The sequence below is a fragment of the Lissotriton helveticus genome, chromosome 5_1, assembly GCF_964261635.1.
Source record: "Lissotriton helveticus chromosome 5_1, aLisHel1.1, whole genome shotgun sequence".
Classification (NCBI taxonomy): Eukaryota; Metazoa; Chordata; class Amphibia; order Caudata; family Salamandridae; genus Lissotriton; species Lissotriton helveticus.
This window is the reverse complement of record NC_136065.1, coordinates 2,083,493,160-2,084,069,875: the sequence shown is the minus strand read 5'-3', so window position 1 is coordinate 2,084,069,875 and position 576,716 is coordinate 2,083,493,160. Positions and strand designations below refer to the sequence as shown.

Genomic DNA, 576,716 nt, shown 5'->3' with positions numbered 1-576,716 from the left:
TTATATATTTGAAGCTCTTTATCATCATTAATTCCCTTCTCCTGCATCTGGTGCTTTACCTTTTTATCCTCATTTGCTTTCTCTCTTGCTTTCTTTTCCCACAGGCTTAAGGCCTCAAATTGTGCAGCTTTAGATGGTGTCTTTATTTCACATAACACTTCCCTTAATTTGTCAATAATTTGCAATATAAAGGTAACATCTTTTGGAAACCTCAAAGCACCCTCTTTTTCAGTAATCTTGCACCATTGGTGAACCCACGTACATGAATTTTGTCCCAAATTGGTAGCACATTTTTCACTTTACCTCCTAACAGCTTCTTTAAACCTTCAAACAATTTCATTTTTGCATTAGTTCAATGTAATTTCTTTTCTCCAAAGCTGTCAATCTCAATTTCAGTCAGTTTTACTCCTACCACTGACCCTCCACAAAATTCTTACTGCAATATTTCTGAGTTTTTCTTAATAATTCTGTTAGTAAGAACATAAAAACATTCGCTACTCTGCCTGTCCCACTAAATAAAGGATAGATTTATTTCACTGCGAGTAACACATTCCGCGCACTCTTCACAAAGTAAGAACTTCCGTTTACTCTTCAAACACTACAGCTCAGAAGAAACTGCTACTCCTTCAGTGTGACCCTTTCTAGGTAATATCACACCAAAGTTTCACCAGCGAACTCTTTGCTATCAATCACTCACACTTTTACACAGAAAATAGTCCCTAATTTAACACTGCCAGCCCTACCTAGCTTCTCAGTGTTATTCCAACAGACGAGTATCCTCAGAGCAGTGTGGCTTCCATTTACCACCCGCTATTCCTTCCCGGGATTCCCACAGGTGTGCATACCTGCGTTTCCAGACAACATAGAACAAGATACTAACCTACTTAACCTGAAGAGTTAAAACATGTAATCAATAATCAAAAAATTCTGTCCTATGAAATTACCAATATAATCAATAACACCATTAATTCAAATGAGCAAAATTTCACCAACAGTAAAAATAAAAACCCATAATATTTTCAACACTTCAAAAATACATTCTAACACATTAACAACTTTTCACAACCCTATTGATACTCACACCACTGTAGTAATCACCTTCTTACATCACCTTCCAGTTCTGTTTTGCCAGTCTCCAGGTTCTGAGCATTGGAGTCAGGAATCAGGACTTGGACATTTATCTAACTTGGGCAATTATTTTACTTCCCTCTTAAGGTCAGTGATCTATTAGTTGAATAGTTGATAGTGAAATCAATAATCATTAATCACCAAACTAATCAATAATAACCATCGTCTGCTACCAAAAACTGATGCAGCCGTAATTTCATCTGGTAATTTCTTAATGCAAAACCCTCATGCTACCTCTGTGAAAAGGTGTTGGGCCCTTGACACCATGTATTACCTTCAGGAGACTTCAAATAAACATGAGCAGTCAAAAATGCTATTATTATTTAAGCCAATGAAGAGAGTTGTTGAGTATTTTAAAGGGTTTTATTTTCTAATCAAAAGTTACGTTTTTCTCTGATCCTTTATTCATTAGTAAAATATCAATCAGGTTACAGAATTTGGAAAACAGGAAAAATAGCATTAATACTGAACATATTACAGTGTGCATATAAGCATCAGATGTAGAAAATAAAATGTGGCGCAAAATGTCAGTCAAAACTCTTAAAGAGTTTCTAAGAAAAATAGTCTTGCAAGGCTAATCAATAATTAAATAGTTTGCAAAAATCTCCCATTAAGAGAAATAAATGCATAAGACAGATACATCTTTTCAAACCTAGTTAATTAGTCAAAGCATACACTTAGAATTTTAGCATTTAAATCTAAAAAGCCTGTCTATCTGTTGCTGCTCTCTGCATCTCTGCCACTCTGATGGGAGCTGCTCCTTGAAATCACCCCCTCCTTCACCAGACCTTAAAGGAACGTGGCCTGCAATGCCAAATATGACGTGCCAGGACTTTCTGAAAAAAAAACATGAGCAAGGGAACCCCTCTCCTCGGACACAATCTCTGCCCTCAGCAATCTCCCGCGACGTTTCTCATACCTAACCCATATAAATGAAGCAGAGCCTAAGCCAAAGCCAAAATTAGCTAATAAGCCAACCACGCCTCCAAAGAGGTCATTATTTATACTTGAATTCTTGGCAGACTGCACAAAATGTTGCATTTTCAGGAAAACTTGTGCCTGATTGGTCAGCCACGATGACATGATGTCTCCCCATCCTGATTCATTCTAAAATCCTGACTATACCAGTTTTAACAAAGGAAGCACAAATAAGTAAATACATTTTATAAGTTTGCAACATTTGCTAAGACAAATGTTTCTATCTTTTCTTTCCTTCCTGTCACAGCACAGACTAGAAGGATACTTTAGCTAACTGGTACATTGGCACATTCACAAGAAAGTACAGTTCACAGTGGCCTTGACTTCTTCTTGTCATGAGGAAAGCTGGCACAGTCTGAGCATGCTCTCTTCTCTTTAATGCATATATGTTTCGAGAACAGAGGCCCTAATCCATAAGAAAAGACAGATCGCAAACTCTAGTGAATTTAAAGCAGCCCACTAGATTAATCTGGACATATAATAGACAGCACAGGGCATTACGCAAAATTGTTAACAAACATTGGAGCCTTGTGCACAATGATCCAGTTATTGGTGAGCTTGTGACACCCAAACCAGCTATAGCTTTCAGAAAGGCACGCTGCATGAGCGACGCTCTTGTAAAATCTAGCCCTGAGGTGGTTGCTTCCAGCACCTGGTTACAGGCCAGCAAGGGCTTCAGACAGTGTGCTAGCTGCAAAGTGTGCAAGCATGGGGTCAGTAAGACTGAGTTTGTCACACCTTTTTCTGACATTCAACAATTGGCAAGCAACTAACTTGCAAGACTGAATACGCGGTCTATGTGCTGGAGTGTCCGTGTGGCCTGCAATATGTTGGGAGTACCAAGTTGCAGGTCCACAAACGGATACTCCAGCACATCAGGGCCATCAATACCAACGATTCCGCGTACCCAGTCACACGCCATTTTAAAGAATACCATGACAACAAAAGCGAGCTATTACAATACTTGTGATCGATGCCGTTGCCCCCTTGAGAAGGGGTGGTAACAGGGAGGCTATTCTGCGAGCCTTAGAAACTAGGCATATCGTGGAATTAGATAGTAAGACCCCCTCTGGCCTCAATGCGACCGAAGATTTCCACACATGTCTTTAGTCTGCTGTACTGAGATTCATTTCATTATTGTGATTTTTAATGAGTTATATTTTCTGGTAGATGGCTTCCCAGTGGCTTGAATATTATTCAGTCCTGGTTTATTACATGATTTGTGGTCTCCCCCCACAACATAGTTTTTCTTACTTGGGTTCCGTTGTTGTAGTCATATGTATATATTTGTATCACTCATGTTTTTAATTTCACTATTTATTCACTTTCACTGTTTGGCATAATTTTGCACATGATCAATAAGGCACACACACCTTACAATGGGGACTGTTTTGACTTATTGGCCCACTTGGGCAGTCTTTGTTTACACATGGCGTTATTTTGCACAACTATATCAGAAGGATTTCCATTTTTTTCGCTGATTAGCATTTACTGTATTTATTTCAGTCGGTATTCATAGATATTCTGACTAAATGAATGTAGATCATTACAGTAACAGGAAAGACATTTTGCGTATTTGCTTGCACAATCATATTTGCACTTTCGCTATTACTGCCGCTGTACGAAATACTGCTGCTATATACACATTTAAAATAAAAAATTAATGTATTCTTTTATATCTTGATTTTAGTTATGTAATTTTAGCTATTTTCAATCAGATATGCTGTATTTCAATTATGACATGCTCCAGCGTTTAAGTTGTCTTTGTAATGACCAGCCTTTCTTCATTGCCCATTGTGTAGTGTGTCTCAATATCCAAACATGTGCGCTAGTTTGTATGCACTTCCACTTTAAAAGATGTTTCCTTCCTTCACGGCGTCATGTGATCAAGGCCTTTGGGCAGGCCAAAACGTCATGCTGGCTGGGTGCGCTTTTACGAAATAAACACCTAATTGCTTACCTGCATTCCTGGGTCGACTCTCGTTTCTTGTCTTCGAAACGCTCCTTGCACTGGGGGCTCGGTGATTTGGACTGAGTCTACGGCATATATATATACATATATATGTGTATATATATATATATATATATATATATATATGCTTTCATGCACCCAAAGTTCGTATAACACGCTCTCAGGACAAAAACGAGATAGTCACCGCATCAAACTAGTGCTGTTTATTCCACAACGCGTTTCGCCGAAAAACGGCTTGATCACGTGATCAAGCCGTTTTTCAGCGAAACGCGTTGTGGAATAAACAGCACTAGTTTGATGCAGTGACTATCTCGTTTTTGTCCTAAGAGCGTGTTATACGAACTTTGGGTGCATGAAAGCATATTATTGTCGGAACTACACCGCCGACGTACACGCCACCTTTCATGGGTCGCGGAGGTCCAGAAGGAGTTTTTGGTTTCGTGGATATATATATATATATATATATATATATATATATACATATATATATATATATATATATATATATATATATATATACATTACCTACTGGCGGTCGCCAGTAGGTAGTTATAGTTAGGACCTAGTTTCCATAGGAAATCCTCAACATTCTATTTGGATTAACTTTGGCCCTGGTGGATGAATCTTTGCGAATTTCTCAAAGAAGATGGCTCGGTCCGCTGCGCTCCTTCCCTGAAAGTTTGGGGGGGATTGGTGAAGTGGGGGCTGAGATAAAAGGGGGGTCCCAAAACGTGTTTTCTCCATGTTATTTTCCATAGGACGTTTAGACACGGCTACAGGTCGAACGGCTGAATGGATTTATAAGAAATTTGGCAAAACTGTAGAGTCCGGCTCGCAGATTACGCTTTTTTTGGAATGGTGTAAATCCGTTCAGTAGTTGCTGAGAAAATTAAAGTTAAAGTCAATTATATATCTATACGCGCGCACGCGAGCAGAATTTTTTTTGTTGCTGCGTGACGTCTGTTAACGTTCGATTCGAAGGAAATCAGGAAGTGTTGACCGCCATTTTGTCACTGCGAGTAAATATATTGTTCATTTCAAAGCGTTGGAACATGGAAAGGGGAGAAGGTAGAGATTGTTTTGCTGCGTAGGTTTTCTCAGGGTGTGCAGTAAGGTCCTTAAAGGCGAAAATATATATATATATTTTTTTAAACGTTGCGGGGTGCGCGCACTCGGGCGCGCACACCTATTTACAAGAGTGTGAAAATGGAGATAAATCAGAAGTTTGAGTGCTTTGATATAAGGTGGCTCTGAAAAGAGCCCTTGTGTTAATTGAGTTTTTTCTGCATTTATAAGTAAGTAGCGATGCAGAGCCGGATGTTGCAGAGGAAGATTCTGTTTCTGCCTTCCTTCTTACTTAGTTATGGTTTTTTCACTCCCACTCCAGGCTTTTAGTCTGTGGATGGAAATCCATGAACCTAGACTCACCTATGAAAATCATACTATTGATGCTTGACTGAGGCCAAGGAGATCAGAGTGCATGTGTGTGTAAGGTGATGTACCTCTGGGGAGATGATGTTACGTTTAAACGTAGCCCCTGAGTGCTTAGTTCGGTTCTGTTCTCTGTCACTGTTGTTGATTTAGAGCCCCAAATACAAAGGCTTGTTGTTGCTTGTGAATCCCCAAGTGTATATTTGCTCATACTGATCCATAACGCCCCGGCGTATCCATGTCGTAGGCCGCAAGAGTGGGCGAAACTCAGCTGGCCGAGCAAGACTTGGGGAGGGGGCAGGAGCCAAGAGGAAACAAGGAGGGGTTTTCATCATTTGGGACAAAAAGTATTTCTAAACCAATGAAAAGTTTTATTAACAAGTCACATGACCTGTTATGCTTACGTTACGCGCTCCGCGCCGCGCCCCGGATTGCTTCCGGGAAGCTGCGCTTCGCGCCTCGCGCACCGGAGCACTTCCGGGTGCGCTAACGCGGCGTGTCATATGACGCATTATGCAACAACGTGATACGTCGTTGGGGCTCCACCGGAACTGATTGAATTGGTAGTCTACAGTGTTTCTGGAAGTTTCAGACTGAAGTTGGCGTCAGCATGAGAGCACCCCGTGGCTACGTCGTGGCCATTCTGCGAGCAATCATGGCAGAAGCTCCCCACCGGAACTCTGCGGGAGTCGGGGGCCCCGGTGACTCTTGTAGAATCTTCAAGGCTGATGGGACGCTTTTGGGAATGGGGCCCATGCCGTAGCAGTCAAGCGTCCGAGTTCCAGGGTTGTCCAGAGCCATCCTTGCAGGCCAGGCCCAAGTCTGTGGAGCCGACCACCATTTCCTGAGCTCCGTGGCAGCCGCCTGTCGCTGTACCGCAAGAGTGGGTGCAATTCAGCCGGATGGCGGGTGAGACGCTGTAATAGCAAGAGCAGGCGTAATTCAGCTGGCCGAGCGAGGCAATGTGCCGCAGGAGCGGGCGCAACTCATCTTGTTGAGTGAAGCGCTGGGGTGCAGCTGAGAAACCTCCACCTGGGGAGGTGGGGGAGGCTCGTTCGCGCCGCCTCTCCCTTCCAGTGCAGCCCACGCCGTCTCCTGGCGCAGGTATATGTGATGGTTGGACCAGGGCACCGCAGGACGTGTCTTCAGGTCAAACGGATTGTGGGACAAGGTCCAGAATGGAAGAGTCACCAAAAGGCTAAAAGTTCCGCCGGACCCCGGGAGCCGGCCGCCTATGTCGAGTGAAGTGCTGGGGTGTAGCTGAGAAACCTCCACCTGGGGAGGTGGGGGAGGCTCGTTCGCGCCGCCTCTCCCTTCCAGTGCACCCCACGCCGTCTCCTGGCGCAGGTATATGTGATGGTTGGACCAGGGCACCGCAGGACGTGTCTTTAGGGGTATAGCTGAGAAACCTCCACCTGGGGAGGTGGGGGAGGCTCGTTCGGGCCGCCTCTCCCTTCCAGTGCACCCCACGCCGTCTCCTGGCGCAGGTATATGTGATGGTTGGACCAGGGCACCGCAGGACGTGTCTTTAGGTCAAACCCTCAACTATGGCACCCAACATCCAGGACTTATGCCATTTGTGGAAGGCAGTGACATCGAAGCATCTCAGGGACCAAGCATATCCAGAGTCCTTCCTACAGCCTCTGCGTTCCTTCTTACCTAGTTATGGTTTTTTCACTCCCACTCCAGGCTTTTAGTCTGTGGATGGCAAACTATGAACCTACACTCACCTATGAAAATCTTACTATTGATGCTTGACTGAGGACAAGGAGATCAGTGAAGCGCTGGGGTGTAGCTGAGAAACCTCCACCTGGGGAGGTGGGGGAGGCTCGTTCGCGCCGCCTCTCCCTTCCAGTGCACCCTACGCCGTCTCCTGGCGCAGGTATATGTGATGGTTGGACCAGGGCACCGCAGGACGTGTCTTTAGGGGTGTAGCTGAGAAACCTCCACCTGGGGAGGTGGGGGAGGCTCGTTCGCGCCGCCTCTCCCTTCCAGTGCACCCCACGCCATCTCCTGGTGGAGGTATATGTGATGGTTGGACCAGGGCACCACGGGACGTGTCTTTAGGTCAAACCCTCAAGTATGGCACCGAACATCCAGGACTTATGCCATTTGTGGAAGGCAGTGACATCGAAGAATCTCAGGGACCAAGCATATCCAGAGTCCTCCCCGGGGTATTTGCACAACGGTCCTCCACCCCTAGGCCGCCAGCTATGCTACCTTGACAGGAACAGTGTCATGCATTTGGATCGATGTTGCAGCAGGCTGCCATGTAAATAGTTATTTAATGAAACGTTTTACCCTGTTACTTTGTTGGTGTGTTGTATATATTTATAATATTTGCATAGGGTTTGTCGTTATTTTGGGCGGGGTGGGCGACGGAGCAAATTCACTGAACAAACCATAGGTTATAGACCATATATAGTTAGGAATTAGCATTTACAAAACCTTGAAAATTCACTGAAAAAACCATAGGTTATAGACCATATATAGTTAAATATCTCAAGTCCATCTCTGCACTCGATGGAGATACAGGTCGTCGATCAGAAAATGTGCTGGCCACCTCTAATGGTAATAGCGTGGCCAGGGCTTTTGTCGATGCCTCTGCAAATTGCACAGGGTGCACTTGTTTGACATGCCGCACCATGGTATGTATGGAAAAGGAATATTTTTTTGTTGGATTTCCTCTTGAGAGAAACGAGTCACATATCGTGCAGGTTACTTTTGGTGCATTTACTTTCTTTTGATCTTCAGGATAAGTGAAAAATTGCCAGAGGAAAGATTCTTTTTTTCTTCTTAAAGGTAGTCGATCATTTTGTTCAGATTCGGAAGATGAATGAGATACGGTAGCCATTTCACCAAAGTCTTCCGAAAAATGTAGGACGTTGTTCTCTCTTGAGAGTAGAAAAGATAGTGAGAGAAGTGGGTGGAGTGCTGCGTGTAAATTCCAGAATAGAAACTAGTAAGAACCAATTGGAAGTGTTGTTTTCATGTTGCAGCAGGCTGCCATGTAAATAGTTATTTAATAAAACGTTTTACCCTGTTACTTTGCTGGTGTGTTGTATTTATTTATAATATTTGCATAGGGTTTGTCGTTATTTTGGGCGGGGTGGGTGCAGCCATCATGGCGTCGAGCTCGGTTTCTCTCACTAGTTTCATATTTCTCATGAGGGGTTGTTCCTAATGTTTCTATTTTAGCGAGGTCAAAAAGAGATCCTATCAGTGGCCTACTGATTTTGCTCGATTCCTTTTGTTTTTTCTAACGATTTTTAAGTTAAAGTTTGCTAGCACGATACAGCGGCTAGTCCGCATTTTATATATATGTCTTTTTTATTAGGGGTGTCCTCCGGTGGAGTCGGACGATCTACCTCTAATAAACGGTAAGTGTTCCTCTGAAGGAATGCGTCTTGAAAGTGGCTGACTGTAATGTATGATATTTCACTCAGTGACTTTCAGGCCCATGCTGTTTCAAAACTGTGCATGTGCTTGACGCAGCATTGTGAATATAGTGCATTGGTGAGCCTTGCTGGAGCTGCATCACAGTTGCGATGCAACTCTAGCAATGTATTACTTTTTCAGCACAGATGTGTTACGCATGTATGGTGTTTTTGTACCATGGTGCGCCACATTTCAAATGTGGCACACCATGGGTAACGGAGCACTAGCATACTGTGGTGCACATTAACTGGTGCATATCTGGGTATGAAGTAGTTAACATAAATCTGCCCCATAGGTTACAAATCCGCGTTTAGTAGACTGTTTGGCCTTTGTAGTTTTATGTTTTTTCTGTTATTCTATGTAGGTATGTAATATTGCAATATTTTTGTCACGAAAAAGAAGCCATGAGTATTGGGTTTGTGAAAGATTGCAAGATTTTTAAAATTAAAAAGCAACAACCATGGCATTGTTTAATATAGTATTGTAAATACTTATCTTTAACAATGATGAGAGAGTAAAAAAAGGTTAACCTGATGTTTTAAAGTTATTCACAGGCTTCTTTAGAGGAAGTATTCTATATGATTGTAGCGTGGGTGTTTCACTTTTTTATAGGTAATAGAATGCATTCTGCAAGCATGTAGTACTCCTCCTGCTACAGCATAAATATTCTTCAGTGCTTATTTTCATTTCGTAAGTGGTATTGAGACCGACACAGAACTTCAATGGATCGGAGGGGCTGTTCCTGTGCATCTGGAGGACTGCCAAGCCGTTGCAGCAGTGGGAGTGAGGCCTCTTACAGGGGCGTAGCGCAGCTCCTTTTGATGTTCACAATTGCAGATAACAGGGTAGAGATGTCCGTGGAATTTATGGATGGTTAGTCACACTAGAGTGTGCGCGGCGCCCCTAGCACCTTATTATGGCACACGTTGCACAGTTTGAGAATCAGAGACTTAGGAGAAAAACCTTCATAATAGGAAGGCTTCTAAGTGATAAAAATCGCCGGTGCTCGGCGTTAAAAATATCACTGCTATCGGTGGAATTTTCCACGGTGTTAGTGCTTCAACAGAAATGGGAACACATATCTGATAGAAAATCCTGTAACAATCTCAGTATTTCACATTATCGCGTGAAAAGAAAGTCTTTCGAAAGATGTTGAACGTTGTTCTCTTTTGAGAGTAGAAAAGATAGTGAGAGAAGTGGGTGGAGTGCTCCGTGTAAATTGCAGAATAGAAACTACTAAGAACCAATTGGAAGTGTTGTTTTCAAGTCACATGACTTCACATGCGCGTCTCAGGACGTGTACGCGGTGATAGTATCTGGTCACGTACGCCATTTGGAAGTAGCGGTCTAATTCAGCGAAGTTTCAAAACGTGAAAAGGAGTAAATCCAAACACATCCGGATTTAATATATCTTCTGAGCTCGATTCAAGCATACAATTGTTAAAGTATAAAACCTTTTATATATTTTTTTAAAATACCAAGGTGTGTACATTCGGTCACACACGAAAATGTACAAAGACATTCGGCTCCATTTAATGAAAATTTTCATAATATTAAAAAAGAAGCCTAGGTTTAGTCTCTTTGACGTATTATAAGTTATGTTATGTTATGTTAAGGAGTGTTTATATAGCGCCTATCACCGCCGGTCTCTAAGCGCTTAACAGAAGAACATAACACACTGATGCCCATAAACCCTCAGCTATTCTACCGCCTAGACTGTAATAAAGGCCTGTCTAAAAAGATGAGTTTTCAATTTCTTTCTGAAAGGTAGAAGCTGTGATTCCTCCTTCAAGGTGGGCGGGAGGGCATTCCACAATTGTGGAAGAAGCACAGACAAGGCCCTCCCTCCTTTGGTTTTTAATTTGAACCGAGGTTGGGACAGATTGGAAATTTTTCCAGAGCGCAAGGGTCTCCCAGGAGTATACCTCTTCAAACGTTCTTTAATGTACTCTGGGGCTTTCCCAAAAAGTGCCTTATTGGGCCACACAGAGACATTTAAACTGGACTCGGAATTTCACTGGAAGCCAGTGCAGCTTCTGAAGCAGGGGGGTTGCGTGCGAGTTTCTGGGCAAAGAATGAACCAGTCTGGCTGCATCATTCTGTATTACCTGCAGCTTCCTTAGCAGCTTCTGTGGCAGGCCAAGATACAAGGCATTGCCATAGTCAATTCTTGAAATGACTGTGGCAGATACGATTGACTGCAAGGTGGGGGCAGATAGAATAGGGACTAATTTTCGTAATTGCCTCAACACACCAATGCAGGAACCGACGACAGCAGAGACTTGAGGGGCCATTGAGAGATCTGTGTCGATTCTTAGTCCTAGGCTTTTTACCACAGGGCCAGGAGACGGGGTGGTTCCTAATTCTGGAGGCCAATACAGATCGCTCCAGGGGTCCTCTTTGTTACTGATTACCAGCACCTCCGTTTTGTCAGCATTCACCTTCAACAGATTGTTGGTCATCCAGTTGACCGTGAAGCTGAGCAGATTCCTCACGGATTCCTGGGCCTCTTTGGTATCATCCAGCCGAACTAATAGCTGGGTATCATCTGCGTAATTATAGACTTCGCAGTTCATACACATCAGCTCTTCCACCAGTGGTTGTAAATAAATGTTGAAAAGCAGGGGGGATAAAGCCGATCCCTGGGGCACCCCCCAAGTCACCTCACTGATCTCAGACAGTTGGTCTCCAAGCTGCACTCTCTGGGTTCGACCTGACAGGAAGGATTCTAGCCACTTTAGCACCTGGCCTGAGATCCCCAATTTCGCGATACGGTCCAGTAAGATGGTGTGGCTGACCGTATCGAAAGCCGCTGATAAGTCTAGGAGAATCAGGGCACATGGTTGTTTATTATCAGCCCTGACTCTCAGCTCATCAGCGACTGAGGCCATAACTAATTCTGTGCTATGTTGAGGCCGGAATCCAGCCTGCCTGGCATGGAGAAGATGGTGTTCTTCCAGATGGCCGGCTAGGGTACTGAGAACGTGCTTTTCCAAAATCTTACTAGGAAAGGTAACTGCGAGATGGGCCTATAATTTTTTAAGGCTTTCGTATCCGTACCGGCTTTCTTTAAAAGTGGGGAGGCCCTGGCTTCTTTCATCTGGGCAGGCAGATAGCCTGTCTTCAGTGAATTATTCAATAGACTCAGCACCTGAGGCTGGATGCCTGGAAGGGCCATTTTAAAAATTTTGGGGGGACAAGGATCTATGTTTGAGCCTGACTTGATCTGTCCAACTAATTCTACTAAGCCTTTATCATCAATAGGAGGGAAACTATTCAAAGCCTTAGAGGGCGCCAGGGCATTTAGGCTGGGCGGCATGGTTATGGCTGGCCGTGTGTTGATATCAGCAATGATATCCTGTACCTTCCGCAAAAAGAAGGTTTGAAAGGAATCACAGTCTGGTTGATCAGCCACAGAAATGTTCCCTTGCCGTTGTGTGAGTTCCCTTAATATTGTAAAGGTCTCACGCTGTATATTTATTGCTTCCCTGATTCTTCCCTCATAGAAGACCGCTTTTCTTTTCAGGATGTCAGTCTTATATTTTAAAAGTTCTTTGATGGGTCTATGAAGAAATTCAATAAGTTCAATAAGTTCAGATTGCAAAGTTTTCACGAAATATATAGGCGGGTGCGCGCAGTCGGTCGCGCACGAAAGCCTGGAAATGCGCTATCCATTTTATTGAGAACTGTTGCCGAGAGTGCGCACACTGGGTCGTGCACGAAAGTTTAGAAAGGCTATTTTTATTTACAGACAAATTTTAATGCGTTGAAAAAAAGGCAAGGTACAGACTTTCTAATTCTGTATCGCTTTACAAGGAGTCTCTATGCAACTTGAACAGTGAAGAAAACGGCTTGTTTCCGAAAAAAATATTGCCAGAACTTTATTGACAAAAGTATAGGTTGTATACACGAGATATTTCTGAATTAGCATTTTAAAAACCAATGAAATTCACTGAAAAAACCATAGGTTTTACACACGTTATAGTTAGGAAGTAGCATTTACAAAACCTATGAAATTCACTGAAAAAAACCATAGGTTTGACACCAGTTATAGTTAGCTGGAAATTTTACTGATATAAAACCAATGAAATTCCACGTTATAGTTAGTTGGACTCACTATAACTTGCGCGTGTAATGCACTGCTGATGACGTCACATATTACATCACTCATGACATCACTGATGACACCATCCTTGTGACACAGTGACAGACCTCCTTTCACTGTAATCTAACCCTTGAAAAGCATATTCAAAAATAGAAACTAAAATTTTCAAAAAAATGGAGATACCCATACCAGTTACAACAACCAGTTCAATAATTCCACCATCTATATACACATGCACTAATTCACCAACAGTGCTATATAGTCACTCATACATATATTCACTAATCATATGTAGTTACACACCGACAGTCATCCAAAAGTTATTCACACACATACTCACACATGCAAATAAACTATTGAACATCCATTTATTTGCATAAACAACTATACACACACTACCACTTTACTTCTAAGGAAACTTACACATACTTACTTAAAAAATCACTTATAGAAACACATACTAATTTAAACAGGAACTCTTACAATCCCTCACTCTCACTCTCACATATAGTCACTTATATACATCAATATTCACATATACTACATTAAAACATATGTAGTTACTGATAAAGACACTAATAAGACAGTCATTCACTCACTAACACAGACATATGCACACTAATCCACCCATACAGTCCTGCCCATATGCTGTCTTCAAAACACATACAAACAGAGACTCAGTCATTCTTGCATCTATGTAGTAAGTAATACCCCCACCAAACCATGCAAACACTCATACTGATACTAAGAAAAACATCTAATAACCTATATACATACACATGTACCTACTCATCAACCCATGCAGCCACGTATAAACAAAGTGAAACACTAATACATATATTTAAATATTTAAGCATTACTCAGTAATATATGTATTCACTAAGATATTCAATAATATATACATATATAACACATATTTATTTTTCAGAAAGACACACATTCACTGGATGGTGTCATCAGTGATGTCATGAGTGATGTAATATGTGACGTCATCAGCAGTGCATTACACGCGCAAGTTATAGTGAGTCCAACTAACTATAACGTGGAATTTCATTGGTTTTATATCAGTAAAATTTCCAGCTAACTATAACTGGTGTCAAACCTATGGTTTTTTCAGTGAATTTCATAGGTTTTGTAAATGCTACTTCCTAACTATAACGTGTGTAAAACCTATGGTTTTTTCAGTGAATATATATATATATATATATATATATATATATATATATATATCCAGGTTCCACTCTCCTCGCTACCACTGTCGCAGCGCTCGCCAGAAAATGAGAGAGACGGACTCTTGCTTCGTGCAGCAGCCGCTGGTATTATTTATTTGTCAAATCTTCTGTGCATTGCTGTGGTAAAAAAACCTAACGCGTTTCGGCGTTCCCTGACGCCTTGTTCGCTGGTGTTTTGTGAGTTAGAACCCTCCTCTTTTGAAAAAACATATAAACCTTCGTGATTGGTCATGGTCCCATAGTAGAAATAATTAACATACTACATGATTTTGTTAATTCAGCAGTAATCAAACTGAAAACAGATCAATAGTGTTACGATGAAGTTCGGTCTTTTTCTAAGTGTCACATATAAACAATGTTAATATATGTTTTAATTTCTAAGCAGACAGAACACACCATTATAATGGTTAAACAGTAAAATTGCAAATGAGAAGCCCGGAGGGCGGAGGACTGTCGTGTGCCCTTCAAATGCAGCAAGCATTTTGTGGAACAATTTTACAACACGGCAGCTTGGCCGTGGAAGGAGCACCATCTTCTGCAGGTTTGACAGATTATCTGCAGAATGAGGCTTGTGCACCCAAACTGTTTGGATGTGTGTCAGCACAGAACTCCTTGGTTAATTTTCAGCGCGCAGGAACACAACACAGCCTACTGAAGGATTTTAATATTGCTTAAAGTCACAGACTTCTCGACCTTACTAAAAGGAAAAAAACTTAATGTGCACCATAAAGACTTCAAGTCCCAGATAACATTGTTGGCAGTAGCACTTAGCATACGCCCACAGGGGGCTTGTCTAAATAAATAACTTCGCAAACAGTATGGTGCAGTTTCGAGAATTCTGTCAGCAGCCCATGAGGAAGGGGAAATGTCCCTGAAACGCGTCGGGCAATTGAATGAAGTGTAAAGTGGGAGAGCGTGCAAATGAGAAGCCCGGAGGGCGGAGGCCTGTCGTGTGCCCTTCAAATGCAGCAAGCATTTTGTGGAACAATATATATATATATATATATATATATACATATATATCCAGGTTCCACTCTCCTCGCTACCACTGTCGCAGCGCTCGCCAGAAAATGAGAGAGACGGACTCTTGCTTCGTGCAGCAGCCGCTGGTATTATTTATTTGTCAAATCTTCTGTGCATTGCTGTGGTAAAAAAACCTAACGCGTTTCGGCGTTCCCTGACGCCTTGTTCGCTGGTGTTTTGTGTGTTAGAACCCTCCTCTTTTGAAAAAACATATAAACCTTCGTGATTGGTCATGGTCCCACAGTAGAAATAAACAACATACTACATGATTTTGTTAATTCAGCAGTAATCAAACTGAAAACAGATCAATAGTGTTACGATGAAGTTCGGTCTTTTTCTAAGTGTCACATATAAACAATGTTAATATATGTTTTAATTTCTAAGCAGACAGAACACACAATTATAATGGTTAAGCAGTAAAATTGCCGTAGAAATACTTTATCCTTTTCCCTTATTCTACCCAGTGTACAGAGTTCTCTGTACTTAAACTGTTTTACAGCGCCTTCATTTTTATGCTGAATTGGTATACTACTCATGGGTCCATGGTATCCACCTACATTAGTGTTAAGTGCAAAAAATTCAAAATTAAAAACATTACTAGTTGAAGAATAATGTTAACATTTCCCAGCCGGGAATATTGAAGCATAAGTTGCATGAACACTTCGACAATGTAATTTTTAACATCAGAGGGGGAGTTGAGGGAAAAAAGGGCATACGATCCTTTATCCTAAGATATAGAATTTATAACTGTACAAATACAATATACATCACAGTTGATCGACCAAATAGATGAATTATTCATTTCAGTTGTGTCAATATCTCATGTACGTTTTTGCCCATGTTTTACTTTGAAGTATACCTTTGACTACCTTATACATTACTACTTCTGTTGGTGACTCTTATAGCCTGATGAGCATAAGTGACCTTTTGATGTGTGTATTCTCTTTATCTATGTGTTGTTCCTGGTTCCACTATGTGGTTTAATCCATTTTATTGGCTTCACATTATCCTGTACATGTGAATTGATCATCTAAACAATACATTTTGTGATTTAAAGCCTTTTCCCATACCTAACACAGATTTTATACAAAATTCCAAATATTACAAATCGAATATTATGTATCAAATTATTGGTCACAATAGCTCTACCTGTATATATGATCATCTGTGGTTATAAGATATTCACAGTGTATTAGAGTTATCCTAGGAAGTGGTGTAGATCTTCGCAAATGTTAAGGCCTCGTGGGCTCTTGGTTTCGAGTTCCACAATGTAACTGGTTTCTAACTGACTAAGTTGTTTTTCCCTGTCTCCTCCCCTTTTACTACTAGGAACATGATCTATTACAAAATAGCTGAGAACATTAAGATTACCTCCATGTTCAGCTTTTACGTGTCTAGCAACTGGGTATGTCGGGTCAGAGTTTACTGTGGCTCTTAGGTGTTGTAAGATTTTTGCCTGCACCGGAAGCTTGGTGCTCCCTACATACCTTAATCCACACTCACACGTTAAAATATACAACGCATACTCAGTTTTACAAGTGTAATGCCCTTTGATTTTAATGGGTCGATCTGAGAATGCGTTGGTGTATGTTGTGGTATTAGAGCCAAATCTGCAAGCTCGGCAGGAAGAGCATTTAAAGAAGCCTTTTCGGGAAGAAAGCCAGTTATCTTTATTAAAAATCTCCGGACTGGTTTTCACCAAGTCTGATTTCATAGAATGGGCCTTACGAAAGGTAAAATTGGGCTTATTAACGTACGTCTTTTAGAATACCATCAGTCATCACAATAGGCCATTCATTGTTGACAATCTTTCTAATGATCTTAGATTGTCTGCTATAGGTTGATATGAATCTACAAGTTTTATTGGAACTGTCATTCTCTTCATTTATGTTGGTAGTAGGGACAGTTCCTTCCCTATTTCTGTCTACCCTAGATTGTAACAGGGTTTCTCTTTTAATCAGAGCAACTTTTCGCAGGGTAGCTGTTAGTTTTATCTCATTGTAGCCCCTTTCTAATAATCTCTGTTTAGTTGAACTAAGTTCTTCCTCACATGCAAGTTCTGTACTGCATGCTCTTTTAACCCTGAGAAATTCACCATAGGGTAGGCTGGCTATGGTGTGGCTGGGGTGACAACTACTGGCATGGAGCAGGGTATTCCCTGCTGTAGGTTTCTGGAACAAACTTGTTTCTATTTGTCATGCCCTAATATTACCTGGATGTCAAGGAAGCTAATAGTAGTTGCATTTATTTGGTCTGTGAATTCCAAATTACATGAGTTGTTGTTAATAATTTCCGTGAATTCAATTGCCTTCGCTTCTGTACCTTTCCAGATAATAAATATGTTGTCTATGAATCTCCATAGACGTACAACATGTTGGTCATATAGGGCTTTGTGTTCCCCCTGAGGACATGCTCCTCCCACCAGCCCACCTGTAAACATGCGTAACTGGGGGAGAAGCATGCCCCCATCGCCACTCCTTGTTTTTGCCTGTAGATTGTGCCATCATATAAGAATCTATTATTATGAAGGCACCAGTGTATCATACTTAATAGCATTTTGTTGTGGCCATAATATTCAATATTGCGATGATTCAAAAAGTATTCTACTGCTGTCAGGCCATCATTATGTTTGCTACAAGTATAAAGGGATTTAATGTCTAGAGTTATTAGCAAATACTCCTCTTCCCATTTGACTTTGTTTAATTTAGCTAGAAAATCTCTAGAGTCTTGTATGAAAGAGGGTAATGTCCTTACAAATTCCTGTAAAAGAAAGTCCACGTACTTAGACATGTTCCCAAAGGTACTGTTCTGTGCGGAAATAATAGGTCTTCCTTGTAGCGGATTGATTCCCTTGTGAACTTTTGGGATGAGATAAAACGTGGGCAGCTTTGGATGGTTGTTCAATAAGAATTTAGATTCATCTTTAGTGATTAAATCTTCGCGTGTCCATTTGTTGAGATCTTTTCTAAACAGCTCATTGGCTTTATGAACTGCTGCTCCATTGGAAACTTCATAACATTCCGCTTCATTAAGGTGCCTACTTGCTTCCTCTCTATACATTTTCTTATCCCACAGGACAATATTGCCCCCTTTGTCTGCCCGATTGATCACTACTGAGTCATTGTTCTTTAGTTTGGCCAATGAGTTGAAAATATTGTATGTCCTTGGTTTTGATTTTAGGTTTACTAGTGCACGTTCTTTTATAGAGCGATTTTAATTCATCCACCACCCTATCGTGAAAGACATCAACTGCATCTCTCGGCATGATCGGGACAAATGTTGACGGGGCTTTGAATGGAGTTTTTTCTCCTCTATTTCTTGAGATATTTTCTTCTTGCAGTAATTCTTGCGTGTTTAGAGTCATTTCATCTGTCTCTTCAGTTCTTAAATTGCGCAGTGTTCGTAACAAGGGGATTTCTTTTACTGCAAGGCCCACAGTGTCATGAGATGATTGTGGTGTCTTCCGTTGTTCTTTTGTATCGGGTTTTTTGATGGCAAAGTACTTGGTTAATTTCAACTTTCTGATGAATTTGTAAACATCTATTCTGGTTTTAACAAAGTCAAAGTTACTTTCGGGACAATAGCTGAGGCCCAGGGCTAATAGTTGTTTTTCCGCCTCATTGAGCTCAATGTTAGTTAGATTAACGATAGTTCGGTCTGTGTTGATATTAATTTTCACTTGTTCCAGTTGCGTCTCTTTTGTTGCCAGTTTCCGCGCCCTCTTGTTGCTTTGCCTGCGTATATATATATATATATGTCACCTGAAGATCCTTTCGTTAAGAAGAGACCGGAGAGACACCATGGGGTACTGTAGGAAGGGGCTTTATTTCTTGAGCATAGGCATGACGCGTTTCGGCATTTGCCTTTATCAAATGCCAGCTCTCACCCCAACTCTAACAACAGTCCATTTAAATACCTCCAGTCGCTCCGCCTTTCATGGTCATCCTGATTGGTCAGGCCAAAGTAACGTACAGACCTGTAGTTCCTGTAGAAAATGACAGATCCCAGCATGCACTGCCACTGCATGCAAGGTAAGTGTTTCTCCCAACAACGGTGTAGTCCGTAATAATCAGGTTTGTTTAAGAGCGCTGTTTAGGACTGCAGCAGTCAAGGCAATTAAAACAAAATTCCCCTCCCGAGTCCCCACAACGCCTCAAACCACACAAATCCGCTCCTGGAAGTGGCCTGGAAAACTCAAATACAGTGATTGAGATCCCTTTGCAAAGTCACAAACTTCAATCTGCAACGGCCAGGTAACGAGGGCAGGTGTGGTGGGTCAGAGCATTTCACTACCATGAAGAAAGAAAAAAAAAAAGTTGCAGAGGCTGTCCAGATCGCTTTTTCCCTTTGCTGAGACGGGTCTCTCCAATGCGCGCCCAGGACTTGCGCGCAGCATATGTCACCCGAAGATCCTTTCGTTAAGAAGAGACCGGAGAGACACCATGGGGTACTGTATGAAGGGGCTTTATTTCTTGACCATAGGCATGACGCGTTTCGGCATTTGCCTTTATCAAATGCCAGCTCTCACCCCAAAGCTAGCAACAGTCCATTTAAATACCTCCAGTCGCTCCGCCTTTCATGGTCATCCTGATTGGTCAGGCCAAAGTCACGTACAGACCTGTAGTTCCTGTAGAAAACCACAGATCCCAGCATGCACTGCCACTGCATGCAAGGTAAGTGTTTCTCCCAACAACGGTGCAGTCCGTAATAATCAGGTTTGTTTAAGAGCGCTGTTTAGGACTGCAGCAGTCAAGGCAATTAAAACAAAATTCCCCTCCCGAGTCCCCACAACGCCTCAAACCACACAAATCCGCTCCTGGAAGTGGCCTGGAAAACTCGAATACAGTGATTGAAATCCCTTTGCGAAGTCACAAACTGCAATATATATATTTTTCTTTCTAAATATGCAACAAGTCAAAGTCTCTGAAGACAGGGACAGGGGTGTACATTATAAGGAAAAATGCTGGGAATAGAGAACACATTCTATGGTTATTCTTCACAACCAAAAAGGCCACTTTTCTCTACACTGCAAAAACACATGTTAATTCAGCACAAGCATTTCAGACTGACTAGGCCTCACTTTCATATTTTTCATGTGCCATGTTTTTAACTCGCACCAAAAGGTGCGTGTCAAATTTAAATGCAGTCTGTCTGAAGCACACAAATAAAGCAGTGCCTGACTGCAGATGAAATCTGCTCCATCAATACCACTCACCCTATACTTGCACAACTCTTACCTTGTACAGGGTAACATCTCTCACTCTGCACTCACACAATTGTCATTTTCCACTGAACACAAATCAATCACCATGCATTAAGGCACTTTCACCCTGCACTCAGACACTTATCAACCTTCATTCATTCTCCACTCACTCTGCACAGAGAGCACTCATACCATTCTCCCTGCACTCATACACTGCTCCCACACCTCTTAACCTATTATTAGCCCCCTAGGCGAAACCTAATGCTTTTACCAATGCTTGTTGCTTTTTCTAAAACGCCATAATTGATTGTTTGTGTGCAGGAAGGTGCCCCTTCCTGCACATAAACAATCATTAAATAATGATGATTTGCTACTTCTATGTGTGCTGCATTCTGCAGCCCACATAGAAGTAACAAATCACAATTATTAATTGGTTATGTGCGGGAAGGTGTCCCTTCCTGCACGTAAACAATCAATAATGGTGATTTGTTACTCACATGCAGGAAGGCACACCTTCCTGCACATAAACAAACATTGCATGCAACTATGGTGCATGGGTACCTGTGTTGGCGCTAGGCAGCTGAGAATTGTAGATACTCTCCTATTAAATTTATTTTAGCAGTGCTGGGAAGTGCAGATACTCTCCTATTAAATATATTCTGGCTGTGCTGAGAAGTGCAGGTACTCACCCATTAAATGTATTCTAGCAGTGCTGAGAAGTGGCAGTACTCTCCCATTAACTGTATTTTAGCAGTGCTGAGAAGTGCAGGTACTCTCTCTAGCTGTGTTGACAAGTGCCGTACTCTCTCTTTAAATGTATTGTAACAGTGCTGAGAATTACCAACATTCACCCATTAAATGTGTTGTAGCAGTGCCAAGAAGTGCAGGTACTCAGCACCGGACAGTACCTGCCCATGTAAAGCGCAGCTGGGTAAACCATAAGGCAAGCCATTTTAATGTCAGGCTTAAATACACAAAGGCATTACAAATGTCTGCTGCAGTGAAGTAATTACACATAATGGCACAAATGATGGCTTTCTGTATTGGATGCAGTAAGAGTTGATTGTGAGAAGAAGAGTGATGATCATTCATACTTTTGAGATGTAAAGAGCCCCTAATACACTTCAATGGTAGCACTCCATGGGAGGCAGCATGAGTCATCAAACCTTTAATATTTATAAAAGTAGAATGTGCGTAGCCGAGGACCTATTTTCATTAATTCATAGGGTCTAACATCTTCTTTAACTGTTAGATGGCACCCACACGAGATCACTGGTCTCACTGTGATATTATTAGTTCATGTATGCAAAGAATAACAAACAAGACACATTACACACCTGGCTCAAAGACATGAACCTTGGTAGCTTTGAACCCCAACTTTCACTGAATGCCAAGTCACTTGGATTCACTCTGGACACCAACCTCACCCTCAAAAGAAACAATGGCAAAAACACAAAGACAGCCTGGGGCCAGCTGTTTCTTCTAAAAAAAAGTCAAACCATTTCTTCCAAAACCTTGTACTGTCGCATCTGGATGGTGGTAGTGCCCTACACCATGTCTGCCCACTCCACACTGCCAGCCCTTAGGAGTATCCTACACATTATAGTATGTCTCATCAAGGGTCTGAAGAAATAAGATCACATCACCCTCCTCCTGACGGAACTCCATTCCCTCCCCTTGCTAGTCTGTTTCAGAACCAAGGGCATTGTTTACAGATCTATCACGACCAGCACCCCCGCTTATCTTATGGACACACTCACCATCTCTGGTGGTTCTCTGCAAACCCGCAGCCAGGACACCGTAAGACTGCAGACTAAGAATCATAAAAAGAAAAAACAAGATAGGGGGGTTTTTCCATCTTTGCCCTGACTATTTGGTACCACATCCATGTATCCATCAGGCCTACCCCAATGATGCTCCAATTCAGGAAAGAGTTTGATTTAGTAAAGAGTTGAAGACTCGCCTTTTTAAAGAACAGTACATCACAATGCATTAACCATCCACAGCCCAGCACCTCTCCTAACACTTGTTCAGGATATGCTTGTCTTTGACCATGTACAGTGCTCTGCTGCCTTTTGCTAAGGTTTGCGCTTTAGAAATACTGCATATATATTTTTGCACCTGTGTGGAATTTAAAATAAATAGCATTGGTCACATGGAGCCATGCTGCTGTTTTTCTTGCCCTGTGAATGCGTGTTTGCTATGAACATCACGATTTAGGGCTTGTTTAAAAAGTTATAGCGACGTTATAGTTAGCTGACAATGTCAGTCATAGAGTTACATTTTCAACCAAAAAAACACTGCAATTTACCAGCTATAGTTCAGTGAGCACACTAAAGCTTATGCCCTCGTCATGCATTGCTTATGACCTCACAAATTACTTCACTCCTCACATGTTGAATGACATTATAGATGACATCATCCAATAAATGTGTTAGTTTGTGATAAGCTTATCTCATTGAAACCTATTTAGTATGCAACATGTAGAGCAAACTCTCTATACCTTTTGTATTGCTAATGAGTTTTGCATTATGCTTGGCCTCCTGATGTGGCTTGGGTGTCTGGATGGAGTGAACTTTCTGTGAAGAACTGTGTACAGGGCGAAGGCTGTGCAAAGTATGGGCTTGGCCACCTAATGCTGCTTCATTGTCTGGAGGGAGGTGACTCTCTATTAAGAGTCGTCCACAGGGCAAATACGTAGTTCCCAGTTCAGACACTATTTTGGACCTTGTAATAAGCTTACTTTACAGGGCAGAGCTACCACTCAGGCCACACAGACCATAAATGATCAGGATTCAGATGGCAGATCTACTTTTCGGGGAGCGGTATCCCCAGGGTCAGACTGGGAAACAAAATAGGCCCAGGTACCAAAATAAAAGTGGCCCCATTACTGAATTAGATAGCTAAAAAAGTGGCCCATATTTCCAAAAGGAGGCAGTTTTGAACTTTTAAAGAAATGCTGTATAAATGCTGGAGAAGTGTGGGTGGCTCAATGGTTAGAGCAATGAATATGGCCTGGGATCACTAGATCACCAGGACTCCAGTGCGCACTAACTAAATGAAAATTTTCAAAGTTTTCCAATTGTCACAATTTTAATTCATATGCTTTGTTTTTTGATTCATTCCATACTTAAACAAGTGAAGTATGATTAAATGTAATATATACATAAACAATATACAATTGATGTATTATATCATACATTTTTCACAGATCAATTAGTACACAACACAGTTATATACACAACCCAATGCATTTCGGGGTTTGAACCCCTTCGTCAGGGGCCTATAAAAGAAGAAAGAAAAAGGAAACCTAATTAATTACGATGCTTTAAGGAGGGTGTTGATGTATTATCCAAAGCAGTATTTGGTTCTCTTACCTAAGTAACTGGTTGCAGAGTAATTGCGTGTGCTACATAGTTTAGGGAGGATCTAAAAAAATGATAGTCATGTAAGTATATAAACTAAAGCTATAAAAAGCACAGGATATCACATAGTGCTTGAATCTACCTTATATCCGGTAGTTGAAAGACTACCTATAAGTAATTGAAAATTAAAAAAGCCATGAGTTTACCAGAAACAGTCTGATTAATCCTTTTCAGCAAACCACGAGGGTTTGTTCGCCATAAAATGAGTACAAGACTCAATGCTCACCTGAAGATCTGTATAAACAAAATGAGAGCCGCGTTTAGTACTCGGTTGGCTAAACCGATTACCTTCAGGTTAAAATGCTTTCGTGACACTAGCGCTTACCGGAGATACAAAGAAGGTGGCGTTGTACCGGCGTCTTCCCTCACTGCTAACACCGGAGTCACTAGTCCTTTACTTATGTTAATGTGATTGACCCAATGTTAAAAATGAAAAACGGACTCAAACATAAACTGGTGGCGGCCATATTTGAAGGGGGTTATTCACGACTGATTTCCTCTGACGGCTCTCATTTTGTTTATTCCATCTAGCACGGGAGTAAGCTGTGTTATAGCGAGACCCTGAGAAACTCAAAAAAGGCTCGCAGGTAAAATTACGCTTCGTTTTCTGATTTGGAAATCGATTATACATAACTTGGCGGTATTGTGTATGAGTGGCCCCTCAACGGTCTTTATTTACTTATTTTACTAGATCCCCTAAAACATCACAGATAAGAAATACAGATCTTCAGGTGAGCATTGAGTCTTGTACTCATTTTATGGCGAACAAACCCTCGTGGTTTGCTGAAAAGGATTAATCAGACTGTTTCTGGTAAACTCATGGCTTTTTTAATTTTCAATTACTTATAGGTAGTCTTTCAACTACCGGATATAAGGTAACTATATTCAAGCACTATGTGATATCCTGTGCTTTTTATAGCTTTAGTTTATATACTTACATGACTATCATTTTTTTAGATCCTCCCTAAACTATGTAGCACACGCAATTACTCTGCAACCAGTTACTTAGGTAAGAGAACCAAATACTGCTTTGGATAATACATCAACACCCTCCTTAAAGCATCGTAATTAATTAGGTTTCCTTTTTCTTTCTTCTTTTATAGGCCCCTGACGAAGGGGTTCAAACCCCGAAATGCATTGGGTTGTGTATATAACTGTGTTGTGTACAAATTGATCTGTGAAAAATGTATGATATAATACATCAATTGTATATTGTTTATGTATATATTACATTTAATCATACTTCACTTGTTTAAGTATGGAATGAATCAAAAAACAAAGCATATGAATTAAAATTGTGACAATTGGAAAACTTTGAAAATTTTCATTTAGTTTTAGCAGGCACCAATCTTGTGCAGCACACGTACCGAATAAGTGGTCTAGTTTGACGACAGAGTGCAATACCACCAACCATTCATTCAATGGTTAGAGCGGCATACCTTGATGCAGAACTCTGGCCCGGGATCAGGGTTCGATTCCCGCCTCGGCGGGTCTCGGGCTCAAAATTTCCTCGGACCTGATATTCTCGCCTCAGTGCCTATTCTAATCATGGGTCCCACGCTGCAACTCTGGGCAATAGCTTGCTTAATCTCCACAACGGCCCCAACAGCGTTGGGATTCCTGGTTTCACCATGGGGGTGCCCAGGAATGGACACTTCACAGGGAAAAACCAGGAAGGGTTCCTACAGCGGTATGAGTACAGCGCCGAGAAACCTCTGGGTAGTTGTGTGCTATATAAGTACACAGTTTAAGTGGTTTGCAAGATATGGAAGCTGCATAGATTTGAGTTTGCTGCAGGCCGTGTTTGTTTTAATGCCACGGAAATCAACACTAAAAACCAACCCAGCAGACCATAAAATAGGCACACAAACAGCCAGAAAAACAGCCCACACACTGACATGTCTGACCAGTCCTCCAGACACTGCCTGATTACCCTGGCTGTCCCTCAGCTTACAGGCTCATGTAGAAGAACCTCTCATCACTTTACACACAGATCGAAGGCCCATGCTTTGGACAGAAATAATATCCCTTACATACCCCAGTCTAGCAGGGTTAGGCACCAGACCCCAAAGCTTTCCTTCAGGTTGGAGGCACTAGGAGGCATGAGGTCACTAGGGCAAGTAATTACAGGGTCCACTGCTCAGGGGCTCAGCCACAGCTGAAACTGGGAGTCTCAGAAGCGTCCTTGACTCTCTAGGTAGATGTGGGTGTGCTGTTCAAGGCTTGTTTCAATAAAAGCATGTGGGATGTGGGAGATATCCACTGTCGGGGTGTATCTGGGCACCACACAGTGCTACGACGTTCTAGCTCTCTGTGGAGTTGAGGCTAATGTTATAACTGCTCTACATTTCTCTACTATATCAAGACCTCTATGTTTCTTTAACTGTAGCTCCCCCAGGGTAGATTCAGATAGTGACAATTGATGGCAGTGGTTCACAACAGCCAGCACCTCTGTATTTGTTTGCCACAAAGTTATAAAATGAACAGGATTTTCTTCAGCGTGCTCAATGTTTAACACTGTGCCATCCACAATGCTAATCTATATAAAGGAAACCCTCCATATATACAAAACAATATATTGGTTAACAGAGCACAGCACAAAAAAATTATACAACTGACTCTAATCGGTCAGAATTTAGTTTGGTAACAATAGCACAGCTTCAATGATATGAATAACAGGGAGTTATTCTGATCGCAGATCTTCACCACTGTTGACACGTAGAAACAACAAAAGAACAGCCAACACGTGTTTCGTCTTGAGATGACTTTTTCAAGGCTCAAAAAACTACGTTGTGTAACAATTGCGATTTGGTAAAGCTTCTTAAGCTAAAGAAGCTTTACCAAATCACAATTGTAAGCTTCTTGTTATTCATATCATTGGAGTTGTGCTATTGTTACCAAATTAAATTCTGAACTGTTAGTCAGTTGTATAATTTTGTTGTGCTGTGCTCTGTTAACCAATATATAGATTCAGATAGTCTTGGCTCTTGATTGACAGAAAAGTACCAAAGACTCTCTTATGCAAACAGAGATGAATTTGTACAATTTGCGGGATTTGTTCATGAACATGCACCTAGGACAAAGTGATCAAGCACATGCAATATACCAATATTTATGCAATAATTCAGTTCTTAATTTGGAAAATAAATATATGCGAGTGAGTGAAAAAGGCTTTATTTCGATACGTAAATATCTTAGAAGCAATACATTACAAAATGCAATTTCAAGAATTAAAAAAATGACATAGAGTTATAATTTCATAAAACAGTCAGATAAAAATACAATAAATAATTAAAATAAGATTAAATTGAGATGGAAAGCCTTTTTGCTCGAATCATCCAAGCCCATTTTAGGAATTTGGAGACAGCGCAGACAATAAAAGGGGAAGTATCAGTTAATAAAATGCGGAGAGCCACCAAATGTTGTCTAGTGCCAAGGAGCCTGCATAGAGGTACCAGCCAGCGCTTCCTTGGGGCACGGTAGTCGGGACATTCAAAAAGGAAGTGTGCCACTGTCTCAACCCTTGTAAGACACACCGCACAGAAAGCTGAGGGCTGAGCCGTTGGGGATCTCCACCTAGACACCAAGTCAGCCAGAGGTAAGGTGCCCACTCTGAGTTTAAAATAGAGGGCCCTATCCAGGGGAATGGAGATTAAGTCCAGGTAGGGCTCAAGTGCTACAACGTCTTTAATTCGTAGAAATGCAGCGGTTGAATTGCAGTGGCGGGGATAGCAAATGAGTTTGTTGGTTACCCAGTCCCAATATACCTTTTTCAGGGTGGCTTTTGGAGGGGCAGAGCGGGTAACCCAGCAGTCTTCCAAGCCCAACTCCACCAGGAGGCTCTTGATGTCTCTTAACCATTTTATGCGATGCCATCCTTCCATTGCAATTACTTCAGACAGGCCAGCTGCGTAGGAGGCTAGCTCCGGTACCCTCCATAAACGGGCCCACAAGAGCAGAGGCCGCAATCGCGCCTGGTCCGTGATCGATTTGCAGCCCGTGTCGAGAAGCACTGGGACAGTAGGTGTGCTTGTTGGAAGTAGCAAAAGATCTTTCAAAAATTTGTTTTCAGCTTTACCCAGTGCCTCTAGGTTTGTGGAGCCCCACAACTCCGCCCCATACAAAGCCGCTGGAACCCCTCTGGCTTTGTAAATGTCTATTGCTGGGGAGATACAATGTTTAGAGGAAGAACGATGTTCCCTGAGTATGGCACCCGCCACCCTTTTATGGTTAAGTAACATCTTGTTAATGTGTGGGGTCCAACTCATAGAGTTACTAAGGCGAATCCCCAAGTAATCAAACTCGAGGACCCTTTCCAGTGCGACAGAATTTAGAAACGGGGGTGGCCCAGGGTTTTTTGGAGGGTTCATGGATAGAAATTTAGTCTTGTCCACATTAATTATGAGGCCCCTGAGGGAGCAAAACTCCTGGAAACGAGTGAGGAGCTTTTGGAGACCCTGCGGTGTTTTGGCGATGAGCAAGGTGTCGTCGGCAAAGAGCAAGGTTGGTATCCGGGTGCCCGCCAGGGACGGGGCGTCTGCGGGTTCCTTGAGCAGATATTCAACCACACCATTCACATATAATGAGAATAGTGTGGGGGCCAGCACACAGCCCTGGCGGACACCCCTTTGCACTGGGATTCTGTTGGTTTTCTCCCCGTCCTTGCCCCACCGCACCTGTGCATAGTTATCTGAATGGAGTTTGACAAGAAGCGACAGGATGTAGGCGGGTAGTCCCAGCCCCTGCAGGACCCTCCAAAGCTCCTCCCTTGGTACCAGGTCAAAGGCAGTCTTCAGGTCAATAAAGGCCAAATAAAGACTGCCCTTGCCCAGCACCACCACCTTCCAGTACAGGAGGGTCAACCTAAAAGCTTGGTCTATCGTCCCCGTACCTGTACGAAAGCCCGCCTGGAAGTCTGACAATATCTTGTGTTCCTCAGCCCATTGGAGGATCCTCCCCAGAATTGCCTTCCCTGCCACCTTTTGAGAAGAGTCGATCAGACTGATTGGCCTGTAGTTGGCGGGGCTGTCCCGACATCCCTTTTTGTAAATCGGGACAACCTCCGCCCCCTTCCAGGAATCAGGTACTGATGCACCCCTCATAATTGCGTTTAGTAAAGTGGCAACCAGTTTGCCCCATACCTTGGGATTGGCACGGAGCAAATCACCGGGTATCCCATCAGGCCCCGCAGCTTTTAGTGGGACCACGGACTTGATTACTGCTTCTACCTCCCTCTCGGTGAAGTCATCCGTATCTCTGACCATTAGATCGTTCACCTGGGAAAAGGAATCGCTAAGAGCCCCTACAAGGTGGGAGTAAAGAGCCTCAAAATGAGTATACCAGAGGTGGGCGGGGATGTTGCAAGTAACAAGCGACCCATCTGGCCTATTCTTGTTCTTAATCAGACTCCAAAAGCTCATTGCGTCCTTTCCCTTACTTGCGGTCAAAAGATCTTCCCAAAACTTTACCTCCCATTCATTTTTAGCCGCCTTTATGGTCAGGGAATATTCTTTCCTGGCTGATCTAACAGCAATTGGGGACTTAGATTTAACTGCCTCTATCAGGGCCGTTTTCTTGTGCCTGCATTTAGTTGTATACCAGCTCTGTTTTGTCCAGGGGTCTTTCCTGTTGGACGTACTCCGGGCACCACTGGGTAAAACAAAGAGTTTGCCCAGTGCACCAATTAGGGCACAAAAGACCTGCGTGGCCTCCTTTGGTGCACTAGGCAATAGGCTCAGTTTGCTCTGAGCCTCGACCAGCAGGACCCCTATAGTAGAAAGTTTCTCGTTGGACAGGGCGATCTTGGGCCATTTTAGCCGTCTCTCACAGTTAGATACCGTAAATCTCGGGGTATTAGGTGCCAGCAATGATCGTTTGGACCTATCCATATCCCTAAACCACCCTGGGGTCAGTTCGAGAGACAAGAGATTATGGTCGCTATCAATACTCTCAATAATTCTCATGTCGCGCAGGGTACTCCATAGACATACATCGAGAAGAATATAATCTATTCTCGATGTATGATTGGGCCTATTGTATGTATGTGCGCCCTGCACATCCGATTTGGACCTCCCGTTTACCGCCCTTAGGTCAAATTCCAAATTTAGTGCGTTGATCTGTAAAGCCACTTGCGTCCATTTCTTAATGGGGGGGCAGGGCCAAGGCCGGGATCCCCCTTTTCGCATCCTCCTCCTCCAAGCCCAACACATCGTCAAGACCAAGGGGCTCGAACGTGCAATTAAAGTCACCTGTCACCATAGTGCTCGAGTTCCTTGGCCGTTTTCTTAACAGGTCTTCCAGGAGTGCTATGGTGGCCGATTGCACTCCCCCCCTTGTGCCTCTGGCGTAGACGTTGTAAATGTCTAGCTGGATGCGACCCCGGGAATCCTTCAGCATGATGTTGAGTATGTCAGGGGAGTTTGTAAAATGCTCCTCCACCCTGCAGTCCAAGGAGACTGCAACCCAGATGAGGAGACCCCCTGAAGGGCGCCCCCTCCCTGCCAGGGGCTTGACCGCGGGGATAAAGTGTGATGAATAGCCCACCTTGTGACGGGGCTCCAAGGCCCATGTCTCTTGGAATATGCAGATGGAGTAACCCTCCACGAGGGCACTCCATTCTGGCAACTCCAACTTCCTATCAATACCCGCGATGTTCCAGCTGAAAATCCTGAGAACTGGATCCGTCACAGCTGGAGCAGCGCCGGGAATTGGTTCGTTCTCACCCGCCACAGGTTCCTGTATCACTAGGGTAATAACCCCTTCTTGCTCGGCTCGAGCCTGGCTTCTCTCATGCGGGGTGTAGGGATTTTGCTGCACAAAAGGGGAGTGACAGGAGCAGCAAGCAGTCTGCTCAGATCGAGGTCTCCCGCAGCAATGTCATCTCCAACCAACTTCACAGGATTTGGTTCGGTTCAATATCCCAAAGGGCTCCGCCCAGTTGATTGCCAGGCTGCCTGAGGATAGAACAGAGATTTGGTAGGGAAGTCGAAGTAGTTAATGTTGTTGTTCTGCCCTGACCCAAAATCTCGACCAGTCAAAAGTGGGGTTATTCTTGGGTAGAAGAATGTTAGATCCACTATGCTGATTCCCTGCCCACCAAGATTAGGATTTGAGTCGCAGATGGATTGTGCTACTCTACTGTCTCTAAAGTTAACCACCACACATTCACCCTCCACTTTCTTGTGCCCATAACCCACCCAGTTCACCCTTCTTGCTCCTATGATATGGCCATCAAGGCCCCTAGCTAGGGGTTTGTTGGATTCGAGCCAGTGCATAGTTTTGTTTGTTAGTGCCTGGGGGGATTCGTTGGTGCCAGCCTTTAGTGTGGGTACGTTAATCAGGACGGCAACATATGGGTGGCAATCTGGTGGCAAATTGACTGGAGGAGGTTTGGGGGCAGTTTTAGACCGAACAGCTTTATGAGCAACCTTGGAAGTTGGAATTTGCGGTCGCATTGGAGAATTGCTAGCGTGTGAGGTAGTAACAGTGTGGGCATACGGGATATTTTTACTTTTGCCCATCCCTGTAGGAGTTCCCTTAGTTGATACTTGATCATTCCTCCCCGGCAGCTCTGCCCGACCCGATGCTTTTAGGTGCTTCAGAGTACTTGGAGCAGCTCGCGCTGCTTGACCAGTGCTGCCCACAGGAGAAGAAGCCCTCCGTGGCTCTGCAAGTACAATGTCGACCTGCTGCGATGTTGTTACATTGGTCGTGGGTGCTATGTCAGGAAGGGCGAGCTGAGACACCTGGGTGGAACTATTGGGGGAGCTCCCTCCCTGCCCCTCCTCCCTTGTCTTAAAGTGTAGTTTAATCAGTGCTTTCAGCGAGAAAAAGCTGTCCAGGGTCGATTGTTCGAGCCTGTCTAGCCTTTCTCCCATCCCTGCTACTTTATCAACAATCGGGACCAAAAGAGATTTCAGCAGCCCCTCCATCTGGACAAAAGTAACCGGGGCACAGAGAGACAAAGACTGTGGGGCAGAAGAGGGAGTGGCACTGGCATTTACAGCAATGGAGCCTACCCCCTTAAATACAAAAGGGGCATTAGTTTGATGCTTGGAGAATGAACCCTTCAGACCCCGTTTCCGCAGATTCCTGTACCATTTCATGGAGCTCTTTTTAAACGGGCTGACAGTCCTTTTCCTTTTTGTTTTCCCTGTGGTCAGAATCTTAGGGTCCGGCATTGGTTTGTCCGAGGACCCAGGGTCTCTTGCTGAAACTGAAGGAACAACAGCGCTTGTTATTATTGGGAGCGGTGCCTCGGAACCGGCAACCTCAGGGTGGAGAGTAGACGATGCAGCCAAATTTTCCAATCTATCTATGCTGGCCCTTAATGAAACAAGTCGAGGTTCCTCGTGTATATGAGGAGGGGTTAGCAGTTGGACAGAGGAGCTCATGGGGGATTCAGCTCGAGCTATGGAGCCCAGGGATGATCTCTTCGACGGGTTTAGGTCCATCGAAAGCCGCCGCTCTGTCATGACTATCTCCTTCTCAATGACGGCAGCAACCCGGGTTATGAATTTGTCCATAGTGCCTATTGCACTGATTGAGCACCCTCCACTTCCTCCCCTTAAATTCTTCCCTGAGCAGGTTGTCATTATTCCAGGAGGCAGGGGAAGAGCATATACTCACGCTAAAGTTAGTGAATTCACCAGTGCTATCCGGATAGCAAATCACAGGGGGGTGGCCCAGCCCAGCCCTAGACAGCCCTTGACTGCCACAGACTGCTGGCAGGTGGATCCGCTGGTGGACGCTGCTACGACCCCCACAAGGTAGCTTTGGCGCTGTGTGGTAGTATATTTAAAGCACATAGGACTCACCAAACACTACTTGGAGTAGAACGAAAATCCTTTGAAGCGGAGAGCGGGTCCACAAATCCTATAAATCTGAACTCTGGAGTCTGCAGTCCATGGGTCCGTAGGCTCCGTAAGGTCCGCTGGAATCAGAACGCGAACAACACCCTTTTTTGAGCGGGGAAGGCGGAAAGCAAGTTCACGAGTTCCAAAAACCTGCTGGTTCCAAGAATCTGCCGGTCTGCAGGTATCCGCGTTATGGTAAGGGCACGAAATCCGGCGCTTCTACTGCCCTTTCTGGCTGACCGAGATAAAGTTGTTTTTGCTGCTCAGACCAAGAAGAGCTGCATAGCCGCTTTTCTCTGACACCCAGCCGCCGAAGAGCGCTCAGTTTGCACGGTGAAGCCAGGAGCAAGCAGAACGCCAGCTACCTGCCGCCATCATCCTCGAGGAGGGGAGGAGCCGGGAACAGCTGACAAGTGGGTGCATATATAAATATATGCAGCCGCCCAATGTTTTCCTCAGGAGCTGAATCCATCTCTTGCCGTTCTTCTCCACCTTCCTACTTCTTTTTGTTGATTTAGCTTGCTATTTAAAGTTCTGTTTTCTTCCCACTTTCTCCCATTTAGTGTATCTTTCTCCCTTTTCTGCCTTTCTCTTTCTTGCTCTGGTACCAGTCAGTGCCATTCTCTAAACAAGAGTGTCAGTGTCTACCAACTGCAACCACCTGCTCAATTTAGGGGTAGATGTATCAAGCTATTTTTTAGTCGCAAACACTGCAAATCGCTAAAAAACAGAATTCGCATCGCAAATTAAGTAGTCGCTATTTTTGCGATTACTTATTTTGCGAAAGTACATATTCTGTGAATATTCTTGCGATTTCTTATTTTGCATGGTTCACATTTTGCAAATTTCGCAATCTAGAAATCGCAAAATAAGAAATCGAGAAAGAGATGTATGAAAAAATCGCAAATTGCGAAAACATGAAAATCGCAAATTAAGAAATTGCAATTACCACCAACTACATGCAGGTGGTAACCAGTTTGAAAGTATAAAAAGAAGCCCACAATGCAATGTTAACTTTCAAAATGGCGGGACTTTACCTGATAGCTAGGAGGCTGCGTATCCAAGCCCTTGCACAGAGGAGACAGAGACAGGAGAGAATCTTCAGACTGCGCATCACGCTGTTCCAGCAGACAGAAGAGGACATCTTTGAAAAATACAGGCTTGACCCACACACTATTTTGGACCTCATTGCTGAATTGAAACCTTTCTTGGAGCATCAAACAGGCAGGACACAATCAATTCATACTCATGTGCAGGTATTGTGCTCACTGCACCTTTTGGCTTCTGGTTCATTTCAAAGGGTCCCTGCAGAGGTTGGTGGGGTGTCTCAGAGTGCTCTGTCATGCTTTTTTCATGTCTTTTCTGGATGCAATGATGAACAGGCTACAACATCACATCTACTTATCCAACAAGCTATACAAGAGACTAAACTGAATTTTTATCAAATTGCACGTTTTCCACATGTGATTGGTTGTATAGATGGCACCCATATTGCCATCACTGCAGCCACAGAATATGTGTACAGAAATAGGAAGAGTTCTCATTCGCTGAACATTCAAATGGTGTGCAATGCAAAGTACATTATCACTGATATTGTGGCTAAGTACCCAGGGAGCACTCATGATTCCTTTATCTTCCGGCAAAGTGGAATACATAGACGTCTGAGTGCTAGACAGTTTGGAGAGGGATATCTACTAGGTAAATGTACCACAATTTTACTCTCATTCACACAACAATTATTCTTTGATGTCACACACTCATTCTTTCTTTCTCATCATGCAGGGGACAGTGCCTATGCTGTGCGTGATTTCATTCTGACGCCATATTTGAATCCATCAAATGTCCATGAAAGAAGATATAATAGGGCACACCGGTCAACCTGTGGTGTCATTGAACGGACATTTGGAATTTTAAAAAGCCGTTTTCGTTGCATACACAAAAGTGGTGGTGCATTACAATACAATCCTCGAACGTGCTGTAAAATTGTAAGTAGCTGTGCTATGCTACATAACATGGCTATGAGAAAAGGGACTGAAATTGAAGTGAGTGACTCAGACACATCTGATGATGATGACATACCTCCACCTAGAAGAGCTACTGCAGGAGTAGGAGCTGACTGAGTAGGAGCTGCTGCTGGTCGTCAGAGACGTACTGAGATAACACGCAATTACTTTTAGGTACAATAATGAATTCCAAAACATGTATTTGCTTTTGAAGTGAATGTTTTTAATTTCAAAACATTGAGGCTATTAATGTAAGGCAACATGACCTGTTAATGCACAGGCAACATTTTTTTCTTATTACTATCCAAACAAAATGGTAAATGTGTAAGAACAAAATTAGAATCAGCAAAATGTAATTTGCGCTGGCGGCTTTGAGCAGAGCGCTGCACAGATTTCATGCTCCCCATGGTTGCAGAGTGTCCGCCATTCCTACCACTCCTGCGCTGTGTTAGCTGTGATGTAGGAGTGGGGTTGCTACCACTCCTTCTGGAGGTTTCCTCGCTGTCTGCTGTTTCAAATAGTGCACTGGCGCCAGAGTTTGCTGTCTGGAGTAGTTCCACAACAGATGTGACCTTGTCTAGGCCTTTGGCTATTTTCTTTGTGCAGTCACTAACCTCTCTCTGCATTGTAATGCTGCGTCTTGTAAAATTGCATGTCACAGTGCACAATCTGTTTATGGCGTTTGTGTAGCCATGCATTCTGACATGGGCTCTGTGAGCTGCCCTGTTGCGTGACTCTTCAGTGCGTTCAAGAGCCAAACACAGTCTGTCCATTGATGATGCCATTGCTCTCATCCCATCTCCCATGCTTTCTTGATTATTATTCAACTTGCACAGCTGCCTATTGATGGAACGGAGTGCTTTGTGTTGTTGGCGCTGCACATGTAGCATGTCTTGCTCCAACCCTGCAAAGACAGTAGGCTTATCCACATGTCCACTACTGCTGCTCCTAGATCTCTCCAAAGTGTATACAGGTGACCGTCTTTGTGCATGTGCTTGCTCTTCAAGAACTCGAGGGACAACTGTGTCCTGAACACTCTCTCCCTCACCACCTTCTTCAATTCCATCATCTTCTAAAGGAGGCAGAGGGGCCACATTTCTGTGCTTCTTTCTGACAATGGCTGCCGGTTTCTGCCCGCTGCCAATTCAAGTTAGGCTGCACCATTTATAAGTCTCTCTCTGGTTCAGGTCCTTCTTTTATCTCCTCTCTCCTTCACTCTTATACTCCGTCCCGTACCTTACGCTCATCCCAAATGGCCCTGCTATCCATCCCTAGGTTCAAGAGGAAAAAACATGGGGGCCTGAGGTTCTCTCTTTTGGCCCCATCCTTCTGGAACTCTCTTCCTCTTTCTCTTAGACTAGCACCCTCATACTCTGGCTTTAGATCTCTTCTTAAAACTTTCCTCTTTACTATCTCGTATCCTTAGATTCTGCTTCCTTTCTATTTATTTTCACCACGCCCCAGCACAGCGCCAAGAAACCTAATGGTGTTAGCCGCGCTTAACAAATTCTTTTCAAATCAAATCAAATCAAATGGGAATTGACACAGTGTCATCACTGCTACTGTCTTCTGCAGCACAAACATCTTGCAGAGGTGATTGATTACCGTCACTTTCATCCCTGGAATGACTTGCCTGTGCTGTGGATGTAGATTGAGACATATGAGTTTGTTTTATGTAGTGCTTTATGAAATTAATTTAAATAAAACATATTTGGTAGTGCATTTCAGTCTTCCTTTCAAAAGCACAATGTTAATCTGTATTTCATTAATGTGAACATTAACATGTAAAAGGGTAACTACAACTCCCATGATGCATTGCTCACTGTATGTGAATCTGTGTACCTGGTCTTAAACATTCATACCACTGTGTACTTGTACTAATTTAAAGCACATGCTTATCCCAACAGTTCAGTAACATACACACATGCATCTTACCTTGTGCTGTTTGTGAAGGGTCCGAGCTGTCAATCTCAGCCACACCACTCACACTCTCAGGCAAGAGAGGGGCCTCCACCAGCTCCTCATGTGGAGTAGGCTGCTCAGCAGTAGATGTCCCACCTCCTGTCTTGCTGCCACCCTTTCCTTGGACCTCTGGCGCATGTGGTGCCATCTTTTGCGCAACTCCTCGATGGTACGGGTGGTCACACCAACTGAATTTATCTTCTGCTGAATGTCCTGACAAATTTTCCTTTTACGTGCTTCTGGCACTTTCAGTGCTTTTTCTCAAAAAGCAACTCATGGCTGCAAGCCATCTCTTCTATCAACATTTCCTGTTCTTTTTCTGAGAACTTGTGCTTTCTCTTCCTGGACTCCTCGCTCTCCATGACCAGACAAGTCAACGCCGTCTCCTCATCATGCTTCAACATCCTGCGCATGCTACGGAAGATCTTCTGGTGGATCCCCACCGAGACCAGGAAGACCGTCACCCAGGCCCTCGTCACCAGCCGACTGGACTACGGCAACGCCCTCTACGCCGGTACCACCGCCAAGCTCCAGAAGAGACTCCAGCGGATCCAGAACGCCTCAGCCAGACTCATCCTCGACATCCCTCGCAACAGCCACATCTCCAGGACATCTGAGAGACCTGCACTGGCTCTCCGTCAACAAAAGAATCACCTTCCGTCTCCTCACCCACGCACACAAAGCCCTACACGACCAAGGCCCGAGCTACCTCAACAACCGAATCAACTTCTACGCTCCGAAACGCCACCTCCGATCAGCCAGCCACGCCCTCGCCGCCGTCCCCCGCATCCGAAGAGCGACAACAGGAGGAAGGTCCTTCTCCTACCTCGCCGCCAAGACCTGGAACTCCCGACCGACCGACCTGCGCCTGACCCAAGACCACCTTTCCTTCAGGAAGAAGCTGAAGACCTGGCTATTCGAGCAGTAACGCCCCCCCCCCCCCCAAGCGCCTTGAGACCCTACGGGTAAGTAGTGCGCTCTATAAATGCCTTTGATTGATTGATTGATTGATCTCTCCTGCCATTCCCTCCTGTGGGTTTTGAGACTCCATGACAAGGCAAACAGGTCTGCTCAGCTCCCAGTCTTCCAACTGCCACTGGGTGTGGCTCAGGCAAGCAGGTGCAGGTAATCGGGAAGCAACTCAAGACCTGGCTTTTCGATCAGTAACGGACCCCTCCCCCCAGCGCCTTGAGACCCTTCCGGGTGAGTAGCGCGCTTTACAAATTGTTCTGATTAATTGATTGATTAATCACTCCCACTTCCTGACTGTGATGTCATCACCCTGTTCCTGCATTTGCAGATTCCAGTTTTTTGCGATTTCTTAATTTGCGAATTTCACAATTTAGGAAATCGCAGATTATTCTGCGAATAAATTGCGATTTTTAAGAAATCGCAAAATATTCGCAAAAACCTTCATACATCGCGTTTTGCGAATCTGCATTGCGAATCGCAAAATATCGCAAATACTGATTCGCTAACCACACTCTTGATACATCTAGCCTTTAATCACTGTACAAGACATATTTTTATTGAAAAGGATGTTACCGGCACGTAATGAATCAACATCACGCATCCTTCTATTAGAAGAGACACTTTTCAAGAAGGGGGTTGTTACGTGCCTCATCTATACACCACTTCAAAAGGAGATGAGAAACAAATCCTCTTTTATAAGTAATCCTCACTCACTCTAATGGTGGTATACTTCATTATCGGGTTCACCCTGGCCCCTAAAAGTCAGGGTGGGCTGGACCATGTTCCAGGGAGCTCTTTTTATCTTGTTATCCAGGGATGGTAACAATTAATTACAAATTCCTCATCCACTCCAAGGTATCACTTTATTAGTGGAGTGGTTTGGAAAGATTAAAAATAACTATAAAGGGGATTGAGGATATTATGGTCCTAGGACCCATTAATTCTCCAACATGTTTCAGCCATATGCTACTGGCATATTAGTTCCTGGGCTTTCGTCAAGGGGGTTTATTTTCCTAGTGCTCTCCCCGGTGACGTATAGCCTGTGTGTAGGCAGTTTCATGTGGCATGTATTCTAAGTCAAGGCATGCCCAAGGCAGTATAATACTTACCAATCCAACCAGTACCTATAGAATAAGGAAATATATAGCATCAAACATTTGTGCCACTGTGTATTGTCAAGTGTTTCGTGCATGGCCCATTGTGGTTTTCCCTGTGTTAGCCTGACTGTCCAATACATATGCCTCATTAAATTTGCACACGTTACTATATAACCATGTTTGCTTTTGTACTAAATTATATTTTCACACAGAAACCTGCCATGGGTTTCTCATGCCTGTTCTTTCCTGGGATTTAGTCTGAACACTTTAGCCAAGGTCAAACAACAATGCCCCTTGTTATTTTGTTTTGGTCAAGCACTGGCACATAGGGATGTACAGCAATGTAACCGGCAGAGAGAGAAAGAGATTTCTGAGAGATTACTGCTGTATCTAAGATGTAGAACGTCCATCTGTGTATTCTAAGGTACAGGAACCGCTGCTAAATCCAGAGATCTTTGCTGTATAATCAGTTTTGTTCTGTCGAAGGGGAGGGGCGGGTGGTATTAGGCTAGTCTGTCTTGTAATTTGACAGGGCTTTTCATAATATATAGTTTATTGACAATGCTGATGGTATTTGTGCGAGGGAGTGTTGAGTTCTGGGGTGTCAATTCACTTATGTCTCTGAATATGAGCAGGAAGGCAAGTGAGACACTACTATAGCTAATCAGACTCGGACACATGGTACTGAGGTGGTATGGTGACTTAGTCCTTACATACTGATGTTTTATGGTCTCAAGCATAGTTCTTTTCCTGAGCAGAATCCCAGCAAAAGCATAATGCACACTCCTCCCACATATGCATTTCTCTTCACATACATCAAGCTGTGATCAATGTGCGCCACATTCTGGTGCCGCACTCACTTCAACACAGCATATCATCTTGTGCATGCAATGCTTCACATCAGCGTTGAAAAACTTTGTTCTGGTGCATCCACATTCTCATACATATACTCTTCAGTTGTGTGACCATAATTGAACAAAATATACTAAAGATTTAGTTGTAGTGCTCAATAGTACATACAAATAAACATGTGTGGACCCCAAAGGGTTGTGGGATGCATCTAAAGATAATGACCTGCTATTAATTCTATCACTTACCCTCTTATTGGGTAAATATAACTCCTCACTGGTGGAAGGTAGATGGTCCCATAGTCAAACATTAGGTACCCCATGACAAGTGTAATGGAGAAGGGGGGGCGGGTCCATAGTGTCAGCTTTTTCAGGAAAGTCTGACATGCAAAAGCTATGTTTTTATCAAGTTTTTGAAGTAAGCCCAGTGAGGACAAATCAATAAGGCCTGATGCTTAGTCAAGCCAAGGCTTTGGAAATTAAAAACATAGGTTTTATTTACATTGTCAAGGGTCCTACCATCTGTACCACCTATTCAGCTTCTGCTCTCCCCGCTTGTGGTCCCGATACGCCAAGGACTGGGGTATTTTAGCTCCCATGGCCAGCTGGACCTCGTCTGTAACTGTTTTCTTTTGGAGGTGCTTAAGAAACTCCAGGTAGTCTAGAATTCCGCTGCCCGTCTTGTATGTCAGATCATCCATCTCTCCTGTCTTGTGGGATTTGCACTGGCTCCTCATTGAGAGTCGTATTAAATTTAAAACCTTGTGTTTATTTTTAAAATCAATCAGGGGTCTGCCCCTCTTTATCTTAGGGAGATTGTTCATCCCTATGTCCCTCTTCGGCCCCTACGCTCAGCCACTCAAGGCAACCTGGTAACACCTAGCTGCAGACTATCCAGAATGGGTGGTCGTTCCTTTGCATTCCTCGGCCCAAGATTATGGAATTCTCTTCCTTGGTCTATGAAGCAGGAATCGGCTATCTTAGGTTCCGGCGAGATCTTAAGACCTGGCTCTTTTCTCAATGATTAGCTATCTGGTTATTCAGCTGTAGTAGTTTAACTACTTGCGCCGGGAAACCCTGTCCAGGGTAGCTATGCGCAATACAAATTTAATTAATAACAATAATAATAATAATAGCGCAAACTCGACCCGAAGGTATTGGAGCGCGCTACATGAGCACCGTATTTACATTACACATTCAGGCAAGGGGAGATTTTGTGATTTGTCCAGAATCACAGGATGTGGACGCGACCCCGAAGCTCGAACCCTGGTTTCCAGCTCCAAAGTCGGCAGTCTAGCTGACGGACCGCATCCTCTCGCCAATCGGGTAGTGGGTATTAATTGTCTCCCGGGCCCGGCACTGGCCCGTGAGGGGGAAATTGCTTCAGGTGTAAGTGCGTTTGTAAATGGACAAAGACATCCATGTGTGTTCTTGTGCCAGAGTGGCTAATTGAAGCTTCCGGTGCTAAGCACACTTGCGAGCGGGCACTCACACAGTGTTGTGCTGCCTGCCGCCCGAAATTTATAGGAAATGTAGTCCCTCGGTTGCCCGGTTTCCATCTGGTGTATGCAAAGACAAAATCTTTTCAAACATTTGGGGTGTATGTTACCTTTTTCAATACAAAGCAGCCATTCACTTCAGGATTAAATTAACAATAAACCTATTGTGATGATTTGATCAGTTTTGATGATGGATATCTGCTAATTATTGGGACAAGGAACTGTAAAGAAAATATTATTATATAAATGCAAATTTTGATAGTAAAACCAGCAAAAAAACAGCAAAATCAGAAAAGTTAATGAAAAATGTCATATTTTAGTCTACATAGGCCAGACGGCTCAGTGTTAATTCATGATGGTATTGTGCTATCCATTTTTTATTGGTTTATATTATTCTGTGCTTCTTGACATGCTGTGTTGCAATGGGGGCTTGTGAGGTTCCGTGACGATTTTTACTCGTGTTTGTAACATTGTCGTAAATACATAATTTTGGTATCGGTGAACCGCAAATGATCCATTTAGTATATCCTGGTGTTTTCGCTATGCTACGAGTAAGAGCACTCCTGTTACCAACACATTTGTGATCTACCCATGGCATCCATCTTAGAACACGGAAGCCATTTTGTATTCCTTGCCCTCACATAGTCAATGGACACGCAATGACCTCTTTTCATTAAAGGACACGTAGGCTTTGGCCGGCGATTCACCTTGCAAGTGACACGTGCACCTTAGGCCAGCAACGCTGTGGCAGCATGACTCGGCAAGAACTGCCTCCCCAGCCTGAGGCCAGTCCTGCTATACTGGTTTTTGTGTTCGTTGGCCTGATCATGATTAGGCGGCCGAAACTGGTAACCGTGCCCATTTACGACCCACAAACATTTCTTATCCTGTCTTTCTATCTTCCACACCTGGCTCTGCTCCTTTCCTTCTGGGCCTTTATTAGGGGGAGGTAACGAAATTTACGATGAGGCGGTCCGGGTCTTGAATGAAGAATTGACATGGGATTATGATGGACTAGTGGGAACCCCTCATTTGTAATGTTTTGACATCAGATACTGTTGACGATTCCTGTGCAACGCCAAATATTTATTGTATAAGACACGAATGTTTAGAACTGTGGTAACATGTAAAGAATTTGCCTGAAGCCCAATATTTAGTATATAAGGAACAACCCTTTTTGTACAAATCGAACAGGCTCCTAGATACTGCCCATGTGTAGTTTCTGTGACTTCTGTGTCCCTGCAGTAATAAACCTTTGGTCTTTGACGCCACCATCGAGAAGCCCGTGTTTCTGTTTATTTGTGTACCAAGACAGGTTGAACTCCGGGGTCTTCGGGTGTTGTCCCTGACACCTCTGGACGGAACCAAAAAGTCCAGAACTCCATTTGGCGCCCAACTCGGGGCGACGTCATTCGGTACCGGTCCAAAAGCCTGAAGAATTCGAGGAGCTTCGTGTGAAGATTTCAGAGGGAGGCGCCCCACTTCATCGATCCCGGCATATCGCAAAAGTGGCCCCGACGTCCTCTTCCACGAGGGTTCCCGTTCAGACGGCTGCAGTGGTCCGTTGCCTTGACCGTCGCCCTGTCTTGGACCCGAGGTGCAGTCCTCAGTACGGCGAAACGTGACGGGTTTCTCCTTGGTGACGTCTTCAGTGCCTCAGTTAAGTATTTAGTGGTTGCTAGTTGGTTATTTTGTGAGGGTTGCTCCTATTTGGATAATCCTTTTAGTTCTCAGTTCAGTTCAGTTCTGTAAGATTATCACTGGTTATTCTGGTTACGATAATCATTCTGTTCAGTTCAGGTATCGATACAATTGTCAGTTCTGGTAGGCCTAAGTTCTCGGTTCAAGTGCGCATCTTTTTGTGTCTTGTTTGTCTTGTGTTCCGGATTATAAAATGGTAAGTCGGAAAAATTGTATGTTGTCTTGTTTTAGTTGCAACAGTGATTCCCGGTTGGAGGACTCGTGTTTGGTTCCTCCGATTGGAACTCCCCTTTATGATCTATATTGCAAATTTGGTGTGGGCCCTATCTCTTATAATGAGGTATGGATCCGCTACACAGAGAAAGACGGTGTCCTTAGTTGGCCACTACATGGTAGTTTCGAACCTGAAGTTCTCGATAATCTAGAAAGAAGGTTGTTTAAGAAGAAAGCCCGGCCGGCAATGTTTGATTCTTTCCGTTATTGGCGAAAAGAATCTAAACAGAGAGAAATTAAAAAACTGAAGAAAGAACAGAAAGAGCAAGAGTTGACTTTAGAACAGTCTGCTAGGCAGCTGCAACTCAACGAGTCTGAGAAAGCGATGGAGGTGGCCGATAGAGAGCGTAATTTAGCGATAGACAAGTGCTATCCTGCTTTACCATCGAGTACGGCTAAGATAGTAGAGGACCCTGAAAAGGATCCCCTGTTGTCTTACTTGTTACGATCACCCCCACCGTATGCACAAGGTGCTACGGCTCCACCTATACCGAATGTTCAATTACCGGTTGCTGGACAACCTGGTGTCCCTGTTCTCGCTCCCCTGAATCAAGTTCCTATACCTCCTGTGGTCAATATTAATGTTCCTTCGACAACCCCTCTTCTAGGGTTGCCGACTTCTTTACCTATGCCTGTGTCGCTCACACCTGCGACTTCACAAGCTAATTTTCAAGCTACTCCTACTGTTCCTGATCTATCTGTCCCAACTGCTACTCTATTCACTGCCTCTGCTAATATTATGACTCCGCTTTCTGTTCGTCGAAGAATCACTGATTCTGTCTCTAATATTCTATCTCCCTTCTATAAAACTCTGATTAAGACTCCTACCTCTGACTCTGTGCAGAGACGTAGTCAGCTTCCCAGTACTGAAGAAAGAGGAATACTAGATTCCACTGCTCTTAGATGGGTTTCGAAAGTTGGAAGATATAATGTACAAAATGTATTAGATACATTTATGCAATGGAACGAACCGACACAACGATATGTGTTCGATGAAATGTGTTTCCTTCTACGTGAGGAATTGGAAGAGGATGACCCTGAATCAAATCTAGGAGAATTAATTAATGTTCAGAAAGAGTTTGCTACAGGTATGATAGTTGGACAAAATATAAAAGAAGCGATGGAACTGGTTCTAAGTTATAGATCCGACTCATCCCTTCTTTCACCGAGAGAGTTAGAGAAACGTAGTACGAAACGAAATCGTCAATATCCGATGAGAGAGGTTCCACCAATTTGGCGTGAAGCTGTGCAAGCTAACGCAAACCTTGGTATTGCAGCCGCTCCGGCCCAATTCCAGAGAGTATGGATACATATTCCATGGAAGCGAGCTGAAGTATTAGCAGTAAAACAGGCCTTGCCAGATCCGCGTAAAAATCCTGCAGGGTACTACAAAGAGTTGGCTCAAACAGTTGACGCTTGTGTATTGAATCTTGCTGACATAGATCTGCTATTTGGTAACGTAGTACCGCAACCAATTTGGGCTAAAATTCGTAAAGAGAATCATCCAGTTGCCCTAGGTGGTGACTGGGCAGCTATAATTGCAGCGGATGGTCAACAAATAGGTGGTTCCAAACCTGAACCTTTAATTGCTAATTTGCCTGGTAGAATAATCGATTTAATGAAAACCCTGATGCCAGCATTGCGCGTTAACTGGGACAAATTGTCCGCGTGCAAACAAAAGAAAGACGAAAGCGTCTCCGACTTTTTCACAAGATTCGAAGAGACTTTCGTGGATCATAGTGGTCAGGATATGAGCACAGAAGGAGGCCAGAGATTATTTGTCGATAAATTTGTGCACAATCTGTTGCCAGAACTTAGTAGTAAATTAAAGAATTCTGAAAGTGCGTGGGCTGTCTCTACGACTGCGCAAATACTTGCGACTGCTCAGTACTATGAAAATAGGGATAAAGAAGAGAAGGAAAAATCAGATAAAAAGACGAAAGATTTAAAAACTAAAGTACTTTTACAACAAGCTTATCCGCCTCGCATGAATCAAACTAATATGCAGCAGGGGTCATATCAAAGAACGGATTATAACTTTCAAAGGCCACAATACCAATGGAATCAATGTGCTTATTGCAAAAAGGAAGGTCATTACAAAAGTGATTGTCCAGTTCGGGCGCAAAATAATGATGCGGCAGCTCAGAGAGGTCGTGGTAGTTCTATGCAAAACTCTAGAGGTCGAGGACGAGGTGCTATGCCTCCACAGACAAGTGATCGCCCCTCTAATTATTTCGACCAGCGAAATGGACAATCTGCCCAACAGAATAGGTCTCCACAGTATCATGTTGAAGACTATTATGAAGCTAGTGAGGAAGGTCAGCAAAGTGAATACTAGGACAGCCATGGACAAAGAGAGGGAGTAGTATCAGTACCAGTAGATCAGAGTGGGCCTTATGTCGCAGTAGCAACATCAGGTATAGTCGAACCGTTTCTGTTGGATACTGGTGCAGCAAAAAGTTCTATCATACATGCAAAACTCCCTGGCGCACCTTTGTCTGGCTCAACAAACGTTTCAGTAGGTTTTTCGGGCGCCCCTGTTCACAACCCTGTTTCTGGTCCTTTGTCTATTTCTGTTGGACCCCGTCGATTGAAAGCACCCCTGATTTTGACGACAGGTTGTAACGAAAATCTGCTTGGTTTAGACTTGTTAAAACGCCTGTACGCGACATTGTACTGTTCTCCAGCGGGAGTACAGCTTACGTTGGGTAAAAGAATCATCTCCCCGATGTACTTGTCGATGGATGCGCTCCCACCAGAGCTGCGTTCACTCCCTGATACTCTTTGGGCGACTGGTCCTAATGATGTAGGTCTATTGGAAATTCCACCCTATGCAGTAACTTTGAAAGCAAATGTCAAACTTCCACGAATTCCACAATACAGAATCTCTAGTGAAGGTGAGCGTGCGCTCCTACTGATAGTACAAGACCTGATCAAGAAAGATGTTGTAGAAGAGACTAGAGGTAATGTCTGTAATAGTCCGGTACTGCCTATTTTGAAACGAACTGACCCTACAAAGCCTCCAGTATATAGGTTCGTAATTGATCTTAGAGAGGTTAATAAAATTGTGATCCCACAGTTTCCAGTGGTACCAGACATTACTGCATTGTTAACGTTGATTCCCGCTACAGCAGCATGGTTTTCAGTTGTCGACTTGAAAAATGCCTTTTTCAGCATTCCGATAGCCGAGGAAAGCAGAGATATTTTCGGTTTTTCTCTAGGAGGACGAAGTTTTAGATTTAAACGCGCTCCACAAGGTTATTGTGAAAGCCCATCCATTTACAGTCAAGCATTAAAAAGCCAGTTGGATTCCTTCGTACTTCCTAGTGGTTCTGCTTTAGTACAGTATGTCGATGATCTTCTAGTGGCTGCCGATGACAAGGAAACTTGCAAAACAGCTACGATTTCTTTATTGCATCACTTGTCAGATTTGAATCATAAGGTGTCACCTTCAAAAATGCAATACTGCTGCCAAGAAGTGACCTACCTAGGTCATCTCTTGTCAAAGGAGGGAAGGAAGTTGACCCCAGAGAGAATAAAAGCAATTACACAGATGAATGTTCCTAGCACGCAGAGAGAAGTGCGTGCCTTTTTGGGTATTACCTCCTATTGTAGGCAATGGATCCCAAATTTTTCTCTTTTAGCAAAACCATTAGTAGCCTTGACTAAGAAAGGTGTTCCGAGTCCGGTACCATGGTCTGTTGAATGTCAGCAGAGTTTTTCTGAGTTACGAAATGCACTGTGTTCAGCACCTGTATTGGGTACACCCGACTACAGTAAGTCATTTACGCTCTATGTCCACGAGAGAGAAGGTTGTGCATTGAGTGTTTTGACGCAGAAATTTGGTGATAAACAACGCCCTTGTGCGTATTTTTCATCAACATTAGATCCAGTAGCTAGAGCATTGCCTAGTTGCTTGAGAGCTACAGCCGCAGCTGCAGCTTCCATTCGACAATCTGCTGGTTTAGTAATGAACAACATGCTAGTAGCTATGGTTCCTCATGCTGTGGATACACTCATGAACCGAACCAAGACGCAACACCTTACCAGTGCTAGATTATCAGGCTATGAACTGACACTATTAGCTAGTCATATTCAGATCAAAAGATGCAATGTATTGAATCCAGCAACATTGTTGCCGACTAGCCAAGAGTCGAGTGATTCCGAACCACACGACTGTTGTTTCAGAACTGAGGAAGAAACAAAAGGACGAATCGATCTAAAAAATACTCCGTTGTCAGATCCAGATGGCACGTTGTATGTTGATGGGTCTTGCTTCAAATTGGAGAATGGTGATGTGACTGCTGCTTATGCAGTAACGACTTTGAGTACGATTGTGGAGACTGCAAGAGTGAGTCAGAATTCTGCCCAGGCTGCAGAATTGATCGCGCTAACAAGAGCGTGCGTTTTAGCTAAGGGAAAGAGAGTGAATGTGTTCACAGATAGTCAGTACGCGTTCGGCGTGGCCCATAGTTTTGGCCGTTTGTGGAAAGAAAGAGGTTTCATTACGTCCCATGGGACTAAGATTTAACATGGTCAGCTAGTTAATGACTTGTTGGAATCTCTAACCTTACCGACTGAAGTTGCGATTGTGAAATGCAGTGCTCATAAAGCAATCACGGATGATGTTGGTCGTGGGAACGCTTTTGCTGATGAGATCGCAAAACAGACAGCTAGAAATATGATGAGTAGAATGTATGTTGCAACGTCTGCAAGATGGATTTCTGAGTCTGGAATGTGTGAAGACACAGTGGAAAGCGTGAAGGAAATTCAGAAAGAGGCGACTGAGGAGGAAAAACGTGCATGGAGAGAGAGCACGGGTAAATTGGACTCGAGTGGGTGTTGGATTGATTTGTCGGAACAACAGCGTTGGATGTTGCCTGATGCGTATGTGCTTGCAGTAGTGACGATGGCGCATGGATCAGCGCACATCAGTTCAAAAGGGATTTGTAAGATGTTGGCTCCGGTCTGGAAGAATGACGGAATTAGTAAGTGTGCAGAGAGAGTGGTGAGAAATTGTATGGTATGCTTGATGCATAATCCTGGCAAGGGAATCCCCACACCTGCAGGTCATTTCGCTCCTCCTTCCTGCCCTTTTGAAGTGATCCAGCTAGACTTCATCCACATGGATCGTTGTAATAACCTGAAATACGTCCTAGTGGTAGTTTGTGCTTTTTCCAGATGGATCGAAGCATACCCACTGAAGGACAATACTGCCTTATCCACTGCCAAAATCCTTCTTAAAGAATACTTCCCCCGATACGGAATGCCACGGATTGTATGGTCAGATAACGGAAGTGAGTTCGTAGGGAAAGTTATGCAGAGTGTGTGTGCCGGCCTAGGGATTAGGCAAAAATTTCATAGTGCGAATCATCCCCAGTCCGCGGGTTTAGTCGAGGGTTACAATGGCACCCTTAAACTGAAACTTGCTAAGATACAAGCATCCACGGGTTTGTCCTGGCCAGACGCATTGCCTTTGGCTTTGCTATCAACAAGAGCAACTGTACATTCTAGAATAGGGCTTAGTCCCTACGAAATAGTTTTTGGTCGTCCTGCAAATGTTTGGGGGGTACCTAGACCGAAAGAATTTAAGCAGCTGGAATACCCAATGTTAATTGATTACCTTTTCGACTTGACTGCTAAATTGAGTCTTATTCACCAACAGGTTTTCGACGCATTGCCAAAGCCACCGGAGAGTCCAGGCCATCAGCTGAAACCGGGTGATCAGGTGGTCATCCGAAATTTTGCAAGAACGAAAAATCTTCAGCCCAGATTTATTGGCCCTTTCCAGGTCCTGCTAGCAACGAGAACTGCTATTCGTGTGGCCGGAAGAAGGAATTGGATCCATACGACTCATGCTAAACGTGTGCCTCTGCCACTTCCTTACGACAACTGGGTAAAGAAAGGAATCGGTGCCTCTGAAACGGAACAAGTCCCCAGGTTCATACCTTTCAGCGATGCAGAACTAATCACGGATTCACCAAATTCTGACTCTCCTCCTGAAACTGCTCTTTTGAACCCTGAACATTTGCCTTCTGCACCAAAAGAACATTTGCCATCTGCGAACGTGAACATTGCAACGCCAGCTGAAAATACATTGTTTCCAGATCAGACAGCTCCTGCAAAACTGAGATACAACTTACGTTCTCGCAATATGGACAAATAAAGCAGGAAACTGCCTATTTTCAGATTTGAATTTGCTATACATTGCCTCCAGCCAGGAAGTTTGCTAATACTTTGTATCGTTTCTTTTTGTTTTAAAATTGCCTTGCCGTCTGGGTAGCCGTAGGGTCGTGGCTGTGTGCCTAGTTGAATCTGCAGGGGTCTGACACAAGGTCGATCTTTCTGTTAGTTCTGGGAACTCCCAGGGCTGATAGAGGCATTTTCATCTACGTACACATCATCAGTGGTCGCGAACGGTCGTAGAAGATGGAGCTTCCTGAGCTACAACGAGAAAATGTAATTTATGTTCGCAGAAATAGACTGTACAGAATACTACACAGCAAATGCTTTCTAATGCAATGTGCAGTTACATTTTTAATTGTTTTGATGACGCTGGTGGGTGGAATCGTCTTTGGCGTACATTTGATTTTTGTGCCAATAGCTACAGTACCTCCCCTTGATCCTACTACTTCTACGGTTTCTTCTATGCATTCTTTTCACTCATTTCCTGAACACGAACAAGCTCGACGCTCAGAATTTATTAATAATACATTTGTACAGCTCTTGCATCAACACCAACTGATAGTTAATACTACAAACTGCTGGGTGTGTGGCTTGATACCTCACACTATGGATAAAGGCATTCCCTATCTAGTCTTGCCTTTTAGCTATAATGGATCATTTCAGGCCTTTCAGACCATTTTTTCATACGCCCTTGAGACCTATCCTTCGCGTCCACCACGGTCCACTAAATACAACTCAGCCAACAAAGCTTTAGTCCAGGGAATTATTGATATGATTAAAGACGTCAATAATACTCCATCTTATCCTAAAGATGAATTGCTGGTGTATCTGAGTTGGAACTCTACAGAGTATCGCCTTAGTTTGGGAGAAAGCAAGCGTAAAAGCTCCACTTCAGTTTGGGTCGTGCCTCACCGAGGTCAGGTCTGTTTGCAAGGAAATGGGAGAAATCCGAGAGCTCAGCTAGGGAGCAGTGAGTGCGTTGAGACTTACGTATTTCCGTCTGACTCCTCCCCTGCCTTTCTGACTGCTAGGGGTACCTACTTCATTTGTCAGGACAGAGCATATACATGGCTGCCTGCTGACTTTTCAGGTTCATGTTATATTGCTCGATTGTTACCTCCGACATACACTGCTTCTTCAGATTATCACAAAACCAGAGTAGCAAGAGGTGTTTTCAGCAAGGAAGATACCGCTGGTCAAGAAGCTGGAGACTTCTTCAAAGGTTTCCTTCCGTTTTGGGGGCCTATGGCCAATAGTAGAAATCTTCGCCAACTAACACGGGTAGTTGAATCTACTATTACAGAAACTGCAGGTGCTCTTAGCAACTTAACAGCTGAGCTTCAGGCGGATCGTCTCATGACGTTGCAGAATCGTATGGTTCTAGACGTAATACTTGCAGATCGAGGTGGGGTATGCAGAATGATCCAATCGAGCTGCTGTGTCTTTATTCCTAATAATGCTCCAACAGTCTATGAAGCAATCTCTAAGCTACACAAGATTTCCGACTCTATACACGTAGATAAGGGAAACTGGTCCTTCATGGAGTGGTTTTGGACTCTGGTATCAGCGTGGGGATGGAAGGTTCTGATGGTTATTGGTGTCATCCTAGTATTTCTGTTCTCGTGCTGTCTTATTATCCAGTGTGGTCCCGCTCTGTGTAGTCTCTGCGCTGCAACCTGTTTCAGGAAACCACCTGCATTAGGAGAAAAGGCACGAGGCAGGATGATGACGCAACGACATGTCGCTGACCTAATGAGCATAGAAATGGACTCTGACTCTGATATAGACTGAGTAATTGCCTAAGTAAGGGCAAAAGGAGGGTCTGAGGTTCCGTGACGATTTTTACTCGTGTTTGTAACATTGTCGTAAATACATAATTTTGGTATCGGTGAACCGCAAATGATCCATTTAGTATATCCTGGTGTTTTCGCTATGCTACGAGTAAGAGCACTCCTGTTACCAACACATTTGTGATCTACCCATGGCATCCATCTTAGAACACGGAAGCCATTTTGTATTCCTTGCCCTCACATAGTCAATGGACACGCAATGACCTCTTTTCATTAAAGGACACGTAGGCTTTGGCCGGCGATTCACCTTGCAAGTGACACGTGCACCTTAGGCCAGCAACGCTGTGGCAGCATGACTCGGCAAGAACTGCCTCCCCAGCCTGAGGCCAGTCCTGCTATACTGGTTTTTGTGTTCGTTGGCCTGATCATGATTAGGCGGCCGAAACTGGTAACCGTGCCCATTTACGACCCACAAACATTTCTTATCCTGTCTTTCTATCTTCCACACCTGGCTCTGCTCCTTTCCTTCTGGGCCTTTATTAGGGGGGAGGTAACGAAATTTACGATGAGGCGGTCCGGGTCTTGAATGAAGAATTGACATGGGATTATGATGGACTAGTGGGAACCCCTCATTTGTAATGTTTTGACATCAGATACTGTTGACGATTCCTGTGCAACGCCAAATATTTATTGTATAAGACACGAATGTTTAGAACTGTGGTAACATGTAAAGAATTTGCCTGAAGCCCAATATTTAGTATATAAGGAACAACCCTCTTTGTACAAATCGAACAGGCTCCTAGATACTGCCCATGTGTAGTTTCTGTGACTTCTGTGTCCCTGCAGTAATAAACCTTTGGTCTTTGACGCCACCATCGAGAAGCCCGTGTTTCTGTTTATTTGTGTACCAAGACAGGTTGAACTCCGGGGTCTTCGGGTGTTGTCCCTGACACCTCTGGACGGAACCAAAAAGTCCAGAACTCCACTTGATCTTAAAAGAGAATAATGCTATTAACTGAAACAGATGCTACTAATCTTTTGTTTTGGGGAGGAATTCATTTCTTTAAAAAGTATAGCTATACATCTGACAGCGGCCTGATGTTTGAAAAGAGGGCAAAGTCTGCCATTTTTTAGACTTTTGCTAATGTCTATTACTAGTGATCTTTTGGGATCTACCGGAGGCTTAATTGGGTCCATGGTTTTTTGTCACTGAGTCCTTCTTTAATAGTTTGTAATTTATAGACCCAGCTCTGTTCTTTTTCCAGGAGCCAGTTACTTACTCCTGCATGTGGGGTGAGTTTCTCAATGACTGACCACCATATATCTTTGTCATTGTGGTTCTTCTCCAGAAAATGTGTTGTTAGTTTGGTGGACGCTCTTCTACATTGTATCATGCTTCTATATTCTGTTATCCTGATGTTGGTTTTTCTTGTGGTCATACCGACATAACGGAGGCCTCATGGGCATGTTAGGATATATACTGCATTATTGTTGTTGCAGTTTGTGTGTGTTCCCTGCTTCTAAGGTGTTCAGAGGCCAATGTCCAGTGTTTTTGACTGTTTGGTGAGCGGGTATACGGAGCAGTTTCCGCTGGGAAAATTACCTGGCACGGGAGGGAAGTTCCAAAGTGTAGTTTGTCCTTCTGGTGCTCTTTGCCTTGTGTTACTATGGACCAGTCTGTCTCTGATACTTCTATTTCTTTTAAAAGAAAAGAGTGGTTTGCTGAAGGACAACTGGTTTGATGTGAGAATATGGCAGTGTTTGTTTACAATCTTCTTGTTAGTATTGGACGAGGAGTTGGAGGTGCTGACGTAGATCAAAGCTTTGTTGTCCTGTTTGGCATTGGTCCAAAGTAAGGCATCTCTGGGGATGTTGCGTGTCTGTTTCCATAAACTTTTGAGGATCTTCCCAGGATATTATTTGCCCTTGAGTTTTTTAGAAAGGATCACAGCTTCCTTCTTGAAGTCTCGTACATCCGAACAATTACTTCTGATATATAGAAACTGCCCCACTGGCAGATTTTCTCTGAGAGTCTGGGGGTGAGCGCTCTTGAAATGCACAAGGCTATTCTGGTCTGTGGACTTGGCTGGTACTTAAGGCCAACCTGTGATGTAGAAGGAATTTCAACAGTTTAGATGCATGTTTGGTGAAGTTTCTTTTGCACCCAACTGCCATTCTACTTAATGACTCTAGGAAAGAGCCAGGTTTTGCATGGTTACCTCCTAACTGTTTGCTGGATAACTGATGCTAACTTGACTAAGTGTGCCCTGGTTCTCTGCCAATCAGGTTAACTGGGAGTGAAGAGCGTCACTATGTTAGACTTTATAATCTGTTGATGAAAGAACACATGTTAAGTAATTGCTCAAACGCAAGTCGCATCAGTATCTGGTGGACCCAAGTCTAATTTCTCCCCAAGAATTGGGAAAGAAGGCAGGCCATTGGGTCAAGACTAGGGTGATCAAAATGTCCACTGGGGGTGATGAAAAGAAGGGGGTTACAAAACCTCCCCAGGGGAAAGGGGGTTTATCCCCCCCAAAGATTAAAACCAAGAGTCTTCTATAGGCCCCCAACAACCTGTTCAGGAGGGTGGGCCCCAAAAGTCTTCCAGGCCCAATGGTGGGTATAAGGTTAAATATTTTGATCCTCTAAAGGCCTAGTGTCGCACCTGTAGGAAGATTGTCACCAAACTGGAGATTCTGTCTGTCCTAACAAGAATATCCCTAGTCTCACTCCAGTTAGCACTGGTGTGGCAAATGTCTAGATGGGATCAACAGTGTGCCCAGAGAAACTCAGGGTTCACACTGAAGCTGTTCTAGTTTCTGAAGGGAAGGGAGAATTGGCCACTTTAGCTGTCTGGTCCCCTAACTTAAAAAAGTACTTTCAGTACCCTTTAGTGAATGGGACTAGATAAGAAGCCCAGAGGGATACAAGTGCCAGTGTCACTATGGTGAAATTTACACTGGTTTCCCCATGACAATACCTGACTGCAAAAAACAATCCAGTCACCAAAACTAACAGTATCACTACAGACCAATTCATGTCTATGGTGATATTAGACTGGGGGTGGGGGAGGTCCTGGCCTGAAACAGGTCGTAGTCTCTCTAAAACTAACAGCTGCCTTTCTGCTTCAACCTGACCTGAAACCCTCAGCATGGGCTGAGGTAGAGCTGAAAACCCATGTTGCAAATCCCTGAGATAGTGTGTGTGAAGACAACAGCAAAAACTAAAGCACAGGGGGAAAAAGAAGTGTGGAAGCCTGGAAGAATGGCCTAACCTTCCATGAGGAAAGGTAAAAAGACTGCAGGACCTGCTTCTGAACAGCAAAAGACTCAGGACCCCTCTGCTTAGGGGGAGGAACTGAGCACATGGGACTTTAACCTTACCAGGTTGAGATCCTGGGCTCAGGGGGACCCTCTAGGGAACAGTTGCGCCTTGGACAGTAGGACTATGCAACTCTTGAAGGCCTGCAACAGCAAGCTGCTGCACAGGAGAAGGGAGTTGTGAGTGGCTCCCACAGGACCTATAGGGAGAAGGGTTTCCTATGTACTAAGGCCAGAAACCCCCAAACCTGGTGCCACTAGGAGAGTGGTAGTGTCTCAGCTGCACAGAGAGTTTCTACTCATATTGGCTAATGACATATACCTAGCTGGGCATCTGGGCCAGACTAAGACGTGGAAAAGGCTTGTCAGATATTTCTACTGGCCCCAGATGTTCAAAAAATGTGAGAAATTTGTTAGCTCCTGTGTCACCTGTCAGGCCATTGGAAAAACAGGTAGGCACACAAAAGCCCCATTAATTCTGCTACCAGAGTTCGGGCTTCCCTGTGAAAGGGTTCTTGTTGACATAATGAGTCCACTAGAACCACCCACAGCATCAGGAAACCAATGCATACTGGTAGTAGTGGATCATGCTACCAGGGATCTGAGGCAATTCCCCTTAGGTCTACTACAGCACCCTGCAGTAGCCAAAGCCCTCATTGGCATCTTTACACGGGTTTCCTAAGGAGATGGTGTCAGACAGAGGTACACATTTCATGTCTGCATACCTGGAACAGATGTAGGATGAGTGTGGAGTGAACTACAAATTTACTACACCTTACCACCCACAAACCAATGGCCTTGTTGAAAGATTCAACAAGACATTGAAAGGCACGATCATGGGGCTTCCTGAAAAACTCAAAAGGAGATTGGATGTCCTCTTGCCATGCCTGCTTTTCGCTTACAGATAGGCTCCTCAGAAGTCGGGATTTCCCTCTTTGAACTACTGTTTAGCCATCCTGTGAGGGGACCACGTGCGCTTGTAACAGAAGGCTGGGAGGGGCCTCTCCATAAACCTAAACAAGATGTGGTGGACTATGTACTTGGCCTACGTTCCAGAATGGCAGAGTACATGAAAAAGGCATCCAAAAACTTTGAGGCCAGCCAACAGCTCTAGAAGCTGTGATATGACCATAAAGCTGTACTGGTGAAGTTCCAACTAGTGCAAAAGGTGTGAGTTTTGTAGCCTGTGGCACCAAGGGCCCTCCAGGACAGACGGAGTGGCCCTTAACCTATCTGTGAAAAGATAATTTAGGTCACCTAATTAGTAGACTTGGGCACTAGACAGCACCCCAAGAGGATGATCCATGTAAACCGCCTGAAACATTTCTTTGACAGGACTGATGTATCCATGCTGTTGGTCACTGGTGAGGATCAGGAGACAGAGTGAACCTCTCCCTGACCTTCTCACTTACAGTCCAAAAGATGGGTAAGTTGATGGAGTTATCTACTCAGAAACCCTCACTGCCCAAGAGCAGGCTGACTGTAAGCATGTCCTGCAGCAGTATGCCAAGCTCTTCTCCTTAGCTCTGGACCGAAACACTGGTGTACACATGATGTGGACACTTAAGACAGCTTGCCTGTCAAAACAAAGGCCTATCAGCAGTTTTACCAAAGTAAGGAGAGCATCAAAGCTTAAGTAAGCCAAATGCTACATTTAGGGGTTATTGAGCCCTTTGATAGTCCCTGGGATAGCCCAGTGGTCCCAGTCCCCAAACCTCACCCCAGAGTGCTAAAAGAGAGATGGGATTTTGTGTGGGCTATAGAGGACTCAATGCTGTCACTAAGACAGATGCTCACCTGATACCCAGGGCTGATGAGCGGATAGACAGATTAGGGGCAGTCAAATTTCTCAACACCTTTGACATGACTGCAGAGTACTGGCAGATTGGCATGGCCCCAGGAGCCAAAGAGAAAATAGCATTCTCCACACCTAAAGGGCATCATCAGTTTACTGTTTGCCCTTTGTTTTATAGAATGCCCCTGCCACCTTCTAAAGGTTGGTGACTTAAGTACTTGCTGGGTCAGAGACCTTTGGTGCAGCATATCTTGATACTTTTGGTGTCTTTAGCTCCTCCTGGTTGGATCGCCTGGTCCACCCTGGAAAGGTTTTACAAACCCAGCAATCTGCAGGCCTATTAAGGCATCCAAATCACAGATAGGGCAAGGAACTGTTGTATACTTGGGCCACCTTGTAGGTGGAGGCCAAGTGCAACCCTTACAACCCAAGATCCAGATCATTCTGGACTGTGAAGCTCCAACAACCTAAACCCTAGTCAGGGCATTCCTTGGCTTACATGATTATTACAGGTGATTTGTGAAGTGGTATGGATCCATTGTGACCCCCCCCCCTTTACAGAACTTAGCTCCAAGAACATACCAAAGTAAGTGACTGGACAGTTAGTTGTCAAAAGGCCTTTGACACCTTGAATGAGCCAATATGCTCAGCACCTATACTGAAAGCTCCATACTACTCCAAGCAGTTAATTGTGCAGACTGATGCCTCTGAGCTAGGGATAGGAGTGGCTGGCTCTATCCCAGACCAATGATGAAGGCCAATATCAACCTGCTGCTTTTATAAGCAGGAGGCTACTCCCCAGGGATCAGCATTGGAGTGCCATTGAGAGGGAGACATATGCTGTGGTTTGGTCCCTGAAGAAGCTGACGCCCTACTTGTTTGGGACTCACTTTCTAATCCAAAGTGACCACAGACATCTCAGATAGCTAATGCAAATGAAAAGTGAAAATACCAAACTGTTGGGGTTGTCCATCTCCCTACAGGGAATAGACTTTACAGTGGAACACAGACCTGGGACTGCCACTGCCGATGGACTTTCCAGGTTCTTCCACTTAGACAACGAAGACTCTCTTGGGAAAGGTTAGTCTCATCCTCTTTCATTTGGGGGGGGCAGGGTGTAGGAAACTGCCCCTTTTTGCACAGTTACCCCCTAACATTTTTCCAGATAACTGATGCTAACTTGACTGAGTGTTCCCTGGGTCCCTGCCAATCGGGTCCCTAGGGCATGTGTTCTTTCCCAAAACTGTACCTTTTTCTCCACAATTGGCATGCCCCTTGGCCACATGTAGGTCCCTTGTAAAAGGTACCCATTGTCCCAATGGGCCTTGTGACCAGAGAACGCCTCTAAAGACTGCAGCATGTATTATGCCACCCTCAAAGACCCCTCACCATAACACACAAATACTGCCATTGCAGGCTGCGTGTTTTTGGTGCTAACCAAAGTGAGGAGTCAACATGGCACAAATCCCTGTGTGCCATCCCCACCAACACTGCCTGTTACATGGGTAAGACACCGCTCTAGCAGGCCTCACAGGCCTAAGACAGGGTGCACCATACCACAGGTGAGGGCATAGCTGCATGAGCAATATGCCCCTACAGTGCCTGTGCCATTCACAGACATTGTAAGTGCAGTGAAGACTTTTTGAATACATGGGCTGGGAGTTTGTCAACACAAACTCCACAGCTTCATGATGGCTTTACTGAAGACTGGGAAGATTGGTATCAAACCTTTCAGCATAATAATCCCACAATGATGCCAGTGATGGATTTATTATATAATGCACTCAGAGGGCATCTTAGAGATGCCCCCTAAAAAATGACTGACCTCTAGTGTATTGGCTGACTGGTCCCTGCCAGCCAGCCAGCACCAGACAGGTTTCTGACCTCATGGGGTGAGAGCCTTTGTGCTCTCAGAGGTCAGAAACAAAGCCTGATCTGGGTGGAGGTTCTTCACACCTGGCAGGAACAGCAATACTGGGTGGTGAACCTCAAAGGTTCTCACCTTGTGATGTACTGATTTGGGCCGCTCCAACTAGTGAAGATGCCCGGCTTCCTGTCCAAACACCACTTTTGGCTCCAGGACAGGCGGGACAATTAGTAAGCAGAGTAGAAGTGTCCACCTTAGCATGGCACACCCCTAAGGTTGCCAGGAGCTGAGCCAAGCCCCTCTCTTAGAAATTATCCACCTTGAATTGGAAAAGAAGGGCCAATAGGAACAAGGATGTATTACCCCTAGGGGACAGTAGCCATTGGCTGCTGCCTCCGACCTCAGTAACACCCTTAAATGTAGTATTTAAGGGCTCCTCTGAACCTTGTTCCTCAGATTCTACGGACAAAAGATGAAGGTGGTAGAATACCGCTGTCGGACCAGGAAGTGAACTGCTGCAGAAAAAACCCGACAAGAACCCCGCCGCCTATAGCCGGTTCGAAAAGTAGACCTGATGTCCTTCCAGAACCCTGCTTCGTCTCCAAGAAACCCTGGAGACTTTCCAGCCTTCAAAACCATGTCCAAATACCTCCCTTTGGGCTAGAGGCTCTAGTCACTGCGTCTTCAGACACAAGAACCCCAATAGGTGAGGACCAACACATGTGTCTACACAACTCCCTACTGTAAAAAGTACCCCAAGACCGCAGCGTAGAGGACAGACACTTGTGTCGAAGCGACTCTGCCCTACCAGAAGGAAGCACCACAGCTATATGGCCTCCACGACCTAGAGGAATCTTCTCCGCCCAATAACTCAAGCTGTTCACAGCTCTATTCCCTAGAGCCGGTATCTTCCTCCAAGTGGCCCTGTTGGCCTCCTCCTGCCCCAACTGCTTGTCCGTGGCCTCGCCGAGATGGCTCTACCTCGGCGAAACTCCTCCATCCCCTGCGCATCTTCAACCCCATGACTGTGACTGCTGGACTGGTGGTGCCTCCCTTTGATCTACAGTGACTCGCTAATGACAACTGCGACGTTCCAGACATTGGCATCATACTGAGCCCATTCACCCCCATTGTTCTCCACTGACCACGGGAGAGGAATACCATTGCCGGAATCGCCTTCCGTAGCGTAGATGCAGAACTCTGCACCCGGCCGCCTCAGTGCCGTTGGGGTGCATTGCCAAGTTCAAATTGACCATTGTTCAGTGTCAGACTAACCCTCAAATACTGGCAACTTAAGTTATGTACTTACACGCTAATGCATGACACTGTTCTCTTTCTTTTGGATTGCATTGCACTCTATCGATTACCCAATCCAATCCAAAAATTCTTTATTTCGGTCTTCTAGACCATAAAAGATACATTGCAAATACATTTAGACAATTGTGTTAAAAGAAGAATACGATTTTAAAAACACATTACATAAAAAATGATTGCCAGGATGTTCGAGATCTCCTCCTGACCTATCGATTACCTACAACTGTCTATTTTGTACCAAATATGAATGTTACTATTTGAATCAACTATACTGAAGTACCTCCAAGACAATAAAATATTCCTACTGCCTTTTTGAAAGTATTACCTACCTGTAACTGAGTTCAGCTTAGTTCCCAGAAATAAATGTAAATGAAGTAATATTTTTCTACAAACATTGGCCTGGAGTCAGTCCTTGAGTGTGTGTTCATGCCTTGGATGAGTATGTGCACCAAGTGCATTCACACTACCCTTTGATAAGCCTAACTGTTCAGCCCAACTACTACTAAATTGAGAGTAGGTAATTATCTACTTTAACCTCTGCCATGCATTTGGGGACTCACTGGACCCTGTGCACACTATGCATCTTTTTGGTATAGTATATCCAGAGCCGGCTTCCTACAATGGCTATCAAAAAAGATATGCCTATGTTTGTTTTAAAATCTCAGTGATTGTCATCTGGGTGCTACACATGACACCAGTGGAGTTTCACAGACATTTGTGCACTTTTGACAAAGTTAAGTGATATCCCAAAGGATCCACTCTGGAGAGAGCACAGAGTTGTAATAACAGTAATAAGAATCAAGCACTGGCACAGAAAATAGATCCAATTTATACCTGGAAGTGGCTGGATGCTATCATTCAGTAATTCATCCATCGTCCAGGCACTCACTATCCATGCACTCGGTCACTCAGCCTGGCACTCATACATCTGTTCAACCACCCTTAGAATTATTCTGGAATTCACTTAATCCCACATCTATAATATCACTCACAGATACTCACCAATCAATGAAGAGGCACTATGAGATATAACTGATATCTATTGACTTTGTTGCAAGTGAGGAGTGTGAGAGTGCTGTCAGTAGGATGTGGCTGCTGATCTGTGAGTAGGGTAAGAATGCTGTCAGTAGTATGTGGCTGCTAATCTGTGAGGAGTGTACAAGTGCTATCAGTAGTATGTGGCTGCTAATCTGTGAGGACTGTACGAGTGCTTTCAGTAGTATGTGGCTGCTAATCTGTGAGAAGTGTATGAGTGCTGTCAGTAGTATGTGGCTGCTAATCTGTGAGGAGTGTAAGAATGGTGTCAGTAGTATGTGGCTGCTAATCTGTGAGGAGTGTACAAGTGCTATCAGTAGTATGTGGCTGCTAATCTGCGAGGACTGTACGAGTGCTCTCAGTAGTATGTGGCTGCTAATCTGTGAGAAGTGTATGAGTGCTGTCAGTAGTATGTGGCTGCTAATCTGTGAGGAGTGTGCGAGTGCTGTCAGTAGTATGTGGCTGCTAATCTGTGAAGAGTGTAAGAATGCTATCAGTAGTATGTGGCTGCTAATCTGTGAGGAGTGTATGGGTGCTGTCAGTAGTATGTGACTGCTGATCTGTGAGGAGAGCAAGAATGCTGCCAGTAGTATGTGGCTGCTAATCCCTGAGAAGTGTATGAGTCAGTAGTATGTGGCTGCTAATCTGTGAGGAGGGTAAGAATGCTGTCAGTAGTATGTGGCTGCTGATCTATGAGGAGGGTAAGAATGGTGTCAGTAGTATGTGGCTGCTAATCCGTGAGGAGTGTATGAGTCAGTAGTATGTGGCTGCTAATCTGTGAGGAGTGTACGAGTGCTGTCAGTAGTATGTGGCTGCTAATCTGTGAGGAGTGTACGAGTGCTGTCAGTAGTATGTGGCTGCTGATCTATGAGGAGGGTAAGAATGCTGTCAGTAGCATGTGGCTGCTAATCTGTGAGGAGTGTACGAGTGTTGTCAGTAGTATGTGGCTGCTAATCTGTGAGGAGTGTATGTGCTGTCAGTAGTATGTGGCTGCTAATCTGTGAAGAGTGTAAAACTGTCAGTAGTATGTGTTTGCTAATCTGGGCGGAGTGTATGAGTACAGTCAGTAGTATGTGGCTGCTAATCTGTGAAGAGTGTAAAACTGTCAGTAGTATGTGGCTGCTAATCTGGGCGGAGTGTATGAGTACAGTCAGTAGTATGTGGCTGCTAATCCGTGAGGAGTGTATGTGCTGTCAGTAGTTTGTGGCTGCTAATCTGTGAAGAGGGTAAGAATGCTGTCAGCAGTATGTGGCTGCTAATCCGTGAGGAGTGTATGAGTACTGTCAGTAGTATGTAGCTGCTAATCTGTGAAGAGTGTAAGAATGCTGTCAGTAGTATGTGGTTGGTAATCTGTGAGGAGTGTACGAGTGCTGTCAGTAGTATATGGCTGCTAGTCTGTGAGGAGCATGCAAGTGCTGTCAGCATGTGACTGCTAGGCTGTGATGAGTATAAAAGTGCTTGCTGTCAGTCGTGTGTTGCTGCTAGTCTTTTTCTGAAATCGGTGATGATGGATGCATTTACCATACTTTTCTCTTAATCCATAATTTGCTGTTTAATTTGCAGATTTCCATAAAACATTTTGTTACAAGCTTTAATAGGTCAAAAACTACTTAAAACGTATCACAACTAGTGGCACACAATGGCAGACCCCACTGTAAAGTCAACTGTTCACATTTCAGTTGACGATTGTTGTATTTAGGTGTTAAAATAATGGTATGAATAATAAGAAATATTCGGTGAGGCAGTTTAAATGTATTAAAATGGTATAATAGAGAAATAATGCATACATAGATGTTATGTTATGTTATGTTATGTTAATTAACATTTCTTAAGCGCACAGCTGCCCCAGATGTTGCCTGAATAATCTGCAGAATTTGACATTTCTTGTTGCAGAATTTACTCAACACTGTGACAGAATTTGGTCCTCATTGCCACATAATTCAAGCCAGTCATGAAAACCCTATAGTATGATGGACCCAACAGTGGGCTCCATGCCCCTATAGATAGGTGTACATTTTACCAATGAGACACCAAAGGATAGACAGGACTGGTGAGACATAAGGGCATAAGAAGGGTTCAGGAGTTTAAATAGTTGTTGAACCTCGGTATCTGTAAAGACAGAAATCACATCTGGGCTTTTGAGGGGTTTTCAACAGGTTCTTTTTGTATAAAACCAGTTGCCTGTTGCCATCTGTGGGTGTCATGAGTGGTTTCCTGGCACTTGGGGGATACGGGTCTGTTATAGGAACTACACTTTCATGTGTGCTAACATGTGGATGCCAAGCTGATGTGTCCTGGTGAATGCTTTTAAACTTAGTGGTTACCCTGTCATGTGCCACCAATAAATCCCAGCTGTGTGTGCTACCAAATGTCACCTGTGTCATACAGCAACATCCAACAGCGATGCCACCTGTGCCATTACAGTCACTAATCCCACTAACACATGGCATCAATAGTTTAAACATGTAGCATGTAGCAATGTGCAATTACAATTACATTCCAAGGTGGATTTTATTTTAATCTCATTATTGGAATTTGGAAATGAGTCTTTTAATAGTGTTAATGGGTAAATTACATGTGACTAACTCCTCACTCAGAACAAAGAAGGCAGGAAGATGGCACCAGAGATACACTCGAGTGTAGCTGCAGACGATGTGGGCCCATATTACATATAGCGTGCGCTGCCCTTGCTTGTGTCACGGTACGCATTTAAACAAGTACGCCAGATGCAAACAGGGACAGTGCACCCTATTACAATCAATGTGCTGCCCCAAGGAAACCACAATCTCTCACTGCCCTGGGACAGTGCAATCAGTGAAAGATGGAGCGAATGGTTTAACCACCTAACCACGGCAGCAAATCCGCCACAGTGCTGCGGTTTAAAGAAGTGGGCGGGGCCGCGTCGGCCAACGGACATGCGCAGCACTATGAAGGTAGTGCTCACGACGGCTGTTGGCCAACGCACGCATGGAAGGGGTTAAAGCTGCTCCGTGTTTTTTTTAAGGCTACAACTGCCTGCACCTTAACCGCATGCGTGCGGGCGGAATTCCGCTCGTACGCTGAGATTTTTTAAAGCGCATGTTACGTGACGAGCTGGGCTCGTCATCAGCGTGCGAGGAGGCTATGCCATGACGAGCCCAGCTCGTCATCAGCGTGGAAGGGGTTAAAGAGGGAGAGAGAACCCCTTTCAGGCAAGTGCAGTGAGTGATTACACCCGTCCGCATGGGGTGTCTGAGAGGTCCATGGGACATCCTAACCCTCTCCAAAGGGCTTCCTGTAGGGGGCGCACTGAAGTGCATCACCTTTTCAGTGGCGTGCCTTCAGAGTGCCTCCTAAGGGCACATTTGTCTCTGTGCCTCCATCTGTAATACTGCGCAGGCGAGAGGCAAAGTGATGTCCTCTTCAGCAAGGGGTCACGCCTTCATCCAAATGAGGTAGAGCCCTCTGAAGATAGCACTGGCGCTACACGTGAGCCATCGCTTTCAGTATCGCAGATGGGGATGCACAAGCGTCTGCGACCCTTTCTGTAATACCATTGTGCCCTGGGAGGCAAAAATAGTGTGCGCACATTCTAGTTGTGCCCATGGGGCACTATGTGTAATACGGTCCCTGCATCCACAGTGCACGCAGGTCAACCTCAGCAGCTGTGAGAAAGGTGAAGGGAGGCACAGGGAAGGAGACAGGGAGAGTGGAGGGGTGAAAAAAGGAAGTGTACCGCCCCTAAGAAGAGAAGGGGAGAAAAGAGGAGGGTCAGGAGAGAGAAAGGGAATGGTAGTAAGAGGGGAGAACAGCAGAAAAGGTTGAGAGAAAGGTGTGAGGAGACGGGTAGAGATAAAAGACGAGTAGAAAGAGAAAGGGTGAGAAAAACGGGAGGAAAATTGATGGAATAGAATTGTGAAAGGGTAGCTAAAGAGAACAGCAAGAATCACCATAGGATAAATAAAGTAGGAAAAGGGAGGAGAGTGTAGAGGGAAGGACGAGTGGAAGACAGCAGAAAAGGTGAATAAAAGGAAACGAGGGGAGAAGGGAGGAAGTCAGTTGTCGAGAAGCAGCATAAAGGGGCATTGAGGAAGCAGCTAAGAGTGGAGAAAATAGTAGAAATGGAGGTCGAATGCAGCATACAGAAGAGAGCAAAGAACATTTGAGAAAGAAAGGAGAAGGAAAACGGGCAAAAGGAAGACATGAGAGGTCAGAAATAAAGGGACAAATGGAGGGAACTATGGCAGCATTGCAAAGAGGGCAAAGATTCAAGAAGGTGGAGAGAACAGGGGAGGGAGTGAAAGAGACAAGAGGGGAGTGAAGCTAACATTTGTGAAAATGGAGTACAAGGGAAAGGAGGTGCAGAGAGAGGAGGAGTGAGGTGTGGGCTCTCGGTGAAGCCTTCTGGGTGAGGCAGAAATGGGGGGCTCTTGTGGAAGCTGGGTTGGATGGAGGGTTCTGAGCTCCTGCTGGGTGCACACTGTCCAGTGAATGTCCATCATGGCTGACTGCTGCAGAAAGCCTCTGCTTCTTACTCACATTCCCTGCCTGGGGAGCTTCCTGGACAATGACTGAGCGGGATTCATGCTGGGGCAGTTCAAACTCTGATGAATTTCAAACTAGAAACATCTCTGCATTCCAAGTTCATATCAGTCTCAGAGCACTGCACCAAAAGAGACAAGCCCTAGTAAATATTTTACTGCAAGATTTTCAAAACCTTGTCTATTACGGTAACGACTGTAAACACTGAGAAAGATTACTGAGAAGTTGCATTTGCAGTAAAGAGTTTTCAAATGGATGAGTCTTTTTAAGAATCATTTCGGATTTATTCTGTGCTTCTTTTTGGATATTTGCCCCGATGTGAGATCACTGGGTTTCTCAAGAATTTTCCATGTTTTGTCCTGCTATAAAGGCTCTGGGGCATATTATCAAGGGCTTTATCGCTGCTTTTTAGGCTTTAAAAGCCAAAGAAGCGGAAATAAAAATATCGCCCTATCAACAACAGGGTGCTAACATGCAAAATCGCATGTTAGCACCCTTTTCAACTACGCTTCTCTTTGCATCTCTAATGAGATGCAAAAAGGGGGCGTTCCTGAGCAAACAATAGGGGAAATATTGCTCTCCTATTATCAAGCTTCACGCTAACCCTGTTAGAGACAAAAAAAGCAGCGCTAACCACGGTTAACGCTGTTTTTTTACGTCTGCTAATTTTCAGATTTAGCCATGTAATCCAAAGGGAGGTGGATTACATGGCTAAGAACACCCTGCCCTATTAGCAAGGTATCGCTGGTTGCAGTGCAATTACCGCTGGGTTTCCACGAATAATCACACTGTTTTCCAGCTAACGCTTGGATTCCTATCGCATTGGAGATATGCGTTGCTGATAGCACGCTATCTCCGCGATAGGAACCAGCGTTAGGAGGCGATAATTATCCGAGCGGTAAGTGCGCTTAGCGATAATTATCACCTGCCTTGCTGATATGCGCCTCTGACTTTTTTCCTGATCTAATAATAGCGATAGTTAAGCTATTCTGCCAATCCTCAAGACTACTTTTGTGTTCCTTTCTCATCTGGTCGAAACACCAACAATTCTAGGGGGGCCTCATTACAATATTTTGCTGTAAGGCAGCGCTGCAAGCCTTCCTGCTGTGCTGCCCTACGGCAAAAGAAAATGGCAGGATTACACCGTATCTATCAGATACGGCACATACCTGCCCTCGATCTCTGCGCTAACACTCAATTGGCTTCCATGCACCAAGCAGGAACCTTGCACCATGGTGCAAGGGTGTTTGCGTTTTGGGAATTATTGGCTTCTGTGCATTTTAGTGTAACTGTTCATTGGAATGGACTCTTAATCCTTCTGTTTAGTGTTTGGACTGCATGCTTCAAACAGTAAACACCAGACAGCTTCAGTTTACTGGCATCTGAGCTCATGCAAAAGGCAGGGCAGAGCTCGGCTCAGCCGGTCTGCAGAAGCCCCTCAGTCGGTGTTTGTGAAATTAAAAAAGAGCCAGAAGTCAAGACAGCAAAGCATACTGGGAGGAGCCAAATAAAAAGAAAAAGTAGATTGAAGGAAGTATCTGTAAGTCCCATAAACTCCTAAGAAAATGTTCGAGATTTTGCAAACTGGTGTCCACTTGCAAAGATGGGAAGGTGACCTTGCTTTTTTAGGTCAAGCCTACACAGTGCTTGGGCTGTCTCTTCGAGACATGTTGTTTATACTTTGTGGGCTTACTGCCCGGCCATTGCTTTTCATTTGTTTTTTTCAGAGTGCTTTAAAAATCCTTACTTCCAAGTGATAATCTTTCCTACTTGTTCCTCCTTTTCGGTGTTTGTTCCCTCCTATGGAGCAGGCGCCCAGTACTTGTAGTTTACACTTATCCTATTTTAACATTCTGTTTCAGGGGCTACTTTTTCCTTATTGCTCCTGAGCGCTTTTTGAACCGGAGGCTATATTGTTGTCTCCTCCCAGCTTGTTGTCGCCCTCTTCTCCCCAGTGTGCCTGCAAAGTTACTTATTTTTAACTATATTCCTGAATCACTTCATCTCCCTGTGCTGTCCCCCACCACCTCCTGCCCACCGCTGCTTGCATTTTATTACATTATAAATCTCTTGGAGCCCCCACCACCCCCGCCTGTCACTGCTTACCTCGCTAAACCCCTCCGCCCCTCAACCCTACTTTAACCATTTTCATAAGTAAGTGCTCATGTTGCCTTGTAAATCTTTTATTTTAATCCTTGTTATTATTCTTTTTGGGCCACTACACCTGAGATTTCAGTTGCCTTGATGAAGAGTGCCAGGGAAGCAGCATCTTTGGTGCATTTTTTCACCCTTCATGTCACAGACAGTGCTGCTGCCCAGAAAAGGAAGCCTCTTCCCAACTCATTTGGAGTTGTTTGAGCCCATTTGAAAAGGGATTTAAGGAACGTTTGGGACCCTGACTTTTGCCAAACCCCTCTCCAGCACCAGCACTCCTGTCTGTCTACCCTCCTGCTTGTGAGATGGAGGAAAGACTGCAGCGGACATGAACAGTAAGTGGGTAACCACCATATCACAAACCCTCCTTAAGAGTAAGCAAATGTAAATGTTGAGGTACATGTTGTGTTCACTGGGGAGTCTATGGAGAAGGGGTTGGGAGGGGTGTGCTTCCACTTTCCAGACACTGCACCCAGGATGTCCAGGACAATGCTGGCGCTCTCGACTTGATTTGCCTGAGGTAATGACTTCCTTTGTAAACTTTTGTCTCTGGAGAGGGGAGTTGGGCTACCAAGACAGTTTTACCAGTGTCCAAAATTGCTGTGGATTCAACTCAGAGAGCACGGGCATGTTTATTTACCACGGTCTCCAAAGTCACATCTAGGTGCTGCTGTTTCTTCCATTCTGCAGGGCTGTGGTGGTGCTGTATAACGTGTCTTCACTGTTCACTCTCCCACTTTCGCAAGAAAGTAACTTATACCAGTCTCTCTAAAATAACCATCTACCTCCATCCTTACATATGTCCCCAAACGCCCCGGAAATCACCCCCTGCCGTTATCAGATGTTCATTGTTCCAAAGTCTAGTGGTCCGGGTTTACACCTTTGTCCTCACATGTACTGACTAATTTGTGTCCCTCTCACCCCTAAAGGGGACCTTGACTCCTCCTGTGCGCTGCAGGGGATGTCTTTCGCCAGTGACCCAGCCACACCCACTACCTAATGTGCCACAAGGCTTTCTCCCACTGAAGCGTGTGCTCTTCTTTTGACACTCTGTTAGAAATGGGGGTCTCTACTTGGCAAACATAGGTACCTTTGTCCAAATAGGGATCCTTGCTTCTAGTCAAGGTAAGGGGGATACATACTTCAGATAGCCCCTGCTCACCCCCTCGGTAGCTTGGCATGAGCAGACAGGCATCAGAATCCTCCTCGACAACGGCGAGACAGCATCCCTCATTCTCCTGGACCTCTCCGCCGCTTTCGATACCGTCTGCCACCACACTCTCCGCATACGCCTCTAGGACGCAGGGGTCCGAGACAAGGCCCTGGACTGGACCACCTCCTTCCTCACCAACAGAACCCAGAGAGTCCTCCTCCCTCCGTTCCAACCCGGAACCACCAAAACCATCTGCGGCGTCCCTCAGGGATCTTCCCTCAGCCCGACACTGTTCAACGTCTACATGGCCCCCCTCGCCCGCATCGCCAGACTACACGACCTCAACATAATCTCCTACGCCGATGACACCCAGCTGATCCTCTCCCTCACCAAGGACCCCCTCATCGCCAAATCCAACCTGCACCAGGGTATGAAGGCCGTCGCCGACTGGATGGAGGCAAGCCGGCTCAAGCTGAACTCGGACAAGACGGGGATCCTCATCCTTGGGCCCAACCCATCGGTGTGGGACGATTCCTGGTGGCCTCCTTCCCTGAGAACCCCCCCCGACACCGACCAACCACGCACGCAACCTAGGGATCATCCTCGACTCCACGCTCAGCATGACCAACCAAGTCAACGCAGTCTCCTCCTCATGCTTCCGCACCCTCCGTATGCTCCGTAAAATCTACAGATGGATCCCAACGAACACTCGGAAAACAGTCACCCACGACCTCATCAGCAGCCGACTCGACTACGGAAACGCCCTCTATGCCGGAGCCCCGGCCAAACTCATCAGCAGACTCCAAAGAATCCAGAACGCCTCCGCAAGCCTGGTCCTAGACGTCCCTCACAGAGACCACATCACCCCCCACCTGAGAGATCTGCATTGGCTCCCCGTCGACAAAAGAATAACCTGCAAACTCATGATCCACGCACACAAAGCACTCCACAAGACCGGCCCAGCCTACCTCAACAGCAGACTCTACTTCTACGCACCCAACAGGAAACTCCGCTCCGCCGACCTATCTCTGGCCGCCGTCCCGCGCATCCACAGAACCACCTCCGGGGGCAGATCCTTCTCCCACCGCGCCGCCAAGACCTGGAACGCCCTCCCCCTCCACCTACGACAGACTACAGACCTCCCGGCATTCAGAAGACTGCTCAAGACCTGGCTCTTCGACCACTGACTGCAGCTCCCCCCCCCCAGCGCCTTGAGACCCTAGCGGGTAGGTAGCGCACTTTACAAATTACTTGATTGATTGATTGATTGATTGATTGATTGATCCTATGGGGCAAGATAGCCTTTCAATTGTGAAAAACAAAATTGGCAGTATTTCACTATCAGGACATGTCACACACACCAGTACCTTTCACATACACTGCACCCCGCCCAGGGCGGTGTCTTGGGCCTACAATAAGGGTGCCTTACATGTAAGAAAAGGGAAGGTTAGGGCCAGGCAAGTGGGTGCCCTTGCTAGGTCGACATGGCAGTTAATAAACTGCACACAGACACTGAAGTGGCAGGTCTGAGATACCTTTTCAGGGCTATTCATGTGAGTGGCTCAATCAGTGCTACAGGCCCAATAGCAGTATTTGATTTACAGGCCCTGGCACACTCAGTACACTTTACTAGGGGCTTACCAGTAAATCAAATATGCCAATCATGGACAATCAATCATGTTTACAATTTACACAGATCACATATGCACTTTAGCACTAATTAGCAGTGGTAAAGTGCCCAGAGTCCTAAAACTAACAACAATAGGTCAGGAACAAAATAGGAGGAAGAAGAAAAAGGTTTGGGGATAGCCCTGCAAAAAGGGCCAAGTCCAGCACACCCCACCCACACTCTCATATGTTCCAAGTGTTCACTCCTCACCCAAAAAAGCACCGGAGATCCTCTACTCGCAGTCACAATAATGCATACATTGCCCGACACCCTCTCCTCTCTAAGGTGATCAGGGTGGTGTTTCAGCCCCTCCCACCATATTCAGATAAAGCGTTTGAGATCTCATGTCAGTCAATGTTTTAGGATGCATAGAGTAACTGTAGGCACCAAGATACTCCAGGAGGGTAACCGAAGATGGCAAGATACCCAGGGACTGTAATCGGAGATGGCACCTTAGCAAGGGAATGTAACCTTATATGCCAGTCGTCAAAGATGCTTGTCTGCAAAGGGAATGTAACTCTGATACATGCCTACAAAAGGAATGAATCCCTAGATGGCTGTCTACCAAAGCATTGTCACTGTAGACGCCGGTATCCTCAGAAAGTACCATCCCAGATGTTTCAATAAGAGGGAAACCTGGCTGAACCCCGCCTCAGCACCCGACATCGCCATAGCTATCCCGGAAGGCTACAAGATCACCCTCAGGGACCGTACCAACGGAGTAGGAGGAGGAATTGCCATTGTCCACAGGAACACCCCCGAGTCTCGACCAACACCGACGACACCCTCAGCACCGCCGAACAGATGTACTTCCAGATCCACACCGATCCCAACACCACCCTCAGAGAAACCCTTGTCTACAAACCACCGGACCCTGACCACGGTTCAGCGACTCCATCGCCGACTTCGTCAGCACACACGCCCTTGCCTCCACAGACTACATCCTCCTGGGAGACATGAACTTCCACCTCGAGAACAACAACGACACCTACTCCACCACCCTTATCGACACCCTCGCCATCCTCGGTCTTAGACAGCTTGTGACAACACCCACCCACTCCGCCGGCCACATGCTTGACCCCATCCTCACCGCAAGCCCCCACCCAAACCACACCACCTAATCCCACTGGACCGACCACCACTGTATCCACTTCACCTTCACGCACCTCCGCACACAACAGATGCCTTGACGCTGCTGGAGCAAAGTCACCGAAGACCAGCTAACCACCACCCTCGCCCAGATCCCACCCGCCGACTCCACCGACCAAGACAACGCCGCCCGCAACGTCATACAGTGGATCGACGACTGCGCCAACACCCTCGCCCCGCTCAAGACACCCTCCAACTGACACACCAGCAAGAAAGCCACCTAGTTCACTGAAGACCTCCAGGCCTCCAAACGAACATGCCGAAAACTGGAGAAGAACTGGCTCCGCGAACGAACAGCGGACAGCTACGCAGCCCACAAGAACGTCTCCCGCAGACACCATCACCTCATCAGATCCACCAAGAGGGCCTCATTCAAAGACCGCCTAGATAACAACGCACACAGCAGCAAAGAGCTCTTCAGCATCGTGAAGGAACTCTCCCACCAACGACATCCCACCTTCAAAAGACTCGCTGGCCACCTTCTTCCATCGCAAGATCGCCGGCATCCACGACAGCTTCAAGGCTACGACTGCCCGACAACCACCACACCCACGACCACCACCTGCACCAACCGCCTGCTCTCCTGAACCAGCATCAATGACGAGGACACCAGCGAGATCATGAACACCATCCACTCTGGATCACCGTTAGACCCCTGCCCTCACTACATCTTCAACAAAGCCAGCACAGCCATCGCACCCCATCTCCGGAAAGTAATCAACATCTCCTTCGGGACAGCAACTTTCCCGGAAAGCTGGAAGCACGCCGAGATCAATGCCGTACTCAAGAAACCCAAGGCTGACCCCAAGGACCTCAAAAACTTTTGACCCATCTCCCTGCTCCCGTTCCCAGCGAAGGTCACCGAGAAAATCGTCAACAAACAACTGACCCAATACCTCGAGGAGTTCAGCATCCTGGACCCATCCCAGTCTGGCTTCCGCAGCAACCACAGCACCGAAACCGCCCTCATTGCCGCCGCCGATGACATTAGGGCCCTGCTAGACAACGGAGAAACATCGGCCCTCATCCTCTTGGACCTGTCAGCCACCTTCAACACGGTCTGCCACCTCACACTATGAACGCGCCTACACGACGCCGGGATCCAAGAGAAGGCCCTGGACTGGACCACATCCTTCCTCTCCGGCAGAACTCAGAGCTTCAGCCTCCCCCTTCTGCTCCAATGCCACCGAGATCATCTGCGGCGTACCTCGGGGCTCATCCTTCAGCCCTACGCTGTTCAACATCTACATGGCACCCCTCGCCCACCTCGCCTGACAGCACGACCTCAACATCATCTCCTACGCCGACAACACCCAGCTGATCCTCTCCCTCACAAAAGACCCTCACACCGCCAAAACCAACCTCCACTTCATCAGGATGTAGTAATAGTCCACTCCTGTAAAGGGCGCTTCATCAGGACGTGGTTATAGCCCACTCCTGTAAAGCGCGCTTCATCAGGTTGTAGTAACACACCACTTCTGTTAAGGGTGTTTCATCAGGATGTGGTAACAGCCCACGTCTGTTAAGGGCGCTTCATCAGGATGTGGTAACAGTCCACTTGTGTAAAGGGCGCTTCATCAGGATGTGGTACAAGCCCACGTCTGTAAAGGGCGATTCCTCAGGATGTGGTAACAGCCCACTCCTGTAAAGTGTGCTTCATCAGGATGTAGTAACAGTCCACTTCTGTAAAGGGCGCTTCATCAGGATGTAGTAACAGTCCACTCCTGTAAAGGGCGCTTCATCAGGATGTGGTAATAGCTCACTTCTGTAAAGGGCGCTTCATCAGGACGTGGTAACAGCCCACGTCTGTTAAAGGCGCTTCATCAGGATGTAGTAACAGCCCACTCCTGTAAAGGGCGCTTCATCAGGATGTGGTAATAGTCCACTTCTGTAAAGGGCGCTTCCTCAGGACGTGGTACCAGCCCACGTCTGTAAAGGGCGATTCCTCAGGATGTGGTAACAGCCCACTCCTGTAAAGTGTGCTTCATCAGGATGTAGTAACAGTAACAGTCCACTTCTGTAAAGGGCACTTCATCAGGATGTAGTGACAGCTCACTTCTGTAAAGGGCACTTCATCAGGATGTAGTAACAGCCCACTTCTGTTAAGGGCGCTTGATCAGGATGTAGTAACAGCCCACTTCTGTAAAAGGCGCTTCATCAGGATGTAGTAACAGCTCACTTCTGTAAAGGGCGCTTCATCAGGATGTAGTAACAGCCCACTTCTGTTAAGGGTGTTTGATCAGGATGTAGTAACAGCCCACTTCTGTAAAGGGCGATTCATCAGGATGTAGTAACAGCCCACATCTGTAAAGGGCGCTTCATCAGGATGTGGTAACAGCCCATGTCTGTTAAGGGCGCTTCATCAGGATGTGGTAACAGCCCATGTCTGTTAAGGGCACTTCATCAGGATGTAGTAACAGTCCACTTGTGTAAAGGGCGCTTCATCAGGATGTGCTAACAGCCCTCTTCTGTTAAGGGCACTTGATCAGGATGTGGTAACAGCCCATTTCCGTAAAGGGCGCTTCATCAGGATGTGGTAATAGCTCACTTCTGTAAAGGGCTCTTCATCAGGACGTGGTAACAGCCCACGCCTGTTAAGGGCGCTTCATCAGGACGTGGTAACAGCCCACTTCTGTAAAGGGCGATTCATCAGGATGTAGTAACAGCCCACATCTGTAAAGGAAGCTTCATCAGGATGTAGTAACAGCCCACTTCTGTTAAGGGCGCTTCATCAAGATGTGGTAACAGCCCAGGTCTGTTAAGGGCGCTTCCTCAGGATGTGGTAACAGTCCACTCCTGTAAAGTGCGCTTCATCAGGATGTGGTAACAGCCCACTCCTGTAAATTGCACTTCCTCAGGATGTGGTAACAGCCCACTCCTGTAAAGTGCGCTTCATCAGGATGTAGTAGCAGTCCACTTCTGTAAAGGGCGCTTCATCAGGACGTGGTAACAGCCCACTCCTGTAAAGGGCGCTTCATCAGGATGTGGTAACAGCCCACGTCTGTTAAGGGCGCTTCATCAGGATGTGGTAACAGCCCGTGTGTGTTAAGGGCGTTTCATCAGGATGTAGTAACAGTCCACTTGTGTAAAGGGCGCTTCATAAGGACGTGGTACCAGCCCACTTCTGTATAGGGTGCTTCATCAGGATGTGGTAACAGCCCACTCCTGTAAAGTGCGCTTCATCAGGATGTGGTAACAGCCCTTGTCTGTTAAGGGCGCTTCATCAGGATGTGGTAACAGCCCAGGTCTGTTAAGGGCGCTTCATCAGGATGTAGTAACAGTCCACTTCGGTATAGGGCGCTTCCTCAGGATGTGGTAACAGCCCACTCCTGTAAAGTGCGCTTCACCGGATGTAGTAATAGTCCACTCCTGTAAAGCGCGCTTCATCAGGATGTAGTAACAGCCCACTTCTGTAAAGGGCACTTCATCAGGATGTATTAACAGCCCTCTTCTGTAAAGGGCGCTTCATCAGGATGAAGTAACAGCCCACTTCTGTAAAGGGCACTTCATCAGGATGTATTAACAGCCCTCTTCTGTAAAGGGCGCTTCATCAGGATGAAGTAACAGCCCACTACTGTAAAGGGCACTTCATCAGGATGTATTAACAGCCCTCTTCTGTAAAGGGCGCTTCATCAGGATGTAGTAACAGCCCACTCCTGTAAAGGGAGCGCTTCATCAGGATGCAGTAACAGCCCACTTCTGTAAAGGGCGCTTCATCAGGATGTATGTAGTTTTCCACTTCTGTTCCTCAAAGTCCAGCTGCCTCTATAATTACTTGTTGACTATACTACCTTTGTCTTTGAGACTGTATATCACTTTGCTGCCTTTTGGCTAGGCTCACCCTATGCAAATGTCACTTTTATGGCTTTCCCCATATTCGGGATTTTAAGGATGAACTACATGCAATGGGTTAAAAGACAGGCAGTCCTGCCCCAGTCTACCCAGGCCAGTACTATGTTCTTTCAAGGTCAAACAGGAGGGCCTCGAGTTTAAAGATGGCCGCTCTCATAAGGGCATTTATGTCGGATGTGTAGATAGAAACTGCCTTGGTTTACAGATGGCTGCTCACATGTGTGGTCAAAAACTTAATGTGACTTAGGATAACATTATCTAGGAAGTCCTGGGAATTAAAGGGTTGTCAGATCCATAAAATACCAGATAATTCCTTGGTGCAGGGGTTCATAGCGAAACATGTAAAAGTTCATTTTTAGATGGAAGTATTTACTCTTTTAACAAGTTGTGACAATCGAAGTTACATAGTCACATCTTCACCAGAACTATTGTAGGGACAAAATCCATCATAAGTGTAAATCGTATTGTAAAGTAGTGAGTGCAATAAGTCATGCTTAGTTAAATGTTTGATTATCGACACTGATGTGTACAACATGTTGTATTGCAGAAAAACAGACGTGTGTTATGCTTCACACATACAATTTTGCCAGTTGTGGACATGTACAAGCATAGTGGGCCCACTGGTCATTCATGCATACTGCACTTCGTAGTGCGCTCCAATTTAGCAACGCTTTGTGTGGCTGCACTGGTTGCCAAGATCCACGCCTCAGAGCACCATGGGCCCTATTCTTGCTGCAGTCCCTTACCAGTGCCTGCACCCTAAAGAGTGGTCCATGTGCTCAACACACTCAAACTTGCACCCATTACTGGTAGCTGTTTTTTTTTTATCAAAGCCTACCAGACAGCACTGCTGGCATTTTTTTCTAAAGATACCTTGACGACATTCAGAAACTTTCATCGGAGAGCATTCTGCCCACTATACTCTGCAACAGTCTACACCACTGCACTCTACACAAGGCCACTCTGTACCACTACACTCTACTCTGCATCACTGTACTCAATGCCACTGCCCACTACGCCCCACCACTCTACTCTATGCCACTGCACTCTACTCTGCATCACTGCTCTTAATGCCCCTGCCCTCTACGCCCCGTCCCTCTACTCTATAACACTGTACTCTACAGCAGTCTACACTACTGCAGTCTACGCTATTGCACTTTATGCCACTGTACTCTGCAATACTGCTCTCCATGCCAATGCACTCTGTTCCACTGCACTCTACTCTGCATCAATCCACTCAATGCTACTGCACTACGGAACTATACTTTACACCTCCATACAGTACTCTGCACCACTCTACGCCACTCTGCACTACACCACTGCACTCTATGCCACTGTACTCTACGCCAGTATACTCTACACCGCACCACTGCACTCTACTGTGCAACACTCTAAGCTACACCACTGCATTGTGGGCAGCTGAAGGCTATACCGCTGCGCTCTATGTCACTGCACTATATGCCACCCCACTCTGCAGCACTCTATGCCAATGCACTCTGCACGCGACCAGTCTACTCTACTCCCCTCCATTGTACGCCACTCTACGTGACTTCAATCTATGCCACTCCAATAGACGACACTCGATGCCACTCCACTGTACAATACTCTACTCCACTCTTGGCCTTTTCACTCCAAGCAACTCTCTTCTACACCACTAAGTTTTATCCATGTTAAGAAGCAGACAAAGCAGCCAATCTGGTGTACAACAAGGGTAAAACACATTGGTGAAGCCCATAGCTCTTGCATATGCAAGACCTATTGGTTTTGCCAATGCTTGTTTCTGGTTGGCACAGCCACAATCTATTGGTTACCTCTCAATGTACCTTTATTTGTATCCTCACATTAATTCTATATTAGAGATAATGCACTTACCTACAAGCAGCCCCTTTTCCTATTCAGATCACAGCTCCTTGGTGAGGACTTCCCATTCTGAAGGCCCTTCTCTGAGGTGCACAAGGGTTCCAGCCCCAGGGCTTGGGTGTGAATGGTTGTGCACCCCACTGTCCACGGGGCTTGTGGGTACGCAGGAGAAATAGACATTTACAAGGATATTGAGCTGTCTAATGTGGACATTCCGGGCATCCACATCCGTGGAATGAAATCCCATCAACATTTGGTGGAGAGCATTTGAACTTGTAAGCTTCTAAACATGCACTGTGGAGGGAGGACATAACCAAAGTTACTGCACAACGACTACTGTATGCAGTAGGGTGAGGTGTAGGGCCTGTCCCCTAGATAGGTGCTGCACCCTTACCTCACTGTGAGGCGTCTGACCCCCACTGCACACAGCCTAGCGACCCCAAAATTAACATGTGCATGTAAACAATGCACCCTTAGTAACACATGTAGGATGACCGTCCATTGCCATCTCATGGCTCTGGAAAGATTTACAAACCACTCGTCCTTCGGCTTATGATGTCATCAGTGCCTGTCAAAGCTATATGGGCCTTATTACATGGTTAGCCCTTATGTAAGCAAACCAGAACATTCTGATTGTAGTCAATGCTTATTTGTGCCTACACATTACAGAGAGCACCCCTCCCTGAAGAAAGAATGTGCTCCTCAAAAAGGCAGCTGGTGTTTCTCACAAATTGTACATGTTTCCTTTCATAAACAGTAAAGTCCAATATCTAACTGTTTTCAGCCATTATATCACATATAATACCATGTAACCTTATATAACCCCTTCCCCCCTAGCTGCATACACTTAACACTTAGACACATGTGACCCCACCTCACTAATCAAAGGCAGGACAGAAGGATGGACTTGCTTATCCCTGCTGATCTCTTTGATTCCTCAACCTTGTCGTGTAGTTCCTACCAGTTCAGAGGACCCGCGCATTCTTTGGACAACTTGAACTAAGTGCTTGGTGTCAAGACTGATTCTTGACACCCGCGCAGGATATGTTGGCCAATAGCCCAGCTAGCTCACAGTGCCACCGTAAGCCCCCCTAACCTACCAGGGAGCGAATGGTTTCTGGCAACCACTGAACATGACAACCCTGATTCCTCAGGAATCATGTAAAAGTACAGAACCTTTCGCTCAGTCACTCGTACTAACTTAATCTCGGAGAAATATAGAGAGAATACTCAGTGGGACAGTTTCAATAATATTTATTGACCCAACATTATTCTTGAATAAAATACGTGTGCTGCAATGATTAGTAGACAGACGCAGAAGAAATGTGATTACAAGCACAAACAACGTAAATAGTAGATATAGTTTTACCATGGTGCTAAATAGTTGTATTACCTACTGGCGGTCGCCAGTAGGTAGTTATAGTTAGGACGTATTTTCCATAGGAAATCCACAACATTCTATTTGGAATAACTTTGGCGCTGGTGGACGAATGTTTGTGAATTTCTCCAAGAAAATGGCCTGCTTGGTTCCGCTCCGTCCCTGAAAGTTTGATGTTGATTCGTCAAGTGGGGGCTGAGAATAAAAGGGGGTCCCAAAACGTGTTTTCCCCATGCAATTTTCCATAGGGACCTTTAGCCAGGGCTACAGCCCGAACGGCTGAACGGGATTACACCAAATTCGGCACAGTTCGTTTCGCAGATTGTGCTTTTTGTTAAATGGTGTAAATCCGTTTAGTAGTTTCTGAGACAATTGCAAGTAAAATCATAGCGATATCTAGAGTCGGAGTTCAGTACGCGTACTGAAATCTGTTCAATTACGAGCGCGAGCTGCATGCTGATTGGCTGTGAACTGTCTGTCAACACTCGAAACCAGGAAGTGTTGGCGGCCATCTTGTGCCTCGCTAGAACCAAATCACAAGAAAACAGTAAAACAAAGTTGAGAAATAAGGGAACGGGGTAGGGTAGAGACATTCTGACCCTCTAGGCTTGCTCAGGGGGTCGTACATGGATGTTTAGGCTCTATTTATTTTAAAGAAATATCGCGGCGTACGCGCATGTAAATACCTGCAATTACGAGCAGGAGCTGCATGCTGATTGGCTGTCAATACTCCAAACCAGGAAGTGTTGGCAGCCATGTTGTTTGTCGGAAGAGCAGAGTCACAAGAAAACAGTAAAACAAAGTTGAGAAATAAGGAAAGGGGGCAGGGTAGAAACATTCTGAGCCTATAGTCTTGGTCAGGGGGTGGTACATGGATCTTTAGGCTCAATTTTTATTTTTTTTAAAAATAAAAAATGGCTGGGTACTCGTGCAGTACTTGTACGCGGTGGAAAAGGTGAAAAAAAGAGTAGAAGTCCGTTTTATTCATTAGGTACCGTGGGGCAAATTACGGGGGCAATTTTTCTGCATAATGGGGGCTTGTAAGGTGCTCCGAGCACTGGGGGGTTACGGTCCTACTCCCCGCAAACTTGGGGAGCGGCACCCCTCGGGTCTTTTTAAAAAAAATATATGTTTTGAGCTCTCCCTCCCTTTCTCACTGTACACGTCGCAGGGAACGCCACCTTTCTGGGGCAGTGATTTGTAAAATGACCTTCCAGCTCCAGGTCCCTGCATTGTCGGGAGTTTTTTATTAATGTTGGGAGGGTAGGCTTGATAATACGTCCTTTTTAATTCCCATAGAAGCCTATGTTCTGGTGTTAACATGGGCTTCTATGGGAAATAACAAGGCCGTATTATGAAGCTCATTATCGCCGTTTTATCGGCAGTTTCCCCGAAATTCGGGGCATATTATCAAGGACCTGTGTTAAAATTATCGACGTTTTATCGTATTCGTAGCTTATGCTGCGAATGATTAGCAGTAGAAACTATGGTGCGATCACTCTCTCACTGTCAAATGAGAGCACACTGCAAGCTATGAGAATAGTTAGAAGTGGTCTCTTATTGGAGATCCGATTCAGCTGTGTGTCTTATTGTGCGATGTTAGGCAATGCTTACATGATTACGGTAACTGAGCGTGTGGTTTGATTAAAAAAATGTTGTGTTAACTCCTCTGCATGGGAAGCTGGATGTTTCCATCTGGCTGTCGATTTCGACCTTGAAAGCAGAGTCAACCAAATGAGTCGTATAAGAGCGCTATTGTCTCAAAAAGAGGTTGCTCTTACATCTGCTAGAGAAACATTTGTCCTTCATGTAGCTAACACCCACACAGAAGTGTATGCTTTGTTAAATATAGACGTGCGTGGAATTTTAGGGAGTTAATTTAAACTATCTTTAATGCGTCCTCGAGTAGGGGGTTAGCTTACTTTTTAAAAATTATAAGAATTGGTCTTGTGACTTCTGTAGAAAGTATATTTGGTGCCTTGTCGGTGTTTTTTCATTGCATTTTTTGCAGCATCTTTGGTGAATTGTGCTTAATGGTCACATTAGTTGCCAGTGTGCTTGTATTAATTTGTTTACTTAAAAATGGATGCACATCTTGCAGCAGACGACAATATTTCTCAGTTGTTGCTGGTCTGCAACCGAATGCTTAGTTACTATGGCGCGCTGCCTCTTGCAACGTTGAGTGCAGCTTATGAATTATCGTTTTGATTCTCCTTTTTCACATGCGTTCAGTCTGTCTTCCATTGCCTGAGCTGTGATTTTGACTGGGACCTGGATTTGTGTCTCTACAGTATGGTGTCTCCCAACACGGACAGGAAGGGGGACCTTCCTGCACATAAACAATCTTCCCCTATTAAATGTAGCACCAGTGCAGGGGAAACGCAGGGCTGCACCATATTCTTGTAAATATGGTGCAGCCTTGCGTTTCTGAAGTAGTAGAGTGTGTTGTTAAGCCAAGGAGGCTGGTCTGGAGAAGCATAAACTTAAGGAGTGCTGGTCTGGAGAAGGACAAACTCAGGATTCAGAACACAACACAGTGATTAGCATTGACTTTAACAATAAAAATGTATTTCCACCCAAAGAAACCTTTTTAGAAGCATCAGGATACTGAAAGACTGAAAAAAAGCATGTCACTAACTTGTACCTTGCAGTTTGCAAGCAGTTGTTTGATGACAGTTTTTCGGTCACTGTGCTAGATTACGATTGTCACTTATGAACTGGAGTGTAACAAAAGAATCTGTGTGACAAAAGCAGTAACCTACTGACCGATGCATATCAAATACTGTTTTTTAAAATGTATGGTACACTTCTTTGCAGTAGGCATATTAACCCTCTGTGTTACATTAGTTCAGTCACAGCTGTCACTGGACAAAACTCTCATGTCTCTCCAGCAGGGAAATCAATCACTGTTGTTATCTTGACATTTTTATTGCTCTTTGAAAACTGCTAATTAAACAAGATACTTTGCAGTGCTTTTAAAACTGCTGCCTGTGGACCCCCTGGGAATGTGTGAGAGACTCATGGGGGTCCGCGGACCACAGTTTGGGAAACGCTGCTCTAAGGCGAAGAACCAATGAGTCACTGATTGCTAGTCTGGTAGGTTGTTTGTGTAGTATGGTGGGTTTTGGAACTCCGTAGTACACTGAGGTCCTAAGTCTTTATGCACAGTACTGTGTATGAGCAGAATTCCTGGAACAGTAGTTACAACAAATAGGCTCGATACAGGGCTTGCACTTTGAATATGAATATAAAATAGAAGAATAGTTGATGATCACAGTTAAGGAATGCAGTAATTAGATGTGTGTATGTGTGGATGATGTGTACATTGAGTGGAAGATGAAAAACTTGAAAAATTAGAGAGGTTGTAGAGATGCAAACTTTCCATTTCTCTGTAAAGGAAGTGGGTGTTTAGTTTTCCAGTGCATATATATATTCACTGAAAAAACCTTTCCACATCACGAGCTACCATACAACTCCCCATGTGGAAAAGCAATCTGATTTTGATTTTGAAAGAGAGAACAGATTTCCTTGCTATAGCAAGGATGGACACCCCGGGACACTGGAAAAGCCGGCCCTCCCACAATGCATGAAACTCCCGGGAGTGGTGGTCCCCGGGGCTTTGGAGACCTTACAGCCCCCCTCCCCAGCCATTTGTAGCCCCGGTGGGTAACGGGGCCCTCGAGTGCTCCAGGAGGGGAGCCACGTAGTACCCATCCCACAATACATAAACCCCGACAGGTGATGGTCCCCGCGGCTTTCAGGACCTTCGACCTCTCCCCCCCAACATTTTTTTTCTTTTTAGCCCCGGGGGCTGACGATCCCCGAGGTTGGGGGGCCCCTCTGGGCCCCACATAAAATGTAATAATTTTGCCCCCAGTATTTAACCCTCCGGACACGAATTATTAAAAAAAGCTCCTTTTTCTTTTATTTATTTTACGGCACAGTCCACGCACCCTACATGCATCCCGGGTTTAAAAAAAGAAATGTGGGCCCTGGGGGTCCTTCTGGGACCCCCTAAGCAGGTCTAGAGGGTAAAATTATTTCTACCCTGCCCCTTTCTCCGCTTTGAACACATATTTCACTGACTTCCTCAGCCTCGCTTCTACCGAGGCACAAAAATGGCTGCCAACAGTTCCTGGTTTCGAATGTTTACAACCGCTTAACAGCCAATTAGCATTGAGCGCGTGATCGGGACGGTGTATTATGCTACAATGCCAATCCTCGCACAATCCGCCGATCCACCGTGCCCATAGATATCTAAATGACTTTAACCGTAATTTTCTCAGGAACTACTGAACAGATTGACACCATATAAGCAAAAGGCACAATTTGGAACTAAGGACTACCTCTCTGGCAAATTTGGTGTAATTCCGTTCAGCTGTTCGGGCTGTAGCCGTGGCTAAAGATCCTATGGGAAATTGCATGGGGAAAACACGTTTTGGGACCCCCTTTTTTCTTGGCCCCTGCTTGACCAATCACCCCCAAACATTCAGGGAAGGAGCGGAACTGAGCTAGCCAAAAGTTTGGAAACTTTCAAGAAGATTCATCAATCTGCGCCAAAGTTATTGGCAATAGAATGTTGCGGTTTTCCTATGGAAAATAGGTCCCAACTATAACTACCTACTGGCGACTGCCATATATATATATATTACCTATTGGCAGTCGCCAGTAGGTAGTTATAGTTAGGACCTATTATCCATAGGAAAACCGCAACATTCTATTGCCAATAACTTTGGCGCAGATTGATGAATCTTCTTGAAAGTTTCCAAACTTTTGGCTAGCTCAGTTCCGCTCCTTCCCTGAATGTTTGGGGGTGATTGGTCAAGCAGGGGCCAAGAAAAAAGGGGGGTCCCAAAACGTGTTTTCCCCATGTTAATTTCCATAGGACGGTCTGACAAGTCTACAGCCCGAATGGAATTACGCCAAACTTGGCAAAATTGTAGGGACTGGTACGCAGATGTGCCTTTGCTATATTTGCTGAAAATTGCTCCAGTGGTTTTTTTGAAAATTAACTTCAAAAACACATATATATCTAAAAGCGCGCTCCGAGCGCTCACAGGTGCGCGTACCGGGTACCGCACCCGGCGCGCTACGGGAGTGCGCGAGCGGAAAGCTGATTGGCTGTCGGGTGTCTGTCAAAATTCTAAACAGTCCGGAGAGTCCGCCATCTTGTGTCTCGGTAGAATCAAGACACAAGAGGTGAAAAAGAAAGGGGGATATAATTAAAAGGGGGCAGAGTAGACACACCCTGACCCCCTAGGTTTTCTGAGGGGGGCCTAGAAGGACCCTGAAGGGCAAAACAACTTTTTATTTTTTTTTATTTTCGCGGGGTAAGCGCTGGGTGCGTTCCCAGGTGCGCGCTCCGGTACGCGCACCCTGAGCACACCACAGGGAAAAGCAGTGTAAAAAATTATAGTAAAAAAATTATTTAGAGTGCTTAGAGGTAGGGTAGCTCTGAAAAGAGCTGTTGTGTTATGTGGGTGTTTTTTGTACCTACAAATAGGTCCCAATGCAGAGTCTTATATTCAAGAGGAAAACTCTATTCCCCTCATCTGTAAAATGCACACCATCTCTCCTATAGATGTCTTGCATGTTGTAACGCAAGTTGTTGTGGTAAATGGAACCCATACCATAGTCTCTGAGGAAAGCAGAAACAGATTTATTCACATGTTTCCTTGCTTTCTCAATCTGTGGACAAAATTGGTTGGACCAGTTCCATTTTTGCCTTTGGCATATATTAGAAAATACCAAGGCGGTTTTTGGAAAAAGTTACATCAATGGCCCAAAGATGTCCTTTAAAAGCATTTCCAGACCTACCCCAGTCAAAGTGCCCAAGTCATTGCCACCACAGTGCACAATTATGAGGTCAGGGTGTGGTAGATGCATAAAGGATTTTACCAATGGTATCAATTGGTGACTTCTCAATCCTCTCTGTCCAATCCATACAATGTCCACATTTGATGAATCAAGGTTGTAAATACCTCTGTTAGCTGCGTATTTTTGACTCCAGTGGACAAAGCTATGACCCACAAACCAGACTTTTGGCATCTTGAAGGTAGATGTGCTTGTATTCAGATGAGCTGTGGAAATGAAATGGCAGTTTGAAAGTAGGAGTTATGTAAAAAATTGGTTGAGATTCAGTGCACTTGAAAAACAAAAAATGATTGGTTCTTTCCTAACATTCTCCACTGAAAACTAGGGTGCATACTTTTGTTTTTTGAAAGAAGTCATTTCAATGGTTGAGGAAAAGTCATTTCAAGAAACATTGCACATGATTAGCTGGTACATTGAGTGGTCAAACACCCTTGCTGCTTTTTTTTTTGCAACATAGTATGATGAACTTCTGAACTGTGTGCTGGGTGAGGAGGGGGTTACTATGGTAACAGGGGAATGAGCACTGGGGGGATGGTGTTCAAAAGTACAACCAATTAAAATGTGCAGTTTCCTACTCCACTTCATTAACTCCTTCTCTTAGTCCTTCTGTCCTCTTACTTCTACACTCCCCTTCCCTCATTCTCTCTCTGTTAGCCTCATTCTCTCTGTCCCCTTAGTCTCTCACTCCTTTTCTATCACGCTCACTCCCTATAACTCAGCCATACTCCTACACTCACCTTCTTTCAGACCTTAACCTTTACTTTCCTTCCTGTCTCTTTCCTTCTTTTGCTCCTTCACTCTTTTCTCTTCCCTTACTCTCCTTACTCCACTTACTCCACTTCACTAACTCCTTCTCTTACTCCCTCTGTCCTATTAGTTCTACACTCCCCTTCCCTCTTTCTCTCTCTGTTAGCCTCATTCTCTCTGACCCCTTAGTCTGTAACTCCTCTTCTATCACGCTCACTCCCTATAACACAGCCACACTCCCTCACTTATGTTTCTTTCCTCTCTCACTCAGGGCCTCATTTATGAGAAATGACGCATGGCTGTGTGAAAGCAGCGATGCGTCACTTCTCAGTGCACTCTCCTTGTGACATTCCTGATGCGTCTTATTTAATGTATGACGCATCATGTCGCAAGGAGTTACAGATACGTCAGTATTTCTGACGTATCTGTAAGCGCAAAAGTGACGTATTGCTGGAGTGTGTCACAAAAGTGACGCAACTCCAGCAATGCATCCTTTCACGTGAAAGGGCCTGCGTCAGTTTTACGCCTGCTGTGAGGCAGGCGCAAAATTTTGACGCAACGGCGTCCTAAAAGTGACGCAGTGAAATCTCATAGATTAAACCTTATTTATTGAAAGTACATTGCACAGTAATCATGACTTCATTACTTCATTCTTTGCATTTATTTTGATATGATGCGTGTACCCATAATCGTGTATTTGAAGTACACATTGAAATGATTAACTAAAGTTTGCTTGACGAGGCCTTTATTTCTTAACATGAAATTTATTTTCCCTTGCTTTGCTTTTTCTTTTTTGGGTGCATTTTCGTGATTTCATAGCTAGAGAAGGGAGTATTGTCACTAACAGAAGAGTGATATTCTGACTTCAGAAATCTAACAGGCTCAAGAATCTAGCAGCAAAATGATACATAGCTCTTACAGGCTGTATGTTAGGCTGTCCAGAGACCTAACAGACTCAGGAATCTAGCAGCAAAGAGATACATAGATCTTACAGGCTGCATTGGAGGCTGTCCAGAGATCTAACATGCTCAGGAGTCTAGCAGCAAAGAGATACATACACTTTACAGGCTGCACTGAAGGCTGTCCAGAGATTTAACAGGCTCCGGAATCTAGCAGCAAAGAGACACATAGATCTCATGGGTTGTATTGAAGGCTTTCCAGAGACATACCAAGCACTGGAATGTAGCAGCAAAGAGACACATAGACCTTACAAACGGTATTAAAGGCTGCCCAGAGGTGTAACAGGCTCATGAAACTAGCTGCATAGAGATACATAGACCTTACATGCTGTATTGGAGGTTCGCCTGAGTTTACAGGCTGAGGCCTAGGGCTGTGCTTCAGGGTATACGTTTTTCTACAGGCTCAAGCTCCAGATGTCAGTTATTCTTCGGGTCACAGAGATCCAACAAGCATAGGCATATGACAAGAATGCTATCCCTCAGGATTTACATCCTTAAATCAGGAATACTCAAAGTATGGCCTAGAGGCCCGAATGCCGCACTCCTGACTTTTAGATGCGGCGCCCTGGGCTGATGTTTACATCACTTGGCATGGACATTCAGACAGCTGATAAACAGGTAAATGGATTGAAAGAAAAAGAAGCATAGAAAGTTTTCTGCAACACCTTAATTTTTAAAGTCATTGTGCAACAAAAACATAAAGACTCTTCAAAATTAAAAAAAAGTATATTTGATTAACTTGTAGAAGCATTTCACCTTAGTACCTCTGATTATGTCTCTACATTAAGAGGCATTTATTGTATGTTATAGTTCTCAAAACGACCCTAGAAACAGTTACTCAACACCAGAGATGTTGTACAACACACATCATGTGATAATGAAGACAAAGAAGGCAAAGTGAAATAAATCAATTGCCTGGGATCACACGATTTGGTCAAGTGGGAAAGCTGGGATTGATCCCACGTTTTCTGTTTTCACATTTTACAATCCAGCCACTAGATGGGTATCTCTTCTCTTCCCTCCTTCTCTTTTTACATTAAAAGTTAATGCATTGTATTTAACTGTTGATGCATGAAGTTAGAGCATGGATGGCACAGAGAAGATTCAGCTTGTTTTGGGCTAGAGCATGGGTCCTCACAAACTTTCTCTCGGGGGCTAAATTTACAGTGTGGTTTGTGTCCGAGGGCCGCACCGGTGGGGGCGGGGTCAGTAGGGGAGAGGGCGGGGCTGGAGCAACAAAACAACTGTGACCATGAGGTTGAACACAGGTCCCTGTAGCGGACCCCTTCGTCCACTGAGCCACCAGACCCGGCATACACACATCTCGCTCGCTCTCGCTCTCGCTCTCGCTCTCTTTCTCTATCTATCTCTCTCTCTCTCTCTGTCTCCCTCCCTGTCTCCCTGTCTCCCTCTCTCTCCTTCCCTCTCCTTCCCTCTTCCTCACTCTGTCTCCCTCTGTCTGTCTCCCTTTGTCTGTCACACTCCCTCTGTCTCCCTCCCTCTGTCTCCCTCCCACTGTCTTCCTCTCTCTGTCTCCCTTTCTCTCTGTCTCCCTCTCTCTCTGTCTGCCTCCCTCTGTCTTCCTCCCTCTGTCTCTCTCCCTCTGTGTCCCTCCCTCTGTGTCTCTCCCTCTGTCTCCCTCCCTCTGTCTCCCTCCCACTGTCTGCCTCTATCTGTCTCCCTCTAGCTGTCTCCCACCCTCTGTCACCCTCCTCCCTCTGTCTGTCTCCCTCTCTCTGTCTGTCTCCTTCTGTCTCCCTCGGTCTCCGTCCCTCTGTCCCCCTCCCTCTGTCTCCGTCCCTGTGTCTCCCTCCCTCTGTCTCCCTCTGTATGTCACCCTCAGTCTCCCTCTGTCTGTCTCGCTCCCTCTGTCACCCTCCCTCTGTCACCCTCCCTCTGTCTCCCTCCCTCTGTCTCCCTCCCTCTGTCTCCCTCCCTCTGTCACCCTCCCTCTGTCACCCTCCCTCTGTCACCCTCCCTCTGTCTCCCTCCCTCTGTCTCCCTCCCTCTGTCTCCCTCCCTCTGTCTCCCTCCCTCTGTCTCCCTCCCTCTGTCTCCCTCCCTGTCTCCCTCCCCCTGTCTCCCTCCCTCCCCCTGTCTCCCTCCCTCTGTCTGTCTCCCTCCCTCTGACTGTCTCCCTCCCTCTGTCTGTCTCCCTCCCTCTGTCTCCCTCTCCCTCTCCCTCTCCCTCCCTCCTTCTCCTTCCCTCTCCCTCCCTTTACCTCTGTCTCCCTCCCTCTCCCTCCCTCTGTCTCCATCTGTCACCCTCTCCCTCCCTCTATCTCCCTCCTCCCTCTGTCTGTCTCCCTCCCTCTATCTATCTCCCTCCCTCTGTCTATCTCTCGCTGTCTCCGTCCCTCTGTCTCCCTCCCTCTCCCTTTATCTGTCTACCTTTCTCTGTCTCCCTCTGTCTCCCTCCCTTTCCCTCCCTCCCTGTGCCACCCTCTACCTCCCTCTGTCACCCTCTGTCATCTCATGCTGCCTGTGTGTGCTCAGGCTGAGTCAGCTTCCCGGGCACACACACACACAGCCGCACCGAGCACTTCACAGGTCTTTAAAAGACCATTTGCATGTTAATGAGGCTTTGATGTATTTCACCTCTTCTTAGGCCCTTACAGCTCCACTCTGACTATCCCTGGAATCGCCCGGCCCCCACAGAGCAGCAGAGTCTCTGAGTCGCTGCTGCAACAGGCAGTGTTTGCATACTCTTTAAAAATAATTTTTAAACATGGGCACGATGTCTGCAAGGTCCGCGGGCCACCAAGGAAGGCTTGCCGGGCCGCTGGCGGCCCGCAGAGTGTACTATGAGTACCCGTGGGCTAGAGGATCCGAGAACCTCCAGCTGAGCCTGAAGCTCGAGCCTTCAGTGGTTTACCCACTTGTATCACATTAAGGGAACACAAGTATAGAAAGGATATGATTTGACTATCATGGAACAGTTAAGTGCCAAAGGAATACCATCATCACAGTGCAGGACTTCTTGGTTCAAGATTCATAAGTTTCTCACCACACCATATTTTAGCAAGTGGACTGTGAGACTGGGTGTTTTCTCCCCATGGGTAAAAAAAAATAATTGTTACAGCCCCATTTTCTCATCACATACTTCCTACAAGTGTTTAGTTTGATTTAATATTTCCTATCTCTTAAAAAAATGAGCAGACAAATATGTTCAGAAAGGGATTAGCCAAGAGCACACAATTTGTCACAAGAAGAGGCCGAGTTTAATAAAATAAATGCCTTCTTATCCATAATTTCCAATCTTGCTTTGGTTCCATAGTTCCATCTTGCTCTTTACACAACAATCGGTGCATGTGTGGTTCCAATTGAGAGACTCAGGGACTTCTGTCACCAAAGATGTGCCACTGTGCTGTTGAAGCTACTCAGACATTATATACAGATTTCATAATCATCATAATTATTGTAAAGGAGTAAAGCCAGGACTAAATGTCAAGTCGCATAGTGACATGGCTAACACTTTCCCACTGTCTCATGCCTAGTGGTGGAGATTGGGTGTTTGTGTCTGGCCAACTCAGTGAATTGCACACCTTGTTGAGGGTCTTTGTTATGGATTTCTTATAAGAATTGCTATCTTCACAGAACCTGTTTCTAAGCATTACCAATGTTCACAACTGAGAGACTGAAGGCATAAGGAGATTGTGAGGCCTTAATTCTATTTCATCACAGTTCATTAATTAGGCTACGTCCTTTGTGCATTCTACTCTTCAGAGGTAGCAATGGCAATCAAATAAGACTAACCTCAGGGTGTGATAGAGGGATAGAGGCTCAGAAACAGCATAGCACAGTATTGTCAAATCTATCACTCTTCTAGGAACTAGGGTCTTAATTTAGAGGACAGTACAGAACGAAATGCTGAAAAAAGATCCCTGACTTACTGTGCACACCATGTACATGCTTTGCTTCCCCCGTGCTCATCTTCCAACCCCTGGGCCCCACCCTGCTGGTATCAATGCAGCCATCGGTCACAACACAGATCATTATGAGGCAGGTCCATTTGCGACCTATTGGGAATTGCAAACAGTGTCTGAGACAGTGCTCTACATAGCTGTTTGTGATTTCCTAATTGCGAACAGCAGAAATTCACAATTAGGAATTCACAAACTGACTTTTTTGTACATCTGAGCCACGAGGTGGCAGAGCTACTTTTCAGATTACATAGACCTCCCAGGTGTATGCTTCTGAATGCAGAGCTATCCCTCAGCTTACAGGCTCATGCAAAAGAACCGCTCATCACTTTACAGACAACTCAAAGGCCCATGCAGAAATGCTATCCCTTAAGTACCCCAATATAACAGGCTCTGGCAACAGACACAAAAGCTTTCCTTCAGGTTGTAGGCGCTACGAGGCCAGGGATCCCTGGGAGAGGGTTTTAAAGGGACCCCTGTACTCTCTACATGACAGACAGCTCAGGTGCTCAGCCGCAGCAGATAGTCTATGAAGCCTCATTTTCTCTCTAGGAAGATGTGGGTGATAGACCTGCCAACCTGTAAATAAATGTAACTGTGTGAGGAGGGGGTGTTGCTCTGGAGGGTGAGGTGCTTTTTATGCCGAGGGCTTCCTAAGAGTCACTCTGCCCCCAACCTAGCCCACCACCCACTGCCCCTCCCAAAGAAACAAAGGGTCGCTGAGGGAGTCGCCTTTGTCCTGGAGTATTTTCACACCTCTTAATGGACATTAGTTCCTTACAGCAACAAAAGATGAGCTGGAAATCCACTGAATGCAGTGGTTTCCAGCTCACCTTCCCTACCACCGTGTGATTTCTGCTCGGGCCCGGACTGGCCATCCCCCGGTGCGCCGCAAGGGTGGGGGCCGGTTTTGAGCCCCTGGGGGCCGATTTTGTTACAGGGCCGTTTTTGCAGCATAGCTCGGCGGCACCTTCAACCCCCCGAGTGGGGAGGGGGGGGGGGGTGGGAGGGAGCGAGCACTTTGCCAGGGCCGGTTTTGGTTCCCAGACCGGCCCTGTTTCTGCTCCTAAGCAGGTGAATGTGTGAAGGGAGCCGAATCCTTGTGGCACACGGTGGTACCGTGTGAGCTGGCAGGTCGGGGGTAAGCTGCTCAAGTTTTACTGTAATAAAGGAATGTGGGTTCGGGGACATAGCCACCTGTGGAATGGCTCTCGGCATCAAACAGTGCCACGACTTTCTAGTTCTCTTTGGTGGGATTTGTTATTAGTGCTTTGCATTTCTCTACTAGATTGCGGTCTGTTCCTTTTCTAAATTATAGCACTTTTTGTCCATATTGCATGTGAGTTCCCTTCCTAAAGAAGCCCAGACTTCTCGACCGAGCTACCTTTGCATGAGGTGTCAAGGAGTCTTGGCCCACGAGTTACCACAGTCCCAAAGGGTCTTTGTGCACTGCTGGGAACACAGACAAATGGGTATAATTTACGGATTTGTTCATGAACTTACACTGTAGGATCAAAGTGACCACACATCTTGTATACTAATAATTATGCTACATTCCACTGCTTAATTTGGGGGAAAACATAAGTGCAGCCACCCAAAGGTTTTCTCGGGAGCTGCTGCCGGACCAACCAAATACTAGGGTTTGCGAATCTCAGAGCTGCCTAGTCTTGATTCCATCTCTTGTTGCTCTCTTTCCCCACCTTCCTACACTTCTTGGCACTCTTGCAAGGTTTTTTTAAACCTGCTTCCTCCCTTTCCTCTATCTTTCTCTTCTTCTTTCTCCTTTTAGTCACTCCTGCTCTTATTCTAGCGGTGATGGTGAATAGTAAGACCCGCAACTACCAGCAACATTTAATCACTGTACTAGAAATATTTTTTTATTACAAAGTATGTTGCAGGCACTCACGACCCCCTTACTGATATACAAGAATTTTCCGTAGTTGACCAGCATGTTTGAGGGGGAAACAGCCTTTACAATTAGGTTTTTATCATGTTGTACCTTTACCACACACATTTTTAGAACGATTATGCTTTTACAACATAGCCGTTACCACTTATTTAAGGTAAGTTCTGGGGCATGGGGGTCTCCCCCACAAATATATTGTCTATATATAAAAATATATACATAAACAATGCACGGTAAAGGCATATGTTGTAAAAGCATATGCAATCTAAACAAATGTGCCGTAAAAAATGCGTGGTAAAGGCATGCAGAGTATTTCCCTGTGTTGTTCCATCATACAACTGTTTGATGTAGGTTCTTTTGCATACAACTGCCATCCTAGTTTATGACAAAAAAATAAAAGATGTCTGTGCTTGTTTTAAAATCTCAGGGATTATCATCCTGGGGCAACAAATCACACTTGTGGAGTTGGACAAATGTGTGGGGACTTTTGGAACTGTTGAGTAATATCCTAGAAGATCCACTCTGGAGAGACACAAACATGCAGCAACAAGCCAGGACTTCATATGTTGTACCCTTAGCATGTGCTGGAGCACCCTTACATGGCTTAAGTCTTTTCTCTTCTGTATGCCCTGTCCCTATTCAGTCCCACACTTTCCAATGCAGACTGTCCTAGGGCTCTGCCCTGAGACCCAATTGTGTAAATGTCTATCAAGCCCCCCTTCTCGATATCATCAGATATTTTGGCTTGAGGTCGTGTCTTATGCTGACCACACACAACCAATCATCTCCTTATGCAGGGACATCCGCATCATGCAATACAACTTCAATACTTATATGCGAGAGGTCCCTGCTTGGATGCCTTAAATTGGACAGCAGCAAGACCGAGGTGGTACTATTCGGAAAAAAAACTGCTCTAGTGTGAAGACTGGTTGCTTAGAGAGCTTGGCCCCACTCCCATTCAGGTCACATCAGCTCTAAATCTAGGACTGTTTGGGGAAAACCAACTCTACATACAATCAAGTCACAAGAGTTTCAGACACTGGCTTGTATTCTCAAACTTCTCTGTTAAACCTTTTCTTGGCTGGCCATTGACAACTGTAAGACTGTTTACCCAATCCCTGGTCACTAGCAGGTTGGATTACGGCAATGCCCTCTATGTAGGCGTACCAGACTATCTGGGTGAGAGGCTACAGGTAGTGCAAAATGCAGCAGCCAGACTGGTACCAGATCTCCCAGCATGCCCCTTGTTTACCCATCTTTGGTGCCTACATTGGCTCCCGGGGCACTAATGGGCTCCCTTGAAGCTCTTCCACCATACTTTAAAAACTCTCAACAATATCCGTCCCAGCAATCTACACAACAGAGAATCTTTTCTCAGCCACTCTAGGCCACTCTGCTCCTCTCTCTTCCTAGCCCAAACATCTTGCAACTTCCACTGGAGAACAAGTGAACCTCTTCCTACCTGGCAGCTAAACATTGGAACCTACGCCCTCTCACATTGCACTGTGCCAGCTCTTTCCTGGAGATGGATGAAAAATAAACTAAAAACTTGGCTTTTCTACAAATGTCCTGATTCTTTATTGTATGTGCGTTTTAAAAATCAGAATAACATAACATAACAAAGATGATCGCTGATTTGTAATGACAACAAAGAGAAACAAGCACTGTCAAATCCAGTAAATCTCACTTATAACTGAAAGTGCATAGATGCTCCCATCCAAGCAGTAACTCGTTCAGGCACTCAGTCTGGCATTCATACATGTATTCATTGGAGCATTGAACCATACTTGCAATCCTTCACTCTCCCACCTAAAATATCACTCACAGATACGTATTAATCAAAGAAGACGTCTTTTCAGGTATCACAAGAACTATTGTCTTTGCTGCTAGTGAGGGGGCTGGAAGGGGAGTGCAGGAATGCATCAGGCAATGTATGGCTAGTCTATAAGGTGTGTGTGTGAGTGCTGTCAGTAGTGTGTAACTCCTATTCGGTGAGGTGTATGAGTGCTGTCAGTAGTGTGTAACTCCTATTCTGTGAGGTGTATGAGTGCTGTCAGTAGTGTGTAACTCCTATTCTGGTATGTGTATGAGTGCTGTCAGTAGTGTGTAACTCCTATTCGGTGAGGTGTATGAGTGCTGTCAGTAGTGTTTGACTCCTATTCTGTGAGGAGTGTGTGTGAGTGCTGTCAGTAGCGTGTAGCTGCTAGTCTGTGAGGGGTATGAGTGCTGTAAGTAGTGTTTGACTCCTATTCTGTGAGGTGTATGAGTGCTCTCAGTAGTGTGTAACTCCTATTCTGTGAGGTGTATGAGTGCTGTCAGTAGTGTGTAACTCCTATTCTGGTATGTGTATGAGTGCTGTCAGTAGTGTGTAACTCCTATTCTGTGAGGAGCATGAGTGCTGTCAGTAGTGTTTGACTCCTATTCTGTGAGGAGTGTGTGTGAGTGCTGTCAGTAGTGTGTAGCTGCTAGTCTGTGAGGTGTATGAGTGCTGTCAGTAGTGTTTGACTCCTATTCTGCGAGGAGTGTGTGTGAGTGCTGTCAGTAGTGTTTGACTCCTATTCTGTGAGGAGTATGTGTGAGTGCTGTCAGTAGTGTTTGACTCCTATTCTGTGAGGTGTATGAGTGCTGTCAGTAGTGTGTAACTCCTATTCTGTTAGGTGTATGAGTGCTGTCAGTAGTGTGTAACTCCTATTCTGTGAGGAGCATGAGTGCTGTCAGTAGTGTTTGACTCCTATTCTGTGAGGAGTGTGTGTGAGGGCTGTCAGTAGTGTGTAGCTGCTAGTCTGTGAGGTGTATGAGTGCTGTCAGTAGTGTTTGACTCCTATTCTGTGAGGAGTGTGTGTGAGTGCTGTCAGTAGTGTGTGGCTTCTAATCTGTGAGGAGCATGAGTGCTGTCAGTAGTGTTTGACTCCCATTCTGTGAGGAGTGAGTGCTGTCAGTAGTGTGTAGCTGCTAGTCTGTGAGGGGTATGAGTGCTGTAAGTAGTGTTTGACTCCTATTCTGTGAGGAGTATGTGTGAGTGCTGTCAGTAGTGTTTAACTCCTATTCTGTGAGGTGTATGAGTGCTGTCAGTAGTGTGTAACTCCTATTCTCTGAGGTGTATGAGTGCTGTCGATAGTGTTTGACTCCTATTTTGTGAGGAGTGTGTGTGAGTGCTGTCAGTAGTGTTTAACTGCTAATCTGTGAGGTGCATGAGTGCTGTCAGTAGTGTTTGACTCCTATTCTGTGAGGAGTGTGTGTGAGTGCTGTCAGTAGTGTGTAGCTGCGGGGGGCGTGGCTTGCGCCCGGCGATGGCGGCCGCAGTTCCGTGACTCTCCGAGAGGACGGGAGAGGAGACAGCCCAGCGTGGCGGTATCTGGAGCCGCTTTTGCGCAGCTTTGAGTGGGGGATGCCGTGAACAGCTCGTGAGTTGAGACGAGCTGCCGACAAGCTTTCAGCAGGTCTGCTTCCTTTGTTTTTCCGCATCTGTGTCTCCGACGCGGCGCCTCTGGAGATGCGCCCGCCATTTTGTGTATTTGCTGACTGACTCGCGGAGTTTAGCGCGATGTCGAGCTGAAGCGCCTGCTGTTACAGAGCTTCCTCTACCATGCTCTATGCTTTGAGGAATGTTTTTCCTGCTCCTCAAATATAGTTTTTCTCATGCCTGGAGCTGCTTATCACTCATATTAAGTTGGATTTAACCGTGCTGCCTTGTCAGTCACACTGCTTTTGGAGTTTTCCCTTCTCTGCGCAGCCATTATCTACTCAGGCCAATGCGTCCTTCATGCTATTGATACTACTATCAGTTTTGTTGACTACATGTGCTCAGGAATCCTCCTAACGGCGTTATATGCCTTTTGTTGGTACTTACTTATTTTTTCCACCTGCTCTGAAGGCTCACCTTTATCTTTGTTCACTTTTTGCTTCATGGGCAATGCCTTACAACGAGGTTTCCTCACATAAATCCAAATAGATCATTAGGGGAGCAACTGGCACTGGATATTTCTTGCGCCTGGCCGTTATTTTGCGGTGAGGCCATTAATTCCTCTTCTTCCTCCATATGGGAAGGCATCTTAAACACGTGCCACACTCCCAGCCTATTCCTCGTAAATTTTCATTACCTACTAGCACACGATATCAGTGCCTGGCCATGGAGGATTCCAACACTTCTCCCTCTAAATGTGCCACACCGTCGGTGGGCACTCCAAGTTCTCTCAGCTCTAAAGCTTCTACAAAACGTCTTAAGAAGGATCCTCCTTCCCCTCCGACGCCAGTCTCTTCAGTCACCATGGAGCTTTTACTTAAGGAAATTAGAGCCTTGCGCCCTTTTGTAGAGGAGACCACTGCCAAGCTTCAGGAAACCACCTCTACTCTACAGGAACTGTCTAATAAATGGTTAAGTGTGGAGACTCGGGTCACCTCACTAGAGCAACATGTTGACTCCTTAAGTTCCTCTACTTCTAAGGTTGATTCCCTATGCTCCCAGGGGTCCACTCTACATAAACAGGTCGAGAATTTGGAAAATAGGAACCGACGCAACAACCTTCGCATTTATGGTCTGGCAGAGGGATCAGAGGGGTCGGACTCTATCTCCTTTTTTAAGTCTTTTTTACCTAAACTCCTCAAGTTCCCGGAATCTACCTTCTTAAATATTCAAAGAGCTCATAGGCTAGGTTCCATGTCCAACCATTCCTCTACTACTTCAATGTCTAAACCTAGAGGGGTGATATTATACTTTCTAGAATATACTGACCTTTTAAAAGTTTTAGCTGCAGCACGAGCTTTGAAGAAGATAACCTGGTCAGGGAATACTCTGGTTTTTGTTCAGGACTATGCTAAACCAACGGCAGATCGCCGAAGGGAGTTCCTTGCCATGAGACCTCATTTGCGTGACATTGGTGCCAGTTATGGTCTTTTTCACCCGTGTCTCTTTAAAGTTACTATCAATAACAAGACTACTACATACGAAGATCCACTGAAGCTTAAGAGTTTCCTCTACTCCTTCAATGCCAATACCATGGACACTGCTTCTCCGTCTACATCTGCCTCCAGATAATGTATTTTTGTTTTCACTGCATTTTATTGCCTGCTTATATTTACCTTGTTTACAATGTGATTTTCACTCTTCATTTTAAATTCCCCAGTTACCGCCTTTATTTTTGTGGCTGTGCCTTGTTTTCTTCTTGTTTTCTTCTCCTTTTTGCTCCTTGGCAAACATTATGTTCAGTATGCCACTTTTTCTATTGTCTCTTTGATTAGGTTATGTTATTTCCTTGTTTTGTCTGTGTATTATGTAATTAACCTTTTTCCCTCCTTCAACAGGTTGCTTGTCCTATTCTCCTTATGTTTATCAATGGCCCTGTTGGTGCTGTTTCCCTCCTCGCTCTTCTTTCGTGAGTCTGGATGGCGTCCTTTCCTCGTATGGCCTCCCACCCTCCCTCCCTCCGTTTGATCTACAATTTCTGTAAGTTTTTATTATCCTCTTTGTTTTCCATCTTCACGATTTGTCATGCTCCCTTCCGTGGACCTTACTCTCCTCTTTTTTCTTTCCCTCTTCTTTTCCTGCCCTTTCCTTCCTTTTATTCTATTTCTTTTCTGCTTCTTCACTTTATGGCTTTGTACTTTTCTACGTTGTTCAGGATTTGTTTTTATAGAGATTATGTTGCATTGTATGCTTTTTTGTATTATCATAATACCTTTGTCTTGTTCCATTCAAAGTTGTCTCGTGGAATGTTAAAGGATTAAACAATCCTATTAAGAGACAGCGAGTATTATCTCATTTGGCTAGGTTGAAAACAGATATTGCTATGTTACAAGAGACCCATCTCTCTGCTACCGAAGCTTGTAAGTTAACTAGGTTGTGGGTTGGTAAAGTTATTTTTTCACCAGCTTCGGGAAAGAAAAATGGGGTGGCTATTTTAATCCACAAAAAGTTCACAGTTTCTGTTCTTCATCAGGAATCTGATTCTGATGGTCGTTCGGTGCTTCTCAAATTATTAATTGATAATATACCTTTAGTTATTTTTAATGTTTATGCTCCGGTATCAGTTGACAACACTTTTTGGCCTTTTGTTTCTGATAAATTGGTTTCACTTAATGATGATTACATCATTTTTGGTGGCGATTGTAATCAACTTCATGACCCCATCCTTGACAGACGGTCCCCTGTGAAATTTGTCCTTTCTAAAATGCACTCTCAATTTACCTCCACCATCCGTCGTAGGCCTGTAGTTGATATATGGAGACTTTGCCACCCTGAACTTCAGGAATCTAGTTATTACTCCCCTCCACATAAAACCCAGTCCCGCACTGATTACCTTTTTCTTAGTAAACCCTTAGCTCAATGTGCCCTTGCCTCAGAGATAGGCTCTATCCTCATTTCTGACCACGCCCTGATTATTGTTGACCTTGACCTAATCCCTTTTTCCCCCTCATCTGGCAGATGGCGTTTTAATAATTCCCTCCTTGCAGACCCTAAGTTCTCTGGCCAATTCAGTTCTTTTATTGAAGACTTTTTTGTTACGAATTCCACTCCTGATTCTTCTCCGACCATGATATGGGACTCTGAGTTGTCCACCTATAAGTCGATTGCTTCTCCTTTATCCTCTCATATTGACTTTGCATCGCTCGAATCGGATATAACTCTTCAGGAAATCTCCCATGCAGTTTCAGTTTTAAGACGTGGCAAAGCCCCCAGACCCGATGTTTTTTCTATCGAATTTTATGATCATTTTTCCAAACTTCTCTTACCGCACATGCTCGTCTTATTTAACTCCTTCATTGCTAATGGTTCTTCTCAAGGTTCCTTCCAAGACGCTATTATTTGTCTCCTCCCCAAAGAAGGTAAGGACCCCTCTTACTGTAAGAACTATCGCTCCATTTCCCTTGTTAATACGGATTATAAATTACTTGCGTTACGTATTGATCCCATTTTGCCTGAACTCATTGGCCCTGAACAGTCAGGTTTTGTTAAGGGTCGTTTGTCCTCTGATAACTCTAGAGTTTTCTTTAATGTCCTCAGTACGGCTTTTTCTCTAGACCACCCGCTTGCAGCCATCACATTAGACGCCGAAAAGGCGTTCGATAGGATCAGTTGGGATTTTATGTTTCATGCCCTTGCTTGGATTGGCTTCTCCCCTAAATTAATTTCCCTTATTTCCTTGTTATATTCTGGACCTAGGGCCTCTATCTTTGCCAATGGGAACATTTCCGATTATTTTTCCCTTTCCGGAGGTGTCCGTCAAGGATGTCCCCTATCCCCCCTACTGTTTATTGTGTCCCTTGAACCATTTCTTACTGAGATACGACAGGATGCCCAAATCACGGGTTTCAACCCTGATCCTAACCAAGTTAAATTATCTGTCTATGCAGACGATATTCTTTTCTATTGCTCAAATCCCGAGTCCACTTTATATGCCTTTCTCCTTTAAGTTGATGCCTTTTCGCAAGTCTTGTGTTACCGCCTTAATCGGGACAAATGCGAAGTCTTGCCTCTGAACGTCTTATGTCAACGCCATTACTTCGATCACACTGGCTTTTCCTGGCAACCCACTAAGGTAAAATATCTAGGATTATGGTTTTCCCCTTCTATCTCCGACACCTTGAAAGCTAATTTTGAGTATATTACAAAGAAATTAAGTGACTCGATCACCAGATGGCATCCTCTCTTTCTTTCATGGTGGGGCCATTTGGACTCTATCAAGATGATGTTAGCTCCTATTGTCCTCTATTCACTTTCCATGATTCTTGTCCGTATTCCTTGTTATTATTTTAAACGATTGGACTCGCTCTTAATTAAATTTCTTTGGAGAAACAAGCCCCGCGGATCGCTTTGTCCTCTCTTAAGAAAGATAAAATGTTTGGAGGTCTTAAATTCCCAGACTTTAAGTCTTATCATCACTCTTTTATTCTCAAGTAAGCCTCTCGGTGGCTTTCCACAGAAGATCCTACTTATCCTCCTGTTTGGTTATCTCTCGAAAAATCTCTCATCTCACCATTCAATTTTTCGGAAGCACTTGCTTTCTCGGCTAACGTTTCTTTCTTGAAGCTTTCTGTCATTGCTTATACTCGTCAACTTTTACTTCCATTCTTACCCTCTTCTTGTCGTCTCTTGCTTCCTTGCCCCACCAACCTATTTGGCATAATAGGCTCCTTCGCATTAGTTATCGGTCTTTTTACTGGAAATCCTGGAAAGCTAGGGGTCTATCTTGGATTTCCCAACTCCTGCTTAATAATGCTCCTTTATCTTTTGTTGATCTTTAAGCTCAGTTTCTTCTCCCCAATTCCTTTAAGAAACACTATGACCTCTTATTACCAGCTCTCCTCCTCTATCTTCAATCTCTTCCCCCTTCATCTGAGTTGCCCCTCTCCTCCTCCGCTATTGTTCCGCTTTTGGGAATCTCTCCTTCCGCTTTTTGCATATACAAATGTCTTATAACTCCTTCTGAACGACTCAAGTCGAAGATTGAATTGGCCTGGGAGCAGGATTTGTCCGTATCTCTGCCTGACTCTTTATGGGATAGGTTGTGGCTTAAAATACATAAAACGTCCAGAGCTGCTAATACTACCCAAACTCTCTATTTTGTCTATCAACGTTTATTACTGACCCCGTAAAAGCTGGCATCATTTTCCCGTGACCTCTTACCTAAGTGTTGGTCCTGTCCTTGTCAGATTGCAGATCTACTCCACATGCTGTTCCATTGTCCACATATTGCTTCCTTTTGGCGATCAATATGGTCACGCATGCACGCTATATTTGGTTTCATTCTCCCTTTCTCCCCTTCCATTGTCCTTTTGGGTTCCCTATCACCTGATTTACCTCACTCCCCTTCTCACTTTAAGTTGTTTGATTTATTTTTGGCTATAGCCTTTCACCTGATTACTACTAATTGGAAGGATTCCACAAAACTTAATTACTCAGCATAGTGGAATGCTATTTGCTTTCATCATAGACTTGATACTAAATATGTTACCCCGGTTTCTCTAGCTGTTAAAAGGGACTTATTATGGTTTCCTCTTACTACATACCTCTCCAAACTCTCTTCCTCTTCACCTGTTGCTGTTGTCACTCACCAAAATCCGTCTGATGATGTTCAAAAACCTCCATGATACTTCTCAGTTATTTTTGCTGCTATCTATCTACGTTTATAATTATTGATATTTGCTGTTTATTTCATAACTGTTTACTGCATTTACTATTCCCATGCAATGTTCTTTTCTCTACATAAATGCCTTATTTAGCCTCCTTTTTCTTGTTCCTCCCCCCCCATCCCCTCTCTTTCTTCATGCTATAGGAATAAGTGTTTATTGATTCCGTTGTATTATATACTTTCAAATCATACTTTTGTCTTCTTCTTATGCCCTTTTTAAAGAATATCAGCCTGATTCATGAAGCGAAATAGCGCCCGCAATGGCTGCGAAAATGCAATTGCGGGTGCAAAATACGGAATTGGCATTCAAGAACAAAATAGCGAATTCGCAAACACAGAATAGCGATTATAATAGCGATTACGCTATAATAGTCGCAGATTCCCGGTAGTCGAGCATTAGCGATACGGAAATAGCGACCAACCACGGAATCTGCGAAATGAATAGCGAAACGCAATATATTCTCTATCGGCATTCATGAAAAATATACAATAGCGAAAAACCCCAAAATCGCACTTTTGCGCGGCGCAAATTAAGGACAACTCAAAGCAGGTGGTAACCATAAAAGCCATGATTAAGTAAAATTTGAAAAACAGTTGGCCAATCACCAACAGGTCCAGGCCTGACCAATCACACATAAGGACATTCAGCAGCAGCATTAGGCGTTCCACAATGCCAGGAATGTACATGGTGGTGAGGCGGCGAAGGCTACAGCGAGCAGCACGGAGGAGACGCATGAGGCAGGAAAGGATTTACCGGCAGCGGGTCACCTTGCTGGGCCAAACCAGAGAACAGATATATGCTAAATACAGGCTGAATGGGGAAATGATCATCTGGCTGATACATGAACTTGACCCCCTCATGCAGCACCCAACAAGGCGAAACAATTCGGTGCCTACACATGTGCAGGTATTGTGCAGCCTGCACCTCCTGGCCTCCGGCAGTTTCCAGGGCATAGTAGCGGCTGCTGGGGGGATATCCCAGCCCACCATGTCACGCTGCCTCCACACTTTCGTTGACGCCATGCTCACCCAGCTCCACCGCCACATCACATTTCCCACGAGCCAACAGGAATTGGACCTGACAAAACTTCAATTTTACAATGTAGCCCATTTTCCCCATGTCCTCGGCTGCATAGACTGTACCCACGTCGCCATCTGCCCACCAGCTGCCACGGAGTATATGTACCGCAACAGGAAGTCCTACCACTCCCTCAACATACAGGTGGTCTGCAATGCCAAGACCATCATCACTGACATTGTCGCCCAGTACCCAGGGAGTACCCATGACTCCTTTATCTTCAGGCACAGCGGACTCCACACACGACTGCTCAGGGGAGAGTTTGGGGAAGGACACCTACTTGGTAAGTACACTTTGTCGACAATGTCACATTGCAATGAAGTCACTGCGCTGCACAGGCAATCAACATCTGCTCCTCTCATTCAGGTGACAGTGGCTACGCCCTACAGGAATACCTCCTGACCCCTTACCTCAACCCTGCCACACCTCAGCAACGTCGCTACAATGTTGCGCACATCCGGACAAGGAACTGTATAGAAAGGACATTTGGCCTGCTCAAGAGCAGGTTCCGTATACTGCACAAGACAGGTGGGGCCATGTATTACAGTCCTGCTGCCTGCTGCCGCATTGTGGCTGTCTGTGCAATGCTTCATAACATTGCAACCAAGCGCCGGATACCTGTTGAGATCTCAGGCAGTGAATCAGAAGGGGACGACCGGCCACCAGCACATGCGCACCATGCACGCGGGGAGAACCCAGCTGAAGGCCACAGACGTCGCAACCACATCACAGAGAACAATTTCTAGCCCACCCTCTTCCCCCACCCCACATATCACAATTGCATGCAAAATGTAATGATTACACAAGGCTAATGTGTGCTGCAAAATAAATATATTTGTTTCATTCACAAGAAAAAGGTAATCAGTACAACTATTTACAACTAACAGTATTCCTTCATACTGCAGTGTGAACGTACATGGCAGGCTTATAGTCAGCCTGTGCCAGTGTTTTTCTGACAGAGTCAATTGCGCCTCCTGCGCGTTATGCCCAAGCGCCTCTGAGGCTCATCCTCTTCCGGGGCACCTGTACCAGGCGTTGCCCTGGTGCTGCGCCTAAGTGGCGGGACTAGTGTGGCAGATTGGCTGCTGACGCTGGAAGCCCCCTCACTGCCATCGTCACCCCCTACAGTGGCAGGTAGAGCAGGAGGGTGTAGTGCCGTTACCGCGGTGGTTAGGTGCTCCAGGACCCTGGTGATGTCCTCACAGCACTGAACTAGTTGGTGCTGCTGTGTGAGTGACCGGCGCGACAACTGTGAGGTGGCATTTGCAGCCACATAATTAGACCTACTGTAGGAGGTCAGCCGGCTCATGAGCTGGTGGTGGCGCCGGCTTGCTGCACTGCGCTGCTTGATCATCGCAGCAGTGTTTGCCTCCATGGCTGCAGTCATGCGGCCCATGGCCGCCGTCATGCGGTCCATGCGGTCTACCACTCCGGCCACATTGCGCCCAATTTTGTGCAGCTGGAGCTGAATGGCACCTTGCTGCTGTGACTGGCGCTGATGGATCCTGAGCATGCGTCTCTCTACGCTCAAACAGGCATGGCGCTGTCCATTGCCCCTCCTGCTGATTGGAGCTGTGGTGTGACGGCGAGAACTCCCACGCCTGCTCTGCTGGCCTGTCACAGTGGCTGGCCGCTGTGTTGCCGCTGTCGCAGGCCCAGATGTCGTAGCACCAGCTGCAGGTGGTGTCACAGCAGGCATTGCTGGTGCGGCAGGGACTGGAGGCACATTAGTGGGGTGCCTGGCTCTGGCTGCGGGTGGAACGGCAGATGCAGAGGCCACAACAGTGGGGGGCCTGGCTTTGGCTGCGGGTGGGACGGCAGATGCAGAGGCCACAACGGTGGGGGGCCTGGCTTTGGCTGCGGGTGGGACGGCAGATGCAGAGGCCACAACGGTGGGGGGCCTGGCTTTGGCTGCGGGTGGGACGGCAGATGCAGAGGCCACAACGGTGGGGGGCCTGGCTTTGGCAGCGGCTGGAACGGCAGATGCAGGGGCCACAACGGTGGGGGGCCTGGCTGCTGGTGTTGTTGCAGCGGCAGGGGCTGGTGCCTGGGTTTCCGGTTGAGAATCCTCCTCCTGGGCCTCCTCATCTATCTGCAGCCTCTCGCTGTCACTGCTTTCTGCGCCACCTGTGAGGGTAAGTGGATACTCATTAGTTGCATGTGACTGTCAGACGTGCTGATGTTACATGCATGCTGGGTGACATTCCCTGGATGGCTGTGGATTTGCGTACTTTGGAACCTGTCTGGCTGCATTGTGGTACTACTACATTGTGGACATACTACATCTCCCACAATGCTTCAGGGCATTTCCTGATGCGCAACAAAGGCATGACTACGGGCCATTATGTGAGCCTATTTGGTCAGGGACGGTCATAGGGGACAGGGTCGCAGTCGCATGCCACTTACCTTGGGTGTCTTGGGTGGGGCGGGAGGAGTCCAGAGGTGTGACGCCAACGCACGCCTCCCTCTCAAGGGTGTTCTCCACCTGGTCCTCCAAGGGTGTGTTGGGAGGGACTGTAGGTCCGCCACCTCCAGTGCCCGATGCCTCTCCAAGGCGCTCCGCCACCCTCTCCTTGGCACGACCTCGGAGGTCATACCATCGCTTCTTGAGCTCCTCCAATGACCTATCGGCCACACCCACGGAGTTCACACTGGAGGCTATTCCCAGCCAGATCCTCCGTTTGTCTTGCTCTGGGACCTTCCTGGAGTTGATCCCAAAGAGTCTGTCGTGGTTGGCCACCACCCCTTCTATTAGATTCTCGAGCTCCTGCTCTGAGAACTTCAGCTTCCTCTTACGCCCTGCGCTGTTGCTGGGGCCAGGAACAGGTTCCTCATACATGGCAGCAGTTTGGTAGTCAATTCGCTATCACAAGATTAGCTGCTGCTTTCCGACTTGCTCCCTCGAGGTTTGCCTCACTGTGGTGTTTGGGGGTGGGAACTGCCTGCTTCCTGGTTGTGATGTCATCACTGTGCTCGTAAAGCGACTTCCCGTTTTCCCGATCGCGCGAGATTGCGACTCGCATTCCCGATCGCACGAGATTGCGACTCGCATTCCCGATCGCACGAGATTGCGACTCGCATTCCCGATCGCACGAGATTGCGACTCGCATTCCCGACGCAGGTAGCCGGAAATAGCGATTATTCTGCGATTATAGTTAGTCGCTAACGGATTTAGCGCCCGCATGCGAGTCGCTTTTTTTTCCCGTATTGTACATGAATTCTGATTTGCGAGTTCTCAATAGCGATTCGCATTTTCTCGCTATTTGAGACTCGCAAATGCTGCATGAATCAGGCTGTAAGTGTATTTTGTCTATGTTTTGGTTTCAATAAACTTGAACTTAAAAAAAAGCAGTGTGTAGCTTCTAGTCAGTGAGGGGTAAGTAGTGTTTGACTCCTATTCTGTGAGGAGTATGTGTGAGTGCTGTCAGTAGTGTGTAACTCCTATTCTGTGAGGTGTATGAGTGCTGTCAGTAGTGTGTAACTCCTATTCTGTGAGGCCCCTGTGTGAGTGCTCTCAGCAGTGTGTGGCTACAAGTCTGTGAAGGGTGTGCGAGTGCTGTCAGTAGTGTGTGGCTGCTAGTCAGTGAGGAGTGTGCGAATGTTGTCAGTAGTGTGTGGCTGCTAGTCTGTAAGGAGTGTGTGTATGTTGTCAGTAGTGTGTATCTGCTAATCTGTGAGGAGTGTGCAAATTCTCTTAGTAGTCTGTGACTGCTAGTCAATGAGGAGTGTGTGAGTGCTGTCAGTAGTCTGTGGGTGCTAGTATGTAAGAGGTGAGTGAGTGCTGTCAGTAGTGTGTGGCTGCTAGTCTGTGAGGAGTGTGCAAGTGCTCTTAGTAGTCTGTGACTGCTAGTCTATGAGGAGTGTGTGAGTGGTGTCAGTAGTCTGTGCGTGCTAGTATGTAAGAGGGGAGTGAGTGCTGTCAGTAGTGTGTGGCTGTTAGACCTGTCAGCCTTAGGGTTGTCTTCCCCTACCTTTTTGCCCTTTTGCCTCCCATTTTTACCTTACCTTTTGTTGGACTTATGGCTCTGGGTGCCTCACCACTGCTAAACAGTGCTGAGGTGCAGGTGCTCTCCCCTAAAACCTTGTGAGGCTGGCATATCTGCCACAAGCCACTGCTACCGCAGTAAGGTTTAATCCTCCAATAGGCTAACATTGGGAACCTCCCCTTATGGAATAACTTCTGACAGGGACCTAATAAGTCTATCATGTTTGGTCTTTTTGGACTCGGGGCGGGGAACACTTTCCAATGATATATAGGGTTTGGGCATTACTACGCTAGGGATCCCACTTTTATAAAGGGGATCTTTTCCTGCCTACACTTAGCTGCAGACTCCCCCCTCCCCTCTGCGTACTGATAGCCTGCCTGGGTTGGGAGGTGGGAGTGGTGATTCACACCTTCTTCCCTGGGATGAGCTGTGATGGGCTGCCCACTGTAGCCTTAACGGCCTGTCTCTCGTCACTGTGACAGCTAGGTCAGGGAAGGCAGGGAACATACCAGAACACCCTGGACTCTTCCAGAAGCCCCTGCCCCCAGACCCTTCCAGAGACTTCCACCACTTTCTAGCCCTTAGACTAAAAAGATATATAAGGGAGGGTCCTGGCCTCACATTCTTGTTACACTGCTGGACCTGGAAGAATCCCTGCTGGAGTGAGGACTGCTGCGCAAGAGGATTGCTACTGTGAAGGAGGCTGACTGCTCCAAGGAACTGCTGCCCCACAACCTGCTGAGCTGCCCTACTGTCTGCTGATCCTGCCCTGCATGGGAGACTGCAACATCACCACCAGAGTGTCTCCACAACATCCCAAAGGAACTACTTTTCTTTGAACCACATTTTAAAGAATCTTCAACCTTTTAAAGATTGCCTTTTTGGGACTGCACCCTTTTTAAGCTAAAGGAAACTACCTGTCCTTGGACCACAGCGTTTTAAAGACTGCCCTTTGGAACAGCAACAACACTCTCAAGATTTGCCCTGCAACGCTGTGCCTGCCCTCAGCACTGCTTGCCCCGTGATCCTCCCGAGGGCTCTGTGATTGCCTCTGCTTCTGGCGCAAGCCGACTGAAACTGGCCCTGAGGTCACCGCCACTGGGACCGGAGCGCGCTGTGTAGCGCTGAGAAGCGGCAGGAGGCTCCGTCGTTTCCAGGACTTGGAGGCACTGTTAAGCACGGTGCTAAAGGAGCGCTGTGTGGCTGTGACCCCCACCCGTGGTGAGCCTGCTGAGCCCAAGGCCCCAGGGGGAGGGGAGCCTCGCACCCGCGCCCACAACCACCACCCCAGGTAACGCCTCAGTGCAACCAGGCTGCTGTGAGGGGGCGGGATCCGGGTTGGCAGGGTACCTGGAGTGTGAGCTTTGTGCTTGGCTGGGAACATCATTTCTATGAGAGGCATACTTATTACGCTACAAGGGAACTTTGGCCTAAGAACCTTCCCACAGTGAATTTTGACCATAAGAACCTACCTCAAGTGAACTTTTGCCATTCAAGGACACTGTGAGAAAGACATTACCAGCAGGAGCCCTTGGGGCACATGAGCTTTTGGTGATTTGATCAGGCCTGGGAACTGGATTCATTCTTATTAATTATTGATCTTGCTTGGAAACTGGAATCCTTTTTATTATTGATCAGGCCTGGGAACTGGATTCATTTTTATTGATTATTGATCTTGCTTGGAAATTGGAATCCTTTTTATTATTGATCTTGCCTGGAGCTGGATTTACCTGCTTTTGTTTCTTAGTTTTTAGATAAAGAAATTCTTATTCTTATACCAAACTGGTGTGGTGTTCCTCTTGTGAGTGTTTTTACTGTGTCATCGCCGTTGTGTGTTGCACAAATACTTTACACATTGCCTCTGAAGTAACGCCTTTGCTGCTCTGCGCCAAGCTACCAGGTCGGAAGCGGTGGTCCCTACTTGGATTAGGGTGCATACCCCTGCCAACTAGAGACCCCGGTTCTAACATTGGTGATCGAGCGGTGGGATAGGACTTGTGCTTGTGTAACACCACGCAGCGACGCAGTGTACACAGCAACCCTACACCTGACTCTACTGAATTTTTGTCTACCCTCTCCAATTGGCATTTTTGAATTTTTTTTTTAATTCTCCCTGACTGGCTGCTCTTTTTAAAAGTCCTTTTGCCTAAGTCCCATTTGGTTTTCTCTACAAACGTCTGAGGCCCCACCTAGCAACATGGAATTCGAGCTGGCCAATCTGGAAGTTTACACAGTGGCGCAACTCAAAGAGTTCTGCGAAGAGAAAGGGGTGCCCTTCAAGCGAAGCGCCAAGAAGGTAGTGCTTCAGAAAGCTTTGAGAGCATGGGTAACAGCCCACTCAGAAGGAGATGGGGACGAGCAAGGACCAGAGCATGACGCCACAGGAAACCTTGACCTACTGCACTTGGCGGGAAATGGTAATTTGTTACCAGGTACAAGGGTACCTTCCAGGGCAGGCAGTAGTGTGTCAGTGAAGAGCCTGTCCGTAGAGGACCTGGAGGACAGGAGGGAGGAGAGACAGCTCAGGTTGGAGCTTGCCAAGCTGGAGAAAGAGCGGGAAAGAGAAAGGTGGGCCATGGAGCAGGATCGCGAGAACAAGCGACTGGCTGTGCGGGAAAAAGAACTTGCCCATGAGCTCAGCCTGAAGGAACTGGAAATCCGGGCCCTAGAAGTAGGGGCCAACAGCAACAAGAATGGTGGCCGCGTACCTATGGAAGCTTCACGTGAGTCCAGGGTCTTTATGCCTAAAGATGTGATGGCCAGTTTTAAGGTGGGGGATAATATTGATAAGTGGTTAGCCGCCTATGAGGTGTCTTTAAGAGCCCATGGGGTCCCAGAGAGTTATTGGGGGGGTGGTTTGTATAAGTACCTACCTCCAGATGTTAGGGACACCCTCCTTTACCTAGAGAAGGAAGACCAGACTAACTATTCTGTCATGAAAGCCGCATTGCTTAAGAGGTTCGGTCTTACCCCTGAGAGGTATAGGCAGAGGTTTAGGAATAGCCACAAACTTCCCACACAGAACTGGGTAGACTTCCTGGACTACGCTAGTAAAGCTTTAGATGGTTGGGTGCGGGGCAGCAATGTGCATGACTATGAAGGGTTGTATGACTTGTTTTTAAGAGAGCACCTTCTAGAGAAATGTTTTCCAGAGCTGCGCTAACACCTGGTTGACCGCAAGTTGACCAATCCTAGGAAGCTTGCTGAGGAGGCGGACACATGGGTCAGTACCAGGGTGTCCAACAAGGGTTCTGGGTGGGACTCCTAAAGGGGTGGTCAGGGTTCCCACCAGAGGAAAGAGGGGGAAGACAAAAAGAAAGAGTTCTCCAAAGGCCCCCAAAATAGTTCACAAGGGAAAGGGTCTGGGTCCCAGCCCCAATCTGGCCACCAGAAGCCCACTTATCCTGACAAAGGTCAGCAGCCCAGAATTGTCCGGTGCTATGAGTGTGGTGAACTTGGACACTACAAGGGGGATCCCAAGTGTCGCAAGAGAGCACCACAGCCCACTGGAGGTAAAAACCCGGGGTGGCTAGTGTAGCGCTTGGGGAGGAGCTGTCTCTAGATGATGGGAGTGAGGGGGCAGAGCTTGTCCTAGTGTCTCTGGGAAACAGTGAGATGGTTCCTAAGGTCCATGTGCCCTCAAATACTACCAAGTATAGGCAGTCGGTTACCCTCAATGGTCGGGGGGTGGAGGCCCTGAGGGACACAGGTGCCAGCATGACTATGGTAAGGAGTCAGCTGGTGTCCCCAGAGCAAATAATTCCTGATGCAGTCCATCCAGTTGTGATGGCTGACAACAGGGGGGGTCACTATCCCATAGCACAGGTTCCATTTGAGTGGGGAGGGGTTTCAGGCCTATTAAGAGTTTCTGTGAGCCCTGCCATGCCAGTGGACTGTCTGTTAGGGAATGACCTAGAGCATACTGCCTGGAAGGAGGTAGAGCTCAAAGCGCATGTGGAGATGCTGGGGTTACCGGAGTGGATTTGTGCTACCACACGGTCTATGGCTGCCCGGAAAGGGAGTCAACCAGGGCTGGAGCCTGGAAAAATGGACCAGCCAGCTGCTAAGAAGGGAGGAGCCCAAGGGCGTGGGAAGCCCGCTCCGGGGCAGTCACCCCGTGAGATGGATGGGGCACCTGAGGAGGTTGCACCGGAGTCCACGGAGGGGGACGTTGCTCCCTTGGGGGACCTACCTACCCCTGCAGGGTGGCAGGTGGAAGGAGGGCCCACCAGGGAGGAGTTTTGCCGGGCACAGAAGGAGTGTCCTACCCTTGAGGGCATGAGGCGACAGGCCGAAGCCCAAGCAGCAGGCAATGCCTCCGCGAAGTATCATATTTACTGGGAGGATGGGCTCCTTTACAGTGAGCCCAAGGCTCCTGTGCATGGGTCATCAAGGGCCTTAGTGGTCCCCCAGTGCTACAGGGCCTTTCTTTTGGAACTGGCTCATGAGATCCCATTGGCAGGACACTTGGGCCAAGACAAGACCTTTGCTAGGCTTGTCCCACATTTTTATTGGCCGCAGATGAGGATCTCCTCAGATACATTCTGCAGGACCTGTCTGACCTGCCAAGCTAGTGGGAAAACAGGGACTAAGCTGAAGGCTCCCCTGGAACCGCTGCCTGTCGTTAGCACCCCCTTTGAGAGGGTGGGCATCGACATTGTTGGGACCATGGATCCACCGACTTCTTCTGGTCACAGGTTTATCCTGGTTCTGGTGGACCACGCCACCCGGTACCCAGAGGCTATTCCTCTGAGAACCATCACTGCACCTGCAGTGGCACGGGCCCTGATGGGGGTTTTTACCAGAGTGGGTTTTCCCAAAGAGGTGGTGTCCGACAGGGGTACCAACTTTATGTCTGCCTACATGCAAGCCATGTGGAAGGAGTGTGGGGTTACTTATAAGTTCTCCACCCCTTACCACCCACAAACCAATGGTCTCGTGGAGAGATTTAACAAGACCCTAAAAGGCATGATCAGGAGTCTGCCTGAGGGCCTGAGGAAAAAGTGGGACATCCTCTTGCCCTGTTTGCTGTTTTCCTACAGGGAGGTACCGCAGAAGGGGGTGGGTTTCAGCCCCTTCAAGCTTTTGTACGGTCACCCTGTTAGGGGGCCTCTCAGTTTAGTGAAGGATGGGTGGGAGAAGACTCCAAGGAGGCTTCCCCAGGATGTAGTGAGCTACATGCTGGCCTTCCGTAGCCAAATGGCTAAGTTGTGGAAACAAGCTTCTGACAACTTAGATGCCAGCCAGGCGGTAATGAAGGAATGGTACGACCAGAATTCTCACCCTGTGGAGCTAAAACCTGGACAGAAGGTGTGGGTCATGGAGCCTGGAGAGCTTAGTGCCCTCCACGATCGCTGGCCAGGCCCTTATGAGATATTGGAGAAGAAGGGCAAGGCCACTTACCTAGTGGACCTTAAAACCCCCAGGCAGCCCCACAGGGTGCTACACGCCAACCGCCTCAAACCCCACCATGAGAGGTCTGAGCTTACCTTACTGATGGTAACTGATGGGGCCGAGGAAGAGGAAAGTGAACCTCTCCCGGACCTCTTTGCTTCCAAAGAGAAGGATGGATCGGTGGAGGGAATGGTCCTCTCCCCATCCTTGAGTCCTGAGCAACAGAGGGACTGCCGCCAGGTCCTGGGGAAGTTCTCCTCAGTGTTCTCCCTTATCCCTGGGATTACCCACCTGTGTACCCATGATGTGGACACAGGAGACAGCCCCCCTGTCAAGTCCAAGTCTTACAGGTTGTCAGATAAGGTGAAGGCCAGCATCCAGAGTGAGGTCATATGCAGACGACACCCAGCTCATCCTCTCCCTATCCAACGAGCCCAACACCGCCAGACACAACTTTCGTGAATGCATGGAAGCCGTCGCCAAATGGATGAAAAACAGCTGCCTACAACTAAACACCAACAAACCAGAAGACTCATCATGGTCCCAAACCCCGATGCCTGGAGCGACACCTGGTGGCCCACCGCCCTCGGAAGCCCGCCAACCCCCACAGACCACGCACGCAACCTGGGAATCATCCTGGACTCCGAGCTCAAAATGGACCGCCAGATCAACTCTGTCTCATCTTCCTGCTTCCACACCCTCCGCCTCCTTCGTAAGACCTTCAAATGGATCCCCCTCGAACACCAAAAGACAGTCACTCACGCCCTGGTCACCAGCAGACTCGACTACGGCAACGCACTCTACGCCGGAATAAACAAAAACCTCATCCGCAAGCTACAGAACATCCAGAACGCCGCCGCAAGACTGGTCCTCAACCTGCCAAAACATTGCCACATCTCCCAGCACCTGCGCACACTCCACTGGCTCCCCGTCGAGGCGAGAATCACCTTTAAGATGCTCACCCACGCACACAAGGCCCTCCACGGCACCGGACCAGCATACCTGAACAGCCGACTCAAATTCCACGCACCCCAAAGGACTCTACGATCAGCCCAGCTTTCCTACGCCGTGGTCCCCCGCACCAGAAAGACCAGATCGGGAGGCCGCTCCTTCTCCTTCCTCGCAGCCAAAGCATGGAACGCCCTTCCGCTCCACCTCAGACAGACAACATCGCTACCCATCTTCGCAAGAAACCTCAAAACCTGGCTCTTCGACAGACCCCCTCCTTGATGGAATGGAAACTGCACCCCCCCTCCCGCCCCCCCCACCCCTAGCGCCTTGAGACCCTTACGGGTGAGTAGTCACGCTTTAACAAACTCCTGATTGATTGATTGATTGAGGTCACTAAGATGCTGGAGTTGGGGGTGATAGAGCCCTCCAACAGCCCTTGGTCCAGTCCGGTGGTTCTGGTACCAAAAGCTGCCCCACCGGGCACCACACCAGAACTTAGGTTCTTTGTGGATTACAGGGGACTGAACTCTGTGACCAAGACTGACGCTCATCCTATCCCGAGGGCGGATGAGCTCATTGACAGGCTGGGGGCTGCTCGATACCTGAGTACCTTTGACCTCACGTCAGGGTACTGGCAGATCGCCCTAACAGATGGAGCTAAAGAGAGGTCCGCCTTTTCCACCCCAGAGGGCCACTACCAGTTTAGAGTGATGCCTTTTGGACTGAAAAATGCTCCTGCCACCTTCCAGCGGCTGGTGAACCGGGTCCTCTCCGGTTTAGAGGCCTTCTCTGCTGCCTATCTGGACGACATAGCTGTCTTCAGTAGCAGCTGGGAGGACCATTTGGGTCACCGCCAGGAAGTGCTTCAGGCTCTGCAGCAGGCAGGCCTGACTCTCAAAGCTAGCAAATGCCAGATAGGGCAGGGGTCGGTAGTCTATCTAGGACACTTGGTAGGCGGGGGCAAGGTGCAGCCCCTACAGGCCAAGATAGAAACCATCCTGGCCTGGGAGCCTCCCAAAACACAGACTGAGGTCAGAGCATTCCTGGGCCTCACAGGTTACTACCACAGATTTGTCAAGGGCTATGGCACCATTGTGGCCCCCTTGACAGAGCTAACCTCTAAGAAATACCCTAGAAAAGTCATTTGGACAGAGGGTTGCCAAAAAGCCTTTGACTCCCTAAAGCAGGCCATGTGCACAGCTCCTGTGCTCAGGGCCCCTGACTTCTCCAAAGAGTTCATTGTCCAAACGGACGCCTCAGAGCCTGGCATTGGGGCAGTACTTTCGCAACTCAATGAGGAGGGGCGGGACCAACCAGTTGCTTTCATCTCCAGGAGGCTGCTCCCCCGAGAACAGCGGTGGAGTGCGATAGAGAGAGAAGCCTTCGCGGTGGTCTGGGCTGTGAAGAAGCTGAGGCCATATCTGTTTGGCTCCCACTTCCTGATCCAGACTGACCACCGGCCCCTCAGGTGGCTCATGCAAATGAGGGGCGAGAATCCCAAATTGTTGAGGTGGTCCATTTCTCTACAGGGGATGGACTTCGGGGTGGAACACAGACCCGGAGTAGACCACGCCAATGCTGACGGTCTCTCTCGGTTTTTCCGCCTTAGTGATGAGAACTCCCTGGAGGTTGAGTAGTTCTCCCCACTTTCAGCTGGGGGGGACACGTGTTAGACCTGTCAGCCTTAGGGTTGTCTTCCCCTACCTTTTTGCCCTTTTGCCTCCCATTTTTACCTTACCTTTTGTTGGACTTATGACTCTGGGTGCCTCACCACTGCTAAACAGTGCTGAGGTGCAGGTGCTCTCCCCTAAAACCTTGTGAGGCTGGCATATCTGCCACAAGCCACTGCTACCGCAGTAAGGTTTAATCCTCCAATAGGCTAACATTGGGAACCTCCCCTTATGGAATAACTTCTGACAGGGACCTAATAAGTCTATCATGTTTGGTCTTGTTGGACTCGGGGCGGGGAACCCTTTCCAATGATATATAGGGTTTGGGCATTACTACGCTAGGGATCCCACTTTTATAAAGGGGACCTTTTCCTGCCTACACTTAGATTAGGCTGCAGACTCCCCCGTCCCCTCTGCGTACTGATAGCCTGCCTGGGTTGGGAGGTGGGAGTGGTGATTCACACCTTCTTCCCTGGGATGAGCTGTGACGGGCTGCCCACTGTAGCCTTAATGGCCTGTCTCTCGTCACTGTGACAGCTAGGTCAGGGAAGGCAGGGAACATACCAGAACACCCTGGACTCTTCCAGAAGCCCCTGCCCCCAGACCCTTCCAGGGACTTCCACCACTTTCTAGCCCTTAGACTAAAAAGATATATAAGGGAGGGTCCTGGCCTCACATTCTTGTTACACTGCTGGACCTGGAAGAATCCCTGCTGGAGTGAGGACTGCTGCGCAAGAGGATTGCTACTGTGAAGGAGGCTGACTGCTCCAAGGAACTGCTGCCCCACAACCAGCTGAGCTGCCCTACTGTCTGCTGATCCTGCCCTGCATGGGAGACTGCAACATCACCACCAGAGTGTCTCCACAACATCCCAAAGGAACTACTTTTATTTGAACCACATTTTAAAGAATCTTCAACCTTTTAAAGATTGCCTTTTTGGGACTGCACCCTTTTTAAGCTAAAGGAAACTACCTGTCCTTGGACCACAGCGTTTTAAAGACTGCCCTTTGGAACAGCAACAACACTCTCAAGATTTGCCCTGCAACGCTGTGCCTGCCCTCAGCACTGCTTGCCCCGTGATCCTCCCGAGGGCTCTGTGATTGCCTCTGCTTCTGGCGCAAGCCGACTGAAACTGGCCCTGAGGTCACCGCCACTGGGACCGGAGCGTGCTGTGTAGCGCTGAGAAGCGAAGCGCTGTGTGGCAGGAGGCTCCGTCGTTTCCAGGACTTGGAGGCACTGTTAAGCACGGTGCTAAAGGAGCGCTGTGTGGCTGTAACCCCCACCCGTGCAGCGCCTGCTGAGCCCAAGGCCCCAGGGGGAGAGGAAACCTCGCACCCGCGCCCACAACCACCACCCCAGGTAACGCATCAGTGCAACCAGGCTGCTGTGAGGGGGCGGGGTGCGGGTTGTTAGGGTACCTGGAGTGTGAGCTTTGTGCTTTGCTGGGAACATCATTTCTATGAGAGGCATACTTATTACGCTACAAGGGAACTTTGGCCTAAGAACCTTCCCACAGTGAATTTTGACCATAAGAACCTACCTCAAGTGAACTTTTGCCATTCAAGGACACTGTGAGAAAGACATTACCAGCAGGAGCCCTTGGGACACATGAGCTTTTGGTGATTTGATCAGGCCTGGGAACTGGATTCATTCTTATTGATTATTGATCTTGCTTGGAAACTGGAATCCTTTTTATTTTTGATCAGGCCTGGGAACTGGATTCATTTTTATTGATTATTGATCTTGCTTGGAAATTGGAATCCTTTTTATTATTGATCTTGCCTGGAGCTGGATTTACCTGCTTTTGGTTCTTAGTTTTTAGATAAAGAAATTCTTATTCTTATACCAAACTGGTGTGGTGTTCCTCTTGTGAGTGTTTTTACTGTGTCATCGCCGTTGTGTGTTGCACAAATACTTTACACATTGCCTCTAAAGTAACGCCTTTGCTGCTCTGCGCCAAGCTAACAGGTCGGAAGCGGGGGTCCCTACTTGGATTAGGGTGCATACCCCTGCCAACTAGAGACCCCGGTTCTAACAGTGGCTGTTAGTCTTTGAGGAGTGTGAGAGCGGTGCAGTCTGTGAGGAGTATGAGAGTGCTGTCAGTAGTTTGTTGCTGCTAGTCTGTGAGGAGGAGAGTGTGCAAGTACTGTCAGTATCAGTAGTGTGTGGCTGCTAGTCTGTGAGGAGTGTGAGGGTGTTGCAGTCTGTGAGGAGTGATCGAGGGCTGTCAGTAGTTTGTTGCTGATAGTCTGTGAGGATAAGGAGTGTGCGAGTGCTGTTAGTAGTGTGTGTCTGCTAGTCTGTGAGGAGTGTCAGGAATGTCAGTAGTCTGTGGATGCTAGTATGTAAGAGGTGAGTGAGTGCTGTCAGTAGTGTGTGGCTGTTAGTCTTTGAGGAGTGTGAGAGCGGTGCAGTCTGTGAGGAGTATGAGAGTGCTGAGGAGTGTGAGAGCGGTGCACTCTGTGAGGAGTATGAGAGTGCTGTCAGTAGTTTGTTGCTGCTAGTCTGTGAGGATGAGAGTGTGCAAGTACTGTCAGTATCAGTAGTGTCTGACTGCTAGTCTGTGAAGGGTGTGTGAGTGTTGTCAGTAGTGTGTGGCTGCTAGTCTGTGATGAGTGTGCAAGTGTGCCAGTGTTGCCAGTAGTGTGTGGCTGCTAGTCTCTGAAGGGTGTGTGAGTGGTGCCAGTAGTGTGTGGCTGCTAGTGTGTGAGGAGTGTGCAAGTGTGCCAGTGTTGCCAGTAGTGTGTGGCTGCTAGTCTGTGAAGGGTGTGTAATGCTGTCAGTAGTGTGTGGCTGCTAGTCTGTGAGGAGTGTGCAAGTGTGCCAGTGTTGCCAGTAGTGTGTGGCTGCTAGTCTGTGAAGGGTGTGTAATGCTGTCAGTAGTGTGTGGCTGCTAGTCTGTGAGGAGTGTGCAAGTGTGCCAGTGTTGCCAGTAGTGTGTGGCTGCTAGTCTGTGAAGGGTGTGTGAGTGGTGGCAGTAGTGTGTGGCTGCTAGTCCGTGAAGGGTGTGTGAGTGCTGTCAGTAGTGTGTGGCTGCTAGTCCGTGAAGGGTGTGTGAGTGCTGTCAGTAGTGTGTGGCTGCTAGTCTGTGAGGAGTGTGCGAGTGTGCCAGTGTTGCCAGTAGTGTGTGGCTGCTACTCTGTGAAGGGTGTGTGAGCGTTGCCAGTAGTGTGCGGCTGCTAGTCTGTGAAGGGTGTGTGAGCGTTGCCAGTAGTGTGCGGCTGCTAGTCTGTGAAGGGTGTGTGAGCGTTGCCAGTAGTTTGTGGCTGCTAGTCTGTGAGGAGTGTGCAAGTGTGCCAGTGTTGCCAGTAGTGTGTGGCTGCTAGTCTGTGAAGGGTGTGTGAGCGTTACCAGTAGTGTGTGGCTGCTAGCCTGTGAAGGGTGTGTGAGTGTTAGTAACTTTTTGTTTAGGTTAATTAAAACCATTACAAAAAATACATTAAAACAATCTCCACAAGTAGAATTAAAAGAGAAAATGTAAAAGCAGGACATTTTAGTTAAAAAGTAACATTACTAAAATCAATAAACATGAGTGGCAAATTGCTCATAGCAGCTGGTCACAGCCCGATATTTCCTCTTTAGCCGACTGCCTGGCATGGTAGTTTCCGTTCTGCTAGTATCAGAAATTTCACCAGCTTCCCATTTAGCGGTGGAAGACCAGGATCAAAACAAGCAAGGACTGCTTGTCTGCGTGAGCGGATACTTAGTTCGTTAAAGGCTGTTTTTAACAGAGCTGCTCTCTTCTCGTTCAGCCTCGAGCAAGTGCATAGTAAATGGTCTAAGTCTTCGACTCCTATTCCGCACAGCCGGCATCTAGTCCCATAGTTCGTTCTCAGCCACGGTGGTAGATATGGAATGGCAGGTAGGATCCCCAACCTATGTTTTAAAAAGGCTTCTTTTGTTTTCCAGCCATATCCCAGACCAAAATATGCTTGGAGCCCCGGTGTTTTGTATGTCCACAGAGTCATCCAGGCATGACGCCTGTGAGAAAAGGTGGCTTTGTCCTCCACAATAGAATGTCTTTTTAAGCTCTTGTTCACTGCGTGCTTAAATTGTGCATACGATAGAGGAATCTCCCATAGCTCTTTCAGACCTGTAATACTCAGGGACTCCTCTAAGTATTTTTTCGCCGGTGTTCCAGAGAAGTTGGTCAGGTATTGCCAGAGCTGTTGATTCAAGGAGTTTTCAGGTGAATTCTTTATTTTGTGCCAACACTTTATATATGACCCTCTACGTGCAAGCATTTGGCTCGTCAGACCAAATTCTAAACGAATCTGAGCTTGTGAGGTATAGGATGGCAAATGGAAGAGAAGTCTGTAGGCCTTTGATATAGTTATATCTAGAAGTTTTGCATCAGTACCTCTTAGGGCCTCACTGCCATACGTGATTGTGAGTGTTGCCAGTAGTGTGCGGCTGCTTGTCTGTGAAGGGTGTGTGAGCGTTGCCAGTAGTGTGTGGCTGCTAGCCTGTGAAGGGTGTGTGAGTGTTGCCAGTAGTGTGTGGCTGCTAGCCTGTGAAGGGTGTGTGAGTTTTGCCAATAGTGTGTGGCTGCTAGCCTGTGAAGGGTGTGTGAGTGTTGCCAGTAGTGTGCGGCTGCTAGTCTGTGAAGGGTGTGTGTGTGCTGTCAGTAGTGTGTGGCTGCTAGCCTGTGAAGGGTGTGTGAGTGTTGCCAGTAGTGTGCGGCTGCTAGTCTGTGAAGGGTGTGTGAGTGTTGCCAGTAGTGTGTGGCTGCTAGTCTGTGAAGGGTGTGTGAGTGTTGCCAGTAGTGTGCGGCTGCTAGCCTGTGAAGGGTGTGTGAGTGTTGCCAGTAGTGTGCGGCTGCTAGTCTGTGAAGGGTGTGTGATTGTTGCCAGTAGTGTGTGGCTGCTAGTCTGTGAAGGGTGTGTGAGTGTTGCCAGTAGTGTGTGGCTGCTAGTCTGTGAAGGGTGTGTGTGTGCTGTCAGTAGTGTGTGGCTGCTAGCCTGTGAAGGGTGTGTGAGTGTTGCCAGTAGTGTTTGGCTGCTAGTCTGTGAAGGGTGTGTGAGTGTTGCCAGTAGTGTGTGGCTGCTAGTCTGTGAGGGGTGTGTGAGTGTTGCCAGTAGTGTGTGGCTGCTAGTCTGTGAAGGGTGTGTGAGTGTTGCCAGGTCTGTGTGGCTGCTCGTCAGTGAAGGGGGGGAGGGACTTGCTGCATTGAGAATCCAGAGTTCATCCATGTCATTGAAGTCCACGGGGGAAGGACTTCTGTACGCTCGGACGTCAATCGAGAGAACATCATTTCAGTTAAACAATTTAATTATGTTCCTTCTCCTTAATATATACTGTCTACGTCAGGATAACTACAGAGGAATAAAAATAGTCATAATAGTTCCTTGATTCTTGTGAGGCATAAGGTGAGTGTACTCACAGGACCTTTGCGCCAAGTCCTTATGTTTTTTAGGGTATCCACTTGTGAGTTTCCACCAGAATCCTGGCTGTGCCTGTTGTCGCCTCGGCTCAGTCTACGGCTCAGAGGCAGCCTGTCCTCTGCACATCTGTGGCCGGGTGGACACTGTGCACAAACAGCTGCTCAGCCCATTCCCACAGGGATCAGAGTCTGTATTGCTAGAGAGACAGACTTACCGGCGCCCAAGGGAACTTCGGATGTTTCCTTAAAGTATCATTTTTTAAGAGGGGGCAATGAAAGGGAGAGAAAGAGAAGTAGGAGGGGGAGGAAGAGAACTAGTAGAGAACGAGGAACAAGAAAAAGAGAGAGATGGATGCGTCTGTATGTCCATCACATATTGCACAAAACACTGATTTCTACTTAATGTTTGTTTTGTTGCCTGTATTTTGTTTATTCGCACTCCCAGTCACCATTGATTAATTCCCACTGATTGCACTTCTTGTGCCGTAGTTTTCTCAGTCAAAGCTACTGGGGTGCCCTCTGAAGCAGGTAGAGTGGAGAGGCTCTTGTTAATTATGGGGTTCAGGGGTTCATGTTGTTGTCAACCTAAGTACTGCAGGTGAATGGTAATAAGGACCTTTGCTCGCGTTGTGACTGATGACACCCACATGTTATACCTTTCTTACTTTCTATGGGGCTTATTTATCAAAGAATTGCGTCACTCTTGCGCCACACAAGTGGGTGCAAGGGTGACCCAAGCTAGATCTAATAAGCCCCACAAGGCCACTTTGCTTGGCCTTGCCTGGCTTGATAAATCTAAAATAACACAAGGCATCGCAAATTGCTGCCCTGCGTTACGCTGCCCAGGGAGGCGTTCCATGGGTTAGAGTGCGGGTGTTGCCACACATCCATCCACAATGGATTATTATGCATTACCAGATTTCCCTTTATTGGTAGACGTGGGAATGCCAAACAACAAACACAAATGGATGGGTGGAGGGTCCAAGGGGATATTTAACGACCTCAGCACAGTCACAGCCCCCTATACAAGACATGTATTACAACAAAAAAGTGACTATGGGTCTAAAGAGAAGAAATATATGTCTATGTGTGCCTTGATGACTCTATATATGCCTCAAACATTGAGGTATATAACCGTATATTTACACAGTGTGAAAGAATACCCATCAGTTACTTTTCCTGTACCGCCCTTTCATCATCTGGACCACTTCGCACAGTGGGAAGTCCATGTTATAACCACCTCAGAAGGTATTTATGTGAAGTGGTTAATCACAATGGTATTAGGACTCAAGTGGCCAGTGGCTGGTATGTGAATATAAATGTAACTGAAAGCAGTGCATAAAGTGATAAAGAAAGTGTTCTTGTTAAAATTGGAGAGTGAACGCAATAGTCACTTTATTCTGGAGCCGTCCACTTCCAAGAGAATAAAAACAGATAAGTGCAAATAGGTCAGTAGATTGAACAAATAACTACTGACTTGATCTATTGGTCGACATGTTTCTGCGGAAATTAAAGATCCAAAAAGGTATCTACCGCTTCTTCAGGACCTATTGAGTATTTGCTACTGCTTGAAACAATATCTAAATAAAAATGTAGTGAACACAGAAAATGATCATTATATCACCTGGTCACTCCTGGTAATCCTCCTGGTTAGATAGAAGATATCCAGATTTCGAAGGCACCAAGGCACAGACAACATAGACAACAAAACAAAGCAAAACAAGACAGGATAACAAAACCAACATTAGTATAAGTTATCATAAGCTATCACATTCTGTAAAGTGATTACTTCTGTTAGCCGTGTGTTAGACTAAACCTAGTTATCAAGGCATTTCGGCCTCGCACTCACCTCTGGTGCGAGGGGAACGTGCTTCTCCTCACCTGGCATGCAGCTCAGGATAATGGGGCACCGCTCTGTAGTAGAGAGAATACTTAGTCATGATTGTTTTCGCGACCACTGAACAGATAGAAACTCTGTCACCTTCTGAGGTGGTTATAACATGGACTTCCCACTGTGCGAAGTGGTCCAGATGATGAAAGGGCGGTAAAGGAAAAGTAACTGATGGATATTCCTTCACACTCTGTAAATATCCGGTTATATACCTCAATGTTTGAGGCATATATAGAGTAATCAAGGCACACATAAACATATATTTCTTCTCTTTAGACCCATAGTCACTTTTTTGTTGTAATACAGATCTGGGAATGCGTCAAAATATTGTGCATCCCTAGGGACGGTGTACCTAGGAGAAATGTCTTTATTTCTCCTAGTTTTTCCCACTTTCTATGTGTGCTGCATTCTGCAACACACATAGAAACGGAAAATCCCTCGTGGGATTGTTATTGTGCAAAAAGGTCTCCCTTCCTTCACAAAAACAATCATGCTTACAATACGAACACCATGGTAAAAGGGTGCCTGCACTGGCGCTACGCAGCACATTGTGTGTAAGCGCAGGGAAAAGACAGGAATGCAGCGTATAATGTTAAATATGGCACACTATAAATACATAATAAATTCCACATTTTTAAAAGGGGACTTATCACCCCTAAAGGTATTCATGCGCTGGGGGCCTGTCGAGGAGATTAAGGGCCCGATGTAGGTAATCCCAGATTACCGATTCTTAAATACCGAATCATACCTATTCGGTATTTAAGAACTGGCAATCGGGATGTAGCTAATTTTACCGAATTAATTACAGAATCGGTATGATTCGGTAATTAATTAATCAGTATTTACCGATTCTGTAATTGCCATTGATTCCTATGGGCCTTGAGGCCCATAGGAATCAATGTCAATTACCAAATCGGTCAATACCGATTCGGTAAGATTACCGAATTTGCAAGGGGGACAGGGTGTCACTTTGACACCCTGTTGCACCCCAGATTCTGGCTTGTGTGCCATGTGGCACACATACATGCCCTTAGGGTGTATATGTACAGATGTGCATGTAAACAGAAATTCATTATTTACCACCAAGTATTATTTGGTGGTAAATAATGAAGTCCTAAGGGCCTGTGGCACTGTTTTCAGTGCCACCTACATCTGGATTTACAGAATCGGTAAATTTACCGATTCGGTATTTTACCAAATCGGTAAATATACCGAATCTGTAACTTTACCGATTCTGTAAAGTTAGGCCCCCTACATCTGAAACTCCAAATACCGGTCGATAACGGCCGAAATCGGCCGTTACCGACCGGTATTTGGCGACCTACACTGGCCCTAAGTGGGTTGTTGCCCAAAGTCACATGATGCTGAGCTGAGCTGCTGCCGGCTATCGAACCGTGAGCCCCGTGCTCTGAAGTCCGACGCTCTGGCAGCAGCAGCACACCTCTCCCATCATTCCTGCTTTTCCCTGTCATACAGTGCAGCATGGTGGCTTGAACTGTGCACAGTCTCCAGTGGTGTATTGGGAGACACAGCACTGCTAATCTTGAATTCGGAAGCCCACTGGAGGGCGTGAAAATCAATAGAAAGTAGGCAGGTGAGCAGAGACCAACTATTGGGAATACAGATTAGACCATCGAAGCCTACTATAGGTAATAAATGAGCCCATTAAGAGGCGACTACATATCCCAGCATGCCTGATTTGTGAACTGACCTTTAACCCACTATGGTAACGAAAAAAATGACATGAAGAGTTCAAAGGTCTAATCTTCAATTTCTGCGCCACCACGTATGTGCCTGTGAACAAGGAGCTTACTGCTCTGAAACGCGTAAGGCTTTAACACTCTGGAGGGGTGAGAAGCTGGTGCCCGTACGAGATTCCAATACAGAGTGCACCTTTGAACTGAGGTCCTTTGAAATACATATATATATATATATATATATATATATATATATATATATATATATACATATATATATATATATATATATATATATATATATATATATATATATATATGGCGTGATCAAGGGCTAACCCCCGAAACGCGTCGTTTTTCCCGTGCTAAAATAAATACTTTTGCAGCACCTGAAGCGTCCGAGTGGTTCCTGAGTTGTGGGGTGAATATTTGGAAAAGTGCCGGCTTTGTGAACTCGGACCGCCCAAGACAGCCGTATCTCTTGTCCGGCATTTGTGGATATATATATATAAATATATGCCATATTTCTAAAGCGCAAAGCTAGCCATAAGGCAATGGAGCACTGCAATTAGTAAGATTCCACCATAAAATCAATGTTTCATAGGAGAGGTAGCTGGTTTGTGCACAGTTCATTCACTGTTATGTAGACTTTTAATGAGGTGCGTCTTCAGCTCTTTTTTCTAAATTGGAGCAGCGTTGAGGTGCTCCTAATGGATATGGGGATGTTGATCAAGATCCTAGGGGGCATATTTACAATAACTGGCGCATCCCTGCAAATCAGCAGGGATGCGCCAGTTATTGTGCGCCACAGCTCCGCCATCATGGATGTGCCGCATTTACAATGCGGCGCACCATGGTGCAAAAAGGGCACAGATGCGTGACGCATCTGTGCCGTAAAAGTGATGCATTGCTGGAGTTGCGTCGCAAACGCGAAGCAGCTACAGCAATGCTCTGGGGGCCCTATCTAGTTAATGCTGCGTCAAGCCTTACGCCTGCGTCAGGCATGCACAGGGTTTTGACGCAGCATGGGCCTAAAAGTGACTGAGTGAAATCTTGTAGATTTCACTCAGCCACTTTTAGGAGGCGTTCCTGCGCCAGAACGCCCCCCCCTGCACAGGAACGCCTACATGTGGCGCAGGGCATTACAACGTGACACATCTCCCAGATGCGTCACGTTGTAAGTACCCCTGCACTATGGAGCAGGATTTGCGCTGCCGCTGTGTCACTAAAGTGACGCAACTGCGGCGCAAATGAGGCGCAAGGGGCTTGTAAATCTGCCCTCCGGTGCACACGTTGAAAACGTCTGCTGCCTTGCTTTTTTCCTTTTTACAGTTCCTAGCCTGCAGTCTGATGGTGCCTTGGCTGGAGGTTTTCAGACAACCACCAGAGATGGTGAGTGTGTCTACAAGATAAGCGGGAGTGCTTGTTGTGAAGGCTTTGCAGCTGATGCATCAGATTTTGAAGATGATGGAGGCTTCCAAGGATGGGAGAGATGTGATCATCTTTTTTCAAGCCGTGGATGAGAGGTGCTGCTGCGCGCAGGATCTCCTTAAACTGTGGACTGGGAGGTCTGGGGAAGACTGTTTCCATCAAACTGAAGTGACAACACAAGGACTTGAATAGCATTTCTGAAGTCACATTCTAGAAAAACAATGTAGTTTTTTTTTAGAAAAGAGAGCTTTTTGGCACTTGTTTCTTGAGGGTGAGGTTGGTGTTGAAGGTGAATCCAAGTGACTTGGCATTAGTTACAAGTTTGGTTTGACGCTCTCAAGGTGCATGTCACTAAGTCAGGTTTGTACTTAACTTTGTTTATTGTTCTTAGCAAATACCAGGAATTCTGTCTTGGTTGTGTTGAGCTTCAGGTGGGTACTGGAATTCCGGATCTGGATGATGTGCAGGCAGTGTTTGAGGCATTGGATGTCTGAAGCAGAGCAGACTTTCATATAGAGTCAGTAGTGTGTGGCTTCTAGTCTGTGAGTTGTGGGGGAGGGCTGTTAATAGTGTGTGTGTGTGTGTGTGGCTGCCAGTCTGTGGGGAGTGTGTGATTTATTTTGTGAGGAGTGTGCAAGTGCTGTCAGTAGTGTGTTACTGGTAGTGTGTGAGATGTGTGTGAGTGCTGTCAATATTATGTGGCTTCAAGCCTGTGAAGAGTGTGGCTACTGGTTTGTGACTGCATGCAAGTGTGAGCAGTACTGTGTGGGTGTTTGTCTGTGATGGATAAAATAATGTTGTCAATAGTTTGTAGCTGCTTATCTGTGAGGTGTGACAGTGCTGTCAGCAGCGTGTGGCTGCTAGTCTGCTATGTTTGTGGCAATGCTGCCAGTAGTGTGTGGCTGCTGGTCTGTGGAGAGTGTGAGTTATTTTGTGGGGAGTGTGCAAGTGCTGACAGTAGTGTGTTACTGGTAGTGTGTGAGGTGTGTGTGAGTGCTGTCAATACTATGTGGCTTCTAGTCTGAGAAGGGTGTATGAGTGTTACCAATCTATGAAGAGTGTGGGTACTGGTTTGTGACTGCATGCAAGTGCTACCAGTAGTGTGTGGGTGTTTGTCTGTGAAGGATAAAATAATGTTGTCAGTAGTTTGTAGCTGCTAATCTCTGAGGTGTGTGACACTGCTGTCAGTAGCATGTGGCTGTTTGTCTGCTATGTATGTGGTAATGCTGTCAGTAGTGTGTGGCTGTTAGTCTGTGTAGGGTGCGCGAGTATTGCTTGCAGTGTGTAACTGTAAGGAGTGTGCAGTTGCTGTCAGTAGTATGTGACTGCTAATCTGTGAAAGGTGTAGGAGTGCTGTCAGTAGTGTGTGGCTGCTAGTCTGTGATGGGTGTGCGAGTGCTGTCGGTAGTGTGTGGCTGCTAATCAGAGAGAAGTGTACGAGTGCTGTCAGTAGTATGTGGCTGCTAGTCTGTGATGGGTGTTGGAGTGCTGTCAATAGTGTGTGGCTGTGACGATTGCAAGTACTGCCAGTAGTGTGTCAACTAGTGTGTTAGTAGTATGTGACTGCTAATCTGTGAAAGGTGTCATTAGTGTGTAGCTGCTAGTCTGTGAAGGGTGTACAAGTGTTGTCAGGAGTGTTTCGCTGCTAGTCTGTGAAAAGTGTATGAGTGCTGTCATTAGTGTATAGCTGCTAGTCTGTGAAGGGTGTATGAGTGTTTCCAGGAGTGTGTTGCTACTAGTCTGTGAAAAGTGTGCAAGTTTCGTAAGTAGAGTGGGGCTGTGAGGTGTGTGAGAGTACTGTTAGTAGTGCTTGGCTATTAGTATGTGAGTAGAGTTTGAGTGCTGTCATTAGAGTTCGGCTGCTAGTCTGTTAAGTGTGTAAGAGTGGTGCCAGTAGTATGTGTCTGCTAATATGTGGAAGGTGTATGAGTGCTGTGATTAATGTGTGGATGCTAGTGTGTGGAGGGTCTATGAGTGTTGCCAGTAGAGTGTGGCTGCTGGTCTGTGAAGGATGAACACATTTTGTCAGTAGCATATGGCTAATGTCTACTAGTTTGTAAAGGTTGCGAAAGTGCTGCTAGTAGTGTGTGGTTGCTAGTCTCTGAAGAGAGTGAGAGTGCTGTCAAGTAGTTTGTGTCTGCTAATCTTTGAAAGGTGAATGAGTTCTTTCAGTAGTGTGTGGCTGCTACTAAGTAATGGGTGTGCGAGCGCTGTCAGTAGTGTGTGGCTGTGACGAGTGTGCAAATACTGTCAGGAGTGTGCCTACTAGTGTGTCAGGAGTGTATGAGTGCTGTCAGTATCATGTAGCTGCTAGTCTTTAAAAACTGTCCTATTATTGTCAATAGTATGTGCCTGTGAGACGTTTGTGAGTGCTGTTAGTAGTACAAGGCTATTCGTCTATAAAGGTGTGCGAGTGCTGGCATTAGTGCCTGGCTATTCATCTATAAAGGGTGTGCGAGTGCTGGCATTAGTGCGTGTCTATTCGTCTCTAAAGGGTGTGCGAGTGCTGGCATTAGTGCGTGGCTATTCGTCTCTAAAGGGTGTGCGAGTGCTGGCATTAGTGCGTGGCTATTCGTCTATAAAGGGTGTGCGAGTGCTGGCATTAGTCTGTGGCTATTCGTCTATAAAGGTGTGCGAGTGCTGGCATTAGTGCGCAGCTATTCATTTACAAAGGGTGTGCGAGTGCTGGCATTAGTGCGTGGCTATTTGTCTATAAAAGGCGTGCGAGTGCTGGCATTAGTGCATGGCTATTCATCTATAAAGGATGTACGAGTGCTGGCATTAGTGCGTGGCTATTCGTCTATAAAGGGTGTGTGAGTGCTGGCATTAGTGCGTGGTTGCAAATCTGTGAAGGGCGTGCGAGTGCTTTCAGAAGTGCATTGCTGCTAGTCTGTGCGGAGACTGCAAGTGCTGCAAGTAGGGTGTGGATTCCCTCAAATAACAAGTTCGAATCCTTAAGAAACAAGGCCCCCACCATTGTGCAGACACTATTTCACATTCAATGCAGAACAGACTAGGATATTCAGAGCAGGGCTGCTAAAAAGCTTCAGAATGACAATCACGACAGCAGAGCCAGGAGAGAGGATCTTCATGCCACTGGTGTGATCCACCGCCTCTGCCTTGGACCGTGGGTTCAGACGTTGCCAACTTATTGGTAGGTTGTATATTTATAGTGTGACTTATGTGGGAAGCATTGGGCATTGAGTGCCAGGGCAGAGGCTTCTCCGGTCATCTTGTTGTATCTTTGACCAGCACTTACGCGTAACACAGACATATTGTTTTGTATTGTAATTGCATTTATATAGAGCTTACTTCCGCTGACGAGGCATCGTAGCGCTGTTTCAGCGAGTAGCACGCTACTCCGGAACCCAAGAAGGATTAGTGTTGAATTAGTATAGTGAAATATTAAAGTAATTTGAGTGGTGGATATGTTAGTCAGTTATTTGGATTCAGAAGGATAGCGGAGGGATAGGAGAGGGGAAAAGGTTTGCATTTACATAGCGCTTGTTAACCCTCGTGGGGTGTTGAAGCACTGTCTTGGTGAGTAGCACGCTACTCCGGAACCCATAAAGGATTAGTGGTGAATTAGTATAGAGAAATATGAAAGTAATTTGAGTGGTGGATATTAGTCAGTTATTTGGATTGAGAAGTATAGCGGAGGGACAGAAGAGGGAAAAAAAAGTTTGCATTTATATGGTGCTTGTTACTCCAAATGGGGTGTTGAAGCACTTTCTTGGTGAGTAGCACGCTACTCCGGAACCCATAAGGATTAGTGGTGAATTAGTATAGTGAAATATGAAAGTAATTTGAGTGGTGGATATTAGTCAGTTATTTGGATTGAGAAGGATAGCGGAGGGATAGAGGAGGGGGAAAGGTTTGCATTTATATAGCGATTGTTACCCCTGTTGGGGTGTTGAAGTGCTTTTTTGGAGAGTGGAAAGGAGCTGGGCATCAGGGGGCTGTACATGGGGTGGGGGATGTTTGGCGTGTAAGGTCGTATTTACAGCCGTCTGGGCACACATGGGTACCACACGCAAGGACCATTGGGCTGCATGCGCTATATAAAGATGGCGGGCAGCACTCCACAGATGCCACGTGGTGCGAGTGCCGAGGCACACCATGGAGGTTACATGTAAACAGTGTACTACACACATACCAAGAGAGGGAACTATTTCCTGTTAGATGCTGATAGCGAGACAGAACAGCCCTTGAGTTTGGGTACCATCCCTGGCTGTCCTCATTGTTTGATTTGCTTAGTTGTGGGCGTGCTCTCCATGGTCAGACTCCCAATACATGCCTACAGCAGAAGGTGGCGCTATGCATGGAGCCAGCTACAGCTTCCACCTTTGGCCTGAGCTCCTGGCCATGCACCAGGCCCAGCACCGAGGGGCAGATTTACAAGCCCCTTGCGCCATTTTTGTGTCACTTTTCCCATGTTAAAAGTGACGCAAAAGTGGCGCAAGGGGCTTGTAAATCTGCTCCCTAGTATATTCAGATGTGGGAATTTAAAACCTGCTGTGTGTTATCCCAGGCAAGAGTCAAGCTATCCAGGCTGATGAAGGCTGATAGCCAGAAACCGGTCCTTGGATGCTTGATTCTGGTCTGGGAAAGACATGGCTTGGTAGTTCGGACTGGACTGTTCCCATGAGGCACAGGGTCAGAGCTGATTTGCATATAGCCAGTGTCTAACCCGGGGTGGTGTGGAGTGCAAAAAAACGATGGATTTAGGCCCAGATCCTTGTACTGGGGTGAATGTATGACATTGTTCTACATTCTGTCCATCAACTGTGTTTTTTGCAATTTTCACCCCGAGTGTGCTGGGGATGCTCAGACGTGAGTCCCAGGCTCTCCACACCACTGGAGTCAAGCTATCCAGGCTGATGAAGGCTGATAGCCAGAAACCGGTCCTTGGATGCTGGATTCTGATCTGGGAAAGACATGGCTTGGTAGTTCGGACTGGACTGTTCCCATGAGGCACAGGGTCAGAGCTGATTTGCATATAGCCAGTGTCTAACCCGGGGTGGTGTGGAGTGCAAAAAAACAATGGATTTAGGCCCAGATCCTTGTACTGGGGTGAATGTATGACATTGTTCTACATTCTGTCCATCAACTGTGTTTTTTACAGCAGAAGGCGGCGCTATGCTGGGAGCCAGCAACAGCTTCCACCTTTGACCCTGAGCTCCTGGCCATGCACCAGGCCCAGCAGCTAGTATATTCAGATGGGGGCATGCTACTGAGCAGTGAAAGCTGCACTGCTGTTTGTGATCCAGGTGACACTTTACAGAATGAATTTAAAACCTGCTGTGTGTTATCCCAGGCAATGTACTGTAAATGATTGTAAATGTTCCTAGCATCTCTTCTAATGACGCGTTCCACCGCCTTCAGGCAGTGTTGGCACAGTGTCTATAATGTAATAATGATTTCTGTGCACACCTTCCATAGGTGCCAATTACTGTGCAGTGTCTCTTCCATGTGCTCTACTTACAGACACCGGTTTGAGCCGGTTGGTAGACTCCTGGCTACATACAGCTGCGACCTGTGCTCTTCTCAAGGCGTGGGGTTAGCGCCAATGAGGGCGTGATTTAGTATGCCTGGCACTCACCCAGGTATAAGTTGCACACCACGACAGAGCCACAGTGTATGATGTACCCTCCCTTCGGTAATTACGCACTAATTATCTTTTATTACCACTATTACAAGGAAAACCTCCCTTGAAGGACCCATTGTTGCTTCATGGTTTAGCCAAGGCAAGGCTGATGACTGCGACACTTCACATCCACGTTTCAATAAATGGAAGACAGACTGCAATGGGAGTTGACTCAAAGAGAGAAAAGACTGAAATGTGGATTCAGAGCTGTTTTGTTTATTACTGCAAAATGTGTTATATTTCTCAGCTTTGAGGAACATTTTACGCTAACTATCTAAACATACTGAATACTCAGAAATCTTTTTTTCCAGGAGAGTTGGGTAGGTCAAAACAGGCTTTGACGTGAAGGAGCAGAGCTTTCATTGATGTCACATAAATCATACACATAGAAGCCGTCAGCAGCTGAGCTATCCCTCAGGATACACAGGGGCTCATTTCATTTTGTGCCATTGGTGCGTCACTTTTTGTGACGCACCTGTGGCGTAAAAAATGCGCCATATTTACGAAGTGACGCATCTAGGTAGATGCGTCACTTCGTAAACCCCTGCGCTACATTACACTTGCGCCAGGTATAATGTATGCAGGGTGGGTGTACCCCCGCAAGAAAGGGTCGTAGGAGCGGCCGTAGATTTTGCTGCGCCACTTCTAGAACGCCAATGCGTCAAAACCTTACGCCTGCCTCATGGCAGGTGTAAGGGTGAGGCAGGCTCTTTCACATGGGGCTTGCCCCATGTGAAAGGAACATTGCTGGTGTTGCGTCAGGCTTCCGACACAACTCCAGCAATGTGCCACTTTTTGCGCTGACAGATACGTCAGTTATGCTGACGTATCTGTCCTTCCTTGCAACATGATGCATCATATTGGAAATAAGACGCATCATTGGTGTTGCAAGGAGGGCGCATTGAGAAGTGGCTCCCCTTCTCGTAAATGTGGCCCACAGATCTTAGTGCAGACTCCGACACCACACAGGCCACATACTGTACAGGCTCACACAGGAACCCTGGATGTTATAGAGATCTCTTGGGTCCAAGACGCAGAGTTGATGCCCAGGACAGAGTGCTACAGGGAAAGCCGTCAGAGCTAACCCACATTTACACAGATACCACAAGCTCAGGCGTGCAGAAGGATCTCACAGATTGAGGACTCTGCACAATCCCTCAGGTATCTGTGCCAGAATTTGGGCTATGTGCAGACCATTGGGATCCAGACTGAAGCCTGTTCCTGCCCCTCCCAGCCAGCCAAGAGCTGTACAGGAAACCATGCTCTGGCAGACTGGGCAGCAGAAGAAGGGAAAAGAAGAAGCAAGTGACTGTCTCAGATAGATGACCACTTCTCAAGGTGGTGGCACAGAGCGTGGGGCTGTGAGCCCTCTTTTACAGCCAAATGGCTGGTGGATCACAGGGCCCTATGAGGTAGGGCACATTCTGTCAAGAGCAGGTCTTAGTGATAGGTGTATAAACTTCCTGGTGCCTAGGAATGGCCTGCTATGTCCAAAAACAAACACAGCTGCCAAAATGAACTTGGGAGTCTAGAATGGGTCTAGAAAATTATTTTCCAGGGGGAAGGAAAACACTGGAGACCAGAAAAACCTTCCCGCTGTCCAAGCGAAGCTGCCCGGCAAAGAGCAAGGAAAAATAAAGCAGGAAATGGAGAAGGCAGAGATTCTACAAATCCAGTGAGCAAGCATTCATGCAAGCACAATTGTGAAGAAACAGTATTGGACTGCCTATAAATAGTGTAAAAGGAAAAATAAATATTTCCAAATTGGCTCAGCTATCTTGAATTGGGAAGTAAAATTAAGGTTAAACGTAAAAGTAAACCGTAATATATATTTATTTTGAAAAGTAAAGAGATAAGGTAACATTTGTAAATACATAATGGCGGAAATGGCGAAGTGCATTCAGGGACTCGCTGCATGCAACATTTCAGAGATGTCAGTATGCAGGAAGAAAGTCACCCCATGAATAGCGCTTCTTGATGGATATGCACAGGGTAGGGAGATGCCATTGCATCCTGATTTGCGGGAAAGTGGAGGCATGGGAGGAAGCAACAGAGGGCTGGAACCACCGGTGATTGTGTGCCTGGGTGCAACAGGAAAAAAGCCTTACCTTCTGCCTTATATTTGGAGCTTCTGGTTAATGAGGACATTTAAAATATAATTGCTTGACCAGAAGGGGAGCATGAACCTGTTCCACTGGTTTCCATGTGCGATCACAAGAATTATAGCCCTTCCAGTCAAAAAGATATTAAAGCTTCCCTTTAAGGTATCAAGAGTCACCTATCTCCTGAACTTCATGCTGAGGTTGACTGGCCATTAAATAATTTGGGAGTTGGTCTTTTTTTAATCTGAATACCTTTACCATGAAGATAGTATTTTAAATGGAAAACATGAACAGAAAGGGGAAGCTTGAGTCTCACAGTGACAGGATTAATGATTTTGGAAATTTGACCAGGGCCAAAATATTTAGGAGAAAACTTAGACCTACAGATTGAGCGGGGTAAATTGATGGAGGATAACCAAACCCTGTTTCCAGTCTTATAAGTAGTAGCTGGTTGCCTAGGCTGGAAGACCTATAATCTTTGTTTTGACTTATTGGTCTATACATTTTGAATTAATGTCTCTTAGACCTTTTTCTACCTTTTCAATGAATCTTGAACTTCAGGCATCGAATTGTCTGTTTCAGAGGAATCTGAGTAGGTTCAAAGATTAATTCCGGTTAATTCAAACGATGAAGAAAAGCCAAAAGAAGTATGGATTGAGTTATTGTAACTGAACTCTGCTGCAGATAGGACTGTTTTCCAGTTGTTTGGGTAGCAGAAATGTAGCATCTTATGAATTCTTGAAGAATTCCATTTAGCCTTTCAGTATGGCCATTAGCTTGAAGGTAAAATCTAGACATTAGAGCACTTTGGATGACAAGTTTATTACAATAGGGATTTCCAAAATGTAAAGATGTTTTGAGGTTTACAATCGGAGATTATTTTCAGGGGTAATCAGTGGAGTTGGGATATGTCAGAGTAGGAAGCCTCACTCATTTATAAGACAGTTGGTAATTTGGAAAGAGCAGAAAAGTGAGCCGTTTTAGTGTATGAATCCCCTGTAACCATTTTTGTGGTGCAACTTATAGATGAAAGGAAGTCTAATATAAAGTTAGTAGAAATGATTCTTTGTGAATGTTTTGAAGGAATAAAGAGTTTGTTTTGAGCAAAAAATATTTGCAATCTGTACTTCAAATATAGGAAAAGGTTTGTATAGGCCATGAAGATGAATCCTACATTCCACCTGTTGGAAAACTTGAAGGTTTCATTGATCCGTGCAGACTGTTACCCAAAATAGGGCTCCAAATTAAAAAATGCCTCCACTCTACAAAGACTGATATTTTTTAAGCAACATTTTATTTGAGTTTCAGAGAAAAACAATAATTTGCATCGTACGGTCACAAGAAATATTTCCCAGTTGGCCACACACTTTATAATACATCACAACCATTATGAATTGGCATTAATAGTCCCACCACCACCTCTCCCTCTCCCCAGACCTACTAAAGTTTTTGAGGGCAGTCTCTTGTCCCGTATATGTTTTGCACACCAGTTCATTGCTGACCACCACTCATGCAAAATCGGGTGTGCCACATCATTTCAGTGTTTCGCAGCAGCTAATTTAGCAAGCATGGTCCCAATCTCAACTAAAGTCGCCCCGGGGTCCACCTGTAAGGAATTGGGTTATTAGTTGAGAGAGGTGGAAGGCTGATTCAAATGATAAACACAGTCCATGTCAGGGTGAACCACAAAAGTCACTCAATTAACCTGTGCTTAACCTTCTGGTAGCTCGGTAGAGAAGCAGTCAAGCTTAATTTAGAGGCAAAGTGTAAAGTATTTATGTAGCACTCAAGCGGTAGTATAATGAAAACACAACACAAGAAAAATCCCAAATAAATTTAGACAAAGAATACTTTTAAATAAATATTATTACACAAAAATGACAAAAATGCAATCAGCTGAACTAGAAATATGAGTTTTTAATGTTTTAGGAGAAAATGGCACGAAAAGCACAAAGTGCCAATTGCAGGTATCTGCTCACAATAGACCAGTGAAAAGTCACATGTTGAGGCTGACCACGACGGAGCACAAGACAGATATAGGGACTAGGTTAGTCCCACTGAAGAGTTAACTTCTCAAGTCTGGTGCAAAAGGTACTGTTTGCGTTGGGTGCAAAGAGGCGGCTGTCTGCACGAAGAGCATGTTGAGCATCGCAGACAGTTGATACTGCGAAGAGCTGGCCGTCGCTGGAGCTTCTTGTTGTTGATTGCCACAGACGGTCACTGTTGGCACAAAGTGCAAGTCTCATGTTACCAGTCATCACAGATGGTCACTGTCGGCACAAAAAGCTGATACCGCTGGAGCTTCACATTGGCAGTCGAAACGGGCAATCGATTCTTAGCGTAAAGAGGTCACCACAGCTGCACAAAGTCCAACATTGCGGTGACTTCAGCCATCTCTTCAGGATGTAGCAGGGCTCAGGCACGTCCAGTTGGTGCTAGTGAGCTGTGCAGTTGCAGGGAGGCCTCTGAAATCTTGTTGTAACCTTGCAGTTCACACAGCAGGTCAGCCAACTAACCCTTGGAGTCACGGGGTAGCCTGGGTTCAAGGCAACCGGATCCAATCCATCTTCAGTCAGCAAGGAAGTCCCTCTTCCACAGACATCCGAGCAACCCTTCTTCTGAATCTTCCACAGGTCCAGGAGTGTTGTGATGAGAGGTTCCGAAAGTCCCACTTTTATATCCAGTGCCAGTCTTTGTGTGGTGGAATTCCCTGATCTACACCCAAAACTGGTTCCGGTCAGTTGTTTCCTCCTCCTGGGTCCTGGCTCCAAATTGTCTAGGGTGACAAAGGCAAAGGGTCTATTGGTTATTCAAGAAACACTCAATAGAGTATGAAAGATGTCCCACCAGTATACTGCAATGACTGGGCAGTCTCATACTATATGGAAGAAGTCCTCCTTTCGCTCTGAGCAGCAGAGACACTCAGGCATAGGGTGCCTCCGGACTTGCCACAACCTCCTGGGTGTAAGATAAGCAGCGTGTGGGTATTTAAGGTGTATGAGTGGCATCCAACACCTCCCAAATCCTCCAGAATCCCCAACAAGACTACTCAGTGTAAGGAGTCTATCGGTCAGGTGAGAACTCTCAATAGAGTATGATAAAGGTCCCACCAGTATACTGCACTGACAGGGCAGTCCCATACCATATGGAAGAAGTCCCCTTTTCTCTCTGAGCAGTGGCGACACTCTGTAACAGGGTGGCTCTGGATTCGCTACGTCCTCCTGGGTGTAAGATGAGCAACGTGTGTGTATTTGAGATGTATGAGTGATAGTCAACACCCTCCAAGTCCTCCAGAATCCCCAACAGGAGTATTCTGGGTGGGGTCTGTCAGTCAGGCAAGAACTGTCAATTGAGTATGAAAGATCTCCTGCCAGTATACCGCAATGACTAGGTAGTCCCACACCATATGGCTGAAGTCTCCATTTACCTATGCACAGCAAAGACACTCAAACACTGGGTGCCTTCACGCTCGCCACAGCATCCTGAGTGTAAGATAAGAGCTGTATGAGTTGGAGCTGTGAAAAGATTATTCTATGTGTGCATCCCGCAAATCGTTAGCATCCACAGGGCCTACCCATACCACCCATTTGGCCTTAAAATTAGCAAAGAGGTCCGATGAGTTAATAAGCAACTATTTATATGTTAATATGGAAAAAGTCAATACTGATATGAGAAACGATACAATCATTTATGTGAACGAAATCGCGTCCTTATTAATGAACTTGCCTGTTGAAAACTTCACATCAACCCCAATTCGCAAATACATAGTCAGGCAAGCACTGAGACCTAGGCCCGCGGTTATTGACTGACAGGTCACAGGTGGGGTGGCATGTACCTAGCAGACAAACGGATGGACAGGAAACGTTAGATCAATCCTACAGATAGGCGAAGCCACACTGCAGTGGTCAAGGGAGATTGTCCCCAATAAAGCACAAATGGCCGGAGGGGGTATGCACGCTCCTAAAACACCATAAAGTCAGATGCCACACATAAATTAGGAACATATAGCAAATAAGAACTCGGCACATGCAGTGATCACACGCTCCCCATCCCAGACATCTGGACACATTACCCACTGGCCACATTTTGTCCACACACGGTCGAGGCCCGCAAGGATTATCCATCGAACAATTAATTTATGACTCGAAAGGCAGCACATTACATTCCTTACCATACAAGGATCACCGAAACCGTTTGTGGCATACAATGAACTGTATATAAGGATGTCTCAATTGTAAATTGAAACAGTCCACAGACCCTATGCCTTTAACTGATCTCTCGATCGCAATGTTTAATTAAACAAACTGTTCCTATTTCATCAAATGCCTCGTCTCTTTTTTCAAATGTATTTCATGTACCAGCAACATATAGATCTTAGATGTCCCACTCTTCCCCAGAGGCCCCATTTTGATTCCAGTGGGTTAGGGCCATTGAACAGGGAGTCCTTACGGTGTGCAAGTGTGTTCCATAGTTCCAGATACCTGTACAACTGAAACTTGTGGAGTGGAAATTCCATCTGGAGATCTTGGAAGGGCTTCATCTGTCACCCTGCCACACATCAAGCACTCTCAATATACTGATTAGGCCCAATTTACCATATCTCCCAAGGAGTATGCTTTACTTTAACCTGCGTGGTACCAAGTAAAGGGTCTGGCTCATAAGCAGCAAGGCTGAGCACACTATAACAACTACCAAAGAACAAATGCCAGTGCTGCTACTATTCAATGAACTTAATCCAAAAAGATATAGGAACTGCTCATCACTATATCTTCAAGCTCATGAATTGCTTTTTATTTATTCACTTTATCTCATTTTTTTGAAAAAAACTTTGTCAATTTTTATTAAATACAAAATACTACAAAACAACCCACAAATTGACGCCAGTAACGTCTTACCTCTACGTGGTATGTACACCCAGTATTTTAACTGGTGACACAATATGGTGACTGGTGAATTTCTAAAAGATGAAAATAAATAAAAAGGAGAGGAGAAAAAAACGTCATGTTTATGTCTTGCATGGTAAAAGTAAGTCGAGGGAGCAAAAAAAAAAGACTTACACAGTCTGGCGTGTTGTTCTGGTAGAACCTTAGCATTTTGGCAATTATAGTCATTCTCTGATTAGTTCTTTTTCTTTTCTAGTGAATGTTTGGTCCTGATGAGAACTCCCTCCACTAGAGGGGTTCGAAACGCGTAGATCTTAGGATAAACCAAACCCCAAAAAACTGTTCTTGTGTTCAAATAGGACAAGCTTTATTCAACAGTAGGATTATTGCAAACTTCACAAAGTTCATTTAAATGTTTGAAATGTATATAAATGTATATTGTTGCTTCTTGTGAAAAAGTGATTCTGTTTTTACAATTTGCTGTTTGGTTTATTGTATATGTAGGATGATTATGTATGAGTATGAATGCAGTATGTTTGGAGATTAATGGTGGATGTGATTGTGTTATATTTGGTGGTATTTGGTACAGTCAATTTGTGGGTTGTTTTGTAGTATTTTGTATTTATATAAAAATTGACAAAGTTTTTTCAAAAAAATGAGATAAAGTGAATAAATTAAAAGTAATTCATGAGCTTAAAGATATAGTGATGAGCAGTTCCTACATCTTTTTGGATTAAGTTCATTGAATAGTAGCAGCATTGGCATTTGTTCTTTGGTAGTTGTTACTTTAACCTGCATCACTGCCATAGGGTCGTCTCCATTGTGAGTTTCTGGTCCCTCCATGCCAGCATTACCACCCTGGTGACCTTGGGAAGCATTACGGGTACCCGTTTTACATACTTATAATCTTGTTATGGCCCATTAGGGCAACTTCCATTTGAAGAGCCGGGTCTGATCACTCCCCCCATACAACCAGTCGCTCATCACCAATATATGAGTGGTTCAGTATTATAAGATAATGCCCATGCCCATTCCGCCATCATAGGTCGACTTTGTGCATTTGCCAAATACTACATGAGAGTGCTGTCTGGCCCATACAAATGAGCAAATGTTGATAAGCAGATAGAAGAACCCGGTCTGTAGGGTGAATTATGGAACGTTTTGACACATATATAAGGGTCACAGCATGACTATCATCATAAACAGGGCTATCCTGCCTAGTTTGTACAATTGAAGTCCAGCCCATCAAACAAAATCTTTTTTCAGATGGAATGTTAGGTGACCAGCGGTATGACTTCAGGTAAGCTTGGCTTCCAGGGCAACATGAATCCCCAAATACTTGCAACTAAGGGTATGATTACGATCTTTGTGGATGGGATACTCCATCACAAATGTCACGGATATCCTGTCTGCCAAATTGCAAGTTCGATAAGACATAATGGAATTGTAATCTGGGGGTTGGGATATCCGTCACTTTTGTGACGGAATAACTCTGTCCACCAAGATCGTAATCAGGCCCAAAGTCTGCAGACTGTCAGTTGTGACCGTCACACTATATCGCCCATATCCACTTTCAATGGCACCAGAAGGGACTTAGGCCAAATCACCTGCGCCAGAGAACATGAGAACAGAGAACATTATTTGTATCATGTGGGACCCCATGAGGGACTGTCGGGAGAGCAATGGAAGTATGTCATCAGTGCAAAGGGCAATCATGTCCTCTGTCGCAGTTCCCCATTCAAACACCCAAACCTGGGCATCGCATCTGACCCATACTGCAAGTGGCTCTATGGCTAGTGCAAAGAGAAGGGGTGATGGTCGACATCCCTGGTTGGTGCTCCTGCCCATTGAGAACCGGGAGGATAGAGCACCATTTACTGGTACCTGTGCCTGTGGCTGAGCATAAAGTATGTGCAAATAAGTCATAAACCTAGGGCCAACACCAGTCTTTCACAGCACCCCTTTGAAGAAGCCCCAATCTGTTGATTCAAAGGCCTTCTTCAGACCTTGGCATACAGTTTAATCTTAGTATTAATAAGGGAGATCATGTAGAAGGAAGTACAACGGTCCAGGGGTGCGTCCCGGTTTAAGTACAGTAACCGTTGCCAGGTCCAGACAGGACCTCTGTGTCGCCTTAAGGTCGTAGTCTAACCCCACACAGCACCCTCATGCGGTGCTACACAGTGGCAGCCACGGCCCACCCTCACAATCCTAATAATGTAATTTCACATGGATATTGGGTGCATCCTGGGCTACAACAATATCAGTAATATGTACATACACAGAATTATGACACTTTTAGCAGCTCAGCGGGATGAGGCCACACGGTTAAACCCACTGTTGAGTGGTAAAGTGCTTTTGGCAAGAGAATAAGGTATAAACCAACATCACCGACCAGTGTCATGAAGCACAGGTGGTCCACAAATTGTCACACATACACTCAAACTTACTTTACATCACTTTGCTATGCAATAGGTATCAGCACAGTCCATATCAGAACTTTCACACACATACTCACCTGACACCCTAATGCAGAGTCACTGACACCAAACAGGTCAATAGATAACACTCTGCAGATCCCGTGGCTCCAAGTCTCCCGGTGCCCTCCAATTCACCCCCACTGTCCCAGACACCCTGTGTCAGAACTACAGCTCTTCGGGATCCGTGCGGATTGCGATGGTCGGTGTATACCGTGACAGGATGTTGAGCCCCCCACAGGTAGTGCCTCCACTCCTGGAAGGCTCGCTTGATCGCCAGAAGCTCCTTCTCTGCCACGGTATAATTGATCTCTGCCGGGTTCAGTTTTTTGGACAGGAAGGCCACCGGATGTAACTGGCCGGTTTCCTGTTCCCTTTGTGACAGAACCGCGCCGATGGCTTGATCTGACGCATCTGCCTCAACAACAAAAGGAACATCCACCTGAGGGTGACGCAATATAGGTGCAGAACAAAACGCTTCCTTGAGCCGTACAAACGCTGTGGTTGTATCTGGAGTCCCCACAAAGGGTACTCCTTTTCTCAGTAGCCTAGTGATGGGAGTTGCCAACTGAGAAAAGTGCGAGATAAAACGCCTGTAGAAGTTGGCGAAGCCAAGGAATCGCTGTACCTCTCTCATGTTTTTGGGGAGCGGCAACTCCTGCACCGCTGCCACTTTCCTATCAGCCATGCTGAACCCCTGGGGACTCAGGATCACTCCCAGGAACTCCACCTGTCGCACACTGAACTCGCACTTGCTGAGCTTGCAATACAGGTGGTTTTCCTGCAAGCGTCGTAAGATCAGGCGTACGTGTTCAGAATGCTGAGCAGGAGAAGCGGAATAGATGAGTATATCATCTATATACACGACCGCCATGCGGTCCAGGTAGTCTTTCAGAACGTCATTAAGAAAATACTGGAACGCCGCAGGGGCATTACACAGCCCGAACGGCATGACTAAATATTCGTATAGGCCGTATCGCGTCTTGAACGCCGTCTTCCACTCATCTCCCTGCCATATGCGGACCAGGTGGTATGCCCCTCGTAGATCCAGGCGAGTATAGATGGTAGCCTCTCTCATCTGGTCTAACAACACGGGGATGAGCGGAAGCGGATATCGATTTCTTACTGTGTTCTTGTTCAAGACGCGATAGTCTATGCAGGCTCTCAATTCCCCATTGGCTTTAGCCGTGAAGAACAGCGGAGAGGCCGCAGGGGAGCGGGATGGACGTATGAATCCCAGGGTGCTGTAGTGCTCTATATAGTCGTGCAGATGTTTGTTCTCCGGTTCGGAGAGCGCATAGACTCTACAGGAGGGCGTGACTGCACCGTCCACCAGGTCGATCCGGCAGTCATACTCGCGATGGGGAGGTAGCGACTCCGCTTTGACCTCACTGAACACGTCCTGATATGCCGCGTATTCCACCGGTAACGCGACTTCCTTCTCTGCCGCCGTGGCCACCTGATGAATTAGGCAAGAGTCAACGCAATGGAACTATGTTCTCTCATACACTGCTGTTGGCACTCCTCTGACTGGAAACGTACTTGTTTATGTCGCCAATCTATGGAAGGGCTGTGTAACCACAGCCACGGCATGCCTAATATGATTTCATACTGTGGAGCCTCGTTTATATTAAGTACTATGTACTCCACTTGATCATGTGGGTTCCCCGGGCAAGTTAATTCCAACGCCTCCGTGTGTTCGATTATGGGGCCTGACTTCAAAGGAGTGCCATCCACTGCCAGCACCGGTTCGGGTTTCTTGCTGCGCACCCGCGTCAACCCTAGCCGCTGTACCAACCCTTGGTCGATAAAATTCCCCGTGACTCCTGAATCTATCATGGACCGAACGGGACATGTCCAAAACGATATGGGATTCAGAATGTTTATGCTCGTCTATGGCCAAAGAGGGAATCCGCCACTCAGGTCCCGGTGCCACCTCTTTTTTTTCGCTGGAGGACTGAAGTTTCACCTCAGTGTCGCCTACCGTAGACACAGCCACCTTTTTCCCTGGGAAATACGTGTTCCTCCTCTTAGGGTTTTTTTTTTTGTTTGTTTTTTTGGGATTATAAACTTTTATTCATTGTTTCAAGTCAGTACACCGCTATTCAGCCAACAACCCGGAGGCAGGCAGCATAAGTAATATCATCTCGTCCTCATCAGGTGATCGCGTACTGTATATCGTTGTACGTATCGCGTAACATGAAATTTGTAGTAAACATATACAACCAAACAACGCTTTGTGCTTTGTCATGAGTAAATCGTCAATAAAAAAGAGTAATTTGTCACCAACTGCAGTGCAATTCCCAGCAATTCACGTCCAAGAGGGGGGGGGAAGTGTGGCGCGTGGGGGGGGGGAAGCATCTCAGGGGGCATTCCACACATGTCGATCCATTCAGCCGTCCACTCACATGCACACGGCCAATGCCCATCCCCAGTCAGTCCCACCACCATTCACTCAACTCCCTTTCAGTCCAACTCCGCAACGTCCCAACCCTCATGTTCCCGTCAATCAACTATCTCCAGGCACTCCTAGCGCCGCGCACCCCTCTCAGTCATCCATCTCCTCCCCAGCTAGCCAGGTCGTCAGGGGCTGCCAGATATCCACAGGTCTAGATCTCAATGGTAGGAGCTCCCAGTACGTGGTCAGTTGATCTCTACAGTATAGCGCTGAATGAATCCACCCTGCCGCCTTTGGAGCAGTTTTACGCTTCCAATGTAGTGCAATCTGCCTCTTCGCCAGGAGGAGTAACATTGCGGCTAATTTCCTTGAGGCACTGGGTATGTCGGCCACAAATCCCAACAGGGCCACTAGTGGGTCGGGTAGCAGCGTTTCCCCAGTGATTTGTCCCAGTTTCGAAAAAACTTCTGCCCAATAGTGCTGCACAGGCGTGCAGTTCCATGTGAGGTGAAAGAAGTCAGCATGCTCAGCGCCGCACCTCCAACACCGAGATTCAGCCAGTAACCCTATTTTGAAGAGTTGCGCAGGCGTGCGGTACGTTCTGTGCAGGAAATTAAAGTGTATTAATCTTAGCCTATAGTTAGGTGACAAGTTTTCCAATTGATTGCAGCAGAACGTCCATTGTTTGTCAGTTATGTTTATTCCCGCCTCTGCCTCCCATTGCGATTTTGAATTAGGTCGTATCCATGGTGCCGTGTCTTGCGTTATTTTATAGATCCGGGTGATTAGCTTGCTCGGAGAGCTGTTAGTTAGTATGTCTTCCAGCGCCGCAAGTGACTGTGGCACTGCTGGAAACATTGGGTATCTGGCCTTACACGCCGCTCGTAGTTGGTAGTACAGCAGCAATTCAGAAGCCGTAGGTACTTCCGATTCGCAAATATCCCCCAGTTCCACAAATGTGTTGTCTGGGTAAAGGTCACTCGCAACCAGCAGACCACACTTTCGCGCCCTTTCAGATATCGCCGCATCTTGCAACGGGCCCAGCAGGGGATTTCCGCTCAGCGGCATGGATGGGGCGTACAACTCAGTAATGTCTGCCCGCTTCGCGATGTTTTGCCAGGCCCATCTCACTGTTTCCACCGTATTAACATCGTCTGGTGACCGCTTGTACTTGTGGTATAGCGTCGTGGTCAAGAGGGTGGGTGCCGACACATCTTTCTCGATTGCCACGTGGGGTTGATATGGGATCGGGTGTTGCCAGAAGTGCAGAAACTGGGCCTGGGCGCAGTAAGCATACAGCTCAAGATCAGGGGCCGCCAGACCACCCTGACGAAAAGGGAGCGTCAGTACCTTTCACTGCACTCTAGGCTGTTTGCCCGCCCACACTAGTTCCAGAAGCGCGGAGCGTATACGTTTGAAGAAGGTTAGAGTAAGTGGCAGGGGTATGTTCGCAAACAAATAAAGGAATTTAGGTAGTACAACCATTTTAGTTATGGCTATACGCCCTGTCAGTGACAGCGGCAGGGTGATCCACTTTTTCACCTTGGTCTCAAGCCATTCCACTGCGGTGCCATAGTTTAAAAGCCACAGGTCTTGTATCGACCGGCTTATGTGTATTCCCAAGTATTTCACCTCCTCCGTCACCCAAGTGATGGGGAATTCGGTAAGACACCGTGCCGTGCCGTCTGTCAATGGCAATATCGTGGGCTTTGACCAATTGATGTTTATGCCCGTCAGACCACTATATCGCACCAGTTCCCTCATGAGGGGGTTGAAATTTTCCTCTGGGTTGCGCATAAAAATAGTAATGTCGTCCGCGTATAGAGACACCAACAGTCCCGTGGAGGTGAATCCTATGCTTCGCTGGGTATGATGTTGTCGTAGTCTCGCCGCTAGTGGTTCTGTGGCGATGGCAAATAGCAGCGGCGATAAGGGGCAACCCTGCCTGGTCCCTCTAGTGATCTTTATGGGCTGCGATACCTGCCCGTTCACCTTCACTCTCGCCATTGGGCAACTGTAAAGGACGCAAATTTTCTGAATAAACAGCTTGCTGAACCCCATTCTTGTGAATAGCGTTTCCAGAAACTTCCATTCGAGAGAGTCGAATGCCTTAGTTGCATCCAACAAGGCAGCTGCGGCCTGTACCTTCGGGTCTAAGTAATGAAGCAGTCCAAAAAATGTGCGCAGGTTGTGCGACGTGGATATGCCCGTCACAAATCCCGATTGGTCTGAAAGCGCTATTTGGGGAATCATTGGTTTCATTCGTTCCGCCAAAATTTTAGCATAGATCTTGGCGTCTAGGTTTATCAGGGACAGTGGTCTATACGAATCCGGACATGTAGGGTCCTTGTCCGGCTTTAGGAGCGTAATGAGCATGGCTTCACGTAGTGACGGGGGAAGGCTCCCAGCTTCAATCGCTTCCATGTACATCTTGTGCAACCTGGGGACAAGGACATCCGCGTATTCTTTATAGAAGGATGCCGTGAGGCCATCAGGGCCAGGCGCCTTACCCGAGGGCATGCCAGCTATGGTCATACGTACGTCGTCTTGTGTTATTGGTAAGTTCAAATATTCTCTTACCCCGTTGTTGAACCACGCTAGTGCTACTGTGTCTAGGTAGTCCGCTATCACCTCGTCTCCTGGTTGCACTTTGGAGGTGTACAGGTCCTCATAATACACCTCCATGGTGTGCAAGATATGCCTCGGCAACCGGGCTAATTCGCCAGTCTCCGTGGTCAGTTCCAAAATATATTCCACACCCCTAGGTTTCCTCAGCATGGCTGCTAGCGTCCTCCCCGGGCGGTCTCCCTCCCCATATCTTCGAGCCTGAGTGTACTTATGCAGGAATTTCACTTCCCTCTCAGCTTCCTCTTGGTACTGGGTGAGTTTCGTCTTGAAGGCCGCTCGGGCCTCAGTAGTAGGCGATCTAGTAAGCTCGACCTCTAGAGCAGCCAATTCTTTCTCGAGCGCATTCAGTGTGTTTCTAATGGATCGCAATACCCCCGTTTTGAGCGCCATACAGTGCCCCCTAGTCACCACCTTGCAGGCCTCTCAGAGTGTACCTGGCGAGTCTACAGTCCCTTCATTGAGCGCAAAGAACTCCTCTAGTTTATCCCTCAGCTCTTCTTTAAACACCTGATCCAATAAGGCCTGCGATGGAAACCTCCAGCTAAACGGCTGCGTGTATTGTGCGGGGGTGGCTAGCATCACTCCTACTGGAGCGTGGTCGGATAGTGATCTCGGCAAGTGTACCGCAGCCAAGACCGAAGCATGCAGGTCTCTGGACAGCAGCCAATAGTCCAGTCTCGACCATGCGGCCCTGTGGGCCGTAATGCAAGTGCCCGCCCGCGTTTGTGGGAGTAACATCCTCCAGGAGTCAACTAAGGATGCCTCCACGACTATGCCCCCCAGTGCCTCAGCTGCCCTCGGGTGGTGTTCCCGGGCAGTGCCCTGTCGATCCATAGCGTCGGACAGCACTACATTGAAATCGCCTGCCCACAGTATTGCTACGTCGCCAAATGTTTGCATTTTCACCCATAGCGTCTCATAAAATTCAGGATTATCGTCGTTCGGGCCATAAACATTCACCAGTAGTATCTGCACGCCAATCAACACCCCCAGGATTAATGTGTATCGTCCATTCTCATCTCTCAGCACTCGGTGTGTCACCCACTGCAGGCCTCTTCGGATCAGAACCGCCACCCCCCTCACATAATTCGAGTAGGGGGCATGCACCACCTCCCCCCATCTAGGGAGAAGCGTGGCTCAGTGGTTAGAGGCGGCAGACCTGGAAGCTGAAATTGGCCGTGGACCAGGGTTCGATTCCCCGCCTCGGCGGGTCTCGGGCTCAAAAATTCCACGGACTCGACAATTCTCGCTCCGGTGCCTACTCGACTCACGGGGTCACACTCTGCGACTCTGGGCAATAGCTTGCTTAATCTCCACTACGGCCCCTCGCGGCGGGATGCCTGGCTTTCACCTTGTGGATACCCTGCCGGGGTATCTCACAGGGGAATACCAGGACGGGTTCCCTAAGCAAGCGCCTTGATACCTTCGGGTGATACGTGCGCTATATAAGTCGCAATACATTTACATTTACATCTAGGGTGCTTAAGTTGTGGGGCATCCGCAGTATGCAAATGCGTCTCTTGAATCATACAGATATCCACGTTTTTCCTTGACAAATAGGCATGCACTAATCTCGCTTTTCTCCTGTCATTCATCCCTCTCACATTCCATGTTAAACAAGTTATCGATGCCCCCGCAACATGCGCAGCATTGTTTTTTATTTCTCCAGTCCTTAAGCTAGTGGTAGCTGCCATAGCCATATCAAAGAATGAAGGTGCAGTCGGAGCAGAAGAGCGCCTATTGCAGTCCGCCGAAGGCACAGAGGCCTCCACCCCCACAGGCAATTGTAAGAGCAACCACAATCCTTCCCTTCTCAAGCACATCTCGTCAGTGTCAGTGACCATCATTTGAGCAGTCTTTGGTGACAAATGCAACAGAGCGTATTTACAGGTTAACAATGCAAACCAAACAGAACCAATCCCAACCCGTCCCCCCACCCGCTCCAACCCCCCAATTAGGTCGTGCAGTCATCCCCCCCGTACCATCCCAACAGGACCAAGTAACAACATTAGTAGATGGTCTAACCATGTTTTGGGAGACATCCCATGGGGTACGCAGGAATGTGCCATCAAACCCTGCACTTTTGGCAGGGCGATCGAGCGCAAGTCAGACACTGTGCACTACAGGGCCCTCGAACCTCCAGCCAAACGGAGCGGTAATGTCCCAGTGTCGGGGATCGCAGACAATTAGTACTACACCCCTCATTCAAGCAGACGGCACTTATTACTGCGTTGGGGTGTGTCGGTACAGGTTTGTGTGCCTTATCCCCTTTTCCTGCCACAAAAGGCCCCAGCAGCACTAGACACATTAATACAGAGCATTATTCAACATCACTTAGCTGTTCAGTGTCCCCCCGCTTGTCCGCCTCCGATTGACCCCTCTGTTCCTTGGCAAGCTGCTTGGCAAATTGCAATGCCGCTTTCGCGTCCGTGAAGAAGGTGGGTTTACCTGGGCCTTGTACTCTCAGTTTTGCCGGGTAAATTAAGGAGTATTTCGTGCCAGTTTGCTGAAACACCTTTTTTGCGGGCAAAAATTCCCGCCTTGCTGTCTGTACTTGCATCGTGAAGTCAGGGTCATTGCCAGCCGGTTACCTTTGTATTGCAAATCCACCGTATTCCTTGCCAGTCGCAGTATTGAGTCTCTATCTCTATAGTTCAGTATTCGGGCTAGTATGGGTCTTGGCGGGGCACCCGGTTTGGGAACTGGTCCCAGCGTACGATGTGCTCTCTCCACCAGGAACATTGTGGACAGTCCCTCTCCAAAGAGATCTTTCATCATCTGTTCAATGTAGCGTTCCATATTTACAATGTCCGTCGATTCTGCCACCCCCGTGATGCGAACGTTATTTCTTCTGGATCTCGCTTCCAAATCCTCATTCTTCATTTGAATCAGGGACAGCACTTTGTCCATTCCTCGCAGCTTCTTATCTAGGTCCGACTGGCATTCTTCGGTTTCCGTTACGCGTGTCTCCAGCACCCCTACCACTCCCTCTTGTTTGTCCATTCTCCTCGTCATGCTGTCCATCCTCGCAGCCAACGCGTCCATTTTGCCATCTATGCCTTGCAGACTCGATTTGAGATCCTGAAACATGGCTTTGATGTCGTCTGCTGGCAGCACAGGTCGGGCTTCCCCTATTGATTCCCGCTCCGGCGCATCTTGGCACGGCGGTTTGTTGGTTGTCTTGTCGAACGTGATTCTGGGCTGGCGAGTGTCCGGTTTGCCCATGGCGGCAGCCTGTCCAGTTGTGACCTCCGACAGCTGCCCAGGTGCACCTCACTGCCGCCTGCAGTCCGAGTAGTAGCGGGCGGGGTGCTGGCCTCTATTGCGGCACGTTACAGTCAAGGCGCAAGGAGCTTGGTATGGCTTCACAAGTGGCCGCCCCAGGCAGTATGAGTGTCTCGCAGTGGCACTGTGAAATCTCCCTCCGCACTTCAATGGGCGACTCCGGGGCGCCTCAACCGGTAAGTCTATACAGTTCAGCAACGGTGCGTTGCACGGCCAGGCAATTCGCCACCCCAGACCAGCAGGAGCGTTCACTTGCACTATTCGACCCTACTGGCCGTCGCTGCAGTAGTTTTCAGGTACCAGCACAAAATGGCGGTTCGCGCCCAATTTCCCTTGGCCAGCGTCCGGCGGTATTTCCCGCTTGCAAGGGGGCTTACATGGGGCTAAGAGCGTCTCACGTCTCAGAGCCGCGTCTCCATTCCCAGCATCGGCCGTACCCTGGCCGCGCACCCAATGCCCCACTCACTGTTCACCGGCGTTCACGCGGCCTCTCCACTACCTCCGTCACGGTCGCGAGTCCGCAGCGTCTCTCTCCTCCGGTTCTTGCAGCAATCTCCTCGGCCGCCGCGGTCTGGACGACCGGAGCAGAAGCGACCACAGCCGCTGCCTCCAAACCTCGTTGCTAGGCGTCCGCCAGGCAGATGGTGCGGTCAGATCCGCCAGTCGATGAACCAGGCGGCACAGTCAGGCCGCGCGTAGCCGGGAAGGCAGCCACTTCCGGTCGGCCAGCAGCAGCGCGGGCTCCCGGCTGTCCACGCCACAGCAGGCCCTAAAGCGTCGTCAGGGCAGGGAGTCAGGTCTCTCCAAAAGTGTGGGCGCACTCCAACAAAGCTGCCACGGATCAAGGCGGGGACACTCCGCTGGCTCAAAGGGCACGAGACCCGAGTCCCAGCGTCTTTAGAAGCGGATATTTGTCGGATTAATTCGCTCGATCGGCGGAGCTGCGCTTTCAGGCAGCCATTCCGCTCGGCAGTCAAGCCACGCCCCCCCTCCTCTTAGGTTTTACTGGGCATTCGCGGACGTAGTGCCCTTTTTTGCCACAGTAGAGACATAATCCCTGAGCCCGACGACCCTCCCTTTCTGCTCTTGTTAAGGGAGATCTAACTGCCCCTATGTCCATCAGCTTGGATCCTGCCTCCTTAGACCCCCGCTGAGACCGGGTATTCAGTTCTGCTACCGGAGCGGGTCTATCCCCCGTTCGTCCCCTCCCATGTCTAGCAGACATGCGATAGTCTAGTCGTAGTGTGAGGTTGATGAGATCGATGCAGGACGTGGGCTGAGGATCAATTTGTGCTAACACGTCTTTCATCTCGTCACACAACCCCTGGTAATATAGAGACATCCTCTTCTCCTCCGGCCAGGCGGTCTCCGCCACCAGCCGGTTAAACGCCATCATATAAGCCACCAGGTCCCTCTTCCCCTGCTTTAGTTCTAATAGCTCTTTGTCTGCACTAAAGGTGGTTGCCCGCCGGTCGAACACCCTCTCAAACTCCTTTCTGAAGTCATCCCAGTTAGACAAGAGAGGGTCATCGTTCCGCACCAAAGGAACCACCCAATCGGCCGCATCCCCGGTGAGATATGAGATCGCAAAAGCAACCCGAGAGACATTAGTAGGGAAGGACGCTGGCCTGCACGAAAAGTGCAGAGCTATCTGCGTGAGGAAAGCTTGTATCGTGTGCGGGTCCCCAGAATACCTTTCCGGCGTAGCCAAGGGGACTGGGGGGGCACTGTTACATGTATATGAGGGTTTGAATGAGAGGCATCAAAAGGATTGCGCCCCTCCCTATCCACCCTTTCCCTCAACGCCGCAGTTTCAGCTTTAGAATCGGCCAATTCTTGCTGCACCAGCACCAAGGCTTGTAACACGTCATCCAAAGATGCCATGATTGAGGATCACCCGGAACAAGAAGAGCGATTATTTTGTGGGTATCGGATTCTGTCAGAACCGCAGCTCTTCGGGATCCATGCGATGCTCAAAAAGTCCACCTCCGGACCTCCCCAAGCTTGGTTCTCTAGACACCCTAAGCTTAGAGGTGGTCCGGCGAGGGAAAATGTGAAAGGCCGGGACGGTGCGGCCTTTGGGGGGGGTGCAACCTGAAAGACAAAGGAATAGCCTGTTATAATGACTATTAGACGCACGCCTGATTATGTATCTACGTATAGCAGCATGCTCATACCTGGCTAAGAGAATACTCGGGGATAACCGTTCTGCCACCTGACACTCTCCTCTGGGGTACCGCCTCTGTCAGATTCCTTAAACACAGAAGAACAGCGTTACTTCCCTTTCTCTCCGTTATGGGAGTTTCTATATTAACCTCCCTTCCCAGTACCTACCAGAAACACGCCCTGTACGACTCTGTGAAACCAGGTAACAGTAATTGAGTCTTAGCTGTCACCAACTGTGAAGATCTCCCTTCTTCTGTTAACCGTACAGAAGTTAATTGCCAGTAAGTTATGTTCTTGCACCAACATCACGAAACCAAAAAGTAAGAAACAAAAGGAACACAAGGAGGTGCCTCGAATAACCGAGTCTGCACGCCTTAGCCCAACACGCCAAGAGTCAACAGAACACTGGGCTCCAACGTGATGGACGTGCCGTCTTCTCCAAAGTCTGAAGCACTTCACCTACTAGACGGCTGTGTCTTCGCTTACGATCAGCGAAGCATCACAGCGTTTCTTCAGAGCTCTTGCCAACCCAACATGGTACCAAACATAGACACTACCAGAGGTGACTGTGTCTTCGCATATTACGAGCCGCGAAGCACCACAGCTCCTCGAAATGCCGGCGGTGTCTGTGTCTTCGCTTTTCCTTCTCCCGCGAAGCACCACAGTGCCTCCGAGGCGCATCAGCCGATACTCCTCGCTTTCTCCTGCCACTACGAGTTCCCACCTTGACAGGGTCCAGTTCCCGATAACCGTGTCTTCGCTTATCCTCAACGAAGCACCACAGGTACTCGATCCTAGCGGGCAGCCGCATCGCTAACAAACAGGAAACAACACCAATCCGATGCAACCCGCCCGCCGGTCACACAGCGTCTTTAAAGGTACCGCCTTCCGTCCCCTAGGACTTCTGGGTCATGTAGTTCTTTCTTAGGCAGGCGCGAAGTCCGGGACCCCAGACCCTGACACCCTGGATGGAAATTCACCAGCCCCTCCCATCGGACACGAGGCCGCCTATGGCTGAGCGAAAAAAGGAAATCCTTTTTGGGTAGAAAATGTTATTGAGTAGACTCAAAGTTCACACATCACACATACCTATATAGTTTTTCTCCTTTTCCACACACACTACAATTAGACCATATATAATAGGGAAGGCACCATAAACACTTAATTAAAAAAAAAATATCACTTATATATATTATTTGTTTGTATACAAAATATCACATTTAAAAAAGTGCATAAATCCATACAATTAATAGCACAAACATTTCATAAAAACAAAATAGATTAAAAAAGTTAATCACTATAAGCATGAAAACATCAAGAGAGTGAAAACCAAAAGCTAGACAGAAAAAATTGGTCTTACACCTCCGTCATGACATAATATTACAAGCATGGAAATATGCCATATATAATCAGCCTTCTTTCACCAGTGCTCAATGACCGGATTGTGTACCAAAATGTAGCGTTGACGCGTTTCGATGGGATTTTGCCCATGAGACTTATGAGTCCATCTTTATCAAGACCTGAATAATATACACTCTGTATAATTGAACGTTTTCATGCAGTCACCTGCTTACATCAACGAGATCGCCCTGCTAGCACCCTTTATCATCTGTGCGTTGAGGGGAACACTATATTCCGAGACCCTTGTATAAAAACTTGCAATTTAATATGGCGGAAACCACGGTGAGTAAAGTCCAATCTTATTTGGGGGATAGCTTTGTCCTATTTAGAAAGTCTATCTTTAGCTGAGAGAAAGTGCTTGTCATTCAATGGCAGCCTTGGATCTTGATAAAACCTTCTAAGGTGCTTTGTGATTACTTGGGATGAAATGTTTGTTCACAAACAACCCTTTTATAATTAGGGTCCAATGTCCGCGGTCTACCGGCACTCGAACCGACCGTCCTCACTCTCAGGGTGAAATCCGTCTATGGCTGAGGCCACACCTAGTCTGGGTCTCCAGAAAACAGGTAGGGATAGACAGTAAGCATAAACAAGAGGTAGACATAAACAAAGGGGGTCTGTCTTGGCGCCACTCAGGAAATTTCCCAGAATGTTGCGAAGCAGAAATAGGTCAAGAGCAACAAATTGTTACAAACAGGGGTCCATCAGGACCATCTGGTGCCAGTCCAGCTCTGCAAAGTACGGGGGGTCACGCAATCTCCTGAGCTGCTTCTGAAACTTCTCGGAAGTGTCCCTCCAGCCTAGTCAATTCCTCTCATTCCTACCTGGCATCACAAAGTCTTCATAAGGGTCAGATGTGGAGACAGCAGTTAGTCCATCATGATTGGGCTAGTGAGGGAACAAGCAGTGAATCGGGAACAACACACAGGGGGGCCTCTCAGCTTGAGGAGGCACCCTGTCTGGAACAAGGTGATCAAGTGGTGCCCCGGCAATCTGGGCGCAGGGTCTGGCTGGTTACACGAAATAGAGCTGCAATTCCGTACCTCCCTGGAAATAAGGCACTATGTCTGGCACACCTTGATGTGAGTTGCACCAGACGATTCAGTTCACACACACAGGAGCAAGTTCAGCAATGCCTCTGCAATGGCTGGGTACTTCACCTTCGAGGGTCACAACCTGTGAGTTGGACACCGCACGCAACAAGCATGCAGTCAGAGTGGCGCCCAAGAGAAATGCAAGTTCAAGTTCAAGTTCGGGCATTTATATAGCGCACTACTCACCCAGAGGGTCTCAAGGCGCTAGAGGGAGGGGTTCACTATTTGTCGAATAGCCAGGTTTTCAGTTCTTTTCTGAAGGAGATGTGGTTCTGAGTAAGGCGGAGGTGGGTGGGGAGTGAGTTCCAGGTTTTGGCAGCCAGGAAGGAGAATGATCTGCCACCCATGGTGGTTTTTCGGATGCGCGGGACTGCGGCGAGGGCTTGATTGGATGATCTTAGTTGGCGGGTGGGAATGTAGAAGGACAGTCGGGTGTTGAGGCATTCGGGTCCCAGATTATAAAGGGCCCTGTGTGCGTGGGTAAGAAGGCGGAAATTAATTCTCTTGTTGACGGGAAGCCAGTGGAGATTTTTTAGGTGTCCGGTGATGTGCTCTTGGCGCGGGATGTCTAATATGAGTCTCGCTGACGCGTTTTGGATACGCTGGAGCTTTTTCTGCAATTTTGTTGTAATTCCGGCGTAAAGTGTGTTGCCATAGTCTAGTCGACTCGTGACCAGTGCATGGGTGACAGTCTTTCTTGTCTCGAGGGGGATCCAGCGGAAGATCTTTTTGAGAATGCGGAGGACGTTGAAGCAGGAGGACGATACGGCGTTGACTTGTCTGGACATTGAGAGAGAGGAGTCTAGAATGAAGCCAAGGTTACGTGCATGGTCTGTGGGTGTGGGTGCTGAACCCAAAGCGGAAGGCCACCATGAGTCGTCCCAAGCTGAGGGGGAGGATCCTAGGATGAGCTCCTCCGTTTTGTCTGAGTTGAGTTTTAGGCGGCTCTGTTTCATCCATTCGGCTACTTCTTTCATACCTTCGTGAAGATTTGTTTTGGCGTGGTTGGGGTCTTTGGTGAGTGAAAGGATTAGCTGGGTGTCGTCGGCGTAGGAGATGATGTTGAGGTTGTGTTGACGAGCGATGGAGGCGAGAGGACTCATGTAGACGTTGAAGAGGGTGGGACTGAGTGAGGAACCTTGAGGAACGCCGCAGATGACTTCGGTGGGCTCTGAGTAGAATGGGGGGAGTCGGACTCTCTGGGTTCTCCCAGCTAGGAAAGAGATGATCCAGTCCAAGGCTTTTCCTTGTATGCCGATGTTGTTGAGGCGTTGTATGAGGGTGCTGTGACAGACAGTGTCGAAGGCGGCGGAGAGGTCGAGTAGAATGAGGGCCACTGTTTCTCCGTTGTCTAGGAGTGCTCGGATGTCGTCGGTCGCCGCAATGAGGGCTGTTTCGGTGCTGTGTTTGGCTCGAAAGCCGTTCTGTGAGGGATCCAGGGAGTAGTTGGATTCAAGGAAGGCGGCGAGTTGGCTGTTGACGGCTTTCTCGATGACTTTGGCCGGGAAAGGGAGGAGGGATATGGGTCGGTAGTTTTTCAGTTCTGAGGGGTCTGCTGTGGGTTTTTTCAGAAGGGCGCTGAGTTCGGCGTGTTTCCAGATTTCTGGAAAGGTGGCAGAGTTGAAAGAGCAGTTGATGACATCGCGGAGTTGGGGAGCGATGATGGAGTCAGCTTTGTTGAAGATGTAGTGGGGACAGGGGTCAGAAGGCGAGCCAGAGTGTATTGAGTTCATGAGGCGAATGGTGTCTTCAATGGTGATTGGGTTCCAGGAGCTGAGGTTGTTAGTTGGAGGGGTGGGATCTGAAGGGGGTGGGGCGGGATGGTCACTGGGAGTATTCTTGAGGCTGTTGTGGATGTCGGCAATTTTGTTGTAGAAGAAGGAGGATAGCGCATCGCAGAGGTCTTGGGAGTTAGTGATATCGTTAAATGCTGCGGAAGGGCTGGTGAATTCTTTGACGATATTGAAGAGTTCCTTGCTGTTATGAGAATTGTTGTCGAGACGGTCCTTGAATGCTGATTTCTTGGCGGATCGAATCAGTTGGTGGTGTTTGCGGGTGGCTGTCTTGAGGGAGGCCATGTTGTCTGGGGTTGGTTCTTTTCTCCAATTCTTCTCCAGGGTGCGGCATGTCTTTTTGGATTTTTTTAGGTCATCATTGAACCAGGGAGCCTTTTTGCTGGATGATTTCAACTGGTGTTTTTTCAGGGGTGCTAGTTCGTCCGCACTGTGGGTAATCCATTGCCTGAGGTTGGTGGCCGCTTGGTCTGGGTCCATTGCTAGGGTGGGAGGGTTTTGGTTGAGTGATGTGAGGAGTTGGTCGGTGGTGATTTTATTCCATTTTCTCCGGGGAATGGGTTGTGGACGGTTGTGGGATAGGGTGGTTTTGTAGCTGAAGTGAACACAGCTGTGATCCGTCCAGTGGAGAGCTGTAGTGCGATCGAAGGAGATGTGCTTGCTGGAGGTGAAGATAGGGTCGAGCGTGTGTCCGGCTGTGTGAGTGGGGGTGTCAACAAGTTGTTTGAGTCCGAGATTGGACAGGTTGTCCAGAAGGGTGGTGGTGTTGTTGTCGAGTATGTTTTCAAGGTGGTAGTTGAGGTCTCCTAGAAGAATGTAGTTGTCGGAGGCGAGGGCGTGCGGGCTGACGAAGTCTGTGATGTCGTCGCTGAATTGAGATCGGTTGCCTGGAGGCCTGTAAATGAGGGTGCCTCTAAGGGTGGTCCTGGGGTCGGTGTGGATCTGAAAGTGGAGATGTTCGGCGGTTGCAAGATAGTCGTCAGAGCTGGTTGTGATTTTGATGGTGTTTCTATGGACGATGGCGATGCCTCCTCCAGTTTTTTTATTGGTGCGGTCTTTTCGAATGATCTTGTAAGTGTCCGGTATGGCTATGGCGATGTCGGGGGCAGAAGATGCGTTCATCCATGTTTCAGTAAGGAAGGCGACGTCAGGTGACGCAGTGTCGATTAGGTCCCAGAGTTCTGTTGCATGTCTGTGGACTGAGCGGGTGTTCAGTAGGATGCATTTCAGGCTGTTGAGTTCAGAGCTGTGTGTGGAGGAAGTGGGTTTGGTGAGGGTCCAATGCAGCACAGTCGACGTAGTGGGCCACTTTGGTTCTGCAACTGGTTAATCCGCTCACCTCCAACAAAACGCTTATGCATGCCAGGGACCCTGCAGTCCAGGAACTACTTTGCCGTAGAAGCAGGCGACTTCTTGGGCTCCGCACTAGGCACTACGGTCCACAGGAACGACTGTGTAGTTTCAAGCTCACACTACGCTGTCCAGCTTTCAGCAGGAAATGTGAGCACTTAGAGGGCACCGCACTCTAGATGTCACCAGTAGCTGGTGTGGGTTCCTCGTAGGAGATCTTTGATATTCCTGAGACCTCAGAGAGAACAGTAGACCAGCCAACTAGTCCTTGGGAGTCCATTTCAGGGTGCCAAATGTCAGCAAGTAGTCAGCCTAGGCCAGCCACTATTCAGGAAGGCACCTGGTCCTTTCCACAGGCAGTTTTCCTGCATGTGCACAACCAAGTACCCACTAGCAGATCTCTCTTCTCATTGGGGTGGCATTGGGTAGTTATACCTCATTGGGCATTTGAAGCTGGGGGAAGGTTCAAAGGGTATTCCTTTGAGCAACAGATGTTTCCCCTAAATTTCCCTCCTGTCTGCCATGAGTCCCCAGAATACAGATCTCAATCTTTACGGAGGCCGTGATCTGGCTCCAGAGGCCAGGTGTCACAATCTCTGTCCCCCATATATTCCGCCAGACCCACAAATGGCAAAGGTAGACTATCTCAATTGCATGTCCAGTGGTTTATGGCTGTTGCTGGGTAATGCACAGATGTGCTCCCCCGGCATCCGGTGTTGACTGGCCCCAAACACCATGGCACACAAAGAGGTTGGTGCATAGAAATGTTCACTTTCCATACATGGAACAGGTTTGGCCAAACAAATCCATTGACAGGAAACATCACGATGCTGCGCCAGTGCAATTCAGTATTGCAGCTTGAAATAGAGGCGACCCCTTCCCCATGCTAACTTACGGGAAGGGCAAGCCTCCCCGGTAAGGGAACACTTGTGGGTCTTCCTTACTACCTGGGCAGTGAACACCCGTGGGTGCCTGTCCAGCCCTTCACCTTCCATCTGAGTAGAGGGGAACGGTCCCCACTGGGTAGACTGTGTATGTTACAGGCCAGGTGGAGTACGCGTGCAAGGGCACTCCCGCAGACCTGCTGTGGCAGGTTGGACACATGTTTAAAAGCATGGTCCGTGTGAGTGCGCACACCGGCCTGCAATAGCAGGTCGGACACATAGGTAAACGACACCAGTGGTGCAAGTGCGCACCCAGGCCACAAAGGCAGGCCTGACCTACGTTTACAACCATCATATCCGCACCCCTTCCTAACATGTGTCGGCACTTTCACACTACAGTACAGTGGGAAAGGACCAGAACTTCGACGCTCCACGCAAGAACCAGCTGATGGGGCAGGAAACATGTAGATCACCAGATAACAATTTAGGATTCTTCATCTAGCTCAGTTCAGGTTCATCGTAGTTGTTAACATTGACAGGTATTGCTGCTAAGAAAAAAAATAGATACCTATCAGCGTGATCCATAGTCAGTTTTAACCACTTAACTTCTCAATCTACCAACCCCTCACTACCATTTTCTATCATGGGCGATATTCTCAGCTGTCGTAAATACTAGGCAGTAGAATAAAGGATCCCAGATAAACAGCCCCCTTCCAAGGGGCCTGCTGAGAATTGCACCGCCAAACCCAGCAAGGAGCAATGCCTGATGATAAAGCATTATATAAACAACAATACCTCTGACACCATAAATTACACTCTTTCTTGTTACCACAATAGTCCCTTTTATTGACTTTGGGTTTTAGACGTATAATTTTTCAATTATTTAGTTGTTTTATACATTGAGAATATCCTTCATTTCAAAATATATAATCACCTCTCCTAGATTCAATTCTGTACACAACATACATATACACAATTTATACAACATATATACACTTCGGTAATTTCTCAATGCAATTTGGAGTATTTATACTTGAGATAAATTCATCACAATTGAACATTACATACTGAATCTTCAATAAGTCACAAAATCAATGCAAATTATTTTCATATTTGTCCTACTTAATTTAACAAAAAAGCTACACCGGGACCATATCCTTTTTTGCCCTCAGCGTCACCTAACTGCGGAGCCCTATATAGGGTTGGAGAAAGTTCAAGCTCATTATTCAGTGGAAAACATAGTCCATTCCACTATACATTTGCCAAACGAAAAAATCTGTTCCTTTTTTGTAGCTTTTATACTCCAAACCACTATTACTGCCTTCAAGCTCATTATTCAGTGGAAAACATAGTCCATTCCACTATACATTTGCCAAAGGAAAAAATCTGTTCCTTTTTTGTAGCTTTTATACTCCAAACCACTATTACTGCCTTCAAGCTCATTATTCAGTGGAAAACATAGTCCACTCCACTATACATTTGCCAAATGAAAAAATCTGTTCCTTTTTTGTAGCTTTTATACTCTAAACCACTATTAATGCCAACGCGTTTCGACCTTCTCTTGTAAGGACCAAATTATTTTTTCTGAGGTCTTCTTCGGGGCTGAACACTATTGTAGTAGGACATCTCTACACCATTAATTCTTCCTCAAACGTTTTTTAACGATGTGCTTCTTGTCTCTTTGAGCAGCTCTCAGTCTTCCATTATTCTTGACTGTTGTATTTAAGGCCACCTTCTCCTTTGTTTTTCATGAGTCCTCGTCTCTCGATGGCTTCTTTGTCTTCGGCGTCTAGTTACGCATCTCTGTTTGCTTCGTGATGATAAAGCATGCCACCTAGGTGGATGAGGGCTTAATCATCCTTTAATGGACATGCCTGGTGATCCTTTAATGGTGTTTCCATTATTGTAATTCTCCACAGAACAGCACACATATTTGAGTATTATATCGATTCTGTTTATAACCCGCTTACATCCCGTGAGGGCTCGACTCGAAAGGAGATTTATTCCTTTTCCATCCCACTCTAGAACTCGTTAGATCTGCAGCTGTGTGCTGAATGCCTCGCAGACTACCTCGATCGAGTACCTGGAATTGTGACCCCTCCCCGTGTTTTTAACATTACGATTGGTGCCTTGCCGCTTGATGCAGGAAGCTGTGTTTTGCGTGATATAAATGAAGGATACATCGGGGAGGAATATTTACCTAATAACGGATTCGAATTGAATTAGTGCATTTCCCGTGCCATTTCTGTTGGGCAAAGTGACTTTGAACCTTGATTAAATAGACACCCAACTGGGACCCTGGAACCAGCGACAGAGATTGGCCACGGGTGTACTATATATGTGCTGTGTCTTCCCCACTCCCTCGGCGTGAGAGCCCTGATGAAGGTGCGCCCGTAGATCTGGGCCCTGCACCGAAACCCGCGTTGGCGTAACGTCTGTTGGGGTCCTGCCACATCGATCTAGACTCTCTGGCATCTTGCCAAGAAGACTCTGCAGGATCCTATTTATGTGTCACTCTGGGGATTACGTTGAGGAATTTGTATATAGTGTCTGATGTTGAAATGGATGTCTGTGTGTGACTGGATGAGAAGATGGAAGTTGTATGATGAGAGGTTGATGTGGGGTCGTTACATTATATGCATTTATTGATCTATGTTTTATGAACCGATGAATCTATGTATTTTGTTGTTAATTAACTCGGACTCAATGTGTGCAAAGAAAATATGAAAATGAAAATAACGATTTTGTATTTTTTAACAATTCAGTTGTTATTTACCCTGTGGCCTGTTCGTCGCCTATTGGTGAGCTGTATGTGGTGCCTTTAAAATAGTGGACTCCTTGTGGGCCAATCCTTAATTCATTTGGGTGGACTTTTTCTTGTGTAGTAGTGTAATTATCCCCTGACGTCCGCCCTTAATTGTTCCCAGGGGTTCCCTCTTATATTGGTTCATTATTCAGTGGAAAACATAGTCCACTCCACTATACATTTGCCAAATGAAAAAATCTGTTCCTTTTTTGTAGCTTTTATACTCCAAACCACTATTAATGCCAACGCGTTTCGACCTTCTCTTGTAAGGACCAAATTATTTTTTCTGAGGTTTTCTTCGGGGCTGAACACTATTGTAGTAGGACATCTCTACACCATTAAGTCTTCCACAAACGTTTTTTAACAATGTGCTTCTTGTCTCGTTTGAGCAGCTCTCAGTCTTCCATTATTCTTGACTGTTGTATTTAAGGCCACCTTCTCCTTCGTTTTTCATGAGTCCTCGTCTCTCGATGGCTTCTTTGTCTTCGGCGTCTAGTTACGCATCTCTGTTTGCTTCGTGATGATAAAGCATACCACCTAGGTGGATGAGGGCTTAATCATCCTGTAATGGACATGCCTGGTGATCCTTTAATGTGGTTTCCATTATTGTAATTCTCCACAGAACAGCACACATATTTGAGTATTATATCGGTTCAGAGCAGAAAGTGTGCTGTATAAATTCTCTATGCACCATTTTCCCTTTTTGTGAAATTGTCCATGTCAAACCCTTCCCAGTAGTATTAATTACAATAAACCCCACCTTAGATCTGTAGCTGGCATAAATATGGGGTTTAAAAGTGAAATGGATCTCACAAGTGCCCAGAAAAGCCTTTCGCCTCCGAGAGCTTCTGTCAAATTTTAATTCCACCAAGTAAGCCAGAGGAGGATCTAGGGAGCCTTGCTGCAAGAAAGCAAGAGATTGACATAAGCAAGCATTTTCTCAAGCTTTGGACTTTGAGAGTCAAGTTGTTTACTGCTTGTAATTACTCCTGGACCTGATCCATCTTTAGATTTTATTAGAGTTGCAATCTGTCAAGAGCAGGTCTTCTTGGCGACAGGTGTATGATCTTCTAGATGCGTGGGACTAGCCTACAACCACCAGAAACAGAATGAAACTGGGAGTCTAAAATTGTCCCAGAAAATTATTTCAAGCAAAAAAGATAAAAACTGGAGACCATAAAAACTTACAGCTGCCCACCTCATGCTGCAAAGTGAAGAGCAAGTTAAAACAGAGCATGGGCTGGAGAAGGTGGCGATTCCATGGATCCATTAGTGAGCAATCAAGCAAACACAATCGCAACAGAGCGGAATTCTATGGCAGGACCGGAGGCTCAGATTATGCTTTCTCAATTTCTTTACTACTCAACAGCAGCCAATGAGAAAAAAGTAAACATTACAATAAACTACGTTTCCCATGAGGCTTTGAGCCACGCCTCCTTCATTAACCAAGGAAAGTAGAGCTTAGCATACAAAATAACGAGGCACCATCTTTACTACATCTTTCTCTGCTGCTCGGCAGTCAAGATAAGTTCCTCATTATTTTGTCCATGCTTTGTCTGTTATATTGTGAGTTACGATGTGTAGAGCAGCAAGGTCCCCCTCAATAACCACCAGTACACAGGTAGTGGTTTGCAGGATGTGTATTTATTTATATATATCGCACAAGGAAGAGCGCCGGGCGTCTGGCTCTGATCGCGCTCCGACTGGCTCTCTCAGGCGCAAACCGCCGTTCGCGCATGCGCACTCGTGTGCGCTCTGCCCCCAGTGCGTGTTACGTCACACGCACATCAGCGCGACTAGAGCGCTGACACCACATATCTCCTCCTTTTACCCAAAGGGAAAGTTCAAGTCCAAAGTCTAATGTTCTATCACTCAAAGTCTCTGAGGTGTGCAGGTCTGACTATCACTCTCCCCGCACGCGTGCGCCTTACCGGAGTGGAGGCTTCGTGGACACCCTTGGCCGCTGGGCTACCCTCCTTTACTCTCTCCTGACCTTGTTCATTCTTCCGGGGTGTCGCTTCTTTGTTAGCTGATGACTCGCTCACACTCGGCTCGCTCGGTTCTCCACTTTCCCTACACTCACCTTCTTCCTCATGGCTTCCGTCGCTGGATGCACTTCCTCCTGCTTCACCTTCTAGTCTCTGGACAGGAGGGCTGTTACTTTTCTCCTCCGGCCACTGCACGATTTTATTCATCTTCGCCATGCGATCCTGGGACCACACTTTGCCATCGCTAAGAAGTGCTGCTCTGCTGTACACCTCTTCCACTTGTAGGGGTGGGCTGTACTTGCTTTCTCCTTTCTTTCTCAGTACCGCTTGCTTGACTCTCACCCACTCTCCCTTCTCCAGAACCGATTCCTTCACCTTTCTCCTCTGGTTGTAGTATTCTGTGTATACTTTCTGGGCCTTCTCCAAATTATGTTGGACTACGGCAGGTGACCATTTACTGGTGATGGTCTTTTCCCTCCATACCATATTGTCTTTCGTGAACGGGTGCCTGCCCCTTAGGATCTGGAAGGGACTATACCCCGTTGCGGTAGGGGTGATTCTGTATGCCCACATCATTTTCTGAATTTCTGCTTCCCAGTCTTTGCCCTGCATGATGGCCGCTTGGGTAGACCCCATGAGGACTCGGTTAAACCTCTCCAGTTGCCGCTGCTTGCCGGATGGTACACTGAGGTGTGCTTGGATTTTATGCCGTTTCTCTCGGTGTATCGGTGCCACTTATCGGATGTGAACTGCGGACCATTGTCTGTCAATATTGTCCTTGGAATTCCTTCCCTTAGGAACACCGAGGTGAGAAACCTGATCACCACCTCAGAGTCCATCTCCTCTTGCACGTGCACTTCCGGCCATTTGGAGTACTTGTCAACAATGACACATATGTATTTGGCCGTCCCATGGCCATCCAATACTGGCCCTAGTATGTCAACCGCCAGGTCCTCCCAGGGATTGCGGGGTTGTTCAAATTTCCCCAGCGCAGGTCTCAATGGCTTGAGTACTTTGTCTGACTCCTGGCATTGACTGCAGTCTCTAACATGTCTCTCAATCTGGATATCCATTCCTGGCCACCAGTACATCTGTTTCACCGTGACTTGGTCTTCACTATGCCCAGGTGTCCCTCATGTAGCAGGTTCAGCAGGGTCGGGATCAGCTTTTCCGGCGGCACCACTTTGTCACTGCAATATAGGAAAATTCCCGAATCACTCATGGATAATTCTTCTCTTATTTCATACAGTCTCCTGGGTACCTCCTTCAATCTTGTTTTTTCTGGCCATCCTTTTACAAGGTTCCTCTTAACTTCTACCAGGTTCACGTCTTCCTCGTACGCTTGCTCCCACTCCTGTAAGCTGATAGCCTTCTCCATGTCTTCCATCACCGCTACCATCTCCTCGTTCTCTGCTACCGGCGTGGGCGCATCCTCCATGGCTGAGGCCCTGCTGAGGTAGTCCGCTACCTTGTTGCGTGTCCCCGGGATGTACTCCACATCATACGTGTATTCTAGGAGCTTCAGAGTCATTTTTGCAATCCGCGGGGTGGCAGTGTCGTGTCCGCATGAGGTAAGCACTTTAACCAACGGCTTGTGGTCGGTCTGTACGCGGAACCTTGTTCCCCACAGGAACTGTCGGAACTTCCCCATGGCCCAAGTGACAGCTAGCATCTCTTTTTCGATCACGCTGAACTTTTGTTCGGTGTGTGACAATGCTCTGGACGCAAAGCTGAGTGTTTCCACGGTGTTGTCATCTCTCTCCTGTGCCAGGACTGCACCTAAACCTTTCTCGCTGGCGTCCACGGTGAGCATGGTCTTTCCTGCGGGATCATGCCCATGCAGAGGCACAGCTTGGCTGATGTTCCCTTTAAGCTCCTCAAACTCCTTCTGAGCCTCATCGTCCCACTGGAACGTTATTTTGTCTCTTACCAGTTGTCTCAACGTGTGCGTTTTTGTTGCAAAGTGTTGGACGAATTTCCTATAATACTCAGCCATTCCAAGGAATGACCGTACTTCGTCTTTGTTGGCTGGGGCTCTGGCTTCACAGATTGCTCTCACATTTTCCTTCTTGGGAGTGATCCCGTGTTCGCTTATCTCGTGACCCAGATAGGTGACGGATGTCATCCCAAATCTGCACTTTTCCCATTCTGCAGTTAGCCCTTTCTCCTGCAGCACGCCAAGTACTTTGTTCAGTTTGTCGTCGTGGTCTTTGCGATCCTTCCCCATTATTAGGATGTCATCCTGAAAGTACTGGATGCCGTCGACGTCTTTGAACAGGCGGTGCATGAGTTTTTGGAACACCGCTGCGGCGGACGCTAGCCCAAAAGGCATCCTGCGAAACTGGTAACATCCATATGGTGTGATGAAGGACGTGAGTTTTCTGCTTGACGGGTGCAGGTCAATCTGATGGTATGCAGACGTTAGGTCCACCGTTGAGAACCATTTCACACATCTTGTCTTGGCCAGCATTTCCTCGATTCTTGGGAGCGGGAACTTCTCTACCACCAAGCATTTGTTCAACTCGTGCAGGTCCACACATAGGCGCAGTTTGCCATTGGTTTTCCTGGCGACCACCAAGGGGGCCAACCACTCCGAGCTGTCTATGGGCTCTATGATCCCTTGTTCTTCAAGTCTGCGCAGTTCTAGTTGCACCGCTTTCCTCACCGCTATGGGCACATTCCGGACTTTGTGGGACACCGGCTGTGAGTTTTCCTTGAGGATGATCTTGTGCATGAATTTCTCGAGTTTCCCTACCTTTCCTCCAAAGACCTTTGGAAATTCTCTCCTCACTCTTTCCAGGTCTGGCCAGCTTTCATTGTCAGTGAGCAGTATTTGTTCCTTGCCGCCTGATTCTAGTTTGATTCCTAGGTCTCCCTGGTCTCTCCATCCTAGCACCGATGGACCTTTCTCTGCCACGTACAGCTTACATGTCGCTGTCCTCCCTCTGAACTCGAACCTCAGGCTCCGGTATCCTACCATCGGAATCAGGTTGTTCCTGTATGACACTGGACGTATGTCCGGTGGCTCCAGTTTGGGGCCTAGGCTGGGTTTGAATTCCTCTTCCCATACCGACCTTTGCACTATGGTGTATGGGGATCCCGAGTCAATCGTGATTCTAATTTTGACTCCCCCTATTAGCATGTCCGCTCGCGGTTTATCCGAGCGTTTGGTGTCAATACCTAGCACTACGTCTTCGATGCACAGCACTCTGTCGTCTTCGTCCGATTCCTCGTCAGCTCCATCTTCGTGCTGCGGTTGCCCAATGTACTTCACAACCGATCTCTTCTCCTTCCTTCGACACACCTTCTCGTAGTGGCCTACCAGACCACAGAATGTGCACTTCGCGCGAAACGCCGGGCAGCGTTTGTCTTGGGCTGCATGGCTCGCACTCCCACACCGATAGCACGTGGACTTGGTGTGCGGGAACTGTTTTCCTGCTTGTCCAGGTCTTCCCGCCCATTTTGTGGTACCTCTGCTGTCTCCGGGCGCCATCTTGTGTCTTCCCGATGGTTCCGCGTCATCCACTTTGTTGACCATGATTCTTTGCGCACTCTCCCTTTTTGCGGCATCAGCACAACGCTTAGAAAGTTCGGCCTTCTTCACCATCGCAATTACTTCCTTTAGCGTTGCCTCACCGTGAGCCCACAGCTTGTTCTGTACGTTCCTGTTGGTGGTGTGCATTACTATCTGGTCTTTAATAAAATCTTCTTCATACGCCCCATACTTGCACGTGACCGCTAACCTTCTCAGGGCTGCCACGTAGTCGTCAACTGACTCTCCTTCTCCTTGCTTCCTCTGTTGGAAATTGTACCGATCAATTGAGACACACACTGCTGGGCGGTAGTGGGCATCTAGGTCTTGCAGAGCTTGTTTGAAAACGTCCGCATCGGCTGCTTGTAGGGGTGTCGTCGCTATGTTCGTGAACACCCTTATACCTTCCCGGCCCAGGTTGTGTAGTAGTATGCGTTTCCTTCTTGCGGGGGTGAACTCGTCACTGGATTCGTCTTCTAGGGCTTCTAGGTAGTTCTTGAAGTATTCCCTCCAGTCCTCCCACTTCATCTGGGGTTCCCCTGGCCTGGGTAGGAATGGGATGGGTGCCGTGAGTGAGGACGCCTGGTTACTCATTCTGGCTTGTCTGTCTGGCTCACCGTCCTGATTCCTGGGGCTGCCTGGCGCGCTGTCGTTCTCCCTCTGATTCCTGGGGCTGCCCGGTGTGCTGGCACTCACTGCTTGCGACGTGTTGGGGCTCGATTCTCCTCTCCCCCTTTCCACTTGGTCGCCCTTTTCCACCAGGGCCTTTGTGGGGATGCTTACTTACCCCTGCCGTGCTTCTGTGCCGGTCTCTGTGTTGCTGGGCTCTTGGCCACGTGGTGTGTTTGTCTAGGTCACTGTGCCTCTGCCACGCTCTTCCCTTTGTGTCCTGCGGCGGTTTGTGCCTCACCTTCTCTTCTGTCGGTGGGCAATATCGGTTGGTGTGTCTCGGGTCCTTGTTTTCCTCCACTCTACTGTTAGTCTTCTTTTTTTTTTTGTGGAAACAGATCCCACTCCTCGTCGCCACTGTAGAGCTGCAAGGTCCCCCTCAATAACCACCAGTACACAGGTAGTGGTTTGCAGGATGTGTATTTATTTATATATATCGCACAAGGAAGAGCGCCGGGTGTCTGGCTCTGATCGCGCTCCAACTCGCTCGCTCAGGCGCAAACCGCCGTTCGCGCATGCGCACTCGCGTGCGCTCTGCCCCCAGTGCGTGTTACGTCACACGCATATCAGCGCGACTAGAGCGCTGACACCACATGATGTCTTAAATGACTGGTTTTGTGATTTATATGCTTTGTATAGAAACAAGAATATTGCAGAGCATCGATATTCCTGTCGCGTTCTCACGCCGCACTGCATTCGGCGTGCGCGATTGCGCTTTTTACAGTTTTTGCCTCTGCGCATTGTTGCAATGTCCTTATGTTCGATTTTATTTGCCCTTTGGTTATTTGCCCATTTGAAGCATAACTCGCTGCGCGAGTATTGTGCCCATGTTTGTACGCGCACTACCTGGGGATTGGCCTCCCCTCAGGGAGCAAGGCACATTGCCGGAGCCCCACCGGAAAGCCTGCTTGCGTCTCGGAGCCTGCACACATCTGTGCATGTGTGCAGCTCCCTCACACAAACTGGAAAGACTCCTCACCCCGGGCTGGTTCTTTGGGGAATACTAAGCTGGCAGTCATTGGAGCCGGTACCAGGCCTCTTTATTTTTTGGCAATTCTTTCCTTTCATTGTTTGGGAGCCAATTAACCCCTGATTAACCAGTGATACTGGAAGTACATTTTTGGAGACACTTGTCTGAACAGGCAGGCAGGGTTTAATCACCCTCCGTTAGTCCTATTTCCAAGGGCTCTTTTTGGCACCTGTGTGGACCCACTGCAACAGCTTTTGCTCCCGACCGACACCCGATCTCTACTGAGAGTTTGGGTTGTAAAGTTGAGCTTCTCCCTGGAGAATTTTGACTGCATATATATACTTTTATATATATTTACAGAATGTCGGACTGCGAAGTCTATGAGGAGGAGGTAGCTGCGTATGGTCCTCCCGAGGACGAAGAATTTTATTATGATGACTCTAGGGAAGCTCTCCTAGATAAGAGATTAGATTCTAAATTGGATAAGGTCCTCTGCTCCCCCTACTGCCTATTTTCCAACGCCTGGAACAACTAGTTGGTAGTAATCCTGCCCTTTCTGGTACTCCTATCTCCTCCCCCTTTCCTCCACCCGAACCAACTGGGCTCCCCTGGCCACACATTCAAGTTTACTCCAAACTGCGCAGTTCTAAAGAACAAGACTACGGGGACAATCCTACCCCTTCCTCTTCAACCCCTTCACCTTCTGTCCCTATTCCCATTACAGACACTGACACAAATACTGATTCCTCTCAAGAATCACATCCTCGCAAATGTGCCACGAAGCGCAAACACTCTTCCTCGCCCATCCAACCTCCTCCTTTCTCTTTTGACCCTTCAGATATAGTTCACCCCCGTTCCTCAGATTGGGCTCCCGCCTCGGCAGTGGCAGAATATATGCAAATACACCTGCATAAAGATGAAGAAGTCTGAGCCTGCCTCAGATCCGAATGTCCCCATCCTGACCTGGCTCACAAAGTGGCCCTCACAACAGATATTGATTCCTCTAAGCCAACCTTTCTGAAGAAATATAAGAAAGATCCCTAAAAGGGCATAGATAGCGCCCTTAGGGCATGTCAGGATAAGTTGCTAGATGTTTCAGGACCCCTGGCAAAGATTCTAGAATTGGCTCTTCAAGCACAAGAGACTGGGGCTGCTATTCACCCAGAGGTCCTGGTGGGCTGGACCCAGAGGGCGATTTGCCTCCTTGGCAACGCCAATTGCGCTCTTTCATCGGAAAGGCGCAAGTCAGTCCTTTTGCGAATTGACTCACAACTTGTTGAATTGGCTGCGGCCAAACCAGGCCCTCTTGCTGAGGGTCAGCTTTTTGGAGAACATTTTGTCGAGAACGTAGCAAAATTCGTCAATACTTTTATATCTTTAGACAAATTGCAATCCTCGCTTCACCCCACGACGTAGAGGGCATACCAAGGAACCGGAACAAACTGACTCCTACCCCTCTAGATTCCATGGCTTCCGTGTCTGGTATATCAGGGGCGTCAACAGGGGTTACAAGAACTTCGATCCCCAGTCATCAGGTATGTCCGTCACTCTTTCCAATGATCTCCCTCGGGGGCAGACTGTTACATTTTGTTATGAATTGGACACAGTTAACCACAGATGCGTGGATTCTCCACACAGTTCCAGGTAATCAGACTCCCCTTGTCAAGTGGCTACTCCCTTTCCTCTCCTTTTTTCCCTACAAGAGCAAGCTTTTATTGATTCAGAGCTTCAGGAACGTTTGGCCAAGCAGGCTATTGTAGTAGGACCAGTGCCGGCTCCCCCATTGGGGCGTGGGGGCCTCACCTCACTGTTTTCTCGTACTGCGAGAAGGCAGAAACAGATATGGTAATAACTACAATTTTATGTTTCTGCTTCTCGCACTGCGAGAAAGCAGAAGTGCCTGTTTGGGGGTGGGCAGTCCGGCCCTGGGGCCAACCAAACAGTCAATACCCACAACAGTCGGCAAGCCACTCGCCCCCTTGTTCTCGAGCAGGACCGCCCACTCTACCTTTTTCTCTATGTAGGCTGCTGAATGAGAAAATGGCCTGGCTGAGGCACTCTCCTCTGCGCCTCACCGATCACAACGCTGCCCTTGCAGCGTTGTGATTGGCGGAGGGGAGGGAGGGAGGCTGCCTTTCCTGATGACGATGAGAGCTGCAGGATTTGGAACTCAGGACGGTAGGAGTCGGGACCCATCCAGAAGCTGAGGTGGCGCAGGACAGTAAGTTTTATTTTATATTTTTTTAATTAAACCCCTCCTGCCTCTCTCCCATCCCCTGCAACGACCCCATTTCCAAACCCCCCACCCGTCCATCATGCCGGCCGCGACTGGGAGGAATGTCCTGCTGCTCTCAATTGGTAACTTTTTTGAAAACATCACACAATCCTGGAGGGACTAAGGATATTTAATTTCGTCATCTTAACCCTTTCTAAATTTTGCATGAAGGAATGAGAGTGGTCTCACGGATGAGGATTTGCCAGCACTCTACCGTTGCTCTACTGGTCAATCTTTCCCAGTTATACGAAATTATCATTTGAATATTTACGCATTGTTTAAAGAATTATCAAGTGGTACAGGTCTCACATTAACCCTTGTGTGAATTGTAAAGGGGAAGGGGCATGACTGGTGCTGAAACACCACGTTTTCATTAATAACTTTAATTCTCCACTACACACTGGCATCCTTCCTTCTCAGGCCTTATTAAAATAAACATCGATGGAATCCTCACAAGCAGGAACGACAACATAGACAACATAAGTTCAAAGATTGTGAAAGACCATTCCTAGAGAAATGCTGTTCCATTAGTGCTGTTTAATGGGAGGACAATTAAAAGCGAATTAGGCTCATTACAAATGCAAAATAACATATGATACACACGGTAAACGACATGTATGGTGTCATACATGCTAATGCATCTGGGTTGCAACCAGTCATACGTCACAAGTCTGCAATTTTAGAGCTGATTCTATTAGGGTACTTGGAAGTGAAACAAGGTAGATAAAATAACTAACTCAGCTTCCAGGAGCATCTGCTGCTCTTATCCTAAAACCAATTTAATTTAAATTATATACCACTTCCGCGCCACATTGGCAAATGAAAATAAAGACAATGCGCAGCCTCAGCACAGTTGTGAGGCACGCGGACTGATAATTATATAGAACCAGGAAAGGTATCATTCAAAACTGCAGCAAATCACCATGGCATCACCATGGGGAACAACATTGCTGCTTCGCCTCTGCACGAGAACTTTACATTTGACTTCAGCAGGCTTGAATGCACTGCAAAACCCCACTTATTAGTGAAATAGAAAGAAATACTTACATATTGTAATGTGAAATACCTCTTTCTAACCCTAGATGGCTGTTGAAGCGTGTTGTTGCTCCTGGGCACAGGACTGTGTTATTATTTTTACATACTATTGTTAGTATTCGTGTATCGCTTTCTATTCCCGACGAAGCGTTTAAGCGCTTCGTGGACGCCTGGCAGACAACTCTGTGTGATATTTACTCCTTAAATGTGACAGAATGGCTATGATGCATTGTGCCATGCTTGCTAACCCCACTGATTTAAGCTCTATGCGAATTACTAATGCTTTTTTGTGGCATCTTTCTAGATTTAGTCGAGTTAGGCTACTGCGTAGTTACAGGGAAGCTGTGGGTTCAACCTTTTAGAAGTTTAACCCAGTCTCCAGGGTATGTCACAAATTTATACTGATTAAGTAGCTACCTAGGTCATTATCATATGAAATATCTTAATTGCTGTCATAACTGCAATTTTGCCACTGCATTAGTCACCTTCTTGCTTTATTGAATTTGCTTGAAAATGCACCATTTGCACACTCTGTTCTCAAAATGTTCCTAGTGGAGAACCCCTCCAAACCCCTTGTATGACAGTTGAGCTCACTCACTACCCTTACTTGCAAAAGGGCACTCATCCAGAACATTTATGCCGCACCACTTTCACATATCACCAGCCGCCACTGCTTAGGACACTTAATTCCCGGAGGGTTTTGCAGCAACATTTTCTTGGTGCAAAAGAAGGGAGGAGGTCAGAGATTAGTTTTAAATCTCAGGGAGTTCAATCCCTTTGTGGTATACAGACATTTCAAGATGGAAGGTATCCATCTGTTGAGAGATCCTCTTTTAAAGAAGGACTGGATGGTTCGTTTAGATCTAAAGGATGCCTATCTCACCGTTCCCATTTGCCCCTCCCATCAGAAATGTCTCCAATTCTCCTGGAAAGGGCAATGGTACCGCTATCTCTCCCTTCCTTTTTGCCTTGGGTGTTTACCAAGCTACTAAAGCCGTTGGTCACTCATCTGCGGGAGATGGGCGTTCGCATGATCGTCTATCTCGACAACATGTTACTTCTGGCGCTGGACCGGAACCTTTTGCTCACACATTTAAGGTGGTCAACCTCCCTGTCGCAGGAGTTAGGGTTTGTGATAAACCTCAAAAAATCTATGACCACCCCAAGTCAACATGGACTTCCTGGGGTTTCAAATAGATGCAGTCAATGCCCAGTTACTCCTTCCTATGTCCAAGATCAAATCGATAAAGAGGGAGTTTCATTCCACACTGTCGAAACAGATGGTCTCGATGAGATCCTTAGCGAAGATTTTAGGCCTACTGGCCTCATCGATTAAGGCCATCTTCCCAGGACCCCTTCACTACAGGGCTTTACAACGACTCAAAATGTATTATCTGCAAAAGAGGAATTCATACGACCACCTGATTCCCCTGTCTCCGGAGGCTCAAGAGGAGCTTCGTTGGTGGTTAGAACACATGGAAGCATGGAATGGCAAGGCCTCCCCAGACTTCATCATAAAGTCAGATGCCAGACGATGGGGCTGGGTTGCAATATGTGGAGACTTTGCCACCGGTGGACCATCGTCCGCCGGTGGCAAAGTCTAGTTAAAGTTGCACATAAATTGTCTGGAGCTGTTAGTGGGCTCTTTTCCCATAAAATCGATCTCCCCTCCGAAGAGCAATTGTTGTATCTTTCACAGGATGGACAATGTTTCAGTGGTGCGATACATAAATCACCTAGGAGGGACGAAAACCTGGCTGTTGGCCAACATTGCGAGGGAATTTTGGCATTTCTGCCTGGATCAAAAGATCAGTGTGATAGCGGAGTATTTGCCCGGCAAACTCAATTAGATAGCATATTGGAACTCCAGGTTCCTGAGGGACTTCAGCGACTGGAGACTCCATACTTCGCTTTTTGTAGAAATCACGAATATGCGAAGATCTCTTTGCCTCTCGCCTCTACGCTCATCTCCCACACTTTTTCAGCTGGAGACTGGATCCGATGGCAATGGGGACGGATGCATCCCTTTAACATTGAGGGTCTCAGAGGAACTATGCTTTTCCTCCCTTCGCTCTGATTCCGAGAGTGGTGGCCCAGGTCCGTCGACAGGAGACTTCAGTAGTGTTGGTTACACCTTTGTGGAAGACTCAGTCATGGTTTCCGACACCGTTGGAGTTATCAGTGGATTTACCATTTCAACTATCTGTGTTTCAGATGCTTCTCCAGGACCCAGTGGGATCCCCTCATCCTCTGGTCCTTCAGAACCAGTTATCCCTCTTGTTTTGGACGCTCTCAGGAGACACGAACGAATTGAGGGCCTTTCATCACTGGCTGCTGAGTTTATACACCAAGCTTGGGCTCTATCCACCTGTAAATTATATTCGGCCTCATGGATGCGATAGGTGGGTTGGTGCCTTCAACAACAGGTGGATCCCGTGGGAACTGATGTGAAGGAAGTATTACATTTTTTATCTGAATGTGCTGAATCAAGTCTTTCTTATAGGTCTGTTAATAATTTCAGGTCAGCTCTCTCGGCTGGACACAATCACATTGATGGTAAACCGGTAGGGATACATCCCCTAGTGTGTAAGTTGCTGAAGGGCATCAGAGTTGCTCATCCACCTCATCCCAGATACACTACATTATAGGATGTTTCTAAACTTTTGGTTTTATTAGAATCTTGGCCAGATAACAAAGAATTGTCGTTAAAACAATTATCTGCTAAACTTACTATGTTATTGTGTTTAATCTCCTGTAAGTGAGTTTCTGATGTGCACGCTTTAGATTTGGCAGGAAAGATGTTCTCTCCACAGGGTGGGTCTTTCATCATCTCTAGGAGGACTAAGACTATGTCACGTTGAGTTGAGTATCCTGCGTTTCCTCACAATGACAAATTTTGTGTTTTAAAATGTTTGAAAGTATATGAGGAACGCACATTGGCTCATAGAGCAAATCCCTTGGGTCAGCTGTTGTTGGCAATCCAAAAACCTTTTTTTCCAGTTTCAGAGGCCACCTTGGCGCGTTGGGTCAGGTGGGTTATGTCTGAAGCAGGGATTGACATTTCTGTTTATGGTGCGCTTTCCACCAGAGACACAATGGACTCTAAAGCATATGTTTTGGGGTCTCGTTTAGAAGACATTTTGAAAGCCGCAGATTGGTCTTCGGATTCAATGTTTAAAGTGTTTTATTATAAACCTATTACACATGTTTCTTCTGTTGTTGTCGGTCAGCTTTGAACCAGGATAATCTGAGCCTCCGGTCCTGCCATAGAATACAACATTTTCCAGCTATCGCAACAAGAATTTTAGATTCTATTAAGGACACGGAGGCGAGAATTATCCCACCCTTTGGGACAGGTAAGGTGTCAACTGTCATGTTGTAAGAGGATTAACGATGCAATGTTATTTTCCCACCCTGTGATATCAAACCCTTATGGGTTCCCTATTTTCAAACTTGTTTCTGTTTCAGGAATGGATTCCAAGCAGAATTAATGCTGCGATGATCCATGGTATGGATTTCCTCGTTGTTGGAGGATGGCTGTCGCCTCAAGGAATGTTGGGAATTGGTCTCCGTTGAGAGTTGGATCTGCTGTTGTTGCTCTCCGTTGAGAGCCAGGACTATTGTTTGTTTTCAGACACTTAAAGAAAGAGGAAGTCAAGATGGTGCCTCGTTATTTTGTATGCTAAGCTCTACTGTTATTGGTTAATGAAGGAGGCGTGGTTCAAAGCCTCATGGGAAACGTAGTTTATTGTAATGTTTACTTTTTTCTCATTGGCTGCTGTTGAGTAGTAAAGAAATTAAGAAAGCATAATCATCGCCTCCGTGTCCTTAATAGAATCTAAAATTCTTGTCGCGAAAGCTGGACATTTTTTTATTCATATGGAATCCCTTGAAATAGTGTAAAACAGGAAATGACAATAATTCAGATTGGGTCAGCCATCTTGAATTGGGGACTGAAATTCAGATGAATCATCAAAATAAGCCGTAATGTATGTAACTGTTCAAGAGGAAACAGGTACTGTAAAGGTAACATTTGTAAATGGTGCACTAAAACGCGGAGGTACATTTAGGGACTCCCTGTAGCGTTTCGAGGATGCCAGCAGGAAGGCAGCCACCCCATAATGCCTTGCATGTATCCATCAAGACAGTTGAAGGGCAAGAAAATGGCTACAGCGGCAGGTCGCATTCAATGCGGGAAAGGTGAAGTCCTTCGTCTATTTCTGTACTCTGGCCACCAGTGTGTGTTCGTTTGGAATCTTCAGACCAAGGTTAGGAGAACAGTAAACGTGCTATATCATCTCCGGAAGAGAAACCAGTGCTTCTTCCTTAATGACCCGAGGAGGAGGGAAACTGGTAAATCAAAACACAAAAAGGTGAAAGATGTGCAGACAGTGTAAACTAACTGTACCAGAGCTCAGAACCCACCCACTGCTTTGCCAGGTGAAGTGAGGCTGGTGCTTCAATTTTTCCCTGCTCCAACTACCCGGGAAGGTAATCATTCTCTTTTTACTCATCCTAGTGTGCCCTTCATGTGATAGACTGACTGTCGCCCTGCACTCCTTTGCCTCGACAGGCGCCAAAGATTCTTGTATAATAATTACCAAGGCCAGCCAGCAATACATCTGTCCTATGGAATTTAGTCTAAGTGACACTGCCTTCCTGGTACGTGTCGTAACCCATGGGGAATGCACACTCGGGGATTCCTGACAGTCAGACTGCACAGCTGTCCCCCGGGTTATGCAGATTCTGCAGGTTCAGACCTAAGGCTGCAGGCTGTTCAGGTTAGAGGTCCAGCACCCATTCGCACAGCCATACATCAAAATACACAGGAGGTACAGCATCTTATCCTGGCCCAGAACCCATCAGCACAGTCACTGATTAGATTACACATAAAGTAACAAATCTTATCCGGGCCTGGGCACCCAACAGCCATCTGTTCGATTACAGAGAAGGTACACAGCATCTTATCCTGGCCTGGGCAGCCATCTGTTAGATTACAGAGAAAGTAGAGCATCTTATCGTGGCCTGGGTACCCGTCAGCAGAGCCATTCATTAGATTTCAGAAAGGGTACCGCATCTTATCCTGGCCTGGGGAGCCATATGTTCGTTTACAGAAAAGGTACAGCATCTTATCCTGGCGTGGGTGCCCATCAGCACAGCCATTCATTAGATTTCAGAGAAGGTACAGCATCTTATCCTAGCCTGGGCAGCCATCTGTTAGATTACACAGAAGGTACAGCATTTTATCCGGGCCTGGGCACCCATCAGCACAGCCATTCATTAGATTTCAGAGAAGGTAAAGCATCTTATCCTGGCCTGAGCACCCATCAGCACAGCCATTCATTAGATTTCAGAGAAGGTACAGCATCTTATCCTGGCCTGGGCACCCATCAGCACAGCCATTCATTAGATTTCAGAGAAGGTACAGCATCTTATCCTGGCCTGAGCAGCCATCTTTTATATTACACAGAAGGTACAGCATCTTATCCTGGCCTGGGCACCCATCAGCACAGCCATTCATTAGATTTCAGAGACGGTACAGCATCTTACCCTAGCCTGGTCACCCATCTGCACAGCCATTCATTAGATTTTAGAAAAGGTACAGCATCTTATCCTGGCCTGGGCATTTAGCCCCTCAGGTTAGACAGATCTTACATGCCGAGTCTCATGGCAACAAAACTTTATTTTTGGCTGCAAGGATTTTACCAACCAAGGTCACTGACAATAGAGTGATATTTCTACTTACAGAAATATAACGGTCCAGGGCTGTGTATTCTAATCCGTGGCTGTGCCGATGGGCAGCAGAATGTCATTCACAGTATGAGGGGTGTGGCTCCCGGCACCTGGCCGTTCTACGTCGTTCTAGTTCTTTTTGGAGGAACTGTTTTATATTTTTTTACAAGATTAAGGCCTGTTCACTTTCTAAATTCCAGATCTGCCATGGGTAGAGTCAGGTAGTCTTGGCTCATGCCAAGTTATGGGAAGAGAGATGAATTTATACAGTTTGCAGATTAGTCCACGAACATGCACCGTAACACATGTAATATACTAATAGGTATGCTATAATGCAGTTATTAGTCTGAATAAACTTGAGTGCAGTCGCCCAAAATATTTTTCCCAGTCGCCCACCGCCAGCACTACAAAATACACTGGTTTCTGAATCCCAAACCTGCCTAGTTTTGAGTCCATCTCCTACCTCTTTCTTCCTCCACCTACCTACACTCCCTGTCATTTTATCTCACTCTTTCAAGTTCTTTTTCCTCCCCACTTTCTTTCACTTTTTTTGGGTATCTTTCTCTTTTTGTTCCTACTGCCTTTCTCATGCTCTGGGTTAAACCTGATGATGAAAGTAAGTACCATTCCCCAAGCATGAGTGACAGTGTCCACCACCTGCAACTCACTGCCCAGTTTAATCCCTACTAAAAAATATTTTGATTGCAAAGTATGTTACAGGCGTTGAAGACACCACACACTTCAGCTCCATGTTTGATGGAGTATCTTTGGCACGCAGCTGCCATACGAGTTAATGACAACCAAATAAAAGATGCCTGTGCTTGTTTAAAAATCCCAGGGATTACCCTCTGGGGCTACACATCACAACTGTGAAGTTTTACAACCTTATGTGCAATTTTGGCAAAGTTAAGTGATATCCCATAATACCCACTGTGGAGAGAGCACAAACTTGTACGAACGTTGCGCTCCAGGCCTTCGCGTGTTGTAATCATAGCAAAGTCTGCTACTGAGCTGTAACAACAGCAACATATAACCAGCATGGGCAACGCGAATAGGTCCAGCTTATAATTGGAAGTGTTTGGATGCTCCAATCCATGAGGCCATCACTCATCCTTCCAGGCACTTTTTATCCATGCACTCTGTCACTCATGCACCTGTTCATCCATCCACCCATTGAATCATCCCTACATTTCCTTACTCCTACATCTGTAATGTCACCCATAGATATTCACCAATCAGGAAAGAGGCCCTTTCAGTTATCACACGACCTGTTGTCATTGCTGCTAGTGAGGGTGAGCGGTGCAAGTGCAGTCAGCAGTGCATGGCCGCTAGTCTGTGAGAGGTGAGCAAGTGCAGTCAGCAGTGCATGGCGGCTAGTCTGTGAGAGGTGAGCAAGTGCAGTCAGCAGTGCATGGCGGTTAGTCTGTGAGAGGTGAGCAAGTGCAGTCAGCAGTGCAGGTTGGCTAGTCTGTGAGAGGTGAGCAAGTGCAGTCAGTAGTGCATGGTGGTTAGTATGTGAGAGGTGAGCGAGTACTGTCAGGAGTATGAGGCTACTAGTGTGAGAGGTGAGTGAGTGCTATCAGTAATGTGTGGCTGCTAGTCAGTGAGAGTGGTGGGAGTGCAGTCAGTAGTGCATGGCTGCTAGGCTGTGAGAGGTGAGTGAGTGCTATCAGTAATGTGTGGTTGCTAGTAAATGAGAGTGGTGGGAGTGCAGTCAGTAGTGCATGGTGGCTAGTCTGTGAGAGGTGAGCAAGTGCAGTCAGTAGTGCATGGTGGTTAGTATGTGAGAGGTGAGCGAGTACTGTCAGGAGTATGAGGCTACTAGTGTGAGAGGTGAGTGAGTGCTATCAGTAATGTGTGGCTGCTAGTCAGTGAGAGTGGTGGGAGTGCAGTCAGTAGTGCATGGCTGCTAGGCTGTGAGAGGTGAGTGAGTGCTATCAGTAATGTGTGGTTGCTAGTAAATGAGAGTGGTGGGAGCGCAGTCAGTAGTGCATGGTGGCTAGTCTGTGAGAGGTGAGCAAGTGCAGTCAGTAGTGCATGGTGGTTAGTATGTTAGAGGTGAGCGAGTACTGTCAGGAGTATGAGGCTACTAGTGTGAGAGGTGAGTGAGTGCTATCAGTAATGTGTGGCTGCTAGTCAGTGAGAGTGGTGGGAGTGCAGTCAGTAGTGCATGGCTGCTAGGCTGTGAGAGGTGAGTGAGTGCTATCAGTAATGTGTGGTTGCTAGTAAAAGAGAGTGGTGGGAGTGCAGTCAGTAGTGCAGGTTGGCTAGTCTGTGAGAGGTGAGCAAGTGCAGTCAGTAGTGCATGGTGGTTAGTATGTGAGAGGTGAGCGAGTACTGTCAGGAGTATGAGGCTACTAGTGTGAGAGGTGAGTGAGTGCTATCAGTAATGTGTGGCTGCTAGTCAGTGGGAGTGCAGTCAGTAGTGCATGGCTGCTAGGCTGTGAGAGGTGAGTGAGTGCTATCAGTAATGTGTGGTTGCTAGTAAATGAGAGTGGTGGGAGTGCAGTCAGTAGTGCAGGTTGGCTAGTCTGTGAGAGGTGAGCAAGTGCAGTCAGTAGTGCATGGTGGTTAGTATCTGAGAAGTGAGCGAGTACTGTCAGGAGTATGAGGCTACTAGTGTGAGAGGTGAGTGAGTGCTATCAGTAATGTGTGGCTGCTAGTCAGTGAGAGTGGTGGGAGTGCAGTCAGTAGTGCATGGCTGCTAGGCTATGAGAGGTGAGTGAGTGCTATCAGTAATGTGTGGTTGCTAGTAAATGAGACTGGTGGGTGTGCAGTCAGTAGTGCATGGTGGCTAGTCTGTGAGAGGTGAGCAAGTGCAGTCAGTAGTGCATGGTGGTTAGTATGTGAGAGGTGAGCGAGTACTGTCAGGAGTATGAGGCTACTAGTGTGAGAGGTGAGTGAGTGCTATCAGTAATGTGTGGCTGCTAGTCAGTGAGAGTGGTGGGAGTGCAGTCAGTAGTGCATGGCTGCTAGGCTGTGAGAGGTGAGTGAGTGCTATCAGTAATGTGTGGTTGCTAGTAAATGAGAGTGGTGGGAGTGCAGTCAGTAGTGCAGGTTGGCTAGTCTGTGAGAGGTGAGCAAGTGCAGTCAGTAGTGCATAGTGGTTAGTATGTGAGAGGTGAGCGAGTACTGTCAGGAGTATGAGGCTACTAGTGTGAGAGGTGAGTGAGTGCTATCAGTAATATGTGGCTGCTAGTCAGTGAGAGTGGTGGGAGTGCAGTCAGTAGTGCATGGCTGCTAGGCTGTGAGAGGTGAGTGAGTGCTATCAGTAATGTGTGGTTGCTAGTAAATGAGAGTGGTGGGAGTGCAGTCAGTAGTGCATGGTGGCTAGTCTGTGAGAGGTGAGCAAGTGCAGTCAGTAGTGCATGGTGGTTAGTATGTGAGAGGTGAGCGAGTACTGTCAGGAGTATGAGGCTACTAGTGTGAGAGGTGAGTGAGTGCTATCAGTAATGTGTGGCTGCTAGTCAGTGAGAGTGGTGGGAGTGCAGTCAGTAGTGCATGGCTGCTAGGCTGTGAGAGGTGAGTGAGTGCTATCAGTAATGTGTGGTTGCTAGTAAATGAGAGTGGTGGGAGTGCAGTCAGTAGTGCATGGTGGCTAGTCTGTGAGAGGTGAGCAAGTGCAGTCAGTAGTGCATGGTGGTTAGTATGTGAGAGGTGAGCGAGTACTGTCAGGAGTATGAGGCTACTAGTGTGAGAGGTGAGTGAGTGCTATCAGTAATGTGTGGCTGCTAGTCAGTGAGAGTGGTGGGAGTGCAGTCAGTAGTGCATGGCTGCTAGGCTGTGAGAGGTGAGTGAGTGCTATCAGTAATGTGTGGTTGCTAGTAAAAGAGAGTGGTGGGAGTGCAGTCAGTAGTGCATGGTGGCTAGTCTGTGAGAGGTGAGCAAGTGCAGTCAGTAGTGCATGGTGGTTAGTATGTGAGAGGTGAGCGAGTACTGTCAGGAGTATGAGGCTACTAGTGTGAGAGGTGAGTGAGTGCTATCAGTAATGTGTGGCTGCTAGTCAGTGAGAGTGGTGGGAGTGCAGTCAGTAGTGCATGGCTGCTAGGCTGTGAGAGGTGAGTGAGTGCTATCAGTAATGTGTGGTTGCTAGTAAATGAGACTGGTGGGTGTGCAGTCAGTAGTGCATGGTGGCTAGTCTGTGAGAGGTGAGCAAGTGCAGTCAGTAGTGCATGGTGGTTAGTATGTGAGAGGTGAGCGAGTACTGTCAGGAGTATGAGGCTACTAGTGTGAGAGGTGAGTGAGTGCTATCAGTAATGTGTAGCTGCTAGTCAGTGAGAGTGGTGGGAGTGCAGTCAGTAGTGCATGGCTGCTAGGCTGTGAGAGGTGAGTGAGTGCTATCAGTAATGTGTGGTTGCTAGTAAATGAGAGTGGTGGGAGTGCAGTCAGTAGTGCAGGTTGGCTAGTCTGTGAGAGGTGAGCAAGTGCAGTCAGTAGTGCATGGTGGTTAGTATGTGAGAGGTGAGCGAGTACTGTCAGGAGTATGAGGCTACTAGTGTGAGAGGTGAGTGAGTGCTATCAGTAATGTGTGGCTGCTAGTCAGTGAGAGTGGTGGGAGTGCAGTCAGTAGTGCATGGCTGCTAGGCTGTGAGAGGTGAGTGAGTGCTATCAGTAATGTGTCGTTGCTAGTAAATGAGAGTGGTGGGAGTGCAGTCAGTAGTGCATGGTGGCTAGTCTGTGAGAGGTGAGCAAGTGCAGTCAGTAGTGCATGGTGGCTAGTATGTGAGAGGTGAGCGAGTACTGTCAGGAGTATGAGGCTACTAGTGTGAGAGGTGAGTGAGTGCTATCAGTAATGTGTGGCTGCTAGTCAGTGAGAGTGGTGGGAGTGCAGTCAGTAGTGCATGGCTGCTAGGCTGTGAGAGGTGAGTGAGTGCTATCAGTAATGTGTGGTTGCTAGTAAATGAGAGTGGTGGGAGTGCAGTCAGTAGTGCATGGTGGCTAGTCTGTGAGAGGTGAGCAAGTGCAGTCAGTAGTACATGGTGGCTAGTATGTGAGAGGTGAGCGAGTACTGTCAGGAGTATGAGGCTACTAGTGTGAGAGGTGAGTGAGTGCTATCAGTAATGTGTGGCTGCTAGTCAGTGAGAGTGGTGGGAGTGCAGTTAGTAGTGCATGGCTGCTAGGCTGTGAGAGGTGAGTGAGTGCTATCAGTAATGTGTGGTTGCTAGTAAATAAGAGTGGTGGGAGTGCAGTCAGTAGTGCATAGCTGCTAGGCTGTGAGAGGTGAGTGAGTGCTCTCAGTAGTTTGTGGCTGCTAGTCTCTTTAGAGTGTGATTGCTGTCAGTGTGGCTAGCTTGTGGAGTTTGCGCAAGTGCATTCAGTAGTGTGTGGATGCTAGTCTGTGAGAAGTGAGCGAGTGCAGTCGGTAGTGTGTGGATGCTAGTCTGAGAGGTTAGCGAGTGCTGTCAGAAATGCTTGGCTGCTAGTCTGTCTAGACTCTAGAGTATGATTGCTGTCAGTGTGGCTAGTTAGTGAAGTTTGTGCAATTACAGTCAGTAGTGTGTGGATGCAAGTGTGAGAGGTGAGTGAGTGCTATCAGTAATGTGTGTCTGCTAGTCAGTGAGAGGTGAGTGAGTGCTATCAGTAATGTGTGTCTGCTAGTCAGTGAGAGGTGAGAGAGTGCTATCAGTAATATGTGTCTGCTAGTCAGTGAGAGTGGTGGGAGTGCAGTCAGTAGTGCATGGCTGCTCGGCTGTGAGAGGTGAGTTTGTGCTATCAGTAATGTGTGTCTGCTAGTCAGTGAGAGTGGTGGGAGTGCAGTCAGTAGTGCATGGCTGCTAGGCTGTGAGAGGTGAGTGAGTGCTATCAGTAATGTGTGTCTGCTAGTCAGCGAGAGTGGTGGGAGTGCAGTCAGCAGTGCATGGCTGCTCGGCTGTGAGAGGTGAGTTTGTGCTATCAGTAATGTGTGTCTGCTAGTCAGTGAGAGTGGTGGGAGTGCAGTCAGTAGTGCATGGCTGCTAGGCTGTGAGAAGTGAGTGCTATCAGTAATGTGTGTCTGCTAGTCAGTGAGAGTGGTGGGAGTGCAGTCAGTAGTGTATGGCTGCTAGGCTGTGAGAGGTGAGTGAGTGCTATCAGTAATGTGTGTCTGCTAGTCAGTGAGAGTGGTGGGAGTGCAGTCAGTAGTGCATGGCTGCTAGGCTGTGAGAGGTGAGTGAGTACTCTCAGTAGGCTGTGGCTGCTAGACTCTGTAGAGTGTGATTGCTGTCAGTGTGGCTAGTTACTGAAGTTGTAATGAGTGCAATCAGTAGTCTGTGGATGCTAGTGTGAGAGGTGAGTGAGTGCTATCAGTAATGTGTGGCTGCTAGTCTGTATAAGTGTGTATTTCAGTCCTGAAATAATGTCGCTCTCAATAGTCAGAGTTTTTCCAAGGGACTAGATTCCCTGTCATTCCAAATAGGAGGAAATGTGACATACTCTGATCAATCAAGAGAACATTCTTTCATTGAGCAATTAAAAACAATCACCGTAATTCAGTGTTCCTTTTAAAGCAGTCACTTTGACATCCTCTAGCACCCCCAGTACAGGCTTGTGTGACATGTGGCACACATACATGCCCTAAGGCATGTCTGTGTGTCACATTGCACAGGTGTGCATGCACAGATGTGCATGCACACCTGAATTCGGTATTTTACCACCCAATAGGATTGAGTGGTAAAATACCGACTCTTAAGGGCCTGTGGCACTCTTGGGAGTGTCATCTACATATGGATTTACCGAATCGGTAAATATACCGATTCGGTATTTTACCGATTCTGTAAATTTACCGATTCGGTAAATTTACAGAATCGGTAAAATATAGGCTGCCTACATCAGAAAACCCAAATACCGGTCGGTAACGGCCGAATTCGGCCGTTACCGACCGGTATTAGGGCTCCTACATCTGGCCCAAAGTTTTGTTGGAAAGGAGTTCTGTAATTTAGGTCCCAGAATGGCAAAAGAGTGTCCTCCTTGCTTTGTCAAACTTATTCTAGGAAGAATTGTAAGATTGTAATTGCTGGAGTAAAACGCCCGACTAGGGGACTAAGTATACACCAGCGACTCTAAATTCATCAGTCATGAGTGAGTCATGGCTTTGTGCATATAGCATAATGCCTTCAAGTAAATACGTTTAGCTATCAGGAGCCAATGTAGTTCCGAAGATTAAGGGAGTTGGATACAGATTTGGAATGTGACATTGTTGGAAAGTGGGTTATTGGTAGGGGTAAATGTATGTCTGCCACTGGCAATAAGGCCACTAACACATGATAGGACTCAGCATAGGTCTTAGAAAATTATTCCCATGCTCAACCCTTGGTAACCTGGCTGCGAGCAGGCATGCTTAACTTTAAAGACAGGAATGTAAAGTATTTAAAAAACACCAATTCAGTGAATAATTAAGACACTATGCATAATACAAATCCAACACCAACTCATAATAATAGGAAATATTTTTATCTTTAAAATGACACCAAAACAACAAACATCCAATGTAGGGAACCAGAGATATGAATTTTTAAAGATGTATCACTTTATTGCACTTCGACACCAGCGCCTTGAATAATAGCAGCCTTGCTAAGCTGCTTGGTGCCTGGCAGCGTGAGTGCACTGTGCAGAATAGGGGTGAGTCTGAAGCTTGGCCGGAGACAGCGCTTGGCTTCTCAGGGGTTCTGGGCTGCCGGCCTCGGGTCCTCCTCCTCTGCTCCTCTTTCCTGTAGAAGAGAAAAGAATGCGATGAATCTGAAAGTGAGTTATTGCTGACATTCAAAAACCTGCCGAGCCAGAACCTGGAATATTGTGCAGGGGTGAGGGAAACCGAGGCAGTGAGCGAATATTGAAAAGTACACTCCTGCCTGAGAGCAGCACTCCCAACAGGGGCCTTCGGGATAAGTGCTTTGTTCTTTAAATGTATTTGCAAGCATTTACGAGCATTTCACTTTTTTGATTTTTTCTGTATTGCAAGGCGTTAATTTCTTCAGAGCTCTGCTTCGTTCTGTGCTAGTTTGTTTAGGAAGGTAGAGAACAAATGTGGGAGCTTGTTAGGTTGTTTAGATTATTTGCTTTGTCAATGGTTGTTAGTTGCATATGATAAATACGCACCATATTTGGGTTTGTTGTATATAACATTGAAAATGCTTTAGGTCTATCATGATGATACTCTAAAAAAACTACAACGAGTCTCTTTGAAGTTGTATCAAGGGCATGAAATGTGGTACTGCTAGAACAGCAGATGTTTCAGCACCCAGGCTAATGTGCTGCATAGGTAAATACATATAAGATCCCAATGGAGAGACCAATTGCATTGCAAATGCTTGTTTTATTTGAGCCTTCAGGTAGAGAGGCCCTCTCTGCACACCCGTTCATGTTATTTCTGAGCAAAATAAACATGCAAAATATTACATCTCGCTCGAACCTATCACTATGCTTCATCAAGGAACTAGTGAAACTGACTTGAGCATCTTCCTCCCTTACAGTTTCCAGATCTGTGAATTTATTAATGAAACCCAAGCATTTTATATGAATAATTAAATCAATCAATGGAGCAATGATCTAAAATAGTGGAGATGGTGCAGTAATGCTAGACATAAATAGAAAGGTGTGACAACTAAAGGTGATATGCACAACATTCTAATCAACTTTGTTGGTGACAATCCTAGCAGCCTCATCATAGTTAATGGGACAATAGGTCCTGCAATTACCAAAGCATTTGCACGATCCTGACTCCACAAGAAAGGAATTATTGAAATTGGGGGAAGAATTTACACAAAGAGCTCTCATTTCTGAATCAAAGACCTGTCATTGACATAGACACCTGTAACATCTTGGTGACATTACAGGTATTTTAACACACCTAATAACCAATAGAAATAAAGAATAAAGAACACATTTATGCCTACAGTGTGTTACAGTACATTAATCCATGTTCAGACAACTCCAACTTTCTATCACCTAGCTTGCACCAGCAGAGTTTGAGGGGTATCCTGTAATAATGGCCAACCAAATCAAGCCAGGGTAATAGGTCCCTGTAAGATTAGATGAAACATAACGTAAAAACCCTTCATACTGTGTTTTTTTTAGCTACTATTGCTTAGCATTCTGAAACTTGAGAGCTCACGGGGAAAGAGCGATACTACAACTCCCAGAACGCAGAACACTGGTTTCTTTAACCTGGATTAGCGCCAGTGGCGTAACGAAAATTAAAGGGGTCCCTCTGAAAGGTACACAGAGGGGCCCCCATTCAGGATTTAATCCGGAGCTTTCCAGTGTGAGTACAGTGCTGAGGGGGCCCCCTGCAGCTCGGGGGCCCCCCACACTGCGGGGGATGCGGGGGCCTGTGTTACGCCCCTGATTAGCGCGGGGTGTGTAATATGTCATGAGGTAACTTGGCAGCACTGTCCAAACCAGTGTTCAGATATTGTTGTTTTTAAACACTTAATAATTTGTTAAACTACTCAAATGTTTTTTCCTTTGCATGTCCTCCCAAACTCTTGTTATGTGGGAGTAGTGTGTTATCGTGTTTGTAGCATAAGTGCTCCTTCAATGTATCTGCTTGTTGGAAGTCACCTTACAATGGTTTCTTGCCATGATACACACTTGCACGTGGTAGGGCTTTACAGTAGTGATTAAAAATTGCATCAGATTTCTTATCACCTGTGAGATAAGGGCGGGTCTTGTGCCAGCAGCTTTTGTTCTGGCGCTGCAAGGTTTCTTAACTGTGTCTGCTCAGTATCAATGCTAAAATTAAGAATACAAAGGGCAGGTGTCCAAAATTGGTGCAGGGAGGCTTGATAGACACTGTAGCTATGATTAGTGCAGCAGTCACAATTCCACCAGCCATGATAGCTGTAATGTGCACCGGCACTGCAATCATGTTTTTAATACTAAACGAGTGGGCAAGAGAACCAGATTTACTTGCTTGTATTAGGGCCTTTGATTCCCTCATACGCCCCTGGCCTGGATCCATACCAGATTATCAGGATAGCAGCATAGGATATATTTTTACACAGTGCCAAAAGTAATTATTTATGTATGGGATGGTTATCTAAAAATGTGGCGTTTGATCTTCTCCTCACTCTCCTTCCTTGTGCCTCACGCTGCTCTTCTCCTCCTCACTCTCCATCCTTGTACCTCACGCTGCTCTTCTTCTCCTCAGTTTCTGTCCTGGTGCCTCCCACTGCTCTTCTCTTCCTCACACTCCATCCTTGTACCTCACACTGCGCTTCTTCTCCTCAGTCTCCGTCCTTGTGCCTCCCACTACTCTACTTTTTCTCCACTCTCCATCCTTGTGCATGCTGCTCTTCTCTCCTCACTCTATCCTTAAGCCTCATCTTGCTCTTCTCCTTCTCACTCTCCTTCCTTGTGCTCTTCTCTTCCTCACTCGCCTTCCTTGTGCCTCATGCTGCTCTTCTCCTCACTCTCCTTCCTTGTGCCTCATGCTGCTCTTCTCCTCACTCTCCTTCCTTGTACCACCTGCTGCTCTTCTCCTCGTCGCAGTTCATCCTTGTGCCTCTCACTGCTCTTCTCCTCACTCTCTATCCTTGTGCCTCACGCTGCTCTTCTCCTCCTCACTCTCCATCCTTCTGCCTCATGCTGCTCATTTCCTCCTCACACTCTGTCTTTGAGCTTCACGCTGCTCTTCTCCTCGTCGCAGTTCATCCTTGTGCCTCTCACTGCTCTTCTCCTCACTCTCTATCCTTGTGCCTCACGCTGCTCTTCTCCTCCTCACTCTCTATCCTTGTGCCTCATGCTGCTCTTCTCCTCCTCACTCTTTCAATGTGCCTCACGCGGCTCCTCTTCTCCTCACTCTCCGTCCTTCTGCCTCATGTTGCTCCTCTTTTCCTCACTCTCTGTCCTTGTGCCTCACGCTGCTCTTCTTCTCCTCACTCTCTATCCTTCTGATTTACACTCCTCTTTTTCTCCTCACTCTCCTTCCTTGTTCCTCATGCTGCTCTTCTCCTCCTCACTCCCCATCCTTGTGCCTCAGGCTGCTCTTCTTCTCCTCAGTCTCTGTCCTTGTGCCTCACGCTGCTCTTCTTCTCCTCACTCTCTGTCCTTGTGCCTCACACTGCTCTTATCCTCCTCACTCTCCTTCCTTGTGCCTCACGCTGCTCTTCTCCTCACTCTCCTTCCTTGTGCCTCATGCTGCTCTTCTCCTCACTCTCCTTCCTTGTACCACCTGCTGCTCTTTTCCTCACTTTCCATCCTTGTGAATCACGCTGCTCTCTTCCTACTCACTCTCCATCCTTCTGCCTCATGTTGCTCCTCTTCTCCTCACTCTCTGTCCTTGTGCCTCACGCTGCTCTTCTCCTCCTCACTCTCCATCCTTCTGCCTCATGCTGCTCATTTCCTCCTCACACTCTGTCTTTGAGCTTCACGCTGCTCTTCTCCTCGTCGCAGTTTATCCTTGTGCCTCTCACTGCTCTTCTCCTCACTCTCTATCCTTGTGCCTCACGCTGCTCTTCTCCTCCTCACTCTCTATCCTTGTGCCTCACGCTGCTCTTCTCCTCCTCACTCTTTCAATGTGCCTCACGCGGCTCCTCTTCTCCTCACTCTCCGTCCTTCTGCCTCATGTTGCTCCTCTTTTCCTCACTCTCTGTCCTTGTGCCTCACGCTGCTCTTCTTCTCCTCACTCTCTATCCTTCTGATTTACACTCCTCTTTTTCTCCTCACTCTCCTTCCTTGTTCCTCATGCTGCTCTTCTCCTCCTCACTCCCCATCCTTGTGCCTCAGGCTGCTCTTCTTCTCCTCAGTCTCTGTCCTTGTGCCTCACGCTGCTCTTCTTCTCCTCACTCTCTGTCCTTGTGCCTCACACTGCTCTTATCCTCCTCACTCTCCTTCCTTGTGCCTCACGCTGCTCTTCTCCTCCTCACTCTCCATCCTTGTGCCTCATGCTGCTCCGCTTCTCCTCAGTCTCTGTCCTTGTGCCTCACACTGCTCTTCTCCTCCTCACTCTCCATCCTTGTGCCTCACGCTGCTCTTCTCCTCCTCACTCTCCATCCTTGTGCCTCACGCTGCTCTTCTCCTCCTCACTCTCCATCCTTGTGCCTCATGCTGCTCTTCTTCCCCTCAATATCTGTCCTTGTGCCTCATGCTGCTTTTCGTCTTCTCGGTCTCCATCCTCGTGCCTCCCGCTGCTCTTCTCCTCCTCGCTCTCCTTCCTTGTGCCTCATGCTTCTCTTCTCATCATTCCTTCCTTCTTCTTCACGCTGGTCTTCTCCTTACTCCTTCCTTCTTCACGCTGCTCTCCTCCTCACTCCTTCCTTCTTCCTCACGTTGCTCGTCTCCTCACTTTCCTTACTTATGCTTCATGCTGCTCCACGACTAACAATTCCAATCCAACCCACATAATTCCACTACACACCGCATACATAAACTCCATTACACATGGGTAAAAGACATTGCCATTTACAACACCACAAGCTCTAACTCAAACAAATGAAAGACCTATTGCATTTCCAATGCTTGTTTTACAGCAGTTACCCGCACTGAAGCGTGGCTTCTTTTCGCTTAGTGGGCCAGAGAAATGCACTTGCAATGCAGCTCATGTGGGATGTAGTCAGTGGTTCAGGGGATTCCCATGTTATATGGGATTAAAGGCCCCAGTTGAGACAACTAGTCATTTACCTCTGGTGTTCATAGTACCCTAAACATTGGACACAAACTGACACAAAGTACATCCCTTTTGCACTTGAATTTTAGGGATGTGAATCAGAGCACTGCAATATTCCACAAAGCACACAACAATTGTAAATCATTGCCAAGTCGATGCATTTAATTTACGAAAGGAAGAAGTACTTTAATTGACATTCAATTATGTATTAAATATAAAATTACAAATGTACATGATGAAGCCCAGATCCTTATAGTCCCCAAAGAGCTAGATATTTGTGTCAGGTGTCTCAGTATTAAACAATGTAAAACCCTTTCCAATTCTATTTGTCAGAAATTTCTGAAGTTACAGGTTTTATTTGTATTGTATATGACCCCTTGCTTGTACTATAATGTGTCTTTTTGGGGAGTTTCCTACTATTTTAGGAAGAATGTTTACAACTCTAGCTTAAACTTTGTTTTTTAAGTTTATTTAAAATTAAGGCTTTTTTTCTGCTCTGAGGTTTGAACTGCCATGCCACTAAGCAAATTAGGGAAACCCCTCTGGTGATATTAGTGGGGCTATATGTGTGTCAATTCTTTCAGTATCACAGAAGGGGTCGCACAAGAGTCTGCGGCCCTTTCTGTAATGCCAAAGTGCCCCAGGGGAGCGCAAAGTGGGCGCACATGCCCGTTGTGGCCCCGGGGCACTTTCCATAACATGGCCCCTGGTGAGCGGAAAGGCACCAATGCTTGGATGTAGTTGGCTGGGACAAAAAGAAGGTGGCTTGGGAGATGTCATAGAATTGAGATTAGCTGTGCGAAGTTGTAGAATGATGTACAGTAAGACAGGGGATACAGAAAAGGGGGTGGTGATGGAACAGAGTGTCTGAATTAAGCAGACCACTCTTACCCAGTCCAAAGATCAGGGCTTGATCCATCACCGTTATTTATCTCACTGCCCCATCCCAGCTCAGAACCTGGCTATATGCAAATTAGTCTGTCCCTGGCCCAGTGCATCATGGGAACAGGGCAGACCAAACTACCAAGCCAATTCTTCACCAGAAAGGAGACAAGCTACCGGGGACCGGTTTCTGGCATTTCAGCCTCTTCGGCCCGGCTTGCTTGAATCCTGATGGAGCAGTGAGAAAGGGACTCATGTCTGAGTATACCCTGCCACACCTATAGTGGCCAAAAACGATACAGAAAAGGGGGTGGTGATGAACAGAGTGTCTGAATTAAGCAGACCACTCTTACCCAGTCCAAAGATCAGGGCTTGGTCCATCACCGTTATTTATCTCACTGCCCCATCCCAGCTCAGAACCTGGCTATATGCAAATTAGTCTGTCCCTGGCCCAGTGCATCATGGGAACAGGGCAGACCAAACTACCAAGCCAATTCTTCACCAGAAAGGAGACAAGCTACCGGGGACCGGTTTCTGGCATTTCAGCCTCTTCGGCCCGGCTTGCTTGAATCCTGATGGAGCAGTGAGAAAGGGACTCATGTCTGAGTATACCCTGCCACACCTATAGTGGCCAAAAACGATACAGAAAAGGGGGTGGTGATGAACAGAGTGTCTGAATTAAGCAGACCACTCTTACCCAGTCCAAAGATCAGGGCTTGATCCATCACCGTTATTTATCTCACTGCCCCATCCCAGCTCAGAACCTGGCTATATGCAAATTAGTCTGTCCCTGGCCCAGTGCATCATGGGAACAGGGCAGACCAAACTACCAAGCCAATTCTTCACCAGAAAGGAGACAAGCTACCGGGGACCGGTTTCTGGCATTTCAGCCTCTTCGGCCCGGCTTGCTTGAATCCTGATGGAGCAGTGAGAAAGGGACTCATGTCTGAGTATACCCTGCCACACCTATAGTGGCCAAAAACGATACAGAAAAGGGGGTGGTGATGAACAGAGTGTCTGAATTAAGCAGACCACTCTTACCCAGTCCAAAGATCAGGGCTTGATCCATCACCGTTATTTATCTCACTGCCCCATCCCAGCTCAGAACCTGGCTATATGCAAATTAGTCTGTCCCTGGCCCAGTGCATCATGGGAACAGGGCAGACCAAACTACCAAGCCAATTCTTCACCAGAAAGGAGACAAGCTACCGGGGACCGGTTTCTGGCATTTCAGCCTCTTCGGCCCGGCTTGCTTGAATCCTGATGGAGCAGTGAGAAAGGGACTCATGTCTGAGTATACCCTGCCACACCTATAGTGGCCAAAAACGATACAGAAAAGGGGGTGGTGATGAACAGAGTGTCTGAATTAAGCAGACCACTCTTACCCAGTCCAAAGATCAGGGCTTGATCCATCACCGTTATTTATCTCACTGCCCCATCCCAGCTCAGAACCTGGCTATATGCAAATTAGTCTGTCCCTGGCCCAGTGCATCATGGGAACAGGGCAGACCAAACTACCAAGCCAATTCTTCACCAGAAAGGAGACAAGCTACCGGGGACCGGTTTCTGGCATTTCAGCCTCTTCGGCCCGGCTTGCTTGAATCCTGATGGAGCAGTGAGAAAGGGACTCATGTCTGAGTATACCCTGCCACACCTATAGTGGCCAAAAACGATACAGAAAAGGGGGTGGTGATGAACAGAGTGTCTGAATTAAGCAGACCACTCTTACCCAGTCCAAAGATCAGGGCTTGATCCATCACCGTTATTTATCTCACTGCCCCATCCCAGCTCAGAACCTGGCTATATGCAAATTAGTCTGTCCCTGGCCCAGTGCATCATGGGAACAGGGCAGACCAAACTACCAAGCCAATTCTTCACCAGAAAGGAGACAAGCTACCGGGGACCGGTTTCTGGCATTTCAGCCTCTTCGGCCCGGCTTGCTTGAATCCTGATGGAGCAGTGAGAAAGGGACTCATGTCTGAGTATACCCTGCCACACCTATAGTGGCCAAAAACGATACAGAAAAGGGGGTGGTGATGAACAGAGTGTCTGAATTAAGCAGACCACTCTTACCCAGTCCAAAGATCAGGGCTTGATCCATCACCGTGCTTTATCTCACTGCCCCATCCCAGCTCAGAACCTGGCTATATGCAAATTAGTCTGTCCCTGGCCCAGTGCATCATGGGAACAGGGCAGACCAAACTACCAAGCCAATTCTTCAACAGAAAGGAGACAAGCTACCGGGGACCGGTTTCTGGCATTTCAGCCTCTTCGGCCCGGCTTGCTTGAATCCTGATGGAGCAGTGAGAAAGGGACTCATGTCTGAGTATACCCTGCCACACCTATAGTGGCCAAAATCTGGTCTGCCCTGTTCCCATGATGCACTGGGCCAGGGACAGACTAATTTGCATACAGCCAGGTTCTGAAACTGGGATGGTGCAATGAGCTAAAAAACGGTGTTGGATCTAGCCCTGATCTCTTGACTGGGTGAGAGTACTCTGCTTAATTCAGAGACTCTGTCCATCACCACCCCTTGTTGTAAATTATTTTGTCCACCCTAAGCGTGGAAGGGTATACTCAGATGTGAGTCCCTTGCTCATTGCACCATCAGGATTCAAGCAAGCCGGGCCGAAGACGCCTGAAATGGCAGAAACCGGTCCCCGGAAGCTTGTTTCCTTCCCAGTGTAAGAATTGGCTTTTGTAGTCTGGTCTGCCCTGTTCCCATGATGCACTGGGCCAGGGACAGACTAATTTGCATACAGCCAGGTTCTGAAACTGGGATGGTGCAATGAGCTAAAAAACGGTGTTGTATCTAGCCCTGATCTCTTGACTGGGTGAGAGTACTCTGCTTAATTCAGAGACTCTGTCCATCACCACCCCTTGTTGTAAATTATTTTGTCCACCCTAAGCGTGGAAGGGTATACTCAGATGTGAGTCCCTTGCTCATTGCACCATCAGGATTCAAGCAAGCCGGGCCGAAGACGCCTGAAATGGCAGAAACCGGTCCCCGGAAGCTTGTTTCCTTCCCAGTGTAAGAATTGGCTTTTGTAGTCTGGTCTGCCCTGTTCCCATGATGCACTGGGCCAGGGACAGACTAATTTGCATACAGCCAGGTTCTGAAACTGGGATGGTGCAATGAGCTAAAAAACGGTGATGGATCTAGCCCTGATCTCTTGACTGGGTGAGAGTACTCTGCTTAATTCAGAGACTCTGTCCATCACCACCCCTTGTTGTAAATTATTTTGTCCACCCTAAGCGTGGAAGGGTATACTCAGATGTGAGTCCCTTGCTCATTGCACCATCAGGATTCAAGCAAGCCGGGCCGAAGACGCCTGAAATGGCAGAAACCGGTCCCCGGAAGCTTGTTTCCTTCCCAGTGTAAGAATTGGCTTTTGTAGTCTGGTCTGCCCTGTTCCCATGATGCACTGGGCCAGGGACAGACTAATTTGCATACAGCCAGGTTCTGAAACTGGGATGGTGCAATGAGCTAAAAAACGGTGTTGGATCTAGCCCTGATCTCTTGACTGGGTGAGAGTACTCTGCTTAATTCAGAGACTCTGTCCATCACCACCCCTTGTTGTAAATCAGTAAGACAGGGGGTCTGCAAGATATCTGGGGGCCAGGTTGTTCAGAAATTTGCACAGTGGTCTGTTTTGGCCTTTTAGCCACCCTACTTGGGGCAGGTAGGTGGATTTGGGGATTGTGCATTGAGGGTGATTATGTAGATTTGGGTTTGCAAAATACAATAATTCACACACAACTGAATACTAAATACAAAATGACAAATGCACAAGTTGAAAATCGGCCCCTCTAGTGCTTTTTAGGTCGAGCCTAGCGTTGCAGTGCATGCGCTGCTCGCTTTGCGAGGCATGCAGTATTCAGTATAGCGTGAAAGCTTTGTGTAAGCTCTGCCCACTCACCGCCCATCTTTTTCATTGGCTTTTGTCTTAAATGCTGCCTTCAAATTGGTTTTAGGCTTGTTAGTCCCTCCTTATGATGGCTATGTCGTTATTTGTGTCCTTACATGGCTACTGGCCCTTTTACTTTCAACACTATTATCTTTCCGTTCCTCCCCCCTCCCCTCCCACAGTCCGTGACTTCTCAGACCCCGCCCCCTTAGCCTCGCACTCCCATTCTTGCCTTTTTGCCCACCCGCACTGCCTTTTCCAGTGCAATAGGTCTCTCGTAAATGCGAGTCCTATTGCATTGCTAATGCTTGTTTAACTTTGCATGGGAAATTCATATAAAAGAGTATTTTGTGGATAGACATAGAAAACCCCCGACAGACGTGGATCTTTGCCAGCTGCTAGTAGGATGTGTACGAAGGGAAACTGGGGAGGGCAACACCCTCCCATTCACATTAATTGTTGAGAAAATGTCCAGAATATTCCCAATCCTCCTGCTCCACTTTTAAGACAAGTAAATGCCTTGTTTGTTTAGATTGACCCCAGCTTTACTTGCATGGCAGAACAGGACTCTGCTTGTTGTTCCGGGATCAGTGGGGTGTATGACATTGTGATCAGTCTACCTCAGTGAATGGCCTCAGTGTTTGCCTTTCGCATCATACACGCTGTTCATAAAGAGCATCTCAGATGCCACAGTTCCCCCTTGACGTCCCCCCAGACCCCTTACCTTGGTTGCTATCCTTTTCCAGCAAGTAGACAGAGCCCCCTTCGGAGCAGCTGCTCTCAGATGCCCCTGAGACATCCCACACCGGTGTTTTGGGTAAAAACGTGTGTAGTACTTATGGAACTTCGCACATATCCCCCTGGAAGTGAAAGTTTCTTTGCAGCAATAAATATGTTGTGTTTGATTGTGTTGTGTTCTCCAAAGGATTTGGTTTAATATACTTTAATTTGGTATTGTCTTCTTAAACCTTGTGCACGCGTGTAGTGTTAGGCAGCGGTACTTATTCTTATGGATGCTGTTCTGCTTTTGGGGTGTCCCTGTTGAACTGCTGTGGGTTGTCTCTGCATGGGAGTGTAGCCTGGTCTGGTGGTTACACCTAGACTGTAGCCTAGGTGTGCAACATCCAGGAGATGAGGATGGTTGCGTAGGGACGGACACACCGATATGAGCATTGCCTGTCGGTGTGGGATTGGGACGCATTGTGAAGTCGGCTCGCATTTGCTTTGTGGTATCTTGCTTGCATGGGCTTTCATCTGCTCCTGTTCATCCCTTAGTATCCATGGGCCATATGTAGGTAATTCGTGTTTTGCGATTCTCAAATTGCGATTTTTAGAGAATCGCAATTAGAGAATCGCAAAACGCAATGTAGGTAGGATTAGCAAAAATGTTTGCGAATCTCACGTATTCCTGATTTGCGAATCGCAAATTGAGATTCGCAAATAAGGAATACCTTCTCATTCATTCCTATGGGCTAGAAGGCCCATAGGAATCAATGGGAAGACATTCTCAATTTGCAATTCTCAATTAGAGAATCGCAAATTGAGAATGCAATTTCAAGGGAGCAAGGGTGTCAATAGGACACCCTTTTGCACCCCTGAAATAAACATGTGTGCATATGTCGCGCACATATATGCGCTAAGGGCATGTATGTGCGCCACATGGCACTTTGAAAAATGCAAAACAATTCATTTTTCAAAGAAATCGCAAATTATCACCAACCTCAAGTTGGTGGTAATTTGCGATTCCTTAATCCAAAATTCGCACAACTTGGGTGCTTCCTACATTGCATTTAAGGAATCGCAATTTGCGATTCCTTACACATGGCACTTTGAAAAATGCAAAACAATTCATTTTTCAAAGAAATCGCAAATTACCACCAACCTCAAGTTGGTGGTAATTTGCGATTCCTTAATCCAAAATTCGCACAACTTGGGTGCTTCCTACATTGCATTTAAGGAATCGCAATTTGCGATTCCTTAAATGCAAATGCAAAATAAGGAATCACAAATTTTGCGATTCCTTATTTTGCGTGTGGGTTTTTGTGTGCTACATAGCACACTGCCCAAATTGCGATCGCAAATGCTGAAATTATGTGAATTTCAGCATTTGCGTTCAAAATTAGGCTTCCTCCATATGGCCCCATGTGTCTTCATTTTGTAGCACATGTCCCCCTGCCCAGTCATCTGTCGCTGCCTCAGTTCTCCGTTTCCTTTTCGTGGCATCTCTGCCTCCTTGTCTCTATCCCAATCCCTGTGACCCCAGCTCTGTTGGTCTTCCTGGCCCAGTGTACGCTTCTGTTCTGTCACTTGGTGTCTCCACATGCAAGAGTCTGTCTCTGGGTGCTTGTGTCCTAGTCTCCTAGTCTTCCTCAGTGTCTCCGACGCCATCTCCTGTCGGTGTCTCCCCGCAGAGCTGCTTGGTAAGCTGTACGTTCTGAATCTCCCATAAACCCACCATTTCAGTTCTTAGAATGCCTATTGTTAGAAGATTTCATGTTGGGTTTATGAATGCACCCATGTAAATCTGTCTATAAACAATATTTGTGTTGTTGGTCGTTACCTCCTAGGCTCCTTCATTCTGGGTTTCCTTGCTTATTAGGTGGAATGTGTGCGCTTCACTGTAATGCATTTACAGGTTCTTTAAAGGTTCTGTGTACGGCATGCAGAATCTTGCAAACGAATTTCATGCTAATTTTGTGCTGCACTTGAGTGCCCAAGCATGGGGAGGAATACTGTGATTATAGCAGACCCTGGAATTGTGGAGCAACACTGGGGTAGTTACCGTCCACTTTCCCATTAAAGATTCAGGGGGCATATTATCAAGGGGGTTTATCTCCGCTTTTTTGGCTTTAAAAGCCAAGAAAGCGGAGATAAAATGATCTCCCTATTACCTAGCTATCGCTAACACCAGTTAGCGACAGGTAGTAGGAGATAGCGACCATCTTGGGCCCCACTTTGCATGTCAGTGATATTTATCACTAATGACATGCAAAGTGGGCGTGCCAAGATGTTAGCGACTGGAAACAGTCGCTAACATCGCTATCTCCTATTACCAACTTTTGGAGATATTCGCGCTAAGCGCGAATATCTCCAAAAGCTAACACCTGCCCTGAGCAGTTCTTAACCATGTTATCCAATGGGAGGTGGATAACATGGCTAAGAGCATTAGCTCGGTAATGCATGAATATCGCTGACTTTTCAGCGATATTCATGCATTGCAGCCGTTTTTTAGCGCATTTGCGATAAACCTTGGTAATACCAAGGTTTATCTGCGATAAAAATCGCCACAGCTCAGCGGTAAAATTTTGTCTCTAACCAAGCAAAAGCGATAATTATCGCTATTGCTTGGTAATATGCCCCCAGATACTTTGTGGGTTAAACTAAAATCTAGTGTATCTGTAGGGTCACTTGTACCCGTGTCTTCGTGGATGGTTTTCTGAAGGAAGACGGTTAGGATCTAAAATAATTGTGAACGTTTGAGGCTTCTGTCAGTTGTTTAAGATTAGAAAGAGTTCCTTTTGACTCTCAGCCCAGCTTAGTACATCGATAGGGGAGAGGATGTGGCTTAACAGCTAGGGCGGTCAGCCTGCGAGCTGGGGAACCAGGTTTGAACATGGCAGGAGTCTCAAGCATCCTGTGATTCTGGGCAAATCACCTAATCTCCCCGTGCCTAAAATAAATGTGACCGTCTGTAATGCAACTGGTGCTCATGTGAAGCTTCAGGATACCTTCGGGTTTAGTTCGCGCTATATAAAACAGCAAAAATATATATTAGGGGTGAAATTTGGTGAAGCAATTATTTCAGGCTGATATGGTGCACCTTCCATTTTGCTTATTACTCAGCTTACTAGTCAAACATTTTCTTTTTTAGAACACCTTTTTAGAATCCTGCAAGCTACATCTGCAAAGATTTGATTCTGTTAGCACACAGCACAGTTAAAAAAAATGTGGCCTATTCCAACACTTATGTAATCAAAAGAAAAAAGAGCTCTACTGTAGAGGGGCTTTGGCTCCACCACATGTTGATTTCGTTAACCTCAAAATTTGATGTAATGTAATGTGTATACTTGTAAAGCGCACTGTTGCCAGCCGGCGTCCTGGCGCTGTATACCGCTGGGGAACCCGTCCTAGCTTTCCCTGTGGGATGGTCCCTGCTGGGAATCCCCAAGGTGGAGCCGGGAATCCCCAAGGTGGAGCCAGGCATCCCCGGTGTTGATGGGGCCGTTGTGGAGATTAGGCAAGCTAATGCCCAGAGTTGCCAAGTGCGACCCCTGGTTAGAGTAGGCACCGAGGCGAGAATTATCGAGTCCGCTGACCCTGGTCCACGACCCTGCCGCGTCGGGAATCAAACCCTGGTCCCGGGATGACTTCTGCTTCTGGATCTGCTGCCTCTAACCAGTGAGCCACACCACTCCACTGGGTTGGGTAGAAGATGTGTGCTTCAGCTGGAAAAAATAGTGCTTCTTTTACAATGTATGCCATATTGGAAAGCTTATGGTCAAAACAGTAGTCGTACATTGCTTATGGTTCCAAGCAGTTATTATGTTATGCAGATTTGTAGAGCACACTATCACCTGGAGGGCATGGGCATCCTGGTACTGAGCAGGTATGAGTTTAGGCAAAGCTAGGGCCTAGTGGGACTACTCAAAAAGCCAGACCTTCGGCTTCTTTCAAGACGGGAGGAGGAGGCTCTCATGTGTAGCAACATGTCATTCCATGTTTTAGGAGCGATGTAGGAGAAGGCTTGACCACCAGATGTGTTGTTCTGTATGCATGGGATTTGTGAAAGTAGGATTCCGGGCAGGCAGAGGTGTGTGGAAGACAGGACGATAGGAAAACTGATCTTATAAGTTTATTATTAATAGTTACAACAAAGGCAGTAGGGGTACTTAATTAAATGGACTTAATTAAATGGAATCTCCAAGATTACCAGAGTAGAGAAGGATTTTGAAGTTCGTTATCTTCTCGGACAGTCTCTGTTAGGCCTCTTTAAGCGGGTCTATATTGTTTTGCTAAATGTAATTTTGTGTGTAATTTTAATTTTATGACTGTGTGCATATTTTTGGGAATGCTTTTTTTCAGTACAATGGGTCTGAGTTGGTTAGGGTTACAAGTTAAAGTCTATCGGCCTGATTGCTTTATTGGGAAACAGTATGTCAGAACCCTTGTTCTCTTTTGCATATTACCAAAAGCTATGGAAAACACCATAGTGCTGACTTATAATGAGAAATATGGTGAAGAAACTAGGCCTTTAAGGATGGATTGTTATTACACTGTGTTAAAACTCCGTGTGTGCGAAATTTGCGTAATTTTAATTTTGTAATGACATGAAATTCCACAAAAATTAAGCAGAGTTACTTGCAATGCAAAACCACTTTTGGCGCTATGAATTTTACTGTGAAATATGTCCTTTGTTTGTTTTGGACAAGACACACTTTGTGCTAAAAAAAAAAAGCATAAGAAACATGAGTCCTGCGAACAACAGTTGATGGTATTCGTTGTCATTATTCGACATGCTGCAGTGCTAAAGGTTTACCACAGACGTGAGCTAATTACACCATGTAGTATAACAGCATAATTTTGGGAATTTAACAAAACATGACATTCGGAAAGATATGCAAGATTACGCCGGCGTGACAGAAATTTCGCCAGGGTCTATTTTAAACCTGTAGACAGGAACTTTGTTAGTTGTAATCTGACATAATAATGTAGTAGACAAGGGTTTTAGTGTTTGTTACCTACCTCTGACACACCCTAAATGTAGCGGAATTGCATTTGAAAATCCTTTTAGGTGTGTTAGGATGGGGTGTATATTGTTTTAATTGTCATTGTTTACACATCTGTAATTTTATGCGTAGCATTTAGCGGTGTGTATATCAAATGACTTTTTAGGTCGAGCATTCGAGACATCTTGTATATACTTTAGTATAGAATATGTGTATGTACTTTGTGGGCTCTGGAGATCAGCCCTAAGACTTGTATGCTTCTTCTTAGGGACTTTTTTTTCTGTTCAAGTGTCTCTATTTAACTGTCTTGATAGAAAACGACTTGCAGAGGTCAGTAAAATACCAGAATCACTTCTCTAGATTCCAGTCCATTGAAATTGTCTTTCACAAGCACCCATAGACAATAATATTTTTTTCAAATCTTGTATTTTCCGTGATATGACCACCGAAGGCCCTGATTTTATATAAAAAACAGAGCTCTGGATTATACCATTTCCCGCCGAAAGGCAATATTTCTCCCCATGTATTCCCATACCTGGCGTGTCACGCAGTTTGGAGCTTACTTTCCCTCTATGTTGAAGAACAGTAGATGTTTCAGCACTCAGGATAATGTGCTGCATAGCTAAATACATATAAGGTCCCATAGGCGAGGCAGATTGCATTGCAAATGCTTGTTGAACTCGAGATCTGTGTAAGAATGTCACTCAGTGTTAAACAATGTAAATCTTCTTCATATGGTGTCTGTCATGTACTTCACTCAGTAAACATCCGACCTTTTTTACTTGTCAGAGACCTCACAATGTAAAACGTCTTCCAGATTTCTTCTTGATGTAAAACCCTCCCCCTAGTGCATTTGTCAGAGTTCACAATGTAACACCTTCTTATTGTATTTGCCAGAGGGTTACTACAGGTGGAGCCCCTTCCTATGAAATTTGATATATCAGTGTCTGCTGTGACAATCTCTCTTGTCTTTGAAATTCCCATAAAGAAGGTCAAAAGAGGGCTGTAGCCAAGTCCTCTCTCTATTTCATTTTTGAATTCTTTTTTTGTGATTATATGAGCTCTGGCACTCAGCTAAAACCTTTTTTAGTCAGAACTAAAAGGTGGCAAATATCAGCGACATTCATGAGACTGTAAAATGGCACCTACTGCTAGCCACATCTAGCTCAACTTCAGCTGCCTCCCAGCGCTCATTCATTTTGTTGCAAAAATAGTCCTGAAGTTTATTCCTAGTGAAGCCTCTTTTGTTGGAGAAACAGCATCATCTGACACCCCTTTTACTATATCGATCCCCTAAAACAAACCTTTCTAAACTCTTCCCTCTGACTCCTCCCTTCCAAAACTCCTTTTACTCATCCAAAAGCCTCCTACTACTACTAACACCTAAAAAAAAGAAAAATTCTTCACTCTTTTATCCCTTCACTATCCTTTTAAATCAAAATTAACAGACTAACATCTTCACTTCTCAAATTCCATATTCAACTATACTAATTCACCACTAATCCTTTTTTGGGTTCCAGAGTAGTGTACTACTCGCCAATAAAGCGTCTCAACACCCTATCAGGGTTACAAGCGCTATATAAATGCAAACCTTTTCTCTTTTCTACCCCTCCCCAAACCTTTTCAATTTAAATAACTGACTAACATATCCACCACTAAAATTACTCTCATGTTTCACCATACTAATTCAAAACTAATCCTGATGGGTTCCAGAGCAGAGCGCTACTTGCGCTTCAAAACCCCATCAGGGGTAGCAAGCGCTATATAAATACAAACCTCTTTCCCTCTTCTGTCCCGCCAACTAACCTTCTCTACCCAAAAAACTGAATAACATATCCACTACTCAAATTACTTCATATTTTACTGTACTAATTTTCAACACTAATCCTTTATGGGTTCCGGAGTGGCGTGCTACTCGCCAGAAAAGCGCTTCAACACCCATCAGGGGTGCAAGTGCTATATGAATGCAAACCTTTCTTCCCTTTTATATCTCTGCTATCCTTCTCACTCCAAATAACTGACTAATATCCACCACTGAAATTGCTTCATATTTCACCATATTAATCGACCACTAATCCTTTATGGGCTTCCTGAATAGTGTGCGTCAACAAGCACTATATAAAAAAAAAGCTTTTTCCTCCTCTAACTTTCTGCTATCATTCCAAATCCAAATAACTGACTAACCCATCCACCACTTAAAATGTACTTGCATGTTTCACTATACTAATTCAACACTAATCCTCTATGGGTCCCGGAGTAGCGTGCTACTCGCCGAAAAATCGCTTTGACGCCTCGTCAGGGGTAGTAAGCGCTATATAAATGCAATTACAATACAATACAATACAATACATAGGCAGTGACAACTGCTGTGCAAGATCTAATCAGCATCTGAGACAGCACAGTGAGGTGAAACGCTTTGAAAGCAAACAGAGCACTTGTCACATATGGAAGTGTTTGTGATACACCAAACACAATAGTTGGAACTGTGATATCACAAGCATGCAAGAGAAGAGACAATAACAAAAAAAGAAAAGTAGATGAAAGGACACTTATTGCAATAATGCAGCACAACCGGCTCGGTTCCAGAAATAAATCATATAAATGCTGAGAGCAATTTAAGGGCTGCATGCGTAGTAAATCTTCATTAATTAAGGTGAGTTGTCACAGGACAAAGGATTCATGCAGATCAAAGAGGATTTATAGGCACATGACTCAGTAATAATAAGACGTTAGACATGTGCGGTCCCTCCCCCGTTTAACAAGGCCTACGTCACGGATGGGCACCTTTATCTTCCAAAGGAAAGACAGATGGCTCCAAGGGAAGTTACGTCATTGGAATGTGCAGTACCACATTGGCGGAGACAGACTTGCTGCCGCTAGAGTGACGGTGATAGGCCAGAGGTATGAACAGCAGCATTCCAGAACCCTGAACGTGCTTCTCTGTCATCCACTACTTCACACTCTCCCCAAGGACACACCTTGGCCTCTACATGAAGCAAACTCATCAAGAATTTTCTCTCCTCACCCTCTTAATTGGTTTGAATCCAAGGCAACCGCGTATTTCCTTCTTTTGAGTAACTTTTTGGTATTCAAAATTCCAGATGGCCCTATTCGACCTCAACAGATTTTTGTGCAATCTGAAGATAGCCCACCATTGCTTCTTCAATTCCTTTAAAGCTGAGCTACCCCATTTTTCACCTTTATTGCTCACTACACCTATTTTTATGGTCAGACAATATTTAAAATGTGAGCTCTTTTATGTTTACAGGAGCCAATACACACAAAGGGACATTTCCCCCCTACGAGTCCAATTTATGAGGACTGTTTCCACTCCTTAGTGGTCCCTATCATGTGGATTGCTCTTCTCTACAACTGCAGCCAGAATGTATCCTTTAATATACACCTTTAATCTGATCTCCTTTGCCCAAACCCTTAATCATGCCACTCCTTTTTAGGTCTCGCCCTGGAATGAGCATCCAAAGGATGCTTCCAGGGACGGAGACGTATAGTCAGCTGTCTCGAGGGAAGGACGGACGAGAAGGTGTACGAGCTTTGCTTGTCTTGGATTTCACTGCCTGCACGCGCACCGCCATTCACGCATGCGCACACACACAGCCACACCGCCACTCACGCATGCGCACATACACATCCATACACGGGCACACACACCCCCGTCGCCGCCGCACCTACACACAGAGACCCCCCATCTATGGCCCAGGAAGCAGCGAAGCGCCAGCGTGGCTCTCCCCGGAGCAGCGGGAGAGCCGCTCATTTAATATGCGGCGCAGCCCATAATGCCTTGCAGGCACAGGCATACACACAGACAGACGCGCGCAGACAGACGCACGCACACACACACACGCACACACACACACAGTCACAAAGACACACACCGCGCCCCCCACTATGGCCCACTTACCGCATCAGCGGCCTCAGCTGCCACCGGTCCTCTGGCCATCCACTCCGTGGGCGCGGGCTTCTCGTAAAGACGGAAGTCCCGCCCCACGACAGCCGTGAGCGTGCACATCCCAAAACCGGAAGTTCGGGAGTGTGCACGCTCACGGCTTCTTGTTTCTTTTACTAGTGAGTCGGAGATACTACACCACGATAAACAGTATGAACCGTTTTACTCTTCATTCGTTGCCCTGTCCACGCATTACATCACTACAGTATGCGGCCACAGTAAGTCCTGTTCTCTTAGCTTTGGGTTTATGTTCTTCAGTGGTGGGCTGGGGCACATCATGATTACCGTTTTGCTCTGCCATTTTAGATGTTTGCTTGTTGTAATTGCGTGCGCACGTCTCAGTGCCGCCGAGCGCGAGGAGTATGTTTTTCGAGCTGAAGGGAGCAGGCAATTTTGTGGGCACTCCAGGCGTAGCAGGCATATAATATTGGCCAGAGGGAGCTTTAATATAATCATGGCGCCATCAGCCGCGGGCTCTTTCCGACCCGGTCTGCCACGTGCTTCTTAGCTGTTATTGAGGAGAAAATTCAATATTTTTCTGCGGCCGACGGAAGGGAGTCGGTGACACAGGAGCCGCCAGGACAGACAGTCTGTTAGTGGGCGGCCCCGCCCGGAACTCTCTGGCCAGGCCAAAGCCCTTCGTGCCAGGATCGTCTCTCTGTCCCCGAGGCAACCCGCTCAGGCAAAACAGCAGTGCAGTAGGGGTCAATCCAACCCTCAATGCACTATTAGCAACAGGACGCTCAGCCTGTGTCTCGGCCTGCGCCCGTGACTGTTCCCACCTTCAGCAGGGCCGACGCGTTCTCCGGGCCGTTCCTCCATCGCAGTCTGATCTGCACTGGTGATGCATTAGTGCAGTTTGGGCCTGTTCTCCTTCCCACCTCTCAGTGTCAAAGGTGCCGTCCTCAGCTGCCGCCGTCTGTCCCCTCACCACTGCGAGGTCCTAGCCTGCCAGTCTGATCCTCCCCCTTTCAAGCAAGATCTCAGAAAGGGGCTCTCCGGCTCACGAACTCTAGAAGTTGGTCCTCTCCTATTCCGTGCTCCCACCTCATCTCAGCCAGCTCTTCGGATCAGTGGCAGGTCTATCTTTCCCCCGAGTCTTCATCGCCTGCGGTTGCAGCCATCTAAATATGCGGCTGCACGCCTCCCTTGGAGTTGTAATATAACCTGTGGCCTCTGTTTTGAAAAAGTGTGGGCATCGTCCAAGTCCCTCACACAGTGGGGCTGCTGGCGAGTTAATCAGGGCCCCCAGGACTGTCTCATTTCTGCAGCATGGCACTGGGTGGGGATCGGCAAGAGTCAGTAACAGGACAGTGCCCAGGCCTGGGCAACCATCACTGGAGGAAGGCCGTGGGGGCAAACTCTAATTCCCACGGCCCCCGCCTGCCTGCAATTTGTGGAGCACCATAAAGTTCAAGGGCAGATTTGGTAAACAGTGTTATGAGAGCCCGACAACCAATCTGCTACCTCAAACTCTGAAGTTGTCCAGGGGGTCGTCTTCATGCACAGTGGGAGGACAGTGCCAAGGCCTGCGCGACTATCACTGGAGGAGGGCCGGGGGTCAAACTCTAATTGCTACGGCCTCCCGCGGTGGCTGGCCTCCCGCAGTGGCTGGCGGCCCGAGCATGCCTGCAGTTTATGGAGCGCCAAAAAGTGCAAGGACAGATTTAGTTAACAATGTTATGAGAGCCCGACAACCAATCTGCTACCTCTGAAGTTGTCCAGGGGATCGTCATAATGCACTTGACGTATGCCTCACCTAGATGATGGTAAGACAATTTTTTAATAAGCAGTTGATATTGTGACGTGGATACTGTGATGATATTAATATGTTCCCCTCGTCTTCATTGCTTGATTTTGCTGATGAGAAAATGTCACTCATAGATGTTGAAATGTCACTCATAATTACACTGAAATTATGAAAATGTCACACATAGCAATCTCAAACTTTGGCAGCTATGGCTACTGTACACCTACCTGTTCACAAGCCACCATATTGCAGTGCTGATGTGTTTTAAAATGAAGTTAAAGTGCAATCTGGATTTGTAATGGAAGCATCTGATAACTTGCTGTGGGGGAATTAGTGGGAATTACTACGGTCAATGTTTCTAATTTTACTGCATAGGCTGCATACAGTACATGTATGTTCCCCCATCATTTTGCTTGAACTTGTCAATGGACAACCTCTAACATTTCTTATGTGGGTGGACATGTGGCCTCCAGAGCTGCACTCTGATCTCAATGCTGCTCCATTTTGCTGCTGCATAAGTCATAGGTGGGCTGCATCATTATATGTCAATATGCAACATATTTTATATGTCCCTTTTTATAAAAACAAAACGTAACTACTGCAAAAAAAATTAGCCAATGCCATTTACAATACTAAAAGCTCAAACTTTGCCTAATGCGAGACCTATTGCATTGCAAATGCTTGTTTTTTCTTTCCCAGCCCACAGGCAATGTCAGTCCTGATGAGAGACCCTTTATCCCTTCAAGGGTTGCAACACAGTCGACAAATGTACAAGGCAGACAGTTTTTCACTGTCTGTGATCAATGATTTATTCCCTCTGTCTTTAATTGTATTGAATGTGTCAGGGGCGGCTCTAGGCTCATGGCCGCCCTGGGCAGGGAGCGTAGGTAGGAGGCCCCGGAAGAGGGGGTTCGGGCGGGGCGGAGCGCGGAGGCCATTGAAGGGGGGAGGGTCAGGGTGTTTGGAAGTGGAACAGGGGCCGCCACACAAATATGTATTCATCCTCAGAGGATCATTATATTAAAGATATATATTGGCGTGGTGGCCCCTGGGGGTTGGTGGCCTTGTGCAGGTGCACAACTTGCACATGCCTAAGGCCGCCCCTGAAGTTCTTTGATATAAAGCAACCAATACACTGCTTATGTTCACATTTTACTTCACTGTTCTTCTTGATTTCGGTTTTGGTTTGTCTTTACACCTGGGTCCACCCATTTTTTTTCTTTTTTCTCAATTCTTCTCATGGAGTGTTGATCTGAATAATCTTTGTTAAATAAAACTCAGTTCGGCTGAGCTGCAGTTACTCACAAATGCTGGCTTCACTGTATTCCTTTGTTATTTAAGAAAAAGGATGATGTTACGAACATTTACTCTACACAGAAAGATCTGTGATACTTAAGAAACATTTCCAAACTTGAGTTCCATTTGAGTGCAGAGTGATGAAGAACAATATCAGATGTAAGGCTGGTGTGACGTCAACATACTCCTTCCTGTTGCTAAGCATAAAGCAGCAGCATCACCTGTGTGAGGTGGACAAAGAGAAGCAGCTGAAACATGGCCTAGCACGGCCTGGAGCAGCAAAGAGGACAGCAGTATTAGCAACTGGATGTCATGGACTAAACAGCATTCATATGGGCTCTTACTTTTTAGTAGTTTTGAACCATAGCATTTTATTTCACTGTTGGAATATTAAGTTAAGTCACATAAAGGCGGAGTTCAAGCCTAAATGCCTGATGCAGAGTTATATAAATTTACAATATGAATTATAATGAGGCGTAAAAAAACCACAGCACCCAATGTAGTCCTATTCATGTGAGTAATCCTGACAAAAAACTACAGAGGCTTGATTTATAAACTGTGGATTTAAGTTAAATCTTGGGTGTGCCAAAGGCGGGGGGGGGGGGCAGATTTGCTAAACTTTGATGCAATGCAGAACAAAAAGGAAAGAGCAGAAATGTGCTGTATCTACTAAAATAGGGTACAGGTCTGCTCTTGCATAGCACTAGTTGCCTAGCCCCAACGCAAGCACCCTTATGCCATGATGTTGGGTACCTGCATTGTGGTCTGAATAGTTTTGTGCAGGAAGGTGTGGCTTTGTAAATAACAAACGTTTTTTCGTTGGGCTTCCCCAAAGAAGTGACACAATCCTGGTGCAGAGTATTAGTAATTTTAGGCGTTGATGGACAAGTGCAGATTCTTTTTACAACTGACTATACATGAATTTTCACTTATAAATCCATTTACGCACATGTAAAATAATTTTATCATAATAAATGTTTTGCATTTTATCGACATTAAGATTTGAACATGCAAATATTATGACTGGATTATTATTCATGTTTAAATTGACTGTAGCCAATGTAGGCCTGCATTTTACATGGCTAACGCTTGGGTGTCATCTTGTTTCATGCCATATGTGCATTTTACGTCTAGGAGAAGCTGAATTATGAATTAACTAATGCGATGTGTCTTTGCTTACGTTCTCTTGTGAAATGTTTTCCTTTTTGAAAACTGTCGACTGTTCGAATAAGTTGCACCAGTACACTTGCAGAGTACAGTCTGGTGCAATGTATCTTGTATTGTTGCATATATAATTGGAAATTTGAGGAATGTTTAGAGAAGATGAATTGTAAAGGATCCTGAGAAACAAATGAGCTGTAGATTTTATCTTCTTCCTTTAACATGACTGGAGCATTTTATGGGAACTTTGTGTATGTGGTGAAATGTTAGATTTGTGTGATTTTAAACCAGTGCCATGCAGATGAGAGTTCAGAACGTGTTTCCAGGCAGCTTAGAGCAGAGCAGGGTACTCTCTCTATAAGAGAACTGATATTACTTAAATGTTCCCATGAGGCTATATTATAATATTTACACTGCTTAATTTGAGCCGGTGGTTTCCGGTGCGCGGCACTAAGAGGCAGATTTACAAGAAACTGACGCATCTGTATAGATGCATCAGTTTCCCTGTGCCTCCATGCGAAATCCTTGTGCCATCATGGATGCGCAGTATTTACAATACGGCATACCATGGCGCAAGGATTGACAGATGGTCAAAAATTCTGACACATCTGTTGGTGCAAAAGTCATGCATTGCTGGAGTCATGTCACAAGCACGAATCAACTCCAGCAATGCACGGGATTGCCTATTCCCAATACACTACTCCACTCCTTACGCCTGCTCCAATAGATTTCACTGCGCCACTTTTACGTACGAGGCTTTCCTGCCTGGGAACGCCCACCCTGCATACATTATACCTGACACAGATGCTTAATCCTCGACCACGACCCATCTCACTCTGGACGGGGCCCCATTAGAATGTGGCCGTACATTTGTGTACCTAGGCCTCACACTTACAGAACACCTGGGGTGACAAGCTCGCATTACACAGCGATGATTAAAAACCGAGCAAGTAGTGGGAGGTATTCTCAAAATGTCATGCAGTTTGCAGTTTCGCCCTATTTTACCAGCGATCTAAATTTACAATCTTAAAGCCTTGGGGACTGCCACCTACAGTGCCTAGCTGTGGGGACATTAGGCTACGACCTCATTGGAAATGGTGGAAAATCACTTTATGCAATAGCTGGTCGGTTTGCCAGTAAGCACTCCCTTGCTCCCACTTAGATTGGACCTTGGGGCCAGAAATATTTCAGATAAATTGGCACTGCTCCCCATACTCTATTGGAGAATGATCTGGGTTACCCCGAAGCTACCTTCTAACCGTCAAGAATTAGAGGAAATATTGGCCCAAGTGGGCTCTAGCAGAATTCCATGGCTGAAGAATGTAAAGGGTACATTAATAGCCACGGGCATTAGGGTTTATGGAATACCCCTGCCCGGGCTGGGGCTAGTTCCAAATCACATATTAAAACGGCATACTGGTGATATGGTGATATAAAGATAATCGTATGTATAGCCAGTCAAGCCATGGAACCCTAAAAAAATGACTATCTTACATTTAAGGATTCCTTCAAGCTAGATGACTTCCAGGACTAAATAGAACCTCCTCCAGCCAGGCGTCTCTACTTGCAGTTCCGGTATGCAACTTTACCTGTCCCGGCTTTTACTGCAAAATGGGAGCGTGTACTATGGGCAAAGGAGCTGCATTGCCTGTCCTGTGGGGATCAAAAGGAAACCATTGATCACATTATCTTTTTCTGCCCAATTTATATATCGCAAAGGAGGTGTTGGATTATTCCGCTCTGTCAGAAACTGGGAGTTAGGGAACATAAGGAGGCACTGAGGATTCTGAGATACGTCACATGCAGGTTTTCAATCTTTGCTCTCTCTTGTTTTCTGATGAGTGTGTGGAGAATAAGGTAAAAGCTAGGCATCCCTTACAAGAAACTTGTATAAGTGGCAAAACAGTAACATGGCAGCTGTACAATCGTTGGAGAATAGGAAGGGTAATACTTGTTCTATATTAAGATTAAGGTTAGAGTTTTATATTCTTTTAACCTTTTAGCAGGTGAATAACCTATTTTATTGCTTAGAAAGCCACATATGCTTAGCTTTAGGAGAGCTGGATTTGCAATTATGTTAACAATTAATTTAAGAGTAGGGAGGTATTAAGCACCCCCAACCAAATTACATTAATTCTTTACGCTGTTTACTGATAACATTATTGTACTTAATTTTGTACATTTATTCTGTAATTGTCAAATGTTTTATGTATGTTTTATTCCCTGTGCTTTTATACCTTACAAGCAGTAAGTAAGTAAGGTATAATGTGACGCAAGTTGATGCATCTCCCTAGATGCGTCACGTTGTAAATAGGCCGCAACGTGGCGCATTGTTTATGCCGCTGCTGCGTCACAAAAAGTGACGCAACGGTGGCTCAAAAGTGACACAAGGGGCTTGTAAATCTGCCCCTAAATTGTCAATACCGGCACTTATGACAGTCTGCCACATGGTGGCGCCATGTAATTTAGAGATGAGGACAACAACAGTTGTTTATTCATTCAATATACATTATAAATGACTAATACCTGCTGCCCTACCATTGTTATAGCTTTGGGAGCCTGGAATAGTCTGAATTGTTACACTGGTAGGAGTGTCATGGTTCGTAAATGTGGTGTCATTTTTAGCATGGCAGAGGCAATGGGTGTCGCAAGCTACAGTTGCCTCCTGACGAGGGCCGTATCACTTATGTTTTTTACAAATTGAGCACTGACTATTTCGTCCTCTTTCTTATAGGACTTTGATTGACTTGAACTTCATATTTAGAAATGCATTCATGTATTGATTATCGATTGGCACTAATTTGATGATTTTTGATTCTTCAAACCTTTGAAACCTCCCCTCAGTTGCGGATTTCGATTAATCAGATAGCGCTTTATGGACCCCAACATATGTGATATTACACCAGTATGGAGTAATGTTATCAAGGTAGTAAACACGCCCCCTTAGGCATGAACTGGGTGTTGTAGGGTGGAACGCCATGAAAAATTGTTGAGAACGCCCCACAAGCCAGTGATTTTATAGGTATTCAGTGATATTTGAGAGGCACAATCCTATCCTGGATAGGATTAGAAATGTACTCCTCTTAAGGAGAGATGTACATCATTATTATGGTAGATATTGGGAGGCAATGCCTCCAAATTAGTTTAAGATGTAGGGGATATGATTTCTCCATAGGGAAAACAATTGAAAAATGTATAAAAAAGGTATCAAGTGCAAATGCACTTCTAGAAATACTTAGATATGTGTAATTATGGAACATGTAAAAATACTCATGTGTAACTGCTTAGGCTTCGAGTATTGCTGGAATTCTTTTGAAATTTTGAAAAATCATACATTTATTCATAAACTGGATGTAAACTAGTGTACATTTGCAATATCGGGGGATCAGAGATACAATTCCTTTTTACAATCGTCATTTATTGCTTACTTCGTTACAGAAGCAGGACCTCAGGCATGTTACTCAAGTTGTGGTTTGAACAAAGAAATGAATTTCCTTGACACAAGTCTTAAGTACATGATGACAACACAGAGGGGCATATTTACTCGGATATGGAGGAGCATGGAGCTGCTGCAAAATTTGCAGCTCTGTCAGTTCGAAAAAGCAGGAAGGGGCCGTATTACAACAATACAGCTCACCCAAGTTTTCCTAGCGCTGGCGCTAAAAACAGTCGCCTAGCTCCAACACAAACGCCTTTGCTTCATAATGAAAGGGTGCCTGCGTTGCAGGGTACGATTGTTTATGTGCAGGAAGATGTCCCTTCCTGCACTTAAACAATCAGTGGTGATTTGTTACTTCTATGTGTGCTGTGTTTTACACCACACAAAGCATCAAAACGTCATTATTTAATGATTGTTTATGTGCAGGAACAGGCACCTTCCTGCACATAAATAATCTTTAATGGCGTTTTGCTCTTTCCATGTGTGCTGCAGAGTGCCGCACACATAGAAATAGCAAAAACGAGGAGAATAAAAGTATTTCTCCTCGCTACGCCATTCTAACACTTGCTATTGCATGGCTTTAGTTTTTTTCGCTGCCTCAGATTTACATATCCTTGTAAATATGAGGCAGCGTCAAACACCAATGCGTGTTGCCGTGGAACGCTCACAGCAACACCCATTGCACGCCCCTATCACGCAGAACACTGCATGAAAGGGTACCATATTTAAGCCTGGGCGGAATGTGCAGAGTAGTGCTCCTCATAGTTACACAGAGTTAACCCCTTCAGCGCTCATGACGAGTTCAGCTCGCATGAGCTACGGCGCTCCGGTGCTCATGACGAGCTGAGCTCGTCATGACCGCGCCCGTTCCGTGGAACGCTCGCATGCTGGGCTGAGTCCCCTGCAGTGCTGAGCGTTCCATAGGAACGGCTGTGGCCATGACGAGCTCAGCACGTCATGAGCACCGGAGCGCCGTAGCTCATGACGAGCTGACCTCGTCATGAGCATGGGGGCGCTGTGCGCGCTCCCCCACCCCCCAGCACAGCGGAGGAAACAGCCCCGCATGGAAGGGGTTAAAATAAAATCTGTGGAACTACGCCACGCTCCCTACCCACTCCCAAAGCAATAAAAAATCATTAAAAAGGCACTTACCTGCCGCGTCTTCCGCTGCTGCCTCCTCCTCGCAATTACTGCTCTCTCCTTCCTCCTCCTCACATTGAATAACCCCTACGTTGTACGTCTTGCTCATGGGCATTCGCAAGACGTACACATAGGGGTTATTCAGTGCGAGGAGGAGGCAGGATAGAGCAGCCATTGCGAGGAGGAGGCAGCCGAGGAAGACGTGGCAGGTAAGTGCCTTTTTAATTATTTTTAATAACTTTGGGAGGGTGGAGGGGCTGGTGAACTACGCTCTGCCACGGAGTCGTAGGTTTGCCTGAACTCCGAGTTCGCAGCGGAATGTGGAGTAGGCAAAACTACACAAACTCAGCGGACGGAGCATTGTTACCCGCCCGGGGTTAACCATATTTACAAAGCGGCGTTAAGCCACAAAAACTGGCTTAATGACACTTTGTAAATATGAAACAGGGCATAGCGCCACAGGAACGTCTGGTAAAGTGACGTTCCAGTGGCACAATAGCTTTGTAAATATGCCTCAGAGTTCCTCCCTTATTTGTCCTTCTTTCTCGTCCCAGTTCCTACCTCATGAGTGGACTAACCATGGAGACAGGCACCCTATTACCTCTAAATTAAAAACAAGTAAAGATTCTCCTCGTAGCTCCTCCCCCTGAACTCTAGGGAGGTTATGGCAACCCCAGCCGTCACGCTCCGCGGTGCTCGTGTGCTGATGACGGCTGGGGTTTGTCCCGGCCCCGCCCTGTTCGTTTGTTTCCCGCACAGCGGCGGAAACGGGCCAGCATCGAAGGGGTTAAAGAATAGAGAAGAAACATTTCATTCAATATAACATTAGATAGAACTGTATTTGTGACGTTAATGACGTTTTTAAAGGTAATTACTAGCAGTCTTTATTGCAAAGGAAAAACTATTCATTTTGTAAAAGTTTCCCTGGATAGAAGCACAGGGGAACGTGTTGCCGTTTAGTTTTGCAAGCCAAACGTCTGATATTAGGAAATGAAGTCGGTTAATAACAGATTAAGTGAGGAACATGTTTTTAAAAAACAATGACGACTATTTCAGGAACTAATATAGCTTGTATATTAGTGTACGTCGCTCCGTTGTGCACTTTGAAACACCACTAAGCCAACTTTTGGCAACAATAACCATCATTTGCATATCAAACGAAATCATAAGCAGCAGTGGCGCCTCCAAAGATCCTGTGACCGATAGGAGCTGATAGAATGATAACAACTATTATTACTACAATGAACTACTTAATTGACAGTAACCAAAGGGACATTGTGTTGACTTTTAAAGTACATGATAATCCATTCGACTATGACTGGAGTTTAAGAATAATTTACTCACCGGGCATTTCACAGGGAAGTGGGGATTTTGTGGACTACAGCAGGGGAGGCCATTGGACGGCCATTTTAGAATGAGGGCCGGGGCTTTCTGACCGGTGCACAAGGAGTAGCAGATTGTGAATTTAAAAACCTATAAAATTAGGCAAGAATACCGAGGAACCTTTTGCAGGTTTGCGGTACCCCTTTGTGGATTCTGTAGGGAGAGCTAGTGGCAAATGGTGCATTTTACTGGAAGGTTCATGCGCTATCTTCAGGGGAATCTTTGGGAACTGTGGTGGTAAATTATAGTGCAGATTTACAAGAAACTAACGCAGTGTGGTGCGGCAAGTAATTTTGCTACACCGTGCTGTGTTAGTTGTGAAGTACAGGGATGCAATATATTTACAACAATATGTAGCATCTGCGCTTCCCCCTGCGCTGTCTCACAAAATGCTGCCATGCGGCAGCGCAGGCACCCTTGCACCATGGTGCAATAATGCCTGCATTGTGGGGAGATTGTTTTTGTGCAGGAAGGTGCCCAATTGAGGCGATTTCTTCTTCCATTGTGTGCTGTAGAATGCAGCACGCATTGAAAGAGGAAAAAACTGGGAGAAAAAACTTTTCTCCTCGTTCCACCTCGCTACGCCACCTCTAGGATGGCATATCATTCTGTCACATTTCCAGATTCACGATTGCTCGTAAATCTGGAAATGCATCAGTGGACATTCATGTTGCGTGGGAGCACCCACAGCAACACCCATGTCACGCCCCTGACACGCAAAGTGTTGCGTGAAAAGGGGAGATATTTACAAGCCTAGGTAAAGACACGCAGGGTGGCTTTAACTGTGCTTATAAATATCGCTCAAAAGGTTGTGCCACCTGTACATCATGCAACGTGACGCACCAACGGCACATGGGGCTTTTAAATCTACCCCTCAGTGTTTTCCTCCAAAAATCTTTGGGATTTTACTGATCAGTTATACTTATAAACATTATTATTACAGGCCAGGAGACGCCAAGGTTGCCCTATTTTCTCAAATATTACCAGCCACCTGTTCATGTGTTGAGGTAAGGCTGTAAACCACTATAGAAGGATGGAAATATATTATGTATTTTACTTTAAATGTCTCTTAGGAACCCCCCCCACTCCCCATATTGTTGTTTGACGGCCCAAGCTACAAAGACATTATTAATTTTGAATAGTTTTCATTATCGTGAAAAAATGTTTATTCCATCAATTGTGTATTCGAATAGCATGGGGGGGGTGGGGGTTGTGTGTGTGTGTTGATTAGATTAGCTGGTCCTTAGGAAAAGGCATAGAACCTTTAGACTTTAACATGAAGATGCAAATTAATTCTCACATTATTTCTCCCACCTGTCACAGGGTGGATTTTTATGCAAAGTAAATGATTTGGATGGTATAAATGACCTGTTTAGAGCCCTCTCTTTGAGAGAAAGCAGGACTTTGAAGACACTTCCTGGACATCAGACCAGCATGGCTCCAAGCAGAGCACCTCATCACGGCGACAGGCTTTAGACTGGCAAAACAGATGAAATCAGGTAGGCATGTGTGTTGACAATTTAATACTGAACCCTCACGATGGCACGTGTGCCTTCGCATTCATCTCAATATTATTAAGGTCTGCAATTACTTTTTTTTGCATTTATTCCGTACTAAAATTGGCTTGAAATCAAGTCTTTAAAAATAACTGGATTTTATGAGTGTGTGCTATGGTGAGACGTTGCCAGAACTGACAACAATAAATCAAAATGTCTGACAGTGGCTGGCAGGTTGTTAAATGCCCAGTGCAGATCATCTCCAGGTAAGCTGATGGAGATGAGTGGGTTATAACTTGTCCGTTCCTCCTTCTCTGGCTGGTAATCAGTCTCATACCTTTGCTTGCCTAAGATAGCACTTGACTCATGCATTGCAAATCTGAGTACCCAGGGGGGCCGCTCACAAGTATGTGTCAATTTTTACTAATACAGAGATGTTTGTTATAATTAGGGCTCCCGGTTTTATGGTATTTATTTTATATTTTATCTACATGTCCATCTGTATTTATCCATATTTATTTTTTGCTAATTTTGTCTGTATTTATCCATTTCTATTTTGTGTTTTCTGTATAAATGAAGCTGCCATGGGTATTTTTACACATTTATTTGACTGATAAATGTACATTCGCATTTGAATGTCCAAAAGGCTTCAGCAGTATACAGTGCTATAGTGTTATCTGAAAACACTTGCATTGCTGACTAGCATAAATAACTGTATATCTGCACTTAATTAAGCTTAATTAGGAAATGTATTGTAATCTGTACACCTACTGACCTGGCACTCATGATTGACAGTAGAAAAACATCCAAAGTAGACATATTTTGGGTATTTTTCCATACTTAAAAATAAATACAGACAGGAAAAAAATAGTTTTCTGTCTGTATTTATCTGTAAAAATCAGTAAAAACTGGAAGCCCTAGTTATAATGTTGGTCATCCTTCCTCAGCTCAAATTGAACCTCTCTACTGTGTTTGGGGGTTTGTTTGGCCCTTACCTACCAAAAGCATTTCCTCACAGTTCTAAGGAGTTTTGAATCACAATTTGAATCTGTTGAAATGGCGGCTGGGCTGTTTAAGCAAGGATAAATATCAGGGTCAAGTGACTGACTACTTGACTTCCCCAAGGTTTCCCGCTCTCAGTGGTGAACTCATCCTGGCAGCCGCAGCGAGTCCAGATTATCCTGTTGAAATATTTTACTCATGGTAAGAGCACCAGTTGAGGATGTATTACAGATGGCCGAGACCAACCGAGGGACTTTCATAGTCACAGAGACCTTCTATAGAGACAGTGAATTCATGAATAAATAATATAATATGATATGATATGATATAATATAATATAATATAACATAATATAATATAATATAATAGAAATAGACAAAGTGACAGGTTAGAAGTGTTCTATCATCATACCACGATCCAAGACAAACATAGAATATTGTCTATGTGTCTTCTCTCCGTAATCGCACCACCTATTTAAATATGTGGTACATGGTGCGGCATATTTGCTATTGTATATACTATTATGTATGGAAACCGACTACACTAGATATTTTAAACAAATACAAAGGGAATATGTTGGCACGTCAGCAGTTGATGTGGGTATGAAATTGATGGAAAACTTAGATATGGTCTCTTCAATTGTTCTCCACAACAGTCAGGGGAAAGTGGTGTTATTGGTAATACGCCAAGATCCTGCCTCAGTACTGCTACTCTAGCAGCAACAGGAATGTCCTAAAATATTTTGAAAATATATACCTCTATAGATCAAGACCCTTTACGTCAAAGGAGAAGATGCTTGGCATAAAAAAGAAACAGAAGGCTAAACGGACACCACAGAGTGGATCCTCACAGAAGCTGAGTCCAGTGCCCTGGGTTATAATTTGAGAGTCCTTTCTAAAATAAACAAGCATTTAATAATAATAATAATAATAATAAAACCATTTCTAAAGCGCCTGGTTACACTCAACACAGTGTGTCCCCGCCCTAAATTGCTGTCAACCCCCTGAGTAGTTGTTACCACTCACCAGGCCAAGAGACTTGTCAAAGTCTAACAGAAAATTAAATATGTAAGAAAAGATAAGTTTTAAGTTTAAGGCGAAATCGTGCTTCAGATGGCTCCATGCGTAGTTCAATGGGAAGCTCGTTCCAGTGTTTACCCGCCAAGTACCTGAAAGAGCAGCCTCCCATTCTGGCCTTTCGGATGCGAGGTACCGTGAACAGCATAGTACCCAGTGATCTCAGATTGCGTCGGGGACAGTGAATAGTTAGTAGCTTTTGTAAATACACTGGGCCTTTCCCTTGGGCAATGCGATGCGCAAAGCACAGCACTTTAAACTTAATGCGTTCCTTTATAGGAAGCCAGTGAAGTGTTGATAGGGCTTGTTTCCCTGAAGCTCTGCGAGGCAAGTTTAGCACCAGACGTGCGGCAGCATTCTGAACCCGCTGCAGCTGATAAAGCCCTTTCTTACCTAGGCCTATAAGCAGGGAGCTGCCATAGTCAAGATGGGGCGTGACTAGGGCATGGATTAGAGTTTTCCTAGCACTAATAGGCAGAAGATCTAATATTTTACGTAGTGTTTTTAGGATGCCATAGCATTTTCCTGTCACTTTTCCAACCTGTTGTTTAAAGGATAAATTCCCATCCAGTAGAACCCCCAAGTTCTTCACCGTCTCCGATGCAGAAGGTGTCGGCCCTAGTTCAGTCGGCCACCATACGGGCGACCAGATGGTTGAAGTTTTTCCAATTATCAACAGCTCTGTCTTATCTCCATTTAGACGTAAACAATTATCATTCATCCAGTTCGCTAATGTCTTGAAACAGGTGGAGAAATTAATTGCAGCTTCATCACTCTGTTCCTGGGTAAGTGTAATCATTAATTGAGTATCATCGGCATATGTGACGATGTCTACTCCAAATGATTCCACAATATGAGCTAGGGGCTCCATATAAAGATTGAATAATGTCGGGCTCAAACTAGAGCCCTGTGGAACCCCATACCTCAACCTCCGGGGGGAGGATTTGAATGGAGGACAGTGCACTTGGAAGCTTCTATTCTCGAGGAAAGATCTAATCCATTCGAGGGCCGCTCCTTCTACTCCCATTTCAACGAGGCAGGACAGCAGCAAGGTGTGCGATACGGTGTCAAAAGCCGCACTTAGGTCTAATAATATCAATGCTGCTGTCTGCCCCTCGTCTACTTTCTGTCTCAAAAGTTCAGTGGAGAAAAGAACAGCTGATTCTGTGGAGTGGCCAGCTCTGAACCTCGACTGAGTGGGGTGTAGGAGATGGCCCTCCTCAAGATATTCCATAAGCTGTGCATTGACTATTTTCTCCACCACTTTCATACAAAATGGGAGTAGAGAAATTGGTCGTAGGTTCTGTAACTGAGAGATGTGCAAGTTGGACTTCTTTTTCAAAGGGATTACCTGAGCCCTTTTACATACTTCTAGCACATGGCACTACTGAAAGGATAGGGTTGCCATGTGACTGATGTAATCTATTACGTCCTCTAGGACTCCCTTAAGACAGTTAGGCGGGGCAGCATCATATGGGAAACCTGACTGAATACTGTTAGCTATGCTCAACATAGTCAGTCTGTCTGGTAATTTAAAACACTTCAGATGAGAGTTTATGGCCATGCTCTTGTCCTTTATGACCGGGTTTGGCCTCACATCCAACCCACCCGTAAAAGAGGAGTAGATTTTTTCCACTTTGTCAACAAAGTGGTCAGCTATTGACTCACATAGTTCATTGGAGCAGATGTCTTGTGCCATTACTCTAATGGGGACAGTAAGTTCTTTATATATGGCAAACAATTCTTTGGTTGGGTTGTCTGCCATTTCTATTCTTTCTTTAAGGAAGACTCCCTTTGCCGCTCTAACTAGCTTGTGGTATTTATTCAATTCAATTTTATAGTGCAATTTACTCTCTGAGTTGTAATTTTTTCGCCAATGGCGTTCTAATTTTTTGCATTTGGCTTTATTCTCCATAAGCACTTTATTGAACCACGGGGCCGTTTTGGTTCTCCTAACCGGAGGCTTATTTGTCCAAGGTGCCACTGTATCTAAAGCATTCGACAGCCAATCTTCATAACCTTTCCATGCCTCCCGCAGAGTGTCACAATGCAATGCAATAGGTCTCGCATTTGCAAGAGTTTAAGCTATGGGCATTGTAAATGGCAATGCATTTTATTTATGTTTTAAAAACCAACAGCTCAAACTCTTGCAAATCCGAGACCTATTGCATTGCAAATGCTTGTTTTAGGGATGTGCCCTCAAGCACCATACATGTAGCTTGTTTCCAGTATTTAACCTCCAACAAAATAATTTTGAGATAACATATTTGCCATTTTGTTGGGGTGGAAGTTGCTGAAAATATTCTCCATTGGGGAAGGGAATGGCATTAAAGTTTGAAGCAAAACAACAGTTGATGGACAGAATGCAGAACAATGTCATACATTCACCCCAGTACAGAGATCTGGGCCTAAATCCATCTTTTTTTGCACTCCACACCACCCCAGTTCAGACATGGCCATATGCAAATCAGCCTTGACCCTGTGCCTCATGGGAACAGTCCAGCCCGAACTGCCAAGCCATGTCTTTCCTGGACCGGATCAAGCATCCTAGGACCGGTTTCTGGCTATCAGCCGTCTTCAGCCAGCATACCCATCCCACTCGGGGTGACAAATGCAAAACAACAGTGGATGGACAGAATGCAGAACAATGTCATATATTCACCCCAGTACAGAGATCTGGGCCTAAATCGACCTTTGTACTGGGGTGAATGTATGACATTGTTCTGCATTCTGTCCATCAACTGTTGTTTTTGCATTTGTCACCCCGAGTGGGATGGGTATGCTCAGACGTGAGTCCCATGCTCTCCACACCACTTGAGTCAAGCAATCCTGGCTGAAGACGGCTGATAGCCAGAAACCGGTCCTAGGATGCTTGATTCTGGTCCAGGAAAGACATGGCTTGGTAGTTCGGGCTGGACTGTTCCCATGAGGCACAGGGTCTGATGAGGTGGTGGTGTCAGCGGGTGGCGTTCTTGTGGGCTGTGTAGTTTAAATAGAAACGTGTTAGGTATACATGTTTCACTAGTGACATTTCAGTAAAGATTATTTTACAATATATTGCTGTTTATATGTGCTTTTGGATTTTGATATTTTTTAAATATTGTGAACCTGCAAAAAACTGGTTAATAATTTTTTTAGTTCTCAATTGAGTTTATGAAAACATTTTCTTTGTTGTATTATTTGATTTGGATTTTGAGGCTGTGAATTTCGAATATGGTTTCTGGTTGATTCCTGTTATAAGTAAAAGAGGTGATCTATATAGTTGCCGTTGTTTGACTCACCTTAGTAAGGTTCCTTTAGTTCTTTGCTTGTCTTTTTGCTTGTATAAAACTGCTTCTTTAGCTGTTTTTGTGAGTTTCACTTTTCTCCCTTCTGGGTGATGTTTAGAAGGTCTAAAAGAAATAGGGGATTTTTAATGATTGATGTTTGCTTAGCTTTTGGCTTTGGATGTCTGACCCTTCAAAAGACAGAACGGCTAGTTCCAACACGTACTGTATCAGATTCCGCTTTCTGTGTACAAGGTTATAATGTTAACCTTGCCCATTGGGGCTTAAACAGATTCAGCGAGTAAACAGATAAATTGATAAAGGCTTAACAACTTTGGGAGAGATGGCTTTGGTGCAAAATAAGCTTGCTTTGATTCACACACAACAAAAGAAAGCCAAAAGAGTGAAGGAACTCTCACCAAAAGGGAACTGTGCAACTGATTGGGTTGCAAAGACTGCTGTGTAAATCTGTAAAGTTGCTGCTCCAACACGATCCCAAACTTGGATTGATGCAGATATCATAGTAGAAACACAGGAAGTACTTAAAGGTATTTTATAAAAGTTGTGCAAGAGTGCATTTGCAACTGCCCATGCCACCATCAATGATCTAGTGTCAGTGCTAAAGCAAAATATTGTTGAATGTATATGTCTAATACAACAGAAAATATGTACAGCAATGTACTATTGGGCATCAAATGAAGTCCTCTTCTGCTACGAGGCCAGCTTCTACACTTTTGTCAATATTGGTTGGTGTCATCTACCTGGATCATAATGACCCATTGCCAATTTTCAACATTACAAGTATATCTTGGATGTGGTAGATTAGTGCACTTGGTTCCAGTGAGTATGGCTCCATATTACTCACTAACACTAACAGCAATGGTATCGGTGCATACCTTTAATTCAGACAATGGTCTAGTATTGTCCATTACAGCAGTTGCTGATGCTGTGTACGCTCTAGGAATATGGCTGCTATTCTCACATTCCTTCCATTCAGAGTTGAGCACAATTGTTGAGCAATCCAATGGTACTCTTAAACAGGCCTTGACTGTGCAGGTATCACACACAGGATTGTCACGGTACCACAACCTATACAAGACTTGGTGAGCGCACAATAATTCACTTAGAAGTGTCCTACATGGCCGCACACTGTACAAATATTTATTGGGCATACTTATGTGTGTTCCTGATTTCCTGTTCTCTTGAGGGACAGAGATGCAAAATAATGAATCTGATTCACATCTTTATCTGCTACAGTTGTTCCAAGATTTGGGGGGGATAACTTGTAAACAAGATGATTTCTTCCTCACAATCTGCTGTTGAAGATAAAGGTGCTGAAGGGTGGTCCTTAAATTGGGAGAACGTGTCCAAGAAAGGATTCCTGAAAAGGTGTTTTTTTTAGCCCTTCCTTTAGAGCACCTGTTTCGATTCTTGATGTAGAAGGCACTAACACCATAATCCTGCCACCGTACCTGGTGCTGAAAAAAACAGGAAGGTATCAATTGATTACATGAAGAAGTAACATTACTATCTTGTTGAAGGGCCCCCCATATATGCCAAAATAGCTCCATCTGAAAAATAAATTTGTCAAGTTCAGAAAAGTCTCCTCAAACAGAGGGACTGCTGAGTCTCGAGCCTTACACCTGATAAACCAAAACGAACAGAGACTTTAACAACTCAACCTGCTTCGAGAACAACCACACCTGCCATACCACAGCAGTCTACACCAGTAGAAGATTTGATCCTTTTGCACAAAGTTGCAATATCAGACGCTGATCCAGATCCTGAATGAGTTGTCCTTCTTCCATCTCTTCCAGGAACACCAGTGTCAAGATTTGGATTTTCACAACCAGTTCATCTTTTCTTTAGTGTATTTCAATGATGTTGGTGGTGCATGGGTGGGAAACATCCTTTACGACGCAACTTTTTCCACGCAGTGCCTTTACAACGCAGGTTTTTCAACGCAAGTCATTACAACGAATTGCGCTGGGGGGCGCTCTAGGATAGGTAATAGTTTAATTTACTATCCAACACCTTCCCTACTATCCACGGGGACTGGAGTTGGAATAGTAAATTAAACTATTCACTATCCAGCACCCCCCTACGCAAGTCGTTGTAACGACTTGCGTTAAAAAACCTGCCGTTGTAAAGGCATGCGCAGTAAAAGCATGCATTGTAACAACGTACATCCGCATGGGTACTATCTTCCAGAGTAATCCTCACCGTCTCCTGTGATGCAACAGTTATAGCCACATTCATTGCTTAACCATTCCCTGATGGCACCTCTTGGGTTCCCTTCCTGATTCTAGGAAAACAGAAGTGGTACAGATATCACTTGTTATACACAATTCATTTGGTGACACTGTTATGCCATATTCCTTTGCAAGTCCATGGTACATGAAAGCAGGCAAACAGGTGCTAGATAATTTGAATATCTAAGTTGGATTATACAAAGAAGATCCTTATCTCAACTTGGATAATTACAAAGGCGTTTTTAGTGTCATCACTAGGGCTATCCCTGCTCTCAACTGGATAACATGACTTGTATAATTTCCCTCTTTGGGAACCCTTGTGATGCTTCTTAGGTTGCCATCTCGAGGAAATCCTTGGAAAGATTTATCTATTTTGATATGGACAGAAGAACTGACTCATCTGCATATTTTTATGTGCAAGATCCTGAAGAATTGCAAATTATTTAGGTTACATTTCGTAAAGCCCTATACTGACATTATGACATTTCTGTGATGAAAAGTATCTGGGACACTGATTCCTGGTACATTAAGGGATATACTAATTTTTTCCCGCTTGTTTATATCCCCAAATTATGTTTTCTAAATAAGACAGTTCAGCAAACTGCATGATGGGGTTGTGCTTTCCTTCAAGATTTGAACATTCAGTTAGCTCTACATGCTAATTACACACACTTTCCAGATTGGAAATTGGGAGGGTAAAGTAAGTAAGTAATTTACTGTTTAGTTAGTTAAAATGTAACAATTTTACATAGACCAAATATCCTTAACTCAAAAGTTTCGAATTGTTTCAGCCTTAGCAGTATAAAAATTAGCACGCAGTGTTTAAAAACAGCAAATGCAAATTAATTCAGTTTTCAAATTAATGTATAATACCTGTCTGGCTTGCATGAGACATTGTTGGAAATTGGAATTGGGAAGGAGATTCATCCAGTGATAACTTCAATCCTTTGATTATATATATTTCATGTGTCATATGGTTCCAACATATGCACTCAGATTTGGTTTGCAAACATGTGGTCCTTTTGTTAATTTACCTGACCATAATCACATGTGATATGAGATAACTAACAATAGTTATTTAAATCTGACCTTAACATAGTTAAAAAACATGATATTAATTTGATAGAATTTCTTTCAGATCCAGTTCTCGTATGGAAAAAGAGAAGTTTTCTTCTTGTTTAAATTTATGGTTTTATTCAAGAAAGTGCTGCTTATTCTGAAGAAGAAGCTTGTATCCACTTTAGGGATATAGATAAATAAGTGATATAAGAATCCTTTTCAGTTAGATAATTGTTTCAGAAATAAGGGGGGTCCCAAAAACAAATTTTCCCATGCATTTTCCAAAGACTTCTTTAAACAGCGCTAAAGTAAAAGCTTTTGAATGAAATTACACCAAATTTGGCAGGAGACTACGTCATGCAGACTACGTGTGCAGATTGTGCTTTTTGTGATTTGCTGTAAACCCATTCAGTAGTTTTTGAAAAATAAACATACATAAATATTATATTTGGACTGTTTGGTACGAGGAACTGATTGGCTCAGGGAGCTTATTTCCCTTGGCCAATCTCGCACCCGCAGAAGTCAGACTTCAGCAGGGGTGAGCACAAGACATAAGTACTGATCTTTAGCAACACATGGAACAACTCCTGTAAGCAACTAGACCTAGGACCCGCTCCGGCTCCCTTCAGCGACGCCAGAAACCTCATCATTGACAACAAACTCACCATGAAATCACAGATCAACGCTATCTCCTCCACTTGCTTCCTCACTCTATACATGCTATGCAAGATATTCAAGTTGCTACTCCTACATATGAGATGTACCATGACACAAGGCATCATCACCAGCCAACTGGACTATGGCAGTACCCTGTACAAAGGAATTTCTGCACACCTTCTCCAGAGACTTCAGATCATCAAGAACGCCAGAGCCAGACTCATCTTTGGCCTTCCTCAAATGACCCAAATCAAACCCCACCTCAGGAAACTCTACTTGCTCTCTATACAGAAGAGACTGCAATTAAGGCTGCTGACCAAGGCCCACATAACTCTACACAACCAAGGACTCACCTACATTAACCACTGCCTGAACCTCCACCATCCTTTGAGGAGACTTCACTCCGCCTCCCTTTCACTTGCCCATACTCCCCACATCTACAGAAGCAGAACTGGAGGACGATCCTTCTCCTACATCGCAGCAAAGACCTGGAACAGCCTCACCACACACATCTGGATCATCACCTCACTTACGGAATTCCGAATGGCCCTCAAGACCTGGCTGTTCAAATAAGCCAGGTCTTGAGGCCTGCAGGTGGCTGGATAACTTATCAGGTAATTAGCTGTGCTTTTTATAAATCCTGATTGATTGATTAATTGAAATGTTTGGAGGAGTAGATGAAACATTGCTCTTCCCAGCTGCCACAGACAATGTTTCCGTTGGCACCCCTCTCACCAGTTCCAGCATGTCCAAATCCAACCCCCTCAACAGCCCCTGAAGGTGTGATGGCCAGCAGTGCATCTGCAGGGAATGAGTCAGGATCCAAAACACCAGGAGGTGCAGAATCCCCCAAGGATAATAATATGTGTTTTGAAGCAAGGGCAATCGTGCATGGCATCTGTGCAAGTGAGCTTTTAAGTGACCCACCAGCAGCTCTACATCTGTATTTATTTATTTGTAAGGTTTTATGTAGCGCTGGCTAGACCCAGAGGTATCAGAGCACTTTACATGAGCAGAAGCAGTACAATAAAAACAATAGTCCAGAGCAAAAAACAACAATCAAGAGCAAGCACATCTCTCCATTAAGACAGGGGAGGCCGAATTCTGAATGATTCACAGGTTATATACATTTAAATAATAAAATGGAGGAAACGACTCAGAGCACACAAAAGAGTTTAAACCGGGAGAACAAATTGAAAAGGTATGGGGGACACCTGGTAGGAGGGGGTGGAAAGCAAATGGACAAAAACTGGGGAGAGTGCCAGCAAACAGCTAACACCACAGAAATGAGAGCTGCTAGGATAGAAGAGTGACCAGGGAGAGCGAAGGCCGGGGTACACAAAAAGAAAAGTAACAAGCAGTTGCAATGCAACGGGCTTCACATTTTTTATGTTATAACTATTGGAGTGAAGGTGATGTATGTGATGGCAATTGTGTGTTTTACAATGCATCTAAAAGGAAGCACATTTAAACTGAACGTGTTTATTTGAAGAAAAAAAACATGTTCACCCCAATAGAGCCTCTTGGCACAATATAACGGCTGTTTGTTGTTATCCAATTCAATGGTACCCATTTTACTGAAAGGTGAGAGGACAAACCATGATTCAAACCTGTGTCCTCAGGGTAAAACACTGATGATGGATGTGGGTGCATTCAGTCGATAAAGCGGGCAGGCACAGCAAAAGTGCAATCCCGAGAAGAAGAAAAAAGGTACATGGTCGAAAAAACTCCCACTTCCAAGAAGTGCAGATAGTTAGACCAGAGCATTTGCGGAGTACAAGGAGGGTGAGAGAGCTGACACATTTTACCAGTTCAGGAGTGCTATGCGTGTGGAAATGCAATTAGTACAGTCTTTTAGCTGAATTTGTTTATCTACCCCACGCACAAGAGCCGTAAAGTCGATTTCATTTCACTATTAGTAAAAACCAGCAGCAGGCTACTCTAAATAGGAATAAATACAATCTTTTACTTACAGCCATTCCAAGCGTTCCTGTCGCCAGACTTAGTAGTTGACAAAGCTACAGGAAGTGAAAGATTGAGCTGAACCTCCCATTACACCCACTCCGTTACTTAGCAGCCTGGAAACCATATATCCAATTCTCTGCCCCAACACTGCAACTCGATAAATCTCACGAGTTGGCAACACAGAAAAGCATGCATTAAGGAGACTATGCAGTATGCTTCTGGCTTCACAAATGGCCCAGACTGTGTCCATATTGCTGTGCGGCTGATTTTAAATCACCAGGGCACGAAGCTTGTTCTGTGTTCGGAAATTCTGTTTTATCGTACAACTGGAAAATAAGCCTTGCATGTTAACTTCAGTTATGACACCTCGGTCCCCGCCACAGTCTGGCATCCAGTGAGGCTTTGCCTGCATTAAGCAGAAGATGCCAGGCCGTTGCTTACTGTCAGTATTTTAGAAAATGGAGACACAGTACATCTTAGGGCGTGGTTTAGAAACTCTGATTGGCGTCTAGTTTAAGGCAGGACGGGACTCGAGTTGCTAGTTTAAAGCCTGTTTGCAAAGCGGTGGGACAGAAAAAGCCGGTCATTGAGGGGCGATAGAAAGAGGACTGGTTACTGATGCCGCTCCCTTCAGGAGGCGGGGTCTGGGATGTTTTGAGATGAAAATGATTGGTCTAAGAGTCAAAGTGCTATGTGGGTCTGGTCAGAGGTTGAGGGGCTGGCTAAGAACTTTGGGGCGGAGCTTGGGTATTGGACTCCTGGGGGGCCATGGGGGCTGCCAGCTGGTCAGAAGAGGCAGGCCCTGCATGCTGGGTAGAGGGTGGAGTCCGTCTGCTGGGGCGGATCTATGTCCCAAATTGTCTGGAGGGATGGGTGGGGCGTTTGGTCTTAGACGGTGAATCTGAGCAGTTAGGGCGGGCGGCACCCTCCATGGGTGATTTCTCCCGCAGCTGAGGCGGCAGTAGCAGCAGAGCCACAACTGGTCCACAGTCCTCATACTCTGGGCAGGCATTGTCCCTGTACCCCAACGGAGTGGGCATTACTTGAAGGGGGGAACAAACTTCAACAACGCGAAGGTACATGGAGTTGTAAGCCAATTTAGCTCATTATGAAATCTGAACCCCCTTTCTTCACATCTGTGAGCTGCTCCTGTACTTCTATCCTGTGGATTGGGTGGAGGCGAGGAGGATATGTCCGCGAGGCCGCCTCGATACCAGAGGATTCCCTGCATACCAGACTGATCCCCATTAAAACAAGTGCGCGCCTCGTGCTAAAAGTGGGGCGTGCCGCCGACAGCACTCAAAGCGTTTCCCTTGTGGGAGCGGCCCAGGGACACCATGTGTGTGTAAGTTAATTACAAACATATGGTGTCAAGCTCTCTCCCGCAAGGGATTCGCCAAACGTGCACGCGTTGCCATTGAAGGCAATGGAGCGCATGCACGTTTTCCGAAGCGTTTGCTAAAGGTCTTTTTCCTATGCAGCGCATGCACGCTGCGTAGTCGAGACCTAAAAAGGGAGAGCGAAAGGTAAAAACAGGTTAGCAGAAGGATAACTAATACAGGGGAAAAACGGATAGCCAGGTCAGAAGAGAACATTATAGACCTCAATAATTGTTGAGTAGGTGTCAAATCAAATCAAAATAGTCTTTATTCGATATTTTTCAATCATGAAAGACATTTACAAGTTCATCCCCCACCCAATAGATAGTAAGATCCACAATTGATCATTTCAACTTCATCTAAAAAAAGAGCTTACTAGCTCATTCATATTTACAAAAATTAAACAGATTATATTAAAAAGATAAAACAGTATTAAAAAGGTAATTCATTCAATGCTAGGTATATTGGTTTCTCAATACAATTTACAAAATTGTATAGCAGCATATAACAACTGGCCCTGGGGCTATTGCAAACTCATTTTACGGGCCCGAATTATCCACATCCAGTGTAAGAATTTAGACATGGCTATAACAACTGATTGAGAAGTATCAGTTCTTAAAATCCTAATGGCCTCGCTAGCAGTTTTGAGGCCTAACTGAACACAAATCGGTTTAAGCCACGATCTTCTAGGTACATTATATTCTGGGCAGGCAAACAATACATGCCCAATGTTTTCCCTTTGATCAGGGCAAAAAGGGCACACCGAACTTTGGTTCCCACGCCAATTTACAGTTAGAATATTTAGTGGTAGTGTCCCCACCCTCATTTGATGATACTTCTTCCGGTCCCCTGGGATGGTAATCCAATCCCAGTAGGGTTCTAGGGCCGGTACATGCTTGAGCTCTAAGAAATCGGTGGTAAAAGATGGTTCAATCCGACATCCAAAAGTCTTAGCCTCAACCATGTTCCAATACAAATCACGAAGTGTTTTCTTGGGTGGGAAGACATTCCTCACAGGGTCATCCCATAATGGAGATAGACCTATAGCCGTATAAATTGCTTTCACCTCCCTCATCCATTGAATTTTATGCGATTTATCCGAGTCTCTAACCTCGAGGAAGCCCTGGGCATACTGGAGGAGTTCCGGGGTTACCCATAGTCTCCTCCAGTAGGCGACTGATCTATATTTTGCCATATCCTCGAAGCTATGAGATCCCAGATCATAATGGAGAGATATCAAGGGGGTGGATACTGGTAAACCAGTGATGTTGCGAAAAAATTTGTTTTGGGCAACCATCAACTTGGTGAGGTTGCTGAGCCCCCAGAGGTCTGCCCCATAAAGGACCGCTGCTCCCACCTTTGCATTGTGAATCTTTAAAACCGGAGTGATAGGCCTGGTGTGTGATGAGTAAAATTCCTTGGTGAGTGCTCCTGTCAATTGTGCATGCCTCGTAACCAGCTGATTGGTATGCTGTTTCCAATCTAACTTGAATGACAGGGTAATGCCCAAGTAATTAAAGACTTGGGTCTGTTCTAGTTGAACCCCGTCCATAACCACCTTCCCTCTAACATATTTCCGTTTGTGCAGAACCATGAATTTTGTTTTGGCTGTGTTAATAACAAGACCATGGTCTGCACAAAACACCTCAAAGACTCCAATAGCCTTCTGGAGCCCCTGTTGTGTCTTTGATATTAACAGAGTATCATCCGCAAACATCAACAGGGGGATCGGTTTTCCGGCCAACTTAGGTGCGTCTGTCGGTTGTTGCTCGAAGTACCTGATCACCCTGTTGATGTATAGGGAAAAGAGGGTTGGGGCTAGTACACAACCTTGGCGTACTCCCCTTGCAATGGGAAATTTGTCAGTTACGCTACCCTGCTGATTCCATCGGACTTAGGCAAAATTGTTCTCGTGCAATCTAATTAAGAAAGACAAAATTTCATTTGGGATGCCCTGTTCTTGTAAAGCTTTCCACAACTTAGCACGAGGGACCAAGTCGAATGCTGACTTAAGATCAACAAAGGCTGCAAAGAGCATGCCCCCCCCAAGTACCACTACCCTCCTGTATAATAAAACAAATCTAAAAACTTGATCTATAGTGCTAGTATGGCAGCGAAACCCTGCCTGTAAGGGTGACAAAATATCTTGTTCGTCTATCCAGCCATGGATGCGCAGCAGTACAAGCCTCGCCACTACCTTTTGAATACATGCAATAAGGCTAATAGGCCTATAATTTCCTGGATCCGAGCATTCCCCTTTTTTAAAGATTGGGATAATCTCGGCTCCCTTCCAGGTCTCAGGGATAGGTGAGCCCTTTGCAATGCCATTGGCTAGCAGCTGGATATAGGAAGCCCATAGGTCCTTGTCGTGCATAAATAGATCTGCAGGAACCGAGTCCAAACCTGGGGCCCTTGCTTTTGGGATGTTGTTCAGGGTTTTTAGAACATCAGCTTTAGTGAAAGATAGATAGCTAGCACTCCGATTAATATGCAAAGATGCTTCGCATCCATCTTCATCACTAACCTCAGAGGCGAACTGGGACGCATATTGGGAAACCCAAGCGTCTGGTGACACATGGTTCATGGGTTCTCCTCTTTTGACCCCCCTTCCCCACTTAACAATGTCCCAGAAGGAGGACATAGATCTTTCTTTACTGGCTCTTAGGAGATCCTTCCAGTAGCCATCATCCCATTCGCCTTTTGCCCTAATTTGTGTTTTTTTATACATGACTCGGGCATCCTTTATCTTCATTATATCTTTAGTCTTTACTGCATCTGACAGGGCCCTGTAAGCAACCCTGCAGGATTTGTCATACCATTGGTCCTCCTTCCTTGCTGGCCTACACTGTCTTTTAGTGACCTTTTTAACAAAGAAGGATCTCAATTTATTAAAACACACATCGTGGATCCTACTAACGTTAGATACCGGAGCCTCCACAATGGAGTTGCTCCTTAGATCTGTAATAGCCTGGGTAGTTAAGTCCCTCATAGCTGCAACACTCTCTTCATTTGTTACACAGTTTGACCATCTAATACGTCTATGGTCATTTGAAAGGGAAATTTGCACATTATCCCTTAGTACTTTGCTATTTGATAGATCAGACAGCCTGAATAACAAGACTAATGGGTCATGATCACTTTCGGCCCTTAGCTCTATCCACATATCGACAACACTAGACCAGTTCTCCTTATTAGTGAGAATGTAGTCAATGCGACTATGTGATATACCATTATTAAAAGTAGGGGCACCCTGTTTGTCAGAACCCGTTCTTCCATTAGTGGCCCGCAACCCATGCTCCACACATAAAACCTTTAATTGCAATGCGGCCTCTGACCACTTTTTTATAGGTGATAAGGACAGCTGAGGGATTTCCCAGATATAGTCTTCTTCCAACGTAAGATCTATATCATAATTATCTAAGGGTTCAAAACAACAATTAAAATCACCGGCAACGATAATGTTGCCGTTCAAACAATATTGCTTAAAAAGGATATCTAGTTGGTCAATTGCCTCAGTGGGTTTACCGCCTGGAAGGCCCCTTGAATAAATGTTAAAGATATAAAGATCTTTACAATGATGTCGCTGGAGTTTGACTAGCAAAATATCAGGGCTATTTGTAACCAACTGGAAACCAGAGTACCCACTGTTCTGTTTTACCCATGTCACCAGTCCCCTCTTTGACCTTCCCCGTAAGCTCGGAATAGCCGAGGTATAAAAATGTAAGTAGCCTTGCTTTGGTTCTGGGGTTACCTGCCAGGTTTCCTGGAGAAGGATTATATCCTTAGTATCCAGGAAAGCTAGCCAGTCCAGGGATGTGATTTTACTTTTTAGGCCTGCAACATTCCATGACACCAGGGTAAAATGAGCAAAAGCATTAACATTAGATTCTTCCATACTAGTGATTTGACTAATCCTACAATCTTGGGATGGAATACTTTCATTCATACAATTCTCAATTACCACCAAAATAGAAAGTGTTTTTACGTTTGCACTAATATTAGTATTGGATACAGGTGGATTGTAGAGATCATTAGTTCCATGTGAAACCTCCAAAGTATTTTGTTTGTTTGTTACATTTGTCTAAGGTGTGGAAATATCATTTGTCGAGGTATTCAACTGAACTGAGGCATCTCCCACTTGGTATTCGCCAGGTGGGATGGAGCATTCAATATTACCTCCCCTCTTGAGTCAATCGCAATCGTTTAACCCCGATAGGGCCTCATATCTATTTCCCAGAGGCATTCCCCATTCGTTAGCAGGAGCCTTTGTTACTCGTCTATTTCTCACAGTGTCCCATACTGGCCCCGGGGTCTTAGGGAATGTTACATTTTGTTGTTCACCATAGAAGAATTTTAAAGTGAGGGGAACAACAGTCCCACTTCTTCTTTGTGGCGGAAGAATATTGATCAACACATTGGGTAGAACAGCCGGATGGGAGAAAGTCACCGCTACACAGTCTCCTATGAACCTTTTTGGTCGGTTCCCAATCCAGGTGACCCTTTTCACTGCCTTAATTTCACCCGCTAGTTGCTGTTTCCCTCCTGGCGCCATCTGCATATTCCCTGTTAGCCAATGCAGCGCCTTGCTGGACAATGATGCTGGAGTTTCCAATTGACCGGTCGCCAAAGGTGGAACATTAGCCAACACCAGTACCACTGGAGAGGCTTCTTCTATAAATTGAAGAGGGTCTATTTCTTGGCATAATGCAGGCGGGATATTTGGTATTGGTAAACCACCATCTGTTACTACAGGGTGATTGTTAGTGCTTGGTGGAACCTGAGCCGGGCGGATAGGTGGCATCAAGCCGCCCCCCTCCATTGTTGTGCTCCCAGCGTTTTCTTCAATTAGCTGAGCTGCTTTTGTCACTAGTATTGCTAATTTGTCAACCTCGCCCGCAACCTTAGTCTGGATACCACCCATTTTTTTTATCTCAGCATTTAGTTTATCAATCTTGGCAACCAGGGGCTTAATGATAGATTTGATTTTGGAATCTATCATATCGGCTATCTTGCAGAACAGTTCATCATCCATAGTGCATTTGGCGCTTTCAGCCCCATACTCCATACTTCTAGCCTTAATTTTCCCAGGAGGAGATGCCCTTTTCATCCTTAAACCTGATCGTAGGCCTGCTCGTTTCGGCTGGGTTTTTCTACAAGTTCTAGCAGGTCGAATTTCCTCTTCAGAAAAGGAAGAGGGGTCGTCATCTGTGATTTGAGCATGGATCTCACCGTCTGCTTTTGAGCACCTCCTCGTGCGGGCGCGTCGTCAGCAGTGCGCACCGCCGCAAAGCCTGCCGGGAGTTGTGGTCCCGGAGCGGCGGCGCGAAGAATGACCCAGCTGCCTCTCGGCCGGTGGCGGCGTGGGCTCCAGATTCTCGCTTCGGTCCCCAGTGACTCTCGGCGGTGGCGGCGTCCCAGTGCTGGTCTCAGGCAAATAATTTTGATATCATTTGGTGTCATTTTAGGTCTCTTTCAATGCTGAGGTAGGAGGGGTTGCAGCGCAGGTCCCTCAGGAGGGAATTGCAGATGCTCGGAGCATTACCAGAGTAGGAGCGAGTTTGGGTGGATTTCTTTTTAAGGAATGGGGGAACGAGGAGGAGAGCTGTAAAGCTTCTCATCAGTCTGGAGCAGCACGTTTGAGTTTGTTTGTCATGTATGATGGAGAGTGTGAGTGGAGAGCTTTGTGCGTGATGCAGGCAGTCTTATAAAAGCATTGTCTTTCGATGGGCAGTCAATTTAGGTATTTGAGGGCAGGAGTGATGTGGTCATATAGTTTACAGTCAGTAATGAGCCTGGCCACCAAGTTGAGCACAGCTCTAAGGGGGGTCAAGTGGACTTTAGGGGTTCCAGTGAGGATAGCATTGACATAGTCAGGTTTGGAGAGGACTAGTGATTGTACGACCCATATGAAGTTGACTTGAGGGATGAAGGATTTGATTTTCTTGAGGTGTCTGAGAGTGAAAGTGCTCCGTTGGCTGAGTTATTTATATGGTCCTTCAGTGCCAATTTTTTGTCAAGACTGAAACCTAGGGATTTTGCAAAGATAGATAAGGTGAGCAGACAGTTAAGGGTGTTGAGGTCCGAGATCCAGCCATGGATGTGGAGAATGTTGCTTTTGGAGAGAAAAGAATAGTTTCCATTTTGTTAGGGTTCAGTTTAAGATGGTTGGATTAAACCAGGATTGAACCTTGCTGAGAGTGTTGTTTAAACAAAGTACATCAGTAGGGGTTTTGATTTTATAGTAGAGTTGGGTGTCATCAGCATAGAGGTGATAGTTGATCCTAGTTTGTTTCAAAATGAGAGTAAAGGGTTCCAAAAAGAGGTTAAAGCGAGAGGGGGAGAGAATTGATCCCTGGAGGTCACCCAGGGAGACAGGGGTAGGATTGGAGAGGCAGGAGTTGATTTTGATTTGGTGTGTTCGGTGCTGGAGGTAGGAAGTTAACCATTTAAGGACCAATCCATTTAAGCAAGAACAAGCTTTAAGAGATTCCAGTAAGGAAGAATGATTGACTGTATCGAATACTGCAAAGAGGTCAAGGAGGATAAGAAGGTAAGCCTCTCCATTGTCTAGGGTGGGATGAATGTCAATCAACAATGTTCAGCATGGCGGTTTCTGTACTACAGCCTTTCCTGAAACCAGATTGTAGGGAGGCAAGTTAGTTGAATTTGCCTCTGCAGTTGTCGAGTTGAAGAATGCACATTTCTCCAAGGTTTTAGCTAGAAGTGGGAGATTGTTAGGATCATTAGGCTCAGCATTAAGGTTTTTATGAATGAGAGTGATTTACCCGAGTTGGAGGGAGTCGGGAATGCATCAAATGGCAAAAGAGGTGTTAATGACTTTTGTCCAACATGAGTTAATGATGTGGTTACGGTTATGAACTACGTTAAATGGGAGTGGGTCTTTGGTGTGCAAGGTTGGCTTTCATTTTGCAATGATATTAAAGACTTCAAGCCCAGTCATAAGATAGAAATTAGACCAGGAGGCGTTATTTTTCTTTCTTTTTTTCCCAAATCCTTTATTGAGGGTAAGGAAATATCAATCACAGCATACTGCCTACATTCCCAGGTGATTTACTAACCACAATCGCAACCCTACAACAAGAACCAGGGATAACAAACACTATAAACCAAACAAAGGTTCTTGAGCTATATTAGCCAAGGAAAGCTAGGCTTTTCGGTGATGGGAGTCTGTCTTTTCTTTTTTCTATCTCTTAGACTGAACCAAGATGGCCACTGCTATTGGGCCTATAGGGCCTTTCAAAACAATCATCGTTTTTAAATTATACCTAGCATGTATCGCTATTTGGGACTTATTATTTTATTTTGTATTTATTTTTTGATTCTGGTCCCACGATCAATGCTTAATGATTTGGCAAGATCGGAACTATAACCAACTGTTCGGGCCCCGGCGGTGTCGCCCCTAAGGACTCTGGTCAATGTAGTAAAGTGTTCACGATGCATCATCTTTCGATCTTCTGCTATCTTCGCTGTCTTCGCCATCCCTGGACACGTGTTTTGGGGTGTCACCCCTCATTAGCAGGGATAGGCCGTGTACTGGGGTTGCTGATGGCTGCCAATATCTGCCAGGTATAGTACCACTCAGGCGCGTAGGTACGGGATCCCAGGCTCGTCAGCCCACTGCTCACGGGAGCTTTAAAGTTACAAATGGGGGTGGGGTCGCACACTACTCACACACCGGCGGTGTCGCCCCTAAGGACTCTGGTCAATGTAGTAAAGTGTTCGCGATGCATCATCTTTCGATCTTCTGCTATCTTCGCTGTCTTCGCCATCCCTGGACACGTGCTTCGGGGTATCACCCCTCGTCAGCAGGGATAGGCTGTGTACTGGGGTTGCCGATGGCTGCCAATATCTGCCAGGTATAGTACCACTCAGGCGTGTAGGTGCGGGATCCCAGGCTCGTCAGCCCACTGCTCACGGGAGCTTTAAAGTTACAAATGGGGGTGGGGTCGCACACTACTCACACACCGGCGGTGTCGCCCCTAAGGACTCTGGTCAATGTAGTAAAGTGTTCGCGATGCATCATCTTTCGATCTTCTGCTATCTTCGCTGTCTTCGCCATCCCTGGACACGTGTTTCGGGGTATCACCCCTCGTCAGCAGGGATAGGCTGTGTACTGGGGTTGCCGATGGCTGCCAATATCTGCCAGGTATAGTACCACTCAGGCGCGTAAGTGCGGGATCCCAGGCTCGTGAGCCCACTGCTCACGGGAGCTTTAAAGTTACAAATGGGGGTGGGGTCGCACATTACTCACACACCGGCGGTGTCGCCCCTAAGGACTCTGGTCAATGTAGTAAAGTGTTCGCGATGCATCATCTTTCGATCTTCTGCTATCTTCGCTGTCTTCGCCATCCCTGGACACGTGTTTCGGGGTATCACCCCTCGTCAGCAGGGATAGGCCGTGTACTGGGGTTGCCGATGGCTGCCAATATCTGCCAGGTATAGTACCACTCAGGCGCGTAGGTGCGGGATCCCAGGTTCGGCAGCCCACTGCTCACGGGAGCTTTAAAGTTACAAATGGGGGTGGGGTCGCACACTACTCACACACCGGCGGTGTCGCCCCTAAGGACTCTGGTCAATGTAGTAAAGTGTTTGCGATGCATCATCTTTCGATCTTCTGCTATCTTCGCTATCTTCGCCATCCCTGGACACGTGTTTCGGGGTATCACCCCTCGGCAGCAGGGATAGGAGGTGTACTGGGGTTGCCGATGGCTGCCAATATCTGCCAGGTATAGTACCACTCAGGCGCGTAGGTGCGGGATCCCAGGCTCGTCAGCCCACTGCTCACGGGAGCTTTAAAGTTACAAATGGGGGTGGGGTCGCACACTACTCACACACCGGCGGTGTCGCCCCTAAGGACTCTGGTCAATGTAGTAAAGTGTTCGCGATGCAGCATCTTTCGATCTTCTGCTATCTTCGCTGTCATCGCCATCCCTGGACACGTGTTTCGGGGTATCACCCCTCGTCAGCAGGGATAGGCTGTGTACTGGGGTTGCCGATGGCTGCCAATATCTGCCAGGTATAGTACCACTCAGGCGCGTAAGTGCGGGATCCCAGGCTCGTCAGCCCACTGCTCACGGGAGCTTTAAAGTTACAAATGGGGGTGGGGTCGCACATTACTCACACACCGGCGGTGTCGCCCCTAAGGACTCTGGTCAATGTAGTAAAGTGTTCGCGATGCATCATCTTTCGATCTTCTGCTATCTTCGCTGTCTTCGCCATCCCTAGACACGTGTTTCGGGGTATCACCCCTCGTCAGCAGGGATAGGCCGTGTACTGGGGTTGCCGATGGCTGCCAATATCTGCCAGGTATAGTACCACTCAGGCGCGTAGGTGCGGGATCCCAGGCTCGGCAGCCCACTGCTCACGGGAGCTTTAAAGTTACAAATGGGGGTGGGGTCGCACACTACTCACACACCGGCGGTGTCGCCCCTAAGGACTCTGGTCAATGTAGTAAAGTGTTTGCGATGCATCATCTTTCGATCTTCTGCTATCTTCGCTATCTTCGCCATCCCTGGACACGTGTTTTGGGGTATCACCCCTCGGTAGCAGGGATAGGAGGTGTACTGGGGTTGCCGATGGCTGCCAATATCTGCCAGGTATAGTACCACTCAGGCGCGTAGGTGCGGGATCCCAGGCTCGTCAGCCCACTGCTCACGGGAGCTTTAAAGTTACAAATGGGGGTGGGGTCGCACACTACTCACACACCGGCGGTGTCGCCCCTAAGGACTCTGGTCAATGTAGTAAAGTGTTTGCGATGCATCATCTTTCGATCTTCTGCTATCTTCGCTGTCATCGCCATCCCTGGACACGTGTTTCGGGGTATCACCCCTCGTCAGCAGGGATAGGCTGTGTACTGGGGTTGCCGATGGCTGCCAATATCTGCCAGGTATAGTACCACTCAGGCGCGTAGGTGCGGGATCCCAGGCTCGTCAGCCCACTGCTCACGGGAGCTTTAAAGTTACAAATGGGGGTGGGGTCGCACATTACTCACACACCGGCGGTGTCGCCCCTAAGGACTCTGGTCAATGTAGTAAAGTGTTCGCGATGCATCATCTTTCGATCTTCTGCTATCTTCGCTGTCTTCGCCATCTCTGGACACGTGTTTCGGGGTATCACCCCTCGTCAGCAGGGATAGGCCGTGTACTGGAGTTGCCGATGGCTGCCAATATCTGCCAGGTATAGTACCACTCAGGCGCGTAGGTGCGGGATCCCAGGTTCGTCAGCCCACTGCTCACGGGAGCTTTAAAGTTACAAATGGGGGTGGGGTCGCACACTACTCACACACCGGCGGTGTCGCCCCTAAGGACTCTGGTCAATGTAGTAAAGTGTTCGCGATGCATCATCTTTCGATCTTCTGCTATCTTTGCTGACTTTGCCATCCCTGGACACGTGTTTCGGGGTATCACCCCTCATCAGCAGGGATAGGCCGTGTACAGGGGTTGCCGATGGCTGCCAATATCTGCCAGGTATAGTACCACTCAGGCGCGTAGGTGCGGGATCCCAGGCTTGTCAGCCCACTGCTCACGGGAGCTTTAAAGTTACAAATGGGGGTGGGGTCGCACACTACTCACACACCGGCGGTGTCGCCCCTAAGGACTCTGGTCAATGTAGTAAAGTGTTCGCGATGCATCATCTTTCGATCTTCTGCTATCTTCGCTGTCTTCGCCATCCCTGGACACGTGTTTCGGGGTATCACCCCTCGTCAGCAGGGATAGGCCGTGTACTGGGGTTGCCGATGGCTGCCAATATCTGTAGGTATAGTACCACTCAGGCGCGTAGGTGCGGGATCCCAGGCTCGTCAGCCCACTGCTCACGGGAGCTTTAAAGTTACAAATGGGGGTGGGGTCGCACACTACTCACACACCGGCTGTGTCGCCCCTAAGGACTCTGGTCAATGAAGTAAAGTGTTTGCGATGCATCATCTTTCGATCTTCTGCTATCTTTGCTGTCTTCGCCATCCCTGGACACGTGTTTCGGGGTATCACCCCTCGTCAGCAGGGATAGGCCGTGTACTGGGGTTGCCGATGGCTGCCAATATCTGCCAGGTATAGTACCACTCAGGCGCGTAGGTGCGGGATCCCAGGCTCGTCATCCCACTGCTCACGGGAGCTTTAAAGTTACAAATGGTGGTGGGGTCACACACTACTCACACACCGGCGGTGTCGCCCCTAAGGACTCTGGTCAATGTAGTAAAGTGTTCACGATGCATCATCTTTCGATCTTCTGCTATCTTTGCTGTCTTCGCCATCCCTGGACACGGGTTTTGGGGTATCACCCCTCATTAGCAGGGATATGCCGTGTACTGGGGTTGCCGATGGCTGCCAATATCTGCCAGGTATAGTACCACTCAGGCGCGTAGGTGCGGGATCCCAGGCTCGTCAGCCCACTGCTCACGGGAGCTTTAAAGTTAAAAATGGGGGTGGGGTCGCACACTACTCACACACCGGCGGTGTCGCCCCTAAGGACTCTGGTCAATGTAGTAAAGTGTTCGCGATGCATCATCTTTCGATCTTCTGCTATCTTCGCTGTCTTTGCCATCCCTGGACACGTGTTTCGGGGTATCACCCCTCGTCAGCAGGGATAGGGCGTGTACTGGGGTTGCCGATGGCTGCCAATATCTGCCAGGTATAGTACCACTCAGGCGCGTAGGTGCGGGATCCCAGGCTCGTCAGCCCACTGCTCACGGGAGCTTTAAAGTTACAAATGGGGGTGGGGTCGCACACTACTCACACACCGGCGGTGTCGCCCCTAAGGACTCTGGTCAATGTAGTAAAGTGTTCGCGATGCATCATCTTTCGATCTTCTGCTATCTTCGCTGTCTTCGCCATCCCTGGACACGTGTTTCGGGGTATCACCCCACGTCAGCAGGGATAGGCCGTGTACTGGGGTTGCCGATGGCTGCCAATATCTGCCAGGTATAGTACCACTCAGGCGCGTAGGTGCGGGATCCCGGGCTCGTCAGCCCACTGCTCACGGGAACTTTAAAGTTACAAATGGGGGTGGGGTCGCACACTACTCACACACCGGCGGTGTCGCCCCTAAGGACTCTGGTCAATGTAGTAAAGTGTCCGCGATGCATCATCTTTCGATCTTCTGCTATCTTCGCTGTCTTCGCCATCCCTGGACACATGTTTCGGGGTATCACCCCTCGTCAGCAGGGATAGGCCGTGTACTGGGGTTGCCGATGGCTGCCAATATCTGCCAGGTATAGTACCACTCAGGCGCGTAGGTGCGGGATCCCAGGCTCGTCAGCCCACTGCTCACGGGAGCTTTAAAGTTACAAATGGGGGTGGGGTCGCACACTACTCACACACCGGCGGTGTCGCCCCTAAGGACTCTGGTCAATGTAGTAAAGTGTTCGCGATGCATCATCTTTCGATCTTCTGCTATCTTCACTGTCTTCGCCATCCCTGGACACGTGTTTCGGGGTATCACCCCTCATCAGCAGGGATAGGCCGTGTACTGGGGTTGCCGATGTCTGCCAATATCTGCCAGGTATAGTACCACTCAGGCGCGTAGGTGCGGGATCCCAGGCTCGTCAGCCCACTGCTCACGGGAGCTTTAAAGTTACAAATGGGGGTGGGATCGCACACTACTCACACACCGGCGGTGTCGCCCCTAAGGACTCTGGTCAATGTAGTAAAGTGTTCGCGATGCATCATCTTTCGATCTTCTGCTATCTTCGCTGTCTTCGCCATCCCTGGACACGTGTTTCGGGGTATCACCCCTCGTCAGCAGGGATAGGCTGTGTACTGGGGTTGCCGATGGCTGCCAATATCTGCCAAGTATAGTACCACTCAGGCGCGTAGGTGCGGGATCCCAGGCTCGTCAGCCCACTGCTCACGGGAGCTTTAAAGTTACAAATGGGGGTGGGGTCGCACACTACTCACACACCGGCGGTGTCGCCCCTAAGGACTCTGGTCAATGTAGTAAAGTGTTCACGATGCATCATCTTTCGATCTTCTGCTATCTTCGCTGTCTTCGCCATCCCTGGACACGTGTTTCGGGGTATCACCCCTCGTCAGCAGGGATAGGCTGTGTACTGGGGTTGCCGATGGCTGCCAATATCTGCCAGGTATAGTACCACTCAGGCGCGTAGGTGCGGGATCCCAGGCTCGTCAGCCCACTGCTCACGGGAGCTTTAAAGTTACAAATGGGGGTGGGGTCGCACACTACTCACACACCGGCGGTGTCGCCCCTAAGGACTCTGGTCAATGTAGTAAAGTGTTCGCGATGCATCATCTTTCGATCTTCTGCTATCTTCGCTGTCTTCGCCATCCCTGGACACGTGTTTCGGGGTATCACCCCTCATCAGCAGGGATAGGCCGTGTACTGGGGTTGCCGATGTCTGCCAATATCTGCCAGGTATAGTACCACTCAGGCGCGTAGGTGCGGGATCCCAGGCTCGTCAGCCCACTGCTCACGGGAGCTTTAAAGTTACAAATGGGGGTGGGGTCGCACACTACTCACACACCGGCGGTGTCGCCCCTAAGGACTCTGGTCAATGTAGTAAAGTGTTCGCGATGCATCATCTTTCGATCTTCTGCTATCTTCGCTGTCTTCGCCATCCCTGGACACGTGTTTCGGGGTATCACCCCTCGTCAGCAGGGATAGGCTGTGTACTGGGGTTGCCGATGGCTGCCAATATCTGCCAAGTATAGTACCACTCAGGCGCGTAGGTGCGGGATCCCAGGCTCGTCAGCCCACTGCTCACGGGAGCTTTAAAGTTACAAATGGGAGTGGGGTCGCACACTACTCACACACCGGCGGTGTCGCCCCTAAGGACTCTGGTCAATGTAGTAAAGTATTCACGATGCATCATCTTTCGATCTTCTGCTATCTTCGCTGTCTTCGCCATCCCTGGACACGTGTTTCGGGGTATCACCCCTCGTCAGCAGGGATAGGCTGTGTACTGGGGTTGCCGATGGCTGCCAATATCTGCCAGGTATAGTACCACTCAGGCGCGTAGGTGCGGGATCCCAGGCTCGTCAGCCCACTGCTCACGGGAGCTTTAAAGTTACAAATGGGGGTGGGGTCGCACACTACTCACACACCGGCGGTGTCGCCCCTAAGGACTCTGGTCAATGTAGTAAAGTGTTCGCGATGCATCATCTTTCGATCTTCTGCTATCTTCGCTGTCTTCGCCATCCCTGGACACGTGTTTCGGGGTATCACCCCTCGTCAGCAGGGATAGGCCGTGTACTGGGGTTGCCGATGGCTGCCAATATCTGCCAGGTATAGTACCACTCAGGCGCGTAGGTGCGGGATCCCAGGCTCGTCAGCCCACTGCTCACGGGAGCTTTAAAGTTACAAATGGGGGTGGGGTCGCACACTACTCACACACCGGCGGTGTCGCCCCTAAGGACTCTGGTCAATGTAGTAAAGTGTTCGCGATGCATCATCTTTCGATCTTCTGCTATCTTCGCTGTCTTCGCCATCCCTGGACACATGTTTCGGGGTATCACCCCCTCGTCAGCAGGGATAGGCCGTGTACTGGGGTTGCCGATGGCTGCCAATATCTGCCAGGTATAGTACCACTCAGGCACGGATTTGATTCTTTTATTGATTGAGGAACTAGCTAGAGTCATCCAAGAATTATCCATGGAAATTGAAGAGATTAAACAAAATCTGGAATCAAGGATGGATAAAGACGATTGGGAGAAATCTTTAAATGACATTAACTCAAAACTGGATAAATATTCTAAGGAGTTACAGGAAGGTAATTTTCGAAAATTCAAACGTGACACTTTGGATTATAAATTAAATGAAGTATATACATGGGCTGAAGTGTACGCCCAAAGGAAAACATACCCTGTGAAAAAGAAAGCACCTACAACATCAGAGGAAAGCTTGGTTTCTGATATTGATTTGAACACTAATAGGCCTCCTGCCCAATCCCAAATAATGGATGAAACAACATCAAAAAGTTCAGCACCAGCAGATGCTTCGAAATCCACTGGTTCTACTCAGCCTTTTTTAGCCCAGGTAGGGGACATGAGCCAACCTCCAGGGAAACAACAACAACAAAAAACGCGGATTAAAACAAGGAGAGGAGGCAGAAGGAGCACGAACAAGAAGCATGAGACAAACCTAGTCCTGAATATTTCAAACACACAATTAACCAAGGATGAATTAAGAGTGCTGAACAAAGGCTTGGGGTTCGTTCCAAAATACGATACCAATAAACTTGAAAATGAAATAGCTTTTTACCGATTCATGCGGGTCCTTAGATTGAAACATTTTTTCGCGAATGTATTACCACCTCCAACAAATAAAGAAGAATCAGAATTTTTGGAATTCAGACCCAAATCGAAATTTCAGGCACCAGTGTCTCATAAAATTTTGGATGCTTTTGAAAACGTTGTCACCAATGACTTGGAGAGTTTGAACATAAGGAAATCCAAAAGGAAGAATCTATCGGTATACGATAGAAAAATTGTGGAAGGACTACAAGAAAATGAGGATATTCTAATTCAAAAGGCAGATAAAGGGGGAGCCATTCTTGTTATGGACAGGATCATGTATAACCAAAAAGTAAATGAACATGTGGCAGATACATCCACATACTTTTTATTAGATAAAGATCCAACTGAAGATTTACAAATAGCCCTCCAAGATATTCTGTCGCACGCTAATGAACTAGGTCACATCTCAACAGCAACAAAACAATTCCTAACAGTCCAGTACCCAAGGAGACCACGTCTCTATATGCTCCCCAAGGTGCATAAAAATTTACGAGATCCACCAATGCGCCCTATTGTGACCGGGTGTGGCACCATCTTTGAACCACTCGGGCAATACATTGATAAATTTCTCCAACCATTCGTTCAACAATGGCCGTCGTACATAAAAGACACTAATGATTTCCTTTTGAAATTGAAGGAAATTAAGATAACTGACCAAATGCTTTTGTGCACAATCGACGTGAAGTTGTTGTACACTTCGATCCCACATAAATCTGGTTTGGAAGCCGTGGAATGGGCCCTGTTGCAACAAACATCAGTGAAAGCAGACAAAGTTTTTATTTTGGAGTTATTACGTTTTTGTTTATATCATAGTTACTTCCAGTGGTCAACAAAGTTTTTCCTTCAACAAAATGGGACATCCATGGGATTTGCCAGAGCACCGGCATATGCTAACACCTTTATGGCAAAATTTGAGGCAGATTTTATATACAACAATAGATCATGGCAAGAACAAGCAATGATATATCACAGGTTCATAGACGATATTTATGTAATATGGTCTGGATCAAGAGAAAGTCTTGAATTTGAGATTGAAAGGTTGAACCACTGTGCAGATCATATTGAATTTACCCACACCATAAGTGAGAGAGAACTTTCATTTTTGGACGTTCTAATCAGATTTCAAGACTCGAGAATAGAAACGACAGTATTCAGGGAAGAGACTGATGCGAACAATTCACTATTATTCCAGAGTTTCCACCCTCAAAACCTTAAAAACAATCTACCAGTGTCACAGTACATGAGATTTAAAAGGATCTGTTCAAACGAAGAAGATTTGCACACCAACCTATACTTACAACATCAAAGGTATAAGGAAAGAGGATACCCAGACAACGTCTTGCAGAAAGCGAGAGATAAGACTCAAACTTACAGCAGAGACAATTTATTGATACAGAAACCTAAGAAAATAATTGACAGACATGTTCTGGTCTCAAAGTTTTCCACTTCATCTCAGAAACTAAAGAATATTGTCAACAAACATTGGGCACTATTACAAAATGAGGCAGACTTCAACGGAATTTTTAAGAACAAACCCATTTTCGCCTATACGCGGTCCAAAAACTTGAAAGAGTTACTGATGACACCCATAAGACAATCAGAAGTGAGGTACAAAGGCATGAAAAAATGTTATAATTGTGTTCATTGTTCTAATGTAATTGAAGGAAATATGTTGAACCATCCACAAACAGGGAAATAATTTGCTCTACACTATGATGGTGATTGTAACACTAAGAACCTAATTTACTACATAAAGTGTCCATGTGGAAAAATCTATACAGGTAAAACAGAAAGAAAACTCAAAACTAGAATTTCAGAGCACAAAAGTACAATAAGGAACATAAATTTCAAAAGTAATTTAGCAAAACATTGGATTGAGAACAAACACAACATATCCCAGATCAGGTTTTCCATACTGGAAACAGTTAAATCCTACAAGGGGATAGATCTATCTAGATCCCTCCTCCAGGAGAAATTTACTGGATCAGAATTCTAGAAACTCAAGAACCGAGGGGACTTAATGAATTGATTTATTGTGTTTTCTGTGAAGTTTCACTCTAAATGCTGCCATTGGTTGATGCTTGCAAGTAGTAACCTTGTATTTGTATTTGTAACTGTAAACATGGTGTACACAATCTAATCCGAGTACACTTTGAAAAGGTCCTTCTTTTTCCTTCCTTCTTTTCTTTTTTCAACATTATTTGATTTTGGTTTGAGCACTTTTAAGAGTCCGGTTTGGCCGAACAACGTTCCAATATGTCGCCCGCAATTTTGTTGGAGCACTGAGTAGTCTTTTGTTAGCTTTATTTTTCATGGAGTTAAGTCACATCGAACACTGTTCCAGTATGGCGCCCGTAGTCACGTCGGAGGAGTCCTTTGTCACTTTCATGTAGTAGCAATCGGTCAGCGTTTATGAAGAGGGGTTATCGTAGAGTAACCACCGAGGCAGGTTGCCGAATGAGAAGCTTGGATGAAACACTTGGGAAAAGACGACTGCACTTTGGTGCTGAGCTACGGAGGTGAGATTGCGAGGAGAACCAGTTCGATCGGTTTTTGTGGCTATGCTTTTCAAGAGGTTGACGCAGTGAATAGGGAGTAATACTTTGCGGTTTTTATGTTGTTTTCAGGACTTTTTTGAACATCAAAAGTCAGCGACAGCAGGTTTATTCTAGAGAGGAGGCTTAAAGATTAGCACGTTTTATCTAAGGTAAAACTGCTGACTGTCTTGGAATTTTAGGCGAAGAAAGTGGTTACGTTTGTCGCAATCAAGTAACACCCGGTTTTTTGATTCAGGTTGATGAGAAACCCATAACTCCGAGACTAGTGAGTCATTAAATATGATTTTGAACATGTAGAGGTGGGGACTAAGGTTTCTTTCAGAATGCTTTCTTTCTTTATACTTCGTAAGACACTTCATAGTGACTCGTGATTCCATGCACCTTGTGAATTTCTGATGTTCTGCATATATGCACATTTACATAGTTGTTTACAATAAATATCGCATTCAGTTCACAGGCCCCCGACGAAGAGCTCGCTGAGCTCGAAATGCATTGGGATAAAGAAGAATCGTCGTGGAGAATGTTTTGAATATATTGTTATGCTTATGTTTATATCATTTATCATGAAAAAATTCATTAAGACTTTATTGTGATTGAATACAATATTGTGTGAAAGTGTTCATTGTTAAAAATATACTTTTGAAGCTCCAAATGAGCAAAAGCTTAAAGAAGATGTTATGTTTAATTTTGTATAAATGATTCATCATGTTGATAAATTGTGAAACATAGAGCGTTGTTCTCGAGGTAGAACCGCAAGAGCAACAGTGCACAGTGGTTAAGTGACACTAACACTTAAGATAAGGTCAGGGAGATAATAAGTACCTCGCTCATTGTTTGGGGCAAAGTGCTGGATTCTTGCCGGAGGCGTTATTTTTCAATTGTAAGTTGGAAAGGAAATCACCAGAAATAGTAGGAATGGGTGGGTGAGTGATATAATTAAGTGGGAGGGACAGTGCAGAAAAGGGAGGAACATCTAAAGAAATTTGGGGGCTAGGCAGGGCCAGAATTTGAGGGAAGGATTGATCAATTTTAGCAATTTTTTTCAAGAGGAAGTTGGCAATTTCCTCACATCTTTCGATTGAGGCCGTCAGCTCTGGAGGGGCACATGGCGTTTGTTATCTGACAATGTTAAAGAGTTCTCTGAGCCTATTTTTGGCACCATCAAGTTAGGCACGAAAAAAATATGCCTTTTTATTGTAGTACATGTAGATCTAGCAGATCTAAGGAGGGCAAGATGAGAGGGCAAGGGGTGTTGTCTCCATGGTCTTTCTGCTAGCCTAAGTTGTCTTCTTTCATTATGAAGTTCAGAACCTTTGCTGTTTTAGTTTGAGTGGTGCAACGTGATCCAGGACCTCAGAAATGGCCTTATTGAAATGTTCAGTGAGCTCATTAGCATTTTGGGAGAGAGGGAGGGGCTGTAGTTGAGCCTGAAGTTTAGACTCGAGTTCACTGGTGGGACTTGTTTAAGGTTTCTGGACCACATCTTTGGTTTGATATTAACTGCTGGGGGAGTAAGGCACTGGTAGAGATATTGAAGAGAATGAGATGGTGGTCAGACCAGTCAATGGGGAGACCAGTTCAGTGGTAGAGAGGATTGTGTCAAGTGTGCCCCATTTGATATGGGTTGGAATGTTGCATAGTTGCTTAAGGCCATTCATCTCGAGAAGGTTAATGAGGTGACTAACAGTATGATCAACTGCATTATTCCAATGGATGTTGAAATCTCCTAAAAATAGATTTTTTGAGGCAGAAAGGGAGAAGGAGTAAGAAGGTTGGATAATTTGTCAGCAAAGAGGAGAGGCTCACCCGGAGGGTGGTAGATGTTATGTAGTCTAATCGGAGATGAGCCTTTGACAGTGAGTTCTACGCCAAGTTATTCAATTGTCAAGTGATCAGTGTTCTTCAGAAGGGAAAGTTGAAACTCAATTTTATGGATTATGGCTAGACCACCCACTTTTCTGTCAGGTCTGTCCTGTCTAATGATGGAGTAGCAGGGGGAGAGCAAGTCAAGGATGGCCGTCGAGTGGTCATTGAGCCAGGTTTCGGTGAGGAAGCAATGTCAATACCCTCACTGAGGATGGTTTCTGAAATGTCATGTAATACTGCCAATCTGCAGTTAACAAGCATACAAGAAAGGGGATTCAGGTTATCTTTAGCAGGTTTAAGGGAGTGGATGGTGGAGAGTTGTGCTGGAGATCTAAGTGAGATGAGAGTAGAAGGGACTCTTAATGCCTACGATTACTAGATTGTACTGGTTGCATTCCCAGGCATATATCCATTGCACACTCAAAGTGCACAGCTGACAGCAGAATACAGGCCGCATGCAGTGTGACCAGTCAGAATGAAAGGACAAAATCCAGTTGTCATTCAGTCTTGTAGTAAGGGTGAGTCAAAAGACTTCACCATTCTCTCACAACATAGTAACACATGTAGTAGTGCCATACCCATTTGGCCGCATGAAGGAACATCCATTGCAGAGTACATCAATTAAAACCAGTGTCCCAACAACCAAGAATATGACAAGAGGTAAGCCTCCAAAAATGCTGAGTGTAAGAAGGATGGAAAAGCTTTGAAGATCATCTGGAAAGTACTAACCAACCTGGAGCCAATTGTTTTTAAAAAGTGTGCTATCCCTACGGCATTTGAGATGTTAAATATGCGGTACACTTGCTCCCTGAGTTGGTGTGGGAAATTGGTGCATAGTAATTACTGTATCTCAGAAGAAGACCTTGCAACTTGAAGATCAAATATCTCTTGTGCAGATGTTAAGGCTACTTCCTTCTGAAACAATATGGCTTTCGGTCTGCTCAAAGTGTCAAAGTTTATATTCAACATTTTGATTGAAGGCCAAATTGTTGCATTCCTAACTGTACTGGCAGGTGGAAAAACAACATGTGTAAAACTGGTCACGACTGCAGAAACCGTCACCAGATATGGTTTTCCTGGCTCCATCCCGCAGCAATCTTGATCATTAAACATCAGCTAACTCGTATTGGAATGCAATCTGAACGAATTACAGCAGCTGGGAAACCTTTCAGATAACATGACAAGTTTGCCTTATGCAGTTTGCATGCACCATGGAGTGTAAACGTTCTGCAAAAAAGAATTGCCTTAAGTGTTATCGCTATCTGTACTGCTAAGACAAACCTCAGTTTCATCATTTCTACATTGATAAGTAAAAGGTAGGATCCATGCCTCATGTACATACACATCTACTAACGCTTCATATATGCCTACTTGATGGTGCCACAAGCAGTATTTAAAGTGTAAGGTTGAAATTGTCTGATAAATAAACCTGTGTATTATCCAATATACTGATGGTACCTCGGCAACAGTAAAAGGACATTGTTCTAACTTTTCTATGTGTAACATAGTGTATGTTATGTCTTTTCAAGCGATGGTGGTCTGTTCTTTTGTTAAGTTGGATGGTAAAAACAAACTAGTGCCATTTATATGCTTCTTTGGAACATGATGGGTGCTTACAGTCTGTAGAGTTCAATTTACTAGCATGGTAGTTCTAAGCTGAGATTTCCTATGTTGCAAAAAGGACATGTCACTGTATTATGTCAATAACAGATGACACAATTTTACCCAGAGAATATATCCTAATGGATAATGTTGTCATACCATTATTAACCACTGCTAGAGCCTTTTCTAAAGTCGCTCTGTCAATTTTATGTATTCACGCATACAGATTCTTGCTTTGAAACTTTCCACACTTCGTTGTGTATTGCATACAGAAATCTCTTTTGACGTGGCTTTCTAGGACCTAACAAGAAATCCTGTAAGGTAGTAAGAGGGAGCAGGTAACTACCCAGGAGCCCTCGAGGTGTACTATGTACAAACAGCCACATGATGTGGTTTGATGAGATCAGTAGACACAAATCTATTGTGTTTGCCACTGGAAAGGGGTGGTAAAAGTACAGTTCTGGTAGCTTCAATAGCCAAGAAAGGTGGCCTATAAGATGGCCCAAACTCCTTCATGTTGATTCTTTTCTCCCATACTAGATTTCTGATCTTTGGAATCCAACCAGAAGTTGCCGGTGCTTCCTTCACTTCACCAGTGGCGGAACGTTTCTGCTGGACGTTGCTCTGAGCTTCCCTGAAGTCATTCAGGTCCTGTAAAACATTCACTGATATCAAATGGTGTTTTTGCCACCACTGTACTGGGACTGTCAAGGTCTGGAACCCAAATTCTACCTCAAACAGGACTTCATAGGGAGTCCAACCACCCGGGGATCTTCTAGGCAGATTGTTTAAGGCTCCCTCTACCCAACTGCGACCTGAACCTAATACGCTAGCTGTTAAAGACTGCTTTAAGTCACGGTTTTACCTCTCCATGTCGTGTTTCCCTTGGGATGGTATGGTGAGGAATAATGCACAGTCACACCCAACGTTCCCAGCCCTAGATGCAAAACCTGGACACTGGTTCAAATGTAATCTGGCTACTGCAAATGTTCCAATAAAGACTTGCAAGTCCTTTATAACAGTTTCAGCATCAGCCGATCACTGTGGCCACACCCATAGGAATCTAGAGCAGCAATCCACTGCTAACATGTTGAATTTGCAAGACCCATCTGAGTATAAAGCTCAGCAATGGCCAGGATAGACATAAGCCAGAGTCTTGAGGTCTGTGGTAGATGAGCTGTGGCGGAAACTTTTATCTGCCAGCAAATGTCACATTTAAGGACATAGTCTTCGGTCTGTTTGTAAAGACCTGGCCACCAATAGAACTGCTGCAATAGTGAAATTGTGACCACAGGGACTCTCCAAACCCCCCCTCCCATGGGGTAAGTCGTCTTGTTTTGAAGGGTAAGACTTATGACTTGGAGGTCTCTCTAGTATCCAGTAGATTAACTGTCAACTGGCATTTGTTCCTTCAATAACCAATCCTACATCATAACAAAAGATGGGGGCCAATAATTGATTAATCTTTTTGACCAAATCCTATTGATCACAAGCTCAAAATAATATGTGCTCTATTGTTGTATGTATTGTTACAGGTCAATGGACCCAGCCAGTGGAGAGTGATTAGTGATCACACCCACGGAGTGGTACTACCAACAACGTTTGGTAAGATTGGAGCCCCCCCCCTATTCTCGTCCTGATGAAAGCCACGTACCCACTGGGACATTTAGCAGAAACATGTTGACCTTATTTTAACAACTTCACAGCAGCGACGGGATGATTGGATCCTTACTCACCGCACTTTCGATTTTAACCCCACACAGTCTCCCTTTTGAATAAAGGTATTTTTGGTGCACTGTGATGGCCTTTTAAATTCACTTTTCTTTGATTTGGGCCCCCACTCACTTTAGAAGTGCATCCCTGTCTTCAGGTGCATGCCCGCACTTCACCAAACGCGGGTTCTGGAGGGCGAGGACTGGCAGGTGATGAAGCATGACACCTGGTGGTGTGTGATGCCAGTCCATCACTTTTTGTGAGATGCCCCACTATCACTAGGCATATCACTTTAATTTCATTTGGTCTTTCTCTGGGAGCGGTCTCTATTGTGGTTAATAATGCATCTAGACACTGCCTGGGGCACACAAGGTGCTCCATGCATAGCCCGGTTCAAACCAGTTGCTGGGGCACGCCAGCCCCAGCTCTGGCGCGAAACTGGACAAAGGGAAAGGGGTGTAACAACCCCCTTCTCAGGTCCACCCATAGGAGGGACCTTGGCAGGTAATCCAGCCCCCATCCTTAGTATAAGTATAGGAGCCGTGTCCCCAGGACTTTAGATTATCCTGGAATGAAACTTTGATACAGAACTCTTGGACCTTCGACATTCTATTCTGACTAGAAGACGGAAGACATCTCCCTTGTGGTCAAGGAGTGACCACCCTGTTCAAACAGGCACCAACAGCAACTTTGCCAGTCTGCAGTTTCAAGGCTCCCGCCGGAACCCGAAGACTCTGCGACTCAAAAACTGGACTTCTAGACTTCTCTGATCCCGACCCGCATTCACAGCAAAGCTGAGACCCGTGGTGGACACGAGAGACATGGGACCAGACATCTTGGACATCCTACATTTTGCTACCTGCACTCCTTTTCTGAAGCCTCAGTAAGTTGTGCATTGGGGTACGAGAAGCCCCAGCCTCGAGCATTATTTGACCCAAAGCCCAGGCCCCCACACTCCGCGAGTGTCCCGTGGGCCCCGCCTTTACATTTGTGCTTGATGTGTCTTCCCAGTTCTTTGCCTGTTGGCTAGTGAGCCCCCTGAAGATGCCATTTTGAATCTAACTTGCGATTCTGGTTGCTCCAGGCTTGCCCCAGTTTCCCTGCAAAGGAGAAGTGCCACAGACCTTGCTGGTCTGCAACAGAGCCAATCTCAACATCCTGTGTGGGTTGCGGTTGCCAAGGCTTGTTGGGTCCAATCCGGATACTGACACTGCAGTCATCTAGATCCATCGTGGCACAGCTCGAATCCAGCTCCTGGTCATCGTCGATGTCTCCTGGACCTCGTGGCTGAAGAGACAAACTCACCTTCTTCTTCTTAAAGCACCCAACATCGCCTAGTTCCTTCCTGGTCACTGGCTAGTGACCCAGACTCTGACGCCTCTGATATCAGGTTCTTCACATCTCTGATCCACCCTTGATCCGCCCGGACACTTTTCCTCTGGTCGCCTGCAGCACTTCTTTGCAGCTGTCCATAGAAAACGATGACGAAACCCGACATCAAAAGACACCTATGCATCCGGCTTCCGTGGGTGAGGTAACACGAGTACTCACGTAGTCTCGAGGGTATTGGCCCTCCTAGTGCCTAAGTATAAAAGGGTTCCGTCCTAGTCCGTCAGGAAGTGTCCTTAAACTGTAACTTTGTAACTTTTACGAACTCCATAGAACGTTGGGCTCCTACTTCTTAACCTTTGGTTGCTTAGTGTAGCCCCAGCGATTCTACAGGCCCTAGGCCTGCTTTCTAACTCTCGCATGGCACTTATACCACTTTCCTAATATATGGTTAGTGAGGCCCCTACGGCCTCACTAACCATATATTAATGTCAGCTTGTACTAAACTTAAAATCTGTGTGTGTTCAGATGCCCAACGAGTGCTTGAAAAGTCTGGACGAATCAAGTCGTGAAATGATTTTTTTCCGTTGTGCATAATGTGTTATGTGGGTTCTGCAGCAATTTAGAAAATCCAATATTGGTTGGAGTCTTTTCAATGTAAGAAATGTGTCGCAAATGTGTTGCCTTCACTTCACAGCTCGTATACCAAGAAAAGGACACTGAGATAGGCAATCTTTGATTTTTGAAGTTACATTTGTAGCCCATGTGAGCAGATCCTAGAATTATGCAATCTACTCTTATCAAGTGTCTTGTTAAGTGATCATCCGTTAGTTATATGTCATCGACATAGGACAATGCTTGGTCATCACATTGTTGTAACAGTTCTGTTACAAAAGCTGAAACAGCCCAAGACTATTCTTATACCCTTGGGGCAGGCACCATAATTGCTTTTGAGAGCCTAAAGTGCTAATTGCGGTCAAATACCTGCTTTCAGGCGCTATGTTTTGGCAGAGGTACCCCTTAGAAATGTCTAATGTGGTTTTATATATCTTGTGCACCATGGGCCATATGTAGGTGGCCAAATACCGGTCGGTAAAGCCGAAATTCTGTAAATTTCGGCTTTACCGACCGGTATTTAGCCCTGTGCTATGTACGTATTACCGAATGCCATCGGTAATAACAAATCGGTAAATCATTACCGATTCCTTATTTACCGATCAGTGAACACCGAAACAAACAATACCGAATCGGTAAATAACGAATCAGTAAAAATCCCAAAATGCGATGTAGCTAAAATCGGTAATACCGAATTTGACCAAATTCGGTATTAACGATTCGGTATTTACCACTGATCCTGAGCAGGTTGTAATCAGGTGCAGTGCTTAAAAACAGCCCCAAAATGCAACAGTGTGAACACAATGGCAGGCCTCTACCTCATAGCAAGGCGGCTACGTTTGAGAGCAGCAGGAGTGAGGATTTGGAGATGGGAAGAGCGGGTGTACAGACTGCGCGTCACATTGTTCCAATTGACTGAACCAGAAATCCATGAGAGGTACAGGCTGCACCCACACACCATCCTTGACCTCATACGGGACCTGAAACCATATATTGAGCATCAGACACCAAGGGCGCACCGCAAATCCACTCACTCCATAAATGTGCAGGTGATATGTGATGCAAAATTCATCATAACTGACATTGTGGCAAAATTCCCAGGGAGTACCCACGACTCGTACATATTCAGGAACAGTGATATCCATACACGTCTGGCTGCTGGTTTAGGATACCAACTAGGTAAATCAATTTGACACACCCTGATGTATTCCTTGGCTCAACCTATTGGTGACACACATTAATGGCACTTTCATTTGCATTTAGGTGACATCGCATATGCCCTCCGGTCCTACCTTCTCACACCATACCTCAACCCAACCAAACCAAGGGAGAGGAGATACAATGTGGCACATAAGAGCACACGCAACGTGGTGGAGCGCACCTTTGGACTGTTTAAAAGCAGATTCCGTTGCCTCCACAAAAGTGGAGGTGCACGTCAGTACTGCCCCATCAAATGCTGCAAAATAATTGCAACATGTGCAATGCTCCATAATCTAGCCACGAAAAAAATGAACAGTAGTGGAACTAACTGACTCTGAGGACGAGGGCGAGGACAATCCCCAGCCAGAGCCCTGCGCAGCTGGTGTTGCAGTAGAACAGGATGGGAGACACGGACGGGCAGAGATAACGTCCAACTATTTCTGAGTGAGTAACGAGACAGAGCCAGTAACAGTTTTTGTGCAATGGTATTTAATCAGCACACCACCAGGATTGAAAGCAGTGTCCATAAAGACATGGGTTACATCACCCATCTAATGATTGCCAAATAGCAGTAGGACCTCTTTTCTGCGCCCACGCGCTGCATGTCCACGCTCCCTGGCCACACTGTCTCTAGTGTCAGAATGTTCCTGGGCAGCGCTGTGGGGTTCGCTGCGCCTCCTGCCCTCGGTGGGAGAGGGCGTAATGCTACCACGGCTGGTAGCCTCCTCACTGTCCCCCCCCCTTCCACTGTGGCCGCCTTCACATTCTGCAGCAGTTCCAATGCAGAGGTCAATGAGACCATGCCCCTGGCCACGTCCCTGCTACAATGCGCCATCTCCTCCTGCATGGCGATAGACCTTCGACACATTAGGGAGGTAGCACTGGCCAGCCGGTTCACTGCCTTGGTATAGGCCTGGAGTCTCTGCCTCTCCCTGCCCCTACAAAGACGGTCCTGCTCCAACTGGCTGCAGAGTTTGTCCACAGAGGTTGCAATTTCCCTCATTCCCTCAGACATGTTGTCGTCTATTGAACTAATGTCCTTTTCAATCCTGTACATGTGTTTGTTCATGTGGGCCACCTCTCTGTTCAATGTTCGCATCTCCCTCCATTGCAGGCGCTGGACCTTGAGCATGTTGCCTTCCAGTCCAGCAAAGACACTTTCTTCCAGTTCGAAGCCTAGAGGACTGGCTGGCCTTGCCCTGCGGCGTCTTGATGAAGTGTGGGCACCCTCAGATGGAGTACCAGCCCTCACTATGTTGCCCTCCGCATGGACTGGAGACTGTTGGCCCCCGTGCCCTCCTCCTCCATCTGCTGGAGGGTGGCACGGCATGCCTCCTGCCTGACTGTGGTGGTGGTGGTGATTGTTGCAGTGGTGATTGAGTATGAGGAGATGGCGGCGTTCCCTGGCGCTGTGGTGATGTCTGTGAAGGAGTAGTTGGTTGTGGTGGTTGTTGTGCGGAGCTTGTGTTGTAGTGTGTTTATCTAGGGACCTGTATCTATACTCCAATTTCTGACCCTTGTCCGGTTATATATCACTAATATCCATACGCACAGAAACCAGTTTCATAAATTAGTCATAGCGCATGCTGTCACATTAAGCTAGCACTTTTCCTCCAGCCCCCTAGAAAGCACACCGAGTTCTCTAAACAAACCAAGCCTCCAGCAAACCTGGGAAATCCCCGCTGCTATTGTTTTGATTTCGTTCGAGAACTCCTGTAAAGAATGTAAGAACGACCAGTTCTTAATGACATACTTATTGACGTCTTATGTCCATCCTTACGTCAAACCCGGCACCTCTCAGGTATAAATATACCGACACTGCCCTAAGTAAACACACGGTGGTGATGAGCTTGGAGCAGCGACTACTTGCCGGAGAGCCCAGCTGATGCGAGAGCCCACGGACGCTGCCCCTCCCTTTTTGACGCGCTGAGGAAAAACGCTGCCTTTCCTCTTGCCAAGGAATCCAGCCTCCAGCGTTTCCAGCTTGCCCTCGCGGGTAACTGGGATACCGAGTCCTGAGAAAGAGATACCAGCCCTCCTGCCTTCTAAATCCCAGGTACTGAACTGACTAACCCCTTACAGAGAATTCTTGAGTCAGACTCTTGGCAAAACAAACTTAACTTAAACTGCTACTTACTTACTCCCTCCCATGTATTAGGCTTAGGTCAGGTACACCGGGGTAGGCGTAGTTAGAAGCACCAGTTGAGTACGATTAGTCAATGTATATATGTATGTATATCTTTTATCCATTTTAAAGTAACATATGGCTAAGAAACCATATCAATGCTTTTACAGTATTATTTTATAATCCTGCTTTTACTGTATGCATTTTACTTAACCATCAGTATTACAATTGTAGCGATTCATTTCTCTTGTATGAGAAAAGAGACTGATCAATAAATAACACCTTTTATTGAAAACGCCCGTCTCTTCTTTTCTCTACAATCTGGTGAAACTAAGTATGCACGTATTGACTGAGTAAAATAGCTGTCTTTTGTTTTCACACGACTCTAGAGAAATACTCTTGATCTGGGAGAGCAAAGTTGTCATGTTCTATGGTTGTCAGAAACTAAATCCCTTCTTGTCTATCCAGAGAGGTTAAACTCCTCCTCGCCTATTCGAGAAAGTTTCTAGTGAACTCTGAGCTAGCTGGCACACAAAACTTAAGTCTAATATCGTCAGTAGAAGACCTAGTTAACCTCTGTCCTACGTCTATACTATTGAAGATATTATTCCAATGCGCAGAGCCTATTGGGATAATAGGAACTACACTACATGGCGCCCAACGTTTGGTAAGGCGATAAATCTAACGCAGACCCTTTCTCCCATAAATACTCCAAAGACGTCTGGAGTGGGTCAAAGGTTAAAAATCCGCCAAACTTAGTAGGAGGAGACTCCTATGTATGGTTTTTGGTTTATTCAACGTTGAAGGATACAGTGTTCCAAAATATTGTGCACCTAATCTTTGTTCCCTTGAAAACCTGATCTGCAACAAAAACCTTCTTGTCAGTAAAATGTCAGACAATGAAGAAAAAAGGGAGGCGGCTAGAATAGCAGCTCAACTCCTAAAGGATGACACAAGTCTACTACAACAAGACCCGGACGCAATACTCATCCCGGTCAACATAAGAAAAACTATAACACTTAAACTTATAGAAAATGGACTAACACCAAGAGGTGGTACAGTCATATTCGTAATTGAGGCACACGAATATCGGCAGACAGAGGTATTCTATTCATGGATAAACTTTCCAGCAGCAAACGCTGTCACAAAAGAATTCCACTATTATAAAATAGAGGAACCTCCGGATGCGTACACTCCTTTCGAGGAGGTGGAAAACCATTAAAATACCAAGAGCACCTGCTCTGGTTTAAAGGCGCCCTAAAACATAATAATCACATCACCAGGCTCGGTCCACTAGGTAGACCAGGAGCAACGTGGCCGGTTCTAGCCAGCTACACACCACATCCCGACATTGAAAAAATGTCCATACCAGAACTTTTAGCACAGTTAAAACAACTGATTAAAATACATAGACAATTAGTCCAATATGTAATGCGGACTTCAACAGTCCAACCAGCTATTAAAATTCCACAGCTGACCCCTCATCAGGGGAACACAAATAAAGTCACACCACAGAACATACAGTCATGTCTAGGTAAAGTACCCGCAAAACGGGAACAAATTCCATTCTGGTTAGCACAAAAAAATCACTCAAATAGAGGCGGTATTTCCGGATACTACCGCTACTGAGAAACACAGAATTCTGACTATCTGTCTTCCAATGGGGATCGCACCACATGTGGAGGACTGTGACACTTGGGGCACAGTCTTTGCTTCCATTTACACAAAAACACATGGTGTTCCGTCCATGGCGGTAATACCAGATGTGCTAAAACAGATTCAAAATGAATACGGTCCAGAGCCTGCTTTAACTCTGGGTATGAAATTACTGAAAGACTTCAAGCAGGTCTCAGCTTTATTGTTATCCAACATAAAAGGAGAAGCAGCATCTGTGGCGATCCGCCAGAAGTTGAAAGAAACAGATATAGCAGAACAACCAATGGATGGAAAGTTTTCTATCCGGACGCTCTCAAGAAGTTTGGCTGGGCTCCCACAAATCCACCTATAGGGAGCTCAACAAGGGAGTGCCACAGGGCCCATGTTTAAGCCCGACACTTTTTAATGTGTATGTGGCCCCCTTGGCCAACTTAGCAAGATCATTTGGGTTTACTCCGGTGTCGTACGCTGACGACACCCAACTTCTTTTTCCTTTTAAAAGTCTGACCCCTGCAATAAAAAGATAATTTGCAGATGGAATGAGAGCTATATCAGAATGGATGTCATCAAACTGTCTTCAATGCAACGTTGAGAAAACAGAGGTCATGCTGTTTGGACAAGCGGCAACACACTGGTCACCTGAATGGTGGCCCTCAGAATTAGGTCCTGTTCCCAGCCCTAAGAGTACGGTAAAAAACCTGGGAGTGTTATTAGATCAGACACTCACGTTTAAAGATCATGTAAACCAGGTGGCTGGTACCTGCTTTCGGGCAATTGGGATGCTAAAAAGAGTGTTTCCCTATTTACCAGACAGCCACAGGAAAACACTTGTGCAGGCGCTAGTCATCAGCAGAGTGGATTACTGTAACGGTCTCCTTTTAGGAGCCAACAAAGGACAACTTGATAAGTTACAAGTAGTCCAAAATACGGCGGCAAGGACAGTCCTGAACGTTCCCCCTAGGACTCCTTCCCGCCCCCTGCTGACTAGACTCCACTGGTTACCGGTGAGGAAACGAGTGCAGTTTAAGACACTATGTACCATCCACAAAAGTGTGATAGGTGAAGGCCCAAGATATTTGGCCGCAATTTTTCGGCCACACGTTCCTGGGCGCTCTCTGCGTTCTAGCAGTCAACAGTTACTGCAGATACCTAGAATAAAGAAGTCCAGACAAGGAGGCCGAGCGCTGGCTCATGTGGGACCAGTGCTCTGGAACTCTTTACCTCTTGAGCTGAGATCACTCACTAGTCACCTGACTTTCCGGAAGACCCTAAAAACATACTTATTTACCAGTAACTAATTTCTTCCCTGTATGATGTACTATCCCTTGAATAAGACCATCTGGAGCACTATTCTTACTGGCAAAGCGCGGAGATACCCCTTTGGGGGTTTATTCAGGCGCTATATAAGAATATAAAATAAATAAAATAAAACCATTTGAACTTGCCAGAATCATAGAAAAATCCTATGAAGAACTAGGAAGAGATAGTTTGGGTGGGAAACCAGTGAAACCCCAACTAACTGAAAATCCTGAAAAGGTATTTATTAAAAATAATCTAACAGCTCCAAAAAAGAACTGGGATGGAAATAAACAATCCACTCCCAAAGAAAAAAGATTCCAGTCCAGAGGAAGGTCTCCTCGGCGGAGAGAGAGATCTCCGGACCAAGGACACAAGTCTCCCCAGACGGAGCCCTCTGAGAAAAAATACAACCTTAGAAATAGGGATAATTTGAAGAAACCTGATAGATATCAAGATATTGATACACGTCCCTCTCGATCTTTTCAGACTTCCTCGCAGAAATCGGAAAGAAGAGGACGGTCAGAATAAAGGGAAGAGCACTTCAAGTCCAAAGACAAGGAACCTGCTCATCAAAGTAAAAAGTTACAATTTCCAAAGAAGAAGGTAGCCAGTATTAAAGTAATCAAACATGCCGAGGATCCCGAGGACACAGCTGAAAAACGGAGAGTGGGCTCAGACAATGCTAGACAGCGCAGCAGAAGTGAGCATAGCTCGCAAGATCCTGATGAATCATCTGGAGACAGTGGACACGAATGAATACATTCAAGTGGAAACTGCAGACACCAGAGTTAGCAAACCTCATAAAATATACGAAATAACATTACGTATAGAGGGAGATAAGACTAGGAAAATAAGGGGTCTATTTTGGGATAACCTCTCCAAAGGCTATGACATCCTTTTAGCTGAAAAAGACTGGCCACCAGAGTTTGTCAGGGAGTGCCCTAATGGCGAAGAAATGATTATGCCTGCCTTCTCAAATCACATTCCAATTCGTAAAAAATATACACTTGCAAGAAAGTGGGCAGTAGCCCAAGCTCCTGCATTATATAAAAACCATGTGGGATGGGATGAGGACTCTTTTCCTCACAAAATCCAGTTAAAATCACAACCAACTGCACAGAGGCAGTACCCAATTAAGCAAGAAGCTAAAAAACAGGTCAGGGAGATCTTAGATCAACTTGAATACCAGGGGGTGATTGAAACTTGCACCTCACAAATGAACAATCCTTTGTTTCCTGTCTCCAAGCCAGATGATTCATATCGTCTAGTTTTGGACTACAGACACCTTAACTCATGTTGTAAAACATTTGCAGTACAAAACTCACACAGTGCAGCACTAATGAATAGCATAGTGCGCAAAAAATACAAAACAACATTAGACATCTCTAATGGATTCTTTTGTCAAAATATAGCACCTGAAAGCAGATATTTGACCGCTTTCTCAATAAATGGCTTGCAGAAAAATTTCTGTCGTTTGCCACAGGGGTTCAAGAACAGCCCAGGATTATTCTCAGCGAGAGTAACAGAGTTACTACAAATGTATGATGATGAGGCATTATCTTATGTCGATGACATCTATCTAACAGATGATGACTTGGATACTCACTTGAAAAGAGTGAACACCATAATACTTGGGTTCGCAGCAGAGGGTTACAAATTCAACTTCTAGAAGTCAAGAATTGCCCATCTGACTGTCCTGTTTTAGGATATGAATTATCAAGTGAAGGCAAAAGCCTGGCTGACAATTTCTTAGAGAAATGCGCTGTAATCCAAGCACCAAGAACGCTGAAAAACTTACAATCAATTCTAGGTTTCCTGAATTTCGGAAGAACTTACATTCTAAATTATGCAGAGAGAGTTAAACCTCTCTATGACCTAATAAAACCAGATTTTAAAGGAATCAATTGGACTCAAAAACACACAGAAATTTTGAGATCATTGCAAACAGACATGTTAGCTAAAACAAAATTGCAAACACGCGATAACACACGCAACCTTGTAATCCGAGTCATCCCAGGAAGATGCGGATTCACATACCTGACCTCTAATGAGGGAGAAATGGTACCAATAGCATACAAATCACATTTGTACACAGAAGCTGAAAAAAACATTCAGCATTAAGGAAAACATTGTTCATGCGGTTCAAACAGCTGTTGCAAGAGAAAGAGACCAAGCTGACGGCAGACGGATTACAGTCAGAACAGCCGAATCAGCCTTTGAGGCATTAACAAGCCCATGTAATTTACCTACTGTGGCATTAAATCCAAAATGGATACAATGGGAAAATTCTCTTGCTACAGACAGAGTGAAATACTATTTTGACCCGGAAATGAAAAAATTAAAAAATCTAGAATATTAAAGAGAATATCCTCTGCCTAGCGACATTCTGCCCATACAACTTTCCGCCTGCGTAATATACACAAACAGTTATGCAGAACCCTCAGTTTGGGGAAAACAAGCCTACAACGCTACATGCGAGGTTGTCAAATGCCGGTGGCGCGGACGTAAATTAATGCCACTAGTAACGATGTCACAATCTGTAAAAGACAATTCAGGTCATCAAACTGAATTAATAGCTTTAAAAATGGCCCTCGATATTGCCGATCGCGAATTCCCGACACTAATAGTGTGCGATTCGCATTCCTGCGTCAAATCATACAACGAAAACTTGCAGAAATGGGTTGAAAACGGTTACAAAGATAACACAGGTGCCACAATAAAGCAAAAATCGCTTTGGGAACAAGCCTGGGACGACTCCTGATGGCCCCCAGCCCTGGGCAGTGCACCCAAACCAACAGACCACGCACGCAACCTGGGCTTCATTCTGGACTCCTCCCTCTCCATGACCAGACAAGTCAACGCCATCACCTCGTCGTGCTTCAACATCCTGCGCATGCTACGGAAGATCTTCCGGTGGATCCCCACCGAGACCAGGAAGACGGTCACCCAGGCCCTCGTCACCAGCCATCTGGACTACGGCAACTCCCTCTACGCCGGAACCACCGCCAAACTCCAGAAGAGACTCCAGCGAATTCAGAACGCATCAGCACGACTCATCCTGGACATCCCCCGTCGCAGCCACATCTCCGGAGATCTGCACTGGCTCCCGGTCAACAAGAGAATCACCTTCCGTCTCCTCACCCACGCACACAAAGCCCTACACAACCAAGGCCCAGGATACCTCAACAGCCGCCTCAACTTCTACTCTCCCACATGCCAGCTTCGATCGACCGGCCACGCCCTCGCCGCCGTCCCCCGCATCCGAAGAGCCACCACAGGAGGAAGGTCCTTCTCCTACCTGGCCGCCAAGACCTGGAACTCCCTCCCGACCCACCTCCGCCTGACCCAGGACCATCTTACCTTCAGGAAGCAGCTCAAGACCTGGCTGTTCGAGCAGTAGCGGGCCCCCCCTCCCCTAGCGCCTTGAGACCCTCCGGGTGAGTAGTGCGCTATATAAATGCTTTGATTGATTGATTGATTGAGTAGTTCGTTTACAAAAAGAACTACAAAAGACTCACGTGATACATACACTGAGTCATCAGCGTGATGGCATTCACGTTTCAGGGAATTCATTGGCTGAGACAGCCACAGCGGAAGCAACTAAATCGGCTTCCGTAGCTACAAAAAAGCGTTCAGGAAAATACATAGACGGGGAAACAATGCTGGCGGTGAAAACGTCATCAAAAGGCGACTGTTCAGCGTTACCTGTCAACTATCCACTCAATTATACATACATAAACGATGCAAACTCCGTTCCTTTTGCTCGAATCCCTGGAGTGGGGGATAGAGTAATTCCAAACAGGAACAGGAGAGGCTTCTTAATACAAGAAGCACATATGGGATTAGGTTTAAGGCATCAGATGATCAAAGAATCTTTGACAGAATTAAAATCAGAATACTGGTGGCCGGGGATGAGCGTGGATAATCACAAATTTGCAAAAAATTTTGAAAACTGCAACAGAGATCGCAGTGGCGAACCAGCCGAGGTAGTGCCAGAACACATAATAGAAAGCATTAAGCGATCTATTCGCATGATTAAACAAGAAACATGCGTCCCAATGTATATTATTTAAGACTATCATCACTTAAAATATAGACCCCAGCTCTCGGCTGACGTCTGAACTGTTATAAAAAGATTTGCGAGTCTATAATGGCATATACGCAATTTGCATGCTACATTCTGACCATTGTCCTGCTTTTAGCTCTCAAGCTTATAAGGAGGCTGTGGACTGGGCCTGTATACCAGGGGTTGGGGCGGTATCGGGTGGTGGTGTAGGAACAGGCAGGACACTAACTCTTGGGGTCAACGAGGGTTTTATTGGTATTCCACGTTGGGTTTTTAACATGAGAGTTCTCCGTGTTCTGAACGTAAGTCTCTCCCTCGCGAACTGACTGGGTTCCGTTGTGACGTTCGGGTGTTCTTCCTTCTAGGCTGGGGGTCTCTGCCCCTCCGAGGTCTGGTCACGGTTGGGGTTGTTAGCCGTCGTCTTGGCTCCGGTGACCCAGGGAAAGGGGAGACCAACAGAAAGGCGCCGTTAGTTCAAACGTCTAGGAAGGCATCCGGGTCTTCGCCCATTACGTACTTCTGCAGGGATACCCCCGACAGATGGGGTCCGAGAGGCCGTCGATCTGCCGATACTGCTGTTCCTGGGGATGCCACCACTTTCTGTAAATTGTCCATTTGTTGTGTCATTGTGTTGCGAAACAGGGCTCGGTCTGCATCTGCTGTACTGATTTGTTGGCCGATAGCCCATTCCAGTTTCTGTTGCCCATCTACTAAGGTCTGGATCACTTGTTCCATGATCGGGTCTTGCTTCGAGGGAGTAGATCCCACTTCTGACACCACTGTGGACTGGGCCTGTATACCAGGGGTTGGGGCGGTATCGGGTGGTGGTGTAGGAACAGGCAGGACACTAACTCTTGGGGTCAACGAGGGTTTTATTGGTATTCCACGTTGGGTTTTTAACATGAGAGTTCTCCGTGTTCTGAACATAAGTCTCTCCCTCGCGAACTGACTGGGTTCCGTTGTGACGTTCGGGTGTTCTTCCTTCTAGGCTGGGGGTCTCTGCCCCTCCGAGGTCTGGTCACGGTTGGGGTTGTTAGCCGTCGTCTTGGCTCCGGTGACCCAGGGAAAGGGGAGACCAACAGAAAGGCGCCGTTAGTTCAAACGTCCTCGGGGAGTACATGCACCGGGGCCCAGGTGTAGTGAGTTGGGAGAGTATGCACCAGTGATCACACAACTCTAGCACACGTCAGTGCTGGGGTGAGGGGTGGAAACAGACTGTGAGGGTAAACGCGGGGTAAAAGGAAACAAGAGGAGGGGGGGGACGCAGGATCTCAAACAGGGGATCTGTACACTATGTTACACGCTTGTTCCCCACCCAAGCTACCATACGCTGCCGTACCTGGGCAAGCCACGCTCCTCCCCCGGGAGAGTGGCACGGCGGCTCACAGGGTCGTTGGCCTCCTGGCTTTCCCTCGGCCGCTCCTCCGCTTGCTCCCAGCTGTTCTTCGGGTTCTCTGCTTCTTCCTTCGGTTCTGCCGTCTCCGGTCTCTGGTTCTCCGTCTTCACTCCTCGCCGGCACTTCGGGGGTGATGTCACACGCCATCCACATCGCTTCCTGTCTTTTGGCCAATCCGGTCTTGCTGACGTATACACTGGGCGGATCCTCCTCCTCCGTGTAGATCCACTTAAAGGATCCGCGTTCTTCTTCTTCGTGATTCTCGGACTCCGTACCCCATGGCTCTGTCTGTAAGGAAGGAGGTCGTACCGGGTCAGAACCAGGTGCCCACCAGTCTCCTGCAGCACGCAGCCTTACCCCGTTACAGAGGCCATGACCAGCATGGGCATTGCATTGCGGTACTCTTGTCCCTTTCATCCTGAGGGAAACGGAATTGTAGAAAGAAAAAACCATGACATAAAGCAATCTATAACGGCAAAGGTATTAGGTTCGGGAGCTGGGTGGGTCAAACATTTAATAAGTGTCCAACGTAGTCTTAATAATCTGCCAAGAAATTCCCTGAGAGGTCTCAGTCCGTACGAACTATTGTTTGGGACTAGAATGTTAATCCAGGACCTCGATAGTCACACTTCAGTGGTTAAAGAAAAATGCTTTGATATCAAAGATCGTTTGGCTATTTTGCAGGACTTAAATGAAACAAGAAAAGACCTGAGCAACATAAAGTTTAAACAACAGCCAACAACCACTGAAGAAAAACCACCTGTCCCAGCAAGGCCTGTCTGGATTCCAAAAATCGGGGATCTGGTCAGAGAGAAGATCGCGGTAAAGAAGGAATTTGGGCCTTCTTACAGAAAAGCAGTACCTGTCTTGTCTATCAACAGAACAAGATCAGTTGTATTACCGCCCCTCGCTGGTAAAAAGGAGAACCGAGTTGTATCCATCGACCTGGTTAAACCACAATCATGTGGCCGATAATAAGTAGTAGGCCAAGTGCACTCCCAAGAAATAGCAGAACACCAAAATTTGCTACAAACACAGAGGTTCAAACTGAGAGACTAATCACATTTGATAAACCTACAGTGAATCAACAAGGACTATGCAACAAAGCCATGGAACTTAAACCTCTTGAAACCCAAATCACAATAATGCATCAAGAAACACCAGTCTACAATGATGTAACCACAGACTATGCTAATGAAACAAAGCAAATTCCAAAAACAAAAAGGAATCCAGAAGCAATTGAAACAATTGACAGAACTGCATCAGGCTATTTCATCAACTTCGATGACTTTTCTGAGGATCCGAGCGCACCTGAGGAACTGCCGACACCATCAAAGACTTTTAAAGACAAAGCAAAAGAACTCTTTCATCAACTACAAGAAACCTATCTGATTTCTCCATGGATTGAATTTTGGGTGGCACAAGGTGTATTTGTCCTCATACTTTGGCTCATCCTGGTACTATACTTGGGTCATTTCATTGAGGGAAAATATGTTACAATGGACACAGCAAGTCAGAATATCAACTTGGTCCTAAAACCACACAAGTCTTCACACATCGAGAAAAGAGAACTTTCTTCAGTAAACTTCACAGCCAATCCTATACCCGGTGGGGTAGCATGGGACAAAACTGATTACGAAATCTATGGCCCTGTCGAGCTCCTGAAGTATCCTCATCAATTCAAGATTTTATTAAGTGACTTTGTAAAATCAAGCACATTCGCTGATGATTGGGACTTTGAAAGTATTAATGATATGATGTCAGATCTAGTGATGTCAGCTAAATTTACAGAACATGATTATTTACAGGGTTCATCTAATTATGACCAGATGTACTGTTACAACCACTATGGTAACCATTATCTGCATAAATCTGCTCAACCTAGAAATGTTTTTAATTATAACCAATGGGAACATTGTGCAACTCAACCAAAAGGCAGTTCGAAAACATTTTATGAAAAATTTTCATATTTTTCAGGGTTTAACACAAGTGATGCAGAAACCATTTATTTCAAACTGTTAAATAAGACAGGAATGAAAACCATGCTTACAAATACAAAATTAATCTATTCAGAATCATTTTTTGACAAAATGAATACATTCGGTTTTGATTTCTGGAACAATAACATTGAAACGAAAACAATCTGGGGTACAAAAGATTGGCAAGTGCAAGGTACAGATTCCTTATTTAGAGCCTGCATGATCCCGGAACAAATTATATTCTTGAATGACACAATTCAACAGACAACCTGTTTTGGCCTAGCCAAAATTAAAGACTTAAACAAACCGTCTATTCCAAAACCAACACCTGACAGTAATAACACTACAGATGATGAGATAGACGTATCCCATATTTTAAACCAAAACAGAACATATCCTGATATGAAAAAATGGTTGATCTGGCCCACAGACACAAATAACTGTCAAGATAGATTCCTGAACAAAATACAGGGATTCACATTAACCAGGCCAGACCCTAGATACTCCCAGAGACAACATCCAGGGATTGTAACTACATACAGTGTGGGAAAACTCTGCCTCGAATGGCTACGAACATCCACACTGGCAGAAATTAAGCAACACTTGACTTTACTTAAAGAAGGTGCTGACTTGCGTGATTTCATTATGGGACCACGCAACCAGCGTCAAAAACGTTTCATAGCGGCCTCTATATATGCAGCTTACAACGAAGCTTGGAAAGTAACTCAAATTGAAACAGCAGAGAAAATACGGGAAATTGACCGTGTTAATTTGGAAAAATCACTTTCTGTTGTGGACAATGGGTTAATGACTCTGTCTTCCAGAATATATTCACTGGACAGTATTGTATCATCTGCAATCGATATAATAGAGCAAGACTTACTGATGTTACAACACGGTCAGTCCCAATTGCGTTCTATTGTACAGCTTGGCTGGACGTTACAAAATCTGCGTTCAGGCTACGTGCCTTGGCGTTTCATCAACACAACGTCATTATTCGGTATCTTTAACCTTACTGATACACAAATCAGCTTGGCACAAAAGGGTGCAGAATATACAATTCTGAGCATTGAAAAACTTGAGAGATTACCATTGACAATGTCAGAACGACCTGTCATTAAATGGATAATACATGGAATCATAACTATTCCGATAACGACTTTCCAATTTCGATACTGCCAGAAATATATACAGGCAGGCCAGTATGAAAGGTTGGGTAAAGGATACATTAAGTCAACATGGAACTTACCTTATACACACACATGTTATAGTAATACAGGACAGAGTGTATTTCTTAGTGGTAATAATTGTGAAAAATCACTAAGTGGTATACTTCTATGTCAGGGTATAAGTTTACATGGGGCCTGTGAAGGGACTTCAAATAACCTTTCATGTCACCAGCTCGGCACACCTGCAACAAAAATAGAACCATTCTTTAGAAGACTTTCTAACGGGAGTTACATTCTAATTGTAGATCACAGATGTTGTGGCTTACTGCCAGGAAAACCTTATCTAGTAAGCGTGAGCTCCATGGTCACTTGCTGTGAGCGAGTATTGTTTCCGAATGACACTCCAGACAGGGAGGGAAAAATTTGGCCCAGTTTGAAAATCTCTTCTATTCGAATTGATACTTTAAGCAGAATGAAGACTGTGCTCCTACAGACGCCAGTTCACCTGACGTCATCAAAAGAAACGTATGATCTCCAAGTTGCAAGGACAACGGGAGAGATACATGCATTGTTATCAACAAATTGCCCCCTACACTTCGCAGAAATACTAAGCGAAATCTTAAATATTTCTGATACAAATGGTAACGCGAGTGTATTTAAGACCGTTTTTTCGGGACTGTTAACTCCATTCAAAGCAGTCCTGGGAATATTTCCCGATTTCGTCCATTCTGTCTTTGGCGGACTTCCACTTCTGTTGGAACTCGTAGCAGGCATCTTATTTTTGCTACTCCTGCTTCGTTATGGCAAGCCATGTCACAGACAAGACTCCAGCAACAATGGAAGAAACGATCCTAGCTATACGCTATCGGGACCGCATAACTAAAGTCCTTGGATTAGCCCGGCTAAGAGATCTGAATATGACCTGGTTTCTTTCGTTCAGACCCATATGGCAGAATTGTGTCTTACCTGTATTGAGATGCATGCTATGCGGCGAGGAATGCGTGTTGGACACATGTCTTACACTACAATCAGAAGTACCATTGGATGCAGATACTTTGTTGGGTCCAGTAAAGGCTCATGCATTGTGCTGTCCCCAGCGGCTACCTATCCTGATGACGGCATTCGTGGAGACTTCACCACTACGATTGAAGGGTAGTGAAGTACAGGATGAAAGCAGCATCAACCAGGTACGGCCGTCTGTAAGCAATGCTGATCAAAACATCACTGAAAGCGAACATGCGCACGACTGCATGGTAGCGACATTTTCCAACTTGGTCGAACTTTCACCTGAGGCAGTAAACAGTTTTTTTGAAAATCTGTCTGAAATGATGTTTTCACCAGAACAGAGAGAGTGACTATAAGCAAACGTGCACACAGCGTTCCCTGAACTCTGAATTTGGCCTTCGGTTTTAAAAACTAAGCTACTGACAATTTTTTCCTTCTTCCCCTGAAAACGAAAACTTTTTTTCCAAATCCAAAATATTTACTTTTTGGCACTTATCTTCTGCTTAAAGTAGAACTATTCTTAGAGAACAGAGCTTCTATTTTTAGGAACTCTAGAGACAATACATTACCTCAGCCTCTAGCGTATTTACAAGTAATTGTGTTTATATGTGATGGAGTGGTCTCACACTTTTTTCTTCTGTATTAAGAGCCATTTCATGTGTTATTTTCGCAAATCATTCATGCTGAGATAAATTGTGCATCCCTTTTTGAATGATTACACTGCTTGAATGCATACAGTACCTATACTCATTTTCGTGTATTTCGAATATGCCTATTTTCAAATGCAAAAAATTTATTTTGGGGTGGTTCGGTATACACATGCACTATTAGTTATGTTTACTATTGATTAGGTTAGTAAATATGGACATGAATTCGTGGAGTGGGTGTAGTGTGTTTATCTAGGGACCTGTATCGATACTCCAATTTCTGACCCTTGTCCGGTTATAAATCACTAATATCCATACAACGGCACAGAAACCAGTTTCATAAATTAGTCATAGCGCATGCTGTCACATTAAGCTAGCACTATTCCTCCAGCCCCCTAGAAAGCACACCGAGTTCTCTAAACAAACCAAGCCTCCAGCAAACCTGGGAAATCCCCGCTGCTATTGTTTTGATTTCGTTCGAGAACTCCTGTAACGAATGTAAGAACGACCAGTTCTTAATGACAACCTTATTGACGTCTTATGTCCATCCTTACGTCAAACCCGGCACCTCTCAGGTATAAATATACAGACACTGCCCTAAGTAAACACACGGTGGTGATGAGCTTGGAGCAGCGACTACTTGCCGGAGAGCCCGGCTGATGCGAGAGCCCACGGACGCTGCCCCTCCCTTTTTGACGCGCTGAGGAAAAACGCTGCCTTTCCTCTTGCCAAGGAATCCAGCCTCCAGCGTTTCCAGCTTGCCCTCGCGGGTAACTGGGATACCGAGTCCTGAAAAAGAGATACCAGCCCTCCTGCCTTCTAAATCCCAGGTACTGAACTGACTAACCCCTTACAGAGAATTCTTGAGTCAGACTCTTGGCAAAACAAACTTAACTTAAACTGCTACTTACTTACTCCCTCCCATGTATTAGGCTTAGGTCAGGTACACCGGGGTAGGCATAGTTAGAAGCACCAGTTGAGTACGATTAGTCAATGTATATATGTATGTATATCTTTTATCCATTTTAAAGTAACATATGGCTAAGAAACCATATCAATGCTTTTACAGTATTATTTTATAATCCTGCTTTTACTGTATGCATTTTACTTAACCATCAGTATTACAATTGTAGCGATTCATTTCTCTTGTATGAGAAAAGAGACTGATCAATAAATAACACCTTTTATTGAAAACGCCCGTCTCTTTTCTCTACAATCTGGTGAAACTAAGTATGCACGTATTGACTGAGTAAAATAGCTGTTTTCACACGACTCTAGAGATATACTCTTGATCAGGGAGAGAGCAAAGTTGTCATGTTCTATGGTTGTCAGAAACTAAATCCCTTCTTGTCTATCCAGGGAGGTTAAACTCCTCCTCGCCTATTCGAGAAAGTTTCTAGTGAACTCTGAGCTAGCTGGCACACAAAACTTAAGTCTAATATCGTCAGTAGAAGACCTAGTTAACCTCTGTCCTACGTCTATACTATTGAAGATATTATTCCAATGCGCAGAGCCTATTGGGATAATAGGAACTACACTACAGTGTGCCCTGCAGGCAAACTCTCTTCTTCATGTTGCCTCCCCTCTGGCCTGGCTGTTTTTGTTCTGCTCCCCTCTGCAGCACTGCGAGATGTCTCGCCTGTAATGACAGAATGTAGATGTACTCACTTCTCTGGCTGAATTTGCATTGCATTAAACATCATGCCTAAAGATCACGGTGACTGTCCTGAGCTTGCCAATTACTTTCATATGCTATTGTTTTTGCTAGGCTGACTGTCCTATACATCAGTTCCCTAGGACTACATCTCCCACAATGCGTAGCAGGTAATGAGTAAGACATGAAGTGGAGTGGGAGCCCCTATGCCACTATGGGGATTGGGGTTGGGGAGGGGGTAGCACAGCATGCTGGGCATGCATCTTACCTTGTTTCCTTGCAGCTCTGGCAGAGCTGTCTGCGTCTCCCACGCCACTCACACTCTCCGGCTGGAGGGTGGACTCTACCATCAGTTCCAGTGGTGTTGGTGCAGGTGCTTTGTTCTTCCCTCCGCCCGTATTGACAGCCTGCCTCTGCCTCTCAGCCATCCTTGCCTTCGTCGTCTTCCTGAGGTCGTACCACCTCTTCTTGATGTCCTCAATGGAACTCTGGGTGACACCAATTGCATTAATCTTGCTCTCTATCCCACTCCAGATCTGTCTCTTCTGAGACTCGGGCACATGGAGAGACTGCTTCCGAAAAAGCTTGTCATGGTCCTGACTCACATCCTGAATTAGCACCTCCAGCTCCTTCTCGCTGAACTTCATCTTCCTTTTCCTTTCAGTTGCCTCCTCTCTCTCCTGGCTTGCCATTTCAAAAGTTTTTTTTTGTTGTTTTGTAGCTGTGAGGCTATGTAGTTCCTGGATCCTCAGCTCACCTGCCTGCCTCACAGTCAGCTCCAGGTTCAGTGCAGCTGCCTGGGTGTGGCCATTTCCTGTTTGGGAGGTAATTGGATGACACAGGATTGGCTGATTCATCAAATTACGAATTTTTGAATTACCGAATCGGTAATGGATTCGGTAATTCCGATTCGGCATTGCTGTTTCGTTTTTTGTTTTTACCGATTCCTTCCGAATCGGTATTTTTTACCGAATTTTAGCGAATCAGTAAATTTTACCGAATTTTTACGTACATCGCATTTTCCGATTCCTTATTACCGAATCTGTAATATTCGGTATTAAGGAATCGGTATTCATAGTTTACCTACATATGGCCCTATATTGTTCATTAGTGCTGCACTAGGGCATTTTGTAAAGCAAATGTGCATGTAGTAGTGTTCAAGTGTCTGTAGTCTAAGACTAGATAATATCAATTGTGTTATTTCATTACTGGAAACAAGGAATTATTAATCATTGGTGAGCTGCAACTTTCAATTACACCTTGATATTCAAGTTTTGTGAGTATCTCTTTGTCTTTTTGGCCTTTTGTTTAATGGGGTATTGTCTTGGTGGTTGTGGGCTACACCTCACAGGTCTGATGTGGTAAGTGGATCGTTCATCCCAAACTACGTGGTTGCAGTACAAGGCCAGAGCTTGTACTAAGGCTCACTCCTTGCCATATGTGTTCTACTGATTCAGAAACAAAGTTGGACAAAGCTTTTAAAATTACTGTTTTTTCTAGTGGGCAATTGTAAACAAACTCAGGAGGTGAATCTTTTTCAGCCATAAGGATATCATAGCTGAATGACAAGTTCTCCCTAAACAGAAAATTGATAGTACGTTGTATAGCCTGCTCCATCTGGAGTTGCAATTCATATAATTGACTTGGGACACTGGTCTGGTGTTTTCACCTGGATGTCAGCATGAGCAGATATGCCCCTACAATGTCCAGTCTATTCTGTGATTTGTAAGCGACCAGGGAAGCCAAAAAGACTGCATGGGTTGGATTCTTGTCACCAGGAGTTTCCTAGCTTCATGATGGCTTCTCTGATTTCTAATGTGTTTGGTACCAAACATCTTCTCTTAATTAATCCTCACTGATGCCAGTGATGGATATATTAATAGATTCACACAGGAGACCTGTTAAGTAACACCCAGTAGTCATTGTTAGATTCTCAGGAGATTTATTGTAGTTGCAAACAATAAAGCAGTATACTTGTCATGAGGGCCCAGAGGATCAGCACCAACTGAATCTGGTGTTCTAACCACTTCCCAGTGCATTCCAAGTACTACATAACACATAATGCAAGCTCCTATGTAACAGTAACACCCCACATTCTATACAGTACTGTGAAATATGAGTTACATACTAAATACTACTTAACACCACTACATAACACTACAAGACCCTTTTTGAGGGTCCCCAGAAAACCTCCCGAATACTGGTGTAGTCTCTTCTTTTCGTCAGTCTGCTACCACCAGATATGTTTCTGATCTCATGGGGTGAGAGCCAGCGCTCTCAGAGTATGGCGACAAATCCTGCTCTGGGCAGAGATGCTTCACACCTCCTTCAACACAGGATGACCTTCCTGATGGGGAAGCTTTAAAGGCAATGCAGGCTGTTAGACCTGGCATCTGTTGATGTGTTTCCCCTGTCTTTCTGCTTTCTGACCTCCTGGTTTTGATTTTGTTTTTGCTGGTCTAGTGTCTCTGCGCACGTTCTCACTGCTGAACAGTGTAAAAGTGCAAGTGCTCCTATTGTAAAATGTTGGTCTATTCATTGATTAGTGGTTGCCTAGTTGGCTTATTTGACTTACTGTTAGGTCCCTAGTACAGTGCACAGTGTGTGCCCAGGACCTGTAAATCGAATGCGGCTAGCGGGCCTGCAGCACTGGTTGTGCCACCCACAGAAGCAGCCCTTCAATGGGTTCTCAGACCTGCGACTACAGTATCTGCACGCAGTTGTGACTGCTACGTCGACCTGGCAAGTTCACCCACTTGCCGTGCCCCAAACCTTACCTTTTCTTACATGCAAGGCACCCCTCAGGTAGGCCCAACGTACCCCCATGGGCAGGGTATAGTGTACGTGAAAGGTAGTATTTGTACTGGTGTTTGTAACATGTCCTGATAGTGAAATACAGTGTATTTAGTTTTTTAATATTGAAAGGCTATCTGTCCCATAGGATAGAATGAGAGATATTTTGTAACATCTTACGAGTATAACTTCCCATTGGGACAAGATAGAGAAATGGAGTTTGGAATGTCTGGGCTCAGAATTCAATAACACATCTTTTTAGTAAAGATTGTTTTCAAATTATGTGTTTGAAAATGTCAGTTTTAGAAAGTAGAAAATACATGATGAGGATGCACTCCTTCCCTTAATACGAACGTAACTTGCAAACTTGACTAGAAAATGCGTGCAAACAGTAATTGCGGCTCGCTAATACTATAAAGTATTAAAAAAAGCAGAGCTCCACTGCTTAGTATAGTGCATGAACTAAAAAGATGGACGTCTGGAGTACCGACGGAGAGAGCGGGGCTCCGTTATACCTGCGCTAATGCCGGGTGAGGTGGGGCGACATTCTCCTGAAATTTGGGAGAACTTAAGGTGATATTTATTTTTCACTCCCCTTTTTTAGTTCATGCACTATACTAAGCAGTAGCATTGAAGGTCCTGATGAAGCAGTAGGTGACCTATGGGCCCAAGGTAAAACTGCAGAAACATGTCGACCATGACCATTACAACTGTCAAGGTAGTTATTTGTTGACACTACCTTTTTCACTGTTTTTAAATAGCGGGAACGGAAGGTTTCCATTAAATATTTTTTCCTTCCTTTACCCCTTTTTTAGCTACACCACTTTTTTCTGATGTATTTTGTTTATTACACTATTTAGCACTGCTTATTAGTTACCTCCTGATACCTACCATATAATTAACTACATTGGGTTATTGAATTCCAACAGGGCAACGTTGTGCCAAATCGTGCATTGGGTCACTCCCTGTGTGCTACCAGTTACATTCCCAAATGATGTAGGGCGGTACAGGATGGAACTCTGATGGGAACACTACTAACAAATTTAGGGTGCCCATTGAACGATTTCGCTATTAGCTCACACACATTCATTCATTCCTCTTCTGAGGTTTCGACTAAATGCTACTTATCAGTTGGTTTTCAATAAGTCTTGAGGGATGTAGCATTGTAGTCGTTAAACTCTCCCTCCGACCCCCTTGCGTTAGTATTGTTGATTCTTTATGTAAGTCACTGGATGGTTGAGTGAAGGGCAGTAATGTGACAGATTTTCAGACGCTCCACAATTTGTGTGGGAGCACTTGTCTAGTCTATGTTATGTAGAGCTGCCCTCGAACTTGACTGATAGTAAGCTGACTGACCCCAGGAAGCTTGCTATGTAGGTGGACCGCTGGGTGAGTACCAGGGTCCACAAGAAGGTGTATGGGGGAGATTCCGCCAAAGTTGTGCAGGGTCCCCTGCAGAAGATTGGGGGGGGGGGAGGGTAAATCACAGGAGTTCTCTAAAGGGCCTCCAACCAGTACCCAGGGTAACGGTTCCCATCCCCCAGGAGATAAGAAACCAGGAGTCTCTTCAGGAAAGCCTGCAGAAACCAGTTCCCGCAAGCACTGTTCCCAATAACGTGCGTGCATGGGCGCGCGCACCTCTGTGGCATGAGGCATGCAGTGCTGTGTGTGGAGCGCACACGCACACACAGCACATCAATCAAAAACCGGGTGTTTCTTTAAACCAGGTGTTTCTTTATTGTAGAGCCCTGCTGCGGTGCCTAATGTGTGCTTTTGTTTAAAGTATTAATGTTAATTGCAGCGCCGTCACGAGCTGCAATTATCATGAATACTTTAAACAAAAGCACACAATATGCCCCTCACCATGCAGCTGCGCTCCATTATGAAAAGAAATTCAGCAAGTCTACAAACAGGGCATGAAAAGCACACGTTGTGTTTGTAAACTTGCTGAGCTTGCAGGGCTGCTGGGTGATTGTGTGACTTTGTTAAAGTTTTCAGGGTAATTACAGCTCCAAGCGGGTGCTGTGATTAACCTGAAATCTTTAACAAAGCCCCACAATTCCCCCGCAGCCCAGCTCTGTTAAGAAAAGAAATGCAGCAACTCTACAAACACGACGTGAAAAGTACACGTTGTGTTTGTAGAGTTGCTGCATTGCTCTTCTTAACAGAACTTAGCTGCGGGGTGATTGTGTGACTTTGTTAAAGTTTTCAGGTTAATTACAGCTCCAGATGGGTGCTGTGATTGACCTGAAATCTTTAACAAAGCCCCACAATCACCCCCCAGCCCAGCTCCGTTAAGAAAAGAAATGCAGCAACTCTACAAACACGGCGTGAAAAGCACACGTCGTGTTTGTAGACTTGCTGAATTTCTCTACTTAATAGTGCGTAGCTGTGTGGTGATTTACACCTTTCTGTGCTTGGCATAGTGGGCCACCCTACTTTTATTTTACTGTTTCTGTCATTGCTTCCAGATATATGATACAACAAGTAACATCATACTCAGGGCTTTAAGTGGGATGAAAAAACATGATGGTCTCGCAAAGGTGCGTGGCCAGTGTAATTAAAGCATTGGCTTAAGCCACATAAGCTAAAAATCTGTACTTTGCATAGTGTACCGCCCGACTTGTATTTTGCTGTTTCTGTCATTGCATCCAGATATATGATACAACAAGTAACATCATACCTACAAGTCAGGACTATTGGCTTTGTCAATGGTTGTTAGTTGGATAAGATAAATAAGCAGCAACTATGGCTTGTGTGTAATATTGACAAGGCTTCAACTTAAAGCCCTGGTGGCACCACAACAATGTTGCTGCTCCGGAGTTTCAAATAGAGAAGGGAAAATCCAGAGAGAAAATGACTCTCTTTAAAGGATTTCCCATCCCCTACAAGTAGGGTGACTAGGGTGTGCGGCCCAAAAAACGGGACATTTCGAAAAAATAGAGGAAGGACCACATATTTATATCAATAAAGTGGCAAATAATAACAGTCCTCATCCTCATAGAAACACAGAACAGGCACCAAGCAAATAAATAAACTGTAATTTTTAAAACTAGCATCATGCCTGTTAATTAAACTGCTTACTTATAACAGTTGCTTACTAGCCCTGCTTTGGAACACCAAAAAACATGCCTCTCACTGTTTTTAGTTCACCCTCTCAAAAAACCGGGACATGAGACACTTTTCCCGAAATCTGCCGGGACAACTGCTGAAAACCCGGGACGGTCTAGATAAATCCGGGACTCCTGGTCACCCTATCTACAAGGCTCAGTGAGCAGTGTGAGCAGGCGCACATTGATGTGCCTGCAGTCACTGCAGTCTGGTAAAAAACGGACTGCCTGTGCCAGGGCATAAAAACTGTTTCGAGGCCCCCTTTAAAAAACTGCCAGTGCTCAGCACCGGTGAGACCCTGCCCTCTTAAAACCCTGATCATACCTACAAGTCGGACTGTTGACTTTGTAATTGGTTGCTAGTTGCATCAGATAAATACGCAGTAACAATGGCTGGTATAAATTAAATCCATCTGAATTTGAAAGCAGCTAAACTCTCCAGCCATCTTTCTAGTTGTGATTAGACTGCCAATGACAGAGACTTGCTTGAGTGTCTGCTGTGGTCACATTGGTAGTACAGTTTTAACAACCCCTTTTGACAAATTGTGACATTTTAACAAGAAGCAGTTTGACTGTTAATGAGATTAGCATTTTTGTACTTGCTTATATTAGGGCATAAGGGGGTGATCTTCTGTACAAAACTCAGCTCTGAAATTCATCAGGTTAAGCAGACTGTCTTGTGATAGGAGCTTGCCATACATCTAGAAGTGCAGCTTCCGTACTGTGGTTGGGACAGAAAAGTGACTGATAGGAATTCAACAGTTGGCTTGCTTCTAAATATTTTTAAAATTTTAGGGTACTTATTCTTTCCAGGTTTAATGGGGTCAGAGGAAGGAAGAAAGGGGAAATGTTTGTGGTGGTTTTTCTCTATTTTTGTATTGTAGGTGCTCATTATGGCCAGTCTGAAGAATAGACTAGATGAACCTTAAACCCAGTGAGACACTGATGATGGTAACAGTAGTCTTGAGCAGTGGTGGAGCAGAGTCTTGTTTAGGGTCTTAATTATTGTTCTATTATTGTCTTGAGAAACTTACATCTACATCTAAATGAGTGTGTTTTTTTATGCATGATGATCTGTGACCTGAGCATTCCACGGGACTAGGTGATGTACCAGTGCAGTGATGGTGCAGGTCTTCACAGATTTCTTGTCCGCGTTGTTATGTTGGTCTAAGTTTGTATTTTTTCAAGGATTTGAAAGTTGGATAGCTGTTCAGTGATCATTTTTCTCACCTATAAAAGCCTCTAAGCGCACTGCCCACTGCTAGTCATCCCGTTTCACTTCATCTGAAAGGTGTCTTGTTAATTGCAGCTTAAGACGGGCACTACGATTAACCCGAAAACTTTAACAAAGGCACACAATCACCCTGCAGCTGCGCTTTATTAAGAAAAGAAATGCAGCAACTCTACAAACATGGTGTGTAAAGCAGAGGTCCGTGTTTGTAGACTTGCTGTATTTCTCTTTTTAATAGAGGTGGGGTGCGGGGTGATTGTGTGACTTTTTACATTTTCTGTGCTTCCATAGTGTGCCCCCCAACTTGTATTTTCCTGTTTCTGTCATTGCATCCAGATATATGATACACCAAGTAACATCATACCTATAACAAGTCGGACTATTGGCTTTGTCGGTGGTTGTTAGTTGCAACTATGGCTTTCACATAGTATTCAAAAAGCTTCCACTTAAAGCCCTGGTGGCACCACGACAATGTTGCTGCCCCTGAGTTTCAAAAAGAGACGGGAAGCAAGTGTTAGTGAAGAGAATACTCCCGACCGATGGATCAGTCATTTTCACACTTGCAGCTGCCATCTGCTCAGACCTGCATCTTGGCAAGATTAAAAATCTTGGCAAGGCCTAACCAACCTTCCACCCTTCTTAGTTTGTTCAGGTGAGCACGGTTACACAGAGCAAGCCTTTAGAAATGACAAGATGGCGAAAAAGGCTCCTTATAGAACACCCCAACGTCGATATGCAGAGACGCTACTTCTGAAGCATTGCCATACCACACTTGCTGTTGTCTCTGACATATCTTTTGTCCTTTTTTCTTCCACTTCCCAGCTGCTCTCGCTGTCTCCTCTTCTTTTTCTTCTTCCTCATATCAGTCCCGCTCCACGTTTACCCACTTTCCCCTTCTCCCCATCCCATTCTTGTCTCCATTTCCCTCTCACTACTGTTCTTTGCTTTCTCTCTTACCAGTTTTCCATTCTCCGTTCTTCCTCCCAGTTCTCCAAAGCCTCTGGCTGCCTTTCTTTCCGTCCCTCTCTTACCAATTTCTCCATTACCCCTTCCCCATTTCTCATCTTTGCGACCTGACTTTTTTTCTACTTTGTTCCTCTCTCCCCCTTTCTCTGCCACTAAATCCTCTTTCCCACTAGTCTCCTCTCCTTTTCCTTCAGGCTATGTTACAATATTGAAAGCACATCCAACTATCCCTGAATATTACATGGAAGCACATTTAGAATTTGGACCAGTGTGTCTCTGCAGTGTCGGTGACCTGGCCAAAAAGGACATGAAAAAGCTGAAATAGGATGATAAATCCAAAGCTGTTCAAATCAGGGGCCCCGGAAATAAGTTTGGCCCTGACAATCAAAATCCTTAAGATGTCCCTGTGCATTTGTTAAAGTTTTCATGTTAATCGCAGCACCCATCATGAGCTGCAATTAACACGAAAACCTTAACAAATGCATACAATCATCCCACAGCCCAACCCTATTAAAAAAAGAAATGCAGCAACATAGCTGCCAAGGTTTCAAATTGCATTGTGGGATGTTTTCATAATTTCACTAATTATTAGTGCCATTTGAACAGGGCCGGCTTTAGTGCTGGCAGTGCCTGATGTGACAATGTTTGTTGGCACCCCAATGACCACCTCAGCCTCGGATACTCTCATTACCAACCTTTAACAGGGTCCCTCAAATCTCCAAAACCCCTCTCTCTTTCATATTTATGTTGTTTAATAGCGCCACTCACACCCGTGTAAGGTGTTAAGCACTTTACATCGCATACACATTACACAGAGACACTGAATCATCGTGTGTAAATCAATGTATAGCAAATGTTAAGTCAGACAGAGGAATAAAATGTCTCTTCTTAACAGAGCTGGGCTGCTAGGGTTTTAAGGAAACATTTGTAGAGATATTTGGCGCTGCACACATGCGCGGTGTGGTTGCAGGCGCACACAGCCACAGCTGAAGCGCACAGAGACCCTACACTGCCGCACACAGAGGAAAAAAATTTGAGGGAACATTGCCCGCAAGTGCTATGCCTTTGAGCAGGTGGGTCAATTGAAGGGGGATCCAAAGTGCCCCAAAAAAGCAAAGCCACCCACCGGTGGGCAGTCCAAGTTGTTGGCTAGAATAGCACTTGGGGAAGAGGGGTACCCAGAGGAGGGTGGGGATCCCACAGAAATGGCCCTTGTCTCAATAGGGGACAGTGAGATGGTCCGAGGAAAACAAGTGCCTGCAAACACTAAGAAGGAAAGCGCATGGGTAACCATCAATGGGAGAAGGGCAGAGGCTCTCAGAGATACTGGAGCCAGTTTGACCTCAGGCCGGTGTCACCTGGTCTCTGAGGAGCAAGTAGTCACCAGGGCATTCCACCAAGTAGTTGTTGTGGACAACTCAGAGCGCCAGTGTGTCGGAAAGGTAGGATTCTTCTGCATGGTTGCCCCTACTTTTTGATTGATGTATTGCTGTTTCTGACTTGTCTGACTGGGATCCTGCTAATCAGGACCCCAGTATCTGTGCTTTCTCCCCTAAATTGGTATGGTAAGGACTTATCAGTCCCTAGTATATGGTATTAAGGTACCCAGGGGAGAGGTACACCAGGGGTCCCCCTTGGGCTGAAGCATGCATTATGCCAACCATGGTAGACCACTTAATGTTCAACTACAGGCCTGCCATTGCAGCCTGCGTAAGCTGGTGCTATCTAGTGTTACTACACTTAAAACCTATAAGTCACCATTAAGGCAGGCCTTACAATCCTGAAGGCAGGGTACTTGGTTCTAAGAGGGCGGGTGCCCCTGCATGAGCAGGACAACGATACAGCCCATGGAGCCCATTATCCTGGGTTGTGAGACAGACATATGACATATATAGGGGCACTGCGTCATTACATGATAGCCATCTCAAAACTGGCTGCAATGAACCCTATCATGTTTGATATTAACATCTTGGAATCAAACCCCCACACCTTAAACTATGTGAGGGTATGACTGCATGCCCCGTAAAGCTCCTTTGAGAGGCCCTTGGTGCTCCCAGTACAAGTCTTCCAGACCCGGACAGCCAGCCAGAGCTGCTGCTGGCCCGAGACACGCTTCTGCCCTCCTGCTGCTGAGCCAAGCTCAGGCAGGGGAAGTCAGAACAATAGGTATCCAGTCACACGGAGGTGTGAACACCTCCCAGACAGGATTTGGTGTATTGGGGCAGGGTGGGAGTGCTTGCCAGTGCCACATATTCTGCGTGCAGGGCAGTCTTGGTGCTCCCCATGCTTATCCCACTTCAAACTAGTTCAAGGATCCATTGGCAAAGGACAAAGGACAGGGGACTATGGGAAACAACCTTTACAACACAACTTTTACAACGCACTACCATTACAACAAAACTTTTACAACGCAAGATTCCTTACATTGCATGCCATTACAACGCAACCATTACATCGCATGACACTGCAACGCATACCATTACAACACATGTCATTACAACGCAGTCATTACAACGCATACCATTACAACGCATATCATCACACTATCCAAAACTTACCCTACTGTTGCACCCCCTGGAGTTAGAATAGTAATTTTTACCCCTACACTATCCAACAATTACCGTACTGTTGCACCCCCTGGAGTTAGAATAGTAATTTTTACCCCTATACTATCCAATACTTACCATACATGCAATGTAATGGTATGTGTATAATGGTATGCGTTGTAAAGGTAGCATGCGTTGTAATGCAATGCGTTGTAAATGTAGTTTTTAGACAATTCGTTGTAATGGCATGCGTTGTAATGGAATGCGTTGTGAAGGATGTTGCGTTGTAAAAAATGTGTTGTAAAGGCATGCGTTGTAAAAGTATGCGTTGTAACGTCATACAAACGGGGACTATCCTCCCCCTTGTCCACCCCCTCCTTAGGGAGGGACCCCTGTATCATCCCAACCCCTTCCTAAGAGTACGTAAGGGATTTCTGAGGGTGGGTCCCTAGATTCGTCGTGGGATAAGATACATTTCCGACACCACTTCTTCCTAAACCATCTGGGCACTCTGGACTTCGCTCTGGGCAGTAAGGCTGCAACCGGGAATACTCCTGCTGCTCCTGATCTCGTTGCCCTGCTCTTCAGCTGCAACATCCATGCCTGTGCACCATACAGGAACCTTCTACGGCCTGTGGGCATTCAAGACGCGGGGACACACTGTTTTCTAGTGTAACCAGGCGCTATATAAAAGGCTTTTATTATTATTATTATTATTATTAAGACACCTGAAGGAATCTCCCTTGATTACCATTATCCTGATAGCTGATACCTGTACCACCATTACCAATACCACATCACAGTTACCACTAAAATCTGCATTGTTCCTACCAAACTTACAATAACCATAACCAGCTGCACCACCACCATTACCACTAATACCATTAACACCAGTATTGTAACAACCATGATTACCAGCATCATCAATACTCCAGGGCACTGACCCAACATGGCGCCCACTAAGTAAGCTCCTGCTCCAGCGCAGTCATGGCAGTAATCAACTGGCATCCCCCGGCCCACCATGCATAACCCATACAATTGGAAATTGGGGAGAGGCGGCTGGTGTGGTGGGCATTCAGAAAACTGACATCCTCTCCTGTAATTGGTCTGATCCTCTGCCGGGCCGCTGTCCCAAATGACGGCCGGGTTCTCCGAGCTATGACTATCTCTCCGGGACTCCAGCTGAGGACATGCCCGGCTCCTCCTAAGGTGCCAGAGTTATGGCTGACCCAGACAGTGCTTCACTCCTCCTCAGCTGCCATTAAGAGATTGGCAACAGCAGCAACACATTAGGGGTGGGTGAAAAATTCTGCCCCTTCAGTGGACTTCGAGTAGTTTCACCCACTCAGCAGTCCGCTTGCAGTTAAGTTGGTTGGCACAAACTAGAATTTGCGTCCCCAAGTGCAATTTTAGAGTGCTAGAATGTCTCCTGGTGAGATTTTTCAATGCGGGCAGTTGTGACAGGTAACTACCATTTGTGTTGAGAAAGCTGCCACTCCAGCAGAAAATCTACTTGAGCGGCAGAAAGAAGCAGTGCTCTCTGGCGTGCTACTTGGTGCTGTTCGCATCGATATTACAGTGTGGAACAAGCTTCCGGCTCTAAAAATCATCAACACTTGCTGACCTCCACAGAATCTCAAAGGTTTTAGGTAAATCAGTGCGCGTTCTGCCCACCCCTACAACACACACTCCACCGACAGGCCTGCAACTACGCCCGCTGGCGGATACACACAGGAGTCCAGGAGGTCAGACACATCTTCCACTGTGAGCACAGTGCCAAGCTTACCGGTGCCCTAAACCAGCCACACACCGAGGCAACAATGTCACAACTGTGCATCCGGTTCTCCACTGCATCAGAAGACCGCTCCTGAAGCATGGTGAGAGAAAAAGGGTGGAATTTAGTAGCACATGGAAGGTTGTCAGAAAGTACAGCATAGCAAATGATGAGGGGGCAGCTGAGAATGAACAAGGAACCACTCTTAAAGAACTGCTCCAAGACATTTAGGCCTCCGAGCGGCCCCAGAGACAAAAATCGCTGCAGTGGCGTTTGGCATCACATTGATCTGGGCAGACATGGTTATTAACGGGGAGCGTGTACCCACAATGGAGGCTAACCTAAAAGAACAGTTGGGTTCAATCAAAACCCTGACCTCAGATGTTTGCCACCTTAAAGAAGTTACCAGACAGCTTCATGCCAGGGCGGAAGACTCAGAGAGCAGACCTCATAGCAACAATGTCTGCTTCATGGAGATACCTGAAAAGGCAGAATGACCCAACATTGGGTAATTCAATGAGGACTTCCTATCCACGAGGGTGAACACCAAAGATCTCTCCCTCCTCAATTTGCAGTGGAATGGGCCCACAGAATACCCAAGGTCCCGCCGAAACTGAGCACATGCCTACAACCAATAATTTCCCCCTTTCTAAACTTTAAAGACTGGCATGCTGTATTGTAAATAGCCTGCCTACAAAGCCCCATTATTTTTGAAAACCATACAGTCATGGTGTTCCCTGACTTCATGCAAGAGGTAGAAGCACGTTGGCGGTCTTTCGATAGAATTGAGGAATTGAGGAAATGCAATCTGTAATACTCAATACCCAGCAAAACTGAGCAAAGTGCATAAGGGCAAAATCTAGTTTGGCACTACACCTAAAGAGGCTCGGCAATAGTTTGACGGGTGACGCCCAGCTGGATCAAGGCAGCAGAGCTACTACCCCTCCCAGCGCCACAGGTTCATTCCTGGAGTGAGGTCACTACACATCCTTGGCACATTCTGGCTTTTCCACAACCTCTAGTTGTGTGGACACACTAGTCGAGAAATCCTTTTTCCTGATGGTTCAGAGATCTTGGACCGATCCGGGTAAATGCTATGCAGCAAAACTAGGAGACTAGAATGGGAAACAACTGGGAAAAGCCTCTTGGTATTTTTCTTCAGGCCTTCAGGCTGCAGAAGGTTGGGGACTGGCTGGAGCAGATTCCACAGGTGATCACAATATCATGGATGGAGAATTAAAGTTCACACAGGGCCAGGGATACCTGGGTAGAGATACGCTGTTATACAAGTCACTGATGGCCAGGGTGCGGGCGAATGAGGCGCTCTCTCTAATGGATTCGGCATAGGGCAAGGGACGAGGCAGGGACACCCGCTTTTTGCCCTTGCCCTAGAACCTCAGCTGTTCTGAGGGCGTTATGAGTTTTGGAACCCTAGCTGTTCTGGGGAAGAGCACACACCCAGATCCGAAAGCTGAGATGGTTTGCTAAATGGCAGGACATCATATCCCTCCACGCGGACAATATGCTGTTGTACTTAACTGACCCCCTACGGTCCATCCCTAGAACCTATGAGATTCTTGATACATAGGTAATTACTCAGGGCTACACATTAACTCGCAGAATTTGGTCATGTTCCTGCTGACGCTCCGGACTCTAGAGGAGAGGGAGTGACTGGTGCTGTGGTTCCCAGAGGGCTTTCGGTATTTGGGGGTCTATATTATGGGCGATCCTGGGGAGTTCCTAAAATGCAGTCTAAGTCATGTTGTAAACGGTTACAGGAGAGACACACTGGACACTGGATCATACTTCAGTTGTCTCTGATGGGAATGGCAACCTTATAAGATGATTGTGCCCCCAAGTTGCTTTATCAACTTCAGAACATACTGATCTAAGTCACAGAGGAGTTTTTTAAATCACTGGATGCAGTTCCATGAACCCTGGGCTGGTGGTGTCCTGTTGGTAGAAGACTGATGGGGGGCTACCGTGGTGGTTGGGAGATAGAAAAGTAACAGTAATTTTCTTATGTAAAACACATATATGTTGTTTATGTTTATGTATGTGTGTGTAGGATATCTATTATAACCATTTTTGTACATTCTGCCTTGCATTCCACCCACATACTCACACCATGCAATGTATACACTCACACACCACAAGCACTTACCTTTTGGTCTGTCAAAATCAGGTACTGGATGGTCACAGTCAAGGTGCAGCAGGACAGACAGGACCTGGATGAAGGAGAAGAGGACAAAACCGCATTCGGAACCCTGAAAAAAAGGTGAGTTTTCACCTTGCTACCGACTCGAAGTAGGAGGGATTTTCACCTGAATTCCCTCCGAAACAATCCAGAGCCAAATACTGATATCAGGAATCCTTGCTGGAGTCCCGCCTCTGCCTCCTGCAGGCCATACCACCGTAGGACAGGGAATGAAGTCCTTGCAGAGTTGACGGGACCGCACCAGTCTTCTCGCCCATTGTCAACCAGCATCTAAATCGGGTAGGCGGACCGACAGGGCGGTGGATGGGAAGACCGATGAAAAAGTTTCCTCCATCGCAGTTCCACCAAGATCTAAATCAGTCCCTCAGTAAAATGTGGCTATGACTGTGGCCTGAGCCACTGAATAATCTTAAAAATATGTTATAGTAGAATTACATTTTTTTTTAAGTTCAAGTAATTTTATTGAAAAGCAAACAAGGTGACCATACAAAATAAATAAAATGAGTTTTACAACATAACAATCCACATGTGTTGCTTAGAAAGTAAAAGAATTGGACTAATAATACAAAAAAGAGATCTAATAAATGTACATAGAATAGGTATATATGCAAACAAGGAAAATAAAAGAAGTAATTGTGGAATAATCAGGGAATTAGGGTGGTTTGGGAACCTCCTGTTGAGATGGTGTAGGTAAAAAACATCTTTTGGCGCTGACATCAATAAATTTTGTAATAGGTGACCACAGGACAGCATGTTTTGTAGCCATTTGAGGAGGATATACAAAGGCAGTGTCTAATCTATGATTGTGGCAAACATTGTACCACCAGGCTCTATATGAATTTTTTGAAAAGTCTTTCCAATTGACAGTAATTTGTTGAAAAGCGATTGCTAATAATAAGTCAATAATCTTGACATTAGGTGAAGCTCCATCCCAGATAGAAGAGAGGCTGCCTAAGAAGATATGAGTGAAGGAAAAAGGAAACTTAGTACTCTAAATCAATTTAATTTGTAACCAAATTTGCTTCCAGAAAGTGTGTACTTGAGGGCCAGTGAAAAACATATGGAAGAGGTTGGCATTGGTGGAGGAGCAAGTCCCTCGAACCCTCCTGAGGCGGAAGCCGGGAGTCTCTCTGTTTGTCTATTTTAAAAATTATTATCTGTCACTTACTGCTGATTTTAATAGCACTTACTTGTTTGTTTACATCAGGACTCTGTCCTTTAGCACGCCGCACAGCCGATTTCACGCTGGTCGCGGACACTTCCTAAACAAACTTTTCCCGCCGGGGAGACGCGAGGCCACGCCCACTCGGAGGCCACGCCCCCTTCATCCTGCTTAAAAGCGCCGATCCCTGCGCCTGCAGCTAGAAGTACGAACCCTCCTGAGGCGGAAGCCGGGAGTCTCTCTGTTTGTCTATTTTAAAAATTATTATCTGTCACTTACTGCTGATTTTAATAGCACTTACTTGTTTGTTTACATCAGGACTCTGTCCTTTAGCACGCCGCACAGCCGATTTCACGCTGGTCGCGGACACTTCCTAAACAAACTTTTCCCGCCGGGGAGACGCGAGGCCACGCCCACTCGGAGGCCACGCCCCCTTCATCCTGCTTAAAAGCGCCGATCCCTGCGCCTGCAGCTAGAAGTACGAACCCTCCTGAGGCGGAAGCCGGGCGTCTCTCTGTTTGTCTATTTTAAAAATTATTATCTGTCACTTACTGCTGATTTTAATAGCACTTACTTGTTTGTTTACATCAGGACTCTGTCCTTTAGCACGCCGCACAGCCGATTTCACGCTGGTCGCGGACACTTCCTAAACAAACTTTTCCCGCCGGGAGACGCGAGGCCACGCCCACTCGGAGGCCACGCCCCCAGGCCATCAGCACTCCCTATTTAGAATGTGCTTGTACCGTACGCGCAGCGGACGGGCGCAGCGGGCGCGCCTAAGGCAAGTTCGTCTGCGCCCGTCATCGCCACGACATCGCCTTTCGCCAGTCCCCCTGGTCAAACTTTACCTCGGGTACCCTTTCGATACAATAGAGATCTCCTCCTTGCCTTAAACCCTGGACAGAGATGTGTTGACATGACAGGCATTCTTGGCCACACGAGCCTCCAATGCAACTCCTGCCACTTCAACGCTGCAAGCCCAAGTAGCATTCAAGAAAAACGTTACGCTCCTACCACCTCCCCCCTCACGGTTCTTCAACTTAATGTCAGGTCGCTCACCAAACACCATCTTGAGGTTAACTCCCTCATATTGGATGAGAACCCTGACATTCTCTTCCTCTGCGAAACCTGGCTGCGGGATGGAGCGTCCGCCATTCCCAACCTCACGCTCCCAGATGACTACCACATGTCAACTATAAACCGCGATACGAGAGGCGGTGGCATCGCGGTAATTTATAAAAAGCAATTCACTTGCTCATTTACTAAAGAAGTTCTTCCTGATTGTGAATGTGCCCGATTCAAAATTGCAACTAGCCCACACTTCACATTGTCTGGCCTCTATATCTATCGTCCACCTGGCCCTGCTTCCAGGTTTATCGAAGCCCTTCTTGAGATGGTAACCGCTCTTGTGACCAGATCTGCTAATTTTACCATCTTGGGCGACCTCAACCTTCATTTTGACTTACTTGATGACCCCACTATTAGAAATCTCCTTGCTGATCTCTCTGCCCTACAACTCGATTCCCTTATTCAGGCTCCAACCCATCTAGCCGGGCATACTCTGGACCCGGTCCTTACAAACATTCAAGAGGCCACTACAGAGATGCCCATACCAATGGGATGGACGGACCACTACCTCATTAAACTAACTATCCTGGTCTTTGAACGAGCGCACAAAATCGAATCTACCCGCCGCCTTAAAAGACCATGGCACAAATTATCCACTGCTGACTTCCACGACACCCTAGGGAAATTCCATCGGGGAGCTAACCAAGACATTGATACGACCTATAACGCTTTTAATGACTGGATTAAGGGTGGACTTGACACTCTCATTCCAGCGAAATGGACCAAAGGACGTACCACACCCTCCAACCCCTGGTACAATGACACCCTCAAAACCATGCGCAAGGAATGTAAAAGAGCAGAGCGTCTGTGGAGAAAAGACTTTGACTGTAAGGACAAAACCAGCTATATATTGAAACTAAAATCGTATCACAAAGCTATCCGCATGGCTCGTGCAGCTTTTTATGCTGACAGAATCAATGCGAGTCCCAACCCTGCAAAAACTATCTTCAAACTAGTCCAAGAACTTCAGAGTACCAGGTCACCCTCCCCTAATATTGCATCCACTGAACAATGTGAGGAACTCGCTACATACTTCATAGAGAAAGTTCAAAATATCTACAAAACTTTCTCTCAACCCCCCTCTACCCTATCAAACCTACCGACTCCACCTCCGACTTCACCCCTTTTACACAAATCCCTGATATCTCTTCTGAAGATCTAATCAAACTTTGCAGAAAGGTGAAATCAGGCTCCCCTGCGGACCCTATGAGCCCTATCCATTTTATGGATTCGCTTGATTTCTTCCTGCCTCCCATGTCTGACATTCTCAACCTCTCCTTCTCCTCCGCTATTGTTCCGGCAGCCTGGAAACAGGCATGGGTGTCACCCATAATCAAAAAACCCACCCTGGATCCATCTAAGCCGGAAAACCTCCGACCCATATCCCTGCTCCCTTGGATGTCTAAAATTGCAGAGTCCCACGTTAACGGCGTCCTCTCCAAACATGTAGACCTGAATGGCACCCTGGACCCATCCCAAAATGGGTTCAGACCAGGCCACAGTACGGAGTCTGCCCTACTGGCCACCTCCGAATATCTCCGGACGATCTTAGATTCCGGTCAGAGTGCTGCGCTGATTCTTCTTGACCTCAGCGCAGCCTTTGACACGGTATCCCACGACATCCTTCTTAAACGTCTGGAGATGACCAGAGTATCTGGCCTAGCTCTGTCCTGGTTCCGCTCCTTCCTTGAAGACAGATCCTTCCGGGTGTCAGCCCCCCCATTTCTTTCCTGACCCCGCCCAGTCGCACAGGGAGTCCCTCAGGGCTCAGCGTTGAGCCCTTCCCTCTTCAACCTTTATGTACAGCCTCTTGCTGCGGTGGCCAAAGAATGGGGGCTGACGCTAGTGTCGTATGCCGACGACACCCAGTTGGTCATCACCCTCGCGGAAAGCCCCTCCATCGCGGCCTCCAGGTTTAGAAATGGCCTGGCAGCAGTGGCGCAATGGATGACGGATAACTATCTGCAATTGAATGCGGGAAAAACAGAGGTGCTGCTCCTTGGCAAAAACATCAGCCTTTGGAATGAGCACTGGTGGCCGTCTTCCCTCGGCTCCATTCCCCCCCCTAAGTCCCTTGTAAAAAATCTAGGAGTCTGGATGGACGCCTCACTCAGCTACCAAACTCACACCAAGAAGGTGGCTGCCACTTGTATAGGCCTATTAAGAAGTCTCAGCTCTATACTTGGCTTTTTTGACCCGAAGGTCCGCCAGCTGATCGTCCAGGCGACTATCCTTTCTCGCTTGGACTACGCGAATGTCCTCCTCTTAGGCGCAAACAAAGGAGAAATTGCTAGACTCCAACGCGTGCAAAATGCGGCGGCAAAAGCTTTGGTCAGCCTTCCCCGCAGATGCTCAGCCAGAGCCACCATCCGCAAGCTTCACTGGCTGCCCGTTGATTCCAGAATTCAATTCAAAGCCCTCATCATGATCTTCAAAATTTTCAAACTGGGAAGTCCTACTCTCCTTCAAAATCTCCTCATTCCCTACGTCCCTGGTCGTGACCTGCGCTCCTCTAACCAATATCTCTTGAGCGTTCCCCGCATAAAGCTTTGCCGCATTGGAGGTCGCTCCTTTAGGGTCTTAGGACCTAAGCTTTGGAATGCTCTGCCCCCCAACATCCGTTCCCTAGAAAGCCTTGCTACCTTCCGGAAAGCTATCAAAACCCTATTGTTCCCCTCTGGTTAGTTCTTCTCTCCCCCTTCCCCCCCTCTTGGTAGGTTTCTGTGACTCTTCTCAGCGCCGGGACGCCTCTTTGCCGGGGCAGCTGTTGCGCTTTACCAAACCTTAGTATAGTATATCAGGAGTAGTGGAGAAACTTTTACACAGAATGACTGGTGTGAATAAAAGTCTATTGTAGACAAAACAATAATGTTTGTGTGGTATTATCTGCTCTAGAGGCTTTACGTAATTTGGACCAAATGTCTTTCCAAAGTGAGAGTGGACAGCATAACGCAAAATCTTTTTCCCATGCTTCCTCAAATCTTCGTTTTCTGTCTGTCATTAGTAGTGCATTATAGGTGCTTGTAAATAGTCGAGGCATTGGGTGTGGTTTGTAACAGGGTGTGAAGTTGTAAAGAGGACTGTGATTTGGTAGAAACAGCAGGTATGATAGGGAGATGTGAATAAGTCCCAAAGATAGTTTTTTAAGTAGAATGTATTTATGGATGAAGGAATTTGGAAGATTAAATGTGTGCTTGAGTGTGGTAAAAGGCAGAAACTCTGAGTTTGAGAACAACTGGTGGATCCAAATCAACCCTCTTTCTCTCCAAGTTTTCCAATAAAATGGATCTGTTATGGATTATTAAATGTTTATTGTGGGGTGTGTGTGGCCAAGTGTGATCCAGAATGGCCGCTTAGCATCTGAGCTCCGTTCCCAGTTAGCCCAAACATCAATCCTTCACTACCATCCTGTAGACAGGGGAGAGACGGCGGTGCGGATGCACAGCCTTCCTGAATAAGTGGCCAGTTCGAATCTTTGTATTGCAATGGGGGGTGGGGGGGTGGGTGTGTGGGGGGGAAGAGCGTGACATATCCTTGATTTGATTGGTGGGGTGGGGGCTCGGTAACTGCCTAATTGTTGTTTCTCCGGACTAACTACTACGAACGTTTGAGTGCTAGCCAGGGCTCCTGGACTCTATCCCCCTACTTTTTTGTTCTTTCTCTTGAATGTTTAGGGCGACAGGCACTCTGCAGTTTTCAATGGGCAGTTCTAAGCCTAGTGGGCAGGGCAGCGGGGTGGCGGGAGTTGGGGAGGACAGTTTGTTTCACCTGTTGGGTGGTTTGTTAATGACATCAACACATTGAATTTGATTGTTACGCAGCAGACAGAGGTTTTGCAGCATACAGAGGATTGTCGATATTTCTGTGTGGATGAACGGGGGGTAGGGAAATCAAGTTTTTGAGTTGGAACGTAAATGGTTTGGGGGACAAGATTAAGCGAAGTGTTGTCCTTCAGTATCTCAAGCGGCAATTGCCAGACGTGGCCCTACTCCAGGAGACGCATCTAGTGGGGAACTCATGCAAAGCCCTGCAAAGAATGGGGTACAAGCTAGTGGCACATTCAGGTTTCACTTCAGGCTCCAGAGGAGTGGGCATATTGATTCGCAGGGCGTTCCCATTGGAAATTGCTTCCGTATGGGAGGATGACAGGGGTAGATACGTTGGGGTCACAGGCACGTGGGAAGGCCATACCATTACCCTCCTGTCGGTCTATGTTCCACCGGGGCTGCAGGGCACCACATTTGCAGACTTGGGGAGGCTTTTGCTTAATTTCCCGGAGGGACTCCTGATATTGGGGGGTGACTTTAATGCAGTTGTCTCTGGAGTTCTTGACAGACATCCCCCGCTGGACATGGGGTAGCTATGCAGTGATCGCCTGATTTTATGGGTGCATTGGGACTGGTCGATGGCTGGAGACTACTTCACCCTGATCAACAGCAATACACATTTCACCCGGGGGCACACAATAGTCTTTTCAGACTTGATTACTGTTTAGTCCCTGCTTCACAAGCATCTTACATCACTGAGGTCACACACCTGGCTAGGGGCCAAATGACTATTACTCGGGGTACGGCCGGCAAGGTAGCCCCCATTAATCCTTGGTACTTGCGTAATCCCAAAATTCGCAAGGACCTCATTAAAGTGTTGGATGACTACTTCCTCAATAATGAGGGGTCGCTCTGGGAGGCTTTTAAAACAGTTATTAGGGGTCAGGCCCTCTCACTTATAGCGGGCTCAAAGAAAGAAAGGAGCAGGGAGCTAGTAGATCTGGAGACTGAGATTAGTTTGCTTGAAGGGGAATTGGCACTAGGAGTGACGCAGGCCAAATTACACCTCCTGAGCCTTAAGCAGCACGACTATAAATCATTGGCAATTGATAGGGCCAAGAATCTAGGCAGGGAACAGCAGGGTAGGCTTTATGACCTGGGTGATAAGGCGGGGAAACTCATTGCGTGGTTAGATAAAAAGGACTGGGCCAGTCGCCTTGTCCCTGAACTCCTCACGGAGAAGGGAACTTCGCTTACAGACCCACAAGATATAGTTGACAGGTTTGTGGCCCATTTCCAGACAGTTTATACCGCGGTCTCTGCTCGGTCAGAGGATGACTCTCATCTGTTACTCCGAGATATTCAGCTCCTGTGTCTGTCCTTGGAGGATCGGGATTTCATGGATAGTGCCCTAACATCTGACGAGATTGTACAAGCAATTAGTTCCCTGAATTCTGGGAAGGCGCAGGGCCCAAACGGGCTCCCAATTGAACTCTACAAGCTCGGACCGGATAAACTAGCTCCCTACTTGAAAGACATGTAGGTTGAGTCGCGGGACAGGGGCATCTTGCCTAGGGACCAAAGGGTGGCATCGGTGGTGGTGGTCCATAAGGAGGGTAAGGGTAAAACTAATTGTGCTTCATACAGGCCTATATCCTTACTTAATGCCAAACCGAAGATTTTGGCCAAGCTTTTGTCGAACAGACTGGTAAAAGTGGTGAGTGGCTTGATTCACTCTGATCAGTCGGGCTTCCTGCCCAACAGAAATATGGTCCTAAATTTGCGCAGGCTACATGGGGTAATAGCTAGAGCCCACACTCTGAATGAGCCAGCCGTAATTGCTTCGCTTAATGCAACCATGGCCTTCGATACTATCGAATGGCCCTATTTGTGGGCGGTTCTGTCTAAGTTTGGGTTCGGCCCTGAATTTATTAGCTGGGTGCGTCTGTTGTATGCTAAACCAATGGCCCAAACAGTTGTAAATAACAGGGTTTCTGCGCCATTTCTGCTCGGTCGAGGCACACGGCAGGGATGCCCCCTGTCCCCCCTCCTTTTTGCGCTGGCCCTGGTGCCGCTAGCGGCCTGGCTGCGTTGGGAACCATCTATTCGGGGTTTGCAAAGGACCTCTGAATGTGAGGATCGAATATCCGTATACGCAGATTATATTCTCCTTTATCTTACTTTGCCCCGGAAGTCCCTTATTGTTGTTTTTGATGTCTTGGCCTCTTTTGGCAGAAATTCGGGACTACCCATTAATTGGAGGAAGTCCCTATTGTTTGTGTTGAAGGGTGACCCTCCGGTCCCTCCACGGAACAGTCCCATACAAATCAATACAGATGGGTTCAAATATTTGGGAATTTTCATTTCCCTAGACCCTGCGGCTAGGTATGCCCGAAACCTTCTTCCTCCTTTGCAGAGGCTTAGGAGCGATATTGCTTACTGGAAGTGACTCCCTCTCTCTCTGTTGGGTCAGGCGGCCCTCTTCAAAATGATGGCTCTGCCTCGCTTCCTTTATGCCCTTCAGAACACCTTGGATGTCGTGCCGGCTAGCTACTTTCGCGAGGTCGAGGGGCTGCAGCGTAGCCTACTATGGGAGGGCAGACCCCATATTGCGTTCACTAGGCTGACCCTTCCCTGGTACGACGGAAGCATTGCCATCCCAGATATCAAAAGGTACTATTGGGCTTCCCAGCTGGCAGAGATTAACCATTGCACGTATGGTCCAGTGGCTGATCCGGCCTATGACATGGATAAATGGCTTCTCCCAGGCGAGTGGGAGGCGAGGGGGGGGTTACAGCAGGGCACTGTCATCGAGACAGATGAAACTGGATTTGACGGGGCCAACCAAACATGCTGTTCGGATCTGGCATGATGACACCAGTTCCTTAGGTTGGAGAGATAAACTGACCTTAGCCACTCCACTCTTTGACTCGGAGAAACTGGGTAAGCTTTGGAGGACAAAAGTGTTCGATAAATGGGACCTAATAGGGATCTCCACCATTAGGAATATCTGGGGTAAGGGGAGGATCAAATTGTTTGTAGAAATGCAGGCGGAATATAAATTGACAAACTCTGAATATTTCCGTTATGCACAAGTCCGGCATTCAGGCTGCTCTGCCCAGGGACGTGGAGCCCCCGGAGGTCTCACCGCTTGAAGATAGAATCCTTGATGGCCACCTTCCCGAAAAAACGATTTCCTTAATATATAAGAAGCTAATTAATCATAGAGCCAATCCCCTTGAAGTGCTGAGGGCTAGGTGAGTCCAAGATGGGATAGAATTAGACGATGAGGACTGGCAGACGGCAGTGTCCTCCCCAAAAGAGGTTGCTATTCCGGCTCGGCTGAGGCTGGTTCAATTAAAGGTATTGCATAGGGTCTATGTCACGGGACCCCGGCTGGTGCATATGCGTCTGTCGGATTCTGGTCTGTGTAGACGTCAGTGTGGTCTGACAGGTTCCTTTCTCCATATCATTTGGGAATGTACACATATCACCGAATACTGGCGCAAAATTCATGACACCATGCATAGGGTGTTGAGGGTCTCTTTGATGCCGGAGGTGAGGAGGTGCCTCCTGAATATATGGGAGCCAACCGACCTAAACTCTGCACAGACACATTGGGCTACACTGGGCTTCATGATAGTGAAAAGAAACATTGCCCAGCTAAGGGGAGCCTTACAACCTCCCACCTTGGAAGTATGGGAAAACAGTTTAGACTGGTGTATGTTTAGGGGAAAAAACTTTATCTAGCGAGGGGACGCCCTCGAAAATGGTAATTGGTATGGGGATCCTGGAACCGTCACAGAGGAGAGATTTGTGTGCCACCCAGAACTGTTGAATTCGATGTGCCCTCTTCGCCAAGATGTGTTTATGTATTCTTCCTTTACCCCCTGATGTGCTATCGGTATTATGGCATTACCTCTGTACTGTGATTTTTGCTGATGCTTTGTTTTATAAAAAGAATTAAAAAAAAAATGTTTATTGTGCCAAATTGTTGAGTGTAGAAAGAGGTCTTTGGAGTTAGGAACGTAGTCGGAAGGTTAGTCCAGCAGTCTGGCCGTATATTTTAGTATAGTGGTGGAAATGGATTGCGGCTTACGTGAGAAAGAAAGATATTCACGAAATGAATAAGGAAATAAAAATAACCATTCAATTGAGGTCCAAAGGGGACAATCTTCTTCAGAATCAAGCAACAATAGAAAAGTCTGATGAAATAAAAAAGCTTTGTGATACGCCTGAAATTCTGGGAAATCAACTCCACCCTCTGTTTTAGGGCGAATCAGTTTTATTAAAGACATTCAAGGTTTGTTATTGTTCCATAAGAAGGAGGATAATGTAGAATTTATTTTTGTGATTAATTTGGAGGGAATGGAAATTGGGAAAATTCGAAATAGTATATAAAAATATGGGTGATAACATCATTTTTATGGTATCTAGGTGACCCCACCAAGACAAATAGAGGGGATGCCATTTAGAAGTGAGTTCTGAAATCTTTTGATTACAATTACTCATAAAGAGAGCTACCGTTTCAGAGATGGAAGGTTTAAATTGCAGACCTAAGTATCTGATATGGCTTGGGCTCCATTTAAATTGAGAAGCCTGAAATTGTGAGCTGAAAGTATGTTTTGTTAATGGGAGTAATTCACATTTGTAGTTATTTAATTTGTACCCGGAGAAGAGTGAGTAGGATTCCACCTCTGCTAAAAAAGCTGGAGTTGAGACCTCTGGCTTAGGAAGAAAGAGCAGAATATCATCGGTGTAGGCTGCAAGTTTAATGTGAACATTCGGTGTTTGGAAGCCATAAATGTTTGGATTTTGACGCAACTTAGACAGGAATGGCTCTAGGGCTAAGTTGAAAAGAAAAGGGGTGTACTCCTCCGCCTAAGTTAACAAATGAAGAAATCAAACCTTTAGCGCAAACGGCAGCTCTCAAATTAGAATAGAGGAGAGATACTAGGTTTACAAATTTAGTGCCAAATCCAAACCATTCAAGGGTATAAAATAAATATTTCCATTCAACTCTGTCAAAAGCCTTCTCGGCGTCTAGAGCAATTGCTGCTAGGGGGTGATCAAGGTGAGATGATTTGGAGAGGATATTAAAGAAGAGCCTTGTATTATCTGTGATGACACGTCCTTTGACGAAACCAGATTGCTCCTTTCCTAGTAAGATTGGTAAGTGAGAGTCAAGACGTATGGCCAAAGTTTAAAAAAAAATGTTATAGTCAATATTGACCAACGAGATAGGTCTGTAATTTTTAACAATGTTTGGAGTCTTTACCTTTTTTCGGGATAAGACAAATGTGGGCCTCAGAAAATGAACCAGAAGAACCAGAAGAATGTTGGGAAGCACAAAAGAAATTTATAAGTGAATGCAATTTGGGTATCAAAAATTTGGAGAAATTAGTATAGAATACAACGGTAAAGCCATCTGGGCTAGGAGCGGTGTCTTTTTTAAGTTTCTGAAGGGCTACAAGATGTTCATGCTGAGAAAGGTCTAATTCTAAGGGGGATAGAGCCAGAGGAGTGTGTTGAGATTTTTGGATGTTTGAGAAGAAGTGCGATAATTGATGATCTGTAGGTTGAGTTTCTAATGAATACAAAGATTTATAAAAGAGAGAGAATTCATTTAAAATTTTAACATCTTTAAATTTCAGGACTGAATGCTCATCAAAGATGCGCTCAATATTTAACTTATTTTGGCGAATCTCTAAGTAATTGGCCAAGATTTACCCTGCTTTATTTCTACCTCTATAGAATTTGGCCCTTGATTTTAATAAATAGAGGGAAGCATCTTCTGTAGACTTTTTGTTGAATTGTAGCTTAGCGTTAATAATATTTTTTAAGGAAGCCTCTGAATGTGATGTATAATATGAATGTTTTAACGCCCTAATGTCCTGAAGAAGGTCTTTGGTGATCTTACGTGTATTTCTTTGTTTTTTTGCTACATAGCCTAAAATGAAATCTCTAGCTGATGCTTTGAAAGCGTCCCAAGTGGTAGTGGGAGATAAAGAGCCTGTGGTATTTCTTACAAAATAATCAGTGGAAAAGGAGGTGAAAGCAATAGTAAAGTTGGGATCTAAGAGGAGTGAATTATTAAAACGCCATCTTCTGGGAGCGTTGTTCCTGGGCAGGATGTCAAAGCCAATTGAAACTGGTGCATGGTCCGAAAGTAGGATAGGGCCAATGTCTGCAGATGTGAGGGATTGTGAAATGTTATGAGAATCAAAAACATAATCAATTCTTGACTGGGTATGATGGGTTGGGGAATAAAAGGAATAATCTCTAACAGTCGGGTTGCAAAGGCGCCAGGCGTAAAGAAATTTGTGTTGATGTATGGTGTGAGTGAAAGATTTATGTGACTTGTTTGGATATGAAGGACACTTTAGAATTTCTGTATAAAAAGGGGTCTATCACCTGGTTGCAGTTGCCTGCCATAATAAAAATTATCTTCAATGCAATGAGAAATATGTTTAGCGAAGGTGGGCCAAAAGGAGGAGTTACCTCCTGTAGGTGCATAAACATTGAGAAGAGAAATTACAATACCTTTAGTGACAATTTTACAATGATCCACCTCCCTTCATCATCCGATTCTTGTGATAAAAACGTAGATGGTAAAGATTTATGACATAATATTGCCACTCCATTCCGTTTACCATCCCCAGGAGAAAAGTAAGTCTCACACACCCAACCTCTTTTCCTTTTCATAGATTCAGTATCTGTGAGGTGGGTTTCTTGTAAGAACACAATGTCAGCGTTCGGTTTAGCCAAAAGTGATAAGACTCTTTGGGCCAGATGTAGGTAAATACTATTTACCTATTCTTAAATACCGAATCATACTAATTAGGTATTTAAGAATAGGTAAATAGTATGTAGGTAATTTTTCAGTAAATCTTACTGAATCTGTAAAATTTGGTATTTACAGAATCGGTATTTACCGATTCGGTAATTGCCATTATACCGATTCGGTAAAAGGGGGAAAACATTGAAGGGTGGCAGGGTGCCACTTTGACACTCTGTTACACCCCTCAATTGTGTATGGGTTCACATGTTGCAGACATACATGCCCTAAGCAATTTGCATAAAATTGCTTTTTGTTTTTTTTCCGTTATTTACCACCAACACCACCAACTTGTAGTTGGTGGTAAATAACGAATCCTAACATGGGATAAGCACTCATTTAAGTGCTCCCTACATTAGGAATTCGGTAATTTACCGAATCGGTATTTAAGAAATCGGTAATATACCGATTCCTTAAATTACCGATTTGGTAAATTACCGAATCCTTATTTTCAGCCCCTACATCAGAAAAGCCTATTACAGTCGGTAACGGACGAAATTCGTTAATTTCGGTTGTTACCGACCGGTAATAGCCTTCCTACATCTGGCCCTTTGTCTCTTAATAGGAGAGTGCAAACCCCTGATATTCCATGAGACTAATTTAAGTGATATCAAGTACTAAGGTGAGATGATAAGAACAACATAAAGCAACAAACCAAGGCAGTAAATTAAATGGAGAACTAACAATAGGATAGTGCAAGCAAATAATATAGAAGTCCAATTTGATGCAAAAACAATGAATAACCATAAAAGAAATAGAGGAAAGAAAAAATGGTTGAGAGAAAATGTCAGAGAAAGAGATAAAGAAAATCATGATGAAGACATCAGACATTGATTTCCTACAAAAGTAATGGTTAGCGTTTAAAAATACAGAATGGAGAAAGAAGAGAAGAAGGAATCCAGCATACAAAGAGAGGAGACTAGACAACAACAAGGAACTAAATAGGAAAAGGAGTAGAGGATTGGATTGCAATATATAGAGCAGAAGACAAAAGGGATAATAAACTTGAGAACTGAAAACATGAAGGTAGAAGAAAGTATTGAGGTCACCAAGCTGAAAATAAAGGGAAAGCTGGAAGACAAAACAAAGAACAAAAGACAAGACAAGAAACATACTTACAATGAGGGAATACAAATCGAGGGTGGGTGGAACTACATAGGACATGCGGAACTTCAGATAAGGTCCGGGATATCCAAGGAGGGGACACGCCATACGATGGGCTACACTTTTTAGACAAGGGATAAAACAGAGTAATAGGAATGGTTAGCAAAGCAATAAGTAATAAAAGGAGGAGTAGGACAGCAAACCTGAGAATTGTTAAGACTGAACTACAGTAGTCATAATATCAAAAATACTTTAAATAACCTTGCAATAAACGGTGAGAAACCCGCGAACAAATGGATGTAAAATCAATTATACACAACTATAAAAATCAGGTAACATGTAAGGATGAAAAACAGAATTCATGTGATCCATCTTCTTTGAATTGATGAAACTCTGCAATCGGACAGGTTCTTCATAGGAAGAGGTTCTGTTATTAAACGTAACTTTGAATATACAAGGATGAAAGAGACCGTATCTTGCTCCCATGGCACGAAGATCAGATCTCATATTGAGGAAAGCTTTGCGCCTTGCTGCTGTGGCTCTTGAATAGTCCTGCGCAAAAAATAATGTAGACCCAGACCACGAAAATCGCTGAATTGCCTTGGCAGCCGTCAGGACTTTTAGTAGATCTGTATATTCTAAGAAGTATAGGATAACACCCCTGGGTCTTTGCGAAGAAGATGAATTGGTGGAGATCTGACCAAGTCTATGAGCGCGCTGGATTTCAGAAATGTATCCTCGGGCAGGTATAAGATTTTGGGGAGAAAAGATTTGAAGAAGGTAATCGGGTCTGATCCTTCAACTCCTTCATTCAGACCATAAATACATAGGTTGTTTCTTCTATTGCGATTTTCCAAGTCCTCGGCCTGCTTTTGGAGTGTTGATGCTTGCAACTGCATGAAGGAAACTGTTTTGGAAGTTTCGTCTACTGGTAAAACCTTGCTTTCCACCTCTGAAATTCTAGAATCAAGTTATGACCAACTACCTGAGAGTAGTTGCAATTTGGAATTAGTTTCCTCCATAAAGGGTCTCAAAGCCCTTATTTCTTGCAGCAATAGATCCATGGATACTGGAGACCCTGGTTTGGGTGGAGATGGAGGGTCCTGCTTTAGGTGTTTCACATTGGACTTTCCTGGTGTAGACTCCGATTGATCCATCGTGACAGTAATGCTCTGTGGCTCAAAAGATTCAAAATCTTCCAATTCTGAGAGCCCAGAAAATAGTTTCGGGTTTTTAATGAAATCACATTTAGGTTTAGTTGCAAAAGAAGAAGAACCTTTCGTCCTGCCCATTAATTATTTATTAAATCGTTGAATAGAAATCACGCGACAATTAAACATGGTGTGGCAGAAGACCAAACATATGAGGTGCTTGGTGAGAAGGAGATTTCAATTATATCACATTCCAAAGAAGACTTGACAACATCACGCACAGAAAATGCTGCAGCCACCACTGTGGATAATTTATACAAGTACTGGGGCAGAAGTTGTCTTCAGTTTAACATAGAAATGTTCCTGTTATACTGCTCAGAAAACAAGTAGGTTATCTAAATTTAGCACATGTTTGCAGCGGTGCATGTATGTTGACAGGCTGGCTAATGTCACCTTCATATTCTCTGAAATAAAGCCTGCAAGTTTTCTTAAAATGGAATCATAAATAATGCTGGGGCAGAAGAGAGGAGACAATACAGAAATGCATACTTGTGTTTATAATATTGCAGAGAGCCTTCACAGGAATGCATTAATGGACTTCCAATGAGGCGCTAGAGAAACTATTACTGTGGCAAAGAATTCTGAAGTGAAAATACAGAAGTGCCGCCATCGTGCATTCCGCGCATTCCACAGGCAAAATGGCGGCCGCGATATCGCGTACCTGCCTTCAATCAATCAGTCAATCAATCAGTCACTTGTAAAGCGCACTACTTACTCGTGAGGGTCTCAAGGTGCTGAGGGGAGGGGGGGGCTGCTACTGCTCGAAGAGCCAGGTCTTTGAGGAGTCTTCTGAAGGTGAGCAGGTCTTGGGTCTGTCGCAGGTGGGTAGGGAGGGTGTTCCAGGTCTTGGCGGCGAGGAAGGAGAAGGATCTGCCACTGGAGGTTGTTCGTTGGATGCAGGGGACAGCTGCGAGGGCGAGGCTCGTGGAGCGGAGCTGGCGGGTTGGGGAGTAGAAGCTGAGTCTGCTGTTCAGGTAGTCTGGTCCGGTGTTGTGGAGTGCTTTGTGTGCGTGGGTGAGGAGCTTGAAGGTGATCCTCTTGTTGACGGTGAGCCAGTACAGGTGTCTCAGGTGGGGAGTGATGTGGCTGCGTCGAGGGATGTTGAGGATCAGTCGGGCGGAGGCGTTTTGGATGCGTTGTAGTCGTCGTAGGTGTTTGGCAGGGATTCCTGCATAAAGTGCGTTGCCGTAGTCCAGTCTGCTGCTGACGAGGGCTTGGGTCACCGTTCTTCTTGTTTCAGTTGGGATCCATTTGTAGATCCTGCGAAGCATGCGGAGGGTGTTGTAGCAGGCAGAGGAGATGGTGTTGACCTGCTTCGACATGGAGAGGGAGGAGTCAAGGATGAATCCTAGGTTGCGTGCGTGGTCCGTGGGTGTCGGTGCTATTCCCAGTGTGGTCGGCCACCAGGAGTTGTCCCAGGCAGAGGGAGTGAGGCCGAGGATGAGGACCTCTGTCTTGTCCGAGTTAATTTTCAGATGCCTGCTCCTCATCCACTCGGTGACGGCCTTCATTCCCTCGTGGAGGTTGGTCTTGGCCATGTGCGGGTCCTTGGTGAGGGAGAGGATGAGCTGAGTGTCATCGGCGTAGGAGATGATGTTGAGGTCGTGCTGGTGGGCCACTTGTGCAAGGGGGACCATGTAGATGTTGAACAGGGTCGGGCTGAGGGATGAGCCCTGGGGTACGCCGCAGATGATGTCGGTGGCTTCAGATCGGAAGGGTGGGAGGCGGACTCTCTGAGTTCTGCAGGAGAGGAAGGACGTGGTCCAGTCCAGGGCCGTTTCTCAGATTCTGGCTTCTTGGAGGCGTGTGTGGTGGCAGACCGTGTTGAAGGCGGCTGACAGGTTCAGGAGGTGAGGGCTGATGTCTCGCCGTTGTCAAGTTGGAGCCTAATGTCGTCTGTGACCGCGATGAGGGCTGTCTCGGTGCTGTGGTTTTGTCTGAATCCAGACTGGGACGGGTCTAGGATGTTGTTGTCCTCGAGGTGGCGGGTCAGTTGCATGTTGGCGATTTTCTCAATGACCTTCGCCGGGAAGGGGAGCAGGGAGATGGGCTGGATGTTCTTGAGGTCCTTGGGGTCCGCCCTGGGTTTCTTGAGGAGGGCGTTGATTTTGGCGTGCTTCCAGCTTTCTGGGAATGTCGCTGTTTTGAAGGAGATGTTGATGACCTTCATTAGTTGGGGTGCGATGGTTGCGTCCGCTTTGTTGAATACGTGGTGTGGGCAGGGGTCTGATGGTGATCCTGAGTGGATGGAGTTCAGGGCCGTGAGCGACTCGTCGTCGTTGACGTTGGACCAGAAGGTCAAGTGGTTGGTGCTGGTGGTGTTCGAGGGGGTGTTGGAGTCTGGCGTTGTCGGGGCAGTCGTGGTGTTGAAGCTGTCGTGGATTTCAGCTATCTTGCGGTGGAAGAAGGTGGCCAGTGAGTCGCACAGATCTTGTGAGGGCGGGATGTCGTTGGTGTTGGCGCTGGGGTTGGAGAGTTCATTCACTATGTTGAATAGCTCTTTGCTGTCATGTGCATTGTTGTCCAGGGGGGCTTTGAAGGAGGATCTCTTGGCTGTTCTTATAAGGTGGTGATGTCTGCGGATGTCATCCTTGTGGGCTGCGTGGCTGTCCGGTGTGCGTTCGTGGAGCCATTCCTTCTGAGGTTCCGTGAATTCTGAACCTGGGTCATAAAGGTCGTGGTTCTGTTACGATTTTGGTAATAGCGAACCGTAAACAGTGAGCTCAGCAAGTATGAGTGTTTTCGTCATGTTACACCGATGGATTCACTGTGTATATGAAGATTTCATTCTGAACCCTTGGGTTCCATTTTGTGCATGGCAGCCATTTGTGGTTGCCCTCACATAGGCCGATGACTTTAGCTGACTTTTAGATGACCTGAGTGAACTGACCCTGTTGCCTGAAGCTGACCTTGTTAGGCCAGTTCCTGCCCTTTAGCTGATCAAGATTGAGGATCAAAGCACAGGACATTGTAGAGTTTGGTATGCACACACACACACCCCTTATCTGTTTTCTGTTCCTTCTTTTATGGTCTGTTTATGATATGGGTTGTGGTCCTTTTATTATGGGTTTGTCCGGCTTGTGTAAGAAGGAATGTTAGGTATTTTGCATGCTTGCAAAAGCTAGGACTGCCCCTTACTTGTATGCTGAAGTTTGTAACCCTGAGAGCATATAAAAGGCCTCTGTTCTCTGTATTCCTCAGACTACCTCATTCAGTTGCTACGGCTTCTGTGTGACGTGGCCTCACTTAATTAAGTTTAATAAAGATGTCTTTTCATATTTCAGCTTCTGTGCCACGTTCTTTGTTATATTAGTAAGTATTCCCTGAGAAGGAGGATTACAGTTCTTCAAATGGCGCCCAATGTGGGGCTTCATCAGAGAAGTGACTTTCTGTGGGAGTGATCTTGTCAGAGGACTGAAATCTACTGAGGAGGACAGAACAGGATTCTACTAAGGAGGTACTCTGTGCACAGGGATTGTGGAGATTCTTTGATTCTGCAGCCCAGTATATTTCTGATCTTCCTGATTTTGATCCTCCACATGATGTCACTCCTGACTGAGAACCTTTTTGGCGCGAGTATTCTAAAAAAGACCGTTAGGTCATGTAGAACTTGACAGTTAGAATTTGGATAACCTTTTGATTAGTAAAAGTAAGAGTTAAGTATAAGTGGGTTGCTCCCAGTCCTTTGTTCTTTGGTTCTTTGAGTCCTTAGTTTTTGGTTCTTTGGTCCTTAGTTTGATTGATTCTTGGTCCTTAGTTTGGTTCTTCGTTTGTTTGGTCCTTAGTTTTTATTTGAAGATTGCAATTTTCAAAAACCGAGGGTCTTGTATATTTACGAGTGTATCAATAGAGATAGCCCCTTGAAGTTTGAAGCTAGATTAGTGAGCTATAAGATGCCTGATCTTAGCAAATTTGGAGCTTTGTGTTGGCCAACTTTGTATACGTTTGGATTAGCCGGCTTCCCCTAAAGGGAAAATCTAAATAGGTTTAGATTTATAAACATATTTCTTCCTTGGTGATTTTGTATCCCCAGGGAATTAAAATATGACATAATACAAAACAAGGATCCTTTGTTCTGGGCAGTTTTATGAATGAAGATATGCAGAACAATTTTGTTTGGTGTTCTGCTAACCAAAGCTAGTGAATTGAGTGTATTTTCGCTTCTTGGACATACATCAGTCTGTTGGGATGTTTTTGCAGTCTTTTTAAAACGCAATTGAGAAGCGTTTCTTGTAAATATGACTTACAACTAATATTTACAAATGGTTTGGTTTAAGTACAGTCTGTGGGCTGTCCTTTATTTTTGTTCTGAGTATTGGTTTGTGGGTTAAATGTGTGTTTAAATGTCTATGTGGGTTTCCCATTAGTGCAATTTCTGTAAGTGAATAGCGTTGGCGCTATTCATGAAATGCATGGCTAAAAGCGCGCCGTATTGTGTGTCCTGAGTGTTTCACCCCTTTCTGTTTATGTCTGAAATGAGCTCAATGTCTGTTCGTGGTTTTTCTTGATGTTTTCAGTCTATTAAGCAACATTTTGTAAGCATATTCTTGGGTCTGTTGCTAAATAAAATTGTCCTTTTTAGAAAGAAAAAAAATGGCGCAAACATTTTGTCATGTTTCAAGTTAGGCGTCTGTGCTTGGGCTTATAAATGAATGCGTCTAAAAATGATAGGCAAGGGATGCAGCTTGCTCTTATATGTGGAATTATCAAAAATAATTGGGTTTATTAAAAAAAATTAGTAATTATGAAAAATCATTATTAAAAATAAGTGCTACAAAATTCGTTTTTTACTATTCATGAAGCTTAATGCTCATACTATGACGTCCTAGCATTAAAATGTAATTTAAGTTGTGCTATACCGCATGATGAGAATATAGAATTTCACTTAGCGCAGGCGTAAAAAACTCATTTTTCTAAAGATTTACATGGGATATGTCTGATTAAAAATCTCTGTAATTTGTAAAGAACATTCTGAGGCTGATTAATATGTATCACAAGTATAGGATATTTATTTTTAAGTGCCCCAAACATCAAAGTCGAATTTGGGTATTTTTGCCATTTAAAATAGCTTTAAATTGCTTAGGCTTCAGTAAATGCATACATTTAGGTATAAAACACAAATGTGCAGGTTGTTCCCATTTGGGGATGCGTTTAATGGCTCAGTGAGCCAATGTGCCTGGTGCAGAGGTTTGAGTTTAATATCAGGGTTGAAGGTTTTTAACTTTGGCTGGACCTAACAGAGACCTTCATCTATTTAAGGTTAATGAAATGAGTACCATTGCAAACCAGCATTTGTTCTAAAAACTGGTATGTGTGGTTATGTTCTGCGAATTATTCACAGTAAATGTTTTAATAATATAAGTATAGAAATAAATTATAGCCCCTAACAGGAGTAATATATATACCATGTGTTTTAAATAGAGTGAATTATTGCAGGTTAGGAGGAATCCGGAATAGGCTGCTCAAGTTGCGCTAAGATGCTATCTTTAGTTTTCCTGTAAACAATGGAAGGAGGCTGTCATGTTGACATTTGTGACCTTTTAAATTAGGATTTGTCTCTGTGAAATGCAGAATGACCTTGCTAAACAGGCCTCTAAAAGGAAGGGTTTCTGGTTTCTCCACAAAATTAAAGAACTTAATTCCAAAGGGAAAAATATGAAAAAGGTTTCTTTGAAAGCCCCAACACATGCTAAATGCTCTGCAGAAATGATACATTTGTATTTCTGCTCTAAAAAAATGATGTCCGCTAGTTGCTTTTATTTTTGACAGAAAATGAGGCATTGCATTAAGTTTTAGACAGGAAATAAGAGGAAGCTTTTTATTCAAATGTTGAAGGCTACATGCCCAAGTGAGAACGAATTGTGGGGCAAGGCTAACATGAAGTGTCAGTGAAAGAATTGTACTTTTGGAAAGTTAAAAGGGCTTCATGTTGCAAGGTGACTGACTAGATGGTAACAGTTAAGTAATGGAAATTTATTTTTTTGTCTGTTAATGTGTATTATGTTTTGTCTTCTGATTAAAAGTTATAATTGATATTTGTTTGCTATGAAAAATGTCTCTCTTTTGTGTGTTGTGTTTTTTTTTTCCTGCTTCTGCCCGCAGATCATTCATGGATTGTTCTGGGTGATTTTAAGGCTGACAAGACACGTGAGATGTGTTTTTGAGTAACTCCTTTGGAAAGAAATGTCCATGCGTTTTTCATGTTTGTGTATTTGGCTCTATCATGAATTGTTCTTGCTGGTTCTGTGTGTCTGAAAGTTGTATTTGACAGCAGATATCCACTAATTGGTGATCTACTGTCAAAAAGGAGGGTAAGGATTTTAAACCTGACACGGTATTATGCGTCACCGCTCATTTATATATGCTATTGTTTTGTCTATGCTTTTTTTGTGCTCGATATACAGCGAGTATATCTGATGGCTTGACATGTCCGTTTTGTGCGTTTTTTGTGCATGTTTTATGTTTCATGTTGCTGCTTATGATACTATTACAAGTTTACCTGTGTTGTGAAGGGATATACATGACGATGTCTATCCTGCAAACAGTTGGGTAGATTTGCTTTGACACTAAATTTCACAGAAAGACAGACAACACTTCATCAGTGTATGTCAAATTTGGCTTTAATGGTATTTGAAGGAAAATAAAAAAGATACACAGGAAACAAGGTTTCACCTACAGTCACATTACTGCCCCCTTTCCTGTAAGGAACAGGCAGCCCTAAAATTATGTATCCTGAATTGGACGCAAGGATAAATTATAGATCTGTGACTTTTGTGCATGGTGACCTAATTTTTATATTAGTCAGCATTGTTCTGCTTCCTAAGTAGTGTATGGCTTTGTACCATAAAGGAAACAAGGCTTCATTTTTACCTAGTCCCATTTCCCTTTTCCAAATTCCTTTCACCAGTTGGTGTATTGCTCAGGTTCACGCTTCCAGACTGCAGTAATGTACCAGAGACCCCATATTATGTATAATTCCCTTTTGTATGACTAGTCTGGTTTTCAAAAAATTTCTTTAGGCCTACTCTGATGTTTTCCAGTCTGACTGTTAGGGTAGTGATGGACTGATTAACTGACTCAATACTATAGTAAGATAAGTTTTCCACCTCAATAGGAGACACCTTACGTTTTTTTGAATATGACAAATTCAATGCCTATTCTAATTTGGTTTTTAGTTCCTTTTTTTCTGCTGCTTTAATTTTTGATGGACCAGATGTATTTTAAATAATGGAAATACCAGGACTCTCTAGTTCTTGTCTTTTTGTTTCCACATCTTGATCATTAGCTTTTGTATTGCATAGTCCACCTGATGCACAATTATTAAAGGGAGGTATCTACATGTCCCTGATAATATGTATTATGTGATCTCTCTTTTGAGGTCTTCTAGATAAGGAATTTAGGAACACCTATATGTAATCATTGAGAAAAAAAATGTGTTTACCCCATTAGACTATGCCACTATGTGTGAAGACATCCATTTGGATAGAATTCTCATGTCGCTATCTACCCTTAGATGATGGAGGATATGCTCTCACACGGAAACCCAATTGAAAAGCCTAGAGGCACTGTTTTGCCTACTGCCTTTATATTTGTATTGCTTTTTGAAAATGACAGTGCATTCTAGACCAAAATTGTCCCATGGCGTGTGGCCACTCCTGTTTAAAGCATCGCACTTGCTTCATCAGAAGGCGTTCAACATCAGAAAAAAAGGAGGAGCTGGTTTTGCCACAGAACCAGAATTTCAGTGCAAAAGAGCGCCTGTCATGTACTGGTAACCTCTGACAGTGTGCAGTCCCTTGAGCCCCTTGGCCTGAGTTTTGGCCACGCACCGCCCTTTTTTCCTTTGCTCCAACGGAAGTGCAGTGCACCGGAGGATCCAAGATTGGCAATAGGCACTACATTTTGGTGCCCATGAAAGAGCAGCCTGAGCGTCCTCAGACACTGAATGATGAGTGTTGGAGCCTGAGAATGGTCCCAGGTCTGCACGAGATGATCTGTGCCCATGACCAATGAAGAGCACAATATCTGTAGTGTCTGCCGCAGAGGAGAGATACAGGTGCACTGCATTGAGACATTGAGACTTTTAAGTGAGCATTGAGTGTTTGCCAAGAGGGCACTCCAACAGATACTGAGAAGCATTTTTTTCATGGGAGGACTGAGTCAAAAGGCCCATGCAACAACGGGAGTAGACTTGATGGACAATAGAAGCCTGCCAGAGAGGCTTTTTGAACGGACTCTGGGCATAGTTGGTTTCACAAGAGGTTTCCGTGTGATTGTATAGACTAAGTGTTAGGAGACTGATTCTTATTGTTCTGCTGGCATTATTTTAAAGTAGTATTCTGTTTAGTAAAAGCAGAATAAAGTCCATTTTCTGTGGAAGAATATCCCCTTTTCACCTCAGAGCATTGATGAGGATCACCACTGTTTCACCTGAACATATAATAAATTACTGAAATGCATAGGAGCCCTAAAAATGTTACTAGATGATTTTAGGATTTACTTTTTGCTTAGGGTTGTGAAAAATTATGATTTCGTTTGTAATAGTAGTCACTACTTTCTCCTGTTGTCTATATGTTCTTAACAACGTGTTTTCTAATGTTTTTAAACATGACATTGTCTTTTATGGGTGGGATTGGTTTTTTTGCTACCCAATTCACATCTGTACCCACCTCCCAACCTATGTCTCTTCCTACTACTACTTCTTTGCATTCTTTCCATACTTTACCTGAACATGAACTGGTTAGGAGGTCAGAGTTTATTAATAATTCCTTTGTACAGCTTCTGCATCAACACCAGTTAGCAGTGAACATCACTAATTGTTGGGTGTGTGGTCTTATGCCACATACTACAGATAGAGGTATTCCCTATGTTGGTCCTTCCATATGCGGCCTTTGTGCTACTACGTGTGTAAGGAGACCTGTCCCGAGAGAGTTGCTAAGTAATAGGATTATGCTCCAGCAACATCTTGATGATCTGATGAATATAGACCTGGATTCAGATTGATGTGAGTTTAGGTTATTGCCTATGTAAGGGCAAAAGGAGGGCCTGAGGTTCCGTGAATTCTGAACCTGGGTCATAAAGGTCGTGGTTCTGTTACGATTTTGGTAACAGCGAACCGTAAACAGTGAGCTCAGCAAGTATGAGTGTTTTCGTCATCTTACACCAATGGATTCACTGTGTATTTGAAGATTCCATTCTGAACCCTTGGGTTCCATTTTGTGCATGGCAGCCATTTTGTGGTTGCCCTCACATAGGCCGATGACTTTAGCTGACTTTTAGATGACCTGAGTGAACTGACCCTGTTGCCTGAAGCTGACCTTGTTAGGCCAGTTCCTGCCTTTTAGCTGATCAAGCTTGAGGATCAAAGCACAGGACATTGTAGAGTTTGGTATGCACACACACACCCCTTATCTGTTTTCTGTTCCTTCTTTGATGGTCTGTTTATGATATGGGTTGTGGTCCTTTTATTATGGGTTTGTCCGGCTTGTGTAAGAAGGAATGTTAGGTATTTTGCATGCTTTCAAAAGCTAGGACTGCCCCTTACTTGTATGCTGAAGTTTGTAACCCTGAGAGCATATAAAAGGCCTCTATTCTCTGTATTCCTCAGACTACCTCATTCAGTTGCTACGGCTTCTGTGTGACGTGGCCTCACTTAATTAAGTTTAATAAAGATGTCTTTTCATATTTCAGCTTCTGTGCCAAGTTCTTTGTTATATTAGTAAGTATTCCCTGAGAATGAAGATTACAGTTCTTCACTTCTCCAGTTTCCGGCATGTGCGTTTGGAGGTCTGGAGCTCCCCGGTGAACCATGTGGCTTTCTTGCTGGTGTGGTTGTTGGAGGGTTTCTTGAGCGGGGCGAGGGTGTTGGCGCAGTCGTCGATCCACTGTCTGAAGTTGCTGGCGGCGGCGTCTGGGTCAGTGGGGTTGGTGGGGGGTTCTTGGCGAGGGTGGAGGTCAGCTGGTCTTCTGTGACTTTGCTCCAGCAGCGACAGGGCAGCTGTGGGGTGCGGTGGTGCGTGGTTGGTTTATGGAAGGTGAAATGGATGCAGCAGTGGTCGGTCCAGTGGAGTTCGGTGGTGTGGTTGAAGGCGACGTGGGTGCTTGAGACGAAGACTGGGTCAAGCGTGTGGCTGGCGGCGTGGGTGAGTGCGGTGACGAGTTGTCTGAGGCTGAGGTTGGTGAGGTTGTTGATGAGGGTGGCGGAGTTGGCATCGTTGTTGTTCTCGAGGTGGAAGTTCAGGTCCCCGAGGAGGATGTAGTCCGTGGAAGCGAGTGCTTAGGTGCTGGTGAGGTCGGCAGTGGAGCGACGAACTGAGCTCGGGCCCGAGGGGTCTGTAGACGAGTGTTCCTCTGAGGGTGGTTTTGTGGTCGATGTGGATCCGGAAGTGCAGGTGTTCGGCGGTGCTGAGGGTGTCGTCTGCGAGGGTGTAGCACTGGAGGGTGGACTTGTGAACGATGGCTAGATCTCCTCCAGCTCCGTTGACGGGATCCCTGTGGGTGATCTTGTATCCTTCTGGGATGGCTATGGCGGGCGCCGAGGAGTCGTTCCATCAGGTTTCGGTCAGGAAGGCAACGTCTGGGGCGGAGGTGTCGAGCAGGTCCCAGAGCTCGACGGCGTGTTTGCAGAGGATGCAGTGGAGGTGGTTGGGTCCGGTTCTTGATGGTTTGGTGGTTCTGTTGCAGATGAAGTTGCAGGTGCGGCAAGAGAAAGGTCCGTGGGTGCGCTTCGGGGCGGCCTGGAAGCAGCGGTTGTCACGGCCGGTGTTGAGTGCAAGGAGAGTGCTGGCGTCGTATCGTAGTCTGGCGTCGCGGTGTACGCGGGGTCCAGGGGTTCTGGCGCTGGGCGCGGTCCGGGCGCGGAGGGGCGCAGACTGACTTGCCGTTTAAGGTGGGTGCAGCGTCCGCCATTTAAGGCGGTTAGGGAGGGAGGAGCAGCTGGGAGGCGGGAGCGGGGTGGCAAGGGGGTGTGGCCGCAGGGGAGCAGCGGCAGGGAACGGGCTCCTAGAACAGGAGGAGCAGTGGCAGTGAGGGATGTGCTGGCACACAGGTGGAGCTGTGCGGCAGCAGGGGAGCAACCTGTCCTGCAAGCAAGGTCAGGGGTCTTTCAGGAAAAGCTGCCTAGTTGAGGAGCGCTGACAATTAAAAGTATGCGCGTTCAGTGCTTGGAGCGTTTACATACCGGGTCCGCTGCTTAGCTGCGTGATATACTGTCCTTGTGTGCGTCTCCCTGTCCTCAATCCCGGAGCCTCACGGGGTTGCCGCCATGCCGTCCAGGCGCCAAGTCATGCCCTCCGAATTTGATTTTTAAGATCGATAATGCATGAAGGTGTGGCTACAGCTTCTGAAATTTCTAACGGCTAAGGCGCTCGACCTCGGACCTGGGGATCTGGGTTCGAGTCTCGGTAACGACGCCAAAAACCTCCTGTGATTCTGGGCAAATCACTTAATCTCCCCGTGCCTAAAATGAAAGTGTGTCCTCATGTAACGTAACTGGTGCTATGTAAAGCGCTATGATACCTGATTCGGTTCGGGTCTAGTTTGCGCTATATAAAACTCTGCAAAAAAAACAAAAAAAACCTAAGCAATTGTAGACCTAGCTAATAACCGCTAATTGCAGCAAAACTCCCAAAAGGAGGTCAGAGTGAGCCTTTAGTAATATTTGACCCCTCCCCGAATTGTTTTATGCGATAGAGAGAAATATAGAACTGGTTCCTGGTTCTTACTGCAGTGTTTGATGTACTTAATCCAAGTCATGAACAAACAAGCATTGGCAAAGCCTATAGCTCTGGCCTTGTGCACAGCTCAAGTACCTCAAGTCATTACAAGATGTCCTCTAGAGTCAAAGGCAACAAGTTGAGGCTTTTAACAAGGTTACAGACTTTATTAGATGTTCCTCTCGAGCCAGAGGCAACTGAATAACAAGTCTATCACAAAGATGCAGCGCCTCTAGTGGTTATTAGATGTCCCTCTAAAATCAGATACACCTGCTTCAAATCTCCTTCATAAAGTTGTGGGTGTGTGGCTTCCAAATATAGATTTGCATGTACACTGGTGCTACCGCAATCAATTGTGCTTGTTTTAGAGTAAATTTGCCAAAGCTAGTTTGTGATGAGGAGTTAATATTACAACTTTCAATTACTGGCTTTCTTATTTTGGAACCCTTGTGATGTCAACCTAGTATACCTAGGTACTAGCAACCACTCGTAAATTCAATTGCCTTCAACATTAATCTTAGTAAGTTGTTTTTTTAATTGGCACAATACATGTGTCAATAAATTGCAGTTGCTTAAACTAAAGTCAGCCTATTACTGAATTGTGCTGACCCATTGACCTATGCTGAGTTAGGAAGAAGCAAACTGTCAATGTCAGTTGAACAAACCAATAGATATTCGATTTGATAGACTATATTTGTATTATATATATATATATATATATATATATATATATATATATATATATATATATATATATATATATATATATATATGTATGTGTTATTATTATGATTTTTGTGGAGGCGGGCAAGACATTCACAAACCACCAGTACCTCAGATTGGTACCAGAGCCCCCTCTTAGCAAACTGATTTTTGATTGACACTATACGTGTGTGGCATTAACTGCAGTTGCTTGTATTAAAGGCTGTGACCCTATGCTGTGTGTTGTAGTATGAAGAATCAATTGGCAATGTTAACTTACTTGAGCAAAGCAATTTTATGAAAGGGCCTTTTATTCGTATAGCTATAGTAAAATCCAGAAAAATATATAGGTGCATATTCCACTGTGGATTTTTCATGAGGCTGGAACGACATTAACAAAAGAAGTCTTTACCACAAGCCCCACCTGGTCAGATGCAAAATGCCCAAAATTCCTTCACAAAGCTGCAGTACATCAATAGCTACGAAGTATCCCATTCTAGGGGGCGTGGCTTGGACGGCAATGTGGACGGTCGTCTGAGTCCACTCGCTCCGTACCCCTGAGGTAAACTTAGGCCATTACTACCCGCCAAACAAGTTTGTGCAAACCCAGAAAACCAGTTTCAGGCAGGGGAAAAGCAAGACTACAAGAGAACCGAAGAACTGCAAGACTGGACTGATGCAGCACGAAGATATCGCTCGCCGAAACCCCCGAGACTCTGCGATGGTGTAGACCCCAAAATGGCGCCCAGCGTGTAAAACGGGAGGAGAAGCCACGGCTACCAAACAGAGCAATCGCGGAAAAGGAGAGAAGGGAGCCGCACCAGAACACCCCCAACGAGCTCCCCAAGTACAGCGACCAGTACGAGCGGAGGGTAACAGGAGGTGAGCGGGGCACAGTGCTTGCGAAGCGGAGGAGTGGCTGGACAAATAGAAATAAGGTGCAACGGCAAACAAAAGCAGAGGTCTGCTGAGGGAGCCGGCAAGCGGCTGAGCGGCTATTGGTAGCGGTTTCCACAACTTACCAAGCACCCGTTCGACTACAGAAAAACGGCAACTGAGTTGAAACCGAAACCATCGCCGCTCATGGAGGCCGCCATTACCGGAAGTGTAGCGGCGAGTAAACAACAGAGGCCGGAAATGGTGAACGCCTAGTAGGACGCGCATGGACTGCAACCACCGCATGAGCTGCGAGAACCGAAAACACCGCAATCACCGCAACAGCGAACAGAGGCACCACCTGAGAGCGGCGGCTGACAGACGCGGGGGGCACAGAGGCACGTGACGAGGGTGAGGCGGGCGCAAAGGGAGTGCGGAGTAGAGGCGGGAATGCAAAAGAACCGCAAGAGAGAGCAAACGCCGCGACTGTAAACCTCCCATCCAGCAAGTGCGCAGGAAAAGCAAAGAGGGGCGCTCGAGCACACAAGCGCACAGGCAGGGGAAGCAGTAGCAAGTAGCCAACAGGCACCACTCGACACCCACCAACTAAGAGGGGGAAAGTGGTGGCAAGGTGAAAGTGCGCAACCACACACCGCATGCGCGCAAGAAGCGATGCGCCAACCAGCCCACTCCTGAGCCCTCAAGACCTTGCGAGTAAGAACAGCTAAGGCCAAACACGTGAGGCCAGCCACCCGCCAGCAGACGGGGCCTAAAGGACAACAAGATACCAGAGGGGTCAAAGGAGAACACCCAAAGCAACACCAGCCGCGCACCCACTCAAGCTTCGCAAGGCAGACGTCCCAAAGCCGCGGCCGCGAACGAGACAAAGCACACGCTGGCAGGACTCAAAGCCAAGACCAGAACAAGGCACATTAGAGAGCCAAGCAGATACAGATCACAAGGATCCTACGCCTCAACATCAAAAGCAAATCTAGCAAGCACACCAGCAGCGACCCAAAGGGGTGGGCGACTAGACAACATTCTGTCGCGAAGAGGCATCGGAACTATGGCGAACAATGAGGGGAAAATGGTTGGGGACCAAAAGAAGCCCAAAATAGACAATCAAGGATCCCCAATGAAAACCAAAGGCGAAACAGCCACCCTAGAGACCATCCTAAAGAGAATTAACAAAGGGAATGAGGTGGCGAAGGAAACAAAGCTAAAGGTGGAGAACATGCAACTTGAGCTAGCTGCGATAAGAGCTGACCTCCACAAAACCAACATAAGAATGGAAGCTGCAGAAGGACGAATTAGCTCGGTGGAAGATGCAACCAAGGACAATACCAAGGCCATATCGGAATGCCAGAGAGCCACGAAGGCGATACGGAGGCAGCTAACCGAGCAAGAAGACAGGGCCAGAAGAGGCAATGTACGGATCCTGGGCGTGCCGGAGGGGGCAGAGGACAAAGCAGGCTCGTGTGCAGCCTTGCCTGAGGAGATGATCCCCGAACTCACGGGCATCAATTTTGGAAGGCAGTTCGAGGTACAAAAGGCCTACAGGGTGCCGGCAGGGAAACCAACGATGGGCAAAGGACCAAGACCAATCATATGTAACCCTCTGAGAGCGTGCCAAACTGACGCCATTTTTGCTTTCGCTAGGAAAAATCAGAACCTAACATGGGCAGGCTCCAAGATCATGCTGACCCAAGACTACTCAAAGCCGACAGTCGAGATCAGGAAGGGGTTTCTAGCCCTCAGAGAAATCATGCGAAAAAGAGGCGCCAGCTTCAGCTTCGTTGGTCCGGCCCGGTTCAAAGTCATGGACAAATGGAGAACAATGGTGTTTGAAAACCCAGGAGACCTAAGACGGTATCTGCAGGGTCCACCAACCGAGGAGATGGAAGAAACAAAAAGCCCCGGTGCAGCGAAAAGAAGCGCCTCTCCCAAAGTGACCGGACAATCGGAATAAGGCACACCACATGAAACAGGACAACATGTCTACCTCAGATAACCAAGAGACATATGAACTTGAACTCCGACCACCAGGAGGAAGGACTAGCATTTTATGCCGGGTAAAATCTACCTTGACCCAGACAAAAGAGCAAGTTGGCGAAATGCAGGAATGGGATGCAAACGACGCTTGCCACGCTTACGAGCCCGCTCAGACCTACCTCTGGACTGCGAAGGACGGCGAACGGGGTGTATGATACCGAAATGGAACTTTGGGCCGAAAGAGAGCTACTGAAACCAACTGTGCACCTCTCAAGACCCCGCCAAACAAAGAACACAAACTTTACCTCAGGGATGATGCGGTGCAAAGGAACTTTGTCGTCGCACACCCACTCAGCAAGTAAGGGGGGGAGGGGCTAGGGAGGGGAGGGGAGGGCAGGGGAGGCAGGGGAGGGTGGGGGGAGCGGGGAGCGCATACATGGGGTTACTTTTCTTCACTTTTCTCTATACTACTCTTTCTCTACAACCTCCACATCTTCATCTAGGAGCAACAAGCGCAGGCGTAAGCACAGGCACCTACAAGCAACACAAATACCAGGAAAAGGGGGCCACAGCAATCCATACAGAGTAAGGCCACACAGATCGCAAAACGTAAAACCACACAAATGGCGCATAACATACAGACAAACCTCTCATCGGACATTAAGATAGTGTCACTTAACGTCAAAGGTCTCAACAGTCCGGTGAAAAGGAGGAAAGGGCTCGAACACCTCAGGAAGCTTAAGGGCGACATATTTGTACTACAAGAGACAAGACTAGAAGCCGAGGACATAGAGCGCCTCAGAGCCAGCTTGATAGGCGATGTTATAGGGTCACCGGCACAGAACAAGAAAAATGGGGTGGTGACAATAACCAGCAAGAACTCCAAGCTAACAGTGGTAGACTCACAGGCAGACATCCAGGGAAGAACTCTCGTGACTAGCCTAAGAAGAGCAGGGGAGACAATACATGAGGCCAACATATATGGCCCAAACACTGACGATAAACCCTTCTGGGACGGAGTGGGAGCGCAACTACACACCCTACCACTAGATGACCTTCTTGTAGTCGCTGGAGACATGAATCAGGTGCTAGACCCAGCGATTGACAAACACCCCCACAGACCAGCCACACACAGAGGCAACATCCTGAGGAACCTGTGCTCCAAACTTAGCGTGAAGGACCCGTGGCGTAAGTAACCCAGATGCTAGAGAATATACCTTTTACTCCAACCCACACAACTCCTACAGCCGAATAGACTACATCCTCATGTCGGAAACACACACCCACCTCATAGACCACACGGAAATTGGCCCTAGGACAATTTCAGATCACTCGCATATAAGCCTAACATTATCAGGGAAGCACAACGAAAAACCAAATCGAAGATGGCGCTTTGATGACAATCTGATCACCAAAAACTCTGCGAAAGCAGAGATAGAAGCGGCTATAAAAGAGTACATAACAATAAATGACACCCCAGAGACAGAAAGAGAAATGCTATGGGACGCTTTGAAAGCCACCATCAGGGGGACCGTTATGACAATCAAGGGCAGGCTGAACAAGGAAAGAAATAAAAGAATTGCAGACCTAGAAAAAGAAATTAAAAATCTAGAGAACGGCCACATAGCCAACCTGGAAGATAAAAACACCCTTACATGCCTAACTAAATGGAAGTACGAACTCAACAGAATACTGAGCGAGAGAGCAGGGACCTGGATCAATAAATACAAATCTATTAACCTGTGTACTGCAAACAAAGCAGGGAAAAACATAGCATCCTACCTTAAGGGAAGACAGAAACAGCACACGATTGGGGCCATTAAAGACAGCCACAACAAGTCACAGACTGCAAACAAGGACATTCTGGAAGTCTTCAGAGACTTCTACGAGGGACTATACACGAGAGACGCAACACTAAAAGATGATGGGGGCAAAGAACTACTAGGTAGCATATCTACACCAACGCTATCAGAAAAGGAACGAGACATCCTCGAGCTAACTGTAACGGAGGACGAAATAGGGAAAGCCACGGCAAGCCTGAAAGACAACAAGGCACCAGGGCCAGACGGCTTCACAGCCGGATTTTACAAGCAGTACCTACACATTCTCAAACCAACCATGCAAGAAGTATTCACGAAGTGTGTCCAGAATGGACGCATGACACGGTCAATGGCGGAAGCCAACATAATAGTTATACCAAAGGAAGGTAAGGACACCAACCAGGCAAAGAACTTTAGACCAATCTCACTCATAAACGTAGACTGTAAAATCTACGCAAAAATACTAGCAACCAGACTCAATGCATACCTACCGAAGCTTATACACAGCTCCCAAGTAGGCTACCTTAAAAACCGTATGTCCCACGACAACACAAGGCTACTATGCCACATAATTAACCATTCCTCCAAAAGTAGCAACGCAGCGTTCATGATAGCCTTAGACGCGGAGAAAGCTTTTGATAGGGTGTCATGGCCATACCTAGACCAATGCATGGGGAAATTCGGGCTAGGACCCAACTATAGGAAGATGGTAATGGCTCTCTACAATGACCCTAAATCACGGGTGGTTGTAAATGGAGGCACATCAGAACTACTTCACTTAGGTCGGGGGACCAGACAAGGGTGCCCGCTCTCACCAGCTCTATTCCTGCTAGCGATAGAACCACTATTAACCATGATCAGAACCAACAAAGACATAGCAGGAATACTGGTAGAGGAAGAAACTTTTAAGCTAGCGGCATACGCGGATGACGTACTAATAGTCACAGAAGACCCAGAGAGATCCATCAAAGCGATGATGGACACGATAGAACAATTCACCCAGGTCTCGGGGTACAAACTGAACAGAGAACAAATCCGAATGCAAACCACTGAACGTACACACAACAAAAACTGTGTTAGGCACGTCCGGCCTAACATGGCAACAGAAGCCCATAAAATATTTAGGCCTCCTCTTCGAGAGGGACCTAAAGGCCACACTGGAACATAACGAGGAAGCCACTCTCCAGAAAATTAAGGAAAGAGTAGAAGGGTGGTCTCCCAAATTCACAACGTGGTGAGGGAGAGTGGAAACGATTAAAATGATGCTGACACCAATGGTTAATTACATGTTGTGCAGGGGGGTTTATTGATCTGGATACGAATATCCCTGAATGTTGTTGTTTCACCTTTGTACTTTGCTTCTAATGATTTGCTTGGAGTAAAGATGACCACGAAGGACATGGGGGATGTTTACTTGATAAATATTTATAACAGACCAAACCCCCAAAATAAGGAATCAATGGTTGTAGAACAACTAAGTTCGTATTTGTGCAACCTAGAGGCAAACTCCAAAATAATTATAGGTGGGGATTTTAACTGCCAATTCGAGCCTGTGCTGGGGCTTGAAAATTTACTGGAAAACGAAGACAGGGTTTATGACATTCCTTCCCTAGATAGCTTAAAATCAGCTAAAAGCTCAGTGGCAGCTATGCAGATCTTCGAACTGACTGTATCTAACGATTTAAGGGCATGTAATGGTCGGCTAGATCCAGATAAACCAGCAAACTATACGTATAGTAAGGGGACCTCTAAATCATTGATTGATTTTATGCTGATCACAACCAATTTGTGGCATCTGTTGTTAGCCTTTAAGGTCGTGAATAGACCAGAAAGTGACCATTTTCCTCTACAACTGGGGTTACTTTCTTATCCACTCTTAATATCTGATGGTGAAACAGAATCTATCAGGGAGGTGGGAGAGGTTGAGGTATCTAACAACAGAAGAGCTATAAAGTGGCCACATATATTAGCAAAAAAAGATACACTTGTGGGTATTTACAATACCTTTTCAGATATTATCCCCTTATATGACAACTTGAGCTTGGGTTCTCACGAAGTCCTTAAAATGCACTATCATTTAGTAGAGTCATTAACTCCCCTCCTGAGTAAAACATGTTGAAATGAGAAAGGCAACACAAGAAGGCAATTGGAACTAGAGACACCATGGTACAATAAGCAGTGTTGTCTAGCCAAAAGTAATTTAATTAATGCCGTGAAATCTAAAGACCAGGTAAGGGTAAGAGAGTGTAGACACGATTATAAAAGACTCCTTTCTAGTGCTAAAAAGGAATGGGATGATTCGATCTGGGAAGATCTTCTAAATGCTGCTAGGAAGCACGATCAAAGTACCTTTTGGAGCTTGATAACAAAAAACAATAAAACGGGTAGCTCCAACAGGGATTTCTTTCTGGATGAAAAAACTTGGTATGATCGCTTTGTTAAACTATACGATCTGGCAGGGGTGTCCCCAGACCAAAATAATCTAGGATCTCTTCCCCCGTGTAACAGCTCTCATAAATTTAGTATTGAAGAGACATTGTATGCAATAAAGGCAATTAAGGCGGGCAAAGCCCCAGGCCCAGACAAATTACCTGGGGACTTATTCACTCATAACATTGAAGTATGGTGCCCCTATATACATTTTTTGTGTAACTCTATTCTGCTGGGAACTCCGATCCCTGAAACATGGAAGGGGGCGGAAATAGTTACCATTTACAAAAAAGGGGACCGCTATAATCCAGGTAACTACAGACCGATTAGTTTAATTGATATTTTACAAAAAATGTTTGCCAGGCACATTTTAAACCGACTTTTAGATTGGATCAGCGCCAGGAAACCCATGGTGTCAGCGCGCTCTACAAATTTCATTTAATAATAATAATAATAATAATAATAGAGGAATCCAAAATCCTTTCAAAATATCAAGCAGGGTTCAGAATTAAGACAAGTACTGTGGACCAGGTGTACAGGTTCATGTGTATTTGTTGGAAATACGTTCAAATTAAGAAATGTAGCCTATATGTAGCATTTATGGATTTACGCTCAGCATTTGATCTTGTCCCCCGTTCCCTATTATGGGACACCTTAAGGAAAATGGGCGTCCCGGTTGAATTGCTGTCTAACCTCATAAAGCTCCACACTGATAATTTCGCAAAAGTAAGGTGGGGAAGAAATGGTGAACTTACTCACTTCACTTTAATTAGTCTTTATTCGATATATTTCAATCATCAAAGACATTTTACAAAAAGAATTTGTTGTTTTTATCCCACCCCTCCCCCCCACCCCACAAATATACAGGATCCACAATGAATTAATACAATAAATAAGCAAAAGTAATAAACATCTTCCTATCTCATCCTATTTACATTATTACACAATCTTAAAATATCCTATTTACATCTTTACATAATCTTAAAATATCCAGCTAAGTTCATTAGTGCCAACCGAAAAAAATAAAAAAGTAACAACTACTTATATGGTTTGCATAGTTTATCACAAAGAAAAATATACTGGTCAGAAATTCAAATAAACGCAAACAGTACGACAGGAAATAACAATCCTAAACTTATTCCAAACAGATTTTGCGTGCCCGAATTATCCACATCCAGTGGAGGAATTTTGCCATAGCTATAACAACAGGCTGAGAGGTGTCTGTTCTTAAGATCCTGACAGCCTCGTTTGACGTTTTTAAACCTAACTGGATGCAAATTGGTTTAAGCCATGAGCGTCTGGGTATTCTATATTCAGGGCAGGCAAATAACACATGTCCGATGTTTTCATTATGGTCCGGACAGAAGGGGCACCTTGGAGTTTGTACCTTATTCCATTTCACTACTAGGGCATTTAGTGGAAGTGTCCCCACCCTCAGCTGATGGTACCTCTTCCGGTCCCCTGGGACCGTGATCCAATCCCAGTAGGATTCGAGGGCCGGTGAGTGCTTGAGCTCCAAATAATCATATGTAAAGGTACGGTCAATATGATTCCTAAAGCACTTAATCTCCACCATGCTCCAATAGAGTTCACGAAGTATCTTTTTCGGTGGAAATACACTATTTAGGGGATCATCCCACAATTGGGATAGACCCAGTGCCCTATATAGAAGTTTAGCCTCTTTCATCCAGACTATCTTACTAGCAGTATCCAGGGTTCTCACCTCCAGGAAGCCTTGGGCATACTGGGAGAGTTCAGGGGTTACCCATAGCCTTCTCCAGTAGGCCACAATTCTATACCTGGCTATGTCCCTAAAACTATAAAATCCCAAATCATACTTTAGAGGTATCAATGGGGTTGACATTGGTAACCCAGTAATGTTGCGGAGAAATTTGTTCTGTGCTACCGTCAACTTAGTAAGATTACTGGACCCCCAGAGTTCAGCTCCGTAAAGAACAGCTGCTCCGACCTTAGCGTTGTAGATTTTTAGGACAGGTCTAATTGGTTTGGTATAGGATGAAAAAAGCTCCTTTGTGAGAACTCCGGCAAGTTGTGCATGTTTTGTATCTAGTTCATTTATATGCTGTTTCCAATCTAGATTGTAGGACAAATTGATACCAAGGTACTTAAAGACCTGGGTCTGCTCGAGCTGGACCCCATCCATAATAACTCTACCTCTAATGTGTTTCCGCTTGTGCATAACCATAAATTTAGTTTTGCTGGTATTAATTACAAGACCATGATCAATGCAAAATGCTTCAAAAACCCTAATGGCCTTTTGAAGTCCCTGCTGGGTCTTTGATATCAGTAAGGTATCGTCCGCAAACATCAACAGGGGGATCAGCCTTCCTGCCAACCTTGGGGCATCCGTGGGCTGATGTTCGAAATAACTGATCACCCTGTTGATGTATAACGAGAAGAGTGTTGGTGCGAGCACGCATCCTTGGCGTACACCCCTCCCAATGGGGAACTTCTCAGTGGTACTACCCTGCTGATTCCACCGTACTTGTGCAAAGCTGTTTTCATGCATCCTGATCAGTAGAGACAGGATTTCTTTTGGAATACCCTGGTCATGTAGGATGTTCCACAACTTATAGCGGGGAACTAAATCAAAAGCTGATTTTAAATCAACAAAAGCCGCAAAAAGCATCCCGCCCCCTAATAAAACTGTGCGCCAATACAATAAAACAAATCTAAAAACTTGGTCGATAGTGCTGGTATGGCTGCGGAAACCAGCCTGCAGGGGAGATAATATATCGTGATCATCTATCCACCCATGTATTCGCTGTAATAATAACCTTGCCACAACTTTTTGTATACATGCAATCAGGCTAATAGGCCTGTAATTGCCTGGATCCGAGCATGCCCCCTTTTTAAAGATGGGGATAATCTCGGCTCCTTTCCAGGTCTCAGGAATAGGCGAGCCCTTTGCAATAGCGTTGGCTAACAGCTGAATATAGGTGGCCCATAGGTCCTTGTCGTGCATAAACAAATCTGCAGGGATAAAATCTAGGCCCGGGGCTCTGGCTTTAGGTATACAGCTCAGAGTTTTTAGGATGTCATCTTTGGAGAAGAGTAAGGGACTCGTAAGAGTATCTGCTAAGGCTAGACACTCCTCTTGACCTTCATCCTCAGCAGCAAAATGAGTAGAAAAATGGGATACCCAGGCTTCTGGTAACACATGGTTTGTGGGTTCTCCTCTATTAGCCCCCCTTCCCCATTTAACAATGTTCCAGAAGGGTGTCATGGATCTTTCCCTACTGGCTTCAAGGAGATCCCTCCAGTAGCCTTCCTCCCAGTCCCTTTTTGCACTGAATTGCACTTTTTTGTACATAACTCGGGCCTCCCTTATTTTAGTTTTGTCTCTAGTTTTTACCGCATCTGACAGGAACCTATAGGCAGTCCTGCAGGTCTTGTCATACCACTGATCCTCCTTCCTTATCGGTCTACGTGGCTTCTTCTTAGCTTTCTTTACAAAGAACAATTTTAACTTGTTAAAAAATTTATCATGGATCCTGCTAATTTCAGCTATCGGGGTATTTTTATCATATATATCCTGGACTTCTTGGATGGCCAGGGTTGTTAAATCCCTTATAGCTATCATGCTTTCCTCATTGGCTGCACAGATTGCCCATCTGATGTGTCTTTGATCATTGGAAAGGTTTATCTGAACATTTTCCCTCTCTTCCTCATTTGTCATCAGATCGAACAATTTAAAAGTTAAAATCAATGGGTCGTGGTCACTTTCCACCCTTGTCTCAATCCTCATATCAAGAACATTTCCCCAATTCTCTTTGTTAGTCAATATATAATCAATACGACTATGTGTAATTCCATTAGAGAAAGTAGGGGCACCCTGCTTATCTGATAATGTTCTTCCGTTAGTGGCCCTCAACCCAGACTCAACACATAGTACTTTTAACTGTAATGCAGCCTCAGACCATCTTTTGATGGGTAACAAGGAAAGCTGTGGGATTTCCCAAATGAAGTCCTCTTCAATAGTGAGGTCAATGTCCTGATTATCAAGTGGTTCAAAACAACAATTAAAATCACCACCAATAATAATATCGGCATTCAGACAGTGTTGTTTTAATAGAATATCCAACAGTTCAACCGCCTTAGTGGGTTTACCACCCGGTAGGCCCCTTGAGTAGATGTTAAAGATAAAGATGTCCCTACTGGGCGGTCGCTGTAATTTGACCAATAATATATCAGAACTATTGGTATCTATTTGTAACACTGAGTAGTCATTATTCTGCTTAATCCATGTTACCAAGCCACCTTTTGCCCTTCCCCTTGAGCTCGGGGTAGCTGGAATGAAATAATGTAAATATCCCTGAATTGGATCAGGTTCTAGCTGCCAAGTCTCCTGAAGAAGGATTATATCCTTTGAATCCAGGAAAGTTAGTAGATCCTGTGATAGAATCTTATTTTTTAACCCTGCAACATTCCAGGACATTAAGGTACGTTGTATATTGATATTGTCACTGGTAGATTTTGTACTATCGATTTGACCTTCACACTGTTGCTGGGTAGGATCATATTCACATGTATTATCATCTATAACAGCCAATTCAGGAGACAAATTCTCATTTGACTCAAGGATATCATTATTAACAGTATGTTGGGAACATTCAATACACTGGTGAGCATTAATCATATTACCAGACTCGTCCTGTATGTTGCTTACATTAATCAAAGCATCAGTTAATCCAGTATTTGGCCGGGTGACCGTTTCCCTGCCAGCATGAATGCCAACAGGAATTAGAAGGTTTTCAAATCTATTGCCCAGTCAATCACAATCATTTAGCCCTGATAAGGCTTCATATCTATTACCTAAAACCATACCCCAATCATTAAAGGGAACCCCTTGGCCTCTGTTGTTTCTCACAGTGTTCCACATAGGTCCAGGAGTCCTTGGAAAAGTCACATTCTCTTGCTCTCCATAAAAATTTTTTAACGTAAGAGGAACAACAGATCCTGCTCTTCTTTGGGGGGGATTGATATGGTTTAGGAGATTTGGCAAAACACCTGGATGGGAAAAAGTCACTATAACACAATCTCCCTTGAATCCTTTCGGTCGATTTCCAATCCATGCCACCCTCTTAGTGGATTTAATCTCGGATGCAAGTTGATTTTTTCCTCCTGGTGCCATTTGCGTATTATTTGTTAGCCAATAGAGGGCCTTACTAGACAAGGATGCTGGTGTTTCGGATTGTGCATCTGTTGGCGGGGGAACATTGGCCAGGACCAGGACCACTGGGGAGGCTTCTTCAATAAATTGAAGGGGATCTGTTTCCTGACAGTTTATTTGCACATTACCTTTTGGTCCTGGTACCCCAGCGGTGTGCAAGGGTCGATTAGTAGAATGAGTTTCATTCCTGGCTGAACTTTCAGGGAGCGTAGGACTGCTCTCTTTTTCTATAGAGCTCCTTGCCTTAGGTTCGATTGATTTCGCCATTTGTGTCACTAAGGTATTAACCGTCTCAACCCCTTCCACAGCTTTGACTTGAAGACCACTCATCTTTTTTACCTCCGCGTTCAATTTGTCAATCTTGGCGATTAAAGGCTTAATGATGGTTGTGATTTTAGAATCAATAATGTCTGCTATTTTCTGAAGCAAATCGTCCTCATTATAGCTTTTATCGTGATTGCTTTTATCAGGAACATTAGTGTCACCATCATCTAAGATTTTTGCCTTATTTTTCCCTGTCGGAGTAGCATTTTTCCTCCTATTACCTGAGCGTAACCCCATCCGCTTTTGATGTGTTTTCCTGTTTTTTTTGAAGGTCGAGTTTCCTGCTCAGGGGATGGCAAATCATCAACATTATGCGCCAGAGTCTCGTGTTCAAGGTCAATGTTTATTCCTTGGTCTGGTGGCACTATATTTGCGACATCATCCAGGATAAGGCTATTCTGATCATCCAAGTTTGGAGTAGGATGGACTGTAATGTCTATTAGGTTAGTGGAGTCATCAAATACTAAAGACCCTGAATGTTGAGGACTCTGGATAGGGCTTAGTAGCTGTAGCTCAGGCGACTGACTTAGTCCTAATGATTCTCTTCTATCTTTATTTATTTTGGTTATAACTTGAAGCATATAGTTTTCTATGGGCTTAGAGTTAACTATGGGCTTAGAGTTAACAGGGGGCTGTTTTTTAGTATTTTTTTTAGACATCTTAAGTTTGTGTTGTTGGTTTGCCCTGATATTATATTGGCTTTGCCAGTAGACACCAGATACTTTGATAAAGCGCGTGTATCAGTGAGTTTAATTTGAAGCTCACAGAGAGCCTTTCGAGATGACGCTGCACAGTAAAGTTAATAGAAAAGGGAAATCTCTTACTTGCTTGGATTGCAGATGTTAGGGGGGTTGCCCAGTCCAGTCCCGGACTGTCTACGACTGTCCCGCCCTTGTCCCGGGCTTCTCCCGGGCGCTTCCCGCGCGCGACTCGCGAGGCGAGTGGGGGCGTCTCCCTTTGAGCGCGATTGCTGTCGCTCTGGCCGCGTCACGGGCGCGGCGCTCCTGGTGCTGCCCCTGGTACTGCTGGGGAATGAAGTGCGCTATGCTGCCGTTGCCCTCACGGCTTCGTTCTGCTCTGTGATGGGTCGGGGGCTCCTCTGCAACTCCCGGTAAGCCTCTACACTGTGGCGCTGTAACCACGAGGCTCCCGGCGGCGTCTCCCTTTGAGCGCGATTGCTGTCGCTCTGGCCGCGTCACGGGCGCGGCGCTCCTGGTGCTGCCCCTGGTACTGCTGGGGAATGAAGTGCGCTATGCTGCCGTTGCCCTCACGGCTTCGTTCTGCTCTGTGATGGGTCGGGGGCTCCTCTGCAACTCCCGGTAAGCCTCTACACTGTGGCGCTGTAACCACGAGGCTCCCGGCGGCGTCTCCCTTTGAGCGCGATTGCTGTCGCTCTGGCCGCGTCACGGGCGCGGCGCTCCTGGTGCTGCCCCTGGTACTGCTGGGGAATGAAGTGCGCTATGCTGCCGTTGCCCTCACGGCTTCGTTCTGCTCTGTGATGGGTCGGGGGCTCCTCTGCAACTCCCGGTAAGCCTCTACACTGTGGCGCTGTAACCACTCTTACTCAAGCTATTCCAGTAAAAAGGGGGGTATGACAAGGGTGCGTGCTGGCCCCGACCCTTTTCTCTTTATTTGTAAACGATATCCCCCCTATCTGGCACAATGTAACCACGATTCCCCGAAATTATGCAATGAGGCAATCACAGCATTGTTATTTGCGGATGACACCATTTTAATATCACAAACAGTCAAAGGATTACAAAATTTAATAAATCAATTCAACAGTTATTGTGTGCTAAAGGGGTTAGAAATTAACTCATCTAAAACTAAGTACATGGCCATTATTCCCCCTAAAACTTTTAAGAAGAATTTGGCCTTAAATAATACTAAACTGGAGTATGTGGAATTTTTCGACTATCTTGGTATCAGGCTTGACAGTAAAATATCCTGGACAAAACAACTAGAAAAAAGTAGGCTGACACTTAAACACAACTCTCTCCCTATTCTAAAAATTCATGGAGGGAGTACTTCAAAAGCCATAACACCTGCGATTGAAGTGTTTAAAGCAAAAGCACAATCTGCAGCCCTATATGGGGCTGAGATTTGGGGGCCTTACTCAAATAAGATATTTGATATTGATGAGAACGCGTTCTTTAGGCGCCTATTAAGACTACCACTAAGAACGCCTTTGGTACCTGTTTATCTAGATATCAACATAAAACGTACAGATCTTTTATGTTGGTTGAGGCCATTACTCTATTGGGTAAGACTATGGTCTACCCCGGAACTCGCTGACTATAGAGCTGGTTTATTGGAAATTAGGGAATTGGACACATTTAATTCAATCAAGTGGCTAAGACATATATCCATTTGGCTCACAAAAATTGGTCTTTCACACTTCTGGAAAAACCCAACCACCTTGCAAACTAACTGTAAAGAACAGGTAAAAATCGCTTATTGGTACTACATGACTAGTAATGTATATGAACGTGTCACTGGCTCATTAACACACAAGTTTGTGCAATTCAAGGACACCCCCATATTCGAACAATTTATGGATGAAGTTGAACCACCCTTGGCCAAAACTGTATATCTTCAATATAGATATGGGGTTTTACAGATAAACGCAAACATCTGCCGGTGGGGAAACTCCAAGGGGAATGACTCATATTGCAAGTTGTGTGAATTGAAACAAAAAGAAGATGAGGCCCATATCCTTTTCTTTCGTCCACTTTATAAAATGCAACGCATGAAATGGATTAAACCTCTCTGTAAAAATTTGGGCATAAGATCGTTTAAAGAGGCTGAAAGGTTATTTAGATCCTCAACTTCCCAGTTGATAACCTTTGGAGTCAGTAGGTACCTCCATAGTGTCTGCTTGATTAGGAAGAAATACGGACTAAAAATATAGTATATTAACTCTTTTAACTACTGGCATTTTATCTATTTATATCATGTATATAGCTTCTTTTAATACTCGGTCTTGTAATTAATTCTAAACTGGAAGAATATCATATTTGTATGTTAAATTATAAATTATGAAAAAGCAATGTATCCCCTCACAAACTGCAAATATTTCGTGATGTTGTCTGGGACTTGACTTATGCACATATTGTATTTTCTCTGTTATTTTTTTAAAGATGCTACTTGCTTTTAAAAATCATGTATATGAATGTATTTTTAAATGTGTTGGCTTTATGACAAAATGTCGAATAAAAGCTTTACAACGCAACGCACGTGTTGTGCATGCTGCCACTAATAAACACAGAAGACTTCCACAAAAGACTGGACAAAATGCTGAACAACTTTCTGTGGAGGGAGAAAAAGCCCAGAATAAGCCTACACAAGCTCAGATTGCCAAAAGACCTGGGAGGCCTTAACTTAACCAATTTCAAAAGATTCCAGGTAGCGTGCCTAGCCAGACATGGGGCTCCACTGGCTCGACCTGAGACCGGATTACACCCCCGCATGGCTTTCACTAGAGCGGGGATTACTAAAAGGCATGAACCCAGTCGCCCTTCTCACCGCAACCAGACACCCGGCGATCAAGGACAACCCCGTCCTAAAGAATACAAAAACAGCGCTCCTAAGCGTGGACAAACTTATGGCAACAAGCATAAGGAAAAGTCAATTCGAGTCCATCTGGCACAACCCCACAATAAAGTACAGGGATAAGACTCTGAACATGCACTCATGGTAAGGGCATGGAATCTCCACTGCCAACGACCTTCAGAAACAAGGCACACACCTAACTTTTGACACCCTCAGGGAAGACCACAACCTACAGAGCATAGAACTATACAACTTCCTGAAGATCAAGGTAGCAATAAGGAAGGCAAACCTTAACGGTCTAACACCACCACTCATACAACATGCCGCCAAACTCAACACACTAGGTCACCAAGTGGCACATCTTTACAAAGCCCTATGCCCCAAAACCACCAAACTCAATGACAAAGTCACAAACTTTTGGGGTACAACAGCGGGTAGGGTGCTAAGTGAGGGTGAGAAAGCAGAGCTATGGAGATCCACATCTAGGAAAAAGGTAACTGCAACGCTAAACCAGACCAAATTCTGGCTAGTACATAAGGCCTACTGGACACCAGCCCGCCTAGCAGGCATGGGGATACGAGAGAGCGACTCCTGCTGGAACTGCAGCAAGGGGAAGGGAGACCTAGAACACCTACTCTTTAGCTGCTCTAAGGTTAGGGAATTCTGGGACAAAATTGAAACGCTAATTAACGAGATCACAGGGGTAACCACACACATAGACTTCCACAGCCTGGTACTGGGTTTCACTTCCTCAGCAATCACAACTACAGAAGACCGCAACCTAATTGACCTACTGCTGACTGCGGCAGTCAAAATGGTCCTAAGTAACTGGAAAGACACAGCGAAAGCCACGCCAAAAGCATGGCTTAACTGGATCACCTACCTACGAGGGGCTGACAACATTACAGCGACACACTCAGGCAGTCGAATATGTGGGGCTCCCTAGATAACTACCTATCATCGCATAAACCACCATAGGCGGAAAAGCTAGACAATCAGCGAGGCGGCTCACCTAGCCAGTCTTTGTGCGCACAACAAGAATGCAACTGCATCGCTCCCTTCTATTCTCTCCTTGACCTTTCTCTATCTCCCTTCCTCCGGGGCGTGGGACCAAGGATATCAACCAAGCAACGCAAAGGGGCGGCAGACGACATCGAGAAACTGAACTTGGAAGACTGGCAATCGGACTAACGCCAATAAGACTATAAGCTGGCAGCGAACCTTCCCCCCCCCCACCCCCGGGCGCTTTTCTTTTCTTTCCTTTCCTTTCCTTTCTCTTCCTTCACCCATGTATATTCTATGCTCCATGTAAACATATATTTTTCTACAATAAAAAATTACAGAAATAAAAAAAGAAGTATCCCATTCTATTCAGATCCAACTGGTCTCTACAAGCCTGCAGTACCTCGAGGCGTTGCTAGAGGGCCCTCTCGGATCTGATGTCAAAGCCTGAAAATTCTTTCATGAAGCTGCATTACATACGTGTTCCTCCAAGGCCGTGGCCAAGGGGGTCATTTGAGGGCTGTACCAGCCCTTAATAATCTTTGCCCCGCCCCTCCCAACAACCACCGCAGCTGGCACACTATAGAGGCGCGGGAGTTTAGAAGGTGAATGTGCAATAAAAATCCCTTTAAGTGTTATTTTTGTCTTGTTACATTTGCTGCGTATTACATGACATTTTAAATGGCAGGATGTGTCTTCTGACAGAGTTCTCATTATTCTTTAGGATTTTGTAAAGTTAACTATGTGACAATATCTCTGTGGTACAGTGGGCCACTTGAATTAGGCAGCAGGGGAGGCCTAAATTATGTGGCAGTGTTGATTAATTCATGTGGCAAGAAAACACAAATTATGCACCTTAATGTGCCACATTTCTTAACCCCTTCGGTGCTGATGACGGCTCCCGGCTGTCATGAGTTACGGTGGGCGTGTGCTGATGACGGCCGGTAGCCATCATGACCACGCCAGCGATCGGAATGTCCCGCACAGGCGTGGAATTCCGGCCGCAGCCAGTATCACTTCATTAGATTGTTATCTTTATAGGATCGCACTGTCTGGGCAAAGTTTTCACTTCATTAATATCAGTTCCACATCCAAATACAGCTATAAGTAACTGAAAGGTGGGCCTTCAACCTTTGTGAAGGACCCTCCACTGCACGGCAGCATGTGTTGCACCATTTTAGTACATTTTGATCTGTTTCAGCTGGAAACAAAAACATTTTTTTTTCTCCAAAAATCTGAATAATATGCAGCAGATGATAGATTGTGAGGCAAATGCAGAAAATTGATAATTTTGCTAAAAATATAGCAGCCGCAGAATTGCATAGTTCCCTGGCCTCAGAATATCATAATTCCAATGGCATTGTGTACAGGGAATGTGAAAATAAATACTCTAGGATATCAATTTGTTTCTAATTCACAAAAATGTAAAATACCTGTAAATGAACTGTACACATATTTCAACATACACCAGCAGTTATGAAAGCACAAATGAAGTACATGTTGTTTTATAATTCTGAAGTGTAATAGAAACTAAGGGACCCACTAGGATGTCAGGCGGATTGCCTCCGCCAGGGTGGCGGTAGCCACCGCCACCCTGGCGGAGGCAATCCACCCGACATCCATGCCTGCATTCCCCCCGCCAGATTAAGATGGCGGTCGGGACAGCGGCGGACGGAAAGACTGTCCGCCGCTTTACCGCCGCGGTCGCCTGGCGACCGCGGGAGTAATAGAATAATATGGTGGCGGTGTCCTATGGACACCGCCAGCCATATTACAATGTCCACATTAAGGGGCCTTTCCGAAGCGGCAATGCCGCCACGGAAAGGCAGGCGGTGTTTCCTGCGGGGGCCCCCTGCGGGGCCCCCAGGTGATGCCAGCTTAGGGGGAGGACAGGGGGGGCTACCTATGGTACCCCCCCCCACATTTGTATATGCAAAGCGGCAGGCACCACTCGTGCCTTCCGCTTTGCATATGCAAATGCGTTCTCTTATGTTTTGCATTGTGATGGGCGGTGCAGAGAGCACCGCCCGCCACAATGCAAAACATGTAGGATGTGCCCGCCACTGTGGCGGGCACATCCTAATTCCCCCTACGGGACCCCCGCCCTTATGGCGGGCGGTCCCGTTCTCCGTTAGGGTGGCGGGCGGATAAAGTCCGCCCGCCATCCTAATGAGCCCCAAAGATTTTAGTAGGACCAAAACAAATCTTGGTGATGCATGTGAAAAATATTTTATTGTATTGTATTGCCCAGTTGTATAGTGCTTACTACTCCTATGTGTGGCACCGAAGTTCTTACCTCTATGGCCAGTAAGCTACACCATATGGCGGGTGAGGGGGGGGGAATTTGTTAGAATGGTATTGCCTTTGTTTTGTGAACCAATGTGGGAAGTATTTCCATGTTGTGCGTCATGGCCACTGATGTGTGGTTTTCGGATGCAGCATGTAGCAGTGTGGTGGATGATGAGGTGTGAGAGACACAGACACCAATGGGAAGATTTACAAGCCCCTTGAGCCACATTTACACCACCACTGCGTCACTTCTGGGACGCAGCGGCGGCATAAACCATGCACCATGTTGCACCTTATTTACAACGTGACACATCTAGGTAGATGTGCCACGTTGTAAAGCCCTGCGCCACATGACACCTGCGTCAGGTTTCATGTGGGCGTTCTGGAGCGGGGGGGGGGCGTTCCGTCTCAGGAACGCTTTGTAAAAGTGATGCAGTGAAATCTACAAGATTTCACTGAGTCACTTTTACGCCCATGTTGAGTCAAAACCCTGCACCTGCTTGAAGCAGGCGTAAGGAGTGACGCAGCATGTTAGGCATAGGGCGCCCCTGAGCCTTGCTGGATCTGCATCTCGCTTGCGACACGACTCCAGCAACGCACTGCCCTTACGCCAGTGGATGCAACACGAATCTCCCCATCCGTGCACCACGGTGCACCACGTTGTAAATGCGGCGCATCGGTGGTGGTGCACGGGTGGTTTTGCGTGTCGCAAGATTTTTGGCGCATACCTGCTGATTTGCAGAGATGCGCCAGACCTTGTACATCTGCCCCACAGTTTGTTTTTTAAGGTCACTGGTAGCTTTGAACAGCTCCATGGGCCCTAATATGGTATTTCTTATGATTAATGTCTGCTTCGCTGGTTACTGCACTGGGTTGTCTAATCAGAAATATAGAGGCAGACTGACTTATATTACATGCAACTTAGCATGGTAACTTTCTGTACTGCATTGCATGAAAGGCTGAAAGCAGAAATGTGCCATATTTACAAAGATAAACACATTTCAGCTGTCTCCTTGCGCTGGCACACTGTGTGTAGCCTAGTGCCAACGCAGGTACCCTTGCACCATGGTGCAAGGGTGCCTGCGTTACAGGCTTGATTGTTTATGTGCAGGAATGGACAACTTCCTGCACAAAAATAATCCTTAGAAGCAAATTCCTCTTTCTATGTATGCTGCATAATGCTCATGCTGTGGGATGCAGCGTGTAGCAGTGTGGTGGATGATGAGGTCTGAGAGACACACACACAGTTTATGGTTTGTAAGTACACTGGCAGCTTTGAACAGCTACCGCGGGCCCCATTTCTTATCATTATGGTCTGCTTCGCTGGTTACTGCACTGGGTTGATCAGTTAGAAAGTTTGAGGCAGACTGACTTACATTTCACGCAACTTAGCATGGGAACTTGCTGCACTGCATTGCATGAAAGGCTGAAAGCAGAAATGCACCATATTTACAAATGTTTTGCACATTTCTTCTGTCTCCTAGCACACTGTGTGCTGCCTAGCGCCAACGCAGGTAACCTTGCACCATGGTGCAAGGGTGCCTGCATTACAGGCTAGATTGTTTATGTGCAGAAAGGGACAACTACCTGCACAAAAATAATACATAGAAGCATAATCCTCTTTCTATGTGTGCTGCATAACTCATCACACATAGGCTGGGGAAGTAGCAAGGAGAAATAAAGAAATTTCTCCTCATTATGCCTCACCGGGGATGGCATAGCATTTTGACTAATTCCCAGGCCTACTAGCTTTAGTAAGTCTGACACTGCACCAAACTCCACCGGCAAAGCATAGGTCAACTCTCCTTAACTTACTTTTTTATCAATGGTAGTTGCCTGGTTGGGTTGTTTCCAATCTGTGAATTGTGAGCTAAAGACTGAGTTTGAGGGTGCGACTGTCTTTCCAGGTTCTGTTGCCCAGGTGTGTGATGGTGTAGTTGTTTTGGAAATAGCAATGCTGTTTTCTGGAGTGTATAGGCTCTTAAATGCTTCTAATGTTGGCTGGTAGTGTGTACCAGATCTTGGTGACTTGTACTGAGAAAGCAGTGCCTCCTATGGATTTCTTATGGTAAGGTGGCATGATAAGTGGTGCGAGACTGGAGCATAGTGTCCTGATTTGTTAGTGTTGCTTGAATTTAGCTTGCAGGTATTAGCTGTCCTTTTCCTTGGAGGCTCAGTGAACAATGCAAAGAGGCTTGAACATTGCCCTTTTTCCTATAGGTAGTGGAGGGGTTGCAAATCAGGAGTCATGTCTATGTGTTCTCTTGGGTGAAGGAAATCTTGCAGATACTTTTTGGATGAGTTGTGTTTTGCATATTATGAATGAGGGTTGCCAAGGCATAGGCTGTTGGCATGGTCAAGCTTGGAGATCACAAGTGGGACAATGGCATGCAGTTTCTGGTGGTATCCAAGGTATGAGAGGAAGCAATATAGCGTTTTCATTGTGTAGAAGGCCCTGTTTTACGTTTTTGACGTGGCATCAAATGTAGGTCTGAATAGATGGTTATTCCTAGGTTTCCGATTTCTCTGATATTGGTGAGAGGCTTCATGTTCCTTAGGGGCTGGTATTTTTGACATTGTAAGTAGGTCATAAGCTCCGTCTTATCGGTATTTAGCTTTAGATGGTTATTCATCATTCATGTGTTTATGGCCCAGAGGCAGTCATCAAGTTTTAAATTGCAGAGGTCTTCCAGACCATCCATTGAAAAAAAATGATTTGGTTGTCATCTACCTAGTTGTAACAGGTGAGCTTGAATCATTTAATCAGGTTTGTTAAGGGAGATAGGTAGATGTTGAATTCTAGAGGGGACACATGTAGGATGCCACAGTTCTGTATGTGAAGAGCTGATATGAAAGGTGGTATCAATGGTATACACTCAAAATATCGAGTTTTTAATATCGATGAGCAATAATATCGAATTAAAAATATAGAATGGACACAATATCGAATGGACAGAATATAGACTACAAAAATATCGAATGGAATAGCGGTAATATTGAATTCAAAATATAGAATGGACAAAATATCGAATGGACAGAATATAGACAACAAAAATATAGAATGGACAGAATATAGACAACATAAATATAGAATGGACAGAATATAGACAACAAAAATATCGCATTTGAGGTAAGTAAGTTATTTACATTTTTTAATAATATCCAATTGATTTTTTATGTTAGTATATGTGTGAAAAGTGTATATTTATTTTATAATTCATTTTAATTAATTAATTTTATGCTATTTAATTTTTGCGTAATATAATTCAGTAGCGGGATGTGGGTTTATTGGGGAATAGGGTGGGAAGTAATTTAATTATAATTAATTACATTTTTTTATTTATTTATTGGTATTTATTTTGAATTAATTGTTAATTAATTGTTAATTGTAATTAACTAAAATATAATTGGTGATTCATTTTAATTGATTAATGAATTGATAATTATGTTAATGTTATTAATTTATTTTCTGTAGCAGGTTGTGGGTTTATAGGGGAATAGGGTGGGAAGTAATTTAATTATGAATAATTAAATTTTTTAATTTATTTATTGGTATTTATTTTGAATTGTTATTTACATTTTTAATTGGTAATTAATTACAATATAATTGGTAATTAATTTTAATTAATTGATTAATTGATAATTATGTTAATTTTATTAATTTATTTTCTGTCGTGGGTTGTGTGTTTATAGGGGAATAGGTGGGAAGTAATTTAACTGTAATTAATTAAATATTTTGATTTATTTATTGGTTTTTTGTTGTTCTAATTTTCAATTATTTTATAATTGTTAATTAATTAATTGTTAATTGGTAAATAATTTGTATTAATAGGTAATCATTTTTAATAATTAATTTTTATTTGTATTTTTAATTGATTAATTATTATATTATATAAAATTGTTAATTACTTTTAATTAAGTTGTAATTGGTATTAATATTTAATTTCTTTTTATTTATATATGAAGTATTTACTTTCCCTACTGTTACACTCTCTGGAGTGGGAATAGTAAGTTTTACCCCTACGCTAGCCAACGCTTTCCCTACTGTTGCACTCTCTGGAGTTGGAATAGTAATTTTTACCATCCCGCTATCCAACGCTTTCCCTACTGTTGCACTCTCTGGAGTTGGAATAGTAATTTTTACCCCTACGCTATCCAACGCTTTCCCTACTGTTGCACTCTCTGGAGTGGGAATAGTAATTTTTACCCCTACGCTATCCAACGCTTTCCCTACTGGTGCACTCTCTGGAGTGGGAATAGTAATTTTTACACCTATGCTATCCAACGCTTTCCCTACTGTTGCACTCTCTGGAGTTGGAATAGTAATTTTTACCCCTAAGCTATCCAACGCTTTCCCTACTGTTGCACTCTGTGGAGTGGGAATACTAATTTTTACCCCTACGCTATCCAACGCTTTCCCTACTGGTGCACTCTCTGGAGTGGGAATATTATTTTTTACACCTACGCTATCCAAGGCTTTCCCTACTGGTGCACTCTCTGAGAGTGTAAATAGTAATTTTTACACCTATGCTATCCAACGCTTTACCTACTGTTGCACTCTCTGGAGTGGGAATGGTAGTTTTTACACCTACGCTATCCAACGCTTTCCCTACTGTTGCACTCACTGGAGTGGTAATAGTAAATTTTACCCTTTCCGCTATCCTACGTTAAAAATATTGTAATTTTGTTATTAATATTACGTTTATATATATATATGTATTAACAAATTAATTTGTATGTTTTTTTCCTTACATTAATTATTTATTATTTTTAAGGTAATTTAAGTATTTTAAGTATGTTTAAGTTAATTATATTTATTATTTCATTAATTTTTAATTAATTTAAAGCATTTTAAAAAATTCGATATTTTGACTAACTATAATTTTTACTTTGATATTTTTAATTCGATATTTTTGTACTTACCTTTTTAGAGATAGGAGGTCGATATTTTGGTATTCTATATTTTTTCCTCGATATTTTGTAAATCGATATTCTTGACATCGATAATGTTTCAGCGATCCGGTATCAACACTAGTTTGCTGTCACAGCTGAAAGGCCAAGAATGTAATGAACGCCCTTTTCACCATTCACATAGGGTATGTCAAACAAGAGTTTGCTGTGTGAAGGAATTGCACGTTGAGTCATGTTGTTGCTAAGCCAGTAACTTTCATGACATTTCCTATTCCTGATACATAAGATCTTGCCAATACCCAAGCCTACCAGTCATTCAGAAGCAATCTTCAATCAGGAAGCTCCAGATTCCATTATGGGAAGGTGATTTGATTAGCCTGTTGTGCTGGAAATTCTACTGACTTTGCCTCCGCCTACTGTGAAATATATCCTGGTGAGATAATGCATCTACTCTGCAGACTGTTATTTTGTTTGCAAGAGTCAGATAGTTTGTTGTCAATGTGCCTGATGCAGAGGGATGCAAATAACCTAACTAGCAGCAGCGTGAAGCTGAAATGACCCAATATAGCCTGCTATAACACACTATCTTTTAAAAATGGTTTAATATCTAGGTAACCTTTCCAGACCGAGGACTCATCTCCTTGAACCTATTATTGTGGAAACCATAATCAGGATATCTGAGGCTGAAAGCACTTATATTATAATTGAGCTTTCTAGACATCTCCACAGACCATCAGCTATTATTTTCTGATTTTTCTATATTGTGATTTAAGACCTTTGTACTATGAATCTGCTTTTTGAAATGTATTGACTCCTTTGAAATTCTGCTTTCTCTTTAACTAATTTATGATCATAGCAAATACATTGCTGTTATGAGGTCCGATGTAATTAATCTACTAAATACATATTATTTGGTGAACATTTGGGGTAGTGGTTTTATTGGGAGAAGTGTGGGAACACTGGATGGTAGGAATTGTTTTGATCCTCACAGACTTGGGAATTTTCCTTCACAAAAATATGAGGGTAATCTGCAATTTAGCCAAAGTTTGGTGTTTGAAGGGCATTCTGGTTAAGACAAAGTATTCGTATCCATGCAACCTGCACCACCCCAGACTTCACTAGGTACCTTGTTTTCAGAAATGTCTGGGCCTGGCAGGTTTACCTCGATTCCGACCGAGCCTAAATACCACAGGTACCCACATCGCCAGAATTGGTCAATTTGCCAGGCAAAATCTTGATCTTTCCTTTTGTCTTACGGAGCTTTCCCTTTCACGGGCGGTAGGCCAGTTATATAAGCTGGGTACTACTGTTCTCAGGAGAAGTGTAGAAATGCTGTGTGGTAGAACATTTGTGGATCCCCGCAGATTCCAATAGCGCCATATGCTGTCACATTTGTTTTGCTGTGTAACATCAGTTCACACAGCATGCTGCGCAATATGGCAAAATAATAAAATCTGACTTGGTACTCCTGGGAAGCATTTACCTCGCATGCCGACTTTCAATTTGGAACATAACATGCTTTTGGTGTTTTTACCAGAAAATTTTCTTTTCCAGTACTGTGGATGACCTACTGAAGTCCACGGCACTGTGAAAGTAGTGTGGTGGATGTCAACAGGTCTTCGTCTGCCAGCCCTAAAGCAGTTAAAAACCACAAAACCTATGCAGCCTGATGTGCAGAGCAAGAATTGACAACAAGCTGCAGGGATATGAAGGCCACATTGCACTAACCTATTTGTTCCATGATTGTAAGGGACTTCTCCAGTTCCAGGAGCAACCCAGGATCATAGGCATCAGGAACTGGGTAACAGTGAAAAGAACTGTGTTCAAACAAATGTTGCAGGTGCTGCTAATGGTCATGCGCAGCCAAGAGAAAGTTTCAGATGTCATATATGGTCTATATAGAATCTTGCTAGAGAGAAAATTAAAAATATTCAGAAGAACAAAGAAGATAGAAGAGAAGATAGAGAGAAGAGGTTTTAGGAAAGGAGAGAATATTACGAGAAAGGAGAGTAAACAAAAGGTAAGAGAGAGCAGGATAGTTAGGAATGGTAAGATAGATACAGCAGCGAACATAAATGGATAGTGGGGAAAAGGTTGAGAGTGGAAGCGGGGGCAGAGTTTGAGAGTGAATGGAGAAAGTAAGAGAGAGCCTAAAGGAGTAAAAGTAGAGTTAGGTACATGCTGAGTAATGGTGAGTGGAGATTTTAAGTGGAATTTAAAACTTATTCTGGACAATACAATTGGTCCAATTTAATTTTAAAGTGCAATTTTGGACTATATTTTCTAAAAGGGATCTTAGTGTTACTTATTGTGACTTGATCCACACTGGTTTTTGCAACTTGCTTAACAATGGACCCCCTTGTTATTTGTTACTATAGGCTATTGGCGAAAAGTGCTGATGCTTTCTCTTTTTATGCACATCAACCATGTGAACACTTGATGGTATAGTCGCTGGAAAGTACAACGTACTTGCTGAGAAGTTAAAGTTCTATTAAGGAAATGATTTGAGTTTCTAATGTACATTTAACCCTTTGGGTGCTCATAACGTAATAGTTCCGTCATGAGCACCAGTGCTCCTGTGCTTATGACGGATCCATTCCGTCATGAGCACATGCTCAGAAAATCCCTCTGCTGCAGACAGTCTTTTGCCTGGAGAAGTGGGGAAGAGCTTCCCAAAACTCTCCAGGCCTGTTTTGTGATTTGTCATTGCAACGAAAGTTAGTTTCAGTTTCTCAGTTTCAGTGCTTTTGGGGCTATTTCAGCCCCCAGAGCACTGGGACAGATGGGAGAGGTATCATTGGAAAGGGGAGAATATCTCCTTTCCAATGGTACCTTTCCCTAGTGGATCCCTGCTTGGGGATCCCCCATAAGGGCGATCCACAAGCAGGGATCCACCCATTAGCCGCCAACGAGTGAGGAGTGGCCCCTTGGGCAAGGGCCTTTGCTCCCTCTCATTTATATTTGTCAGACAGCCTTCCTGGGGGGGGGAAGATGAGGGCAGTAGCCCCAATCCGCCCCACTCCCTCCTCCCCTGGTGGGAGCAAAAAGCACCCTAGATGCCAGGGATTACGCCAGGGGTGGGGGCTGCTCAGAATGGGCATGCCAAACCCCCACCCTACCCCCCCAAAGAAGGAATAAGACTTTTTGCACCCCCAGGAGGCAGATGGGGCAATAGCCCCTGATCTGCCCCCCGGGGGAGGCAGAAAGCCCACTAGGCCCCAGGGATTTTTAAAATATATATACATAGGGGTGGAGGCTTCCCAGACTGGGCTTGCAAATTCCCCCACCCCCAAATAAAATGGTACAGTCTTTCTGGCCCTCCTGGGAAGCAGATGGGCAATAGCCCCCAATCTGTCCCCTCCCCCCCCCCCCCCCAGGGCGGCAGAAAGCCCCCTAGACGCAAGGGATGTTTTTTTTATAACACCAGGGATGGGGGCTGCCCAGAATGGGCATGCAAATACCCCCACACCCAAAAAAATGCTATAGTCTTTCTGCCCCTCCTGGGAGGCAGATGGGGCAATAGCCCCTTATCTGTCCCCCGGGGGAGCAGAAAGCCCACTAGGCACCAGGGATTTTCATTTTTCCAAAGTTCAGGGCAGTGGTATCATTATGGTCTGCTTCGCTGGTTACTGCACTGGGTTGATCAGTTAGAAAGTTTGAGGCAGACTGACTTACATTTCACGCAACTTAGCATGGGAACTTGCTGCACTGCATTGCATGAAAGGCTGAAAGCAGAAATGCACCATATTTACAAATGTTTTGCACATTTCTTCTGTCTCCTAGCACACTGTGTGCTGCCTAGCGCCAACGCAGGTAACCTTGCACCATGGTGCAAGGGTGCCTGCATTACAGGCTAGATTGTTTATGTGCAGAAAGGGACAACTACCTGCACAAAAATAATACATAGAAGCATAATCCTCTTTCTATGTGTGCTGCATAACTCATCACACATAGGCTGGGGAAGTAGCAAGGAGAAATAAAGAAATTTCTCCTCATTATGCCTCACCGGGGATGGCATAGCATTTTGACTAATTCCCAGGCCTACTAGCTTTAGTAAGTCTGACACTGCACCAAACTCCACCGGCAAAGCATAGGTCAACTCTCCTTAACTTACTTTTTTATCAATGGTAGTTGCCTGGTTGGGTTGTTTCCAATCTGTGAATTGTGAGCTAAAGACTGAGTTTGAGGGTGCGACTGTCTTTCCAGGTTCTGTTGCCCAGGTGTGTGATGGTGTAGTTGTTTTGGAAATAGCAATGCTGTTTTCTGGAGTGTATAGGCTCTTAAATGCTTCTAATGTTGGCTGGTAGTGTGTACCAGATCTTGGTGACTTGTACTGAGAAAGCAGTGCCTCCTATGGATTTCTTATGGTAAGGTGGCATGATAAGTGGTGCGAGACTGGAGCATAGTGTCCTGATTTGTTAGTGTTGCTTGAATTTAGCTTGCAGGTATTAGCTGTCCTTTTCCTTGGAGGCTCAGTGAACAATGCAAAGAGGCTTGAACATTGCCCTTTTTCCTATAGGTAGTGGAGGGGTTGCAAATCAGGAGTCATGTCTATGTGTTCTCTTGGGTGAAGGAAATCTTGCAGATACTTTTTGGATGAGTTGTGTTTTGCATATTATGAATGAGGGTTGCCAAGGCATAGGCTGTTGGCATGGTCAAGCTTGGAGATCACAAGTGGGACAATGGCATGCAGTTTCTGGTGGTATCCAAGGTATGAGAGGAAGCAATATAGCGTTTTCATTGTGTAGAAGGCCCTGTTTTACGTTTTTGACGTGGCATCAAATGTAGGTCTGAATAGATGGTTATTCCTAGGTTTCCGATTTCTCTGATATTGGTGAGAGGCTTCATGTTCCTTAGGGGCTGGTATTTTTGACATTGTAAGTAGGTCATAAGCTCTGTCTTATCGGTATTTAGCTTTAGATGGTTATTCATCATTCATGTGTTTATGGCCCAGAGGCAGTCATCAAGTTTTAAATTGCAGAGGTCTTCCAGACCATCCATTGAAAAAAAATGATTTGGTTGTCATCTACCTAGTTGTAACAGGTGAGCTTGAATCATTTAATCAGGTTTGTTAAGGGAGATAGGTAGATGTTGAATTCTAGAGGGGACACATGTAGGATGCCACAGTTCTGTATGTGAAGAGCTGATATGAAAGGTGGTATCAATGGTATACACTCAAAATATCGAGTTTTTAATATCGATGAGCAATAATATCGAATTAAAAATATAGAATGGACACAATATCGAATGGACAGAATATAGACTACAAAAATATCGAATGGAATAGCGGTAATATTGAATTCAAAATATAGAATGGACAAAATATCGAATGGACAGAATATAGACAACAAAAATATAGAATGGACAGAATATAGACAACATAAATATAGAATGGACAGAATATAGACAACAAAAATATCGCATTTGAGGTAAGTAAGTTATTTACATTTTTTAATAATATCCAATTGATTTTTTATGTTAGTATATGTGTGAAAAGTGTATATTTATTTTATAATTCATTTTAATTAATTAATTTTAAGCTATTTAATTTTTGCGTAATATAATTCAGTAGCGGGATGTGGGTTTATTGGGGAATAGGGTGGGAAGTAATTTAATTATAATTAATTACATTTTTTTATTTATTTATTGGTATTTATTTTGAATTAATTGTTAATTAATTGTTAATTGTAATTAACTAAAATATAATTGGTGATTCATTTTAATTGATTAATGAATTGATAATTATGTTAATGTTATTAATTTATTTTCTGTAGCAGGTTGTGGGTTTATAGGGGAATAGGGTGGGAAGTAATTTAATTATGAATAATTAAATTTTTTAATTTATTTATTGGTATTTATTTTGAATTGTTATTTACATTTTTAATTGGTAATTAATTACAATATAATTGGTAATTAATTTTAATTAATTGATTAATTGATAATTATGTTAATTTTATTAATTTATTTTCTGTCGTGGGTTGTGTGTTTATAGGGGAATAGGTGGGAAGTAATTTAACTGTAATTAATTAAATATTTTGATTTATTTATTGGTTTTTTGTTGTTCTAATTTTCAATTATTTTATAATTGTTAATTAATTAATTGTTAATTGGTAAATAATTTGTATTAATAGGTAATCATTTTTAATAATTAATTTTTATTTGTATTTTTAATTGATTAATTATTATATTATATAAAATTGTTAATTACTTTTAATTAAGTTGTAATTGGTATTAATATTTAATTTCTTTTTATTTATATATGAAGTATTTACTTTCCCTACTGTTACACTCTCTGGAGTGGGAATAGTAAGTTTTACCCCTACGCTAGCCAACGCTTTCCCTACTGTTGCACTCTCTGGAGTTGGAATAGTAATTTTTACCATCCCGCTATCCAACGCTTTCCCTACTGTTGCACTCTCTGGAGTTGGAATAGTAATTTTTACCCCTACGCTATCCAACGCTTTCCCTACTGTTGCACTCTCTGGAGTGGGAATAGTAATTTTTACCCCTACGCTATCCAACGCTTTCCCTACTGGTGCACTCTCTGGAGTGGGAATAGTAATTTTTACACCTATGCTATCCAACGCTTTCCCTACTGTTGCACTCTCTGGAGTTGGAATAGTAATTTTTACCCCTAAGCTATCCAACGCTTTCCCTACTGTTGCACTCTGTGGAGTGGGAATACTAATTTTTACCCCTACGCTATCCAACGCTTTCCCTACTGGTGCACTCTCTGGAGTGGGAATATTATTTTTTACACCTACGCTATCCAAGGCTTTCCCTACTGGTGCACTCTCTGAGAGTGTAAATAGTAATTTTTACACCTATGCTATCCAACGCTTTACCTACTGTTGCACTCTCTGGAGTGGGAATGGTAGTTTTTACACCTACGCTATCCAACGCTTTCCCTACTGTTGCACTCACTGGAGTGGTAATAGTAAATTTTACCCTTTCCGCTATCCTACGTTAAAAATATTGTAATTTTGTTATTAATATTACGTTTATATATATATATGTATTAACAAATTAATTTGTATGTTTTTTTCCTTACATTAATTATTTATTATTTTTAAGGTAATTTAAGTATTTTAAGTATGTTTAAGTTAATTATATTTATTATTTCATTAATTTTTAATTAATTTAAAGCATTTTAAAAAATTCGATATTTTGACTAACTATAATTTTTACTTTGATATTTTTAATTCGATATTTTTGTACTTACCTTTTTAGAGATAGGAGGTCGATATTTTGGTATTCTATATTTTTTCCTCGATATTTTGTAAATCGATATTCTTGACATCGATAATGTTTCAGCGATCCGGTATCAACACTAGTTTGCTGTCACAGCTGAAAGGCCAAGAATGTAATGAACGCCCTTTTCACCATTCACATAGGGTATGTCAAACAAGAGTTTGCTGTGTGAAGGATTTGAGTCATGTTGTTGCTAAGCCAGTAACTTTCATGACATTTCCTATTCCTGATACATAAGATCTTGCCAATACCCAAGCCTACCAGTCATTCAGAAGCAATCTTCAATCAGGAAGCTCCAGATTCCATTATGGGAAGGTGATTTGATTAGCCTGTTGTGCTGGAAATTCTACTGACTTTGCCTCCGCCTACTGTGAAATATATCCTGGTGAGATAATGCATCTACTCTGCAGACTGTTATTTTGTTTGCAAGAGTCAGATAGTTTGTTGTCAATGTGCCTGATGCAGAGGGGTGCAAATAACCTAACTAGCAGCAGCGTGAAGCTGAAATGACCCAATATAGCCTGCTATAACACACTATCTTTTAAAAATGGTTTAATATCTAGGTAACCTTTCCAGACCGAGGACTCATCTCCTTGAACCTATTATTGTGGAAACCATAATCAGGATATCTGAGGCTGAAAGCACTTATATTATAATTGAGCTTTCTAGACATCTCCACAGACCATCAGCTATTATTTTCTGATTTTTCTATATTGTGATTTAAGACCTTTGTACTATGAATCTGCTTTTTGAAATGTATTGACTCCTTTGAAATTCTGCTTTCTCTTTAACTAATTTATGATCATAGCAAATACATTGCTGTTATGAGGTCCGATGTAATTAATCTACTAAATACATATTATTTGGTGAACATTTGGGGTAGTGGTTTTATTGGGAGAAGTGTGGGAACACTGGATGGTAGGAATTGTTTTGATCCTCACAGACTTGGGAATTTTCCTTCACAAAAATATGAGGGTAATCTGCAATTTAGCCAAAGTTTGGTGTTTGAAGGGCATTCTGGTTAAGACAAAGTATTCGTATCCATGCAACCTGCACCACCCCAGACTTCACTAGGTACCTTGTTTTCAGAAATGTCTGGGCCTGGCAGGTTTACCTCGATTCCGACTGAGCCTAAATACCACAGGTACCCACATCGCCAGAATTGGTCAATTTGCCAGGCAAAATCTTGATCTTTCCTTTTGTCTTACGGAGCTTTCCCTTTCACGGGCGGTAGGCCAGTTATATAAGCTGGGTACTACTGTTCTCAGGAGAAGTGTAGAAATGCTGTGTGGTAGAACATTTGTGGATCCCCGCAGATTCCAATAGCGCCATATGCTGTCACATTTGTTTTGCTGTGTAACATCAGTTCACACAGCATGCTGCGCAATATGGCAAAATAATAAAATCTGACTTGGTACTCCTGGGAAGCATTTACCTCGCATGCCGACTTTCAATTTGGAACATAACATGCTTTTGGTGTTTTTACCAGAAAATTTTCTTTTCCAGTACTGTGGATGACCTACTGAAGTCCACGGCACTGTGAAAGTAGTGTGGTGGATGTCAACAGGTCTTCGTCTGCCAGCCCTAAAGCAGTTAAAAACCACAAAACCTATGCAGCCTGATGTGCAGAGCAAGAATTGACAACAAGCTGCAGGGATATGAAGGCCACATTGCACTAACCTATTTGTTCCATGATTGTAAGGGACTTCTCCAGTTCCAGGAGCAACCCAGGATCATAGGCATCAGGAACTGGGTAACAGTGAAAAGAACTGTGTTCAAACAAATGTTGCAGGTGCTGCTAATGGTCATGCGCAGCCAAGAGAAAGTTTCAGATGTCATATATGGTCTATATAGAATCTTGCTAGAGAGAAAATTAAAAATATTCAGAAGAACAAAGAAGATAGAAGAGAAGATAGAGAGAAGAGGTTTTAGGAAAGGAGAGAATATTACGAGAAAGGAGAGTAAACAAAAGGTAAGAGAGAGCAGGATAGTTAGGAATGGTAAGATAGATACAGCAGCGAACATAAATGGATAGTGGGGAAAAGGTTGAGAGTGGAAGCGGGGGCAGAGTTTGAGAGTGAATGGAGAAAGTAAGAGAGAGCCTAAAGGAGTAAAAGTAGAGTTAGGTACATGCTGAGTAATGGTGAGTGGAGATTTTAAGTGGAATTTAAAACTTATTCTGGACAATACAATTGGTCCAATTTAATTTTAAAGTGCAATTTTGGACTATATTTTCTAAAAGGGATCTTAGTGTTACTTATTGTGACTTGATCCACACTGGTTTTTGCAACTTGCTTAACAATGGACCCCCTTGTTATTTGTTACTATAGGCTATTGGCGAAAAGTGCTGATGCTTTCTCTTTTTATGCACATCAACCATGTGAACACTTGATGGTATAGTCGCTGGAAAGTACAACGTACTTGCTGAGAAGTTAAAGTTCTATTAAGGAAATGATTTGAGTTTCTAATGTACATTTAACCCTTTGGGTGCTCATAACGTAATAGTTCCGTCATGAGCACCAGTGCTCCTGTGCTTATGACGGATCCATTCCGTCATGAGCACATGCTCAGAAAATCCCTCTGCTGCAGACAGTTTTTTGCCTGGAGAAGTGGGGAAGAGCTTCCCAAAACTCTCCAGGCCTGTTTTGTGATTTGTCATTGCAACGAAAGTTAGTTTCAGTTTCTCAGTTTCAGTGCTTTTGGGGCTATTTCAGCCCCCAGAGCACTGGGACAGATGGGAGAGGTATCATTGGAAAGGGGAGAATATCTCCTTTCCAATGGTACCTTTCCCTAGTGGATCCCTGCTTGGGGATCCCCCATAAGGGCGATCCACAAGCAGGGATCCACCCATTAGCCGCCAACGAGTGAGGAGTGGCCCCTTGGGCAAGGGCCTTTGCTCCCTCTCATTTATATTTGTCAGACAGCCTTCCTGGGGGGGGGAAGATGAGGGCAGTAGCCCCAATCCGCCCCACTCCCTCCTCCCCTGGTGGGAGCAAAAAGCACCCTAGATGCCAGGGATTACGCCAGGGGTGGGGGCTGCTCAGAATGGGCATGCCAAACCCCCACCCTACCCCCCCAAAGAAGGAATAAGACTTTTTGCACCCCCAGGAGGCAGATGGGGCAATAGCCCCTGATCTGCCCCCCGGGGGAGGCAGAAAGCCCACTAGGCCCCAGGGATTTTTAAAATATATATACATAGGGGTGGAGGCTTCCCAGACTGGGCTTGCAAATTCCCCCACCCCCAAATAAAATGGTACAGTCTTTCTGGCCCTCCTGGGAAGCAGATGGGCAATAGCCCCCAATCTGTCCCCTCCCCCCCCCCCCCCCCAGGGCGGCAGAAAGCCCCCTAGACGCAAGGGATGTTTTTTTTATAACACCAGGGATGGGGGCTGCCCAGAATGGGCATGCAAATACCCCCACACCCAAAAAAATGCTATAGTCTTTCTGCCCCTCCTGGGAGGCAGATGGGGCAATAGCCCCTTATCTGTCCCCCGGGGGAGCAGAAAGCCCACTAGGCACCAGGGATTTTCATTTTTCCAAAGTTCAGGGCAGTGGTTGCCCATAATGGGCATGTCAATGCCACCCCCCCAAAAAAAAATGCCCCTGGGGTGGCATAAACTCCACTAGGCAACAGGGCGGGGGCTGCCCATAATGCCAATGCCCCCACCACCAAAAAATTACCACAGCTTTTCTGCCCCCCCAGAGGCAAATGGGGGCAATAGCCTCTTATCTGCCCAATCGGGGTGGCAGAAAGACCACGAGGCACCAATGGTAAATGTTTTTCAAAAATCAGGGGTGGGGGCTGGCCAGAATGGGAATGCTAATTCCGCCACCCCCTCAAAAAATATGCCAATGTCTTTCTGACCCCCCAGGAGGCATATGGGGGCAGAAGCCCCTGATCTGCCCCATCGGGGGAGGGGGGGGGCAGAAAGCCCACTAGGCACCAGGGGTAAATGTTTTTCAAAATTCAGGGGTGGGTGCTGCCCGGAATGGAAATGCCAATGCCCCCACCCCCTCAAAAAAGATGCCACTGTTTTTCTGGCACCCCCAGGTGGCAGATGGGGACAGTAGCTCCTGATCTGCCTCCAGGGGGGCAGAGAGCCCACGAGGCGCCAGCGATTATGCTGGCTTTTTTTATACATTGGGGTGTCGGCTGTCCAGAATGGGCATCCAAATGTCTCCACCCATCCATACAAAATAGCTACAGTCTTTCTGCCCCCCTTGGGGGCATAACGGGGCAATGGCCCCCAATTTCCCCCCTCCCCAAGGCGGTAGAATGCCGACTAGGCACAGACTTTTTTGCGGAATGTGCCTACCTCTGGATTTTGGGCCCTAGCGCAGCTGGCATCCAAAGAAACCTAGCAAACCTATACATTTTTCAAAACTAGAAACCCAGGGGGATCCATGATGTGGTGACTTGTGTGGCTCTCACTCGGTTCTGTTACCCAGAATCCCTTGCAAACTTCAAACTTTGCAAAGAAAACCCACATTCTCCTCACATTTCTGTGGTGGAAAGTTCTGGAATCTGTGTGGATCCACAAAATTCTACATTCTACAAATTCCCCAAAGTCTTCTGAGAAAAATGGTACCTCACTTGTGTGGGTAGGCCTAGTGCCCGCAACAGGAAAAGGCCCAAAACACAACATGGACACACCACATTTTCACAGTGAAAACTGACTCTTTTTTACAAAGGGCCTACCTGTAGATTTTGAACCCTAGCTCTGCCGACACCTAGGGAAACCTAGCAACCCTATACATTTTTAAAAACTAGACACACAGGGGAATCTAGCATTGGCTGACTTGTCTGGCTCTCAACAGTTTCTGTTTCCCAGAATCCCTTGCACACCTCAAACTTTGAAAAAAACACACATTTTCCTCACATTTCTATGGTGGAAAGTTCTGGAACGTGCGTAGAACCACAAATTTCCTAGCACCCAGCATTCCCCGATGTCTCCAGATAGAAATGGTACCTCACTCATGTGGGTGCCCTAAGTACCTGCGATAGGCAAGGGCCCAAAACATATTGCGGAGACATCAAAATGACCTATCACAAAACAACCTGGTTTTGCAAAGGGAGTCACCTGGGTTTTTAGCCCGAGGTTCGGCGGCCACCTTGGGAAACCTATTAAACCCATACATTTCTGAAAACTAGACACCCGAGGGGGTCCAGCAAGGTATGGCTTGCATGGGTCCCCCAACAACTTCCCACATAGAATCCCCTGCAAACCTCAAATTTAGCTAAAAAAATCACACTTGTCTCAAATTTTTGTGTGGGAAAGTTCTGGAATCTTTGTGGATCCACAAATTTGAAATTTCCTACCACCCAGCGTTCCCCCAGGTCTTCCAATAAAAATGGTACCTCACTGGCGTGGGTAGATTAAGTACACGCAACAGACAACGGCCGAAAGCGTATTGAGGAGACTTCAAAATGACCTGTCACAAAATAACCTGGTTTTCCAAAGTGGGTCACCAGAATTTTGGCCCCGGGTTTTGCAGCCATCTTGAGAAATCTACCCAACCCACATATTTATGAAAACCAGACTCCAACGAGGTATGCCTTGCGTGGATCACCCAACGTTTTCCTACCCCGAATCGCCTGCAAACCTCACATTTAGCTGAAAAAATCACTTGTTTCTCAAATTTCTGTGTGGGAAAGTTTTGGAATGTACGTGGATCCCCAAATGTCCTACCTCCCAGAGTTTCCCCAGGTTTCTTGATAAAAATGGTACCTCACTCGCGTGGGTGGGTCAAGTACCCACGACAGGCAAGGGCCCAAAACGTATTGAGGAGTCATCAAAATGACCTATCACAAAACAACCTGTTTTTGCAACAGGGGTCACCTGGGTTTTTGGACCCCGGCTCGGTGGCCATCTTGGGAAACCTACCAAACCCACACATTTCTGAAAACTAGACACCCGGGGGAGTCTAGCGAGGTATGGCTTGCGTGGGTTAACCAACGTTTTCCTACTCAGAATTCCCTGCAAACCTCAAATGTAGCTGAAAATATCACATTTTACTCAAATTTCTGCACGGGAAAGTTCTGGAATCTACTTGGATCCACAAATTTCCTACCACCCAGTGTTCCCCTCCGGTCTCCCGATAAAAATTGTACCTCACTCGTGTGGGTGGGTCAAGTACCTGCGACAGGCAAGGGCCCAAACCGTATTGAGGAGACATCAAAATGACCTATCACAAAACAACCTGGTTTGCAAGGGGAGTCACCTGGGTTTTTGGCCCCGGGCTCAGCAGCCATCTTAGGAAACCTAACAAACCCTAATATTTCTGAAAACTAGACACGCAGGGGAGTCTATTGAGGTATGGCTTGCATGGGTCCCCTAACGGTTTCCTACCCAGAATCCCCTGCAAACCTCAGCTTTAGCTGAAAAAAATCACTTTTTTCTCAAATTTCTGTGTGGGAAAATTCTGGAATCTACTTGATCCACAAATTTCCTACCACCCAGCATTCCCCCTGGTCTCCCGATAAAAATGGTACCTCACTCGCATGGAGGGGTCAGGTACCCGCGACAGGCAAGGGCCCAAAACGTATTGAGGAGACATCAAAATGACCTATCACAAAACAACCAGGTTTTGCAAGTGGGGTCACCTGGGTTTTGGCCCCAGGCTCGGCGGCCATCAATGAGAAACTACCAAACCTACATGTTTCTGAAAACTAGACAACCGAGGGAGTCCAGCGAGGTATAGCTTGCGTGGATCCACCAAAGTTTTCCTACCCTGAATGCCCTGCAAACCTCAAATTTAGCTAAAAAAATCCCACATAGTTTTGGGTGGAATCACCGTGCCGGCACAAATGTCCTACCCCACAGCGTTTCCCTCAGTCCGCTGAGTAAAATGATAATCTCTTGTGTGGGTGAGGCGGGGGCCTGTGACTGGGAAGAGCCCAACACCTAGGGATGAAGGGTATAGCAGGGAGAATTCTAAGCGCTACATTTTATTAAAAACAAGGTTTTAGCCAATTCTGCATTGCACACCCACACAAATGAGGTATCATTTGACTCGGGACACTAAAGAGAATGCTGTGGGGTAAGACATTTGCGCCGGCACGGTAATTTCACACAAACATATGTGAAAAATGTGTTTTTCCAGCTAAATTTGAGGTTTGCAGCGGATTTTGGATAGGAAAACTTTAGGGGATCCACACAAGTTATATCTCGCTGGACTCCACTGGTTGTCTAGTTTTCAGAAATGTGTGGGTTTGGCCGCTGAGCCCGGGGGCAAAATCCCAGGTGACTCCCCTTGCAAAACCGAGTTGTTTTGTGATAGGTCATTTTGATGTCTCTTCAATAAGATTTGGGCCCTTGCCTGTCACGGGTACTTGACACACCCATACGAGTAAGGTACCATTTTTATCACAAGACCTGAGGGAACGCTGGGTGGTAGGACATTTGTGGATCCATGCAGATTTCAGAACTTTCGCACACCGAAATTTAAGATTTTTTTTTTCCAGCTAAATTTGAGGTTTGCAGAGGATTCTGCGTAGGAAAACTTTGGGGGACCCACGCAAGCCATACCTCGCTGGACTCTCCTGGTTGTCTAGTATTCAGAAATGTGTGAGTTTGGGAGGCTTCCCAAGATGACCGCAGAGCCCGGGGCCAAAAACCCAGGTGACCCCCCCTTGGAAAACCAGGTTGTTTTGTGACAGTTCATTTTGAAGTCTCCCCAATACATTTTGGGCCCTTGCCTGTCTATAATTTTTATTGAGAGACCAGGGGGAATGCTGGGAGATAGGAAATTTGTGGATGCAAGCAGATTCCGGAACTTTTCCACACAGAAATTTGAGAAAAAGGTGATTTTTTCAGCTAAAGTTATGCTTTTCAGGGCATTCTGGGAAGGAAAACATTGAAGGACCCACGCAAGCTATACCTCACTGGGCTCCCCTGGGTGGCTAGTTTTCAGAAATGTGTGGGTTTGGTAGATTTTCTAAGATGGCTGCTGAGCCTGGGGCCAAAAACACAGGTAACTCCCCTTGCAAAACCAGGTTGTTTTGTAATAGGTCATTTCGATGTCTCAATACGTTTTGGGCCCCTGCCTATCACGGGTACTTAGGGCACCGACATGAATGAGGTACCATTTTTATCGGGAGACCTGGGGGAACGCTGGGTGGTAGGAAATTTGTGGATCTACCTAGATTCCATAACTTTTCACCACAGAAAGATTAAGACAATGTGTTTTTTTAACACAGTTTGAGGTTTGCAAGGGATTCTGGGTAACAGGACCGGGGGAGAGCCAGACAAGTCACTCCATCCTGGATTCCACTGGGTGTCTAGTTTTAAAAAATGTATAAGTTTGCTAGGTTTTCCTAGGTGATGGCAGAGCTATGGTTCAAAACCACAGGTAGGCACTTTGCAAAGAAAGGCTCAGTTTTCACGGTGAAAATGTGGTGTGCCCACAGTTGTGTTTTGGGCCGTTTGCCGATGCGGGCACTAGGCCTACCCACAAAAGTGAGGTACCCTTTTTCTCAGAAGACTTTGGGGAATGTGGGGTGGGTAGAATTTTGTGGATGCACGCAGGTTCCATACCTGATCACCACAGAAATGTGAGGAAAATTTTTTTGGGGACAAAGTTTGAGGTTTGCAAGGGATTCTGGGTAACAGAACCTAGTGAGAGCTAGACAAGTCACCTCATCCTGGATTTCCCTGGGTGTCTAGTTTTTAAAAATGTATAGGTTTGCTAGGTTTTTCTAGGTGCTGGCAGAGCTAGGGTTCAAAATCGACAGATAGGCACTTAGCAAAAAAAGGCTCCGTTTTCACTGTGAAAATGTTGTGTGTACACATTGCGTTTTGGGCAGTTATCTGTCAAGGGCACAAGGCCTACCCACAGAAGTGAGATATCATTTTTCTCTGAAGACTTTGGGGAATGCTGGGTGGGTGGAATGTTGTGGAACCACGCAGATTCCAGAACTTTCCACCACAGAAATGTGAGGAAAATGTGTTTTCTTTTTACAAACTTTGAGGTTTGCAAGGGATTCTGGGTAACAAAACCTGGTGAGAGTCAGACAAGTCACCTCATCCTAGATTTCCCTGGGTGTCTAGTTTTTAGAAATGTATAGGTTTGCTAGGTTTCCCTAGGTGCCGGCAGAGCTAGGGTATAAAATCTACAGAAAGGCACCTTGCAAAAAAAGGGCCAGTTTTCACTGTGAAAATGTGGTGTGTCCACGTTGTGTTTTGGGCCGTTTTCTGTCACGGGCACTAGGCCTTTCCACACAAATGAGGTACCATTTTTCTCTGAAGACTCTGGGGAATGCGGAGTGGGTAGAATTTTGTGGGTCCACGCTGATTCCAGAACTTTCCACCATCGAAATGTGAGGAAAATGTGTTTTTTTTTGACAAAGGTTGAGGTTTGCAAGGGATTATGGGTATCAGAACCTGGTGAGAGCCAGACAAGTTACCCCATCCTGGATTCCCCTGGGTGTCTAATTTTAAAACATTTATAGGTTTGCTAGGTTTCCCTAGGAGCCGGCAGAGCTAGGGTTCAAAGCCTACAGCTAGGCACTTTGCAAAAAAAGGTTCCGTTTTCACTGTGAAAATGTGGTGTGTCCATGTTGCATTTTGGGCCATTTCCTGTCGCGGCCACTAGGCCTACCCACAGAAGTGAGGTACCATTTTTCTCTGAAGACTTTGGGGAATGCGGGTGGGTGGATTTTTGTGGATCCACGCAGATTCCAGAACTTTCCGCCACAAATGTGAGGAAAATGAGTTATTTTTGACAAAGTTTGAGGTTTTGCAAGGGATTCTGGGTAACAGAACCTGGTAAAAGCCAGTCAAGTCACCCCATCCTGTATTTCTCTGGGTGTCTAGTTTTCAAAAATGTATAGTTTTGCTAGGTTTCCCTAGGTGCCGGCAGAGCTAGGGTTCAAAATCTACAGCTAAGCACTTTGCAAAAAAAAGGGTCAGATTTCACTGTAAAAATAAAGGGGCCTATTAGCAAGAAATAGCGATATTTCTTTTTATCGCTGCCTATCGCTGGATATGTTAGTGGAGAAAACCTGCTATTAGCAACGTTTTTCCCCATTGTGCTAAAATATCCAGCGATAGTGGCGAAATGCGTGAATATCGCTGGAAATCCAGCGATATTCACGCATTAACGCCAATGGGGACTTAACCTGAAGATCCACCTCCCATTGGATAAACAGGTAAGTCATGTTTTTAGCAGGCGTTAGATTATAGCGATAATCGCGCTTAGCGTGATTTTTTTTATCGCTATGCCTGCCTTGCTAATAGGCGATAGCTGTGTTAGCAACTGCTTTCAGTCGCTAACAGTTTTATAATAATAATAAATCTTTATTCGGTTTTTAGCAGTGCAAAACCATAAAAGTTGTCGCAACATACAAAATACATGAGTATTTATATAAAAACAGTTATTACACACATTAAAAAAAAATATGACCAGGTTCCGTGCAAAATTAAGTAAAAAATAAGACGATAGTAACCTTCTGAGTTTCTTTTTCTCTTTTTCAAAGGTTATTCCTATGTCTCAGGATGCACTTTAAAAAATTAAGTACGTGGTAACAAGTACGTTCAGACTCCAACATCTGTAGTGCTAACATGGCTGGGCGACACTGTCTATAGCCCCAATTTTTTAGTAAAGGGATTAGCCAGATTTTTCTATGGGTGTAAAAAAATTTGCAAAACAAAATGGTATGAATGGTTGACTGTTGAGACAAATCATCACATGGACAGGGTCGCTAACAGTTTTAGGTGCGCCCACTTTGCACGTCATTAACGATAAATATCGCTGACATGCAAAGTGGGCCCCGAATCGGTCTCTATCGCCTAAAAGCAGTCGCTAACTGCTGTTAGCGACAGCTTGCTAATAGGGCGATAAAAATATTGCCGCTTTAGCAGCAAAAACTGCTGCTAAAGCAGCGATATGGCCCTTGCTAATATGTCCCAAAGTGTGTCGACGTTCCATTTTGAGCCATCTCCTGTTGCAGGCACTAGGCCTAACCACACAAGTAAAGTACCGTTTTTCTCAGGAGACTTAGGGTAACACAGGATTGTAAAGCAACTGTTATTACCTATTGGCTTTTGATGCATTTCTGCCTTCCAAAGGAAAGACAATGCGTAAAAAAGAAGTCACTTTGAAAAATGTCCTCTAATTCTCATGCTTGTATGGGTACTCACAATTTCGGAAATGTGCAAATAGCTACTGTTTCTAACCTCTATATTTTGTTCCAATTTTAGAAATACATAGGTGTCTTTCATACCGATTTTTGCCCTGTATATATTTTCACAAATTAATAGCTATATACCCGGTACATAATAAAAAAACATTGCAAGACGCTGCTCAGTTATTGGCTCTTGGTTCGTTCGGTTCTTGGTGAACCTACAAGTCCTATATATCCCCACAACCAGACAGGTCCAGCAGATATAAACAGTATATTGCTTTCAAACAGCTGTCATAATTAGAAGAAGTTACAGGTGAAAACGTTGGCACAAATGGCTGTTTTTTCAACTAATTTTTCATTTTCCCTATATTCAACACTGGGGGGCATACTAGCAAGAACCTCGTTAAAATTATGCTAATATGCGTTATAGAATTCCAATAGAAGCCCAGGTTAGATGTGCAGGACATCTAACCTGAGCTTCTTTTGGAATTCTATAACGCATAATAGCAAGCCCATTATCATCGTTTTAGCTGCAGTTTCCTGCCGCTAAAACGGCGATAATTTTAACGAGGTTCTTGCTAATATGCCCCTTAGTTTCTATAAAGAAACCTTTATGGATCTACACAAATGACCCCTTGCTGAATTCAGAATTTCATCCACTTTTCTAAAATGTATACCTTTCCAGGGTATATTATTGCTTTCATGCCAATTTCTACCATTAACTGGAAGAAGGTTGAAAGCACAAAAAATAGCAAAAATAGGCTATGTCCCAGTAAAATCCCAAAACTGTGTACAAAATGATGGTTTTCTGACAAAAGTCAGTCCCTAAAAGCTGGGGAAATTGTGATTTCAGTCCCATAAATCCTTTGTTGATACCATTTGCAGGGAAAATACCAGACGCTTTTATTTGCAGCACTTTTTTCCCATAAAAAAAACACAATTTAGCTGTATTTTGGCTAATTTCTGGGTTTTCTCCTGGGAAATCCACCTACCATGGGTACCTTTAGAATTCCCATGATGTTGGAAGAAAAGGAGGCAAATTTGGTGTGGATACCTTATGTGATCAAAAAGTTACTGGGGCCTAAGCGCGAACTACCCCAAATAACACAAAATAGGCTTAGCACGGGGGGAGGCCTAGCAGCAAAGGGGTTAAATATGACGGTCTCTTAACTGCTTCATAACATGAAGATTGACTTTTATCTGCACCTCTAGTAATGCGGAACAATTCCTCTGCAAGAACATATTTTCCATTTCCAGTACACATGGCAGGCTTACATGCTTTCTGCATTCACCACTCAGATATACCCATGTTCATCCAAACAATGTTAGGCACATAGAGGTGCCGCCTAGAGGATTCTATGCAAGAACTCTACGGCACATTAAAGAGTAGAACATGTCCATGATCCCATGAGAGAAGGACTCTGCACCATCTAAATAGGAGATACCATGCAAGCAGCATCAAACAGAGATATTATCACAGAGTAGGGTCCTAGTGGCAAACTGTGAAGCTACCACTCTCAATATTAGAGCCAGTGCTGCTGCTAGTGTCCTTAGTCATGCCTCAAATAAACTCATCCCAGGCTTGCACATTCATCTGTACTTTATCATGCCTACCTGTCTTGCTGGAAGATTTCTAACAAAGGCCTCCTTTTGTACAATACTTTTCACATAACCTGCCTGTAACTTTGACAGGTGTATGCCAATGTCAGAGCCTGCTTCAAGTCCATGTAGTTTTGATTGGTGCTTTTGATTAAATGTAAGTGAACTATCCATCTTTTGTGTCAACCTTACAGTGAAATTCATTTTGGAACCTTCCCAACTTCCACTGGAAAACAGCATTTAAATTCCATTTAGTGCCTACCCTTGTTGCATCCCTAAAACGTTTAAAACACACTGTTTGGCCCTAACTTCTCAGCTTTCTGTAAGGTTATTTTAAATTAGTGGTGAATCAAACTGAAACTTCACTTACAAAGTTCTTCGGATTAGGAAACGCCAAACTTTTTGCAGTATTTGAAGTTTCCTAAGTAAATGTGAGCAAAAGTATATCCTTTTGTGCCTTCCAGGCGAGATGAGTTCCTGACGCAGAATGTCCCAGGTAGGACATGCTTCAGCAAACTAATTTTGAGTGTAGAGGTTAGACATTCACCACCTGAGATAAGAGGTGTGGAGGGAGGGTTCTGAGCTTAGGCCAGCTTATTTTTATAAAATAAAGAACTTCATAAACTTTATGTTGCACAAAACTTGCTCAGTTTAGAAAATCCACTTTACAACTTTAAATTCTTCTACTTTAAATTTCATGAAATTGATAGGATTTGAAGTTGGATTGGGAAAAGTTGATTGAGTGTGATTTAATGTGTACCTCAAAAAATCCACATATTCCGTCACATAGAATCACACAGTGAGTATCTTAATATTGAAACTAGAATATAGATGGCACAGAATATCAAGGACAGAATACTAAATCCAAAATATTGACAGGTAAGTGTGGCATTCGTATACCTTACTATACATAAATGTACCTACAAAATATATATGTATATACCTTCAAGGTATGTAGATGTGTATTAGGAGTAGTAAATATATACTTTCCTATAGCCACTTGCCTTTAAATATTCTTTCCTCAATGTTCTTGCATCCCGATATTCTGGGGGTTGTGTTTTAGCAGTGCAATAATTATTTGGGAAAGAATGCACCTAAAGCAAACAGCTTTATTGTTTGGTCATAGCTGGGGGCCATGCCCCCTAAAAATATACTTCAGGCTACAGGCCTGTAGTCCTCTGGAGTCAGATGCACAGGCTTCAAGTAACTTTCACAAACCTGAGAGAGTGAGGCTTCAACATATAAAGTTTTACACACCTTTGATATTTTAATGATTCTAATGAGTCAATAATATGGATGTCAGTATTTATTTGTATTTATCTGCAGTGAGAGATGACAGCCTACTATGCGTTCACTGGTAAATACACATGCCTGCAAATGTCTAGCATTAATATACTATTTATTTACTTTTCTTAAGGTTGATGTCTACATGGTGCAGTTACTCAAAGTGAATGTATCCAGTGGCTGAAGTGGACTCACCCATTGTCCTGCACTCTGCTGTGGTAAGAGGGACCATCATTGGATACAAGGTTGGGCAGCACAGGGGACAAAAAGGTTTGACTAATAGACCCTACAGGCATGTATTTTTACTATAATATTTTGGAAAACATGAGGCTGGCAAGATAGCAAATACTGTCTTTAGTCCAGATCTAAAAAAGACTTACCACTTTGATATGTTTAGATCTCCTTGCAGCATTTAATACTAGAAAGGCTGGCATGAGGGGGGTAAGCTCTCATATGATAACCGTAATTTCTTGTGTCTCTGTCAGCTCTTATTGTGAACTAGTACAAGTGTGAGAGCGAATGGGTGTGACCTGTAACCGCAATTCCTGAGAGGGTCGGGAGTGTTGTTTTCTGGGGGGTCTAATTACTTGTTCCTCTGTGAGTGAGTAGGAGGGCAAGTGAGACCCTATAGCTAGTAGGCCCTGGGGAATCTTGGCACTAAGGTGGTAGGATGACTCAGTCCCTGTTTACTAAGGTTCTATGATCCCAAGCATAGTTCTGTGACGCCACAGAATCCCTGTAACAGGCTAAGCCTTTGGCGTACAGTACCTGTTCACATGCCTTTCAGGTTTATTGAAATGCAGATTACAACCAGACTCTGTTATGAATTCATGTGGGGGTATATACCACACCTATTATCTAGATTCCTGTTTAGTAACTCAGTGCCAAGAAGCTGTTAGGTGTACATAGAAAAAGAAGTAGAATATAAAAGCAAGGAGGGAGAGCCAGAGATTACTGTCCTAGGATGCTTGTTTCCAGTCTAGGGAGGACCTGGCCTGGCAGTTTGGGCAGGACTGTTCCCAATGGGCGCAGGGTCAAGACTGATTAACATAAGGCTGGGTCCAAACTGGAATGCCACGGTGAGCAAAAAAACGATGGATTTAGGCTCAGATCTCTGTACTGGGGTGAATGTATGACATTGTTCCGCATGCTGTCCATCAATTGTTCTTTTTGCATTTGTCACCCCGAGTGGGACGGGCATGCCCAGGCGTGGGTTCCATGCTCTCCATGCCACTAGAGTCAAGATATCCTGGCAGATGAGGAGTGAAACCCCGAAACTGGTCCCAGGATGCTTGTTTCCAGTTCAGGGAGTACCTGGCCTGGCAGTTCGGGCTGGACTGTTCCCCATGGGCGCAGGGTCAAGACTGATTTGCATACGGCTGGGTCCAAACTGGAATGGCATGGTGGGCAAAAAAATGATGGATTTAGGCCCAGATCTCTGTACTGGGGTGAATGTATGACATTGTTCTGCATTCTGTCCATCAATTGTTCTTTTTGCATTTGTCACCCCGAGTGGGACGGGCATGCCCAGGCGTGGGTCCCGTGCTCTCCATGCCACTGTAATCAAGCTATCCTGGCTGCAGAGGAGTGAACCGCCGAAACCGGTCCTAGGATGCTTGTTTCCAGTCCAGGGAGGACCTGGCCTGGCAGTTTGGGCTGTACTGTACCCATTGGGCGCAGGGTCAAGATTGATTTGCATATGGCTGGGTCCAAACTGGAATGGCATGGTGAGCAAAAAAACGATGGCTTTAGGTCCAGATCTCTAAACTGGGGTGAATGTATTGATCTGCATTCTGTCCATCAATTGTTCTTTTTGCATTTGTCGCTCCGAGTGGGACGGGCATACCCAGATGTGGGTCCCGTGCTCTCCATGCCACTGGAGTCAAGTTATTATGGCTGATGAGGGCTGGCACGTTATTGAGAAAGGACTAGTCCCAGAAACAAATATCTTTTTGAAATCGGTCAATAGCAGCACACATAGGCCATTAATTTGCTCAAGCCTGGCCAATGACATGTGCCCTACTGATACAGTGACGAGTTCTGTGGCTGGGGATAAAGGCACATTGTAGGACACTGGCTCTCTATATAGTGCGCTAAAATGAAGTACACAGTTTAGAGAGTCCAATGAGACCCAGATTGGTTTACAGAGGCAAAAGTAGATAATACTAATGCTCTATTTGTGGTTTTATGTTTCAACAAACTTATACAGGGCACGTTCACCTTAGACTTCTTGGAGCCTGGGTAAAGAAGGCATCAACAGCTCGGGTTACTGGCTGTAAGCTTGGATGAACAGCCAGGTTTTCAAATACTTCCTGAAGTTCATATAGTGCTTCATGTAGGAAGTGAGTTCCATACCTGGGGTCCTATCGCTGAGAATCTTGCCCCTCCCATCTTTTTTCCGCTCAAATCTCGGTATCATTAAGAGGTTCAACTAGTATGATCTGAGAGTGCGCATTGGGGTATAGCTCTGAATTCTTGATAATATAAACTTCGGGATTTTGTTATGCAGTGATTTATGGATAGTGAAGCTTGTTTTGAAAATGGCCCATGGGACCACCGGAAGCCAGTGAAGTTTCTTCATCAGTGGTTTGATGTGACAGTGCCTTGGTTGTTGAAACACATGTCTAGCTGCCTGGTTTTGAATCATTTGAAGTCTGTGGTTGAGGCCTATTGGGAGTCCCAGTTAGAGGGCATTTGCATAATCGATTTTAGATATGATTAAAGCGATGACAATTTGAATAATTGCCTTCATGGAGAAGTATTTCCTAATCTTCCTGATTTGCCTAAGTTTGAGAAAGCATGACAACGTCACTGCTGCTCTTTGTGACTTCATAGATAGATTTTCATCAATTTAAATGCCCAAACTTTTTACAGCTTTCTTTGGTATAGGGGGAGATCCCATCTTCCTCGGCCAGTAAGATGAGTTTGATCCTATTTTGCTGATAATCATGTTGTCAGAGTTGAGTTTTAGTTGGCTATCGTTCAGCCAGTCTCTGATGTATACTGTGGTGTTTTGGAAAGTTTCGCTTGCCTCTGGTGTATCATTGATGGTAAAGATCAGCTGTGTATTGTTAGCGTATTTGTAGATCTTTACCTTCTTTTGCTGGAGGGTATCTACCAGTGGGTGAATATAGAGGTTAAAAAGATGAGGGCACAGCGAGCATCCATGTAGTACTCCGTAACTCACACCGACTTTTGATGACCTGAAAGGGGAAAGGCGAATTGACTGGGCATGGTCTTTAAAAAAAAGATTTCATCCTTTCTAGGTCAACCCATTGTATACCCACTGCCTCGATTCGGACAACCAAGATTATATGGTCCACTGTGTCGAAGGCCACGGAGAGATCTAGTAGCATTAGTGCCTGAGTCCTGCGTCCATCTTCTTGTTCTCCTATGTCATCTACCACAAGACGTAATGACTGATTCAGTTGAGTGAATGGGGCAAAATCCTGCTTGGTGGGGATCGAGACATTTTGAGTCCTCTAGAAAAGCGCATACGCAATTTGCCACATGTGCCTCTAGGAATTTTGATAAATAGGGAAGGAGGGATATAGGCCTGAAGTTTTTCAGTGACTGAGGATCCTCACCTACTTTTTTCTGGAGTGGGATTATCACAGCCTTTTAAATGATTGAGGAAGTGGCCCTGATTTAAAGATTGATTCAGGAGAGATAAAGCAATTTTAAAGGACGAAAAAAAATGGTTTTGGAACTGTGCAGGGCATACAACTTTTTGAGATCCAGATTTTATTTTTGTCAATAGTTCCATGAGATGGTCCTGACTGATATGGGGCAAAGTTATGAGACAGAATAGGTTTCTATTTTCAGGTGTGATCTTTTAATCTAACATTGTGGCTGGTATGGTGTCTTTTATCTTCTTTATTTTGTCCACGAAATATGCATTTATATCATCACATAATTTTTATGTGGGAGTGTCTGGTAGTGTTCCTCGATCCGGATTTGATGGCTCTCTGACAATTTCAAAAACGTATTTTCACAATTTTATGACTTTATTTAAAAAGGTTAATTTAGCCTGCAAAATAGCTTTTTAAAAAAAATATTTTGTCATACTTTGGACAAAGATTTCCTTTTTTCCAGGAAGATATGTTTTCCTCCTTTTCTGTTCTGCCTGGCACAGATTTAATTTGGCCATCTTTAATTCTTCTGAGAACTATGTGGTCACCTCATGATGACAAACTGATCTGATTCTTCTAAACGGGGCATGTATATTGCTGTGGTAGTTTTCCAGTAGGATACTGCTTACGTAAATTCATCCATATTCTCTGTAATGGGGGCATAATATATGCAGGTCATGTCAGGAGGATTTTATAATTTTAGCAATTCCAGTTTCTAGAGGTAATCCCCGGGTGAGTAGTGAGTTTTGGTTGTGTATGCTCATCAAGTGAGAACTTAATTAAATGAAGGTCTGACCATAGGGGGAGCGTGGCTAGCCAGCCATCATGGCAGACGCGAGTCCTTAGCGCTCCGGCCGATATCCCCTATAATCCGACATAATTATCCTCACAGTGCACCATCCACACCTGTAACGCGTGGAGCCAGACAGCGGAGGAGCTGCTGAAGCTAGGGAACTCTTACTCGAGCCGTTTCCACAGTTGAGGCCGCAGCTGCAGACATGAAGACGGACATGGCCTCCGCGCGGTGAGGCCGCGTGGCGGAGACCCCCAGCAGACGGCAGTCGCCTACGCTGGGACAGAGACCGCCACTGTGATACAGTGCCGACGGAGAAGAAGTCGCGACAGGCTTCCACCACAAATCCTGTCCTGATCCGTGTAGTGGACACGACTGTGACGTTGCCGCGGGCGGTTCACCATCCAGCGGGGCAGTGTGGGCTGGAGTGAACCGGAGTGCGGTGGCGTGAGGCATGCGGGCCGCTGGTAACCTGAGGAGCCGAGAACTGTGGCGGTTTACCCGGTGAGGAGCGAGGGGCTTGGGCGGCCCCCGGGAGGAGCGTAATTGTCCTTACAGTGCGGACCTGGGTTGTGGCGAGGTGACTGACCCACCAGGAGGCCGCGCAACCTACACAGGTGCCGCCCCGCCTCAGAGGCCCCCCCAAGGAGCGAGACGCTAGGGTGACAGTCGCAGCGTAGAATTGAGGAGCAGCGGCCCGCTGAGAGGCCGCGGAAAACACACCGGGGCGATCTCAATGTGCAGAACCCCCAACAGACCTCTATCAAGCCCCGAGACTGGAGGCGGCCTGCGAATGAGTGTGCTAACATCAGGCGAGCTGGTGAGTGTGCATATCCACAGCTAGGCAAGAGACCCCTACAACCGTCGCCTCAGCTAAGCGGAAGACGCATGTTGGGTTAGAGGTGCCTTGGGAGGCCTGCCTCATCAGACCACACAGAAAGAGGCGCGCTTTGTGGCCTATGCGGCGCTGCACGGTGCGGCCTTGACATCGCTGTTCCTACGCGCAGGCCGCACTCTCCCGATACCTGCTGAGCGCTGCAAAAAGAAGCGGGTGGCATTGCGACGGAGCGGAGGTCACCGGGGAACCCACCTATAGTGAAGCTGAAACCCATAATTCACGAAGAACACTCAAACTGACTGAAAAGGGGCGCTTTCCAGCCCCACTCCGAGCTTAAGACGCCCCCACCAGTTGTTGCTGATCCACTGATAAAGAACAGCTGCGACGTGAACCGCCTTTGGGAACGAGCCGTCGCACCCAGTGAAGTGCTACTCTTGGTGTGCGGCCTACGATGCACACTTGACCCTAGGATTGGGAACACACAGACACGTTGTTGGCTACTACATGACGCCCCCTTACGTGCCGAGTCGATCACAGTCCTTAACAGGCACAGGTCCCTAAATGCATGACAACAGACCTATCAGACACCTTAGGGACGAGAGACATGGCCGACGCTCTAGAAGCACCCACAACCGCCAGAAGCCAATGGTCCTTCATCACACAATGAGCCATCTAGGAAAAGATAGGCATGGGCGAACCCCTAGAGGTCCCTCCAAGTTAATAATAAGGCAGCGCCCATTCCACAACCATCACATTCTGTGGCAGGCCGCCACAAGCAGGGACCTGGTGCTGGGAGACACTACCGGCTGTTACCAGTCGGAGGACCAGATTTCAAAGCGGCCATGAGACCGGTAAAATAGAAAATTCACATGCTGAGACTGTAATCAGTGCCTTACCCTGACTACATAGCTCAAGAACCACACGCCTAGGAGACAGTCGACCTCTATCCTGAGCCCCTGACGCAGTCACACTGTTCATGCACTGGCCCTGCCAGACGCTGGCTGCAAATGTCCATGGGGCAACAACTCGTGATGGGCCGTATTGAAGCCAAGATGCAGCAAGGGCCGCTGTGCACTGGTAACCAGGATCCTTCACGTTTGAGAGACGAGAGTGAATCGGAGCTGACATCCATAACACTGGCGGCCAAAAGGGACTCTGTCCTTGCAGCAGTGGAGAAAATAGGAGCCGCACTAGACCATACCAGAACATCCCTGGAAACCCGGATTGATAAGGTTACCTTAGACTTCAATCTCCTTCATGCGGATCACCGCAAACTACCTGACAAAGTGACCACCCAAGGTCAAACGCTCAAGGAACTCCAACCGGTCACTAACAGTCCTGCTGCTGTGCTGCAAGATATGATGGATCGAATACATGCCCTTGAGGACAGAGCAGAGGACGTGGAAGGGCGTTCTCATCTCAACAATATTCGTGCTATGGGATTACCAGAAGGAGAGGAAGGTAGGAACCCAGAACAGTATATTGAGAACTGGCTGCGGGACCTTATGCCACAGGGAACACTGTTGAAACAGCTTGCAGTGGAAAGAGCCCATCGGGTGCCAACGCAGAGACCTCAGCCAGGAGCCAGGCCGCATCCATTCCTGTTCAAACTCCTCACTACAGAGACAGGGATGCAGTGCTACGAGAGACCCGGAAACTAGACAGCCTCACAGTAAGTGACAGCCGTGTCATGCTTTTCCCTGACTATACCGCCCTTGTGCAACACCGCAGAAGCAACTATATGGCGGTGAAACGCCAGCTCAGGGAGCTAGAGTTACCATACTCACTGTTGTTCCCTGCCAGGCGACGAGTGGTTGTGAAGGGTAAAGCCCGTTTTTTTTACTCTCCTGCGGAGACATCGGACTGGCTAGAAGAGTCGGGCTGTGGACGAGAACAAGGCTGACAGATCCAGATGAAGACATCTCAACAGGCAAGAGGAACAGACGTCGTGCACGGCAAAAGACAACACTTGGGGCAGAGTCAAGAACGGTGGCCCCAAGCCCGGAGAAAATGCGAATGGAGCATCAAAATGTACTAGAAATGGTCACGACACTTGGCACCCCGAGTGCTAAAGAGCGCCTGGAATCCTTTGTGCAATCCACGGTGTTGTCGAGCGGCTCGTCATCACCATCAACCGAAACTTCTGAAGACCTCTGCATGCCGGTTGTCACTCCGCAGACTGCTGATGGTATCCTAGGATGAGAACACTACTATACTGAACTCAGTGGAGGACTGCCCACGCAAGAAGCCCACTGTTTGTTAAAGTGGTTCTGTTCATAATGTGCAGGGGGCGGATCAGCAGTGCTACTGTCTGTGCATGCCCGTTAGTTGTTAGCTAGGAACCACTAAGCTTATGGCTAAAACACCTCGTGAGTCTCTGCACAGGCAGTTAACATGCACGCGACGATACTTCACTCTTAAACTTGAACCCTATTAGTCCTGCAGGTTACACTGGCGGAACTTTCAAGCGGCACACCACACATGTGGGGTAAGGAAGGAACAGCCACAGCAGAATGTTACCTGCGCACGCACCCAATCAGGCAACACATTGACTTAGTTTATACCTATGCATGGTCACAAAAGTTTGGACAGACAAGCACGCAAAGTTTGCCCCGAACGTTATGTTTTTCACAGTTCACACGTTGTTATTGTTACAGCAGACGCGTGCACTCATGCTCGGCCATGTTCCGCGCTTACCAAGACATACCCCACCCCTGGCATTGGCGCGAGTCACATGGAACATACGCGGCATGCACACTCCCACACGGCGATACTCTATATTTGCTTATCTTCAGAGACACTTGGTCGGAATTGCCCTATTACAGGAAACACACATGACACAGCCAGAACTAGAAAGACTGCGCAGGCGCTGGAGAGGGCAGGTGTATGATACAGTGTATTCGGCCCATGTTAGGGGCACACACATCTGGGTGAGAGCGGGCGTCCCGTTAATTAGTACAGATGCGGTAATAGACCTTGAAGGCAGGTACACTCTAGTACATGGAACACTCAACGGTAAACCCATATTGCTGGCCACGATCTATGCTCCGAATGTCGATCAATCATCATTCCTGACATAGCTGTCGCTGGTGCTGACCCCTCATGCTGGACTCCCCTGGTTGCTGGGCGGTGATTTTAATTCAGTGCTTGACCTGCACCTTGATAGATCCTTCCCCCTCTCCGTAAAATGTCAGCAGTGTCAAATGCGCAGGTGCTCACAGCCCGGCTCTCGCACTGGACATTGCTAGACATGTGGCGGGTCCTCCACCCAACTGAACGTGTTTACTCCTGTTACTCGGTGACGCATGACCTACATGTCCGACTAGATAGGGTGGTGGGGTCCCAGTCTTTGCTACCATTAATCGAGAACTCAGAGTATCTAGGGCGGACACACTCCGATCATAACCCCCTGTGGTTTCAACTCAGCTGGGAAGCTGATCGACCCCCTATACACACAAGACATCTCCAACCCACTGCGCTGGAAGACTCCGAATTCCGCTCCTCACTAGGGACAGCTATCCTTACATATTTTGAGCTCAACAAAGGCACAGCAAGTAATGCACTGGTGGAATGGGATGCCCTCAAAACAACACTCAGGGGTCACTGTTTAGGAGCCACATGGAACATATGGAAGCAGTTAGCGAAGTCAATCACCCACCTCGAATCCCAATTGCTACAATATGAACGCGAGGGGAAAGGAGGGGGCAGACATTCGAACCGTCTAGAAGCCCTTCGGACACAACTTGCGGAACTTCTGGAGCAATTGCGTGTCATAATTATGCAGCTCACAGAGCCGGCACACACGCCACGGCAGATAGGGTGGGCCGCTTGCTCGCCTGGCTGCTAAAATAAGACAGTAACCGTGCTCCGATTGCAGTTATGCGTACACCAGAGGGAGACCTAGTGTATACGCAACGGATGATTCACAGGGTCATAGTAGATCACTATATACAACTGTATCAATCAAGAGTCCGCTGCTCGGGCCACAAACTGGGGAGGTTCCTTGAGCAGACCCAGTTACCCACAGCCTCAGAAATACATCAGGAGGCACTTAATTGCTCCCTCACCCTGGAGGAGATAGGGGAGGCGATCTCAACCATGGCATTTTGGAAAACACTGGGCCCGGATGGCCTGACTACCAAATTCTACGAAGCTTACCGGGAGTCTCTGGTGCCACACGTACACACATGCTACACAACAGCATTGGAGGAAGACACACTACCCCCCTTGATGCGCGAGGCGTACCTGGTGTCTCTGCTAAAACCAGACCGGGATCCCACCACATTGGGATCTTATAGATCGCTAGCGCTCCTCAACGTAGATTATAAGATACTTGCCAAAGCACTAGCTGACCTGGTCCACAGTGACCAAAATGGATTCATGCCCAAGCAGAGCACGTCGCTGAACCTGCAGAGGTTTTTCAGAGTGGCAACAGATAGTGTAAAGGAGTGGCCAAGAGCGGGTTGCCTAATGTTGGACCTGGAAAAAGCATTTGATTGCTTGGAGTGGAGTTACTTGTCGGCATTGTTGCAGCGATATGAACTGGGACTGGGATTTTTACAAATGGTGGGCCTCTTATATAAGAACCCCACAGTCCGGGTAAGGCTGGGTCCGTACATATCTGACGCCATACCAATATGTAGGGGTACCAGACAGGGGTGCCCACTATCGCCACTCCTGTTTGCGTTAGCGATTGAATCCCTAGCAGCGGCCTTGCAACATTAGGGGACGGAATACTACTGGGAGATGCAGTACACCAAGTGTCGCTGTGTGCAGACGACCTGCTGGTATACAGACATAGGTGATATTCCGGCCCAGTTGGCCCACATCCTACGAGACTTTGCCGCCATTTCGGGGAGGGGAGACACGATCCGGGATACACCCTTAACGGTACTAGGGTACAGTGGAGAGGGGACACCTTCCGATACCTGGGAATACAGATATACCATCAGCCGACAGACCTCTTTGATGTTCACCTGGGAAATACTTTCACTGCCATCAAGTCACAAATACGTTTCTGGGGCACACTACCGCTAACGGCCACTAGCAGGGTGGCACTATACAAAATGGTGATTCTCCCCAGACTACTTCGCTAATCTTCCTTTATATATCCCCGCGGCCTTTTTTGCCACACTCTTTAAACTGCTCAGGGACTTCCTCTGGGGCAGCAGCCGGCACAGGATGACATTAGCGAAGCTATTTATGTGTGTAACATCCTAGTCATTTAGGAGATATAAACAAACAATGACAGGGAACTCAGGGAAAACACTCAAGAATCAAAAGGTTAATAAAAACACAATTTTTTTAATGTATTCATCATATGCAGTAGATAAGTTCGTTAAAAAGACATATTATAGACAATAAAATACAACAAAAAAATAAAAGGAATATAAAACCGTTGTTAAAGAACAACCACAAAGCAAATTTAATATAACGGAAACTAATCAATTGGTGGCATTAATGTAGTTGACGCGCGTTTCGGCGTACAAAAGACGCCTTCTTCAGGAGCCACAAAATTTAATTCGTTTCTGAAACAAACAAAAATATCAATCAACATAGTTTACCATACTCAATTACATTAAAAAACATTTAATGTCAAACAGTACATTATATATCATCCATTCGCGTTTTCCCTTTAGAGATTCCCAAGTTCCTATCTGATATAATAATCAGATTACAGACTAAGCAATTATCTGAGTATTCATGTATATTCATAGATGTAAGGTGGGTAAGTATTAGAATAGTAATAAAAATAAAAGAAGACCTGTGACATGATAATGTACATAGGGATGAGTCTATAATAGGTAGACTCGTGATATAGATATACGCAGTCAACAGTTCGAAATACGTGAACAGCTTACAAAACCTCCCTGTCTATTAGATAAAACTCAAGGCGTAAAGTCTATATAGACAGTTTACAACTATAAAGTCCGCCTAGGCAGGCATAATAATCATATTTAAGAAATAAGGAATGAACTTACAAGGAATGGGCAGTTCACACAGCACAATCGATACTTGTAATGAGAGATCCGATTTCTTAATAAAGCTAGCAATAAATGAACACCTGTTGGAGGTAATATATATGATAGCCATTATGAAGCGTTCACTTTTCATGTATTAATATGACATGAGAACATATCCTGTGCATATGGTGGTATGAACATAAATGGTCACTTTCCAAAGATTAATAAAAGGCAAATTCGGTATCACATTATTACACCGAATAGGCCTACTAAGGTGAAAAACTATGTATGCTCAGTCACGAACTGCTCAGTAACGCTGTATATATAAGATCATTCAAGCATGAGGTACAAACATGTCCATATAGCATAGACAGCACCCTATGTATTAACATCTAGATATTCCCTCGATAGACGATAGGGTATGCACCCTGTATTCTGTTTGGTATCAAGTAAATCTATTTACAACTCTGTTCTAATAGAGGGGTGAATTCAATATGCAAAACAGATAGGTTCACCTTACATAAAGAAGAAAACCGGGGAAACAAGGATATAATAAACTAAATAAAGCTAATGAACAAACATAATTTCTTCATATCTAAGTCTCAGGTGAGTAACACATCAAACTCACCATGTGCCGAACAGATACAGATGATAGACACACTGTGCGTATTTCATGTACTACTTCTTTAGCATAAGCGACAGTCGTTCTATTTAAAAATTCCACTATTCGATTGCCAAAGGTCCAGATAAAGGATTCTAAAATTATAAATAACAATAAATAAAACATCATATGAGTAATCATGTAAATCTCAATTATGTTGGTCCAGTCGGAAGAACTAAATTATTATACGGTAATACCCACTCACCTATTAAAAACGTGCAGAGACGTGTAGAAACGCGCCACACGATGATACGTACGATTATACGTCCGAGTCTTATGTCCGCATTAGAAAACAATAATGCCGATAAAAGATATCTCAAATGACAGATCTAAATGTGATATGAAAAAGAAGAAAAATTATAATATTATAATGAAATCTCGGTAAGACCAAAGCTAAATTAGCACGACGGTCAATAATAGCGACAACTTACCGATTAGAAAGCGGCAGAATATGCCTGGCGGCAGGGACGCAACGAATTACGATGTCGGCGTCCCTCGTCCGTTGTGGAGGATATCAACTTGCTGACTCAGAGTGGGTGTTTAAATACTCAAAAACGAAAGTGATCATGTGACAATAATCATGTGACTCGATTATACTCGAGCATTTCCGTAGTTCTAATTGGTAAGAGCAGTGGAATCGTAAAGATGTAATTACAACTAATTTCGAACCTACCAATCTGTTCGGTATATATTTCAAATTGAAATAATAGTGCAGCGACAAAGGCCAAATAACCTATAACCGTGAATGAAGATAAAAAAAGGACTAACCATTACATGGGTCGAGTATCAATCGGTGAACATAGAGAGAGGACAACTACCTAACATTCTCAGTAGTACCAACCAATCGGTGGTGCCTAAATAATCCATGAGCGGTTCTTATTACAATACAGGGATCAACGTGGACAATGATACAAATAACCACTATTGATCTGCTTTAAGGAACGTTCATTTAACAGAGGGAGCAGCGATAAAATAAGCTAACCAGTTAAACATTTAAAATATCGCATTCTCCCAAGGGATTTCGCTGTTGAGCCCATATGATTATTATGCCAGCCTAGGCGGACTTTATAGTTGTAAACTGTCTATATAGACTTTACTCCTTGAGTTTTATCTAATAGACAGGGAGGTTTTGTAAGCTGTTCACGTATTTCGAACTGTTGACTGCGTATATCTATATCACGAGTCTACCTATTATAGACTCATCCCTATGTACATTATCATGTCATAGGTCTTCTTTTATTTTTATTACTATTCTAATACTTACCCACCTTACATCTATGAATATACATGAATACTCAGATAATTGCTTAGTCTGTAATCTGATTATTATATCAGATAGGAACTTGGGAATCTCTAAAGGGAAAACGAGAATGGATGATATATAATGTACTGTTTGACATTAAATGTTTTTAATGTAATTGAGTATGGTAAACTATGTTGATTGATATTTTTTTTGTTTCAGAAACGAATTAAATTTTGTGGCTCCTGAAGAAGGCGTCATTTGTACGCCGAAACGCGCGTCGACTACATTAATGCCACCAATTGATTAGTTTCTGTTATATTAAATTTGCTTTGTGGTTGTTCTTTAACAATGGTTTTATATTCATTTTTATTTTTTTGTTGTATTTTATCGTCTATAATATGTCTTTTTAACGAATTTATCTACTGCATATGATGAATACATAAAAAAAAAAATGTATTAACCTTTTGATTCTTGAGTGTTTTCCCTGAGTTCCCTGTCATTGTTTGTTTATATCTCCTAAATGCCTAGGATGTTACACACATAGGGGCCGATTATGATGGCGGACGGACCTGAGTCCGTCCGCCACCATAGAGCAGGAGGAAACCTCCGCATTGTCTGCGGAGTTCCCTCCAGTGCAATTAGGAAGTGACCGCCACCCTGGCGGTCACATCCTCTATTTTTACCATTGTGGCGGGTGCGGCTTCAAGCTGCACCCGCCGCAATGGTAAAAATGCATACATTGCATTTGTATGCAGAAAGCGCCAGGCACCGTGCGGTGCCGATTTCTGCACCCCCCTTCACCTAGGGGGCCCGCAATGGGCCCCCGCAGTGAAGTTACACATGCTTTTCCACGGCGGAAAACCCGCCACGGAAAAGCATTTTTTAAAGCCCTTCCTAATATGGCGGACGGTGTCTGAGAGACACCGCCACCATATTAGAGCTTTCCCGCCGCGGTTGTAAGCCAACCGCGGCGGAAAAGCTGCGGACGGAAACCAGGACCCACCAGCCATCCTAATGTGGCGGTGGGTCTTTGGTGGGTCCGCTGCGGTTTTTCCGCATTCTCCGGCCCGGCGGTGGCTTCTGCCGGCCCGGAGGATGCGGAAAAATCGCAATCATAATAGGCCCCATAATTTGAATTCCCTGCCCTAGGATTTGGATAAATCTTTACTCAGGGGGCCCTTGTTTGTCTCATAACTAGCGAAGCTATGCCTCCCCACGGACCAGTGGGGGACTGGCAGGGCCTTGCTTCGAGCACTACTATTTAGCTGCACAGCTGCAATGGATAGCCCGCTGGCTTGCGGATAAGGGTCGGGAAGATAAGGCATCTACACTGCCCCCATGCTCTCTAGAACAGATACTTACACTCTTCCACCCAGCCACCAAGTCTGCGACACTGACACCACTCCTTCTGGCAGTGGTGCACAAATGCTATTGCAGGACTCTATTCTTCACCAGAGCTTTGGTCCCATATGTGCCGGCAATACCGCTGGAAGGCTCCCCAAGCGGGACAAGGGCACTCACCTCTCTTACACTCACGCGCTAGCAAGACGCTGACATACAGACCCTGGGAGATTTATATTGTGATGACACACTTATCCCGTCTGACTCCCTGGTTGAAGATGAGGGATTTCCACCGGGGCAATTTCTAATACACCGCTCACTGATTACAACCCTAACCCCTAAATGGAGAGACATATCCACAGAACCCAGCCAACACCTTACCATACAATACCTCCACGTTATGGGGCGAGGCAGATATCTGGTCCGTTGGTTCCCGCCGTCACTGTGTACACATGTGGTGATTACCCTAGAACCCCTTCGACGCAAACGGGTACTTGATCTGGGGAGACAGCTAGAGGACAGGGAATGGAAACGGGTATTGAAGAGTCCAGTGCGTATACCCAGAAATATGAGGATCTGACAAATACAATTGTTCATCGTGCACAGGGCATACCTTACACCTGAGACGATCAATAGGTATTTCCACCGTACGGATGCAGTGTGCCCTAGATGTACCGAACCCGGGGTGGTCTAGTTCACATGCTGTGGAGTTGCTACAGACTACACACGTATTGGCCCCATGCTGTGGAGTTGCTACAGACTACACACGTATTGGCCCACAATCAGCGAGTCACTACGAGTAAGCACAGGTCGCGACATACGCGGGGTTAGTGTTCGCCAAGCGACTACTCACCAAGAGGTGGAAGGCGCAAGACCCACCTCATACGCGAGCGTGGAGACATTCGCTCTCCGCATTAGCCAGGGCAGAGGGAACTGCCATCTGACGGGAAGAGACACTGGGATTGAGGAAGGAACCCAGAGCTATTAAGTGGGAGGGCCTTCTCCAGGCACTTCAGCAAACTGAGGAAGGATGCTCAGGAGGACAACCCAAGGGGAGGGATGTGGACCCAGAGTAGGTGCCATGGACCATGTCCGTGTGCGCCTGTAGTTATCTATGTATATGAATATTCGAATTGATACCAAGGGTGAACGCAACTGATGCCAGTGTAGGGGAGTAACAGTCAGACTGATGTGATGTGTGACACTGTTGGGGGAGCAGAGGGGGGTGGGGGATGGGTGATACTGGCACTAGCACCGGTCTGTATAGTGGTAGTTGGGTTTTAACTGTTTTAATTGTGTTACGCCTGTTATGAAGTCCACACTCAATCATCTGAAAGACTTTACACGTTGAACTAATTGACATGCTGTCACCGAACTGTAATCTATCTCATTTATGAAATGAGCTGAATACTGGACTCACATACACTCTGGTGCAACAGACAAACGATGTATGCTAGCAATGCTCAACCTTCATGTAACAATAGTATGTTTCCATAAGTGATACCATGCATGGACAGTACTAAGAGTATATTACCTTTCATGTACATGTAACCTAAAAGTCAATAAAACTAGATTTAAACAAAAAAATGAAGGTCTGACCATATGCACAGTGTTATGAGAGATTAGTTATGGTGAGGTTGTGGTTCTTGATGTGTGATGTGTGTTGGGTTGAAAACATGTTGGATAAGATTCTGGCTGTGTAACATTTTAGTCTGGTCCCTGGAATCTTGGCCCCCCATCTCCTCATTTGCCTAGTAATCCAGGTCTCCCAGTAGCATGATTTTCACATGGTCTATAATTAGTGATTACATAATGTTGGCTAGGAATTGGGGGAATTCCTCCACGCTATCTGGCAATGTATTTTTTATTTTTGTCTCCTGATTGATTTATTTGTTTCATTACATGTCTGAGTACATAAGGACACACTCGAGGGAGGAGGTAGATGATTCCAGTTTAATTATGATATTATCAACTGATGGGAATTGTGACAGTTTGGTGAAAGTCAGATGTCTTTTAATTACTGCCGCAACTCCTCCCCCTTGTTTCCCTGATAGTCGAAGGCGAGCAGTTAGGCTTATCAGAGGGGTGTGCTAATCATTTGTTGTACTTACAGAGGCGATAAAGGAGACACACACTCAAGAATAAATCTGAGACAAAGTTATAAAAATAACACCGATTTAAATGTAATTTGTTAAGCCGAAAACATTGTTCTACAGTAAGTACTTTTTAGGATATGATTTTTCAAAGTTTGCAAAATTAATGACATTTGTGTGCAACTATCAACCATTGAAGTCAATGGGAAGAAATAAGAAAATTGATATAAAATCATACAGTTGGATTTTAAGGTTCACCCTCTGGATTTAAGTGAGTAGCAAGGCCAGGCCCAAAGTTCCACCAGCGGATTCTCTCGAGCATCCCAAGTTTGACCGGGAGCATGGTGCCAAGGTCGTTGGTCGTTGGTGCACTTCGAAGAAGGGGGCCACCTGAAAACACACTGCACAAAAGGACTTAAAGGTAAGTTCGAGGGGTCCCACTCAAGGTAGCAGGTCGCAAGGGCCTCAGGACCGCGAAAGCACCACTGGTTTGTTGGTACCCAGGCCGGGCCGGCTGGGTGCAGAGCAAAATATTCAGCCGGCGGCACGCTTCAAGATTTCCTCGCGGAGAGGAGCTGGCAGTTTGGAGAGGTGGTTCCAGGACACCTGGGCCACTCACAAATTGGGTCTCTGAGGTCTCAACGGCCCTCGACGGGTGCTTGCTTCCTGGGCAGTTGGGTTGGACTATTTGTCTCGGTAAATGCTGTAGAGGGTCCGGTACCCCATGTATTGGTGCGGCACAGTTCCGGTGGGTCCTGGTGTCTCCAAACTTGTTGGGGAGACAGATCTAACTTACCGGAGCTAGTGTGCTACTTTTGGTTTGACTGCTGCTAATTCCTTCACAAACCAAGATGGAGGGAAATGAAAAGTGGGCTCCACATCACCTGCCCCACCTTAGGGGTAGTGCTGGTTGAATGGGCACCTCTTCATTTACCTTATTTTCCTACCTGTCCTCCTGCCAAATGTGGAGCGGGAAAGGGGGGTTGGCATCCTCCACTAGCTGTAGCCGCCTGGGTTGCATTTCAAAAGCTTCCTGTGTTGGAAGGCCATCCTGTCCTGAAGGGAGGTGTGAAGTACCTCCACCCAAAGCAGGCTTTGTTGCTGGCCTCTGAGAGCACAGGCCCTCACCCCATGAGGTCAGAAACATGTCTGGTGATGGCAGGCTTACTAAGACTAATCAGAGACCACACCTCTGCCTGGTAGGTTTTAAGGGGGCCCTCGAAAGAGTCTCCTGTGTACATGTATTATTAAATCCAACACTGGCATAGTTAAGGATTTATTAAGATGAGATGTTTGGGACCAAACATCTTAGGGATAAGTGAAGCCATTATGAAGCTAGGAAACTCATAATGACATGTATACCACCCATGTACTCTCTATGGCTTCCCTGTGCTCTTACAATATCTAAGAATGGCAGAGATACTGTAGGGTCATATCTGCTCATGCAGATATGTTCACGCATGGGATATAGTGCACCCTGCCTGAGGGCTGTAAGGCCTGCAGTAGGGTTGACTTACCTATACTTCATGCAGTGTATGGGGGCATGGCACACAGGGATGTGTACTTAGAAAAAGTGTGACGCGTGATGTGTGAGTCATCTATGAGTTGCACAGCCTCATGCACATCTGTGATCCACATTATACACGTACTGACAAATATTTATTAACTATTGTAGATACCCCTGACAAAGGTCAAAGATGACCGAAATGCATTGGGTGAATTCAAGTGTAAATGGAGGATTCGAGTTTCTTAACATGCCTGTAATTAGGCCTGGCAAATAAAATGCATGAAATGATGGAATCTCGTACCTTTGATATGACGGACAAACATTGAAAAATTAATAGAAATAAACAGATTGAACTTTTTTTAATACATCTGAGTACGTGTATAATGTGGATCACAAATGTGCATACGGCTGTGCAACTCATAGATGACTCGCACATCGCGCGTCACACTTTAAGTATTTACATTTGTGCACCTGGGACGGGGCACATAAGAGTGCATGGGGGAACAATTGCCATAACGCTGTTGGGGCACTTACCTGCTGGACGTCTTCCTGCTCCTGGGGCCCTGACGCTGTAGGTCTCGCCGCTGCTGCGTTTCTTCACCTCGCGGCTGGTGGCGGCTGGAGACTACAGCTCCCAGAGGGCTGTGCGACCACTTCCGGTCACTTCCTGCCGCTGCGCGCCCGGAGGCGCTATTTAACCAGGACGCTCCCTCGGTGGAGCGGGGGAACAATTGCCATAACGCTGTTGGGGCACTTACCTGCTGGACGTCTTCCTGCTCCTGGGGCCCTGACGCTGTAGGTCTCGCCGCTGCCGCGTTTTTTCACCTCGCGGCTGGTGGCGGCTGGAGACTACAGCTCCCAGAGGGCTGTGCGACCACTTCCGGTCACTTCCTGCCGCTGCGCGCCCGGAGGCGCAATTTAACCAGGACGTTCCCTCGGTGGAGCGGGGGAACAATTGCCATAACGCTGTTGGGGCACTTACCTGCTGGACGTCTTCCTGCTCCTGGGGCCCTGACGCTGTAGGTCTCGCCGCTGCCGCGTTTTTTCACCTCGCGGCTGGTGGCGGCTGGAGACTACAGCTCCCAGAGGGCTGTGCGACCACTTCCGGTCACTTCCTGCCGCTGCGCGCCCGGAGGCGCAATTTAACCAGGACGCTCCCTCCGCGTCGCGGGACGCGCGCGGGCGTCGCCGGGCTGAGCCCGGGCAGAGGGCGGGCCGTCTGTGGCCGTCCGGGGACGACCAGGGTCGGGACGGGCCACCCCCCTTATTTTTACTTGTGAGTACGATCAAGTAGTATACCGAGACATTATATTTGATTTTATATACTCTTCGTTCTTCGTGAACTGTCTTTGGATTTTACACCTACCATGTCTATACAATCCACTCTACCTGATAACTTATCTGCTGAAGGTGGTTAAAAGAATAAATACGGATAGGAGAAAATCTCTGGGGAAAAGCACTCCGGAAATCTCCCCTTTGACTGAGTCTCCAGACCTCAATGATGCGGATACTAATACACCCAGTGAACAAGCAACATTAATTGAGGTGGATGAGAACAGTACCGCTGTAGATAGTACTGAGGTTTCTAGTAATTTGACTATAGCGGGAGGTGATCTGTGTGACACTTGTGAGGGTACTCCTCAACATTCATTGAGGGCCACTAGATTAATGAGAGCTTGTAGGAAAACTGTACCTAAAAGGGGAAATTATCACTCAGGTAGAAAACATAAAAAGGATTTAACTCATAAGGATAACCCAGAGGATATAGGGTCACTAATTAAAGAAAGTTGTGTCTCCATTGATCCAGACCAATTAGATTTACTGATGGGCTCTATCGATAATAAATTTAAAATGATTATCGATCCATTGCTTGCTAAAATAGAGGGCCTGTGCAGTGAAGTTCAAAGACTAAGGGACGTGGTTGACCATCATTCTGTTACCTTGGATAAAACAGTATTAACTTTTAAAGATATAACATCATCAAACTTGGTATCTATTCAGGATGGGGGACAACCAGGAAATCTAATTAGCCCCCCTGTTATAGTTACCAATGGGAAACAACTATCCAAAGAACGACCTGTTCCAACAACTTCGGTTACAAAATCTGTTGCACAGGATAAGGGTAGACCGCCTCAGCAGCAACAGAGAGCAGGGTCATCAAGTAAAGGACAGGTCAGTCCTAACCAGGTTGTTAGACCAATATTATCTCTAAATGGGGAGCAGTCTGGTCATGTGCCAGCTGTGTCAGCCATTAAAGTACCAGCGGCTGTCACTGGGGGAACAAATAGGGTCCCAGCTACAGCAAATAAGCGCCCTGTGGACCTCCCACCTGAATGCGTACCATACGTCGTAGTTTTAACGAATGTCCCACCTATCACACAGGCCTCTTATACCCTAGAAATGGCAGATTCACTTAAAAATAAAGCTATCTCTTGGCTTAGTCGGCATTGTGGTTACCCAGTTGGCTATTCAGATCAGATTATCTCCATTAGAAGAGTCAACTGGATAGGTAACACCAGAATATTATGTGGGGGTGACTGCGTGATTATCAATTTTAAACATCCGCAACACGTTGCGACGGTCCTCTTAAGAGCGGCCTCAATCACGCAGTCAGAGACTGACGTTGTCGCAAGGCCACTGGGATATTTTTACAACCATTTAAACAGGTTGCATTCAGTAAACAGCTGGGAGGGATCTTCGAATAATAATAACTTTTATTCAATTGGAAACAGATTAGGGCAACATACCCCCTGTTTTGCCCCCCAGGACGGCCCATTTGTTACACCAATGCATATGACGAACCCGGTTCAAGGTGGGAATAGATTTATAACACATGTGTCTAATTTCCCACCAGTAAGCGATAGTATAATGTCACCACTTAATGGGATGTTATACCAAGTTCCAACCCAGAATAGGTTTTAGTCACTGAGTTTCCTGGACCAAAACGATTGACATAAGAGTAAATTAGTCCAGGTGAGAGTAGATGCTGGAGAGTTAAAAATGCCCTTAACTGAAAACACTAATAATGTGAATATGGATTGTATGTTTATTGGGGGTGAAGATGAATATTTAGAGTCTAATATAGAGTATTTTAATGTAAATAATAACGTGTCCGTATTTTCAAACGATATGCCTAATGTCAGCCTAGAGAGGGGTAAGGCAACGTGTCATATTGCTAGCTGGAACATTGCTGGTTTGATGGCCAAAGAAGATATGTTGGGTTGGAAAGACTTTATTAGCTTATTTGACATTATTTGTCTACAGGAAACATGGTGCAGAGAATATAGAGGGAGTGAAGGCTTTGTTTCCTATGAGCTTCCCGCATTGGCCTCACCTCATGGGAGATCTAGAGGAGGTCTGCTAGTTCTGATTTCAGTTAAGTTGCCTGTACTGGTAAAAAAGTATGTAAAAGTGGGGGTTCACTCCCAAATCCTTTGGCTTGTACAAGACGATTGTAGAAATGTCCTGTTGATTAATTTCTACAATAATATATTTGATGGTACTAGGCACACAATTGTTAATGATTTACACAAAGCAGTGTGTAATTTTGTAGAGAATTTTAATGGTGTTTACGAATATATTTTTGTGGGGGATTTTAATGTCTCAACTTGCCCCTTATCATCCCAGAATCTATGTGGTGTCTATAATCATTCAGGGGATGCTGAAGTTCATTTCCCTCACAATTTGTATGGGGAAACCCTGAACAATTTTTTGATAGATTATGACATGGTAATCATGGAAAACGTAAAAAATGATCTGGGAGAGAGCGTCCCAACTTTCAAAGGGAGGGGGGCTAATACAGTAATTGATTTTATATGCATGTCTACCAACCTAACACATATGTGCTCTGAAGTCAAGGTGGTTGATGTAATGTTGAGTGATCACAACTGTCTAACCACAGAAATTAAGATCTGGAATTCTACCACCACTCCAAATACGGGTACAATTGTAAATATTGAACCACATAGAACTAACGGAGTTAGGTTGAGGTGGAAGGGTGAGAAAGCCGAAGAGACATCTGATTCCATCATCAATAGTTGTATGATGGAAATCTCGGCCATTATCGAACAGGGGGAGACAGACGGTGCCAGTATCGCCCACTTTGACAGAATTAATGCCACCATCAGTAAGAAGTTCACTAAAGAGATGGGGCACGTAAACAGACAGAAGATGGGATGGTTTGATCATGTTTGTTCTATTGCCCGGAGAGAACTTAAAGAAGCTTTAGCAGCTAAACCTAGAGACAAGTGTTTAGTGATCCAACTTAGACAGGATTTTAAACTGGCCCTAAAACGCAGAAAGGCTGAGTTGCAGCAGGAAGCGTGGGACAATCTAAGTCAAGCAGCAGAACAAAGGAACTGTAATTTGTTCTGGACTACTGTAAATAGCCCATTATTTAAAGATGAGAAGGTTCCAGTGCTCACATCTAATGTGAGCATAGATTCATGGATCCAACTTTTTTCGACCATATTTGATTCTGACAATAGTATAGACCCCCCAGAAAAAGGATGGCCTATAGTTGTACTAGATATTACAGTAGAGGAAGTTATGGCTAGCATTAAAGCTAGTAAAGGAGGGAAGGCCCAAGGACCCGATGGGGTTCCTATAGATGTTTACAAGACAGCCCCGGAGATCTGGGGCCCCCTTCTGGTAAAGATTTTTAATGCTGCAGTCTGCTCTAAAATACCACCTACTTGGGCAGAATCAATTATAATCCCTATCTATAAGAAGGGAGACCGGGGCGAAGCAAAAAACTACCGCCCAATATCCCTACTGGACTCATCAGTAAAAGTTATGAGTCGTGTTTTATTAGCCAGATTAGAAGAATGGGCAGAGTAGAATGAGATTTTAACTAATAGCCAGTTTGGTTTCAGAAAAGGGCGTGGAACTATAGAGCAGTGCTTAAATTTAGAACTTTTGGTTGGGAAATACACACAGGCCAAAAGAGGGTCATTGTATTTGTGTTTTGCTGACTTAAGCAGTGCCTTCGATATGGTAGACCACGCCTTACTTTGGGCTAAATTGATTGACATGGGAGCCCCAGATAGTATAGTATATTTTCTAGCTCGCCTGTATGAAAAACTTAGTACTAGCGTCCGATATGGGCCCAATGGGGAATGCACAAGTAAATTTAGGATAGGGAGAGGAATCAGGCAGGGGTGTGTTTTAGCACCCCTACTGTTTACTCTCTTTATTATTGAGGTGGATGCTGTCCTGCAAACAGTTACGGCTGACGCCCCAAGAGTTAATAGCCTCAACATCCCTGTGCTACTCTATGCGGACGACACCGTACTGTTGTCTAGGACACCCCTGGGTCTCCAACGATTGATGGACAGGTTTGTTCTGTTCATCAAAAATAGGAAATTGGTGATCAATAGATCTAAAACCTATGTGATGGAGTGCTCTGGTCGAGCTAAGTCAAAAACGAAAATCAACTCCCATTATTTTATAGAAGGTGAACAGGTTTTAAAAGTAGACAATTTCTGCTATTTGGGGATTAATTTTTCAAAAAATGGTAGCTGGGATATCGAACACAAAGCGGTTAAAACAAAGATGATTAGAAGTGCCAATGGGGTTTTCGTATTTGCAAAGAAATTGGGAAATAGACGTATAGCAGATATGCTAAAAATTTATCAATCTAAATGCCTATCTGCGGCCCTTTATGGGGCAGGAGTTTGGGGTGTGACATCTGCCGGGTGCCTACAGATAGAGGAGAACAACTTCCTGAAAAGGCTCCTGTGTTTACCCAAATCTACCTCTAACACCCTGGTTCACAAGGAAACGGGGTCCCATTTCTTGAATGATTTAATCATGCTAAGACCCTTACTATTGTGGCGATCTGTTTGGTTAAACGAAGGCACCTCACTAAACAGAGCTATCATTGAGGATTGCCTCACTTTGGACCAGCATATGAAGATCCCCTGGATTAAATATAATATTGAAAATTTCCAAAATGTCTTTGGATATGATGTGATCAAGGATCGGTTCTGCGTATCTGACAACTCCAAATCAAATATGAAGACTATGTTTTTGAATTTCTGCATAGAGAGGCGTGCCGTGGAGGATTCAAAACTTACTACCTGTAAACTGTACAATGGCTTGAACGAGTTTAGTGGATTCCATCCCTACCTGACACAGGTGACTAGAGTCTCACACCAGTTTGTACTCACTAGACTGAGGATGGGAATTGTACACCATCTGGTTGCGTGTCCTAATATAAAAACGCGCCCTGTGGGACCCTGTCCTTGCAATCACAAGACTGAACAGAGTACTGTGCATTTTCTTTTTTCTTGCACCTTGTACAGCGAACTACGGAAAATGTATTTAAAGCCTATCTTGAATAGATTTGGAGTAAGAACCATCACAGAATCTATGAAATTGCTTTTTAATATGCATCACCCGGACATCTGTTTTTTTACGGCTATTTTCCTACATAAGGCTATTAGTGCTAGGAAAAGCATGTGTTTTTACTGACTCTGTTTTAACATATTTATTCCATTCCGCACTGGATAATTATTGTTACATGTGTATTTTTCTTTATATTTTTTAATCAATGAAATATCTGTATATGTAACTGTATGTGCTTTTATGGACATGTTTTATGCTCCGAATAAAGCTCTATGAAATTGAAATTGAGTGCATGCACGCCAAATTTGAGGAACAAAAAAGAGTAAAGAGAATTATAAAACAAACATGGGTGTGCTTAAGGATATTTTCTGATGATTTGATTACACAGGGCTGTGTGCCATGTCGACCTTTTGTTTTTCTCTGCACCAAGACATGCAGCCTGCAATCGCAGCTTGCATAGTCTTGGTGAGGGGTCTCTGGGGTGGCACAATTCATGCTGCAGCTCCAGTGGACCCTCTCCCCTCCCAATGCCCTAGGTAACAGTGGTACTATTAACTGTGTATTTACATGGGTGGCTGAAGTTGTGCCAATCGTGATACAGTTTTGGGAAAGAGATCTGGCACTGGGAACCTGGTCAGCCTGGACCCAGTGCCCTTCCAATTCGAAATCACATTATACACCAGGCAAACGATGAGGGCTAACCATGTCAAAAGAGGCACTTACCTACAAGCTCACTGGTCAAGATGATCTAAGTATGTAAGGAGAACCTAGTGTACTCTGTTTACCAAAGTATAAGCAAAGATTTTTACTTTTATAAGTGAAATGGGTCTATATGAGGCACATTGATCCAAGGGGGTGGGGACAGGGACTACTTATGAGTACAATAGTAGTCAAGTACAGCACTGAAGGGTATTTTCCCTTCAATACCGTTTCAGCATATCGACTGAACAAGTGGAAAAGCAGAGTTTCTTGGAATTAGCAATAATATTCAAAGGAGAAGCTATCCAGTACGGGGCTTGGCAAGGCTTCATATACTGTAGGGTCTCACCAATCTCATCCAGTCTAAGGCATAATTCTGACTTTCATCTATGAGCAGGCCCCTGAGTATTTTATCTCTAAGGAGCTGTTCTGTTCACAAAGTGTTTGCCAAAGACCGGCATACTGCATTTTTATAGTACTCTGCAAACACTGAAGCTATCTCAGTCAATTTACAGCGCCTTTGGCCAGTTCAATCTAAGATTCCCTGAATAATGCCAGAAGCCATTTCCATGGTGGCTAACCAATTTAGAAGCCTCCAAGATGTATCCCTCATTTCATATACCAGCCTGGTAGATGCCAGCACTACCAATGTTTCTTCAGGAGTGATTTGACATACGGAGGCTCTAGCTATCTCAAGTTGGTGGTGGAGGACCTGTGATGTTTCCCTCAAGCAGTGCCACTCTAGTGTCAAGATCCGGGTCTCCAGAGCAACCAACTGTTTCTTCTTGTGCTGTTCCTGCCGCCAAACATAGGTCTTGGACGAACGTCTTTTGGTAGCTTTCTTGATCATCCACAGCATGCCTGCAGAGTGAACTGAGCCTTGAATCAACTCAAAATAGAGTTGTATCTCTGTGGATAGGTACTCTGAATACCTGTCGTCAACCAAATACCAAGCACTGAGTTGCCATATGGGACGACGGTCTGCGTATCTCACACCAATCCTAATGGTAATTGGGCAGTGGCCCAAGATACCACCTAGAAGAATGTTAGTCTCTGTCATGTGTGGGACGTCTACTGCTAGAAGAACAAAAAGGTCTCTTCAGGATAGACTTCTGTGTGCCACAGAGGTATGGGTGTATTGTTTGTTATACTCTCCAGGCATCGAGGACCGCAAGTTTTGAAGCACCATAGCCCTCCCTGCCCTCTCAGTTGTGGGTGCGCCCATGGAACCCATCAAGGGATTGGAAAGGGCGTTAAAGTCCACGTTGCTGATTTTCCATTATTAACCCCATCTGAACAATATTTCAAATATAGTTTTTATGAGCCAGCATATTTGATGGACAATATTTTGGCAAAGCTACTCTGGCACCATACCACACACTCCGTTCCAATCTTCTGACCAACATATATACAAAAGACAACTAAAATAATTGTCACATATAACCCTACAAATAAACAGCAATACCACCAAATCTCATAGGATGAAAAGTATGCTAATTATAGCTCGCAGGAATACTAATTGCTTTTCATCTGTCTTCCCCTCTTTTTTGTAGCCCAACTTACGACAAACCTTAACATACTTGCCACAAGATACCGCAGACATGTTCTCATTGTTCCACACTTTGATATCCTCTAACAACACTACATCATCTTTCACATCAATCAGCTCCAAATAGTCCTTTTCACTCTCACCTCATCACAAACTGCTACTGCCATAGCCTTTCCATGGTTACCTCTACATTTTCTTGTACCGCTTGTCTCACAGCCACCACACCATTAAAACTTTCCTCACATTTTGTGTTCATCGACTCCCTGTCCCTACTCCTGGAGGGACCCACTCGCTCTAACCCTCAATATTGAGAACAGCAATATCATGTACTGACATGCGTAGAGGTAAGTACTGCCCACAATACACTTTTACATTGACCAGAGCTAAATGCACTTGTAACCACGCTGTAAAACGCTTTAGTACCCATTGCTTCTAGGATGGTACAAAAAATCCTAGCATGTCTAGTTCCTGCCACTTTAAACATTCAATCAGGAGCTTTTACCTTGTATAGTTTCCCTACAAAGGACCAAACACTTCTGATATATTCCTCCAAAGCGGACAGCACAGGATCCTCTCCAAATATATTTTCAGCATCTCCTCTGTAACCTGCTCTCTCCAACACTCTATGCAAATATATGCATCACTGTGTCAGTGTGGGAACTAGACAAATTTGTGCATAGCTAAAGCATCGAATTAAATATAGAGTTCGGTGAATTGAAGGGAACTATTCTGAGCAGCGGAGGCTAGTTACAGGTACCGAACTGCATACAAAGGTGTACATTCATGTCCTCTTTACGACAATCTGCTGAAAGTGGTTTAATGTACATGTTACGAAACAGTGTAAGTAAACTCAGGGAAGGCTGCAATAAGCAATGCACAAAGACAAGAAGGATTCAATATTTTATTTGAGAAGTAACAAAGATGGTCACTACTGCATCTTTTGGTAAAAATTGAAACAATATATCAAAATAAATATATGTACATAATATCATACATTAAATATTTTGCTACATGATGATGCTGTGTCATATTCTGTGGGAAAAGTTATGGTAAATGTACCTTTGTTAGGAAAAGGAAATTAGGAAAAGTAAATTAATAAATACCTGGTACATTTGTTAGCATGCATTTGATATCTTTATAGACAATACCAAGAGTACTCTTTTACTACCAACAGCAGAAAAACATTGTCAGAAATAAATAGACACCTCCAGACCTCGCTGCAGGAAATACTTGAAAGTGATTTTGATAAATAATAAGTAACTCATTCCCTTCCATCCAGGAAGGAGTTTCAAGCGGTTTGCATAAATAATACGTAACTACTGAACACCCTGCAGTAAGTACTTTGAAGCGGTTTCTTATTATAACACGTAACCCCAGGCCACCATTGATACAATATGTAACCACTAGATACCTCGAAGAGAGTACTTTTGAAGCAATCTACATAAGCAACATGTATTCAAGGACACCATAACAGTAATTACTTTGAAGAAATGTCCAAAGGTTCCGTGCCACCCTAACATGAAGTACTTTCAAACAACTTTCAGAGATACTAAATCAGGGGTCTCCAACCTTTTCTGTACTTCTGATCAGTGAAAATTGTCGTGAGCTACTGAAGGCCATGTAACTCGCGCATTGTTACCAGACACCCCCTATCCCAGCTTCACTGACTTTATACCTAATGTCCATGGAGCCAGATACTATGGTTTGAACAAAATACTGTGACCAGGGATACTAGGATAGGGCTGCCATGGGCGTCAGTGAGTGCATGGTCTGTGGGGATGTATGAACATGTGTGTGAATTAATGGGAGATATGTGCATAGGTGACTGAGCGCCTGTGTCGTATGTACTTGTGGCACAGGACATACCTTTCGCCATATATGGCACCATTACATGTACAGCGCAAACATGAAACAGTTTTTTTTTAAATAGGAGAAATTTAAAGCTCAAAGAATTGTTCTGCTGAAATGTTCATAGTTTTTGCACTTGATGGAACATTATTCTGCACTTTAAATTCCTCCCATTTAAAAGAAAATGACTGCATTTTTCAGTTACAAATATGGCACTGTGTCTACCAGCCATTGGGAGCAAGATCCCTGCTGTTTTTAAATGTGACACTTTGAAAAAGGAGAACATTTAAATAAAAAATTAAATGAATCATTAAGTTAATTCTTCATTTTAATTTTTTCTAATTTAAAAGCATTCAGAAATATAATTTTGCTCCCATGCTCCAATACTGAGTTGCGAACGACTTCTATTTAAGCTTCAGCTCTGGTTCTCTGTGACTCACATGGATCATAAATTACCAGGCTCTGCTATCTGCAGCCTAATAATAATGTAAAATAAACATAGCCTTTCCTTAACTATTAAAACAAAAAGGCAAAATCTATTTATTGCAGTTCTTAGTTAAAAATTAAATCAAGGCTGGGAACTACTCTGAAGGTTTCTGCGGTCTACTTGTAGCTCACGGTTAACTAGTTAGAGACACCTGTAAACCCAGGCCATCCTGCAGGATGCACTTTAAAGCATTTTTCATTAATAACACATAACCCCAGGCCACCCTACAGAAGGTACTTTGCAGTACTTGAGTACTGCATCATTTATCTGCACATAAATAAAAGACCCAACATGCCTAGCCCAACAGAGTCCCATTGTAATTGCTTTGATTTCCATGTCCATCCGCCAAATGCAGCCATCTTTTGGTTCATGGCCAGGGCCTGTATAATAAGCTTTAGAGTTTTCCTTCAATAATCCGACGTGAACTCTGGTTTCTGCCAGTTCTAGTCAACTAGAAGAAAAAATATATATTTGATAAATACAATGAACAACGGTTGAATACAATATAATTTCATACAACCACAGTAAGGCATGGGGTTTACTTTGCTTTTTAATTCAGAAAGAATAAAGACCAGGGGCCATATTATCAAGGAAGGGCGATACATTATCGCCGCTTTTATTGGCAGGAAACTGCCGCTAAAGCGGCGATAGGTAAACAACCTTTACAACGCAACTTTTACATCGCAGAGCCTTTACAACGCAACCATTACAACGCAAACTATTACAACGCATTGCTCTGGGGGGCGCTCTAGGATAGGGAATAGGTTAATTTACTATCCAATAACCTTCCCTAGTGTCCACGGGGACTGGAGTTGGAATAGTAAATTAAACTATTCACTATCCAGCACCCCAAAGCACTATGCGTTGTAATGGACTGCGTTGTAATAATTGCGTTGTAAAGGCATGCGATGTAAAAGCATGCGTTGTAATGTCATACATCCGCGGCGATAATGGGCTTGATAATATGCCCTTGTCAATTCCCATAGAAGCCCAGGTTAACACCAGAACCTGGGCTTCTATGGGAATTTACAAAGGCATATTATCAAGCCCATTATCGCCGCTTTTGCGGCAGTTTCCTGCTGATAAAAGAGGCGGTAATGTATCACCCTTTCTTGATAATATGGCCCCAGATTTATATATTGGTGGTATGCATAGTCCTTTGCGATGAAGTATACACACTGCTTATATGAAGATACGTCCGCCCGATTTAAATATGGGAGGACCTTCAGTTTGGCCATGGCGGAGATTACTTTGTCTCGATTGTAGCCAGACTTTTGTAAGAGTCCTGGGGAGTAAGTGCCATAGGAAAAAAGATTACATGTCCGCCTGCCCAATTCGGATGGGCAGACAGGTAGTCATTATTTTACTGTTTCTTACCGTCAGGTAAAACCTGGCAGTAAGTAACAGTAAAATCATTATAATGCCCCCCGCCAAGGTAAAAGACTCCCATGGCGAGATGAGCATTATATTATTTTTGAAAAAAGAAAATTGTGTTTTGGGATATTCTTTTTGAAAATAAAAAAGCATTACTCTGTGCTAGAGGCCTGTGGTTCCTGGCAATGCTTTTTAAAATGGATGCCTGCATAGCGGTCATTTATAAATTAGGTGGGCAGCCTCTCCACCATGGAGACGGAGAAATTTACTCTGTCCCCATGGCGGAAAGGTGCGCTGCCAGTCGTGAATTAAATCAGGCCCTAAGTTACTTACCTTCAATAACAATGTTTCTGATAGATTCTCTACCTACCTGCAGATTCCTTAGCTAATAAATCTCCACAGGTGCCAGAGTGGATCTGGAAAAGTTGAAATACCTTCACCGTGCTTGTAAGAGGCACCACAGCTCTAACTCGAATGTCCGTAGCTCCCCAGCCATAGTGACAAGGAGCGGTATATTACCCCAGCACAGTTCATTACTCCTAAGGACAGGTGAGGCTGTCAGCAAATAATGTAAAGAATCCACTAGAAGCATTGTTACTGACAGTAAGTAACCTATTCTTTTGATGGATACTTCCATCTGCAGATTCCTCATCGCATGAATCAATTCCACAACAGTAAAGAGGAGGGTTTAGGCGGCAACCCAAGCAAGAGTCAGGCCTTAAAGGACTACTCCATAGTAACCAATCATAGCTAAAGCTCTGTGCCTGATAAGTGAAACAGCAGCAGACAAACAGGAAGGAAATCTGTTTGGTCAAAGAACCCTGAAAATGGAGACAGGCGTATGTAAGGTCAAAAGCTCAGATAGTTCGAATAGGCACACTTTCAGGAGAAGACGCCTCGTTCTCCTCAGGCACTTATACTCTATGGTGATGCAATAAATGATATGACTTGAGAAGGCGACTAAGAAAACAGCTGCTTCTGCTCTTGGAACCCCTCAATGGCACAACGTCTCTCATATTCACAAGCAGGAAGAGATGGCTGACGAACAGGACATATGTGCTGACAATGCCTACCTATGGCGTGTCCTAGTGACATGCCATCTAGGATCGAAAGGGCTGATTGCCAAAGAGGCGAGAGCCTGCAAAGGTTGTACCCATCACAGGTGCCTGAACATCTCCATGAAACTTAATGAACTGCAACCAAGCATGCCTGATAAAGTCAACCGAAGAGTCCTTAGACCTTGCCACCAAGTGTACGGTGAGAAAACTAAACCTAGCAGGCTACCTACCAGCCCTAAAGCCACCTTGAGCAACTTCAACTAAGTTTCGCCTAACATGGAAGGTGAACCATCATCTAAGCTGTCTCCCAAAGAGCATGGCAATAGATGATAATAGAAATGTAGCATTGTAGGTACTAAAAGTCAGGCTTCCTAAAGAAAATAACTTCCTCCCAATTAACTCCATCCACTGAAACTCTCACACAGACAGAGAGGAGGAAAAGGATTAATTCCTGTATAGACAGAAGTTCATAGACAGAGCTCATCGGTAGGTGAGATGCCAGAAATGACAGCCTGCACAGAAGCTGTCCTAACCAAGGCAGATTTACTAGATTCTAACTGTGCCTCATTAGCCAACAGGAGATTGAATTTGGAGGATTTCACACTTAGGGGTCGATTCCAATCCGGTAAAAAGGGCTCCGAATCGTCATACGGAGCGGTTTTCCCCCGTACGAATCGTACCTGTAAACGTCCTGTACGTACGACGAAGTACGATTCGTACTAGGAGCCGTACTCCGTATGAGTCGTACAAGACACCGTACGACTCTAATCTCCGTTCGATTCTCCCTTGGAACCCGTTGTACGCAACATCTGTACGGTTCGCGGCTGGTTTTTACGACCCAGCAAGTACGATACGTGTCGGGTACGCACCGTATGACCCTTTTCTACGGGAGCTGAAAACAGCCGTAAAAGCAGAGCTTGTGCCGAAACAGGTACGGAACGGCCCCCCCGGGTACAGTGCGTACCCCCCATGATCGCAGGGGTACGTGCCGTACCCCTGCGATCATGGTGTGTACGGTGCGTACCCCCATTGTATGATCGTGTACGAGCCGTACCCCCATTGTACGATCGGTGTACGAGCTGTACCCCCATTTTATGATGGGTGTACGGCTCGTACACCGATCGTACATGGGGTACGGCTCGTACACCGATCGTACATGGGGTACGGCTCGTACACCGATCGTACAATGGGGGTACGGCTCATACACCGATCGTACAATGGGGGTACGGCTCGTACACCGATCGTACAATGGGGGTACGGCTCGTACACCGATCGTACAATGGGGGTATGGCTCGTACACCGATCGTACAATGGGGGTACGGCTCGTACACCGATCGTACAATGGGGGTACGGCTCGTACACCGATTGTACAATGGGGGTACGACTCTTACACCCCATGATCGCAGGGGTACGGTGCGTACCCCTGCGATTATGGGGGGTACGGACCGTACGGTGTGTATGTGTCTGTGTGCTTTTCCGTACGACTCGCCCTTACCTGACGTGGACCGTACGAATAGCGTCTTCATACCCCGGTCCGGATCGTACTCGTCGGGTCGTACGGCATGTGTACGAGTCGTACGGTTTGTGTACGAGTCGTGCGGTTCGCGGTTTCAGCCGTACCCCTGCGATCATGGTGTGTACGGTGCGTACCCCCATTGTATGATCGTGTACGAGCCGTACCCCCATTGTACGATCGGTGTACGAGCTGTACCCCCATTTTATGATGGGTGTACGGCTCGTACACCGATCGTACATGGGGTACGGCTCGTACACCGATCGTACATGGGGTACGGCTCGTACACCGATCGTACAATGGGGGTACGGCTCATACACCGATCGTACAATGGGGGTACGGCTCGTACACCGATCATACAATGGGGGTACGGCTCGTACACCGATCGTACAATGGGGGTATGGCTCGTACACCGATCGTACAATGGGGGTACGGCTCGTACACCGATCGTACAATGGGGGTACGGCTCGTACACCGATTGTACAATGGGGGTACGACTCTTACACCCCATGATCGCAGGGGTACGGTGCGTACCCCTGCGATTATGGGGGGTACGGACCGTACGGTGTGTATGTGTCTGTGTGCTTTTCCGTACGACTCGCCCTTACCTGACGTGGACCGTACGAATAGCGTCTTCATACCCCGGTCCGGATCGTACTCGTCGGGTCGTACGGCATGTGTACGAGTCGTACGGTTTGTGTACGAGTCGTGCGGTTCACGGTTTCAGCCTTGCAATACGTACGGATCGCGACGATTCGGACGGATTCACGGAATACGGATCGTACTTCGAGACTCGGACGGACGGGTACGATTCGTACGGAGAGGGCTCCGGATACAAATCGTATGGACGTTTTTTTTCCCAAATCGGAATCGACCCCACTGAACTCCTGGACAAGAAAGCCCTTTATAAAAGCCTAAGCAAGGCCCCTATGAGGCCCAAGATAGACCTTCCCTGTGTCGAATTCCAGTCCTACCCAGAAAATGCTGAACACAGCACCAAAGCGAGTGCTGTCGACAATGTCGGCATTGGCATCAATACCAAGTCACGGGTGAGACTTTGTCAGAGAAAGAGTGACTGCCAGCAAAGGAACGCCATTATATAAGTAGCAGCACAGCTAAACATCATGCAGCTGTGTTGGGGCTGGAAGGCGCACAAGAGGGGGTACAAAACCCTGGCTGAAACCCACCACTTGAGTGGGGATAGCGTATGGGGCTGGAAAGAGCTGGAAGCTAATTCGGCAGTGCCAAACAATTAGCCAGAAGGAGCCAGGAACTGACTTTGGGCTCCTGTTCACCAGAATATTACATAGTATAAAGAAAAATGTTACGGTCAGAGTCAGGGAACAGGCCTGCGGACCCGAAGACCTGGCCCCCAACCAGTAGTGATGTTGATACAGAGACAAGCCCTCTGTTCAACATATCCTAAACTTGGAACGGTAGGACTTCCTTGGGCTTGAGGATACCACTTCAGTCCATATGAATGGGACCTGACAGGGAGTAGACTTCGATTTTCATCATGGCTTCTGGATGGGAAAGATGTCCCCTCCAGAATATATGTCCCCTCCAGAATATATGTTCGCTCCAAGCAGCCAGGGTATGCCCAGACGTGTGTCGGTTGCTCGCTGTGCCACTGGATTTAAGCTAATCTGGCTGATGAGTGACCCTGAAACCGTTCTGTGGATGCTTGTTTCTGGTCCAGGGAGGACCTGGCCTGGAAGTTGGGGCTGGACTTTTACCATCAGTAGCAGGGTCAAGGCTGATTTGCTTATGGCTGGGCACAAACTGGGGCGGCATGGTGAGCAAAAAAACAATCGATTTCACCCTGGTCTCTGGACTGGGGGAGAGTGTTTGAAAAGTTTCAGCACTCTGTACATCATCTTGTGTTCGAATAGCTGTCCTCGACCATAAAACTAAGACCTGGAGATTAGAAGCTCGACAGCTAACGTATAGCCGCATTTGACCAAAAAAATGGAGTCCTGGAGATTGGAGGAGACACAGCCAAGGATATACGTGATCAACCTCCAAAATGTATCCTGAGATTACAGGAAGCAAGCTTATGGATACTTTTACCTGACCACAGAAGTGAGTTATTGAAATAAGATGAGTCACAGCTGGAGGATACCCATACTTGACAACAAATTTCTATCATGGAGATCAGAGGGGCTACAGAAGGCGGGTATCCATACTTAACCATAGACCTGAGTCCTGAAGATCAGATGGGCTGTAGCTGAACGATACCTGTACTTGACCACAGAACCACATCCTGGAGATCAGAGGGACCACACAGGGTCACAGGTGTAAACCTTACTGGAGCACAGGACTGAGTCCTGAAGAGTTGAGGATCTATAGTGGGAGGATACCCGTACTCGACCACAGAACCGCGTCCTGGGGATCAGAGGAGCCTGACAGGATTACAAGAGTATACCTTACTGGACCACAGGACTCAGCCGTGCTGGAAAATAAAACAGTGCTCTGTATGCAAGGATTCGAAGGTGCACAGCTAGAGGATAATGTATTTGACCACAGAACTGAGGTCTTGAGATCAGAGGTGTCACAGCTGGAGGATATGACTATAGAACTGGGTCCTAGAGACCAGAGAGGTCATGGCTGGTGAAGTTAGACTAAGCATGTCACATTGGTGTTTAAAGTCCTGCACTGCCTATCTATCATACAAAGAATGTCCTTCAACACACCCTGCATTGCCCACTGAGTAAAACCTTTGAATTATGGAACATATAACTGTGCAAACTATGGAACATAGAACTGAGTCCTGGAAATCAGAGGAGTCGCAACTTGAGAAGGATACCTTTATTTGATCATAGAACTGAGTTCTGGAGAACAAAGAGATCACAGCTGGAGGAGCTAGAGTAAGCATGTCACTTTGGTGCATAGGGCCCTGGACACTGTGTCTGTCATAAGAAGAATTCCCTTCAAAGCACTCTGCATTACCTATTTGGAAAAACCAGCAAACGTTGGAATATAGAACTGAGTTCTGGAGATCAGAGAAGTCACAACTGGAGGAAACCTGTATTCGACCATAGATCTGGGATGTGGAGATTATAAGAGCCATAGCTGGAGGATGCTCGTACTCGACCACAGAGCTGTGTCCTCTAGATCAGAGGAGTCAGAGGAGAGTACAGCTGCAGGATACTTGAACTTGACCACAGAACTAAGTACTTGAGCTTAAAGGGGTCATACCTAGAGTATACCTGTACTACACCACAGAACTGTATCTTGGAGAGCAAAGAAGTCACAGCTGGAGGAGCTAGAGTAAGCATGTCACGTTGGTGCTTAAGGCCCTGCATGTTGTATCTGTCATTAGGAGAATTTCTTTCAAGGCACCCTGCATTGTACACTGAGTAAAACCTTCAAATTATGGAACATAGAACTTTGCCCACAATGGAACATAGAACTGAGTCCTGGAGATCAAAGGAGTCGCAACTGGAGGACGATACCTTTATTTGACCATAGAACTGGGTCCTGGAGAACAAAGAGGTCACAGCTGGAGGAGCTAGAGTAAGCGTGTCATGTTGGTGCTTAAGGCCCTGCACGATGTATCTGTCATAAGGAGAATTCCCTTCAAAGCACTCTGCGTTGCCCACTTGGAACATAGAACTGTATCCTGGAGATCAGTGGGGCCACATCTGAGGCCTAGAGAAGCAGACATAGTACACCGGTGAGACCTAGAGAACTGTAAACTGTACTCTACATGATGCCTGGTGAACTAGACACAGAACTCGAGTGATGCCCAGAGACCTTGACAGTGTATTCTAGGTGAGTGTTAGAGGACTAGATGAAGAAGTTACTTACCTTCGTTAATGATCTTTCGGGTGAATGTTCCATATACCTGTAGATTTATCACCTTTTGAATATTCCAGGCATCATACTGAAACTAGAACCTTTTCAAAAGCTCTCTATGTCGACAGGGGGTACTGGCTCTGGATTTTGTCTTAAGTTAAATTTAAGTTTAACTTAAGTTTGTCTTAAGTTTAATTTAAAACAAAATACCAATTTAAGACAAAATCCTAACTCAGGACAAAATCCTAACAAGCCAAAATCCTAATTTAGGACAAAATCCTAATTTAAGAAAAAATCCTAATTTAGGACAAAATCCTAATTTAAGACAAAATCCTAACTTAGGACAAAATCCTAACTTAAGACAGAATCCTAACTCAAGACAAAATCCTAACTTAAGACTACTAAATGCCTTCTGTGAATACCAAAAGTAAGGATTTTGTCGTAAATTAGTTCTGTGAATCGGCCCCAATGTGTCCTCATGTAATGCAACTGGTGCTATGTAAAGAGTCTGATACCCGACTCGGGTCAAGTTTGCGCTATATAAATTTTAAAAAACTCTGTTATTATGTTTCTCTTCAGTTGTATTCATATATAATTGACTGCTAGACTGTTCTTATCAATACAAAATGCAAATATTGTCATATCCTTTATCTTCATCCTTTAACTTAAACACAAGCACTTCCTGAGCACTTGCTTTCCTTTACTCTATCTTGGAGCACCTATCAAATTGTACAGGTTGACTTTGACTTGTTGGACATGACATAAATGTGTCAAAATTCATTTTCAAAAAACTTTTTGGGAGAATCTGTTTATTTTTGGTGTTGTAGATTTCGCAAATCATTTCCTTCCGCTTGAACCAATTCTACTGTACCTTACTTGACCCAGGTCGACGGATTACTGGGTTTCCCCATTGTCATGTAATGTTTTGAAAATTACTAGTCCACAGAGTCTTTGTATAGCTGATGAACTGATTAATAAAGTAGAATATTGAAACACATTGATCAAGCCATGGTGCTTGCCTAGCTATGACATCAATTAGGGCATATATGAAACTGTAAGATTGGTCTTAGGGGAACGGTGCTCAAATGGTTTCAATCTTTTCTGGCCGACCGCAGACAAACGATCTGGGCTCCCCCTTTCTCCGCCGCAATGCTGCAGCTTGAGGTAGGGGTCCCGCAGGGATCTATACTCAGCCCCTCTCTTTTTAACATCTTTATGACACCCTTAGCGGCGCTAGTGGAGGAGCATGGGGCCCAGATCGTCTCCTATGCGGATGACACGCAGCTCCTGTTCACATGTGACAGGGGCTGTGATTTCGAGGGAGCCGCCATCTTGAGGTGTCTTGAGGCTGTGTTTGATTGGTTCGGGAAAAGCGGCCTCAAATGCAACTCGGACAAGTCCGAGATCCTGTTCTTTGGGTGTCCCGCCGACCCGAGATGGAAGCACTGGTGGCCTTCGGCCATGTTCCCGCCAGCCAGCGATTCTGTAACAGCTAAGAATCTGGGCATTCAGGTGGATAATACTCTTTCCTTTAAGGCCCAAGTAGCAGGTCTGACGGGGAAGTGCTTTGCCATCTTAAGGATGTTGAGAAAGTTTTTGCCGTTCCTATCCTTGGAGCACAGAAAGATCACAGTGCAGGCTCTGATAGGTTCGCGCTTGGACTACTCTAACATCCTTTACTTGGGTCTTCCTGAGTATCTCCTGACCCGCCTGCAGGTCGTCCAGAACTCGGCAGCCAGAGCCATATTCGGTCTAACCAGAAGAACCAGGGCCAGCGACCTTCTTAAAGCTCTGCACTGGCTGCCGATCCGCAAACGCATCACCTTCAAGACCTTAACAACAGCGTTCAAGGCTCTGCATACCTCCGGTGCAGTGTATCTACAAAAAAGAGTCAATTTCTACCTTCCATCTAGACCCTTGAGGTCCGCTGCCCAGGCCAGGGCAATAGTGCCGGCAGTGCGACGTGCACGATGTGGAGGTCGTTCCTTTAGCTACCTTGCCCCTCGTCTTTGGAACACATTACCTCTGACCTTACGCGCCAGTTCCAACCTGCTCACTTTTAGAAAGGAGCTTATGACTCTTCTCTTTGTCCAATAATTCTGTTTCCTCTGAGCACCTGGCGTCGCTGGTGGTATTTTTGTTAGTTGCTGGTATCTGTTTTTGATCTGCAGCGCCGGGACGCTCTTCGGAGCAGCTGAGCGCTTTACAAAACCCCCAGTAACATAACATAATGGCAAGTTGTTTCACAAACCCCTGCTATTACACCAAGCCCCAAAATATTGCACAGTGTGCCCACTTACTTGGCTCATCATCTTCTGGACATCGAACGTCTTTGCAGATGACTTCAGCTTGCGCCCAGAAGCCATTCTTGCATTCCAAAGCTTCAGTTAGCTTCTCTTTGGTGTCGTCTTTGGTCCTGTCCAAGAGCACCTCCATCAGCAGATTCTCGTTGCGCCTCAGTGCCTCCTCTTTGTAGTTGATCTTCCAGTCTTCTTCCCAGCAACTGCACTCCTTGCCACACTTGTAGCTGAACTTCAGCGCCAGTCCGGCGAATACCAAGAGCACCAACATAGCCAGTCCAATCAACTGAGGAGAAGGGAAGAAGAAAGACAAAAGGCAGTTACCACATACCTTTTTGCACAGAGTGGACAAATGGGCCTTAAAACCATGGTCTATTGCTGCACCCACAGACAAATTGTGGTTAACGATGGTCATATTAGATGTGGGGGGGAGCGGTGGTTGGAGAATAGGCACAAGAGCCCAGCGAACTTACCTGGCACAAGAGTGCCCCAGGATCTGCAGTCTGACCCTGACTCCCATGAGGCTGAAAACACTCGAATAACGAGTTCCCTGTTTTTCCTTCTCTTAATTTTGGATTAAGGACAACTAACTGTCAGTACACAGTTAGGTCACTGGGGCCGAGGGTTGGATACACCTAAGCGAGTGTATATCGCCCAGGTCTCCTTTCACTTGGTCCTGGCGAAAACCTGGCATTTTCCACCACAGGTTGAAACATGTAGACCACTCACATAGATACTATCGGTTAACCTAACCAACGGAAGTATCACAAGATTGCTTTTAATACTGTCCAGTAGCTTAAAAATAAAGTTTTTTCTTTGAAGTCATACTTGGGCAGTTTTTAACTCACTTTTTCACACCACACTCACTCAAATTACCTGCTCCACTGTAATTAGGTGTCGCAGCACACCCGGATGGCATTCGGCCGTTCGGGTGGGACCCCGATGATGAAGCATGCCACCAACCAGGTTGGTGAGTAAGGGGTCTTCTAACAAAAGAACAACTTTCTTTTGGACTTTCCCCTATTTCCCTTTCTCTCAATAGGGCCTCTTTAGGTCCATTGGTGATACTCCTCTTTTTTGTTTATATACACATCAGATGAACAGCATCTTTTACAAGTCATTGAGTTACATACTCCAATTAAGCTAGAGCACAAGGCTTTTTTTCACAACAGTGTATAAATAAATGTACTATATTTCCAAACAGACAGAAAACTAATGTTGGAAAACTAGACAAGCACAAATTGTGAGGAAAGCAAATTGAATAGCCCGCATGTATTTGTGAAAATAAGGTTGTATAACTGACATAAAATTAGGCCTGGGCGTAGTTCACTGAGTTTTGCTATGCGGAACTCCCCGATGTTACAAAAAAACTCTGCGAAGTGCAGTGCGAACTACAGTTTGTGTTGGTATTCTTGCCGCTCGGGTAGAAATTCTACACGAGCAGCAGCATGCGAACTTACTGTTCGTTGGTGGTAAGTTGCGAATTCTTTTTAAAAAGCATTTTTTTAAACATCAAAAGGTGCCATGTGACGCTCATACATGCCCTTAGGGCATGTATGTGCGCCATATGCGCACACATGTCATTTTCAGGGGTGCAGCAGGGTGTTCTTGAGACACCCCTGCACCCTTGAAAATATTCACAATTTGCGATTAGCAAATTGCGAATCGCAAATTTCCCCTTCATTCCTATGGGCCTCCTGGCCCATAGAAATGAATGGGAAATTATTCCTTAATTGCGATTAGCAATTTGCTAATCGCAATTAAGGAATTTTAAGGAATCGCTAAAAAGAAGCGATTTCCTACATACATACCATTTTGCGATTTCTAAACAGCGATTCCTTAAAAATCGCTATTTAGGAATCGCAAAACGGAATGTTGATACATATGGCCCTTAGAGACTGATTACGAGTGAATTGTTGTTGTCTGACCCCTGAGTAAACCCCTGTTTGTGCAGGGCTCGAAATTACGAATTTGGTTGTATTTCATGTATCAGGTAAATACTGACATCTTAAATACCTTAACCTTCATTACATTTCAGCAGGCTAAACCTGCAGAAATTTAACAGAATAAAATATATTGCATTGTTGTTTTCAGAAATTAAAACTATTTTAAGAATGTAGAGCAATTGGCTACTCTTATGGGGGTGCTATGCATCCCCATAGCATAATACCTAATCAACAGGAAATGGCACACTGTATTAAGGATGCAGCTTGGGGCAGGTTACATCATCCGTGGAATTTCTGAAAACTATGCAAACACGTTCCACTTATCAGGTGACCCCTGTTCTAGAAATTTATGAGGCTTACAGCCACAGTAGTTGTTCTGTGTCTGATGGGTAGGCTACATGTAGTCAGTCAGGTTGATGGAAGAGGAAAGGACATGTTTGCAACAAATATTGACAGACCAACTCCAACCAAATTAAAAAAGAGACAATAAAATGTGTCTGTGAAAACCAAAATAAAACTTTTTATTTGTATCTTACATTTTGAAGTAAAAACTGTGGCTTGAACAAAATTCACTGTATTTACTCACTTTCCTTTGAATAAACATGGAATATGAATATTTTAACTACATTGTGACTATGTGCCTTTATTACTATATATGATACTTAAGTTATAATACACTTATCTTAGAAAACGTTTGTTGTTATTCTATGTATATCCCCCTCACAATTTAGATGCAAACTCTGTTTGCACCTGAATCTGGATTACTGGGGCACACAGAATGAGGTGCAAGTGTTCCTTTCCTGGAGTGCAGCCAATTTGTGCTTGGGGTTGGGGTTGGAAGGACATTTTGGTGAGTTAATCATTTGGAATGTATGTTTCTTTGAGCGTTTGCATCAAGATGATGCCTTCGTGATTTTTTTGTTTTGTGTAATACCTCTAATATCTGCTTTACAAGATCAAGGCCAGATCACAAAGCTTTTTTGACTTTCGATATTTTTGTGCATGTTACTGTGCTATGTTGCTATTTGTATGTTGTATTGTGTTGTTTACTTTAGATATGTCAACAAATGCTGCTTCATTTCCAGCCAAGAGAAGCATATTCCTTGGAAGTTTCTGAGACAAGCAACCAAGTACCACTTTCTAATCTATTAAAAGTGCTGCTCCGGCTCTTCAATTACTTAAGACTCCAGTCAGCTCAGAACTGTGTTCAGGGCCATCTTAGCTTACTGTAGTGATTCCCAAACCTTTGGCTCCCGAGGACCCCATTGAGTCACTACTGGAAGCCAGACCCTCAGGTTTTTCCTACAATTTAAATTTCAAACACTAAGACAGTAATTCCAAACAACATAAACACGTGTGCACACCAAACAAATACCAAACATGTTAGTATTTTAAATTGAAATAATTTGCTCAAATCAAAAAACAATATTGGGGTGGTTGGTGCCTCATCTTGGCGACTAACTTTTCAATGTTTGGTTTTATTTCGTAGTACGAGGCTCTTGCCAGGGCCAGACTGGAAACCCAAAGCAGCTCTGACAAATGTTCTCAGACCAGTTTCCGTACGGTGCACACCAAATGTGGCGAGTGAGCCTGACCACTACAATGGGTGCTTTAGGGAGGCTCTCCTCCCAAGACGATTTGGGAAAAACTGGTGCATTCTACAAAACATTTGTTTTTGTATATTGAATTGTATTAACTTTTAAAGCATAGTAAAAGATGACCTTACTGTGCACCAGGATATGCCAATTTTTGTTGGGGCTCTTCAATGATTCCCTCACTATCACCCTCCAACAGTGCCTCTCACCTCTCCATAGCCCTCTGTCGCATTTATTTAATTTGTTTTATAGCACCTCTCATACCAATGTAGGTGTCAGAGCACTCTACATCACACACATACAGAGAAAATGAATCATACATGTGTAAATTAGTGTATAGAAAATGTTACATAAGGCAAAGGGGACTCCAAGGTGTAGGATTCACGTCATTCATACTGGTAGGCTTTTTTTAAGAGAGCTTGGTCTGGAGAAGCACAAACTCCCAACTCAGAACATAACACAGCTGTTAGCATTGGCTTTAATAATAAGACTTTATTTATACCAAAACAACCCTTCTTTAGCAGCATCAGGATAATGGAAGACTGGGAAAAAAAACATAACTTACTAACTTTTACCATGCAGTTTGCATGAAGTTCTTTGATGGCAGTTCATAGCTCACTGTGCTAGGTTATGATTGGCTTATGAACTGCACAGTTACAAAAAAAAGAAAAACGCAGTAATCCACTGAGTTATGCACATAAAATACAGTTTTTTTAAATGCATGGTACTAGTGCTTTGCAGCAGGCATATTCACAATCTGTGCTCCCTTAGATTAGTCCAAGCTGGCACTGAACAAAACTCCCATCTTTCTCCAGCAGGTACATTAATCAGTGGAGTTATCCTGACACTTTTGTTGTGCCTGAAAACTGCTGATTATACAAGGAACTTTGCAGTACTTTTAAAACTGCTGCCTGTGGACCCCCTGAGAATGTGTCACGGACCCCTGGCAGTCTGCGGACCACAGTTTTGGAACCACTGCCTTAGACGAGTCAAAGCTGCCACTGAACAAAACTCACATCTTTCTCCAGCAGGTACATTAATCACCGGCGTTATCTTGACACTTTTATTGTTGCCTGAAAACTGCTGATTTTACAAGGTACTTTGCAGTGCTTTCAAAACTTCTCATTGTGGATCCCCTGGAAATGTGTCACGGACGACTAGGGTCTGTAGACCACAGTTTGAGAACCAAAAGCTTAGTGCATACAATGCTTGTTTTACTGTGTGTTATTTTATGCATTTCTAGCATCCTACTGCATTCACCAAGCGAATCATGACCTACTTTTGGTCAGATAAAGGTCAGCTACCTTTAATCTTCTGCTGATTCCTACAGCCCTTAAAATGCATTGGTAGATCTGGGCTATAAGTGAAAGTGTATTTTGGCATCGATGGGTTTAGGCACTCAATATGCCATCATACACTCACTCTTTCACTCACCTTTGCATTCATTTGTCTATCCGCTGACTCACTCTCGCCACTAGGCCTCTGACACAACCACAATAAAAAAATACACACACAAACTCAACATCAAACACAACAACATTAGCAAAATATTTTGAAAGAATAAAAGTTTAAAAAAAAGAAGACATTCCGCCATCTAAACACAATGGGCATATGGTTGCAATAACAAAAAGAAAAAGTGCTGTAGGTGTCAGTCTTGCAAAGGCATTGTAAATAGTCTATCGTTTTCAAAAGTTCATTCTTGGCCACTACATTTAGAACCAACATGTTGGCCATCTAGGAATGGTAAAACAATGATACAAAATGAACATCACCATTCCATAATGGTCTTCTGGTTTAGCGGAAGTCCCCATATGGGATGCGGTGCACCGCAGATGAAATAAGCGGTAAGCATGTCACTCGTTAGCACTGCCTAGAGAGCTGTAATATCCTCTTAAGGATCATAAAAATAAAGAGAGCAGAATCAAAGAAATAAAGATTGAACTATAAAAGTAAATAATTAAAAACTAAAGGATTGCAGGGTCATACAAGAGACTCTACTTGGATTTGGTCTTTGTATCAACTGGTCCTGGCCGATCACCATAGCGCAAATCGACTATCCCCTAAGGTTTGTTCAGGTTGGTCAACAAGACCAAAACCCTTCCCTATTACGATGATCTACGAGATCCGATGGAACAAAATAACTTCTTACGTTCAATCAATCGCATTTGTGAAGCTTAGGGTATCTGGACGCTGCGGATGATGTGTCTCTGTCGAAAAGCCAAGTCATGAGTCTCTTACTGAAGTCTGTTAGGGAGGGTGATGTTCTGAGATGGCAGGGCAGGTCGTTCTAGGTGTTGGTTGCGATGTAGGAGAAGGAGTGGCCACCACTACGGCTGTGAGTGATGCCAGGGTGTTGGCAAGGGTGAGTGAGGAGGAACGTAGGTGTCTGGAGGGTTGATGGAATTTCAGTCGATGGCTGATGTAGAATGGTCCTTTATCTTGGAGGGCTTTGTAGGTATGCGTGAGGACCTTGAACTGGCATCTTTTCTGGATGGGGAGTCAGTGGAGACCTCTGAGGTGGGCAGTGATGTGTGACCTTTAGGGAAGGTCCATGATAAGTCTGGATGCCTTATTTTGTATGGTCTGGTGTCTCCTGAGTCGCTGGGTGGGGATGCCAGTATAGAAAGAGTTGCCCTAGGCAAAGTGACTGGTCACGAGGGCCTGGGTGATGGTCTTTTTGGTGTTACCTGGGATCCATCTGAAGATTCCGCATAGCATGCAAAGAATATGGTAGTAGGAGTAGACAACTGTGTTGACTTCCCTTTTCATAGTCAGTTAGCTGTCGAAGATGATACCTAGGGAGTATGCGTGGACTGTTGATCTGAGTTCAGCTGTCAACCAGCTGTGGTTCCAGGCAGAAGTGTTGTCCCCAAAGATCAGTACTTCTGTCTTGTCGGGGATCAGTCTGAGGCAGTTGTCTAACATCCAGTTGGCTACATTGGTCATGGCATGGGAGATGTTGGTTTTGGCATCAGAGGTGTCCCCAGTGAGCGAGAGGATTAGTTGAGTATCGTCAAAGTAAGAGATTATGTTGTGGCATCTGACAACATCTGCAAGGGGGGTCATGTAGGTGTTGAATAGGGTGGGATTGAGTGATGATCCTTGGGGTACGCCGCAGATGATGTTCTTGGGTGTGGATGTGAAGGGAGGCAGATGGATACTCTGTGTACATCCTGTAAGGAAGGAGGCAATCCACTTGCGGGCGTCTTGTTGTATGCCGATGTTGTGGTTTCTGTTGATAAGGGTGTTGTGGGAAACAGTGTAGAATGCTGCAGATAGGTTGAGTAGGATCGGGTTACAGTTTCTCCACAGCAGAGGAGGGTTCTGGTGTTGTCCGTGGCAGCAATCAGCGCGATCTCGGTGCTGTGGTTGGCACGGAATCCTGATAGTGAGGTGTCCAGTAGGTGGTTTTGTTCCAGGAATCCGGAGAATTCGGAATATCGGCAGATGTTTTTTTTGGGAGGTGTCTGACTTCTGCGTGTTTCCATCTGCTTGGGAAGGTTGCTTTAGTGATGTAGATTTTGAGGATGTTGGTGAGTTCCGTGGTGATTGGGTTTGTTTTGAGGTTGAAGAAGTGGTGGGGGCAGGAGTCGGTGGGTATCCCATAGTGGACGGAGGACATGATGTCTGTGGTGGTTTGGGTGGTGAGGGGAGAGACCAGGTGGTGAATATTTGGCTGGTGTTTGTTGGTTGGTTGTGGTCATTGAGGTTGAGGGTGGTGGGTTGGGGTCGAAAGAGATGGTGGTTATTTTGCTGTGAAAGTAGTCTGCGAGAGTGTTGCACAGTTTTTGGGAGGGGTGGGTGGTGTTTGTTGGCTGTTCGTAGTGTGTTTGACCGCGGTGTTGATACAGGCAGTGATGGCTTTTTTCTTGGGTTACTTGATGTGAAGGTGATAGATGCAGAGGGTAGTTTTGTGAGGGGCTCTGTTGGTGAGTTTTTCATGATGCCCCAGTGCTTCTCCAGTTGGTAGCAGTTGTGCTTGGTGGTCCCAGGCTAGGGGTGTACCAGCTGGCTTACTCTGGGGTTTGGTAGGTTTCTGTGAGGCGACTCTGTTGACCCAGTTGGAAATCCAGGTGAAGAAGATCTGGGCGGCCTGGTCAAGGTCTACTGAGGCTTGGGGTTGGGTGGAGGTAAATGCCTGTGTCAACTGCGTACTGGTCACCTTGCCCCAGGTATGGTGAGAAGTTGTGTGATGCTAGATACTTGGCATCAGAGATGGTGAAGTGTACAATGGCGTGATCAGTCGAGGTGAGTTCTGTGGTGTAGCTGAATCTGATCTGCCACTGTAGGTGAAGTTGGGGTTGAGTGTGTGTCTAGCCTTGTGGGTGGTTACGGTGACAAGTTGGTTGAGGCCACTGTTGTTCAGGTTCTCCGGAAGTGCAATTGAGTTGGCTTTGTTGGGGTTGTTGAGTTGGAAGTTGAGGTCGCTGAGTAGGACGTAGTGGTATGAGTTGATGGCCAAGGGGGCGATGAGGTTGGAGATGGAATTGTAGAAAGATTGGTGGGGTCCCAGGGGTCTAGAGGTGAAGGTGCTTCTTATCATGGTCTATGATCTGTCTGTAGTTGGAAGTTGAAGTGTTCCATGAGAGGCATGGGGTCATCATTAGTGATGGTCAATCTGATGGTTTCCTTGAAGATGATGGCAGTGCCTTCACCTTGTTTGTTGGTGTGGTCCTGGTGCATGATCTTGTAGCCGTCGGTGAAGTTGGGGTTCGAGGAGAGGTTGAGACATGTTTTGGTGGGGGAACAACCGTTACATCGCAACTTTTACAACGCACTTCTATTACAACGCAACTTTTACAACGCTGGATCCATTACATCGCATGCCTTTACAACGCATGACATTACAGAGCAGATGCTATTACAACGCATGCCATTACAACGTAAGTATAGGTAAGTATATAATTGTATTTTATATTTTATTTAACATTATTTAATTATTTTATTTAATATTAAAAATAAATAAATATATTAATTTATGTTTTTTTATATTGGGTTTGGGTTTTGGAGTACAGGGGTATTTTTAGGTTTCAGGGTTGGGTTTGGGTTTTGGGGTATAGGGGTATTTTTAGGTTTCAGGGTTGGGTTTGGGTTTTGGGGTACAGGGGTATTTTTAGGTTTCAGGGTTGGGTTTGGGTTTTGGGGTACAAGGGTATTTTTAGGTTTCAGGATTCGGTTTGGGTTTTGGGGTACAGGGGTATTTTTAGGTTTCAGGGTTGGGTTTCGGTTTTGGGGTACAGGGGTATTTTTAGGTTTCAGGGTTGGGTTTGGGGTACAGGGGTATTTTTAGGTTTCAGGGTTGGGTTTGGGTTTTGGGGTACAGGGGGATTTTTAGGTTTCAGGGTTGGGTTTGGGTTTTGGGGTATAGGGGTATTTTTAGGTTTCAGGGTTGGGTTTGGGTTTTGGGGTACAGGGGTATTTTTAGGTTTCAGGGTTGGGTTTGGGTTTTGGGGTACAAGGGTATTTTTAGGTTTCAGGATTCGGTTTGGGTTTTGGGGTACAGGGGTATTTTTAGGTTTCAGGGTTGGGTTTCGGTTTTGGGGTACAGGGGTATTTTTAGGTTTCAGGGTTGGGTTTGGGGTACAGGGGTATTTTTAGGTTTCAGGGTTGGGTTTGGGTTTTGGGGTACAGGGGGATTTTTAGGTTTCAGGGTTGGGTTTGGGTTTTGGGGTACAGGGGTATTTTTAGGTTTCAGGGTTGGGTTTGGGTTTTGGGGTACAGGGGTATTTTTAGGTTTCGGGGTTGGGTTTGGGTTTTGGGGTACAGGGGTATTTTTAGGTTTCGGGGTTGGGTTTGGGTTTTGGGGTACAGGGGTATTTTTAGGTTTCGGGGTTGGGTTTGGGTTTTGGGGTACAGGGGTATTTTTAGGTTTCGGGGTTGGGTTTGGGTTTCGGGGTACAGGGGTATTTTTAGGTTTCAGGGTTGGGTTTGGGTTTTGGGGTACAGGGGTATTTTTAGGTTTCAGGGTTGGGTTTGGGTTTTGGGGTACAGGTTTTTTTTAGGGTTTAGTTTTAAAATACAATCTTTTATTTTAATTTAAAAAATTAATTTTAATAATTTTATTATTTATTAAAAATAGTTTTTTATTATTAAAAATTATTTTAAAAATAAACTTAAAGTATTATATGTACTAAATAATTATTTAAAAATAATTTAATTTATTTAATTAATTAAATTTAAATTACTTACATTTAAAAAAAAATAATATACATACCTATACTTACATTGTAATGGCATGCGTTGTAATAGCATCTGCTATGTAATGTCATGCGTTGTAAAGGCATGCGATGTAATGGATCCTGCGTTGTAAAAAATGCGTTGTAACGGAGTGCGTTGTAATATTTCGCGTTGTAACGTCATACATCCGTTTTGGTGATGAAGGTGCCGCAGTGGAGAGGGTGATGATGGTGTCCTATATTTCGGTGATGTGCTTGCTGAGGGAGCGTGCATTGAGAAGGATGCATTGGAGTGGTTCTGGGATGTTAACCACTTCCATGCTAATGACAAGGTCAGCTCGTCATGCAGTTTACTGGACCTGTGCTTATGACGAGCTGACCTTGTCATGAACAATGGCTTTCAAACCTTTTCAGCACCCAGCGGGAATTTCCTTAGCAGGCAAGGTTTAATGATCCTCTGGGCGGGAGCGGCTATGAAATCTGACATGACTAGGTTGTGTTGCAGGAGAAGTGGTAGTGTAGGCAGGTGAAAAGTCCTTTGGTTGATTGAGAGGAGAAGGTGAAGCAACAGTTGTTTCTGTCCAGGTTCCAGATTCAGGAGTTACTTGGCGGTGTATCTGCGGGTGCAGGAGGGCCAGAGGTCCTGGCGCTGGGCACGGTCAAGGCACGGATGGGCGCAGACAGTCTTGCCTTTGGCGCGCCCGCTGTGCAGCCACGCAGCAGCATCTATTTGTAGTCGTGGGAGGGGCTAGCAGGGAGGCGTGAGGGGGGGGATGATGAAATGGCAAAAAGAGGGGATGGTGACAGGACTGGACCAAACCAGCAACCCTAACCCGACCCACAGAAAATAACTGTAACCCAACACACCAAAAAGAAATGGAAAGAGGAAATAAAATAGAGTTAGGGGAGTGGTGGCTCGGGACGTCAGTGGCAGCGGTCACCTGGGACTGAACTGGAGTCCTCGAGGCTGGGGGCGAGGAGCTGACACACTAGGTTGAGTGGCATGAGGACAGGAGAGCGGCGCACTGACCTGGAGGTTTTAGCACAGTGTAATAACAATCCATCCTAAAAGGCCTATTCCCTTTAACAAATGTTTTTCACAATAAGTAAGGTCTACTTGCTTTATCATAACTTTTCATTATAAACAGATCACACCTAAGAAGTCTGATATAACTTTTCCCAGTAAACTGACTCCTCCGAACAGGGATGCTATATTAGATCGTGCTTTCATTCTCCTTATTCAGGTCCAAGAAATGATCTCCACCAAACATCTGTTCCTCTTGTTGCCCATTTTTCAAGTGTAACAAAAAATACTTGAAGAAAGAAAGGAACATCTTTAGTTACACATTACACGCAAGGGGCATCCTTAGTAATCAAGGGAACCAGTGGTGGCGGAGTTTTAAAGAGTTAAGCACTACAATCATTAAGCATCAGGAATGGATTACCTCTTCCAAGAGGGCATTTTAGTACCTGTTCAGGATAAGTAAGAACATGATCTGAGATTAGGGGTGGAGAATTGCCAGCTTTCAGTGTCAGAGGTCAAATATTCAAATACACAACATCCACGCCACTGCCTAAAATGAAGACATCAAAGAACACATACACAGACTTCACCTTCAAGAGTAAACAGACCAGACTATGCATCCTTTGGGAATGCCACGCATTTGCATAGTTTATCTTCTTTTAATGCTAAGCAGTAATTACTTGAAAGAAGCTTTTAATTTGCATTTCCAATGAGTCATGTAATACTGCATTGAGCAAAGGATCAAGGCTGCCAAAGAGTTCGCATCACAGGCTCAAGGTGTTGCTTGGGTCACTCGAGAGAAGTCTTGTTAAAAAGCCTTGGCAAATATTCTACATTACTGACACAGTGTACATCACTGTGTCTGAAAGTAGGTTCACCCCCATCACATGATCTACTGACTAGCAAAACACCACTTAAGAACATGGCTCAATCCTCTTTCAAGTGATAGCCTTCATATAGTCTGATCATTTTTGGTTTACCTAATGTGTGAGAAAGGGGTTGTCAAGATATTATAACAATCATGTATACTACCCTGCATAGTCCTTAAGCACTACAAGTCCTGGATGAAGCCTCTCTTAAGCAGGAGTGTTTCTTGTAAACACCTGTATACCAAGCCTCCGTTTACACCCATTAAATTTCACACCACCGCATGTAAACCACGATCTTGTGTATCCACCAGAATCAATATATACTTGAGATGAACTGAAAATAAATCATCTTCTCTGAAGCTTTAAGCATAGCTCCAACCTCTTTTGTGGGGAAATTAGATGAGCGTCCTCACGTACAACCAATGTGGGTTAGCACTGCCATGCTGTCCGCTCCATCTCACAGGCTGTTGAATGCACCATCTTACAAGCTCAGATTCCACATCTACTGTATGTCCTTCCTCGACTGCTGAATGCTCCATCTTACAGGCTGATTCCACAACTGGTGCGGTCTTTCCTTGGCTGCTGAATGCTCCATCTAGTAGGATGTTCCCAGAGTTTACACCCTTCATTGACTGCTGAATACACTATCTTACAAGCTAAGTTTCCACACATACTGTCCTTCGTTGATTGCTGATTGTTCCATCTTACAGGCTCATTTTCTGCAGCTAGTGTGTGGTTTTCATTGTCTGTTGAATGCTCCATCTTAAGATACCCAAGTATCCACAAATGGTACAAAAGCAGCCTCCACATTGTCAAAATATGGCTCTTCCCAATAATGCTGTTCCTTGCCATTTTTGCTTTGCACACTGCACATATGTGATGATATAGGTGCCGTTGTGTGGAATATAAGTACTGTTGTGAAGTCATTAAAGCTCTATTTCATTTTTCCCAATTCATTTCTTGATCGAAGTCTGGATAACAGAAAACAAATCATGGCTCCCAGTAAAACACAAGCCCTTGTTCAAAGACTTTGCTCATTTTCCTCGCTGATGTGATAAACTTCTCTATGAATGCCTTTATCCTCTATCTCTGGAAAGCACTCAAGTCTAAAAATATTTCTCCAGTAACATTCTTCTAAGTCGTTAGTTTTGACTCTGATTCACCACTTGAAATGAGTTAATCTCCGATTCTACTTCAGTGGCATGGCATATCTTATTCACATCATGTCTGATGTCGTACAGGTCAGCTAACAGAGACTCAAACTTGTCGCTCAGCACATTCTAGCCCTTTATATTCACACTGTTTCTGTTAGATATATATATGGATATCGGCTGGACAGTAGGAGGTCTCCGAGTCTGCAACAAAGCTCTCTTGTTTAGGTTGAGCTTCTCATGGTATGTTTATGGCTTTCCCTGAAGACATATCTAACATCTTTAGGTGGTTCTGAATATACCCTTGTATCTCAGGGGTCACAAATGGATGACTCCTCCGAACAGGAATGCTATATTAGATTGACTCCTCTTGTTAGCCATTTTTCAAGTGTAACAGAAAATATAAAGACTTGAAGAAAGCAACCTCTTTAGTTACACATTACACCCACGGGGTATCCTAACTAATCAAGGGAACCAGTGATGGCGAAGTTTCAAAGAGTTACCACAACATCGCTAAGCATCAGGAAGGGATTTCCTACTTCCAAGAGGGCATTTTAATACCTCTCCAGGATAAGTCACAACATGATCTGAGATTAGGGGCGGAGAAGTGTCAGGTTTCAGTGACAGCTGTCAAACATAAAAATACACAATATCCACACCACTTCCTAAAATGAAGAGATCAAAGGACACATACACAAACTTAATCTTCAAGAGTAAATACACTAGAGTATGCAGTACTCACAAACTTCTCAAAACCAAGAAAGCAGACAATACAATAGATATGCACCACTTCATAAGGTCATATTCTGGTAATGCTGGAGCAGGACCAAAACAACTTATCTTACAACGCTATTGGCAAGAACACTTTGAAAATGCTCTGCAGGTGGCTAACATAGAGGAGCTCGACCTGCTGATACTGTATACTTAGGGTTAAAAAAAATCACAGGAGAGAACGCCCCAACAATTCAATGAGAAGGCGGGGAAGAAGATGAACTTGTGGAGTGGGTACGATAAATACTCAACTGGTCCTAACCAAGAAGTGCACATAAGTTACAGTGGAGGACAACCTACTAAGTGTTGAGGAGATGCATCACTGCATCTGAATGATGAGTTACCAGTAAGAGGAAGAAGGCTTATAAGGGAACATTATAAATCGTTCTGATGTCAATAACATGATTTTCCCAACATGACAAAAACAGGATGCCAAATGCATTTCCTCAAATTGTTAATCAAAGTCTTTGTTAATCCTGTTAAAATAATTTCCTCACAAACATCTTTTGACAATGATTTTTTGTCTTTGGATTTCCTCTAGACAATGTCCATATCCTCTTTAATTTCTTCACTGTATTTGCACCTCTCTTCTTCCACTGCTTCTGTTAGCCATCTGTCCTGCTTTCCTCACCCTTTGTCTTCCACCCTTCCCAGGATCCTGCAACAGAGTGGCCCCTTTTTTTAGGCTGACTGCTCCGAACAGTGATTCTATAGTAGATCATGCTCTAAACATTCTTATCAATGCATTCTCCTTATTCAGGTCCGGGAAGTGATATCCACCAAACATCCGGTTTTCTTGTTAGCCATTTTTCAAGTGTAACAAAAAATATAAAGACTTGAAGAAGTCAACATCTTTAGTTACACTTTACACCTAAGAGGCATCCTTAGCAATCAAGGGAACCAGTGATAGCGGAGTTTTAAAGAGTTAAGCACAGCATTGTTAAGCATCAGGAAGGGATAACCTTTTTTTCATTTTCTTCAGTTGACTCAGGATTTCCCCTTCTGTTATCTCACTATCCAGGTACACCTTATCTGTTTCAGGTAGTTGCGGCAAATGTTTTGTTATCAGCCAGGATTCTAACTCTTCCCCCTTAGGATCTTTATCCTCAGTATAGAGACTTCTCATAAAAGATCTTGCTTCTTCTCTGATTTCTACGTCTGTTTCCAATAATTCTCCTGTCTGTCTTTGTAATAGGACTTTGACGTTATTTCTAGTTCTCTCTTCTCTGGCTTTCCAGGCTAAAAGAGCTCCACATTTTTCTCCGTACTCAAAATTTTTTAATCTACTAGACTCCCATTTTTCTTTAAGAATTCTCTCCTCCGATACTTTTAATTGAAGCTGTAAATCGATGAGTTCCTTCTCTATCAAGTGTACTCTGCTGGAGTTTTCTAAAATTGCATTCTGTAATTCTTGATCTTTTCTTGTTATTACTGCCAAATCTTCCCTTCTTTTTATTTTTATGCTCTTTCTCTTATAACTCATTAGGGAACTTAGAACTCCCCTCAAATAGGCTTTATATGTTTCCCAAACAACCTGGGGGGAGGCAGATCCTAAATTCATCGCGAAGAACTCTGATGTTTTTTCATTAACTTCTTCTTTTAATTGATTATCTAATAGAAGTGATCTCTCCAGTGTCCACCTAGGTTTTAATGAAGTTATGTTCAATTCAATTACCACTTCCAGTACAGCATGGTCTGATAAGCCTGTAGGTGTAAAGGAAAGGTAATTGATGTCCTTAAGTAAGTGCTGATCTACTAGAAGATGATCTATTCTGGAGTAATTCTTGTATTTTTTGCTATAAAAAGTGAAGCCTAATTTATTTTTGTATTTTTTTCTCCAAACGTCTGCTAGAGTGAAATCTTTCATTAGGACGTCTGAGATGGCAAGTGATTTTAAGGGAGCATGGTATTTCGCCTTAGAAGTTCTATCTAATTTTTGGTCAAAAACCAAGTTGAAATCACCACCTAAGATTAAAGGGCCAGTTGTCATAAATAGTGCTAATTCCAATTTAGACAGTGGAACAGGATCGTCCTCATTTGGACCATAGTACACTGCAATTGTATAGGTGGTATTTTGAATAAATACTTCCGCAGTTAACCATCTTCCAGATTGATCTGTCTCGAATTTTCTCAGGCTTATCCCGCTATTCGCCCGAATTATAATAGAAACACCCCTTGTAACACCTGATTGCCTAGAGCTGATTATGTCTTGAACCCATCTTAATTTCTTAAAGAGAGAATTGCATAGTGCCTCCTCTAAGTGTGTTTCCTGTAACATTATAATTTGAGCATCTGAATTTTTTAGGAATTCGCAGATTCTGTTCTGTTTTACTTTTTCCCCTATACCGTTAATGTTCCATGACAGGACCTTAAGTTTGTATAAATTAATCATGGGTCTAATATAGGTTCATGCCCATCCAAGCCTTTGTTCAGTGTAGAATTATTTATATATGAGGATTTTTTGTTTTTTATTTGCCCCCTTGCACCCCCCACCCCTTGAACCCCTCCCCCCCGAGGAACCCCCCCTGCATACCTGGCGATGTCTTCGCCTTTCGGAGCAACCGGGTGGTGCCCGTAGCCTTTAACTGTATTTTGGTGAGACAAAATTAAATCACAACTAAATCATCAAGTCCCTCTGTTTTGTCATACAGCATATTTATATTTATATTTACCTAACGTTATAATTTTTTTTTTTTTTTTTTTTTTTTTTTTTTTTTTATTAAATTCATCCTTTAAAGTAATTGCCAGTTCTACCCGTTACTATTCCTCCTGCTCGCTTTTTATTCGGTCCAAAAAATTATCGACCTCTTCTGGTTGTGTGAAACTGTATGTCTTATTTTTCCACATGATCCTGAGCATAGCCGGGAATCTCATCTGAACATGCGCTCCCACTAATCTTAGATCCGGCATTCTGGTACCCAGCTCCCATTGTCTTTGTGCAGTTCTCGCACCAATATCGGACCTTATGATATAAGGACTAGATTTATAACGTAGATCTGACTTTGATAGGGATCTTCCTAAAATAAGTTCCTTAACGCTGTAGGTTTGAAAATTTACTAGAATTCTCCTTGGTGTTTTCCTATCCGAGCGTCTCTTGTATGGGTCTCTGTGTACCCTTTGGATTTCTGCCTCCAGGTTTATATCCGGGCGATCTTTTAAAACACCATCCCTCAAAAGTCCACAAACAAAGCCCTTTAAGTCCTCCGACTCTTCCCCTTCCGGAATCTTTAGGATCCTTAGGTTATTCCTCCTAGCATGAGTCTCCAACCTCTCAATGTCCATAACCAGTGATCTGTTTTGAGTTTTAAGAAGTTCTATGTCTTTTTGATTCTGTGTGCAGTTTTATTCAAAGCAGCTGCTTCTGTTTCCAGGTTCCCTGTACGCAAAGTGACTTCCTCTAACTTTGCCTCTAACCCGTCAAATCTGTCCTGGATTGTTTTCTGGTTATTTTCCGATATTTCAAATTTCGACATCATATCACATCTTAAGGATCGAAAAAGATCCCCTAGCCGATCACTCTCCTGCTCACTAGAGTCCTCAGACCTTCTCCTTGTACCTAGAGTCATTTGAACAGAGTCTGATGGATTGACTTTGCTTACATCTTTTCTTCTTGTCCCGTCTTCACCTTTCTTAAAGCTGCTATGTACAGCTTGACTTTTGGGTCTAGTATCTTGCTTCCCTCTCGCTTTATCTGCAGGAGGTGCTTTAATTAGGTTGCCCTGAGCATTTGATCCTTGAAGTGTCTTTGTGCTTTCAACCTCTGATAGATTTGGCTGACTCTTGTGAAGCTCAGAACTTGCTATGTTCGGTGATTCTGTTCCCTCCTCTGCGTTTTCCATATTTCCCAAATTCTCCAAAACCCCGTAACGGTTTTCTGAGGGTACGATGCCGATGTTGTCCTCTGACAGAATTGGGGAACGTTTAGCCAGATCTAGGACTTTGAAGAAAGATTTAAGGGAGGGGGTACTTTTCACAGCTTGACTCTCGTGAGATGCTCCCTTAAGTTTTTTAATTAAGGTGATCTTTTTCTTTTTGCTTTTACAAGGGGTTAGTGGCATAGGTCGCTCTCTCTCCTCAAAATCTGAAACGCCCTTCCCTTTTAATTCTGCCCTAGATCTCAACTGGTACCTATTTCTCTTAGCAGGAGGGATATTTCCTTGTTTTACCAGATTTGAGCTTATATCAGCATTAGCCGACCCAGTAGTTTCAAGTGTGACACTTTCCTTCTGCTTCAGCTTTTGACCTTCAGACCCCGAACATTTTGATAAAACCCACTCCTGTATTGGGGCTTTACTGATCTCATGTGTTGAAAGATCTGGCTGCGTTGGATCCATACAACCCCACCGCCCGGTGTAAGATGCTTGGGTTTCTACCACATTACATCCCTTCTCCCTACCCCTTACTACGAGGGAGTACAACTTCTTTCCCTCAGCCTCCGTTTTGTGGGGCTGTTGCTCAGGTATATGAGTTGCCAGACTCCCTAACTTAAGTCTAGGTAGTGCGGAGCGGAGTCTGCTCCAAAAATACCGTCTGCGTTCTTCCAACATAGGAAAAAAGAGAGCACAGATCTAAAAGTATCTGTAGGTGTCCTTGCACTCCCCCTTTTTTTTTCCTTTGAATAAACCTAACCTCGAAGTAAGGAAAATCAAGTGAATTGCAAGATACAGCTGGTTAAGATGTACGGGATAGGGGAGACTATTACCGCTACTCCCCCTTGTTTTCCACCTTACCGATAAGGTGTACCTGGATAGTGAGATAACAGAAGGGGAAATCCTGAGTCAACTGAAGAAAATGAAAAAAGGGAAAGCGGCAGGCTCAGATGGGTTGCCAGTGGAGATCTATTTGGATAATAAAGACCAATTAGTGTCTCCATTAAAGGAACTTTTCAACCTTTTATTGATTCAGGGTTTCTCAGCACCTCCCTCATGGGGAGTAGCCATTATAACGCTCATACCAAAACCAAATAAGGATGTCAAAAGAATAGAGTCTTACAGACCTATTTCTCTGCTGAATACAGACATGAAGATTTACTCTGGTATTTTAGCAACTAGACTATCGAAGGTTATTAAGTCTATAATTCATCCTGACCAGAGAGGTTTTATCCCAGGGAGACAGTTAAATGAACTAACTTTTCAAGCAATAGGAGCTATAGACTACGCCAACGTTAAAAATCTCCCACTGGCCCTGGTCGCCATAGATGCTGCTAAGGCCTTTGATCAGGTCAATTGGAAGTATCTTTGGGCCTCTATGGCGGCTTTCGGGTTCCCTCAATTGTTCATAAAGGCGGTTAGATCCCTATATTACAACCCAAAGGCTAAGGTTTTAGTTAATGGAATTCTATCTGAATGGTTCGATATATCCCGAGGTACCAGACAGGGTTGTCCCTTATCCCCTCTTCTGTTCGATGTTTATATGGAGCCTTTTGTTTGTGGGATTAGAGAGGACAATATTATCCAACCTTTTTTGCTCGGAAATCTGTCCTTGAAGGTGGCGTTATACGCAGATGATCTTCTTTTATATACCTCCGACCATTTAGTAGCAATACCAAGGTTATTTTATTTATCAGAAGAATTTGGGAAACTGTCAGGTTACCAGATAAATAAGGAGAAAACTGAGATCATGGGATGGAATAACAACGTACCTATATTAGGCGCTAATCAGAAAATGAGGTACCTGGGAATTTATTTAACCCAATCATTAAAAGACATTACATCACTCAGTTGGAATATGGTGGTTAAAGATATTAATAAAACATTGATAAGATGGGGAAACTTGCCCCTGAATATATACGGTCGAGTTAACCTCATTAAAATGACTATTCTCCCAAAAGTGACTTTCCTATTCAACTGCATCCCCTTATCATTCTCACTGAAAGATATTAATACCTTGCAGGGTAAAATTGGATCATTTATATGGGCCTGTAAGTCTGCAAGAATCGCATGGAAGAAACTGAGGAGGGGTTTAAGTTTAGGAGGGCTTGCCCTCCCAGATCTCCTGTCATATTGTCACGCATTTCATTTCAGAAATTTTAGGATTCTTGCAAATAAGTTAGATGCATCATCACAGGGCCGCCTGTTTCAAGCCTTATTAACTGACTTACCCTATGACCACGATTATTTTTTGTTTAAATTTGGAGACCAGAAATTTTTTTTAAAAATTCGCCTTAAAATCCTATCGACCGCACTAAAAAACTGGGGGTTCATCAGGAAGATATTTGATATCCCATATTACCATACATATACCCCAATTTGGGACTCTCCTGGTACACCTTTATGCCTCCAAGATCATCTGTCACAACCTTTGAGAAATGCTGGGTTAAAAATATGGGGTGATCTTAGGAGGGATTCGGGCCTGGTGGACTGGAATTCTTTAGCACAACCTACTGATGGGCAGTTAACTAGGTTCAAATACTATCAACTATCTTCCTGGTGGTCCAGTCAAAATATGCAAAAAGAGAAAGACACAGATATTTTTGACTATATAGGAAGGAGGGGGAAATGGGTAAAAGAACTCTCATTTTGGTATAAACTGTTGATCAAAGAAGAAGAGAGTAAAACCAATTCAGAGGTTATAAATTTATGGGGTCATTGTATACCGGACACTCCTGATGAAGTTAACAAAGTATGGTTAGATTCCTTTTTGTTGTCATCGAGGCTAATTAAGCCAGCAAATTTAAGACGTAACCATATATTTACGGCCTATAGAGTATATTGGACTCCGGCCAAACTGAACAAGATCACACGAAAAAACTATTATTGCCCCCGATGTAAACATAATGCAGCTGACGATATTCATATCTTTTTAGAATGTCCAGCCATTCAAGACTTTTGGAAAGCGGTTATGGATTTTTTGTCTGATGTACTATTAACGACTATTATTTGTTCCCGTAGACTTGTTTTTTTCGGTTTATCGAAAGATTATGATATCAATAGTCCGGACTCACAGTTTATTTTTTATATAATAATCATTGCTAGGAGACAAATTTGTATGGAGTGGAAGTCAGTGTCTCCTCCTCGCTTTGCAGAATGCCTGAAGTATATAATGGAAGTCTGTAAAATGGATTTGGCTGGTCGAATAGAGAACATTGAGAATGTTTGGTCTAAACTGGTGGTCTGGATAAATAGGTGAACGGTCCTGTGATTATGCCAGAGGTTGAGTCGGTCTTGTCCTCCACCAGGCCTAGGGCGCCCAATATAGGCTTGGAGGAGTGGGATAAGGAAAGCAGCCTACCTCTGGGACTTCCCTGTATGCTATGATACTGTCTCCATGGCGGACTCGATAAATGACAGTATAAGAGGCATCGGTGAGACCCATCTAGAGCAAATATATTCTGGTGGCAAATATGAGGACAAAAAAAAAAAAAGGAAGGGATAACCTATTTCCAAGAGGGCATTTTAGTACCTGTTCAGGATCAGTAACAACATGATCAGAGATTAGGGGTGGAGAATCGCCAGGTTGCAGTGTCAGAGGTCATTTATGTAGGCCATGTAGCTTGCTCTTGGGAAGTATTTGTGAAGGGGATCAAAGGATATGCCCAACCCATTGTGGAAGGAACATCGTGGTAGATTACTATTACACCGTGGAAGTAACATTCACATCTGGCTAGCAAAATATTATGCTATGTGTTCTATTAAGTTATTATCAACATTAATAAACAGATCATCATGATGTGAGTGTCTGTGCATGCATCTACCCCAGCTAGTAAATATGAACTTCTTGCAACATCAGATTTCTGGGACATGGAGAGGAGACAATCGGTAACCCTTAGCTTCTTGAACTATAACTTACACACTTGATGCTTGCTTGCCCCCATGTGCGTGTGGCTCAGGCTCATGAATGACTGAATAGGTCAGTAAATGAGCATACCCACAAACTGCCACCACAGCCTCATCTTTCAAAACAATAGCCGCACACCACTGCTTAAAACCAAGAAATCTAACCATGGAACACCACCACCGAAGTCCAAGAAATCAAAATACACAATATCCAGACCACTTCCTAAAATGAAGAGATCAAAGGACACATACACAGACTTCACCTTCAAGAGTAAATAGACCAGAGTATGCAGTACTCACACTTCTCCAAACCAAGAAATCAGACAATACAATGAGTATGCACCACTTCATAAAACTAAACGTTGAATCAATATAATACCCACACACCACCTCCCAAAAATAAGACATCAGATCACACAATAACCCCACACTGTCTCTAAAAATTGAGATCAAACTAACAGGAATCCATCCAAATGTAAAAGATCAAAAGGTACAATGTTAAGACAACGTAACACATTCATAATTAAGATTTTGATGTGACGAGAGTATTCTGTCTTGGACTGAGACAATATTTAGCAGCCTACATTTAAGAAAACATACACATCATGTCTTTACAGTTAATCCTGGCAGGTTGCCGCACTTATGCTGACCTCTAACAGACTCATGAGTAAAGTGATGAAGAAAGAGATATGGTTTGAGTTGGGATCCCAGCACAATGAAAGTTTACAAATGTCCCAACATGACCACGGTTTGAGAAAGTGGAATACGCAATTAAACACACTCTTGTTTGCTATGGTCTCTGGTCTGTGATGACTTAGATAGGTCTGTATTGAATGCTTGACAGCACCACCAAACAAGATATCTAGTTATTTATCTGGAGAATCAAGGCGGGTATTGCGCAATCGTGAGTCGCAATCGTGACCGCTGAGCAACATGGTCGATGCCCTGTGGAGCTGCTAGACAGCTATAGAGGAGATATGCCAAGGCTCACCACCTCGGCCATCACCTACCCAGCTGGACATTGGGCACTGTTCTCCCCGCCTTCTCTCCTTCCTCCCCCTCCCTTCGACGAATTACTGTAACATTCTTGTTTTGCCTATGTTTTACTATGCTCTGCGAACAGATGTAATTTGTAACTTGTAATGCTACGATTCCTCATGTAAAGCGCTCTGATACCTTCGGGTCTAGCCAGCGCTATATAAAACTCTTCAAATAAATAAATAAATAAAATAAATATTCTGGGAATGCTGGGACAGGACCAAAACAACTTATCTTGCAACATTATTGGCAAGAACATTTTGCAAATGGCCTGCAGGTTACTTAAATAGAGGAGCTCAACCTGCTGAGACAGTATACTTTGGGTTAAGAAAACATCACAGGAGAGAACGCCCCAACGAGTCAATGAGAAGGCGGGGATGACTCGTGGAGTCAGTACAATAATAAATCAACATGTCCTAACCAAGAAGTGCACATACGTTGCAGTGGAAGACAAACTGCTAAGGGTTGAGGAGATGCATCAGGGTATCTAAATATCACTGTATCTAAATGACGAGTTACCAGTAAGAGGAAGAAGGCTTACAAGGGAACATCATACATCTTTCTGATGTGAATGACATGCTTTTCCTTACCTGACAAAAACAGGGTGCAAAATGCATTTCCTCAAATTGTTAATCAAAGTCTTTGTTAATCCTGTTGAAACAATTCCCTCACAAACATCTTTTGACATTGAACTTTCGTCTTTGTATTTCTTTTAGACATACCCCATATCCTCTTTATTTTCTTCACTGTATTTGCACCTCTCTTCTTCCAATTGCTTCTGTTAGTCATCTGTTCTTCTTTCCTCGCCCTCTGTCCTCCTCCCTTCCCAGGATCCTGCACCAGAGTTGCACTTTATTTTAGGCTTTTTTAGCTCTGATTAACATGTCTTCTCTCCACATTCTTTCTTTGTACATTTCCCTCCTTCTGCTCTCTTTTGCGCAGCCCTCTTACTTGCTTTGTCTCTGATGCTGTCCCACCATGTAGTTTCAGACTTCTGTAATCTACTTTAAAAAAACTAAATTGAGTAAAACAAGTCAGGGGCTTCTGTAAAGTATCATTTAACTTCATTATTGTTCTGTATTTTTCGAAGATTTTAATCATTGTTTCTTTTATGAACTAGGATTCAATACTGTGGCCAGAGCAGTTAATTCTCAGAGTAGATACTTTCCTAATTTGGAATTGGGTCAATGTAGCTGTTCACTAAATTAGAATTTCATGAATTTGGATTTACCAGACTGTGGTCCACAAAACTGATATGTTCTACCTGCTATGGAAGTATTTTTCTGGTTGGGGAATTTGGGTTGCGGAAGACATCTTGGGATGTCAACACGTTAAATAATGACCCTGTACGGAACACAAAATAAAGGATATTATTTATGACTTGTATGCTATGCACAGTGCACCTGTCATTTTCCTACACTGCCCACAAAAATTGTGGTGTCATTGTGAGTTGGTTATTTTGTGGACGTTTGAGGTGCAATAACATCTCTTATGTTTTAAGAGTAGCAACAGACCCCCTTATGAGTTGGACGTACACTCTAAAAATATGCAAGTTATGGTGTGAACTGCAGTATAGTTTAGCGTAAATTGAATACCTTTGTTAAATAGCTTGATGTGAGAGAGCACCGTTACCACTAATACAATAATTAGACCCTCCAGTTGCAAACAAATCACGAAATTAGGACTTTTGTAAAAATCCAACGTGGTGTTTTAGTAGCCCCTTCGACCCTCCTCATTCACAAAGGGCCTAATTACGATGTTGGGCAGACTTGCATCCGTCCACCACCGTTGCGAAATGGATGTTGTCAAATATTCCTGCACCGTGTGGCAGGCCCCATTGCGGAGCCTGCCACACGATGCATGGATGTTTAGGGGGGCACCATAGGTGCCCCCCCATACCTCATAGCGGTGGGCCAGGAAGGAAGGGTGCCCTGTTAGGGACCCCCAAAGACACTTTCCAACAGCCTTTCCATGTCGGAAAGGTCGACGTGAAAAAGGCTGCTGGAAAGTGCCATCATAATCCTGATGGCAAAGCCGAGTCTGGTTCTGCCACCATTAGGGGATTATGGTGGCTTCCGATGGTCCGACGGGCCCCCTGAGCCCGCCGGAAGCGCAGCAGAATCCCCCAGCAGGTTTCACTCTGCCCCCAGTCATCCAAATACGGTGGTCAGACTGAAAACTACGATGTTGGGCAAAAATCCTCTGAGAGCTGGGTTGGAGGCTTTCCGCCCAACATCGTAATCTGGCCCTAAAATGGGAGGAGGGTGCAGAGAGCACATTAACATCTCCCTCCAGCAGCATGTGTGTCAGCCTGGGAAGGGACGTAACTAGATGGTGCTTGAGCAGGAGCAAAGATTAAACTCTTCTCTCTCTGGCATTAGATATTCCTTTCCACAGCTCATACTTGCGGCACGGTTCAGGTTTGCTGACTATCCCACAGTATCTTTTTTGACAGTCCCATGTTGAGTCTGTCACAAAAATATCATACATTTTGCTTTTTTGGTCGCAATTTTCTTGTTTTGCGGCTGCAAATTTTGGCAAATCATGCAGCATTATCCTTAGGAGCATTGAGCAACTGACGTCAGAGGAAATGTGGATATATTTTTATAATAATGGTATACCGTGCAACACAACTGTGCTACGGCATTCCTAAGCCAAAGGGTTAGCGGACAGGATCAGCCACCCTATATAACAAATACAGGAGTGTAAAGAGAAAGTAAAATATTTCATTTTTGCATGTCTTGTTAACATTTGTTTTTGTTCTTATTCTGCTCATTTCGCTTCCTAGCAGAATAGGACTTTTTAATCCATATGTTATTTCTATGGATGGTTTGCTTTCTGATACCAAGACACTTTAAGAAAATCAACAATTTGCTTTTGCAAAAGCCATCTCTCGAAAGGAGCTGAGCTTGTGGAAATATTTATTTCCATAGTTCTTGGACTACAGGGCGTGTCAAATGTAAGTAGCTAAGGGAACCTTTATCTTTCTTGGAATTTGAGCATCTCAAACCGTATTAATCTATACATAGACAAAAGGCACCAGTATGTGCTAAAACAAATTAGTTGTTGTCTTAGTCAATGTGCATTTGATATTTACCCTAGTTATATCACTTAATATCACAAGCCACACGTTCCCTAGAGTATCTACTTACAATTCTGTTCTCTCTTTGTATCACCTTAAGCACTAGAGATGTTCTCAATCTACCTCTGCCTCCTGAAATTGTTTTAGATAAACAATGCCCTACCTCCTATGACACACGTGGATGGGGAGTTTGTTAATATAACCCTCAGAGTTAGGTAACTCCAGATATCACATGCAAGAAAACTGTGATCTATCTGACTTCTAAATGGAGCTACGTTTCTTCAACGTACATTTGATACATTTTAAGATATCCCTTTTCATCCAGATATTCCACTTTGATTTATCAGTTGGAAGAGTAATACAGTTAGTGTTCCAGGTGTATGCAAAGTCAAACCAATCAACATTGATGGAATGCTCCCTACTTACTTCTTAATATACTTTATGGGCCAGTACCATGCTATTTTATCAATTCATTGCACTAAACATCCATTGTATTCGACAATCCCACATTCTGAACTCCAGATGCATATTTACCCAACATGGCTCATTTGTTTTTTCTTTCTTTTGGTATATTATCTAAAAGAAAATTAGGAAGAACCAGTATCTGGCTGTTCCAGTAATTTCTATTTCTAACATCCAGCATACCAAAACCCTCTTTGATTACTGAGATGTAAACTTTTCATTAGCAACATAAGAACAAACTCTCTAATCAATTTACTATGGTCATAAATTCTTTTGGGCGCATAAAGATATAAATGACTTTGAACATATAGAACTTTTGTAAGGATACTAACTGGAAGGATGTTAATTATTGACCATAAGCCTACACATAGCCCGTCACCTGTTCATATACACATTAAATTGGTTAATAAGTGATTTAGGATTGATCTCAACGCGTCTGATTGTTGTCTAGGAATATGCTCTCAGGAAGAAGGACTGGAGGTATCGAGTACCTATTAATGTAGGTCATGCATGTGGAGGCAGTACTTAATATCTACATGCATTAGGATCCTTTCAGCCAAGGAAAGATTGGTGGTCATCATAGAGTGCTGGTGCTATTTGGATTGAATCTACATGTGCTTGGACGACATGCTGCATGGCAGCATTCTGGCATGAACTAGGGTAATTCGCAAGCCACAAACTATGTGTACCCAGAGAGACAGTGGTCATTTTAGATTATCGGGCATAACTCTTCGCATCGTTTACCCGTCCTTTTCTAGATAATTGAGCTACAGTGTGGCTGCAGCAAGGCCCTCGCTACACTGATCGAAATTTCCTTGAAAACTCATGTTACTTCCTTCATAATGGTTTTGAATGGATGGTTTTGAATGGATGACTGGGTTACAGAAAAATATCATGATCATGTAATTGATTAAAATGAAGTTTGAACTATTCTCTTGAATATATAGGAGCTGGCCTATTACTAAGATTGCAGTGTGAAGAAACAGAAAGGCCACAAATTGGATTATTGCCTATGCATTTGCAAATATGTATAAGGTAATAAAGTTTTAGTACGCATATGCAGCTGCTAAGATTAGGGAACAAAAATATATTATTAGTATTGGTTATTTTACACTACTATAGAATTCAAGTAGAAACTGTAACTCATTTTCCTCAAGAGAATGTATAGTGACAAAGTTCGAAGTTTGTTGTAATTATCCAAAGCATAGGGCGAAAAACTAGTGTACATGCATAATTTAGATATTTATGTTTTGTATGTTTTAGTTTTCAGGAATTACCCATCCCATATCGAAGTGGTTGGTTAGACAAAGATAATATTCAGGTACATCAATTCACAACTGCAGTTACACTTATTTCGCTAAATGACAAGATTCTTAAGATATCTCTTTCTCTTGTAGAGATTCAACACACACTGCGGACTGCACTGAGCAACTGAGAGATTGTGCAGTACTGAATCCTGTGTCTCTGTTTTCTATGGTGTTCCATTCCCCTTTACCTCTTTCTACCTCTGGACCTCATGTACTTATATGTGTGGCTACAGGTGGCAAGAGACTGAAAAATAAATTGCTGCTGTAGGTTCATTCATAGTTAATACTGACATTTGCATCCCTAGGAAGCAAATCAAACAAGTTTCTATTCACTTCCTTCCACCATCTTTCACCATCTATTGCTACTAGGCTTATTCATCCTTCAATAATAATAATTATTTTACATTTCTGCCAAACAATACAACACTCGGAGAAACATATGAATCTATTGACAACCTTCAGTATTACTTGAATCAACACAAAAATGTATTGCTAAATCACAATTGTCAGCATATAGAATAACCTTGTGTGTATGTGTGTGTGTATATATATATATATATATATATATCCCAAGGTTTTATTTGGCACACTGAAAAGTTAGGGAGAGAAAGAGCAGTCCTGTCTGGTACCCTTTTCAATTATATAGCATATTAATTTCATGTTTTCTTACAAGTGCTTAAAATGTCAAACGTGTTCTATCTCTGTCCACACATCAAGCACCTTAAGCAATTTTAAGTTTCCCTCCTTCTGTTTTAAAGCCTTCTCAACCTCTATCTTTTTACCAAGATCTATGCCATTGATAACCTTTTCATTCTAGTTTTGAAGGAGTGCCAAATTATTTCCAAGTATTTAATTGTACTATTATATATGTCCAGGAATTCCTTTAGCTCTTTAAATGTTTTCTGTCATAAACCATAATTTTGGAACAATACGATCTTACGTTTTCAGCTTTTAGGGATGCATAGTTCTGTATTTCGCAATTTAACAACTGTTGCATGGTCTGATGAAAGTATACTGCCAACAATCATCAAAGAAATGTTGTACAACACTGATTTAGAAGACAGAAAGTAGTCTATTTGGGAGAATGTAATAAACACTGATGAATAATAAAGCACTCCCTTCCTATGAGAGGATGCAGTCACCAAATATCTGCAAATTTTGTCATTAAACTGCATGTGACTTAGCGCAATATAATCTTTTATTATCTTATGTTCTTGGCGTAATATTTTTATCCAACTGGAAAAAAGGAACACAATTAAAGTCTTACCCTACAATAGTCTCATAAGTGCAACTTAATTATACCAAAATGTTAATTATTTAGAGATATCTAACATTTGGAAGACAGCCATAAAATAGCTAATTTCCTTACTATCTAAATTAACTCTCGCCAACAGAAATGTGCTATCTTTATGAGTGTTTAATGCACCATTTAACATTGTAGATTTTTATGGATGAAAATCACCAGAGCGCCTGAATTTGTGTAGTAGTATGAATAAAATTCGCATTGCACTACCACTTACCTTAACCTTTGTAATAAGGGGGTTTTATTTGAGCGTTATGAACACTGGGACAGTCCTGTTGAAACAAGTAAGTCCTTCAAAACTAAACACACTCTAAATGAGCTTCATGTAATTGGCAAGGAGATCAGGCCACGCTTTCTCTCATTCGAATTGTATTATTAGACATTTGATTCATGTTTTTATTTCGAGTTATTATACATTTAATGGTTTTAATTAACTACACGTTAAATAAATAAATGTTTTTAAAAAGTCAATAATTATCAACTTTTTCAATTTGTGTATATTGTTTAACTTTTAGGCGTTTAATACTTTTTTAACTTGTGAGATTTTGTAACAGGGACCAACTGATTGTATTGCTGCTTTTACATATGGCTCTGTGGAGCCTTAAATTAAGAAAGAGTAAAATTGGTTGGATATAACCACTACTCTGTCAAATAGTCTTAAAGAGTAAACCTTCCTGTAAAGTGCTAAATATTTCCCTCAAGGCCTATATATACTTTCATTCAGACATTGTTCATTTGCATTTGAATATACATCAAGGTACAACAGTGACACATATGATCATCTCATTATTATTTTTTTATTTTATCAAAACTTGTTTCTCTTTTTCTTAAAAAACACATCTTTTTTTCTTTTCTTTTTTTAGATAATTCTTTTCAAAAACATTATGCACATAGACATTTCTTTAATTTTTAATCTTTTTCATAAATACACAACAGTCTACTGTTGTGTATTTATGAAAAAGATTTCTTTCTAAGTGAAATTCTTATCAACATAGATGGATTTATAACCATTAAAAATTAATTCCCCTCTTTTCCCTGGCCTCAAGTGCTATTAGAGGAGGTTCCCTTTTTTTGTTATAAAACTTCCTGTAAAACCATAGGAATTCATCCCGCTACTAAGATTAGGGGAAATTGCCCAACTGTACGTCCAAATTAGGCCTAACTCTATCAGACATACATCCGAAATGTCTGTTGCGGTGATGTGGTGCTGTATTTTAATCATCATTAGGGCAGGGAGCATGCACGGCATGCCCTTCTCATCGTGAGTTCCTACACTGCCATACGAGCTTATATGGCCCCCTGAGTTACATGCTTAAGCGAGTGAGAACATGCCAAGTGTTGCATGAAGCTAAAATGCTCTGTCCCTGTATGGTGCAACAGGAGCACCACTACCACACAACAGACATGCAGATGCATCCTGGACTGCAAACTGAAAACAACCACTGTGAGCAAATCAAGTCACACTGGTGTCTAAGTAAAACCCCGCTGCATGCACCATCATACACTGAAAGAGGGGTGGAAGCCCAGACGGAACTCACAATCAGTCTTGCTAAACTTCCCACAGATATTAAGCAATCACTAAATAAAACACAAGGCCAAATCCCTGGGGTATGACAGAAAGCTTTGATGTGGCAGCTAGCTGATATGTTATTACTCAACACAACTAATAATGGCATGCTTTCTGCAAAGAAGAAGGCAACATTTATTTCTACTCTAATTAGTGCTCATGGCATCAAAACAATGTCAGCCCTTTCTATCCCAACGGTTGTTGAGGGAAGCATTATTGTAAATGCCTCACCCTCCAACCGAGTCACTAGACACTTTAATTTGAACACCTCGGACGTCAGTCTTTGTTGAGTCAAAACTGAAAAATGCATACCAGCCATGCCAGGCACATTTGGCAGGATTGGTCCGTGAACAGGAGAGGGGAGGTGTGAGGCCGAAAGTCTAGAAATTCAAGACTGGCAACACAACAACTAAGCAATTAATGAAAAGATGTACCATCTTCACTCTTTTATCCCTCCACTATCCTTTTTCAATAAAAATTAACAGACTAACATGTTTCACTTCTCAAATTCCATATTCCATATTCAACTATACTAATATACTGCCCAAATAACTGAATAACATATCTACTACTCAAATTACATCATATTTATGCTATACTAATTTTCAACACTAATCCTTTATGGGTTCCGGAGTGGCGTGCTACTCACCAGAAAAGCGCTTCAACGCCCATCAGGGGTAACAAGTGCTATATGAATCCAAATCTTTCTTCCCCTTTTATCCATCCGCTATCCTTCTCACTCCAAGTAACAGACAAATATCCACCACTGAAATTACCTCATATTTCACCATATTAATTCATCACTAATCCTCTATAGGCTCCCTGAATAGCATGCGTCAACAAGCGAGCGATAAATAAATACAAACCTTTGTCCTACTCTATCCTTCTGCTATCATTCCAAATCCAAATAACTGATTAACCTATCCACCACTTAAAATGTACTTGCATGTTTCACTATACTAATTCAACACTAATCCTCTGTGGGTCCCGGAGTAGCGTGCTACCCACCGAAAAAGCGCTTTGACGCCTCGTCAGGGGTAGTAAGCGCTATATAAATGCAATTACAATACAATACAATCTGGAGCAATGGGGTGGGGGGGACTTCTGGAATATTCAACTTTACTGGACATGAAACACCTCTAACATGTTACCTGTACTGGCTGTTCTAATGTAATTCGCTCTATTGTAAAGCGCTCTGACACCTCTGAGTAAAGTATGCACTATATAAATCAATCAATCAATCAATCAGTTCATTTGTAGAGCGCACTACTCACCCGTAGGGTCTCAAGGCGCTGGGAGGGGGGGGGGTGCCGCTACTGCTCGAACAGCCAGGTCTTGAGCTTCTTCCTGAAGGAGAGGTGGTCTTGGGTCAGGCGCAGATTGGTCGGAAGTGAGTTCCAGGTCTTGGCGGCCAGGTAGGAGAAGGATCTTCCTCCTGTTGTCGCTCTTCGGATGCGGGGGACGGCGGCGAGGGCGTGGTTGGTTGATCTGAGGAGGCGCTTGGGGGTGTAGAAGGTGATCCGGTTGTTGAGGTAGCTCGGGCCTTGGTCGTGTAGGGCTTTGTGCGCGTGGGTGAGGAGCCGGAAGGTGATTCTCTTGTTGACCGGGAGCCAGTGCAGATCTCTCAGGTGTCCGGAGATGTGGCTGCGTCGGGGGATGTCGAGGATGAGTCTCGCCGAGGCGTTCTGGATCCGCTGGAGTCTCTTCTGGAGTTTGGCAGTGGTTCCGGCGTAGAGGGCGTTGCCGTAGTCCAGTCGGCTGGTGACGAGGGCTTGGGTGACCGTCTTCCTCGTCTCGGTGGGGATCCACCGGAAGATCTTACGTAGCATGCGCAGGATGTTGAAGCATGACGAGGAGACGGCGTTGACTTGTCTGGTCATGGAGAGGGAGGAGTCCAGGATGAAGCCCAGGTTGCGTGCGTGGTCCGTCGGTTTGGGTGCGGTGCCCAGGGCGGGGGGCCACCAGGAGTCGTCCCAGGCGGAGGGCGTGGAGCCCAGGATGAGGACCTCCGTCTTGTCTGAGTTCAGTTTCAGGCGGCTGGTCGTCATCCATTCGGCTACGTCTCTCATCCCTTCGTGCAGGTTGGCTCTGGCGGTGGCGGGGTCGTTGGTCAGGGAGAGGATCAGCTGGGTGTCGTCAGCGTAGGAGATGATGTTGAGGTTGTGTTGGCGTGCGATGGTCGCGAGGGGGCTCATGTAGACGTTGAAGAGGGTGGGGCTCAGTGAGGATCCTTGAGGGACGCCGCAGATGACTTTGGTGGCCTCTGACTTGTACGGTGGTAGGCGGACTCTTTGTGTTCTTCCGTCGAGGAAGGAGGTGATCCATTCCAGTGCCTTCTCCTGGATTCCGATGTTGCTGAGGCGCTGTACTAGGGTGCGGTGGCAGACAGTGTCGAAAGCCGCGGAGAGGTCTAGGAGGATGAGGGCCGCTGTTTCTCCGTTGTCCATCAGAGTTCGAAGGTCGTCGGTGGCGGCGATGAGGGCGGTCTCGGTGCTGTGGTTCGCTCGGAAGCCGGACTGTGAGGGGTCGAGGGATCCATTCGTCTCGAGGAAGGCGGCCAGCTGTTTGTTGACGGTCTTCTCGATGACTTTGGCCGGGAACGGGAGGAGCGAGATGGGACGGTAGTTCTTGAGGTCGGTGGGGTCTGCTGTAGGTTTCTTGAGGAGAGCGCTGAGTTCGGCGTGTTTCCAGCTCTCAGGGAAGGTGGCGGAGTCGAAGGAGGTGTTGATGATGTCCCGCAGGTGGGGTGCGAGGACCGCGTCGGCTTTGTTGAAGACGTGGTGAGGGCAGGGGTCAGTCGGAGATCCGGAATGGATGGAGTTCATGGTGCGGATGGTGTCTTCGGTGCTGATCGGGGTCCAGGTGCGGAGGGTGGTGGTGGGTGGCGTCGTTGCGGTTGTGGCTTGCGTTGGTTGGTTGTTGAAGCTGTTGTGTATGTCCGTGATCTTGTTGTGGAAGTAGGACGCGAGGGAGTTGCAGAGGTCTTGCGATGGGGTGATGTCGTTGTTTCCGGCGTTGGGGTTGGAGAGCTCTTTCACGATGTTGAAGAGTTCCTTGCAGTTGTGTGCGTTGTTGTCCAGCCGGTCCTTGTATGCATTTTTCTTGGTGGCGCGGATCAGTTGGTGGTGTTTCCGGGTGGCGAGCTTGAGGGTGGTCATGTTGTCCGTCGTTGGTTCCCTTCTCCAGGCTTTCTCGAGGGCTCGACAGTTCTTCTTGGAGCTCTTGAGTTCGTCGGTGAACCATGGTGTTTTTCTGCTGCCGGATCTGCTGGGTGGGGTTCTCAGAGGGGCGAGTTCGTCCGCGCAGTCGTTGATCCATTTCGTGAGGTTGTCGGCGGCCTGGCTGGGGTTCGCTGAGTTGGCGGGAGGGTGCTGGCTCAGGGAGGCGGCGAGCTGGTCGGCTGTGATCTTGTTCCAGCTTCTTCGAGCAACCTGTTGCTGGAGGTGGTGGATCGTCGTTCTTCTGAAGGTGAAGTGGACGCAGCTGTGGTCCGTCCAGTGGAGTCCTGTTGCGTGGCTGACGGTGACGTCTTTGCTGGATGAGAAGACGGCGTCGAGTGTGTGTCCGGCGAGGTGGGTGGGGGTGGTCACCAGCTGCTTGAGTCCGAGGTTGTCGAGGTTGTCGAGCAGGGTGATGGTGTTGCGGTCGTTGTTGTTCTCCAGGTGGAAGTTGAGGTCCCCCAGGAGGATGTAGTCGGCGGAGGGGAGAGCGTGCGGGCTGATGAAGTCGGCGATGTCCTCGCTGAATCGTGTGCGTGGTCCCGGGGGTCGGTAGATCAGGGTGCCTCTGAGGGTGGTCTTCGGGTTGGTGTGGATCTGGAAGTGCAGGTGTTCAGCGGTGGTGAGGGTGTCATCGGTGTTGGTAGTGATGCGGATGGTGTCTCTGTGGATGATGGCGATGCCTCCTCCGGTCTGGTTGTCGCGGTCCCTCCGGACGATCTTGTAGCCCTCTGGGATGGCGATGGCGATGTCTGGGGCTGAGGAAGCGTTCATCCAGGTCTCGGTGAGGAAGGCAACGTCAGGGGCGGTGGTGTCGAGGAGGTTCCAGAGTTCTACGGCGTGTCTGTGGACGGAGCGGGTGTTGAGCAGGATACACTTGAGGTGGGTGCTGCTGGAGTTCGGCTTGGCGGGTGCAGGGAAGGTCCGGATGCAGGTGAACTTGCAGGCGTGGCAGCTGAAGGGTCCGTGGGTGTGCTTCGGGGCGGCTCGGTGACATCCTGGGATGTGGCCGGTGTTGAGTGCGATGAGGTCGGCGGCGCTGTAGGTTCGTCGGGTCGGCTTCCGTCGGTGGGGGCCAGGGGTCCTGGCGCTGGTCGCGATCCGGTCGCGGACGGGCGCAGACGGGCTTACCTTTGGCGCGCCTTCGGCGCACAATCGGCGCGCCCGCTGCGCGTCAACGCTGCGCGTTCGCACGGTCGCCATATATGGCGAAGTGCGCGGGTGGGCGGAGCAGCTGGGAGGCGGGAGCGGGGAGGGAACAGAAGGAAGAAATGGGCGGGGTCAGCGGTGGTGGCGGGAAGCGGGGAGCGGGGAGGGACGACGGAGGGCGGAAAACCAGTCAAACAGCGGGAAATACAAATACAGCGGGGGAAGCCCCAGTAAGGACAGATACAGCGTGGGATAAACAATTAGGGCAAATCCAGGGGGAGAAAAGCAGTTAGGAGAAATACAGCGTGGGAAAACACAATGGGGTCAAATACAGCGTGAGGAGACCAATTCAGACAGGGGGAGAAAAGCAGTTAGGAATAATACAGTTAGGAAAAATACAGCGTGGGAAAAAACGATGAGGAAAAATACAGCGTGAGTAGACCAATTCAGACAATGACAACACCAGGGGCACAGGCGGCAGTCGGGCAGCAAGGCAGAGCGGAGGGGGAAGCGCACGCAGCAGCTGGTGGCCGTGCGGCGCGGGAGCGTCCTAGGACTAGGACACACTCACCTGCGTCGCACGGTCGCCATATATGGCCAAGTGCGCGGGTGGGCGGAGCAGCTGGGAGGCGGGAGCGGGGAGGGAACAGAAGGAAGAAATGGGCGGGGTCAGCGGTGGTGGCGGGAAGCGGGGAGCGGGGAGGGACGACGGAGGGCGGAAAACCAGTCAAACAGCGGGAAATACAAATACAGCGGGGGAAGCCCCAGTAAGGACAGATACAGCGTGAGATAAGCAATTAGGGCAAATCCAGGGGGAGAAAAGCAGTTAGGAGAAATACAGCGTGGGAAAACACAATGGGGTCAAATACAGCGTGAGGAGACCAATTAAGACAGGGGGAGAAAAGCAGTTAGGAATAATACAGTTAGGAAAAATACAGCGTGGGAAAAAACGATGAGGAAAAATACAGCGTGAGTAGACCAATTCAGACAATGACAACACCAGGGGCACAGGCGGCAGTCGGGCAGCAAGGCAGAGCGGAGGGGGAAGCGCACGCAGCAGCTGGTGGCCGTATCGCATACATAAATAAATAAATAAATAAATAAATAAATACATGATACTATACCTAACACAGTTTCTCAGTGGCCCGAACTCGGAAGGCTTATATTGAGGGAGATGCTGCTGCAATATAATGTGCTTCATTTATAAGATTTAGCTGAACAAGTGTTTTGGAAAGCTTTCATTCCGAGTTATTTTGGAAATAGCGCTTTAAATGTTATGACTCAACACACCAGCCGCAATTCTAAGTCGAGCTTTGCATTAGAATAGTAGCCAGCAGCCTTTTTAGCTTTTTTGCATTTTGACATTTGTTCTGCTAGCACTGAAACACACACAGAGGATAGCCTGCCCTGTGCTGGACCATCCGCTGCCACAGTGACCACAAAGTCAAAATTTGAAGCCAAATTAACAAAAGCACATTGCTGTGGTGCCAAACTGAGAAACACCAGGTGGCACGTGAATGACCTTTGTAAATTCTGCACTTATACCTCAAGCAGCAGGAGGGGCTTTCTTGCAGTGCAGCTTGCTTCAAAATTATTTTTATTTATGGACACTTAGGTGGTGAAGGGCTGACCTATGTTTCATGAAATTCATCAGAGTTGTAGGTTGCAGGTAACAAGAACGACTCTGGAGAAAAGGCTATCATTCTACTGAAAAACAAAAATACAAGGCCTGCCTTAACAATTATAAAAAGCGAGTACATAAGGCAAAGTCAACTTATTTCACCCCAAAAATTCCTGACGCCAAAAATTCTTCCAAAGAGCTTTTCAAAATTGTAACTGTTTGACTTCACCTCCAAGGAAAACCTCGAGCAACAACACCCAGGAGTTCTGTAACATTTTGACGAATTTCTTCTAGAGTAAAGTGGTCCAAATCTAGAATATTTTTGGTCAGAAGCAGGCTTCCAGGGCTGACGATCTTCTCCCAAATTTGCATTCTTTCGACAAGCTTTTTTTCCACAATTTTCCCCATCTTACCTCACAGCAAGTTACTTCACTTATAAAAACTTCTCAGTGTGGCTCCCCTTTGGGCCCTAGTCTTCCTTCCATCATTCACATGGTCGCGGAAACGGTGGCAGAATGTCTGACCATCACCTATGACTCTTGACTGTCCTCTGGACTTTTTCCTTCAGTTTGGAAAAAATGCCTCCATCCTTCCCCTGCAGAAGAAAAGCCAACTTGAATCCTGTGGATCCTAACAACTATAGACCTATCTCCTTCTTATACCTACCTGAAAAAACACTGAAAAAGCTTTGAACCATCAACTGGCACAATTCTTATCCGACCACCATTTCCTGGACTCTACTCAAATTGGTTTCAGAAGCGGTCATAGTACTGAAACAGCCTCATAAAACCAACTGATGAAATTAGAGCAATAGCGGATGGTGGGTATACTGCTGACTTAACACTCCTTGATATTCAGCAGCTTTGATAAAGTCACCCACAAGATCTTAATCGACCGTCTCCAGGCTGCTGGTATCAAGGGTTCCACCCTTAAACTCTTAGGTTCATTCCTTTAAAAAAGAAATAGATAGTGGCCCTTGATCCCTTTGTATCTGAACCTTTTAGTCTACCATGCAAAGTTCCACAGGGGTCCTCCCTCAGTCCCACATTGTCTAACATTTATGTTAAACCTCTGGCGAACTTGATCAGATCCTTTGGTCGACACCCGACTTCATATGCAGATGGCAGCCAAACTGTGGTTGCCAGGTCCTCAACAAACAATCATACCTGCCTCAATTTCTATAATTGCATGGTAGCAATCAAACACTGGATGAGCCAAAACTGTCTAAAACTTAATTTGGGGAAAACTGAAGTCTTCTGATTCAGGAATAACCCACCCTATGGGCCCCTTACTGGTGGCCTCAAGAAATATCCTTCCTACACCAGTGAATAAAGTCAGAAATCTAGGTGTGGTTTTAGACACCAAACTGACGTTTGGACTACAGGTCAAGGCAGTCATTTTTCTACCTTCTTTTATCCTACGCATGCTCAAAAATAATTTTCCTTTCATTATGGCAGAGGTCAGAGAACTTTCCACAGTGCTATCGCCTTGACACCTTTGGGTACCTGTGCCCAGTCTAAAGAGGACATAGCCAGGCAGTTCAGGCTTTTCTCTTCTTTTGGAGCATGTCCATCCTAATTTGCGTGTGGCTGGGCTCTGTCTGGATTGGCACTGTAATTAAAAAAGATGGACTAGAATCAGTGGCTGAGATTAGTTAACTCACTCAACCTATCCCTTTTTGTTTTTCCTTGTCCAAATCCAAGGCACGATTTGGAAATGGAGAAAAGGTGACAAAATGATTTCTCTGAAGCAGTAAGTTTAGTCTGCGGATGTTTTGAAATTTGGACCAATCAGCCCATTCAGCTGTGAAATCATCCGTCATCGTCCATTCTATTTTCCAATCGTTGCGACTGCCAGCACCATGCCCTTATGTGTGGCATCATAAGACTATGCTCGCTCCATCTACCAGGCACCGTTGTCTAGACATTGTTACTAGTTTCCACCCCTTCCAGCCTAGGGCACACTCGTGCAGATGAAGCCGGGAGAGGGCCACTTCTTGGGTTTGGCCAACAGGAAGGCTTCCTTCATGGCCATTCCAGAAGTCACAGAAGAGCTGGTGCAGAAACCGTCCCTCCGTGCTCTAGTGTGCAGTGGCAGAGCAAGGGTGTAACAGGTAGTAAATATCAAACTGGGGTGCACTGGGCCCTCACACCTATGGGTCATGGTGGCACTGCACCTACTGAACTAACTGTAGCAATGCACCTGCTGGTGAGCAACAACCCACCATGGCTTCTGCATGCCAGAAGTGTGGGAGTGATTCATAAGTGGCATAAGATCACGTCGAAATCACTTCCATGTTGATATCTTCGGCATTTTCTGCATCAAGATATTCCGATCTGTGTTCCTCCTTCCTTCACCTCAAACTCCAATACAGGGCGAACCATGAGTTTGACTATTGCGCTTATTCTTACTGTTAACATCACACATAGCTCCCAGTTCACTAAAAATATTTCCCTACTTTAAAAGTGGCGTATTTTTTTACCTAAGTTAATAAAGTGCTGCGTGGTGCATTTCGGTCACCTCTGACCGCTGCAGTTAGCTTAGAGCTATTACAGTGTGAGGTCAAGGGAGCTATTGTCCAATTGTCATAACTTCAAGTGAGCTGTTACCATCTAAGTGCTTCAAATAACCAGGACACTTGTATTCGCTAAGTGGGTTGACCAGGCAAGAGTGAACATGGATGAACCTCTGCGATGATTGGTGGATGTCAGAGTTCTTTTATTACACTGCAGGGCTCTGTTTGAGATAGCTTTTTAAATGTTGGAGTTTTATTATGGAAAAGACTAAAGTATAGGGCCTGTGGTCTTGCCTCAGAATCCCTCATTTAATGACTGTTGATGCAGGATGCGAGTCTGTGCAGCTAAGTGCAGGCCTACAAACTTTAAAAAGTCACCATGTGAGGAGGGAGCGGGCCTTGGGGAGGGGCAGGGCTTCAGGCCGAGTGCTGCCTATTTTTGTCCCTTGCTCCCGCCAATCCTCCAGCTCCAAACATTTGTACTGAACTGCAACATTTAAGTAGAGCTTACTTCCGGGGCGCTAAAGCACTTCCCTAAATGGGCAGCTTGCTATATCATGTAGGGTGTGCTTGTAAGGATGTTGTGTTTGGTGTAAGAACCACCGAGGTGTAATGGAGCCCAGTGTTCAGCAATGTGATGGGTTAAGAAGTGTTGGGATGGCACGTGGCTTAAGGTTCTCAGTAATCTGGCAGCCTACAGCAGGTATGTGGGTTACTTTATTATATTTCTTATGATCACAGTCCATATAGCTAGTTTTAGACTGGATTTTCTATTTTGTTTAATGTTTAAAGTGCTGTACATCTTAATAGTCATTGGCTGCTTAGAGCCTCTGAAGCCAGCTGGAACCCCACTGAGTAGAGGGCTTACCACCTTGCCTGTCCGTTTACAGTGTGATAATGGCTCCTCACAGGATGACCGTGTGAAGGAACCCGATATTGTGTGACACACAGTGGCACTGTGTGAATGGGCAGGGCTGGAAATGGAAGCACTTGGGCTTTCTATCTTTTCTGTGGCACGCTTTGAAAAGCTACCTAAGCTTAGGCTGTTTTTTGAAAGAAAGTGGGAGTAGCAAAACTTTATGACAATTGTAATAGTAAACCTTAGTCACGTCAGGAATGTTTTCACATTACTACAATCTCAGGTATATCACTGAACTGGGAAACAATAAACACCTGTTATTCAGAGGCAAGAAACCCACAGGGCATGAACTTTACAAATATACATTTTGTTGTTTTATTTTAAGCACTGACTTCATCAGCTCCAAAAATCTAACTTCACCAGCTCCAAAAATCTGTGATCTTTCAAAACGTTTGGGAGGCAAGAATTGCCACTCTATTTCGAACAGTACAAATACTTTGAGCAAAGTAAGCCTAAACACAGGAGCTCCTCACGACTTGATTGTCCCAAGCTCTATTTAACCTATATCTAAAACCACTTGGGGAGATTCTTAGAAACTCTCGTAGTCTTTATCTTCATATGTAGGTGACACCCAGACCTATGTAAAGATTTCATGCCTGAAAGATATCCTCCTATTCTCCAACACTCTGGACAGAATCCAAAAGCAGATGTCAAACCACCCCCTAAAACTCAACTTGAAACAGAAATCCTGTTCATCTCACAGAAAAAACTTCCGCCTTCCTGAACAGGAGTGAATGGAGTCCAACCGGCTTAATCTTCAGAGGCAAATCTCTGCTACGGCCAACTCGGGATGCTTTGAGGCATCAGACAGTTCATTCTAGATCAGGCCATTCTAGATCAGGAAATAAAGTCTGTAATACAGGTATTTCTCCTTCTAGACTAAACTATGGGAACTCATCCTCCTGGTCTCCTAAGAGTTCACTTGGCACCCCTTAGTGGCTAACACCAACCAGCAGGGTTTTAAGTGGGTTAAAAAGTTTGGGGTATCTATAAAGGGATGTGGCCAAAGAAGTGCAACTAGGAATTCTTCACAAGAAGTGTGGCTTATGTAAAGCAAAACACACAAGATGATGGACAGAATGTTGCACAATGCAAAGCATTCACCTCCAGTCACAGATCTGGGTTTTAATCCATCGTTATTTTGCTCGCCATGCCACCCCAGTTCAGACATGGCCATATGCAAATCAGTCTTGACCCTGTGCCTCATGGGAACAGTCTAGCCCGAACTGCCAAGCCATGTCTTCCCTGGACCGGAATCAAGCATCCTACGACCGTTTTTTGGCTATCTGCCGTCATCAGACACGATAGCTTCACTTCAGTGGCGTAGTGAGCACTGGACCCACGTCTGAGCATACTCATCCCACATAGGGCGACCAGCAAAACACACAAGATGATGGACGGAATGTCCATCATCTTGTGTGTTTTTTATGTAATTAAAGGGCATGGCCTAAATAATTTGATCTAAAATCGTGTTGCTAACTTTCCACCAGATTAGTATTGTGGTCCACCCCTGTAAGTTTTTGCATCATTGCATCCAGATATTTCATGCAAGGAACATATGCCATAAAACAAGCCACAACTATTAGCTTTGCCAATGCTTGTTAGCAGTAGCAGATAAATGAGTAATGATTCTAGTCATTAGAATTGAGAATGTTTAAAACCTGAAATTATAGACAGCAAAATAAACAATACAAATCTGTGTGGAAGGGATAGGGTTCTCAGGGTGTCTTACTCATGTTGTCCTCTTCGCCCATTTTCTCTGAGTTTCCCTTAGTCTAAGTTAGTCAATTACACCATCTTTCTCACCACATCCTTCTGATATCCTCCATCGGCATATCCCATAGCTTATATTTTTCCTCTTTATCGCTGTCTTTTTACTTTGTCCTTCTGGATATGCTTTTTTGCTTTGCCTCCCCTTCACCGTTGCCTTTCTCAAATAGGCACTCGCACCTCACGAATAAACACAGCATTTTCTTATCCCTTTGGAAATACCAATATTTTAACTAACACTTTCAGATAAAATGGTTATTACAATTGCCTCAAATGCAATCACCCCTTTGTGCACTCACTGAGAGGCCAAAAAAGGGTTTGGAATAAGTCTGAAAAACGTTATGACCCGCTGAGAGCCTCTATGAGAAATTTGTAATGCCTTCAGCCTAAACTCCACAGCTCTCAATCATGCCTCGCTAAGAACACCCACTGACAACCTGCACTTACTTATACACCTAAAGGGGACTCCGTTCACAGTATGCATAATACAAGACTGTCATGTTACCTGAAAAAAGTACAGAAAAAATACATCTGGAAAAAGCAATACTAACACGTAATGGGATGGACCTAAATAAATAAAGAAATTTAGGCAATACCTTCATTTTGATTAGGTTAATCCGACCTATGATACTAAGCGGGACCTTATGCCATTTTTTCAGTGTGACAGATATTTCCTTTAGTAGAGCCTCATAATTAAGTGTGATTATGTCGCTTATTTTAGAAGAGATTTTGACACCTAGATATGTAGCTGCTCTACATATCCCTTGTACCGGGGCCTGTGGTTTATAGTTCATTATTATCTGTGTTGTGTTTGTATTTAATTTATATCCGGAGACTGCCCCAAACCTATTGTCTTCCTCAATTATCCCATGTAGAGCTTCTACCACGTCTGTAGAATATTTCGCGATATCATTGGCGTACGCTGTAATTTTTAGAGAATTCAGGCCAAAATCAAAAGGAACTATTCGAGGTTGGATCTGTAAAGCGTAAAGAAATGGTTCCATAGAGAGTGTGAACAGCAAGGGTGACAGAGGGCACCCTTGCCTAGTACCCAGAGATATTATGAAATTAGAGGATGTCATCCCAGCATAGCTGATTTTAGCAGTTGGATGATCATAAAGGGCTTGTATCCACCTTAGATATTGGCCTTTAAAACCAAAGGTTGTCATTACTGCGCAGAGTTAATCCCACCCCACTCGGTCGAAAGCTTTTTCAGCGTCCAGGAATACCATACCGAGTCGGGTGGAATTGGTCTCTGCCACATCGAATGCTGTTATAGCCATATTTGCATGAGCTGTTGTATCTCTGCCCATAACAAATCCATGCTGTTGAGGGTCTACTAATTTCGGGATAAATGGAGCCAAGTCGTGTGGCTAAGAATTTGGCAAACACTTTTACATCCGTGTTTATGAGTGAAATGGGTCTATATGAGCCCCACTCATCAGCAGGTTTATTCTTTTTTAAAAAGAATATGATCTTTGAAGTGTTCCACGAGTTAGGGGCCTTTCCGCCTGCACCAATTGAACTGATTACCTGGCAGAAGAGGTGGAGTTATTCGTCAGTACAGTATTAATAACTTTTTTTTTCAAAAGGCTAGACGGGATTTTTAGTAGTTTTATTTGGTGGTATAAAAAAGCCCGTCGATCAATTGCTCTACTTAAGCTTCCATTAAACAAAGGGGGGCTTAACTTTCCTGATTTCAGGGTATATTTTTTGGCAACTTTTCTTAACCGTCTCCGTAGTTTATTTAACCCAAATAACCAACATTATTCTCATAAATTCATGCTGGAGGCGGACTCTAATATGTTTTTAGCTAAAGTGAATGACCCCAATTATTTCAAAAGGGTAAATTTCAAGATTGCAAGAGAGACTGTTAAAATTTGTTTTTTGATTCTTACTACATGTAAAACTTTGTTTTTTCATCCCAAACTCCTCTTGTGGGGCAATCCGGGACTTCCTGAAATTTTTCATGATGGAGCTGGTAATATATGGGCTACTTTCAGAATCAAAACTTTAGGGGACCTTTATGGTAATGATGGCTTTATGGATTTTGAAATACTAAAGGCTCTTTACAATCTGACTGAAGCTATGCGGTTTAAATACTTAAAATCCGTGACTTTTTATACGTAAGCTGAATTTGAGGAAAATCTCAGACTCAGATATCTGGAATTGTTTCTACGCAGTCAAGACTAAATCATTAATTAGTGAGGGCTATAAATACCTCAACTCCTATAAGGCTGATGACTGTGTGAAACTTGCTGAGAAGTGGAGTATAAGACTGGGTATTAATATAACCGCTAATTAGATCTCTGCTGCTTTTTGTTGTATCAATAGTTTGATACAGTCCTCTAGCTTAAGGCTACAACAATATAAAACAATATGCTTTCTGTATTACACACCAGAAAGAATATCAAAATGGTCCCTAAACAGCCCAACCAGTGACCGGTCTAAATGCCCCAAATGTGACTTAATAGCGGCCGATTTAGAACATGTGCTATTTTCATGCCTAGAACTGGCTGAGTTTTGGTCAGGAGTTGACCAGGTTTTGAAAAATGTGTCAGACCCGCTCCTCTTTCTGCATTAATAGTATTATTAGGTGTACAGACGTTGAACAACCCACAGAAAGACCTAATAACTATCTTACTTTCTTGTGCTAGACTGACCATTGCCCGGGTATGGATATCACCGAAACCACCTCATATCAAGGAATGGTGGTCTTTGGTTAAAGAAACTTATGCTATGGAGTCAGCATTAGCTAAAATAAGAGGAGTTTGATAATTAATTACATTTTATAAAATTTGGGGTACCTTTGTTTAAGATCTTATCTGTATTTTGTATGTAAATGCTAAAATTTCTCTTTTTGTTGTCTTACAAATTGTTTTTGTTCGTCTGGAAAAATTAATCATTCTTATTGATTTGTAATTAACTTCCCCCCTTTCCCCATTCTTGTTTTTTTCCTTTCAATCCCTATTATATATATGCTACAAATGTACTTTCTTGTGTTGTTAATAAAAAAATGAAAAGAAAAAAAGGGAAAAAGCAATACATGTAGGCAGAGGCCGGTGGAACTATCCTTCCACTTTTTTAAAATTTTGCACCCCTAAAAATATCCCTGTTGGAAAGTGGGTTATTAGTAGTGGTAGAAATATATCTACCACTGGTAATAAGGCCACTAACACAGTCTAGGGCTCAGAATAAGTCTCAGAAAATTAACCCCATGCTCAACCCTTAGTAGCTTGGCTGCGAGAAGGCAGGCTTCACTTCAGGGACAGGTATGTAAAGCATTTAAAAACACCTATTCAGTAAATAATTTAGATAAAACTCACAATAAAAATTCAACTCCAATTTATAGAAATAGGAAATATTTGCATCCTTAAAATGACTGCAAAACTAAATAATCCAGTGTATGAATTTTTACAGATTTAGCACTATATAGCACATAGAAACCTATAGCACCTATTAGGACATGTGGTCGTACTTGACCACGACAAAGTCAAAGTTACAGGAGGACCGGGATCGAGCCCTGTGTGGACACCCCTGCGGTAGGTCTCTATCAAAGTTTTACTTTCAGGCTTAGAAACCTTTCTGGCGCTTTTTCTGCCGGGGTCCCCCGAGGCTCTTCACCAGTTCAGGTTCAGTGAAGGTGCGCATTCATGCTTTCCAGGGAGCTCCTGTCAAACTCTGAAAGTCAGACCTCCAGAGCTTTTCAGTGGAACTAACCAGCAAGGCAGGACGGCTCGCAGTTGTAGGTCGTCGGCATGGCTCTTGGGGTTGGATCGGGTTAAGTTCTCCAAATAGGGGAACTTCTTCCTGAAGTTCCTCTGGGGGTCCCAAAGTGTCCGAAACACAATCCAAGGGTCTAGAATCTTCAATAAGGTCCTTGAAAGTCTGGGACATCAGTTCCCACAATCCTCTATAACAAAACTCTTACAAATCCATTGGACACACTACAGGCTGGGGATTCTTGGTGGTGATATTCCCGTTGAGCTCTGTTTACCTGTAGCTTGTAGTGAATGCACTCTTAATTCCTCTTGAAGGCAGTTAGGTCCTCCACAAGGCTGTAGTTCCAGATTGTGCAGCAGGCGCAGTCAGTCAGAGTGCAGGGCCTGGTTGATGCAAATCAAACTTCCAGCATGGACCCTTCTTCTGCTCTTGGTTTCAAGCAGCAGATCTGAGAGGCTCTGCCCCTCTCAGATACTTATTCAGTGTTCTCTAGGGCCAAGCTGGAGGGCACTCCTGTCCAATGAGGTGCAGGGCAACACGCCAGAGCATGACCACTTCCTCCAAAGTGTGGCACAAAGGTCTCAAAGAAAGCCCTATTTCTCCAAAATTCAATATGGCTGACGTCCAGCAGAGGAGCAAGAACTAGTTAAACCAACCTCCAGTGTGGGTCATTTCCATAGCTCTCCTACCCCTGACATCTGCAAATTACTTTCTTAAGCCTGCCATCTGGCTGGGTTCTCAGGAGGTGGGGTAGATGGATCTGGCCTTCTCTGCCTGTTCCATTCTTCCTTTGAAGCTCTTGCTTTATGACCCCTCCCCTTGTCCTGGCACTCCTGTGTAGCAGAGCCCTCTCCTGCCAGAGAGAGCCTTTCTTCCTTGGTGCACTTACCACTTCATCGAAGCAGCCTGGCTAATCCTGTTAACTCTGACTAATCAGGGAAGAGGGGAGAAAGGCTGAATTTTGGCTTACCGACAAGAAAGTCTTATACCGTATTTTCCGTATATTTTAAGATGAATTCAACAAAAGCATATTGTTAGATTTATCAATACCATTCTCTTAAATCCTTGAATGACAGTTTTCGGTTATCCCTAGCGATAGTTATGAGTTCATAAACTATTGCAATGTTAACCTATGTTTCTGGGGATCTACAATGGGGAGAATAACATGTCTAATTTCTCCAACAACAGGGCCTATAAAACATATTCTATAAGGACCCTGCTTATAGGTTCATCCCCCTGCCCCCAGGACACCTAGGGGAGATGTTAGGGGTCCTGAATATGCAAAAATAATGTAGAACCTGACTCCACAGTGCTGCTAGCACAAAAATCGATTTTGGGAAGCACTTTACTACAATGGGGGACATGAAATATGCAATTCCTCTATCCCCAGGGCATACAAAACTTTTTATAAGGCCCCCCTTATAAGTACATACCCCCCACCCCTGAGACACCTAGGGGAGACCCTTAGGGTGCCCAACCGTCTGTAAATTTCACGGACAGTCCGTAATTTCGTCTGTCTGTCCATGAAGGATTCTTTAACGTACACCATTTGTCTGTAATTTTAACCGGGCACCGTTCGCACCACCCTAAAGCCAGCACAGCTTCCACCCACCTCCCTTCATGACTTCGATGCTGTTGAGGTCGGGTTTAACAGACTCCGATGCAGTACCAAAGCTCAGATACCAAGTAGCATTGGAATATTACCTTCACATAACAGACCTTATTGTTACTCAATTCTTTTCAAATGGACCAACCTTCGGGAGGATGGAGGCTAGAGACGACTTTTCCATGATTCGAACTCCTAACCTGCCAAAACCACTTTGAACAAATGATAAACATTTAATACATTAAGCCATGCCTCCGAATTTAAACTGAAAGCTTCTATGCTTCCATTTCAGATATGCCCCTTGGACTTGTTTATCTTTAAATTGTACGCGGCAAGTCCTCCTCCTGCTATAGTGTGGCCCTTCACCATACCAGACAGGGCTGCTTTTCAGAATAGGAAAAGTAATATTTTAATGGGTTTGTGTTTTCTTGGAGGCACACAGTAGCTTAAACAAAGAACCAGTCTCTTTGATTTAAGCTGCAACTAGCTCTCCGGTGGGGCATATATGTTAGAACTTACATATAAATGTGAATACTCTTGATAATTGAGGAGCGTGCTGCCATCTGTTTTGAACCCTACAAAGTGAGTATTACACTGAGGCAGTACGTGGTTCTCTTCACAGAGCAGAGCTTAATTACTGTCACTAAATTGTAAGCAAACCTCGGTTCTTCAAACATGCAATCTATAATGCAATAAAATTAAGAAATGGCACAATCCCACCCACACTGATTAACAAAGTATGGAGGACAACCAGTTTTATCAGTTCTCTTGGAGTATCTCCTTTAAGTACTGTATATCGCAGTGGGGGATAGCAAAACTAACATTTTGGAAAGTGAGCCTGTCTACTCGTTGTCTTAACCAGGAGAGGGTGACGAGCCCTACCCCACCCTGGAAGAGACCATGATGATACTAGAATACTGCATGCCCACCCCTGTGCCCACCCTGGGTGGTTCCTGTGCCCGACCTGGATGGCTCCTGTCCCCCCTGTCATGGATCCTGTCCCCCCAGTGATGGCTCCTGGCACCCCCAGTGATGGCTCCTGCCCCCCCATGTGGTGGCTCCTTTCCCCCCCTCGTGATGGCTCTTGTCCCCCCCATGTGGTAGCTCCTGTCCCCCCTGCCTGTGATGGCTCCTGTCCCCCCCTAACCCCACACACATTGGTGGATCCTGTCTCCTCCCTGGGTGGCTCCTGTCCCAGTCCTGGGATGGCTCCTGCAGCGAAGGTGAAGTTCTTGATGGGCCTCTTCTGTCTGCAACTCTGCAGACAAAGCCTCAGCTCAAAATTAATATGAAAAGGTGGGCGAGTGAGTAAATGAAGGGATGGCAGGGTTGATTAGTGAAAGGGTGAATGGATGAATACAAGATTGAATGGATGGATAATGAGAGAGGATGGATAGATGGATGAGTGAGTGAGTGGAAGGATGGATGAGAGAAAAGGTAAATAGTTGGATGTATGGGTGGAAGGGTAGCTGGATGGGTAAAAGGGTGGATGGATGAGTGAAAGGATGGATGGATGAGTGAAAGGATGGATGAGTGAAAAGGTGGATGATGAGCGAGTGAGTGGGTGGATGGATGTGTGAAATGATGGATGGATTGATGAATTGATAAGTGCAAGGGTGTGTGGATGGACGGATGAGTGAAAGGGTGGATGTAAGGATGGATGAGTAAGTGAAAGGAAGGGTAGGTTGACATAAGGATGAATAGATGAGTGAAGGAGTGAAAGGATAGATGGATGAGAGAAAGGATGGATGAGTGATCAATGGATGGATTCATGAGTGGATGAGTAGATGGATGGGTGGGTGGATGGATGGAAGGAAGGATGGCTAAGTGAAAGGGTCGATGGAGAGAGTAAGGGAGGATGGATGGATGACCGAAAGGGTGAATGGGTGGAAGGATGAGTGACTGGGTGGATGGATGAGTAAGTGCAAGGATGGCTGGATGGGTGAAAGGATAAATGACTGGATGGATGGATGGTAGAAGAGTGGATGGATGAGTGTACAGATGGATAGGGTGAAAGGGTGGATGGATGGATAATGGATGGATGAGTGAAAGGTCGGATGCAGGGATGGATGAGTGAAATGATAGATGGAAGGATACATGATGGATAGGTTTGCAAATGGTTGAATATGTTTTGACATGGATGGGCTTACTTATATACTATTGTGCGACCTCCTCTGATGTGTCTGTAAAACCTACCTTTTGTCCTGAATTTTGACCTCCTGTCCTGAATATGTGTCCTGAATTTGACCGTTTGTCCTGAATTTTTACACTCACCATGTTTGTTTTCACTGTGTTTTCACCTTAGCACTGGCCCTGGTTAAGCAGAGCCCAGAGGCTCTCAGAGTCAGTTACCACCAGTACCAGTCAGCAAAAATGGGGGTGCCCAGGGCAGAGGATGACTTTGTAACAGCTCCTAAGATTTTGAGCCCGGGCACTGCTTGTAGGGGTTGTAATGTGAAGTGCAACATGTGAATATAAAGAGAGACGTCATTACTGCCATGAATTACTTTAAGGGTTTAAATAGTTGTTGTTGAAAAATTATTAGAAGAAATCTAGAGAGGTGAGTGCGGGAGATAGGTAAATAGCTTATTCAGCAGCAAGCTCACATATAAAGAAATTGATTCAAATAAGGCAAACTAACAACTAGGCAGATCATGCTTATTAAATGCAAAGCACTCTAAAGCTACAAACAGTAAAACCACAGAATGCACTATCAGTGTTTTTACTGTTAATGTTAACGAGACGTGAGTATAGAAACCTGTAGGTATCTGTTACAATTGTTTGCTACTGCTGGATCTGAGCACTGGCAGGACAAGCCCACATAAGGCTGTGCAAAGCAGACGGGTAAGTGAAATTACCATAGCTGCAAGGTAAAGCAGAGTCCTCTAAATAGGTTACATTTTGTATTGCCATACTTCTCTGAAATCCGAAATGGTGTGCATATGTAGGTATGAGGTGAGGTGTGACGAGGAGGTGTATGGACTTGTTATTGAGGTAGTATTGGTCAGTCTACTCAACAGCATACCTCTCAATGTTCAGCATCTCATAGTAGGCTGAGATTGAGTAGTTTTGGAGGATAATCCCATTGATGTCAATGGATGTTATGTTCTGTTATAACTACTTATATAGCGCTCAGCTGCCCCAGCAAAGGGGCGTCGAGGCGCTTACAGCAGCTAGAAGTGCAGTAAACCACGGTGGAGCCCAGTAAGACAGATTCCTGCAAGAACTTATATTCTTAAGGGAAAGAGGTGACTTTTAACTGCCTTCCTGAATGTCAATAGATCGTCCGGTTCTCGTGTGTGGGCCGGTAGTGAGTTCCACAATTTTGCTGCCAAGTAGCGGAAGGAGCGACGTCCCGCTCTGCAACGTTTTATCCGAGGCACCGTAACTAAATGCTGCCCAGTGGAACGTAATGTGCCGGAAGGGACATACGGGATCAGCAAGTTGTCAAGCATTTTAGACATAGCCAGTTTCAGAATTTTAAAGGACAGGCAGAGCGTCTTAAATTGAATCCTCTGTGCCACAGAGAGCCAGTGAAGCCTCCGGATTGTATCGGCGGTGGAGCAGAACCGGGGAAGGCCAACTAAGGCTCTGGCTGCTGCGTTCTGGGTAGCTGCGTCCGGGTGATCTCAGCTTGATTGGCCCCCAGAAGCAGGAAGCTAGCGTAGTCCAGGCGAGATAGAATAGTGGACTGGATTATCAACTGTCTGGTAGATGCATCAAAGAATTTTAGGATAGGTTTAATCCCTCGTAGAATGCCAAAACACGTTGCAGCAACTATTTTAGTGTGGAAGCAGAAGCTGAGAGAGGTGTCCATCCACACCCCCAAGTTCTTAACTTCATTCTTAGGTTCGGGGGCCTTCCCCAAGGCATTAGGCCACCAATGGTCACCCCATAAGTCAGTGTTCTTACCAACTATTAAAACTTCTGTTTTTTTTGCATTAAGTTGCAAGCAGTTAGACGACATCCACTCTGCCACGGCCATGAGGCCATTTTTAAACTTGGAGATATTCAGGCTTGAGCCATCCGTTAGAGCAACCACTAGCTACGTGTCATCCGCATATGAGACCATAGTGAGGTCCCGTTATCTGGCGACAGCAGCTAGTGGCTGAACATAGAGATTGAACAATGTGGGGCTCAATGCCGAGCCCTGAGGGACCCCCTGCTCAATTGGATGCGCCTGGGCTAAAAAAGGAAGAGTGGAGACACGAAAGGATCTTCCGGTCAAGAAGGATCTGAACCATTCAAGGGCCAGGTCCAAGATCCCTACCTCTTCCAGGCGGTGGAGCAGAATTGCATGCAAGACCGCGTCAAAGGCGGCACTGAGATCCAGTAGGATCAGTGCCGCCGTTTGACCGGAATCAAGAATGGTGCTCAAATGCTCCACCATAGCCAGTAGAGCAGTATCTGTGCTATGCCCGGCGCGGAAGCCATGTTGCGTAGCATCTAGAATGTTATTGGAGAACAAGAAGTTGGTGAGTATGTTATTAGCATGGGCTTCGGCAGCCTTCGCTACCCAGGGGAGGAGAGAAATAGGTCTATAATTCTCGGGCTTTGTAGAGTCCAAGTTGGGTTTTTCAAGGATGGGAGAGATCCAGGCCTGTTTCCATTTAGCTGGCACAGTGGCAGAAGAGAAAGAGGCGTTAATTATCTGGCATAGAGGCGTCAGACAGAGCGAGGAGGATTCTCTGAGCTGAGCAGATTTAAGCGGGTCAGCAGGGGAGCCAGATTTAATTTTCACGAGCAGTTTGCTTAGTTCCTCAGTGGAGATTTCTGGGCTAACCTAAAGGCTGGGGGCTGGCCTTGGCCTGGAGGGAGTATAGATGCAAGAAGTAGACATAGAAGGAAAGGACCGATAAATTGCCCGTACTTTCTCCACGAAGAAGGAAGCTGGTTCTTCACAATGGGATTCAGAAAAGGTTATAGGCACCAAGGCTTTCTTGGCACTAAGGTCTTTGAGGACTTTAAATATGAATTTGGCAGGGTTAGGACTAAGTCTAATCTCGATGGCATAATAGGCTGCCCGCGTTTTGCAAATGGCTCTGGGATATGACTTTAATTCAGCCAAATAGTATGCTTTTTTTCCCAGGTCATAATCTTTCCTCCATTCGCGTTCATTTCTTTTACATGCTTTCCTCAATAGGCTCAATGTATATACCAGGGGCTAGATTCCTGGGAGCGGCCTTTAAACTAGGTTGACGGGATGAGGGAATCAAGCGCCCGAGTAATCCAGGAGCAGAACATTTCGTAGCCTGCCTCGACATTATTAAAAGGACCCAAGTGGTCATTTCTTAAGAGAGAGTGAAAGTCCTCAAGTCTAAGCTTTCGCCAAGGTGTGACCAATCTCTTGGGGAGTAGTTTGGGTTCTTTCGGACAATCGATCCATGTAAGGCCAAGGCAGGCATTTCAGTTGCTTTGGCAGGTGAAAATGATTAGGAGTGGTGGGGATACCTGCCAAATGAGGATGAGACTTCTGCTTGACATTTTTTTAAACTCTGAAATAGGTAAGCTGCTCAGAGCTACGATCTGAGTCTAAGGTAGTGGCATGTATACTGATAGGGTTGCACCTGGCTGGTTTTATACTGGCATGATCTGCAGTTTAGTGTTCGTGTCTGTAGAAAAATTGCTTAAAGCTGGTAATATTTTCCTGTTATAAGTGTGGAGTCTGTGTTGTTAGTTGCTATGGGGATGTGGGTATTCTAGAGTGTGGGGTGCGGTGATAGTTTAAGAGAGAGTTGGATGAAGTTGAAGCTCATTGTAGATGGTACTGCTGATGTAGGGAAATAACAGGAATACATTATATAGACACACACACACAAGTATAAAAATTCCACACACCAATACAAACATTTCAGATAAGGGATAGTATTTAGGTCTCGCTTAGCCAGCGTGCATGCGCTGCTCGGAGAGACATTTAGAAGGGGCTTTGGGAAATGCTCCCAAAGCGGCAACCAGCTTGCAGGAACGCGCAACAAGCACGCGCGCTACTGCGCGCGCATCCCTTTCGTGATTTAGCGCGTCATTGCATTCACTTTTGCTTTCACAGCAATCGTGATCGCGATGACTTTCGTTTTTTAAATGGCAGGCAGCACTAATAACTCTGCTTCAATACAGCGATCGTGATCGCGATGACTTTTGTTTTTAAAATGGCAGGCAGCACTAATAACTCTGCTTCAATCACTAGCACAACTGATGAACACCATGTAAACATAGTGCAAAGCTCTTCTGTATGCCATGATACAATAAGGATTCTCCAAACGTCCTGACACCAACCTACGTGGTATCGATTGCACAGTTTATGCCTTGCACTGCGCATGTCAATCCTCCAAGCTGGTCGCCCTGTCCTGAGCGGCGGACATGACAAGGACAGGCAGTACGTAAATGCCCCTTCCAAAATCCCCAGGCTGCTTAACCGGAAGAGACATCACTGCTCCGGAAAGCATCCACTCAGCCGCATGCGAGCCCAGTCTTCAAGGCCCGCCTTGTTTAACTATCTGGTTCACTAATTAAGGTTGCTTTAAGTTTGATGTCCGGGCCCATTTTTATCCCAATAAGACCATGGCTGGCTCGCACACCTCTATGCTGCACTGATAAGAGCCAGACCTACCTTGGTTGACCCCCCGTGACCTTTGCTTGCACAACGAAACCCCTTTCTATTGTACTGAAAACCAAAGAGAAATAAAACACTTCTGCACGCGCCCTGGCGAGTGAGTTAGTCCCACTTCCATTATCGGCTCGGCTGTCTCCAGACTCCCAGTCCAGGCTTCTTATTTAGCGAAGTCGCCCTGCGGCCAGGACTTAATGTATAGTCGAAAAGATAATTGTATGGCAAAGGTTGCAAAGGGCAGGCCGAGACCATTGTGGCACAGTACTGAAGGCTGCCACTCACCCGCTGTCACTAGTCTGCAGTCTCAGAAATTAAAAGTTAAAAGGTAACTTGGTCAGGGGCGGACGCAGAGGAAATGACTCCAATAAACCATGAACGGGAAGACAAACAGCGTACCGAGTGAAGGAAGTTACTAGTCAGCCTGGGCGAAAGCAAAACGTGGGCTCCACGTAGAACTTCTTTCCCTTCTCCCCGTAGGTATTTTTATTTTAAACAGCTCAGGGGCACGTTTCAGCATCCTTTCCTTTGTGATGCCTCGCCCCTTGGGTCCATCACCTGCAGGGCACAGATACCGCCCTTAGCAGGCCTGCTGGAGGGATGCGGGCTGCTCATGTTTCTTAACCCTCTTAACAGTACCCTGCACTGAGCCTTCCTCCCTTGCATCAGTGTCATCCTCGTGTTCAATAAGCTGAAGGCCACCGGCAACCCTCTCAAAGAGGATATAATTTCACCCCTTCTGTAGTTGCTTACAGACCCTGACACCTGTGACACCTTATACAAGTCCTGACATTTTAGCCATGAGCACATTGCATGCTGCAATTATGATGGTCCATTTTTTTTTTATTTTTTTTATTGCAGACATTCAATGCAGCTGTTACATCACAGTATTAACACCTATTAGCTCTTACATTCTTCTGTCCCTAATCAGTACTGTACACAGCCTGGTGGCCCACAACCCGGAGGTCGGGCGGCGATACAATGAAGAATTCTCAAGGCCTGGTAGGGCGCGTCAGGTGTAATCTTCCCCCTTGGCAATGTATTCGCCTGCTTTTTCTCCACTCTCCTCTAAGGAGTCCCCCCACATTAACTAACTATCCCCAACACCCCATCCCTCCCCCCCTCCAAAACGCTCACCACCCACTCATGAGTACCCGCTATTGTCCCTTCTATGGTTGTGATCAGGAGACGCTGTTCAGTATCATCCTAGATTTGCGGTGTCCCTAGTGTGTCACGGGGGCCGTGCCCGTCTCCGCTCAGATCAACCTCATCCTCCTGTAGTGTACTGTCCCTAAGGGCTTGCACCAATGCCTCCCAAGCTGCCGCCATGTCCAATGCTCTATCGTTCTGTGTACGGCGAGCCATCAGGTATCGGTGCGTACTATCACATGTGGCCCACCTCAGGAACTCCTTGACCCATCTCTTATGTGTAGGCCCTGCTCTCGCCTTCCAATTCCGTGTGATTTCCCTTTTAGCTACGATCAGGCCCATGTCTATAAATTTACTCGTGATTTTAGTTTTGGGCGTGTGCGGAAACCAATGCAATAGGCAAACTGCTACATCGTATTGCAGTGTCCTGTCCGTCACCTCATTCAGAGTTTCACCTATCGCCTGCCAAAATTCCCGAAGGCCAGGGCATGACCATAACATATGTTCCAGCTCCGCCCCTTCTAAAGCGCATCTCGGGCATGCCGCATTGGCTGCACCAAAATACTTCTTGATTTTGCCCGGGGTCAAGTAGGCCCTATGGAGCACGTAAAAGTGAATTTGCTGAAAGCGCGCGTTTCTCGTGCTGTTTTTAGCCCGTCTCACTAACAAAGCCCACGTCGTCTCAGGGATCTCCCTATCAAGATCCGCTTCCCAATTGTCCTTTAGCTTCGTCAGTGGTGGTAGGTTTTCCCGGAGCATTCTGGAGTACAAGCATGTCACTGCCTTGTAGGTTCCAGCTGCCATCATGGCGTACTGGCAGGCCATAGTCGTCGGTGGTTCTGCCAATCCTCCCCTCCAGTGTCGCTGGATGGCCCCAGTCACCGCAGCATGCAGTAGGTAGTCCCCTCTGGGTAGTCCAAAGTTCTCCTGCAGTACCTGATACTGGACAAGCTCCCCGTTCTCGTAAAGGTCACCTACCACTTGTATTCCCGCGTCCTCCCAACTCTGCAACTGCGACCAATCACCTCCATGGGGGAGTGCTGTGAGCATTCCCAGGGGTATCTCTGGGGCATATGGGTGTTGCACCCCCGCGCGACGCTGGGACCGGTTCCAGCAGAGCCTGAACGTCCGTTTCTCAGGCGTCAGATCTCCTAGAGGGATTCTCTGCTGCAAAGCGATGTAGGCCAGAACATGGCGCGGCGTGCCTCCGCCTCTCCCGCTCTCCGGACCTCGAAATACCCTCGCTATCTCCTGCGTAAAAATCTGCAGTTGTGCTTCTAAATAGTAAAGTTCAAAATCAGGAGTCGCCATACTGCCCTCATCTTTCGGGCGGGTGAGCGTCGCTAGCGCCACTCTACATCTGCCCTTCCCCCATATGTAGGAGGTCATCTAGGATTTCAGTTGGCAAAAGAAGGATCTAGGTATCCAGACGGGGAGGGTACGAAAGTAATACAAAAATCGCGGCAGGGCAATCATTTTCAATAGAGAAATGCGCCCAGCCACTGACAGCGGGAGCGTGGCCCAAAAGTCCATACAGCCCTTCAGTGCCCGCATGCAGCGGCCCACATTACCCTCCATCAAGTCACTTGCCGTATGGTATATATAGACCCCCAAATACTTCAAGCAAGTGGGCTCCCATCTAATCTCGGGTGTATGATCGGGCTGTTCTGTGTTTCGTCTCAGAGGGAACAAGCAGGTTTTAGACCAATTGACTGCCAGCCCTGACAATGCTCCGAAGCGCTCCAGGAGTCGCTCCGCCCCCTTCAGGGCCCCTGATCCATCCTCCAGAAATAATAGAAAGTCGTCCGCTTATAAGGAGATGAATTGTTGACCCTCCCTGCTGTCTATGCCCCGAAAATGTCTACCCGTCCGGGCCTCAGCTGCGAGCGGCTCAATCGCCAAGGCGAACAGTAGGGGGGAGAGGGAACACCCCTGTCTGGTTCCCCGCTCCACCGGATATTGGTGTGAAACGAGGAATTATGATGGTCCATGCCGACAATTGTAAGAATAAATCTACAGGTCCCAGAATGCAACCTGCTATTGGCTAAAAATCCAGGTATGTTGGTGTGGCACTCAGGAAAGACATGAAAGCACCAGGTAGTGGTGGTCCACCCAATCGCCACCGTCCTGCTAGCCATTAGTGTTTTTTCAGAGGTGTGGCCTTGTGCACGTCCATGGTGAAATGTGCATTTCCATATCTAGTGTGTGATTTAGAACACCTGGCGTGCTCAGAGACTGCACTTACTTTAGTCTTACAAAATAAGGAATCTCACCGCTCTGCTATTAAATTGCCAACTTTTCAGTAGTACTTGAATGTACCCTGTGTCAATCAGCATCCTTCATATTCTAGTGCAGCCTAAGCTGCGACGTCACCCCTTAAGGTGTCATACGTCACAATGACAGTAAGTCCCCACTGCTTATCCAACATCACTTGCACTACAGGCTTTAGCCTGCACGGATACATACATGTAACATGGTCTTTTGAGGAATCTTTGTCTAAAGGGTATCACTTGCCTATTCACCTTGACAGAAAGGCTTGAAATGGATGGGTCAGACAAGCTACAATGCAAGAGCAGACTTTGAGTAAGACCCTGAGAAGGGGACATTCAACATATCCCTCACAAAAATATCATCTGAAAAATGTATTATTAGGAATTGAGAAGATGTCCCTAACTCTGACCCAAAAGTCCATCTTGGCAGCGATCCATGCGTCTTGAGTGACTTGAACATTCTTTATTGCCGCAAAGTTGAAATTAAACATTATTGCTTCATTTTCAGAGGTCCCCTCAGATAGCATCTTCCTTCTGCTACTTATCAACGCTGATCACCTTTGTCACAAGAAGACCGCTCTTTCCATGGCGCTAGAGCTCAGAGGCACACTTCCATTCTTCAGGCCGCGGGGTCCTGATTGGTGGAGAGCAGGGTAAAACTGGGACACAGAACAGATCCGGGGACCAAAATAACAAGCATTGGCATAGCCAATAGGTCTCGCCTTTGGGAACTTGTAAGTGTTTAGCAATGCAACAGTTGGTGTTGTTGCACCAAGGCTATTGTGCTGCATAACTAAATACTTATAAGGTCCCAAAAGCGAGACCTATTGGCTATGCCAATGCTTCTTAAATCTAGTAAGTAGTGAACCGGCCTAGTCTAGAACACAGACGTGCTGAAAAAGTTACCTGTGGGTTCTGCAGAAATAGGTCACAGTGAACATTAGTTATAGGAAATACACATAAAGTTGATGGTAAATGTAGCTGCACTGAAACACGTAAATAGATTACATTTCTGTGCAGGCTTAAACCTGACAGTGCATCAACAATTAGTACAGCCTGTACAGAAAAGGCCACCAATTTCTACCTGAGGCCGACAGTAGAAACTGTCTTGCACTGTCAATGAGCACAGGGTATTAAGAAGGGTGGATTATGCCTTAGCTCCAGCCTGTTGAGAATATGTTAAAGTCAGACAGGCTGAGCTGGGCCCAATGACATTAAACAAAAGTTATTCACTCGCTATGCAGAAACACCATAAAAGAGTTTTTATGTTATCTCACCTTCATTCTGAGAACTAACCCACGAGACGGGGCTTCTGCTAAACACAGGCAAGTACATTCTTCGAAATACTTACTTGTTTAGGTAATATCTTATCTGCCCAGCATTTGTGTCATGGAGGAATTTGAAACCTGTATTTTTTGTGGCTTTTGCAGTATATATAATATATATATACTACGGCGTGTAATCCAGAACTTTGATCACTTTTTGAGTCTGGCTCATTTTCCCAATTGATTGATTGATTAAAACCATATTATTGTGTAAATTGTTTTTTCTTACTAGAGTAAGATGTTCCCTCTAACACTGCCTGCTCTAAGTAAGGAAGTTAAGGAGTTACAATAGGTGCGTATTTTAAACAGTAAATGTTAGAAGAAAACACTTTAAAATGTGTTATACTCCTGTCCTAATGACCCCTGACTGATAAAGTCAACAAAGGCAGAAAGTGAAGGTTAAAATAATACCTATGATTTCACATAAAGTTTTACTTAACAATCACCTCTTGGCTTTTGCAGAATATTAAAACGTGTGCACAGATGACCCGAATTTTCCTCTTGGAAAAATGCCAACCCTAATGCTGAACCTGAGATTAAAATCTACATGTCCGCAACTAACTAAATCGCTACACCAACCCCTCGGATCCGACTGGTGTTACCTTTGTATTGTGCAAGAGACTGAAGACAACAGTGCACATGTCCAAGATGGCCACCTATTGAATGACTTCCGGATCGTCACTTCCTGCCTCAGGCCTGGCACGAGTGGGGGTGGGGCCAGTTGTATGCCACAAGCTGCACGTGCATCCGGAGGGAGGGGAGAGGTTAACCGTGACACGAACGGGCATGTTTCGAAAGAATGAGGCCAACGAACACGACCCCTTCCAAGATACCGAGAAAGAAGACGGATTCTAACGAGAATGTGTGCAAACAAACCGAGAACCAGAGGCCCGTGCACACGGCTACATCGTCCCACCATCTGTGGGGCATGGCAATCCTTTCCATACATTAGGATTAGTTCCATATTTCTAACAAAAAAGTACGTTTTATGCATCGTTTTATTGGCGAAATATCGTAAACGAAACGCGCGGATTAAATAATGAGAGCCTCCGACTTATTTTTATTTATTTTGTTGGACCTTGTAATTAATCTTTCAGAACTCCTTCCTAGACGTTCCATTATGATAACCTGTTTTCTAGTCTGGCTCTCTGGGCTCTGTAAATAATAGGTGTTCTTAATCACTATGACAACAGGTTTAATTAACCGTACAAGTATGAAGAGCTAAATTCCGCCTGCCAGGATTCGAACCGTGGCCTGCAGGTCACACAGGATGTCAGCAGGGAGAGTCCTTCGGTGACCTTGCACTTGGAAAGTTAAAGTGCAAATTAATAACGTGCGCATTCTTCCCTGCGGGCCTAGGCGCGGGTAAACGTTCAACATAAACTGGAGTCTGTTAACGGACGCTTCCCTAGCTGAGCGGTGCCAACATGCAAGAGAGGGAATTCCAACTTCATTTATTGCAGATCAGCAATTCCGAAATTAACATATTGGCAACAGTGTGACTTACTGCGCGTAATATGTAAACAATCCTGCAACCACGCCTAATTATGCAATTTTATCCTGCCTTGGCAGTGTGCAGATTCCCATTAAAGATAAACTAATCCGCCCTTTCACGCCGTTTTTGCATCGGTTAAGCATAGTCAGAGATGTGCAACCCTTCTGACAGCTACACACAACACAGAGAACCGCATGAGCGCTTCGAGTGACATGCCATCACATTACAAAGAATAAAATAGCACCCGCTGCCCCTCTTCACTTTTTTTTTTACCGGAAAATGAAACTTCCAGGATAAATTATAAATCAACAGGCTGGTTTTTGGATAAGTGTCTGTAAATTCCGCACGGAAATTTGCGAAACCGGGTCACCCGTTGTCCACTTTTGAAGCACTTGCCCAGCTGTTGAAGCAGGATGGTATATTGTGAGGCAGTTACTAAGGTAGGTGAAAAAGGGCATTTTCCATTGACTGTTTTGTAACCAAAAACGGTCAAATTCTATTAATGTCGCTGTCTTCTTTATGTTCTTTTTTTTGTAACAAACTTAACTAAGTTTTGTAAATAAAAGCTCTTATAAACCAATGAGTCCAGTACATTTTAGTTGTGTAATAAGATAGCAAGTTACTCAGTTGTAAAGTACACATATGAACATTTCTATTCATGTATCGGTTGAGATATCGAGCAAGGAAGTATTTGAGGAGCTAACATTGCATTTCCTAGCAACAACGCATTATAAAAGAGACTGTGTTTTGTACAACCCCCCCCCCCCCTCAAACCAACAGGTGCGCCCAATATACAAGAACGAAGTGAGGAAAAGGGTAAATTTTCCAGTCTGTGCCAAGTGCCAGTATTAAATGTAAGTACGTAAGTGTAACTGTGTCTTTTTTATAAGGCCCCTTTCTACCAGGAAGGTGAGAGTTCACTGTTAACTTACTAAGGCAAACTTCCTACTTTCATAGCATACGTGTTTATAGTGACTCTGTATTTATTATGAAAAAGTTCCAAATGAGACCTTAAATTAACCTAGTATTTTAGATAAACTGACCACATTATTCAATATTTTAGAATAAATAGGGCTTGATATTTTTCTCCAGTGCATCATGTATAACTCTAACAAAAACAATGATGCTGCTCAACGCGAGACATCCCATTTCTGTCAAATGGGCAATAACTTTGACTGTTCGTATTTGATCTTAATAACAAACCTAGATATCTCCCAACCCCGATAATTGTTCTCACATGAGCTAGGAAAATGCTTCGATAAGAATTGGCCTCCAAAGCACCCCTGTCTTCTGCCTTGTTTGCATGGAGTAGCATTGTGTTTTTGTTTTGTCTTCTACAGAAACCCTTTTTATCTTACTTATTTGCTATATTAAATTACCCTGTTTTACACTGACACAAACTCACAACTAGATATGTTCAGCATTACTAATATTTTGTATATATATATATATATATGTGTGTGTGTGTGTATGTGTGTGTGTGTATATATATATGTACATACATATATTTTTCTTTTGGTCTTTAGAAACTCCTTCATTTTTATAGACATTTTGCACTAATCATGTAAGAATATCGAAAACTCTTAAAAAAAAAAAGTATATAATTAACATGCAGAAGTCTTTCACCTTAGTGCATCAGAATAAATTGCTGCCCACTTTCCGCCAACCTGCCCCTTGGCCTGCTGGCATTAATGCGGCTGTCGAGCATGGCTCAGGCTTGGATTAAACCCCGCAGGTTTAATCCAAATATATGACATGATACGGAATTACTATATTGCAAAAAAGGCTTATCCAGTTTTGAGTGGGGATTCTCCTCCCATAACATTTTGAGAGGATGTGCCACACTGACCATGATCATAACGTCAATGTATGTGATCAAGAGTTCCCAGGCAATGGATTTACACCTGTGAATTTAGATTAATATTTCATTCACAACAACAATGTGAACAATACTCGGTTATATCTGTAGGAAAAGTCCAAAAGCTATTAAAGAAACACACACATTCACTTGTATCTGTTGGGCACTTGTTTATGAAGAATGCTTCCATAAGTGGATGTATTCAGTGTACCTGTCTGAGAATAATAGATAAATACTCACACCAACACTAAATACTGCAAGCATATGTAAGAATCACAACTACCTGTCAAAGTATACACGTATAGGGTGAACATTACAAAGTACACTTAAGCAATGCAAGTGTGCATTCAAAAACGTCCTATGGTGAGTAAATATTAATATACCTCCTATCTCTTGGTGATTCTCTCTCTCTCTCTCTCTCTCTCTCTCTGTCTCTCTCTCTCTCTCCCCCCGTCTATCCCCCCCACACTGTTTGGCTGTCTTATGGAAGTCTTTGCTATGCCTCTTTTCCCCAGCTTTTGACCGTCTTATACCTGAGAGGAAACTAGTAGCTTGATCGACACAGTGAACAAGATAACTTTGAAGTTACCTATCTTCTTTTTTCTCATAAAATTCTGGTGTACTCTAAATATGAATTTTACACAAACTTCTACCATACACATTTCTGCAACAGAAATACTGACAACATTAAATTCTTCACTGACAATATCTACCCAAAAAACATAAGGCTACTCCTACTGCCAAACACTTGCCCTCAAGTAAGCTTACACTGAAGTCTGGGTAGTAAATTAACAAAGTTTTAGAAATAGTGAAAAGTAATTTTGCCCAAAATTACCAATTTTTAACCAGGAGATATTTTGGTAGGTTGAATATAGGTGCATGTGCACATTAAGAAACCCAATATTTTTGTTGTCTAGTGGACATTTTGGGTCTCAAAATGTTGAACTGGATGCAGAATGTTGAGTTTTTTTCAGTGATACTGTTGACAGTACATTTGTTTTTGTAGATATTTGGTTAAAACTGCTCTAAGCCTGGAATGTATAATAGGTGCTTTCTCAAATCGAAGTTCACGCAACCTACCTTTGACACGAAGGACCAGTAACGGTAACACCTCTCTTCCTCATCTGTGGCGAACTCATCTTCGTATCGGCACACTATGAGGTCTGGACTTTCTATATCCTCGCAATGATTTGTTGTCATGCAGGCGAAGGCATCTCCATTCAAGAACACAGCTGTTCCCCACATGAACAAGGGGAAAAAAAGTCGAGGCCAAAATCGCCGAGGAGGCAAGCCGGCAAACTGAGAGCAGGACATTTGCCCCCAGCGCCACCTCCCCCACTTGAAGGTCATCACATTTAGTATGGAGAAAGCAACTCCTGGAAGGAAGAAAAACAAAATTCCAAACCACAAATTGTGGTCTCTGTGGCATGGGCATGAAAATGCAAGCTGTAGCATATCCTGGAGACCCACAAAGATACTCCCCAGCACTCCCCACAGTAAGAGTCTCAAGGGGGCCCATGTTGTCAGGTCTTTGATTGGTGATCCTGATGCATAGGCGCCCGACTCCACCTCAGACATTTTAAAATTATTTTGTGCCTCACTTCTGATGCCCAAGTGATATTACACGGAGTGAGATGTCCTCACACAGCTTGGGTTTCGTTGAGCTGCGTCTGACTTCCTATTGGGAAATGTCCACAGGTGTCTGTGCTTAAATATTGCCGTCCACGCCCACAGTTGGCATGAATTGGCATAGGTGACATCAGGTACATTAGGAAGGTATGAGCAGTGTACATTGCTTCAAGCCATTAGTGGAATATTAATGTGCCATCCAGCTCTCTTTACTCTAAACACTTTTAGCCGAATAGTAGTGTCGGTGTGTATTAGGGACAGAGCAAGTCCCTCACCAATAACTTAGATGAAAGGGATTAAAATAGGCATCAAAGTGACTGCATCAATACAAAGCCTTTTTCATATGTGCAGTTGTCCACAAAGGCCATGACTTTATATGAACTTAAACAGGAATTCAGAAGAGTTTTCCAGGAGTACTCTTTGGAAACTTTGTGAAATCCAGAAATTTCAAAATCAACATTAAAATGGAAGTGTAAATTTACAACTTAACATTTAAATATTTCTTTGAGAATATGGAATACTTTAGTTTTTTTCCCTTTTATATTCAATTATATCCAAGCAGCTACAACAAAATACCCTGCCCACCAAACTGACTGTCCACCCGCTCATTTAGAGTTAGGCTGTAAGTATTCTGTCAATGGAGCCCCGTCACTGGAATATTTTCTCCCACGGTCAGATTGAGTAGGGGTCTGTTGTGCTTACATATGGTGGTTTAAGGTTCCACATAGAACATTTAGGTGTTGTCATGGTGCTCTGTGGTGCCTGTTCTGAGAAGAGTCAGTTGGTGCCTCTCTTCTGTGCTGAGAGGAGCGGTGGCTCGTTGTACCCACGAAATAAAGCATGTGACCAAAATACAGCGTCCTGTGTTAAATAGTCTACCCTTGGGTCACAACACTGTTTTTGGCGACGACCGGGCGAGCCACCGCAACATTTTGCTGCTTCATTGTATATGGCTTGAAGAAATAGAGAAGGTGTATTCACAGCCTGAGACAAGGAGAATCCAGATAAGAAATTGGAAGAAATAAAGAAAACTACCCTCCATGAAGAAAATTATTCCCTACCTCCTCCAGTGGCAGATTGACATTGAAGAGAAGCTTACCTTTAAACTTCTCCAGCAGCTGCCAGAATATCATCGCTAATCTGCATCTGTGCGGTGAGGAGGTCAAAGAGAGGGGTTGGAGTTTGCTCTGGATGTCAGCTGGTGTCACAACAGGGTCTTTGGAAGAAGGACTCTACATCGTTAACCCTACTTAAGGTGAAGGGTATAAACACTTTTTTCCCCCCTGTCCATCACTGCCAGGAAACACCTGGCAGTAATGGACAGTAAAAAACAAAATGATAACCACACCATGGGAGAAAACTCCTGCCAGCCGTTCCTGTCGTAGCTAGTTGTCTGCAGGACCAGTGGACAACTCAAAATGTGGTGGACCAAGGTCCCCAGGGCTACCCTAGTTAACTCTGTCAAACTCTAAATGAGGCCCTCAGACTGGACTTGAAAACCCGTGAAGATTAAAATCCATTAATTGATATTAATTCCATCTAAAATAATCTGATTCATTTTCTCCTCGATTTTTCCAAAAGTGTACAGTTTTGGGAAATGTACGAAACATGTAGGTTATATGCTACACCTCTTCTGCATTTCCAGCATAAACCTGAATCTATTAACCCGAACATTTTCATCTTCTGTGATGTCTATTGTAGCTTAAAGCATTGTTTTGTTGGGGTACTCTACCGGGCATACTAATATGAACTTTCGGGATTGATGATAAAAAAGCATTCCAGTAAGGTTCAATTATTTCGCTCCCCATCACATCAGATCAATGCCCTTGGCTTTTAGAGAAAACCTCTATAGATGCATAGAATTAATACAGTTGTCATTGTTAAGAAAAGGAACTATCCATACAAATATTATGCTTTTCAAAATCTAACCTAAAATTCTTGTTTGCATTAATTTATTTGCCCGTTCTCTCTCATTCCTTCTCTCTTTCTTACTTTATAGCTCATTCTTCTTTTCATTTCTCTCAATTTTCATTTTTATTTTTTCAAATTTCTGTTGTCTTTATTCTCCTTCCTTTAAGTTTCTTTCACTATTTAACTTTCTCCTCTTTCCTATTCTCTTAGTTCTTCTCATGCTCTCTTCTTTTCGTCTTCCTGTATTTCTTTCTTTCTTCATACTCCAAAGGCCAGATTTTAAGTTTAGCGGGTGTCTGTCTGGCAGTCAGGGTTCTGGAGGACATTACGTACTGCCAACCTGACGCATTACCACTTATTAAATTTAGAGATCACTGCCAGCCAGCAGTGATCTCTGTCCTTCAGAGGAACCGCCGTCACAAATAACTAATGATTCACACATGCAGGGAATTTATTCCTTGGGTGTGAGTGTAATGATCTTTTTTGCTATCTATGACTGTCATGCTTTTCTTGACAGTGACGTCAGAAAAAAAATCTCACCATCCGCTCTAAATAGGGTTGGTGGTCTGATGGCTTTATCCTACGGCCCCTACTTTTTGGGTCATCTGAATACATTTTTCAGTAGTGGAGCCAGTGGGGCACCATCATCGGAAAACTGTCCATCCACCGACTCAGAACTGAGCAAGCAGACCTGAGGAAGGACAGAAGAGAGCTTGACCTGATGTCTGTGAAGTAAAAGGAGCCCTGAATGACTGGAACTTCTTCTCCCTCTTGTGCCCTTGACAAAAAAGACAACTACACAGGTCATAAAGCAGGCCTCCAAAAATCTATTCCCCCCCCCACTCGCTAATGCGACTCAAATTTTATCAGGGTGAGCTAATCGTAGGGCCCACTGGTCCGTTCTGGTGAGTGAACTCGAGCTGGCAAGGAACTGTTGCTGTGTTCACTCCGAAAGTGAATGTGCAATAAAGGTGCCTTTACATCTTATTTTTATCCTAACACATTTGCTTTCTGTTAAAAAACAAAGGTCAAATGTCAGCTTAAGTCTTTTAATAAATTGATGATTGTTATATCTTAGGGATTGGCGAAGTACGCTGTCTGACAATCCTTGTGAAACATGGCTGTAGGGTGTCAGTGTTTTTTTTTAGCATACAATATTTAAATAGCTTGTAAATGAACAGTACAAATAATTCAAAGCATTTCAGGAGTTAGGTAAGCATCTTTTTTGTAATTCAGAAGTGTGATGGAAACAAAGATTTTAACAGGCTCAAAACAAATCAGAACACTTTACTTGATGATGTGCAAATGATGAATAGTTGCAGTACCAGATTTCCAAACATTGTTTGTATGCTATATAATTTTAATATCACTGCGTGTCAGTGGGAAATGTTGCAGCTATTTGAATGGAAATGTGCTGACTGCAAATGACAGTGAGCTACCACTTCATGCTTTAGTAATATATTTATTAAACGTGGGAGTTTTTAAACAGTAACTGAGAAATGTATCTTCCCTCTCCGTGATTACATTGCTGTTAGTGAACTAAGAGGCAAGTCAGGTCATGTGCACCCTATATGTGATATCGATTTGTAATTGTATAAGGAGCAAAACTTCAGTGCATTAAATCCAACAGAAGAGTTTTTTGTACAGCAGATATGCTAAATTCACATATTTGTAGGTGCAATCAATCAATCAATCAATCATGCCATTTGTATAGCGCACTTCTCACCCGGGAGGGTCTAAAGGCGCTTGGGGGGAGGGGTATGCTACTGCTTGAACAGCCAGGTCTTGAGTTGTTTCCTGAAGGCGAGATGGTCCTGGGTCAGCCGAAGGTGGATGGGGAGGGAGTTCCAAGTCTTGGCAGCCAGGTAAGAGAAGGATCTTCCTCCGGCGGTGGCTCTTCGGATGCGTGGTGCGGCTGCGAGGGCGAGGCTGGTGGACCGTAGCTGGCGGGTGGGCGTGTAGAAGGTCAGGCGGTCGTTGAGGTACTTGGGGCCCAGGTCGTGGAGAGACTTGTGTGCGTGGGTGAGGAGCCGGAACATGATCCTCTTGTCGACGGGGAGCCAGTGCAGGTTCCTCAGGTGGCTGGAGATGTGGCTGCGTCGGGGGACATCCAGAATGAGTCGGGCGGAGGCGTTCTGGATGCGCTGGACTCTTTTCTGTAGCTTGGCTGTGGTTCCGGCGTAGAGGGCGTTTCCGTAGTCCAGTCGGCTGGTGACGAGTGCCTGGGTGACAGTCTTTCTGGTCTCGGTTGGGATCCAGCGGAAGATCTTGCGAAGCATACGCAGGGTGTTGAAGCACGATGAGGAGACGGCGTTGACTTGTCTGGTCATCGAGAGGGAGGGGTCCAGGATGAAGCCCAGGTTGCGTGCGTGGTCGGTTGGCTTGGGTGCGGTGCCCAGGGCTGGGGGCCACCAGGAGTCGTCCCAGGCGGAGGGCGAAGATCCCAGGATGAGGACTTCCGTCTTGTCCGAGTTCAGTTTCAGGCGGCTGTCCTTCATCCACTCGGCGACGTCTTTCATCCCTTCGTGTAGGCAGGTTCTGGCGGTGTCGGGGTCTCTGCTGAGGGAGAGGATCAGCTGGGTGTCGTCGGCGTAAGAGATGATGTTGAGGTTGTGCTGGCGTGCGATGGCTGCGAGAGGTTTCATGTAGATGTTGAAGAGGGTGGGGCTGAGTGAAGATCCTTGCGGGACGCTGCAGATGACTTCGGTGGCCTCGGAGCGAAACGGGGGGAGGCGGACTCTTTGTGTTCTTCCGGCGAGGAACGAGATGATCCACTCCAGTGCCTTCTCTTGGATACCGATGTTGCTGAGGTGCTGGACTAGGGTGCGGTGGCAGACCGTGTCGAACGCAGCGGAGAGGTCCAGGAGGATGAGGGCCACTGTTTCCCCCTTGTCGAGCAGGGTCCGGATGTCGTCGGAGGCTGCGATGAGGTCGGTCTCGGTGCTGTGGTTGGCTCTGAAGCCGGACTGCGAGGGGTCGAGGGATCCGTTCGTCTCGAGGAAGGCGGTCAGCTGTCTGTTGACGATCTTCTCGATGACTTTAGCAGGAAAAGGGAGGAGCGAGATGGGGCGGAAGTTTTTGAGATCGGTGGGGTCCGCTGTAGGTTTCTTCAGGAGGGCGCTGATCTCGGCGTGCTTCCAGCTCTCCGGGAAGGTGGCGGTGTTGAAGGAGGCGTTGATGATGTTCCGGAGTTGGGGTGCGATGGTGGAGTCGGCCTTGTTGAAGACGTGGTGTGGGCAGGGGTCGGTCGGTGATCCGGAGTGGATGGTGTTAATCGTGCGGGCTGTGTCTTCGGTGGTCACCGTGGTCCAGGTGCGAAGGGTGGCCGTGGGGGGCGTTGGTTCGACGGTTGGGTGCGTGGGTGGGGCGCCGAAGCTGTTGTGGATGTCGGCGATCTTGCGGTGGAAGAACGAGGCGAGGGAGTCGCAGAGGTCTTGTGATGGAGTGATGTCGTTGGTGCCGGTGCTGGCGTTGGAGAACTCCTTGACGATAGTGAAGAGCTCTTTGCTGTCGTGGGCGTTGTTGTCCAGTCGTTCCTTCAGGGATTTCTTCTTGGTGGTGCGGATGAGCTGGTGGTGCTTGCGGGTAGCGTGTTTGAGGGCGGTCATGTTGTCGGTGGTCCGGTCGCGGAGCCAGGCTTTCTCGAGGGTGCGGCAGATCTTCTTGGAGTCCTTGAGGTCGTCGGTGAACCAGGATGCCTTCTTGCTTCTGGGTCTGCTGGGAGGGTTCTTTAGTGGCGCGAGGTCGTCGGTGCAGGCGGTCAGCCACTGTGTGAAGTTGCGGGCTGCTTCGTTGGGGTCCGTTGTGTTGGCGGGTGGGCTCTGGCTGAGGGAGGTGGTGAGCTGGTCTGCGGTGATCTTGCTCCAATTCCTGTGAGGTACCTGTTGCGGGTGGTAGTGGGTCATGGATCTTTTGAAGCTGAAGTGGACGCAGCTGTGGTCGGTCCAGTGGAGTCCGGTGGCGTGGCTGAAGGTGATGTACTTGCTGGAAGAGAAGACGGGATCAAGCGTGTGGCCGGCGTAGTGGGTGGGGGTGTTGACCAGTTGCTTGAGTCCGAGGTTGGCGAGGTTTTCCAGCAGGGCGGTGGTGTTGCGGTCCTTGTTGTTCTCCAGGTGGAAGTTGAGGTACCCGAGGAGGATGTAGTCAGTGGAGGGGAGGGCGTGCGGGCTGATGAAGTCTGTGATGTCTTCGCTGAATTGTGTGCGTGGTCCCGGGGGGTCTGTAGACGAGGTTGCCTCTGAGGGTCGTCTTAGGGTCGGTGTGAATCTGGAAGTGGAGATGTTCGGCTGCGGCGAAGGAGTCGTTGGCGTCGGTCGTGATGCGGATGGTGTTCCTGTGGACGATGGCGATGCCACCTCCGGTCTGGTTGATGCGGTCCCTCCTGATGATCTTGTACCCGTCCGGGATGGCGATGGCGATGTCGGGTGCAGAGGAGGCGTTCATCCAGGTTTCCGTGAGGAAGGCGACGTCCGGTGATGTAGCGTCGAGGAGGTTCCAGAGTTCCACGGCGTGTCTGTGGACGGAGCGGGTGTTGATCAGGATGCACTTGAGGTGGTTGCTGCTGGTGTTTGTCTTGGCGGGTGCGGGGCAGGTTCGGAGGCAGGTGAACTTGCAGGTGCAGCAGGTAAAGGGTCCGTGGGTGCGTCTCGGGGTGGCTCGGCAGCAGGCGTGGGTCCGGCCGGCATTGAGTGCGTTGAGAGTGGCGTCGTCGTAGGTCAGTCGGGTCGTCTTGCCTCGGCGGGGAGGGCCAGGGGTCCTGGCGCTGGGCACGGGCCAGGCGCAGACGGGCGCAGACAGGCTTACCTTCGGCGCTCAATCGGCGCTCCCGCTGCGCGCGTCCGCTGCGCGGTCGCTCTGGGGGCGTCATAAGTAAGGAGCCGGGAGGGAGGAGCAGCTGGGTGGCGGGAGCGGGGCGGCGAATGGAATCACAGGAGGGCGGGGCCGCAGGGAGGCAGCGGCGGGAAATTCCAAGAAGCAGCGGGCAGCGGGAAATTCCCAGTAGCAGCGGGAAATTCCCAGGAGCAGCAGGAAATTCCCAGGAGCAGCGGGCAGCGAGCGAAGGAATCTGCAGGCAGGACGCGGTAAAGGCAGGCAGGAGTGGCAGCAGTGAGTGGGGCGACCAAGCCCTGTGGCTTGTCATGTGATAATGATGAAAAAGTCGGCTTAGTGAAATAAATATTTCTTCAGGATTGCATAATTTGAGGCCAGTTTATGGGTCAAGAGCATTAAAGTTAGGTCAAGAAGATTATTTCAGTCACTAGACCCACAGGTCTTGTAACAGCCCAATGATTTTATGAGGCCTGTACAGAGATACAGCAAGCTACAAGGTCATTCCGGTAACTTCCCAGCTGGCTAGTAGCAACTGGACCTTCACTGAGCCCTGCTGTTGGTATCTGCCTGACATCTTGTTAGTTTCTAAGGGCAATAGCGACTCGCAATTATCGAGTCTCAAAATGGGATGTACAACAGTGTCAGAGACACTGTTTGCGATTCCCAATTAGATCGCAAATTGTGAGGCTCATGAATATTAATGAGCCACTCGCAATTTGCGACCCCATTGGGAATAGCAGGCCCTTCCAGGTATGGTGGCCTGCTGGGCTCAGCAGACCATGTCTGGGACTGCTTTTACATAAAGCAGTTTTTTTTTCTCGAATGGAGCCCGTTTTCCTTAAAGGAAAACGAGATGCATACAAAAAAAGAAGCTTTTTCGGTTCATTTTTTAAGGGCAGTTTGTGGTCCCTTTGACCACTGCCAGCCCTTAAAAGATATCTTCAGAGCCTGTGAAAAAGGGAAAGGGGTCCCCAGGGGACCCCTTCCCATTTGTGAATCCATTACCTCCCTCTTGAAAAGGGTGGTAATTTGCAAGTGTTTTGCAACCACAATTGTGGTCACAAAACATTGGTACATAGCTTTGCGGTTACTATTAGGAAGGGAACAAGCGTGGCTCAGTGGTTAGAGGCGGCAGACCCGGAAGCTGAGATCGGCTGTGGACCAGGGTTCGATTCCCCGCCTCGGCGGGTCTCGGGCTCAAAAATTCCACGGACTCGACAATTCTCGCTCCGGTGCCTACTCGACTCACGGGGTCACACTCTGCGACTCTGGGCAATAGCTTGCTTAATCTCCACTACGGCCCCTCGCGGCGGGATGCCTGGCTTTCACCTTGTGGATACCCTGCCGGGGTATCTCACAGGGGAATACCAGGACGGGTTCCCTAAGCAAGCGCCTTGAGACCCCTGGGTGATTCCTGCGCTATATAAATCGAAATACATTTACATTTACATTTACATTCCTAATAGCAAGTTGCAAAACTATTTAGCGAGTCGCAAATACATGTAAGAACTCTTTCCCGGGTTCTGTCAGACCATAGGCCCATCAGATGGCTGATGAATATGCTAACCCTAAACTGCTGAGGTGGTCCGTCTTCATATAGTGTTTCGATAGGCTTTCCTGTTTTCAGTTTCTATTTTTGGTAAATTCTGGTGGTGTTTTTTCAGTGTTTTCCAGTGATCTCAAAATCTTTAAAAAAACAGTGGTTACTCAATTTCATCCTATAAAAAACAGCAGAAACTGTGTTTTACTGGTGTTTATGGAACGCTTTGCTTTTATTATTGCTTGATTTCTTCACTGATGCATGGTGTATAGACAGTGAACGTCCAGTGTATATGATGTCCAAATACATTTTTACAAGTCAAACTTATTGTAGTACACCATACAATATTTCTTCAGTGAATCTTTGGTAAACATACGATTCACAATAACAAAAGAGAAGAGCAACCTGAATTGAAAAATGTGGTCATTCAATTTCTCCCAAGAGAAGGAGTCCAGAAGCTGCTTCTTTTCCCATCAACAATAGCGTTGAGGTTCAGTTTACCAAACAAATGCAAGTCGAACAAAACCAGCACAGTAGTCATACATGCATTAGCAGCCTGCTGTATTTGAAAACGCAAGGGGATTGGTGGTTGACACGGGAGCAAAAATGTTTAGAGTTAGAGTTAAAATATTTTATCAAACATAATTTGGAATGTCTAACACTTTGGCGCTTCATTAAGGCAACTTCCTAGTAGAGCCAATGCATAACCAGAGTAAGGTTTAACAATTGCTTTTTGCGGCATTTCTTTTTTTGGGTGTGTGCGTTATCGCGGACCCTGACCTAACTGCTAATCTCCTTGTACGAGTACCCCCAACGAATGGTGCAGCCTATATGCCAAATTAGCCTCTCCTGCGGCCCAACATTATGCCCCCCTAACCCCCCAGTGTAGCACTTTGAGGTCCCAGGCACCACCCAGATAATCTTCCTTGCTCCCTGTCCTGGAAGGGGGAGGGGCACAATTAGCCTTCTGATCTTTTCGCTGCCGCCGTGCCAGACGCTAAAATTATTGCACTCACCGCCGCCTGTGTGCCTAGCAGCACACCACCCACTGTTCCTTCCATCTCCAGCAAAAGACACACAATTGATGGACAGAATGCAGAACAAATCAAAACATTCACCCCCAGTCAAGAGATCTGGGTTAAATCCATCATTTTCTGCTCACCATGCCACCCCCGTTTAGACCTGGCCATATGCAAATCAGTCTTGACCCTGTGCCTCATGGGAACAGTCCAGCCCGAACTGCCAAGCCAGGCCCTCTCTGGACCGGAAACAAGCATCCTAGGACCGGTTTCGGGGTTTCACCCCTCTTCAGCCAGGATAGCAAAATTGTTTAGAGTTAAAATATTCTATCAAATATAATTTGGAATGTCTAACACTTTGACGCTTCATTAAGGCAACTTCATAGTAGAGCCAGCGCATAACCAGAATAAGGTTTAACAATTGTTTTTGCTGCATTTTTTTTTTTTGTGTGTTTGCGTTATCGCGGACCCTGACTTAACTGCCGGTCTCCTCGTACGAGTACCCCCAAGGAATGATGCAGCCTATATACCAAATTAGCCTCTCCTGCGGCCCAACATTATTCCCCCCCACCCTCCCATTGTAGCACTAGCAGGTCCAGGCACCACCCAGATAATCTTCCTTGCTCCCTGTCCATCAACGGGGGGGGGGAGGCCGGGGGCACAATTAGCCTTCTGTAATCTTTTCGCTGCCACCATGCCAGACACTCAAATTATTGCACTCTCAGCCGCCTGTGTGCCTACCAGCACGCCACCCACTGTTCCTTCCATCTCCAGCATCATCCTCGTGTGTCCTTACTGCCTCATGCCATGAGAGCCCCCCGCCTTCATGAAGGTGACCGCCCGCTCCCCAACCACCTGTGCAAATTACCTCCAGCCTCCCTTGCATTTCTTCCTGTATTGTTATTGTTATTGTCACCAGGTCTACCCCAGCAAAGGGGCATTACTAAGTTTTGTAAATAAAAGCTCTTATAAACCAATGAGTCCAGTACATTTTAGTTGTGTAATAAGATGGCAAGTTACTCAGTTCTAAAGTACACATATGAACATTTCTATTCATGTATCGGTTGAGATATCGAGCAGCGAAGTATTTGAGGAGCTAACATTGCATTTCCTAGCAACAACGCATTATAAAAGAGACCGTGTTTTGTACAACGGAATTCCATTTAACCCCCCCCCCCCCCCCCCGCCCCCTCGAACCAACAGGTGCGCCCAATATACAAGAACGAAGTGAGAAAAAAGGGTAAATTATCCAGTCTGTGCCAAGTGCCAGTATTAAATGTAAGTACGTAAGTGTAACTGTGTCTTCTGTTCTTTATAAGGCCCCTTTCTACCAGGAAGGTGAGAGTTCACTGTTAACTAAGGCAAACTTCCTACTTTCATAGCATACGTGTTTAAAGTGACCATGTATTTATTATGAAAAAGTCCCAAATGAGACCTTAAATGAACCTAGTATTTTAGTTAAACTGCCCTCATTATTCAATATTTTAGAATAAATAAGGCATGATATTTTTCTCCAGTGCACCATATATGTCTAACAAAAACAATGATGCTGCTCAACGCAAGACATCCCATTTCTGTCAAATGGCCAATAACTTTGACTGTTCGTATTTGATCTTAATAACAAACCGAGAATATCTCCCAACCCCGAAAATTGTTCTCACATGAGCTAGGAAAATGCTTCGATAAGAATTGGCCTCACAAAGCACCCCTGTCTTCTGCCTTGTTTGCATGGAGTAGCATTGTGTTTTTGTTTTGTCTTCTACAGAAAACCTTTTTATCTTATTTATTTGCCATTTTAAATTCCCCTGTTTTACTCTGACACAAACTCACAACTAGATATGTTCTGCATTACTAATATTTTGTATATATATATATATATATTTATATGTGTGTGTGTGTATATGTGTGTGTGTATTTACATACATATATTGTTCTTTTGGGTCTTTAGAAACACCTTCATTTTTAAAGACATTGTGCACTATTCATGTAAGAATATGGAAAACTCTTCAAACTAAAAAAAGTATTTAATTAACATGCAGAAGTCTTTCACCTTAGTGCATCAGAATAAATTGCTGCCCACTTTACACCAACCTGCCCCTCGGCCTGCTGGCATTAATGCGGCACTCGAGCATGGCCCAGGCTTGGATTAAACCCCGCAGGTTTAATCCAAATATATGACATGATACGGAATTACTATCTTGCAAAAAAGGCTTATCCAGTTTTGAGTGGGGATTCTCCTCCCATAACATTTTGAGAGGATGTGCCACACAGACCATGATCATAACGTCAATGTATGTGATTAAGAGTTCCCAGGCAATGGATTTACAACTGTGAATTTAGATCAATATTTCATTCACAGCAACAATGTGAAAAATACTCGGGTATATCTGTAGGAAAAGTCCAAAAGCTATTAACGAAACACACACATTCACTTGTATCTGTTGGGCATTTGTTTATGAAGAATGCTTCCATAAGTGGATGTATTCAGTGTACCTGTCTGAGAATAATAGATAAATACTCACACCAACACTAAATACTGCAAGCATATGTAAGAATCACAACTACCTGTCAAAGTATACACGTATAGGGTGAACATTAAAAAGTACACTTAAGCAATGCAAGTGTGCATTCAAAAACGTCCTATGGTGAGTAAATATTAATATACCTCCTATCTCTTGGTGATTCTCTCTCTCTGTCTCTGTCTCTATGTCTCTCTCTCTCTCTCTCTCTCTCTCTCTCTCTCTCTCTCCCCCCCCCCCCCACACTGTTTGGCTGTCTTATGGAAGTCTTTGCTATGCCTCTTTTCCCCAGCTTTTGACCGTCTTATATCTGAGAGGAAACTAGTAGCTTGATCGACACAGTGAACAAGATAACTTTGAAGTTACCTATCTTCTTTTTTCTCATAAAATTCTGGTGTACTCTAAATATGAATTTTACACAAATTTCTACCATACACATTTCTGCAACAGAAATACTGACAACATTAAATTCTTCACTGACAATATCTACCCAAAAACATAAGGCTACTCCTACTGCCATACACTTGCCCTCAAGTAAGCTTACACTGAAGTCTGGGTAGTAAATTAACAAAGTTGTAGAAATAGTGAAAAGTAATTTTGCCCAAAATTACCAATTTTTAACCTGGAGATATTTGGTAGGTTGAATATAGGTGCATGTTCACATTAAGAAACCCAATATTTTTGTTGTCTAGTGGACATTTTGTTTCTCAAAATGTTGAACTGGATGCAGAATGTTGAGTTTGCCCCCAGCGCCACCTCCCCCACTTAAAGGTCATCACATTTAGTATGGAGAAAGCAACTCCTGGAAGGAAGAAAAACAAAATTCCAAACCACAAATTGTGGTCTCTGTGGCATGGGCATGAAAATGCAAGCTGTAGCATATCCTGGAGACCCACAAAGATACTCCCCAGCACTCCCCACAGTAAGAGTCTCAAGGGGGCCCATGTTGTCAGGTCTTTGATTGGTGATCCTGAGGCATAGGCGCCCGACTCCACCTCAGTACGTCTCTCTTCAGAAGACATTTTAAAATTATTTTGTGCCTCACTTCTGATGCCTAAGTGATATTATGCGGAGTGAGATGTCCTCACACACCTTGGGTTTCGTTGAGCTGCATCTGGCTTCCTATTGGGAAATGTCCACAGGTGTCTGTGCTTAAATATTGCCGTCCACGCCCACAGTTGGCATGAATTGGCATAGGTGACATCAGGTACATTAGGAAGGTATGAGCAGTGTACATTGCTTCAAGCCATTAGTGGAATATTAATGTGCCATCCAGCTCTCTTTACTCTAAACACTTTTAGCCGAATAGTAGTGTCGGTGTGTATTAGGGACAGAGCAGGTCCCTCACCAATAACTTAGATGAAAGGGATTAAAATAGGCATCAAAGTGACTGCATCAATACAAAGCCTTTTTCATATGTGCAGTTGTCCACAAAGTCCATGACTTTATTTGAACTTAAACAGGAATTCAGAAAAGTTTTCCAGGAGTACTCTTTGGAAACTTTGTGAAATCCAGAAATTTCAAAATCAACATTAAAATGGAAGTGTAAATTTACAACTTAACATTTAAATATTTCTTTGAGAATATGGAATACTTTAGTTTGTTTCCCTTTTATATTCAATTATATCCAAGCAGCTACTACAAAATACCCTGCTCACCAAACTGACTGCCCACCCGCTCATTTAGAGTTGGGCTGTAAGTATTCTGTCAATGGAGCCCCGTCAATGGAATGTTTTCTCCCACGGTCAGATTGAGTAGGGGTCTGTTGTGCTTACACATGCTAGTTTAAGGTTCCACATATACCATTTAGGTGTTGTCATGGTGCTCTGTGGTGCCTGTTCTGAGAAGAGTCAGTTGGTGCCTCTCTTCTGTGCTGAGAGGAGTGGTGGCTCGTTGTACCCACGAAATAAAGCATGTGACCAAAATACAGCGTCCTGTGTTAAATAGTCTACACTTGGGTCACAACACTATTTTTGGCGACGACCGGGCGAGCCACCGCAACATTTTGCTGCTACATTGTATATGGCTTGAAGAAATAGAGAAGGTGTATTCACAGCCTGAGACAAGGATAATCCAGACAAGAAATTGGAAGAAATAAAGAAAACTACCCTCCATGAAGAAAATTATTCCCTACCTCCTTCAGTGGCAGATTGCCATTGAAGAGAAGCTTACCTTTAAACTTCTCCAGCAGCTGCCAGAATATCATCGCTAATCTGCATCTGTGCGGTGAGGAGGTCAAAGGGAGGGGTCGGAGTTTGCTCTGGATGTCAGCTGGTGTCAGAACAGGGTCTTTGGAAGAAGGACTCTACACCATTAACCCTACTTAAGGTGAAGGGTATAAACACTTTTTCCCCCTGTCCATCACTGCCAGGAAACACCTGGCAATAATGAACAGTAAAAAAACAAAATGATAACCACACCATGGGAGAAAACTCCTGCCAGCCGTTCCTGTCGTAGCTAGTTGTCTGCAGGACCAGTGGACAACTCAAAATGTGGTGGACCAAGGTCCCTAGGGCTACCGGAGTTAACTCTGTCAAACTCTAAATGAGGCCCTCAGACTGGACTTGAAAACCCGTGAAGATTAAAATCCATTCATTGATATTAATTCTATCTAAAATAATCTGATTCATTTTCTCCTCGATTTTTCCAAAAGTGTACAGTTTTGGGAAATGTACGAAACATGTATGTTATATGCTACACCTCTTCTGCATTTCCAGCATAAACCTGAATCTATTAACTCGAATATTTTCATCTTCTGTGGTGTCTATTGTAGCTTAAAGCATTGTTTTGTTGGGTACTCTACCGGGCATACTAATATGAACTTTCGGGATTGATGATAAAAAAGCATTCCAGTAAGGTTCAATTATTTCGCTCCCCATCACATCAGATCAATGCCCTTGGCTTTTAGAGAAAACCTCTATAGATGCATAGAATTAATACAGTCGTCATTGTTAAGAAAAGGAACTACCCATACAAATAATAATATACTTTTCAAAATCCAACCTAAAATTCTTGTTTGCATTAATTTATTTGCCCGTTCTCTCTCATTCCTTCTCTCTTTCTTTCTTTATAGCTCACTCTTCTTTTCATTTCTCTCAATTTTCATTTTTATTTTTTCAAATTTCTGTTGTCTTTATTCTCCTTATATTTGTGTTTCTTATCAATTTATTTTTCAACTAGCAGCCCGTCCCGACGTTGTCCGGGTATGAATTGCTGCCGGCCAGTAGTATATTGTTTTGTAGGATTTCGTTTTGATAGCATTTCTTATCTGTGACAGGCTTTTGAAACTCTCCGATTCACAGTGCACTGCTGATGCACTAAGAGTGCGCGTTCAGTAGTGTGTGAACTCGAGTTTCCCTAGCAATATTATATAGCGCGAACTCGACAACATCGCATGAGCATAATTTACATTACAGAAGTACACATTCATTTGTGGTAGGCACGGGGAGACAAAGTGATTTGCCTGGAAATACAGGATGTTGAGCTGATGCCGAGATTCGAACGTAGCTCCCCAGCTCTAAAGTTCGCAATTCTAGAACTTGTGGCGGGAGGTGTGTCTAAAAGTGTATGTCGGTGCTGGTCATCAATGAGAGAGACCTGTGCATTTTTCAAATGGGTGGTGAAAAAATATGAGTATGTTGCTGGAGATGTGGACCGCCGTGCCACCAATGTACTTACCGGGGGAGGGTAAACACCCATTACTCCGCAACTTTCTTTCCGCATACCATCACTCCGCATACTTTCATTACGAAAGTACCATGACTCCGCAATGCCATTATAACGCATGGCATTACATTTTTTTTGCTTTTACCACACATACATTTACAACGAAATTCGTTGTAAGTGCATGAATGGTAAAAGCATGTTTTTTTATGTTTGGATAAGGTAAGTATGGGTATAGGGGTATATGTTTTGGGGTACTGAGGTATATGCTTTGGGGTGTTTGGGTATTTTAAGGGTTCAGATATAGTTTGGGGTTATGGGGTACAGGGGTAGTTTTAGGGTTTAGGGATAGGTATGGGTTTTGAAGTGCAGGGGTATTTTTAGGGTTCAGGGCTAGGTTTGGGTTTTGGGGTATAGGGGTATTTTTAGGGTTCAGGGGTAAGTTTGGGTTTTGGGGTACAGGGGTATTTTAAGGGTTCAGGGCTAGGTGTGGGGTACAGGGGTATTTTTAGGGTTCAGGGCTAGGTTTGGGTTTTGGGTACAGGGGTATTTTAGGGCTCAGGGGTAGGTTTTGGTTTTGGGGTACAGGGTTATTTTTAGGGTTCAGGGCTAGGTGTGGGTTTTAGGGTACAGGGGTATTTTTAGGGTTCAGGGGTAGGTTTGGGTTTTGGGGTATAGGGGTATTTTTAGGGTTCAGGGCTAGGTTTTGGTTTTGGGGTACAGGGTTATTTTTAGGGTTCAGGGCTAGGTGTGGGTTTTGGGGTACAGGGGTATTTTTAGGGTTCAGGGCTAGGTTTGGGTTTTGGGGTACAGGGGTATTTTAGGGTTCAGGGCTAGGTTTTGGTTTTGGGGTACAGGGTTATTTTTAGGGTTCAGGGCTAGGTGTGGGTTGTGGGGTACAGGGGTATTTTTAGGGTTCAGGGGTAGGTTTGGGTTTTGGGGTACAGGGGTATGTTAAGGGTTCAGGGGTAGGTTTGGGTTTTGGGGTACAGTGGTATTTTTAGGGTTCAGGGCTAGGTTTGGGTTTTGGGGTACAGGGGTATTTTTAGGGTTCAGGGGTAGGTTTGGGTTTTGAGGTACAGGGGTATTTATAGGGTTCAGGGCTGGGTTTTGGGGTACAGGGGTATTTTTAGGGTTTAGGGCTAGGTTTGGGTTTTGGGGTACAGGGGTATTTTAGGGTTCAGGGCTAGGTTTTGGTTTTGGGGTACAGGGTTATTTTTAGGGTTCAGGGCTAGGTGTGGGTTTTGGGGTACAGGGGTATTTTTAGGGTTCAGGGGTAGGTTTGGGTTTTGGGGTACAGGGGTATGTTAAGGGTTCAGGGGTAGGTTTGGGTTTTGGGGTACAGTGGTATTTTTAGGGTTCAGGGCTAGGTTTGGGTTTTGGGGTACAGGTGTATTTTTAGGGTTCAGGGGTAGGTTTGGGTTTTGAGGTACAGGGGTATTTATAGGGTTCAGGGCTGGGTTTTGGGGTACAGGGGTATTTTTAGGGTTTAGGGATAGGTTTGGGTTTTGGGGTATGGGGTATATTTACAGGGTTAAGATGGGTTAGTGTTTAAGGGTGTTGGGGTATTTTAAGGAGTAAGGGTGGGTTATGATTATGGGGTGCAGGGGTATTTAAAGGGAGCACGGTAGGATTAGCACACGATATGAGACATGGCAGGAATGGGGGGACGTACCACACGCCCCCAGCGTTTGTCACGCCCCCAGCACACGCCCACAGCACAACACAGACATGCCCACAAGGGACTACTTAGCTGGCACGGTTCTTTTACCTTTTAAATGTATATGGTGGGCGTCTGCATAGCCTATGACCTTCTGCTGCAACTGCCCTTTCCAACGCTGTATTGGGTGTTGTGATTGATGCTGTGGTTCCTGAGATTACCCGCCTCAAAGGTTTGGGCTCTCTCTTTATTATATTAGTATAGATTTTATGTCAAATTCTTTCTTCCTTTAAGTTTCTTTCACTATTTAACTTTCTCCTCTTTCCTATTCTGTTAGTTCTTCTCATGCTCTCTTCTTTCAGTCTTTCTTTCTTTCTTTCTTCATACTCCAAAGGCCAGATTTTGAGTTTAGCGGGTGGCTGTCTAGCAGTCAGGGTTCTGGAGGACATTACGTCCTGCCAACCTGACGCATTACCACTTATTAAATTTAGAGATCACTGCCGGCCAGCAGTGATCTCTGTCCTTCAGAGGAACCGCCGTCACAAATAACTAATGATTCACGCATTCAGGGAATTTATTTCCTGGGTGTGAGTGTAATGATCTTTTTTGCTATCTATGACTGTAATGCTTTTCTTGACAGTGACATCAGAAAACATTTGCTTTCTGTTAAAAAACAAAGGTCAAATGTCAGCTTAAGTCTTTTAATAAATTGATGATTGTTATACCTTAGGGATTGGCGAAGTACGCTGTCTGACAATCTTTGTGAAACATGGCTGTAGGGTGTCAGTGTGTTTTTTTTACCATACAATATTTAAATAGCTTGTTAATGAACAGTACAAATAATTCAGAAAATTTCAGGAGTTAGGTAAGCACCTTTTTTGTAATTCAGAAGTGTGATGGAAACAAAGATTTTAACAGGCTCAAAACAAATCAGAACACTTTACTTGATGATGTGCAAATGATGAATAGTTGCAGAAACCAGATTTCCAAACATTGTTTGTATGCTACATAATTTTAATATCACTGCATGTCAGTGGGAAATGTTGCAGCTATTTGAAGGGAAATGTGCTGACTGCAAATGACAGTGAGCTACCACTTCATGCTTTAGTAATATATTTATTAAAGGTGAGAGTTTTTAAACATTAACTGAGAATTGTATCTGCCCTCTCCGATTGCTGTTAGTGAATTAAGAGGCAAGTTGGGTCATGTGCACCCTATATGTGATCTAAATTTGTATTGTATAAGGAGCAAAACTTCAGTGCATTAAATCTAACAGAAGAGTTTTTTGTACAGCAGACGTGCTGAATTCACATATTTGTAGGTGCAACTCATGTGATAATGAAGAAAAAGTCGGCTCAGTGAAATAAATATTCCTTCAGGATTGCATAATTTGAGACCAGTTTATGGGTCTAGAGCATTAAAGTTAGGTCAAGAAGATTATTTCAGTCACTAGACCCGCAGGTCTGGTGACAGCCCAGTGATTTTATGAGTCATGTACAGAGAAACAGCAAGCTACAGGGTCATTCCTGTAACTTCCCAGCTGGTCAGTAGCAACTGGACCTTCACTGAGCCCTGCTGTTGGTATCTGCCTGACATCTTGTTAGTTTCTAAGGGCAATAGTGACTCGCAATTAGCGAGTCTCAAAATGGGATGTACAACAGTGTCAGAGACACTGTTTGCGATTCCCAATTAGATCGCAAATTGTGAGGCTCATTAATATTAATGAGCCATTCGCAATTTGTGACCCCATTGGGAATGGCAGGCCCTCCCAGGTATGGTGGCCTGCTGGGCTCAGCAGACCATGTCTGGGACTTCTTTTACATAAAGCAGTTTATTTTTTCTCGAACGCAGCCCGTTTTCCTTAAAGGAAAACGAGATGCATACAAAAAAAGAAGCTTTTTCGGTTCATTTTTTAAGGGCAGTTTGTGGTCCCTTGGACCACTGCCAGCCCTTAAAAGATATTTTCAGAACCTGTGAAAAAGGGAAAGGGGTCCCCAGGGGACCCCTACCCATTTGTGACTCCATTACCACCCTCTTGAAAAGGGTGGTAATTTGCAAGTGTTTTGCAACCACAATTGTGGTCACAAAACATTGGTACATAGCTTTGCGGTCACTATTAGGAAGGGAACCCCCTTTCTAATAGCAAGTTGCAAAACCTATTTAGCGAGTCACAAATACATTTAAGAACTCTTTCCCGGGTTCTGATAGGCCATAGGCCCATCAGATGGCTGATGAATATGCTAATCCTAAACTGCTGCGGTGGTCCGTCTTCATATAGTGTTTCGATAGGCTTTCCTGTTTTCAGTTTCTATTTTTGGTCAATTCTGGTGGTGTTTTTTCAGTGTTTTCTAGTGATCTCAAAATCTTTAAAAAAACAGTGCTTTTCAGTGGTTACTCAATTTCACCCTATAAAAACAGCAGAAACTGTGTTTTACTGGTGTTTATGGAACGCTTTGCTTTTATTATTGCTTGATTTCTTCACTGATGCATGGTGTATACACAGTGAACGTCCAGTGTATATGATGTCCAAATACATTTTTACAAGTCAAACTTATTGTAGTACACCATACAATATTTCTTCAGTGAATCTGTGGAAAACAGACGATTCACAATAACGAAAGAGAAGAGCAACCTGAATTGAAAAATGTGGTCATTCAATTTCTCCCAAGAGAAGGAGTCCAGAAGCTGCTTCTTTTCCCATCAACAATAGCGTTGAGGTTCAGTTTACCAAACAAATGCAAGTCGAACAAAACCAGCACAGTAGTCATACATGCATTAGCAGCCTGCTGTATTTGAAAACGCATGGGGATTGGTGGTTGACACGGGAGCAAAAATGTTTAGAGTTAAAGTTAAAATATTTTATCAAACATAATTTGGAATGTCTAACACTTTGGCGCTTCATTAAGGCAACTTCATAGTAGAGCCAATGCATAACCAGAGTAAGGTTTAACAATTGCTTTTTGCGGCATTTCTTTTTTTGGGTGTGTGCGTTATCGCGGACCCTGACCTAACTGCTAATCTCCTTGTACGAGTACCCCCAACGAATGGTGGAGCCTATATGCCAAATTAGCCTCTTCTGCGGCCCAACATTATGCCCCCCTAACTCCCCAGTGTAGCACTTTGAGGTCCCAGGCACCACTCAGATAATCTTCCTTGCTCCCTGTCCTGGAAGGGGGGGGGCACAATTAGCCTTCTGATCTTTTCGCTGCCGCCGTGCCAGACGCTAAAATTATTGCACTCACCGCCGCCTGTGTGCCTACCAGCACGCCACCCACTGTTCCTTCCATCTCCAGCAAAAGACACACAATTGATGGACAGAATGCAGAACAAATCAAAACAGTCACCCCCAGTCAAGAGATCTGGGTTAAATCCATCATTTTTTGCTCACCATGCCACCCCCGTTTAGACCTGGCCATATGCAAATCAGTCTTGACCCTGTGCCTCATGGGAACAGTCCAGCCCGAATTGCCAAGCCAGGTCTTCACTGGACCAGAAACAAGCATCCTAGGACCGGTTTTGGGTTTCACCCCTCTTCAGCCAGGATAGCAAAATTGTTTAGAGTTAAAATATTTTATCAAATATAATTTGGAATGTCTAACACTTTGACGCTTCATTAAGGCAACTTCATAGTAGAGCCAGCGCATAACCAGAGTAAGGTTTAACAGTAGCTTTTTGCTGCATTTTATTTTTTGGGTGTTTGCGTTATCGCGGACCCTGACTTAACTGCCGGTCTCCTCGTACGAGTACCCCCAAGGAATGATGCAGCCTATATACCAAATTAGCCTCTCCTGCGGCCCAACATTATGCCCACCACCCTCCCAGTGTAGCACTGGCAGGTCCAGGCACCACCCAGATAATCTTCCTTGCTCCCTGTCCATCAACAGGGGGGAGGAGGGGAGCACAATTAGCCTTCTGTGATCTTTTCGCTGCCGCCATGCCAGACACTCAAATTATTGCACTCTCAGCCGCCTGTGTGCCTACCAGCACACCACCCACTGTTCCTTCCATCTCCAGCATCATCCCCATGTGTCCTTACTGCCTCGTGCCATGAGAGCCCCCCGCCTTCATGAAGGTGACCGCTCGCTCCCCAACCACCTGTGCAAATTACCTCCAGCCTCCCTTGCATTTCTCCCTGTATTGTTATTGTTATTGTCACCAGGTCTTGTATAGCGCGCCGCTACCCCAGCAAAGGGGCATCCCGGTGCTTCCAGCATCAGTAGAGCGGGCCATACACCATAACAGAACACCACCAAAAGAAGACCACAGAGACTAAGTTAATGGTAAGATAAAGGTTTTGATGGCTGTTCTTAAGCTCCTTTGCATGCTACTCTGGAACTTATAAAAGATTAGTATAGTGAAATATGAAGTAATTTGAGTGGTGGATATGTTATTTAGGTATTTGGATAGAGAAGGGTAGGTGGCGGGACAGAAGGGGGAAGAAATTTGTATTTATATAGCGCTTGCTACCCCGATGGGGTTTTGAACGGCTTTTTTGGCGAGCACGCTACTCTGGAACCCATAGGATTAGTGTTGACTTAGTATAGTGAAATATAAAGTACTTTGAGTGGTGGATATGTTAGTCAGTTAATTGGATTGAGAAGGGCGGGGGAGGGGTAAAAAAGGGACAAAGGTTTGCATTTATCACACACTCAGAGATTTTGACCCCATTGTCTACTTAAAAAATTACCTACAGCTCGCACAGTGGTTTGTTCTAAGGCAATGACCCATACCTATGGAAAGGAACTCTGGTTGGAATATGTGCAGGCCACATAAATTCTTATTAAGTTCAGTCCCAAGGTTTGGTATAATACCTCTGGCATTTTCCTAGGTAACATTGGATTTAGTGGTCAGCAGAATAGCAACTTGTGCCTCGTCTATCTAAATGCCCCCCACCCCCACCCCCATGCTGTGTAGCAGATGGGGAAGGGTCAAATGTGAACATTAATCCTACCTAGACAGTCTAATTAATCGAATCACTGACTTAGATATTTCTCATCACCAGCCATTACCATTGGTGTACTCAAAAGTGTATGCTATGTGTTCCTAAATTATCCCTACTGAATAATATAAGCAAGTAATAATTACTGCCACACACACCATTCTTAGAGCTTTGGGGGCCAGGAATAGTATGAATTGGTGGCAGCGGCCGACATTTTACTTAACTTTTAAGAAATTTCTACTTGTATTTTAGGGTGAGGGGGGATTGACGCTGTTTTTAGGCTGATTTTATTTTGGGATATAAGATATGTGAAATACAGACTGTACTTACTGGGCTGATTTTGCACTTTTTCACGAAGCACTTGCACTTTCCCCGCTCCCGGTTCCCGTTCCACCGCAGCTGTGTGCTGTTTGAGTGGAGGGACGCAGCTCCACCCACTGATCTCGCTCTCTCTGCATCGTGAGCAGTATTTAAATAGGTGGCAGAGTGCCGACAGGCATTTTACTATACTTTAAAGAAATTTCTACTTGTATTTAGGGGGGGGATTGACTCTGTTTTTAGGCTGGTTTTAGTTTGGTGATATAAGGTATGTGAAATATAGACTGTACTAACTGGGCTGATTTTGCACTCTTTCACGAAGCACTTGCACTTTCCCCGTTCTCGGTCCCTGTTCCACAGCAGCTGTGTGTGTTTGAGTGGAGGGACATGGCTCTACCCACTGTTTTCGCTCTCCCTGCACCGTGAGCAGTATTTAATTCACATGTGTGCTCGGCCATGCAGCGGACGCGCGCAGCAGGTGCGCCAAAGGCAAGCCCGTCTGCACCTGTCCGCGACCGGACTGCGGCCAGCATCAGCCATGCTGCCCGATTGCCTAGGCTGGAGGTAAATCATTGGTCAAGAAAGGAGCTTTTAGCCTTCAATGTCAATCAGTGTGCGATGCACCACTGCTGTAATTTAGCCTATGGGGTGCTCCCTAGCTCGTGTCCCGCCAGCAGTTGGGCCCAGGGGGGATTGTCAATCAGGAAGGACAGGCTGGTCCAAAAATAAGGAAGATTAAGCACTCTACTCAGAGTAGGACATGCCTAATTAACTGTAGATCAGTGGTAAAACACGCAGGGGATATATGGTTACTCCTTGTGGAAAATTAGTGTGAGGTTGTTTTTCTAACTGAAACATGGTTAAAGGAAGACTCCATGGCAGTGGTGGCATTAGCCATCCCCCAGGGTTTTAAAATCTGCTGCGCTAATAGGGATGGTGAGAAAAGAGGAGGAGTTGCCGCTATTATTTTTAAAGACTCCTGGGAATTAACCTCGTCAGTGCTGGTTAACATGGATAAGATCGAAGGGATCAGCTTTTGTATTAAGGTTAGCCCTACCTCATCTTTCACAAGCCTATTGGTTTACAGACCTTCTGACTGCATTCCTGCTATACTGTTGGATTTCTGTAATTTTGTGGTATAAAAATCAATTTTGTTATCTAATTATACGGTTTTAGGGGACTTTAACCTTCATATAGACGACGGTAATTGCACTCCGGCTTGGCAACTTGTGTCTTCCCTCACGGAGGCTAAATTGACTCAACATATCATTGCTCCCACACATAAAGCAGGACATACCCTCGATTTGGTATTTTCTAATATCCAGAATTTATACATGGATACCCCAAAGCAGTTGCCCTGGACAGAACACTTCCTTATGCCCTTCTCCTTTAGCTTAGGATGTTCATTGGCACATGCTAAAGCCCATTCCTTTTTAAAACAGAACTGGAAATATGACTGAGGATTTTTTAGGGCCTACCCTGCAGACAAGCCTACCTGATTTATAAGAGGATCCCAATGCTGATGCCCTGACCTTTCATAAGTGGATTGCGCCTGCAGTTGAGTCCACTGCCCCAGCTAGACTTTCCAAATCACTGAGAAGTTCACCTTCCGCCCTGTGGTTTTCGGAGTCCCTCAGGTCTCTAAAAAGCAAACACCTGGAGCGCCAGTGGAGGGTGGAGTACTCTGTCATCACTAAGCTGGCTTATAAAGCCTCTTTGAAAGAGCTGCACAGAGCAATTAAGGTGGCTAGAAAAGATTACATAGCTACACAGATTAATAACTCTGATAAACCAGGCAAAGAACTGTTCAAGATGGTTAATTCCTGTCTTAAACCCGGCAACTTAGCTATTGACGTTTAGCCGTTTTAGACGTTTTACTATTTGAGGAACTCTCTGACTTTTTTTACAATAAAGTTCAGGTGGTCTACAGCTCTTTTAAAGATGGAGTAGAAACAGTGAAATCAGATGTCAGATGTCAGAGCTAAGCTCGTCATGACATACAGTGCTCGGGTGCTCCTGGCGCTCCCCCCGTCGGTGCCCGATCTTAATCTGTTGTACGGGGAAGGCAGAGGAAGACCTTCCCCTGCACCCCCCATTCCCCCGTGTCATCAATGATGTCATTTCGCGAGGCGCGCTGACGTCATTGGAGGTTCCCTTTCTCCGACGTGCAGGGAAGCCATTTGCTTCCTGCGGGTCGGAGGAGAAACAGGTAAGTTTTGGGGCTGCGGAGGGGGAGATCAGAGTGAAAGAGGCATCGGGGGAAAGGAAAGGGTTTTCCTTTCCCTCGATGCCTCTTTTGAGCCTTTATGCTGAACGATCGTGCGATCGTGCAGCAGGAATGCCCACTATACGCCAGGGATTTAAAAAAAAAAAAGTTGCACAAAGTTTGTTGGTTTGGGGAGCGGCCCCTTGGGCAAGGGTTGCTTCCCTTTACGGGGCATCATTTTTTACGTTGTCGGCCACCAGGGAAGGGGCAAAACATAATTGATTATTTATAATTTCGGCAGAATCGGGCATTGTTTGGGGAGTGGCCCCTTGGGCAAGGGCCACTCCCATGGGGGCCATTTTAAGCGATGCCTAAGTAAATATTTAGTCTTGGGAAGCGACCCCTTAGGCAAGGGTCGCTCCCCTTTTGGGGGCAATGTTGTTCGCTTTGTCTGCAGAATTTTAATTATTTTTTTGAAAATGTGCCATTGTGCTGGGGAGTGGCCCCTTGGTCAAGGGCCACTCTCATGGGGGCCATTTTAGGCAATGCCTTATTAAATATTTAGTCTTGGGGAGCGACCCCTTAGATAAGGGTCGCTCCCCTTTTGGGGGCAATGTTGTTCACTTTGTCTGCCCCCCTGGGGGGGAGGGGGCAGATTTTTTTTTTTTTTAGAAAATGTGCCATTGTGCTGGGGAAAGGCCCCTTGGGCAAGGGCCACTCCCATGGAGGCCATTTTAGGCAATGCCTAATTAAATATTTAGTGTAAAGAAGAGGGGTTTTACCCAAACATAGTCACTGGGACCTGGGTTATATAAGTACTAAGAGGGAGGGGTCCCAGCGTAGTGAAATATTAATTGAACAATATAATCAATTCATCGAACCAATAAATGCATCCACAGTGTTTTATTCACAATGGGATGGGGTATACTCAATATACAGACAATTTTTATCAAAACACAATGGACGGTTGTGCAGTGCCCCAAGGGGAAGGAAGAAGGGGAGGTGATCAAGTGAGGATATAGTGATGGAAGGGAATGAGTGACAGTAAAATCAGCAAATTCACTACACGGTATTGGCAAGATATACTCAAAACCAAACAAAGACCAATGGTTCAAAATTTGAATTAAAGAAACGTTATACTCCACATAACACAATAAATGTAAATATGATGGCGTGAAGTTAACAGTCAAGCAAGATGTTGTCGACGTTTCGACCCTCTAAGTTTCGCAGGGATTAATTATGCCCTTGCTGTGGGGTCTTCATCAGGACATATTACGGGGCCAGCAACCTAATTTATAAAAATACATAATGGAAAAATTGTGATTCATAATCATGGAATATATCTCATGTTGCATCGTCACAGCACATGAATCTTAGAAAGCACACAAACGGAGCCACTTTGAGAAATTAAGACTCTTACTATCAATACCTAGTCTGGTAACCAAATCCCTTGCATTACTAGGAACATGGGAGTTTCAGAGACCGTTGAGATCTATATATTCACTCAATTCATATGTTTCATATGGAACAAAAACATGAATCAAAGCATGAATCAATACTTTTGGAAGGAGTGAAATGGATTAGAAAATGGTCTGGCTGGTAAGTGTGGAATAGCAACCTGTATTGCTGATTCTGGCAAGGTCTAAAACAAGATAGGGCGTTGGCAATGAAGTAAAGCATATACCTTAGTTGTAAATTTGATCAGTACTGATGGTCAAGGACGGTGGACAACGAGGAATTCTTGCCATCAAGTGTATCTGCAATAGTACACGAAAACTGAGTAAAAACTGGGGCTCATTAAAGTGGGGCCAGCTAGATTGACTAGAATGGTAGAGTTTGCTTACCTATACGTCATTACATAAGGCATGTATTCATAGCCTTAAGGTACGACAAATCGTGCCACGCGATCTGCAAATAAATAAATAAATCGCGGAATTGGTCGCATGCCACTGTTGATATCGCCGCAACCACATAAGGTTAACAGGAGAGAGAGAGGAGAGGAGGGAGCTTACCCACTAATAGACAACTCGTGGCATAGTGGATCAACGGGTGTTAACACTCCGTAACCGCTGTGGAAGAATATATATACAGATTAGAGCCTTAGCAAAGTATCCCAATGGGCATGGTTATGCATGGATACTAACGGTAAGAATAGAAGTAGAGAGTAAACTCACAGGGCGCCGGATGAATCTCACTCGTAGTCTGTATATTGAGTATACCCCATCCCATTGTGAATAAAACACTGTGGATGCATTTATTGGTTCGATGAATTGATTATATTGTTCAATTAATATTTCACTACGCTGGGACCCCTCCCTCTTAATTAAATATTTAGTCTTGGCAAGGGTCGCTCCTCTTTTGGGGGCAATGTTGTACTGTAATGTTATTATATAATTGTGCGATTGTGCTGGGGAGTGGCACCTTGGGCAAGGGTCACTCCCATGAGGGCCATTTTAGGGTGCCTATATTTTCAAATTTAGTCTTGGGGGCATTATACATTTATTTATTTGTCTGCCCCCCTGGGGGGAGGGGCAGAATTTTTTAATTTTTTTAAATCGGGCCAATGTGCTGGGGAGTGGCCCCTTGGGCAAGGGTCACTTCCATGGGGGCCATTTTAGGGAGCCCAGTTTTTAAAATGTAGTTTTGGGGAGCGATCCCTTATGCAAGGGTTGCTCCCCTTTTGGGGGCCTATTATTATTATTTTTGCCCCCCGGGGGGGGGATGGGGCTGTTTTAAATGTATTGAACTTGGGTGGTGAAGTGAGCTAAAGAATGATGAAGGATGAAACCGAGATTAGTTGATGGGTGTGAGAGTTAGATTTGCTGAAGCGCTCCGTCCATCATCCCTTTTGATATCACCCTGAGGGGCAGTTAGGCATATTCTTTTTTTTTTTTTTTTTGTAGGGCCAGTAGTCCACCAAGTTTTTTTTTTAATGGTGGGGTGTCGCCTTTGGACATGGGTTACTCCTCTTTATGGGAGGATGATTTTGACCATTTCTGCCCTCTTTGGGTGGCAGAGTAGCAGTATGTTTTTAGGCCCATCTGCTCCCAAGGGGGGCAGAAGCCTTTAGACACCAGATTCTTTTTAAAAAAAATTTGTTTTGGGGGGTGTCCTCAAGGGCAAGGGTTGCTCCCCTTTTACGGGGGTGAATATTTAATTTATACTTTTAGGCCCACCAACCCCTTAGCTTGGATGGTGGTTTGGTGCATTGTTTGCATATGTGATTGTAATGTTTTTTCTCCTTTTTTATTCTAGTGTAAAGCTTTTGATTCCTGTTTGTGGTTTCAACAGTGGTTGTTGTACAGTTGTGCGTATTTGCAGTGTTTTGGTAAGTAAAATATTTGTGTTGTATTTGCTCCAAATGAGTAATATTGTAATGTAGGATTGAAATTTTTTGTAAGTGGTCTCATACTGGCAGCATATTTAGTTAGTGTTTTGAGCAAGAAAATCTTTGTGATGTGTTTTGCATTGTCTAATGTGTAATTTTTTCTCTCTTTTTTTAGTGGGTTATTATTGATCCATACTGTGTCTGTGCAGAGTACGTGGTGTAATTGCTTCTTGCAAGTGAGTGGTATCGTTTTGCAGTGTATAGCTATTTTTGATAAAGGTGAATTTTGTTCATTACTTATTGTACTTAAGTTACCTTCATTAGTAATCAATATGGCTAGCCGTAGAATGACTGCTCAGCAGGTGGTTAGTATGCTTCTTGAATCTTCCTCTGAGCCGGATAATGACACTGACAGTGCGTCTGAGGGAGAGGAGGGAGGGGAAGATTCTGGCAGTGAGTTTTCTCTCCACGTGGAATCATCGGATGATGAAGGTTCTCTCAGTGCGGATAAAGGGCCTGTTTTAGAGGATGATACTGCTGTGCCGATGGTGCAAGAGGCATCTGGATTGCAGCCTGAGGCTACTAGTCTTCCTACTGGAAGTGCTGGACACTGGGTTGATCCTAACATGGTGCTGCCGGTGTTGCCTGCCTTTAGCGGTGATGCAGAGTGTAGAGTGGATTGTGAATTTCTTTTGCCTATACAGTATTTTCAGTTATTTATGGATGATGTATTTTTGGGTGAGATTGTTGAGCAGACTAATTTGTATGCTGAACAGTTTTTGAGGGACAACAGTGACAAACGTAGGCCCCACTCTAGAGCTACCCGGTGGACTCCCACAAATCTGGAAGAGCTGAAGAAGTTTTTGGGTTTGACTTTATTGATGGGTTTGGTAAGGAAGCCGAACCTGGCTTCATATTGGTCTTCCAGTCCCTTGATGGCAACAGCCATATTTCCAGCTGTTATGAATCGTGATCGGTATTTACTTTTGCTACGCATGTTGCATTTTGTGGATAATTCTTTGGCGTTGCCACTTAGTCACCCTGACTGTGACCGTCTTTTTAAGATTCGGCCTGTTCTTGATCACTTTGTTGATTGATTTTGAGAGATTTACATTCCAGGGAAAGAAATATCTATTGATGAGTCTTTTGTTTTGTTCAAGGGTCGTTTGGTTTTTAGGCAGTACATCCCTAGGAAGAGGGTACGCTATGGAATTAAACTGTATATGTTGTCTGAGAGTAAGACAGGATATGTTTTTAATTTTCGTGTGTACACTAGTAGAGAATCAACTATTGACCCCCCTGGTTGTCCGTCCACTTTTGGAGTTTCAGAGAAAATTGTGTGGGATCTTACTAGAAGACACCATTTGTACCTTGATAACTTCTACACTGGCGGTGTGCATGACGTAGCGCTTGGCTGGCGGTGTGCATGGAGTGGCGCTTGGCTAGCGGTGTGCGTGGAGTGGCGCTTGGCTAGCGGTGTGCGTGGAGTGGCGCTTGGCTGGCGGTGTGCGTGGAGTGGCGCTTGGCTGGCGGTGTGCGTGGAGTGGCGCTTGGCTGGCGGTGTGCATGGCCTGGTGCTTGGATGGTGGTGTGGGTGGACTGGAGAAGTGTGGCTCACTGGTTAGAGGCAGCAGACCCTGAAGCAGAGGTCAGACCCGGGACGAGGGTTCAATTCCCGACGCGGCAGGGTCTTGAGCCCAAATGTCCACGGACTCGATAATTCTCGCTTCGGTGCCGACTCGAATCACAGGTTCACACTCTGCAACTCCGGGCAATAGCTTGCTTAATCTCCACAATGGCCCCCCCGTGGTGGGATGCCTGGCTTTCACCTTGGGGATGCCCAGTAGGGGTTATCTCACAGGGAAAAGCCAGGACGGGTTCCCAAAGCAAGCGCCTTGAGACCTTACGGTGATAAGGCGCTATATAAGAACCTTTGATATTTGACATTTGACTGGCGCTCGGCTGGCGGTGTGTGAGTAGTTACTTTCTGTTGGTTACTACACACACTGCTAGCTGAGCCCCACTCCACGCAGTCCATCACTTTGTGTAGTTGCTGTGTCAGGAATGTGGGCGTGTGAAAGTGATGGGCCCTTGAATGGCGCTGTCTGCTTGTGTGAGTGTTGTAATGTGATGGGCCCTCGGCTGGCGGTGTGAATGTTTAGTATGTGTCACACGTATGAAAGGTGTATGAATGGCCTGTAAAGAGGTTGGTGCCTTGACGAGGCTTTACAGCTCACGAGCTGTGAGTCAATGGTTCAGTTTCTCATCCTTTCAATTATTAACAGTGCATTTCATTTTTGTGAAATGACTTGCTAATACAATTGGATATACTGAATCATCACTTACTCTCGTGCAAAATCCAACCAGTATGTGTATGTGCTTGAGGATTAGATGACTGTGTAGTAATATTTGTCTTTTTTCTCTTTCTGAAGGAGGGTGTACCTTGTCCTTTTTTTTTTATGTTGGGCTCCCGGATGGTGTGAATGGTCTGGTGTGTATCAGGTATGGAAGGTGCGTGAATGGCCTGTAAAACGGTTGGTGCCTTGTCGTGGCTTTACAGCTCACGAGTCGCGAGTCAATGGTTCGGTTTTTATGCATTTATTTATTGACAGAGCATTTCATTTGTGTGAAATCTCTTGTTAATAAAATTTTATGTATTGAACCATCACTCGCCCTCGTGCCAAATCCAACCAGTATGTGTTTGTGTTTGAGGAATAGATAGCTGTGCTGGAATGTTTGACTTTTGAGTAACTCTGTTAAGGTGTACATTACAGCTAAGAATAACTTACTAAATATAGATATTATTGTTAAACCATGGGAGTATATGGTGATGTCTCTCTTGTGAATTCCAAGTAATTTTTTTATCCACAATGTCCTGCAAACTTGAAAATGTCTGTCACAATTTCCATGCAATATTGTCCCAAAAATCTCGCGCTGTAGAACTGAAAACATAATTAAGTCAAAACAATTTGGTTTTGCAAGGGAGGTCACATGGGTTTTTGGTCCTGTGCTCGGCGGACATCTAGGGAAACCTATCAAACCCACACACTTCTGAAAACTAGACACCCGGGGGCTTTCAAGGAGGTATGGCTTGCGTGGATCCCCCAACATGTCCTTACCGAGAATCTCTTGCAAACTTCAATATTAGCTGAAAAAATCTGTTTTTTCGCACATTTTTGTGTGGGAAAGCGTGGCATCACTGGGCTCACACAAATTTACTACCACCCAGTGTTCCCCCAGGTCTCCCGATAAAAATGGTGCCTCACTTGTGTGGGAGGCCCAAGTACCTGCGACAGGAAAGGGCCCAATACGTAGTGAGGTGACTTCAAAATTGCCTATGTCAAAACCACCTGCTTTTGCAAGGGGGTCATCTGGGTTTTTGGCCCCGTGCTCGACGGCCATCTAGGCAAACCTACCAAACCCACACATTTCTGAACAGTAGACACCCGGGGGCTTCCAAGGAGGTATGGCTTGCATGAATCCCCAACGTTTCCTTACCCAGAATCCCTTGCAAACCTCAATTTTAGCTGAATAAATTTGTTTGTTTCACACATTTTTGTGTGGGAAAGCATGGCATCACTGGGCGCACACAAACTTCCTACCACCCAGCCTTCCCCCAGGTCTCCCAATAAAAATGGTGCCTCACATGTGTGGGAGGCCCAAGTACTCGCAACAGGCAAGGGCCCAAAACATTTTTTGATAGGCAATGCCGATGTTGCCTCAAAATGTTTTGGGCCCTTGCCTGTCGCAGGTACTTGGGCCTTCCACACAAGTGAGGCACCATTTTTATCGGGAGACCTAGGGGAACGCTGGGTGGTAGAAAATTCGTGTGAGCCCAGTGATGCCACGCTTTCCCACACAAAAATGTGTGAAAAAACAATTGTTTCAGCTACAATTGAGATTTGCAAGGGATTTGGGTAAGGAAACGTTGGGGGATCCATGCAAGCCATACCTCCTTGGAAGCCCCTAGGTGTCTCCTTTTCAGAAATGTGTGGGTTTGGTAGGTTTCCCTAGATGACCGTCGAGCATGGGGCCAAAAACCCAGGTGACCCCTCTTGCAAAAGCAGGTGGTTTTGACATAGGCAATTTTGAAGTCGCCGCACTACATATTGGGCCCTTCCTGTCGCGGGTACTTGGGCCTCCCACACAAGTGAGGCACCATTTTTATCGGGAGACCTGGGGGAACTCTGGGTGGTAGGAAATTTGTGTGAGCCCAGTGATGCCAGGCTTTCCCATACAAAAATGTGTGAGAAAAACTGTTTTTTTCAGCTACAATTGAGGTTTGCAAGGGATTCTGGGTAACGAAACGTTGGGGGATCCATGCAAGCCATACCTCCTTGGAAGCCCCCCGGTGTCTACTTTTCAGAAATGTGTGGGGTTAGTAGGTTTCCCTAGGTGGCCATCGAGCACAGGGCCAAATTCCCAGATGACCCCCCTTGCAAAAGCAAGTGGTTTTGACTTAGGCAATTTTGAAGTCGCCTCACTACGTATTGAGCCCTTGCCTGTCGCGGGTACTTGGGCCTCCCACACAAGTGAAAAAACAACAATTGATGGACAGAATGCAGAACAATGTCATACATTCACCCCAGTACAGAGATCTGGGCCTAAATCCATAGTTTTTTTGCACTTCACACCACCCCAGGTCAGACATGGCCATATGCAAATCAGCCTTGACCCTGTGCCTCATGGGCACAGTCCAGCCCGAACTGCCAAGCTATGTCTTTCCTGGACCGGAATCAAGCATCCAAGGACCGGTTTCTGGCTATCAGCCGTCATCAGCCTGGATAGCTTGACTCCAGTGATGTGGAGAGCATGGGACTCACGTCTGAGCATACCCATCCCACTTGGGGTGACAAATGCAAAAACAACAATTGATGGACAGAATGCAGAACAATGTCATACATTCACCCCAGTACAGAGATCTCGGCCTAAATCCATCGTTTTTTTGCACTCCACACCACCCCAGGTCAGACATGGCCATATGCAAATCAGCCTTGACCCTGTGCCTCATGGGAACAGTCCAGCCCGAACTGCCAAGCCATGTCTTTCCTGGACCGGAATCAAGCATCCAAGGACCGGTTTCTGGCTATCAGGCGTCATCAGCCTGGATAGCTTGACTCCAGTGGTGTGGAGAGCATGGGACTCACGTCTGAGCATACCCATCCCACTCGGGGTGACAAATGCAAAAACAACAATTGATGGACAGAATGCAGAATAATGTCATACATTCACCCCAGTACAGAGATCTGGGCCTAAATCCATCGTTTTTTTGCACTCCACACCACCCCAGGTCAGACATGGCCATATGCAAATCAACCTTGACCCTGTGCCTCATGGGAACAGTCCAGCCCGAACTGCCAAGCCATGTCTTTCCTGGACCGGAATCAAGCATCCAAGGACCGGTTTCTGGCTATCAGCCGTCATCAGCCTGGATAGCTTGACTCCAGTGGTGTGGAGAGCATGGGACTCACGTCTGAGCATACCCATCCCACTCGGGGTGACAAATGCAAAAACAACAATTGATGGACAGAATGCAGAACAATGTCATACATTCACCCCAGTACAGAGATCTGGGCCTAAATCCATAGTTTTTTTGCACTCCACACCACCCCAGGTCAGACATGGCCATATGCAAATCAGCCTTGACCCTGTGCCTCATGGGAACAGTCCAGCCCGAACTGCCAAGCCATGTCTTTCCTGGACCGGAAGACCCATCCCACTCGGGGTGACAAATGCAAAAACAACAATTGATGGACAGAATCAGGGAGTCAAGCTATCCAGGCTGATGACGGCTGATAGCCAGAAACCGGTCCTTGGATGCTTGATTCCGGTCCAGGAAAGACATGGCTTGGCAGTTCGGGCTGGACTGTGTGTGAAAAAACTATTTTTTTTGTTAAAATTGAGGTTTGCAAGACATTCTGGGTAATGGGACGTTGGGGGATCCACGCAAGTCATACCTCCTTGAAAGCCCCGGGTGTCTACTTTCAAGAAATGTGTGGATTTGGTAGGTTTCCCTAGGTGCCGGCAGAGTTAGGGTTAAAAAACTACAGCTAGGCACTTTGTCAAAAAAGGGTAATTTTTCACTACAAAATTGAGATGTGACCGCGTTGCGTTTTGCGCCATTTCCAGTCGCAGGCACTAGGCCGACCCACACATTTGGGGTACAATTTTTCTCGGAAGACTTTGGGGAACGCAGGGTGGAAGGAAATTTGTGGATACACGCAGATTCCAGAACTTCCCACCACAGAAATGTGGAGAAAATGTGTTTTTGTTGTCAATTGTTTAGGTTTGCAAGGGTTTCTGGGTAACAGAACCTGGTGGGAGGCAGTCAAGTCACCCCAACCTGGATTTCCCTGGGTGTCTAGTTTTAAAAAATGTATAGGTTTGCTTGGTTTCCCTAGGTGCCGGCAGAGCTAGGCTTCAAAAACTACAGCTAGGCACTTTGCAAAACAAGGGTCATTTTCCACTGCGAAATTGAGGTGCAACCACGTTGCATTTTGCGCCGTTTTCTGTCGCAGGCACAAGGCCGACCCACACAAGTGAGGTACCGTTTTTATCGGGAGACTTAGGGTAATTCAGATTTGTAAATCAACTGTTATTATTACTATTGACTTTCAATGCATTTCTCCCTTCCAAATGAAAGACATTGTGTAAAAAAGAAGTCATTTTGAAAAATGACCAATAATTCTCATGCTAGTATGAGTATTCCCAATTTTGAAAATGTGCAAATATATACTGTTTCTAAACTCTGTAATTTGTACCCAATTCAGAAATACATAGGTGTCTTTCATACCGATTTTTCCATGTATACATTTTCCCAGAATAATTGCTCTATAGCCGGTACATAATAAAATACCATTGCAAGTTGCTGCTCAGTTTTTGGCTCTGGGTTCGTCGGGTTCTTGGTGAACTTACAAGTCCTATATATCCCCACAACCAGGATGGTCCAGTGGATGTAACGGTATATTGCTTTCAAAGAGCTGGCATAATTGCAAGAAGTTGCAGGTGAAAAGGTGGAGACAAAAGGCTGTTGTTTTCAACTAATTTTCAATTTTTCCAATATTTAACTGTTAGTTTATATAAAGAAACCTTCATGGATTTAGACAAATGACCCCTTTCTGAATTCAGAATTTTGTCTACTTTTGCTAAAATGTATAGCATTCCAGGATCCATTCATTGCTTTCATACTCATTTTTACCATTAACTGGAAGGAGGTTGAAAGCACTAAAAATAGCAAAAATAGGCTATGTCCCAGAAAAATCCCAAAACTGCGTGAAAAATATTAGTTCTCTGACAAAAGATTGTCATTCCCTAAAAGCTGGGAAAATGGTGATTTCAGCCCCACAAACCGTTTTTTGATAACATTTGCAGGGAAAAACCCAGAGGCTTTCATTTGCAGCCCGTTTTCCCCATTTTTCTGAAAAAAACTAACATTTTACTGTATTCTGCCTAATTTCTGGGAGCCCTCCAAGGGAATCCACAAACCCTGGGTCCCTTTCAATCCCATGATGTTGGAAGAAAAGGACGCAAAATTGGCGTGGATACCTTATGTGGTCAAAAAGTTACAGGGGCCGAAGCACACACTACTCCAAATTGCCAAAAAAGGCTTAGCACTGGAGGGGAAAAGGCCTAGCAGTGAAGGGGTTAAACCCACTGCTGTTTAAAATCTATTTGGCCCCCCTGTCTTAACTTATTGCCAACTGGGGGGGTCAAGGCAATATCTTATGCCAACGACACCCAGCTGGTGTTCCCTTTTAAAGACCAGTCGGCTGATTCCTTTAAAGACTTCAAGAATTGCCTCAAAGATGTGGCAGCTTGGATGAATAATAATAAATTAAAATTATATGCAGAAAAGACAGAAGAGATGTTTTTTGGGGACCAACAAGACTCCAGACCCGACCTGTGGTGGCCGCAGGAAATGGTGATGCCACCCACCCCAACAAACACTGTCAAAAATCTAAGAGTACAATGGGAGGCTGATCTGTCTTTTTGCTCCCATATTCAGCAAGTAGCATCCTTCTGTTTTGGAAAATTGAGGTACATGAGGACATTTTTACACCTGCTACCAGAAAACTGCAGTCGAACCGTAGTTCATGTAACTGTGACGTCCAGGATGGACTACACGGATGGCCTTTGTCTGGGCCTACCTGCCTACATGGTTAAGAGACTACAATCGGTTCAAAATGCGGCGGCTCATTTGATTAGACGCGTACCCATGCGTCAGCACATCTCTCCGCTTATTAAGGAACTGTATTGGCTACTGGTGGCCAATCGAATTCATTTTGTGACCTTAACTTTGGCTTTTTGGTCGTTCCATGGCCTCTGTCCCATATATTTGAAGCAACGACTATCTGCCTACAAACAGACTCCCCTGTTGCGGTCTAATAATCAGAATCTGCTTGTCACCCCACGAATTAGGAAGGAGCTTTGGGGTGGCAGATCCTTCGTGGCAAGAGTGGCTAAGCTCTGGAATTCTTTACCACCGGCCTTCCGACAAATTAAATCAGAATGCCTATTCAGGAAGGCAGTTAAGACATGGCTTTTTAACTTGGATTAATGCCATTGGATGGCTGGTGTCTGACCTTTTTAATTTCGCTGTCACTTGCGCCGGGACACCTCCTTTTGGAGGTAGCTGTTTTGCGCTCTATAAATAGCAGTATTGTTATCTTTATTATTAACACCTGCAAAAAGTGTGAGGGATAGTAGTTGTCTTGGTACTGTCAGTGGCAGCAACAATGGATAGTTTAAGTTGCAGTAGCCTTTTGGCAAGAGCCCTGGCACCTAATTGTTTGCAAATTGTGCTCTGCATGTGAACCTTAATTATACGGGGCCAGATGAGACCAAGCATGAACTCTGCATTGAACGTGATGCTTTCTCCTATTGACTCTAGGTGACTGTTTTTATCTGATTTGCTGTTGACCTATATTTCCCTACTTGTTTCTTTCACCCATCCTGCTTCCTCTGCACTCCCTAATTTCCTCCTGCTCCAGTTGTTTATTGTCCCACCTTTTTCATGATTTCTATCACTGTGCTGCTTTCCTTTGTGTACCTAAACATATGTAAAGTGCTCTGATACCCACCTGGGTAATGTTCACGCTATACAAAACTTTAAATAATTAAATATATAAGTACAGGAAGGCATATGCCTGAAAACACACACTGCGCTGTACCCACATATTGGGGAAAAAGGCCACCTCGCACCTTATAACTTCTTCGTGATACTAAATAGTACCTGTAAACAAGTTCGTATTGCTTTATTCATAGAATTACTTCCTGCTGTTTGTGTCCTCTAATTACTAATCAGGGATAATTGACGCAGACGTAGAAGCCATGTAAAATGCTTTCCATTTGTATTTGCTGTTTGAAGTATGTGCCGATAATGCGGTTTTACTTCTCTAAGCGTTTAACTCTTTGTCAGGGGTGTTGGTGCATCGGCTCCCTCCAAGTATGCTTTCAGGCTCGGAAAAATGCCTCGCAATGTGTTTCCTTTTAACTTCTTTATTTCCTCACCAAAACCCTCTCTCGCAATGAAAAACATTTAAAACCTGGTGAAAATAATTCCTTTACCAAACTACGAGCGCAGCCATGATTTTCTTATGTTGTGGCCGAGCTTCCCTCCGTTTTAGTCTGTGAACAGAAGACAATCTAAAGGCGCGCTAGCGGCAGCCAGCAGGTTGTGATCATGTCCGAACACAAACAATAAAAACAAGATAACATTGCATTACAGAGCCTAGTGCACTTTTCAGTTTTCTGTGAATCAAGTTTATGGGAGATTAATCCACTTAACCAGGATCACACAGTGGCTCTAACTCTGGTCTGCTGGTTCCTGGGAATAACTTAGCCAGCAGGCCATATTTCCGGAAATTATTTTTGTGACTGCCTGTTTCTTTCATTCTTGAGTGTTTAGAAGGGCTGTTTCTCTGCTGGAGGGCGGGGTGGGGGGAGGTCTCCTGCTCTCTCTCATGCGGGTCGGTGTTTATCTCAGATGCCTATTAATTCGTGCATAAGGAAAGCAGGAACTCGTTTTCACTGCTAAACTTCACATTAATGATGCCCCAGGAATGGCTGGCCTTTGGTGAGGTGATGCCTAGGCTTCGAGTAATGTTAGTAATGATGACTGGCTGCTGGAGACATGGTTGTGGAACCTTCCGGCGGCAGGGCCACGTAAACCTTCCTCTGAGGTTCATACAGTCACCTCCCCTTTACAGGATAACAAGCACTCCCTTCAGTAAATAAACATGCCCGGCCTTTCCCACTCTGCATACTTAGAGCCCCTGTCCACCCTTGCATGTCTAGTGCTTATTCTGCAGGCGGCAATTAGTAGCTAAGCAGCTTTAGACGGAACATCGCCCTACCCCCGAGGAAGCCGTGGCTCTATCCTGCAGTCAGCTGTAAAGCCACGCACCCACTTCTCGAACCCTCCCCACCTCACCTCTGTTCCTCTGTCGGCCGCTTCTGTACGAGGTCCCTAGCTGCGGCAACCGATGGAACCTCTGAACATCAACGTGAAAAGGTTATTCAACAGTTGCCGCCCCGTAGCCCCCTGGAGGCACCGTCCCATCAGGCCAATAGAGAGAGCCAGCTATTGGTGAGGCGAGCAGCCCTGATTCGAGTAAAAGAAGAATTCCAAGAAGAATTCTGGTGCCCACAAGGTGCCAGGACCGCGTGAGAAGCCGTCAGGGGCAATCAGGCAGCAACCAAAAAATCAGAAGTCTCTCTCGTGGTGGGGGTAGCCTGCACCGGGAATCCCCAGGGATAGGCAGACAGCAAGTTACTGGACGTCCCCACCTCCGTTATCACACCGCCGTTACCTCCTCTCCCGCACATTGCTCCACTCCAGCTGCCATATTAACTTCGAGCGACCGCCATTGTACTGCTTGAGCTCCACCAAGTGGCCAAGAGGTGCAACAAATATGAAAATCAGTGACACTTGGTTTAAACCGGGTCAGCTGATATTCAGCCGGTAGGGTACTGTCGGGCACAATCGGTTTAAACCGATTTCTGGACAGCCTGTGTATGGACTATATGGTGACGCATCGCCCTGGGATTTACCACGCCAAGACTTATGATGTTTCCAAGTTTTTGCGCCTTAGTGATGAGAAGTCACATGGTTATGAGTAGTTCTCCCTGCCTCCTTTTGGGGTAGGTTCATGTGGGAACTGACCATTGTTTGTGATTTTTGCCAGGACTTTGTGCTGGCTGGCTGTAGCGTAGTGGTCACCAGAGGATTTGGGCCTGTTAGGGATTGACTGTGATAAGTGATTGCTGGAGCCCAGAAGAGGGCTCATGCCAGAAACTGCTGCTCCTGTCCCCATCCTCTGAAGGCTCACCATTCAGCCTGCTGCTGTCCCATTAGAGCAGGACTGACACAAACAGGGTGCTTGGTGGTGCGCGCCACGTGTGAACCTGCTCATGAGTCAATGGGATGCCCACTGCAGCCTACACCATCAGGATGAAGGAACGGGTGAGGGATGCTATCTACCTCCCAGAACTAATTGTGTGCTAACAGAGGGGAGGAAGTGCTGCTCCTAATCTAGAAGCTATGTCACCAGAACCCCCTGCTCTTAGAGTGGAGGGAGAAAACAAGCATAGAGCGCCTAACAGGGGCTCCACCTTGAAGCACATGGGGCTCACACCTAGTATCAGTGTTGTAATGGTTGTATTGTATTGTTTTACTCTGTGAGTCGCGTGGTGTCATGTGAGTCACAGCCTTGCGGTTATGCTGCTCGGCTGTTGAGGTCTCCCCGGGAACGCATTCTTGGTGAGGGATTCCCAGCAGCTGGATGGCTCTGGTTGTGGGTGCAGGATCTACTTGAATAAACCCACAGAAACACTCCTCCTGTCTCCAGTGCCTCATTAAACAACTTTGCAACGAGCTGGACTTCTCCGCATCCGCACCCACCACCAAATTCTGCAGTCGAATTTATTTTCTCGTCATTCTATGAGAGAAGCTATCGTATTTCCTTAATTTTCCTGCACTGCTGACAACCTACCACCTGCGTCTACCTCAAGCAAACCTACAAGGACAGGACTTCAAGTACGGTCGCAAAATTAATTTGATCTTACTTTGCTTGTCTGGCTTGTGTGGCAGTTTGTTTGTCGCAAGCTCCGGTGCTTCAACCCTGATTTGAAGTCACTACGTGCGTGCGTAGCATCCACTGTTACGTCGCAGCTCACAGCTTCTTTAAAAACAAGCCCACCAAGCATTGAAACTTGAGTCTACTGTTTACCTCGGTAACCACGCTTGAAGCACGCCCGACGGCCCTCTTTATGAATATTTATTTAGAGCTTGCAACTTTATCGATACAACTATATGGTAACATAAGCCTACCACAGCCTCATTACCTGCACTTTGTGACACCAGCATCACATTTTCAACGGTGATAGGCACGCTTTCTTCATCATCTGCTCAAAACCCATTGCATTGAAGATGAATCCAAGATCCTACCTATCTTTATTATTACAGCGATGGGCACGCTTTCAAATATGCTTTGCTTATTGCGATGTCCACAGCGATAAGCACGCCTTCACACATGCTTTGCGTATTGCGCTTGTATTTCATTGCGCCTCCACAGTGATAAGCATGCTTCACAAAGCTTGTTGTAGTTACATTTTCCAGCAATAGGCACATTTGTAACATTTGGCAATTAGTTCAAACAAGAAAAGAGTGTAGAAAAACTCTAATTATAACAACAAGAGCAGAGAATACAGGAATACAAAACCCATTCTGGTTTGTATAGAAGGCCCTCATTAACCGACCTGGTCGGTGACATGCTTCATCATTGGGCCCCACTAGGAGAGGCCGAATGCCTCCCGAGTGTGCTACAACGCCAGATTGACTGCGGAGCAGGTATTGTGAAATAGTAAGTGCTAAGTGATAATAGTGGTGGTGAAATTAAAAATGTCTAAGGTGTATCAAAAATTTTATTTTTATTTTATTAATTGATCAATTGGACATATTAAAAACAATGTGTAGGAAAACAGGCCAAATAGATTGTTTGGCTATTTCCATTAGCTTATAAGTGGGTCAACATGTTTCTGCCAAGAGAGGTGTAATTTTACCAGGCATTCGTCAGGACCAAGAGTGGACTAAACCCCTGCGGTATGGGAACGCTAAGGCCCACCCTAACCTAGGGACGTGAAAGTGAAAAATTAAAATGTAAAAAGTGCATGGGAAGGAAAAATTCCTTCTTTGGTACTCTCAACTTTGAGAAACCAAATTTATTTTATAATGCACCTGTAAAGGAAGCGACATAGACATACAAAAAGGAGACATAACAAACAATTCGTTATTATTCTCAGCTCACGAGCATATCTATTGTTGTCCTGCTGGTGAATACCAAAGTGCTCTGGTTGTTAAAAAACTCCCGACTGGTAGTTTAATGGTATTGTTAACACCAAACCGGTCAGGAAGGTAGTTGTACGTGCCAGGGGGTGGGTTCATAGGTGCATGATAGATCAATGATTATGCACAAAGCGCTAGTCTCATGTTCAATGTCCCACACGAGTGGATAATATGGCATGTGTAGATTGTAGGATCAATGCACCAAAATGGTCGGTGACCCCAACGGTGAGTAAAAACACACGGGCAAAGGATTAAAATTTCTCACTAGTAGGGTGAGAAGAAATCACACCATGGATCACGGGAGGGGGGTGGTGGCAAAATCGGCACACCCTTGGAGACAAAAAGACACCATTCAGCACTGTTTGCATACAGGTTGTACTTAGCTCTTTGTATCGGTGGTGTTGGCTCTCGACTTACGCCCTCGTCGCCAGGCACCCACTGGAAACCTGTGATCGCCCTCACTGACCGGATCCCGAAGATGGTTCAAAGCTCTGGTTGGGAAGTATAAAAGGGCGATTAGGAAATGCGCCTCGGTTCCGGCGTGGTTACGTGAAGGACGTAATCCTGGCAAATCAGAGAGCACGCTCAGACCACTGGCTGGTCTGGCGTGTGTGAAAACAACTAGACCGAAGACGGTCCGTGTTTACTTATAGTATTAACTTTATTGGGAATGGACTCGGGGACACTGGTGGGAGACCAAGCCATATATTCAGAAAAACAAAAGGCACGACAAAGAGTCATGAATAGAAATGGTGCCCCTGAGAGAGTGGCCTGATTGATGTTTGTAATCAGAAAGCTTGTGGAAAGTAATATATATATATATATATATATATATATATATTTTATTTATTGAGATTTAAGAATTCATTAAAATTAAAAATTCTATGGCCGCTCGGCCATTTTCACGATGGTTGCCCTCCCACGCCTCCTGTACCAACTACAGAACCACCCCTACCCTATCTCGCCGCAGTGGTTTCGTCAGGTCAACTCGGCGTTGGGTTAGTTCCTCTGGGCTGGGGGGGCAGTAAGAGTAGCGCTCCGTACCTGTTTCCTTTCCACGTATTGCGGGGGCTTGGCATCGCCGGATATCTTATCCTATTACCAGGCGTCCCATCCATTGATACTAAATGAGTGGTGGTATGGCGACCGGGGAGATCCAGCGTACGCTCTGGAGAGGTATCTGATGGAGCCGGACTCCCTTCATACTATATTATACTCGGCTGCGAATAATAAGAGGCTCCCGATGGTCACACAGGTGATCTTCCGGATTTGGCGACAGGCGCTGCGCCGCATGGGATGGTGGAATACACTGACGGAGGAAACCCCATTGTGGCAGAATGGTCGGCTACCGGCTCTGGCGTCCCTTCAGGGGTTCCGCGGCAGGGACGCAATAGGAATCTCGACATTGGGCCACGTAATGAAGGGTACGACCCTTAAATCGTTCCAAGACCTGAGAGACGAATATGACATGCCCCGAACCCAATTCTTTAAATACTTGCAATTCCGGCATGCCATCTCCCCCACCCTTGAGGGACTTCACTCCTTACCTGAATTCAGCCCCCTGGAGGCTAAGGTATTCATGGGAGAGCTAGAGGATAAAAAGATATCCCGCATATACCAGTCGGTGGTCACGCACTGTTCTCCCTCACTTGATAAGCTGCGGACTGCATGGGAAGGAGACGTGGGTGTGCTAGAAGAAGAGGACTGGAGGGAAGCCCTGGCGGCCCCCAGGGGTGCGGCCGTTGCCGTACGCTTACAGTTTACCCAATTTAAATATTTGCATAGAGCTTACTATACTAGAGACAGGCTGTGGCGAGCTGGCTTGATTGCGTCCCCTGAATGCCTGCGATGTGGTCGGGAGATGGGCACTTTTATACACACGGTTTGGTCCTGTAGAGCACTGGAGAGATTCTGGACTGGTATTTGGGATTGTTTGTCAGAGGTGTTAGGATGGGAACTTCCCCGTACACCGCAGCTGGGCCTTCTTCATGTAATGGAACAGGTGGGGGGCAACGTTTACAAATGACATTTACTGCTTCTTGGCCTTACCGTGGCCAAGAGGGATGTGGCTAGAGCCTGGAAGGACCCCAGGGCCCCCCCAGTAGGAGTGTGGAAAAAGGGGTTAGATCACTGTATAGGGCTGGAGCATCCGGTGTTTGAGGCCCGCGGATGTCCCAAGAAGCACTATAAAATTTGGAAACGGTGGGCGGACTACAGGGGACTGTGGCTGGAGCCGCCAGCACATCACGATATTGATGCTGTACAGATACGCTTAGATCCTGGGTGAGGGAGAGTATACCTTATATGATTCATAATTGTTTCCCTTCTTAGGAATCGGTGGACATCGTGCACGGGGTTTGGGTGAGATCCGGGAGGGAGGACTTCCGGGGGGGCAGGGGGGCGGGAGAGTTGTGGTGACTGTGTTACTTTGAATTACTGTATAGATTGCTTTCAGTGCATTCTGCTTGTATGCTCACAGCTCCTCTGGTGGTTGGAGTGCTGCGTTTTCTTGCAATCTTTCTTGAAGAAAATAATAAAATTTTGTTCTGAATTTTTTTTTTTTTAATTCTTTAGAATACAGCAATTTATAATTTAGTGGAAAGCTGTAATGCTCACTAAATTATACTCGTGAAACCCTAGGTTCAGTCCAGCAGGTTGGGAATCTGGCAGCAGGGTCAATTCTGAGTACTGAGCAAGAGTCTGGATAGTAAGGGATGTATTAGGGGAGCAAATGGCTGGATGTAACACAATGTGCGGTCATATGGTCATTGGTATTAACGTACTAGTTGGATAGAGCTGGTTATAACAGGGTTTATTTCAATATTGATGACCATGGGATTTCGTCATTCAGGCCATGGTTATGGGTTCCCAAACGGTAAACCCATCTTTGCTCTTTCTCGAAGAGTCTCTGAGCGATATCTCTGCCCCCAGTGATCTGTTCAATTACAGTCCACTTGAGGTCATTGGTGGTATGGTTGGTCTGAATAAAGTGGTCGCTCATTTTAGTTGTTACTCTCCGGCATCTTATATTGCTCCTGTGTTCATAGATTCTTTGTTTGATTTTCCGAGTAGTCATTGCAATGTATCGTAAATCGCAGGGGCATGTGATCAAGTAGATTACATTAGTGGAGTTACAGTTTGTATGGACTCGTTGTGTCCATATTTTCCCTTGTTCCAGGACTAGGTGCTTGGTTTGGGTTGTCAAATGACAGACACTACAGTCAGAGCAAGGGAAATGGGCAACAATTTTGGGCAAACCCCAGGTGTCAGTAATAGTGCATACACCAGGCAAAGTTGTTTCTTTCGGTCGAGTGTGGACTAGGGAGTCTTTTAGGCTCTGTCCTTTTTTAAAGGAAAAGAGAGGCTTCTGCCAGGTCTTCTTAGTGCTGGAGATGATCCTCCAATTTTTATTGATGGATTTTTTCATTATGTTAGACAGGCGCCTCCACAGCGATAAGCACGCTTCACAAAGCTTGTTGTAGTTACATTTTCCAGCAATAGGCACATTTGTAACATTTGGCAATTAGACTTTTCAGCGATAGGCATGCTTTTACAGTTTCTTTACAAAGCCTATTGCACATCAATTTCTCAGCGATAGGCACGCTTTAATAAAGTTATATATATATTTCGTCAAGTGACACTGACAAGTGGCATTTCATAGGAAAATGGCTTCTCCTCAACAATTTCAAACTCCACTTCCGTATTTACAAAATCCTGGCATGCCGGCACTTAAATGGCGTCACTAGTTGAAAGGATTTGACAATGATCTTATTGCAATTGATGCTGTAAATACTGTCCTCCCTGCAAAGTACCCATTTTAAATGGTTGTTTAGGGGTAGCAGCTCAACAAGTGTTTGAAAATCTTCCAGTGATTCTTGCCCCCACTGGTTCAGGTGAAAATTGGGACACATACCGAGAAGCCCTTGCACCTCTAAACAAACAATATTCTGATGAGCCTAACATTGTCTTAGAACGCCATCATTTCTTTAAACTTAAACAAAACTTAGAGGAAAGTGTTGAAGACTACATTGCTGAACTTAGAATTTTAGCATCTACATGCAAGTACAGATATGTGCTTAAGAGACCAATTTATTTTTTCTTGCTTTTCAAAACAAATTCAGGAATGTTTGTTGAATTGTAAGAATCCCACTTTGGCTGCAAACATGGACATTGCTAAAAACATAGAAGGTGCAACTATTACATCCAAAATTTCGCAAGAAAGTCAGTCACAACCAAATATTTATATGATTGATGAATGCTCTTCTTCCACTTTCTCTGTAAACCTTGTTAATAAATCATCTAGACAGTTCTCCAGGAGATCAACAAAACTGCCCCGTGGTTCAACGCGGAACTAAGAGTTCAGAAAACTGCACTGAAAAGAACCGAAAGAGAATGGCGCAAGACTCTCTCTGAAGAAACCAGAAAGAATTATCTAACCGAGAGACGAATCTACCATGGACTAATCAGAAAGACAAAAACAGCATATTTTACGAATAGGATCAGTGAGGCTGGTAACTCGACGAAAGAGCTGTTTTCACTCTACAAAACTCTTTCAAGTGGAAACCCAGCTATTGCCCCCGCTGACTGCTCGCCAGAATTGTGTGACAAAATCGCAGATTTTTTCTCAGATAAAATAACAAAAATCTACTCAGCATTCCCTACGCAGTCCAAAACCGGGGCAGACTTCGTTGAAAGCCCAAGAGAGTGGGGAGATAAACCTAGACTTATCAACTTTACTACCCCTCCCAAGGAAAATCTTCTAAAAATCTGCAGGTCGGTGAAGTCGGGCTCTCCGAGAGACCCTACCACACCCAAACGCCTGACGGATAGTCTAAGGGTACTAGAACCATACATTAGACATGTACTCGATGTATCTTTTACTACCAAGACAGTACCTAGGGAGTGGAAAAAGGCGGTGGTTCTGCCCCTCAGGAAGAAACCTACCATCAGTTTTGACAAACTTGACAATCTCCGCCCAATTTCACTCCTGCCCTACCTAGCCAAGGTGGCCGAAAAAACAGTCAATAAACAACTAATGGACTTCGTGGAAAAGGCTGCCTTATTGCACGACACCCAATTCGGATTCCGCCCCCGCCACTCTACAGAGTCTGCACTGCTCACTGCAGTTGAGACCCTTCGTCAGGGGGTAGATGAGGACACACCATGGCCCTCATCCTATTGGACCTGAGTGCAGCGTTCGACACTGTGGCGCACGACAACTTGCTACAGTGTCTGAACAACGGAGGTATATCCGAAGCTGCACTCCAATGGCTACAATCCTTCCTGACAGGGAGAAGCTTCCAGGTTCGCCAGGGCGACCACTACTCGAGAGACATAGGTTTGGGTCAGGGCGTCCCCCAGGGTTCGTCCCTGAGCCCAACCTTGTTTAATCTCTATGTCTCTCCAGTGGCTTCAATTGCCGTGAGTCACGGATTGAGCATCGTGTCATACGCCGATGACACGCAGCTGGCTATCTCCCTATCGCGTGCACCCGGTCTTGCGATGGACAGTTTCAGGAACTGCATGCAAGAACTTGCAGCCTGGATGTCCACCAACTGCCTTAAGTTAAACGGCAACAAGACCGAGGTGCTCGTTGTGGGGGGGAGCCCATCTGTTTGGTCATCGGCATGGTGGCCTCCATGTCTGGATGAAGCTCCCATACCCCGCCAGGGAGTAAAAAACCTAGGCGTATGGCTCGACGTTGACCTATCTTTTGGACCCCAAATAGACCGAGTTGCGGGCATCTGTTTTGGTGTCCTAAAAACCATAAGGAAGGTCCTTGACCTCCTTCCTATGTCAGCACGGAAAACATTGGTACACGCCCTTGTGACATCACGCCTAGACTACGGCAACCTACTTTACCTGGGTACCACCTGCAAAGCCATGAATCGCCTTCAGGTAATACAGAACGCGGCAGCCCGTCTTATCCTAAAAATCCCTAAACGATCAAACACCATAGCCGCGCTCAGAACCCTCCACTGGTTGCCAGTAAAAAGCAGAGTGGAATTTAAAGCCCTCTGCACATGCCACCGCATCCTGGCTAAGAAATCTCCTATTCCACTCCAGAACCTAGTGACAAGGTATGCACCTGCACGCGAGCTGCGCTCCGCATATGAGGGCCTACTTAAGGTTCCTAGGGTCAAAAGAGCCCGTATGGGCGGACGTTCCTTCCGCTATCTGGCAGCGAAAAACTGGAATTCCCTCCCTCTCCATCTTCGTCTGGATCCATCCGAATCCAGCTTTCGCAAGAACCTTAAAACACACCTGTTCTCCAGATAACGGATCACTGGTCTCCACCTCGGTCAGAGTTCTTCAGTTGCAGCGCGGGGACACGCTTTAGCGTAACCAAGCGCTTTATAAGCTACCCTTAATAATAATTTGTTACGATGCGGCTCAAAGAACCATCTTGGGAATTTCCCCAATTGTCCTGCTTCTGACAAAAGAAATGGACATTGTCAAGCCGTATGCAGGGGTCAACAATATTGAATTCAATGAGAATTTAGAGTCTTACTCAGAAAAACTTAACAATGTAATGTGAACTTTTGGTCGGAACAATCCCATTACAAGTGAAAGCTGTTTCAGGCTCTCCCATCATCATATTGTCAGATTCTATGTTTTATGTAAACGGGGGTAGACTTGTTTCTCTCACTAAATCTGACGTCAACCCTAAATCTTATGGTGAATATGATATAGATATGTTAGGTTACTTTCATTCCAGAGTAGAATGCCTTGGTAGACGCATGTTCACTAAAGTATACGTAGCTCTTAATGGTCGAAACGTTCTCGGTTGGCTTGATCTGGCCAAAATGGGCTTATACCTTAAACCAGGTTCTGACCAACCTGTTGGTTTGTGTTACATTCCTTCTGATTATTACAGTTATCATGAGTATGAGAATATCAATGTTTCCAACCTGTCAATTTCCGATTCCAATGTTAATACCATTCTTAACCAATTTCCTTCTGTGTTCAAGAATCAGGTTGGTATGGTGTTAGGCTTTGAGCATGAAATCCGCTTCAAATCTAATGCCCAACCTGTCATCCTCAAGGTTTGTTCTCTTCCTTTGAGTACAAGGGATGAATTGAAGAAAGTACTATGAGATGAAAATATAATTAAACCTTGTGATTCCTCTGAATGGGTTTCTCCCACAGTTCTAGTTCACAAAAAGTCAGGTGAGGTCAGATTATGTGCTGACTTATGCTCCCTATTTAACAATATCATTGTGGATTGCCATCTACTACTACCCAAGATTCATGATCTGTTAGCTAATTTAGGTTGCACAAAGTACTTCTCCTTACTCAACTTAAATTCAGCCTATCACCAGATTCCGCTTATGTTAAAATCTCAAGAGCTGAATACATTTGTTACACCATTTGGTGCCTATAAATATCTTAGGTTACCCTTTGGCCTGGTTTCTGTGGCCAGCGCCTTTAAAAAATTAATGGACACCATACTAGGTGACATTCCGGGAGTACAGGCCTACCGGGACGATATTCTAGTCTATGCTTGTGATGTCATGAAACATGACAAAATCTTGGTCAAAGTTTTGCAAGCACTTGAGAAGGCTGTAATGACTGTTAGGCAAGATAAATGTAAATTTGCTGTTCAGGAACTGGTCACACTCTTTCACCTGATGGCATTAAACCCAAGTTCTCTCTTATAAAAGCCATCAGAGATGCTACACCTCCTAATGACAAAGATGCTCTGCGCTCGTTCCTTGGGCTAGCTGAGTACTATGCCAGATTCATGCAAGGTTACACACAAATTGTGGAACCTCTGATGGCTGTTCTGAGAAAAGGGGTAAAATGTACATGGTCTGAGGATCTACAGAAAACCTTTGAACAGGTTAAGAAATTCATTGAGGGCTCTTCAGCCTTACATCCATTTTTGGATGGTCATAAGTATTTTCTTACTGTGAACGCCAGCCTTACTGGCTTCGGAGCTGTGTTGGGGCAATGGGTGGCAGGTAAATAAAATACATTTGCTTTTGCCCCAAGGGCACTTTACCCAGCTGTGACCAGGTATAGTACCATTGAGTGGGAAGCTCTGGCATACGTTTGGGCTATTTAGAAATTCAAGTCTTATATTTGGGAGCGTGAATTTCAGATCCATACAGATCATAAGTCATTATGCATATGCTTTCCAATAGCACCTCTAACAAAGCATCTTCCAGACTTGTCTGGCTTCTTTCCAAACGTCAAGAGTTCCACTTTGTAATCAAACACATTCCTGGCGGGAAAAACTTCGGAGCCGACTGCCTATCTAGAATGTCTTTTGTCTGAGGAAGCAGATGATGTTGAGTGTGTGTTTGCAGCCATTGATGCCATTTCTGTTTGTCCACTTATTTCGAAGAGTGAGTGGAACACAGCCTACGATAATGACGCCACACTTTCCAAAGTTAAAACGTTTATTTCTAACAAATGGCCTGGATGCAGGATTTTATCTCCTGAGTTGAGATCCTTTGCAAATGTAGCTGATGAATTATCTGTGGTTCACAATATGGTTATGCGTCATGACTTTTTCGTTCCACCAGAGGTTTTACGCAGTACTATCATTCAGACTCCCCATCAAGGACATTTAGGCGTCGCCAAAACCTGTCAAAGGATTAAACAATTGTATTGGTGACCCTCCATGGACGCACAGGTTGATTCTTGTACTGAGTGTCTTCTTCCGGACAAACATTGGAAGACTCTTTCCACACCCCTGCATCTAGTTCCTCTTCCTGACAATCCCTTGGATAAGGTAGGGTTAGATTTTTCAGGCCAGTATGAGATTTTATCTAGTTAAAACAAGTATATATTCTTACTAATTGCTTATCATACAAAATGGTTGTACTATTGCTTTTGCAAGAGGCCCACAACTGAAAACACAACAAGTTTTTACAGGATGTATTTGATGTTGAAGGCTTTCAAAGAGTTATTGTAACCGATAACAGCACACATTTTGTCTCTCAAAAAAATGTTATTTTCTCAAAATGTTTGACATATTTCGTTTTAAGGTTTCTCTATACTATTGGTCTGGTTGAGAATGGAAACCAGATCATTAAGGAGGGTATACAAACTGCAATTTCATCCAGACAAGATCCATTTGCTTTTGTACATGATAAAGTGTGGGCTTATAACACCACCCCACATTCAACGACAGGTGTTGCACCATTTACTCTTCTTAAAAAAACAAAAGTACACACTTGCTTTAATCCCACGTGGTTGTATGAGAAAGATATGCAAAATTATGACTACGCATGAAAGTTCTGTTTCCACGTGTGATAAATCTGTTCCCATTAGAGAGTTTAAGTCTAAACAAATGTCTTATGAAAACACGCTTTGTTGCTGGTAAATATTCCATTGACCAACCTTTAAAAAGAGGGAGACAGGGTTCTCATTAAAAACCCTAGAAAAAATCCTAAAGGTAGTTCCAAATTCTCTTCACCAGTCTTAGTTCTACAAGTAAGTAAAGGTTCAGCTAAGGGTTGGTGGAAGAAGAAAGCTCTTGCCAAGGTATCTTCTTTTCAGTTTTTCAGGCAGATGTTATTGGTAAACATACTGATTCTGAGATTCAACATTGTGATTGGTTTGATTGCATCAGGTCAAAGAGTCCACCCCTAACACTGCTTCAGACGCGGTTATTGTTCAACCTGCCCAACCTCTAGTTACCGATTAAAATGATTTGTGTGAAGCTTCTTGCAAAAGAATTACACGTTCTAAACATATTCCTTGCAAGATGCAGGGTTACGTTTTGCAGTGACTTTCTTACCTTGTTGTATTTTATTTTCACATGCTTTAAATGTTGTGCTTCATCGTATTTTTATTCTTCTTTTCACATATGTTTCTCCTGTATTTTTCTTGCTGTTTAAAAGGAGGGAGGTGTTGTAATGGTTATATTGTTTTACTCTTACAGCCTTGTTGTTATGCCTTTTGTGCATTCTTGAGCGTTGCTGCTCGGCTGTTGAGGTTTCCCCGGTAACGCAATCTTGGCACGGGATTTCCAGCAGCTGGATGGCTCCGGTCGTGGGTGCAGGATCGACTTGAATAAACCCACAAAAAAACTCCTCCTGTCTCCAGTGCCTCATTTAACAATCAGGTATTTAATACATTGTTGTGTGTACATTAAACCCACACTGATGTCAGTGTGGGATTTCATGTAAAATGCACTCAGAGGGATCTTAGAAATGCCTCCTGAAAATTGACCAGCCATGGTGTGGTTCCCGACTGGCTACCTGTCATTTGCCACCACCAGGCAGGTTTCCGGACCCCTGGGTAGAGAGTCTTCACTATCTGGGTCCAGAAATAAAGCCCTTCCTTGGCAGAGGTGTCATGCCTCCTCCCCCCCGATGGGTTGGATACACGAAAGAGGAAGCTTCAGAGGCCTGCTGCCTTTGGATGCTGTCCCTGCCTTTTGCTTCCCCCAGCAACTGGCCCCCACTTTGGGCAGTTGAATCGGCAAGAAAACCAAGCTAGGAAGATAGGTGTGCCCACCTTTGCCAACCCCACTCCTCACGTGTGGGAGGTGAGGTGAAGCACACATCTTTGTCCCCTCCATCTTGAAGATGAGGGGGCTCAGCCAATTAGGAAGAGGCTCATGCCCCCTCCCACTGGAGGGTGGTATAGTAGGGGTTGTACCTACCCCAAGGAAGGGAACCATTTGTCCTGACCTGCACACCATTTTAACGCCACTAAATTTAGTATTTAGGGGCAACCCTGAACCTTGCTTCCTCAGATTCAATTAAGAAAGAAGGAAGACTGAAGAGCCGTGCATACCCAGGAAGAAGAAGAGGGCCCCTGGCCCCAGCCCTACTGGCCTGTCCCGTCTATGACCTGACAACAGCGAGCACTCCGTCATGTCCAGCAGCCAGCAACCTCCAGAGTCCAGAGGACCTGTCATGCGAACTTCCCACAGACTCTGTCTCCTGTGAGCACCGGATTTGCTCAACAAAAGCCTCACCTCCAGAATCCGGATACCAGTGTCTCCATGATGCTGAACCACTTTGCACCCGATGCCCCAGGCCCGAGTTGGAGTAGGCCAACACCCCAAGGAAGTCTCCCCAGACATCCTGACCTGGAATCTGGTGATCCCTGACTTCCCTCAAGATGACGCCTGCAGTCTCAACCTGAAAGGGCCCCCCAAAACTTAAGGATTCTCTGCAAACCTTAACAAATGAGAACTCGGTCCAACCCTACTGGGATACAAATCCGAGAGCACCCAACAGAAGAAGGTGAAGACCTTCAAGAAGATGGGGAAAGTAGTGAGGAGGATTAAGTCTTAGACCAACCCCCTCAACTACTTAGGTAGGAAGGGAACTTTGTGTCCTATTCTCCACACCCAGTGGGTAAAGGGGCTGGCTCCTACAGTAGGGACACTCGCTACTAGATATTGAGGACAACCTCACTGAGGAGGATCTCCTTTTAGTAAGGATGACCAAAACACTAGACCTAGAGACTAGGGGCCAGATGTAGGACGGCAAATACCGGTCGGTATTTACCAATTCTGTAAATTTACCGAATTGGTCATTTGAAATGTAGGTGGCACTGAAAACAGTGCCACAGGTCCTTAGAAATTCGTTATTTACCATCAAATACTATTTGATGGTAAATAACGAATTCCTGTGTACATGCACATCTGTGCATGTACACCTGTGCCATGTGGCACACATACATGCCCTGAGGGCACACAAGCCTGAATCAGGGGTGCAACAGGGTGTCAAAGTGACACCCTGTCCCCCTTGTAAATTTGGTAATGTTACCGAATCAGTATTTACCGATTCGGCCCATAGGAATCAATGGCAATTACCGAATCGGTAAATACCGATTCGGTAATTACCGAATGTTACAGATTCGGTAATAAAATCGGAAAAAATACCTACATAGCATTTACCGATTTGTAAATACCAAATCGGTAAAATTCGGTATTTACGAATCTGTAAATGCCTTTTACCTACATCTGGCCCTAGGCTCCTTGCTCTAAAAATAGAGCAGAGATGGGCATAGGACCTATCAATAGTTGCAGCAATGTACACTTTTTAGATAAAGAAGGATCCTATGATCCTAAATCCCCAAAGGGATTGTCCCTAAAGTTGAGGATGTTGATGATATCACCAAGTGGTTCACAGCCTTTGAGAGGGCACGTGAAGCCCGAAAAGTGAGGAAATCACACGGGGGTGGGGGGGATGGGTCATTCCTGTGGGAACTGTTCTCTGGTAAGTGCAGAGACAGACTCTGACCCTTATTGGGGCAGAAGCAGAGTCCTATGATCTTATGAAGGGCACCCTGATTGAGGGATTTTTACTCACTACTGAGGAGTATAGAATCACATTCGGGGAGGGCTCAGAAATCCCAGAGTCAGTCCTGGGTGGAATTTGCAGACTACTCAGTAAAGACACTCTGTGTCTGGTTCACTGGAAAAGTGCAATATTATGGTCTTTATCATGTGTTTATGAAAGAACACATTTTAAGTAACTGCATCGATGAAAAGTTGCATCTGCATCTGTTAGACCTAGGTGCAATTTCTATCCAAGAATTGGGAAAAAAGGCGGACCACTGGGTCAAGACAAGGGTAACTAAGGCAACCACGGGGGTAACCAAAAGAAAGGGGTCACAAAGCCTTCCCAGGGGGAAGGGGGTGAGAACCTTAAAGATAAAATACAAGAGTCTTCTAAAGGCCCTCAAAATCCTGGTCAGGGGAGTGGGCCCAAGAACTTTTCCCAGCACACGAGTGGGTACAAGGGGAAAGATTTTGATCCTGAAAAGGCCTGGTGTTTACACTCCAACAAGAAGGGACACCGAACTGGAGATGCTGCCTGTCCCAACAAACCAGCTCCTGGACCCCCACCAGTACATTCTGGTATGGCAAATCTCGAGATGGGCTCAATAGTGTGTCCAGAGCAAATCAGGGTTCACACCAAGGCCGTTTTAGTCTCTGAAGGGGAGGGAGGGTTAGCCACTTTGGCTCTCTGGCCCCCTAATTTTCAGAAAGGCCTGCAGCACCCCCTAGTGAATGGAACTAAGATAGAAGCCCTGAGGGATACAGGTGCCAGTGTCACTATGGTGAGAGACACACTGGTTTCCCCAGAACATTACCTAACTGTAAAAACCTATCCAGTTACAAATGCTGACAGTGTCACCACTAACCATGCCATGACTATAGTGATTTTACATTGGGGGGAGGGGGTTGTGGCCTGAAATAAGTAGTGGTATCTCCAAAGCCCACAGCTGCCTGCCTGCTTGGGAATTATCTGGAGACCTCCGCATGGGTTGAGGTAGAAAGGAAGAGACATGCAGCCATGCACCAAATCCATGACATAGTGTGTGTGAAATCCAGAGCACAATGCCTAGCACAGGGTGAAAAAGGGGGACTGGAGCCTGAAATGATGGTCCAACCTCCCAAGAAAAATGTGGGAATGCTGGTGAAACAGCTTCCTTATAGCAAAAAGATCAGGACTCCTCTCAGCGAGAGGACTTGTCAGCCCTAGAGGGAACTGAGCCAATGGAGCTTGTACCTTACGAAGTAGAGCTCTTGGGCCCAGGGGTACCCTCTAGAGCAAAGCTTTCCAAACTTTTCATGTTGGTGACACACCTTTTTGACAATCTTCATTTAGCGACACAGTAACGCGCGCGAGCGTAGCGCGCAAGCCCAAACCACCTAAGGGGAGCTCAGGATTTCTTTTTTTAAATAGTGGGCAAATGGTGCATTTCCAAGCAAATTTGAGAAAGAATGAAGGTTAATAAAGCAATTGTGAATCTGTTCTAACAAAGACAGTGACTGGTAAAACTGAGTCTAAGCAAGGTTAGGTTTGTGCCTGAAACAAGAATATAATCATGCACACATTGACACATGGCCCAGTGATTTACGGCAGTGGAAGAGTGCACGGACCACGGTTGGTAAACAAACCTTTCAAAAGCGTGACATATAGAACCAATGTAACCCCCTCTGTGCTGGAAGTCAATGCAGCCATGCTTACTGCTCATGTAGCCGGCGGCAATCGAGGAAGTCTGCGAGGCACTCAGCTGATTAGAATTATACACGTCTTCCGGACCGCTTTATCTATTTTCTGCAATTTTGGCTAGTCAGATAAATGAAAGCCGTCTAACAATTATTCTTAAACTTTGCAGCAGTTAACTTAGAGTTTGTCCTTGTTCAAAGGGGTGTAATTTCTGATATTTGCGTTACCCTTGTCTTCATTGCTTGATTTTTGCTCACTACAAATGTAAATGTAAATGTACAGCAATTTATATAGCGCAAATCACCAAGCGGTTTCTAAGCGCTTGCTTAGGGAACCCGTCCTGGTATTCCCCTGTGAGATAACCCCGGCAGGGTATCCACAAGGTGAAAGCCAGGCATCCCGCCGCGAGGGGCCGTTGTGGAGATTAAGCAAGCTATTGCCCAGAGTCGCAGAGTGTGAACCCGTGAATCGAGTAGGCACCGGAGCGAGAATTGTCGAGTCCATGGACATTTTAGGACTCAATACTCCGCCGAGCCGGGAATTGAACCCTGGTCCCGGGCTGACCTCTGCTTCCAGGTCTGCCTCCTCTAACCAGTGAGCCACACTTCTCCACAAAGTGTCATCTGAAATAGCACTCAAAATTACACTGAAATTATGAGAATGTCACACATGGCAATCTAAAACCTTGGCAGCTATGCACTTTTCTCTCTCCACAAGCTCTAAGGCCCCTCCGGCACTGTGCACTGGGCCCCTGGCCTGGGAAATCCAGACTGGCTCAGTGGGTGGAGGAGTGAAGGAGGCCCCTCCACTTAATTTGCAGGTTCCGGGGCAAACAGTGATGCACCATTTCTTCCCCAGCTAAATGAATTCAATCGTCCAGGTCACTGGCTCCCTGGTAGGCAGAGTTGCATTGGAAGCAGTCACAGCAGTTTTTCCCCCTTGGACCAGGACTCGCTGTTCCTCTCCTCACCTGGCGGCCTCGAGAAGCACAAGAAGCCGTGCACATTGCAGGATGGGGCAGACAGTGCACTGACCAGACTAACTCCAGTGCAGCTCTGCTCCACAGCCTTCGTGTCCTAATCTGTGTTTGTCTGACGGACTGGGCAAACACAGATTAGGATACATAGGCCCTGGAGCAGAGCTGCACTGGAGTTAGTCTGGTCAGTGCGCTGTCTGCCCCATCCTGCAATGTGCACAGCTTATTGTGCTTCTCGAGGCTGCCAGGTGAGGAGAGGAACAGCGAGTCCTGGTCCAAGGGGGCAAAACTGCTGTGAAGGTGCGCATTTGGGCGACTCAGCCCCATAAATCGGAGCATACTGTTTTGCCAGGCGAGCGATCCGGCCAGGCCTACGTGTTGGGAGTGGGACTGTCCCAGGGCCAGCACGCTGGACTCAGTCTCCCGCCAAACTCGACTATCGGCATGTATAGCAGTGACTGTGACCACCGCAAAGTTTGAGGTGGCACAGACATTATCAAACAGTAATCTCATTTTACGGCAATATAAAACCTTGGCTGCTATGAAGGTGTGCGAGAAAATAAACACTGCGGTGCTACCGAGAATTGCAAACCTTTTCTCCCGCAGCGCACACGCAAGAGCTTTGTTCCTCAAACCGCAGGGGAGAAAACAACAAACAGTTCATGGCTATTACAATTCAAAGAGAACGAGCTGGCTCACCAGTGCGGCGTGCTATGCGAACAGAGCACCAAACGGAACTCACAAAGGGAACATCGCCAAACGCTTCTCCTCCCTCCGCAGGCGCACTGCGTCACTGAAAGCAAACGCAACGTCCAAGAGAGCATTTGCCCTAATCAGCCTGCAGATGTCATTGTCGCGTGACACACCCACACATGGGAGGCAACACAGTACTGTGTCCCGACACACAGTTTGGAAAGCTGTGCTCTAGAGAATGGCTGTGTTTTGGGCAGCAGGTCTGTCCCACTCTTGAAGGCCTGAGGCAGCAAGTGACTGCACAGGAGCAGGGAGATGTCAATGGCTCCCACAAAGTCTATTGGGAGGAAGGGCTCCTGTTCACAGAGGCCAGATACCCCAGACATGGAGCCACTAGGACCGAGGTAGTACCTCGGCTATAGAGGGAGTTCTTACTCACCTTAGCACATGACATCCTCTTAGCTGGGCATCTGGACCATACCAAAACTTTGGGAAGTATGGTCACCCACTTTAATTGGCCCCAGATGTCCCAAAAAGTGAAGGAGCTTGTAAGCTCCTGTTTCACCTGTCAAGCTATTGGCAAGACAGGTGGGCACTCAAAGGCCCCCTTAATCCTACTACCTCTAGGCAAGAGCTGTGCCTTGGACAGCAGGACTGTCCAACTCTTGAAAGCCTGAGGCAGCAAGCTGCCGCACGGGAAACGGGAGATGTCAGTGGTATCAACAGAGTTTATTGGGGAGAGGGACTACTTTACCCTGAGGCCAGAGACCCCTAAACCTGGAGCCACTAGTAGAGTGGTAGTGCTTCCCAAGTACAGGGATTTTCTCCTAACTTTAGCTCATGACATCCCCCTAGCTGGACATCTGGGCCAAACCAAGTCTTAGGAAATGCTAGTTAGCCACTTTTACTGGCCCCAGATGCACCAAAAAGTAAAGTAGTTTGTCAGCTCCTGTGTCACCTGTCAGGCCAGTGGCAAGACAGGTGGCCCCTCAAAGCCCCCCCTGATACCACTACCTGTGGTGGGGGTTTGCTTTGAGAGGGTAGAAGTGGATATAATGGGCCCACCTGAACCTCCCACAGCCTTAGGAAACAAATGTATACTAGTACTCGTGGATCATGCTACTAGGTATCCTGAAGCCATTCCCATTAGGACTACTACAGCCCTTGTGGTAGCCAAGGCCCTCATTCGTGTCTTCACCAGGGTAGGGTTTCCTAAGGAGGTAGTATTAGACCAAGGTACCAACTTCATTTCTGCATACTTAAAACACAGGTGGAATGAGTGTGGACAAGTTCACAACACCCACAAACCAATGGCTTTGTTGAAAGGTTTAAAAAAGCATGATAATGGGACTCCCTGAAACAAACAAAAGGAGATGGGATGTTCTGTTACCCTGCCTTATTTTTGTCTACAGAGAGGTGCCTCAGAAGGGAATAGGATTTTCACCCTTTGAACTTCTGTTTGGCTACCTTGTAAGGTGACCACTCTCACTTGTGAGAGAAGGATGGGAGGGACCCCATTATGTTCAAAAGCAAGATGTGGTGGACTATGTACTAGGCATTCGTACCAGGATGGCAGAGTACATGTAGAAAGCATCCAAACACCTTGAGGCCAGCCAGGAGCTCCAGAATCTCTGTGATGACCAAAAAGCTGCACTGGTAGAATTCCAACCAGGGCAACAGGTATGGATTTTGGAGCCAGTGGCACCAAGGGACCTCAAGGCCAAATGGAGTAGCCCTTACCCTATCTTGGAAAAAAAAAGAGTAAAGTCACCTACAGGGCTGATGTAATTGTGCTGATGGTTACTGATGAGGATCAGGAGACAGACCGTGAACCTCTCCCTGACCTCCAATCTGACATCCCCCAAGATGGGTCCGACTTGCACCCGGCTGCTCCAGTGCCGCTGGTGGTGCAGCGCCTGTGCTGGTCGTCAGCCCTTGCAGTGCTGACTTTAACCCCTGGAGCTTTACTCCCACTCCGAGTGGCCTGCTCTTCAGCTGTCCCTAAGCGAAGGCCCCTTTAGCCCCATTGGCTAACATTGAGCCCCTGCACTCTGCACGCAGCTGCCCCAGTGCTGCTGGTGGCTCAACTTGAGTGCCCTCCTAGACCTTGGGGAACCTTGGTCCTAACCCCCAAAACTCACCCTTGTAAGTTGAGTACTTGCCTTCAAAACCGATAAACAATTTTTCTCCCATAGGAACTCATGTTATAGGATTTTGGGACTAAAAGTTTTAAGTGGGAAACTATGGAGAACATTGAACTAAATTGCAAAGTATAAAAAGTCGTACTTACCTGTTATTGCACGAACTTACGGTGTGGTATCTAATACTACCCTAGCACACAAAGTAATCTATAAGTCATCTAAAAGTAATCAGAATGTAATTACTGCGTAATTCGAACTGCATTTTAAAGTAATACAAACCATGCACCAACCTGCAAATTCAACCACAACTGCATTTCCTTGAACAGTCTTGCATTTAAAAGTGTATTCAACTTACCTGTGCCAAGTCCTGCTTGGGTCTAAGAATAAAACCTAAGTATATCTTTATTTATACTTACCTAATTGGTCTGGATTCTGTCTCTGAGTGTGAGTATCAGTTCTTGACTGAGTGAATACAATAAATGCTTAACACACCCTCTGGATAAGTCTAAATGCTCGCCCACACTACCACAAAGAGAGCTGTTTGTACTTGCCTAATTTAGCCCCTACTATTCCTCTGGAGACTCCCTGGACTGTGTGCACACTATACCTTACTTTGATATAGTATATAAAGGGCCAGCTTCCTGCATGTATTGTGTAGTATTGTGTCTGTATATAACTTATAGTCCTTGTGGTTTTTTCAAATGAGAAGCCCTGGTCTGGACATGGACAGTGATCATAGTGAACTGCTGGGTACAGTGTTGATCCTGAGCACCCCCACACTGACCTTCCTGAGAAGCCTGTAACTACTAGCCATTGTTACCACTGAAACTGTATTATAATGAGATGGTAGGGGGGCGCAAGCGAGCCCGCAGCAAGATGGCCGCACATTAGTGCAGCTCTGTTGGTCGAGGCTATTATCCTGTTGCTACCACACCATCCACCGCTACGGTATACAACGGTAACCACGCATTTTTTACAACGCGGTACCGTTACCACGCTACTTTTACCACGCAAGTCGTTACCACGACTTGCGCTGGGGGGCGCTCCAGGATAGTAAATAGTTTAATTTACTATCCAACTCCTTTCCCTAGAGTCCACGGGGACTGGAGTTGGAATAGTAAATTAAAAAATTTACTATCCAGCGCCCCTCCACGCAAGTCGTTGTAACGACTTGCGTGGTAAAAGTAGCGTTGTAACGGTACGCGTTGTAAAAGTACTCGTGGTACCGTCATACATCCACAGCTACTAGTGCAAGCGCCAGACACTGCATATCCTGGGCGACGGACTGATATGCTTCTGTCCTCCTGAAATGACTGTTTGGGTGAGAAATGGTGCTCGGGCAGCTGCGGCCCGTGAATGGCGATGTTGGAGACCAGCGGGCTGTGAGAGGTGTGCGGCTGGAGCCTGGGCCGGGACTCGCCACTGCTGTGAGAGACGCTGTTCACCTGTGGAGTGCCGTGGCTGAGGGGCGGCTTGACGAGGTAGCAGCTGGCGGCGAACTTATCGGCTGCGGTGGCGGCGGCTGTTGCGGATTTGGGGACGGTGCTGCGCTGACGCCGATCACTTGAGCATCGATGTGGAGGTAGGCCGCGGTGCGGATTGTGGAGCGGCTGCAGCGGTCGTCGCATCTTTGAGCGACCAAATGTGTGCAACGCGGCGGGTAATGAGGCAGCAGCAGTTAAAAGTACATACCGCAAGTATATGAGACTACCCGCCTGGAGCCAGATTCTGTGTGTTGCGTGGCGCTGGGACCCTCTCTGCCTGTCTCCTGCGACGTAATCTGCCGCCATTTTGTAATCGCTGATGCTGGGGCCTATCTGCCGCGCTCCTCTTGATGCGGTCGGGCTGCGGTCCTTTGGATGCTGGAAGACTGACGAGGCCCTAAGATCCTGCTGCCGCCTCGGGCTTACTCCTAAACGACACTGCGGCACTGCACCCTGAGGACAGCTGGGAGTGAATAAGGCCAGTTAATTGCGTCCTTTGAGACGAGTTTGCGACGAGCCACGTGGTGGTGACAGGGGCTGCTGGATCACCTGGTGCCCTGTTGGGGTAATTTGCTGAGACCTACACTGAAGGCTTTGGTTGAACTGTGAAGGTGGTTTGCTCCGACTTATAGTAAGTGGCCGCCAGACAGTAGCGCTATTTGGCTCAGAGCGCTGTGTTTGTGTGCTTTGGGACAGGCAGGTGGTATTGGTGCACGGCTGGAATGTGTAAGCTGGATCGGCAGCTACAATGCAAGCTGTCCTTGGAATCCAAGCAACAGAAGAAGTCTACCACCCCTGCAGTGTCTGATACCCAGCAACAAATGGAGGCGGGAAGCTGTAGCAAACTGGAGAGCATAATGGTGCCCATGCAGCAGAGTTTGCATACCATAGATGGCAAAATAGACACTTTGAATCTACGCATGAATAATATGGCCTCAAAATTGGATAAGCATAGCGCTCGCTTAACAGAAGCAGAACAATGTATATCCACTGCGGAGGATAGGGTGGAGGCGGTCACTACTTCATGCGCACAAATGGACAAGTTGCTGGCGGTAATACAGTCATAGAATTAATATTTGGAGGCCAGATCGTGCCGGATCCATCATGGTCGCAAGCCGAGGATCTTCAACACTCCCAAAGACGCTTTACAGTTTGGCAGGCAGCTGGAACGGAAGGAGGAGTCTAAAGACGCTGGGCCGAAGCAGACAATGAAGATTGAAGAGCTTGCAGGTTGAACTGCTATATACCTGTGTTTTTTTTATATAATTTAATTCTAAGACTGGTATAACATGCGTGTTAATATTTTCTTTCCTTCTAGTAAGGCACTTGCGCTTAGCATAATAGGCTTGCCTGCTTATCAAAACAGAGTAAGTTGGACAAATTTCCTCAGGTAGCACTGCGGACTATGTTACAGACTCATATATTGACTGTTAACTAGAAAACTTTTAACTGTTAGAAATATTGGGGTGGTGGTGTTGGTCTGCAGAAGCGGTCATGTGTTGTATGAGATGGGAACGACTACACAAGCCTTTAGAGGGGTGGCGTCGCTGCCCTGGTTGTTGCACGATGTACTCAACATGTTTTTGGTGGGTGACCATTCCATAATTGTTCGTAATGGGCATATGTATAACTGCGATATTGGATGAGTGTTGGTATGTCACTGTAGAGCAGCCCCAACCTCCCTTTTTAACAAGGGGATCAATGAGCCGCTGGTGTCCCTCATGAGGGTGCACCCCAAGATGTTCTATGTTGAGGGAGGGTTCGGTGAGTGCACTGGCGACTCACTGCGGGTGGGATTGTTTTGGGTTACTGGTTCCTTGTTGTGGTATGGGGATGGTTGTGATGCTGGGGTGGGTGGGGGGTGATTGTTGTGGGGTGTTAATGTGTGCAGCTGTGCAAACTGTGTTGCCAATCTATTGTATCATACGCGTGGTGGTGCTAAATTTGATCCTCTGTGCTGGGTGTTGCCTCAGCGCTGCGCATAATGGCAGGGGTAGGGAAACTCACTTGCATTACTTGGAATATCTAGGGGTTAAATAATATGAAAAAAACTAGGCAGGTACTGCCGTATTTGTACCGTCACAATGTTCAAGTCGCGCTACTACAGGAGACTCATCTTATTAAGCATACTGCATCAGCTGTGGCAAAAAAGTGGGCTGGTGCACGTTTTGCCTCTTCATACTCATCGTATGCGCGGGGTGATGGTGTTAGTTAAAAAAAATATTCCCTTTGTAAGAAGTTATGAAGAGATTGACGATAATGGCCGATACATCATAGTGCAGGGGAGGTTATGTGGTACTTTGATTACTATGGTGAATGTCTATGGCCCAAATATAGATGATCCGGAGTTTTTTAAAATGCTGTGGAACAAAGTTTATAAGCTGCCGTCATCTGCTATCATTTGTGGGGGGGATTTTAATGTGGTGCTGAATCAAGAGATGGACCGCCATTCGAGAATACATGCTACTGTTAAAAAGGCAGCGCAGGCGGTTCATGATGGTATGTGTGACTTGGGCCTTACCGATGTTTGGAGGCTGTGGCATCCAGGGTTATGGGAGGGAACGTGCTACTCATATACACATAACACATGGTCCCGTTTAGATTATTGGCTCACGACGCAAGATGTTAATGCCTGGGTGTCCCGGGTGTCACATTTACCCCGCACTTTGTCAGACCATGCGCCTGTACTGCTCGTCATGCAAATACCTACTTACGCTCCGGCCCCGTTCCAATGAAAACTACAGCCCTCCGCTCTACTAGATCCAGTTTTTAAGGAAGGCTTACGGGTAGCTATCAAAAATTATTTTAATGACAATCTTGGGTCGGTGCAAAGTATGGGCACTATATGGGAAGCATTTAATTGACTATCCGGGAGGCTTGTATAGGCCTGAAGGCAGGTGTGCTCAAATCTCTGCGTGAATCCATGAAAAAGATAGAGCAAGACCTGGCGAGACTGGAGCGGTAGTTTGAGGAGGCGCCCGATAATGCTACCTTGGCTGCTATACGCTCGCAGGTGACTGAGTACAATGAGCTGGCAGATCAGGAAGTGAGGCATCTGTCGCGGCGATGTAAAGCTCGATATTATGGCGAGGGTGGGAGACCGGGGAGTGCTTTGGCTGAGAGAATTGTGGAACCTTCGGCACGGTATTGCACGGTATAGGGGATTACAGAGGGAGTTACTTCTTATTCGGACACTGCCGGTATCCTTGATCAATTTGTCAAGCATTACAAAGATATGTATGGGAGCAGGCGGACAGCTAGTGAAGAGGAAATAGCACAGTATTTGGACGACATGGCTTTGGTTTGGTTGTCTAAGGGTCAACAAGATTTCCTGATGCACGCGCTGACAGCAGAATAAATTAAAGATGCCATCTCCTCATTGCCTAATGCTGTGGTTCCCAAACTGTGCGCCGCGGCACCCCAGTGCACCGTAATGAGGTGCCAGGGGCGCCGCGCACACTAGGGTGACCAACCGTCCCTACGTCTTTTATCTGTAATTTTGGCCATCACAGGGAGCAGCGCTGCTCCCCTGTGAGAGGCCTCACCCCCGCTGATGGAGCCGCCTCGCACTCCTCCAGGATCACAAGAGCAGCCACACACGCCCATTGAAATTCTGTATGGGGCTGATTGCCACTTACTGAATGACAATGGGGCTGTCAGGGGTGTTCAAGCATGTGGTGGTGGCCTCCTGCCTCAGTGTACAGAAGGGCCTTCTGTTAGATAAAAAGTAAAACGCCCATGCTGCAATGTTAGAGAACACTTCATTTAAAGAAGCCTGTGAAATAAGTTTAAAAGAACAGGTTATCGTTCTTTCACTGTTTCATCATTTTGAACTGAAGTATTTTCAATATTATATTCAATAAAGCCATGGTTGCTGCTTTTTTATTTTAAGGAACTAACAACCATTGACAAAGCCAATAGTCCTGGCTTGTTGTTGGTGCAATGATACTTGCTGTATTATATATCTGGATGCAATGACAGAAATCACATAATACCAGTCGGGCGCAACACTATGCTAAGCGCAGATTTTTAGCCTAGGTGTTTTAAACTGCGCTCTTAATTACATACAACCCCCTTTGAAGAGACCCCCCAGTTTTTATACACCGCTTAAAGCCCTGGAAACAACACCATGTTACAGTAACCTCACATCCTGGCACTGTGCATCATGCATGACTTCTACGTTTTCAGTCTGCCTATGTGCAGGGGCATACTGAACTCTCCCCCACCGCACCCCACCCCTTGCTGTAGTTCGTTCTTGATAGGCCTCTTCTGCCTGCAACTCTGCAGACAAAGGCTCAGCTCATAATGTGGAAAGATGGGTGAGTAAATAAGTGAAGGAATGTCTGAATGGCTGGATGGATTACTAAAAGGATGAATGCATATATGAAAGGGGGAATGGATAGATAATGAAAGAAAGGATGGATGGATGAGTGAATGAGTGGAAGTATGGATGAGAGAAAAGGTAAATAAATGGATGTATGGGTGGAAAGGTAGATTGATGGGTAAAAGTGTGGATGGGTGTGTGAAAGGATGGATGAGTGAAAGGGCAGCTGATGGGTGAGTGAATTGGTGGATGGGTGTGTGGATGGATGGATGGATGAATGAAGGGGTAGATGATGGGCAAGTGAATGGGTGGATGGATGAATTGATAAGTGAAATGGTGAATGGATGGATGAGTGAAAGGGTGGATGTAAGGATTGATGAGTTGGGAAAGGGGGTAGATGGACAAAAGGATGGATAGATGAGTGAAGTGAAAAGTGTAAAGATCTTTATATCTTTAACATCTATTCAAGGGGCTTACCAGGCGGGAAAGCCACTGAGGCAATTGATCAACTAGATATTCTTTTTAAACAATATTGTTCGAAGGGCAACGCTATTGTTGCAGGTGATTTTAACTGTTGTTTCGTACCTCTAGATAATTATGATATAGACCTTACGTTGGAAGAAGACTGTATTTGGAAAATCCCTCAGCTGTCCTTACCACCTATAAAACAATGGTCAGAGGCCGCATTGCAAATAAAAGTTTTATGTGTGGAGCATGGGTTGCGGGCCACTAATGGAAGAACTGGTTCAGATACACTGGGTGCCCCTACTTTCAATAACGGTATATCACATAGTCGTATTGACTACATTCTTATTAATAAGGAGAATTGGTCTAGTCTTATCGATATGTGGATAGAGCCGCGGGCCGAAAGTGATCATGACCCATTAGTTTTGTTATTTAGGCTGTTTGATCTATCTAATAGCGAAGTACAAAGTGATAATGTGCAAATTTTCCTTTCAAATGATTATAGACGTATTAGATGGTCAAACTGTGTTACAAATGAAGAGAGTATTGCAGCTATGAGGGACTTAACTATTCAGGCTATTACAGATCTAAGGAGTAACTCCGTTGTTGAGGCTCCGGTATCCAACGTTAGCAAGATCCACGATGTGTTTTTTAGTAAACTGAGATCTTTCTTTGTAAAAAAGGCCACTAAGAAACAGAGTAGGCCAGCAAGGAAGGAGGATCAATGGTATGACAAATCTTGCAGGGCTGCTTACAGGGCCTTGTCAGAGGCAGTAAAGTCAAAAGATATAGTGAAGATAAAGGATGCCCGTGCCATGTACAAAAAAACACAAATCAGGGCAAAAAGCGAATGGGATGATGGCTATTGGAATGACCTTATGAGAGCCAGCCAAGAAAGATCCATGTCCACTTTCTGGGATATTGTTAAGTGGGGAAGGGGGGGTCAAAAGAGGAGAACCCACGAATCATGTGTCACCAAACGCTTGGGTTTCCCATTATGTGTCCCAGTTTGCTTTGGAGGACATCGCAGAAGATGGTTGCGAAGTACCTTTGGATATGAATCTGAGTACTATCTATCTATCTTTCACTAAAATTGATGTCCTAAAAACTTTGAATAACATCCCGAAAGCGAGGGCCCCAGGCCTGGATTCGGTCCTTGCTGATCTATTTATGTTCGACAAGGACCTTTGGGCTACCTATATCCAGCTGCTAGCCAATGGCATTGCAAGGGGCTCACCTATCCCTGAGACCTGGAAGGGTGCCGAGATTATCCCAATCTTTAAAAAAGGGGAAAGCTCGGATCCAGGAAATTATAGGCGTATCAGCCTTATTGCATGCATCCAAAAGGTAGTGGCAAGGCTTGTATTGCAACGTATCCATGCTTGGATAGACGAGCAAGATATTTTGTCACCACTACAGGCAGGGTTTCGTTGTCATACTAGCACCATTGACCAAGTTTTTAGATTTGTTTTAATATACTGGAGGGTAGTGTTACTTGGGGGGGGGCATGCTGTTTGCAGCATTTGTTGATCTTAAATCAGCATTTGACTTGGTCCCTCGTGCTAAGTTGTGGAAAGCTTTACAGGAACAGGGCATCCCAACTGAAATTTTATCTCTCTTAATTAGACTGCACGAGAATAATTTTGCCCAAGTCCGATGGAACCAGCAGGGTAGCGTAACCGATAAATTTCCCATTGCCAGGGGACTACGCCAAGGCTGTGTTCTAGCCCCAACCCTCTTTTCGCTATACATCAACAGGGTGATCAGGTACTTTGAACAACAACCGACCGACGCACCTAAGTTGGCCGGAAAACTGATCCCCCTGTTGATGTTTGCGGACGATACCCTGTTAATATCAAAGACACAACAGGGGCTTCAGAAGGCTATTAAAGTCTTTGAAGTGTTTTGTGCAGATCATGGTCTTGTTATTAACACAGCTAAAACAAAATTCATGGTTCTGCACAAACGGAAATATGTCAGAGGGAAGGTGGTCATGGATGGGGTCCAACTTAAACAGACCCAAGTCTTTAATTACTTGGGCATTACCCTGTCCTATAAGTTAGATTGGAAACAGCACACCAATCAGCTGGTTACGAGGCATGCACAATTGGCAGAAGCACTCACCAAGGAATTTTATTCATCACATACCAGGCCTATCACTCCTGTTTTAAAGATCCACAATGCTAAGGTGGGAGCAGCGGTCCTTTATGGGGCAGAACTCTGGGGGACCAGCAACGGTCGCCCAAAACAAATTTTTTCGTAATATCACTGGTTTACCAGTATCCACTCCTTTGATACCTCTCCACTATGACCTGGGAGCTCATAGCTTCGAGGATATGGCAAAATATAGATCAGTTGCCTACTGGAGGAGATTGTGGGTAACCCCGGAACTCCTGCAGTATGCCCAGGGCTTCCTCGAGGTTAGAGACTCGGATAAGTCCCACAAAATCCAGTGGATGAGGGAGGTTAAAACAATTTACACGGCTATGGGCCGATGTGCACTATGGGATGACCCTGTGGGGAATGTCTTCCCACCCAAGAAAATACTTTGTGATCTGTATTGGAACATGGTTGAAGCCAAGACATTTGGACGTCATATTGAATTATCATTTACTACCGACTTCTTAGAGCTCAAGCATGCACCGGCCTTAGAACCCTATTGGGACTGGATTACTACTCCAGGGGACCGGAAGAAGTATCATCAAATGAGGGTGGGGACACTACCACTAAACACTTTAACTGCAAAATGGCGTGGGAACCAAAGTACGGTGTGTCCCTTTTGCCCTGACCAAAGGGAAAACATAGGGCATGTATTGTTTGCCTGCCCTGAATACAATGTACCAAGAAAGTCGTGGCTTAAACCGATTTGTGTTCAGTTAGGCCTTAAAACTGCTAGTGAGGCAACTAGGATCTTAAGAACTGATACTTCTCAGCTAGTTGTTATAGCCATGTCGAAATTTTTACACTGGATGTGGATAATTCGCGCCCGAAAAATGAATTTGGAATAACCCCAAGGGCAGTTGTTATATGCTGCTATCCGATTTTGTAAATTGTATTAAGAAATCGACATACCTCGCACTGAATGAATTATTCTTTTAATACTGTTTTAACTTTTTAAATGTGATATTTACATTTTTTGTAATCATGTATGAGCTAGTAAGCTCTTTTTAGACATAGTGGTAACGATTGATCAAATGTGGATCTTATTATCTATGGGGTGGGGGATGAATTTGTATTGTAAATGTCTTTTATGATTGAAAAATATCGAATAAAGACTTTTTTGATTTGATTTGAGTGAAGTGAAAGGGTGGATGGATGAGAGAACGGATGGCTGGATGAGTGAACGGATGGTTTGATGAGTGGAAGAATGCGTCCCAATTACTTTAAGGAAGATAACAGGAGGTACATACCACATACCCACCGGTAAAAAAATGGTGGGGAGCCACGGCCAACTGCCGATTAGGTCAAGGGAGCCACAGGTCAAAAAAGTTTGGGAACCACTGGCCTAATGGGAAAGCAGCAGGCACTGACGGACTCCCACCCGAGTTCTATAAGGAGTATGTCGATATGTTGCTGCCTCATTTAACGGCCATGTATGATGAGGCCTTCGAGCAACAGCGACTGCCTGACTCCCTTAGAGAAGCGATAATCATTGCATTTCTAAAACCGGGCAAGTCACCAGACCGGTGTGAGTCGTACAGGCCGCTATCACTCATGAACACTGATGTAAAAATACTAGCGAAAGTTTTAGCGACCCGGTTACGCCTGTTGCTTACAGTAATGGTACTTCCGGACCAGTCTGGATTTATTCCTACCCACTCCACGGCGCACAATTTAAGGGCACTGTTTGCGGTCATGCATTTTTTAAACCCCAAACTGCCAGCAGCTGCGGTTCTTTTAGATGCCACAAAGGCGTTCGATTCTATTGCCTGGACTTATATGTTTACTGTGATGCATCAAATGGGGGTGCCTTTTTTTTCACCAGTTGGATAAAATTACTGTACACTTACCCGGTAGCCTGGGTGCATATTAATGGTCACACTTCAGAGGTGTTTCTGATTAAGCGGGGCACCAGGCAGGGCTGTCCGCTGTCACCCTTGATATTTGCGGTTGTGCTGGCACCACTTGCGTGTGTACTGCGGCAGAGGCATGCAGAGTCAGCACTGCGATTTTACCAGGGATCATTGGCAGTGTCCATGTATGCCAATGACATGGTCCTGTATGTGAGGGAACCGGCACAACATTTAGAGCAGGTTATTCAATAGTATATTCACTTCGAGTGGTATTCCGGGTTAGCCATTAATTGGAACAAGTCTATAATATTCTCTCTCACAGAATGTACTGAGCCATTTGTGTTGAATTATCCCCTGGAGTGGGCTACTGATCCCGTTAAGTATCTTGGGGTGTGGATTCACAGGGACTCTCAGGTAGTCATTAGAGCGAATTATGGTACGGCGATATCTAAGTTTTAAGATCAGGTGGCCGGGTGGATTCATCTGCCTTTAACATCGCATCGCCGAGGGGCTGAGTGTTGCAAGGAGAGCCAGCGCACGGGTATCCGAAGCGTCTACAACCCCCAGGTGTCAGCGGGGGCCACGACCGGACTGCATGCCCCTCACCCTTCCTCCGGGGGCTTTAACTACTGCTTGCGCCTCCCGCTTCGCGAGAGACGCATCGCCGAGGGGCTGAGTGTTGCAAGAAGAGCCAGCGCACGGGTATCCAGAGCGCCTACAACCCCCAGGTGTCAGCGGGGGCCACGACTGGACTGCATGCCCCTCCCCCTTCCTCCGGGGGCTTTAACTACTGCTCGCGCCTCCCGCTTCGCGGGAGACGCTATGCTGAGGGGCTGAGTGTTGCAAGGAGAGCCAGCGCATGGGTATCCAGAGAGCCTACAACTCCAAGGTATCAGCGGGGGCCACGACCAGACTGCATGCCCCTCCCCTTCCTCCGGGGGCTTTAACTACTGCTCGCGCCTCCCGCTTTGCGGGAGACACATCGCCGAGGGGCTGAGTGTTGCAAGGAGAGCCAGCGCACGGGTATCCAGAGCGCCTACAGCCCCCAGGTGTCAGCGGGGGCCACGACCGGACTGCATGCCCCTCCCCCTTTCTCCGGTGAGGATATAAACAGCTAGCTCTTCCGGCCACGTGGGACGCGGGTGCCGGGCTAAGCCCGGGCAAGGGGTGGGCTGTCGGGGGCCGGAGGAGGCCGGGCTGGGCCCCCCTCTTTCATCTGCCATCTGCCTCATCAAGCCCTTAAAAGGTACTGTACATCTATAATTGCCAGCAGATGGGCTGTCTGAACTCTATCTGCCCGCCGGACCTAATCCCACTTTAAGGGAGCGTTTGTTTGTTTGCCCTGATAACGAGGCTTTGTTCACGCTAATCGAACCTTTCCTTTTGTTACCTCATTGTTATGGGAAAAAGGAGGCCATGGAGGGCGGGCGGGGGTAGCCACAAACAAAAAAGGTAAAAAAGCTAAGAAAGTGCCCCATGCAGCGATTAACTGTGTGCTGACAAGAATAGAAGAAATAGTTAATGATTGTGAAGAGGTCTTAGGCCGCAGTAGCACCGAGATCGCGAGCAGTGCCACGCGTGAGGTTGATGAGGCTTTGCACTTGGCCCAAGGAAGATTAATTCCCTCTAAGTTTTCAAAGCAAAATTTCCGCAAGCACTGTGCAAGCGTTGAGAACACTACCCGAGCTCCGCCCAAATTAGGCTCTGACCCAACCTCCATTATTAATATAGTCTCAGATGCAGAATCTCCCGAGGGGTCAGAGCGGGATCAGGTTTTGTCCCCTTTGGTACCCTGCTCGAATAGGATTGCTCCTCTCGACCCAGAAACCGTAGATGTTATCCTATTGACCCTGGGGGTCACCATGACAAGGCAACTACAGAGAACCATGCTAGCTGTAATCTGTGTGGGGTTTCTAAGATTGAGCTACTAGAGAGGATTTGAGAGCTGGCAAAGTTAGTGGTATCCTTAGGAGTCAAGGTGGAGGGCTTAATGGCCGGTCGAGTTGCCACGCCAGCTGCTTCCGTTCCATCCCTTCTTCGAGAGCCAATTACAACAGCCAAAAAAGGCCAGGTCAGTCCAACCCAGGGGTGTTCCATCCAATCTCCCTCCCTTACTGGCCCATGGCACACAGGGACATGTGGGGACAAACCGTTTACCCCCCCATTGTTAGGACATATGCTGACTCTGTGAGACCTAGCGTACCCAAAGGGCGCTCTATGGGACAGGCTCCACCCACGGAGGGCAATCATTCCCTGGCCCCACCCAACCCAGCTATGAATAGGCTACCTACATACACAGGCCTGCAAGGCGATTTACCTCATCGCCCCATCATTAGGCCAACAATTTACATGACACAGGTCCCAATATTGGCCATAGCAGGGGGCTATGAAAGTAGTGAGTCTATTCACAACAAAGCAATACATTGGTTGAGGCACACAAGGGATGCAGATCCATCATACGGGAGGATATGGCCAAAGTGACGCGGGTCACAATGGCCGATTCTAAGACCGACTGCATAGAGATTCAGTTCTTTGAACCCATGATAGCAGAGAACTTACTGGCCTGGTTTAGATCATCTCCCCCTGAGTATTCATCTATCCAGATCCGCCGGGTCCCGCTTTGGTCACTGGCCTGGGAGGTGGGGGGCTCCGGGCTGTGCCAAGTCGACTGACTAGAGGAGGAGCGGCTAGATGATTTCCCTCCGGTTCCCGAGATCTACCCAACAGGAGGCGAAGTTGTGGGTCCTGGTCCGTTGAAGCTAGGAGGCGCAGCATGTAAGATAACTAGGGAGACTACACTTGATAACCCTGGCATACCGGCGGGGGGCACGGTGAGTGAAGCCGATTGCAGCACTAAAACCGCGGGGGTAATCCAGTTGATATCCTGGAACATAGCGGGGCTACAAAAAAAACTAGCTCTTCCTGAATGGAACAAATGTATTGGTAAATATGACATCTGCTTGTTCCAGGAGACATGGAGCCTGGCCCCCCTCCACATGCCGGGGTTTACTACATATCATATCCCCGCGACCAGCTCGGGCAGAGGACGTCCCTCGGGGCGGCTCATTATCTGGGTAAACATCGGGTTGAACTGTTTGGTATCCAAACATAATACCCCATCTCAGGATATCTTGCATTTAACCATTGGAGGGGTTAAAGACGCTGCCCGCTTGGAGATTTTTAATATCTATGCTAGAGGGTCTCCAGGTGCTCAAGCGACATCCACTCTAACAGTTTTAGACACAGAGCTGTCGGCCATTACCATCGATGCAGGGATCATTGTCGCAGGCGACTTTAACTGTACCTTCGAACTCCTGAGTGGTGAAGACATCTTGGGTATTGGAGACGAGGACTCTAAATGGGCCATTCCGCCACTTAATTTAGCCCCAATAAAGAGATGGTCCCAAAGAGCCATACAAATTAACGCTTTGACCTTGGAGCATAATCTAAGGGCAGCCAATGGCAGGACCCGCTCTGACCCATGGGAGCATATACCTTCAACAGAATCAGTTCCCCCTCCCGCATTTACTTATGGAGGTTATTCCAAGCCTCGACAGCGATCACAACTCTCTGTCTATGCAACTTACACGAGCGACAGCCAGTACATCTATCGAGATGGGCAGAACCCCGCTGCTGTCGACAAGGGAGGTACTGCCTTCAAATTGCAACCGCCGCCTTAGGTGGCATATGGTTGCAAAGCAGGGTCAGGCACTGGAAAACATTAGGGATCTTTTGGAGCAGAGAATTTTAGAACTCGATCCCTTATCCAGCACCACTCTAATGGCCACACAGGATTCTAAGTTTACCAAGATTTATCAGGAGACCACGGGAAAGATAGGGTCTGCTGCCCAGCTGAAAGATTCTACCACATTCTGGGAGCTTATTAACATCAGCACGAGGAAGGAGCAGAGACAATACCCAACCACATAACAGGTAGCCAATGGTACGATCATTTTTATGGCTTGTATTCTGGTGGGGTAGGGAACACATCCCTAGAGCAGGAGACTCGGTTAGCTACCTTTGAGACCCCTAATCCAGGGGAGACATTTGGGCTCAAGGAGGTACTATCGGCTATTGCTAGCATCGCGCCAGGCAAGGCGGCTGGTCCTGACGGCCTTCCAGGCGATTTACTACTCTACGATAAAAATCTTTGGGCCCTCTTTATCCTCCGGGTATTGAATCTCATTGCGAGTGGACACCCAGTTCCAGACTCCTGGAAGGGCGCTGAGGTAGTGACCATTTACAAAAAGGGGATAGGAAGGATCCTGCCAACTACAGACCAATTATTTTAATCGATGTAGTGCAGAAAGTGGTTGGCAGGGTCCTCCTCAAGATTGAGGTCATGGATAGATGAGGATGATGTCCTGTCACACTTCCAGGCAGGGTTTAGACAGGGGGTTGGCACGATGGACCAGGTCTTTAGATTCTTTGCGATCTACTGGAAATCTGTAACAATCGAGAAAGGAAGCCTTTATCTGGCATTTATTGATCTAAGAACAGCCTTCGACCTGGTCCCTCGTGCCAAGCTCTGGCAGGTACTGTCTGACCTAGGCACTCCCCCTCGGAATTTGGATCTCATCGAACGCCTCTATGAGGGGAATTATGCCAGAGTTAGGTGGGGCTGCTAGGGCCAACTGACCGAGAGGGTAGCGGTAGAGAGAGGGGTACGCCAGGGTTGTGTAATGGCCCACTGTGTTAATGGGGTGGTAGACCGTCTGAGGGAGGACCCAGCCGACGCACCAACCCTGGCAGGGGAAAAATCACCCACGATGCTCTTTGCAGATGATACCCTCTTGATCTCTATAAGCCCGATGGGTTTACAAAAACTATTAGACCGTTTTAGCCAGTTCTGTGACTCCAGAGGCCTGTGTAAAAATACAACCAAAACCAAGCTAATGGCACTGGCACCATCGAAAAGATTTAGAAACACCATCAAGTTGAATGACTCTCCATTAGAACTAGTCGAAGCTTTCGACTATCTGGGTGTACGGGTCAACAACTTGATGAAGTGGAACTCCCGTCTGTCAAAAATGCTCCTTAATCACAAACGCGTGTCGGGGGCCATCGCAAGACACCAGCGTCTTTCCCACAGCCAACCTGTGGCTCCTGCCATTAAGGTCTATGAGGGAAAAGCCTTGCGCTCGTCTCTATACGGGGCGGAACTGTGGAGATTCGAGAACACCATGGACTCAGTGAGATCGCAGAATAAGTTCTTTAGAGATCTGGTCTCGCTCCCTCCATCGACCCCACTAGTCCCGCTCCGTTATGACTACGGGAAACATCCAATAAACTAAATAGCAAGGTTACGCCCCCTACTATTCTGGTTACGCCTTAGAAGGACCCTGGATCTGTGTAACTACGCCTCTGCCTTGACTGAACTAGTCCGACTAGACACAGGCCACAAGATAACTTGGGTATCTGAATTGAAACAGCTGGTGGGGGACATCGGACTGGCAGAGGCTTGGGAGAGCCAGCCTCCGCCGCCAAAACAAGCAGTTGGGAAGGCCTATTGGGAGTAGGTTTCCATAGAAGCCACACGAAATCAGAATCACGGTACCCTGACGGAGAAGTTCCTGGACCACAAGCTCGCCCCCAAACTGGAACCCTTTCTTGATTTTATCGAATCCCCGAGAGATAGGGTACTCTATTTGAAGCTGAGGTTCGGTACTCTCCCATAGAATGATTTCATAGTAGATTGGAAACACACGAAGGTGAATGACAGCAGGTGCCCGGGTTGTGCTTCCCCTACAGAATCCATTCCCCATTTTCTTTTTGCCTGCCCGGCGTACAAACAGGCGAGAAGAAAATGGCTGAAATCTGTGTGCTCTAATCTGGGATCCAAGAACTATAGGGAGGTACTGCGCATTTTAACAACAGAGACCTCCATCCCTAGTGTAATCTGTGGGACAGCCAAATACTTGGGATGTGCCTGGCTGACAAGAACTAAGCTACTCGGGGCGAACAAAGCACAAATCCAGGAACTTTAGTAATGTCTGCCTCCATTGTTGTGGCCTCTATTTTTATATGGATTGTTTTTAATCTTGTACAGTCTTTTTTAAGGAATGTTTTATATTTTCTATAACTTGTTATAAGTACGTCCCATCCTTTTTGTACTGTTTGTATTAGAAAGCGACATCACTTCTTCTTTTAACATTGGATGGTTTAATATGATGAATTGATTGTGTACACTTTTATGATATCTGTATATCGAATAAAGTCATACAACAACAACAACATTCGCCAATAGGGTCGCGTTACTCAAAATGGTAGTGCTGCCAAAATGTTTGTATCTGTTTGTAAATGTACCTATCACTTTAACGCAGCATTTGTTTACTGCACTACGCTCCCTGTTGACGACTCTCACATGGGGGCAAGAAGTCATGAGTTAGCTGGGAAACTCTTAACGAAGCCTTACAAGATGGGTGGATTCGCAGTACCAGATATGCACTTATATTATTTATGTGCACAGGCACAGTTTACCTATTACTGGCAGAATGCGCCGCCATTCACGCTGCATGTGGCGATTGAAGCTGGCGCTGTTCACCCCTTACCCTTGAAGGCAATGATTGTAAATCCTTATTCGGTGTTTGAGTGAGATGAGGTGGACACGGTCAAATGTACAGCTCGGGCATGGTATACGTTGGGTACACGGGCGCAGCAACTTCCGATGTATTTCCGGCTATGCCTCTGCTTCATCATGCTGCGCTATCTGTGATGGGGGAAGCAGGTGCCCTTAAGGTGCTGCATGCTGCTGGGGTACATACCATGGGTGATGCCTTCCCGGGTGGGACATTTATCTCCTTGCAGGATTTTCTGAAGGATGGGGCGAGAGAGGCTATGTCCACATTCATAAACACTAGGCTTCGATCTGCCATGCGTAGCTTATACCCATGCTTTCCTGAGAAACCCTCAGTGCAGGGGGCTCTGAAGCTCATCTATACTGCACAAACCAAGACCAAATTAATTTTGCGTTTATACCCGCTTCGCAACTTGATGATGGTGCAGCGCCGACTAGTTCCAGGGATAAATAGGATGCTTGCCTGTCACAGTCGCTTAGGTATGAGGAATGGGAAGAAAGCTGTAGGATGACTGGGAGTTTTGCGGTTAATGGGAACTTTAAACTCATTCATTACAAGTACATTCATCAGATGTATTATACACCTGTACAACTGTATAAATATGGTCTAAGGCAGAGGTCTTCAAACTTTTGAAGGTTGAGCCCCACCAGCTGGATTTTTTTAAATGTCGGGGCCCCCCCACCACCTGACAGAAATTTCTGGAATCCGGTACACTACATAATCGACCGCCACCCACATATCCCGGGCCATATCCGGCAAATAATGTTCAAAACAATGAGTGTTTCCTCCTCCATGAATTCCCTCACTACCACTCACCAACAATGCACCTCATCTCACTATAGCACCTTTCTGGCAAACATATAATTTTTTTTATAGTGCTACTCATAGTTTCAACATATTCAGGGGCATATGTACAAGCCCCTATAGACACCACACCGTCACTTTTTACGACGTTGTGGTGGCGATAGGGGCATTGCCGTATTTACAAGGCAGAGTTAAGCCACTTTACTTGGCTTAATGCTGCCTTGTAAATAAGGCCCCCTTTCATGCTATGCTTAGCGTGAAAGGGTGGGCAGTGGGTGTTGCGGTGGGCGTTCCACTGCAACAGACGCTGATTTTGATGTTGCGCCCTATTTACAAGGGCAGCGTAAAAGTGAGGCAGCGTTAAAATTAAGAACAGGGAAAACCTGGTCTTAAGCTGGCAAAACTAGGAGAAATGCATTATTTCTCCTCATTTTTGCTTCATCCATGTGTGCTATCTTGTGCAGCACACATGGAAAAAGCAAAATGCCTTGTACTTGTAATGTTTTAAAAAAATCCATTTTGTGATTTCTGTGTGTGCTGCATTAAGCAGCACACATGGAAGTAGGACAAATGGCATTTAAAGATTTTTTATGTACAGGAAGGTCCCCCTCCTGTACATAAACAATCGTTTCCCTGCACCCAGACACCCTTGCACTATGGTGCAATGGTGTCTGCGTTGGCACTACACTGCTAAGTGTAGCGCCAGCGCAGGGGAAACGCAAGGCTGCACCATATTGTTGTAAATATGGTGCAGCCTTCTTTTTCTGAAGTGGCAGAGAGAGGCCTTAACCCATGACTGCTAACGCCTCACTCCGCAACTTCCTTGAACATATGCCCCTCAGTTCTTTGATCTGCATGGTACACCTTCTTTGTAGCAGGCACATTAACCCTCTGTGCTGTGAGGGTGGCAAGAGTGCTCATGTGAGTGCACAGTGAGGTATGCGACAGTGTGAGAGTAGGGTAAGTGGAGTGACTGCAGGGTGAGTAAGGTGACCATATGAATTTGGGTGTGCATGTTAGTGCAGAGTGGGACTAATGAATGCATGGTTAGTGATGGGCTTGTTTAAGTGAGATTGCAGATTGAGCAGTGAGGGGGACAGGTAAGTGAAGTGTCACATGAGTTCAGGGCTGGTAGTGTGCTTGTGTGGCTGCAGGTTGAGATTCCGGGAAAACCGCATAAGTGCATTGTGAGAGCAGAGTGATCACTGAGTGCAGGGTGAATGGTGTGAGTGATGGGGGTCAGTGTGAGGGAATTGTGATCGCTGTGAGTGCAGGGTGAGCATGAAAGTGAAGGGCGAGAATGAGGAGCAAGTTGTCTGAATGCAGGGTGCATTCCCAGACACGTGCAGTAACTCAGCACGCTATTGAAGGCAGCACAGGGTTTCGGATATGTTAAACTATTGCTATTGCAATTATGGCATTAACCAGGGATCAAGGGTGGAGGAAATAAATACTGGGCTAATCTTGCAAAAAAATTCCAGTTTTATGATTAGGGTTGCCAGCTAATTAATCTGATGTCCCACGTGGTACAAAAAAAAGCAGTCACCTAAAGCTCTATTTTCAGCACTCATCTGTGCATACTCTGAACAGCAAATATAAATAGAAAGCACTTTAAATTGTGTTTTAGGGCTGCTTGAATGATATGACTGATAGTAAAAGGGAATAAAGACAGAAAAGTAACATCATAAATTAATACATACTTCTTTATAACTCATATTTAGTGTCAAGAGAAGCAATTTGCAGGCTGTTTAAACACCAGACGGGGATTTGTCTTTTGGCAACTTAAAACCCTTTTAGCCCTGTGCTCATTGCGCCTTTCTGGGAAGAGCTGTCCCTCCCAGGACGGGGTTAAATTCCGAGAGCTGAAATGCCTCAGCTGCAGTGGGAGGCAGGAAGCCTTCCCTGCTAAAACTGAAAGCAAGTAACAGACATTCATTTCATCTGCAGTGTGAGGCAAGGAGTCTCCTCTGCTATGAAATCATCGCTTTCAGTTTTAGCAAAGGGGGCTCCTTGCCTCCCACTGCAGCTAAAGCATTTCAGCTGTAGGAATTAAGCAGGATAGCCCCGCCCCCCAAACCCTGTGTGTGACAGCCTGATGAGACAGCTTCCCGGTGCGCACACAGCTGTATTTCACAGGTCTTTAAAAGACCTTTTTGTTGTTAATGAGGCTTTGATGGCTTTCACCCCTCAGGGCCCCTGCAGCTCCACTCTGCAGTTTGTTCGAATTAGTAGAGGACAAAGGTGAGATTTTAGTGTGGAGTGTACGCCCCCCTGAGACGGTGTCGCGCCCCCCCAGGGGGGCACACCCCACAGATTGAAGAACTCTGGTCTAAGGGAATCGACTTCTAAAAGGTGTGGTGTGGACAACGCTGATTTTATGCATCTAGCATGGGCATGCCCAAAAGTGTTTGCTTTCTGGGATGAAGTAGTGACAGCGTTAACTGAAATGGTGGTTGTCCCAATCGTATGCGATGTGAAGCTGTGTCTACTGGGTAATGTATCTAAACTTCCGTCAGGTGTTCGTAAACTGGTGGCGATGTCTATGCAACTGGCTAAACGTAGAGTCGCCTTAAATTGGGATGGTAGACCGGCACCTTTGCTGAAGCAATGGGTGCATGATATTGCTTATTGTCGTGATCAACTCACTTGTTATGCAGAAGAGCTGCCCAATACATCATGGCCCCGAGATGTGTGGGGTCCGTACACTGCCTACATGTTGACCCACTCTGTGGATTGAGCATTATTGTATGGACAAAATGCTATTGATGAATTGCCTCAACTCCCTGGTTTCATGTTTTTTAACCGATCTATGTATTGTTTCCTTTTAGCAGCTACAGACATGTAGGAGATATTGAATGAATGTACAAGGATCAGCTGCACTTTGTTTATGTTTGAAAATTCGTAAATAAATAAATAAAAGAATGAGATGGTAGGATATTCCCCAGGATGCAACAGGAAAAAGACTCCAGCCCCTGCGGCTGTTGCCCTACCTGCTCGTGGCCCCCCAATCAGGATATGACTGTGTTATTTATGGGTTTGTCTCTGCCGACATTTTAGTCCCTGGTCAATGTCAAAGTCCGATAAAGAAAACTTTAAAGGCTGCGTGGAAACAAACCAGGTGACTTCCACTGTTTGGGCCGATGGTCTCAGGTAAATCCCCCGGTGCAGCTGCTGGACCAAGGGTTCTTGACAATGCCATAGCATCAGCAGTGCTTGAAAACAGACTATTTTTTAGAATAACTTCACCATATCTAGCTTTTCCCCCATCACACCGCATCCTCACTCTCAAAGGCTCCACATTTTTCATTGGAAAATATTAGACTGACCCTGACCCAGATCACCAACTAAGATATGCCACTAAAGGCTGCCATAAGCCCCAGGAGATGTGGTCTTGCGTTTTAGCTGCACAACATTGATCTTAGGTACTGGTTTCAAAACTTGCTTTGACATTTGAAGACAAATTGTGGGATTCAGGAGAAATCACTTCATCTTCCTGTACCTCAAAGTGAAACTATGTGTATTCAAAGAATGTGGACATGTCAAACGGAAAAAAAGCTGTAGAGTGTGCTAGCTAGTATTGTCTCCATTGCAAATTGTACAGCTCACACTTGTTTGAAGAATTAATTTACAAGTGGCGCACAATCTCACCCCACGCCCATGGATGATCTATGTTCCAAAGACTAGTCCCTTACTAAAATTGCCTTCCTAGTGCTTCCAGGAAGCGTTGCTTCTTGGAAATCCGTTTGTCAAATACCTAAGAATAGAAAATTAACCAAAAAACAGGCTTCAACCAATTCTATATTGTACAAGTAATGTATTTCACCAAAATATCTACTTGAAAAGAACTTGCTAATCCTACTTCCAAGAACTTGTTCGCTCACATGCACTTGGACGGATTAATTGCTCCACTGTCCCGCCACATTGATTTTCTGCCAGTATTTCTAAGCTGCTAAAATGTAGATGTGTTGTTAGGTTAATGAATTAATAGTAAGTGGATGTATTAACACAGTTAATATTGTTGCTGTCAGCATTTATGTAGTGGATATTTTGGTTGTGCAATTAATGGCCCCAGTATAGAATGTTGACATCCCAGCAGTGATGAGGTGTGATTGTCTGTATGTCTTTGTGAGATGTTGCCCAGAATTGCTGTAAGCCAGAAGTTGACAGAAGGTGGTCACACAGTTACCTACCTTTGACACGAAGGCCCAGTAGCGGTAGCACCTTATGTCCTTGTCCAGAGTGTCTTTGTCTTTGAGCCTGCAGGGAATGAGATCCGGGTTCTCCACATACGAACACTGGCTTGTTGTCATACAAGCAAAGGCGTCGCCATCCAAAAATACAGCTGTCAACCACATGAAAAATGGTAGTAACACTCTGGGCCAAAATTCATGCATAGCCAAGCCAGCAAGTTCATGGCAGCTTGTTTTCCCGCAGTAGCACCTCCCGCAGTGCCACGCCATCAAATTCAATGTGGAAAAGCAGACTCCCGGCAGGAGGAAGAACAGTATTCCAAACCACACATTGTGGTCCCTGTGGCACGGGCAGGCAAAGGCAAGCTGCAGCATCTCCTGAAGGCCCACAAAGATGCTTGCCAGCACCCCCCACAGCAAGAGTTTCAGGGGGACCCATTTAGTCAGGTCTTTGATTTCTGCCATTTTGAGCTTTGGGTTGATCTGGCAGTGATAAAGAGGTTGACGCAGTCTATGTTGTGTTTGTAACTCGCTTCTGATCCTTCAAGGCTGCGGAAAGGACTGAAGTTACAGCGCGTGCCCTGACTCGAGGAAGTGCATCTGCCATTAGGGAAGTGTGTGCAGGGTTTTGTACTTAAACATTGAGTCACGCCCACAGTTGGCAGTGAGTGACGTGAGGTGCAATAGAAAGATAGAACGTGCCTTTTGTGTTTATGCCTTCAGGCCATGAGCTGAACTTAACATCTTCCTCCCCTTCCAAAGGCTTTCATCCAAAGAGCTTGATGTAGATGAGGGTTATTGCAGAAGGTCTGGGTCACTCACCACAACCCAGAGTCATGCACTTAAATAACAATAGAGCCAATACCAGGATACCTCATCTCAGCAGATACCGGCTCTTTGGTTGGAGCAAACTGCATCAGATGCGTCTAAACAGGCAGTGCCTTCTATTCTCCAATACCAATTTACATCAGTTTCTCAAAAACTGAGGGCGTAACCCTTTGCTGTCAGACTGCATTATTAGGTCGCTGGTGGCGAGCCTGTATAAATCTATTTCCAGTCTTGATGTGAGCTGCGATGATTGGACCTGCGGTCTTGAGATGACCCTATACGTGTCCACCATCTCGCCTCAAAGACTTTATGTTGTAGAGTCTGGTACAGAAATTGAGTTGAGTTTTTATTATTAGAGATGGAGTAGGATTCTCGCCCCAACCTAGAGACAGCTGCTGTGATATTATTCCATGATGGGGACTCACTCTCTTGGGTGTACATAGGCAGGGTCTTCCCATTCACCAGGATAGATTTCTGATCCGTTTTGAGAAGCCCCAGTGAAATCCATTGATGGCTGTGATAGGGTTGCTAGGTATGTCCATGCAAGTAAAATGGAAGTTGGGATTAATTGAATATAGTTGCCAATGAAAGTAGTGCAGTCACAACACTATCAGACTAGAGGCACATACCACGGTTTCTTGTTCTGAAGGTCTGAGCTATTGTACGTTTGTCTCACGGCTGGTTCCCTTAGCTCCACCTGGATATTTTAACATTGGTATTACTTGCTACAGGTGCCTCCATCTTTCTACCTGAGCTTGGATAAAGCAGACAACCCTTGGCTAGTGAAATCTCAACTTGGTGGTAGAGCTGAACCAGTCACCTGTTTTCTCCAGGTTATCACATCCTGTGCCTGAAGCCTCTCGATAATCATGGTGGGCAAAGCATTTCTGGCAAATATATGGGTGTCTTTCCTCATCAAGGGCTGATAAATCAAAGTGGCAAATTTCAGTCTTAGTCCTAAGTACACCAAGGCACTTTTCCCGCAATATTTCTTCAACTTGTGAGAGTTTCTTCCGAGCTTTTTAGAGCACAACACTACCAGGGATGGTCCTGCAGTGCAGCAAGATGACTGCCAGTAATCCCTTTACTAGGTGTGTCTAGCACACCAGGGCATCTGCAGAATTACATCAAACATCCCGCACATACTCTGACCGAGCTAGTTATTGCTGACCCTCATGTTAGTGGGTAAACGCTCTAGTGCTTCCTCCATGTATTTTTTACTTCCTTTCTGTTCTAGTGTCTTTTTAGGTCGAGCATGAACAGCGCTTGGGCTGTCTCGAAGATCTGTTGTATGTACTTTGTGGGATTTGGAGATCAGCCCCAGGACTTGTCTGCTTTCACTTTCGCTTAGGGATTTTTTTTTTCTGTTTAACTGCCTCTATTTAACTGTTTTGATAGAAATCAACCAGTAGAGGTCAGTAGAATACCAGAATTGCTTTCTGCTCTTTTACCAGCCTCTATTTAACTGTCTTTATGGAAAACGACCAGTAGAGGTCAGTAAAATACCAGAATTGCTAACTGCTTCTATTTATCTGTCTTGTTAGAAAACGAACAGCAGAGATCAGTAAAATACCAGAATCACTTTAGCATTCCCTAGATTCTAGGCCATAGAATTGTGTCTTCCACGAGCACCCATAGACAATATTATTTTTTTCAGATCTTGTATTTTCATTCATCTGACCACCGAAACCCCCGATTTTATATTAAAAACTGAGCTATGGACTATACCATTTACCGCTGATAGGCAATATTTCTCTCCATGTGTTCCCATACCTGGCGTGTTCCGCAGTTTGGAGCTTACTTTCTCTCCATGTTAAAGAACAGTAGAACAACCTGACAAGCAAGATTTCCATCAACCAAAAATAACACAGAGGACACACACAGAACTGAGCCTTGACTAAGGTCCCCGTCTGCAGAAAGACCTGACAGGATGATAAATTGAATGGACTGTCTGGAGGTGGCTACAGGAGGATTCAAAGTCATGCTTCCCACATCCCCTGAAATTTCTTATACCCCGCCACAGACAATTATCTAACAAGTTTCATGACAAGATAGATGTCGTCCTACATGCTAATGTGTATGAATGGTGGTGCCTTCAAACTCTCTCCCCTGCCGCCGCACTCTCTTACCCACAGCGGGCATAAATGGATAACGGGTTCTTCAATAAAAGAAAAAGTCTAAAGTCTTTCCTACTCTGGACCCATTTGGCCATTAACGCCCTCCTGATAAATGGGCCTTTAATGGGACGACTGAGAGATAGTAATAACCTTTGCTGGCCAGGCTTCGCCTCGTGGCACATAGTTCTGCATAGAATTATATCTAGGAGCCATTGTGGTGCCTCGGTAGCATGCTGGCAAAGACTCACCTAGCCGCAACCACTTATACCAATGTGGAAGACTAAAGGAGGTGATTTGAATGACTAAAAGAAGACAATGTTGAACTGCTTGTGGAACATGACGCTCCCACAATGCTCCCTGGATTGAATGTGAAACTAACAAGCATTTGCAATGCACTCGGTCTCTCCTTTGGGACCTTATATGTATTGCCTATGCAGCACATTAGCCTGGGTCTGAAACATCTATTGGAATGGATGTTGTGGTAGACCATGCGTGTGCTTTGATACCCGTGCGGTCAGGATGAGACATTTACCACACTCTTATACCCACCCAGGGTACCTATCACTGGACACCCGGTGCCACTGCAGCACTCTCATATCCCACCCATGTCACCTCCCGCTGGGCGCCCTGTGTCACTGCCGCACTCTCAGCCCCCACCCAAGGTACCTATCACTAGGCACCCTGCGTCACTCCCAGCACTCTCTTTTCCCACCCAGGGTACCTATCACTGGGCGTTCTGTGTTAGGGCTGGGTGATGTGTTCAGATTTTGCTTGGTTGCGTCATACTGGGGAGTCTTTATAGGCGTCAGAGATTTTGTTTTTCACAAGTAGACCAAATAGCAGAGTTACCCCTGTCCATGTGCAAATAAGTGAGGGGTTTGGTTCTGTGGCATAGGCTGAGCTAGAACCTTGCAAGCTGGACCTTTTTCTTACATGAGAAGAGAAGGAGAGAGGCTGTTATCTAGGCAGTAGAGGAATTTACCCCAGGTTAACAGACATGGGGATCCTCCCTCGCGTTGGCTGTCGAGCCACAAGTATACCTTAGGTTTGCTTGCAACCCCATGATGAGGACAAACTTGGGTTTGGTCGGATTGGCTTTGAGGGAGCCATTAGACGTCCATTTCAGATTGATATCCAGATAATATCTTAGCCCAAGGATGTCGCTGATCATTAAAAGTCTGACCTAAAGTTGTGTGTTATCAGTTGTGGTAGAGCGGCCTAAGCGTTCTTTTCCCACCATGCCAGCACAATTCCTGAAAGCGGCCAGCAGGACTCGAGAGCCGCCAGGTGACTAGATTCATAGCATTGTGCTGAGGAAGCCACCCTCACTGACCGGCTAGTCTCCCGATAAAACCTGGTCTTTCATGAACAGAGAGTAAAAAGGGGGTGATTCTCTGTATAGAACACATGCCATCAGATCATCTACAATTGTATATCCCATGATGCACCAGGCCCAATTCCTTTACTGCAACTATCAGAGTCAGGCTTTGGTGTTTGGATTTAGACACTGTCTTTGAGTTTTCTTGAGAAATCACCCAAATTAACAAACATCCTCAGTGATACTGGCCTAGGTAGACAGGGTCTATGCATGTGTGAAACCGATAATACAGAATCCATGTGGGTCACTAACCTAGTGTTCTGTGTACAGCTCTACCTCCTTTGAGACAGTGATAAACTGCAGTGTACTGTCCATAGGTGTGCAGGGTTTGGACACAGAAAGAGACAGCACGAGGCTCTGTGACAACACCCGGAGGTAGGCTAATGACTCATCTTGAAACCTGGCACAGAAGGTGGGTGAGCCACACATCCTCTTGAGCTGGTCGATGGCAGCCAGAGCTGGAACTAACAGCACGAGGAAACTGAATGAAATGAGCCACTGGCACAGCCCTTGTACTTGGACCAGTCATGAGAATGGGTATGTGCCTAGCAGAGCAGCAGGAACAGATCTGGAACTAGCTGGTCTCCCAGGGTATGGCTGCAAGCCCAGCAGGCACACACACACCCTGACACAATCCAGTGCTGCTGAATCACACGCAGAAAGTTATTAGTAAGAACATTTTTGATAAGGGAGCTGCATAGCAATCCATTGTACTCTGCTTTCAGAGAATTTGACACATGATATTGGTAGTGGATTTCGTAGATCTAATGCACATGGGTCTGGTCTGCTGTCCCTTCAATCAGTGACTGATGACACTGAGCTCTAGTGAGTGTGATGAGGAACATGTGCTCTTATACTTTTTCCCTGAGGGAAGATCTGTTAAATCAGATATGGGTGGCATCACATTTGTGGATAGGTGAAGGGGCAGCTACCAAATGGGTGGAAGGATGGATTAGAAAGCGCATAAAATATTGAAAAATGGGGGAATGAGTGCATGGCGGACTGAATTCATGGCTAAGTTCATAAATGGACGAACGCGTTGGTGAGTGCATGGATAGATGATCGACGAATAGACAAGATGAGTGGTCTTTGAGAAAGGGGATGTGTGAAAGAGGGTAGATGAGTGAGTGCATGATTCTGAGTGGCTGGACAAATGAGTGGATAAATGATTTGCTGAGTGAGTGTACAATTCTGTCCCCCTGCCAAATCCCAGAGTGTCATTTACCACACTCTTATCCCCACCCAGGGTACCTATCACTGGACACCCGGTGCCACTGCAGCACTCTCATCCCCCACCCATGTCACCTCCCGCTGGGCGCCCTGTGTCACTGCCGCACTCTCAGCCCCCATGCAAGGTACCTATCACTAGGCACCCTGCGTCACCCCCAGCACTCTCTTTTCCCACCCAGGGTACCTATCACTGGGCGTCCTGTGTCACTGCTCACACTCTCAGCCCCACCCAGGGTACCTATCACTGGGCACCCTGTGTCACTGCCCGTACTCTCATCCTCACCTAGGGTACCTATCACTGGGCGCCCTTTGTCCCTGCCCGAATTCTCAACTCTCACCGGTACCTGTCACTGCACACCCTGTGCCACTGTCTGCACTCCAATCCCCCACCAAGGGTACTTATCACTGGGCACCTTGTGTCACTTCCACACTCTCATCCGCCACCCACGGCACCTATCACTGGGTGCCCTGTGTCACAGCCTGCCCCCTCGTACCTATCACTGGTAGCCCTCTGCTACTGCCTGCCCCCTCATCCCACACCCAGGGTACCTATCTATGGGTGCCTTGTGTCACTAACGCACTCTCATCCCCACCCACTGAACCTATCACGTGTCGCCCTGAGTCACTGCCTACATTCTCACCCCCAACCAAGGGTAGCTTGCACTGGGTGCCTTTCGTCACTGCCTGCACTCTCATCCCCCACCCTGGGGACCTATCACTGGGAGTCCTGTGTCACTGCTTTACTCTCATCCCAAACTCGGGGAACCTATCCCTGGGCGCCCTGTGTCACTGCCCACCCTCTCATCCCCCACCCAGGGTACCTATCACTGTGCGACCTGTATCACTGCTCACACTCTCATCCCCTCTCAGCTACCTATTATTGGGTGCCCTGTGTCACTGCTGCACTCACATCTCCCACCCAGGGTACCTATCACTGGGAGCCCTGTGTCACTGCTGTACTCTCATACCCCACTCAGGGAACCTATCACTGGGTGCCCTGTGTCACTGCCTGCACTCTCATCTCCCACCCAGGGTACCGGTCACTGGGCACCCTGTGTCACTGCCTGCCCTCTCACCCCCACCCAGGATCCCTATCACTGGGCGCCCTCTGTCACTGCCCATACTCTCATCTCCTGCACAGGGTACCTTTCACTGGGTGCCATGTGTCACAGCCCAAACTCTCATCCCCCACACAGGGTACCTATCACTGGGAGCCCTGTGTCCCTGCCCGCACTCTCATCTCCCGCACATGGTACCTTTCACTGGCGTCATGTGTCACAGCCCACACTCTCATACCCCACCCAGGGTACCTGTCACTGGACGCCCTGTGTCACTGCGTGCCCTCTCATCCCCCACCCAGGGTACCTATCACTGTGCGACCTGTGTCACTGCTCACACTCTCATCCCCCACCCAGCTAGCTATTACTGGGTGCCCTGTATCATTGTCACACTCTCATCCCCGCCCACAGTACCTATCACTGGGTGCCCTGTGTCACTGTCTGCACTCTCATTCGCCACCCAGGGTACCCATCACTGGGAGCTCTGTGTCTGCTGTACTCTCATCCCCCACTAAGGGAACCTATCACTGGGTGCACTCTTATCTCCACCAAGGATACCTATCACTGGGTGCACTGTAACACTGTCTGCACTCTCATCCCCCACCCAGGGTACCTTTCACTGGGTGCCCTGTGTTACTGCCTGCACTCTCATCCCCCACCCAGGGTACCTATCACTGGGTGACCTGTGTCACTGCTCACACTCTCATCCCCCGCCCAGCTACCTATTAGTGGGTGCCCTGTCGCAATGTCATCCCCACCCACGATACCTATCACTGGGAGCCCTGTGCCACTACCCACTCTCATCTCCTGCGCATTGTACCTTTCACTGGGCATCATGTGTCACAGCCCACACTCTCATCTTCCACCCAGGGTACCTGTCACTGGGCGCCCTGTGTCACTGCCCACCCTCTCATCCCCAACCCAGGGAACCTATCACTGTGCGACCTGTATCACTGCTCACACTCTCATCCCCCCTCAGCTACCTGTTATTGGTTGCCCTGTGTCACTGCCGCACTCTCATCCCCACCCACGGTAGCTATCACTGGGCGCACTCATCTCCACCAAGGATACCTATAACTGGGTGACCCGTGTTACTACTCACACTATCATCCCCCACCCAGCTACCTATTATTGGGTGCCCTGTGTCACTGCTGCACTCTCATCCCCACCCACAGTACCTATCACTGGGTGCCATGTGTCACTTCCAACACTGTCATCCGCACCTATGGTACCTATCATTGGGCGCCCTGTGTCACTGCATGTACTCTCATCTCCTGCACAGGGTACCTTTTACTGGGTAGTATATACTGGGGGTTAGCTGTTCCTAAGATCTCAGGAAAGTGGCAACCAAACTATGGTTGGTGGAGAGGAATAGTAATAAGTGGTCAGTCTCATAGAGGGTTGGGTTATAAATAGTGACAGGGGAATCCCTCATTTTGGATATAGTGTCCTCACACACCCTTGCGAGTGTCATGCTTCATCATCAGGCTTTGCTCCTCGTGGGGGTGGCACTGCAGTCCCCCACGGGCCCCTGAGAGGGCTCTTTAGCAGAGATCTTTTAAGGAGACGCCGCAGTTGTACATGTGGGTGTGTGGGCCTAGGGAGGTAAGTGAGTGAGTGAATTAAAATGACCAAACGGTACCTGGAACCAATGTTTATTCGGGGTCCAAAGGGTAAGGTTAAAAATAGATGTGGATCCTGGAGCTCCTCTCAAGAAGAAATATAGAGGGCGGATGTGTAACTAGCCGCTGCTCTCAGAATCAGTGCAAGAGTGAATTAACAACACAAAAATAGGTCAACATGTTTCGTGCTCCGTGTTAGCACCACAACATCTCAGGCCAACACCCGTGCATCAGCAATTAGGTCCACCAGGAGGGGACAGAGAGGGGGCTCGCACGCTGCCTGATTGTGTCCCCTGAAAATTGTGTAATATAGCCTCCCAGATTGTTGCGATAGGTTCCTTGCGTAGACCATGGATATCTTCAGTTCACAGTGCCACACCCTCAGCCCTGGCCCACACCACAAGCAATCATCTCCAAGACAGCAGAGCAGGGGGATCTGGCTTTTTCAAACATTTTGTGATCAGGTGTTTAGCTGTCAGCATTCCTAAAACTAGGAACAATACTACTAGGGTGGCACTAACTGGGCGCCAGTAGGGACAAAGTGATGGGCATGGGCAGGCCCACGACATGTGCAGCAAGTCAGCATCTAGTTGCTGACATCTGAGGCATATCACATCTCTCCTATTATAGAGCTTGTTGATTCTCACTGGGGTGAGATAAGCCCTCTGGATATTGTAATGCTGGATGAGCCTGAAGCGTGCGCTATGCGGGATGTATATAGGACTATTGGGTACTTCCATCCACTCCTTGTGATGGAACGCTGAGTTACCTGCTCAATTACCATACTCACCTGGGCCCATAAACATACTCACCTTAAACAGGTAAATCCGGCCTTATACCATTTGCCAATCAGGAATTTTATTTTACTTAGGACTTATACTTATACACATTGACTCACCAATCCTTGTCACCTGTATTAAAGTCCTAAGGGATCAAAGGTGTTAGAATAATAGGTAGAAAATAGCATTTACATTCATGAAATAACCACAGACTCGGGAAAAGTTTAAACGCTTTATCTATGAAAATTCTTAAATGTCAAAAACCATATAGAACCAATTAAAGCCCTTTCGAGTAAGAAGATAATGATTAAAGCAATGATATATAGAAATGTTATGAGACCTCTTTTAGTCATTGAAACGTAGGAAGGGTGAAAAAGGGAAACAGTACGATGACATTCCCACACGGATTTATGTTTACCTAGAATGGTGTGAAGACCAACCCTGGCCACGGGCTGGGACAAAGAAACAGGACTCCTGATAGTTCAGGTGCCAACAGAATAGGTCAGGTGCGATTCAGGACAGGGGAGGACCAGGACAGGACAGATGCAGGTCAGGACAGGTACCCTCAGCTAAGTTCAACGCCAGTGTCACACCCCTCTCTGCAGCTAACAGTCGGACCCCAATTGGGTTATCAATTCTTCTCCCACAGCAATTTATTGATTCTTCTGACTGAGTGCTCCGCCAGCACCTCTGCTCCCTATTCTTCTGACAGTGTGCTCCGTCAGCACCTCTGCTCTCGATCTCCTATAGCGTGTGTTGGGTCAGTGACAGGTAAGCTATTCGGACAAGTCGGACAATCTAACTAGCTAAGCCTACTTTAGTTATACCATTCTCCAGGGCAATGTACCACCCCCCAGTGTTGCAAATTCGTGAATTCCCTCAGTTTGATTCGTCAAAAGGCGAGAAGAGGTCATCACACCCTACAATATGAAATCATCTCATTCAAATATTTAAATCAATGTTCCCTCCCATAATTTTATTTTCCCATGCACTTTTAGTCCACCCAGCATTATTGTAGCAGAAGATATACAATGTATTAACATTTTGTATTATTCTCTTGCTCCGGAGAGTTCATAGGGTGAGGTTCCCATGCACATCGCAGGCAAGACTGTCATTGGCACAAGTTCAATGCCATGGCTTGAGGACTCTTGAGGTTTTTGACACATGCGCAGTCGTGGGTTTCAATATGGAGTTACATTCACTCTCCAGGCCCAAATACGAGCTAGCAGTAAAGTCAAAGAGAAACAATTTTAGAACAAAGAATAAATGAATGCACTATATACCACTTACCTCTACACTATTCCCATTACTTTATTTTAACTATAGCATTAATAGTTAAGCAGAACGAACACAGTTTAGTTAAAGCAGCAGCAGGTGCATTAGCATGTAAAACATGAAGCAGCCATCTTTAATGCTAGTGCTCAGCTGCAATAAATTCCCACCAAGCACAGATACGTCACACCACGTGAGTGTGGTACAGTTCCCATGTTTTCGGCAGCCATTTTAATACATTCAGGTGACTGTTAGTAAAAGCACTTAGACAAGCTTCCCCTGGATACTAAATATGTTGTGTAGTGCAATTATTAGTAGGACAAACATGTTGATTAATACATTGTGTTATTTCGAGAGGACTGAATCCGAGCAAGTCTCTTTACGTATGAAACCTTGCTCCATCAATCCCCTCTTTGTTGATATGTTATATCATCACCGATTACAGAACAAGATGCCAACTTTTAACATTTTCCCAATTCTATTTCTTCAAACACTCTATTAGGTCTTTTCTCATTATTCAATTGAAAGTTTAATTTTTTTTTACATAGATTCCCATTCAACTCTTCAAGTTCAATTTCATCGAAATTCTTTTCTTTCCTTTCTTGTTTACTGTATGTCTTTTTGTGTCTGCAGCATTTACATCAAATCATTATCCCTAAAATCAGTAGCGCTACTCCTGTTATTGGCATCAGTATTCTACCTACAATATTTTTTCCTACGTTAGAACACCAACTACCTACAGAGGAGAGACCATTAATTAGTCTCTTTCATGCACTATCAACCTCCAGTGGTTTCAATTCTTCTCTCAAATGAGTAATATTTTTAGCATACTCCCCAATTTTAACACTTTCATCAGGAATGTACGTGCAACAATGTTGCATTTTCAGCATAGTACAGACTCCGCCCTCTTTTGCCAATAATATATCAAGAGCAAGTCGATTTTGTAAAACCATTGATCTTACCGCAACTAATTCGGTATTGATCATCAAAAATCCACCAGCAGTGTCAGTCGATAAGCGATCCACCACTGTTGACAATTTGCAAATTCTTTGAGTATTCAGAATCACTCCCACTGAGGGTATCAATGCACTAAATATATCACCTACAATTTCAGCAAACTAGCTCTTTTGTTACGTGTTAGTCCATTATTTTCTTCATTGCTTCCAGTGATTCTTTTCACATGATATACCTTTGGGGATACTATGCCGAAATAGCAACTTCCATACCAATGATCAGGCAGTTTAAAATACGCTTTGCTTCCACAAATATAATAAATTCCTGGAAATACTGGTTCAGTTCCAATGACCTTAAAATTGTGTTCACATTCACTGGAACCAATTAATATATTATTATAATAATCTGTTTTCTCTCTATAGAGACAGAGTTTCCCTTTCTTTTCGAAATCCAGTAACATAGCAGCCTGAGTGCTGCCATTTGAGGTAAACTCATTACTTTCAGCCCACTTGGGAATTTTACGATTTTGTCTAGTGGCCTTTCTATGGAAATCCTGTCTCCTTTTCTCTACTAAATTAAAACATTTCTTTTCCTTTTCATGTAATGTATATGTTAAATTATCTTTGTGCGCTTCAGCTACATCTTTTGCTTTCATTGTTAGAAAATATTCACCCATAAAATGTGTTGAATCTCTAGTAGTAAGGACAGGGTTTAGATTTCTACGTAAAGGAACTTCAGAGACGACTACATCAAAATTAGAATAGTAATACTGCAACTTTCCAGTTCTGTAAAATAGACTACCTAAAATACTACATGAGATACCATATGTCAGGGGCAAATGGTGATAGGTGACCCTTTCTCCTACTGATGTGGGCAATTTCATGCACACAGAGCAGACGCGCGCTAAGAGTGCAACGAGCACAGTAAGTCATTAGACGCTAAGAGAGATATTGTTTTTAAAAAAAACGCCACTTGTTCTAGGTGCTTCTTTTTAACCTCTGAATTACACTAAATCCTTTAAAAATCACTTGCACTCACTCCGGTCCACCGCAGGCTTAACCGCCTGATTGATGTGGAGGGTGACGGGCAAACTGAATCCCTTGCCTGCCTGACTACCGGTTGGGACGTAGAGAGGCGGAGCTCCGACGGTCACGAGACCTAGAGCCCCGTCCTCTACATTAATCAGATGCTGGCTGTCCCGTGCAGCGGACGCGCGCTAAGAGTGCAACGAGCACAGTAAGTCATTAGACGCTAAGAGAGACATTGGTTTAAAAATTCGCCGCTTGTTCTAGGCGCTTATTTTTAACCTCTGAATTGCACTAAATACTTTAAAAATCACTTGCACTCACCCCGGTCCACCGCGGCTTATCGCCTGATTGATGTGGAGGGTGACGGGCAAACTGAATCCCTTGCCTACCTGACTACCGGTTGGGACGCAGAGAGACGGAGCTCCGACGGTCACGAGACCTAGAGCCTCGTCCTCTACATTAATCAGATGCTGGCTGTCGCGCGCAGCAGATGCGCGCTAAGAGTGCAACGAGCACAGTAAGTCATTAGACGCTAAGAGAGACATTGTTTTTAAAATTCGCCGCTTGTTCTAGTCGCTTATTTTTAACCTCTGAATTGCACTAAATACTTTAAAAATCACTTGCACTCACCCCGGTCCACCGCAGGCTTAACTGCCTGATTGATGTGGAGGGTGACGGGCAAACTGAATCCCTTGCCTGCCTGACTACCGGTTGGGACGTAGAGAGGCGGAGCTCCGACGGTCACGAGACCTAGAGCCCCGTCCTCTACATTAATCAGATGCTGGCTGTCCCGCGCAGCAGACTCGCGCAGCGGGCGCGCCAAAGGCAAGCCCGTCTGCGCCCGTCCGAGGCTGACCGGGGCTAGGGGCCCCAACCCCTGCCCCTTCTTCCACCCTAGTCAGAAGATACAGCTCTAACTCATTGCACAGACTCAGAGCAAAAGCCCCACCACCCTGCCCTACAACCTGCAATCCCACCATACCAGAATCTAACTTGCCCCCAGTGCGGATTCCAGCCCTCCTCCGTCCTCCCAACCAAAACTGCACAGCGAAGTATCCTCCTTCTAAACTGTAGATCCCTCCCAAAATATACCACCGAGATCTCCCTACTATTAGAAGAATATAGCCCTGACGCCCTGTTTCTAACCAAAACTTGGCTCCATCTCAAGTCAGCCCCCGACATCGTCCAGGCCCTCCCCAAAGGATACCAAATTGTGCGTGAAGACTGCACAACTGGAAGAGGAGGCGACCTAGCAATCATCTACAAAGATTGCTACCGCTGCCGCAGCTCCCCTCACCCAATCTCCAACTGCGAAAGTCTTTTATTTGCCCTAGATTTCTCCCCCACGAGCACTCTGCCGGGAATACTTATATACCGTCCTCCTGGGACTCAGGGACAGTTCCTTGACTCCCTTCCATCCTCCATAGCTAACCTAGTGTGTAGCTCTTCTAACTTCACTCTCCTGGGAGATTTTAACATCCACTTTGACAACCCTTCAGACAACAATGCCTAAGAAATAATTTCCAGTCTTGCCGCACTACAGCTTCAACAATTAGTGCTATAACCCACCCATTCTAAGGGTCATCTCCTAGACCCCATTTTCACCAACTGCCCAGGTCTTTTGGCTGGAAACCCTCTGCCCTTGCTATGGACTGATCATTTTTTAATCCCTGTCTCCTGGGGATTCCCAGCCCTCCATCAAGCATCCAACATAGCCACCCGGAAGGAACGCAACTGGTCCAAACTTCCCCTGGCTGAGTGGACATTCGCTTTGGACTCCCTCAAACCGCCCTGCAATGCGGATCCTTCCACTGCCAATGAGAACTTCAACAATTGGATCTCAAACACCCTAGACTCCATTCTCCCCATCACTATAACGAAACCAAAGCGCACCACTAAGAGCGCCCCCTGGTATTCCCAGGACTTACGAGGAAAGAAACGCCAATGCAAAAAACTTGAGAGACATTGGCGCCTAGACTACTCCCTCCCCAGGAAAACGGCGTACCGTGCCGCAATAAACACTTACAAAAATGAAATTAGAACAGCGCAAGCTGCTTTCTATGAGAGCAAGATCAATGCAGCTGCATCCAAACCCAAGGAAATTTACAAAATTGCGAAATCCCTTCTCAAACCTACAGAAAAACATCAAACCCCCCTCAATCCCCAAGCCCGCTGTAACGACCTGGCAGAATTCTTTCATAATAAAATACAAACCATTTACTCCTCCTTCCCCCACACCCAAGCCCCAACTCCACTAATCACTCCTTCTGAACCACAACCACACATCCCAGTGACACTTGTCAATTTTCCCCTACTGGACCTACCCTCACTACAATCCATAATGCACCTTGTAAAATCCGGATCTCCCAATGACCCAGCACCACCACGTTCCTTGCTGGCAGCCACCCCGCACATCCTTCCCACCATCTTAGAATTACTCAACGTCTCACTAACCACCGGAATTGTCCCGCTTCCTTGGAAACGGGCCATGGTCAGAGTACTCCTCAAAAAACCCAACCTAGGCCCCAATATTCCAGGAAACTATCGACCTATATCCCTGCTGCCCTGGCTCAGCAAGATCTTGGAGAAACACGTCAATAAGACCCTGACGTAGTTCCCAGAGACCCACCAGCTGCTCCACCCCACCCAAACAGGCTTTCGACCCATGCGTGGTACTGAGACTGCCCTTATCAATGTGATAGAAGAGACAAGGAAGATCACAGATCAGGGAGGCACTGCGGCCATCATCCTGCTAGACCTAAGTGCCGCCTTCGACACTGTAAACCACAGCATACTACTTTTGAAAAATAAGGGGACCCCCTACTCAAGATATATTCACTACCAGTAGGGACTGACAGAATTTTTTTTGAAAAAGAGCAGTAGTGAATAACAGTAAACCAAATGCCAAAGCCTAGGGGGTTCAGCTAGATATCTATTTACTGTGACATGTAGACGTTATTGACAGAGACCAATCATAGTTTTTATATCAAGATACTGTTTTCAATTTATTTATCTTTTTTTCCTTATTTTTTGCTTTTCCCGATAAAAATACATATAGTCATTATAGTGAAAACATCAATGAAAAACATACAGGTTATAACACACAATTAACAAAAAAAGGTTGGAGGGGGAACCCAAATGACTTAGTTGTAGTTGTGGGCTGATGAAGTTAGCAAAGCGGTGGATGACAACTCACCGCTTTGCTAACTTCAGTAACTGCAGTACATCGACTCACCAATCTAGGAGTCTCATCAACAGCTCTCTCATGGTTCGAATCCTTTCTAAAGGAGCGATCCTTCCAGGTATTCGAAGGCGACACTGCCTCCGTCAGCAAACCTCTCAACTGTGGCGTGCCGCAGGGCTCTTCCTTGAGCCCTACGCTTTTCAATGTGTACATGGGCCCCCTTGCCGAGATCGTCCGCCCATTTGGGCTGAAAATAATCACCTACGCAGACGATACTCAGCTAGTGGGGGCCCTGAGTCAGTCCCACATCGCTCCCAACAATCTTAGGGACTGCTTGGAGGCTGTGACCTCTTGGATGACATCCTCCTGTCTCAAACTAAACGAAGACAAAACCGAGCTAATGCTACTAGGTCACCGCCCCAACCCCAATATCGACCACCTCTGGCCCACCTGCCTCGGACCCCCTCCGCCGCCCAAGGACACAATCAAGAGCCTTGGAGTCTGGCTGGACAAATCCCTCAATTTCAATCACCAAGCAGCAAAACTGTCAGCCACCTGCTTTGGTCTACTCAGGCTCATCCGAAAAAATCACCCCCCTTCTATCCTTTAATGCCAGAAGGACCATGATCAAAGGCTTAATCCTATCACGTTTGGACTTTGGAAATGCTCTCTACCCAGGGGCCCCACAGTCCACCTTGAACAAACTGCAGGTTATCCAGAATTGTGCGGCACGCACCCTTCTTCAGATCCCACGTCGTACCCCAGTTAAAAAAGAACTTAGGAAGCTCCATTGGCTCCCCATCAGGGACAGAATCGCATTTAAAGCCCTGTGCATCACACTTCGAGCCTTCTGGAAATCAGGCCCTACTAACAACCACACACTGGTCCCTCCATACCAACCAAACAGACAGCTCAGATCCACCCTTTCATACCTTCTCACAGTACTCAGAATCAAGAAGGTTAAAGGCTCAAAACCCAGCTGTTCAATGACTAGGACAGGCTCCCCTTGCCCTCCCACACGCGACTGTCCGTAGCGCTAGGACGTCTCAGGGTAGCTACCGCGCTTTACAAATACTCTTCTAATTTCTTTTCATTTCATTTCATTTCATAACAATCACTAATTTCCATAGCTTCTACATAGTGCACTAACAGGTTAGCAAATACATTCAAGTCAGTTCTGTTTTAAGCTCTACTATAGTGTAATTCTACCTCTTCTGGTGCTTCTAAATCTACTTTGTTTTGTTTAAGGCTATCTACCCTTTCATGTGTATTTATCTCTTCATGTGAACTAGTGTCATTTTGTCTACTTTCATTCATTATATACGGAATAGCTACTGTCAGTCCTAACCATGCGATGAGTACTATTACTATACTACATGTGCATATTCTACAGGATGTTGTTACACAATTTCTTTTCAGTTTTCCACCAGCATTATAATCAGCCATTTTTACTAAGGAGACTTAACACCTCATTGTAACTTTTTTACACAGTCTAAAACCTGTGAATTTTCTTTCAGGTTGGTCTCACTTCTTCGTCAATCTGATCAACAATTAATTTGTCACACTTTTGTCACTTATTTCTAAGTTTTCGAAATCTTCAAGGATGACATAGGTCCATTCAGGGCCTTTGAATTTATTATTCAGTCTTTTCAATCGTGGACTCTTCCTTCTTGGTTTCTCTGTGGATGGTCCAGCTTGGCTTGATATTTCATTTACTTGTTCTGGTTCTTCTTCATTTATTGTTTTAAGGCGAAATTTCAGTCTTTTGATAAACCGAGGCCACTTATCTCCTTTTCTGAGTCTTTTAGCTGGCTTTTATTTTCATTCAGTTGTGGCACAATTTGTTCATTGTCGTCTTCTCAATTCTTCTCTATCTGACTTTGTCCAGGGCTTATTTGTGTCACTTCTGCCTAGATCTTCAAGACTAATCTGACCTTGTTCAGGAGTTTGCTGAATTTGATTTTGACTTTGATTTTGACTTTGAATTTTACTTTGTTTGCCTTCTTCTTCCTGAACACGTTTTTCTACACCTATCTGGTCCTGTTCAGGACTTTTGATCTCTTCATTGTCTTCCGCCTGATTTTCCGCCCTAATACCTATCTGTCCCTCCTCAGACTCAGGAGTTTTGGTTGGTGTTTCGAATGTCTGAGTACATTGATCTCTCCTTATCTGATCCTTCTCAGAATTACTATTGGCTTTGATTTCTGTAATCTGAGTACGTTCTTCTATTCCTGACTCATCCTCACTATCACTCTGTCTATCTAGATAGGTTTGACGTATTGTTCTCATGATCTCTTCAGGTATGTCGACTATTGGAATCCATTCATCCTGACTGGTGCTCAGTTGCTCCTCATCAGCTACTTCAGGATCGACTTCTTAGGACCCTTCAGCTGTACAACCTTCTCTCCTATTTCATCAGGTTCTGTCACTCTTTTAGTATGACTCGCGTGGATCCAGTTTGGAATTCCCTTGCGCTTTACAGCAGTGGTGGTAACCAATATTACTTGATGAGGCTTTCCCCATCATGAAGCTAGGCAAGCTTCTCTGGTGTGTTCCTTTATCACTACCCAGTCACCTGGATTCAGATCATGTGCTGGAGTTGATTGCCTGGCAACAGCGTCTTCCCTAACCTGGTGAGAGATAGAACAAACTTGATCAGCCAGTTCTTTGCAGTACTCCAGCACTAAATTATCAGTTATATTTATCAGCTTATTTCTGTGTCCTGGTACCCATGCTTGCCTCATTGCTCTTCCCATGAGTATCTCATGGGGACTCAAGCCTGTGTTCTTGTCTGGAATGCTTCTGAGTCCCATCAGAACAAGAGGTAAAGCATCAGACCACTCCAATTGGGTAGATTCATACATCTTTCCCAATCTTGACTTGATAGTGCCGTTCCGTTGTTCTACCACTCCAGAAGCCTCTGGGCGATATGCACAGTGCAGCGTTTGCTCAATTTTGAATGCTTCACAAATTATTTCATTAATAAAACGAGACCCTCGGTCTGATTCAATTGTTACTGGAAAATCAAAACGAGGTATGAGCTCTCTCAGTAGGAGTTTGGCTACAGGGATGCTATCATTTCTGCGGGTGGGATAGGCCTCTACCCATTTTGAAAACAGGCAGACAATGACAAGGACATACTTCAGTCCTCGAAAAGGGGGTAGTTGAATGAAATCAAGTTGTAGTCTTATAAATGGACCTTCTGCTTTTCCAATTTTCCCACGGCACACTACAGTTTTCCTACCAGGATTCATTTGTTGCCAAATTAAGCACCTCTGCCAAAGACTCTCTGCTACATTCCTGAATCTCGCATTACACAAAGTTTGCCTGAACAACCTGATCATCGCATCTCTACCTTTGTGGGTGTCTCCGTGGTATATCCTAGCCATAGGAGCAAGCATACAGTCTGGTAACACAGGTCTACCATCCAGGTAAACAATAACACCATCTTCAGCCCTCCTCTGATAGCCTATCCTTTCTCACTCTTCCTTTTCTTTTTGCTCTGCTTCATTTTGTAAGTCTCTCACGTCTTCCCACGTTCTCACACTTTAAAGTATCATAAGTTGGCAGCTGTTTCCACATGCATCAACTTTCCTGTTTACAGCCGTTTGATATTTGGCACAATGTTGGGCTACCTGGTCAGCATATCGGTTACCTGCTGTCACTTTGTCGTTTCCAGATTGGTGAGCAGCACACTTGACCAAGGCCACTACTTTTGGTAATTGAATCGCTTCAAGCAATTCCTTCACATAATGTCCATTTTTAATAGGAGTACCTGAAGAAGTCATACACTCCATTTGCATCCAAAGTTGGCCAAAGTCATGCACAACCCCTTAACCATACTGGCTATCAGTGTATATGGTCACTTTCCAGTTCTTCCCAATTTTGCAAGCTTTTATTAAAGCAATCAATTCGGCTACTTGCGCAGACTTTACTCCAGGTAAATAGAATTCTTCAACTATACCACCCAATGTGCACACAGCATAGGCAGCACTCAATCCTCCTTCCTTATGTCGCATGCACGAGCCCTCTACAAATAGCTCGTACTCTGAATTTTTTAATGGTTCTTCCTGTATGTCTGGTCGTGGTTTAGTACTGTATTCTGTGAGGTCGATACAATCATGTTCGACTTGTTCCTTTACCTCTTCAAAATGTGAATCAGGTAGCAGTGTAGCTGGATTTAAGACAGTACATCTGGCAATGGTCACATTTTCTGCACCTAAAATGACTCGTTCAAATTTAGTCAGCAAACTAGGAGTCAGGTACTGAGTGCGTGTTCTTGTCAATAAAATCACAACTGCATGTGGAACATAAACAATTACAGGATGTCCCATTATGATGGACTCACTTTGTTCTAAACTCAGGCAGATTGCGGCTACTGCTTTCAGACATCCTGGCAACGCAGATGCCACCGTATCCAGTGTAGCAGAAAAATATGCCACAGGACGTCACATTAGGCCATGAGTTTGGGTCAGAACTGAAAGTGCACAATTGTCTCGTGCATCACAGAACAGTGAAAATTCTTTTGAATAATCAGGCATTCCTAATGCTGGAGCTGAACACAAACAGTTTCGTAATTTTAAGAAAGCAGTTATGCTCTCTTTATCCCATTCAACTGGGTCTTTTGCTCTTTTCTTTGTCATTTGTATCAATGGCTTAGCTAGGACTGCAAATCCCACAATCCACTGGCTGCAGTAACCTACCACTCCGAGAAACATCCTGATCTCTTTGTGTTTGAGGCAGATTCATGTTTCTAATTATTTCGATTCTTTCTGATGTTACTCTTCTTACCCCTTTTTCTATCCGGTGCCCCAGATATTTTACTTAAGTGGTACAAAATTGTAGCTTCTCAGGTGACACTTTATGTCCACCTACAGCCTAGTTATTCAGTAATGCAATTGTGTCAACAACGCAGTCATTTTGGGTCTTAGACGCCACCAGCAGGTCGTCTATATACTGTACCAGGACAGACTGTCCGGGCAGCACCAAAGATTCAAGATTTTTTTTCAAAATCTGATGGACTTTCAGGACTTTTGAGGAACATGATTCCAGACATAGACATGCTCGTCAAACTTGAACGAAAATAAAAAATTTGCTGTCTGGATGCAATGGAATGGAGAAAAAGGCATGGCATAAATCAATTACGGTGAACCATCCGGCTCCCCACGGTATGTGATACAGAATCACTGCGGGATTTGGTGCAATTGGACAACAGGGGACAACAATTTTATTAATTTTTCGAAGATCTTGCACGACCCTGTACTTTCCGCTCGGTTTCTTTATGCCAATTATAGGTGAATTACATGGACTGCTCATTATTTCTTTTAAAATGCCTTGCTCAACCAAACGCTCTACTTCTGCTGCAACTCCGGCTTTTATTTCTGGGCTCATTTGTACTGTCGAGTATTTGGGTAAACTGCACCTTCTTTCACTGTCACTTTTATTGGATCGACATTTGCCATTAATTCTACTTCTTTTCCAGTAAAATCCCACACATCAGGATGTACGGTATTCTGCAGTTCTATTGGTAAATCTTCTAGGGTCATCTTTTTAATTTTAGCTTCCTGTTTGGCTCACATTAATTTATAGATTCCGTCTTCATCTGGGGTCTGAATTTTAACACCACTCAGGGTGCAAAAGACTGTGCAGTTCATTTTGCACAGCAAGTCCCTACCTAGTAAATTCACTGGACTACAGTCGTACACGTCAAACATATGCATTTCTTTAAAGTTACCGATTCTTACTTCCATGGGTTCTGTAACAGGGGTACTAATTTGTTTATTAGAAACGCTCACTACGTGGATCGCTTCTCCCGAGAGGGGTAGGTTTGGAACGTCTGCTGTTCTCACAGTAGAACGGGTAGCACCAGTGTCCAACAAAAAGGTAACATCATTTCCCTCAACTTTTCCCTCATTGTATGGAGCTGACTGATCTACCGGCAAGGATGCGCCAAGTAGGCATTCCTCTTCCTCCCTTATCAGGCACCGTCAGAAACTATCTTCTTTGAAAAATGTGTCATGCAAAAGAAATTGTGGTGTCACTGTGTCTCCCCTGCCACTTCCCTCGCAATTTGTGGTATCCACACTGTATTTAGCTTGGCTCCCAGAATCTTGCATGGGTGCAAGTGGTAACTGGTTTTGTATTACCTGTCGTTGTTGCTTCCTTGACACCCCATTCTGCGTCTGTGAATTTAAATTTTCATTTTGAGCATTACTTTGTACAGCCTTACACTCGTTCCTCCAATGCCCCAATTTTCCGCACCCATGACAGGGAAACTTTTTCGTTGCTTCTTCTCTGTTCATTCTTCCCCTTGGTTTTCCCCCATTTCCTTCTCCTTGTCCTGGATTATTTTTCAACTGACTCAATTGGAGTTCCTGTTGCTCTGCTAATTTTACCTGTGCCCACATTACCTTTTGTTCTAGATTCTTTTGTCGATTGTCAATTTCAACCCCACAAAATTTTGCATACTTGACAATTTCATCGACAGGCTTTCCTTCCAGCATATTTTATGATCTCTAATCATTTGCAAAATTTCTGGCTTTAAACCTGACACAAAACGATAAATGAAATGTATCATGTCTTTTGTATCAATGTTCTCTAATCCACTGTACTGCTTCAAGACCTGTAAAAGGCGTTCATAGTATGCATGCGCTGATTCATCTTTATTTTGGGTTGTTCTGTCTATGCTTGTCCAATCTGTCTCTTTTGGGGGTACCTTTCCTTTCAAATACGTTATTACTTAATGGTATTTTTTCATAACATCATCTGACGGGGCATCTGTCTTTGGGTTTCTAGGGTATTCCTCATTGGGTCAATCTATAGTAATTTTATATTCTGTCCACAAATCTGCAGGAACAACAATGTCAAATAAACCATCTAAATCTTTTAGCAATACCTTTGAGACCTTTACAAACCTTTCGACTTGCCTGTACCATTCTACAGGTTTCTCTCTCAGTTTTGGGAAATCATTTGTAAATGACAAAATATCCTGTCGGGACCATGGGACATGTGCATAACCTCCTCCCGGAACTTCTCTCATGGGACACAATCTTTCTATCTTTTCTGGTTCCTTTAGTAAATATTCAGATGTACTACGATTTGCCTGAGCTTCCTCCTTTTTCTTTGTCCATCTAGCTTTCCATCTATCTAAATCACCCCATTTTTGTAACGACAACAATTCTTTTATTTGCAATTTTCGACCTGACGCGTTCATGTTTTCTAAATCTTTGTCAGAAAATGCAGCTCTGTAAGGTTTGTGTAACACTTTAGATTTACCTATGTCAAGTCAAGTCAAACAAGCTTTATCTGACTGTTGTCATAAATGCATATAAAGAAATACAATTCATCACAGGATAAGACAATAAATAGAGTTAAAATTAAATTCACATAATTAATTCATTCAAAGATTTACATATAAAGTATACTTCAGGGGAACTAAAGTGCATACACTGAGTCCAAACATAGGTTAAAAGATCTATAGGAGGGTACAGTATGCTTACAACAATTTACTTCTTATTACTTTACCTATGTCAATTCCCATGTCTGAGGCCAAATTCATTAATTTTTCATGAAACGTTTTTATATTTCGAGTAATACTTTTACATATGAATAACAACTCTTCTTCACTGAATGTATTTAACCTTTCTAATCCCACAGTTCCAGCAATCATTTCCTCTAATTCAACTCTTAATTTAAAAATGTCTAATATTTTTGGCTGTGATTTTGGCTTTTCTACTTCTCTGGACCACCTCTATTTTTTCTGGGGATACTACTGTGGCACTTCTCGTTCCTTATGATGTTTCCATCTGTACTTCTCTAGAGCCTCCAGAAACATTTCTCCTATTCGTACCAGGCTCCCTTATAGGCAAATCCATCAAAGAACTTACTCACATTCACTTGCCTGGTCATCAATTATTAAGGTTTCTTTTATTGGTTGCACTTCAGGTGTAGTCAGAACAGCAGGTTTAAGACTGGGCTGTTTTTCTCCATAAAAGGGAACAACAGGACCTATAGTTACCGGAATTGTTAAGGCTTCAGGACACGTATTTAATTGGGCAATTTTCTGAATTAACTCACTTCTGTTTATTTATTGTGTCTCTTTCTTTCCTCTGTAGTACCTTTTCTAATGTGGTTTCATGCATAACCTGCGGAATCAAAAGTGGGTTCAAGAATGGGGCACTAGGGTTAACTCTACTCATTTCCTCATGATAAGGTGGCGGATTCTTCATTAACAAGTCCTCAAGGTAATCATTGTCTGAATCACCACTACTCATTACATTTTTTGTTTTCTCTATACACTTACTTCCTGACGGTTCTTCCAGAGTTAATACAAGATACAATCCCTCCACTAACATGGACTGTCTCCATTGTTTAATTTGCTTATCTCTAATCTAAGGAAATCTAAGATAAAACTTACTCCAATTCCTGTTACTTCTAGGTCTGTCTTGCTTCATTCTGCGTTAATCTAGGTCTGGTATATAACTCATTCATGCGAGTTCTTAAATTGTACAAAATCCTGCCATTAAAGGTACCATTTTCTGGAAATGCCAAAACACCGTCTTCCTTAGTGTATTCTATCCAGTTTTCTAACCACACACATGTGTGATAGCCCCTTTCTACCATCATTTATTATGCGGGCGTATTTGGTGGTGGAATAATAATCCCTTCTCTGGTTTTAACTGCTTTATCCTTTTTGAAATAATTCTTTCTTTTCTGTAAAAATGACATTTTTCTCATTTCTCCGTACATGTTATAAGGCCTTCCTCTTATGTACAGCTCTTGTGCAAACCCTAAGTATCTTCTATCAGGTTTGTTTCCTATAACTGTTGGATCTAAATGCCACATATAATTTGTATCAATAATTTAACTTGCAATTATACTCAATTATTTACTAAATTGTTTTTCCAATACCAGTGCGTTTCTTAATTTTAATGACCAATCAACAATTAGATTTCAAATAAATTCAACCAATAGTTGCGCGGCTTGTCTCGTGAGACGAGTTTTCACGCTCCTGCACTCACCCCTCCTTTACAATATTACCTCAGTTACACACCTGCTATCTCAACCAATACCAGCACGTCTCTTGGTGACGTCAGTGCAGCACTGCGACTGACTCCCTCCTTTGCAAGGTAATATGAAAACTCAATTCTTTTCACTTTTAAATGAAAAATGAATTAATTAACAACATAGAACATTCGCCACTGTGCCTGATTGACTAGATTCAAAGGAAAAAACAGTTTTCTTTTACTGCGAATACATCCCTTCTGTTTACCTTTCACTCACTACGAGTAAATCTCTTCCGTTTACTCTTCACACAAGCATTAAATAACCTGTTACTCCTTCAGGCTTACCCTTTCTAGGCAATATAAGGCCAGAGTTTCACCAGTGAACTTCTTTGCTATCATATATACACACATTTATACAGAAATCCCTAATCAGTACTTCAAGTTCTACCTAACTTTACGCACTTAATTCCTCAGACAAGTGACCTCACTGCAGTGTGGCTTCCATTTACCACCCGCTATTCTGCCCCCCGGGGTTTCCAAAACAACACTTAAGAATACGAGCGGGATTTGGTTAATACATGAAATCAATACAAAATCAATAATCAATACACAACTAACTACCTATCTTAACTAAACCCTAACCACTACTCTGCTACCAATGAAATACTGATGGCGCGCGGAGTTACCTGCTCAATTACCACACTCACCTGGGCCCATAAACATACACACTTTGAACAGGTAAATCCGGCCTTATACCATTTGCCAATCAGGAATTTTATTTTACTTGGGACTTATTCCTATACACATTAACTAACCAATCCTTGTCACCTGTATTAAAGTCTTAAGGGATCAAAGGTGTTAGAATAATAGGTAAAAAATAGCATTTACATTCATAAAATAACCACAGACTCGGAAAAAGTTTAAATGCTTTATCTATGAAAATTCTTAAATGTCACAAACCATATAAAAGCAAATAAAGCCCTTTCGAGTAAGAAGATAATGATTAAAGCAATGATATGTAGAAATGTTACAAGTTCTCTTTTAGGCATTGAAACATAGGAAGGGTGAAACAGGGAAACAGTACAATAACATTCCTACACAGATTTATATTTAGCTAGAATGGTGTGAAGACCAACCATGGCCATGGGCTGGGACAAAGAAACAGGACTTCTGATAGTTCAGGTGTCAACAGAACAGGTCAGGTGCGATTCAGGACAGGTGAGGACCAGGACAGGATGGATGCAGGTCAGGACAGGTACCCTCAGCTAAGTGCAATGCCAGCATCACACCCCTCTCTGCAGCTAACAGTCGGACCCCGATTGGGTTATCGATTCGTCTCCCACAGCAATTTATCGATTCTTCTGATAGAGTGCTCCGGCAGCACCTCTGCTCTCGATCTCCTATAGCGTGTGGTGGGTCAGTGACAGGTCAGCTATTCGGACAAGTCGGACAATCTAACTAGCTAAGCCTACCTTGGTTATACCATTTTCCAGGGCAATGTACCACCCCCCAATGTTACAAATGTGTTAATTCCCTCAGTTTGATTGGTCAAAAGGGGAGGAGAGGTCATCACACCATACAATATGAAATTATTTTACTCAAATATTTAAATCAATGTTCCCTCCCATAATTTATTTTCCCATGCACTTTTATTCCACCCAGCATTATTGTAGCAAAAAATATACAATGTATTAACATTTTGTATTATTCCCTTCCTCCGGAGAGTTCATAGGGTGAGGTTCTCATGCGCATCGCAGGCAAGACTGTCACTGGCACAAGTTCAATACCATGGACACATGCGCAGTCGTGGGTTTCAATATAGAGTTACATTCACTCTCCAGGCCCAAATACGAGCTAGCAGTAAAGTCAAAGAGAAACAATTTTAGAACAAAGACTAAATGAATGCACTGTATACCACTTATCTCTACACTATTCCCATCACTTTATTTTAACTATAGCATTAATAGTTAAGCAGAACGAACATGGTTTAGTTAAAGCAGCCAGCAGGTGCATTAGCATGTAAAACATGAAGCAGCCATCTTTAATGCTAGTGCGCAGCTGCAAGAAATTCCCAACAAGCAGAGATACGTCACACCACCTGGGTGTGGCGGACGCATGCGTAGTACAGTTCCCACGATTTCAGCGGCCATTTTAATACATTCAGGTTACTGTTAGTAAATGCACATAGACAAGCTTCCCCTGGATACTAAATATGTTGTGTAGTGCAATTATTAGTAAGACAAACATGTTTATTAATACATTATGTGTTATTTCGAGAGGACTGAATCCAAGCAAGTCTCTTTACGTATGAAACCTTGCTCCATCACTTGTCCTCAAAGGGGTGTCTTCTGTCATACTCCATCCTCCCACCGCTGTCTAATGGATGCCAGTGACACCTCTGTGTGGAGATGCAATGAGTCAGCAGACCATTTAGCGAGTTGTCTACCCATTCCCATAACGTGTAGGTATTGTATGGTTGGATGTGTGGGCTGTTCTGTAGTCATGTCGAACCATTTATTCCAGAAGGCTGCTAAGAGAGAGCGATATTCTAAGAACTGGCCAGGCGGTAGGTCGTTCAAGTCCGCTAATATATCATATGGTAAAAGAGCCCCTTCCTGGTAGATGTCTCCCAGCATTTGCACTCCAGCCAGGCCGTTAACTCTGTGGCAGTCACTGCGCCACCTCCACGTGGCGTAACCTGCAGTGGTAGTGCCTGTGCATATGAGGGTAATGTGTGCGTAATGTATAGGCTTCTACAATAAACTTTGTGGGCAAAACTAAGGAGTATTAGTTCAGGCATTTTACTTCGGGCACATGGGTAGAATGTTCGAAGGATGCAAGCCAGGGACCAGGGTGGGGCATCTGTGGCAGTGTCAGACAGTTGCAGCCCTGCCCTTCACTTTGCCACCCATTGTAATTGCGATGCTAAATAGTATTGTTCCATGTTGGGATCCGCTAGGCCTCCCTTCTTTGTTGGGAGGTACAGTTTTGCGAGGGCTACACAGCAGCCAGACTCATTCCGAATGAATTCCCTTATCATGTATTCAGATCTCCGGAAGTGAGATGGCGCAATGAGATGAGGAGTGAGATGGGGAGGTTAGTAAAATATATAGCATCCTGGGAAGTAACACCATCTTCAATAGAGCTATCCAGCCTCAACTGACAAAGGAAGTTGTAGTGTAGTTCCTATCTTCCCAATAGGCTCTGCGCATTGGAATAATACCTACAGCAGTAAAGGCCTAGGCCAGACGTTAACTAGGTCTACTACTGTCGATACTAGACTTAAAGTTTTGGGTTTGCCAGCTTAGCTCAGAGTTCACTAGAAACTTTCTCGAATGTTCAAGGAGGAATTAACTTCCCTGATTAGACAAGAAGGGATTTAGTTTCTGACAACCATAGAACATGACAACTTTGCTCTCCCCTAATCAAGAGTCAATCTCGAGAGTCGTGTGAACAAAAGGCAAATTATTTTACTCAGTCAGTACGTGCATTCTTAGTCTCATCAGAATGTAGAGAAAAGGAAGAGACGGGCGTGTTCAATAAAAAGGTGTTATTTATTGTTCAGTCTCTTTTCTCATACAAGAGAAATGGATCAATATTATTGCAATACTTATAGTTAAGTAAAGTGCATACATTAAAAGCAATAGTATAAAATAATACTGTAAAAACATTGATATGGTTTCTAAGCCATAAGATGTTTTAAATGAATAAAATATATTACATACACATATACATTTGACTAAACGTACTCAACTGGTGTTTCTAGATACGCCTACCCCGTGTACCTGACCTAAGTCTAATACGTGGGCGGGAATAGATAGTTACAGTTTAAGTTAAGTTTGTTTTTGCCAAGTGAATAACTAAAGAATTCTCTGTGAGGGGTTATTCAGTTCTGTACCTGGAAGTTAGGATGAATGAGGAATGGTATCTCTCTCTCTGGTCAGGTTGTCATAGGTTTGATTTGTTATGAGAACTCCGTATGCCTTATCAGGGGCTGGAGGAATATCGCTTGTCTAATTAGATCGCAAGTGTTATGACCTAATCAGATAACACGTTCCTGTGCCGTAGTGTGACTGCGTCAGATAACGGTATCTGCATCATGGGGGTTTTCTGCCTCATGGGCTGACTGCTAGTTAACTTGTTGGTTTGTTTAACTAGAATAGGGTCAGGAATAGGGGGATCGATTCAGAACCTATAGGAATACATGACACCCACTCCACGCTAACTATGGACATATTTACTAATCTAGGCATAGTATAACATAGTACAACATACTATAGAGTAGTGTGTATACCTTACCACCCCAAAATACATAAATGCATTTTGAAATTTTCAAATATACTGAAAAATTGCAGACATATATATATGGTATGCACTCAAGCTGTAGAAAAATGCCAAAGTAATCGCATTTGTATACATTATTGCTTATTTGGTATATGAGAATTACACATGAAATGGTTTCTTAAATACAGAAAAAAGTTTCGAGACCATTCCATCACAGAATAAAATATCTATGAACATGCCAGCGGGCAGCTAATGTCTATAAGTTATCTAAAATTTAGAAACCTTAGTTCTCTAAGAATAGTTCTTACTTTAAGCAGAAGATAGTGTCCCGAAAAATATGCAAAAATATTTGGGGCTGCTGGAAAAACTGCTGTCCGTGAACTGGAGCGAAATTGTTCATGTGACTTTATTTTTAAAGTTGAAGGCCCAATTCAGGGAACGCCGTGTGCGAGCTTGCTCAAAAGTCTCTATTTCTGTTCGGGTGAGAACATCATATCATTTAGGCTTTCGAAGAAACTGTCAACAGCTTCCTGGGAAAGTTCCACTAACTCGGAAATAGGTGTAATCATGCATTCTTGCGCATGATTGTCTCCACTGACATTCTGATTTGCATTACTGACAGAAGGTCGTACCTGTTCGATGCTGCTTTCATCTTGAACTTCACTACCCATCAATCGTAGTGGTCAAGCTTCCACGAATGCCGTCATCAGGATTGGTAGCCTTTGAGGGCAGCACAAAGCATGAACCTTGATTGGGCTCAACAATGTTTCTGCATCCATCGGCGCATCCGATTGTAGCGTCAGACAGGTGTCTAACACGCATTCTTCTCCGCATAGCAGACACCTCAATACAGGTAAAACACATCTTTGCCACATTGGTCGAAATGATAGAAACCAAGTCATGTTCAGGTCTCTAAGCCGGGAGAGTCCCAGGATTTTTGATATCCGGTCCCGGTATCCAATGGCTAGGATTGTTTCTTCCCTTGTCGCAAGAGTTTTGTCTGTGACATGGGTTGCCATAACGAAAAATAAGGACTAAGAATAGGATTCCTGCAATTAGTCCCAGGATCAGGGGAAGTCCGCCAAAAATCGAATGGACGAAATCTGGAAAAATACCCAGTATGGCTTTGAATGGTGTTAATGCCATCGAAAATACTGTCTTAAATACCTTTGAGACCCCATTGGTATCAGAAATATTTAAGATTTCATTCAGGATTTCCGCGAAATGTACGGGGGAATTAGTTGATAATAATGTATGTATCTCTGCAGTCGTCCTTGCGACTTGTAGATCATACGTTTCTTTTGATGACGAGAGCCTGGTAGGCGTCTGAAGAAGGACTGTTTTCATTCTGCTTAAAGTATCTATTCGAATAGAAGTAATTTTCAAATCGGGCCATGCCCTTGCCTCCCTGTCTGGGAAGGAGCTGGGGAACAATGAGCGTCCACAGCACTTGACCTTCGCAGTAGTAGTTACTAGATAAGGAGTCCCGGGCATAAGACTACAACATCTACGGTCTACAATAAGAATGTAACTCCCATTATAGAGTCTTTGAAAGAATGGTTCTATTTCTGTTGCAGGTGCGCCTTGCTGGTGACATGAAAGGTTGTATGAATTCCCTTCACAGGCTCCATGCAAACTAATTCCGTTACACAGAAGTGTGCCACTTAGTGACATCGCACAATTGTTGCCACTAAGAAACACTTTCTGTCCTTTATTACTGACACATGCATGTGAATAGGGCAGGTTCCATGTTGTTTTAAGGTACCCCTTTCCCAATTTCTCGTACATGCCAGCCTGTATATATTTTTGGCAGTATTGAAACCTGAAGGTTGAGATTGGAATATTTATTATCCCATGTATTATCCATTCACTGACAGGTCGTTCTGACATTGTCATTGGTAATCTTTCTAGTTTTTCAATGCTCAAGATTGTATAATCAGCACCCTTTTGCGCCATACTGATTTGTCTATCAGTAAGGTTAAAGATTTGGAATAGTGACGTTGTGTTGATTAAACGCCAAGGCACATAGCCTGAACGCAGATTTTGTAACGTCCAGCCAAGCTGTACAATAGAACGCAATTGTGACTGACCGTGTTGTAATAACAGTAAGTCTTGCGATAATATATCGATTGCTGACGACACAATGCTGTCCAAAGAAAAAATTCTGGAGGACAGAGTCATTAACCCATTGTCCACTACAGAAAGTGATTTTTCCAAATTAATACGGTCAATTTCCCGTATTCTCTCTGCTGTTTCAATTTGAGTAACCTTCCAGGCCTCATTGTATGCTGCATATACAGAGGCTGCTATGAAACGCTTTTGACGCTGTTTGCGTGGTCCCAAAGTGAAATCACGCAAGTCAGCACCATCAGTAAGTAAAGTTAGGTGTTGCTTAATTTCTGCCAGTGTGGAAGTTTGTAGCCATTGAAGGCATAATTTGCCCACACTGTAGGTGGTTATTATCCCTGGGTGATGTCTTTGAGGATATCTAGGGTCTGGCCTGGTCATTTTGAACCCCTGTGTTTTGTTCAGGAATCTGTCTTGACAGTTATTAGTATCTGTGGGCCAGATCAACCACTGTTTCCAATCAGGATGTGTTCTGTTTTGGTTTAATATATGGTTTACGTCTATCTCTTCATCTGTATCAGAGTTATTGCTAAACATTGTTGGCTTTGGAATAGACGGTTTATTTAAATCTTTGATTTTGGCTAAGCCAAGACAGGTGGTCTGTTGAACAGTGTCATTTAAAAATATCATTTGTTCTGGGATCATGCAGGCTCTAAACAAAGCTTCTATACCCTGTACTTGCCATTCTTTTGTACCCCAAACACTTTTCAATTCAACATTTTTGTCCCAATAATCAAATCCAAAAGTATTCATTTGTTCAAAAAATGAGTCTGAATATAACAATTTTGTGTTGGTTATCATGGTTTTGGTTCCTGTCTTGTTCGACAATTTAAAATAAAATGCTTCAGCATTACTTGTGTTAAAACCTGAAAAATATGAATATTTGTCGTAAACGGTTCTTGAGCTCCCTTTTGGAGGTGTTGCACAATGTTCCCATTGATTATAATTTAAAACATTTCTAGGTTGTGCAGATCTATGTAAAAAGTGGTTACCATAGTGGTTATAGCAATACATACTGTCATAATTTGTAGAACCCTGCAAATAATCATGTTTGGTAAATTTAGCAGACATTACTAAGTCAGACATCATATTATTAATGCTTTCGAAGTCCCAATCATCAGCAAATGAGTTTGGTTTTGCAAAGTCACTCAATGAGATCTTAATTTGGTGTGGATATTTCAGGATCTTGACCGGACCATAAATTTCATAGTCAGTGTTGTCCCAGGCTACCCCACCAGGTATCGGATTGGCTGTGAAGTTGGCTGAAGAAAGTTCTCTTTTCTCGACGTGTGAAGATGTGTGTGGTTTGAGGATCAAGTTGATTTTCTGACTTGCTGTGTCCATTTTTGCATATTTTCCCTCAATGAAGCGTCCCAATGTTAGTATCATGATGAGCCAAAGTATGAGAATAAATGCACCAAAACCCACCCAAAATTCAATCCATGGGGAAATCAGATATGTTTCTTTCAGTTGTTTCAAAAGTTCCTTAGCTTTGTCTTTAAAGGTTTTTGATGATGGCTGTGTCTTTGATTCGCTGAAGCCCTCAGAGGAATCATCGAAGTTTATGAAGTAGCCGGATGCAGTTCTGTCAATTGTTCCAATTGGTTCAGGATTTCTGTTTCTTGCATTTTCACTTGGTACTTCATTATAGATTGGTGTGTCTCTGCTAAATGTTTTTATTTGGGTTTTCAGAGGTCTTAGTTCTATTGCATTGTTGCATAGTCCTTGTTGTTCTTCTGTAGGCGTTTCGAATGTGATGAGCCTCTTCGTTAGGACCTCTGTACTGGTAGCAAACCTTGGTGTTCTGCTACTTATTGGGAGTCCACTTGGCCTACTGTTTGTTATCGGCCACATGTTGTGGTTTTACCAGGTCGATTGATACAACTCGGTTCTCCTTTTTTCCAGCAAGTGGCGGTAGTACAACTGATCTTGTCCCGTTGACAGACAAGACAGGAACTGCTTTTCTGTAAGAAGGCCCAAATTCCTTCTTTACCGCGATCTTTTCCCTGACTAGATCCCCGACTTTTGGAATCCAGACAGGTCTTGCTGGGACAGGTGGTTGTTCTTCAGTGGTTGTTGGCTGTTGTTTCAACTTTATGTTGCTCAGGTCTTTTCTTGTTTTGTTTAAGTCCTGCAAAATAGCCAAACGGTCTTTGATATCAAAGCTTTTTTCTTTCACCACTGAAGTCTGACTATCAATGTCAGAGATCATCATCCTAGTTCCAAATAATAATTCGTACGCACTGAATCCCTTCAGAGAATTTCTTGGCAAGTTATTGAGACTACGTTGGACACTTATTAGATGTTTGACCCACCCAGCTCCCGAACCTAATATCCTTTCCGCTATAGATTGCTTTATGCCTTGGTTTTTTCTTCACACCATCCCGTACCCTCAGGAAGGAAGTGAGAAGATTCCCGCTGGGCTATGCTCATTTGGTCATGTTTCCCCTCAGGCTTGAGGGCTAGAGTGGAGACAATGGTCAAACGTAGCATGCTCTTAGCGTATATGCCATTTAGACTCGCAAATCTTTGTATAACAGTCCGGACGTCAGCCGAGTGCTGGTGATCTACATTATAAGTGGAACTAACCTGTATATGTTAATCGCAACCCTTCCTTTTTACTCCTGATTTTTTCTGGAGTAGAACGACGAGGTATTAAACTGTTTCTCTCCCCACTGCGATCTCTGTTGCAGTTTGGGCAGTTTTTTACAAACATGGTATGACGCAGGCTCATGCCTGGCCACCAGTACCGTGATTGTAATTCTTCCAGAGAATCTTTTAGTTTAAGGTGTCTGAGACCCTCGCCCATGTGTGCGTCTGCGATTAACAAGTTTCTCCTGTCCATGTTTGGAATCACCCTATCCCCCACTCCAGGGATTCGAGCAAAAGGGACGGAGTTTGCATCGATTATGTATGTATAATTGAGTGGATAGTTGATCGGTAACGCTGAGCAGTCGCCTTTTGATGACGTCTTCACTGCCAGCACTGTTTCACCGTCAATGTATTTTAATGTACGCTTTTTTCGAACTACGGGAGCCGATTTAGTGGCTGCCGCTGTGGCTGTTTCGGCCAATGAATTCCCTGCAACGTGAACGCCATCACGCTGATGACTCAGTGAGTGTGTCACGTGAGTCTTTGGTAGCTCTTTCTGTAAAAGAGCTATTTGTTCCCAGAGCAGTTTTTGCTTTATTGGTGCATCTGTGTCATCTTTGTAACCGTTTTGAATCCATGTCTGCAAATCCTTGTTATATGATTTGACGCAGTAATATGAATCTGACACTATAAGTGTCGGGAATTCGCGATCCGCATTATCTAGCGCCATTTTCAATGCTATTATTTCAGTTTGTTTTTCTGAATTAGTTTCTACTGAGTGTGATTTTGTTAATAGAGGTTTTAGTTTACCTCCGCGCCACACTTCTTTTGTAATCTCACATGTGGGGTTGTATGCTTGTTCTCCCCAAACGGACGGTTGAGCATGTCCGTCTGTATAGATTACACAGGCGTAATGTCGTAAAGGCAGAATGTCGATTGGCAGAGGATATGTTTCTTCATATTCTAGATTTTTTAATTCTTCTAGTTCTGGATCAAAGTAGTAGTACACTTTGTCCGTTGTGATTGAATTCACCCATTGTATCCATTCCGGATTCAATGCTGTTGTTGGTAAATTACACGGTGTTGTTAGTGCCTCAAAGGCTGATTTTGCTGTTCTGACTGTGATATGTCTACCGTCAGCTTGATCTTTTTCTCTAGCTATTGCGGTTTGAACTGCATGAACAATTTTTTCTTTGTTGCTGAAATTTTGTTCAGCTTCTGTGTACAAGTGTGATTTGAATGCAATTGGTACCTTTTCTCCCTCATTAGAGGTCAGGTATGTGAATCCGCATCTCCCTGGGATGACTCGAATCACAAGATTGCGTGTGTTATCACGTGTTTCTAATTTTGTTTTAATTAGCATGTCTGTTTGTAAGGATCTCAAAATTTCTGTGTGTATTTGAGTCCAATTTGATCTTTTAAAATCTGGTTTAATTAGATCATAAAGGGGTTTGACCCTTTCTGCGTAATTTGCAATGTATGTTCTTCCGAAATTTAGGAAGCCTAGAATCGACTGTAAGTTTTTTAGTGTTCTAGGTGCTTGGAGTACGGCACATTTCTCTAGGAAATTGTCAGCCAGGCTTTTGCCTTCGCTTGATAATTCATATCCTAAGAACAGGACTGTCAGATAGGCAATTCTGGATTTTTTAAAGTTGAATTTGTAACCCTCTGCAGCAAACCCAAGTATTATGGTGTTCACTCTTTTCAAGTGAGTCTCCAAGTCATCATCTGTTAAGTAAATGTCATCGACATAAGATAATGCTTCATCATCATATAGTTGAAGTAATTCTGTTACTCTCGCTGAGAATACCCCCGGGCTGTTCTTGTACCCCTGGGCTAACCGACAGAATTGTTTTTGAATGCCATTTATTGAGAACGCAGTTAAATATCTGCTCTCTGGTGCTATGTTTTGACAAAAGAATCCATTAGAGATGTCTAAGGTTGTTTTGTATTTTTTGCGCACTATGTTATTCATTAGTGCAGCACTGTGTGAGTTTTGCACTGCAAAAGTTTTGCAACATGTGTTAAGGTGTCGGTAATCCAAAACTAGACGATATGAATTGTCTGGTTTGGAGACCGGAAACAAAGGATTGTTCATTTGTGAGGTGCAAGTTTCAATCACCCCCTGGTATTCTAGCTGATCTAGTATTTCATTTACCTGTTTTTTAGCTTCTTGCTTAATTGGGTACTGCCTTTGTGCAGTAGGTTGTGATTTTAACTGGATTTTGTGAGGAGGAGAATCCTCATCCCATCCCACGTGATTTTTATATAAAGCAGGAGCTAGAGCCACTGCCCACTTTCTAGCAAGTGTGTATTTTTTATGAATTGGAATTTGATTTGAGAAGGCAGGCATAATTATTTCTTCGCCATGAGGGCACTCCCTGACAAACTCTGGTGGCCAGTCTTTTTCAGCTAGAAGGATGTCATAACCCTTGGAGAGGTTATCCAAAAATAGTCCCCTTATTTTCCTAGTCTTATCTCCCTCTATACGTAATGTTATCTCGTATATCTTGTGAGGTTTGCTAACCCTGGTGTCTGCAGTTTCCACTTGAAGATATTCATTCGTGTCCACTGTCTCCAGATGATTCATAAGGACTTTGCGAGCTATGCTCACTTCTGCTGCGCTGTCTAGCATTGTCTGAGCCCACTCTC

The 576,716-nt window shown here is 45.2% G+C and overlaps 1 protein-coding gene and 1 long non-coding RNA gene across 4 annotated transcripts; one reads left to right on the top strand and one right to left on the bottom strand.

Annotated features, from left to right (window-relative positions):
- The first annotated feature begins 173,752 nt into the window (after window positions 1–173,752).
- Window positions 173,753–425,661, top strand: LOC144756334 (uncharacterized). The gene is made up of 7 exons (XR_013595128.1): window positions 173,753–174,080; window positions 213,878–214,053; window positions 284,457–284,549; window positions 357,898–357,982; window positions 401,166–401,381; window positions 423,962–424,019; window positions 424,096–425,661. It is a non-coding gene; the product is annotated as an uncharacterized LOC144756334 (long non-coding RNA).
- Window positions 385,319–541,195, bottom strand: LOC144756333 (uncharacterized). Of its 3 annotated transcripts, none has more exons than XM_078646054.1 (3): window positions 540,607–541,195; window positions 396,810–397,095; window positions 385,319–387,217 (listed from the first exon to the last, which is right to left on the bottom strand). In XM_078646054.1, the coding sequence occupies exons 1-3, from the start codon at window positions 541,069–541,071 to the stop codon at window positions 387,210–387,212; spliced, it is 759 nt and encodes a 252-aa protein (XP_078502180.1). In that variant the 5' UTR covers window positions 541,072–541,195; the 3' UTR covers window positions 385,319–387,209. The 3 variants fall into 3 exon arrangements, with proteins under 3 accessions (XP_078502180.1, XP_078502179.1, XP_078502181.1); XM_078646053.1 differs by lacking the exon at window positions 540,607–541,195 and adding an exon at window positions 459,178–459,770; XM_078646055.1 differs by lacking the exon at window positions 540,607–541,195 and adding an exon at window positions 455,347–455,394.
- Between the last annotated feature and the right edge of the window lie 35,521 nt (window positions 541,196–576,716).

What these genes read in the sequence shown, in the direction of transcription:
- LOC144756333 (XM_078646053.1), bottom strand. Translation starts at nt 459,675, where the DNA reads ATGTCTGAGGTGGAGTCGGGCGCCTATGCATCAGGATCACCAATCAAA. An exon ending in ACTGGTCCTTCGTGTCAAAG is followed by an intron (nt 397,096 to 459,177) that starts GTAGGTTGCGTG and finishes CCTTCTCCTCAG; the next exon opens with TTGATTGGACTGGCTATGTT.